Genomic DNA, 455152 nt, shown 5'->3' with positions numbered 1-455152 from the left:
TCCTATGAAACCTCAGGACGCTTTTCCTCTGGAATTGTATGCGATTATCATCATGCAATTTTTATCCCCACAACACGTAATCACTATTGCCTAGTAAATTCATACGCATTCAGATGTACCCACATATTTATACAATCACTTTTCTTCATCACTTCCTGTATTTCTGACTTGACACCCGTGATCATTTTCCTTCTGCCCAAAGAACTCCACTTGGTATTTCGTTGAGTGCTAGTCTGCTGGTGAGAAATTATTTTTTGTTTATCTGAAAATGCCATTCTTTTTTTTATATGTTTTATTTATTTTTGAGAGAGTGCAAGTGAGGGAGGGTCAGAGACAGGGAGACTGAGGATCTGAAGTGGGCTCTGCGCTGACAGCAGCCAGCCCCATGTGGGTCTCGAACTCCTGAACTGTGAGATCATGTCCTGAGCCAAAGTCGGACACTCAACCGACTGAGCCACCCAGGTGCCCCTGAAAATGTCATTCTTTAATGTTTATTTATTTTTGAGACGGAGCATGAACAGAGGAGGGGCAGAGAGAGAGGGAGATACAGAATCCGACGTAGGCTCCAGGCTCCAGGCTCCAAGCTGTCAGCACAGAGCCCAACACAGGGCTCGAACTCACGGACCATGAGATCATGACCTGAGCCAAAGTCGGACGCTTAACCGACTGAGCCACCCAGGTGCCCCTGAAAATGTCATTCTTGAATGACGGTTTTGTTTTTTTCAGCAGCATAAATACGTCCTTTCTTCTGACTTACAGGTTCCATTATTTCTAATGAGAAATCTGCTGTTATTCTAATTGTTCCTCCTTTAGAGTTAATCTGTCTTTTTTTTTTTTTTTTTAAGATTTTGTTTTTAAATAATCTCTCCACCCAACTTGGGGCTCCAATTCACAATCCTGAGATCAAGAGGCACATGTTCTACCAACTGAGCCAGCTAGGAGCCACACATCTGTCTTCTTTTAATCTCAGTGATATTAGTCACTTTCTCTCTGTATTTGATCTTTTAAACAGTTTTACTAGAACTTGCTTAGGTATAGGTTTCTCTTTATTTATCCCGCTTGGAATTCAAAAGGCCTCTTAACTCTTGTGAATGATGTCTTTTACCAGTTTTGGAAAACTCTGTCATTAACCCTTCGAAAATCACTTTTAATCAATCTCACTACATAATGCAGTTACTTTGTTTTGTGTACAGTCCTTTAGAGGCTTTTTCACATGTTTCAAAAAACATTTGAAGCGGTCGTAGTGTAAATTGTACAATTAAAAAGTTAAATGCGAGAATAATATTAAACCTATGCAAATGTATTGCATGTGTGAATGATAAAAGGGACTAGCTAATGTGTTAGCAGTTATGTTTGTAATATCAAAATAAACTGGTGAAATATTATAGCTTGCCATTTTTGTTCTAGTTTTCATTCACTACAAAAAAGGACTGCTTGTGTTTCATTTATTAATGGTTTATGAGTACCAGAAAGTAGGGTTTTATCATATATAGCCTTTTTCCTAGTATATAAGAAACAAATTTTGGGTGCACTTACGTGGCTCAGTTGGTTAAGCATCTGACTCTTGATTTTGATCATGATCTCACCTTCCGTGAGTTCGAGCCCTGCATTGGGCCCTACACTGACATTGCATAGCCTGCTTGGGATTCTCTCTCTCCCTCTGTCTCTGCCCCTCCTGTGTTCTCTCTCTCTCTGTCTCTCAAAATAAATAAATAAACTTTATTTAAAAAAAAACAAATTTTGATTTCTGCTATTTTTTTTTAAATAAATGTGGCTCTCAAAACTACCTTTCACTATCTTTCAAAACCCTTTATTTTTTGTGCCCTGTGTTAGCTTTTATCCTCATTTATATAAATAACATCTTAGGTGAGTCAGGTAGTACTTTCCCCTCAAACTACAGTGAAACTGGCACAAATACCTGTGGTAACTTAAATTCATGGTTAGTAAGTAAATGCCTAAGGCTTTTGTCAACAACTAGCTATCTGAACGGTGAACTTTTTGCCTGGACATTTCTTCCACGTGTTAAGATGAGGAAGGGAGCAGTCCCCTTAGATCATCAGGAGGCATTAGGGTCTACCTGCTAGAGCTCTGGTTTGGGATCAAATTACTGGTACTTTCCTCTTGTTCTTGTCCTAATGCGCATGGCATATTTTTCCAGAGCCTGTCATTTGCCCTAATGTTCCCCCCTTTACGGACCATCCTGCCAGACTTTCAGTGACACAGTCTCCAAGGAATTAGAAAGTAACTTCCTTCTTTATTTGCCAGCCTGAAGAAAACTGACCAACACTCTTTTTTTTTTTTTTTTGGAGTTTTTATTTAAATTCCAGTTAGTTAACATATAGTGTAATATTGGTTTCAGGTGTATAATATAGTGATTCTCACTCTGTCCCACGTGTCGGCTGGTGCTCATCACAGCTAGTGAGCTCCTTAATCCCCGTTAACCGTTTTCCCCATCCCCCCCCCACCGCTGCCCCCTTCTGCTGAGCAACACTCTTAATGACAGGTGATGTCTCCCTTCTCCCCCTCCCTGAGTTCCTTCCCCAGCCAGAGAAGAAGCAGTGGCCCTGGCGAAGACGTACAGTTGCAAGGGTTCCTGCCCTCAAGGAGCTTCAAAGGTAGGTTGTGTACCTGAGAAGGGCTTAAACTACGTAAAGTGCCTGGCTGCATGCCAGACAGTGGGCCAGAGGGTATGAGGTGGGACAACATTCAGCCCCGTGAGAAGGATCGCAGAAGGGAAATCTAAACACTGAGTTCCCACTGTGTACAAGGCACCTTGCATACACTATGACCCCGGTGAGGTGCATGCTGTTACATGAAACCGAGGCACCGAACTCAACCCGGAGGCCCAAGAGTCCTGCTTCTGTGACTTTCAGGTGTGATGGAGTTCTCACAAATCTCTCAAGTGCGCAGTCAAAAATGGCTACTCTAGAGGGGCACCTGGGTAGCTCAATTGGTTGAGCGTCTGACTTTGGCTCAGGTCACGATCTCGTGGTTCGTGAGTTTGAACCCCGTGTCGGGCTCGCTGCTGTCAGCACAGAGCCTGCTTCAGATCTTTTGTCCCCCTTGCCCTCTGCCCCTCCCCCCCCTCAAAAATGAATACACGTTTTAAAAAATGGTTAGTTCAGGGAACATGGAAGTCCAGTTGGATTTCAGTATGATAACTGGGGAGTGAAGAGAAGTGGTGAGCCAGTGAATATAGTTCTTACAACTTAGAGTGAAGTCAGAGACTGGTTAAATATCGATTATATTCCAAAATTAGGGAAAATCCATTTATGCGAGGGTACTAAAACCAAGGGCTACGGAACTCTGAGGATTCCCACATTGTGCTGCATTGATCTGAGTGCTACATGTGTCTACCTTGCCCATTCAGACAACGTTTTAAAAAATTCTATGGAGACAATCTCTTCTTTAATTGATATGTATATTTATGTTCTCTCCTATTCACTGTTATTTACTATTCGCCAGGACTGCCAACTTTTAAACAGTCTTGGGATAAATGTTTGTTCCCAACCCTTTGTTGATAGATGTGTTTTATGTAACAGTTATGGAGTCCATTAACATGAAGCACTAAAACAGAAAAAGAAACTGAAGAGATTTATAAGCATATGAAATGCCCTCACCAGATACCGTTGAAACAATAAATCCAAGGGGACATTTATGAAGTTACTATGAACATAGTTATCTACTTCAAAACACGTTTGTGGAACTGAATCATACCATATATGAGGCTTCATTTAAAAGGTGAAATACAAATTGACTCTTGTCTATTGGTAACGACTTAGTGTGTTTAAGGAAACCCCACGATTGTAGAAAAAGAGAGAAATCCCACTATAAATACACCTATGGCGGTTGTGTTCTTGGTGATAGAAATTGCCTGAATGATTTTTCTTTAAAAACTGGAAATTTGAGAGAGCTCAAATTATTAGGATTTTTAAGTGACATTGAAAGACTTCCAGCATTACTGTTGTAATTACGAAAACACCCAATCCCTGGTAGAGCAGTGGTCCAGAGAGCAATTTTTTCTTTGGCTGCAGTATGAGATATAAGTGGTGTCCTCAGATACAAACACACCCCCCCCCCAAAAAAAAATAAGTTGGCAAAGGAACATGGTGGCATCTGTCTCCTCGTTAAAACATCAGATTGACAAAATCCATGTACTACTCTGTTTCAAAAAGTTCCAGCTCTTTCAAACATGGGCATTCTTATCATTTTGTGCGCTCAGCGCTGGCCACTGGCTAACAACATCTGTGTGGATTTCTCCTTGAGTATCTTTCTTCCATCAGCTGATAAGCTAGTAGCTCTGAGGATTTCTGGTCAAGAGCCCTGCTCAAGAAAGAGAGCTGACAGTACATATTTGAAATTGTTTCAGAAAATGTTTCTTCTCCTCTGCCCTGTTTGTTTGTTTGTTTCCTACTTGAAGGTAGGGTCTAAAGGGCGTGGAGCTTTCAGGTTGATGTGGCCCAGGGAACCCGAGTGGCCATTTAATATGCTTTCTTTGGAGAGAAGAGACACTGATATTGTAAATCTAGCCTGTACTCACTGTCATAGGGCTAATCCATGGCCATAAAATTAGAGTCAAATATAAGATAAACTGCAGGCCACTGTTTTCACATCAATCTAAACAAACAAGCTAATGGATTATTTTAGGAGTGAAAACAAAATTCTTAATTGCTCCTTAAACATGTGGCTCTAAGTGTAAGCCTAATATAACAAATAACTTGGAGCAAATTCATTTTAATTGTATGTAAACAAACATCTTATAATAAAAATGGTTATTATGCTTCAGGAAAATGAAAAGAAAAAAATTTTCAAAATCCCAAGCCCCCAAATAAATACTGTTAATATATCGACATTTCTCTTTCAGACTTTTGGTTACTCTGTTGATCCTACTTTGAATTTTATTTTTTTAATGAATTCAGCTAATGTAATGTTCTTGGATGTCTTTTATGGTATACATAAGTATAAAATGTTTTTGGAAGATATCTGTAAGATGGCTTACAGAAATGAAAAAGCATAAGTATTGTCACTCCTGCAATACAAAACAAAAAAAAATTGTTCAAAAGACACGATTTTTTGTTGTTGTTGTTGTTGTTTGTTTATTTTTGAGAGAGAGAGAGAGTGGGGGGGGTGGACAGACAGAGAGAGGGACATAGAGAATCCACGCACGGCTTGAACCCATGGAACCGTGAGCTTATGACCTGAGCCCAAACCAAGAGTCAGATGCTTAACCAACTGAGCCCCCCAGGCGCCCTAAGATTTTCAAATCTTATAAACACCGCATAGTCATTTCCAGATGTAGCAACTGAAAAATGCAATTGGAGAAGGTAGCAGGGGGAAGGAGAAAATCCCAGCCTCAGCGGGAAGACTTCAGAGACCCGCTCGCATCTCAGGTGAGACCTCCACATCCCCACTCTTAGGGCCACACCAGCCGCTGGCACACCTCATGTGCCTCCTCTGTGCTAGCCAGGTCTGGGGAGGAAGGTGGCTGGGGGCTGGCAGAAATGCCCAGTCCCATCTGCCCAGCTTCTCGAGTCTTCTGATACCACAACAGGAAAGGCGCTCATCTGGCGCCTGTCCTCTGACAGATACCAATGTAAGGTCTGGGCAAGGAAGGAAGTCCGTGCTGGGTGGGACTGTCACCGCAGGGCCCCTCGTGCATTGCCTGGTGGCTGTGCTGTGCCCCAAGGACTTCCCAGCCGTTGGGGCCACAGTCGGCCTGTCTGCAAGCATCAGACCAGATGGAAGTTCTTAAATAGGGGAGAAGGAGGCTTTTTACCTCTCTTTCTTTCTACCAAGGCCACATGGTAAACTGTTTTGAATGATTTTGAAAAGCCTCCAAGGTTTCCATTCACTGAGGGAATATGCCAGAGAAACTTGAAAACTATGAAATCTTCGGTTAAAGGACCCAGTAAAGTCCTTCAAGGCTTGATGTAGATGCTGGAGTTCTAGACTCTTGTGGCTGGACGGGGCTCTTTCTGGTGACATTTTTTTTCTAACTTGTTTATTTTTGTTTTTTATTTGAGAGAGAGAGAGAGAGAGAGGAGAATGAGCGGGGGAGGGGCAGAGGGAGAGGGAATCTTAAGCAGGCTCCACTCCCAGCGCAGAGCCCAACGCGAGGCTTGATCCCACGACCGTGGGATCGTGACCTGAGCCAAAATCAAGAGTCAAGGACACTCAGCTGATTCTGCCACCCATGCGCCCCTCGGTGGTATTCTTGTTATGAGCAGGTGACTTCTAAGCTACAGTTCCAAATAAACCAAGGAGGTTATTAATTCCGTCATCAGAGTCACTAAAATTCCTGCCTTCCCGGGCGCCTGGGTGGCTCAGTCGGTTGGGCGTCCGACTTCGGCTCAGGTCATGATCTCGCAGTCCGTGAGTTCGAGTCCCGCGTCGGGCTCTGTGCTGATGGCCTGGCGCCTGGAGCCTGTTTCGGATTCGGTGTCTCCCTCTCTCCCTGACCTTCCCCCCATTCATGCTCTGTCTCTCTCTGTCTCAAAAATGAATAAACATTAAAAAAAAAATTAAAAAAAGAATTCCTGCCTTCCACTGCAGTTTCACAAAAATATTTCTGTTCTTAACTCTATCACACCCCATGGGAAATTATTAATCATAATAATGGTTGTGTTTGCCTTGGTAAGAAGAGAGTGGAATTTCTGTATCCTCCCTGAATGCTGCCTTGTATCAGTTCTCGGTGACCACTTGTGTGGCAGGCCGTTTAATGACAACCAGTCCCAGGCCCCAGCCCAGTATGTGATGTCACTCTACTGCTCCCCTCATCCAGAGATGGGTCGCGTGCCCCCCCCGCCCCCCCGAACCTGGGCTGGCCTTGCTTTGTCCAGTAGAACGTGGTGGAAGTGAGGTGGTCCCTGAGGCGCAGGCTCCAGTGGCCTTGCAACTGCCCTTTCCACCGGGGGCGCTGAGAGGCCACGCGGGGCAGGATCTGGTCCCACCAGCAGCACCGGCCGCCAGGCCTGTGAAGGAGCCAGCCGGAACCACCAGCCCAGAGAAGCGTGAGAGACAGGAAGGTGGTGTTGCTGAGAGACAGGAAGGTGGTGTTGCTTACAGACGCCAAGTTTTGGGGGGTGATCCATCCTGCGGCAACTGGTAACAGCCACACCCTGTCACCACCGTGGATCTGTACTTAGGATCTAGGAGCTTGTTTCCTTAAGAGAATCCTGGGAACGTCCTCCTATTTAGACTGCTACGCCCCAGGCCCAAGGGTAGAAGGGCTCCATCCCAGTTGAGTAATGTCGGGAATCCCCATTCTGTTCAGAGCGCAGCAGAAATGCCTCACTCAGTACCTTCCTAACTTCCCTCTCTTCCTTCTTGTGCTGTGAGGGCTGGAATGCTAAAACTACATTCCCCAAGTCGTCCTTGTGGCCCGTGTCCACCTGTGACCTTGCTGTCACCAAGAAGACATGATTTTTAGGATTAGGAGGCAGAGATGACAAACGTGAGTGGTGGCCGGGGTGCCTGGGTGGCTCAGTCGGTTAAGGGTTTGACTCTTGGTTTCAGCTCAGGTCATGATCTCACGGTTTGTGTGATGGAACCCCACCTCGGGCTCTGTGCTGACAGTGCAGAGCCTGCTTGAGATTCCCTCTCTCTCCCTCTCTCTGCCTCTCCCCCACTCATGTGCTCTGTATCTCTCTCAAAATAAATAAATAAACTTAAATATATAATTAGTTAATTAATTAAATATATATACATTATATATATGTTAACATATATATATATATATATATATATATATATATATATAAAATTTTTAAAAATGTAATTAGTGAATTTTTCCCCCATGGCATGAGGAAATGAGGAAATGATTATCTCCTCCCCAGATATCATAGACATTTTTTAGAGAATATTCTTTGGATGAATGAAGGAAATTCCATACTGAATAAGTTAACATCAGATCACAAATGTATTTTGGTTTAAAATATAAAATAAATCAGAAGCAATTTGGCTCAATCAGCCAAAATATCATAAAAAAAGGTTTTCATTTCAGGTTACTTTGGCTTGTCTTTGCTAGATAGTCAATGGGAAGAAACAAAAGCAAACCAAAGTTAAGTTCTCACTTCTGATGAGGTGAACCCCATGCAGAAGAACTGTGAAGGACCAGTACTTTGATTGACAGGCGGGGGGAGGTTCAGAGGGAAGGAAGCTTTATGGGGCAGGGAGAGTCCTGTTGCAAAAACACAGCTTGCTTGTCCAAGTGGTGCTTTGAGCCCCAACTCAATCTCTGTGGCATCCACCTTGGGACAAGCCCAGGCAGCTGACCATCAGAGAGAACGCAATACATCATGCCTGGCATTGGCTGCTTCTCCCTGAGGGGAGAAGGTCATTCCCTATGATGTCCCCTTTATCCTCTTTACCCATAACAATGCAATGAATACATTGTGGTATATATTTTTTTTAAGTTTCCAGTAGTAAGGACAATCTATTTGAAGATTTTTCAAACTCTTTCCTCTTGTTCAAATTCTACTACCTACTTCAGAAATGCCATTTGTGGGGCGCCTCAGTTGGTTAAGTGTCTGACTTCAGCTCAGGTCATGATCTCGCCGTTCACAAGTTCAACCACCACGTTGGGCTCTGTGCTGGAAGCTTGGAGCCTGGAACCAGCTTCAGATTCTGTGTCTCCCTCTCTCTGCCCCTTTCCAGCTCACGCTCTGTCTCTCCCTCAAAAATAAATATTTTTTAAAAACAGAAGAAATTCCATTTGCAGTGCCCTGTAGCCCAGGTGTCTGACACTGACTTTTTATTATTTTCTTAATTTTTACATTAAAAATGTTTTTTAAATGTGTATTTATTTTTGAGAGAGAGGGACAGAAAGGTAGAGAGAGACAGACACAGAATCTGAAGCAGGCTCTAGGCTCCGAGCTGTCAGCACTGAGCCCAACGTGGGGCTCAAACTCATGAAACGCAAGATCATGACCACAGCCAAAGTCAGACGCTTAACCGACTGAGCCACCCAGGTACCCAACACTTTAACTTTTTTAATGAACAAGTGCTGAAAAATTCGTTGCTTTGAGACCATCTTCCTTGAGTTGTCCACATGAAGAGACAAACATGCTAACTACATGACTGTAGATTTCAGCTATCCTACAGACATGTACAAATTAATGTGCGTTTCAGTATTATAATAAAAACTTTGGTTGTTTTACGTAAAATACAGAAAAAGGGGACAGATTAGGGTTTGTTTCTATTAAGTACTCAATAAGGTATCATTGATCCATTGTTCCCAACTTTTATTCCTGTGCATGTCAGCGTTAGATTTGTTTCTGGAGCTTCCTCTCTACCATTTAAGGGGGATTTAGTCTACATTTACCTTTTTTTTCCCTAGTCATTTCTATTTTCCCTGATGGAAGTTGGAACTTATAACAGCATGCAAAATACATTAAAATGCTTTCTCTTCCTTTCTCATTTTCAACCATCTTTTCCTTTGAAAATTCAGAAGTTCTGGGGGCGTCTGGGTGGCTCAGTCACTTAAGCGTCCCACTTCCGCTCAGGTCACGATCTCATGGTTCATGAGTTCAAGTCCCACTTTGCTCTGGCTGCTATCAGAGCAGAGCCTGCTTCAGATCCTCTGTCTCCCTCTCTCTCTGCCCCCTCCCCTGCTCCTGCTTTCTCTCTCAAAAATAAACATTAAACAAAAATTCTTAAAAAAATTCAGAATTTCTGGTCATTACCTCATGGTTACTCTAGCTGATAAGGTGGTTATAAAAGTATATTTATAGAAGCATCATAGTTATTCAAGATTATCATATAATCTTGAATTACACACTTTACCCTGTTGGCACAAATATTTATAATGGAGTAGAAAAAAAACACAACAGGGTTTTCTGGATGACTTGGCAGATTGAACATACTTGTCTAATTTTGCTCCTTCTTGAAGCCCTATGAAGACCACGGTAAAGAGGTTTAAGGTAAAAGATAAACTTACCAGGCCAGGATGGATATAACAGGAGATAAGAACACCGTTTTGTAAACTGAAAAATGGATGGATGGGAGGCGTCTTAGCAAATGCAGGGAACCACATTCTAAACCTGGAGTGGGGCAGTGAAGACCCAAGCTGACTTGTCTGTGCAGTCCTCACAGGCTAGGAACTGGCAGCAGAGGAGGCTTCTGGAATCTGAGGGGGAGGGTTGGAATGCAGAGCAAAATCAGGAGGCCTGATGAGAGCCGTTGTAGCCTGGATGGAATATACCCTTCACTGCCCTCCACCCTGGGCATCGGCCCCTCGCCAGCCCCGTGGGGCCCTGGAGGTTAATTTCCTGTAGAAGTCCAGAGGATGTCCAGACAGGAAGATGCCAGGCAGCACTAAGCGGGAGGGCGGAGAGAGGGGCTACCATATGTAAACAGCAAAACTAAGCAAATGTTTGTGGACTAAATAATCCTCTCAGCCTTTTCTGCCGCTTAACTCTCCAAAGACAGATTGCTCTACAGCGAAACCCACCGTGGGTAAGCCCAAACTAAACATCTCAAAACTTCCACTCGGCTTTCATTTTCGCCATGTTAAACGTAAGCCAACAGCCAAAGATTGCCAAACATCTGAGGGATGTCACTAACCCTGAAGGTAGACGCTAAAATCAACCAAGAGGGAGAAAACCAAATTGCAGACATTAGAAGCAGTGCAGAGAGAAGAAAACAACACGGCAAAACACCCCCCAATTCATTACTAGTTTCAGAGAATTAAGGGAAGATACTGCATCTAGGGAACAAATGCTATTAGCCAAAACAAAACAAAACAAACAAAAAAACAAAACCCCAAAGACTTCTAAAGAGCAAAAAATAATTTTTAGAAACTAAGAGCAAAATAGCAAAAACAGTGCTAGGGTTGGGATTAGAAATGTTGAAGAAGAGGGGCGCCTGGGTGGCTCAGTCGGTTAAGCATGCGACTTTGCCTCAGGTCATGGTCTCATGGTTCATGAGTTCAAGCCCTGCTTCAGGCTCTGTGCTGACAGCTCGCAGCCTGGAGCCTGCTTCAGATTCTGTGTCTCCCTCTCTCTCTGCTCCTCCCCTGTGAGCATTCTGTCTCTCTCTCTCTCTCTCAAAAAAAAAAAAAAAAAAGTTAAAGAAGAAAGTTGAAGAAAATTTCCAGAAGATGGAGGAAAAAAGATAAAGAAATGGAAAGTAGAAGATTAAAGACAATAAAATTAGGTAACTAATACAGATGTTTCAACAATAGCTTAGAAAAAGAGCATAGAGAAAAGAGGGGGAGGAAGCAAAAAAAAATTTTTTTAATTTTTGAAAAGGTTCTCATCTCAACTGAAGGAGCTACTAGGTATCCAGCACCATGAATTATGGTGATCCACAGCAAAGGACGTCATTCTAAACAGTTAAAATAGGAGGAAGAGTCTAAACGATTCAGAAAAGGAAAAAAGCATCACATACAACGGATTAGGAATCACGAGGTGCCCAGGTGGCTCAGTCGGTTAAGCATCCCACTCTTGATTTCCGCTCAGGTCGCGATCTCATGGTTTGTGAAATCGAGCCCCATGTTGACTGTGCTGACAGCACAGAGCCTGCTTGGGATTCTCTCTCTCCCTCTCTGTCTCTCTCTCTGCCCTTCCCCAGCTGGCATTTTCTCTGTGTCTTTCAAAATAAATAAATAAACCTTAAAAAAAACAGTGAAGGAATCAGAATTCACATTTCTCAGCTGCATCATGGGAAGCTGTAAGGCAATTGAGGAGTACTTCCAAATTCTGAAGCAAAGTTATTTCCTGCCCAGAATGCACTGCCAGCCGAAATATCAGTCCAGTGTAGAATAAAAACATTTTCAGATGTGAAAGCTCTAAAAATTTTTACCTTCTGTGCACCCTTTCTCAGGAAGCTCCCGGAGACTGTGCCACCAAGGCAAGGGAGGAAATACGCCAGGAAAGAGGAAGACGCAGCATGCTGTATGCAGAGCTGGAACACATGAGCATGGTCACAGCAATCCTCAGGATAATTGGGAACAGGATGCCAGGATGACAGCTGCACAACAGGTGAGGAGGGAAACCAGTCCCGACTGGAACAGTGTGACTCAGGAGATAGACATCATCCCTTATGTTCCTCTTTTCTCCTCATGAACCTATTAGAGGCCGTGTTCTGCCAAAATGAGGGGGTGCGCCAAGCATGAGAGTCAGGAGACAGGGATTCTAAACCTGAAGATAGGCAAAAGCAGTTCCAGATGGCAACCAAGGGAGAGTAGAGTTTTCTAAGAGAGATGTCTAAAGAAATAAACCCGTATATGTGTGTGTGTGTGTGTGTGTGTGTGTGTGTGTTAATAAGCCCATACATATGTGTGTGTGTGTATATATATATATATGGCCTATATATGTGTGTGTATATATATATATACATGGCCTATATGTGTGTGTGTGTGTGTGTGTGTGTGTATATATATATATATATATATGGCCTATATATGTTTGTGTGTGTGTGTGTGTGTATATATATATATATATATATATATATATATATATACAGCCTATATATACACACACACTGATAGGCTGTGCAGGGGCTATTTAATGTTTTAAAAGGCTATTGAAGGATGGGTGACTCAGTTGGTTAAGCATCCAGCTCTTAGTTTTGGCTCAGGTTATGATTTCACAGTCATGAGATTGAGCCGAGCGTCAGGCTCAGTGCTGACGGCATGGAGCCTGCTTGGGATACTCTCTCTCCCTCTCTCTGTCCCCCTCACCCCCCCTTGCATGTGCTCTCTCTCTCTCAAAATAAATAAATAAGCATTTAAAAAACTAAAAAAAAAAAAGCTATTGAAGGTACAGGAAGAATTAGTAAGAAACTAAGCAAAGACAGTAAGAAAATGAAAAAAAAAAAAATCAAGGCAATTATTCATTTCAGGAAAAACAAAGAGTATACAACATTGAATATGTTTACCCAAAAATTGTACTGTAATGATACTGGGAGGATGGGGGATGTGAAAGAGATAGATGCTGGTATACAAAACCTCAGTCCTTAAATCCCTTAAACAGAAAGTCACATGATAATGTCTAAAAGAGAGGAAGCAAAGACAGCATAATTACATATAGTATCTAAGACTGATGGTTGCGACTTACTTGTTAAAGAATTCATCAAAAATGTGAGTGCATAACTATGTGGATGTAGATATGTGCTTTTTGTAATTTTTCATAATAAAAATTTATGGATAAAGTTATAGGACCTAGAAAAACAAAGCTGTGTAAATGCTGGAAGCAGCAATTCAAAGGGGTACTCCCAGAAGACAGAGATGAGAGGTATGGTAAAGGGGTGAGTCAGGGACCAGTGTTTTTTATGAAAAGCCTTTTAGTTGATACTTTCTGACTTTGTGAATGATGAGCATACCTCACTTAGATAAAAATAAAAATTTACTCAAAAATTTTTATTATTTTTTTAATTAAAAAAATTTGAGGGGGCACCTGGGTGGCTCAGTCGGTTAAGTGTCTGACTTCAGCTCAGGTCATGATCTCACAGTCTGTGAGTTCGAGCCCTGCATCAGGCTCTGTGCAGACAGCTCGGAGCCTGGAGCCTGCTTAGGATTCTGTGGCTCCCTCTCTCTCTGCCCCTCCCATGCTCATGCTCTGTCTCAAAAAAATAAAAACATTTAAAAAAAAATTTAAAAAAGTGTTTAATGTTTATTTAGTTTTGAGAGGGAGAGAAAGAAAGAAAGAGAGAGACAGAGAGAGAGAAAGACTGAACATGAGAGGGGGAGGGGTAGAGAGGGAGACAGAGAATCCGAAGCAGGCTCCAGGCTCCAGACTGACAGCACAGAGCCTGACTCAGGGCTTGAAGCCACAAACTGTGAGATTATGACCTGAACTGAAGTCGGACACTTAACCGACTGAGCCACCCAGGTGCCCCTGCTTAAAGATTTAAAGAAAGAAGAGAAAAAAAGGACTCAAGGTCCAATTACATTCTACTCACTACTAGTTACATGACTAGGCAAGTCCTTAACCACAAAGACCACGGCGTTCTGAACTCTTCTGTGGAGAAGTTCCACTGGCCCCTCTACTTCAAGTCAAAATCATTGCTACTCTCTTCAGATACAGCTTATTTGTTGATTTAAATCTTATCTTTCATAATTACTTTAAATTTTGTGTGTCTAAAGGTCCCAAACTCTTTCCTGATTGTCCATTCGCGTTGAATAGAAAAGTAACTCTTGATGATGACTTTAGCTGTTTGTCACAAAAATTGGCACTTGCACTTGGGTTTATCTTCTGTACGGTCAACAAGAAAACCTGGTCTTCCTAGATTCCTAGTCTTTAACATGGAAAAAAATATGGAGCATGTGGAACAAAAATAGCTCAAATGTAGAATCACTAGGGAAATAATTTGGACTTACATAGTTAAATGAAAAATCTCCAAAGTCATATTCGCCAGAATTACATCCAAGAACAACGTTTTATTTAGCAACTAACTGAGATGAATAGCAGCTTCAGTAGCTCTAAGCAAAGGCTCTATTCATCAAATTTAAGGACACAGGCAAAGGAAATTGATTCATTTCTGGACCTGATTGAGTTTCCACAGTTGGATGCATTGGAGGGAGACACGGCCTGAATGCTTCAATTCTGTGGTCATTGCCTGCATGTAATCTGGTCTGGAACACCCTGCCCTTGTGTCCTCAGGTCCGACCAGTTCCCCCACATGGAAGGGACTCTTGCAGCCGTACCACTTTCATGATAATCAATGAGATCTTTAAGAAATACTTGTGATCTTTCCATGGAAGCACAGCTTTCTCTTAGGAGATGCCTGTATTTAGGAAACAGGAAATGCGTGAAACATTGGAATACCCTTATGAAAAGGAAGGCTTAGCTTGGTGCCTTGGACGAAGGTGGTGTTCCAGCAATGCTTGTTAAATCAATCACAGGTCTCCTATTAAACTTACTATACTTGACACAGTTACAAGATTTATGTTCTCCTCCTCCCCCTCATCCTGAGAGTCTGCTTGGGAGTCAGAAGGCCCCTCTCCCATGCCATGTTATCATTACCATTTCTGTAGTTCTTTTGAGTCACTGAGTCGCACTGGCTTTAGAGATGTCTTAACTCACCTCTAGACTGTGAAGGCGGGGGCCGGGTTTCTCTAATTCACCCTTCACAAGGCACCTAGCAGGTGCTTAGAAAATACTTGTTAGAGGAACAGGCTTGGTTCTTGCTCTCCAGTCTCATCACCCAAGAAGCTCGTTGGGTGTCTAGATGCTAGGTTCCGTAATTAACTCATTAACTTGGGTTTGTAAGCCTTGCTCCTAGAGTCCAAAGACCCTGGGTTTGAGCCCTAGTGTGACCTATTGATTATGGGGCCTCAGACCACCTACTTAAACTCTCCGAGCTACAGTGTCTTCAACTCTAAAAAGGAGGTGATAACCTTCACAAGATTTTGATGAGAGTTTAGTGAAATTATATATCTAGGATGGTCTAAGAATCGAGTACATCATACGTACTCAGCAATGCTGGATTGTTTCTGTTCACCGAGCAGGTTCCTGATTAATAGAACTTGAAAGTAGTAAGAAGGGGCTGCTGACTAGTTTTAATGGTTTAAAAAGATGAACAGAACTGTTATATTGACTTCAACTTTTGTTATATTAACAAAAACGTTAAGCTCTTTAGGGAAATGTATCAAATTACTGTCTTATGTTAGTAGGCAGTCTTTCTCAGAACATGCATGTCTCAGATTAATTAAAAATGAACTATTCATATATGTAACTTAGTGTACAAACACTCAAAATTTAAGAAGTGTCCGTGGTTTCTTAGAACTACGTTGGATCTTTGGTTATATAGGATGACCCGTGTTTGGGGCCTGGCTCTCAGCTCTGTAATTACAACGGGCTTACAGAATTTGGAGGACTGGGTGTTCACCGCTGGGCATTTTGAGTGTGTTTAGCAATGAAACTAAACCAGTTTTGGGGTGTCTGGGTCGTTCAGTCAGTTGAGCGTTGGACTCTTGATTTCAGATCAGGTCATGATCCCAGGGTTGTGGGACTGAGCCCCGAGTCCCGGGCTCTGTGCTGGGCTTGGAGCCTGCTTGGGATTCTCTCTCTCTCTCTCTCTCTCTCTCTGCCCCTTCCCTCTCCTCAAAAAAAAACAAAAAAAACAAAAAAAAACAAAAAACAACCCAACAGTTTTACAATGATAAGAACACATGTTCCAACTAGACTAAGTGAGTATAATTTTGCCTGAAAGTCATCACAACTACACACATCTAGTTTCTGTTAGAGGATTTTCTTGCACATTACTAAATAGTGGATAATGATTCATTTTACCACATGCTTTTATTATTAGATGGCCAGAATCTCACAGTGGCATGAAATGACTATGGCCTTCTAAAGAAAAATAGAGTTATATTTAAATAGTCCAGATTATTTGTGAAATCCTGTAAAACCCTCAGCTCACTTGCATTTTACTCTTTAAAATGTTTCAAGACATGATCAGCTAGAATACTTTGGGGAGATAGGGTAGAGATACAAAATCAAAGAAGAGTAACTATTTACCAGCCTCCTGAATACATTATAAAAACCCTAATGATTTCATGAGACTTCATCTGTTTGTTTATTACCAAATTCTTGCGGGACTGTTTGTGGCATTAAAAAAAAAGCAGAAGGGAGAGGAAGAGAGAGATCTTTTGGTGTGTTGGTACTATTTCTTAATTTCTTTAATATGTAGAGATTTTTGTGTTACTGTATATATTAATATATATTTAATATATATCATATATATATTTAATGTTTATTTATTTTGGAGAAAGAGAGAGAGAGACAGAGTGCAAGTTGGGGATGGGAAGAGAAGGAGACAGAATTCGAAGCAGGCTCCAGGCTCTGAGCTGTCAGCACAGAGCCCAATGCAGGGCTTGAACCCACGAACCGTGAGATCATGACCTGAGCCAAAGTCAGATGCTTACTTAACCAACTGAGCCACCCAGGTGCCTCTGTTATTTTATATTTTTAACTCAAATTTCCCATGATCCTGATTTGAATTAGACTGAAACCAGATTGAAATTGGGAGGGAGAACCTTATGTTTACTAACAGAGCCTCTAAACATTAAGTCCTTGCCACCATGAGATAAATCCTATTTATGCTTTTTTAAACCACAGATGTTTTTACTGTCCCTGCTCATATTTTTATCACTCCTCTGTTGAAAATATTGTGAGAACCTACTCCAGGGAAGACTGATATACCACAAGGGACCATGTGTTTGTGCCTGTTGGGCATGTAAAATGACTCACATTTCCGTCACCTGTCCGTCAAAGAATTTGTGTCATGTGTTTTATCTTCCTCCCTGAGGGTCAATTCCATAATGAGGCTTGATAGCCTGGAATAAATTTTGAAGATGTTGCTTACTTATTTGGATAAGGATTGTCTATTTTAATCCTTTGCTCATAATATATAAATTAATTAAAAATAGAATGTTGCAAGTACATTTATCATAACTCGGATCTTGCAAAAGTATGAAAGGAAGCTCTTGATGTTCTTATCAAGTATCTATTTTTTAAAAATATTTTTTAGGGGCGCCTGGGTGGCGCAGTCGGTTAAGCGTCCAACTTCAGCCAGGTCACGATCTCACGGTCTGTGAGTTCGAGCCCCACGTCGGGCTCTGGGCTGATGGCTCGGAGCCTGGAGCCTGTTTCCGATTCTGTGTCTCCCTCTCTCTCTGCCCCTCCCCCGTTCATGCTCTGTCTCTCTCTGTCCCAAAAATAAATAAACATTGAAAAAAAAAAATTTAAAAAAAAAATATTTTTTAACGTTTTTATTTATTTTTGAGAGACAGAGAGACAGAACTTGAGCAGGGGAGGGGCAGAGAGAGAGGGAGACACAGAATCCGAAGCAGGTTCCAGGCTCTGTGCTGACAGCTCAGAGCCCGATGTGGGGCTCAAACTCATGAACCCCAAGATCATGACCTGAGCTGAAGTCAGACGCTTAACCGACTGAGTCACCCATGTGCCCCTGGAATGTATATTTTAATGACTAATACCTGAATAACCGTATCTAGTATAGTAAAATCTTGGTTTGAGAACATAATTCATTTCAGAAACATGCTTGTAATCCAAAGCAGTTGTATATCAAAGGAAATTTCCCCATAAAAAATAATGAAAACTCAGATGATTCATTCCACAACCCAAAAATGTTCATATAAAAATGATTATAATACTGTAATATAATACAAAATAATAAATAAGATATAAAGAAAAAGAAACAAATTAACTTGCGCTTACCTTTGCAAACTTCTGTGGCTGGTGTGAGGGAGACAAGAGAGGAGGGTGATTGTGTAGGACAACTTTCACTATCACTAATGGAATCACTGCTATATGTTGGCTCAGTGGAATCTTTTTCTTTTCGTGCAAATTTTTTTTTTTAACAAGGAACCTATCCAATGACACTTGCTTTTGCCTACTTCTGAGGATTTTGTGGAAATGTGACATCGCAGTGATGATCACCCCCAATCCCACAGCGAGAGAGAGAGAGAGAGAGAAGAACCATGGGCTCGGTTGTGATCATGTGACATTTGATCCAGTACCGCTTGTTTTGCAAGACATTACTTGTTTATCAAGTTAAAATTTATTAGAAATGTTTGCTCATCTTGGGGAACACTCACAGAACAAATTACTCACAATAGAAGGTTTTGCTGTATCTTATAAAACTGTGACATGACAGTCATATGTCCTAAACAATATCTCATTTTGTTCTTACAATAGCCCTATGATGTGGATGGTGCAAACATTATCAGTCTCACTTTACAGATGAGGAAACTGAAGCCCAGAGAAACTTTAACTTACATTCCTGTAGTAAAATGGCTAACAAGTAATAGATCAGGATTCAGTCTCTGGTCCTCTTACTCCTAGTTCTGTATTTCATTTTCCTCTTTTAAAAAAAAATGAGATGAGGGGTGCCTGGGTGGCTCAGTTGGTAAAGCGATGATTCTCGATTTTGGTTCAGGTCGTGATCTCTCGGTTCGTGGGCTTGAGCCCCATGTTGGGCTCTGCACTGACAGCATGGAGCCTGCTTGGGATTCTCTCTGTCTCTCTCTCTCTCTGCCCCTCCCCAACTTGTGCATATTGCGCTCTCTCTCTCTCTCAAAATAAACAAATAAACGTTTTTTAAAAACGAGGTGAAATTCACATAGGATGAAATTAACACTTTTAAAATGTACAATTCAGTAGCATTTAATACATTCACAATATCATTCAATCAGTTACCTCTATCTAGTTTCAAAACATTTTCATTGCCTCCAAAGAAAACTCTCTACCCATTAAGCGGCCACTCTCAGCCTCTTGCATCCACCAATCTGCCTTCTGGCTCCATGGGTTTACCTCTCCTGGATGTTTCATATAAACTAAGTCATACAGTACATGACCTTTGGTGCCTGTCTTTTGGTTAGCATACTGTTTTTGAGGTTCATTCACATTGTAGCATGAATCATTCCTTCTCATGGGTGAGTAGTATTCCATTTTACGCTGATACTATGATTTCTTTATTCATTGAGGGATGTTTGGGTTGTTTCCACTTTTTAGTTTTTGTCAGCAGTGCTGCTAAGAATTTGTGGACCTTTGTTCAAATAATGTTAATTGTTGCTCATGGATACTTGGATTGTTTCCACTTTTTGAACATTATGAATAATGCTATGAGCATTCATGTATAGATTTTTCTGTGGGCATATGTTTTCAATTCACCGTGTGTATACCTAGGAGTAGAAAGGCTGGGTCATGTGGTCATGGTACGTTTAACGTTTTGAGGGGCTGCCAAACTGTATTCCGCAGTGGCTGTACCATTTTACATTTCCAGCAGAAATGTATGACGGTTCTAATTTACCCACATTCTCGCTGATGCTTTATCTTCTCTGTGTGTGTGTGTGTGTGTGTGTGTGTGTGTGTGTGTGTGTGTGTTAATTGTAGTCATCCTAGCAGGTGTGAAGCGGTATCTTGTAGTTTTGGCTTGCATTTTCCTAATGACTGATAATATTGAGCATCTTTCCATGTGCTCATTGGCCATTTGCATATCTTGTGCATATCTTTGCATACGTTGTGGGAAAATGTTTATTAAGTCCTTTGCCCACTTTTGAACTGGGTCATTTCTGTATTTGAAGAAATTGTGATTTCTCCGCTAAAATTCTATATACCTTCTCCCTTGAAAATTTACCTGCCTGCTCCTTAAGTGTGTAATCATATACAGAAAATGCAGTTACACATTCTCAAGATATTTTGTGCATGTGTGTGTACATGTTAGGGGGTCTTCTTCACTTGTGTGTAACATCTGAAGTTCTCCACAGGTGGAGCTCAGAGCCTAAGGCTTGAAGGCCGAGATCCTTCCTCGTCTCTTGGTTCTCATTTGTGGTCATTTGTCAGTCACCATGGTGCCGTCCTCAAAAACAGCCCTGATGAACCAGGGCTGAGCAGTATGGTGGGTGGCAGATTTGGAGATGTGGGTTTCTATTTAATGGGGACCAGAAAGAAGAGTTGCCTGGCTTGCTGTCGTGTGTCAGACAATAATACAACACCTGCTCTAGAGTGAGAGGTAAGGATAGGGGTGACAGCAGAAATGGCAGAGAAGAGAGAAAGCCACACTCTTTATTTTTTTTTTTAAGTTTATTTATTTATTTTAAGAGAGAGCTCAAGTTGGGGAGGGGAAGGGGCAGAGAGAGTTGAACGGAGAATCCCAAGCAGGCTCTGCACTGTCAGCACAGAGCCCAGCGCTGGGCTCGAACCCATGAAACGTGAGATGGTGACCTCAGCGGAAATCAAGAGTCGGTTGTTTAACCGACTGAGCCGCCCAGGCACCCCCAGACACTCTTTTTAGCCGGCTGTCACAGCCGGCTGTTATCATGGCCAGACGGTTGCCTGACGGAGTCATAATCATTTTTATGCTGTTTGTATTTCGTGTAGCTGTTTCCTTCTGTCTGTTTTGCTACTGAGTGCCACTCTCTGTGAAAGTGCCAGCCTGTCTTAGGTGTGCTGAGGGAAGCACGGGCGAAAGTTCTGTGCAGATTAGGGGCAATACTTTGAAGGGGAAGCAGGGTGCTTTCAGAGCCACACGGACTGGTGGCCGCGATAGAAATAAGGGTGAGAAGTCACCAGAGGGAGAGAGAGGCTGAAGAGCCAGCCTTCGGGCAGATTTCCTCTGGGACCCCTTCCTGACACGCCTCTGCCTTTATCCCTCGCACAGAGCTATGTTGGTTTGCAAATGTGACTGGATAATACTTTGAGATATTAATTTACAGACTTTTGTCACATTCCCCCCTTCACCTCCCATCTTTTAATCAGATGGTTTGCTCTGGTCCATAACCTCGGGAAAAGGAGGTACCGGGCCAAAAAGCAGAAGCACCCTAGAAATTACTTATGTCTGTGCTACCATAGCCCAAATCTTGGGGCGAGCTTAGAAGATTCTGGATCTGAACAAAATGCCCCGGAGGGGGTGCTTTCCTTTCACCTCCAAACTTGAAAAAAGGTTCTCCCGGGCTGAGGCGGGGATGGGGAGAGCTAAGGGGCGAGTGCATGGACACAAACGTGAAGAGGGGTTCCCAGAGCAGAGGGGGTTGTGCCCTGCTTTCCAGGAGCGCCTGGGAGGCAGCAAGGCCCCAGGGAAGAACGACTCTGTGAGGTGTGCTAGGCTGAGTCATGGCCCCTCCAGAATTCCAGAATCTATGCATATGTGACCTTACGCGGCAAAGGGGACCTTGCAAATAGCATTAAGTTAAGGAACTCACGATGGGGGAAATCAGCCTGGAGTACCCAGGTGGACGCCGTGTAAGCACAAGGTCCTTGCCAGAGGCAGGCAGGTGAACAGGATCACCGGTGGTGTGGTGACATCACCCTGCTGGCTTGGAAGATGGAGGAAAACGCTGGGCGTCCCAGCACCCGGGTGCCCTCTCCCCAGTCCCCCACGAAGGTGGCAAAAGCAAACGAGCAGATTCTCCCCTCGCACTTCCAGGAGGAGCCAGCTGGTCCTGACAGCTTGACTTTAGCTCCTAAGACCCATTTTGGCCTTCTGCCCTCCAGAACTGCAAGGTAATAATACATCTGTGGTGTTTGTGGTAATTTGTTACGGCAGCACTTGGGGCTCAGGTGGAGGCAGTGGGGGCAGGGATCCCAGGAGGCTGTGCGGTGAACCTCCCGCGCCCCAGGTGGCGCCCAGCAGGAGGCCGGCAGGAGAGCTCAAGGAACCACATGCAGGGGCAGGGGAAGCCCTCTGCACCCCCCATGACCGTGTTGGTTGGTGACCAAGGACCCAGTTGCCCGGTGGCACGGGAGTGCCCCAGAATTTCCTGTCACAGTCCAAGGGAAGGCGAGCTCCCTCCAAGCAACATGAAATGTGGGTCACGCAGCCTAAATGAGAACTCTAAATAAAGCAGGTGAGGATTCTTGCACACTGGGCATGGGGGCTGGGATTCCTACTCTCTACATAGAGTTTTCATTTCAACAGAGGGGACGAGGCAGCCATTGTGAGCCCTGTGCTTGCTATACGTGTGTGCTAGTTAGTTTTCACAACCCAGTGACATGTAAGTATCCCTCCTTACCAATCTCATTTGCTCCTGAAAATGTGCCAGATAGGGGATTTGCAGAACGAGAGAGACTATATTCTGTTATTTTAAATATAAAAAAAAAAATCATAGAGAACTCTAGGCTTACCCAGAAGTGCAATCAAGTTGCTCCAGACTTCACCAAACATCTCAGAGGTCTATACAACCGTTCATCATGGATTTCCGCATCGTATAAAATGTTAAGAACACCAATCATCTAATTTTTATTATCTTTTATTTATTTATTTATTTATTTATTTATTTATTGAGAGAGAGAGAGAGAGAGAGAGAGAGAGAGAGTATCCCAAGCAGTATCCTGTGGGGAAATAGGTTCTACTTACATAAATGGTTAGAAAAAAAAGCTTAGGGTGGAAAGCCACCACCATGGGGCAAAAACGCCCGAGGTGGGCTGGTGAGATACTGTAATGGGAACACTAGCAACTTGTTATATCACCTGCAGGAAATCACTTTCCATCTGATGCCAATATACTCTTCCACTCTGATCATAAATTCCACTTGTCACCCAGGCCCTTTGCTTCTTATACAAGTTAATGATTACTATCTGATGGCTTTCTCCATGTTCACATGTGTAAGATCTTGTTTTCTTCACGTTCACCATATGGGTAAGATCTTGAGCGCTCAGTAAATACAGAGAAGAAACCCCGCTTCGGGTCTCTTCTCTCTTCCCGGATATTAACTTTTCTGGTATTCAATTCTGCATCCACTCTCTTGCTGGAAAAGAGAGAACTTCAGACTCATAGTCTGCAACAGGCTCCACATGGTCAGCGCAGAACCCAACGTGGGGCTCGAACTCACAAACCATGAAATCGTGACCTGAGCCGAAAACCAAGAGTGAGGTGCTTAACTGACTGAGCCGCCCAGGCACCCCCCCTTTCTTTTTTTAGAGAGAGATACAGTGCATGCATGCACATGAGCAGGGGCGAGGGGCAGACGGGGAGAGAGAGAATCTCAAGCAGACTCTACACTTAGCATGGAGCCTTTTGCAAAGCTTGATCCTACGACCATGGGATCATGACCTGAGTTGAAATCAAGAATTGGACGCTCACCGAACTGAGCCTCCCAGGCACGCCAATCATCCAATTATTAAACACACTGGGTATTTTGTGTTCGATACACAATATTATACAGTCGTACATACCGACTATATTTTCCATCTGTACTGAAACGAACTGTAATGAAAATAATATGCATATATGTGAAAGATACACAGTGAGGGCAAGTAACGCTAACTGCATCGCTGTAGGGCGCATGCCTGAGATGATTGTGGTGCTCTGTGCAGGGTCCGGCCAAGGTCAGGCTCGCGTTGTAACTTTTTCTCTGCCACGTCCATGAGAATTCCTCAAAACCTGGGCGACCATAGAATTCATGACCGACAGTGGGCCAGTTTTTGTGAGTGCAAGGGGAGCTGTTGACAATCATGCTGGGACAACAGCAAAAACGGGAAGTGTCTGGGGCCCAATGGCATATGTGTTCATTCCACTTAGAGCACCTCTGGACTTTGGAGAATGGGTTTTGCCAGCTTCGTGGTAAACACTGGGAAAGTAAGAGTCCAGTACTGTCTTTCCTGGTTTTCAGGCAGGAGAAACCAGGACTGAAAGAGAGCTTCCACTTGCCCAGGGTCACACAGTGATTTCTGCCACAGAGTGGAAATTCAGGCCATCCGTATGGTTCAGGCTGGTTTTTGTGAGTGGTTTCAAAGACTTTAAACTTGGACGTCTTTTCTGAGACTCCAGAGAGTTCGTTCCAGCCCCACAATAGGCGTGGGCAGGCCTGAGGCCGCTTCTCTTTCCCGCCCCTAACTTCCAACCTACAGTGCTGATTTTAAGGGGCCATCCTGAATGGCCCTTCATCTTGAGGGCTTGGGCCTGCTTCAGAGGCTTCAGTGCAGCAGGGGAGATGGGACACGGTTGTTCCAGTGATGAAGAGCCATTAATCCATTCATTGAATCTTTGAAACGATATTTACTGCTGTTTTGATTGTAGCCATGATTCCTGTCAGGCCCCCTCAAGTAGTTTGCTGGGGTTGCCGTAACAAAATATTACAAGTCAGCTCGTTCAGAACAACAGAAACATGTTCTCTCACAGTTCAGGGGCCAGAAATCCTAAATCAAGGTGTTGGTCACTAGGGTCATGATCCCTTGAAAGGCTCTAGAAGAGAATCCTTCTCTGCCTGCTTCTGGTGGCTCCCAGGGTTCAGTGGCTTCAGGCAACGTAACTCCCTCTGTGCCTCTGTCTTTATATGGCTGTCTTCTCTGGGCGTCTATGTCTCCATGTGGCCTTCTTATGAGGCCATAGGTCATTGGATTTAGGACCCACCCTAATCCAATATGATCTTATTTTAAGTACTTGGATCTGCAAAGATCCTATTTCCAGATAAAATCACATTCTTAGGTTTCCAGTGGACACTCACTTGGGAGAGCTGGGGTCAGTATTCAACCCAGCAGCACCCCCTTTTACTTCTCACAAAGTCACCACCTCTGTGCTCTTGCCAAGGCATGATCAAGAGTTAAACATCCCTGGAATATCCACACGGAGAGAGTCCTAGGTGCCACAGTCTGGTGGCAAAAGATGGAGTGGGGGCAGGGCCAGGGGACTTGTCAGGAAATGATGTCGGCATGATTCTTTTAGTGAGATCGGAGAAAAATCCATTCCTTTACATGAATACGGTTTAGGGGGGTCAGATTTTCTGGGATCCTTAAAGCTATCCAGTGCTGGCTCAGTTGGTAGAGTATGTAACTCTTGATCTCGGGGCTCTGAGTTCAAGTCCCACGTTGGGCTAGAGTTTACTTAATAAAAACAAACAGGGGTGCCTGAGTGGCTCAGTCTGTTAAGCCAACTCTTGATTTTAACTCAGGTCATGATCTCACAGTTTTGTGAGTTCGAGCCCAGTGTTGGGCTCTGTGTTGACGTTGTGGAGCCTGCTTGGGATTTTCTCTCTCCCTGCCCCTCCCCATCTTGTTCTCTCTCTCTCTTTCCCTTTCTCTCTTTCGCTCTTTCTCTTCCTCACTCTCTCTAAAAATAAATAAAAAGTTTTAAACAAACAAACAAAAAAATGACTATCCAGAGTCACTTCTTGCCATCACCATTATTAGGAGAGCTCTTTAGAAACTAGAAATTCTTCTCCACCTTATTTATAAAATATCAATCTTAAAAAATTTTATTTAAAAAAATAAACCTTGGGGCACCTGGGTGGCTCAGTCGGTTGAGCGTCCGACTTCGGCTCAGGTCACGATCTCACAGTTCGTGAGTTCGAGCCCCGCGTCGGACCTCTGTGCTGACAGCTCAAAACCTGGAGCCTGCTTCACATTCTGTGTCTCCCTCTCTCTCTGCCCCTTCCCTGCTCATGCTGTGTCTCTCTCTGTCTCAAAAAATAAAACAAACATTTAAAAAATAAAAAATAAAAAACCTTTACCCAGACGGGGTAAGTTGAATAGATATTACTTGAATGATTTGATTTTTAGAGTTAAGGAATTTGAAAGAAAAAAAAAAACTTTCTGTGTTTTCCTCTCATCTTGTTTATGTCCGGTCCTGAACTGTAGAGTCTTGTCTTTTACCATTTCCTTCCCATTTCTTTTTTTTTTAATTTCACATTTTCTTAAATGTGGTGTATTCTTGTCACATCTAGCTATCACCGCATCATGGGCCACATACCTTGCATATCGCTTAGTTTTCCTGATTTGCTTCAATGCCTCTGAAGGAATGTGCCAGACGCCTTGGGGCAGTGTCCCCTTGGCGGTTACTAGACTGTGCACATCTTGGGAACACAGACTGCCCCTTTTCATCTTGGCATCGCCTGTCATTTACAACATGCCTGGGACAGGGATGGTGCTCAACTACATGCTTGCTGAATGAGGGACCACATGTGCGAAAGAGACAAATTTTATCCTCCTCTGCTCATTGGAAGTGCTGACCTACTTCACAAGTTTTCTCTCTTCTCTCTCGGCTGCCCCGTCGCATTACGTACTTGTTCCCGTTACTGCCGATAGCAGCCTCTGTTGCTATCTCTGCTCATATGTTAGCACACGTTCTGACCCTCCAACTAATAGCTGTTGTTGCTCTGGGGACCTTGTAACAAAGACAGTGTGAGCTGCGAGTCAATGGTGATCCGAATCTTCTAGATCCCAGGTACATGTTCAGATGTCAGGCACCTCAAAAGCACGTCGAGAAGATGTCTGGACCCACGTCTGATGAGATGACTTCTCACATGCCATGCAGGATAGGCACCCTGCCCTGTTGTCTTGTAAAACTGCCCGGTTTTCACAGGAAGAAAATGGCCTAATGAAACTCATGCTCCAAGAAGTGAGATTGTGGGTAATTCATGACCCAATTCTAGGACAAAATATGGATCATTAAAAGTGTCATGCTTCCATCTAAGCTTTCAACACTTACCACTTCAGAATCACAGATCCTAGCTTGTCACCGTTTCCAAGCAAGCACACGTCAAGCATTTCCAATTCTAGTTCCCTGGGGGAACTTTTTCCCGCAAAGCTCTCTCCTAACATTGTGAGGTGTCTGGAGAAGCACTAAGGATGATTCTCGTCTCTCAAATCGCTGTCACTTCCCACCATTAATTTAGTTTTAATGGCAGAGGGGTATCCTGAACTGAATACAACATATATCGCATTTTAATCCAAACAAAGAAATGGAGATAAAGACTTTCAGACCACAGAAAATCAAATGAGTTTTCCAACTTCCTCCTCCCATCACACTCGTGATAAGCAACATGACACCCTTAAAGTGGTGGGGGTCATGTTTGGTCTTTCTCTAGATTCCCTCTTTGATCCTGGGTAACAGCGATTTGAAGAGACTTCACTAGGATTCAAACCCCAAGTGATGATGTGTCCTGTCTTTATTTTTTTAAATGTTTTAATGTTTTTTCTTGAGAGAGAGAGGGCAAGGGATGGGGCAGAGAGAGAGGGAGACAGAGTCCCAAGTGGGCTCTGTGCCATCAGCACAGAGCCTGGTGTGGGGCTCGAGCGCACGCACTGTGAGATCACGACCTGAGTTGAAACCAAGAGTCAGGTGCTTCACCGACTGAGCCACCCAGGCGCCCCTGATTTGTCCTGTCTTTGCCACCATTTACCTCTGCACCACAAAGTCTGTAGACAATTGGATTGCCGAGCCTTTGGGATACAGCTGATCACTTCACCTCACTGGACAAACTGTCCATTCAGTGTTGATCTTGTTTCATGGCTACAAACGCAGTCACTTGTATTGGGCCACTCAAGGGCCTGCCTGTGGCCCTCGATACTGGGCAACCATTCTGTGACTACCCGGTGGCATGCCTCTGTTCCCACCTGGTGGAGGGCAGAGTGATCCCCAAGGCCAGAGTTGGTCACTGGAAACATAGCAAGGCATAACGGGAGACGAAGCACCTCATGACGTCGCGTGTTAATTCAAAATTCAGCACATGCTAAGAGCAGGAGCTGTTCTAGGCACTGGGAGAGAGCAGGAAACTAAATAGGCAAAGATCCTGGCCCTCAAGAAGCTTACATCCTCTTGTGTGAGACAGATGCTAAGCAAAAAAAGAAACGAAAACACGCGCTGTATAAAAGGATGATGCACACCATGGAGAAAAATAAAGCAAGGAAAGTGAATAAGCAAACATGGCGAAATCAAGGCAGACCCCATTGGGAAGGTGACATTTCCCTAAGGCCTGAAAGGGAAGAAGGACTGAACCATGAGAACATCAGGGGGGAAGAAAGCATTCCAGGCAGAGGAAAGAGCGAGTGCAAAGGCCCTGAGGTGGGAGCATGCCTGTGTGTCTTGAGGAACGGTGAAGACAACAGTGTGGCTAGAGTAGGGTTGGCAAGGAGGAGAGTGGAAGGAGATAAGGCCTTTCAGATACTTGAACAATAATGGATTTAGCATGGCCTAAGGAATATTTTATTTTTAGCATTAAAAGTAAAAATTTTTATTTTAGCAATAAAAAGGAGAATAGCTGTGGCTAACTTTGATTAGGTCAATCTCCCTTTTCTTAGCTCAAGAGCAAGAATGTTGGAAGAAGGAGAGGGGGCAAGAGAAGAGGGGAGGGGAGAGAGGAAAGGAAGGAGAAGGGTGAGCGTGTCCAGCCCAGCCTGGTTTAGTCCAGTCTCCCCACCCGACCCCAGATCTGTGTATCAGGACCCATCTGCCTGTAGTGGCTGCATCTGGACAGGACATCCAGAAACCTGCACAGAGCTAACCTGTCCTGAGGAGAAACTCAGCAGCTACTCTGAGACACATCTTCCGTCTGGCCTGCCTGTGGACTCGATTCCACAGCCGACAGCCAGCTCCGAGTGAGAAGGCAGGATTGAGTTGTATTTTCCTGACCCTCATGGAGAGGAACAGATTACAGGGGACACAGTGTGTTTATCCAGCATTTTGTTCATTGAACAAATCTCTCTTGAAGGCCTACTATGTGCCAGGTCCTGCTGCGTGGGATCAGACATTCCTGGCCCCATGCCCAAGGAACTTAGCCACCTACCACAAGTAAAGGGCACACTATTCAGGTGTTAGGGTCTGCATTTTTTCATCTGAGGTTGAAATGAGGACAAGAAATGCTTGAACAGGGACGCCTAAGTGGCTTAGTCAGTTAAACATCTTGGTTTCGACTCAGGTCATGATCTCATGGTTTCTGGGATTGAGCCCCGCATCGGGCTTTGCCCTGACAGTATGAAACCTGCTTGGGATTCTCTCTCTGCCCCTCTCCTCTCTCTCTCAAAATAGACAAATAAGCATTAAAAAAAAATTCTTGAACAGGCTCTGCCCACCCCGAAAGACCCGTGTGTTGATAATTCAGGCAGGAAAGAAGGAGACTCCACTCAGGATGCCTTAAAGAGCCCAGCCCAACCCAACCAAGGCTGTGATATCCTTAAGAAACAATAAAACTCTAAGGGTGCCTGGCTGGCTCAGTTGGAAGAGCAGGTGACTCTTGATCCCTGGGTTGTGAATTGGAGCCCCACATTGGGAGCAGAGATAAGTTAAAAATAAAATAAAAAAGAAAGAAACAATACAGTTTTAGAAGATGGGTCATTAGGTCCCCTCAACAGCTGGCATCTTTTTATTCCTCACTTCTCTACTATGCTACTATGGGGAGACTCAGTTTCTTGCTCTCTATTTGCAAAGAAGTTACTCTTAAAGACTGAAAGACTTTGTCCCAAATTCACACTACCTGAGAGAAGAGATCTGATTGGTCAGCCAGTCCCCCGACTCCACATTGTGTCTCTGGGCTGAGATCACGGAGAAGGCTACGTAGTCATGGATAGACGGCTATGCTGGTGTCAGGCTCTCTTTCCTGGTCACATTAGCTGTGGCCAGTGCCCTGGGGTCATCTGACACACCTGGATGTTACATTTATCCATAACAACCCCCTTATGCCGGAAGTGGTAGAAATGACAGGCACAGTGAGGTTTCCCTATCAAAACCCCAGCTGGGTTTTGTTTTGTTCTATTTTGTTTTGTTTTGTTTTGTTGTTGCACAGTTTGACAAGCTGATCTTAACACTCCTGTGAGAATCCAAAGGATCTAGAATAAGAAAGAGAAAAAAAAAAAAAACCTTGAAGAGCAAAGCTGGAAGACTCACACTTCCCAATTTCCAAGCTTGCTACACAGCTGCAGTAATCAAGACAGTGTGACGTTGGCATAAGGATAGACATAGATATCAGTGGAGTAAAATCGAGGATCCAGAAATAAACCTCATGTTTATGGTCAGTTCATTTTCCCCAAGGATGCCAAGACCATTCATTCAGTAACGAAATAGTAGTCTTTTCAACAAAGGGTGCTCAGATGACTGGATTTCCACAAGCAAAAGAATGAAGTTGGACCCCTACCTCACATCGTACTGAAAGGCTAATTCAAGAGAGATTATAGAGTTAAGTGTAAAAATTCAACTATAAAACTTATAAGGGAAAACAAGAGCAAATCTTGGTGATTTTGATCCTAATATGACGCTAAAAGCCAAGACAAAAAGAAACAAATAGATAAATTGTACTTCATCAAAATTTAAAGCATTCATGCTTCAAAGGACACCATCCAGAAAATGAAAGGACAATTCCCAGAATAAGAGAAGAGATCTAATAGAGACTTGTATTCAGAATACATTAAAAATTTTTTAATCCAATAATAAGAATGCAAATAAGCTAATTTTAAAACAGGGAAAGGATTTTAGGGGCACCTGGGTGGTTCAGTCAGGTAGACACCCGGCTTTGGCTCAGGTCATGATCTCGTGTTTCGTTAAGTTCGAGCCCCACATCGAGATGTCTGTTCTCAGCACAGAGCCCGCTTCAGATCTTCTGTCTCCCTCTGTCTCTGCCTCTACACTACTCTCTCTCTCTCTCTCTCTCTCTCTCTCTATCTCAAAAATAAATAAACATTTAAAAAATGTTAAACATTTTTTAACATTTAAAAATTTTTAACATTTTAAATGTGAACAGTTAAAAAATGGGGAAAGGATTTTTTTAATTATAATTTATTGTCAAGTTAGCTAACGTACAGTGTGCTCTTGGCTTCAGGAGTAGATTCCCATGATTCATCACTTATATACAACACCTAGTGCTCATCCCAACAGGTGCCCTCCTCAATGCCCACCACCATTTTCCCCTCTTCTCCCTCCGCCCCATCAACCCTCAGTTTGTTCTCTGTATTTAAGAGTCTCTTATGGTTTGCCTTCCTCTCTGTTTGAAATTATTTTTTCCTTTTCCCTTCCTCCATGGTTTTCTGTTAAGTTTCGCAAAGCCCACATATGACTGAAAACATATGATATCTGTCCGTCCCTGACTGACTTATTTCACTTAGCATAATACCGTCTATTTCCATCCCTGTTGTTGCAAATGGCAGGATTTCACATCTTCTTTGTCCATTCATCACTTGATGGACATTTGGGCTCTTTTGCAGAAAGCATTTTAAAAGACAGTGTTCCAAAGAAAATATACACATGGTCCATGAGCATGTAAGATGTGTAACATCATCAGCATCAAGAGAAAATATTGATGAATTTAGTTATGTAAAAATTATTTTGAATAATCTGCATTGCATAAACCACCATAACAAGCTTAAATAGGAAACAATATTCTGGAGAAAAGATACAGGCAGTTCATATCCCAAAACAAGTCCTTATCTTCTTAACATATTAGGAGCTCTTACAAGTAATAATTATAATAACAAATCCCACAATCTAAAGTCAAAGGATATAAATCGAGTTCTTTCTAAAGAACATTTAAAACTAATATAAAAAGATGTCTGTTTTCAATAACAAGTGGTGTAAGTAATACAACTTCATTGAGAAGCCCATTTCCCTGATCAAATTGGCAAAGATAACAATTTTGATAATAACTTTGATAACACCATTAATGAGAATTCAGGAATAACTTTTATACATTGCTTGTAGAAATCCATGAAGGGCAATTTGGCAATATATATATATATATATATATATATATATATATATATATCAAGATGGCAAGTGTTACACACCCTTTGAATTAGCAATTCCACTATTGGAAATGTGTTCATTGAACACTGTACATACTTAACAACCAACTCTCTACCCAAAATAAGGAAATGCCTTTTATGTGTAGATATTGCCAGGTTTTTTTTTTTTTAACTTATTTCTTTTGAATGAGAGAGAGAGAGAGAGAGAGATTGAACGTAGGCAGGAGAGGGGCAGAGAGACAGGGAGGGAGTGAATCCCAAGCAGGCTGCATACTGTCAGCTCAGAACCTGTCGCAGGGCTCAATCTAACCAACCAAGAGATCATGACCTGAGCTGAAGTCAAGAGTCAGATGCTTAACAGAGCCACCCGGGTGCCCTGATATTGCCAGTTTTATTCTTTTATTTTTTAAAATATATTGTTAAATTGGCTTACATACAACACCCAGTGCTCATCCCAACAAATGCCCTCCTCAGTGCCCATCACCCACTTTCCCCTCTCCCCCACCCCATCCACCCTACGTTGTTCTCTGTATTTTAAGAGTCTCATGGTTTGCCTCCCTCTCTCTGTTTGTATCTATGTTTGTTCCCTTCCCTTCCCCCATGGTCTTCTGTTAAGTTTCTCAAGATCCACATATGAACGAAAACATATGGTATCTGTCTTTCTCTGCCTGACTTATTTCACTCAGCCTAATACTCTCTGGTTCCATCCACATTGCTACAAATGGCCAGGTTTCATTCTTTCTCATTGCCAAGTAGTATTCCATTGTATATATAAACCACATCTTCTTTATCTATTCGTCAGTTGATGGACATTTAGGCTCGTTCCATTATTTGGATATTGCCATTTTTAATGGTATATAAATACTTCTATCAAGGTTAATTTCCAACTATTCTCCTACCATCAGCCAGAGCTCAAAGTTCCTGAAATTGTAACAAATGGCCCTCAAAAGCCTATGCGAGCCTGCAACACTACACCAGTAAATATTCATCAGAATATGCAAAAGAATATGTGCAAAATTGTGCCATTATGTGTAATAACAAAGATTTGAAACAGTCTAAACGGCCATCAGCAGAGAACAGCTTAACTAATGATTAGATCGTAACATTATTTTAAAAAATTGAGACAGCTCTTTATTCATAGATACGGAACAATCTTTAAGCTGTATTTCTTAACTTAAAAAAACCTAAGGTACAAAGCAGTGTGTGTCATTTAACATTTGACCAAAAAGTGGGGGGTACATATGAATAGGATATCTCAGGAACGGTATTTAAGAAACTAGAAGCATTGATTTCCTCAGGAGAGGGGAAACTGGTCACACACGCACGCGCACACACACACACTGATCAGGACTCTGCTGAACACTCTAGGGGGCTCTCTGCAGATTTCTGTGCCTTCTCTATGCAGTTGTCTTTTGAGCCCTCTGTTCTGCAGATTCCAGCTACCTTGGACTCCCCCACATCTTGGCTCTGTCTCCTCAACTCCGCAAGTGTGCTGGTCTTCACCTCATTGACTCCTTTGTCAAGGCAGTAGGCTGGGGCAATTGTAGACCTTAACTCTTCTGCTTTCCACTTCTGAAGGATCACAGTCCTTCACTGCCTGGTGTTCGACGTGTTGACAACTATTGTTGTACATATTTTGTTGAGTTTCTTAGTTGTATTGACAGAAGGGTAAACTCAGTCCCTGCTATTCTGTGACGGCTGGAAATAGAAGTCCAATAATATTTTTAGAAAGAAATATATAGAAGAATATATTTGTGACCTCGGGATAGGGAAAGATTCCTTAATGAAGCATTAAGCATAGATCATACAAAAATGATTAAGATTTCGTATTAAGGGGCACCTGGGTGACTCCATCTGTTGAGCGTCCAACTTTGGCTCAGGTCATGATCTCACGGTTCATGGGTTCAAGCCCTGTGGCAGAACCTGTGCCGACAACTTGGAGCCTGGAGCCTGCTTCAGATTCTGTCTCCCTCTCCCTCTGCCCTTCCCCTGCTCATGTCCCCCACCTCTCAAAAATGAATACACTTTAAAAAAATTTTTTTAAGAAAATAAAAATTTGTATTAAAATAAGGCCCCATCAAGAAAGTGGAACTGTGAGTCACAGAAGGGAAGAAGGTATCTGCAGTGCATACACTAAACAAATGACTCATAAGCAGACCAAATAAGAGGGAGAAAAAAAGGAGGCTTGCAAATCAAGATCTAAAAATCAGATAACCCCAGACAAAAGTCTTGCAAAAGTCATTAATGGGCACCACTCAAAAGAGAAACCCTAAATAGCCAGTGACCATACAGAGTGGTGCTCAACTCATTAGTGATCAAGGAAATGCAAGTTAATATCAAAATGTCAAAATTTGCCAACGTAGACCAAAAGAAACGTAAAAACTAACAACTCCAAGGGTTAACAAGATATGGTATAGCAAGAACTTTCTTTCTTTGCTTGCCGGAGTACAAATTAATGTAACCGTTTTGGAAAAGAGTTTGGTACTTTCTAGCAAAGTTCAAGATATATAAACCTCCGGATCCAGCCTGTCTACTCATGGGTCTATACCATTCAGAACCTCAAGCATACACGTAACAAGATAGAGGTTCGGCAATGTTCATAGCACCGTCTTTCAAAATAGTCATATAATGAAAACCATTCGCAAGTCCATCAATCTAAAATAGGTAAATTATGGCGTATATTTTTATGATACATGACATTAAAAATCAGTGAGCTAAGTCACATACAACCATGTGAATAAAGCTTAACTTTGTAGCTTTGAGCAAAAGAGGCAAGGTTCTAGAGAAAGCATTTGGTATGATTCTATTCACAAAATTCACAAATATTCAAAAATTATTTCGAGATAACTTTTTTTAAATGTTTATTTATTTATTTATTTTGAGAGAGAGAGAAAGAGCAGGAGGGAGGGAGGGGCAGACAGAGAGGGAGAGAGAGAATCCCAAGCAGGCTCTGTACTGTCAGCATGGAGCCCGACATAGGGCTTGATCTCATGAACCATGAGATTTAGACATGCACTCTTAGGTGGTAAAACTGTAAATAAAATAACCTAAATGTTTCCCTTAAAAGGTAACTCATATCAAACTGAATACTCCGCGAAATGATACCTGAGAAGCATTTAACCCATTCCTTGGTGCATAATCTATGCTCAGTAAGTTTTAGCCAAAAGTATTTACCTCTGCCCTAAAACCCAGTCCGTTTCCTGGCAAACAGCATGTACTTGAGTTGGGGGTGAGGATGTGTTAAGGTAGCCAATTAAGTCCAAGATGAGTGGCCTCATGATCAAGACGGTGACCTACTACTTAGCCTACTTGTTATAGACTCTACAATGGCATCCATTTCTCCTGAGGCATTTCTTTTTGTATGAAATATAAGTGTTCTCCATCATGATTATTGATTTCATATCCAGACTCTTCTTACAGTCAATGAGAAAACATATTCAGCCAAGGCAAGTAAATGTGCATTTAAGAGATCAGCCCAAACACCGGAATAAGTATCTCAGGAGCAACTAGGGTCAAGGTGCAAGAGAAAGGATGAGATCTCTGGTCGAGGGGAACTCACAGGTGCCACAGTCTTAACCACACAGTCTCTGTATGGCTAGGGTTGCGGTTCATAAATAGTTAACCATAGTGTCTCCACGCCATGTGCTCATTCCTGAGCGATATGGTTTTTTTTTTTTAATTAATTTATTATTATTTTTTTTTAATGTTTATTAAAAATAAAGAGAGAGAGCATGAGCAGGGGAGGGGCGGAGAGAGAGGGGGACAGAGGATCTGAAGCCGACTCTGTGTTGACAGCAGTAAGCCCAATGCTGGGGTTTGAACTCACCAACTGTGAGATCATGACTTGAGCCAAAGTCAGACACTCAGCCGACTGAGCCACCCGGCCACCCCTGAGCCATATGTATTAACTGGAGTTACCCCTAGGATACCAAAACACAGAAGCCACAAAATTATAAATAGGTTTTTAAAAAGCGATGCGCATTGTAAGCTATAACATATAGAGTGCTTTCTGTGTCCTAAACATTTTTCCAGGACTAAGGTATTGAATGCTCATGACACTAAGAAACTACAGATGGGGTCCTTGAGGTACAAAAATGTTTCAATAACCTATCAGAGGTCACACAATTGCCAATTTTAGTGTCAGAGCCACGTTGGAGTCCAAATGCCACTAACTCTGCTGTCCAGGTGTACTGCCTGTGTGGACAGCGTATGTCTTCCTAAAGCATGAAAACCATGGCCTCGGCACCGAGGTATCAAGAATAGTTAACAAAAATTGAGAGTCCCCAGGTACGCCTAATTAATCAACCCTTCTGTAAACCACACTGTGAATTACACAGATGATTTGGAGGCTTGTGTATGAGGTGAGATTGCATTTGGCTGCAAGCAGAGGGTTTTTTGTCTTGCTTAACAAGAAAGCTAGGGGAAGACAGTCTAAGGCTCGGATTGTAGCTCAGGGATACCACACCGGACCTGGGCTCCTTTTGCATCCTGGCTTTTCCCTGTTTTGCTGGTAGCTTGCTTCTTCAGCAGTGCTACACCTGTACCTCCACTCGTTATATTTGTGCTTGAGGACGGAGGAAATGGGGAAGAGCAACAGAAAAAGTCAGAAGTCTAAAAGGCGTGGCAGCTCAAACTCCCGTCTTTTTTTTTTTAATTTTATTTTTTTTTAATTTTTGAGAGAGAGAGAGAGAGAGAGGGACAGAGTGTGAGTAGGGGAGGGGCAGAGAGACAGGGAGACACAGAATCCAAAGTGGGCTCCAGGCTCCTAGCTCACAGTCAGCACAGAGCCTCAACACGGGGCTTGAACCCACAAACTGTAAGAACATGACCTGAACCGAAGTCAGACGATGAACCCTGAGTCACCCAGGCATTCCTGAAGCTTTTTCTTCTTAAAAGCATTCTTAAGAGCTCTTTGGTGGCTCAGTCGGTTAGGCATCTGACTTCGGCTCGGGTCATGATCTCATGGTTCGTGGGTTCAGCCCTTGTGGGGCTCTGTGCTGACAGCATGGAGTATGGAGCCTGCTCTGGATTCTGTGTCTCCCTCTCTCTCTGCCCCTACTCCCCACTCCCCTCAAAAATAAATAAACATTGAAAAAAATTTTAAGAGTTCTTAGAAGTTTTACCCAAGGATTTCTGCTTGGGTCGACTTAACTGCTTCTAAGTCAACCCTAGAAGGTGAATAGGGAAAAAAGGGTTGTGCAGATTGCACATGGGAGCTGGGTTGGTCAACCACTGGTGTGGGTCACACAGATCACTTGGCTCTCAGAGCCAAACTCGTTCATTACAGCTCTGCTCCTAGTAGACATTTATGGTGGTTTCAAGACAGAAGGCCAAGTACAACAAGGAACGAATACAGATTTGCTGTAACAACTGTGGGCTTTTCAACGGCATTATTCCCTATAAAAAAGGACCTGTAGCTATTAGTAGGCAAAGCCTTCCTAGGGGAGGGGCCGCCTACTTTAACTTGTTCAGCATTCATTCATTCATAAATCTTCTAGTAATAGCACCCGGTTTTCTTTGGAAAACGATTCCTGTCCCAGTCTCAGTCTCTGGATTTAGTTAGGACTACTGTCCACGCTTGGACAGTCAGTACACTCCATTTTCTTGGCTGCAGTGATCATTAATTCAGGGTCAGCTGGGTGACTCAGATCAGCCCATGTTAAGACGTAACACCAGAACTCTTGTTGGAACAATTGGAAGGAGTGAACTTTTCCCCTGGGATTGCTATCTGGAAGATTAAATAAGGTGAACTTGGAGTTGCTGGGGGCAACCACATGGCAGGTTTTACATGAAATTAAAGTCACAACAGAGGAAGCCAGAGCCAAGAGATAAAGAGAAATACCTAGACTTCATGTTGTTGTTTGAACCCCTGAATCCATCTAGACCTGAAAACCCATAACTGGACTTTGGTTTTTAAGGTTATTTATTTATTTTGAGAGAGAAAGGCAGAGAGACAGAGAAAGAATCCCAAGCAGCTCCTCCCTCAGCAAGGAGCATCAATGTGGGGCTTGATCTCACAACTGTGTGATCATGACTTAAGTCTAAATCAAGAGTTGGGACAGAGAGAGACAGAGCATGAACGGGGGAGGGGCAGAGAGAGGGAGACACAGAATCGGAAACAGGCTCCAGGCTCTGAGCCATCAGCCCAGAGCCCGACGCGGGGCTCGAACTCACGGACCGCGAGATCGTGACCTGGCTGAAGTCGGACGCTTAACCGACTGCGCCACCCAGGCGCCCCAAGAGTTGGAAACTCAACCGACTGAGCCACCCAGGCGCCCCAACCAGGCTTTTCATATGTAACCATCAAATACTCCGTTTTTTTTTTTTTTTTAAGGTTTATTTATTTATTTATTCTGAGAGAGAGAGAGAGAGAAAGAGAGAGAGAGAGAGAGAGCAAGCACGGGAGAGGGTCAGAGAGAGAGGGAGAGAGAGAATCTCAAGCAGGCTCTGCATTGTCAGCACAGAGCTTAATGCAGGGCTTGATCCCACAAATGGTGAGATCATGACCTAAGAGCCTCAGTGGCTCAGTTGATTGAGCTTCTGACTCTTGATTTCAGCACAGGGCTTGATTCCAGGGTCATGGGATCGAGCACCGCGTCGGGCTCTGCGCTCGGTAGGGAGCCTGCTTAGGATTGTTTTTCTCTCTCCCTCTGCCCCTCTCCCCTGTTTGCGTGCTCTCTTTGTCTCCAATTGAAAAATGAATGAATGAATGAATAAATAAATAAGTAAACAAGTAAGTAAATAAATAAATAAAAAGAAATATATAGCCAGACTCTATCATCGCAGATTCTTCAAATCCCAGTGGTCCTCTGTCTTCACACACACAGCACACGGTCACTCAGAGAGTCATGTGAGGTTCATCCTCTCCTTTTTGTCTGGGAGGAGGGAGCAGAGGGACCCATGCCAACCACTTTCACAACTCTGTATCTGGAAGTCAGAAGACCAGTAGTGCCAATAATCAAATCACAAGTAGAATGGCATCAACACAGATGAAACACTGCTAAACGGGCATGTACTTCCTTCCATTCCCTTTCAACAAAGAAAAATGTCATCTTGAAAATGCTTGCACTTGACGTACAAAGCTTTTTGAGGGCTGGCCTTGCGAAGCAACCCTTTGAAAATCCGTAAGAGGATGTGACCAATAGAAGATCTTGTAGGTGACAAAATAATAGTGATGAACGTATTGAAGAGATTTATTGGAATGCTTGGCTGCCTCTGCCGGCTCCAAGATAAACATTTGTTTGAGGAAACAATGGTGAGAAATGCTTCTGTTTGAAAAATGGTTGCTTATGGAGCAAACATTTGATGTTGAAATCTATACTTAAACTGTTAGGTTGCTGCCAAATAAAATACTTGTCCACCCAAACATATGTTTGAATTGAAAAATGCTTGCCAGTGTAGACAGACAAAAAGGAAATGCCCGAACCTTGGCCATACTTAACAATATGTTTAAAAGTCACGTTGTTAATTACTGATTTTTTCAAAATGTTAATTTTCCAATCAATGTCCCAGTGTTACCTGTCAATTACTATATTATAAAGATGAGCTAAGAATGTATTCCATGTTCGTGCTTAGCCTTTTAAAAGTTTCACTTAAGAATCTGGGAGTTTTGCCAATAAAAAAATGGTTATTTTTCTTTGAGTCTCAAGAATCTTGTCATTTTTGTGTAATATCTTTCTTTGTTTTCTTTTTGCCGAGGGATTAGCCATAATTAGTCTGTAAGGATCCTTGGGAAATGTATCTGCATATTCTAAAATATTTTCAGGGCCCCTGAGTGGCTCAGTCCGTTAATTGTCCAATTCTTGATTTCAGCTCAGGTCACGATCTCGTGGTTCGGGGGGTCGAGCCCCACATCAGGCTCTGTGCTGACGGTGAGGAGCCTCCTTGGGACTCTCTCTCTCTCTCTCTGTCTTTCCGCCCCTCCCCAGCTCTCTCTTTCTCTCAATAAATAAATAAGTAAATAAATAAATATTTTGAAACATTTTCCTACATGATTTTTTACTTCAGAAGTATCTTTTAAACTTACCTCAGGCCTAATATATAAATATAATATTTATATATTTATTATATTAAGTTATATATATATATTTTTTTCTAAAGCTTATTTATTTTGAGAGAAACAGAGACAGTGCAAGTGGGGAGGGGGCAGAGAGAGAGGGTGGACACAGAATCCCAAGCAGGCTCCGCATTGTCCACGCGGAACCCAATGCGGGGCTCGAACTCTCAAAACCGTGAGATCATGACCTGAGTCGAAACCAAGAGTCGACCAAGAGTTGAAGGAGTGGGTTGGAGAGTCATAGACTGTACCATCCAGAGCCTGGAAATAGCATTGCTGAACTTACTGAACCATGGTCCCGTGCACCTTCTGTGCCAATGGCTGTATACTGGAGCTCTCAACAGTTTTCACTTACCATACTTGTGAGGTGATTGTCAGATTTAAACCTGAGCATATTAGGTCAGGAGATTCTCATAAAAACAGTTTTCTGAATCTGGACTAGGACTGCAGGGCCCCCAAGGAGCTGGTGCTCGGCCCTTGAAGGAGGGCAGTCAGTCATTCCATTGTTATTCTCCTGAATGGATGAAGGAAAGACGGAGGAGCCTCCCAGTTTATTTTTGGTGGGTCCTTTCTTTGGGCGGCTTGGCTCAGGCAGTTCTCCTGTCCTATAATGCTTTTACTCACTTCCTCTCCCTGCTAGCCAGAATGCAGGCAGTCCTCACAGCCCTTCTCGTTTGCGAAACTTTGCTTGATCATCTCCTGGCCTCAAGCAATGATGGCTTCCTCTCCTGAACTCTTATGTCACCCACTGGCTCCAGATCCTGGAGATCAGAGAAGGAAAGTGGGGACTCCGAAAGTTATCCCCGGAACATTGAAGGTAGGGGCACTGCAGATTTACACTCTTTTTTTTTTCTTTTAAGATTTTTAAAATTGTTTACTTTTGAGAGAGAGAGAGAGAGCACAAGCAGGGGAGGGCAGAGACAGGGAGAGACACAGAATCTGAAGCAGGCTCCAGGCTCTGAGCTGTCAGCACAGAGTCTGATGTGGGGCTTGAACCCACAAACTGCAAGATCATGACCTGAGCCAAAGTTGGACGCTTAACCCAACTGAGCCACCCAGGAGCCCCTATCCTCTTTTGGCTTCCCCCAGAAACCTGCACAGGTTGCTTTATCTTGGTCTAAAGGCAAGTTTTTCTGGTTCCAAAAAGGAAACTGAGAGTAAGTTTTATGTATCTAGCTAGCTAGCTATCATCTATTTATCTATCTATTTCTCTATTTACTTATTTGCTGGGAGGCTCTTATACAGAGAACATAGACTCGCCAGAAATAATACAAGAGCACACTTTAGTGTCATCCTTTGACCCCCTAACTCAGAAGAGGGCAAGAACACCAGTCCATCCAGGAGAGAGTATGATGAGGGGGCAGACAGGACTCCCAGGGCTCCCACAGGGGTGTGTGTGTGTGTGTGTGTGTGTGTGTGTGTGTGTATGTGTGTATACACATATACATATATACATATATATATATATATATATATATATATATATATATATATGTATATATGTAATCCCCTAAGGTGTGGGTCCGATTTCCTCAGGCTGCTCGGGGACAAAATCTTCAGGGCCCCTCATGAACGGGGCTAACTAGAAGCCATCCTGGTTCCTAGACCGCCGCCAGGCATTTAGGGGGACCCAGCAGGCACTAGGAAGCACCGACCCTCAGAATGCCAATCAACCAAAGCATATGTTCCTAATTTCAAACAGATGCGCTGCAATATGTTTGCCTCCTCCTGATTAGAACTTAAGGCCTACGGGCTTCAACCAGTTGAGGCAACGCTCTGGTGACCCAAAGCAGCCCATGTTAGAACCAGGTAGCATTTGCTAGAAGAAATCAGAGGAGATTGTCCCAAAGATCCCTGCCCGTAGTCTCTTGGACATAGTAGGTGTCCATTAGATAGTAGGTATAGCTGTTAATTTGTAGCTAACTTCAATTGGTCTTATCCTTAACAGATTCTGGGGAAAAGGGAAGAGCAAATTGGGGGAAATGGGCGAAAAGTAGATAAAGAAGGAGACAGTAAAGGAGATACATGAGTTTCTGAAGGGACAGTTCTCCGTGTCTAATTATTTCTCTTTTACTCGTCAAGACTTGAAAGAGGGGCTGGTTTTCATTCCTTGGCTATTCATGAAATCTTTAGGGGACCGAACTTCCCCAATATGTTTTAAACTTACAAGGCCTTTGTAAATAATAATAGCTGACTTCCCCACAAGCAGAAGGGATATCTTTAAAGGCTTTCCCGGGAGAATGATCCGGCCCTGGGGGGCTGGTAATGGACGGGAGAGCCTTTCACCTCGAGGTCAGCAGGTCAAATCCAAATCAGGCCTGGGGTGGCTGCGAGGCATTGTTTGAGTGACAGCTGTTGGGAAACCCTGGTGAAAGGCGCTGGAGGGTTCGGCTGCATTTCAAGTGAAGTGAACAGGTGCTGTCTGCAGTAATTTTGGCAGAGGATAAAAGAGAGTGGTCAGAAATAGGCCAAGCTTGGGCTCCTGGCCCCAGAGGCCATCTCTGACCTGGTAAAGCGAGGCGCTTGCTTTCCCAACGCAGTCGTGACAGGAGGCAAGCTGAGGAGGCAATGGGTCTGAATTGCCAAGGCCTCAGAGGAACAGACAGTTTCATGCTGCAGCATTTCAGGAGAGAGCTGGCTTCTTCCTGGGGAGTTTCCCAGTCCCTTCCACTCCCCACCCGCCACCAACTCTAGCCCTGTGTCTTCCCTCTCACACCCTTTCTTTCCAACACACTGTTTGCTATCACTGAGTAAGGACAAACCAGCCAAGATGCAAAGGGGTCAGTGGGACAATGGCAGTGATTCACATAAGTGGCGTCCGTTTCCTTGTTTTCAGTTTCTCTGTACATTTTACGCACCATACATCTCAGACTCACAGAGGTGGGGTATAAAATAGGTAGTAGAGAGGACATCAGAATTGGGTAGCTCCTTTATGAGAATCCTTAGGACGGAAAGCCACAGGAGCCCCATCCTTTTGTTTGATGTTGAAGAAACTGAGGCCCAGGGGGGTTGGGGCAGGCCACTGTAAGGCTCTAAGCGGCCAGCAACAGAGGGGACTTGCACTGATGTAAACAATGAGCAGATGTATTTGAAAGGACACTGAGGCGCTCACAGCATCTCGGGGGTGGGGGTTGGGGGGGCAGGTGGGAACAGAGAGAAGCAGGGGGAGCCAAGTGTGGCCAGAAGCTGACAAGGCAGAATCCTTGGCGGTTCTTCAGAGGAGGCCCCTTTTACCAAGTTAGCCCTGGGGCCCTGAGGATAGGGCCAGGAATGCCCCACTCCACACACAAAGCAGTCATCCCCTTACTTTTAAGTATCTATTCAAATTTCACCTTGGAAGGGGTGCCTTCCCAGACCACCCTATTTCAAATACTAACACCCTTTATTGATCTTCATTGCACTTATTAGCATCTCACAACTCCTTTACTTGACCATAAACTTCATGCAGATGTGGACTTTGTGATTTGGTTTTGTTTGAATGCCGCATTTCAGAAATCCCCATTTCTGAAGGGGTAGTGCCCACCGGAAGCTGCCTGTGCCCCTAGGAATGGAGCTTCCTCTGGGCCGGTTGCAAAGTTCCTCTGGGAACTTCACAGGGCCGGGGGAGGGGGTTGGCTAGTCTCTATCCAGAGATTTCCCCCTTTTGCCTGCATTCCCGGGTCCTCAGAAGGCTCTTCCGATGTTAAAGCGGGGAGGAATGGGGCTTTCGGAATAAGGGCGAGTGAACGGATGTAGACACAGGCAAAGGAATGTTGGAGGCCACGGTCCCTGGGCTGTTCGGATGCCACATTTTCTACCAAGTTTTTGTCAGCAGGCTAGAGGGACCTGTCCGTGAATCTGGCCGGACAAAGATTCCTCCTAGCTGTGTCCAGCTCTCTCCATTTCCCTTTCCCTCCTCCTTCCTTTCACCTGCAGCTGGATAGTTCCCCCCTCCCTTCCATTTCCCAGGAAAATAAATCTCTGGGAGGAGGCGGGAGAGCGGGTCTCAGAGAACCCTTCTGAATAAATGTCTATATTAATGAATTATTAACTCAGCCATCCATGACCTTAAACCTAGAAGTGGGAGCGCCGAGGGCAGAGAGCTGCTGAATCCTTTATTGGAGTCCTGTCAAAGGCAACCGACCATTTGTCCCCCTCCTCCATCACGAAAAAAATAATTAATACGAGAGGCAAACTTTAAAATTGTGTGTCAAACGAAATCAGATAGAGGGTCTCCCTGACCCAATCCTCTTGTCGCTTTCCTGCCCCTTCCTGGCACTCCCTCCCCACTCTCCCCTCCAGCTTCCTTCTTCCCCTCCCAGCGAAGGGTACAATGGGCTTCCCGAGAATAATTTTCAGGAAGAAAAAAAAAAAATTGCTGGAGAAAATGATGAATTTGGGTAGTTAATTTATCGATCCCGGCTCCTCTTCCCACTTGTTTTATTTTAGAGGTCATTAATCAATGAAGAAAAACACCACCGTGTCCCCCCGTTTGCATTTAATACACTCACGCTCCTTATTTATTCCTCTGGAACAAATTCCCAGCAAATATTCATCCATCGATTTGGGAGCGATGGATTTTTATAAAGGTTTGATCGCTTCCTAAGTGGTCCAAGTGATTTGTTTCCGCGGTCTTCTTCTCAATAATGAAGAGGAGGGGGGCGGATTTGGGGGGTGCATGTCCTGGCGACGGGTGGCCTCACTTTCTAAACACCCCCACGCCCCACCGACGAGATGTGCCAGGGCGAGCCGCGGGCCCAGGATCAGCCGGTGGGTGGGGGGTGGGGTGGCGGCCTCCGCAGCACTGAGTACCCCGGGGCCACGGGCGGTCGGGACTACAAAGCTCGGCGCCCGAGGGTGGGGGGACCGCGCTGACCTCTGTCCCAGCCCAGCCCCTCGGGCCTCCTCTGAGTGAGGGCAGGGCCCCGCCCCGCGTCGTGGGCCGACTGGGGAGGCACAGGATTCCCGCCACACTCCCCTCCAGACCTTTGTGTGAGCTCCTGGATTCCCGGGCCTTCTGAGCGCTCGCTGTAACTTCCAGTCACCTCCTTCACGCAAGTTCCCTAAGGCCTCTGGGCCCTAGGGTCCCTTCGCCCTGAGACCGGCCTACTCCCAGGGCCGCAGCGGGGTGGGGGCGAACCTGATGAGTCAGGGACTCCACACTCTGGCCCAGGAAGAGGCTGAGGCTCCGCTCCAGTCCCTGCTTCTCCCCTTGGCCCTCACAGCAAGGAAGCCCAACCTCCCTGGAGGTGCCCCTACGCCCCTCTGGCGTCGGTCTCGAAGGTGAGGGTAGAGGTTTGACTAGGGTGGGCAGGAAAATACACATGTCGCCTCACTGACGCGGTTGCCATCACGCACTAGTGGCGGGACCTTAGGCAACCTACTTTCTGAGCCTCAGTGTCCCCATCTGTAATATGGGGTTAATGATAATGAGTTCTCCGCGCGGTTCCTAGGCGGAATGAACTTGAAGCGCCTACCCGCGCCTGGCCAATCCGAAGCTCTCCCTGACCGATCAGCTAATCTTGCTACGAAGGGGAGCCCCCCCCACCTCCGGCTTCCCAGGGTGCGGGCGGCAGGAGGCCTGGGGGCGGGACGACAGTTGTTGCAACTAACTAGCGTCTCAAAATCTCGAGATTTCCAAGTTTGTTTGGAGGGCTGTATGGGGAGGAGTTCTCCGAGACGGCCAGCCCTGGGGACCAAACAGTTGAGCGTAGCCGGCGTGGCCCCAAACAAGGAGGAGGCGGGCGGGGCCGCTGCCGCAGCGTCCGGGCTCCCCGTCTCTCCCAGAGAACAGAGAAGCCTCCTCGTTCCTCAGCAATGAACTGGGAGAGTGTCAGAGAGAGAGAGCTTGCCCCTTCTCCCGTGGGCCGGCAGCTACTCTTGGGCAGTTCTTCCAGCAAATTAATTGAAACGGGCCTGGAACTTCGTAGTCTCCTTCCGATGGGGTTGTTCAAAGCCCGCGCTCAGAGTGCTCGGTTAGCCTCGGGGGTCCACAGCACGTGGGTTTTCCCTCGTGGTTTTGGCCTTAAACTTGGATACCATCAATCTGTCCAAGAATGACTGATGACCTTGTCACAACGACGCCAGTCAAAACATTTTCGGTCCAACTGTGTTCCAATCAGCGTCGAGGCATCCTCCGTGAGACCCGGACAAAGTCTAAACAGCGCGGTTCCCAGGCTCAGGCGACAGGAGTGGTGGGAAGACAAAAAGAAACAAGAAGAAATCAGTAAGGAGTGGCTATTAATTGTTCAGAGTGGCGGGTGCTAAATAAGTTGGCTTGTTTGGGGAAAGACAAATGTCATTTCTTCCCTCTGAGTGTGGACAGAACTCCGGCTTTGGGAAAGCGCCCGAGCCGGTCATTTTCACACACCCTGTCCGTGCCCTACCCCCACCGAGCACTGCCACTGCCTGGAAGGGCAGGGGGCTGGTGCCCAAATCTTGGAGATGAGAGCGCGCAGGGAAGGGCAGCGGGGCATTCCAAGGCACCTGGAATGGTCAGAGTGGGGGTGGGGCTGCTCTCCCAGCCTGCACCGCCGACGCCACGTTTGGGGCAAGAGGCTTCTGCACGACCCCCCGGGGCAGCCCCTAGCAGCAAAGGCAAAAAGCTTCGCCGGTAACCGGGAGCAGTTTAACCAAGTGTTACGCAGCCCGGGATACTTGCCTCCGCTGCCCACAAGGAGAAGGAGCGAGTTCCCCAGGCAGACCACTCGAGAGTGGGTGGGCTTAGCGCTAAGCCGTGTGACACTCCACTGCGGCCGCCTCCCAGCTCCGCGGCCAGACTTGAGTCCCGCCAGGACTAGCTGCCCTTTAGAGACCCTCGGCCTCACGCCCACCAGCTCACCAAAGCCTGCCTTCTCCGCTGCAAACTGAGCGTTTCGTACCAGTGCGCAACCCGCCCCGCCCCTGCCTCCCCCGGCCAGGATTTCTGCTGAGAGTTGCGTGGCGGGCTAGTCGAGCAGTTACTCCTGGAAAAACTGAGCCGGACAAAAGCGCAAAGCCGGTACTGGGACTTAGTCCACTCGCCGGCTGGGCGCGCCTACTCCGAGGCGGACACCCGAGCGCGTGAGGAGATGCATTCCGGTTTTCGTGTTTCCCCTGCTTTCAGGATCAGGGCAGTGAGCTGGTACCTAGAAAAGACTTATCATGGACAGGAAGAGACAACAGGAGAGCGGGAGACGTCACGCCAAAAAACGAGCGGGGGGTGGGTGGGTGGGAAGGCGTTGGAGGTATCTGTGCTGGAGAGGGGCACAGGCCGTGTGTGGATCCAACCGAGTTAGAACTTCCTTCTCTCCCTCTCCCCTCCCCTTCGTTATTCTGGCCTGCCTACCGCCTCCCCCCACTCTCCATCTCCACCTCTCTCTCTCTCTCTCTCACTCTCTCTCTCTCTCACACACACACACACACACACACACACACACACACACACACACACTTGTATTTTGTGCTGTCGTAAAACCCACGTGTCCAGCCGGGAGGCTGCCAGAGCGTGGAGCCGAGGAACCGGGACGCGGCGGCAGCCGAGCGCAGCAGCCCACCGCGGCTCCGATCCGCGCCGGATCGGCCCGCGCTCCCGGCTGAACTGCTCTAGCGCGTTCCGCGGGCCTCCACGCCCATCTCTCGCAGCCCGGGAGGGTTCCGGGCGGTCAGATCACATCTTGGGCTCTCCCCTCCGCGGCCCAGGGGCATGTAGCGCACCCGGGACGCACACTCTCCCCCACGCCCACCGAGACACACGCACGCACGCACCCGCCGGCGGCTCGGAGTTTCCAGGTAAGGCGAGGCTCGTCTGGGGCCGGTGGTCTTGGGCCCCGGGGATAGGAGGCTGGAGGTCCCGGGCTGGGGGCGGGGGGCGAGACTGTCCCGCCTCCTGGCGCCGGAGGCCAAAGCCGCTCCGGCTCTGCGCCACTCCGGCTCGGGTCGGCTCCGGGCGCCTGCTGAGGGCGGGGGCTGCGTCCTGCAGCCGAGTTCTGCGGGCGAGCGCCCTTGCGCCGGGCTTCAACAGTGCGCGGCGGGAGCTGGGCGCCTCGGACTGGAGGCAAGGCAGGGTGCACACAGCTCCCTTCGCGAGGCGCCGCCGCTTCAGAGTAAACTTTGCGCCCCAGCGGAGTTGGAAAGAGGGAGCTGGGGAACCGGGCTGCCGCAGGCGGAGCCCAGGGCTGAGCCCTTGCTCCACGGTCTTGGCGGTCATCCTCCCCGCCCCTCTCGCACCCAGCCCTGGGCCCGGCTCAAGCGCACCCTCCTCTCTGCCCTCTGCCCCCAGCTTGAGAGGTCGGACATGCTGAAGCCCGGAGACCCTGGCGGCTCGGCCTTCCTCAAAGTGGATCCAGCCTATTTGCAGCACTGGCAGCAACTCTTCCCGCACGGCGGCAGCGGCGGCCCGCTCAAGGGCGGCGGCGCCGCGGGTCCCCTGGGCGCGCCGCAGCCCCTCCAGCCCCCGCCGCCGCCGCCGCCCCCGGAGCGCGCAGAGCCGCCGCCGGACAGCTTGCGCCCGCGGCCCGCTTCGCTCTCCTCCGCCTCCTCCACTCCGGCTTCCTCCTCCAACTCGGCCTCCTCTGCCTCCTCCTGCGCCGCCGCTGCCGCCGCCGCCGCGCTGGCGGGTCTCTCGGCCCTGCCTGTGGCGCAGCTGCCGGTGTTCGCCCCTCTGGCCGCCGTCGCCGCGGAGCCGCTGCCCCCCAAAGACCTGTGCCTCGGCGCCGCCTCGGGCCCGGGGCCTTCCAAGTGCGGCGGAGGCAGCGGCGTGGACGCCCGAGGCGCCCCGCGCTTCCGCTGCAGCGCGGAGGAGCTGGACTATTACCTGTACGGCCAGCAGCGAATGGAGATCATTCCGCTCAACCAGCACACCAGCGACCCCAACAACCGTATGTAGCCGCAGCCCGCGCGCGCTCTCCAGGGGCGCTGGCGCCGTCGAGCGCGGGCGCCCATCGGGGAAGCGGGTCGGATGATTGGGACTCCGGGTGGCGGGCTGGCCCAGGCCGCGGCTCTGCACGTCCCAGACTGCGGTGGCAAAATTTTCCCGACGTTAGGGAAGGAAAGAGAACGGCTGGGATGCCGGGTGGCACTTCGGGGTTACCTTGTCCTCCTCCCGTTCCCTGCCTCGCAGCCCCAAGCCTTTAAGACCCGCGCTGCTCGAGGACCGGACTTTCAGATCTCCGCCCTCCCGCGGGATTGTGCCCGGGGCCGGGAGGGTCCTAGCAGCGTACGCTGGGGAGTGTGGGAGACGGGCTTCGCCTGGCCTTAGCGGGACACGGGAGGCACTCTCAGCATTTCTGGGGCGCGTGAATCCCAGGGCTTGGGTCTCCTTCTCTCTGCCTTCTCTCTGGAGTTCACTACATCAGCTCATTTTCGGGCCGTGGGGTTGCAGGGGACCAGCCGCGAGCTGCTGGCTGGCCGGGCCTCGCTGGAGTAGGAATTTTGGACGACGCTGGGTCAGTCTCTCCCTGCAGGCAGGCATGATTCTTGGATCTTCTGTTTATTTAGAAAAGGGGAAAAAGAAAAATTGCCAACTGCTTAATGAGAAAACATTTCCGACTTCAGGGTAGGGTGGTTCCCTGCGGATCCCGCGTTCTCCGTGCACCCTTGATCGTGTAAACGTTCGCAGTCCGTAGGCATGCTTGGTGGTTTCCTTCTTTCTTTCTTTCTTTTTTTTTTTTAAATAAGAGTGACAGTAGTTAGTTTCGTACAGTGCGCTGTCTTTGTTTCCGAGTGAATGGCAAGTGCCTAATTAAAGCTGGAAGTTCTCTTCCCCGCTTCGATCCTTTATTCAAAGTTTCAGACCTCACCAGTACAGGTCCATTGGGAGGTCTTGAAGCAAAATTCTAAATGAAGACCAAGAATGTGCATTGCTTGGTCTCTAGTTATTTCCGTAATATCAGAAGTTATGATATGCTTACACCTAAGGCAGTTGGTGTAAGTGCTAAGTGGACTTCCAGAGTCTCTGGAGAGCCTATTAAAGCAGGTTAAGAGAGTCAGGTGGAAAGCGATACAGGATTCCAGAGATCGACACTCACTCAGCTATTTTCATCTCATTTCTGAAGAATTTAGTTTCTGTATGAGGAAAGTGGATGATAAACATGTATTATCATTCTCCGCTGGAATAAGTCCCCTCTTGCAGAATGTCTCCCGCTCCAAGAACTTCTTAATTCGTTGTAAAAACAAAATAACTCCGGGTTTTAGCGAAAGGGCTCCCGGTGTCGCTACTTTGATGAGAAAACACTGGACACGACCCTAGCGATGGAGGTATTTTAGTCTTTTCATAAGAGATGGGGATAATTTTTCTGATGGAGATAATTACAACTAACAAAAAGATCAGTTGTATTTACTTTTTTTCCTCTCTAGAGTTTGAGGCTAAAGTACCAGTTTAAAATGAGGGTTTCAAGTCGAATTTGCCCTGCAGTTAAGAAGACTTTTGGATTTCAGAGCTTTAGAAAATTTTGGAAAATTATATTGTCCTAGTGGATTTCAAAAAAATACTTATCTCCTACTGAATTTCTTGAATGTGTTGCTTTCAAAGCAGTTCTTTTAAAAAAAAAACAACTGTGAATTAAGAAAGACAAGAAATGCTTTTTGGAGAAGATATTTTCTGACCGCTAAGTAAAACATAGTGATTTTGGGCTTAGAGTGCGTCATCGAGCTTGCAGTTTCTCTTCTGAATTAAACGAGTATTGGAAAAAAATGCCAGCAGTACACCCCAAAAGCCCAGGCTGTGCCCTGAGCTCCTATACTGTTTGCAGAGCAATCTTGAGGTTCAGGGCATTTTCACCAGAGAAGAACCTAGATCAATCTGAGAAAGAACTGGGATAGATTGCTAATTAATATGTGGCTCTTGAACCAGTTTATTGCCCAGGTAACTTTTTCCTCTGGCTGGAGGAGATGATTTATGATTTATCTAAATTATTCCTATCGTGTTAATCTTCTGGTATCCCCTTTTGAGTGGACTGGACGGCTTCCCTGTGCCAAGTGCAGGGGAAAACAGAAAACACGAAGGGAAAGACAGTCAGATCGTCCTATTAGAGTTACACTTCACGTCTCTCCCTAATTAAGGGAGAAAGAAATTGAGAAAGAAATTGAGAAAGAAAATAGAAAGCTGAGGCCGTTCTGTGTAATGCTGACGGACCAGGCCTGCCATTCTATCAGAAACTTCTCTGGGCAAGAGCCCTCGCTCTTTTGAAACCTTGGGATGTGTTTTTGCAAAGATGGAGTGAGAAGTGATTGAGTTTAATCTAGCGAGCGGATCAAAACAAAACAGAAATGCAAAGGGTGGGAAACATTTTTCCCCCCCTGCCTTAGATGGGGGGAAGTTTCTCAGTTACTTGAAAGATGGTGAAAACCACAGCTTTGCCCCATTCCCAGGTTCTAAGTGGGTGGGGTGGGGGGAGGTGGGGTGGGAGGCAGGCAGAGGGAAGCACCTATTTATCCTGCGGCTCATTTTCCTGGTTTCCTTTTAGCCTCTTGCCATCTTGCTCTAAAAGAATTCTGTGAAATGACCACTCAGCATTGCTTCATTTTATTACTTTATATTAAAAAGGATATTGGGACATTTTCTCTTTTTTCTTACAAGGCAAAGAAAGGGACCTCCTTACTTCCCTTATCCCTTTAGAAGAGTAACCCTTTGCCTGGGAGAAACAACCCAGTAACACATAGGAATCATTAACAGTCCTTTGACCTTGAAACTTTACTGGCATCTTTGGCAAATGCCATAGAGAAGGTCCTGTGGCTTTCTTTCACACACACACACACACACACACACACACACACACACACACACTTAAAAACAGCAGAAACTGTAAAAGCTAGCCCCTCGTAAACTCTTCCATTGTATTTCTCTTATCTAACTCTGTGGGTTATTTTATCGCAGGATTGAAGTACTCTTTGAACTGACTCTCCCAATGCTTCTTTGCCGGGTTTTCTTCCCACCGTCCTCACACCGGTCGGCATTGTGTAGTAGAAACGGAGGATGGGGTCTCTCTTCCTTTTCTTCTGTCACTGCCCGCATTTGCTGCCTGGTTGCCCGAAGCCATTGATTACGTCAGGCTCCTTCGCTTTGGCCTCTTGTGGGGTTCCGGGAGCTGGTGCGTTGCTTAAGACCCCACCACTACTCTTGCAAGGTAGTGAAAGGCGGCCACAGGGCGCCCCTGGTGTTTGTACGAATGATACTGGGCAGTCTCTTGGCCGGGCTGATTGCCTCCTCGCATACCTTTCATGTGAAGATGTTCTTTTTTGTGTGGGAAGGGAGGTGGGAGCTAAGTCCGCCCCGAGTGTCTTCGCGTGGAGTAGGGGCACTTTGCAACTTCCCCAGCTGGAGGTCTCTGCCTCCTTCTTTTTCAGAGGGAGCCCTGCTGCGCAGGGAACAGTAGTGGGAACAGCTCTGGCAGGTGCCCAGGTGTAGGAGTAGGGTGCAAAGCATTCCTGTTGGTAGCGCCACCCTTTCCTAGCGCTTGGGGAGAGGGGCTGTGGTAGAGAAAGAAATCTGGGGTTTGTCCTGTTGAGGGTTAGAGAGCTGAAAGAAGGGTGAGTATTTTCTGACCTTCCCCGATCTCTTCCCAACCGGTTGGGACACGTAGGTCCTGTTTTGGGGAGCTCCTGAGCCCAGTAACCCCCCCAGTGACGTCCTCCTGCCACCCAGGCACCGGCTTCCCTACCCCCGCCCAGCGTCCCCGCTGTCAAGCGCCTGCGACTTAGATTTCAGACCTGGTCCCTGGTGGGAGGGAGGCTCGGAGTCAGTGTGTGGGCTTTTGTGTTGTTCTATTTTTCTTTTTTTCTTTTCTCTCTTCTTGTGTGCAGGCCCAGCCCCATCCCGTAACACACATGATTTAGCTATTTTACATTATTCGTTATCTAGCGCCCTGAAACCGAACATAGAGCCATATATTAGATTGAGGTTAGGAGTGGTGGCGACTGTTTATTTAAGGTGATAAAATGGTCCATCAGCAGTAATCTCCATCGATATGTGCCACCAGGAGATGAAGGATGAGGGGACAAGCCACAATTAATTGCCCTATAGTTTTGTAGGAGAGAGTGGAGTCGGCCCAGGCCCGCTTCGATCTCCTCTCCCTCCTATTCATCATCTCCGCAATGTATATGGCGGCCTCGCAGGGGCAGGGGCCGGCGAGGTTTATCTCGGCCCAATATTCTCTCGCCCGCACACGCTGGCGCTCCCATTTAATTTATTAATACGGTCATCGAAAGACAAATAAAATCCACATTGCCTCCCCCCTTCTTTCTCTCCCTCCCCCTTTTGTCTCTCCCTCTTGGTCCCTGGGCCAAGCCGGCAGCCAGGCGGAACAGGGAAAGCCCAGCGCGCCCGCGATTCGCGGGGAGCTTTAAACTCCCCTCGGGAGAGTCCTCGAGAAGGTTCGGCGCGCCCACATTCGGCTCCCCTTCCCGGTGGCCGGGCTAACCGGCCTCGCCTTCTGGGTGTGCCTCTAGAGCCCCTCGGGGGAGCCTAAAAGACCCCTGCTGGGTGGAGGCACCGATCCGTGGGAGGGGCGGCAGTGGCGGCGGCCCCTTCTGGTTTTCTAGGAAAGGCCTTGGCTGGCCGGAAGGGGCAGGGGCCTGGGCGTTCAAGGTTCAGACTTCGGTGCGGGGAGTCCCCCGGCGGGCCTGGCCGTGCCTGCCCTCCAGGCACGGGGCTGGCGTGGGAGGACGCGCGGAGAGCGCGGGTTGGAGTCCCGGGGGCGTGCGCCCCGGCGTGGGAGGTTCCGGCCTGCAGGGCTCAGCCCGCCCCCCGCCCCGTCGCCGCACCCCGGCGACCCCGCGCCCGCACCCCGAGCTCTCGCGGAGCTGCCAGCAGGCGGCACTCCCGGGGCGCCTCCCCGGGCGGGATCGATGGGCACCCGCCCCGCCGCGCTCGGCCTGCGGGACCGGGGGCCGCGACCTCGGCGGCGGTCGCGGAGGATTTATAGCTTAGCTGTTACCGCCGCCCAGGCGGAGAGGCCGGCTTCTCGGCGGCCCTTCCGTTTCTCTTCCAGAGGATGAGTGAGGGCGCAGGCGAAGGCGGCGGCCGAGAGGCGTCGGGGAGCCAGGGCCTGGTGTGGCGGGGGCTTCCCGCGCGTCCGCCAGCCTCTGCAGACAGCAACAAAGTCCCGAAACGTGTTAAATTTCACCTTTCCTAGAACCAGAAATGAAACACCAGAGAAGGAAACCATGGCCTGCTCGGCCCCCTTTACTTACTCCATTTGCATTTGCACAAGTAGTGCACGCACTCGGAAAAAGATTCAAACAGCGTGCTAGGGTGTGAGATGAAGAGTCAGAGTCTGCTCTTCACTACACTGGGCCTGGCCTTCACAAGTCAGTAGGGAGGTCTGGAACCTGGTGACACATCCTTCCCTTATTCAGGGACCCATCAACAGGAGCACTAACAGATCTATTCAAGGTAGAGGAGGGACCCTGGTCTCTTCTGTTGCCTAGTGCTAAAATGGCATTTCAGCCTATCTTGCTTGGAGAATCTGATAGTCGTTCTCACAGATGGAGAAAACACTTTGCAAATAATAATTATGAACTGTACAAAAAATTACCCTAATTCTAGGAGAAACGAGGAACATGCATTTGCTTGCTCTTTATGAATACTAATGGACTTGCATTTTATGTATTGCTTGGTAGGGAATGCTGCGTGTAATGTATATATTAAATGTATATACAGCATATAAAAAATTCATCTTGGGGGGTGTAGTTTGGGCGTCTAGCTAGCTTCTCCCTCAAACCTTTTCTAGGTGTTTATGGCTTGTCTCTAGAAAACACTCTCTGAGTACTACCTCACATGTTTTAAGCTTCTTCAGACTCCTTTGGGACTCAGAGACCTAAGCCAGGGGCCAATTATTTTCAATGGCAGAGGTTTTGTAGAGTGAAAAACAACAGCATCAGGATAGAACTGTGTTTAGATGTAATTGGTCAACTTCTCTAGCAGAATATTTTGATGCAACCTGAAGTGGTTTCTAAATTAAGACTCATGTAATTAGAGTGGATTGGCCTCCCTCGCTCTGCTGTGGACTTCACACACAGGTAGTTTTCTCAATACTGGGAGAAACTCAGCTTTTGATTCAGCAAAATGCCACTACTGGGTTTTTCAACACCTGCTGGAGGCCAATGAAACATAGCAAGTAGAGAAGTAAAGCTATCTAAAGAGGACTTCTTAAAGAAAGGACTAGCCAGAGTTTTACCATGCATCACAAATACTGGGAGTGTGTTTGCTGTCTGTGGGGGTGGTGGCTGGAGTTGGTACTTTTCCTCATTTTATTACTGATGTAGTTGGTGTGATATTGAACGTGGTGGAGACGTTGGAAGTTGACAGAATCTCTGGGGTTGGACTGATAGGGAGTGAATACCAAATGCTCTTGCTTCTTATCCTGGTTCACTGAGCCAACCAGAAAGGAAAGTGGGTTAAGCAACTCCCTGGGGTGATTTTATTTTTATTTTTATGGGCCTGTTGCCTTTGTTCATTGTCATTTGTTTTAAGTTCTTTTTGCTCAGGTGCTGAACGGTCATCTCTGAGGTCAGACACTAAAATTCAAAATTGTAGACATCACCTCTTCACTTTTCCATACTTCTCACAGCCCCAAGCCCAAGAGTGTGGGAGGGAGATCTAGAAATCTTTGTAATTGACCGGTGCTAGAGCAAATTTTGCATCTCCCAAAGAGTGGTGTCGGTGAAATAATGCTATCGATTGTGAGTTTGGGTATACAATTCTCCCAGCTTTCATTGGTCTCCCTAGATCTTTAGGTCTGGAGGCTTTGGAGTCAGGCAAACCTGACTGAATCTTTACCACTTTCTAGTTTCTGAGCCTTGGTCTCATGACATTGCTCATGAAGCCTCAAATTGCGTCATCTGCAAAACAGGGATCATGATAGGGTGATTGCTCGGCTCAAGATAGGTGTCTGGAACACTATGCGGCAGGTGACTTTGAGTTTTTATTGTCTTTCTTTCCATTCCGCCTTTGTCTTGAAGTTTCTGTTTTCACAATCAGAAGCTTAAGAGGATGTGTGAAGTGTATCTGGAAGGGCTGACGTATGGTAAGTGTAGGACTACCTTCCATCTAGGCCCTGAAGTCAAAAGCAGAGCCTGACGGTATTTACATTAGTGTCTGTTACTAGAAGGGGGAGCTTTTGTGCGATGGAGGTCCAGAGGCATGGACGCTTCCTGCCTGTAGGACCAGTTTGTTGCTTTTCACTTGAGAGGCCTGGGGACGCCTCCAGGACGCTGCAGTCAGAGGGTCCTGTCATTTCCTGGGCTCTCTTGGGAGGAGTGAGGGAATAGCTGACTGAGGGGAAGGCGCAGCCAGCTGGAGCCCTTCTCCACGGAGATAGGATGCTCACATGATGGTCACCCCTCAGCTTGCTGTGAAACAAGGGGGGTTCACTCACCGTGGCTGGTTGCCATTAGGGGTTCCTTCCTTGATGACCCACTTTGTCCAAAGTTACGTGGGTGTTTCCTCTGTTTGAGCACGGAGAGGGCACACTTAGGTGATCCACCAGGACTGGCAGCGACCAAAGCTAGGCGGAGGTGCTTTGAGACCCCAAGGATGAGCTGTCACCCAGCACTGGCGTATCCACTGGTGCCCCAGCTCTCGCCTGAGAGCATGCTCTGATGCTCGGTGCCATAGGACTCCATTGCGCCGGGGCGCCGTGGGTTCCCCGGGGAGGCCAGGTCGTTCAGGCGGGTGCCCAGGCTGCCTCCCTGAGGCGGTCTGCAGGGCCCCGGGCGCAGACACCGCGGCTCCGCCAGGCCCATTAATAACCCGGAGGGCTCTGCGATCCGACAGCGCGGTCGCCGCAGGCCCTGCTTCCCGCGGCCGCCTGGCCTTTTCCCATCCAGTTTTTAGTCGAGGGACACTGGGCATCCACAGGTCCCCCGCCCAGAAGGAGGGTGAGGGATCCCCTTGGCTGCTGGAATGTTGGCGAGAGACCTCTTCACAACAGCTTTCCCTTCGCTTATAACTCAAGATAGTCGCATTCAGCCTGGGGATCGGCCGTCTGGGCGGGAGTTGGGGCCCTCTCCACCGAGCCATTATTCTGATCCTTAACGACCCGTTATCTTGATCCTTAAATTTGCTCTTCGTTTCTTTTTGGCTTCTGGGAGGAGTTTGCACTCCAGGACAGGTACTCCAAACCTGCCAGAACATTCCCCTTTTCCACCCGTGCCCTTCTGGCTGGAGTGGCCAGAGCGAGTGCTGCCGGGGCTCGAGAGGGACCCCAGCGCCAGTGCGCCCTCTTTGGCGGTTGTCTGGGGTTTCGGCGCCACGGGAGCCAAGACCGGCTCCGCCCTCTGGTGTGGGGGTCCCTAGGAGTAGGAAGGACGCTCTGTGCTAGGTGGGTTGCCCACCTGCCCTGGTGATTCTAGAAGTATTTTCTTTAATTGTAGAAGGTGGAAAACCAGATACGCCCGGGTGATCAAAGTGCAATCTCTGTTGAGACAGAAGACAGAGCAAGAGACACGCTCTTTTCGCGTATTAAACACACCTGGAAATCCGGTAGAGCGAGAACACCTGGGAACCGAGAAAGGGAAGTGGGAACTAGAGACCGACGGGAAGAGGGGGAGAGGGACAGACCTAGAGGACAAGACGCGAGCCCTGGGCTCCGCAGAGACGGCAACGCCATCCTCACCTACTTCGCAGGGGTTTTGGGGCGCCCCGGGTCTCGACTCCTACCAGGCCGATGTGGGTGCTGCGATTTCCAGGGGAGAGGTGCATATTTACTTCTCCCCCTGTTCGCAGTGGCTTCACCTCCCTCGCAGATGGCTTACCCGGGAGGGGGATGTTGTTGTCCCCGGGGTTTACCCGAGGCTGGGCCGCCTCGAGCGGCAGGTTAACCTTCTTCCTTCCCTCCCTCCCGCCTGTCTCCCGGCAGGTTGCGACATGTGCGCGGACAACCGCAACGGCGAGTGTCCCATGCACGGGCCGCTGCACTCGCTGCGCCGGCTCGTGGGCACCAGCAGCGCCGCGGCCGCCGCGCCCCCGCCGGAGCTGCCCGAGTGGCTCCGGGACCTGCCGCGGGAGGTGTGCCTGTGCACCAGCACTGTGCCGGGCCTGGCCTACGGCATCTGCGCGGCGCAGAGGATCCAGCAGGGCACCTGGATCGGGCCCTTCCAGGGCGTCCTCCTGCCCCCGGAGAAGGTGCAGGCCGGCGCTGTGAGGAACACGCAGCATCTCTGGGAGGTAAGTCACTCGCCGCCCAGCACCTTGCCAACCAGCCGGAGCTCTGGCCGGCAAAGAGCCTGGCCCTTGGTGGGGGCAGGGGCGGAGGAAGGCATTTTTGGGGAGAGCCTCCCTTGTTCTCCAGAAGGTAGTGGAGAATAGATTTCTCTGGTCACGCAAATGCCCAATATCGGCAGCACCTGCAGTGATGAGGTACGCAGCCAGGAAGACAGGGGCTCCAGGTTTCTGAAGTTGGAACCCCCTTAACAGGCCTCTACTCCAGCTGGTCTCCCTGGATCTTGAGAAAAAGAAAACGCAGGTGAGGTGATAGAGCAGAGGAGGGTGGACATTGGGGGTGTAAGAAGAATCTGGTGCCCCATTCTGAGCTCTTCCAGGATGTTTTTTGGGCACTGGGCAAGAAGGAACATAAGCCTGACCAGGAGGAAGAGAGCCAGGCTCCTTTTCCCAGATAAAAACAGTTTTGTAAACCCTGAATTAGACTGCAACATGTTTCATAACTTCCCAAGTATCCGAAGGAAGCAATTCCTGTCGTGAATGAGAAATCACAAATTCTGCTTCTTCTCTGACAAAGTACAGCTCCATAGTCTTCAACAAGACAGGAAATCAAAACATAGGAAAACTCGGAGCACTTTGATATCACCCAATTAATGGTAATACTTCAGTGGCACAATCTTATCTCACGCTATTATTTAAAAATAAACAGTGTACTTGAAAAATGTTAGTCTGAGATTCCTCCCAAAGCTTTATGGTTGATTATCGAGATCCAGTTCTGAAGAGGCAGATTCTTGGCCATAGGTAACCCCCCCCAACCAGTTGTAGCCACCTCTCACCCATGGAGTGATTTATGAAATACAAGATGCTAGAAGTTTTACTCTTAGGGCAATATGTAGATCTTACTGAGGCCAGGCAGTGTAATGGAGTGGGAACAGCCAGAAAACAAAGCCTCTCAAGTGCCAGCGGCCAAGTTGGTGTGGACTTGAAGTCCCCATTCATGGTCATTTTTACAGCAACATGTCTCACACACTTGGTTCGCTGGCCTGTCAAGATGGGCATGCTCATTGTGAGAAGCCCCATGGTCAGTCACCAAAACTCGGGAGACTCAGTAATCCACTCGGATTTTTGCTGAGCACTCTGGCCAGCACTACCTTAGGGCCTGGAGACACAGCATTGTGAAAAACAAACCCGGCCTCCAGAACTGTTACAGGGCTGTTGGGGATGGGCTGCTGGGGCCTGTGTTTGTAAAACCTTCTTGGAAGGGGGAGGAGCTAAGTGTATGAGCTCCCAGCGCACTGGCCCAAGATGACCACGTGGCGGCCATGGGTGGCATAGACCTTACAGTTACCTGCTAGGGCTGTGGGCCCAGGTTGCAGGTTCCATTTCACTCCTAAATTGGAAAACAGTTACACGTTTTTCATCTTTCAGACCAGGATTCTTGAACAAGGGGCAGATTTATGTTACCAAATAGTGTTTTCTTTTGTTTTGTCTTTTTGTTTTTTAATAGAAATTTTCACAGGAAAACATGGTGGGAGAAAAATGGCTTGGTACATGGAGCCAGGTTAGGAGTTAGAGCTCTGGGGATTGGAAAAACTGACAAGTGGGAAATAATCAAAGCATCTGGTTTGGAAATATTTCCCAGTTGGTTTTTGTTTCTGACTAATTAGTTGTAACCTCCAATGCGGTTTAAAGTTTATAAAACACTTCCAGGCACTTTTCGTGTTCCAGTAGTGTTATTAGGAGTGCTAATATCATAGAGTTAAAGGTCTGCCAGTACTTTTCTGAGATCTTAAAGCAGTTGTTCAATGGTACGGATTTGCTCTGTGTGCAGATGTTAAGACTGAACACTGTTATATTGCCCTCGGTTGCCTCACGTTTTGAGCTCATCTATTTTTAGAGTGCCAGGGGACAAAGCCATAAACATGAAAAAAATCCCATCGTTCATTGTTGTTGTTTTTTTTCTTTTTTTGGTTTTTTTCTTAAAGGATTTGGATTCTTGGTATATTGGCTGGAGATCACTACGCATATAGAGTAAAATGATAAATCTTAATACTGAAAACTGTAGAGTCTTTCTCTTGTACCTTTCCTTGTACGTGAAGTTGAAATTGTTCAAATAAGGAGTGGGACTTGAGGGTTGTTGTTGTTGATCCCTCAGTCGATAGGAAGTGCGTCTTACCTGTAGCTTCAGGTATGTGAGTTGGTTCTGTGTTATAAAAAAGACTTGCTGGGAGTATGCACGCATAAATGATTTACGGGCCCCTCTTCCTAATTTCAGGACATGATCTGTTTATTTTTATCATCTGTAAGAACAGTTAGAATAAGTAAACATTGAGGGGATCGAAGGGATATTAAAACTGCAGCCGTGCAAAATATATCTGTCTCCTGGGAGATCCTATAAAATGTGACGGACTGGGGCCAGGTAACTTAGTGCCGATGTCCATTTGTAAGATACAACACTTACTTTAATGGGTTTCAGGTTTTTATTAGTATAATTTTTTTAAAGCTATAGAGTCTGAGTTTGTTAATTTTAAGCATTATGATTTATTCTTTTTCTGAAATGTGCCGATTTGAATTTAGTGACATATATAACAGGAGATTCCAAATGGTGTTCCTTACATGTCAGCCTTTGCTTTCAAACCTAAATTCTACTGTGAAAAAATTTTAATCACTGTATGATTCGTATTAGGAAAGAATCAGTAATCGGGATATACGGTAGATCGATAGGAAACTTTTGGCAATAATTGTTTCATGACTCATGTAATAATTATCCATTGAAAAAAACACATTCTTTCAGATATCTTCCAGAATCTCAGGTTGACATAAAACAGATCTTTAAAAACTTAAAAGCAGTTGAGGCATTACCATTTCATTTTAAAAGTCAACTGAAATCATTTCTCTTCTCACATTTTTTCCAAGTTACTGGCTGATGAAGAAATGTCTTTATATTTAGAGTTCAATACTCAGGTCCTGATGGATCTTCCCAGGGTTACTTATCTTTATTTCAGTACAATAAATGGATTGCTAATCTTTTCCCGTCACTGTTTCCAAGTAGATGATGGATTTTTGTTTCAGTTTACAGTTCATTGTTTTTAGTATGGCTGTACTTTATTATACACATGAAGGCTTATTACAGAAACAATCAGATTCACCTTAGTTACTCCCTTTGTTTAATCATTAAAACCTCCATTTTCTTTGTAGAAAATGGCTCTTTAATATTTAACATACATCAGCCATGGAGAGCTTGTCTGATTGTTTTGTCAGTGTGCTATCATCTTTTAGTTAATATTTGCTTTGTGTATAACCCTGGTTCTTAAAAATAGAGCAATTTAAAGAAAGTTAAATATCATTCCATTACCTTCCATATATTTTGACTCTTTGGGGTACTTACGGAAAATTCTAAGAGTTTTTCTTTTCTCTCTGTCTCTCTCTTTTTTAAGGAAGAAGTCCAAGTGATTTTTTTTTTTTTTTTTTTTTTTTTGGTGTGTGTGACTTAAGGAGATTAACAAACTGAAAGCCAAGTTGCTAGTCTTTTTCCTGGGGAGGGGCTGGGTACAGTTTCTTTTAGAATCAGATTTTAATGTATTTTACAAAAAATAGTAAATTCAGATAGTTTAAAACAAAAACATTACAGGATGGATTAAACAATCACTCACTTTGCTTATAGACATTTATTCCAGTAAGAGTTGGATACATGGTATATTTCTAGCTACTTGGCCATAATGAGAAAAATCTTTCTCAATATTTTGCAAAGAAAACATAGTCTTTCTCAGCAATTAGGTCTTATTGATGAGAGTGAGATAATTTTGCTCTAATGTGTTTTCTAATAAAGAAGTGAAAAGGCACATTTGATTCTAACATTCATGAAAACATTATCTCAATTATTAATGTGCCCTTTTTCCCTAGAGATAGATTAATCTAATTGCACATGGTTTCCCCTTTCTGCTTAACATCAGAATTTAATATGACTGGACCTGAGGAATGTACATAGTGTAAACTTGAAATTCTATTGGATATAAAATACGGAAGTTTAAAATAAAGTTACCATTTAAGATAGGCCAGAATTGCTCAGGCCTTTCAAATCAAAGTCTGATTTAACAGGAAATTTTAGTGACAATGACAAAATAGATTACACTTATTTTCGCCCTAGAAAAATTGTTCTGCTCATTGAAATAAGGTAGTGACTTGTTAGGATTATAGTCAAGGAACTGGAAAGGGCTTTAATTTTATAGAACCTGTCTTTGCCTCAGTAAATTTGAGTGTCTCCTTTTCATTTACACTACGTGAAAACCTTCCATTATTTCTCTTCAGAAAAATCAAGGGGGATAACATAATGCGGGTTTTTTTTTTTTTTTTTTGTGGTTTGATTTTATGCCATGATATTCTAGATTTAATAAGAGGTTTGCTTTTAAGCAAATGGTCTATTTTTCATCATTACCATTTAGCTTAGGTCAAAAGACGTTGATGAAACCAATATTAAAAATATATTACATGTTGCTAAATGTTTATATTTCACAACCATCATACATAATCGGTACTAGAAGGAAATGAATTGATTTCATATTTTAAATGTATTACTTAGCTTTTTATAAATACCCAATTGCATATATAGGACTGTACTCATTTGTATGTATTTAGATGTTGGAAAAAAATCATTTCAAATGAATCATTTCAAATGAAATTAAAGTCATTTAAAAATGAAATTGAAGTCATTCTAAAGTTGTTCCGGTGATAGTACCATAATTATATGGTCCATATTTTTGCTTTATAGACTTTGATGCATTTGGCCTGATTCACCAAAGCACTAGGGGATAGAATTATGTGGCTGTTCCAGTTATAATGAAGTAGAAATTGTGTTTCTTAGTGATTTATCATTTCATGTGATAGCCTGCTTGTCAGCTTGGTTTTGAATATGTCAATTTCATGAAGTCCAAATATGATTTCTCCTTAAAAATAAACTATAGTCATAGTACTGTTAGGTTTTAAATTTGCAGAGTAGCAGCTGATGTATCTCTTTGGCTTTGCCTCATTTGATTCGAAGATGTCTTTTATAGTGGTGCCCATTTGATAGAGTGCGAGCATTTTGTAGTTTTACATACACTGTAAAACCATCTGCCGCCTCTTGGAATCGTTTCCAGCATTGTGCTAAAAATCAAAACTTAGGACTTAACATTGGCTTCGAAAAGGGCCCTTACAGTCCTGGTCCGTTACATTTACATATCGCCCTGCACAGTGCCACTGGTGGTTTTCTGGGTCTGAAAATGATTCTGCTTTAAGAAAATAAATACGTAGAGCAGCCGTTTGGAAATTCTCACACTAGTGAGGTTTAATCTAAATATGCGTGTGACACGCCAGTGATTTAACTGCAAATATTTTATGAAGAATGATGTGTTCTGTATCCATGGGACTATATTTCTCATTAGTTCATTTTATCTGTTGTTTACAGATGGCTTTTACTGATGGCATTTTGGCTATGTGAAGAAAATAATTCATAAGTCTCTCGTGTCCACAACCGCATCTTTTCTTACATCCTGTGATTTTTTTTTTTTTTCCACACTGACTTAAAAACAGGGTCAAGAAATTGAAATCCCAAGCTCAGAGGTTACTGGACAGATGAAGTCTGTCCTCCCCAGTGGTAGCAAGTGAGCTGATGAAAACGTGGCTATGGTAACATTGGGCTGAAGGAAGCTTGCTGGGGAGCCTCTGTCTTTTACTGTGTCACTTATGGCACTTTTAATTATTTAAGTCTGTTTTGCTCCCCAGAAATCACTTAGAGTGGTAGTATAACCTTATGGATTTGTTAGCTGAGGAACCACATCCACAATATCCAAAACCTCTCGTTCTGCCGATCTGAAGAACGCCATGCCTAGACCCACTGCTGGATTGCCCCCCCCCCCCGCCCCCCGTCTCCCTCTCTCTCCCTTTCTCCCCCTCCCTTTCTTTTTTAGAATCTCGTAGACTCCAAGATTTCATGGGTCCCGACATTCCTTGTGTATTTACACAAGAAATACAGACTCCGGTACAACTACTTAGCATAAAAGCCAGAGAAAGCAGAGCAGGGTAGACTTTTCCTTGTAAGCATTAGCCACCTCGCTCAGATAAGTTACAGAATTCCATTATCCAAATTGTTACACATGTGTGACAGAGGTTGACCTTTCGTCATGTCAATCCTTTTTGCGTGGGCCCCAGGCTCCAGCCTAATGGCTCAAACCCTGATTTACTCACTGTAATAAGGGCAGGAGGTCGAGCAGTTGTCAGGCTGCCTGTTCGTACTCTTCTCGGAGCCCGGTTGAAGGCTGTTAACACAAAGCTTTTCAAAGTGAATTTACAACCCGCACCACTGACAGAGGCCAATCAGTGCACCATAAATGTCAGGTTAGTGAGATTGAGCAGTAAGTAAAGTACTGACAGCACACTATTGGCTGGAATCAATTGGCCAAGGTTTGACTGAGGAGCGCGAGCTACGTGCCTTGGCAGGCGCAGGGCAGGGGCTCAAGTGCGGAGCCTGGTTTTCCAGGTGGGAGTCCGTAGAGGTACCTGGGAGCAGGTGTGTGAGGGTTGAGACGCCGCCCCCGTTTGTTGGGGCGTATGGGTGTAGCCAGCCTCGTCCGTGTTGATGGGCTGCACGGTGTCTGAGTTCACGGCGGCCCCACCTGCTGACTCTGAGGCTTGGAGGAGAAGGGCCCGGCGTTAGACACAAAGGGGCAAGAGGAGAACGATCACGGTGTGGTGCCTTCAGAACCAGGGGACGCGTGCAGTGCGGTCCTGTGCGGCTAAAAGGTAACGTGTTCAGACTTCACAACCCTGACAGGGATTTCCACCAAGGCGTCGACCCACACACAAGCCGCCTCTTCTGCCCTTCTGGAAGCTGAGGGATGTGCAACTTTCACGGAAGTCACTAATGAATGATTATGGGTTGAGGGCCTGAATATCCATGAGGTGTGGTTTCCCCACCACACGGAATGTTTTTATCATTTTGTGTAATGACAGCCTGGACAACAATTCATTTAGCTCTGAAGGTATCAGCATTAAAATGGAGGAATCCATTAAAATGCTGTACGCAAGGATTTATAAATTAGGCAATTTCCTTGATTATTGCAATCATTTACAAAATTGATTGTTGCAGTGTGGTATAGACAGATTTCAGCAACTGTCATTGACAACAAGCACATTCTCTGATATCTATGGTTACTGGTCACTAAACCAGGTCACTGTCCCTCACTACTCCCTCCCTCCCGCTTCCCCACCCCCTTGTTGTGCTTGGTCACAAGGTCAGGCAGACTTGCAGAGAACCTTAAAACTCTAAAGTTTGAGTTGCCTTCAGAAGAGACCCACTTGGGCTGTGAGGGTGGGTGCAGGTTGTTGTGATGGTTGTAGCATTGTTTGCACGTGTGAATTCTAATTTTGGAGCCGCACGAGGATGATGCTCATGTGCCTCAGGTCAGTAGCGGAGATTTTGAAATGAGGCCAACCCAAAAGGAGATAATTTTTGCAAATTGCAGCTGTAAATATTTGTTTGATTGAAGATCTAAGAGTCAATAATGTGTTTTATTTGTTGGTCCTTAGAGTTCTAATTATCCGATAGATATATCGTAGAGTCACTGGATTTTAGGTCAATTAATTCTGGAAGGCATAATAAAGACATTGTTACAAGCGTGAAACGCTCAAAATGCTGCAGATTTTCCTGTACGAGGACACACACAAAACAAGTCGACTTGGTGCTTAATCACTAACCACAAACCACAGAGTTGCCTTTATTCGTGCAGTCTCAGACACGGGCATGCCCAATGTGTCTGCAGAGCTCCAGCCAATGAAAGCTAGCCGTGCGGTTTATGCTTAGTACCAAATAACTGACTTCGGACATTTGTTTTTCATCATCATTTTGTTTTTAATCATAATTTTTCCCTTTTGGAACTCTAAAAGAAACCGGGGCTTGTAAAATAATAACACTTTGGAAAATTGTTTAACGCTGTTGGGAAGACAAAAACGTTTTGGTTTGTCCTGATTTGAAGACATCAGTATTTGATCTCATGGTGGTCTTTGTTTAAAAGGGAAGATGCTGTGTTTTAGGAAGTCCTATGGCTTGGTGACACCTTGCGTCTATTTGGCTATTGTTGGGTCGGAAGTCAGAAGTTCCTTTTCATTTTTAATTAGTTGTACTATTCATGGCTTCAAAATTCAGCAGAGAGGCAGTATTTTCATTTCAGTGCCTCGATATGATTGCCTCGTTTTTATCCAAATGTTCTTTTCACAGGTATTTCTGGTTTCTGTTAAGACTCAAAAGCCATGTGACTAGATCTGTTTTGGGTGAATTGTGAAGGAGGCACTCACTGTTAAAGCTGTTTCTGCCAGTGCCCTTGTACATGAATTGAATACACCAAAATCTACAGCGTGCAACTGTGAAATGATGATATGGGGCTAAGCCCGTTTTATTAAAATGAACAGTGTTTTTCACTCTCTGTGATCCTTTTAAATTAAAGCTGCCTCTGGTAACGAAGTGTCTTCTATGTAGAAACATTCAGTGTAATCTAATTCAGCAGAAACTTCTTAAGTGCTTTTTAATTGGAATCAAATTAAATGTAATCAAGTCATGTTTTCAGGGTCTTGTAAAGCACCGAGACCTAAGTGTTGTTAGCAGGCTTGGGAATATTAATGTTGATCACAAATTTAGTACAACACTACTAAATTCTCAGAGGTCCATGCAAACTCCAAAATGGCAGATGACCCGTACATATATGTTTGGTTAGAGTACAATGCTTTCGGAATCTATTTTGTTTGTCCCCAGGCTAATACTGAGGTTCCTCTGTGATACTAAAAAAATACAGAAATCATTGCTGGGAGATAAAATCCTGAAAAACTTGGGGCTCATGCAAAATGCACTTAATTTCAGTTTGTTGCAATTAATTGCAGTTTATAATTTGACCTGCATAATCTACAGAGTGGAAAATCTGAAAATTAAGCTTTAAATGATGGAAATGAGATTTTCTACTGAAAATGTTTAATGTTCATCCTAAGCAATTCAAACTACACAAAAGTATACGCTGGCAGTAACTGTTGTTGATGGTTTTTTTTTTTTTTTTCAAGATTTTATTCTTGTTTTCAAGTAATCCCTACACCCATCCGTGGGGCTTGAACTCGCAGCTTCTGAGATCACGAGTCACACGTTCCACTGACTGAGCCAGCCAGGTGCCCCCCCACCTTTGTCGATGATTTTTATAATGGCCTTTTGGGAGATGACTATGTAATATAATGCATATTTATTTCATTGAAATCACAGTTTTGGTAAAAATATTTGTACCCTGTCATTGATACTGCAAAACAGATCTTGAAAGCCGCCACCAAAAGCACTGTTTTTCTAAGATCTTCTGCAGTGGTTAAATTTGGCTCAGCCATGAATAGATTTTGATTTTGTGTCTAGTTGCGTCCTTCCCTCTGTGTATTTCTCTTGGTAGGAAATTTCCTTAACAGTCTGCCAGCCTTGCTGTATTATAGAAACACTTCTTGTGATATTTTTGTATGTTTTGAGTGCATGTCTTTAATATGACCAGAGGCTTTCTGGAGCCTGTAGGGAGGTTTTAATGGTTCTCAGAGGGGAAGAAATTTCTGTGTTACTTTTTATACATGGAGGTGTTAACAAAAAAGGATCAGATTGCTTTGAAATGCTTTTCTAAGTAGGAAGACTCATTAATTTACTGACTTGCATGTTAGACTTCAGGCAAACTACTAAATTTCTTTGTGTCGCCGTTTCTTGTATAAGAGTCCTGCACTACTGTGCAAGTTAGAAAGACCGAATGTATGGCTTTTGTATAACAAAAGGGATTTTCTGTTTCAATTGGGATTTTTATTTTATTTTTCACTTGGGATTTTAATAATAGCCTGTAAGTTTCTACTGTACTCTGCACATAATTATAATTTCATTATTTGTTAAAGTGAAACCGTAGACTATGACACACAGTTTGAATGGATTTAGTTACAAAATCAGACTTAAATAATATCTAAATGCACATTTATTTAGTGCTGCTTATAAGGAAGAAAGGATTAAAGAGATGCTATACGACATGGGTGAAAAAAAAAATGATTAGATGGCCTTAATTTTTAAGACTATTTTTCTAATGGAGAGCAAAAGGATAACTGTAAATATTGGACATGTAAATAGAAGTTTCTAGGTGTGTGATTTCAGTAAGTCAAATGATTGCTCTTCATCCTCACAACAGAGAACTGACTTGCAGTATGAAATGTGAGGGGAAATGACTGAGAAACATCTAGAAAGATCACAAGGAAGCCCCCAAACCTGAAGGTCCTTTGACCGTGGACCTCACGCCAGGAGCAATTCATTAGGTAGGTTTGACACTGGGTATTGAATTCTGTATAGAACAGCATCTCACTGCCTAGCATATGGTGGCTTGTCAATACATATTAAATGACAGCAAATCAACATCGTGGCACATTTGCCACTGTCCATAAAAACGTGTGTGCTGCTGTGTGTGTACTGGTGAATACTGACTTACTGGCACACCGTGCAAATTGTGAATCTGTCAGTGTTGACCCTGTGAAAAGCAAGAATTCTGAGTAGCGGCTTGCAATTGGAAACTGTTATGTTTGGGGTGCCTGGGTGGCTCAGTCAGTTGAGCATCCAACTCTTGATTCATCTCAGGTCATGATCCCAGGGTCGTGGGGTCAAGCCCTGCGTGGGGCTCCATGCTGATGATGGAGCCTGCTTGGGCTTCTCTGTCTCCCTCCTTATCTCACCCTTCTCTGCTTGTGTGCACGTGCACGCGTGCTCTCTTTCTCTCTCAAAATAAGTAAACACTAAAAAGAAAATTTTGTTTTATTATTTTTATAAGCAGGCTCCATGCCCTAGCGTGGAGCCCAATGCGGGGCTTGAATTCATGACCCTGAGATCAAGACCTGAGCTGCTATCAGCAGTTAGATGCTTTTTTTTTTTTTAAATGTTTGTTTATTTTTGAGAGAGAGAGACAGAGATTGAGAGGGGCAGAGAGAGAGGGAGACACAGAATCTGAAGCAGGCTCCAGGCTCTGAGCTGTCAGCACAGAGCCTGACGATGGCTCGAACCCATGAACCTCGAGATCATGACCTGAGCCGAAGTCAGATGCTTAACTGACTGAGCCACCCAGGCACCCCAGGAAAATGTAGACGAAAAAGTCAAAATAAGATAAAAGCAGAGAGGCGGGCAAACCTTAAGAGACTCTTAAATACAGAGAATGAGCTGAGGGGTGGTGGTGGGGGATGGGCTAAATGGGTGACGGGCATTTAGGAGGGAACTTGTTGGGATGAGCACCGGTGTCCTATGTAAGACATAAATCCCCGGGTTCTACTCCTGAAGCCATGACAGCCCTGCACGTGAACTAACTTGACTTTAAATACAAAAAAAAAAAAAAAAAAACCTCAGATGAAGAAGTAAAAATCGAAACACGCTCTAAAGAACAAAAATTTAGGTTGAGATTAAATATTTTTAAAAATGTATATTCGTGGGGCGCCTGGGTGGCACAGTCGGTTAAGCGTCCGACTTCAGCCAGGTCACGATCTCGCGGTCTGTGAGTTCGAGCCCCGCATCAGGCTCTGGGCTGATGGCTCAGAGCCTGGAGCCTGTTTCCGATTCTGTGTCTCCCTCTCTCTCTGCCCCTCCCCCGTTCATGCTCTGTCTCTCTCTGTCCCAAAAATAAATAAACGTTGAAAAAAAAAATTAAAAAAAAATGTATATTCGTTTTACATGAATCATTTCTCTTACGGCGTCTGGAGTTATTACTTAGATGTCACTCAGAGCCGGGGTGATGTTCAAAGTATTTGACAACCAATGCTGTCCCATAAACCTGCGTGCCTGCCACTGTATCGGTGTCTTGGGTGTGGGGTAGAGGTTCTGAATCTAGGAGAGTTAGGTGGGCCTTAGCAAAGCTATTAAATACACAATCAGTGGCAATAACAATCTATTAACAGGTATAGGGTTTTTGTTTTATAAGATAAATAGTTCTGGAGATGGGTTGCACAACTGTGTGACCATCCTTTACTAAACCGTACCCTGAAACATGGTTAAAACGGGGGCGCCTGGGTGGCTCAGTCAATTAAGCCACACACTTGATCTCGTGGGTGGTAAGTTCAAGCCCTACCTCCGCTGTCAGCGTGGAGCCTGCTTGGGTTTCTCTGCCTCCCTCTCTCCCTGCCCCTTCCCACTCGCAGTAAATAAATAAAGTTTAAAAACATAGTTAAAATGGTAAATGTTATGTGGAATTTACCCCAATTAAAAACGAAGAACGATCTACATTTTCAGCGATTTTTCTTCTAACTCTTCTTAAAGTCTAGCTTACGTAAGAGTTTTCAGGTGTAGGGAGCCAAGAAAACGTCACTCTAGGGTCCTGCCCCTAAAAGATTCTGGTTCAGCCCTCCTGCACTGGGGACCCAGCAGTCTGTTTTCTTAACAGATGTCTCACCGGCTCATCCAGCTGCACTTTAAGCAAACAGAAAAAGCCAGACTCCACCTTTTTCTACCTTACTCCTGGGGTTGTCCGCTTCTATTGTTTGGGCTCCCCTTGAGCAAACCTGGTCTAGTCTCGTTTGCTCTTATGTTAATTCTAGTCTTTCATTCCTGCTGCACCTGGACTAATCTCTGGGTATTTCCCATCTCCTCCCTTACCACCCCCTCCAGATAGATAGGTCGATAGATACAGAGATAGATACAAGTATTGCTAGACGTAACAGACAGCAAAATGGACTCCCGTGACTTTCCTCTCTTTGTATCTTTTGGAAGTCTGCCTGGCCAGGTGTAAGGAAGCGAGCAAAAAGGCAGAAAGCTTTCCGCAGTGTGTAAACCGCAGTGTGTCATTAGCCCCTAGGTAATCGAGGCGTGTTTCAGAAGGACGTGGCTTCCTGGACAGCAGGCATTCGGTGCTGCTCGCTGGGGCCAGAGCTCCAGCACTGTCTGGGTCTGAGCCGTGTGTGACGGCAAGCAGACCCCCCCGAACTCCCTCCGCTCCTACCATCGCTGCTTTCCTCCCCGCGTCACCTGGCAGCCCCTTCTTTGCAGTCCTCTACCACGTGGAGAGACCATATGGTCCTTGTGTGACATTTGCCATTTGCACAGTCTGTAAAGTTTCCATCTGCCAACTTCATCCTCCAGGTCTGCTGATCTTTTCCCGTCTTTTGCCTCCGCCTGCCGTTTCTGCCCGTTGATGGAGGGAGGTCTGTGGGCACGCAGCCTGTTGTCGGGTCTGCCCTTCTTACACTTAGCTCCCCTGTTCTTATGGTTTCTTCCTTTTTGTTTTTAATTAAAAATACTTTTTTTTAGCGTTTGTGTGTTGAGAGAGTGCGAGCAGGAGAGGGGCAGAGAGAGGGAGTCACAGCATCGGAAGCAGGCTCCAGACTTTGTGCTGACAGCTCAGAGCCCAGCGTGGGGCTCGAACCCACAAACTGCGAGATCGGGACCTGAGCTGAAGTTGAGGCCACGCAGGCGCCCCTCTTCCCTTTTTTTTCTTTTAATGTTTATTTTTGAGGGAATGTAAGTGAGGGAAGGGCAGAGAGGGGGACAGAAGATCTGAAGCAGGCTCTGCCGACAGCAGCGAGCCCCACGCGGGGTTTGAACTCAGGAACAAACTGTGAGATCATGACCTGAGCCAAAGTGGGTTGCTCAACTGACTGAGCCACCCCGGTGCCTTTCACTCATTCTTACTGTTTCAGTTGCCTTCTCTGAGGGATGGCTCTCACGTTCCAGTCCCCACGCTGACCTCTCCTAAGTCCTGGGTTTCTTTGAGACCTCGCTCTTTGAAGATGTAGTTACACATTGAGTGTGCTGACTGCCCTCGTCCTACGTCTCCCCACAGAGGTGGCCCTTTATCCTTAACCTACAGTGTTCTCTTAGCCCTTTTTGGCCTATGAGCCCAACACTTTGGAGTCCTTCTGACGGTTTTTTTAAATATTTATGTTCCTGGCAACCAACAGGGTATCTAGCACACAAAAGGTACTTAGTAAACAGTGTTGTTCTGATAGCAATAATCAGAGCTAACACAGCTCCTCTGAGACTGTGAACCAGGCGCTATGCTAAAGAGCTCTGCGGAGCTGGTCTTAATTCCTCCTCAGAACATCCTGGTGAGGTGAGGACTATTGCAACTCCTTTTTCAGATGAAGGAACTTCTCAGATGAAGGCAAAAGAAGTTAAATTACTCACCCAAGGTTGTATGTAGTGAAGGTAGGACTCCCCCTGAGGTGGTGTGGCCCGTAGAGTCCTTGCTCCAAACCATTCTGCTGTTATACTGCCTGCTCCCTTCCACTCTGACCCCTGAACTGCCATTACGTTATGGGGCTCCAGTGTCTGCCACAGACTTCTCCACACAGCTGACCCTAGCCTCTAGGTCTGCATATGAGCTTTTCCTCCTTGGTAGACAATGCTTTGGCTTCTCAGACACAGCCCAGCTGCAGCTTAACAGAGACCTGGTACTTAGTCTCATGATGTGCTTGGTCCACCTTGGGTTCTAGGACCATCGGCGCCGTGTTTATTATGCTAGACAATTCAAACTTCCCAGCCTTCAGAGAAATAAATTTACTGAGAGCCTACATGCGTGAGGTGTCGTGCAGGTCACAAAGATGGGCAAGATGAACTCTGCCTTCAAGGGCCAGAGAGTGGTAGGACCGTGAGTAATTCCCCTTGGAAACAGGAGCGAAAAGTGCTTTTTCAGAGCACAGAGGTGGCTTTCTGCTCGGAGCCTCAGGGAAGGAGGAGAATTTGACCCGGGGACATAAATGGTTAATACTAAGGGAGGCAGGTGCTTCCTGGGGGAAGATCAGCCCCCATCAATGGGTCCACAGTCCTTCCTTTCCCAGCTGTGTTGCCTCTCTGTCCTTCCTCTCAATGAACTGCTTCCTGTCCTCTGGTATACCAAGACGGTATGCCAGAAGGCTTGCCCTTCTGTGGTCAGCCTGCGTCTTTCACTTTTTTTTAGAGCCACAGTTCCCAGGAATTCATTTTAGCCTCGTTCTGGGTCTCCACCACCCTATTCACTTTCTCTTGCCTTCAGCCATCCCCTTAATAGGTGTTGAAGTTTGGCTTTATCACCTGATGTTACAGTTAGGTCCTCACTTGGTAAGCTCATATTTGGGACTTACTTACACTAAAAAATATTTGATTGTTTATAATTCAACTCTGATTGGGTGTCCTGTATTTTACTTGCTCACTTTGGCAATCCTATTAAGGTGACAACTGAGGAGAGACCTCATGGAAGAAGAAATGATCCTTGAGATCGTTCGAGAAGGCCAGCGTGCTAGAAGCCAAGGGGGTTCGGAGAGACATGGTGGGAGATAAAGTCGGAGGGACTATGGGAAAAGACTGCATTTTATCGTGGGTGAAGTATATCTTGAAGCAGAAGTAGCCTGAACCGAACTGTCCTCTGTGTTATAAAAACGTTCTTCTGGGTGCTGTGTGGAGAAGGCTCTGGTGGGGCAAGGCTGGCTGCTGAGGGCAGGAACTCAGTGGACCGGGTGGAGAAGTGGATTTGGAGTTAGGGGAACATTTGGTGATTTCAATCCGTAGGGCTCCTTGAACTCAGCTGGCGAGGGTGGGAAGGCAGAGCTCTGACTGGAGGGAGGCTAGTTCTATGATCGCTAGTTCTCTATGCCTCTGTGAACTGCCTCCGTAAAAGTCTTATGTGGATTAAGGACCATGTAGGTTGGTACAGCCACAGATGGCCTCATCTCATTTCCGTCCCCTGCCAGGAACGTCACAGGTCTTCACTTTTGCCCCTTTGGTGGGTGTGGCAGTGAGGCAGTAGTACAGCCAGCCTTCTTAAGGGCTTTGGAATCTGTGAACCATGAGATGCTTAGAGACTCCACTTGAGGTCTATGCAGGATACCTTCCCCAGAGAGAGGGATGCTTCACCTGACTCAGCCCGGTGTTGCCTCAAAACTCTCCTTTAGCTCCTCTCCTGTGCAGCTGTCTGCATGCACATGTGCGTGTGAACATGCACATGTGCTCGGTACTGTTCTCTTGGCTTTTCGCCGTGCGTCTTCTGATGTCTTCGTATTTTTTCCGATTACAAAGGGTAATGAGCGAGAATCTGGAAAACGCAGAAAAATACTTGTGAAAACACGAGATAAAAGAGCTGTAAATAACTTGGTGTCATTCGTACTGCAGTTAGGATTTTCTTTCAATACATGGATAACAACATATTCTTTGCTCTTAGCGTGAAACCATACGCACGTCCCCCATGTTGAAAATTCTTGGAGGAGCACCTGAGTGGCTCCGTCGTCGAAGCATCTGACTTTGGCTCAGGTCACGATCTTTGGTTTGTGAGTTTGAGCCCTGCTTTGGGTGAGCCCCGCTTCTCTCTCTCCCTCTCTCTCTCTGCCCTTCACTCATGTCTTCTCTCTCTCTCAAAAAAAAAAAAAAATCAAAGAAATAAAAACAAAATTCTTTGCATGTATATCCAATGATTTTTTTATGGCTGTATACTCTCAATATGGTTGAATCCAGTTGTTGAACATTGGTGTTGATCCTTCCTCCCTCTCTGCCTCCTTCCCTTTTTTCCTCCTTCCCTTCCTCCTTCCCACCCTCTCTCCTTACTTTGAAAATATTACTGATCCTTTGGTCTCCTGAGTGTATCGGCTCAAGCTTACCAAAATACCTGCAGGAAAACACACACATACAGAGAAACTCTTTTTTGTGCAAACAGTAAGAATCCTAAGAACGACCGCAAATATTTATCCATCACTTTGTAGTCTGAAAGAGATTTCATAACGGGCATGCTGATTTTATTGCTGTGCCCTCTGCAGCTCAGGGAGCGCTCTGTCCCGCCCGGTGCTAGTGACACGGGGAGGCTGGATCCACGAGGCCAGGCGGAGCTGGCTCTTTTGACCTGTGTCAAGTGGAGCTTTCCATCTGTCCAAATGTTAGCCTGGAACTAAACGCCTCCACACAGCGATGAAATCCCTAACAAATGTAGTGACAGCGCGGAACATAAGGCCTTAATTTTTTTCAAATTGCTTGCATTTACAGTGAATTCAAGTTGAACGATAAGTCACCTCCGTGCGAATGACTCACGCGCTTGTTATTGTGAGCTTTGTTTTGCAGAGTACACGAAACACAGAGAGAGGTGGGTTCACAGAGCGAACCCAGCCAAGGTAGTGGCGACTCGTTTCCAGCTAAGAAAGTTGTTCCGTGTCTTTACACATGGTGCATTCTGGGACTGGAGTTGCACAAGGAAACGCATTTGGTCCACTGTCCACAGGGGCAGTTGGAGGGGATAAATACGCAGACGAAGCTTATTTAGGTAGCAAAGTGAAAAAGTGGTTTTTTTTTGTCTTCCAGGACGTTTCACTTCAGGTCCGCTGAAACCCCTTTTCCAAACCCAGACTGTTGGGGTTCTAGAGAGGGCAGCGAGATTAGGCCTTGCAGACTGTGACAGAAGGGAGGAAATGATTTCCAAAGCAAATCACTTCCCCACTGTAGAGAAGCCTGGAGAGAAACCGTAAGGAAATGTCTAGAAAACAACCATATAAATAGCTGATTGCTAAAATATTTGGATAATTTTGAGAATAAATGCAGGCTAACATTTTTGGACAGTGAAATCAGCTTTTCATAATAACTCTGTCTCCCAGCCAGTAATTTCCTTGTTCTCCCTAATTTATTTCACTTCTCTGTAGCTGGCAAATTCCTGTGTTCCGTACCTCAAATACACCAGCTTTCCAGCTACCAATTTCTGTTGTGAGACTCTTGCTTCGCTTCCTGTTTTTTGCACAAACTGATTCTTGCACGGAGCTGGGGCGGGGGGGGGGGGGGGCTCTAGAGCTGAAAGAGATTCGCGCTTTCTGATGACTTTCTGAGCAGTACCTCCGGGGATGCCCAAGGGTCCTGACGCTTTATTTAATTTTGGACCCAGGTCCGGAGTGACTCCCGAGTTAAGCAACTTTTAACAGTCTTAGAGCTCCTGGTAAGGGCAGTAGGGACTGGGAGAGGACAATAAACAGACCCAGGCCATCTCCACTGGAGGCTAATGGCACAAGTGGTCCCTGCCAGGTTTGTACGGCCCTTGAAGGCAGTGGGTCATTCAAGGTGCCTTTGGTTTTTGGCCTTTTATTTTTTCCCCTGACCAAGGGAGAGGAGCAGCAGTGACTTCTACTTCTGAAAACTCTGTTTAGCGGCCTGGCACGATGGAAATTTTCATGCTCTTGACTTTGGACCACAGCAAGTTTGTGTCTGGAAAGTTTAAAATGGGTATCTTAGAGACACATCAGAAAGGACTAGATAACCAGTAGAAAATAGGGTGGGTTTCATTTTGGTGCCCTGTACCTTTCTTGTCTGGGTAGAGCCACTGAGGGGTTTTTCTCAGATTCACCCTGATGGCATGGGATCACTAATGACGGACTTTCTCTATTTTAAACCTTGCTAGAGCCAGGAGTTCCATTCAGAGCAACTGCGGGCCAGGTTGCACAGGGCTGAGTGTGAAGCACGAGCAGTGTTTGCTTTGCATTGTATGCTTGGTGACCGAGAACTGGACCAGAAATTGTAGAGGTGTGCCCCAATTCTGGAGGACGAACGAGAGCCATTCGGCCCGTCCAACATAGGTTCATTTATCCAGGATGTATTGGATAAGCTTCTCTTACGTGCTGGGCTCTGCCCAGGGTCGGTGGAGGATGGTGTTGTATTTGAAAGACAGAGTTTGTGCCTGGGAGGAGCTAACTGTCTGTAAGATATTGAACGGAAATAGACAAGTCAGAGGGAGTATCGGTGGGCCCCTGATGATGAAAATGCAGAGGAGACCTGGGGAGGTGAATAAAGGTCCACCTGGTGAGTGCTGTCACCTCTGGAGGCAGGTTTGCTGGCACGTTTTTCTGGGATGAGTGTACTGGGAAGCCTAACCAAGAGGAGAGATGGAATGTGAGAGGGGATGAGTCAGGGACGACCGGAGGAGGAGTAAACGAACTGTTGGTGTCTGAAAGGTCGGCTTGGTCCGTGGGTCGCTCTCATGGAGGTGATAGAAAGAAACGAGGCTGTAGACGCAGGAAGGCACACGAGTGAGCTGCTTAAAAACTGGTGCCAGAGTTCAGATTTGACGTGTGCATAGGAAACCACGACGTGTTAACTTGGGAAGGGGACTTGAGGCTGGCTGGTTGCAAATGAAGAGGGACATGGGTTTGACTTGACAGGTGATGTTTTCACAGGCATCGCGATAGGTAATGGAAGTCTTGCCCGTATCTGAGATCTCCCCTTCATTGAGATTGATGGAGACTGCGGTAAAGCTGGGACCACCCCTTAACGGCAGCGGATTTCAGTGACTAGAGCCCAGTGTATGTTACACATGAGCCATCAGTCCCTGTGCACGGCCCTTTTAGGGCAGTTGAGTATCGCAGTGTCTTAGATTTGGTACATAACTCTTAGTAACCTCTACTTAGATGGACAGGGAAGCAAGATGGCAGGGGAGCAAGGAGTTGTATAGCAGTGCTCGAAGGGGGAATAGGAACCCCTCTAAGGTCTAGAGAATTCTCTGGGTTAGGAGCTTTTTTTTTCCTTCCCCTTTCTGATGGTGATTGTGGTACAGTCGCTCACTGGGGTGTACGATCTTCTGTTGGAACAAAGAAGAGTATCTTCTGCTTTGTGCCAAATGCGTGCATCTTGTCAGGTTCAGGATGGGCTTGACTCTGCCCGTCTGTGGTCCTTCAGCAAACGGCATAGACTGAACTGTAAAAATTTAAAGGAAGAAAACAAGCACAAACCTAGAAAACTCAGCTGTCTAGGAGCCCGGAGTAGAAAGATGTGTGTGTGGGGGGGGGTGGGGTTGGGGTGGGACGGGAGTGTTCACATGACCCTTCCAGGAAAATTTGGATAATGGACTGAGTGACTAATGTGTAGCGGGCAGCGTTCACTGTTATTATTTCTTACACACAGAAAACAAAAAAGAGAAACCATCCTAAAGCAGCTGCGAGCTAAAAGGAGCAGTAGGAGCTATAACTTTTTGAGTGAGTGGAGATCACAGTAGGGCAAACCCATATGACACGTAAAAACATGAAGGAATGAGAAAACAATGGGTGATCCAGGTTAGGTATTGGGAAAGACAGGACCTGGGCAGTGGGATCCTCTGAGAAGACAGAGCGAAGAGTGCTGTGGGGTGGGGGTGGGAGTGGGGTCCCAGGGACATCAGCTGTCACGCAGGTGCTGGGTACAGGCGGGCTCCGCAGTCCTGCCACCTTTGGGGCCACCGACTTCTTTATTCCTGCTACAGTGACCAGATACTTCCGTGATGATGCCTGGCCCTGCCCCCTCTTGGAATTAGAGGAATGCATCTGTTTGCGGGCTGGAGATTAGAGTTTGGGGCTGGGGGTGGGGGGCTACAAGGAGAGCTGTCTTTTTGGGTGGCCTCACAAGACATGCTTCAGACCCGAAGCTGATACTTCAAAACTTCCTTCTCTGATAATCTATAATATTCTGTTTTTAGAACTACACTGTCAGCGGTGTCGGAGGGACTCCTCTCAGATGATTCATCCATTTAAGACAAGCAGTAATATCTCTTGTTTGGAAATTAAGCAACAGAAAGGAATTCAAGGGGGCCAGCTAAATATGGGCATTTTACATGAAAATATATCTGTGGTTATGCTACCAAGTTAAGTCAGATGGGTTTTATTCCAGAGTCTATATACAAGGTTAAAAGATTATGTTTGAATGGTTTCAGTTTGTTTTTCATTTGAAAAGTTGAAGTTGAGTTAAAAATTATTGTTAAAAGTCTGTCCTTCACAGTGTCTTCTAGAGTGTCGATACACGGGAGGTACCTTGTAACGAGTTTTTGGTGAGTTTTGGGTATGTTTCGTTTTATTAGAAACCTTTGTTTATTCTCATTGCACCTTGTTCCAGAAAAGACTTGAAGCGGCTCAGTAGAAAGTCTGAGTTGAGAGATGGATACATGCTTGAGATGAAACTGAGAAGTTCTAAGGAGAAACACATGTGCATAATTTAACATATTCTAGATAACCTCTTGATGATGGAATGTGGTATATCCAAACAGTGTTGTCTTGGAGAGGTTACTTGATGAACACCTTCTCTGGGAGTTGTGTTGTGTGTGTGTGTGTGTGTGTGTGTAGAATGGAAATGTTACCATGATGGGATGTTTTTTGCTCCATCATCTTGGACACAGTGTCACATGGGGGTAGAGGGGGATGGGCAGTCTCAGGGTGAAGTCTCCTGACAAGTTGTGTAATGCTAGATTTCTTCATTCCCCCCTTTTTTTTTGTCTTATTAAACAAGTATTTGGTTTTTATTATCAAAAATACAGAAAATACAGGAAAAAATGTTAATTCCCACAATCTACTACCTGGAAACAAACTCTAACACTTTACATGTATTTTTTTTCTAGAAAACTTTATATGCATTTACATGTGTGCTTTCTGCTGACTTTTTTTTTTTTTTTTTTACTTAAAATTATTACCTACACATGTCCTAGCATAATTAATACTCTGTGTAATCATCCTGTGTAACATATCGTCTATCAAATGAATGAGTCACAGTTTGCTTAACTGTTTCCTTATTGTTAGATGTTTAGTGTTTTTGTTGCATGTAGTTTTTCGTTATTTCACGAACACATCTAGTAATGTTAATCTTTTGGAACTAGAATTTAGACTTTTATATATTGGGAATTATTTTTTCTCTTTTTGGGTTATAGTAATAATGAATATGGTAATATATGATAAATCAGTGTTTATGAAATATGGGTCCAATTTTGGTGATCTTTGGACTTCACAGGGCTGTCTTTAGTATCTGGAGTTGATGTTTATAAACATTAACTGCTGATGTTATGCAAATGCTAATTCCAAAAATGTGCAATTTCGTATTTTATGCAAGAGCGAGGTCTGGAAAAATTGCTTTAGGTCCAGTTTTACAAACCGAATCGCTTTAATCCACAAAGGGGTGGTGTCCAAGCCACTGGGATGCTTTTTACTGTCTTAAGTTTTTGTAGAATTTTAAGTATAAAGGAGTAAAGTAAGTAAAGAGAAATAGTGTAATACATTCTCTTATTTCCAGGATGCATTTCAAATAATTTTTCTTTTTTTTTCTTTTAAAATTTTTTAAACTTTTTTTTTAAGTTTATTTTTGAGAGAGAGCATGGGTGGGGGAGGGGCAGAGAGAGAGGGAGACACAGAATCCGAGCCAGCATGGGGCTTGAACTCGAACCCACAAGCCGTGAGATCATGACCTGAGCGGAAGTCGGACGCATTACCAACTGAGCCACCCAGGCGCCCCTCAAATAAGTTTTCTTAGCGTTTTTGTTTCTTCTGTTCTCTCCCACTTTTTTTTTTATTTTGTTATGTGTTTTTTTGTCGTTGGAATATTGTAAAGTAAATCTCAGATACAGTAACGATTTACCTCCAAATACTTACCTATCTCTAAGAGACACATATTAAAAAAAATACAGTATAACCATGATACCATTATCCTACTCAGCAATATTAACGTGTTAATATCAGCTAATTTCCATATTCCATCATTTCCCCCATACATTATTTTACAGTTGGTTTGTTTGAATAACAATCAAAACAAGATCTTTACATTGCATTTTGTTGACCTTTGTCTCCAGCATCTTTTAATTTCTAACAGCTCATTAGTTGGGGAGCTTTTTTTTGTCTTTTCTTTTTCAATGAGAATACTTGAGTCACACCTCTAGGCTACTAAATCAGAATCAGCAGGAACGTAGTCTGATGGTCTGCATTTTATAATAGCTCTCAAGGCGATTCTGATGGACAAACAGCTTTGAGAACCTCTATACAAGGGAACATATTTCAAGACACCTTAAGATTGAGTATTTTAATAAAGAAGTAAACTTTTTGAAATGTAAATAATCACTCTTTGTATGTCCTAGTTTGTTTATTTTATAAATGTGAATGCTTTTTTACTGGATTTCCCCTACGTGGGACTCCCTTCTTGTACGGATGATGGTTGAGAGGCTCTATGGCGTCTTTCTACAATTTGCATCATATCTATAGTTATCTATCTTCCCTTGGCAAGAAACTTTAAAACTGAAAATACACAGGAAATTGGGAAGAAATACAAATTACCTACAGTCTCCCTGCTTGGTGGTAACCACTGTTAATATTTTCACTATTTTTCGTTCTAGTCTTTCTCTAGGACAGTAAAACCTTAAACCTTTTAAACCTTAAAAAACAAAGCGTAAACTCTTACTTTGAAAATTTTTGTCACTCTCACACATAATATATTGCGAATGCCTTTTCGATGACCATACATTCTTTATTGTACTTTGAGTGGCTGCCTAGTAGTCCATGATTTAGGTGTGGTCTAATTTTGGATTTTTGTCTTCTTAAATTTTGTTATTCTGTGTGGATAATGCGCTTTTAAAATGCATATATTTTTTCTTGCACATTTGTGATTATATTCCTCATTTAAATTTCTATATTTCCGAATTAAAATGCTTGTGCATTTCGACAGCTTTTAATTTTGCCTAACGTTGCCTTCAAATGAGTTAAATCAATTTACATTCCTCTGAGTGGATGAGGGAGGATTTATTTTTCCATACAACCATTCACATGTCCTTCTCTCTTTGGTGTTAGTGTTTGTTTGTTTGTTTTTTTAGAATGAGAGAGAGAGCGAGAGCATGCTAGAGACAGGGGCAGAGGGAGAGAGAGAAGGAATCTCGAGCAGCTGAGCATGAAACCCAACACAGGGCTCTATCCTATGACCCTAGGATCATGACCTGAGCCAAAATCAAGTGTCAGACACATAACCGACTGAGACACCAGGCACTCCTCATATCACTGGTTTATAATATAGGCCCTAGCTTTTGCTTTCTGAGGCACATCATATCTGATGATGTAGTATTTGGGCCTGGACCATTGTAGTGTTAGGAGAACACTTGGAGGTCAGTTCAAAAGCCCTCAGCTCTCATTACAGGGATAAAGGATGATTGGAACCATGTAGCTGGCTAGTAATTTTTTTTTCATCGAGTTTGACTATTTTAGATATTGCATCATTGGCAAAGATAATGAAATGTTCAGCTTCTGCAGGTGGCTGCATTTCATGGGTAAGTACAATGAATCCGAAATAAACAAATTTTGTCCATTATCTTTAGGATCCTTGGAGTCCAGGTCTCTAGAAAAAATATTTGACAGTTGGTTGCGTGGTTTTCATTTTTGTTGCCCTTGGGTCTCTTTCTCCATTTACACTGATGCTGTAGTTGGTGTATAATCCCTCTCTCCTCCTGTGCAAACTCTGATCCCGCTCTGATAGAGTTTGAAACTTGAGCCCCATTTTAATCCATACCCTTCGATGTACCTCCTGATTTCTTGTCTGGTTTTTCTGGCTGTCCCTAGTCCAGTCTCTTGCCTGAGATGGGAGCTCTGTGGGCTCGCATTGTTGCAGAGTGACTAAAAAAAGGGGTGAAGTGGAGAAGAAAGGGGCAGACAGCTGAAGTTTGGGTAGAGGAAAGGGAGAGCCGCAATATTTGAATATTTTGAAAAATGGAAGAGATCCACAGTTGTGTGTGGATTAAAGCCCCTCCACAAAGCTCGCCAGAGTGGAATGGGCAAGGTGAGGGAAGATAGGATCTTTGGCAACTTTCCGCCTGGGCAAGAGTGGGCCAACCTTGGAGACTGACCTGCCAGGCTGGGTGGCTATTCCGTGTGTGTTGAGGGCAAGTTGAATGGTGCGTCTCTGTTCTGTGCTGTAATTCTCCTGAGCAGCTACACCAAAACACTTCACTTTTGCGACTGTTTGTAGAGCACAACAGGAAGAGCCAATCTGGTGGTTTTCTAAATAATTATTTCAGGGTAGATAGCCAGCAGGATAATTCAGACGCCAATGGAAATGATTTTATCTTAAATTGTCCACTTTAGGCCCTCACATTGGTAGAAAGAATGTTGCCAAATTGCAGTTTACTTTTGGGCTGTTTAGACACACTTCATATGGTGCTTTGTTTAAAAGGCCTCAGAGTATTTTTATGGAAGTATTTACAGGAAGTTTGTTCTCAAGGGCACAAAGGCAAAAATCTCATTACCTCACTGGTGAATGTATTTATCCTAATCTGCTTTTTAAGACAATAGCCCAACTTTGGGCACTAAGTGGAATGGTCCTGGTCTTTGACAGAGCATCTAAGTCAGAAACTTTGCTGTTTTTGGCAATCCCACGGTCTTGATTTAGGTGGGACAGGGATCAGGGATTAAAATGGCTCTACCCAGGAGGAAAGGAGACAAGTCTGACAGCAATGAAAAGCAAGGCATTGCTGCATCCAGAAAATTTATGGTTAAGACCAGGGAAGTCTGGAAAGTTAGACAACTGTGTCATTTATTAATTTATCACCCTGTGCAGCATGTTTTACTTGAGAAGAGTGATGTATGATCTCTGAAAGGGTACGTCTTCAAGCTCAGGGTTTTTTTTTTTTCTTCATATAAAGATACGGTTTTCTAAAACAGAAAACTGAAGGAAAAAAAATCTATTCTTTTGCCTCTAGATTTGTGAAAAAAAATGTAGTTTTTCTCTGGCCACATTTTGTATACCCCAAAATTTTGATGGCAGAACTTCATCATTGCAAATATTTCCCTGGAGACTGAGTGCAGGCAACATGTAAAACTTAAAAAAAATTTTTTTTAATGTTTATTTTTGAGAGAGAGAGAGACAGAGACAGAGCGTGAATGCAGGAGGGGGCAGAGAGAAAAGGAGACACAGAATGTAAAGCAGGCTCCAGGTTCTGAGCTGTCAGCACACAGCCCGACATGGGGCTCCAACTCACCAACTGTGAGATCATGACCTGAGCCAAAGTCAGATGCTTAACCAACTGAGCCACCCAGGAGCCCCCTGCTTTTTTTTTTAAAGCCTTATGCTGCATTTTCCTGAAAACTCTCCCTATCCCCTGCCCAATCCATGTAACTACACACACACACACACACCACACACACACACACACGTGCCCAGAGACTCTTGAGCTCTGGGTGTCTTGTGTGCTGCTCACCCAGCTGGGCTTGTAGGACATCTTAGATCTTGGTGACTCACAGTCTATTTGTTTTGTTGCCTCATTGAAGTTGTGGTGTCATCAATCACTCCATTTTTTAATCATTTGAGTAGCAAACACCCCAAAGCATTAAAGTTAAACAATGTTAATGGGGATTTACTTTGGATGCCATTGTTTTAATATGACAAATGGCCGTGCATCAAGCTGCGTAGCACGGTTTATTTATGCAGACATAATGAGGCCTTTGAAATGAACTATACACGGAGCCATTTGCCAGAAATTCAAAGCCTCGTAGACATGGTCCCTCCTCCAGTCTTCGTTCTCCTATGTGCTTAATAGGTTTCAAGCAAAACGTAAGCTAGATGAACATTCCTGGTTGGGAGACATGGTAAGTGGGCTTAGGAGAGGAATCGCCTGGTCTTCAGAATGGAACACTTCCTCCTCCAAGTCTTTGGCCTTTTTCGGGACTTTCAGTAGGACAGACTTGAAAGTTAGGAAAAAAAAAAAAAAAAGGTTTTTTGGTTCCAGACATGTGAAAAAGAGGCACTTTGCGAAAGTGGTCTCAGTGAAGGGAACGGGAGTTTCAGGCTCTGAAGAACACTGAGCTGCACCGTGCGGGTTCTAGAGAGAGACGGCAGGAGGCCCCTTCTAGGAAAGCCTGAACAGCATGCATGTGCTCATTTTCAGGTCTTAGCGAAGGCCCTGAAGGGTCCTTGTCCCCACGATTGTACATTTATTCTTTTGTGCTTATGTTTGTGTGTGGGGGGGGGGGGTGGAAGATGGAGGAGTACATTTAGTGCCGGGTAGATAGTACTTGATGTTTTTAATTGCTGACGCTTCAGCAGCCAGCAGGTGGGGACTTAGTGGGCACAGGGGACAAGTCCAGGGAGTGAGGAGCCAGCCTGCAGGGAATCTCACAAATTCACATCAGCTTCTGAGTCTTATTCATGCATCACTAGGCCTGATCTTCCTCATTAGTCTCAGAGGGGGTTGTGTAGTATCAACAAAGGTAGAAAAAGGGACCATGATTCCACGAGTTACGTCGCATTTGTGGCTATTACCATATCTCTTTCATTTTTTTTAATGTTTATTTTTGAGAGAGACAAAGCACGAGTGGGGGAGGGGCAGATAGAGAGGGAGACACAGAATCCGAAGCAGGATCCAGGCTCCGAGCCGTCAGCCCAGAGCCTGATGCGGGGCTCGAACTCAAAAACCGTGATATCATGACGTGAGCCGAACTTGGACGCTTACTGAGTCACCCAGGTGCCCCATTATTACCATATCTCTTGCTTGGTGTGGAATGTCAAGGAGATGGGTGACTGCTTCAAAGTTGGAAATCAGGGAGTTGCTGACCCTAATCGATCATGATTTTTCAGGTGAAGTTTTCAAGGTAGTATCTCTATATTCCTGGAGAGCTGAGATCATACTGGCAGTGATCAGGGAACTGGCACTATTTGGGATGAGCATTTTTTTCTAGGCTCTAGCTAATTAGTTATGGAAATGGTCTCGCCTCCACCATTGAGCAGTAAATTTCACTGAAAAGCCAGACTCCCAAAATTTCAGCCACCACCGGTGTCTTAGATTCCATTTTAACCAACTTTTGGCTGTTGAAGCGGGATGTATTTCCTTGAGGACAGATGATACGTATTCTTACGTTTTCTTAGAATGTCAGAAATAAGATTAATTTTAAGGGGAAAATTCCTAGCCAGTAAAGGTTTTTACGCCTGTCCCTACTTTGGTTTCCAAGAAAAAAATCTTGGAGCTGCTCACCTGATTCTACCCTCCAGAGACTTATTATCATAATCACGATCATAATCACTAATAAGCTTTTTGTGTTTTATAATGTGACACAAAGTGGCTTCTACCGTTGGTGTAAGGAAAGTTGATCGCTGTTTATTGGTTTTTTAGTTCTTTTTTTTTTTTTTTTTTTTTTTTTTTTTAATTTTTTTTTTTTTCAACGTTTATTTATTTTTTGGGACAGAGAGAGACAGAGCGTGAATGGGGGAGGGGCAGAGAGAGAGGGAGACACAGAATCGGAAACAGGCTCCAGGCTCTGAGCCATCAGCCCAGAGCCCGACACGGGGCTCGAACTCACGGACCGCGAGATGGTGACCTGGCTGAAGTCGGACGCTTAACCGACTGCGCCACCCAGGCGCCCCTGTTTATTGGTTTTTTATTTTGGGAGGGTCACTTTAACTGAAAAGCCAGACTCTCTAAATTTAGAGGTGGGGTCTTTCTTTCTCTTACTTTCCCTCACTTTCTCTTACTCCTATTTTTTTAAATCTCTTTTTCTTTTAATTTTTTAAATTTATTTTTGAAAGAGTGAGAACGCATGCACGTGGTGGGGGCGAGCAGAGGAAGAGAGGGACAGGATCTAAAGCACGCTCTGTCCTGACAGCAGAGAGCCTGTTGTAGGGCTCGAACTCACAAACCATGAGAACCATGAGATCATGACCTGAGCGGAAGTCAGATGCTTAACCAACTGAGCCACCTAGATGCCCCTCTCTTACTCCTGTTTGCTGGAATCACTGGGAAAATCTTGACAGTTGAGGTTGAAGGAAAAAAATCAAGAGGTTGGGAAAAAGTTCCCATGTCCAAGCCTTAGAACTGTCAAGTTGATGGTAGAGGGTCCGTGTGTCTTATCGTCATAAAAAGATGGTATATAACCTCACTTAGAGGGAGAAGTGACTTTTGGGGGTTGAAACAATGAAAACATGGTTAGTTATGAGACTTAATGCTTTTCAGGATTTGTTAACGTTTAAACCTCTGCCTGGAAAAATCTGTGAATGAAAATAAAGCCAGGGATTTTGATCCTAAAACATTTTTAGAAAAAAGATTTTCTTAAGGGATTTCTCAGATAAAATGTTAGTATAAAGCCATTTAGCATCACGTTGAATCCAGAACTTAGTGTACAGATTATTATTAATAGCATCCTCACATGCAGGAAGGACCTCCTGGGGGTATTCACTGAAGCCATAGGTCTACCTTAAATCTGTAGGATCAAGGTCTCTGGACAGCACCTTGCATTGTAAACAAGCACAAAAGCATTTGAGGACATTACATAAAGGTCGTTGTCGGACTTCCCATGTATCTTTCCTTGTTCAGGGCTTCACTGAGAATGCATTTGCAGGATGATACAATGAATAAGGCCTTAGTAGTCCTCCAGGTTGGGTCAAACCCTGACTGCTTCATGTGACTTCGGACAAGTCGCTTTTAACTTCCCTTCCCTTTAGTTTTCTCATTTGTCACATGAAGATCACCAGTCTTTTTTTTTTTTTTAATGTTTTTTTATTTATGTTGAGAGAGAGCATGCATGCCTGTGGGGGAGGGGCAGAGAGTGAGAAAGAGAGAATCCCAAGTGGGCTCCATGCTGTCAGTGCAGAGCCTGACACGGATTCATCCCGCAAACTGTGAGATCAAACTGTGACCCTCCCAAAATAAAAAACCAATAAACAGCGATCAACTTTCCTTACACCAACGGTAGAAGCCACTGAGTCAAAATCAAGAGTTGGACGCTTAACTGACTGAGCCCCCCGGGCGCCGAGGTGATATCACCAGTCTTCTCTAACTTTGAGGATTTAACAAAACGGAAGTTCTATGAACTTTATAGCATGTTGTTTCTCACCTAGTACGTTCACTGTAAATGTTTCCTTTTCTTTATTGCATTCAAAAAGAAATCTAGAGTACGAAGTTCTCTTCCACTTAGGATCTGAGTCAGAGAGAATCAGAAAATGCAGTATTTCAAAGTAGGCAATTCCTATTTATAAAAATATCACCTGAACAAATGAATGAATGAACTGTCTGCTTCCCTTCCTTCCTTCTTTCCTTCCCTCCTCTTCTCTCCTCTATTTCTTTCTCAATAGCAGTTAGCCCTGGCATGTATTTTGAAGTATCAGCAAATCCTCAAGCGTGGGGAATAACTAATTACTTCGTACATGATGCAGTGCTTGTGTGTTTTTGGATTCGAATCAGATACACAGGATCTCTTTTTTGTAATGGCTTTATTTAAATTGTCTCCTTTTTTTTTAGGGGTATTATTTATTTATTTATTTTTTTTTTTAAATTTTTTTTTTCAACGTTTATTTATTTTTGGGACAGAGAGAGACAGAGCATGAACGGGCGAGGGGCAGAGAGAGAGGGAGACACAGAATCGGAAACAGGCTCCAGGCTCTGAGCCATCAGCCCAGAGCCCGACGCGGGGCTCGAACTCACGGACCGCGAGATCGTGACCTGGCTGAAGTCGGACGCTTAACCGACTGCGCCACCCAGGCGCCCCTAGGGGTATTTTTTAAATGATAAAGTCCGTGTGTTCCATTAAAGTGTTTATAGTACTAAGAGACTAAAAATTGCATTTGAACCAAAGCATAGTCAGTAAGCAGTTACTAATTCTCTCAAGGAATGGGCTGAGAGGTTGATACAGCTACAATTCCATTTGTATTTCTTTATTTGTAATAGCACAGACTATTTCCTGCTACTCTGTTCATCATGTTAAAACTGATCGCAGTGAATGTTAACAATACTTACCACGTGCCAGTCGTTATTCTGTGCACTTTTCACACATTGTCCATCTCAACCCTTGCATCATCCCTTTGAGGGTGGTTTAATTATTCCCATTTTGTATGTTGAAAACTGAGGCCCTGAGAGGTTGTGTCTATCATGACACCATGATGCATTTTAGTTATACGTTTTAATACCTGTCTTTCTCAGTCGACTGAATGAAGGCATCTTGAAGTCAAAGGTCCTATCTGACTCAAATGTATATCCTCAGGTTTTGATAAATATTTGCTGAAAGAACAGTGATGATAAGAGTGATGTATCGATGTTGAGTGCTTATGATGTGCCTGGGACACAATCAGACGTTGTCCATTCAGAATGATGGAAGTTTGGGGCTCAGCTTTGTTCCCTAGTAGGAGTATGTCCTGGAGTGATTTGCTTAGGCTTCCTGTGTCTCAGGTCCTTAAAACGCAACATGGGCATCATAATAGGAGCTTTTTCCATAGGGCAGTTTGGGGATTGAGTTAGTACATAAAGCACCTGGCAGCCTGTAAATATCAACTATCATTTTCATCTTAGGCACGTCTCATTCCCAAGTATGCATCCACGCTAGAAAACAGCTATCTCTCTTGAAAAAGGTTTATCTGTCTTCAAGTAAGAATTGTGTATATGTGATTCATACTACTTGATGATTCAATGTACATAGACATAGCAAAATGATGCCTGCCTGTAATCAAGCCACTGTATCACTACCTCACATAGTTACCATTTTTTGTAGCTGTGCTGAGCACACTTGAAATCTCTCTTGGCCTGTTTCCAGCGTTAAGTAGAGTGTCATTATTAAGTCTAGTCACCATGCCTGTACATTAGCTCTCTTGGGGTCACAATTAAAAATGTTCATGCAAAAAAAAAAAATGTTCATGCAGAGAAATCCACGCTCCCTTTGTTGAATTGCTCGAGCTAAATTCTTACATTGTGGTCTTTTCAGTGCTAAGAATCCCATCCATGAGTGCATGGGGTGCCTAAGTGTAGAGAAACACCTCAGGCCTTTGAAAATTAGAATTATTGCTGGCTCACCCTTCACATAAGTGGAATAAACACAATCCACTGTCCAAGTGACAGACGAGTTTTGTGGGTTGACTTGTTTTGTTTGCCCTTCCTTAACTGCTCCAAGAGAAGTTTCCCCATTCTGGATGTTCAGTAAGTACTTTCTAATGGGTTTTCCTTGTTTAGTTTTTCACAAGAGTAGGTATATCCTCCCCGTATCTTTGGTGGAGCGCTCTTGGAGTGTGTTGACATTTCAGGAAGCTTTGGATGTTTCTAAATGCATCTGTGTTTTGGGCTAAGCGGTTGGCCCAGACTCCCGAGAAACGTGTCTGCACAAGATCCTTTCCAAGTATGATCTCTAACATGATACAGTTGTGGCTGTTCACACACGTGTGCATATATGGGTTGGTATCCTGTACGGACCCTTCCCTTTTTCTTAACGTCCTTATTATTTTAGGGGTTTTGGTTATTTACGAAGTATACTCTCTCCCCGACATATTAGCTTTCTGTTAACGTTTTTCTGTTCTTTCCCAGCATGGAAGTTTTAGAACTTCACGTTTACTAAAGTTTGAAAAACTCTCACAGGTCATCTTTAACCAGTATTATCTAGACCATTTGCTGACGACAGATGTTTTGTCCATTCAGTTCTCCTAGAGCATGAAGTGCATGATAGTCCTGTAATTATCTCCCTCGTAAGGGGCCTTGTAAAGAGAAGGACACACTGATACTGATGACACAATTTGTGTTCTGGAAGGAAGATAGAAAGTCAGCAACCCTGGGGGCAGGAAGGCTGTGAATGTGGAAGTGAAAAGAAAACATGCCGGGGTTGCAGAAACCATATTAATCATATTTGTCATAATGTCTTTTTCCATTTAAAACAAAATAGTCTTATTAGGGGTTCTGCATTTTGCCAAACTAAGAAGAGAGTGGTAGGAATCTCATAAATTCTTCCTGTATAATGTGCATTTCGCCTGTGAGAGAAATAACCATTGTTGATAGTACTACTAGGCTTCTCCTTTTGAAATGGAATCAGACTGAAAATATCCATTGTAAAAAACGGGAAAAAATTCGTTCTAGTAGTTTATTCTGCTTCCTTTTGGGCGGGGTGGGGGGGGGCGGTGGGAAGAAAAAAGACAAAGGAACAAAACACAACCAAAATACTCCTTTTCATTAAAAGTCAGAATTAGCATTGCAAATACAATCCAGAACTTCAGAGCTGTCATTTTGGGTGAACCTTTTGATAAATTGGATCTTGATATTTACAAAATCTATTAAAACACAACCAATAGTGCGTGTGTTTATATGTTGACAAGATGATATACATCCTGAAGGTCAAGGGTGATGTGAACTGTTATGGTGTTCTTGTCAAAGTAGCTGAAAAAGTCGGGGGGGGGGGCTCTTTAAAGAGTTTTGATGGAATAATGGCTTCACCACAATGGGACAGCAAATGGAAAGATCATCGTGAACAAGTTGGATTGATTTGAAACAAAATCTGTGATGTTCATCAATCAAAAAAAAAGTTTCTCTTCCTTCTGTAGCATGTTAAAAAAACTGGCAGCTCAAATGGAAAAACAAATAGTGAAATTAAACAGAAAAGCATTGATTTAACTGCTTGGGTGGTTTATCAGAATGCCACAACGAACTTTTCATTCTGTCTTGTCATTTATTAATTAGCATGTTTTAATCAAACCAGTGAAGGATCACTTTATAAAACTTTCGGGCTACTTCTGTAGAAATAGTTCCAAAACTGAAAGTCACTTTGTCTTTTTAGCAAATGTCTTTTCTCTGATTGTCAGCCAACTTGTAGTTCTTTTTCCCTTGTAAAAACTCAAAATGTATCTGAGAAGGAAATGTTAGGTTTACATAATAATATTTTTCCTAGCGTGATTTTACCACTGCCTTTGGGTCCCTTGTTCTCCTTTCTTTAGCAGTGGTAATGTCCGTAGTTATTGGAGACTTTAGCTCCAACGTGTAACACCAGAACGAATGTAGATGCATCAATGGCAGTTAAGTTTTTCGGTAGAGATCTTGATTGGAGTGCCTTCTTTCTTATTCTGTAAGAAACGGAATAAAAATTGTGTGTGTGAGCTTCAAAGTAACAGATTAAGCTTTAATGAAGAGGGTTTGTTAACAGGCTGTTGACAAAACATGAACTGATATAAATGGGGAGATAGATTTAGACATGAGATCCCCTCCTCTTTAGAGAGCATTTTAATTTTTATGTATTTTAGATTATGGAAGCACACACAGAAAGCCATTTTATGAGCGTGTTGGAATTTATTTTTGAAAGGAGCCGAACTTTTCCATGTGTCTGCCATAAAATGGATTAATTAAATGAAATTAAGCGGGGATGTACATAGACATGAAAATTATTAACCTCACATCTCCACCAATTTCAGTGTAAGTTTTCTGCAAAACGGTACGTGGTTTTGCCTCCAGGAATTAATTCTTTGAGTACTTTTCAATAAATTGGTTCATCTTCAGTTACTGCTCATGCAGAGATATGGAGTAGAATGTTATGTAAGACATCAGTGTTTTAAGAAGCTAATCATACTGCAGCACGGGTACATTTGACCTGCATTGGTTGACACATTCCATTTCCATGGGCGGTAAGGACAAACAGATCTTACAAAATAAATCCCCCCAAAATGAGAGCAGTAATAGGCTTTAAGAAGTACGAATCTGTGTTCTCCTTAAGTTAATTAAAAACTTTGGCTGAAAACACATCTCTCTGGTTGTCTTGATTTAAAAGGTCAACCCAAGGGCACCTGGGTGGCTCAGTCAGTTAAGCGTTCAACTTGGGCTCAGGTCATGATCTTGAGGTTCATGAGCTCGAGCCCCATGACAGATTCTGTGCTGACAGCTCAGAGCCTGGAGCCTGCTTTGGATTCTGTGTCTCCCTCTCTTCCTGCCCCCCCCCTTCTCAAGAATAAACAAACATTAAAAAAAATTAAAAATAAAGGAGATCATGGTCAACCCAGAATTAGCTATTGCTAGATGGTTTATATAGCCTGCAAGCCACAGTGAAGGTAACTACATACAATAATTTTGAAAACACAACTTGTCATTTGAACATGAATGAAGCTACCTTTGCCTGTGTGCCTTCAAAACCTATCACTCATCCTCTCCGATGAAGTTTTAGAAACCAGCAACTCATATAAAAGCATTATTGGAAAATCTTTAAGGTAATACAGGGTTGTGAAAGGCACATGCTGAAGAAGCTAAGGCTGTTCCCCAGAAGGAAAACAAAACAAAACAGAAAGGATCACAGGCTATAAGAGCGAATGCAGAAATTTCTCCCCCAGGGTGACTCTACTCTTTGAACATGTCCCAGAGCTACAGTTCAGCTTCTTACTAAAGACCTGTGGTTTTAATAAAACTTCACGGTGTGTCCATTAATGGTTGCGATAGATGGGATGTTGGTAACGCAACATTACCTCAAACCACCCTCAGTTCCCTAGCTCAGAGCCCTAAGAACTATATCTAAGCCACTAAACTGTTACTAAAGCTGATTAATCACCCCTGACTGCTTCGAAATAAAACAAATGATTTAAGAATTAAAGTTTCTGTATCCCATTATCAAACTCATTAAGTCATCTCAGACTGCCGAATTTTGGATGAATTTCTAAATTCCTAAGCATCTATTCATGCACATTCACCACCCTCCAAACACAGACTGTCTCTCTCTCTCTCTCTCTCTCTCTCTCTCTCTCTCTCTCTCTCTCTCTCTCTCTCACACACACACACACACACCCATGTTACACAAATCTTAACAAAACCAATCCCTTTGGATAGCACAGTTCAACATAATTATTTTAGGGTTTCATTAGTTTGTTTTGTTAACGGTCACATGGCTTTGGGATATTTAAAAATTTTTAATTTTCCATTCTAAGTAAAGGAAATTAAAGTATTGGGTTTGCAGTCTCTGATCTTAAACAAAAAATGAAACTTTCTGGTTAGGCCAGGAAGCCTCACCGTGGAGATGGGGACACATGGGTTTTGCAAAGGTCTCTGTAAACGGAAGGGAGTAGGTTTTATCATGAGTTTCAAGGAAGACTTAAATGAAAAGGCCGAATTTTCAGCCCTGTGCTTTTCGGAAGTCAGACCTCTGTCTCCTTTTGGAAATCATTCCACTTGTATGTTTCAAGACTATGATAGTATGGCTACAGTTTTGAATGTATTCCTTGGCGCGTTGTGTGGTGTAACGTGAACCATGTAGGTTCTAGTGGGAACCATGCTCCTCCTATTTCGTTTCTTCCCTGACCGTTTTACTGTGTTTGTAGGGTTCCTGTTGGCGGAGACAGCAGGAAGCTATATGAGGCTATTCACCCAGCATAGTAGACTGTTTTAGTAAGTAGATACCTCAGAGCCCAGAGTGTTGCTAATTGTTATTATTTGCTGTTCTTTTGTAGAGAGAATGAAAGTGTAAAAAGAAAAACCAACCTAATTAGAAACTACTTAGGTAGCCAGTAAATCTAAGAGATTACAAATATATTTTAGGACCCTCGTGCGAAGCTATTTGGGAACATTTTGGCCACAATTAAAAAAAAAAGATTAATCTTTTTGGTGAAAGAGGCTAGGGCTGTAATGCTACTTGGCTTGTGTTTTTGCTCTGGTTGTTTGTAGTGTTATTGAGAGGTTTCCTGTTGCTGACCTTACTTATGCAAATTTATGCAAAGGAATACCTGTTGTAGCATATTTCCTTCTCATTTCCCAGCTCCTCTTGACTTCCCCGTGTGTGTGTTCTCTTTTGGTAAAGATAATGTCCCCCCCACTGCTCCACTCATACCCTCAGCCAAGTGTCCACGGGGACCTCAGCAGCTGAGGGGCACCCCAAATTTGGTGTGGTGGCAAGAGCCCACACTCTGCAGCCAGGCTCCTGGGACTCCAGTTCCCAGCTACATCACTCCCCAAACAACTCTCTCATCTTGTGCGAATCGCTCCTCTTCATGCCTCAGTTTCTTATCTGTGATAGAGGTTGGCAGATGGTTGGGAGGATTAAGTGAGATAATGCATGATGTGCCTTTGGAAACTGAAGGCATGCGCTAGATACGCGTATGCTCTCTTGCCCCATTATGCTCATTTCCAGATCACTTACACATTTGTGTGCACAGAGGGTGAGAACAAGAGAGCACTGGATCAGGAGTCCAGAAACCTGAGAGTTGGATCTGGTTCTGCTCTTGATTGACTGTGCAAGGAGACCATGCACATCATGAGAAGTCCCTGGATCATCAGGTTTTAGAATTTAGAGGGGACTGCTCAGGTTATCCAGATGTTTGACTTCTGTACAGGCCAACCAGGAGATCCACAGAGGTTGAAATGGCTTGCTTTGTAACACACATACCTAGGGCAAAGCTGGCCATGGGCACTGTAATCTTTCTTTTTTTTTTTTTAATACAGTTTATTTTTATTTATTTATTTATTTATTTATTTATTTATTTATTTATTTATTTATTTATTTATTTATTTATTTAGGGGGGGGTAGGGAGAGAGAGAGAGGGAGAGAGAGAATCCCGAGCAGGCTCAGCACTGCTAGCACGGAGCCTGATACAGGGCTCGAACTCACGATCCATGACATCGTGACCCGAGCTGAGACCAAGAGTCGGACCCGTAACTAAGCCACCCAGGTGCCCCTGTAATCTTATTTAAGCCTTTACCAAAGTGTGGCATGTTGTATTCAAAATAATTTTAGGTAGTATGCAGAAAAGTGGTTTTTAATATACCTACTATACCAAACACCACACTTTTATACATGTCGTTGCTTTTGAGGGCGCCAGTGTGAACAGGCTGATGTGAAGTCATTTGAAGAAGAATACTAAGTACGTAATGGTACAGGGTGTGTGAAGACAAAGCAAAACTCATACTGCTGATGCCGAAGTATTGGAAATGCTGCCTCCTCCAGGGTCAACCCCGTCCCTTTCACATACTGCTTGAGGCCAGAGCTCTATGACAGCCCAATGATTTCTGTGATTTAAGTTTTTTTTTTTTCTCCTTCATGGTTATATATACAAAGAGAACAATCTTTAAAAATTTATTTTTAGTATTTTTTAATGTGTATTTATTTTGGAGAGAGAGAGAGAGAGCAGGGGAGGGGCAGAGAGAGAGGGAGACACAGAATCCAAAGCAGGCTCCAGGCTCTGAGCTGTCAGCACATAGCCCGACGCATGGCTCGGACTCATGGACCGTGAGATCATGACCTGAGCTGAAGTCAGGCGCTCAACTGACTGAGCCACCCAGGAGCCCCCACAGAGAAAAATCTTTTAGGCTTGAGGAGTTTTTCCTGTTCTCTTAACTTGTTGTTTTGTTTTGTTTTGTTTTAAAAGCATCAGCCAATATTGGCTAACGGTATGACATACTATTCTGGAATCCTAAGTGCACAGGGGAAGCGGTAGTTGTTGGCAATAGCAGCAAGCTGAGGGAAGTGTGAAACGCACTTTAGAAGGAAAAGGCAGATATGAAAACCAAAATGTCAGGAATGGCTCTGATAGCGGGTTATCTTATCACATGCATATGAACATTTACCCATTCGCTTTCAGCAAAGACTGTTAAGCGCCTCCGTGGTCTCTTCTCCTTATCTCTGTGTACATACAGGTAGACCCCATTTCACACAGTGGCTGTACTTTCGAAGTGTTGTAAATACGTTGACTTGTTTCTTCTATTCGAGCCACACTTTCGGGTTCTCCAGAAATTGGATGTTGTAAGAAACACTGGGAGAGCATTTTGTCAAGCAGGATCACCCCTTTATGTCTTGTAAGTTTGGATTTTGATGCATCACATTTTCTTAAAGCAGACAGAATCAGAGTGTCCAAAGTTCGGGACATAGGAGATAACAGGTACCTGGTTTGGTTTCCATCGTTTGTGATGTTTGCTCTTTATTTGTGAAGGCATGGAGGGAGGCCCTCGGAAATGTCAGCTGGTCCCGTGGAGAGGAGAGGCATGGCTCCTAATGACTCCTGTTAAGCACCACGCTCCCTTCCCCACCCCCCCCTCCACCCCGTCTCCACCTTTAAAATGCACTTGAAGGTCATTTTTCAATGAATGAATATTCTAATATTAAATTGCAGTTAACTTTGACAGATGAGAAAAAAAGGTGAAAAAGCTTATTTTCTCTCAAGGAGAGATCTAGCCTGGCTGAAATAAGCTTGAAAGGATACTGTGGAGGGGCGCCTGAATGGCTCAGTCAGTGAAGCGTCCCACTCTTGATTTCAGCCCAGGTCCTGATGTTACTGTTCACGCATGAGTTCGAGCCCCGCATCGGGCTCTGTGCTGACGGTGTGAAGCCTGCTTGGAATTCTGTCTCCCTTTCTCTCTGCCCTGCCCCTGCTCACTCTCTATCTCTCTCTCAAAAATAGATAAAAACTTTAAGGCTACTGTGGAATCTCTTGGTAGATGCTGAGTCCCATTCCTTTTGAAGGTGTTCTGTGGACCGATCTAATAAGGACCGTTCAGAAGGAGCCCAGCTCATAATTACAGCGAATGCTTCATGAAGGTTAGGTCCTGCTGTTGTGCTCTTAAATTAGCACCCGTTCTGTGTGTGCATGGTTCGGCGTGCTTCAGAGCAAGGAGTTCGTGGACAGTGTGGGCCATAGGACCTTTTGCTGTTCTCAAAAGGTTCCTTGGAGAATTGCCTCTTCACTGCCATATGCTGCACCCATCCTTGGGGACACAGGCTTCACGCAGTGCCAGCAGGCTGTGCTCAACCTTGGTGACATATTTCTATGGAGTCACCACACCTAGTGTTTTTGGTTCCATTGACTGATCCACCCAGTGCTGAAAACGTGCAGATTTGGACTTGGGGTGTGGTATTGAATGGAAAGAAGGTAGAGATTCTGGAATCAACCTGAGCTGAACTCAGTAGGAGAGAGAAGAGTGTGAGGGATGGGCTGGGTGACAGGAGGGGGGAGGATGAAAGGGGGAAGAACGCATGGCCAAAAGGATGCTGCAGGAATGGGCTCCATTTGACATAAATGTTTTTATGATTTGTTTGTGAAAAGATGCTGACAGAACTCTAGCCCTTATTGCAAACGGCACTAAGCCCTGCATTTGATGTTTTTTAAGAAAAAGGAACTGTGTAATTGGTAGTCATAGTTTATATTAAACCTTTAAAAATACTCTAAGCACTGTGGCAAGCTCCTAAGACTTTCTAAGTGACATCATAATTATATCATAATTACTGTGATTGATGATTGATGAAAAAAATGGGCTACGTTCTAAGATACTGTAACATCTTTAATCTGAAATTATCTGTGCTGGCCAAATTGGCTTGCCTGTATTTTCTTTCACAAAACATTTGGTCTCAATTGTAGTTTTCTTCCTTTAAAAAAAAAAAGTAAAAAGGTCAGAAAAAGTTCAAAATGACATGATGGAATATATATTTGTTTGGAAAAATGATCTGGTTATTGCCATGGCAGCTATATTAAATTTTTAGGGTTATGTGATATAGTTTTTATATTAATACCATCTTTGAAATTTATTTACATGATGTAACAGCTCTGATGGTTACATTACATCCTTGAAAGCAAAAATGTACAAACTAGCTAAGATTTATGCAGCTTCTTAGCAGGATAAAATTATTCCGTTTTAAGGGGAAAAAAGATACTCGTTGGGTTTTAATTATAGCATTTAGAATATGACATGTGTTTAATTTATTGCGAAAGAAATGCAAAGATGGTTTATAGAAAGAAAATTCTTACCTAATAAAAAACGGCACATGTCTTAGTAAAGCTGTATGATTTTGCTTTGGAATGAAAGCAGTGGTCTGAGAAATGGGTTTCATGAATTGAGACGGTCTTTTGTGTTCATTCCCTCTTGTGTGTGGAATTGTTATACGTGTTTACTCTTGCTCAAGCTTTGGTTTCTAAAGAGCTTAGCGATCAAGAGAGGACACGTTGTTCTTTTTTTAACGAAATTCCAATTTGGGGGATTATTGCTTCCAAAGTTGTTTGGAGGCCTCTTCCTTCATCAGACATGTCTCCTCCCTTTTTTTAAAAAAATTATTTTTATTTATTTATTTTGAGAGAGAGACAGAGCCCAAGCTGGGGAGGGGCAGAGAGGAGAGACAGAATCCCAAGTAGGCTCTACACTGTCAGCTCAGAGTTTGATGCAGGGCTTGAACTCAGAAGCTGTGAGATCATGACCTGAGTGGAGATCAGGAGGAGATGCTTGGGACGCCTGGGTGGCTCAGTTGGTTAAGCGTCTGACTTCGGCTCAGGTCATGATCTCGTAGTTCATGAGTTCGAGCCCCATATCAGGCTCTGTGCTGACAGCTCAGAGCCTGGAGCCTACTTCAGATTCTGTCTCTGTCTCTCTCTGCCCCTTCCCCACTTCATGCTCTGTCTCTTTCTCAAATATAAATAAAACATTTAAAAAATTTTAAGAAAAAGAGCAGACATTTAACCAACAAGCCACCCTGGCATCCCAACATGTCTCCCCTTTGAAAGTGAAATTCAGAATCTGAGTCAAAACATTTTTAAAAAACAAAGTCATTTAGTTTAGGGAGTTAATTCTGAGTTATTACAAGGGTGAGTATAGAAAATTAAATATTACTGCCGAAGTAGAGAAAAGTATAAATTTTCTGAGGCTTCTCGTTATTATACTTCCTTGGTTTTATAACTCACTTTTGAGTGATTATACCCCAAGCACAGAAATTTTCTGTAAAATACATATCCAATTCTGATTGTTTTGAGGTTATAGAGATAATGTTATTTTCCCCCTTTAAGCTCTTACTTTAACTTAAAAAGAAATACCATATGATCCATTGAGCTAAAACTGAGATGATTTGGAAATTCATGTTCAAGTTGGCCTGTGCCTCCATTAATACTGTAAACATTATTGAATGCCTTGGCATTTACATTTTTAATTGATAACTGTATTTAAGTTAATAAAATTGTATAGGGGCTTTTAAAAATGGGTTAAAATTTGGTGCTTTTAATATGTAAGGTAATGGGGTCACTGAGCTATGGAAAAAAAATTTATTTTTCTAGAAATTGTCTTTGTAGTTGCATCGTGAGGCAGTACCCTAAGCCCTTTACGTGCCTTATTTTCCTTAATCCTTACACACCCTGTGGGGTGGTTACTCTCTTTTTACACATGAGAAACAGAAATTAAGTAATGTGCCTGAAATCACCCAGCTGAGGCTCCTGATTCCTGCTCTGCCCAGTTCCACTTAATTAACACATCACACTTGGGGATTGAAAATGCTGTCATTTTCTTGTGTAGTTTTTCAGAAATACTGAAGTTAGTTGACATTTGTTGTGGAAAGGAAAACCTGAGCCCACCAGTAAAAAGCAGTGAAAATGCTGCAGTTTACTGAGAACTTACTACGTGTCAGGCACTGAGGTGGATTTTCTCACTTCATCCTCGCGGACACCCTTGGAGGTCGCCCGAACATCTTTCCCGTCTTACAGATGAGATCAGTGCTTTGCTCAGGATGACACGGCTCGTGATTGCTGAATGCAAGATTCGTACCCAGGCTGTCTGATTCCACTCCTGTCGGGTCTCCTTTTCACTAAAATCGAATAGCATCCGTTGCACGTTTGTGGAATTGAATTCACTTGCAAGTCCGTGGAAGTTAAAAGAACATAACCGTTGAAAAGTTGATTCTTGCTTGTATTCTGCCGGTTGGAAACTATAGACGGCAACTAAATTTGCACAGGTGTAATAAAAAAGCCTGGGTCTTAGGGTTAAGTTATCCTGCCCCTCTCCGGGGCATGCAAATATTTTCATGTCTGCTTAAAATGGTTGTATTATGGCTTTTATCCTGCTGGATTCCAGCTGCCATGTATTTATATTTAAGACACATTTTTACATAGTTGTCATTTCACAGGATCATACGTGTTGCGCTGGGGCGTCTTCGTCTAATTTAATGTCCGTGCTTCTCAGTGGAGGCTGTGGAGGGTCAGGTTAAGTGTGACCTAGGGCACAAAGTTAGTACTGCCAGGCTTAGAATTAGAGCCCAGGCTTCCTGATCTGCAGCTCACCTAACAACAAATCCCCTAGGAAATAGAAAGGCATAAGCCAAAGGAAGATAAACAGTGCTTTCATTTATAAAAATTTTACAGGTTACAAAGCAAGTGGTTCTACCAGGTGGAGTGATTTAATGTGAGTGTAGACTTTCTCCTGAGTAGGAAAAAATGGCGGCATCAAAGGGTTTGATCAAAGCCGGAAGGGAATGCTTTGGAGTATTAATAACTATTCACTCACTAAATCCAGCAACAGGCAGTGCTTAATGTTCACAGAGCTGAAACGCTGAGCTGCCTGATGTAATCTGGGCCACTCACATGATCTCTACCCTAAAAATATCTGTCTTAGGAGCTAAACCAACCTAAGGACTCTAGTCCAGCTTGCTCTTCCAGTGCTCCTGAAAATGTGATCCAAGGTTTAAGCACAACCAACACATCAAAACACATCTGCAATCAAAGACAAAAGGAAGGTACCGTAAAAGGACCATGGGAAGGCTAGAGTCTGTAGATCTGGAAGGAAGGAAGTGAGAGTCAGGTCTGGTGCTTCAGAGACTGAGAAAGTGATCAGACTCTGAACAGAACCTCCTCAAAAGTACACAGGACACCCCAAGAATTCTAGCTCATTTATTATTGGTGTTCTGATTTCCGTCTCTCCATTCATACTGTCCTAACTGAATGTGTGGAATTTGGCAGTAGTTGTGTGTGTGTGTGTGTGTGTGTGTGTGTGTGTGTGTATGTGTGTATAAACACACCCCTTTGAGAATCCCTGAAAACTCTGAGCCTTCTTCCAATAGATGATTCATACACACAACCAGCATCTTGCTGAGACTTCCGGGTGTTGGTAGCCTCACCTGAAACCTCTTTAGGGATTGCGTTGTGAGAGATCTCTCGACATTCATTCCTTTTGCCCACAGGTGCTTCCTGTGGAAAGAAGGAAATCCTAAGTCTTGTCTAAAAATGAGGAAGCATACAGGTTATCACAATGTGGTAATTAGACGGGTGCTTTCTTCGGGTGTTGACGTTAGTCATACCTCTGCTCACCAGAGGATTTGCAAACCTGGTGCCCCAGACATTGAGGTTTACTGGGTCTCTTGGTTGGATTTCCGGGGAAGCATGCCTTGTGGACTGGACTGCCTCTCCAAGAACACAGGGCTGTCTCTTTGAGAGAAAACTCTGTGTCCCGTCCCCGGCTGCACACTTGGCGGGTCGCTGGGCCCAATGGCATCAAAGGGGCTTTATTAACAAGTCCACACCAGCCCTGTTCAGAGGCCTGGCCGCTTCCATTTCTTGAGGCCCTTGATGGATCGAAAAGTGAAAAAAAATGCCAAAACAGGGGTTACAAAAACAGTGGTGTACTTTAAATGTTTACCTTCAACAACTTTGTGCTTTTAATACCAGAAACATAGAATTGCACTATTCCTAAGTTAACTACAGGCTTTATAAAAGTGTCCATTTATGGCTGACTACAGAGGACCTGCGTTTAGAGTGTGCAGAAGAGGCCTCTCTACCCTGTTGGTCTCTTTCTGTGATTGTGTCCATAACCTCATTGGGAGGTGACTTCAAAGGTCTAAATTTGAGGCTCTTTGTGAAAGTAAGGCGGAATGGCCTGGCTGGCAGCCCCTGGAGAAAGATCCGTAGCAACCTGTTCCAGAAGGTCCTGGGTTGTTCCTGTCACCAGAATTCCTTACCGTCTGCTCTGAGCTGCCTTTTTTTTTTTTTTAAGAAGTTTATTTATTTTTGAGAGAGAGAGAATCCCAAGCATGTCAGAGCAGAGCCCAACGCGGGGCTCGGTCTCACAAAACTGAAACCGTGAGATCATGACCTGAGCCAAAACCAAGAGTCAGATGCTCCGCTGACTGAGCCACCCAGGCACCCCTCCTGTGAGCTTCTTTAGATGCCTGAGCTCTTGTACTGGGGCTCCAGTTGCACAGTCAGCCTCCTTGCCCTGCATCTCTAAGAGGACACACTTTGGACTAAGTGTGACAGGGGAAGGGTATCTGTCCCCCCCCGACCCCCCGATGACTTCGGCCCTCCTTAGGGTATTTGAAATTCCTTTAAGAGGGCACACCTCTTTGAAGGATCACTTGGAGATAAAGCTCAAAATGCACATATTCTTTCTGGAGTAATACTTTGACCTAGGTTCACAGCTCCCAGGATCCTAGTGAGGGGAGCCCTGGGCCTGGAAGAGAGGGCTTGAAACCTGTTGGAGGGAGAGCCACAGTTACCTTGAGGGAAGAATGAGGATAGTGACAGCCCTCAGCAGGGGCCAGATATGGGGGTTGGGGTGGGAGGAAGAACCCACATTTGCAGAGAGGCAGGTATGCCCGGCTCTGGTAGCCTCTGGCCGTGCCCTTGACAGAAGTCTCCATCTAGGCGGCCTCCCCTCTGCAGAGACTGTTGGCCTGTTGTATTCTATTGTCTGTTTTCTCCCTCTCTTCCCCCTGCCCCCCTTCCTTTTTGAGGGAGAGAGCCCTGTAAAAGGGGCAGAGAGAGAAAAGGAGAAAGAATCCTAAGCAGGTTCCATACTGTCAGCACAGAGCCCCAAATGGGGCTCACTCCCACAAACTGTGAGTGACATCATGACCTGAGCTGAAATCAAGAGTTGGATGCTTCACTGACTGAGCCACCCAGGCACCCCTGTTGGGCGTTTTTAAGAGAAATGTTAATTTTGGCCAGTGAGGCAAAAAAGCATGCACTTTCAGCCTACGTTGCATCTTTTAAAATTGTCGTAGTTGGGTTCAACTCTGCTTTTGCTATGTGGGTCTTCCCAAAGAACAGATAGACGTGGTCCAGCCCTTAAAACTTAGTTACCTAGAAGGCATCCTGTCCTTTGATTTATATCCTTCTGACTGTGGGTTTGTCTACATACCCATCCTCAAAATGGTCCACACCTCTATCATTAAGTGCATCCACACCTCTGTCCGTACCTCTGTCCACACCTCCGTCCACACTTGAGTGCACACCTCCACCCACACCTCCACCCATATCTCCATCCAGCCGTCCAACCAGCTAGCCAGCCAACCCACCAACTGATATTTGTTGAACACCAGGCACTACGGTATGCCAGGCTCTGTGTTAATCACTAGGAATACTGTGGCAAATATGACAGAGTTCGTCTCTGCCTTCATTGAGGTCAGAGTCTGGCAGGTTTTAATCAGATGTTTGTTTAAGGCTGCCTTCACCAGTCCAGAATTTGGTTAAATAACTACTTTGAACTCCTTTTTTTTTTTTTTTTTTGCAAAATAGTAATGGATTACCCTTCCTCCCCGTAGGAACCCCATTTTATGGACATAAAATGTCCCATGGTTATGTGGCGAAATCTACAGATTGTGGTGCCAGACTAAATGTCTTCCGATGGGCTTTTTGCGTGTATGTCTCCTGTTGAACTGTAACTTCCTTGAGGGGTGGGGACCGGGCCTTAAGTTTTTCCTGCCCTGCGCCGAGCATGGTTGCTGGCACATGGTAACTGCATACTACATGTTGAAACAGCACTGTCTGGGAGATCAGGCGCCCACATTTGAGGCTCACTATGACATCGCCTTCTGTCCTGGGTGCCTCATCTCCTGGATACTGATGGGAAGGAGCACTGTGGCAAACCACTGTATTCATTCATTCCTTCCAGACAGATGGTTCTGAGAACCCCAGATCCTTCCGTCTCCCAGGGATGAGTCTGTCTCTTGCTCTAGGACAGACTTAGATTTCATTCGTTTTTTTTTTGTTTTTTCCTGCGAGCAGTTTTCTTTGGAAGACAGCTGTCTAAGGGCCCAACCTGTGGGGCCAGGCTTGGTCTAGGTCGCTTGTGGTCTTTATACTCTCACACTTTATGCTCTCGAGTACTCTGACTCTGGATATTGGCTGCATCTCTGCCATTGTCCCCTGCTCCAGGGTAAGATGGTCTAAGTTGAATGTGTTGCTCAGCAGTGTCTTGACTTGACGTAAGGAATGTCTCCTAAATCATCTAAGGTCTGAAAATATGTCTTTTGCTCTGGCCGCATGGTCATTTTCCCCTTAATAAAGTGTGTCTGACAATCACACTTTATTGGTGTGGTGAGGAAAAGAATGTCGTAGACTTGGGAAAACATAATAATTTAAGGAGTGACACATTTCAGTGAAGAAATAAAGCCTTAGACTGCTCTGAAAAGAAGTAAAACCATAGGAAACCATTACGTCATTGGGACAAACATTCAGTGCCTTCAGAAAGCTCTTGACTAAAAAAAGCAGGTGAGCTCTAGGGCCTGGTGTGCGTTGGGACTACGCATACATGGAAGTAGGTTTTCTCCCAGGGACATTCCCTCTACAAACATTCCCTACTTAGTACCTTGTAAGTATTTAATGTGATTGCTAACGTCGCCGTTTGCGCCTAGGCTCTGGTCCAAGCTGCTTCTTGGAAATCGTACTCCTCAGTAGCTACCATGCTGAGCTGTAAAATTAGTAATGGTTTTCACCAAGGCCTGTATGGTGTCATACTCAGTAGAATTTATAAACCAGAAATTTCTACTCCAGTAAGGGTTGAATACTACTCCTTAAGACCCACTGCACGAACCATAGCTCCTTCAGATCACACTGATAGTATTACTGGGATTATTTTAACAACATAAAGTTCCTCTTTCCGGGGTGCTTGGGTGGCTCAGCCAGTTAAGCGTCCGACTTCAGCTCAGGTCATGATCTCATGGTTCATGGGTTTGAGCCCCGTGTTGGGCTCTCTGCTGACAGCTCAGAGCCTGGAGCCTGCTTTAGATTCTGTGTCTCCCTCTCTCTCTCTCTTTCTCCCCTGCACATGCTCTATCAGTCTCTCTCTCTCTCTCTCTCTCTCTCTCTCTCTCTTTCTCAAAAAAATAAAAAGAGACATTAAAAAAACAGCAAACATTAAAACTTTGGTTATTCATACTCATTCAGAATAATGGGCATAGGTTAAAGCAAAACTATGCTTCATTGGGGCACCTGGGTGGCTCAGTCGGTTAAGCATCCGACTTCAGCTCAGATCATGATCTCAGGTTCATGGGTTCGAGCCCTGCGTCGGGCTCTGTGTGGACAGCTCAAAGCCTGGAGCCTGCTTTGGATTCTATGCCTCCCTCTCTCTTTGTCCCTCCCCTGTGCACTCGCTCTCGCGCGCTCTCTCTCTCTCTCTCTCTCTCAAAAATAAATGTTAAAAAAAAATTTAAAGTTCCTCTTTCCTATTTCCTTGCCCTTTTTTAACACTGATCCTTTCTCACATGTAGCACATTGTTGTGGTTGTTTATATCTTTCTCGAAATCCACCTTTCAGTTATGTGAGAAAGGAGGACGAGTAACTGAGCATGTGTCCCAGCCGGGGTCTGAGATGAGTCACACGGGTGCACAGCAGGACTCTGATGCTGGGTACTGAGGTCCAGTGCTGCCGATCCCTTTCCATCTCAGCAAAAATGAAAATGAGAGAGAAGAGCCGGAAGGAGAGGGTAGAGCGGGGAAGTGTGCTGTGTTACCCATTCATTTCAGTATACGGAGAAAAGCATGGTGACAACGTGTCCTGCCCTTTGTTTATAGCACGCACAGTTCATGGCAGCAGTCTGTATAACCCCCCGCTGGCACTTAATAACTAGGAGAAGATACAGGCTTTCTTGATTGCTTAGATCTAAATGTTTGTTCGAGCTTTCAGGAGCATTTTCCTTCATTTACAGAGTTCTCTCTGATGAACGAATATCCATTTAAAATGTGGGCTCTGTACATATGAAGCAGGTTTTCACAGGCTCCAAATTTACTTCATTTGTAAACATATTTAGTGGAGGTCAGGGCTTCTTATTGGTTGCTTTGGTTAAAACTGGGTTTTTAGGGGCACCTGGGTGGCTCACTGGGTTGAGCCCCCGACTTCAGCTCAGGTCATGATCTCGCAGTCTGTGAGTTCGAGCCCCATGTGGGGCTCTGTGTGGACAGCTTGGAGCCTGGAGACTGCTTTGGACTCGCCGTCTCCCTCTCTGCGCCTACCCCACTCATGCTCTGTCTGTCTGTCTGTCTCTCTCTCAAAGGTAAACATCAGAAGAAAAAAATTTTTTAAACTGAATTGAGGCAGTTTTTAAACGGGTAGATTGTGAAAGTTCGTCAGAGACATTCGTGCTGATACTTAAAAAAAATTTTTTTAATGTTTATTTTTGAGAGAGGGAGAAAGTGTGAGCAAGGGAGGGGCAGAGAGAGAGGGAGACACAGAATCGGAAGCAGGCTCCAGCCTCTGAGCTGTCCGCACAGAGCCCGACGCGGGGCTTGAACCCACGAACCGTGAGATCATGACCTGAGCCGAAGTCAGGTGCTAAGCCAACTGAGCCACCCAGGCGCCCCATCGTGCTGATACTTTTAAAAAAGGGTTGGGGTAGGAAGAAATTGCTGCCTGAAAATATTTCCAAGGCTGTCCTCGGCACCGGAGGATTAACCATCTTTTCCTTCCTAGTGTTGATGTCGTATGGGCACTGGAGACAGCTGTGTGCTATGGATATTATTGCTGTGACGGAGGAGAGGGAGAAAGATAGGATTGCAGCAGAGCCCGTGGATGGCACCAAGCCAGTGCCCTGAAAAATGGCAGACATGTCACAGCTAACAGCTGGATGCAGAACTATTTCTCTTTAATTTGGACGGAGAAAATTTTTTTCACAGCAGGGCGCTCTCCAAAGAGCACAACATCAAAGAGGGCGGGTCTCACCAGTCAGACATGGGCTGGCTCCAGGATGGAGCAAAATGAATGAACTGTCAGGACTTTCCAGCATAGACCGTGCTGCCAAGTGAAAAGTTAAAGGTTCAGTGGCTTGTTCAGATCACAGACAGAGTCCTGATAATGGAAGCCTGATTCCCCCAAAGTCTTCCTCTGATCAACAGACAGGGGATGTCTGAAGAAGACTCCAGATTGATGGATGGCAGGCCTCCTATCGACGGCCGCCGCTGTCCTCGGAGATAAGTGGGATTCACCCAGTGCCCTACCGCTCGGCTCCCGGGAGTTCTTGGGTCTCCGGGCGGGAATCTTCCCAGCTGCCCATTGTCTTCTTCCAGCCCGCCACTTAGCAGCGGCTGGCCCGCAGTGTGGCCAAAATATCCATTTGTGTGGCTTCACATGGCCAGCTCTCTGCTGCAGGCTTCACGAACACCACCACGGGTGTTTTACAGTTTATTGACACTTTTCAACTGTTTTTCTGATTACCATATTTCAGTCTTGACGTATATGTTAGTATTATCTGCAAGCTCCACATAAACCTCTAATGATTTTCTAATATTTCTGGAACTTGATGAATGGGAATTGACAGAGTACAGTATATAGCTTTATATCAGCATTACTGAAAATACAACAACGGTGTATATAACCATTACTCATTTATTTTATGGGGCGTTTATTACTTGACCTTTGAAGCCTCGTCTTAAAATCTTGGCATTCCAGACATTCCAAAATAGGCCAAACCAAAGGGAGAGCAAAGGGTTTGCCTTTTAGAAATAACAGCACAGTAAGTTCATTCTAATGGAAGGAGGAAGGAGAAATTGTCGACATGAGAAACCTGTAGTTAGATATTTGAGGTAAAAGCTGAAAAACTGAACACGAGTAGATACGGGCACACGAGCCGCTTTGTGCTTGAATCAAGAATCTTTCCTTCTAAAATAGGCTTCTTCATCTGTAGACTTCAGTCTCACCCAGTTTTTTGATGTTCTGTGTCGTCATTTTTTTTTTTATTTTTTTTTAATGTTTATTTTTGAGACCGAGAAAGGCAGAGCATGAGCGGGGGAAGGGTAGAGAGAGAGAATGAGGGAGGGAGACACAGAATCCAAAACCGGCTCCAGGCTCTAGGCTCTGAGCTTTCAGCACAGAGCCCAGCGCGGGACTCAAACTCAGTAACAGCAACATCATGACCTGAGCTAAAGTCGGGTGTCTCCCCCCACCCGCCCACCGGGTCATTATTACCCCTGGAAGGAGAGTGAGTTTTCACAGAACTGGGGAGTTGTATCTCTCCTGAATTGCATGGTGGCTTTGTATCAGTTTTACTAACAGATTAAGTAATTCTCAGTAAAAGGGCGTTTGCTCTGAAAATAGGGGTTTGTTTCACACATGACATTATTAATTGTTGTGTACATTTTTATGAGCCTCACTCGGAGAATTTCTGATGCTTTTAAAGAAAACGCTTTCCATTTCTCCCTGATAGAACAAACGGGAGATGATGGAAAAAAGCCATAAGGGAGTGGCTGGCCTGTGACTCAGGGGGCATTTGTCCTGGTCACTTGTTAGTATAGATTGCATGTCTAGGGGCAAGTCCTTTAACTCTTGTTAGCGCAAGGTTTCTCGTTTGTAAAACGGAGTAATGGTCCATCCCACCTGCTAGGTCCGTTATGAGGATCAAATAAGCTTAGTACAGTATGTTATAAACTAAAGTACCATACAGATGTGTATAATGCAGTCATTCACTGCTGTTCCTTCTTTGTGTTAAGGAGGATGCAGATTCAGCTCCTCATTTTTAAAAAGATATTTTTAATGTTTATTTACATTTGAGAGAGACAGACAGAATGCGAGTGGGTTAGGGGTGGAGAGAGAGGGAGACCCAGAATCCGAAGCAGGCTCCAGGCTCTGAGCCATCAGCACAGAGCCCAACGTGGGGCTCAAACTCATGAGCTGTGAGATCATGACCTGAGCCGAAGTCGGTTGCTCAACCGACTGAGCCACCCAGGTGCCCCGATACTCTCTTCGTGTTTAAAGGATTGCTCAGTGGCCTCTTTTCTCAAGCTTTGATCTAGCTTGATTTAAAAATCTACGCTCAAAGAGGTTGGGAGCCCACAGTGCCGGGGTTCCTGCTGTCTTCCTCTCGAGACTGGGAGGCAGTGGCCCAAAGCCCTGACTCACAGAGCTCCCTGTCGATCTGATGCTCTAGGCTGCCATCCGTACATGTCCCCTGCTCCTTATCCAGTATGCTTGATTGCTCAGACGGCTCGCCTACCTTGATTGTGTTCAGTGTTCGCAGAGGAACGAGGCGCTCGCTATATGTTGGGGCCTCCCCTGGCCAAATAATGTCACTGACTTCAGAGGTCAAGCAGTGCTACGTAGTAGGTGATGTTCAATGAGGGGGTTTTGGGGTCTCGAAGCCACAGTTAATTAAAATGCATGCAAGGACTGCCTGTTCGTTATAAATAGGCTCCAGGTATGTTCTGAAGGCGGTGAGGTACCTGTGTCTTTGGGATGACATTTTTGTAACCCTGCATTAAAACCAAAGACTGAGTAAGCTTAGGAGATGGGAAATTTAGCCCTGAAGAGGTACTTCCTTAGCGTTTTCTGTGTGGTGTTCTCATCCATCCAGCACTTTAAAATACTTTGTTTTATCGTTTAATAGGCTCATCTGGGAGATAAAACTAGAAAATCTATTCTGGGTTTTTAAAATTAATTTTTTAATGTCTGTTTATTTTAGAGAGAGAGAGAGGGAGAGCCTGCGCGCCCGCATGAGCAGGGGAGGAGTCGAGAGAGGGAGGCACAGAATCCAAAGTAGGCTCCAGGCCCCCATCTGTCCACACACAGCCTGATGCAGGGCTCGAACCCACGAACCGTGAGATCGTGGCCTGAGCTGAAGTCGGATGCTTAACCGACTGAGCCACCCAGGAGCCCCTAGAATATCTGTTTTATTCATACACCTTGCTTGTGTCGTTTCGGATCTGTTTCTTCTCTCTTTCTGTCTTTCAGCAGAAGTTGATTTCCTGGTCTGTGTAAAGACTCGCATAAGGTGCCTGTGGGTAAATTTAAAAAGCAATTACAGTGTATTCCTGCCCCCCGTGAGCTTACAGGCTGGTCAACCCTAGCAGCAATGAGTCTGCTTACATTATACATACTATCTTGTGGTCAGGGGCCACCATCTGGTTGGTTGGTCATGTTTGGGCTGAGGTTTCTTTACTAATTATAGTGATGGCCTAAGGATAGCAGATGTTCTTATACTGAGTGCCCAGCTCTGGTTTAAGAACTTCACATACACCGGCCCATTTGATTTTTATATTCACCTGTATTTTTTTTAAGTTTATTTATTTATTTTGAGAGACAGCACGAGCGTGCGTGGGAGAGGGGCAGAGAACAAGAGAATCCCAAGCAGGCTTCTTGATGTCAGCCTGACGTGGGGCTCGATCCCACAAATTGTGGGATCGTAATATGAGGTGAAACCAAGAGTCGGACACTTAGCCAACTGAGCCACCCAGGTGCCCCTATATTAGCCCTTTGATGTAGAGACTATCATAAGCACCATTTTTTCAAAGAAGGTCTCAGCATCTTCAAGAGGTTAAGTCACAGTCTAATGTCACTTGGTTACTCAAGGGGGAGCCAGGCTTACAACTCCACATGCCCTCCCCAGTTGCTCTTAACCAGAGCGACTCCTGTGGCATGTTTTCCCTGGTAATACTTAAGAAAGTCTCCCTAACAGGGGCGCCTGGGTGGCGCAGTCGGTTGAGCGTCCGACTTCAGCCAGGTCACGATCTCACGGTCCGTGAGTTCGAGCCCCGCGTCGGGCTCTGGGCTGACGGCTCAGAGCCTGGAGCCTGTTTCCGATTCTGTGTCTCCCTCTCTCTCTGCCCCTCCCCCATTCATGCTCTGTCTCTCTCTGTCCCAAAAATAAATAAAAAACGTTGGAAAAAAAAATTAAAAAAAAAAAAAAAAAAAAAAAAAAAAGAAAGTCTCCCTAACAACCATACTGTTGAAAGTAAGAGTTTTGATTTAGCAGCAGAGGTATTCTGGTTTGTAAGTGTTCACGGTCAAAACAGTGAAGAATTATTCTTTGTGTCATTAGTTGTGTTAGCTCTCCCTGAGCCACAAAATATTTGCTCCCTGTCCCTCCTGACCCAGAGGAATCCCACAGTAAAATGTTATTATGCATCTTGGCAAACAATATATTTTTTCAATTGAGGTTCTCAAATCCCTAATACACTTGCTTATTGAAACCTTGCTTTTCTGAATTTTACAGAAAGAGGGGGCCAGATGAAGGCACTGTGGAGAACAGGCAGAGCAGATAAGAGAAACCATCTTTTTTTTTTTTTTTTTTTTAATGTTTGTTTATTTTTGAGACAGAGACAGAGCATGAACGGGAGGAGGGGCACAGAGTGAGGGAGGCACAGAATCCGAAAGAGGTTCCAGGCTCTGAGCTGTCAGCACAGAACCCGATGCGGGGCTTGAACTCACAGACCGTGAGATCATGACCTGAGCTGAAGTCGGACGCTCAACCAACTGAGCCACTCATGCACCCCAAGACAAACCATCTTTGTAGCTCTTCATCCTTGCGTCCTCCGTGTGCTTAGGTTTTCAGATCAGAACCGAAAAACCCCCAAAGACCACTTCTTGGCTCTTGTTGTAACAGTTGTTGATTACATTTTAATAATCACATGCAATGTGTCTTTGCATTTCATAGAATTGGCAGAAGTTAGGTTCAAGGAGGATGTAATATTTTCTTTTAAAAAGCCCTGGTGGATAGTGTTCGGAATGGAGTTTAATTGCATTTAGCGGTGATTTTTTTCCCTCAGGCTTCGAGTAAAAGCTAAGATCTTTAGGAAGCGGCAGAATTATTGTGAAAATTCATTTCCGTTCATTGCAGCGTGTTTTGAGGTCCTCCTCTGGGCACGTGCCAGGCCCCGTGTTAGATGTTTGGGCATAAAATATGCTCCGTCACGTCAGCCACCCGGTAAAGACTGAAAGTGGCTGGCATTTCAGCGCACAACCAAATGCTGGTGTCTGGGGCCTGGGCACAGGGACAGACCAAGGTGTGGAAATGAAAGAGGGGGGCCAGAGATGTCTCCCTGCTCACTGAAAATTGGCTAATCGTTTTCCTATAAAACCTTGGGATCTTTTTTTTTTTTTTTCTTTCCATTCCAAAGTTCAAGGACCCAGGTTCTGGAAGGAACAGATTAGTATTTATGCTATTATAATGCATGGTCCTTTGGTCTGCAGTCACTGGCTCTTTTCAGGGTACTTGGAACAGTGGATGAGGTGACCCAGGCATGGCATCTCCCAGTGGGAAAGCAGAGGTATGGAGGCTGGAAGAAGGCCTGGAGATGAGGCCTCAGTCTGCCACTGACTAGTAGTCTCGCTTTGTCTAAGCCACTAACTTTTGGAGCCCCCATTTTCTTAGGTCAAACCTGATCAGTTTGGAACAGATGGTCTCTGAGGCCCCTTCCAAATCTGATTCTCCTGGGCTTTAAATTTAGCCAAGGTACTCAGCGTCCTAGCAGAAGAATGGGCGACCGAAATCTTCACGGAGGTCTGTCCACCAGAGAAAGTGCTCTGCCTGTGGTGTTTTTTCAGACAGGTCCCCCCAGTTCACTGCGAGCCCTTGGTGATATCCCAGCAGCCGCCTCCAAGAGCAGGGGTGAGGTTAGGTGAGCTGGCTGGGTGCTTTCTGGCGGACTTTCTTTTTATCTGTTTTTATAGTGAAATTACTTTTATAACTTCTTTGACTTCAAGGGGGTCCTTTGGTTAAAAAGATCATTGAAAGCCTCTGCTGGTAAGAATGAAAGAAATGAACCCAGCTCTCTCACTCCCTGGAAAACTACAGCACAGAAAGCTTGGATCGCAATCAGATGGGCTTCTGGGCAGCACAGGCGTAATGAATGTTTGCCGTGTTTCCAGGTTATCAGTTCAAAAGGGTTTCCTTCAGAGTGCCCCCAGCTGTCACAGACTGATTTTTAGTCGTACCAATAATTCCTTTAGGGCTGGGATTACAGACTGAAATGCTTCATGAGGCCAAGCTGATAAGTAAATTACTGAAGTTGGGAGCATGTAAGACAATAGGGAGTGATGCAGAACCACAGGGTTGGCCTAAAGGGGGTGATCTTTTCTCCGCCTCGGTGGATTATTGCCAGAGAGTGGGGACTCACCTTCTGATTTTACTTTTTGAGAACAGTTGGAAATTTCCAAGTTTTTAAAACACGGTGAAGAAAAACCAAGTTGGCCACATGCCCAAGTCCAGCCCGAGAGCCCGCTGGGTTTGCAACTCTTGCTTTAGAGAAACTGATGGCTCAGAGCCACCGATATGTACGAATTACTGTCATTCAGAAGGAGGTTTTACTGCTTTTTATAAATTAAAAATGAGCCCAACTTACTTGCTTCCTTACATTGTTTCTATGATGATGATTATCATTAAATGTAAATTGGCAACATTCATAAATGACAGAGCCGTGGACAAACCACTTAGGATTAGGATGTATAACACAACCTGGGTGGATTTTTTTTTTTTTAATTTTTTTTTTCAACGTTTATTTATTTTTTGGGGGGACAGAGAGAGACAGAGCATGAACGGGGGAGGGGCAGAGAGAGAGGGAGACACAGAATCGGAAACAGGCTCCAGGCTCTGAGCCGTCAGCCCAGAGCCCGACGCGGGGCTCGAACTCCCGGACCGCGAGATTGTGACCTGGCTGAAGTCGGACGCTTAACCGACTGCGCCACCCAGGCGCCCCATTTTTTTTTTTTTTTAAGTTTTTAAGCTTATTTATGTGTTTTGATAGAGCACGAGTGGGGGAGGGACGGGGGGGTGCGGAAATTCCAAGCAGGCTCTGTGCTGTCAGCTTGAACTCAGGAACCGGAGATCATGAACGTGGATGTATTTTTTATTACTCTTGTTGTCCTTTAAAGTAGACTCTTCTAGGACCCTAAAGTCATGGGAGACAGTGGTGCTTCCTGGTATCCAGGATTGAAATAAATACACACCTTTCACACGGTGGTTTTCATTTGATGTCATGTGTGGTTTGTAATAAGCAAGAACGTGTGGTCATTCTTTCCATCATGTGTGGCATCCCAGTAAATATTACTGGATTGAAAACTGCAAAAATCCCCTTAAAAAGGTAAGAATTAGCGTTCACCCTTACTTATCTCTCCAGTCGCATTGGTAAAAGAGAAAAGAGAAAGCACAGACCAAAAATAATGGTTTTAAAATAGCAACAACAAGGATCACAGAAGAAATCAGGGGCTGTTGACATAGTCGTACATACTCCAAACATTTTCCTAGGAAGATAACACAGATAACGTTTTAACCTTGGGTAATATAGTCAGCTTCTCTATTTTAACAACACATGCAAACACCCAACTACAAAGAAATGAGTGCCTAGGTTTTCATTTATTTTTCTCTCTCTGATTTTTTGGAAAAGAATCAGAAAACCATAAAGTATGATATAGAAATGCCAGTATGTGGGCCAGCCAAAAAGTAAGTGTTAAGATTTTGCCATATTGGCTTCAGATTTTTTTTTTTAAGAAAAATGAAACTTTTCAGGTAAATTCCCCTTATTTTACCTCCATTCCTTTTTCCCCAAGCCAGTGCTCTCATAAAGTTATCATGAACCCCTCCGGTGAACCTTTTCAGAATTTTACCGTATGTAACTTTAGCTCTCACTACTTGTATATTGCAGTATACGCTTTCATAAAGTATGCTACTGAGTGTTGTATATTTTGAAATGTTAACAAACCGTATCATGTGTATCAATCTGCAGCCTGTTTTTCCTCAATCTTTCTTTGTTACTGTTTTTTATCTTATCTTTATTTATGAGAAAGAGAGACAGAGTGGGAGCAGGGGAGGAGCAGAGAGAGAGGGAGACATAGAATCCAAAGCAGGCTCCAGGCTCTGAGCTATCAGCACAGAGCCCCATGCAGGACTCGAACTCATGAACTGCAAGATCATGGCCTGAGCGGAAATCAGATACTTAGCCAACTGAGCCACCCAGGTGCCTCTATATTTTTATGAGAGAGAGAGACAGACTCAGAGAGAGACACTCAGAGAGACTCTAAAGCAGGGTCAATGCGCAGCGCAGAACCCGATTCAGGACTTGATCCTACAATCCCTGGGATCACGACCTGATCCAAACTCAAGACTTGGGCACTCAACTGACTGAGCCACCCAGGTGCCCCTCAACTGGTTTTTTTTGTTTTTTTTAATTTTTTTTTTCAACGTTTATTTATTTTTGGGACAGAGAGAGACAGAGCATGAACGGGGAAGGGGCAGAGAGAGAGGGAGACACAGAATCGGAAACAGGCTCCAGGCTCTGAGCCATCAGCCCAGAGCCCGACGCGGGGCTCGAACTCACGGACCGCGAGATCGTGACCTGGCTGAAGTCGGACGCTTAACCGACTGTGCCACCCAGGTGCCCCTCAACTCTCTGTTTTTGATGTTTATCCATATCAACTAGATCTGAATACAAACAGATCTAATTCATTTCCTTTAAGTGTTTTGTACTATTTTATTGGGTAATTAAAGCTCAGTTTGTCTTTCTGATAAAGGGTATTTCCATTATTTCTCATTATTTACTATTACAAACAGTGCTACAGTGAATGCCCTTGGACTTGTCTCCTGGGGCACTGGGATTTCAGTGGGGTAATTTCCTAGTGTGATATTGCTGAGTCATAGGATTTACACATCATCAGCTTTATTTCAATATTGCCAGAGTGTTTTCCAATATGACTGTGCTGTCTTACACTCGTTTTCAGCAAAGCTGGAGCTACCTTTCTAAAACCAATATGCCAGATATACACTTGGTATAGTTTGGAGAGTTTTCTACTTGAAAATTTTACTTCAGTTCCCACCAAGTATCCTGTGTGTGTGTGTGTGTTTTTTTACTTGTATTTCCTCCACTTCCACACGGTTATTGGTTTGACTTCCTTAGAACAGAGCATGGGGCACCTGGCTGGCTCAGTCCGTTGAGCATCTGACTTTGGCTCAGGTCATGATCTCATTGTTGATGAGTTCGAGCCCCGCATGGGGCTCTGTGCTGACAGCTCAGAGCCTGGAGCCTGCTTCGGATTCTGTGTCTCCCTTTGTCTCTGGTCTTTCTCCACTCATGCTCTGTCTCTCTGTCTCTCCAAAATGAATAAACGTTAAAAAACAAAACAAAACACTCTGCTTTATTCAAGTGTTCTTCCAGAATGAGTCTTTCCCTTAATATAAATTTCACTCTCTTACCTTCATTCTCACTATTGGAATGAATAGAATTTGTGACCTTGTTGACATTTTCATAGATCTTGAGAGGATTGTCTAAACACTTTATGCATGGTTTCTTTTGAAAGGACATGAAAACAAAATAAATGTCGGTATCAGCATTAATCGATATCCTTAAATTCCTTAATTTTTTTTTTTGTTTTAGACCTACAGGTATCTAAATTTTCATTTTACTGTCCCACAAATATAGATGTTAATGCAATGTCCAAGAACACCTTCTTGAACAGGGAATTGTTGCTCTATCTTGAAACTTGTTGAAACATTTCTTCACTTCTAGTTCCTTCTGCCTTTTTTTCTTTTGATTTAACTTTATTTTTTATTTTTTAAAATTTACTTCCAAATTAGTATATAGTGAAGCAGTGATTTCAGTAGATTCCTTAATGCCTTTTACCCATTTAGCCCATCCCCCCTTCCACAACCCCTCCAGCCACCCTCAGTTTGTTCTCCATATTTATGAGTCTTCTGTTTTGTCCCCCTCCCTGTTTTTATATTATTTTTGTTTTTAGTTCCTTCTGTCTTGGAAAAAGAAAGTTGGGGCCTGCCTGATACAGTAGATGGATATAGGCTCACTGTCCTTGTATAGTTAGGTTACATGCAGAATTTTGCACATACTTCGTCCTTTAAACAACAAGAACAACAACAACAAAAAACACCTGAGCTCTTAAATGGAAACAAAGTTGAACTGATGATGGATGGTGATGATAGGGCCCAAGTGAGTACCTAGGACTTTTCTTAGTTCCTGCTCAGTGCTCACATTTGGGTATCTTCGTTTTCCCGCTTGGATTCCCCTTCTACTCGAGGAATGAACAGAAATACGTGTCAGTGCCTTCAGGCCCTTGTTTCTTGTTCTAGAAACACTGAGTTGAAATGTGAACTCTTGGGGGTGGGGGGCGCCTGGGTGGCTCAGTCAGTTAAGCATCTGACTCTTGAGTTCGGCTCAGGTCATGATCTCACAGTTGGTTTCTTTGAGCCCCGCACTGGACTCTCCGCTGACAGTGTGGAGCCTGCTTGGAGATTCTCTCTCTCCCTGCCCCTTCCCCCGCTCAAAACAAATACTTTTTTAAAAACCTTACAAAGAAAAAAAAAGATAAATGTTCACATTTAACATCACAGACCAGAAGGGGTCCAGGATGACCTTGAGCCAAGTATACAGGCGTACATTTTTGGCCCCTCTAAAAACTTTGGTTGGGGACCACGAACCAGGACCAGGAGGCACTGGTCTTATTATGATGAGCCCCCTTGAGGAAATGCCACGTGCTGTGAATATATGTTGTCATGATGTGACATTTTGTGACATAGTTATGACATTTATTTCGGGGGGACTTAGGTGAAACAGATGGTGTCACTGAGGACTGTGGTATAGTGCATGAGGAAGGTGACTCGGGCTGATGATGGTGACGGTGGAGAGAGAGACCGTTCTTGGAAAGCATGTAGGAGGCAAGTTCAACTCCATTGGGTGATGGCTGGGCACTGGGGGCCGAGGGAGAGAACAACATCAAGGTCGAATGAGTTTCCTCAACTCTGGGGGCACGGCTATGGGATCTAACAGAGTACCTGCGATTTTCGTCACTTTTCCATTTGAGTTAGCGTAAAGTCAGTATTAGCGGAAGCCGGGAGGCACAGCCTCATGTCCTATGCTACGTTGTGTCATGTTGGGAAAAAGCCTGACAAATAGCCACCTACTTTTCCTCTCAAGGCAAGTAGCAGTTCCAATCAAGCAGGCAAAAATGATAGGATTCCTGTCGTCACACTATATTTAACTTGGGGGGATTTTTGCTAAGACGAGAGTATAGGGAGAAACCTTTTTATACCCATTTTCAAGACTGACTGGCTTGTGCCTGGTGTTGAGATGAGCCAGCGTCCAAGTGACACCCGTTACACGTAAATACTAGAGTTTCATGTGCTGCTGATGAAATGGGCTAGAAGCACCAGGGAGAATTGTCCTCCTCAAAACGCTTCATAATTGTTTTCACTCGCAGCTCTCAAGGGAGGTTGGTTCATGGGGGAAAGGATAGGGCAGAGGGGCTGGGTCGTCAACATTTCTGGCTCCATTTTAGGTAAACATTGGTGTCTGAGGAACTAATGGCTTTGTTCAGCGTCCCACGGGTTGTCAACAGCAGAGTCACGGTTGAGACTTTGAATCTCGGAACCAGCTTCCTAAAAAGGAAAGCAGAAACCCCTGCCACATAATACAGTGGGATCTAACCTAAATGCAAAATCTGTCTTTAGGTGGTTCAGGGAGCAGATACATCTACCTCATGAAATGATTCCATTCCCTTGCCCTCATCCTCAAACTAGGAATTGAAAGAAGTCATTAATCTTAACTAGAATATAATCCAGGAGTCTCTTTATTCTTCTCAGGCGACATTGATTATCAGTTGCGATCGCCCTGCTGCGCCTCCCAAAGCTTCTCCAGCAGTTCCCTCCATCAGATTGATGTCTTGTCTTTGAGGGGTGGGGGAGTTAGTGGAGAGGTTGGGGGTGGAGACAAATGAGCAAAAGCAACAACAACAACAAAACCCAAAACCCAAAAAAAACAGGTCATCTGTTTTAAAATGACTAGAGATAATAAAAGAAACTGTCATCACTAAGCCCTTTGGCCCCCGGCACAGAAATGCTGAGCTAAATTAATCTGAATCACTGTACTAATTTTAGTCTCTAGTGTAACCAGTGAGGCTCTCTGTAAGACTTGTTCTCCATGTGTGTTTGGAAGAGAGCAGTGGAAAAGGCTGATGAGAGGGTAAGAGACATGACTTCCAGGATGCTGTGGGCAACACTTCAGCAATTACCAGGATCCCATCACTGTTTTATTTGAAAAGGACCAGTCGCATCATGGTTCCTTCTGAGAACTGCACCCCTTGCTTCCCAGATGCCCCCTAGGACTGGGATTCCCTTCTGGAATGGCTGTATGTATGTAAGCCCCCAACCTCACACCCCTCGAGAGACCACATCCTCCAAGCTCCCCAGGGCTCACCTGGTTTCTGGAAGCGGGAGCTGATGACCTCTGTGGTCGGCTCAGACTCTGCCTGTGCTGGGTTGGCTAGTGTTACACATGAGACTTTTTGTCCCATTGTCCTTGCCTGGTTTGAAACAAATTTCATTTCCTTGTATGTGATCTTTAAGAAAATTTTTTTTAATGTTTATTTTTTGAGAGAGAGTGCGCAAGCGAGGGGCGGGGGGCAGAGAGAGAGAGGGGAACAGAGGATCTCAAGCAGGCTCTGTGTTGACAGCAGACATCCTGATGTGGGGCTCGAACTGACGAGCTATATAAGATCATGACCTAAGCCGAAGTTGGATGCTTAATCAACTAAACGGCCCAGGCCCCCCTCCTTGAATGTGATCTTGAAAGAAGAGTTGCTTAGAATGACCTCAAGCAGTCATTAGTAGACCAACCTCAGTTAAGACATTTACAATCCCTAGGAAATAGTCATTCTCTGCCCCCCCTTTCTTTTCTTGAGGGTCTCTCTTTTTTGATGGCTGCCCTAATAGTTTCAGGTGCTGACAACAGCAGTCCCATATTCTCTGCGAGGTGAGAGTCCTTTTATTTCATCTGAATGAGAGCCTGTTGTGTTTTGTTTTAACCAGTTCTCTGCACGTCTATAACATTCCACCTGCTTTCTTCCCCGGGGTTGCCAGGCTCGTCTAACAGACGGTTACTGCGTTCCGAATGCCTTCAAACAGTTACGTGTTTGAGCCCGGGGGCCTCTCGTGTGGATGTTCCAGCCATGTCAGTATGGCCTCTCCCTTCAGCTTGTTTTGTTTATCCGGCAGCTCATTACTTAGGAGTAGCCTGTCAAAATAGGTTAAATATCCTTTGGGAAACATGGTCCCTCACATCCTCGAGATACCAGAAATATGTTGAATACAGGGGAAGATCGGCTTGATAAGAAAAACGGGATCGACTTGCATCACCCAAAAATATTTTCCTGCTATTCCGGTTGAGTTTCCGCGAACATCAATAAAGCTCTAGCGAACCTACAGGCCATAAATTTCTGCAGCCGACGCATAAAGACACCAAGGGAAGCAGGGAAAATGATTGCTGATGATTCGTTCTAACTACTTGACCTTCTGACCTCTTCTCTAGATATATGACCAAGATGGAACACTACAGCACTTTATTGATGGTGGGGAACCTAGTAAGTCGAGCTGGATGAGGTATATCCGATGTGCAAGGCACTGCGGAGAACAGAATCTAACAGTAGTTCAGTACAGGTAACGTATGTACCTTGATTTACCACTTCAACGTAGCTGAAGCCCTTTGGCTTGCGTGTACAAATTCAGGCTTGCTGCTGGTTTTAAAACCCTGCAGAGTCCTGCAGAACCCTGTGAGGACTGGCAGACATTGTTTTCCTAGGTTTTTGGAATCTCCTTGGTTCTTGAAACCACACTATCCCGAGAGTTCAGGAGTAAAGATGCTCCCGGAAGGGCCTCTTTTACTCGGTGCACGTGGTGTAGTTACTTCCACGCCACTGCCTGAACATCCACAAGTGCCTGAATGAGCTGGGAAAACTTGCCGATGCAGGGTGATTCCCCCATAGCCGGTGTGTGCCTGCGAGTAGATAGGAGTTCAGAGATGCAGCCCAGATCCCGTGCACCCTGCCGTCTTGAGGCTTTCTCCCTCGGGAAACAGTGTCATTTGCACAGAGACGTGGGAGGCCAAGAACTAACTCTCAGCCTGCTCCAGGCTGCTTTTCCCGAACTCTTCAGCTCAGCAGCCATGGCTGAGCCAGAATAACCCATCCCGGTCCCTCAAAAGGTGTCAGAGTGTTTGGCTTTGGCCCTTTGACCATTCAAGATACATGTCGGGTGATCAGGCAGTTCCAGAACGTGGAGAAGCCGCCGGTTCCCTGAGAAGTTTGGGCAAAGCCCAAAGGGTAACAGACCCAAAGTAGAGCCAGCCTCATTTTCCAGAATCCCGTTGGGAGGCCTGTGGCTGGGGCGGGGTGGGGGGGAAGGTGGGGAGGGGCATGGGAGGGGCAGAAAAGCAAGGTGGATTCCCAGATGCCCTGCCACATCCGCTCAGTGCACCTGTTGGTCAAGCATTTCCACTTAGTGCTAAAGAAGGCTGAAATGGAGATGGGAACACAAAAACAGATCACAGAGAGGGGGGGAAAAAACCCTTTCCTCAAAATCCCTCGAAAACATGTGCCGTATAAATATATGACCTCAGTTATAAACAGCCATGTTCCCTTTAGAATCAGAAGCAACTGGTTAGCTTTATTAGGCACCACAGACACATCAAAGCAGAAGGTCCTGTACTCTGCAACTTGGCTTCTTGCCTGTGGCTATTTATTTTCTTTCTTTCTCCTTCTTTTTTTTCTTTTTTAGTTTTTAAACATGAAGCTTAAAAAAAAAAAAAGGGCTTTATACCCCTCATAGGTATAAGGCTGCACAAATCTGGCTGGCTCTCCGAAGGTCTCCAGTTCAAAGGGAACATATTTGGGCAGCATGTGACTCACTGCCATGGTTTCCTGGGCAGTTATATTTCATTAAATAATGGTTTCAACGAAACCGTGCATGACGGTATTTGGTTACTTGACTGCAGCCGCGTTTCTGTCATGAAGTTTTTATGAAACCCGGAGCTAGAAAATTAGTAAAGGTTGGGTTTGTCCCTCCAGCAAGAGATAGTCTGGCCGGTTCCATAATGAGCACCTGGGGAGCTCTTGAGGCAAATTCTGAATTTGGGGGAAACAAGAAACCCCTGAAGAGTAAGGCAGTTACCTATCTGTCAGTAGTAAGTGGATTTTACAGCTAGCCTTTCATGATAGTGCTTCACCTTCTAGATCTCTCTGCCGATCTGTTTTCGATTACTTCGGATCTTTCTAAAATGAACTACAAAAACACAATTTAAAAAACTGGCATCCATCACCAGTGACCACGTCCAAGAGTAAGAAAATAGAAAAGTTGGACCCCGAAGAGCCAGCTTAATTTTTATTGTACATGAACGTCCTCTTCACAAAAAGTCAGCTGGTTTAGATTCATTCTGTTATGATTTGTAATATCTAAATGGAATTTTCTTCAAAGCGCCCTTGATTGATTGACCCTTAGCTGAACGTTTTGTTTTTATTTTGAGGCTGACAATAATGTTTGTTGGCGTGTGCTGTGCTTCAACTGCGTTGGGACGCCATGAGGCTATCTTTATGAGTCATCCAACCACAATACTAAATACATGTCAGCAAAGGAAATATTATCTGAAGAGGGAAAAATTCCTTTGATGTGCTTCAACATGCAGAGATTTCTGCGAGTTTTGGAAGCTTTGCCCGCTTGTAAGGAACGGTGTACCCTTACACATTTTTTTTTCTTTCTTTTTTTTTTTTTTGCCCACCCCTCCCTTTCGGCTTACTCTGTGCCTCAGAAGACCACCCATTGCTTGAAAACAGTTCTGTTCTTTCAGCGGCAAAGTGTGTCATTTGGTTTTTAGCACATTCATTTGCCGGGCGCTGTGTTTATATTAAGGGAAGCCAAACCGAGAGATGAAATGTTACAAGGGTGAAGTACAAAGTCGACTCAATTTTTCTCAAGTTAGGAGATGCCGGTGATTTATAGCTCGGCTCCAATTTTGATTTTTTTATGTAGCAGTGGAAAGAATTAATAAAATGCACAGCTCTTGGAGATGCGGAGGGAGGCAGGGTGGCGAGGTCCGCACAACTGGCTGGAGTTTTTGTCAGATATTCATAGAATGTTGGGAAAAACATTCTGCTTAGTTAGCAGTGCCCTCGTGAGACAGAATGGCAGCAAGTAAGGAAAATAACAAGATAAATGAAATTTTTGCAGCTGCAAGTAAAATATTGAGAATCTGCACTTTTTTTTTTATTGATCTTTATGATCCTATTGCCAAGAGCCACTTTGTGGTGACAAAATATGTTGACAAGTGCATATCTCACTGCCATGAAAAATGTGGAGAAGGATTTGCCTTATGTCTGCAGTGTTCTACAAGGAGCCAATTGCCCTGCCAAGGCCATTCCTTACAGAAAGGCTAAATTTAAGGCCCACCAACCCTAAACACTTTTATCTTGAACTTGAGGCTAATATTTGTAGCAATTCTTCATTGAGGAAACCAGTCACGGTCTCCTCATTTTTTTTTTTTTTTTTTTTAATCTGTAGGTTTTTCTTTACAGTACCAAAGCTGTTTTAAAAAATGTTTACTTCTCGGTGCCTTCACTCTGTCATTTCAGAGGGTAATCTTTCAGCCAGAGTAAAGTGCTCCCCTTGTATTTAATGAATTTCCATTCGTTTTCCCCGGAAGAGGGGTTTTCTCTTCTCTTGTGTCAAACTTGAGAAGATAGGCGATGGGGAAGGTTTTTACTTTCCCCCGTCCTTAAATCACAAAGCCGCTTGATTTTATTACGGATTTGGGGACTCCCATTGCCACGTTGCAAGAATACGTGTAATGCTTTTCCTTCAAAAAGGAAATCAATAATATTAATTGATGGATGGAGGTGAGGCACCGGCATCTACAATTTGCCGAGAGATGGAATTTTCTCATTAATCTGAGATGGAGTTTTTTGTTTTGTTTTTTTGTTCTTAATGAGCCCCTGGCTTTATGCCAGCTCTTGGGCCCTGTATGTGTCTCTTCAGCCAAGATGTTCTGTGGAGGGACATTGTGGAAATAAACTGTAAGGTGTTTATTATACCGGGGTAGAGGCTGTAATTGGTTGCTGGGAATGATAAGGTGGGTGCAGATTTTATTGCAAACAAACTGTTTAGATGGAGCCGGGCAGAACTTTTTCGGGGCAATGAAAATGTGGAGGGGGGGGCACCTGAATCCTACCTATTACTAAGCTGGGTTTTCTTTTGTTTTGAATAGGTCGAATATATTCTACCGAGCCTGTATAGATATTCCCAGGGGTACCGAGCTTCTGGTGTGGTACAATGACAGCTATACGTCTTTCTTTGGGATCCCTTTACAATGCATTGCCCAGGATGAAAACTGTAAGAATTTCTTTTAGCTCTGAATTCACATCTCAAAATACTTATTTGAAAGCTAACCATTTAAGAGTGTTGCTTGAGACTCCTGAAATCCAATTCACTCTGATACGTGATGCAAATGTGCACGAGTCTGTTCCATCATTTTCTTCTCCTGCTCCTGTCCTTTGCTTTTTTACAGGGCATCTTATGTAAGCCAGTCCTTTCCTCACCTGTATTTATTGTCAAAGCCATTGTCATAGTTTTAAGTAGTCGCTGGTAGCAGTAAGGAGGCAGCTGGTATTTAAAAAAAATTTTTTTTAATGTTTACTTATTTTGAGAGAGAGAACGGAAATGAAAATGAGAATGAGTCAGGCACAGGCAGAGAGAGAGAGGGAGACACAGGATCCGAAGCAGGCTCCAGGCTCTGAGCTGTCAGCACAGAGCCCGACTTGGGGCTCAAACTCACAAACTGGGCAATTGTGATCGGAGCCAAAGTTGGAGGAGGCTTGACCGACTGAGCCACCCAGGTACCCCTGAGGCAGCTGGTCTTTATTGAGCACCTACTCTGTGTCTGGTACTGTGCTTGCCACCGCATGGGGTTACCAGAACAGCACAAGCTGTAACTCCTGCTCTGCAGGGGTACACGATCTTGCCAGAGTCACATCATAGGCAAAAATAAAATAATAAGAAAACGGTGCTGTCTACTTAGGGGTCAAAGCCCTCCAGGCAACTGGGGGTGCTAAGTAGTCATTGGAATGAGAAACAGTAGCAAAAATCATAGACACGTGACTGAGAAATTTGTCTTTGCAAATTTCCTAGTCTAACATGAACTATTTAATTTGTATCTTTATTACCACGGCAGTCATTATCTCTAAAAAAAAAAAAAAAAAAAAAGTCTTATCTAGGCAAACAGGACCTGGGAGCCATTTTTATTAAAACTTTTGTTTTTGTTTTTATCAATTCTTTGCAAAGTATTATAAGGTGATTTCCAGGATTTGGAACGGAATTAGGAAATGCTGATGCGTTTCAGTGAGAAACACTGGTTTCACTGACACCATTTTAATAAAAAAAAAATGGTGTGGCAATAAAGCCACCAAACTGATAACAGCTAATTGCAGTGAACTAATAATTTGTCATTCTGTAACAGAAAAAGGAGCAGAGAGAACAGATCTATTGAGGAAACTTCAGTTTGGAGGAAAAAAAGTGTTATTTTTCCTTTCCCACTTACTTTCTCACACACATGCACAAAGACCCCCCCCCCCCCCCAAAAAAAAAGTTAGTGTTACTCCTGATAAAAATGCTGCTGGTCAGATATTTCTTTTTCATGTTGTCTTTATTTTCTTTGCCAAAAAAAAAAATAGAACCCTCAGGAAGCGTATTGCCATCAAATTTCTCTTTCTACTTTAACCCCAAACCAATCTCCAATCAAACAATGAATCTTTGGACCTATAGTACATTCCTCTTACTTCCCAAGTTTCCATTGGAAAGTTTCTTTTCTGCAGTGATACTTGGGTTTGAAGGAGTGTCTGTTTTTGTAGGAGAAAAATCTCAGTGTTGGACATGGAGTGTGTGGTTGGTGTTTGAGGCAGAAATGGACTGGACACCAGAACGTTCTGTCTTCTCAGGACGGCTCCATGCCCCTGCTCCCCCAGACTAGACCGAAGTCCATGTACAGAGAAACACCAGTTTCCAGCCCTCTAGCCTGCTGACATGGGCCTGTCCTGTGAACCTTGACGTAACCTCACCTTCTCAAGTGTGGAAGTTGACCCAAAAGCCTTCCAGAAATCCTGTAAGGTCTGCTGTTCGCTCCTTTACCACAGCCTGCTACAGACTCTGAAGATGTTATTGTGGTGTGTGTGTTGAGAAAGGTCTGAAGATAAGCTTATTGAAGCCTAGAGTTCTCAGGTACCTAGGCACATAGTCCAAGGATGTGTTCATTCATTGCGCAGATACTCATTGAACACCCGTAGTGAGCTAGTGTCTTCGTAGGTGCTGCAAATGCAGCAGCCAAAAAGCAGATGGGAATTCCTGCCCTCAGGGCACTTACATTCTAGTGGAGAGAGGCACAGTAATGAATGAATGAATGAATGAATGAATGAATGAATGAATGAATACATGGCTTGTCAGGTGGTACATTTTGTAGAGTGGCCAAAGCAGGGGAAGGGGTGAGGCATGCCAGGAGTTGTGAGTTGTGGTTGGCAGGAGTGAGCGGGGAAGGCCCTACCTGGAATGTGCCTTTGGGGTGAGATTGGCGAGGGAAGGATCAGCCACGTTTGCTATTTGGGAGAAGAATGTTCCAGGCGGCAAGATGAAAAGAGTAAAGGCCCCATGATGGGGATGTTTCTGGCCTGTTGGAAGAGTATCGTGGAGCTTAGCACGGGTGTTGTGGAGGGAGTGAGGTGAGGACGAGTTAACTCAGATGTGGGGTGGGACCGGAGCGGGGACCCTGTGGCGCCCAGGAGGTCCCTGTCGGAAGCCTGGCGTTTCCTCTGTTCGAGGGCCAGGCGAAGGGCGCTATGGCAGAGTTCTGAGCCGAAGAGTGAGATGTTCTGGCTGCAGTGGTAATAAGATTACGCTGGCCATTGAGTGGAGACCAGACAGTAAGGGCGGAGGGTGGAGCAGGGAATCCAGTTCCAGGCTCCTGCAGGACTCCAGGGGAGAGGGGGTGGTAGTCCGGGCTAGTATAGACATGGTAGAGGTGGTGAGAAGTGGCTGGATTCTGGAAACGTTTTGAAAGTCAAGCCAGGAGTGCTTCCGGACACACTGGATGCTGAGCGAGAAAGGAAGGAGTCCAGGATAACTCTAAGGCTTTGGTCTGAGGAACTTGAAGAAAGGAATGGCCAGCTACTGAGTTAGGAGTCAGAAATGAAAACCACCGTGGAATTACTTCTTTTTAAAAAAAAATAAAAAGCTTATTTATTTATTTTGAGAGAGAGAGAGTGTGTGTTCATGTGCGCAAGCAGGAGGGGGTGGGGGGGGGGGAGAGAGAGAGAGAGAGAGAGAGAGAGAGAGAGAGAGAGAGAGAGAGAGAGTGTCCCAAGCAGGCTCCACACTGGTAGCGTAGAGCCGGACTCGGGGTTCACACTGACGAACACGAGATCATGACCTGAGCCGAAATCAAGAGTTGGCGGCTCAACAAGCTGAGCCGCCCAGACTCCCCTAAGTTTTAAAAAATGGTTTCAGGTTATTTACTTGTTTTGTTGAGAAATAGTACACATGCACATGAGGGGGGGCCATGGAATTACTCCCTAGGGAATGCATTTCTTACCCTGGATGTGATCTCTGGGGTGGCAATCACACATTTGCAACATTGCTTGCACTTGGTGTTGCTGTTACGTGGATGAGACAGATGTAGGGGTTGGGCTGGAGGATTTTGGGATCTTGTGTGCCGTTCACAGCCACCGACAACAGGGATCTGAGAGTGCACCCTCTGGTCTTGAGATTCATTGCCGCAGTGTCATCAAAAGGGTACTTTCTGGAAACACCGGATGCTTTGCTTTTTAATCCTTCTGTCTCATAGAGTCCGACCGTGTAAAGCACTCTTGAGGCTGCTGATTAGAGTATTACGTTAACTCCACCGGGATAGATGTTCAACCATTTATTGAAATCCTTGGAAGACAATGTGGAAAACTATAGCAGCCTGAAGTATCGCGGATTCGGTAGATAAATGAAGCGGCTCTTTTGGGTGTTGAGTTCCGAGCTCAAAGTGAGGGTGGAGGGAAGCTTCAAGAAAATTAAGTCATTGACTTAAACGCTCACCAGTGACAATCCCCCTTCCCCCTAAGGGTATTATAGGAATTTTATTTCAGTTCCTGTCTCACAGTCATATATCTGTCATGTGATTGGCCACCCAAGAAACCAGCAGAAAGCTTCATCAGATAGTGTGGGGGAGATATATGACCCATTCCGCATGATTCACGGAGAGGGCTGGGAGTGCTTTATAATGAGGGTTCCTTATTCTGCACAGAGAAAATACTCTGTGTGATTTAAAAGCACAAATGTGTGAGAGGGCATGGGCAGATAATTTAACAGATAGCCTTCCGCAGCCCTGAGTAATTTAAATCATCTCAACTGGATTAGCAATTCTAAGACCATTTTTATCCTACGGAGCGAGCCACAAAATAAATTAGGTACCTTAAAAAGCTTCTTGATACCAGAGACAAAATACCTCCACAGGGCCTCCTTCTAGTGCTCTGCACACACCAGTTACTAAATGCCCACCCCCCTCCCCAGATGAATATTGAGAATTTTTTTTGCCATTATTTGAAGGGATTAAACGTTTCAGCCAGATTTTTCTTTGTTAATGAAGTTGATACATGGCCCAAGACATTCAAGGGAAATATGATTTTACTTAGCAAATAATACTTATTAAGCCCTTTCATTTATTAAAATATCGTTTTCTTCCCATGGTTCTTTCAACAATGAAAGTACACATTTCCTATTGAGCGTGTGCAGTGGGTTCAGGCCTCAGTGACTGCCCCCCTCCAGCGGCAGCTGAGAGGCGGTGGGGGCACACTCAGGTGCCCAGACAAGCCCCCGAAAGCCGCCTTGCTGCTCAAAGAGAAGGCATCGTTTGACACAGGCATTTGGGTTCTGGAAGCGATTCCTATGTTATTTTCTTTGTAAAAAACCATGGTTATAAATGTAATAGAGCTCCAAGCAGAGAGCCGCTCCATCCACCCTAGACCTTCCAGAAGAGCCCGAAGGAAAGCCTGTGTCGACAGATTGCATCCGCGAGAAGGAATGAGGCTCCCCAAAGCTTCCAGTGGGGGATTAGCTCCTGCGGAGTGTAAAGACCAGAGTGTATTCATATTCATTTCAGAGGAAGTGGAAAAAAAAAAAAAAAACCAGGGAATAAATGTTAAACAAGTCTTCCTGCTGCTTTTTCTGTCTTGGCAAGGGAAGCCAAGGTAACAGAATGTGAGAGGCAGTGGCCGAGGCAGTGGGCGCACTGCCCCCCTCCGCTCCCCTCTTCCTCTTGATTTTACAGAGCAGAAAACAAAAAGGGGCACCTCCGCCTCATGCCCCTTACCCTGTCAAACCACCAAGAGGGAGGCGCTAGGCCCAGGCTCAAGCTTAACATCTGGAAACACGGAGGAGTTTCCATTCCGGTTGGGTCCCACAGGGCCATCTGTGTGCCAAGCCCCGTGGGGAGGATTGTGACGAGGTAGAGGAGCTCAGACCCTGTCCTCAAGTCTAGAAGAAAGCCCTGGAACACACAGCGTACCAACCAGGTACAACACAGGAACCGGGTGACATGGCCACGGCTGTGAGCCTTAGCTCGGGGGGATCGGGCTGAGCATTCGTGAGGTTGGTAGGAGTCCAGGCTCCAGGCCCTTTGAGTACCATGGGCAGCTGGGATTTGCCTCTTCACTTAAGCCCGGGAACTAGAAGTTCCTGTTCTCTCCCTGACTGAGGACTAAAAAATACTACCCCCAGTCCTGGAAGCCAAGGAAACGTCCATCTCAGGCCATTGGTAAAAGCACTGCCTGGGGTGCCTGGGTGGTTCTGTCAGTTGAGCATCCAACTTCAGCTCAGGCCACGATCCCATGGTTCTTGAGTTCGAGCCCTACAACGGACTCACTGCTATTGTTGCAGGGCCTGCTTCGGATCTTCTGTCCCCCTCTCTCTCTCTGCCCCTCCCCTGTTCGTGCGCGCTCGCTCTCTCTCAAAACCATAAAAACAAGCAAACAATGCCACACCCTAAAAGCCAGCCCTGGCTGTGGGATGTTGTGGGGTTAATTTTGTACTGCCTGCCAGGTCTGGAAACCCTGGGCCAACAGAGATTGGTCAAGAACTGGAGAAACCTGTAGGGTGCTAAAGGAAGCAAAGAGAAGTCCCCCCCCTAGGGATGCCTTGGTACCTGCGCAGGACTCCCAACAGAAGGCAGCAGCTGCTGAGAACGCATCTGCAGTGAGAAGTGACAAACAACACAGGGAAACCCACTGTTGTCAGAGATTTGGTCTCTTTGGGTGCTTTGGAATGCTCTGGGGGTACCACCTAGATCCCAACCTTGCTATTAGATTGAGGCACTCATTCCCCTGGTGGGGGGGGGGGGGAGATTAAGGGGCTGCCGGCCTCAGAGGAGTTTGTCTCCAGGAAGTACCTTCAGCCTAAGAGAGACACTTTGCCCTTGGTCCTACTCCCCCTCTGTGTAGCCCATGTTCAGTGACTGGGCATTGTGGGTGGAGGCTACCAGGGACTGGTTCCCTTGCCCCAAAACAGGACGCCTGTGAAGGACCTCCATCTCCAGAATTGTCCCGTCTCCTCCCTGGACAGAGTTCTCTTGCCTCACTTCCCTAGAGGTATTGATCCCAGGAGCACTCCTCCGGGAAAACCTCGTGCACACAATACTGCAAATCTGCATTTCAGTGCCTTTCCCCGGGGGACCCGATTTAGGTGTCCCGAGATTTGTGTCTCCAGTCCAGACCTCTGTACTGATCCCCACATTCCTATCTAGTTGTGTGCTCCATATCTGTCCTGGTATCGGACCGGAGTGCCCAGCTGGGCACATACCACTGAAACCATTCTGCCCCTCCTCTAGTTCAGTAGCTCAGCCCCATTCATCCAGTTCTTTCTAGAACCCTTGGCATCTCACTTTTAGTCACCCTTCTATCTAATCACTTACAAAGCCCTGTTGATTGTATGTTCTGGGGTTTTTTTTAATTTAAGTTTATTTACTTTTGAGAGAGAGAGGAAGACAAACAATCCCAAGCAGTCTCTGCGCTTGCAGTGGGACTCGATCCCATCAGCAATGAGATCATGAGCTGAAATCCAGAGTCGGATGCTCAACTGACAGAGCCACGCAGGCACCCCATGGCTTGCCATTACTCTTATAATGGGTCCCCAGGTCTTTAATATGGTAGCCTATGGGCCACATAGAGTCTCCAGAAAGTATTTCCTATGGTTCACGTCCCGTTTTACAAAATTAGAACTCGCGCATCATTAGACTGGCCATGACCTGTTCAGTTTGTTACAGACCCTGCGGGCTCCCTTGAGCTCCTTCTCACCTCAGCCTGTCAGGTAGACCCCGTAGCAGAGCAGCCCATGTTCCATCTTCTCACATTGCCTTTTGTTCCCCCTTCCCACCTGTCTGACACCTGTGTGCCTTTTGGGACTCACATTCAAGGTCACTGCCTGAGAGAAGCTGTCCCGCACCCCCCCCCCCAACTTTCCTGGCGCCTCTTCGTCTCTCTCATAGCATGCGTCACTCTTGGAGCACCTGTGTCTTGTAAGTGCTCACGTACACATCCCCCCCCCGCCACGTTTTGTTCTTTTTGTTCTTTTTGTTCCTTCTGAACCTGGGAGATGCCTTACAGTTAATGGTGCAATCTGCAATTAATGGGATTTTAGATTTGACGACACTGAGAACTTACTTGCAAAAACCTTTTGTTTGATAGCTCTCTCACTAGAGTGTAAGTGGTCTGAGGACAGGGGTTGGGGCTTGCTTTTCCCCCCGTACCCACGGCACCAGCAGCTCACGAAGTATTGGCGGACTGAATGAATGGACAGAGGGTGGTTGTACGGATCCTGCATGGGCCCCTCTCACTGTTGTAATTTTCCAGGGTTTGCCAAGTTCGTGTTCTTCCTTGACTCTATACCCTGTCGGGCTTTGCCAGCTTTCCCTCTACCCCCTTAATCTTTGTCTGGTAGAAGGAAGAGATTTTCCCAGCTCACTGTGTCTTCGTGTAGAAACCCCTCATTTTCTAGGCCACTTTAGTTCATCATCTCTGGGCCTTTTGCAGGCGTCTGCAAGGTCTGTCACCTTTCTGGTCATTTTGTTCATACTTTTGGGTTGCCATAGCCCATGGGGCTCTAATTTAGGAAGAATAGTCTTCTGTGTCCTTTAAATCCTTCTTTAAAAAAACTATAATTTGTAGATACCAAGAGTCCTATGAAAGTGTGCAGGAACTCTGTGGGACAGTTTAGAGATCACATATGGTTGCTTTTGTGATAATTATTTCTTCCCGCCATTACTTTCTCCTCTCTCTACGTTATGTGCTCATTTGATTCATTTGTACGGACGATTCAGTTGATTCACTCGTACAGTAAAGGATCCCACACCAAAAGTAGAATCTAGAGTGTAGAATATAGAGTGTAGTTGCTACTTCTGTCTTGAAAGCATATTACCTTTGCTTTGAGGTGTCCCAGAGAAGGAAATAATGAGACAGAGCATAATTTTGTTCCAACCATTTTCACTGTTACTGCCTCATATTATTATCATTACCTCTGATCCCAAATATCCTAGATTATTTTACAGACTGGTATACGTTTTTATCACCCTGTTGACATTGCCCGTTAGAGTTAAATTCATTTGCTTACCCATTCTCGTGCTTAATATAAAGGTGAGGCAACCGTAACCATTTTTGAAAATCTGTGAGGTTATTTTCCAAGAGAAGTTAGAAGTCAGAATTCATAATCTATACTTAAAGTATTCTTTATTTTAATTTCCCCAGAGTGAAGTTTCTGGCTGGTTACCCTGCTCTCGTGCACACTGATGACATCTTCATTAGACAGTCTTTCCAACGTGTCTTCCTTTAGTCTGCCATTTCCCAACCTGCAAGAACTTAGTGTTGCCTAGAAATGTGTGTGTTCCCCTGTGCTTTGTCTCTTCTGGATAAGTTATAAACAGGTTACACAAAACGAGTTCTACACTGATCTCTGACAATGCTGCTGTTATTTTTTACTAACAAAGTGCTGGAGCACCCGGGTGGCTCAGTCGGTTAAGTGTCCCACTTCAGCTCTGGTCATGATCTCGTGGTCTGTGAGTTGGAGCCCCGCGTCGGGCTCTGTGCTGACAGCTCAGAGCCTGGAGCCTGTTTCAGATTCTGTGTCTCCCTCTTTCTCCTCCCCCGCTCGTGCTTGGTCAAAAATAAATAAACGTTTAAAAAAAAACTACTAAAACATTCCTCCTGATTTTGCAGTACCTGTTTAAAGAGTAACATTCAGGACGCCTGGGTGGCTCACTTGGTTAAGCATCTGAGTTTCGATTCAGGTCACGATCTCACAGTTCGTGGGATCCAGCCCCACATTGGGATCTGTGCTGACAGCATGACAGCACAGAGCCTGCTTGAGATTCTCTCAGTCTCCATCTCTCTCTGCTCCTTCCCTGCTTTCTCTCTCAATCTCTCTCTGTCTCTGTCACACACACACACACACACACACACACACAATAGATGAACATTAGGGGTGCCTGGCTAGCTCAGTCGGTTAAACATTTGACTTCGGCTCAGGTCATGATCTTGCTGTCCGTGAGTTCGAGCCCTGCGTCGGGCTCTGTGCTGACAGCTCAGAGCCTGGAGCCTGCTGTGGATTCTGGGTCTCCCCCTCTCTGCCCCTTCCCAGCTCATGCTCTTTCTCTTTCTCTCTCAAAAATAAGTAAACATTTAAAAAATTAAATAAAAAAATAACGTTCTGTGTGCAAAGATTTTCTTTTGAAAGTCTGAAACGTATGGGCAAATTTCATATTGATTATACATTTTTGCCTCAGAAGTTGAAATTACGTGTAAATATTTATATACAGAATATAGACATATAAACATGTATATGGGTATGTTTCAGTATTTTTATGATGTATATGTATATATGACATCTATTATGTTTATCCTATATTTACATACATGCCAAACCCTATACTACCTATAAAATGTTCTTTTTACTTTTGAAACACAGCTGGTGAGTGGTGAACAGTCTAGGAGTATGGCTAGAAAAAAATGACTTGGCAGTTAGAAGGCTAAAGCTTCCAGCTCAGATGTGTCCTCTGTATGTGTGACCCTGGTCGAGTTACAGTATTGGACCTTCTGGGGCTTCAGCTTTTTTTATTTGTAATAAGAGAGGGTTGGATTAGATCAGTGATTTTTGAACCTGATTGTACATTAGAAGTACTTGAGGGAGCCTCTAAAAATGCAGATGCCCAGGCCCTACCAAGAGCTTGTGATTTAATTTTTTTAAGCGTATTTTATTTGCTTATTTGAGAGAGAGAGGGAGAGAGAGACTCCCAAGCACTGCCAGCACACTGCCTGCACAGAGCCTGCTGTGGGTCTTGAACTGATAAACTGTGAGATCATGACCTGAGCCAAAACGAAGAGTTGGAGGCTTAATGGACTGAGCCATCCTGGTGCCTATGTGATTTTAACTTTTTAAAAGCCTCCCCTGTGAGTATAAGGTGCATTCAACTACCTAGACTTCTTCTCAGGTCTGTGAATCTCTTTATTTTCCCTTCCCAAGACAGGACGGGCCATGCCGACAGAGTCCTGTACACAGAGCTGTTCCTTTTATTGGATGCGTGTCACAGCTGTGATTGTACAGAACACTGTCTGGGTTGGAAGGCCCTTAGTGGCAGCCCATCATCCCCCATGAGTCTCTGCATATGGTCTCTCCCTGTCCTCTCAAGTGTGGAGCCTCCCCGTGTCCACGGTCCACTACCATTTTCTCTTTGTAGTCAAGCACGCTTGAGTTTGCATGGTACGTGGGCATCTCAGTGATGGTCTGAGGGAAGGATGAGAGCCCTCACTTTGTATGTGTCCTCCCTTGTGGCCTTGAACCAGTGGCCAAGGGCCATAGGTTACTTCCCACGACCCATCTTTTTGCCTGTCAACCTCTTCAAATTTTTTGGCCTCTAATTTTCTTCTTTGGCCACCCTGTGACTTTTTTTTTTTAAACTTTTATTTTAATGTTTTTATTTATTTTTGAAGGAGAGAGAGAGACAGAGCATGAGCGGGGGGGGGGGGAGCAGAGAGAGAGGGAGACAGAATTCAAAGCAAGCTCCAGGCTCTAAGCTGTCAGCACAGAGACTGATGTGGGCCTCGAACCCACAAACTGTGAGATCATGACCTGAGCCGAAGTCAGACGCTCAACCGACTGAGCCACCCAGGCACCCCTCGGCCATCCTGTGACTTTTAATCTCTTTGACCCCTGAAATAACCAGTTAATACATTTTATTGCCACAGTACTGACTTAATACAAGAATAATAGTTTGAAAGCATATTCTAATCACCTTTCACCCTGTGGGTTGACCAGCGAGTGCGTGATGTGGATTATTAGCACCATAACAACTTAAAGAAAAACAGATTTCACATGTATTAGGTTTCCTTCCTCAAAAATGTTTCTTGCTTTTGCTGCTTTTACCACCATTCCAGTTTACATCCATCTTCCTTCATTCCAGTGTCTTCCCTAAAATAAGAGTAATGGTGGTCGTCGTTGATGGATACTTCCATTATTGCATTTCCGTGTCATGACGGGGTTTAAAGATGAAGCCACTGCTCTTAGGCCTCAACATCTGTGGCGTGGCACTTTCTACATTCTGTGCATTAACTTAATCCGTAGGGGGACCATTTTACATCTTACCAAGGACGCGGTTGTAGATGTCAACGTTCTGTGCTTGCCACTGGTCACAAGAGTATTAAAGAGCAGTGTGAAAATGGAGGCTGTCTCAACCCCTTAGCCCTGCTGCGGTTACTTTTAGGATTATGACTCCCACTGTCCTCATCTTTCAGATGGGGAAGCTGAGGCACAGGGCGATTTTGAATAACTTAGATGAGATGACTAAGCTAATACAAGGCAGAGTCAGGATTCGAACCCAGGTCTTCCCGGTCCCAAACCCGAGTTGCCAGTGCTATGCTGTGTTGCCTTCGACTCTGACCTTAGCTACTGCACCCTGTTTGTAAGTCACATCTGACTCAAACCCTTTTTTCTTGCTATTTGTGTACAGAAACGGTCTCTGTCTGTTTCCTAGACATGACGTATTTATTTATTTATCTGGACTTTATGGAGCCTCTGAGGTTTACCTCCTCTTGGACCCCTTGTTCCCATGGGGTCAAGAACCATGCCGTTTGGTCAGCCTGTCTCCCTCACCATCCTACTAAGGTGCCAGACTATTGTCTCTAGGCATCTTTCACCTCGTTCCGTTCATCTTTCAGCCGGTTTTTCTGGAATGTCGCATGCTGGCAAGGTTCGGTGGAAGGCCTAAAATCCTGAGAGCCCAAATCTGTCTTCTCAGACATTGCTCGGGGTTGCCTTCTGTGGGCAGAACCCCCCCCCCCCCGCCCGCCATTCTCTCCCCTCTCTTCTCCTTTTGCTGTTTTTGCCTTCTCGACTCTCTCCAAGCCTAGGGTGCAGTGTGGAGCCTCATTCTGGAGTCTTTATGTCTCTACCCGTAAGTGAACTGTGAGGCAAAGACGATGTGTAAACAACCCTGAGCGTATAGTATGTGCTTAATGAAGAGGCACTGAGTGAGATAGGAATTTGTGACATTAGTGCTTTCTTTTCCCCTTCAAGTCAAGTAATTTGGAGTCCAGAAAAACGAATGTTGACAATGGTGATGTAAAGGAATTTTTAGAAGCATGTGTAATGGTGCTTCTTGGAAAGGCTCACGAAACTGATCTTCTGACACTCTTCCTGTTCTCCCAGTAAACGTCCCCTCCACGGTCATGGAGGCCATGTGCAGACAAGACGCCCTGCAGCCTTTCAGCAAGAGCAGCAAACTGCCCCCGGCCGCCCAGCAGCGTTCTGTGGTTTTCCCACAGACGCCGTGCAGCAGGAACTTCTCTCTCCTGGATAAGTCTGGGCCCATGGAGTCAGGATTTAACCAAATCAACGTGAAAAACCAGCGAGTCCTGGCGAGCCCGACCTCCACGAGCCAGCTCCACTCGGAGTTCAGTGACTGGCATCTTTGGAAGTGCGGGCAGTGCTTTAAGACTTTCACGCAGCGGATCCTCTTGCAGATGCACGTGTGCACGCAGAACCCCGACAGGTAACCCCGACTCTTGGCCGCTCCCCTCGTGTTTGCTCAGTGAGACCCACTGCCTGCCTTCCGCCAGGCCCCGGGCGCCTCCCGCAGCCGCCCGCGACGGGAGGTGTGTGCGCGCGTTCTGGAAGGTCAGAGATGAGTGGCGGGGCCGCTGATGGTCTTTTTACAGTGTAGCCGGGCTACGGGAACGACAGAGGTCACAGGGAGGGACCTTGCTCTCGCTTTCCAGACAGTTCTGTCCGGGTCTAAAGGGGAACAAAGCAGACGGCGCATGTATGAATATCGTAGATGGAAAAATGAGGTCAGGAGCATTAGAATCCTCTCTGTCTTCCTAAGATAATATAGTTGGCTGCCTTGCTTGCTGTCACAGGCATTTCAGGGTTCACCTCCAGTGTGCCGTGGGTATGAACTTAATTAAGTACTAAGAGGTAATGAATTGGAATTTTTTGCTTAGTACTATTTTTCTTCAGAGCGTGCAAACCCATAAATCCTGCAAAGCTGTCAAAAGGAAATACCTACTCTGCTAGTGATGTGGAGGAAAACAGATGCCACTTATTCAATAAACTAATATCCACACAGAAGAAAAATGTTGACCAGATACCTCAGAGTCAAAGTTGGTTTGAAAGTTTGTCAATAAAGAATTTTATGGCCATGAACTGAGGATGAAATTTAGCTGAACAAGTGAATTAAAATTTCAGGTGCTTTGACGAGTGGCACAGTAGATATAATGGAACTATTATTTATGAATCAAAACTCGTTTATTCGACAGTCTTGAGAGCCGGGAGCGCAAAAGACAAAAATCAAAATAATTCAATAAGAAAGGACCGTGCTTTCTCTCCCTTTCACATCCTGTGAAGATGTGATTAAACCCCAAATATCTAAGAATAGCCTGGAAAAGGCACTTTGAATATGAAATGAAATAAAACATGGAAAATGATTTTTTGGAAGGAAGATACGCAGTTGGAAGCACGTCTTCTGAATTATTTTCTTCGTTTGGCCGCTGATTAACCTTAAGCCCCTCTGTTCTCTTTGCCTTATGTTATACCCCTAGCTGTCCCCTCCCAGCTGAGCGGCATATGACAGCGTACTGGCGAACCTGGCAGGGACACAGAGGGTGGAGATGTGCTGGGAAGGGGGTGGATGTGTTCTAAAATAATAAGAACCCCTTTTAGTATATATATGCACATTTACATGTGTCTTTGTTCTTTATTTGTGCTTTTCTAGAAACCCCTTGCCAAGCATCAAGCATTGCTGTAATTAATTAATGTTGAAATGGTTGCGTTAGTGTTGTTAAGGTAGCTGGGCCTTTCCAGTCTTTCACTTTCCAGGGAGAGATCCTGGTGAAACTGTCATCAGACCTCTGCACGTGTTAGTGCTTTGGGCTTTAGAAGTGACCACAAAAGTTGTGCAAGTGATTTCCTCACTCAGGAAGGGTTTCCTTTGAAAGTTTCTCTGTTTTGCAAGTACGCATGTAGCTTCGAGATGCTTCTCTTCCAAGTTTGCAATGCATTTTAGGAGTTTTGAAGCCTAAAAGAGGCGTTAACTTGTGTTACTAGGAACTTGCGTTCAGATGTATGGATTCGTTAGTGGCACAGATATGTTGTTATCATAGTAACTAAATGTGCAAGGTAAGATGAAATGATAGTTGAAAGTTTCTGGGTCCTGAAACGCCAGGCTTAGCTTTGAGTATGATTTGATTTCATGCTGAATATCACATAAAGCAATAAGAATATGTTACAGTAAATGGATACTGAAACAGACTATTTTGTCCGACCCCAGTTACACTTGGAAAACCATATGCATATTATGGTTTAAGTCCCTGTGAAGTCTGTCCCATCAAATAATACTGTCATGATTTGTAAAACATCTATGTAAGCTGTCAGAAAAACACCTGATAAATTCAGAAAACTTAGATACACCAAATACATGTGCAGGAGGGGTTGTTGGGTGAGCGCTGATTTAAAGTCAATTGAGAGTTACTGGCAGAAATCCACATGGCATGAGTTTTCCATTCTGTGCTAGACATGGCTGGGCTTCTTTGACTCAGATGCCCAGGTGTGGTGTGGCCAGACCTTCCCAGATGATGCACAGTGATGGGTGCTTGATGTCCAGGTACATAGCCAGGGTGGGATCAGATGACTCAAGCAGCAGGTACTTCTCTCTTCCCTGTCTTTGCTCTCTGTTCAGACATAGTCACCATGATTCACGAATAAGTTGAATTTAAGAATTAGGACTTCAAAAAAATTAGGCCCTTCATAGGCAAAGTAATCAAGTTCGTGGCTTCTTAGTAACGATGAGGCAGTGCTTAAATTACTCCATCGTATCCGAGTTGATTATTGGAGATACGGGCAAAATTGGGGAAGATACCCACTCACTTTGATGCACTTGTTTTAGGCACCTGATTTGCTTTTTGCCTATAGTACTGGAATAGCTCTTTTCAGTTCTAGAATCTAGAATGCGGTCTTTGCACCAGCAAGTTTGGAAGTAGAAGATACTCTCTATAATTCTTAACCACATGAGTGAATTGCCAAGAAAGAGGAAGAACTCACTTTCAGTATCACATTTGTGTATGACGGTTGCGAAATTTGGAGCTTTTTCTCTTATTTTCCATGACTTATTTTCAGACTTACAGCTGCTGAGTGTACATATTTTCTTCAGTTATTGACTCCATAAATCAGCCGGCTTTCCATCTTTGGCAGTTTGTGGCCATTCAGCCGTATACAGTGATAAAGCTTGGAACCTGCCGGTCAGACACCATTTCCCCTCTCTTTGAAAAACGCACATGCTTTTATTTTGATAGGAAAATTGTGCTAGAAAACCAGGGGCAAAAAAGACATCGAAGACAAAGTCAGAAGGTAAACAGGTTAGAGTTTCAAACACGTCCAAATTTGAAACAGGCCCCAGAATCCGAGGTCCAAAAGATTTTTCACTCAACGGACTGAGTATTTGGCCATGAAACCCAACCCATCTGAACCTTCATCAAAAGAGACTTTGTGTGTCTATATCCGTGAGCTTTTCCATGGGAGAGACCATCAAAAAGTCTCTGCCTTGATATAAAGGAAAAAGATCCGGGGATGCTTAGAGTTGCCAGATCGCCCTTTTTCATGACCACGCTGTTTACACTAAATGCAGAAATAAATTCCATTTGCCCTAGCCAGGTAAGAATTAGCACTCAAGATCAAAACACATCCGTGGGGGTCCTGGGGCCACGGAAGTGTTATTTCTCGATTCCGTTCTGTTAATACTTTGCAAACAGACTCCCAATTCTTGTCTTCCTTTTTCCCAGGCTACTAACTTTTTCTTTGCCCTGAGTGGATTCAAAAGGAAGAAGCTGTTAGCATCTACACGCCCCAAGGGTTTATTTAGGAACTTCATAAACACTAGGGGTTTTGCATTAGCTTATGACCTAGGCCAGGGCAGCTGAAATCCCTTTTGCTTGAACCAGGAGTTAGAAATCCCTTTTCTCTTCTGTTTTTCTGCTGCAGAAACCCTCAACAGTCCCACTGGGGGGGCTCCAGAAAGGGGTAAGCAAAGCCTTCCATCTCAGTGGATTATTTTTTGATGAACCTGTTGTCTTTTTTTGTCTGCAGAAAGTATCTTTCTAATGCTTATCTTTATGTTGCCTCCTTTTTCTTTTCTCCTTGGGTTTTGTTTTGGGGTTTTTTTGGGGTTTTTTTTGGTGGCACGTTTGCCTTTTAGCCTCCCAGGTGTACCATCAGCTGCTCACATTTGTGTCGTTTTGAGTATCATTGTTTGTAACTGGATGTGGTGGTACCAGAGGGGAAAGTAACCCTAGAAGGTGCTCTTTGGTGGGAGGAGCCTGGAGATGATCCATCACCGTGATCGTTTGTTTTCAGTGTGTCCATGTTCTTGTGTTCCACTGTCCCCCTGCCCCCAAATGCGAAGCTTCTGTTCTTTTTAGGGTTTTGTGTTCTCCAGGTCCTTTTGGCTCTGTACTTTCACCGCTTTCCTGCAATCTTTTCCTTCTTACATACAGCTGCATTTGCTTCTCACTCCGCATGGCCAGCAGTGACCTAAGTAGCACTCCCTTTGAAGTTCTGGAAGATGTACACATGGGCAGACTGACGTGGGGCAAGGAGAGAACGTGGCCCCAGCTGAACGAGTTTTGTCCTGGAGGCTTTCATGCCATGAAAGAAAAAATCAAAGGATTAATATTTTAAACCAAACCACACTTAATTTTCTTAAGTGCTTCATCCTTTTTCTTTGTGTACACAAAACCGATTACAGACCCAAAGTAAATGAATTGCACATTTTACTGGGGTAATCTTTGGTGTAGTTGCTGCCAGTTACAGAGAATGCCAGGGGATGTACAAAATTTGTCTTTTTGCTTGCTTTCTGTTTAAATGTGTACCAGCATCGATAGATGCTAACTAACTTGACCCAGGCTTTGTCTGGCTTTTAGTTACTTTTTTTGTTGTTAATATTTGTTTATTTTTGGGAGAGCACAGTAGGGGAGGGGCGGAGCCGGGAGGAAAGAGGATTGGAAGCGGACTCTGTGCTGACAGGATGACAGCAGCAAGCCTGATGTGGGGCTCAGACTCTAGAACTGGGAGATCATGACCTGAGCTGAAGTCACATGGTCAACTACTGAGCCACCCAGGTGCCCCTGGTTTTTAGTTATTTTGTTACTGCGTATGGTGCACCATAGTCTGGTTTTTCATGAGGCTTTGCTATTTCTACGTTGAAACTCACGAGACTATTTAAGTTTGAAGTAATCAAAATGGGGTAAAATAGTGTGTCTAGTTCTCACTCACCCTAATCACATTTCAGGAGCTGAACAGCTCCAGGTGGCTCATGGCTCCCATGTTGGACAGTGTAGATAACATTTCCACGATCGGACAACAGTGCTAGATGTCTCCAGTAGTTAAAAAAAAAAAAAAAAAAAAAAAAGCCATAAGCTTCTTCTGGTTGTGACATGTCATCACTTTGTGAGGAATGCTTGTTGCGTATATTTTCAGAATAACGAAATGGTGTCTGTGTATGATGATGTGGGGGGAGCTTTCTTAGAAAGTATATTCACATTTAGCTGTTGAGTCACCTAAGATCCTGGGAAGAGGGGAGCTAAATGTGGTGCCTGATGATGTCAGTCCTTCCATGCTCCTGCCAGTAGGACCCATCATAGGGAGAAAGAACTTTGGAGTTGAAATCGATTGGATCTGCAGGTTTAGGACAGGAAGCCTAACCTTTTGGCCGCACTTTGACATGTTTACGAGAATGTTAGTTATCAGAATAAAAAGCAGAGTAATGGCAATAAATCCTGTGCCCTCAAATCACTTCCGTTGTAAACTGTGAGCCTTAATTCCTCTGGCCAGTTGTTCCAAAGAAGATTCCATAGTGGTGGTCATGTTTTCGAAGGCCTGCCCTTGGACTTGGAGATTTCTTTCCGTTTTGAATGTATGCCTACATCCTTAGGTGAAACCCTTTGATGCAGTCAATGTTAAAATCACTTTTGAATCTTTTCCTTTCATTCATACTTTTTTTTGTGGGAAATAGTGAAAATCCAGGAAAAGAAGGAATCTTGTCTACTTGCTATGTAACTCCCAGACTTTCTGAAGGCTAACTTCCTGTAAATTTCTAGGCTGAGCGAGACAGTCTGTTATTATAGTGGCAAGTCGAGTTCACATTTTAGTTCTGAACGCTACATAAAGTCAGCTTCTGCAGAGGTGACTTACCTGCAGAGGTAAGCGTGGGGTATAAAATCTTACTCTTCAGGATATCTAAGAATGAAGGGATATTGCTTTGTTTCTTGAGATCAGTTCAAGTAAGGTTTGGTTCTCCATCTTGGTCCTGGATTTTCTTGTTGCCCTGACTTCTCAACTGTTTACCAAATAAGATGAAATGGGTCGTATTCTAATTAGTATGTATAGTCACAAAACCAAGGAAGGCTCTCCGTGCAGGGAACTGGCTGGTGCACACAATACAAGATGGAGGTCATGTTGTTGATGCTACGCCTTGGGGGGCTGTGTCTTGGGACAGATTCTCAGGCTGCACATGTTGGTTGATTGTCTGGAAGCAGGACCAGAGCATGATGGGATGCTAGAGAGCAGGTAAATCACTACGTCCCTCTTAGCGGAGAGATGAGAAACCATGAGGAAGTGGACTTACCAAAGTCTCACAGCTGACTCAGGCTAGGGGCTGAAGCAGGACTCCCCGGTGCTGCTTTCCTTGTCGTGCAGACCCTTCCATGAAGTCAAGCTAAATTCCACGAAGTTTTTAAAGTTGTACCTTAGGTCACTGGACACCTAGCAAATGCCTCTCAGGCCGTAGTATTGGGCAAAATGGATGTGTTAGGATTCTCTTTGTCTTTCCTTGGTATTACCTTGATAATAGACTTCAGGATAAGCCTCCCCATGGTCATTTCCACTCTTCGGTGTGTAAATCTTCGCGACTGTGACTATTAACATAAAAAGGATGGGTTGACTCTTGACTATGGGAAATAAATCACCCCAACTTTTGACAGCAGAGTTAGAAAAAAAAGAAAAGAAAAGATTAATTGGCTTTATTTAGTGGCTTATTGTTTATTGTGATAGCTATTAAAAATAGATAACCAGAGGCTAATAACTGTTAATGGTCCCTTCACTATTAGAAAAATCAATTGTCAGTGGATATAGCATATATTAATAAATTATTTTGTTTATAATCTTCAATAGTTTAAAAAGTTCACTCCTGAGAGAATGATTTCTTGAGGAACACTTTAAGGTTAACGGTTACTATAAAGAATAGACTTGGCAGGCAGACGTTTGCATTTACATATCATGTTAATGGCTTTCAAAGCAATATTTAATAATTGTAATAAAGTGCACGTGCAATTTATCAAGATTGATAAACTCCTTTACCAAGGACGCTTATATGTATTTTTTGAAACTTGTTTGAGAGCAGTTAAATAGATTTCTAAATGTAAGTAATTAAAATTGTATAGTATTGAGTTATTGACCAATCCTGGACTATTAATCAAGCTAAAAAATTCTACAATCAGTGCTCAGCGTGCTGAAGCCTGGTAAAATAATAGTATTTGTGTTCAGTGAGGCAAGTAGCCACAATTAAGCACTTCACTTGACAAATGAGAGGGTACACTTTATTTTGCACTTAATTGAATTGTTTTACATGCTCGCTCGCCATTGTCTCCTCGTCCTTCGTTTTGGTTTCTGGTCTTTGGAGCCTACGCATTTGTGAAAGCTAGAGCAATTAAATCTGCTTTTGCCACTGGCTTTCTAAATGCAGCCAGAAACGTCTGGGCCACAAAGCAGGGCTTCGTGAGTGCTGTTAGTATCGCTCATGACAGATTATTAATTTTCCTCACAAAAATTTTGATAAATTAGAGTTCCATCAAAGAAGGATGAGAACTAGTTTTGTGAGTGGGGAGAACTCCCCAGGGTTTCTATCACTCACCGGACTCTGCTTAAGTAAGCAGCAGAACTCTGGGAGAGCAGACAGAAGTCTAATGTCTTTTATGAAAACCCCAAATCGATTTACTTCTCGTGAACTGGAAAGAATGTTCTCTGATAATCTCGCTAATTATCAGGTATTTGTCACAACTTCCTTCCATTGGCTTTCCCATCACCGTCCTCCCTCTGCAGACACAGGGACATCCCGTCATTTCTGTGCTGCTCTAAATCGTTGCTTGCCACGGATTAAACTGCAGAGCTAAAGTTTAAGAAGATGACCCACAATGGATAAATATTAGTGTATGTGTGTGGGGTGTGTGGGTGTAAAGAGTACCAGTCAGGACTTTTGTCACAGACAAATTGGGGTACACACCGGTGTTGACACACTATCAAATGTCTACGTTGTAGACCCCAAGGCAGTTGCGTATTTCTTGAAACACACAAGCAGCTTGCCCACTTCTCTGCATATTTACCTCAGAATAAAGTCCTAACACCCTGCGGTGACCTTGGCCTCGAGAGTTTATTTCCCCTGAGGACAGTTGGTCCTCAGTTTTCTGAACCGACAGAGAAAGTAACAGCTGCTTTCCCTGCCCCTGAGGACTATTGTAAAGATTAAAGTACGCAATTGTTCGTAAAGCACTTTGAAAAGTGAAAAGTGTCACGGAATCATGAGAGACAATTCCGTATCTTCTCTGGTAACGTTCCTGCTTGATCACGCCCGTACTCTCTGTGCTCCCCAGAGCGCCCTAATATTTGCCTCGGGTGGGGATAAAAAACAAGAAAGCGAGGGTTCTTGAACCGGGGTGGTTGATACCCGCAAGGAATATTCGTTTGGGAATACTGATGTGTCTCAGAAGCTCCGTGAATTGTGTTCCCAGGGCCACAGGCACGGTCTTGGGGACCCAGCCGCCAAAGCCTTGGGTGCGGTTTTAAAAAGAGAGAAAATGTCAGTGGAAAGTTAAGGCCCTTGCCTCGTGACGCTGATTTTCGCCGACTTGACACAGACAGTGATGACCAGGCAGCCTCTTTATTTGTTTCAGACCTTACCAGTGTGGTCACTGCTCGCAGTCCTTTTCACAACCATCAGAGCTGAGGAACCACGTGGTCACTCACTCCAGTGACCGGCCCTTCAAGTGCGGCTACTGCGGTCGTGCCTTCGCCGGGGCCACCACCCTCAACAACCACATCCGAACCCACACTGGAGAAAAGCCCTTCAAGTGAGTAGAGCCTGACCCTTCACCCACCCCTTTCCTCCTAGCCTTTTCCAAGAGCCAGCAGACCAGCTGGCACGGTGCCACTCAGCTCAGCCAGCGGGTGGAGAAGGTTTTGCAAGGTGAGCATCCAGGCTCCGAGAGGACTTCCTTGTTTGGTGGTTGGCATTAAAAGAACGATGTCTGGAAGCCTATACCCTGATCCTGGCTCAGGCTGTGCGGCCACGGACACAAGATGATCTTTTCTGGGTCTGTTTCCTCATCAGTAAAATAAGGGAGAAGGAGTAGGTCATTTTAAGATTCTAGTTCCTAAGGGAGCCTGGGTGGCTCAGTGGGTTGAGCGTCCGACTTCATCTCAGGCCATGATCACGCAGTTCGTGGGATTGAGCCCTGCGTCTGGCTCTGTGCTGATAGCCCAGAGCCTGGAGCCTTTTCAGATTCTGTGTCTTTCTCTCTCTCTCTCTCTCTGCCCCTCCCCCGCTCACACTCTGTCTCTCTTTCTCTCAAAAATAAACATTAAAAAAAAAAGATTCTAGTTCCTGAGGGTCTGTGCTTCTAGAATTTAAGCAGAGAGCCCCTACAGTGTCCTCTTTGGGCCACCAGCAAGTTTATGACCGTGGGTGAGGTGACCCCAGTTTAGGACATTTAAATAGTGATCTCTTGGGGAACTTGAACATTTTAGGATTCTGGTGAACTATTTCCTCCTCTTCCCCATCTGTTAAAGTGGTTTGACTCCGTGACAGTGGCCAACCTGTGGCCTTTGCAGTGTGTTCTTTGGATCGTAGAATTACGATATTGGTGAAACAAAACAAAACAGAACCACATACTGGGCATGTCTGAATTCTTGAGGATTCAGGCAATGTGGGAAGAGGTGAGAATGAATTCCGAGGGCTTTGGCAAGGTAAGAGCATCTGAGTGAAAGACTGTTTCTAGGTACGGCACAGTCATGAAAACAGTGGACATCTGAATCATGCGAGGTGACCTGTTGGTTCACTCACTCGTTCAGTCGTTCATTTATCCATGTACGTATTCATTCATTCAGCACATACCTACTGAACGTCTTCTTTTGTACTAGGCGCCCACCTAGTCGCGGAAGATACAAAGGTGAATGCATCTCCACTTCCCGGTCTTTGAAGACCACATAATTTATGGGGGAAGCCCAGTTCATAAACAAGTATGATAACATAGGGTGAAGACTGCAAAAGTGAAGGGCAGGAAAATAATATATATATATATATATATATATAGTGCCCCAGGATAGCACAGAAATGGAGGAGTCAGTGCTGTCTGGGAGAGATGATGTTGAAGATACATCTTGAAGGATGAATAGGAGTTTTCCAGATAGACAAAGGAAAGAGGTATTTCTGGCAGCCCAAGTAGGTGGAAAGGCTTGGGAGTGTGGACTAGCACATTGGACTTGGTCTGGTCAGTTGTCTCTAAGCAACTTCTCCTGTCTCTGTGATGAACTCTGCTGTTCATCCCTCTCTGTCTCTACTCATTTGCCGTACTGGCTTTCGATGGTTAAGAAGGAGGATTAAAAGGACTTAGACGTACAGCCTATTCATTTTAAGGACAAGCTCAAGCCAGAAGGGAAATAATTGAGGCAATAAGAGATGAATCTTGTTCAGTCTCAGCCAAGGAGTCTTGTAGGCTCTCATTACCCATAATTTTCCATTTGGACCTATTGGCATGGGATGTCATTGCCATGGTGCTCAACCCGAGGCTGAGCTTGTCTCAGGGTGGCACAGTCCTGCTGGCCCGGGTCCTGCCTGCCTTGGTGTCTGCCATCGGAGGGAGGACGCATCAAAGATGGTCGTCTTTGCTTACCTCCCATGAATTAGTTACCTTTATTCATCATCCTTAACTCGTTTTCATCCTGGTTTAATTTATGATATATATTGGTAGTAAAAATAGTTTTAATTGTTGTCTGTGTACATAGGTGTAGCTTGTTGACTGTGCAAAAGCATCTGGCTAAGGGGGATGGGAAGAGATCTGAAGTCAAACCTGCATTGCCCCGGCCAAGCTGGACCCTCTAGGGCTGTGATCACCCAAATGGACCTCTTTTCTTCTAATCTCCCCTCAGGGCCGGTGGTTAGCACAGGTTCTAGAGTTTGGTGTACTCTTTCCTTGCCCTCAGTCCTGACCCCTCAGAGGGTTAGCACGTTCTGGCTTCATCACTGCCCTGGATGTGGAAGATGACGGCAGCACATTTCCAGGGCCTTTGAGCAAGAGAGCTTTGCAAAAGCAAAGACATACGATTGACGATCCTTCCGGCCCCTTACATTAGAGAGGGCAGCCGGACAGACACGGTGCCAGGAATCAGATTGATTTTTATCTTGTTGCTGTGTAAATAGATTTTAGTAATTAATTGAAGAGGTTTCAGGGTCAAAATGCGAAATAGATTTCTATTAATGTTAAGGTGTTACTTACGTGTAACCTCGTTGACTCCAACTCAATTTTTTTTTTCTCTAACATCCTGATTTTGTCATGTTTCCAATAGCGTTGCCATTTTAACTTACTTTGAAATCATCAGGTTAATATTTGAGGGGCTTTAATAATTGTATCATTTACCTTTCCAAGAGTGTGTTTTTGTGACCATCACGTAATTCCATCTGGAAAGCGAATTAAGAAAAGCATGAGAATTGGTTGGATTAGATTCTGTGTGTGTGTTTTAGTTCATTCTGCCTTTACTCTTATTGGGATGATGGCTACATGCTATATGTATGGTTGGGTAGTTTGTGTGTGTGTGTGTGTGTGTGTGTGTGTGTGTGTGTGTGTGTGTGTGTGTGTGTGTGTTTTAGTTTATCAAATATATATTCCCAGGGGAGAACTGAGTGTATGCTGTTTTTAATAGTGCAAGACTTAAACATCTTCTAGGAAATGGAAAACTAAATCCTTCACTGTATACAATCAGATCGTTCTGGATTGAACTATCCCAAGGGAGTTTTGGGAAGCTTCTCACCATTGCCCACAGATATCCATCCCACGGACATTTGTAAATATTATGAAGATACTCTTTTACAAGCTCATAAAACAAACATTCAAAAAAACCTTTGTTGCAGATTAGTCAATAAAAACGGATTTCACCTCAACAGTTAATTTTACTACTTCACCTAATGGGTATTGGCTTAAACAACGTTACAAAGAAGGAAAAGAACCTCGTAAAGCTGCAGAATCCTAAACTGTATGCCTTGAGCAAGTTGCACCTAGATGCCTCCAGTGGCTCAGTCTCCAAATTGTCCCACCCGTCCAGGGCCCCGGAGGCTTTCACAGAATTTTCAGGAGCCTGCCATGACAGGGGAGAGCCCTTTCCAAGTTCTGAAATCTGCTGGGATGTGGGTTTAGGCAGATCAAGATTATTGCTGCCCAAAGAAGGCTGGAGAAGATACGGCGTTAAGAGATCAGAGTCTCAGTGTAGGATTTGCCTTGAGATCTGATTGGCTGAGAGCCCACTGAAATACTCCACCCCTCAAGCTGCAGGTAGATCGTGGGCCTGTTGGCAGCCAACTTGGGTATCTACTTAGAACTTCTAGAGTAAAAGAGCCCATAGGAAAAAAATACCTATCAAAGGAGCATGAGGAAGGTCTTGGCTTTCAGTTTGTACGGTGACACTGGAAGTCATAGTAAGGAGCAAAAGCAAGACATCATTTCATTTAACAGCATTTGCCCAGCTCTTTAGTGAAAAGAGGAAAGAAGGAAGGAAGTGAATTGGCATCTAAAACTTCTTTATAGTAAGGACTCCTTTTTCCTTCTCTATTACTAAACATTAACCATAATCTCTGAAGATTTTAGGGGGGCGGGGCTGCTTAGCTCTGCCTGGAGGACCCCATGTGAACTGCTTGATGCCCAGCTTTGGAGTCTGGGAAGACCAAAACTTCCCACAGGAAAGGTTCTTCTGTTCATGTCTGTTAGAAGCAGGGGAAAGATACTCATCCGTACGTTTTTGCCTCAAGGAAAGACAGATTGGCTCAGTATATACATTAAAAAAAAAAAAAGGATATTCCAAAGATCATCTAATATTTTAACAAGATTCATGCAGCAGAGCAAATAAAAAGAGCACATCAGTAAATATGCATTGAGCACATCGTATGTACAAGCCCTGTGCAGTTCGGTCCAATCCAACAAGCGTTTGGTGACAGTCTGTAGAGGCACGAAAGAGAGCTTCTTGGAGCTTCCATTCTTTGTAACAGAACTTGACCTCATTTTGGCCTCCGTCAGTGTCAGGTGGTCATGGTTAGGCTCCCTGTACCTGTAATCCAGTCACCTATCAGATTAAGTAAAGAATGATTTCCGATCTAAAAGGAAATCAAATATAACTAAGATACCCATATTCATAGAAAATTGGGGGTTTCTCTGTGCTGGAATATTTGGATGACTTTCCACATCATCGTTCGCGCAGTGTTCCTTTCGTGGCTGTGACATCAGCATAGTGAGGAAGACGTGTGGGCAAGAGCATTTCTTTGCTCCCAGCTCATTACCCCCATCGTGCTTTGCTATTTTTTCTGCTGCGCTCGATGAAGTCCAGGGTTAGAGGTACCCGGTCTCCCATCTGTGATATAGTTCAGGGTTAATTACATGCCAACACGGATGAAGTCTGGCTTTGACTTGCCAGAACCCAGGTATTTACATGGAGTCCTTCTGATGAGTTTCATTAAACTATGAAAATAACTTGTGAATGGATTTTTTCTAAAATTAAAGGTGATGAATGTAAAATGGAGGCTCATTCCTTATTTAAAAGTTTATTTTTGTGTCTGATTGTCTTCATTTCCTCATTTGGTAAGGAACCAACCCACACCGATACACATATCTGCATGTATTTTCATTCACACTTGGAGCAGATGGCAGTAGAGATGATTTATTTTATTTTATTTTGTTTTATTTTACTTTATTTTGTTTTACTTTTATTGTATTTCATTTTTCTTTATTTTATTTTAGAGAGAGAGTATGTGCAAGCTGGGAAGGGGGACGGGGAGAGAGAGAGAATCTCAAGCAGGCTTTATGCTTAGCACAGAGCCTGACTTAGGGCTCAATCTCACAACCCTGGCATCATGACCTAAGCCGAAATCAAGAGTCAGATGCTCAACCGACTAAGGCACCCAGGTGCCCCAAGATGATTTCTCAGTGAGGATCTTGGGAGTCCTATAGACAGACTTAGATTTTCTTTTACAACAAGTTATTTCGAGAGAGTAAGTATCTAGGAGGCCAGTTAGGCACACGCTTGAGAGTAATGTAATTCTCTTAATGTTTCCGTCCAGCCTGGATAGTTAATTATTACGCATAGATGTACACTTGTGCCTTATATGAAGCACTAACCTTCTCACTTGTGAATTCTTTATCTTCTCATATACAAGGTTAGAGGTGCAGAAGTGTGACCCAGGTACACGGTCTTTCCTTGTAATTTTCAAACAGTTTGCTTTGAAATGGATTCTGAAGCTTCAGAATTTTTTTTTTTTAAAAGGAATATAATAATTTGAAAGTTGGTCAGCCGTGAAAGGTAGTATATTCTGACACGCTGATCCAGTAACTGATCGGTTCTCTAATAAACGATCAGCAATGCGATAACATGTCACCAGCCCTTCGGGAGCCCCGCAAAGAGGATGAGCTAACCGTGGACGCTAATGAATACACCAAAAATCATTAGCTGATCAATACTTCTGAGTTATTTTCATTGAGCTGATAGGTCTGATACATTAAAGCTGACATTATACATTTGTCAAGATCACAGTGCAGTTTTTAACAGTGGAACGGGCTGCTAAAAATATTCCCTGGAAGACAATCAAAGAAACACAACTTCTTCACTCTGACACGTTCAGATGGAACGGGAGCCCTGAAAAATCCAAGCGTGATGGTCAAGTCCCAGGCTCCCAGCATTAAAAAATATACAAGAATCCCCAAAGTGGATGGATATGTTTTATTTATTTATTTATTTATTTATTTATTTATTTATTTATTTATTTATGGTAATTATCTCTGTGGCTAGTTACTTTGTATATAATGTACTAATAAAAAGAAGAGAGGACTGTCCCCCAGATAATGGGGCACATGGCGTATGATGGAGCAGTGAGGGCTTTGTCTTGAGAGCTTTGCCACAATCCAGTCATGCAGGGACCTGAGACCAGTGACTACATTAGTTGAGAGGGGCAACAGTCAGGGTGCCTGGGTGGCTCAGTCAGTTGAGCGTCCCGCTTCTGCCAAGGTCATGATCTCACGGTTCGTGGGTTCAAGCCCGACTTCAGGCTCTGTGCTGACAGCTCAGCGCCTGGAGCCTGCTTGGGATTCTGTGCCTCCCTCTCTCTCTGCCCCTCCCCCGCTCGCACTCTGTCCCTCTGTCTCTCTCAAAAATAAGCATTAAAGAATTTAGAAAGAGAAGGAGGGACAGTTGTCTGCGGCTCTTCTGAACAGCCTTTCCTTCAAATGATTGAGAAGAAGACATTGAGGGGATGGCTGTGGTAGCCGCTGTGCCCTAATGGGTGCTCAGCCAGTGCTCCAGGCAGCCCGTGCATGCAGAGTGGTGACAGGAAATCACTGTCTATGCCCAGCTCGCTGCTAGAGTTTGCGTGTGTGTATAGTCATAGACCCCAGCCAGGAATAGCAACCACCACAGAGAAACTAGAGACCACCATTGGAGGTGTGTGTGTGTGTGTGTGTGTGTGTGTGTGAGATAGGTTTATATAGATTGAGTGGCCATCAAGGTAGTAAGTGTGTTGCATAGGAGGTGGGTTGAGCTCAGGGTCTCTAGGTTACAATCTACTTTTAAAACTATTTTATTTTATTTTTTAACATTAAAGCCAGGAGATACTCTTGGAGCAGGATGCTGCTTTGCTCCTCATCAGACACACTGACTCCTCACTATGGCCCACAGTTACCTTCTTTCTACTGTACCTTCTAGAGGGCTGAGCCTCTTGAGCCACACAAACACGGGTCGATCCTGAATTTTTCTGTCTCCCATCCCACCTGCAAACATTCTTCTCGCCCTGAGTTTGCTCGCACTGTGATGCTTCTGCACAGAAACAACCACCCACACCCACCCCCTGTGGTCGCCGTGGACTAATGTAGTGCTTCCTCCACACCCCATGTTCGGAGGTGACACGGGATCTTTGGCCGCTACGCCGAGGGGAGTAGAATCCCCGATTTTAAATTAGCAGCAGGTGAAATTCTATTTGTCATCAATTTCTCTTTGGGGTTACGGAGCAGAAAACTGCAGACAAGCTGCTGCTTTGATGGCTCACTCCTAAAAATCTCTTTTTGTTCTTTATCTATTTGAACTGACAGTGATCAGAGCTGCAGCAGGACAGGGCTCTCTGGAGAAATCACCTTCCCCCTGCCTATTGACAGATCCCTCTGTTCTGCATCAGACGGGCTTTGTCCCGTCCTGGGCATCCAGGCCTTGGAAGGAGCCACCAATTAAACCTCTTGAGCCGGTAAAATCTGAAGCCACTTTGGAGTGTCTGTTCTCATTAGGCAGGATGAGAAGAAGCCCATCACCCTGCAGGCCCCCGCTCCCCGGTCTCAATTTTCTCTCTTGCCTCCACCAGGTGCGAGAGGTGTGAACGGAGCTTCACGCAGGCCACGCAGCTGAGCCGGCACCAGCGGATGCCCAATGAGTGCAAGCCAATAACTGAGAGCCCAGAATCAATTGAAGTGGATTAACTGATTGACTGGTTGGAATTAAACTGCAAGCAAAGTCATGATTAAATGTCATGGACACTTAAGCAAAACCAAAGATTTCCTCTGAGCAACTTTCAATCAGTCCCAGAAAACCAAAAGCAGTAATAAAATAAGTAAGATGTTAAAGAGATATTGATCCTGGCGTGGAAGTCAGACCAGGAAAGAGATTATTTATTTATGACTAGGGATGAGACTTGTTTCGGTGGACCACAACCTGGGACGGTTCACATTTCCAGTCCTCCCATGTATTTGCTTTGTTTCTAAAAAGCTTTTTTAAACTGTAATTTAATACCAAAGGGAGGAATCGTGTGGGTTCTTCGGCTCACGCTTGTGACTAAGAATGCACAGGGACTTCTTTCTCGTTGCACCTTTTTTTTTTTTTTTAGTAGCATGATTCAAGGGGACCCGCATTGTACAGCCCTCCTTCCTGCCGTTGGGGTTTGCGTGGCCCGATTTGGCCACCCCAGCAGTACCGCACAACCAGAAGCCAGAGCCTCCGCTAACTCATTGCCACCGTCAGCCCCGCGGGTGGTCTGTGTTTTCCACGCTTGTTTCCAAGGCCCTTTTTACCCCACTCCTTCCGTCCATCCGTCCACCCGGCAGCCTGACCTTGAGGCAGGGGAGCCTTGAAAAGGAAGAAAACGGTTCGGTTTCAAGATTGAAGGGGGAAGAAAAAAAGTGGGGAACTTACTTTGTCTTGTCAAGATCTCAGAAACATTTAAAATGTACAGAGCTTCATAATACAGTATATCGTTCCGAAGCAGCTAGTGGAGAAGATTGTTTTCAATAACATTTTAGCTTAAAAAAAAAAAAAAAACACACAAAAACAAAAAATAAAGTTCTTCGGTACGAAGCCGAAACATAAGGTATTAGGCTTCCAGGAATTTTTTTCATTGTGTCTATGAAAGTGTTGAATACGTGAGCAGAAAGGGTGCCCGGCCCCATTGTCAGCGCTCTCTGAGGTAGTTTTGTCTTCTTTCCTCCAGTAGAGGAAGCCCGGGAGACCCCTTTCCTCACTCCTGAGTGTCAGGGGAGTGTTGCTGCAAAAATAAGGGAAAATAGCCCAGACCAGGAAGCAGTGAGTGGAGGAACCGGGGACAGGGTTGTGATTAGAACAGACCGCACAAGAGCAGCTCTTTTTATCAGTTGGAATTACCTGTTCATCTCCTCTGGCCCTTGACAATACTCTTCTCTCATCGCTAATCTGTTGGAAGAGCAAAGATGGCGTACATAATTTCACCCCCCCCTTGGTTGAGCACAAGGGAAGCGAGTGAACTTGAGCTAGCCTTTTGGCAGTTCGACAGTGGTGCCTGGTCACATTGGGTGCACATCCCGCGAAACGATCCACTATCAGGAAGAGCCAGTGGCCACTGTACTCGTGTCCGTGAGCTCCCAGCCTCGTGGTGGAGCCCAAGTCTACCTTGTAGGTGTCTTGATCGCGGGGTAGCAGGACACAGCCTTTTGAGGAACTCTTTGTCTCTTAGCCCTCCCCCGGTCTTCCCTTAACAAAAACACGAGACACGGAACTGGCTGCCGGAAGGCAAGGGTACCCCTGTGTGGTGCACCTGATTCTGTCCTCATGGATTTGCTTCTCAGAAAATCTTCCTTTCCTTTTAACTTTGCCTCCCCGCCCCTTAGCACCCAACTGCCACATTTAAAATGGGTGTGGAACAGGGCCTCATTGTGTTTGTAATTTACCTATATATACATGGTTAAAAAACCAAACTGAATCGAGTAAGTTTGAAGGTCTGATTGGCTTTATTAAAGGATTCATGAACTGGACTGTGTCCCATCTGGCGAGCAGAGAGATGCTTCCAGGATTTGGACTAAGTAGGAGGTTTTTATAGGAAGAAAGGAGGGGGAGGAAGTTACCAGCAAAAGAAAAGGAAGGGTTCTTGCAGGTCACGACATCTTTTTTTTAGGGGGAAGGGAACTGGCAGGATTTTTATCATGCAGGTTACTTCGCTGGTCAGGAAATTTCAGATGGACTCATAAAAGGTCACATTCGTGGGTTAGGTTGAAACTGTAGTTAAATCGTGGTTGACTCTTGTGCAGGTGCAAATGACTCCATTTCAGGCTTGTTATTTGTCTTTTTAACAATATATTTATATCTCAAAATAATCTCTAAGATTGTGGGCTCCAAAGAGGAATTTGAACAATCCTGATCTCCATTGTCAGATATGACCTAGAATGTTCTCTTGGTTCTTTTTGGCTTTTTGTCAAGCAACTTGTAAGCATCCTGTGCTGCCCTGTAAGTTTTGCTGATGAAAAGTATTCCCTCTGGTAGATAGGAATGTGTTTTGTCTCATAGTTCCTTGTCTTAATTGATGGAGGCATTTGCCAAAACTGCGTGCCATTGGGCACGGTGGAAAGAACATGGAGCCTTAGTAACCTAAAACCTCTAAGAACATGCCAGATTGGCTGTACAGAGGAGGAAGGTGTTCCATTTATTAAGGATGAAACATTTGGCTGTACATTTTGAACGTGATGCGAAGGGACTTCACCTGTATGTCCCCAACATTTTTTTTCCCTGAGAAAAATCGCTCTGTCATTTACCGCATTTCACAATGAAACACACATGTGCTCTACTCAGTTCCCAGCACCTCCGCATGCAAGATGGAGAAAAGTTCACTCCTCCCTTGTCTGCCATGGGAAGTTTCTCTTTTTTTTTTTTTTTTTAAACATTTATTTATTATTTAGAGTCAGAGCACGATCATGGGAGGGGCAGAGAAAGGAGGAGACACAGAATCCAAACGAGGCTCCAGGCTCCAAGCTGTCAGCATAGAGCCCAATGCGGGGCTTGAACTCACAAACTGTGAGATCATGACCTGAGCCCAAGTCGGTCGCTTAACCGACTGAGCCATCCAGGCACCCCTGCCACGGGAAGTTTCCATAACTGTGGTCTCTGCCACTCTAGGGTTTTCCTAGCTGACCCCAAAGTCCCACTTCATATGGCAGCAACCTTTTTAAACCAGAAGATTCTTCTAGCTTTCTGCTCCATTGAAGCCTCTTTTTCTCCTTTATTGGAAAGGGAGACGTTTGGCATGTCTTTTCCACCCAACTTGGTCCGAAAGATTTTCTCTTTAACAAATAGAAAATTGAGGACGGCCCTAATGTTCACATTGCTGAGCCGTCCTCCGTTTCTAGCGGACTAGCCCAGGCTGTCTCTTCGTAAGACAGGCCTCCACCTGTAAATTGACTTGAAGTCCTGAAGCAGGTCCAGACATTATTTGGGTTATAAATGCTTTTAATTGAGGTATGTGCCACGGAGGGGATTTCTCCCTAATATCTCCCAGCTTGAGCGTTTGTACTTAAAAATGATAGATACTCAGGACACTGCAAATGGGTGGCAGAAACTGCAGTCATAAATTTTGCCAGTTTCCCTTCTTAGCAACTTCCTAATTCATTACAGTGTGAAGAGCATAAAAGCTCAGAATCGCTGGGACAGGGGGAGGCTGTCCGCCGAAGCGGTATTTGCCTCCTTAAGCTTTCCATGATTACCCTCTTCTATCATTGGGGAACACTTTTTATTTCCAGAATAAGATGTACTATCCTCGCACATGCTCATTTGTCTAGCTAAGAGCCTAAGCCAAGGGGAAATGCCAGGTGGGGCTGCAAAAGTAACATTTCTAGAAAAATCTCAGTAACTGGAGGTAAAGCCACATATTTTCCCCAGGAAATGTGCATGATTTTTTTTCAGGCTAAGCTTTTGGTTTTGGTGGTCTTTACCTTTCAAAGTGACTTTTTATTTATTTATTTTTTTTTTTAAATTTTTTTTTTCAACGTTTATTTATTTTTGGGACAGAGAGAGACAGAGCATGAACGGGGGGGGGGCCGAGAGAGAGGGAGACACAGAATCGGAAACAGGCTCCAGGCTCCGAGGCATCAGCCCAGAGCCTGACGCGGGGCTCGAACTCACAGACCGCGAGATCGTGACCTGGCTGAAGTCGGACGCTTAACCGACTGCACCACCCAGGCGCCCCTCAAAGTGACTTTTTAAAAGGGGAAGATCTACTTTTACAGAGTTATTGTGTGGATAGTTAAAGCCGTAAAACCAGATTTGTATAGTTTATATAATTTGATTCAGTTAGTAAATATTTACTGAATTTCCATTCGAGTGTAGCCTTTTGGGGGGGAAATTGTGTGGATAACTCGACAGAAAACATTATGACACCACTTCTGTCCTCACAGGGCTTACAGTTTATTGTAAAAACTGAAAAACTTCATTCTGATCCAGATGTACAAAGATTTACTACCATTTACCAACTCATCTGTTTTTTCGTCAGTTGATTAGTTCCTGGTGTCGTTCGTTTACTCAACAAATATTTAGTGAACTCTTATTTTGAAGTTTAAAAAAAAATTTTTTTTAATTTATTTTGAGAGAGAGCATGAGTGTGTGGGGGAGGGACAGAGAACGAGAGAGGGAGAGACAACCCCTACAGGCTCTACACTGTCAGTGCAGATCTCTTCACGGGGCTCGATCCCATGAACCATGAGATTGTGACCTGAGTGGAAGTCAGACACTTAACCATCTGAGCCACCCCGGGTGCCCCAGTGAACTCTTTATTTTGTATAAATGCCCCCTTTTAGGTGTTCGCTCTAAGTGGCCTTATTTAAGTGATTATTGATGAAAGAATACAATTTTCTCGTATTCTCCCTCATAAGTGGCTGGCTAATAGCATGGGGATTTTCGTCCTTTAGGCTGTTATTTTAGTGAAGTCACAGAGGTTGCTACAGTTGTGAGCCTCAGATGTCAGTGCAACTGGGGACCAGAAGGTAGCATATTTCAAAAGAAATTAAGATGTGCCACTACATTGTCTTTGGCTGACCCACTGGGCTACTTAGCATCCATATCGAGGTACCAGGACTGGAGTCCAGAGTCTTAGGGTTTTTACGGCCCTCTTCTAGGATAAGGGAATAAATATGGGCTGGACGTGCTCAGGCAGGGAACGCGGCATCCCCTGCGTGCGTCTGAGCGGCCTCATTGGTGACAAGCCTTGGCAATGCAGCCCCTGTCCCTACTTTGTGGCTGTGGTGCTCTCAGAGGTGGTGACCCCTAAATGGTACCCAGGTGTCTTAGCACATCAGTATGGACACCCACCTTTGGTTTAAGAAGAGCAGTTGTTTGGTTAAATTTGGTTTTGGACCTCACTATCCATCTCTTCGTGCAGCTAATACTGGGTGGTCTTCCTCTTCCATGAAACCACTTTCCCAGGCCTCGGGTCTCTGGTGTATCATTGTGAAATTAATTGGTAGTAACAGGTTGCAAGAGTTGTTCCTGCAAGCAGCTAACATTTCATTGCGTTTCATGGAAGAAATAGCATCATTGCTGTTATTAGCGTGCCCTGCTGTAAAAACTGAAACACAGGTATCTGTTGCGTTGTTTAAAATAGGAAACGTGATGCATTTAAAAAAGCAGGACATTTCTGGAACAGCCTGAGGTCAGTGGGTCACTCGGAGGAGGCCCAGGCAGCCTTGTGTTTTAGGAGCGAATCTGTCGTTCTCTAATTGAGGCTACCTATGCCTGCAGGAATCGGGCACATAGCAAACACACTTTCTGAAAAGTTCGCTTCTCTTTTCCTTCTTCGATGTGCATTTAATTTTATCTCCCATAACCTTTTCCAGTTCCTGACATCAAATCCTAAAAGATCCTGAGAGATGTGCCGCTTTGAGTGATAACAGCACGTTCCAGAAATGTCATTCATTTGTCAGGAGCCTTTCAAGGCAACGAGGTTCGGAGACGTTTTATGAAGCGACTGGATGTTTGGGTACTTATCTAGCCAAGAGTGTGAGGTTTCCCTATCACTAATACCTATCTGGACTACTACCAAATAACAACACAGAGTCCTGGAAAGAGCCACATTTCAGACTTTCTCAAGATTCCATTCTCCAAACCCGACGATCAGCTGTCAGGAACAACTGGCCAGGGAGAACCAAACTGAGAAGGATATTGCTTTCCTTGTGGAAGGCTTGTGTCAGACCTTTAGCCTGTAATTCATGGTCATGTTTAACAATGCCAGTATTTATTTAGTTTCTTCTTTTTAAGTAACGCGTGTCAGATAGTTCATCGGATCAATAGGAAAAATGACAAGAAACAAAAATATGTCAGAAAACAGAGCACAGACATAAAACTATTGAACTACCTTCCCTCTGTATTGAGAGGCAACCGTTGTGCTTAGAAAACAGTCTGTTGACTAAGTTTTAATAGGAAAATAAAATGAACGGGTTGCCTGGGTGGCTCACTCAGTTAAGCCGCTGACTTTGGCTAAGACCACGATCTCACAGTTTATGAGTTCGAGCCCTACATTGGGCTCTCTGCTGTCAGTGCCAAGCCACTTTGGATCCTCTGTCTCCCTCTCTCTGTCCTTTCCCTTCTCTATCTCTCTCTCCCAAAAATAAATAAGCATTTAAAAAATTAATAAAATGAGCTTCTTTTCCACATGTTGACAGGAATAATGATAGCAACTTGTATTGTGCAGTCACTGGTAGGCACCATTCTAACTGCTTGACATGGATTATCTTACTTTAATCCTCAGTAACTGTAACAAAGATACTATCATTTTCCTCTTCTCATGTGTACTTAATCTTAGCAGCTTCTTTACCATTTTCCCCCCTCCAAAACCACACAACGGTAATTTTCTAAGAGGGAAAACCTCTATTCAAAGCCTCTTTTTGAGAACAAGAGTTTTTTAAAATAAAAAGACACAAGTGTCATGTGTTTATAAAATGTGTTTCTAGAAACAATGCTGAGTTGCTCTTAAAATATGTGTCATTGTAGGGGCGCCTGGGTGGCTCAGTCACTTAAGCGTCCAACTCTTGATTTCTGCTCAGGTCATGATCCCAGGGTCATGGGATTGAGCCCTGAACTGGGCTCTGCATCGAGTGTAGAACCTGTCTAAAATGCTCTCTTTCCTTCTGTCTCTTGACTCGAGACTTGCACACCGCTCTGTTAAATAAAAACAGACAAAATGTGTGTGTGTGTATATATATATATACACACATATATACACATATATATATACAGATATACACATATATATACACATATATATACATATATACACATATATATACACATATATACATATATACAGATATATATACACGTATATATACACATATATACAGATATATATACACATATATACACATATATACAGATATATATACACATATATATACAGATATACACATATATATACATATATACAGATATATATACACATATATACACACACACATATATATATATGGGTGTGTCCGTGTAGGTGCTGATTTTGTAATCACCAAATCTGTCCTGCTGAACAACAAATTTTCAAATATCCCATTGCTGGCAGACATTGTTTTTGTTTTTCCAAACTCGCAACTAAAAGTCCGCCTTAAAAAGAATCCTCTGAAGCCTGTGATACACATTGGAAACAAATGGCATCAGGCAGGAAGGCAGGCTATGTTGGGCCGTGGCCAAAGGAGAGCTGGGCTAGAGCACTATTGACAAGCGAAGACACATCGTGAATGGGGCTAAGTGAAATCTCGTTTTCTTTCTTTGTTCTGACTAAATGCAAAGTGAGTTACTTTTCAGGCATCAATGGAGTAATTATGTAGCTGTGTCCATTAAGAATATGAGCTTGTGTGGTTAGTCTGTTGGTTTAAAGCAGCAAGGGACAAAGATGGGAGTCCTTATAGGTTTGGTTTGTCAAAGGTATAAACAACATAGGTACATGCGTGATGTACTCAAGGAACCAGTTGACGTTCGTAGCCACAACCTAGAGACTCCTTTTGAGGTGGGTTCGAAAAGTAAGTTGACAACATTTCTCCATGAGCTGACTTTCTTACAAGGCAGTTCTTTATCACAGTATAGAAACCACAGGGTAGGCTACGTTTTTTCCAAATTCAGATTCCTATTAGAATCTTGTTGGTCAAAATGATGAACAGATTTCCCCCATCAGTGAAACATGGTGGGTTGCAGTTGGTATTTCCTTTCGTACAAAACATCTCTATTGCTGCCTTTCTCCCCCAAAGCTTGGTGTATCACTCCTGACTGGAAACAATCTTGATAAAAACTTCAACCAACTGGAGGTATATTGCTACAGCAGAATTCTGTTTATGTTTTGTTTTTGTTTTTTTTTTAATCCTCCTACAGTAGATGATCACCACATGTCAGGGAGAGCAGCCATGTGGACCAAATGTCCACCTACTCACACTGTGGATCCCCATGCAAGCATTTTCTAATTGTACAAATCCACCCTTGTAGACTTACTTTCTCTGAACAATCCAGTACACGGACTTGAGTTTTTCCCAACTTCGAGAGAATACAATAGCAAAACCAGAGGCAAAATTCTTCTGGGAAGTCCTAAGTCCTCTGTGAAAGACGCTTCCTCCGGTATAAATTGAGTCATGTGGTGACTCCGGCATGAAGGAAGGCTTTGGCTCAGATCAGCACAATTATTTTGGAAACCTGATGTCCCCAAGGTAATTTATTTTGTTCTGTCAAGGGAAGGCATCCAGCCTGTAGCATCCTACTTGAAATGTGGTATTTAGATGCTGTCAGGGCACTGTGTAATTTCCTTGATATGCTAATTTTAAATTTATTGTGAATGTTCCCCACTAGAATAGAGATCTGTCTCTCTCTCTCTCCACCTCCCCACCAAATAAAATGGGTAGGGTTAGCATTTAATTTCAGTTGTTGTTTTTGAGGTTTGGAAAGTTTAAACAAGTGAGTCAGGAGAATGAGGAGAGAAGCTCACTGTGGTATCGAATGCTTGCTGTAAGGACTGCTCGCTTATAGGATGGATAGGACTGACTGTCTTGTAGTTAGAATGGTAAACAATTTGTTAATGCTTTTACATCTTATTAAATTCACATCTTAAAAAAAAAAAAAAACAACTACAAAGGACCAATGAGATCATACATTCAACTGTATTCTTATGATAGTCTGTCCCGGGATTACATTGTGTTTAAATGAGAAGCAGGCACACATTTAGAGATAATTGACAAAGGATTGTAAATACATTGGATTGATAAGACCTGCCTGTGCTGACTTGGATGTGCCTGTGGGCTCTGCCTTTCCAGCCCCATGTTGGTCACTTCCCCAAGTGCAAGCTGTTTGATTCTAGAATCCGTCAACAAACTGATTGGGTGGTAGGCGTCAACAAATTCTTCTTGGGAGAGTGTAAGCTAGAAAATGGAATAAGGAAGCTTGTGGAACTGGCTAGCAGAATGACTGTCAAAATTCATTCCTGTGGTCACCTGGGTCTTTTAGAGATGGCTCTGCCCCTCGCTTCTGGGCTTGGTCGCTCACTTGCTCAACCAGGTTGGGTCCACTATCAAGGAAACTTAATATGCAGAGGCCTGGCCACAGTTGTAGACTTGATTTTTTATCTCTGGCCTCCATTAGCCTCAGTGTAGCCTGGGTCTGTGGTCCTTCTGAGTGTCCACGGCCTCAAGGGCTCACAATCAGAGAGCCACAGTCAGCTGTTTGATTTACCTCTTGTTGTGTTAGAGAATGAAGTTCCACTTGACTCAGAAAGAGTATGTGAACTTCAAGAAACATCCAGGAAAACACTGAGGCTGGAGTGGAGTGACAGAGGGGAAGGTGGTAAGGGGCTAAGGTCAGCGAGGTAAAGGGAAGTGGACCATGAGAGCCTTGAAGGCCACTTGGGAGATCTTGAAGACTCTTTCCCCTGAGTGAGGTGGGGCAAGGTCTGCTTGGAAAACATCACCTGGCTGCTCTTTGGACCACAGAATGTAAGGGCATATGGGTTGAAGATGGGAATTGATTATGAGGATACCTCACTCTAGGGAACAGGTGGCGGGCAGAATCTCCCGCAAGGGGAGTAGTGGTCAAGACTGCGAGAAGTCATACAATTCTGGGTCTATTGGGATGATTTGTGGATGGATTGGATGTGGAATGTTAGATAAAGAGAGGACTCAAAAATGACTCCCAGGTTTTGTGGCCTCAGCAAGTGGAAGATTGAGTTTTTCGGTTTGGGGGGTTTGTGTTCCTTGTTTAGGTCGCTCATCCTTTCTAGAAGCATCAGGATCACTCCTGTATAATAAACACGGAAAGGATCGTGCACAGTAAGCAGCTGTGCCATGAGGATGCTGACTCTCTGTGCGTGGCCAGGCTCAGCAGCCAGCCCCGACCCCGGGAACTGGGTTGAATAATAGCCTGCTTCTTCTGTCACACCACATGGATATTCCATTGGCCCAGAACGACACGCAGATGTTTCTTGAGCAAAAGATTACCTCAGAAGTAAAGATCTACTTTCAAAAGAGCAGTACCCTGCAGCTATAGGACATCTGAGTCTCCTTCTGGAGATTGTTTAAGGAAAGTGTGCTCTGGGAACACACATGGGACCATGTTTGTGCATAGCTTGCTTCTCTCGTTAGTAGGCTCAGGTCCGCACCTCTTGGTGGGAGGAGGGCAGGGCCAGCTACGGGTGTGGGGGGGTGCGAACTGGGTTGTGGTTTTCAGCCTCCTGGTACGAATAGTTCTAAGTAGTTTTAACTAATGGGACAACCCACGTTATTCATCTGTTCAGTCAGTTATCAAATTTTTTTTTTATTTTTTATTTTTTGGTTTATTTATTTTGAGAGAGAGCACAAATGGGAGGGGTAGAGAGGGAGGGAATCTCAAGCAGACTGCACTGTCAGCACAGAGCCCAATGCAGGGCTCGAACTCATAAACCGTGAGATGATGATCTGAGTTGAAATCAAGAGTCAGATGCTTAATCGACTGAGCCATCCAGGTGCCCCACAAATACTTTTAAAAGATGCTTATATATAAAATTGAATGGGACCTGGTAGGTGATAAAATCTGGAAGAGAGAGAAAGATATGGAATCAAATAAAATGGTAGGTGGTAGGAGGTCATATGAAAACTGTCAGGGACAGATTTGAGGGAGTAATCACTTCTCTTGGAGGAGACTTTCAGGAAAGTCTGAGGAGTTGCTTTCTGAGATGTGTCAAAATGGAGATAAGGGTTTGAATTCCCTACTAAACAGCTATCACAAAAACTGTTGATGTGGGCTCATGCCTAAGATCCATCACTTGCATTGATGGCTATCCACTGTTCCCTTCACTGGGACATGTGTGTCATATGTGAATCAAAGGTTTTTCCTTTTATTGAATTTTTGCCATTGTTTCCATCCCCTGTGTGGGAACTACTTTTGCACACGGAAACTAGATAATTCACCAATAGTCAACAACCAACCAATGGCTCATAGCATTGAGCTGAGCTCTGGATCTTCTTACCTTTTGGGGTTGATGGATTTCTTTGAGAAAGTGACTGCTTCACAGAAAAACGCAGAAACACACCAAGCTTCACATTGAATTTCAGAGAAGTGGGGGCCTGGATCTCCCAGCTTAAGGACCTGTCACGCTAAGATCTTGCATTTGGAATGGCGCCTTCCAGTCATGAATTATATTTTCAAATGATGGAGTGAAAATAAAAATAAAAGACTCCTAGGTGATAATAGAGACATGTATTTCTTGATTCTCTACCTGAAGATTCTAGGGAATGAGAAACATCAAGCAGGGTTGATTGATTAACTCTTCTAGCAAAAGCAACAGGGGATTGGGTGTGTTTTACTGAGCTCAAGAGTTCCTCTCCCTGTTTATGACTTGGTATAAGGCCCATAGAGACCCAGAAAGAAAGCCAGGCCACATCAACAGGTTAGAGAGGCCATTTTGTTAACATTTAAGAGGACGACTCAAGCGAGTTAGGGTTTCTTCCCACCTGTTACCAAAGATTATTCCCTTTTCCCATCGCCAAACTAAAACCAAATCTGTGTATATAGAAATTATGTACCACATGCATACAATTGTAAGGGAATACTAGCTATTTGGAATCCCAGTTATAACCAAAGTCAATTAGCTAGTATCTATCCGAGCACGTAAAATCCAAGTTTAAGTTTAAAATCACCGTATAATGAAGTGGGTAGTGATCTTCCTGTCAATTTTTGTTGCCTTCAGGTAGCCTGTGCATGCACACACACAAACACACACACATATACACACATAAATATTTTATAAGGGTTAACAATCTGTTTTATCTTGAACCTCCTTAATGAAAGAATTTCAAGGGGCACTTGGGTGGCTCAGTCAGCTGAGCATCTGACTCTTGACTTTGGCGCAGGTCATGATCTCATGGTTCATGGGATTGACCCCTGCGTTAGGCTCCACGCTGACTTCTCAGAGCCTGCTTGGGATTCTCTCTCTCCCTCTCTCTCTGTCCCTCCTCTGCTCATGTGCTCTATTTCTCTCAAAATAAATTTTAAAAAATATTTTAAAAAATTTAAAAAAAAGAATTTCAAGCTACCATAGACATTCCCTTCTGAGTTTTTACCATGCTCTTTCCCATTTGTAAGGAGTTGAATGGTACATGTCCCCTAGCTCCTAACCAAAAAAAAAAAAAAAGGTGTCCACCTACAACCTGTGAATGTGACCTTATTTTGGACAAGGTCTTCATAGATGTAATTAAGGATCTCGAGATAATCCTGGATGATCTGGGTGGGTCCTAAATTCAATGACCTATCCTTATAAGAAACAGAAGAGGGAAGACGCATAGAGAAGGTCATGTGAAGACAGGGACAGAGATGGGAGTGATGTGTCTACAAGCCAAGGAATGCCAGGAACCCCAGACACTGAAAAAAGCAAAGAAAAATTCTCCCCTAGAGCCTTTGGAGGGAGCTCAGCTCTGCTTACACTTTCATCTCAGACCCCCCCTCCCCGCCCAAGAACCCAGATCTGTGAGAGCATAAACTTCTGTTGTTTTAAGCCACCAGGTTTGTGCTATTCTGTGGGAACCTAAAATACTGTGTAGTTCATAACCCGACATCTTGCAAATAGTGAGTGATCAGATTTACTCTTGGGAAATTTTCTCACCAAGGTAATTTAATTTTCTCTTACTCTCATTGGTCAAGAAGGCTTGTCACTTCTGTAATGCACAGTGACGACATTCTCTAATGATAGCCGTTCCTGACTTAGTGGAGTACCTGCTTTGATACAGAATCTGTGTTCTGCTGACTCTCAGGGTTAACAAGCTCTTGTTCAGGCTTTTACTTACCATTCCTTGCTTTTCAAACTTGTCTTGTCTGCAGAGCATATGATCGCAAAAAGCATACAAGTAACCCATTAACTTTAGGTATATTTCAAGAGTTGTCATGTGTTCTAAATAATAAGAGTTAAAAATTCAAAAACAGTTTTTTAATGTAAACTATAGGAATAATAGCACCTAAAATTGTTCTCCGGTTTATCATCCTGAAAAGTAATCTCATCATCTGACTCCATGGTGGATAGCTTGAGGCATATTTCCTGTATCTCATCAGTTTCTTTTCTTTTTCTTTCTTTTAATTTAGCAACACTTAATTTAGCCTCTGGGTGGCTCAGTTGAGCATCTGACTTTGGCTTAGGTCATGATGTCACAGCTTATGAGTTTGAGCCCTGCGTCAGGCTCTGTGCTGACAGCTCAGAGCCTGAAGCCTGTTTCAGATTCTGTGTCTCCCTCTTGCTCTGCCCCTCCCTTGCTCGTGCTCTGTCTCTCTCTTTCTCTCTCAAGAATAAATGAAACATTTTAAAAAACCTCAGAAATACTTAATTCCAATGATAAGTTATTGGCAGTGATAACAGGTATTTGAAGGCGCTGTCTGAGTTGTCTACATCAGATTGTGCACAAACCTGGGAGTTAAGGATTTTTTTTTTTTTTAACTGGGGGGCTCCTGAGTGGCTCACTTGCTTAAGTGTTTGACATTGGGTTATGATCTCATGGCTCATGAGTTCGAGCCTAGCATCGGGTTTTGTGCTCACAGCTCAGAGCCTGGAGCCTATTTTGGATTCTGTGTCTCCTTCTCTCTTTCCCTCTCCCCTGCTCATGCTCTTTCTCTCGTTCTCTCTCTCTCTCAAAAATAAATACACATTAGAAAAAGTATTAAAAAAATAAAATTAAAAAAATATATATATATATTTTTTTTTTTTTACTGAAAATTACCTTTGGAATGGTGTCAAAATCTAACCTGAAGAAACTAACACTGTTTCGAAGTTGAAATGTTGAGATACCAGCTCAAGAGTTAAAAGCAAGTCGTTTCCTAATGCACTCTGGCTGTGCAGGTGGCTGTGGAAGGTACTTCCTCCTGTTCTGTTGCAGTATTTGTTTATGATTTTAAAATGTGTCCAGTCATACATCTTGAATTTTCTTCTCCAACAAATGATAACAATGATCAAGTATCAGAAAAGCTCTTAGCATCAAGATGTTTGCATCCCCGTTTTGTCTTACTAAGAATTATGGTTTAGACTTAAAAATCATGATATCTTAGGACTCATTGTAGAATTAGAGTGTTTTCAAATTGCAAAGCATGCTATAAGCAGTTCATAAAAATACAGCTCACCAATTGTTTTTTTAATATCAAATTTATTGTCAAATTGGTTTCCATACAACACCCAGTGCTCATCCCAACAGGTGCCCTCCTCAATGCCCATCACCCACCCTCCCCTCCCTCCCACCCCCCATCAACCCTCAGTTTGTTCTCAGTTTTTAAGAGTCTCTTATGTTTTGGCTCTCTCCCACTCTAACCTCTTTTTTTTTTTCCTTCCCCTCCCCCATGGGTTTCTGTTAAGTTTTCAGGATCCACATAAGAGTGAAAACATATGGTATCTGTCTTTCTCTGTATGGCTTATTTCACTTAGCATCACACTCTCCAGTTCCATCCACGTTGCTACAAAAGGCCATATTTCATCCTTTCTCATTGCCACGTAGTATTCCATTGTGTATATAAACCACACTTTCTTTATCCGTTCATCAGTTGATGGACATTTAGGCTCTTTCCATAATTTGGCTATTGTTGAGAGTGCTGCTATAAACATTGGGGTACAAGTGCCCCTGTGCATCAGTACTCCTGTATCTCTTGGGTAAATTCCTAGCATTGCTATTGCTGGGTCATAGGGTAGGTCTATTTTTAATTTTTTGAGGAACCTCCACACTGTTTTCCAGAGTGGCTGCACCAATTTGCATTCCCACCAACAGTGCAAGAGGGTTCCCGTTTCTCCACATCCTCACCAGCATCTATAGTCTCCGGATTTGTTCATTTTGGCCACTCTGACTGGTGTGAGGTGATATCTGAGTGTGGTTTTGATTTGTATTTCCCTGATGAGAAGCGACGTTGAGCATCTTTTCATGTGCCTGTTGGCCATCTGGATGTCTTCTTTAGAGAAGTGTCTATTCATGTTTTCTGCCCATTTCTTCACTGGATTATTTGTTTTTCAGGTGTGGAGTTTGGTGAGCTCTTGATAGATTTTGGATACTAGCCCTTTGTCTGATAGGTCATTTGCAAATATCTTTTCCCATTCCGTTCCTTTCCCATTCCGTTGGTTGCCTTTTAGTTTTGTTGTTTGTTTCCTTTGCTGTGCAGAAGCTTTTTATCTTCATGAGGTCCCAGTAGTTCATTTTTGCTTTTAATTCCCTTAAGTACGCTCAAAAAATGCATCCCTTGGAGGATAGATCTTGGGGGGAAATGTTGTGAGTCATTTCAGTGGTCTTTCACTTTGCCTCTCCTTGAGTTCATTTGCTTTGCCATGCGAGGCTGTAGTTAACGGCCACTGAAGAGAGGATGTTTCCGCACCTCTCCAGTCTGGCTTGGCTTTTCCCTTGTTGTCAACAGCATGTGGCAGAAGTGAGCGTGTGCCACTTCTGAACCTCGCCTTCAAGAAGTTTTGGGTGTTTCTGTTTGCCAAATTCAACACTGCTGCCAAGCTAATCCCCCCATGGTTCCAGCTACACGAGCAAAACATATATTGTAGCAGGCCACGAAGGTTTTTGTGATTCTTCGTGATGTGGAATGACTGCGGCCAGCGATAATCGATACAGTAGCCCACACAGCTCAGTGTGGGCAATCAGGGTGCCCGCATTCACCCCTTTGTCGTACAGAACATCGAAAAGACGTTCAGTGGCTGTGAGTTGATTACAGTTACAATTTTCATTATTTCCTTCAGCATTTAATTAAGATTTAGAGCCATAGTTTTTGGCCACCCACTGTTCTTTGGGAATAAAGCTGGGGACGGATTGACACGTATTTGATGACTGGTATTTTACTTTTTATTCTTGCGCACACATGGTTTAGCATGCCACCAGTACTCAAATGAGCATGCCTTTTCTATTTATGTCCTAACTCAGCACATAATCGTTAACCAAAAACGTCTCTTCGTCTGTAGTATTTGCTTTCTGTGTTACAGCAGAAGCCCTCCTACTTTACTCCCTTGTATATGTATATGTGTATTACATTGTACATCAATGTCTTTGTCTGACTGTAAGGTGAAATTTCTCTTAGCGCTAGCATTGTATTTACTTATCTGACAAACATTTATACAGCAGGTATTGTGCACCAGGCCCTGCCCTGAGTGCTCTCTGTTCCTGGTTTACTTAATCCTCTTTTGCAGCTCTGAGTCGGTACTTTGATTATCCCTGTTTTACACATAAAGATCCTGAGGCCCAGTAGGGTAAGGACCTTGCCCAAGGTCACCCTGCCAACAAGGGGCAGAACTCCGATGTGGGGGTAGGCATTTTGGCTCTGGAGTATGTGTGTGGTTTTGTTGTTTTTAAAACTTTTTTTAATGTTTATTTTTGAAAGAGAGAGACAGAGTGCAAGTAAGGGAAGGGCAGGGGGAGAGGGAGATACAGAATCCGAAGCAGGCTCCAGGCTCTGAGCTCCAAGCTGTGAGATCATGACCTGAGCCGAAGTCAGACGCGTAAGCGACTGAGCCACCCCGGCACCCCTGGAGCCTGTGTTCTTAATCGTGACCCGTGATGGTAATTGCTTCGCTGCACTTTATGTCGTGGCTGCTATGTGACGCCCACAGTGCCATTTGAAAAGGGAGCTTCTCCAATAGTTTGTTCTGCTTTCTTGCCAAACACGGTATCAATCAATGAATATATAGCGGGCTTTACAAGTTTATTGGCAATGGTGTGACTTGTTTTGCTGTAGACTGCCATTTTGAATGATGCCTCTGTACTTTTCATCTCTCCTATGCCTCAGCAGCATGATTGTCAATTTCTTACTGCACAAAATTATTTTGCACTTGTTCTAGAAAAATTCTGTTGGTTTTTCAGATAGGTGGTTGTGCTGTGTTTAAAAGTAAGGAGAAGGCTTGAGTTGTTTCCTAACCCTATACGACAGAATTTCATTAACCTACTGTATGAGAAATGGGTAAATGGATAAGTGATCTTACACAATTTAATTTTCAGATATTCTCTACTGGGATTCACTCATCCCGGCCCATACAGACATGTATTTGATATCGGTCCTTGAGCTCTGGTGATCATTTACATTGATGACATTATCCTGAATTATAAAATTTTATTCTTTTGGTACTTTAGCATATATGCCACTGTGGAGTGTGTGTGTGTGTGTGTGTGTGTGTGTGTATGAATTGGTAACAAAATGAGGCATAATTGAGAAGCAGCAGAGGTGAGAGTCATCGGACTCAAGCCAGATTGCCTGAGGTCAGATTCCAAATCCAACACTTATGAATTGTGTGACAGTGAGCCTAGATGCTTAATCTCCCTCTGACTCAGGTTTCTCACCTATAAAATGGGAAGAGTGGTAAGAATCCCTCCTGGGATCAGTCTGAAGAGTAAATATGTTCACTCGCAACACTGTCTGGCATGCAATAAGTGTTCTGTAAATATTTATCATGTAACCAATAAAAACGTATGTCTGGCAAAAATGAAAAACACAAATTTAGCTTTTGTAAATATTAACATGCAGATATCATGAAGGACTGGCCCCTGTTAACTGCAGGTTAAACATGACAAATTGGCTACCTGTAATCCTAATGGTACGTGTGTAACTCTTAGGAATATAATGGTTACTGAGGACAAAAAGGGATTTTTACAAAACTGTAATTGATGTTACACTGCAAATTTGTGTCACGGGTATAAACAAAATTGTTTCCTCACCTTTTCCAGTGAAATCATCAAATTGCCAAGGGGCCACATTCCAGCTAGTATTGCTGTGTAATCACTTATCTTAAACCTCAGTGACTTAAAATGATCTTTATTTTTTTAATATTTAAATTTATTTTTGAGAGAGGGAGAGAGAGAGGGACGGAGCGAGCACACAAGCAGGGGAGGGGCAGAGAGAGAGGGGGAGACCGTCCCAAGTGGGCTCTGTGCTGTCTTGATCCCACAGACCAAACCGTAAGGTCATGACCTGAGCCAAAATCCAGAGTCGGACACTTAACCAACTGAGCCACCCAGGTGCCCCTTAAAATGATCTTTTAGTTTTGCTCACAGTTTTGTGCATAAGCAATTCGGGAAGGGCTCTCCTGAGCTTTTCTTGTTTGGGATCTCTCAAACAGTTGCAGCCAGTAGGTGCATGGGGATGGGTCATCTCAAGCTCCCCTGAGCTACATCTGATGGCCCTGTGGTGTGGCTGGCACTTCATGCTGTCAGCTGGGAGCTTAGCTGGGGCTGTTGACCAGAGTGCCTGCACGTGGAGTCTCTAGCAAACTCTTAAGGGAGTTTGATGTGCTACATGGCGGCTGGCTTCCCCCAGAGTGATCATCCCAAGAGAACCAGCATTGGATTCTTTTGGTTGAAGCCATTATGAACCTGCCCAGATGCAGAGGAGGGGACATTGACCCCCTACTTCTCGGGGGGAATGTAAAAGAATTTGGGTGCCTTGTTTTTAAAGTGACATACACCACTTAATTGAATTCCAGCAACTACAAAAACTCGCAGGAACATTCCTCTGCGATATGTATGTCTGGATTATTCAACGCCAGTTTCTTTCTTCCTTTCTTTTTTTCTTTTTAAAAAAAAAATTTTTTTTTAACGTTTATTCATTTTTGAGACAGAGAGAGACAGAGCATGAGCAGGGGAGGGGCAGAGAGAGAGGGAGACACAGAATCTGAAACAGGCTCCAGGCTCTGAGCTGTCAGCACAGAGCCTGACACGGGGCTCGAACTCACGGACCGCGAGATCATGACCTGAGCTGAAGTCGGCCGCCCAACCGACTGAGCCACCCAGGCGCCCCCCCTTTCTTTTTTTCTTAAAGGGCTAATCTTTTCCCCTTTGAGCCATTCACAGAGATTTATTCTGGGCCTTTCTTTTTTTTTTTTTTTTTTTTCCTAAACTGATAAATTTTTTTTCAATATATGAAATTTATTGTCAAATTGGTTTCCATACAACACCCAGTGCTCATCCCAAAAGGTGCCCTCCTCAATACCCATCACCCACCCTCCCCTCCCTCCCACCCCCCATCAACCTTCAGTTTGTTCTCAGTTTTTAACAGTCTCCTATGCTTTGGCTCTCTCCCACTCTAACCTCTTTTTTTTTTTTTTTCCTTCCCCTCCCCCATGGGTTTCTGTTAAGTTTCTCAGGATCCACATAAGAGTGAAACCATATGGTATCTGTCTTTCTCTGTATGGCTTATTTCACTTAGCATCACACTCTCCAGTTCCATCCACGTTGCTACAAAAGGCCATATTTCATCCTTTCTCATTGCCACGTAGTATTCCATTGTGTATATAAACCACAATTTCTTTATCCATTCATCGGTTGATGGACATTTCGGCTCTTTCCATAATTTGGCTATTGTTGAGAGTGCTGCTATAAACATTGGGGTACAAGTGCCCCTATGCATCAGTACTCCTGTATCCCTTGGGTAAATTCCTAGCAGTGCTATTGCTAGGTCATAGGGTAGGTCTATTTTTAATTTTCTGAGGAACCTTCACACTGCTTTCCAGAGCGGTTGCACCAATTTGCGTTCCCACCAACAGTGCAAGAGGGTTCCCGTTTCTCCACATCCTCTCCAGCATCTCTAGTCTCCTGATTTGTTCATTTTGGCCACTCTGACTGGCGTGAGGTGATATCTGAGTGTGGTTTTGATTTGTATTTCCCTGATAAGGAGCGACGTTGAACATCTTTTCATGTGCCTGTTGGCCATCCGGATGTCTTCTTTAGAGAAGTGTCTATTCATGTTTTCTGCCCATTTCTTCACTGGGTTATTTGCTTTTCGGGTGTGGAGTTTGGTGAGCTCTTTATAGATTTTGGATACTAGCCCTTTGTCCGATATGTCATTTGCAAATATCTTTTCCCATTCCGTTGGTTGCCTTTTAGTTTTGTTGGTTGTTTCCTTTGCTGTGCAGAAGCTTTTTATCTTCATAAGGTCTATTCTGGGCCTTTCATAAGAGAAGTACCCTAGGGCCAAACAAAGGGAACTGGGAGATCAGCTAACTTCAAAAGTGTGAGGAGAATCCAGGGAAATTTCTTGTAAGTCATTGACAGAGTGTTCATCTCAGAGCTAGGAGCTCTCACTGGTCCTGCATCCGTAGGGTGTCTAAACAGCTCCCTGTATGGACTGCATCAGAATGAATAGCGGTTTCTTGGCCCTGCCCCTTCTTCAAGTGAATTTTGTATATGACTCTGGAAAAAGGATTCTTCTTCTCCCTGCACTCCATTTTGTTCCCCCTCATGTACTGCCCGCCCCTCAGTGGGCGCCGCCTATGTGATATTTCCCTGGTTCTGAGCTTTAAAGTGCCTCTTGGCTGAGCTTTTCTTTTTTTAGGAGCAGGGAGGGACCTGACCCACTGAGTCCCAAATAGGAAGGCACCGCCCACATAACACAGGCCAGAAAGCAACTACTCGAAGAGAAATTATTCTTAGATGAATCCATATGGAAACGGGCCAAAGGCTACAGCTGGATGACTTCTGTCTTCAGGTTTAGAAATAGTTTTCCCTCTGAAAGTTGACATTGTCCATGGGACAGATATATTTGGTATCTCCCATTGCTTCTGACTGAGGGTAACTTGCATACATTTGTTTTGGGCCTGAAAGTGAAAGGCCACTCATCCCTCACATGAGGAAAATAAACTGGATTCAGTGTAGAGGTTCCTTGGGTCTCATAAAGTGAGGCTAGACGCATCATGGCTAGGTTTGGTTCATTTTCTTTTAAAAGATAGTTTCCCATAATTAAGGGCTTGCCTCCTACATCCTGGTCTACCTCCCACCTTGTAGCGTGTTTTCCATTTAGGAGAATTTTTAGCGTGTTTTCCATTTTCTGGTTGGAGCTGTTTCCATGTGCATTTTAGACCCCGTTTTGTTTTGGTGGCGCATGTTTTATGCTTCCATGGGCTGTGTCTCTGTGAATGTAAGCCAGGCAACTGAGAGGCAGGGCCCAAGTCCTGGCCCCCTGCCCCCACCCCTGCTTCTGGCAAGAGAAGCCTTAAGGAGTGAGAGCTCACCCCAGCTGACTTTTCAGGTGCCCAGAGTCTTCCATTCTCTAGCATTTTCTTACAGCCCTTTTCCTTTGAGCCCAGTTTTGAAAGCGCTCAAGCTCCGCAGGCTCGCTCTTTGTCCATGAACTTGAGTCTTACTGGCTCTGTGGTCTTCTGGCGAATCACAAAGCCTCCTTCCATTAAAAACAAAGAATATAAGATGAGGCTAAGAGTCTCTTGCACATCAAAAAGATCTTCAATGCAACATTTCAGAAATTGCTGATAGCTCAGCCCAGATGGAGTTCCCGTCCCTGAGAAAGACAGGAGTATCTGGAGAAGCAGGGAGTGAAGCTCGTGGAAAGCAGCGTCTTTGGATTTTCCGCATGCAGCCTCACTGCACACATCATCTGGCTTCAGCCCGCCTTCTGTCCTCACCTGTCTACTTGAACTGACACTGCCTTGCAGTGCAGCCCAACTTAACCCACGAGGAGACTTCAAACTCTCTTCATTCCCCAAATGCATTTCGTTCAAAGTAAATCTTCTATTTTCTTTTCTTTTTTTTTTTTTAATTTTTTTTTAACGTTTATTTATTTTTGAGAAAGAGAGAGACAGAGCATGAATGGGGAAGGGTCAGAGAGAGGGACACACAGAATCCGAAACAGGCTCCAGGCTCTGAGCCATCAGCCCAGAGCCCGACGCGGGGCTCGAACTCACAGACCGCGAGATTGTGACCTGAGCCGAAGTCGGACGCTTAACCGACTGAGCCACCCAGGCGCCCCTTCTTTTTTTTTTTTTTTTTTTTTTTACTGTGGTAAAAGATACATGATATTTACCACGTGAATCAACTTCAAATGTAGAGTTCAGAAGCATGAAGTACATTCACGTTGTTGTGCAACCATCGCTCCCATCCATGTCCGGAGCTTTTTTTCATCTCACACCGAAGCCCATTAAACACTAACTCCTCACTCCATTCTCCCCTTAGCCCCTGGCAACCACCATGTCACTTTTCCTCTCTATGAATTCGACTACTCTCAGCACCTCAAATGAGTGGAATCATGCAGTGTTTTGTCCATTTGTGACCGCCTTGTTTCACATAGCATCAGGTGTTCAAGGTTCATCAGTGATGTAGCCTATGTCAGAATTTCCTTCCTTTCTGAGGCTGATAACATTCCATTGTATGCACATGTTGCTTTTTTTTTTTTTTTTTTAGTCCATTTATCCACCAATGGACACCTGGGTTGTTTCTACCTTTTGGCTCTTGGAAATGATGCTGATGGGTGAGCAAATATCCCTTGAAGATTCTGCTTTGAATTCTTTTGGGTATATACCCAGAAGTAAGTGGAAAGGTAGATCATATGGCAGTTCCATATTAGTTTTTGGACGACTTGCCATGCTGTTTTCCATTGTGATGGCGCCATTTTGCTCTTCCACCAGCAGCGCACGAGGGTTACAAATGTGCACATCCTCTCTAACACTTTCTGTTTTCTGCCTTTTTGATTTTTTTTATTTTATTTTTGAGACAGAGAGAGACAGAGCATGAGTGGGGAGGGAGAGAGAGAGAGGGAGACACAGAATCCAAAACAGGCTCCAGGCCCTGAGCTGTCGGCACAGAGCCCGACGCAGGGCTTGAACCCACGGACCGTGAGATCATGACTTGAGCTGAAGTTGGATGCTTAACCGACTGAGCCACCCAGGCGCCCCAATTTTCTGCCTTTTTGATGGTAGCCATCTTACTGGTGTGAAGTGGTATCTCATTATAATTCTGATTTGCATTTATTTCCCTATTGGTCAGTGATGTTAGGCTCTTTTGCATGTGTTTATTGGCTTTTTGTTAGATCTTCTTTGGAGACACATGTTTTCAAGTCCTCTGCCCATTTTTATTTTTTTTAATGTTTATTTATTTTTGAGAGACAGAGAGAGACAGAGTGTGAGCAGGGGAGGGGCAGAGAGAGAGAGAAATACACAGAATCTGAAGAGGCTCTAGGCTCTGAGCTGTCAGCACAGAGCCCGAGGTGGGGCTCGAACTCACAAGCCGTGAGATCATGACCTGAGCTGAAGTTGGATGCTTAACCGACTGAGCCACCCAGGAGCCAAAACCTCTGCCCATGTTTTAATTGGGTTAGTTTTCTTGTTGGGTGATTAGAGTTTGGGATAGTCTGGTTATTAACCCCTTATTGGATGTATGATTTGGATATATTGTCTCTCATTCCTTGGGTTGCCTTTTCATTCTGTTGATGCTTCCTGTGATGCACAAATTTTAAAAATCTTTACAAAGCCCAGTTTATCTCTTCTTTCCTTTTATGCCTATGCCTTTGGTGTCTTATTGAGGAAATCATTGCCAAATCCAATGTCATGAATCTTTCTCCTATGTTTTCTTCTAAGAGTTTCATAGTGATAGCTCTTATGTTTAGGTCTTTGATCCATGTTGAGTTAATGTTTGCATATGGTATAGGATAAAGGTCCACATTCACTCTTTTGCATATGGATATCCATTTTCTCCAGCACCATCTGTTGAAAAGACGGCCTTTTCCCCATTGAATGGTTTGGGCACCTTCACCAAAAATCGTTTGACCATATACATGAGGGTTTATTTCTGGGTCTTTTTTTTTTCAATGTTTATTTATTTTCGAGAGAGAGACATAGAGAGCAAACTGGGGAGGGGCAGAGAGAGGGGGAGACAGAGAACCCCAATCAGGCCCCACATTGTCAGCACAGACCCCCAAGCAGGGCTCAAATTTGTGAACTGTGAGATCCTGAGCTGAGCCGAAATCAAGAGTTGGATGCTCAACCTTGACTGAGTCACCCAGGCACCCCTATTTCTGGGATCTTAAAGTAACTCTTGACCCATTGGATTGTGTTGATGATTACAGAATTCCCTTCAGTGAATTCTGCTCTTTCAGAACAGAGGTCAGATGTTTCTGCCCCCAGGATGTCCTAGAATACTTGGATTCACCTCACAATCATTTCATTCACCCATGAGTAGCTTTGGGGGGGCATAGCACTTCTTCCTCTATGAAAGATTTATATTATATTTTCTTTTATTCTTTTTCTTTTTGAGAGAGGGAGAGTGAATGGGGGAGAGGGGAAAGGGAGAGAATAGAGAATCTCAAGCAGGTTCCATGCTGAGCACAAAGCTCATTGTGGGGCTCGATCCCACCATCCTGGGATCATGACCTGAGCCAATATGGAGAGTCAGACACTCAACCAGCTGAGCCACCCAGATGCTCCAATATACTACATTTTCTAAGTAAATGCGTTAACACCTGAAAATGCTGGTGGACCGAGTTAGGAGGGAGTGTAGGGACTATGCCATTATACAGGTGTCGAGTGTTAGAAGGTGGGAAACATCAGATGCCTTCCTATTGGATAACGGCGTGGAGTTGGGGGAAGGCTCCCTGACCAAGCGAAGTCCAATCTGAAAGCTGAAAGACAATCAGAGTTATTGTCCTTAATTGTCTGCAGAGTTGCAGGAAAACGTGTCAGGCAAGGGAACAGTATGTAACAGAGTCTTCTGTGGCCTTCTGAGTATGCTTTGATAATACAAAGGGCTGCGCAGAATTCAAATGGCGTTTCCTTACGTGTCTCCCTCTCTAGACCTAGAGTTCCCTAAGGCAGGACCGTGTGATACTCACCTGTGCATCTTCAGCACCGAGCATGGGAACACCTGCCCTCACGGGAGTGTAGTTCATGCTTATTTATCAGTGAATACTGAGCATGTGGCTTTGGTACCTGACAGCTCTTAAGCCAGACATGACCATCCGGTGAAATCCTGACTTTTGTGGAGTCCCTGTTTTTTTGTCCTCTTAGCTACCTTGTGAGATAGGCACCATTGTCTAGTTTAGAGACAAGAAAACCAAGGCACCTAGAAATTCCTCGTCTCAGATGGCATAGCTGTACGTAGAGAAAGCAGGATACAGACCCAGATCTCAGGAGCCTCAGAACTCATGTTCTTGTAATTATTTCATGCTGCCTCATTTGTTTTGCTCAGAATTGTGGGGAGGGAAACTAGCTTTCACGGAGAGCCTCGATATTATGCAGGGGCTTGATATGTGTCATGATAACTACTAACTTTTACTGAGCCTTTAGTACATACTTGGCTCTTGCAAACACATGCAGGTCTTTTCTCGTGGAATTCTCGCCTCAGTCCTATAAGGTAGGGCCTTTACTTACCAGTTTTTACCAGTGAGAGAACTTTAGGCACCAAGAGTGTGGCATCATCAGACACCATGCTGGGTCTTGTCAGCAATGGTAGGAGGGTGGTTGTCATTTATTTTTATTTTATTTTATTTTATTTTATTTTATTTTATTTTATTTTATTTTATTTTATTTTATTTTATTTTATTTTATTATTTTGGGAGAGAGAGAGAGCTCAGGCAAGTGGGAGAGGGACAGAGAGAGAGGGAAAGAGAGAATCCCAAGCAGGCTCTGTACGGGGCTCGAAGTCACGTACTGCGAGATCATGACCTGAGCTGAAGTCGGACGCTCAGCTTGATTTATTTTAAAGAAGAGGGATCTCACAGGGGTTGACATTGACTGTCTTTGCTCTTGGTTTTAAGTCATTTGTATTAGATGGATTCCCCCCCCCCCCCCCGTCAGTCCCTTATCTGCCTCCAAATAATCAGAAAAATCACTCAGGATGGGGCAGAATCTCTAAGAAATCCCTCCTCTCGAGCAGAGGCTGAGTCATTTAAACCAGCAATCCTTCTGTGGGGTCTCAGATGTTTGATGTTCATTCGGCCTTTGGAGGGTTGATTAAGAGCCCAGCAAAAAGCAAAGCTTCAGAGCTTCTGTGTTCTGAAAGGGTCCCTTGACCCCAGGCACCCCAGCGGCCGGGGCAGACACAGCGACCATGATTTATGGATCAATAAACAGAGTCCTTCCAAACCACATTTGCCCTCCTTCAAGGGAGTGAGCCGTGAACTTTCTGCATGTAAAACTTCTTTCTCTGGAATATTTTTGTTTGTTCTCGAGAGCAGCCTTCGTAACAGGGCTGGGAGGGGAGCCTGGTGGTCGTGAGAGCAAAGGATAGTGTGAGGGATTTTGACCGAAAAGAGAGACTCAGAATCCTCACAGGCACAGACACCACACATTTGGACTCAGAAGGTTGGACCCAATCAAACACCATTTGTGTTCTTTTTGTTTTCTTACAAACGGACAGTGGCTGTTGGTTCGTGTGGTCCCCTGAGGAGAGGAATTACACATGTAGGAAATGGGATTCCCCTCCCTCCTGCCTTCCTCCCCCCCCCCCCCCCGCCCCCGTGCTGTCCCCCCCCCCCCCCACTCTCCAAAAAACCACTAAACCTTTTTTGAGCTCCATGATGCAATGTGATTTTTTTTTTTTTTTCTGGACAGAAAAGCAACAGTTGTTTCTTTCTCAACTATTTCTTGTTCCAAGACCTCACAAGGCGTGAGGAGAATAACTTCCTGAGGGAAAAAAGCATTTGAGTGTCTGCATCTAAAGATACACAAATCTAAGAACTTAATGGGAGTGGGGTGGAGACAAGAAGGAATGAAAACAAAAGAAAGCCATTCCTGCTACAGGGAAATTAGAAACCAAAACCTTTGTTTTGTTTTCTTTTCTTCCTTTTTTCTTTCCCTTCTTTTTTCCTTTTCCTTTCCTCTCATTACCTTTCCTTTTTCCTTTCTTTTCCTTTCCTTTTTCCTTTCCTCTCTCCGTCCTTGGTTTCTTTTTCTTTCTTTCTCTCTTCCTCCCTTCTTTCCTCCCTTCCTTCTTTTTCTTTCACTATTCCCTACATCTATAAATAACTCTATAGACTTTACATAAGTTCAGCTTTCTTCAGCCCGACCAACATTCCAAGGCATTCTTTTTCTTTTTCTTTTAAAGGTCTGGGTCACTGATTATGGAAGTTGGGATATGGAAGATTCTTAGGATATGTTATTCTCATAAATTCTAGTCTGACTTGTTGTTAAATTATAAATTCTTTTAAGGCACATTTTCCTCCAGTTTCAACCCCAGTGAGTTTTCCCTGTCTGCAATACTCAGATTACACACAAGCGAGCCCTAAAGTGGAGACGGCAGGAGGAGGGTAGATAAGGGGTAGCCGTCACATCCAGAAAATTCCTATAGCCACGAACCTGAGGGGCGCGCAATTAGCAGCCTTCCCAGGAAGGTTATACATCATGTCTAGGGCTTTATGTTAAAATGACTTTTTACTTGAGTCATTTGTTAGTCCATTACCAGTTCTCCTATCAGACTGCATTTCATCTTGTATTAAGTCAAGGTAAGCCGGCACGTAAGAATGGACTTCTTCATTGCCGTGCCTGTTCCAGGCAAGGTGGAGATGTCCGCAGCATTTTGCTTGATGCTCTTCCAGGAGGCTCAAGAATCACATCCTTTTGCGGAAAGTGTTCCCCGTGGATTGAATCCCAGAGTCTCCCGCGAAGACGTGCAGGGTACATATTGTGTACTAAATGCTGATTTTTGTCTTCAGGGTTCAGCTCATTCTCCTCCAACTCTAGTCCTAAAAGGATCTGAAACTGAGCGACTCCTGTTGTTCATCCTTCAATCGTTACAAACACAAAAAGCAGGAGAGAGATTCCGCCTTCCTTATAGAGGAGCAGAGGGAACCTGCGTTAAAAAAAAAAAAAAAAACATGTCCTTGTACTTGGAGGCCAATTGGATCTTCCTTATATGATGACTTTGCTCCGTTTCCAAGTGGTGTGTCCTTTTATGGGGGCACAGGGGAGGGCTGGTTAATTACCAAGGCTTCACTGTTAGGAAAACTGAGGCCCCGTATAATTTGTTTTGTTTATGGCGCGAAGGTACTGTTAGGTTCTTGTGCTGCCTGGGGCGCAGATGGCCACAGTGTTGGGGTGAAATCCTGCCCTCCACAGGCCAGGACCACGTGTGTCACATCAGTTACTTTCCTAATGCTCTTCCTTGGTACCCCTGTGTTTCCAAAGGCTTAATGCACCTATGAGTAAATGATTTCTTTCCACGACTGCTTCAAGTGCCAGAAGGCAAGAGAAATTTAAACAGACCTAAGATCAACACTGTGAGTTTACTTGGCCTCCCCATCCACCGACACTGCCATAAATTTCTTTGGCTTCTTAGTTGGGAATTTAAAAGGCCTATAGTCTTGGCAAGGTTTATATAACAATGTTTCTTCTATATGGATTACAAACTTGCAAAATCCCAGGCAGTTGTGGGGTATCGTATTTGGTCAGTGGGTCAACCTGAAAGGCCAACAGAAAAACTCAGCACCCGGTCCAGCCGAACACTTTTTCTGGCTTTGGCCTGGTTGGTGGAAACAGCTTGGTTGGCTCCTGCTCTGACAGGGTCAGGAGCCCGAGTCTTGAGTCCTTTTCTTTTGTTTTCTTTCCCCCTGCCCCCCTTTGGGGTTTCCTACACCAGGACGCTGTCTTCTGTGGCCCTCACAGAGCCAGGGGCCCTAATCAGTGCTATAGGTGTAGGATCCCGTGAGAAATGTTTTGTCGGGATGTTATACGCCCCAGTGTCATGAGGCTGTCTCAGAGAGGCACTCCTCAGAATGCAGGCATGCTCGAAAACAGGAATGGCGCCGGTTTGTGCTGAGGGTGGCCCTCGGAGGCATGGGACTCGTCAGCCAGTCGAGTGTGCTTGGCTCTATCAAAGGAGCCTTTGTGATAAGAAGGCGCCCCTCCTTCTCTGCCTGACCACAGTTTCCTCTTCAGATGGGCCCGCTGTGGGAGTTATATATGCCTCTTGTCCCAGGTGTGGTGGTTAGCCTGGAACATTCTTGCGCAGGGCTAGTGGGTGGGTCTTGTAAATGTCTTAGCTCCAAGGGGAATGCAGGTGTCCCTCGCGAAAACCGGAGAGCATTTCATTCGTGGGAAATGATCCTTTTCAAATGAAGGCCTCTCCTCAAAACACGTATCACGTTGTCTGCTTCGTGCAGGGACACTAATAGAACAGTGAGTGTCCGTGTTGAACGTGACTCCTGATGTGCAAAGAGCTGTATCTTAGGGGCAGAAGGCCGCGAGTGTCAAAGCTGACCGGCAAGCTATGAGCCTCCATATCCAAGTACCAGAGTGATGTATGTACCCATAGGAGACCCTTACCCTTTCCCTGCCCCCAGGGAAAGCACACAACTCTGGGACTTGACTCTGGCTTTGGACGGACATTTTGAGTTTTGTACTCTTAGCTAGAAAAATTGTGAAGGTTGATCTCCTCTCATTTGTCATCCAAAATGGGCTGCAAAGGAAGTTGCCAGCCAGCCAGCCTGCCCAGCAAGAAGGGGAGGGAAGGCCAGGAAGTTCTTGGGTTGAAGAAGGGAAGGAGGTGAACTTGGCATTGTACCAAGACTTACCTTGGTAGAAGGAAGCCGAAACATAAAGATACAAAAATGTTGCAGGAGACCAGTTGGAAAACCTTGGTTCACAGTATTTGGGCAGAGTGAGACGTGTCAGGAGAGAAATGACAGACACTGAAGTAATGCATGGCCGCACAGGTGTTTCTGGTTTGTTCAGTCATAATTCAAGGCCCAGACAGTGTTCAATTAAGTCAAAGGCTTCCATTGAAAATTGATTCAAGGCTATATACTCTTTATGCGTCTACATCATCCACCTGGGAAACTCATCGCCTGAGGGTTATTATTCTTTAGGTCCAAATGAGGAAGAAAAAAAACTTAGTAATTGGGACTGCAGTTTAGATCAATAACTGCTGAAAATTTTTAAATATTTTTTAATGTTTGTTTATTTTTGAGAGAGAAAGAGAGAGACAGAGCACAAGCACGGGAGGGGCAGGGAGAGAGAGGGAGACACAGAGTCTGAAGCAGGCTCCAGGCTCCCAGCTGTCCCCACAGAGCCCAACACAGGGCTTGAACTTACCAACTGTGAGATCATGACCTGAGCTGAAGTCGGATGCTTAGCTGACTGAGCCACCCAGGCACCCCAACTTCTAATTTTTAAAAAAAAAAAAAAACATAGTTTTTTAACTGTTTAAAAACTGAAATCTCAATAGAAAGCAGATACAAGTGGAAACGGATTGGTTCTGGAGGGGTATTTGCATCCCCTTTGTTCCTGAGACACCCATGGCTCCATAGAAAAGAATGTGGAGATGGGTGTTTTAGATAATTATTTTACAAACTAAATTGGTAGGAGAGCCTTGGAGCACGTAAGCGCAATCAACTGGCTCCCAAGGGGCCATAGCTAGCAAAGCTTATAGCCTCAGCACTTCTGGAGAGGAAGCTTCTGGGTCTGGTTTTGGCATGCATGGTGATGTCACGAGTGAACAGGGTCAACGTGACCAGCCACCCTCATTTCCTCCCTGCCTCCCCTGCAATATGAAAGTCACTCTGTGCACCAACATGCCAACAGCATAAAAAATGTTGAGTCTCTCCTGGGCTGGGAATACCTGTTAGGGGCACTCTCTAATTCCGCAAGTTGCTGGGGTCTAGTAGTAACCCATCTGCAAGGTATCAGAAAGAGATTTTTTTTTTTTTTTTTAATTTTGCCTATTGAAGATGTTGATAATCATACCATACCATCGTGGAACTCTTCTCACCCCAAATTCATTTAGGTCTGCGGAGACTGTTAGCAGAAGCAAAAGAGGACAGTTAGGGTGATCTTCTGACTTCCTGCATACACCCTTCCTGAGGGTTGCATGTCTGTCCCCCTAATTTGGGATGCGATTAAAATGGATTGACTTTCTTTTTAAAAAAAAATTTTTGTAATGTTTAGTTTTGAGAGAGACAGAGAGACCGTGAGTGGGAGAGGGACAGAGAGAGAGGGAGACCCAGAATCTGGGCAAGCAGGCTCCAAGTTCCGTGCTGTCAGCACAGAGCCCGACGCGGGGCTCGAACCCATGAACTGTGAGATCATGGCCTGAGCCCAAGTCGGACGCTTAACTGACTGAGCCACCTAGGTGCCCCTAAAATGGATTGATTTTCACATCGAATTCCTTTGCCCCGTGTCAGCCCGCGGTTGTGTGTGCGACACCCTACTCCCCTTACCTTCTGTTCCACTTGTAACTCCATTGCTTTTGGAAGCCAGGTTCCTGTGAATTCTTGAAAATACGGATTCAGCCCTGGAGTGGGGTTAGCTGGAAGTGAAATAAGCAGGTTAGCTAAGGAGGTACACATCTTATCTAAAGGTCTGTAAATCTAGTGTGCATTTCCCCTTCCTAATAAATTTGGAATCCTCTTATCTCTCCAAAGGTAGGAGAGATATCGACAAGATGACTCTGCCTTAGAGAATTGCATGATTCTTTCCTATTTAAGATTTTGTTCCACTTCACAGTTGACTGTGAAAATGTATAATGAAGTTTCAGTATATATCGAAATTTGACTCCAAAGTCAGTATTTAAGGCAAGAAATGTTTGTAGTGTAATCATCCTTGACAACCCCTTATAATGCATATAAAGTACCATAATATGTAGGGATAAAAGTTTGCTATATAGTAAAACACAATATATGATAAAAATCACTCATGCAAGAAAAAGCCATATAATACTTCTTTTCTTTTTTTAAATATTTATTTATTTTTGAGAGAGGAAGAGTGTGAGGAGGGGAGGGGCAGAGAAAGAGGGAGACGCCGAATCCGAAGCAGGCTCCAGGCTCTGAGCTGTCAGCACAGAGCCCAACCCGGGGCTTGAACTCAGGAACCGTGCGTTCATGACCTGAGCTGAAGTCGGCTGCTTAACTGATTGAGCCACCCAGGTGTCCCGAGTCATATAATGTTTCTAAATGCGCGAATGGACAGACCCCATGTGAGTGCATGTGCCGAGCTGTCGAGAGGGAAATGTGGGTGCAGGTTATGCCCTGCTCTCACAGGTGTGCGTGTGTGTGGGCCACACAGGCGTTGGGGCTGGTGCTGAATAATTGCTCCGTATTCACATCCTGCCATTCCCAGTCTTTGTTTATCCATCATCCAGTCCCATTTTTATGGTCCCCATTCTTTGCAGTATCTCGTAGCTTCTTGGCGTCTGATTTACTTCCCTTGCGACGAAACCTAAGAGGATACACTCTTTTATTTAGCTTAGTTGTCAGGTTTTTAATGCTTTCTTCTGATCCAAAGAGCTCGTTTTGGTAGAGAGAGTCAGAAACCAGCCTCGTAAAAGGAAGGTGAGCACATGTTTGGACCAAATACAAATGGGTGCCGATTTCGGGGCTCTTGTCTGGCATCGGGGTGAAGGCGGGGTAGGGACAGGTCCCACCTTCCACACGAACTGGATTTAGATGTGGTTACACTCCCAGTGCTGAGAAATAGGCTGCCAGCCCTTCTCCCAGCGTGCCGGTTAAGGGGAATTACTTGAAATCTCAAATGAGCTTTTGTTTCTTGGCCCTCGAGGGCCCGACAGGTTGGAAAGGCCTGCCCACCTGCTTGTAAATGTTCTTGTTGCCTCTGGCCCTGACCTCTCCCGGTTTCTGTTGCTCAGAAAGAAAGTTAAAGTTCACTACATTTATACAGTGTTTTGCAGCCCGAAAGGCACACTCACATAATTTTTCTTATTTGACCCTCCACACGACCCCGCGCAAGTCACTGTGGGCTAGGGTTGTTATCCCCACTTTACAGATGAGAAGACAGAACCTCAGAATGGCTCCCCTAGGCTCCCACAGCCAGTGAGTGGTGGGGCTGAGGCTGGAATCCCAGCCTTCGGGTGACTTCCCACTTCCCAGGCAAACTTTTCATTTATGATCTGAGGAGGTCTGCCTCTCTCTTGTGGGTGCAGCGGGTTGTTAAGGAGAAAATGGTTTCACACGGCACTCACGGAGAAGGTGTATTTCTCAGGCTGCAAACTTGTAAGAACTGTGGGTCCATCCCTTGGATTTCTTTCTCTCTTCACCTGACAGCCCAAACACAGTCTAGTTGGTTCTGACGTCTGATCAGTGATGTTAAGGGTAGAGTCAATCCCTTATGGGTTGTGTCTATCCGTATTGTCTGGCTTCCGCTAAGATGTGCCATGTTCCTCGGGTCTTAGCTGGTCCCCTCTTCAAGCTGGCATCTAGTACAATGAATGATGCCTCACCAGACCCCAGGCTAGAAGCCCCAGGCCCTCGTCCTGCATGGGCTAGTTGCCCTGGCCTCAGGACCTCCTGAACACATTGTTTTCTCCTTCTGTCTCTCATTCCCACTGACTGCTCACTTTGACCGGCATTTAGCTCACTTTGCAGAGGCACAGAGAAAAAAGGCTTTCTGTGTGGGTTGGCGTCCCCTCAGGACCCACGGTGGGAAACAGGCCCAGTTCTCTACACACAATTGCACATCCCCCAGCCTGGGCAAAGTATCCGCCCCCATCTTATGGCTCCTCACGAATTTCTCAGCTCGCTCCCTCTCTCTCATCAGCTCTGAGGATCCCTATTTTGAGTGTGGGTGAGAGATTGAACCCCAAAGAGATTCGTTCGGTTTGATAGTCCTCGCTTCTTTTGTCATACTCAAGGATAAGCCGCTTTTGAATTTAAAAACTCATCATTTGCCCCTTTGTTCACCCGTCCCGTCTGAAATTGTTCTCTGGTGGGGGCTAATGGCCCTCATGGGAGATGCCCGCAGGGTCGCAGGACTAAACACACACACATATGCACAAAGGAAAAAACCCGAACAGGCTTAATATATCAAATTATTATCTCACCACAGTTAGAAGTATATAGAGATTTGATACATGGCTGTTAAATAGAAAACATATACGCTCATATAACTTTAGTTCCCTTCTCCGAAAGCCAAAGACAAATGGTCCATCAAAAGGTTTGTAAAGTTACAGCTGAAACAGTCTTGCAAATGATATGTGCCCAAGGAACCTCTAAAACATGCATCATGTTAAAGGGCAGTGTAAAAAGTGGAACCCTCAGAAGTGAATTTCACATTTGGTGAAACCTTGGTATTGCAGGTTGAAAAGTGAGAAACTCCAAATGGTCAAGCTTCAGTGCTAATCAGCTCTGCAATAGCCGTGTTTAAAAATTGTTAGTAGTTTGTCAGTCCTGAACGTGGATTTTTAGTGTTGGGAAAGAGATTTCCCAACACCTAGAGATGAAATTTATGATATACGTATCACTAAATAAAAAATGCAGAATGACATTTTTGAGGCGTACTGGTGGATGCAAAATTGACTCCGATAAATGCAGCGTATGGCCGTCTTCCAGCAAATACTTTCAATGCTAAAGAGTTCCATACAATAGATTCCCATTTTCAAAATCGCATCATTTTTACTTAGAGCATTTCTGAAAACAGGTACAGCCACTTCCAATCAGCTGCCTGGAGATAATTTAAGATTCTCTTTCCATTAAGTTGTAAAAATTTGACCAACGCGTGGCAGAACTTCATTGCTTTGGTGTCTTGATCTAGCAAAATCCCTGTTTCCAGGACTGTCGAGGATTATGCCATCCGTTGCTGCAGGATGAAGGCGGGGGGGGGGGGGGGGGCGGAAAACCCACCCTGAACTTTTCCTACAGTTTGGAGCCACATCATTTGGAAAACAGAGATAGGTCTTGGGCCAAGCTCTGAAGCTCCCACGACTGCATGTTTGGAACAGGAAGCTTCTCTATGGCTGGAGAATTGATTGATTGCTTGATATTTATTGAGGACCCGTGGTGGGTTTGGTTCTCGATGAATATGAACATGTCAATAGTTTTCTTTCTCAACCAGAAACATGATGCCTCAAGATGCTGCCTTAAGTACTTTCCAGACCATTCTACCTGGAGTCCTTCCTATCAGGATACATATAAACAATAAATTAAGTAAATTATCAGAAGTCTGTTGTCCTTCACCTGCTGCCCTCAAATATGTCTTAGTCCTGAGTTCAACCCCTGACCACAATTGGAGTCGCCTTTCATCATCAGTCAGGTCTATGGGAGCCAATCCTGCCCTGACCTCCATGGCAACCATTGGTATATTTCAGAGCAAACGTCTTCTGAAATCCAAAGGAATCTTATCATTTCTACCACAGGCAGGAACAAGAGCCCCAGGCAAGGTACACCTAGTGGATGGTCTGTTCCTCCAAAATGACTTCCCAGGAGGATTGCTCTCCTGTGGGTAGATGATTTCATTAATTGGTGTTTAACTTATAAGTCTGAGTTATTTATTGTAAAACCAAATAGGGACCATATGACTTTGAAGATCTGATCAGACCGGGCTGTGTGGGCCAGATACTGAGCAGAGCAAGCTTCCCAGCATTAATCTGTCACAGCCCATTTTTCACTTGCTAAATCAGCTTTATGCAAATATTCCCCCAAGCCTGGAGGCTCACCTATTCATGGACTCTTCTCCCTCACCTCCAACATCTGTGGATCTTTTAAGATAGGGGCACATAAACTTAAGTCTTCAGATGTGCACTTAGAATTCTAGAGTAGATGGAAATATTAGCAGTCATCTTGTTTAAACCCTGATTTCACATATGGTGAAACTGAGGGGAAGTGACTTGCCCAAGATCACAGGGCCAGAATGACACCAACAGGAGAAAATCGTTATTGTGTGATTTACACGTGCGTAGTGTGAGAAAGAGCCCAATGCCTTACCTACCCTTTGGAAAACACCCTTCTCCTCCCAGATGCTTGCCACCCCTCTCTCCCAGATCAGCTTATTGGATGGGTTACTAAGGGAAAACATAATGTAAACAAACCAGTACACAAAAAGTAATACACATCTTGGGAATTGCCTACGCTTCTACTCAGAAATAACTACTGTTAATAGTTGAATGTGTGTACTTCCACTCTATTTTTTGTAAGATTTTTTAAAAATGTTTTATTTATTTTGAGAGAGGGAGAAAGAGCATGAGTGGAGGAGGGGCAGAGAGAGGGAGAGACAGACTTCCAGGTGGGCTCTGCCCTGACAGTGCAGAGCCAGATGTGGGACTCAATCTCACAAACCGTAAGATCACCACCTGAGCCAAAACCTAGAGTCAGATGCTTAACGGACTGAGCCACCCAGGTGTCCCTCCACTCTATTTTTTTTTTTTTTTTTAGTTTTTTAATGTCTATTTATTTTTGAGAGAGACAGTGTGAGTGGGGGAGAGAGAGTTGGGGGGAGACACAGAATCCGAAGTAGGCTCCAGGTTCCGAGCTGTCAGCAAAGAGCCCCACGCAGGGCTCAAACTCACACACCGTGAGATCATGACCTGAGCCGAAGTCGGCCACTTAACCGACTGAGCCACCCAGGTGCCCCGGCCGTCCACTCTATTTTTAACCAGGGGATAGAAAGCATATGAATTTTTATAAAGCTTTGATTGCATGAAAAAGGGGAAAGTCATACAATTAGTTATGAGATTTCTTGCAAAGTTTTTTCAACAAATACGATTGAGATTTCGTACTTGTTATATAGGAAACCCCAGGCTGTTTAGGACACAGTTCTGCCCCTGGCCTGTGTAAACCTGGAGTTCTTATTTGAGTCCTGATTCTTTTATGATGAACTTAGGTCTCTGATTTTAGAAATAGTGTCTTTCTGTCACAAATCTTGTCCTGTGGGTATCTGCTCTACTGGTCCAGTGAGTTCTGACACCAGCTACCCAGAGTTAGACTTTACAGGTTGAAGGCACCATCCTTCACAAGACTTCTCTCGGTTTGGATAAACTCAGGGTCTCCAGGCCACCTGCACTTTTGACAAACAGACTACAAATTTAAGGGTTTCCCCAACCCCCTCAGGTTTGATAATTTGCTGGAATAACTCACAGAACCAGGAAAGTGCTTTACTTGTGATTACAGTTTTATATGATGAAAGGATACATATCAGAACCAGCCAAGAGAAAAGATACACAGGGTGAGGTCCGGGAGGTTCCCAAATGGAAAGCTTCTGTGTTCTCAGGGAGCATTGCCCTCTGACACATTAATATATGACAACCAGGGAAATTTGCCACAGCTCTGATATCCAGAGTTTTTATTGGGGTTTCATTACACAGGCATGACTGAGTGAATCGTTCACATGGCTCAATTTCCCGTCCTTTTCCCCATTGATGGAGCTGATATCACATGCCGTAAAGCCCCACCCTTTAATCACATGGTTCATCTTTCTGGCATCAGCAGCACCGTCCTGAGGCACCTACCTCATCACCATAAACCAGAATGTAACGGGGTAGGGGCACACACCACGAATAGCGTAGATGCTCGTCACTCAGGAAATCCTAAGGGTTTAGAGGCTTTCTCCCAGGAACCAGGGACAAAGGTGAGCCAGATTCCTTATTACTTGGGTCTGCGTAAAGCATCACTCCTTCCTTTCATGCCCTCACCTCCAAAGCATATTTTTAACACTGGGTCAAGAAATGGGTTTAACTGACAGGACGTAGGAGTGGGTACAAGTAGACATCAATTCTTTGGGTCATCTGAGTAGCCAGAGATCTTGAACGTTAAGTGCCCATCAGCATTATTCCCCATCTGTGGGGAGCGGAAGTGGGGTTCTTCCCAGTCAGGGTTCTTAATTCAAGACCTCTGATAGACAGACCTCAGCTAGTCATTGGGTCGCCACACCCCTGATTTTCTCAGTTGCTGGAATGCCTAAAGGAGTTGGTCTCCTTTAAAATTTGTATTCTCAGGGTGCCTAGGTGGCTCAGTCCATTAAGTGTCCGACTCTTGATTGTGGCTCAGGTCATGATCCCAGGGTCCTGAGATTGAGCCCTACATCAGACTCCATGCTCAGCGTGGAGCCTACTTAAGATCCTTTCTTTCTCTCCCTCTGCCCCTCTCCCCCATTCTCACACACACTCTCTAAAATAAAAACAAATAAAACAACAAAAATCAATCAATCAAATCAAATCTGTACTTCTATCCCTCAATGGTCATCTTGATCATGAAATCAGGCACCAGGCAAGCCCTTAGGCTGAGCCTATGGTAGGGAGAAAACTCTCTTGCAGCTTCACTCCTGAGCTGCTGTTACTATTTTTTTCTTTCTAGATGAGTATCTCCCCATCCCGCTTCCAAAATGCTAAGAGAGAAGAGGTATATTTTTTAGGAAAGGGTAGTGCAGGGTAGATGCTGGAGTGGGGTGGGGGCCTGGGGAGCATCAAGAAACACACACTTCTGTTTCTGGAATCAAAGTCACCAGCAGGTCCTGGAACTTTCCATTCTTTTTGTCTAGCACTCCCTCTAGTGACACCAGAATCGTGTTATAATTGGACACATGGCAGAAAGTGACAACCGTCTTTAAGAAGGCATCACATGCTACAAGTTTAGAAAAAGGAGGGGCGCCTGGGTGGCGCAGTTGGTTAAGCGTCCGACTCCAGCCAGGTCACGATCTCGCGGTCCGTGAGTTCGAGCCCCGCGTCGGGCTCTGGGCTGATGGCTCAGAGCCTGGAGCCTGTTTCCGATTCTGTGTCTCCCTCTCTCTCTGCCCCTCCCCCGTTCATGCTCTGTCTCTCTCTGTCCCAAAAATAAATAAACGTTGAAAAAAAAAAAAATTAAAAAAAAAAGAAAAAGGAGTGATTGCTTTCATTTAGAGGTAACGCATGACCTGGGATCGAAATGCCCAGAGTATAAGAGAAAGTATTACACTTGCTGGGACCTGGAAAGAAAGAGAATTAGGTTAATAAAGTGTTAACCATTGTAATTGAGATTCTGACTTTATAAAGAGGAGTCATGGGGGATAAGTGTGAAAAGGATCCAAATTTCAGGATCCATGGAAGGCCAGGTCAAGGATAATGGAGAGCCAATAATCTGTGTTCTGTTCTGAGATTTAGTGCTTTGTCCTCTGACTTCTGAGGATCGTGGGCCCGACCTCATTCATCCCCCATCCACCAGGCAGGAATGTATGCAAACTGTCCTAGGCAGATGCATGTTTCTCCAGTGATCTCAAGGCTCTGTAGGAAAGAAAGTACCATTGGATCATGGGCTGCCTCCAAATCCATGCTTTGGGTCTGTATCTGACCCTTCTTCATTTGTGCATGGGAAAAAGTTGCATAAAATTGGGCACTGATAACATGTGGCCACGCCCAAATGCCAACTTGAACATGGAAAACAAGGTTTCACAGACTTAACTCAAAATGCCTCTCATGTCTCTGCAGAGAAAAAGTGGCCAACTTAATTCTGTTTTGATTTTCCCTGATGTGTGACTTGATCTGTGGGCTGGATTTCCAGAGTCACAGTTATGCCAAACCCCATTAGTGCTTAAGGCATACTCATGCCCAAATATGGATGTCTCGTGTTTTGTGTTGACCATGTGCCTGGGCCCAACTGTCCAATCCAGGACAGACTCCTCGCCAGGGCTCTAACAGACACAACATAGACAAGCATTATGTGATGTATAAACAATTTTGCCTGAAATGACAGCATGTGAATAGCTCAGCTGGTAAATTTGTGAGCAGGGAGTATGATGTAGCCTGTGAATGGCGGCTCCTAAAATTGCGTTCTGGTTGCTTCCTGCAAGCTTTCATCTCAGCCTGCAGAGCAAGGATAAGGAGGTGCTGGACTCCCCTTTGGGGCTCCTCAATTCCATTGTCTTCAAGACAGAAACCGATAAGGAATAATATGATAGAAAGGAGACTAGAGACTAAAAAAGAAGATACAGAAAAGGAAGGAGGGAAGGAGAGAAGATGGGAAGGAGGGAGGGGGGGAAGGAAGGAAGGAAGGAAGGAAGGAAGGAAGGAAGGAGAAACAGACTCAGGATGAAGGAAATAGAATGGAAGTAGGAGAGAGGGAAGGGGGAATGGAGAGGAATAAAGAAGAACTTAGGTAGGAGCAGAAATAAGGAAACCCCCTAGGACTGAGGAGAGTCAAGCAGGGCTCACCACCTGTTGAACGTGGCCTCCATTACAGGAGATGTTTCAGGAGAACTTTGGAGAACCCACAAATTCCATAGCATTGAGAAAGGCTGGCTGGATTGTGTTCTTCCTTCCCACCCCTCTAGTATGGTTACGTGTAAGTCACTCCAATCCAATGGAATATCTGCCAGTGTTGACTTAAGAGGATCAATACCCAACACTGTGCTAAGTACAGATATTTGTACTGGGTTTAAATGCAGGGCTTCTGGAACAGCAGTCTGGATGTCTACTTCATGATGTTACTGGCCTGGGTATAGTTCAGCTCCACAGTACCAGAGAAATTAGTCAGAGAAATTAGTCAGAGATAGTCAATATCTATGTATTATTTGTGTGTGTGTTGGGGAGAGGGTTATTTGGATTATTTCTCCTTTTCCTAAGCCATGCCCCCCAAATGTCTCATATTTAATGTTGCCTGATACATGTATGAGTGAAGTTTGTCTCCTGTAAAGTTTTATATCTGCCTACTAAGGTCCACATTCATTTACCCGTTTACTCAAACAAACGGTATTGACCACTGAATATTTATTTCTCTGTACTGGTTGGTCAGTGTTCATAGGGGAAAAGCTCTCAGCTTTCATAGACTTGCACGCTAGCTAGCTTGGGTTCCAGGTGGCTTCTTTCTACTTCCATTACTTAGTCATATAGACTCTTTTACTACGTAGAGACCTTCCGCAAATAATTCTGTTGCATCTTTAAAATCTCGTAAAATTATTCCTTCCAGCTTCACCATACAATATTTGTTCTTTTACAGTTTCGGTGGTGGGGGTGGGGGGAGTGGTTCAGTCAGCAGTTGGGGCTGATGATGGGCTCTCCTAAGTGTGCGGTGTTTATCTCTCCAAAACTTCTTTCCTCATCTATAAAATGGGTATGAGGAAAAGTTTAAATGAAATAGGCCCATAGGGTCCTTTGCCCATGACTGGTCCTACTAAGAATCCAAAGATATCTCCCCTCATTCCATCCGAGTGTGGGGTAGTCCCAGATGGCATAGTCATCTGAATGATGCAAGAAAAATATGGACAGGCTAGAGCACTGGGCTGAAATTACCAAGAAGGACTTAAAAAGGATTGATCATAAAATCTCCTCTTAAATGAAAAATAATTATTTAAATTCCAATCGATGAAAGGGGCTCCACAGTGGTGAGAGGCTCTATGAGCATCAGTTGTTTAAAGTCAATGATCCTTGGATAGGGCTTGCCACTAATCACTGGAGAGCTCCTGGGTGCCATTTATAGATGATGATTCCAGAAAAGAGAAGTAAGTTAGGCCACGGCACCCCTAAATTATGGCATATGTTATTGTGCTGAGGTCTGAAAAAGTGCGAACAAACTAAAAACATTCAGAGGAGGGAGAGCCAGTGGGTACAGGACCTGGAAGCCTGCTCTTCTGGAAAACAGTATAGCCCATTATGAATAGCACGGGCTTTGAAAGCAGAAAGATAGAAGTAGATTCTCGCCCTAGATGCCCCTCTTACTAAATGAGTCATCTTGAATAAGTTATTTAACTTCTCTAACTTCTTCATCTTTACAGGGGATATGAAATGAGATAATGTATTATATTTATTAAGGTTAGCTCAATTGCTATTAAGGTAGGTCTACCAAGGTAAGACCTACTAACAAACAACTGACTTCTCAGTGACCCACTGCAATTAAAATTCATTCCTTGCCCATATCACGGTCACATGTAGGGTACTGCCTTCCATGGGCTCATTCAGGGACCTGGGATCCTTCCACCTTATAGCTGCACCTGATGATGAGGAGAGAGGCCATTTTCTTTTTGACCCCTTCAGTGGGGAAGTGACACATATCATTTCCAGAAACATTCTGTTGTCAGGAATTCAATCCTGTAGCCACACCTAACTTCAAGGGATTCTGAGGAGTATATATGCTCTGTGCCCAGGAGGAAAGGGAACAAAGTTTGGTGAACATGCAGTGGTGACTGCCACAGTTCAGCCTGTGGTCACTGGTTACCCACCTCCTCCTTCTTTCACACTCCCCTCTTTCCCAAAGGAGACGACTCCAAATCCCACCGAGTGAGAGCATCCGGTTTGGAGTCCAGGATCTCTGGAATGTCTCATCCTTTCTGTCAGTTCTAGAAGAGACTCCTCATGGTCTCGTGCTCTGTGAAAACCCTCTGTCCATTGTTCTCCACTGGGGTGCTCTGGCTTCACCGTCTGAGAGCTTGCCGTGCCCCTTCACCTCCATGAGCGCCCCTAAACTGGGCACTGACTAGTATCCCTTGCAGGGTGTTCGGCTTCCCGGTGGTGTTAAGTTCAGAGGCCTGAAGGATGTTTAATAGTTAAGCAATTCAAAGAGTTTCTACTTTTGTGTTTTGGGCCCAGGCTCAGAGTTTCTTTGGCCATAGAACGATCTCAGAAGCTTATGAGGCTTCTGATCTCTTTGCTTCCTGACTGATGCTGGTAACCTTGTGCTGGTACCCACACACAGAATTTTCTTATGTATTATTTTCAGAGTTTCGTATTTCTTCACTTTATGTCCCACGCCTCTCTTAATTAAACGGCAGCTTCCCTGAAGTTTCCACATAAGTGGTGCCATATACCTTTCATCTGGCTTATGCTCTAGGACTGAGTCACTTTGTTCAACGGGGGAGTCTTGCTGGGTCCTTCTCACCAAAGCGTTCTTCAGTTTAATCTCGTACCCTTTGGGACCTGGAAGCAATTGACCTTTCCAACCTTGTGAGGTCCTTGATCCCTGGACTTTCTCTATTCCCTCCAACCTTGCTTGAAAGTGGGCCGATGCCTTCCTGAGCCTTTTTCTTTCTTGCAGAACCTTGCTAAAGCCAGCTAGCGGCCGATGCACGCCACCACTCTGAGCCTTTCTATCCTTTCTGGGGCCTCTAGAACTGGCTCTGAAGTCACTACCACACATTTCAGGTTTTTGTTATGGCGGCATATGACTTCCACGGTATTAGTTGGGGCAACACGGGCCGCTGTGACAGATAAAGTTCAAATTCCCAGTGGCTTCACACAGGAAAACCTACTTCTTACTCGCACCCCCAGTCTCCTGCAAGTGTCATGGTGGCTGTCTCTGCACGGGGCCACCTGCCCCCTCCGTCTTTGTTGCCCCCACCCAACCCTCGGACTCCAGAGTCCTCTCCGTCGTTCAGGCAGATGGCCAAGGCATCTTAGTACAACGGGGAAGACAGTCCCACTCCTGACGACACTCACAACACGCAGTCCATATTGTTTGCTGGTTTCAGTCACCGCATCCTTTGAAAACAATTGATAAAGGACATGGTATGTAGTTTTAGCCTGAATTAAAGACTTAGGGACAACATGAGAACAGTTGTCACATGCAGTGTCAACGAGGAGTCGGGCTAATTCCACGTAGCTCCAGAGGGCAAAACGAGGAGCGGCGGGCGAATGTGACAGATTTCCATGGAAGGTAGGGAGAACTTTCTTATAATTAGGGATGAGTCCCAAAGGCAGCCCCGCTTTGAAGATAGCAGGTGCTGGGGCGCCTGGGGGGCTCAGTCGGTTGAGCCTCCGACTCTCGATTTCTGCCCAGGTCACGATCCCACGGTTCATGAGTTTGAGCCCCTTGCCAGGCTGCATGCTGACAGCACGGAGCCTGCTTGGGATTCTCTCTCCTCTCTCGACCCCTCCCCTATTCTCACATTCTCTCTTTCTCTCTCTCTCTCTCTCTCTCAAATAAATAAACATACAAAAATAGCAGCTGCTGGGGTCTGGGAGTGTAAAAGCAGCGGCCAGTGCCGCATACCTTGGAGGGAAGATTCCTGCTTCAGGGACCCCTTCCAATGGTAGGACTCCCGAGGCCTCTTGCAACACAAATATTTCATTTTCTGTTTCTGAGACAGTGGACAGAAGGGACTTTGATGGTTGATATCTCCAGCAGCGTGTTGGCCTCTGAGATGATCTCTCCTAAGCTAGTAACTACAGTTGCTGCCTTTGGAAGAGTCCACTCCGTCTTTGTTCATCCCCTGTTGGGAAAATGTTCTATCTGCTGTGTGTGAGGGCTGCTCAGCACCCCAGGAAATTTCCAGGCGAGCCCCTTGAGCCCCATGGTGCATTTGGTCACGGCAAGAAATGGATTGTATCTTATCTTTCCACCCACCCCCCAGTCGTTGAGGCCTGGGCCTGGGCGGTATCCTGGAACCTTCCGTTTCACTCACTGACGCATCTGACGCATCACCAAGTACTTGCTCTTCCCTTTCCTAATGTTCTGCAACTCCATCCACTTCCATTCATTCTCGCTTCCGTCACCCTAGAACAGGCTACTGCCAGCTCTCCCCAGCTTCCCTCTGATTCGGTTTTCACTCGGGAGCCAGGCTAAGCCTTTCCATACGCGCCCTCGGCGTAAACCGTGGTCCCCGTCAGCGGTACGAGAACCGTTAGAGGGCTTGATTTTTCCTGACCACTTTTCTCTCCATTTCGATGGCCCATCCTTCCTGGCTGAGATAGCACCTTATCCTCAGGTACGCTTGAGGGTTTCCTGGCCTCCCGGAATTGGCGGTCTTAGGGCATCATACAGACGTTCTCCGGATTGAATATTGCCCACACCGCTCTGCCCTCTGGGCTCTTGCTGCTTAAAGTGTGTCCCCATATCCCCACTGTTCTAACACCTGCTAACCACCCTCTTTCTCTCCAACTCCAAAGGAATCGATTATTCTAAGCCGGAGGGACGCCCGCATCCTCATTTGCCTTCTCCTTCCAGACCCTCTAGGCTTCTTTTTACAAAGCTCCAGGCTCCGCTGAGTGCTTACTTAGGCTTTTGCCAATAAAAGCCAGAAATTTTTGCAGGGTGGATCTTCTTACTACCCTGCAATCAACCCTCCTCTCCTGGTGTAACGGGAAACACAGTCAGATATCTGTCATAAAAGGAGAAGGATCAAGAGGAAAATGCTAGGAAGACGAAAGAAAGCTTAAGCTACTATTTCAAAATATTCTCAGACCCCATGTGCCAATCTGTTTGTGTCCCGTCCCCACTTAATTGATTCCTTTTGCCCTTGGGATCAATTTCAGGGGGCCTCTGCGTGACGTCATCCCTGCCCACCTCTGTGGCTCCTCTTACCCTTGTCCCTTCTGTCCCAGGCACCCTGGCCGGTCCTCCCCGCCTGCTGTAAACCCAGCCTGGGGTCTCCCAATTCACTGGTCCCTGGCCGGAAATGCTCCCCCCTCACCTGGCCCCTCCCTCCCCTGGCCGACTGCGAGCAGGCTCCAGGTGTGGGTTACAGCACATGCTCCGACAAGATTTGATCCCTTATTCTGGGCCCTCACAGCAGCCCCTGAGCTTCTCCTTCCCCTCTGCCGTGTGCGAAACGGTGTGTTGTGGTCCTTGTTCAAGGTCAATGTAAGTTCCTAAGGCTAATGGTGCTGAGCGTGGTAACACAGGGCCTGGGCCTGGGGGGTTGATAAGCACTCTAGTAATGCCTTAGAGAGCCATCTTACTACCAGTAACACAGTGCACCTAAGGGCTGTAGGGTGTGTGTGTGTGTGTGTGTGTGAGAGAGAGAGAGAGAGAGAGTGAGTTTGTCTTCTGGCCTATCTGTGCCCTGCCCCCTTCTTTACCCCCTATGGAGCTATAAATAAGGATTTACATTGAAACCAAGCCCTTTTAGGAAGCGTTTTCCAGACACTGTTGGACTCATCCTTGCTAGAGACTTACTTTTCATTCAGAATACTCTCATGTTTATTCTTGGACTTCTTCCTACAAACGTCTCTACAGTCAAGTTTCTGTGGCAGCAGAGGAGGGAGGGGGGAGCCCGCATTTTTGTTCACAGAAGCCACGGACCCTAGAGTGGCAGGGCTCTGGGAGCAAGCATGTTGAAGCTCGACTATTTTTAGGGAGTGTACGTTTGATTTTAACACGTTGGGAGCCTGTTGCAGAGATCTCTGCTGTATGAAAGGAAAAGAAGGAAGGAAGGAAGGAAGGAAGGAAGGAAGGAAGGAAGGAAGGAAGGAAGGAAGGAAGGAAGGAGAAAGAAAGAAAAGAAAAGAAAGAGGAAAAAAAGAAACAGGAAATGAAAAAGTCAGCAGACAGAGGGTCAGACAAAGTTCCAAAGGCTTCCAACATCAATATTTTTTTTAAGGGAGAAAAAAGCCAACTTTTTTTAATGAAAAGAAAACCCTGTTTTATTAACTGATGATAGCTTTATGACAGTTGTGTGATCTGGTCTATAATTTCTAAGTCATTCTTGAATTTGTCCCTCTGGAATCTCCCTTACAGTTGCTCAGAAAGGAAATCTCAGAAGCATGATTTCTGGGCTGCAAAGTGCCAGCCAGGGCTGGGGGCACAGTTCTGTTCACACGGCCAAGCAGCTGTGAGACGTGTGCACGAAGACATTCCCATACCCTGGTGCCACACCCTCCTAGGGAACTCGCTAACATCGTAGTGCAAAAACAAAGTAAAATTGCTCTTGTCCCACCACATAAATAATCCTTTAATACTGTTCCAGGAGAAATTGTCTCTGTTTTTCTTTTTTCTCTTCCCGTCTTTAATGAGTTCCCTTTAGGCTGAATGAAGCCCTAGATATTTCCAAAATGCGACACTGAAAATCCTGTATTTGAAAAAGAACAATGCAGTCGTCTTAAGTTGTGGTTTTCCTAAAAATAAGGACATTTGGAAAAGAGAATCCTCTGAAATTATGAAGGTATACATTGCAACCGCGAGGTCATTTCTTCTCTGATGGCAGATGAGTGAGTGCTCTCTATGGCAGGGAGAAAATTCTACTTAAATAAAATAATTATGGACTTGAAAGAGTCTTGTATATAAAGATAAAAAGTGCACTAGGATTTTGGGGGGCGCTTGAGCGGCTCGGTCAGTTGAGCCTCCCACTTCGTCTCCGGTCATGATCTCTCCGTTTGGGAGTTCGAGCCCCACATCGGGCTTGCTGCTGTTACCCTATCAGTGCAGAGCCTGCTTCTGGATCCTCTTTCCCCCTCCCCCTCTGCCCATCTCCTGCCGGCTCTCTCTCTCTCTCTCTCTCAAAAAATAAATAAAAATATTGAAGAAAAAAAAAGTGCACCAGGATTTTACTCTCACTTCTGAAAATTTATCTAATGAAAATCCTAAGGTTGGAGAAAGCTTTATTAACAAAGATACCCAATGTAATTTTATTTAAAAGAGGAAAACAATCTAATGCCTTTAGGTATATCATTTGCTTAATGCTATATTGTGCAACTATTTAAAATAAGGGGTATGGGGAATTAATAAAGGCATGGGAAGTTATGTTATAATGTTAGAGTGTAAACTAAAAAAAATTTTATGTATATTTAATTTTGAGAGAGAGAGAGAGAGAGAGAGAACATGAGCATGAGCAGGGGAGGGGCAGAGAGAGAGGGAGACACAGAATTGGAAGCAGGCTCCAGGCTCTGAGCTCTCAGCACAGAGTCCGATGCGGGACTCAAACCGTGAATTGTGAGATCATGACCTGAGCCCAAGTCAGACGCTCAACTGCCTGCCACCCAGGCACCCCCAATGTAGAATTTTAAATACGGTGGGCCTGCAAACATTTACAACCCAACAATCATGAATAGTGAAAAGAACAGACCCAGATTTACTAACATCGCAACTTGTTGCTATTTGAGGAGTTTGGATTCGAGGTACTTTTTCCTTCTGCTTCCCTGTAGTAGGTATGCAGTGTTCCAGTGAAGTGGGAAAAAAAAAACAAAACAAGTGTGCTTTTCAGGATGCCTGGGTGGCTTAGTCAGTTAAGCGTTAGACTCTTGATTTTAGCTCAGGTCATGATTTCACTGTTGGTGAGGTCGAGCCCCACATCAGTCTCTGTGCTGGCAGTGTGCAGCCTGTTGGGATTCTCTCTCTCTGCCTCTCCCCCGTCTCATGCCCGCTCTCTCTCTCTGTCTCTCTCTGTCAAAATAAATAAATAAAATTTTTTTAAAAATTAAAAAACTTTACTTTTCCAATAAAGAATTATCTTAGCCTGATCTTTTCTTCCACTCATCCGCTGTAGGTACTTGGCAGTGAAGAGAAATTAAGTGAATCATTTTAAATTCTCATCTTCCATGTATTGCTGTCTAGTTATAAAGTTAAAGGGTAAAAGTTAACAATAGAAATATGATAAAAGATGTACTTCTATTCTTGAAATAATGCATGCCTACTTATTTTTCAAAAGAAGAAAAATCTTATTGGTAGTTTACATCTGGGGTAAGAGTTCCATGTGACATGTTCACTGGGGGAGGAATTTCCTGCCTAGTTAACTTTATCTGGTGTCTAACATGTAGACTGATGAAACAAGTGTAGCCAGAATAATTATAATAAAAATCATAACAATAATAGCACCAAATCCCCAAATGCCTTTTGTTCTTAAGCAGATAATTTCCAAGCAGTTTCTATATAGCTCTTCATGAAGTGTCACAAAATCTTTAGAATTGCTTCCATTTTGGGGTGCCTGCGTGGCTAGTCCTTTAAGCTACCAACTTAAGCTCAGGTCACGATGTCACGGTTCATGAGTTCGAGCCCCGGGTCGGGCTCTCTGCTGACAGCTCAGAGCCTGGAGCCTGCTCCAGATTCTGTGTCTCTTTCTCTCTCTGCCCCTCCCTTGCTCCTGCTTTGTGTCTCTCTCAAGAGTAAATAAACATTAAAAAAAATTCTTTTTAAAGACTTGCTTCCATTTTATAGGTGGAAAGAGGAAATCTTCGTATGTATGTTATCAGGCTTTGGGAAGAATGTCATTTGTAAGAGCACTATCTAATTTTTTCTAAATAACATGCACACATGTAACCCAAACATGCTGTTACCACATTATAGAAACAGAACATATTTGGTTTTGATAACTGACCACATTAAAAGAATTGAGAGTCACATTGGTGAAGATGTAGGCATACGTAGGAAAACCGCAAACTTCCAGCAAAATTAGGGAGAATCTTGAGTAATTCAACCCCATAAAGAATGAGTCCTATCTACTCTGAACTTGGCTGTTGATAAGTTAGAGGTCTCATTTTGTGCAGCTGAAATGTTCTTTCAAACTTGGCTGATTTGAACATAAGGTTGTGAAATCCTTTGGACTCAGGCATCATTTACCTTTTTCTTTAGAATAAAATAAGTTAAACATAGCTCACTTTGATAGGAATTGTATCTACAATTGTGTACTTTCATTTGAGATCAACATGGACCGAGGGAATTGCAGGATAATAACTAAATAAGAATTTGGTGCAAAGCCTCTCTTAAGAAGATGATCTTGGGTTAAGGCCACCCTTCTCCCTGATGATTATGACAATGTGAAGGGAAGGAACAAGCAAGTGCCTCTTGAATGTGTGATCCGGAATCATTGGGAGGAATAAAGGGGATAGCCTGGTGCGGGTCAGAGCGGCGGGGGGTGCTCAAGAAAGAGAAGCATCTGGTATCAGGCTAGATACATCAATTTCTAAACCACGTCTCCCCCTCACATTCTCTAAGAAACAGCCATTTCTGCTTCATGACTTGTGTGCCCTCCAGACTGAAGGCAGAGGGCTGGACTCTTTCATCCCCTGAGATCCCTTTACCCTTTAAACCCTACAAAGCTGACCCTGGCTTCTTTCCCTGTCAATGCCACTGTCAAACACCTGGCAGAGACGGTGCTCTTAGGGGCCTATTTTTTGACTCCCAGGATGGGAGAAAACAGTCACACGTGTTTAACAATGTTTGGGAATGCCTTGGTTTTGTTCGTCTGACTGAGACCTAGAATGGCAGGGGTGGCTGGATGCTGATGCATTTCCGAACGATCCCAGAAGTCTTTGTCCATGTGGCCCTGCTACAGTTTGGGTGGGTTGTAGTTCTTCTTTTCCTTGTCATCCTTGCGCTCTTGAGGTGGAGCTTCTCCCAGATGGAACAGAGTCAGAAGCAGTGGCAGCAGGAAGGACCATGGGGTGGCTCCCAGCACATTTAGAATATGTCCCAATCCTACTTCCCAACATAGATCCAAGGATTTTTGAAGTCGACGAAATAGACCCCACATGGGGAAGAATTACTGGACAGCCTGATCCCTAAGTTCACCATTTTCCTCAGCTCTTCCACGACCCATCCAAAAGTTTGCCATGCCTGCCCCTTGGTCTTTGCCCATCAAAAATCTCCCCTAACTTCAAGACCCAATTCATTTATTTTATTTTATTTTTTTAATATAATTTATTGTCAAATTGGCTTACATACAACACCCAGTGCTCCTCCCAACAGGTGCCCTCCTCAATGCCCATCACCCATTCTCCCCTCTTCCCCAACCCCCATCAACCCTCAGTTCTCTCTATTTAATTAAGAGTCTCTTATGGTTTGCCTCCCTCCCTCTCTGTTTGTAACTATTTTTCCCCTCCCCCTCCCCCATGGTCTTCTGTTAAGTTTCTCAAGATCCACATATGAGTGAAAACATAAGGTATCTGTCTTTCTCTGACTGACTTATTTCACTCAGCATAATACCCCCCCCATTGCTATCCACGTGACTCCAAATGGCAGGATTTCATTCCTTCTCATTGCCAAGTATTATTCCGTCGTATATATAAACCACATCTTCTTCATCCGTTCGTCAGTTGATGGACATTTAGGCTCCTTCCATAATTTGGCTATTGTTGAAAGTGCTGCTATCAACATTGGGGTACAAGTGCCCCTATGCATCAGCACTCCTGTATCCTTTGGGTAAATTCCTAGCAGTGCCATTGCTGGGTCCTAGGATAGACCTATTTTGAATTTTTTGAGGAACCTCCACACTGTTTTCCAGAGCGGCTGCACCAGTTTGCATTCCCACCAACAGTGCAAGAGGGTTCCTCTTTCTCCACATCCTCGCCAGCATCTCTAGTCTCCTGTTTTGTTCATTTTAGCCACTCTGACTGGCGTGGAGTGATATCTCATTGTGGTTTTGATTTGTATTTCCCTGATGAGGAGTGACATTGAGCATCTTTTCATGTGCCTGTTGGCCATCTGGATTCCTTCTATAGAGAAGTGTCTATTCATGTCTTCTGCCCATTTCTTCACTGGATTATTTGTTTTTTGGGTGTGGAGTTTGGTGAGCTCTTTGTAGATTTTGGATACTAGTCCTTTACGCGATATGTCATTTGCAAATATCTTTTTATTCTGTCTATTGCCTTTTAGTTTTGTGGATTGTTTCCTTCGCCGTGCAGAAGCTTTTTATCTTGATGAGGTCCCAGTAGTTCATTTTTGCTTTTAATTCCTTTGCCTTTGGAGATGTGTCCAGTAAGAAATTACTGCAGCTGAGGTCAAGACCTAAGTCAAATTCTCTCTTCTTCTCAAAGCCTTCTGTGATTCCCCACAAGTCAGAAGGAACAGTTTTCTCTTTTATGTTCTCATTTACATGCCCCGTATTGTACCTTAGGACCTGTGTTGTATTAACCTGCTGGTCTCTATCATGATCCAATAGTATGCTTCACCCCCACTCGGTCACCAGTAAGCTTCTGGACAGAAGTGACAATATGGCGTTCAGCTTTGAAACCTGCATGGGGCTCACTGGAACTTATAAACAAGAAGTCACTCTGGGTTTATGGAATTTTAGTACACACGTTCACTTCGCACAGAGGTTTCCAGTGAATTCTTCCAATAATGGGCCTTTGAAGTGAGTTGAGGTTTAGCCACCTCTGAATGGTAGCCTAAATGGAACCCGGAAGCCAGAGGGAGTACCCATTGGCTGGGGGAAGAGTTGGACTCTGAAGTGAATGGATGCTTTTAGCTCCTTACCTCACCGGTGCGCCTCCAGGCTGTGAAAAATTTTCTCTTTGACATTGTAAGCTCCCAAAGGGTGTGGACCGCGACTGCTCTACGTACATAGGCCAGTACCCCATGCGTAGGGCTATTTAATAAATATGGTTTCATGATGATCACTCTCACAGCATGAGTCTGGGGCGCACATGGTGTGCCCCAAGAAGCTGACTCCTGGCCGTGGCCTGCCAGACAACAGCACACAGACTGCGCATAGTAAATAATCTTTAATGAATGTCCCTTCTAGGCACTGTGACCCTGCACCAGCTTTTGTGGGAAGTAGCAGGAAAACAGAAGTTATGGTTCCTCCCTCGAACCTTCTCAGGGTCTGATATAAATCTTCATCCAAGGATTTGCAGAAAATGAGGCCGGAGTCGAAGAAATATATGTCTAGGCAGGAAAGATTTTAATCAAGATTGCAAAAATCCACATGGTCCGTCGCGGGAGTCTTTAAGCCAACGACGTTTGCTGCCTCATTGTGACTTAGGCAAGTCGACACCTGCAGTGAAGAGTCACTGGCATATATGTATTTAAGCTGATTTGTTGGAAGAATAGCATCTGGAAAGCAGTGTCTTTTTCCATGAGTTCGGTTCTTTCGCCAAAACACCCCACAACAGTGGCAGGAGTCTCTGTGTTTCTGCCATAAGTATCTCCGTCAAAATCTACTAAGTTCTACTTTAAAAAGAAAGCTCACAGAAGTAAAAAACATTGTTTGCTTCTTGTGCTCAGAAAGGCTATGTTCGGGGCACCTGTGTGGCTCAGTCGGTTAAGCATCCGACTTCGGCTCAGGTCGTGATCTCACAGTTCATGAGTTCAAGCCCCACGCTGGGCACTGTGCTGATGGCTCGGAGCCTGGAGCCTGTTTCCGATTCTGTGTCTCCCTCTCTCTCTGCCCCTCCCCCTGTTCACGCTCTGTCTCTGTCTCTGTCTCTCTCTCTCTCAAAAAAATATTTTTAAAAAATTTTTAAAAAGAAAGAAAGGCCATGTACCCCCTGTCTACCTGACTGTTTGGGAAGAGTGAATATATGATTTTTCTCTGTTGTGTCATCACAAGTGAGTCTCCTCCAAAAGGAAGCCAAACATAGGATTTTCTGTCTTTTTCCGTAACGTTATACTTCAGCGCTGTTCAAGGGCCTTCATGTTTTATGGGTGAATTTAGAATTCAGAATCTCTGGAAACATTTGTTAACCTGGGGGGCAGGAACACACGAAGAAATTTTCTAATGTATCTACCCTATGTCCTGGTCGCAGCATGCGTTGTTGTTCTTCCAAAAATGCCGTCATGTCTCCTATATATTGTCTTTAAGCTTCTCAGGTGAGCTCTGAAATTCTGCGATGCACCGTGCAGTGTGCTTCGTATTCGTGAGCTTGCTTTCTCCGACAGTAAGCCTTCAGACAGGTGTAGTGGGCATTCTTTGTGACCAACCAGCATCTGAACTCCCTTGCCCTTGGAGTGTTTCCCAGCCTGAGGTCTGAGCAGGGGCAGAGATTCACTTCTTCCTTCTATAGAAGCTGAAAATGTACTTTTCCAGCTTCCCCTGCAGTTGGGACACAGACAAGGGGTTTAAACTCCATCAGGCAGATGTACCTGTTCTGGACTTGAATTAAGGAGCTAATGGCAAAAAAAGGAACAGGTACTGCCTGAGACATCTTCTATTCGAGAGAACCACACCCAGATTCCAATAACAGAAGTGGCTCAGTAGCCAGGGGGCAATGGGTCAGTGGTGGCATCTTCGTGGGACCAGTGTGAGGCCTGACTTTGGACACAGATGTTGGCTGTGCAGGCTGGGGCATGTACAACTTCTCAATACCCTTAATACAATCCCTTTCTGCTTATGTTGTCCAGTGTTGGTGTCTGTTGCTGAAACTAGGAATCTTAACTGAGACACAGGTACTGTTATTAACTATTGTTATAATTATTATTAACCCTGCTTACAGATATAAATTCTGAGGCTACAGATGTTAAGCAACTTGCCTGAGGTCTAACAGCTAACAAGAGGTAGACCTTGGATTCAAAGAGAAGTTTGCCTGACTTCGGAGCCCTTGCTCTTGATGTCCACCTCAGTGTATCCCTGGGATAGTATGTATGGCCACGGAATATTCTAGACTTCACAGTATTGCAAGTGTCTGCAGGACGGTAGGGCAGATGCCCTCTGTGCGATCTGGACTTCACACTTTAGAGCACAAGAACTGACATTTTCTAGGCCCTCATGTACTTGATTGGTGTCATATCCTATTGGTACTCAGAGAGGTAAGCATTGTTACCTCCATTTTATAGCTGTGAAAACCAAGGATAAGTAACTAAGGTTGTTTCTTGCCCAAGGTTCCATGCTCAGTTCCAGGTGGTTCTGATACAGTGAGCACCTCCCCCTCTGGTGTCTGCTCACAAATCCTGGATCCATACTGACTACAAATGATGGCGCTTTTTGTCTTTCCGCTTCATCTCACATAATAATGTGGAAAAAAGGACGTCATCATCGAAGGTTTGGGGCCTAGAGATTCTTTTGTCCTGATTTAATATTCTTGATCCATCATTTCGGCCGTTTGATAACGTGGTTCCGTTTTCCAAGTGGAAATATTTTCTGCTGTTCAACAAGAATTCATTTCCTATGTTTGCCATGAGACCAGATTCCAATTATATATGTGTTTGCCATGTGAGAAGCTGGTTGTCCAGCACTATTTAACGGATAGCCTATTCTTTACCCACTAACTTGACCTGGCCCTCCCGTCATGCCCCAAGTTGCCGTGTAAGTCATATGCCCATCTCTGAATAGTTAAAGCTATATACTCTGTCCCCCGGATTTTGATTTTTTTTTCAAGTCTAAATATTTCATAATGTCTGTTTGATTTTGACCATGAATTACTTAGAAGTAAGGTTTTTAATTTGCCGAAAGTCTGTATTTGTGATGCGTTTAAGTGTATTATTGAGATGGCCAAAGATCAGAATTTATTATTGTGTAAATGCTCTTTTGATTTGGTTTCTAGTTGTGCTACCCTGGGGTATGAGAGGGTGGTCTGTTTGACATGGTGCTGCTCTGTCCATTACAGTAGTCACTTGTGACATGTGGCTAATAAACATTTGGAGCTAGTCCAAATTGAGATATTTGCCGTATCATGAGTCGGAGAGGGGCAGAGATGAGAGAGAGAGAGAATCCCAAGCAGGCTCAGTGCTCAGCATGGAGCCTGACATGGGGCTCTACCCCAAGACCGTAAGACCATGACCTCAGCCGCATTCAGGAGTCAGACACTTAACCCACTGAGCCTGAGACCGAACCACCCAGGCACCCCTTATTTTCACATTTGAAAAAAATGCTTATTTTTGTGAGAGAGAGCGAGTGGGGGAGGGGCAGAGAGAGAGAGGGAAACAGAGGATCTGAAGCAGGCTCTGTGCTGTGAATGGGGCTCGAACTCATGAACGCTCAGATCATGACCTGGGCTGAAGTCTGATGCTTAACCGATGGAGCCACCCAGGCACCCCTCTTTTCGCATTTTTAAATATGGCTACTAGAAACTCTAAGCCTACATATATGGCTCACATTATGTTTGCGTTGAACAGCACTGATACGGATTTTTTGATATTTTTGACGTTTGGCTTGTGGCTTAGCGTTTGGTCCATTTTTGCAAATATTCCGGTGTACTTGAAAGGAATAGACTGTCGGCAGGTACTGGGCTCTCTACAAGTTCATTAGCTCAAGCCTGTTAACTGAATTTTTCCTCTCTCATATCTCAAATATCCTGACTAACTTTTTGCTTCCTTTGTCTATCAGGTTCTAAGAGTAGAATGTTAAAACCCTCCAGTGGAAATGTGCGTTTCCTAATTTCATCTTGCAGTGTGGTCCATTTTTGCTGCCCGTATTTTGAGGTTGTCTTGTAGGTGCATATGTTGTATTTCACGTCTGCAGGTTGTGGTATCTTCTGGGTGATTTCCGCCCCCTCCCTACATTTCTTGATATTTCTGTTCTTTTAGAGGCTATTCAAAATGTTCACATGTGATCTCTGCAGTTAGTCAACACTGGTGTCTTCTTCCCATGCCTCTTGAGAGCCTCAGGTTGCTGAATCTCATGTCAGTACGGGTCCCTACCTCATCCTCCCTATGACTGCTTTCCAGCCTTTGAATGCCACTCTGTCGTTCAGACATTCAGAATTAGACGTTGTATCGCTGTTTTTAGTGTAGTTAATGCCCATGTGTGCCTGGGTTAAAACTTTTACATCTTCCTCCTCAATCCTTACTTCTGTATTCAATTTTCTTCTCACTGAAGACAACCCTCAGGGGTTCTGTGACTGTCCTGTGACTGCTGAGCTCTCGATCACTATCTGAAATATTATTATGTTATCTTTCGCCAGATATTGTGTTTTCAGATGATTATTCTTCCAAAGGGAAGGGGAAGCAATCGCTCTGGTAGACAGAATAACGACTCCCCAAAGATGTCCATGGCCACATCCTAATCCTTGGAACCTGTGAATGTATTTTATATGGCACGGGGACTTTGCAGATCCGATTAGGACATTGAGACACGGAGATCAGCCTGAGTGTCCAGGTGGGCCTGGTGTCATCGCAAGGGTTCTGGTAAACCTCTGGTAAGAGGAAGGCAGGATAGGAGGAAGCAGGCAAGGGAGTGTGATGATGGAAGTAAGGGGCGTGTGTCTGTGACTGTGAGCAAGGAAGGGAGGAGGGGGGGGGATAGAGGGGAAGGAGATGAAGAGATGGAGTAAGAAAGAGAGAGGCCGAGAGAGACAGGTTACACGATGCTGCTCTGTTGGGCTTGGACGATTGAGGAGGGGCCACAAACCATGAAGGCAGGAAGCTTTCAGATGGTGGAAATGGCCAGGAAATGGATTCAGCCCTAGAGCCTCCAGTCGGAACCTGTAGCCCACTTAGACCGATTTCCGACGTCTGAACTCCCGAACTGTAAAGATTGTAGATGTGTGTTGTTTTAAGCCATTAAGTTTATGGGAATTTGTTATAGCAGCTGTAGAAAATGAATAGAACTACTATAGACTGTATTATGGTAAAAAGAAAAATGGGCCGATTGGGTTCAACATAATGAGGCCACAGAGGCTACAATTAGTGAGCTCATTATCACAAGGTTATTTCAGTTTAAAGATAGGATTCTGACCTTTTATCTTTCTTACGGTTTTTTTTTTAATTTTTTTTTTCAACGTTTATTTATTTTTTTTGGGGACAGAGAGAGACAGAGCATGAACGGGGGAGGGGCAGAGAGAGAGGGAGACACAGAGTCAGAAACAGGCTCCAGGCTGAGCCATCAGCCCAGAGCCTGACGCGGGGCTCGAACTCACGGACCGCGAGATCGTGACCTGGCTGAAGTCGGACGCTCAACCGACTGCGCCACCCAGGCGCCCCCTTACAGTTTTTTAATAGCCTGCTCTGTTTGCTGATTTACCCCCCAGCCACCTGCAAAAATGTCTGAAGTAAAGTTGGAGCTTTATAAATATTTGAGGCATGTGTTGAAAATAGGAATGAATGAATAGTAAGTTTTCTGTCATTGCAATGGCTGTTCCTTGGTAGGTAATTGTCTTTCTCTTCTGGTTATTTTTTAAACTTTCTTTGGGATTTTGCTGTGGCCTCTGGTATGCCTAGATATATAGTGGCTCTTTTTATCCTGCTGGCCTCATTTCTTTCCTAACACATGGATTCATGTCTTTCCTCCATTTTCAGAAAATCTTGCAGCTTTTTTACAGCCATATCAGCTCTAGAAGAATGAGATACTTTTCTTGCTATTTAAAATAATCTTTAAAATACCTGCATCATTTTATTTGGAAAAATACGTGTTTTTTTAAATTTTTTTTTTTCAACGTTTTTTATTTATTTTTGGGACAGAGAGAGACAGAGCATGAACGGGGGAGGGGCAGAGAGAGAGGGAGACACAGAATCAGAAACAGGCTCCAGGCTCTGAGCCATCAGCCCAGAGCCCGATGCGGGGCTCGAACTCACGGACCGCGAGATCGTGACCTGGCTGAAGTCGGACGCTTAACCGACTGCGCCACCCAGGCGCCCCCGTGTTTTTTTAAACAAACTTAAGAAAGCGGGAAATGCCAAGACCACCGAAGCCTACGTCACAACCTCCTCTGACGTAGTCTAGAGTTAAAATGAACAGACACAATTGTCTGCCACAGGGAATACATAGAGTTCCCTAAAACATTCATGGTCTCAAGGCTGCCATCTTTGGAAACAGGAAAAACAAACAAAGAAACAAACCAACCAACCTTCTGAGTATTCCAGGAAGGTTCTTCACTTTGGCTAGTAAACTAAGTTCGAGGAAACTATTTTATAATCTTATTTATCTAATTGAAGACTGATGGCTCCCCTGGTACTCAGCCTTCTTTAAAGCTCTTCTGGGGGTCTATACCCATTCTCCTGACTTTCTGCAGTAACTACTGACGAAACACGGGGGCGCTCGTTTTCAGCTAACTCTAATGGTAACAGATGTTCTGTTGGAAGTGTTCAGGGCTGGGGCACCTGGATGGCTCATTTGGTCAAGTGTCGGACTCTTGGTTTTGGCTCAGGTCCTGATCTCACGGTGTCGTGGTTCTGAGCCCCACACCGGACTCCGCGCTAACAGCGCAGAGCCTGCTTGGGATTCTCTGTCTCCCTCTCTCTCTGCCCCTCCCCCACTCCCCCACTCACGCTCTCTCTCTCTCTCTCTCTCTCTCAAAATAAATAAATAAACTTAAAAAAAAAGTTAGAAACTTTCAGGGCTTATGATAATTTAGTTCCACATGCCCGGTCTTTCTACTGTCTTTCTCAAACTTGTGTGCAGGTTGGACTTCTGCTTTTTCTTCCACGTGCTTCTGAATCTCTCCCTTTTATTTTTTGTTTCCTTTCATTTTTAAAACCTCTCTGAGCTACTCTGTAGGTAATTCCCCCAAATCTGTCTTTTTTATTAGTGCTTTTTTTGTATATAGCAGTGGCCTGTCTGGTTTAATTTTTAATTTCAGTACCGACGTTTTTATTTCTAAAAGTTCCAGTTGGCTTTGTTCAAAATCTTTTAGTTAATTCAATTGTATCCTATTATTTCTTCCTGGTTTCTCCTTCCTTCCTTTATTTCCTTAACCATTTTAAAGTATATTTTAATTACTTTAACATGTTGGAGGTCTATCCTATTAGTTATGTCTGCTGACTCTTAGTTATTGTAGATTATTTTCTCATTGCTTTGTAACTTTTTCAGAGGGACTCATGATTAGTAGGGATTTTTTTTTTTAAGGGAATACAATGCACTCTAGATTATGGAAGTATCCTTATAAAGCTGTTTGCTTCTGTAGGGTGTTCTTAGAACAGCTTTTACACTAAATTTTCAGATTAATATTCCCTGATACATCGTGATATAAAATCAGACAGTATTTGCAATTGACCTAGGCTTCAAGTTTCTCTTTTTTACTGGGAGACATTTGAGCTTTCTAACTGATTCCTTTTGTCCCTGGAAAGAAGGTTTTGTATTGTTTTATTTGTTTTATGTTTATTTATTTATTTTGACAGGGAGAGAAAGAGAGGGGCAGAGAGAGGGATAGAGAGGGAATCCCAAGCATGCTGTGCACTGTCAGTGCACAGCCCCATGTGGGGCTCGATCCCACCAACTTTGAGATCAAGACTTGAGCTGAAATCAAGAGTCAGATGCTTAACCACCTGAGCCACCCAGATGCTGTTATTTCTTCTTCTTCTTCTTTTTTTTTTTTAATAGAGGGACATTCCTTTGAGGGATCCCTGCTTTATAAAGGGTTCTCACCAATTGTTGTTCAATTCATAGAGACTAACGCATGGGCTTTAAAAGCTCATCCTAACATTTGGCATCTACAGCCAGATACAATATTTTTCCAAGTCACCATGGTATCAAATCAAGCACACTAGGCTGGTACCTGACTGGCATAAGAGGAAATTCTTATATGAAATAGGGGTGGAAGAGTTGTCATTTCATCAATATTCTTGCTCAGGCTTGAATTTTTGTCTGATAAATTGGATTATTTATGGTGGCTAAAAGAACGAATAATATATTCCATATTGATGTGAACCTAAGGACACATAGGAAAAAATGTGTTTATCTTGGGGTTGGGTTCAAGAGTCTTCTTAGTGTCTTGAGCCCATGACCCAACAGCATGGAGCCTGTGACACTGGAGAAATGTCAATATAGTCAAAGATCTAATGTTAACAATAATATAACTATAATCTTTCCCCACTCTTTGGAAGAACCTCCTTGCTCAAAATCTCAAAGCTGAGCTGTTCCCATCAGCCATTGTCTTGAATGTGAACTTGAAGGTTCTTTTAAATTCCTCTGCCATTTCTTTCTAGCCCACGTATTCACTAAAGTTCTGAGTAGTCTGCACAAAGTTGTCTTTTCTTTTTTCTTTTCTTTTCTTTTGGCTCCTATTAAAAGACTATGATTTTTTTGGATTCATTATAAGATCGGATTTTTTCTTTTTCCTTTCTTTTTCTTTTCCTTCCTTCCTTCCTTCCTTCCTTCCTTCCTTCCTTCCTTCCTTCCTTCCTTCCTCCCTTTTTGTTCCGCTGAAATTCTGAACCTGGTGTCTGGGTGTAACTAAATTACTGGCAACAAATTGGGAAATAAGTCATTGGAAATCCCTCTCAGCAGCCATTGGGCACATCTTCCCCTAGATTCTCTAGATTTAGTATTCTGTTATGAGATAGTTTTTCCTAAATGTTCTTTTACTGTGTTTTACAACATTATCTGTTTTCATAAAATGAAAGAAAAAATTATTCAACTGAGCGATATCCCTATGACTCCTGCTATTTGTTTCAAAGAGCAACAGTTTAATAAAGTAGTGATGGCAGAAACTAAGTCCATTGGCTTTCACTTTTCCTAGCTAAATGTAAATACTCTTACTCTAATTATAACAGAGAGGTCATTCCTAAGGAATTACTAACCTTTAAATGATATGAGATAATTATTCTCAAGAGAATTGAACAAATTTGTAAGACAAATATAGTTGAAATTTCAGACATCAATCTCTTTTTTACCATAGCCTGGGAACAAGGGAACTATGAAATATAATTTTACCCCAAGGTCCAACAAATAGACTGCATGAAAATGATTCCCTGGCCTGCCAACAAAGGAAAAAAAAAAAAGGAAAAGAAAAAAACCCTTTATTTTGGTGCATAGCCTAATACTTGTGCAGGGTGTTTTTTTGTTTAAATAATAAAAATTCCCTGGAGGAGAAAACTACGTCTCTTCCAAATGAAGAATTTTGAAAATAAATTTATGTGTGTATTTTAGGAACCATTTGCTTTGTGCTAGTCAACCATTGTGACTTCGTGTTGAGTCATTTCACTGTGTAACCAATAGAATATTGGACTGGTCTTCTCATTTAGATTGGGCTTGCTGAGTCTCTCCCAATTTGCCACTAAAACGTACATTGGAAGAGACAATGAAGACTTTGGAAGAGGTGAAACATACACTATCCTCAGACAGTGGAAATCACAGTCCACAGACCAAATGAGAGAGGCATTTCCTTTAGATTCAAGACTAATTATCCTAGACTTAAAGATGAATAGTCCACCTCCACAAACAGTGGTAGTGGAAAGAGAAAAAAAAAATGTCCCTCAGTACCCACCTCAGAATCTTGGAAGGGAACCCATTTATGGCAAATATTTCCCAAACTGGAGCGTCTAGTATCTTAATCCCTACGGTATGTCCCTTTTAGGAACAGGCACATGGTCACAAGTGTGGGCACTCCTGCAAAACACATCTCTTTTTGGAGATGAGAAAGTAAGTTAGCATTATTAAGTTTGTGAGAATTCTTGCAGAATAAAAACGTCTTTAATTCTGTTTAACTTAGAATTTCTGAAAGGCGTTTTTCACACAGTCCTCCATTTTTTTTTTTTTTCCCTGTGTAATAAAACCTTAACATCCTATGACACCAGTGTTCCAAGGAGTATGATTTGAGAATGCTCCCTGGGTACATAGGTGCATAGGTTATGCTTTTGAAATGCCAGAATATCATTTCCCTTCCTCTCATTTTATGTCAAGTTTGAGACAAAATTCTTTAAAAATAACTGAATAAGTATCAGGGGATATTGTGGTAGAAAAAAGCCCTAAGAATAGAGGAGACAAAGATAAAAATAAAGCAGTACGTAATGAAGATGAAGAGTACTAAATTATACAAGGATTTTAAAGGGTCGTATATTCACATAACCAGCAAATACAACTTAAATGCAAATAATACGAGAAAAATTTTAACTAAGCCAAGTTATTCTTTTTTTTTTAATGTTGATTTATTTTTTGATAGAGAGACAGAGTGCAAGAAGGAAAGGGGCAGAGAGAGAGAGGGAGACACAGAATCGGAAGCAGGCTCCAGGTTATGAGCTGTCAGCACAGATCCCAACACGGAACCCAAACTCATGAACCGTGAAAACATAACCTGAGCCAAAGTCGGACGCTTAACCAACTGAGCCACCCAGGCGCCCCACTAAGAAAAGTTATTCTAGGGGCCCCTGGGTGGCGCAGTCGGTTAAGCGTCCGACTTCAGCCAGGTCACGATCTCGCGGTCCGTGAGTTCGAGCCCTGCGTCGGGCTCTGGGCTGACGGCTCAGAGCCTGGAGCCTGTTTCCGATTCTGTGTCTCCCTCTCTCTCTGCCCCTTCCCCGTTCATGCTCTGTCTCTCTCTGTCCCAAAAATAAATAAACGTTGAAAAAAAAAAATTAAAAAAAAAAAAAAAGAAAAGTTATTCTAAAGTTCATATGGAAAAATGGACAAGAAAGAATAGTCAGAAAAGTCCTGAAAAGAAGTGCAAACGGGGAATTCGCCTAGCCAGTTTGGCCTTTTTATTGTAAAGACAGCATGTAAAACAAGGTCCTTTCGGCAGATAGATTGCTCTCAGTGGAAGAAAATAGAAGATCCAGCTCACAGGCCAAAATATGTAAGGGAATCCGGTATATGAAAAGGTAGCATCTTGGAGCACCTGGGTGGCTCAGTCAGTTAACCATCTGACTTTGGTTCAAGTCATGATCTCGCGACCTATGAGTTCGAGCCCCACGTCGGGCTCAGTGCTGACAGCTCAGAGCCTGGAGCCTGCTTTGGATTCTGTCTCCCTCTCTCTCTGCCCCTCTCCAGCTCATGCTGTGTTCACTCTGTGTCTCAAAAATGAATAAACGTTAAAAAAAATTTTTTTTAAAGAAAATGTAGCCTTTTGAATTAGTAGGAAGAAATATAAATCCTTATATATTGCTCACTATGTCCCAATGAGCGTCAAAGCACTTCGCACGTATTGAATTACTTTATCCCTGCGACCACCCTGTGACCAAAGTAATATTAGTAACCTCAATTTATAATATACCTGAGGCTAGTAAGTAGAGTTTGAATTCAAAACCAAGTTACAAATCCTGTGCTTTAAACTCTTACACTCATCAAACTGTTTTATAAAAATATTCATCAAGGGTACCTAGGTGGCTCAGTTGGGCATCCTACTCTTAATTTTGGCTCACGTCATGATCTCATGGTCATCTGGCTCTGGGCTGAGCTTGGGGTGTGCTTAGCATTCTCTCTCGCTCCCTCTGCCCCTCCCCCACTCATGAGCACTTTCTCTCTCTCTCTCTCTCTCTCTCTCTCTCTCTCTCTTTCTTTCTCTCAAAGAGTAAAAAATAAATGTTCATCAAATAATTATTCTTAAGTGAAAAAAGGCTTGAAGATGTAGATACAGAATGACCTCAAAGTATATGTATTTTCACGTAATGGTGTATTTACTTATTGTGTATTTATGCGGAAATAGCGAGAAGGAAAAACTATGGTTGGTAGTTTGGGAATTATAGGTTAGCCTAATTTTTTTTTAATTTGGAGCTTGATATCATTTCCTGATTTTTTACAATGACATGGCTTTTATGTTTGGAAAGCATAGAGATAGTAAGAAACAGAACAAAACAAGATTTGGAGAGGAAATATTGTTGTGTAGTATAAGATATAAAATAATATGTAGTGAAAATAATATATATTTCCCTTTTGGCGCAGACCACAAAATTGGCATTCACTTTTAAGATAAAATGTGAAACTTTAAAAAACTGGTTGATGAAGACGCCAAGCTATACCTAGGCCCTTGGTTACTCCCAGCTGTCATTATTGGCACGTTAGAGAAAGAGTTTGAGACGCTCCAGAGTAAGGCTAAGAATGGCAGAGTTACATATCTAGGGTGTTAAAAAAATAATTACTACGGGGACCCCTGGGTGGTTCAGTTGGTTACACGTCTGACTTCTGCTCACGTCATGATCTCACAGTTCGCGAGTTCGAGTCCCACATTGGGCTCGGTGCTGACAGCTCAGAGCCTGGAGCCTGCTTCAGCTCTTGTGTCTCCCTGTCTCTCTGCCCCTCCCCCGCTCTCACTTTGTCTGCCTCTCTCTCTCTGTCTCAAAAATAAATGAACATTTAAAACATTAAAAATTACTATGATTTCAAAACTCTTTTGGCTAACGATATCAAACTGTTAAAATATCTATAATGGAAGAATGATCTCGGTCATCATTTTCTGAAGCCTGTTTCTAAAAATGCAGATTTCGTCCTGCCACACAAATTCTATCCTAAGGTTTACAGTGAGTTCTACACTTCTTGGTATCCTTCAGGCCCAACCCTAGAGAGCTACAACATACAGGAGTTATTTGAGAGGCCCTGATCACTGCCCTCTAATACGTAGGGAACCATCATAAGGCATCGGAGATGGATATGCATTCACTTCTTTTCAAAAGATCCCTGGGGGGAGAGAGGTTGAATACGTCAGCCGTGAGTTATCTGGGGACATGGTGATACCGAGCTGTTTACCCCCACAGAGGTTTCCGTGGCCCCTCTGTCCTCTGTAAACTGAGTCTGTGGTTTCCGGCTGCCTCCTTCAGCCCCATCACTTAGGATGCTGTGTGGCTGGCATCGGTTTTCTTGTCTGTCTCAGCTCCCACATTTGCAAACGTCTCGAGAGCACATTCCATATGTTCTTCTCCATATCCCGTCTGTTCGCCCAGAGGAAGTACTTGTCTTTTTTTCAGAGAAGGAATGAAAGAGTTAATGCCTTTTCATTCCACACAAAAGTCAACAGTTAGGGGTGGATCTCAGGACTGGTTTGTCCCAAACCAGCGGGTCTAAGAACTAAGTTCACCTAGAGACAAACTCAGAAATCATGAAATTGGTGAGGCACCTGGGTCACTCAGTCGGTTAAGCCTCCAGCTCTTGATTTTCGCTCGGTTATGATCTCAGAGTTTGTGGGTTCGAGCCCTGCATCGGACTCTGCATTGACAGTGTGGAGCTTGCTTGGGATTCTCTCCCTCTCCCTCTCTCTCTCCCCCTTCCCTGCTCATGCTTGCTCTCTCTCAAAATGGATAAATAAATAACATTTTTAACAAGTCATGAAAATGATATCACATCTCCTTAGAACCTAATAATTGAAAAACAATTTTAATTTTCACGTGAATTTTCTGTTGAGATAGGCAGTTATTACCATAAGCATTTCCTTAGGTTCTGAGGGATGAAATGGCTTGTGGACGTTGATAACGTCTCGAGGAATTTTGTCCATTTGGGAAAAAAGACGAGAATCTCTTTGGTGGCCTGATTTTTAAAAATTTTTTTTTTCAACGTTTATTTATTTTTGGGACAGAGAGAGACAGAGCATGAACGGGGGAGGGGCAGAGAGAGAGGGAGACACAGAATCAGAAACAGGCTCCAGGCTCCGAGCCATCAGCCCAGAGCCTGACGCGGGGCTCGAACTCCGGGACCGCGAGATCGTGACCTGGCTGAAGTCGGACGCTTAACCGACTGCGCCACCCAGGCGCCCCATTGGTGGCCTGATTTTTAAATGACCCTACTTCCCATGATGGGTCAGGGGGTGGAGAAAACAAGATAATAATTTGGAAGCGTAACTTTGGCAAGTTGAATCTTGCGCGCAACTCTAAGATACTATTCAATTATGTCTCGTATGCAATCCAGATTTTCCTACTGTGCCTTCAGCTCATTTCCTCTGGCTCAGGCTTCAGTAAAAACATAAAGAGCGCTGTTCTGCCCTCTGTCCGGGACCCCCACCGAGTCACTGGTGAGCGGATGACATTGTACATGCTGGGCCTTAGCTTTAGGACCTGTCCCAATCAGGACTGATGTTCCTGTCTAGCTTCTCTGTGTTGAGGCTCTTTTCATTGCCCAAGAAAGAAATTTCAGGAGCTCAAGAGACACAGAGAGACAAGGCAAAGGATTTCACCTGTTACATCGCATAGTAAATGCACTGTCCAAGTAATATGTAGTTATTCCATACTGTTTATGGTCCTCTAGCAGAAAGTAAACTTACCCCGGATCTGAGTTCATGTCTGAGTGATGGCAGGAGGTGAGAGGAGCCTGATGCCTGCCGATCGGTCTGTGCTGCAGAGGTGTCCCCACACCTGTGCTGCAGAGGTCTCCCTGCACCTGTGCTGAGGATTTCTCCCCATACCTCCAGAACCTCCCCTGATGGAGGGGAGAGAATGCGGGCTACTTTTGTAACCACTCTGGGGGACTCGAGAAATTGGGGCTTTATGATGAAATCAAGCGCGTACTTCCATGACTCAGTCCCATTAGACCTTTGGGCATGTCCACTCCCAGGAAATTCTATTAGATCTTCAACTCAAGGCATGCCTCTCTATGCATGGATAGGGAAATAAGCATTCTCTCATGCAAGCCCGTGAGAAATCTAAAAACAGCCTGCGATTTCACGCTATGAGTTTTCCGTCACTGTAATCCTGCAGATATCTCACACGGAAAAATTACGCGCTCCTTCCTTACCTTACATAGCAAAAATTGCTGCCACGTGGTATCCTTTTCCAGTAAGGAATATTGCATTGCATGTCTGACGCGTCCCAGGGAACTTGAGGTCCCGGGGGCGGGGGGAGGATTTTCCCCAAAATCCTCTATATCAGCCTTCTCTTTTAAATAACATTTCTCCCTAGGAATTGTTGGTTCCGTCCCATGTCAGTAAATGGGCCCCTAATAGCCCTCCATGGCGAAGTTATGACTTATCCCCAAAGAAAAAATGCTGCCTTGTGAGCATGTTTTATTGAGGCTAAGAGTCAAGTCATAAAACATCAGCCCTCACATCTGAGTGCCTGTTCACTAAGACACTATTTATTTGTACATAAATATTTGTCTTTTCTTCGCAGGGGTCTAGTTGCTTGCGTATTCAAGTAGAACATATGTGTAAATTTAAAACGTCCGAAGTGTTATAATGGGAATGTAGATTAGGAACTGATTATTTTGGCTGCTGGTTTTTCAAATACATTAAACAGCTCCTTGCTTTATCTACAGTATACGTGCAAAAGCAATTCTCACATTGAGAAATCATGTACATCTCTAGGCATTAAAATAAAAGGTGACAGGGGTGCCTGGGTGGCTCAGTCGGTTGAGCGTCTGACTTCAGCTCAGGTCATGATCTCACAGCTGTGTGAGTTCGAGCCCTGCGTCAGGCTCTGTGCTGATGGCTCAGAGCCTGGAGCCTGCTTCAGATTCTGTGTCTCCCTCTCTCTATGCCCCTCCCCCACTTGTGCTCTGTCTCTCTCTCTCTCTCTCTCTCTCTCAAAAATAAATAAACACTAAAAAAAAATTTTAAAGTAAAAGATGACAGACCATACGGGTCTTTTACTTAAGTTTTTGAAATTTTATGCTCTTAAATTAGTTTTTATGTCTGTGTTAGATTTGGGCCTTAGGAAAGAAAACAATTAGCTTCTGTTCATTTGATATCATGAAAACATTATGGCGAATTAAAAGTAATGTGGAAATATGTACATTAAGCCCTTGAGAATAGTGCACATGAAAATCGTGCAAGGTCAGGGTGCCTGGGTGGCTCAATCAGTTGAGCGTCTGACTTTGGCTCAGGTCACCATCTCACAGGTCGTGAGTTCGAGCCCCGCATCGGGCTCTGTGCTGACAGCTTGGAGCTTGGAGCCTGCTTTGGATTCTGTGTCTCCCTTTCTCTCTGCCCCTCCCCTGCTTGTGCTCTGTCTCTCTCTCTCTCTCTCTCTCTCTCTCGAAAATAAACATTAAAAAATAATGTTAAAAGATAAAATCCTGCAAGTTCCTTAGGAAGTCCCGTGTGCTCATCTGTCCATCCATCTATTTACTGTCCCCCGTGGTCTCTGAATCTCTAGGGTTTTTCCAGATGCAAGTTGTAACATTGTCTTCTCTTTAAATTACTTAACAAACAGTCATGTTTGCGTCCTGACTTCCACTGATAGAGCATTTGTATTTCCCGAGTGGAAATACAGCTTCTGATTCCTCCCGGTGCACACACAAAGTTACTTCTCGAAGCAAGCTGAGAGGTAGGCGGGGTGTTTCCCCTCTGATTTCATTTTTTTCTCGGGAGGGTCTCTGGAGTGAAGCTGCTTTCCTCAGAAACTCCCACCAGCTTTGCTAAGGCACCAAGATAGTTTATGAAAACGATCTGCATAAAAAGTAGACGGAAATAAGTCTGTGCTGTGCTTTCATAGGGAAAGTTGTAAGCAGTCTTGTCAAGAGGGTGTTTGAACATATTCATTCATTCTGTTCCTTTCTGTCAGGTGTTGATAACAGGCTCATTACACTTAAGTTGGAGCTTAAATGTGGAATGTTGTATTTGAAAAGAAGGTGCTGAAAGCAGTTCTAAAACTTCTTTATGTCTCAGCTAAAAATAATTAAATGGAAGAGAAGAAAAGTAACGCTGTCACCTTTGTGTCAAGTCAGCTTACTGTGGGCTCTGACACAAAATGGAAACCGGAAAGGAAGTGCAGTGTAGCCCTGGAGAGTGAAATAAATATGACGTTGGCTCATTCTGCACCCTTCGCGAGGATGTTGATGGAAATTGCATGTGAGATTCTAAGGACTAGATGTGAGCTGCCACTGGCTCTCTACAGGAAAGCCGGGTGAACCCCACTTACACGAAAAGACCTGTAAATTCCAAATAAATTTCAGGAGATTGGGGCTTGATGTTTGAGCCCGAAAAACACAGTGAGACACTTAGGATAAGAAACCATGTACTGTTACCGTTGACTTCCAACTGGTTTGGAAAAGAAAAAATGAGACTGTGTTTATTGAATGTGAAGAATTTCTCGCAGAGCATAGGAGCCTAGAAATCTTCTGAAAATGATGTCTAAGAAAAAGATGGCACCAAAAAGATAATAGTATTCTGGAAAAGACAAAACTATAGGGGCAGACACAGATCAGTGGTCACCAGGCGTTGAGGTAAGGAAAGGGCTTGACTGCAAAGGCTGACACACATTCTATACCTTGATGGTGGCTGTGGTTGCTGACTCGGCATTTCTCAAAACCCATTGACCTATTCTATACATCCCAGAGAGTGAATTTTAGCGCGTGTAAATTAGCAACAAATTCAGCATTAAAAAAAAAAAAAATCACCCTAGCCAAAAGTAGTTTTGAGTTAATGTTCAAGTGCAGAAGTTCATTACTACTTCTTTTTTTTAACCTGACATGGTTTCTAACTCAGTGCAAGTGGAGGCAAGAAAGACAAGTCAGAGGGAAACTACTTTGTGCCTCTGGGTTTGTTTACCGTGAGTCATCAGGGGAGCTGTTTAAATTATTGTTGTGAAGAAAGTTGAAATACTTAAAATGTAGGGAAAACAAATATAATAAACACCAGAATGGTCACCAGAACTTGCAAACGTTACGATTGGCTGGCATCAGACGGTTCTGTGTAAATAAAATAGAACTCTCTAGATAAAGGGGAAGTCCCTTGTATTCCCGTCTCCTGGCCAGCTCTAGCACACAGAGATGATTTGGAAAAATAATAAAGTAGAACGAAACTGGTGGGGACTCTGCTCCGTCGGTAGAATGAGTTAACAACGTTCATCACACGATGATGGGGGTGCGTATCCCCACAGACCATGCCCTCGAGAAGGGCAGGATTAACACACACAGGCTAACATGGAAAAGGCTACCAAAACATCCGGTGACTAGTTCAGCCAGTGCTAAATGCAGTCCTGGAAATGCACACAGTTGGTCTGACGCCTGGCCTGGCGGGATCAGTAAACGTGGATCCCCATGACGAACATCGAGTATTTCCAGCTTCCTCACTCCCTTTTTCCAAAAACTCTAGCAACAGAGTCAGTCTGGTGTGGAGGGAAATAACAAGCCACAGCAGGTCTGTACTTAAGAGGATTAATAAAGGTTTTAGCTCTAAAGAGTATCAAACCGGAGAAACCACCAGAGAAAACCAATTTGGTGCTAATGCCGAATCTGCCATGTTAATTTAAAAGAAAATAACTGTAGATGGCTTTTCAAATTGCAAAAACTGCCAGAGCTGTCCAAACGTCCCCACTCCCTCTCCTGCATGCCTGGTGTCTGACAAGAAAATTGGTAGTCTTAATCCGAAAGAAAGCAATTACGAAACGGAGATGTGTCATATTATAGGCTGCCCTCGGTTACAGGAATAGTTTGCTTGCAGCATTGAGAAAGTCATTCCAAATTGCTTTCTTAAATGTTTTGTGGAACTCTTGGAGCCCCAGAGTAGCATAGTAGCCTAACTTGTTTAATATGAGTCTATTTGTCTAAGCGCCGGGTGCCGTGACCATGGAGGCTGAAGTCATCTTGCCGTCAGCCATGGGAACTGTTGGTTTTCCCCCCAAGACCATCAAGAACAAGAATTGCTTCTTCAGCCCCAATTCTCTTAAGTGGTGTTCGGGACCCTTTACAACCAGACTCCAACTTTGAGCTCCTATTTTTCACTACCCTCAAAAGGAGCCTTTGGATCCAAATTTGCGCGCCTGAAATGCATCCTCAGAACCCCCACTTCTTGGTTCCTTTTTCTCCTTTCACTCTCTTGATGACTTCAGCCAGTCTCACAGCTTTCACGGTCCATATGTCTGTAACTCCCCAAATCATATCTGTACGTCTCTCCTGAGCTCCAGAGGCACGTATGCGATTGCCTCCTTGAAACCTCCAGTCCAAGGTCAGTGTCTCATTACTTAAAGTCTGATTCCACGTCAGCACCATTGTGTTACCTGGGAGCTTGTTAGAAACGCAGGATCTTGGGGCCGCCTGGGTGGCGCAGTCGGTTAAGCGTCCGACTTCAGCCAGGTCACGATCCCGCGGTCCGTGAGTTCGAGCCCCGCGTCAGGCTCTGGGCTGATGGCTCAGAGCCTGGAGCCTGTTTCCGATTCTGTGTCTCACTCTCTCTCTGCCCCTCCCCCGTTCATGCTCTGTCTCTCTCTGTCCCAAAAATAAATAAATGTTGAAAAAAAAATTAAAAAAAAAAAAAAAAAAGAAACGCAGGATCTTGGGTTCCATTTTTGACCGACCGGATCAGAACCTGCACTCTAACAAGACCCCAGATTCGTATGCACATTAAAGTTTGAGAAGCACTGGTCTGTATCGTGATTAAGGATTTCGCATATTCTACGCTTCCGATTGTTATTTATTTTAGGTAACTATTCTATCAGATTTTCAACATTGCGCGGCTTGAGACCAAGACTCATTTTGCTTTATACTTGTAGCGCCTAGCAGAGGAGACTCTAACGAAGTAGATACACAGTGTGTTCCATTACCCTGAAATGCAAATGGACAAGTCTGCATGAAAGACTCTCACAGTTGAGTCTGGGCTGGAGGCAGAGCTAACTGGCTCGCGTTACCGGTCATGGACTGCCAGGGGCATCACCGCTTATCACGGTGGATTCGAAAGTTGTGATTGGCACTTGGTGACTGGTTCTAGAAGAAGGGACTGTTTGATGTTTCAGGATGTCGGTTAGGTCATGCTTTTACCAGAAGTTTCTACTAAGCGATACCGAAACAATCTCACGCTTTCTCTGGCTTAGTCAAAATGTGAATTTGTCCATGGAGCCAATTAGAGTGCCCCACTCGTCCTGCTCTAGCCTGGACATCTGTATAATAATTGGGCCATGAATGAGGCTTTTCCTGAAAATATGTGTTTACCAACATTAGCCTGGGCTTGTGCTGGATCACACTGGGCCTGTGTTCTTCAGCAGAAAGAATGAATGTTCTCATTCCGCTCTGAGCTATGGTGTTTCCTATTCAATTTCCCTGTTTGTTTCTGTATCTGATACACATTTAAGAGGATTTCGCAGGAGCCACAGAATTTGTGAAAATCAATGGGTAGTAAATTTATTCTCAGACATCCTCAGAATGGCCCTCATTTGCATCAGGAATTGAACCGGGGCAATGAAAGTCCTAGCGATGGGGCTCCTCGGGTCTAACAGCGTCACAAGGGGGCAGCTGCAGGCCTCCAGCACAGGAACACAGTCAAGTCACTTAGTGATAAGCTATCAGGGAAAAGAAGGCTGGCTCTGGAGCAAGACTTCTATTTTCATGAAGACTAGCATTAACTTATTTTTCTTGAGCGCCTGGGTGGCTCAGTCGGTTAAGCGTGCGACTTCAGCTCAGGTCATGATCGTGCGGTTCATGAGTTCAAGCCCTGCGTTGATGGGCTCTGTGCTGACAGCTCAGAGCCTGGAGCCTGCTTCGAGTTCTGTGTCTCCCTCTCTCTCTGCCCCTCCCCCACTGCACTCTGTCTCTCAAAAATAAACATTAAAAAAATTTTTTTAATGAAATATGTTTATGTTCCAGTGCTTATTCTTCATAGAAATAAGGTCTCCTGCTAAAACATTACTCCTTTTTTTTCAGTTGATCTTCTCTCTGAATTGCCATGTTTTACTTTGGAGCAGAGTTTCCCAAACGTGCCTAATGTTAAAAGCCACCAGAGGAGCTTGTCCAATGCTTGCTTTCCTGGGACCCAGCCCAGACCTAATTAAGGTCTCCTGGGGACTATCCAGGAGTGAGCATTTAAAATCAACTCTCAGGATGATTCTTAATTGAAATCTTAAAGTATTCTCTTAAGTATTTATGTCTCTAAGTACTTTTTCGGAGGCAAATTAGAAAAGCTCCTGTTTCTTCCATCTATTCAGATATTTTTTGAGGGGCGTCTGGGCGGCTCAGTAGGTTAAGCGTCCAACTGTTGATTTCGGCTCAGGTCGTGACCTCAGGGTTCGAGCCCCGCGTCCGGCTCCGCCCCACTCTCTGTCTCCCTCTGCCTGCCCCTACCCTACTCATGTGTGCAGGGTTCTCTCTCTCTCCAGTAAATAATTTTTTTAAAAAAGAAAGAAAACAATTTTTGAGTAATTTCTGTCTGGCTCCTGGGCCCTTGGTAAGCCCTCAAAAGATAAAGATGAATAAAACACAATCCCAGATTTCAAGGATTTCAAATCACGAGGGAGACAAAACACATAGTAAGATCCACAGAGCAAAATGTGGTGAGGACCATCTAGGAAGTAGACAAATCCAGCCCTGCGTTTTTGTCTATTTGAGGAAACAATAAGTCTACAAATTTTTTAAATAGAGCCAAAACAAAATTTTTATGGGATTGGCATGTCTACCCCTCTGGGTTAAAATGAGATTCTTCTCTTTTTCTTCTTCTTCTTTTTTTTTTTTTTTTGTTTGTTAGTAGAGCCCAAAGAAGTTTGTAGCTTGCCTGGTACCTGGCACAAAATGGGCACTGAATAAATATTTATTGAACAAATTAATGAATAAGAATTCCCACAAAATTATGCAATGCAGAGAAAACAAAGGTATTCTTCTAAACTGACTGGAAGTGACTAGGATTGGTAGGGCCTCAGGATGCTTTTTCCAAGGGTTCAAAGAAGAGAATTCTGAGTCATCGCTCTTTTGTCCCAACATTGTCAAATACCTTGACTACCATGGAATGAAAAGTTGTGTCCTTCCTGTGAGCCCCTCTGTTCTATATGATTCCCACACGTGCACCATTGTGTTACCTGGGAGCTTGTTAGAAACACAGGCTCTTGGGTTCCATTTTTGACCAACCAAGTCAGAATAGCATTGCTCTTACTTAGGGCTTCTGCCTGTTTTTGTTTCTTGCTATCCCTTTTTTCTTCCAAATGCAAACTATTTCATATGAATGTTATTTTTTCCAACCAGGGCATAATGTCTAATATTGGACTTTGCACCAGGGGAATACCTTACTAAACAGAGCCTAGGGCCGAATACTTTTTAGGCCTAGATTTCATTTTCCTGGAAAGAATTTCTAATCTGCTCTGGAGGGACTTTCGGTTGAAAACCTTCTTGACAAAAATAAATACATAAGTAATAAAATAAATCTAACACAAGTTGCTCTGCTATCTACATTCCCATATAAAGAACTCCAATTGAACCAGGAATGAACACAAGAATAATATTTGTGTCCTGTCATATTCTCCCTATTTTTTCTAAATAACTCTATTCTAAGTGTCATAGTTAAAGCTGGAAAGCAATTAAAGAGACTGCATGCCACGCTATGGCCAGCTTTCGAGAAACTGAGATGTAGGTAGAGTTCTTCTGACTGTGTACTTTTCTTCCCATGTCCAAGGGCTCCATTACTCATTAGCTTTGTGAACGAGTATTTCTTTCTTTCTTTCTTTCTTTCTTTCTTTCTTTCTTTCTTTCTTTCTTTCTTTCTTTCTTTCAGTTTATTTGTTTTGAGAGAGAGCGTGCAAGAATATGCACATGAGCAGGGGAGGGACAGAGGTGGGGGGGTGGAGAGAATCCCAAGCAGGCTCCATGTTGTGAGTACAGAGCCTAACACGGGGCTCAAACTCATGAACTGTGAGATCATGGCTTGAGCTGAAACCAAGAGTTGGCCACCCACGTGCCCCAGTGAACCATTGTTTCTGCAGCAGGAATATTCGTACCCAACCCTGGTGCCTCGGCTCTCCAGGAAATCATGATAAATTGCTGTAGTCGGAGTCCCAGCGCACTGGCCGTCAGTGCCCGTGTGGCGGCCATAGTGCCACAGGTGAATCAGCCATCTTGTGTGTGATGTCCTAGGGTTTCCCTCATGTAGTTGGACCTTCCAACAGGCAGAATATCAGCCTGCACAATGAGTATTTCCCCAGACTGTGTGGTCGCCATATGTATTCCCATTATATCTGGATAGCAAAGAAAACCAAAATAGTAATTAAAAAAAATCTTCACAGGGTGAAATATTGATGATGGTGATGATGATAGCAGCTGGCATTAGGTAAACGTCGCCCAACAGTGTGCTAAGTGCCACACGTTCATTATGTCACAAAATCTCACAGACAGGACATTGTGCAAAAGAAGCAAGACACAAAACGGTATGATTTCATACTTGATACAAAGTCTAGAACAGACACAACTGACCGGTGGGGTTGAGCATCAGAGCCTAGGCAGAAAGCAAGGCAGGACTGTAATGGGTCTTCTGACGGGTCTGTTTTGGGAGATGAAAAATGTTCCATGTCTTGGTTGAAGTGGGTTGCTACACATCTGTATTCAGTGAGACATCAGGCATCAAGGTTTTTCTGGTGAACTTTCTGCTTTAATGATCGTACACCTCTTCCAAGTGGTTCTCAGCTCCTATTTTTGCGTAAGACCCACCTGACGTGCTTGGTTACAGCGCAGATTTGGGGGCTCTTTCCAGCGTGACCAAATAGGACCCTCTGGGAGTAAGACTCTGAATCCTGCAGCTTAAACCGTCACCCCAGCGGCTTCTGAAGCAGAAATCCTGGGTGTATGCCACCTTGCTAACAGTCAGGCTGCCCGCCTGTGGCCAGGTATGTTGAGGACCAGATGCATCTATCGACGGTTCTACAAAAATCCATTCCATGCTCCTAGAAAAATCATTCAGAGCCCTCGAGAGTGGTAAGTGGCTGTGTTTCTGCGTTTGAAGCCACGAGTTTTACCTCAAGCCAGACAAAAAGGAAACTGCTATGCATTTGCAGACGACCAGTAATCTCCAGGCCTTTTCCTGAGTAGTGCCTCCTGCCACTTCATTTTATTGTTACTTTTTCTTGTCACACATGCCCTGATGATGCTTTTTGTTTACCTGGGGCAACTGGTTTTTAATTGATTTTTTAATAAAGGTATTTCTTGCTCTCTTTCACTCTGATTAAGAACCATAGCATGATCTCATCAGGCCCGGACAAGTATTGATGGGCTGGCGTATCATGGGGCTAATAAAGAGTGTTATCCAGTATTTTTTAGTGACACATAAAAACTCCCTCATGAAAGATACAGGAGGCAGAGCATAATATAAATGTCATTCTAGAAACAGTGGTATGAGGGTGTGTACGGCCAGACATTAGTGATTTCATTAATGCACTAAGACAGGTCTCTCCCAGGGATAAGTGGTGCTGAGTGGGCGCGGGAGGGTCAGAAGGAACGCGCAGGGGACGCCATCACAGAACCAACAGCGAGCCCTGTAGGTCTCTAGGTCTTTCTAGATAAGCTGTAGCAATCTACTAAGATGCTTCTGATGAATACAAAAAGGGCTTCGATTCTCCATTTACCCATCTTCACCCCAAAACACTATTTAAAATATTTCGGGTGGCTGAGTCAGTTAAGCGTCCGACATCGACTCAGGTCATGATCTCACAGTTCATGAGTTCGAGCCCCGCATCAGGCTCTGTGCTGACAGCTCAGAGCCTGGAGCCTGCTTCCTATTTTGTGTCTCCCTCTCTCTCTCTCTCTCTCTCTCTCTCTCTCTCTGTCTGCCCCTCCCCTGCTGGTGCTTTGTCTGTCTGTCTGTCTCTCAAACATAAAATAAAATAAACATAAAATAAACATAAAACATAAAATAAACATAAAATAAATAAAACAAAATAAACATAAAATATAAAACATAAAAAAATAATTTAAAAAAATAAATCAATCAATAAAATATTTCAGAAGGAAAGAGGTATTGAAAGCCAGAAGTGTTTTTGGGGGTGCCTGTGTGGCTCATTTGGTTGAGTGTCCAACTTTCACTCAGGTCACGATCTCATGGCTCTTGAGTTCGAGCCCGCATTCAGCTCACTGCTGTCGAGGGCGGAGCCTGCTTTGGATCTCGTATCCCCCCTCTCTCTCTGCCTCTTCCTGCTTGCACTCTCTCTCTCTCAAAAATAAATAAATCTTGTAAACAATTGCTTTTGTATTTTTCTTTTTTTGTTCATTAAATCCTTAAATGCAATGTGATCTACTCCACTTCTTTGGTTTCTGACAGGGAGAAGGATTGAGGGTCTGAGAGAAATTTTCTGGAGCATCCTGCTACTGCTCCTGGATTCTGTTTCACAGAGAAAAGAAGTTAGCAAGTGTTTTTCACAGAGAAAAGAAAATGATCGGTTGAGTGTCCAGCTTCAGCCCAGGTCATGATCTCGCGGTTTGTGAGTTCAAGCCCTGCATCGCGCTCTGTGCTGACAGCTCAGAGCCTGGAGCCTGCTTTGGATTCTGTGTCTCCCTCTCTTTCTGCGCCTCCCATGCTCATGCTCTGTCTCTCAGTAATAAATAAATGTTAAAAAAAAAAAAATAGAAAACGGTCAGAATTAGCAAAAGAACCCCAGCTTCACCATGAAATGTCCAGTTTTAGAGAGTCTAGGAAACCCCTCTAGGCCAACAGGCAGGAGAGATTTTGAAGATTTATTCCCAGATTAATAATGTTATTCTGTGATATGTGCCCAGTCTGACCAAGTGCCCTGGAAGACAAAACATTTAAAACTATCCATTTCCTTCCAGAAAGAAACCAGCTGAAGGCATACACTGCATGGGAAAGCTTGCACGTACATTCTCACCCACTTTCACACACCCTCAGGTTTCAAAGAAGCAAATATGTAGCAGCCATTCCAAAGAGTACGCTGTGAAAGGTCTTTTAAAAGTTTGATTTGTGAAAAATCCACTGAGAAAAACCACTTTAAAAACCACAGAGCATAATTTTCTTCTAACATCTGTCTCTACTTTCTTGTTCACCGTTGACTTCATTATTTTCAGGGGACTCTGTGTTTAGCACGCAGGGACAGGCCAGTGGAATCTGAATGATTACCATTAACATAACAACGTAACTCTTTTTGTACCTACAGGCTATGTATGCCTCTGGAAACTCCTGGAACGTGTGTGCACTAACGGTGTGGGCTTTCCTGCAACTTTGGAATGACGTTGTGAGTTGCATTAAGGAACGTGGATCTTAGTCTGTGTACTATAGGTCACGGTGTCATGGACACTCTTCCTATATTTAATACCTAATTGCGCACTGTTTTCTTTTTCAATTTCTCGCCAACACTTGGGTCCTTCAGTTTTTGTTTTGCTTTGTTTTGTTTTGCAACCAGAAGCCCAGGAACAGTTGTAAGAATAACTTCCAACCGGAAAGGTACAAAATGAGAATGACTCAGGGTCCCAGATGATAAAGTATCTGTAAATATCATAAAGCCATTGACTGAGACTTGATTCATTTTCTTTTTTTTTTTTTTTTTTTTAATTTTTTTCATGTTTTATTTATTTTTGAGACAGAGAGAGACACAGCCTGAGCAGGGGAGGGGCAGAGAGAGAGGAAGACACAGAATTCGAAGCAGGCTCCAGGCTCTGAGCTGTCAGCACAGAGTCTGACACGGGGCTTGAACTCACGGACCGTGAGATCATGACCTGAGCCAAAGTCGGACGCTTAACCGACTGAGCCACCCAGGCGCCCCTAACTTGATTCATTTTCTCAGTCGCTCAACCGACTGAGCCACCCACATGCCCCTGTGCTAGCCACTTTAATAGACTATTTCCCTGTGATCTTCAAAACGACCCCAGGAGACCCATTTTACAGATGAGGAAGTTGAGGCATGAAGACATTCAGAGCGTACGGCCAAGATACGATGAAGCCAAGATTGAACCTAGGCAGTCTGACTCCATGATCGTAGGCACCCGGCCCCCACTGCCCGAAAAATGTGTTCAGATCTGTCCGATTTGAACAGGATTCGAAATCTTGGAACTCAGTTGTGAGGCTGGTAGACTTTTGGTATCATCCGTTCAGCCCTGCCGGTTTTAGTTGAGCACCTTCAGGCAGCTAGGCTCCCGAGTCACCTTCTGCTGTTCTTTTTACCCTGCCACACCGCCTCCTTGCCATCCCACTTTATTTCTCCTTCTCCAAACTCCGTGACTTGAGCGCCTAGGGACACGAAGATTAATAACCTTGGTCTGGACTAGGCCGACTGTGGGCAGGCCTTGTGAGGACTTTTCCCACACTTTGGAGCCAACAGGTCTCAGGCCTGAAGTGCTTACACCCCTGTTATGTTTTCTAGCCGTGGGCCTCTCTGGAGCCAACCAGCCCCACGGTGACACGCTGAACGGGGGTTTTGAGGCACAGACCCATGGGATGCTGCCGCCCGGCTCGTCGGGGAGCCGGCTCCGGCTGCCTTCACCTTCCTTCTAAAACTGGTGTCAGACCAGAGACATGCTGGAAACTTCCCAAGCGGACACTTTAGTCTGTGTAACTAAATCCATCAGTGAAATACTCATGCTGTCTACATCATTTTTCCTTTCCTAGTGATTAGCAGCCAGAAAAAGTTTGTCTCGAGGAATTCACTTCCCCCAGGACCTTTTCAAGTATCACAGAGTTCACTAAGAAAAACGTGGGGCCTATCTCTGGGTCCAGAAGCGGGTCCTGCTAGTGAGCTCAGTGACTGTGGATGTGTGGCTTCTTTTCCCTGGACCCAACATCCTTCATTGCTGGACTTGGCTTAAAGGGATTCAAAATCTCTTCCAACTTCAAGGTTTCCATGATCTTTGGTCAGCCTCAGTCAAGCTAAGTCTAGATTTGCTTTGATTTTCATTAATTTGCACGTTTATTCATTTGCTTGAGAATATTTTTAAAGTAACTGGCTTGTGCCCCGTGCTTGGGATACAGTGGTTGGCAAACCCACAGATAATCAATCCATCTCTGTGTGATAAGTGCCACCAATGAAACATTCGGGGAGATAGGAGAGAATGTGATAGACTCTGACCTTAGCTGAGAGGCCAGGCATGGCCGTGGAGATGAAGTGGATGTTAGCTGAGACCTGAAGGGTGCGTTGGCCATCAGCCAAGAAAAAAAAGGGGGGGGGGGCGCCTGGGTGACTTAGTGGGTTAAGCATCCAACTTTGGCTCAGGTAATGATCTCACGGTTCGTGGTTTTGAGCCCCGCGTCAGGCTCTGTGCTGACAGTGCTGAACCTGCTTTGGATTCTCTCCCTCTCCTCTCTTTCTCTCTCTCTCAGCCCCTCCCCAACTTGGGCATGCACTCTCTCTCTTTCTCAAAAATAAGTAAAACTTAAAAAAAACAAAAACAAAAACAAATGAACTTTGCAGGCAGAGAGGACAATGATTTGGACCACTCTGTGCCAGGCAGGATTTATGGAACCATTCGAAGCAATGAAAGAGCCTCACTGGGCCTGGAGTGTAATCAGTGAAGGGCGTATGGTTTCCCATGGTCCTTAGAATAAAGTCCCAACTCCTTTTTCTGATTGTGGCTGTGAGACCTTGCCTACATTGCCAGCCTCACCTCATGCCACTCCACCTGTGACTTCTTCAGCCACACTGTGCTGCTTTTTCTCAACCATATCACCGTTGCTAGCCTCACGGCTTTGCAGGCACTAAGACACGCGTGCTCTCACCGGGCCCAGTACCCCCCATCCTTCTGTAAGCAGCCCGACTATGACCTCTTCCCAGAGACCTGTCCTGATCACCACGTCTCAGCTCTTCCCACCCTGTTAGTCTCTGGCTCTGAACCTGTTCGTTTCTGTCCCAGCACTTGGGGTCAAGGTTATTTTGTTGACCTGTTCATTCCCCAAGGGCAGGTGTCGTATCTGTCTTCATCTCTCATTAAGTGTTTGCGGTTTGAAGGTGGCTGGACGGTCAACAGGTTATAAAGTGCCTTACAGGGGCGCCTGGGTGGCTCAGTTGGTTGAGCGTCTGACCCATGGTTTTGGCTCAGGTCATGATCTCACGGTTTGTGCGTTCGAGCCCGGCGTCAGGCTCTGCCCTGACAGCGCGGAGCCTTCTTGGAATTGTGTCTCTCTCTTTATCTCTGCCCATCCCCGGCTCTCTCTCTCACTGTCTCTCTCAAAATAAATGAATGAAATTTTAAAAAATCACTGACAATCATTTAAAAAAAAAAAAAAAAGCCTAACAGCCCTGAGGAGCTTGGCCTCACCCTGTGACCAAAGGCCGAGAGTCTCGTGGAGGATGTGACATCTCCTTGTTGGGCATGTAGGAATGCTTTCTGGAAGCCAGATGATGGGAAAGAGGCAAGCGAAGGTAGAGGGAGACCAGGTGAGCTGATTGAGAGGCAAGAGTGGCTTGCGCCCCGATGGTAAAAATAAGCAAGGGGGCCGGACTCCAGGAGTATTTAGAAGATGAAGGTCTGTAAGATTGCGTGATGTTTTGGTCATAGGTGTGGGGGAGAAGGAAGGGTGAGGAGGCCCGGGCTTCCGACGTGACTACATCCTTTTGCCAGTGGGAAAAGAGCAGAGGAAGAGAAGCAGGCTTGTAGAAAGACGTGAAGGATTAGGCTGCGGTGCCTGTTAGACGTCCCAGTAGACTATCTGTTCCAGGGGCTGTGTGATAGGTGGATCTGGAGCTCACAAGAGAGGTCTGGGCTTGAAGACAGCATATTTGGGAGTCTTGGAAGTTGGGAAGTGGGGGTGTCCTGAGAGGCAGAGGTAGGTCTGATGGGGAGGATCCGAGGGAGTAAACCGCCTTCCGTTGAGAGCCGTGATGGAGAAGTCTGGCAACACAGCCAGGTTCAATGGTGGCAGGAAAGCATATGGGGTTAATGATGATGCCCGAGAGCTTTAGGTCAGAGTGGAACACGTGTAAGGATTTGAAAGGGTATGGGAGAAGGGAGGGGTGAGAGATAGTGTCAAAGTGCAGTCTGCATAGGTTGTATTCATCTACAGTTTTACCAACCGCTCCTGTCTCTCCAAATCCTCTGCTCAGCCTTTGGTTCTTTGCCACCAGATGAGGGCAAGCTAGTGTTTTGTTGTAATTATAACAGGCATTTCTTCAATTTTGAGTGCACTTAACATTGTTATGTTAAGGGGAGGGGCAAAGAGAGAGGGGGACAGAGGATCAGAAGTGGGCTGTGTGCTAAAAACAGAAAGCCCAATGTGGGGCTTGAACTCACGAGCCGTGAGATTACAACCTGAGCCAAAGTCAGACGCTTAACCAACTGAGCCACCCAGGCATGCCCTGCCATTGGTTTTTCTTTTATTGAACTACTGGGGTTTTGTTGCTTGCTGCTGTTAATTCGTTAGTTCTTCGTGTATGTGTTACAAAAATTTTGGAAATGACCTCCACATCCTTCAAAATAGGAGTTGTTACATACATTACAGAATACTGAGCAAACTTTAGAAATACTTCTTTAGGACTGCCTGTGCTCCTAAGATACCATCTCTGAAATGTGCAGTGGATAAAGCAAGATTTAACACTGCACGTAAAGTAGGCTACCTTATGCGCAACACAACGTTTATCATATGTGTGGAATATTACCACACGAATACGTAAGAAATGAGGGAATTGGACGACCAAGGGGGCTAGTGTAAAAGCTAGATTGGCTTTTTATGGTAGACGCTTTGTGCTTGTCGAATTTTGAGCTGCGTGTATAGATTACTTGTTGAAAAATAACCCATTCCTTGGAAATGGGAACGGACTGAGTGGTTGTCAGTGACGCTCCAGAGCTGAGGCAGTAGTTTTCTGTCCTCGTGTGTATTTATCAAGTCCGGGAGATGACAGACAGCGGCGGGCTTTCATTTGAAACACTTTTCAGGTTCATTTGATCACTTTGAAGAGGGAAACTAAACAGACTTTTGGAACACTTTTCAAGTATCAAACGTGTTCTGTGTTTCAAAGGGTTTTAACTCACAAGTAGACCTTTCTCTGCACTGACAGTCCCCACTTTAGGAAACTAAAACAAGTAGCTTGTAACCGCCCCTCCCCCCCCAGAATAAGGATAAATTATGATTACTTCTGATCAAATATGGAATGTCAAGTCTAGAAGAAAGAAAAAGAAACTCTCAAACTAGAGTCTGTGTTAGTGTTTCCATAAAACATGCCATGTCCTATACATTGCAGAGTACCAACTAAGGAAGTCTATTAATAGAAGTGGTAAAACAATAATGGGGGCCCTTAGGGCCCAGTCATTTTTAAAGATAGGAGAATGGATTCTTGGCTTTATTGTTTTAGACCTGTTGCAACACCTGCCAGCCGTACTTCTTATTTGTGAGGATTTTTTCCCATTGCGTGTGGAAAAACATTTTCAAACAGAGTGTAAAAACCATTCCAGAAAACTCAAAGTCACAGCAATGAAGCTTGATAATGTAGTCCAGAAAAACTGTATTTACAAATTTGAAAATAGTCACTGAGGGCTTTTATTAACCCATAAGCTCCCATGCTGTGGAAAGCCCTAACTATGGAGGTAATTTCTATGAAAAGGATTGCCCGCAAGTACAAATCCTGTAGGTCAGGGGGGAAAAAGATCAATTTCATAATAGTTCTCATAGGTTTAATTGATGAGGGTCTCAAGCATCATCCATCAGTCTGACAATGGTGTGTAGATACTGAAGGAGATGCTTCCTCATTCTAGGCTTCTGGAATCTCTTGATTGAAATACCACAGCCTAGGGATGCCTGGGTGTCTCAGGTGGTTAAGCGTCAGACTCTTGGTTTCAGCTGAGATCATGATATGGTTTGTAAGTTCGAGCCCCGCATTGGGCTCTGTGCTGACAGCACGGAGCCTGCTTGGATTCTCTTTCTCCTTCTCTTTCTACCCCTTCCTCGCTTGTGTGTGCACACGTTCTCTCTCTCTCACTCTCTCTCTCTCTCTCTCTCTCTCAAAAATAAATAAATAAACTTAAAAGCAAAGAAATAACCCAGCCTAGGAATTCTTCAGAGGGACTGCTCTCCACCTTGTTGAGCCCTTCATTTTATTTAAAAAAAAATTTTTTTTAACGTTTTATTTATTTTTGAGACAGAGAGAGACAGAGCATGAACGGGGGAGGGGCAGAGAGAGAGGGAGACACAGAATCAGAAGCAGGCTCCAGGCTCTGAGCCATCGGCCCAGAGCCCGATGCAGGGCTCGAACTCACAGACCGTGAGATCGTGACCTGAGCCGAAGTCGGACACCCAACCGACTGAGCCACCCAGGCGCCCCGAGCCCTTCATTTTAACAGCTGAGACCATCCAAATCCACCCCAAGTATTGGGAGCATCCAGGTGGTGGGACCTGGGAACCCTCCCACAATTCTTTTCCTCACTAACTGATCAGTTTCCTCAGGGATTCTTTCAGGTTAAGGAATTGACAATGGATATACGAAAATATTAAGACAGCGCAAACAGAATGTGGTGGTTAAAGTCTTGTACCTTAGAACCAAAAGGACATGGATCTAAATCTGAGCACCCCTGTTAACTGTAAAACCCACTACAGAGGGTGGAGTGAGGGTTGAAAACCATAAGACTGTCACCTGACTCCAAAGACTCCTCCCTCTGAGACAGGCCCACCTCTGGGCTACCCAATCCAGTTTCAGTGACACCCATGTGGTGTAATAATTACATGAATGATTAAAATATAGGAGATATGGAGACCAAATGGGGAAGCAGATGCCCCTCCCCATCCTGGGGAGGGGCATGGAGGGAGGGCTTCAGGAAGAGGATCCACTCTGAGCTTTGCAGGGAAAGATAAAATGGGATGTGGGAAGTGACAGCTCTGGGTGTGACAATGACTCCTCTATCATCTTTGGTTAGGTTGCTGCTTCTGAGGGACTTGGATAACCCCAGCAGGGCTGGGGTATGTGCTGTGTTTGTTTTAGCCAGGGCTTGCCACACTGATTGCCGCAGGGCAGGGTTCTCAGTCCTCTTCGTATATTCCAGAACAACTTTGCCCTTCTCTGCCTATGGCCTCCTTCATCTCTTCCCAAGAGGAGAGACTATGCATGGACACATTGCAGGGTTTGGTGAGGCCGTGATACCAGTGGGCAGGACCGCTGTGTGTAAGATAATTGCATCCCTCTTTCCTGATTCTCCCTGATCCCTGATCCCTGCCCCAAGCCCAGGTGTCCCTAAGCAATGAGAGCTTCCAGCCGGCCCCGTGGACTGTAAGGTCCTTCTGCTTCAAGTCCTTTCTGAGGCCCTGGTTTCTTTCACGGGAGCTATGGAATGTAGGAGAAACTCCATAAAGGATGGCTAGATTGAATAATGATCTGGCTAAGAGAAACTCCATCCTCTTGCTTATACATGCTGACTTTTGGATTAGTACTAAATGCTCATGGTTGTTGTGACGTATTTTTGATTTATGATTTAGACAGGTGAGTTTTCTTGGAGCCATTGCTGGCATCAAAATTGGATTACAGCCACCTGGGTGGCTCAGTTGGTTAAGTGTCCAACCTCAGCTCAGGTCATGATCTCACGGTTCATGGGTTCCAGCCCAGCATTGGGCTCTGCGCTGACAGCTCGGAGCCGGGAGCCTGCTTCGGATTCTGTGTCTCCCTCCCCTGCTCATGCTCTGTCTCTCTCTGTCTCTCAAAAATAAATAAGTGTTTAAAAAATATTTTTTTTAAATTGGATTACAGCTAAGTTCGCTCTCCTGGTTTATACCACTGTGGAAATGGATAGGTATGATGAACTTGTACCAGTCAGTTCTTTCCAGCCTCCGCTCCCATGATGGCTTGTAAATCCTTGTGTAGGCCACTGCTCTGTGCAGGGACTTGGGACTTGTTTCTCTGAGCTCGTTCCTGATTCTCTCCCTCCGGCCTTCCCAGTGGTTCCAAGGACACACATAAATGGGTCTGGGTTTCATAACCTAGGAGGCTAAAGAGCAGTGCAGAGAAGAGATGTGTCAAAAGACACAGAGCAACCAAAAAGTGGTCCTGGCCAGGAGAAAGCAAATTCTAGGGCTCTTGGACTCCTGTCTTACCCTCCTGACCCCAGTCTCTCTCTTGGAGTCTCCTTCCAGGTGTCCACGTGGCTCACTGCCTCCCTTCAGGCTTATCTCTGCTTAAATAACAGAGAGACCTACCCTGACCTCCTTTTTGCAACGTCTCTTCATCCCAGCCAGCGTCCTCTCTCCCTTCTCCTTCTCCCACTCCAGTTTTCTTCATAACCCTTATCACCCCCTGACAAGTTCGATACTAATGTCTTGATTGCCTGTGAACTCTAACTAGAACCCAGTGTTTGTGAGAACAGGGACTTTTTTTTTTTCACTGTTCTCTTCCAACACCTGTGACAGCAGCTGGCACATAGGAGGCAGTAAACACTTGCCAGATCGAAGAGTGACCACCAGCTAATAATTAGTAAGCCCTTCGGCAGTGCTAGGCGTTTTATATGCATTCCTTCATCAGATTCTTAGACCAGCCTAATAAGACAGATGAGAGAATTATCCACATTGTACAAATGAGAAAGCTGCCACCGAGAGATCAAAGAGCTTGTCTAAAGCCACATGGTTTATTAAGTAGTGAAACTTCCCTACAGTCAAGGGCAAGGTAACCACAGGCACTCCTTTCTTGACCACGGTACATTGCACTCAGATTCTACCTTCCCGATGCTCCTCTTGAGAATCTACTTTTTTTTTCTTTTTTCACATTTATTTATTTACTTATAGCATGTGTGGGAAGGGTAGAAAGACAGGGAGAGAGAGAGAACCCCAAGCAGTCTCTGCACTGTCAGCACAGAGCCCAGTGCGGGGCTCAAGCTCACAAACTGTGAGATCATGACCTGAGCCGAAACCATGAGTCAGATGTTTAACAGACTCAGCCACCCAGAGGCCCCATCTCCTCAGAATCCGTAGCAGAGATCAATCTAGCACAGTCCTAACTTTTGGACTATATTTAAAATATTTTTTCACTGATGACTTTGAATGTAAAAATTGCCACCAAGGAAAAGGCAAATATATTCAAATATTCAAAGAAGCAGAGAATAGGAAGAAAAGTCAGTTACAGGATCTACAAGGCACATGAACAGAGCAAATCTGCTCACAGATTTTCCTTATTTTTGTATTCCGTTAAATGGCTTCAGAGAAATGCTTTGAGATGACAAGTTAGCTGACACCTTGAAAAAGCTCAAGCAATTTTCAAGAAACATTAGGTCCTGAGTCCATTAGTACTTGTAGTTATATTTTCCTGGGGGTGTGAATGCCAGCGTGATGGCAGAGGAAAGCTGTCTACATCACTCCCAAATATCTTGTCAAATCAGAATTGCCTTGTGGGCAATCGCACTGGTACCTGGAATCTTACCATGAGCTGTGACTCCGTCTCCTGCTAAAATACATCTGCTGAAGGAGATAGCCCTTTAGTGTTCTCTCTTTTATGTGAATGTGTCCAGTTATTCATGAGAAGAATTTTTTAACGGAGGAAAGGGTAGAGTACACATGAGGACGTGCCTTTCTGAGTGAGAACAGGGAACGGAAAACAGGGAGAAGAGAGAAAATGAATTAGCAGGTGTCCCCTACCTGGCACATCTGAAGTGTGAATTTAAAGGAGTCTAGTAACCAAAGTAAAACTAATGAGTTTTATTAAAAAGTTCCTTTTGGTAAGCTGTTATAAGATAAACGGAGACATGTTAAAATTGTAAAGGGTTTATTTGAGCATAAATTGATTGGAATCAGACCATATCCACTGTAGCAAATAGAAAGGAGCTCCAAGGAATTGTACGAAATGAAAGACTTTCATAGGCCGAAGGAGAAGGGAATAAGGAAATTAGGTTTTTTATTAAAAAAAAAAAAAAAAAGCATGTTCGTTATTGCAAGGTCCCTTTGCTTTTGGGCATGGCCAAGGTCTCTCAGGTGGATTATCTAACTTGTGTTGATCAGAGATACCAGATCGACTGGTTTAAGATTCCATTTCTGGGAGAGCCAACACTAAATCCTTTCAGTGACGTGAAACTTAGCCTAAGCGACTCCATTTTGGAATGTTTTTAACAACTGTGAGAAGGCAAGGACTGGACCTATTCATTCAACCTGCATCCTCAGAACCTCATAAATGAGCCCAGCGCCTGGCATGTAGTACAAGCTTAGTACGTAATCATTGGTTGGGCAAGTGTGTGATTCTTCGAAGACATTTCCCTCTTCCCTCCCAACTCCTTCCTGTCCTCTAAGTGAAGTTTTACCTTCTTCCCACCAGCCCTCTGCCTGGGAAGTGCATTTCTCTTCTGACTGTGTCCAGCAGATATTTCCGTGCTGGATCGTAGGAAGCATTAATCATATATAGATAGTAAAGTCTATTCAAAAGTTGAGTTGAAAATTCGCTTGTCATCTTGTGTCATAAAACGTTTACCTTATGTCTGCACTTGGATTAGAAGCCTTGGAAAGGTAGAGGCTTCACAGCATTCCTTCCCTAATGCTTTTTACATAAATAGAGCTGGTGACTGAGTTTTATAAGGAAATGTCATCTTTCACTGCTAAAAGGAAGTGGAGAAACGAAGATGCCCAGGTATACCCTTTGACTGCTTTCGTGTCTCAAAAACACGATTTGAAAGTGCTGGATGAAATAAGTACATTTATCATTAACAACACACTGATCTCAACTGAATCACATAACTGATTTTTTTTTAAGTCTTATCTATCTGGACAAGAAATATACCGTAATACATATAGACGCAGGGCTTTACCTGAGAAAAGGAAAAGTGTATTAACTGTGGGTGCCTTAGTTGGCATAGCATTCTACTAGCCTGTCTTTTCTGATTTAGGAGAGCTGCATTTGATGCCCAGAAGGTTCCTGAAGCCAAACTTCGCCTCTGGGTTATGCTGGACTTTGTATTACTGTGCCTCCAAATTACAGAATTTGAGTATCTTTTTGAAGTGGCACTACATATTCTTCAGACGGGTTTCCTTCCCAAGAATCTCTTCTCATCCCTACAGATAGACCTGTGGTTTTTCTAAGGCCACATCCCTTGAACTTGTTGGTGTCTCTTCAGAGTGTGAACACAGAGACCATTTCTCCACTTCAGCATCTATGTAATGAAAGAAACTTCGCACCACCCACTACCTTCTCTGTTGGGTTATCACAGGGTTGAAAGTTCATCAGGTGCCCCCCACCCCTCCCCAGTCCACTCTTCCCCTCCCCTCCCCCTCGCCTCACAAATAAATCAATGAGAAGAAAAAAAAAAGGAAGAAAGAAAATCCATCACGTAAAGTGTCAGTAGGATATTGTGAGCAGATGAATGCAGATTTTAAGATTTTGCTGCAGATCAGGCCCTGAGCTCCTCAGCCCGGGCGCCATTCTGTTTGTTGCTTGACGAAATCAGGTTTTCTGGGTGACCCTGAGGGTTGCCGTCGTGAGAGTCACAGCATATCAAGCTCCCAATGGCCCACCTGCTTCTGTGGTCTGCTCCATGAATGAGAACAGAATGCACACCTCAAGAGACTATGCAAACTTACAAAAGAAGGCTTTGCTCTGGCTTCGTATGTTGTAGTTGTGAGGCACTGTGGGAACGGAACTGTGTTTACCCTTCACGTTAGAAACAACCCGAGAATAATTTTGTTCCCCTCTCTCCAGGAAACCTGCTGTTTGGGGTTACAGAGCAGGCTGCCACTCCTCTTGTCATTTCTTACCCTTCACCACCTTCTAGTACAGTCATGACTCAGTTTCCTTCAGGCCGTCTTCAGAGACTCGTGGAAGATCTCTCCCTCCAGAAAGCCAGCCCAGTAGGCACCAGGCGCCGTTTAAGCGCTTCCTCGGTCTTGAATCTTTACAACACTTCTCTGAGGCTGGTGCCTTTATCATCGTCCCATTTTACAGGTGAGGAGACTGAGGGAAAGTTAGGTCTTGTTCCAGCTAATAAGCTGAAAAATGGCAGAATGAGAATTCGCACCCAGGCGGGCTGGAGCCAGAACCCGCCGTAGCTCTCTGAGCACCTTTTTTTTTTTTTTTTTTTTTACTTCAAAAATACCTCACAGAGTAGACATGTATTCCCAGGCAACCAAACTCCCCTACTCCCATCATACTGTCCTTCCCCTCCCCTCCCCTCCCCTCTCCTCCCAACTCCTCCCCCACCTCTTGTTGGAAGCAAACTTAAGGGTGCTATCAACTTGGATTTTTCACTTCAACTTGGACAAATAGAAATCCCATGCTTTCACTCTCTTTAAAACCATGTTAGATTTTTGTGTAACTTGATACTTGAACAAAGAACTCCTTAAAAAAAAAAAAAAAAAAAAAGCAAAGCTCTGTGTTAAAGTTGCATTATCCTCTTGGATACATGCGTTCTACTTAAGAGCTTACCATTCTCCCCACAAGCCAGTGTGGGGAGGAGGTAATATGTCTTTGGCTCTTGAACGCTGCTGGCCCCCAAACCTCATTATGGCAAGTCCCTTTTCGAAGCTGGGCTGTAGCTCTAGACAAATGGTTGTATGAAGTTTTAAATAAACATACAACATTTACGTTACGCTGTTTCTGGAAATGATTTATCGTCATTTCGTTCTCTGAGTCCTGCTCTCTGGACATAAAAGACATGAGCTTTCGCTGTTTATACAAACCAAATCCTCTGTTTGCTCTGATTAAGCATTCATGGGTCTTTAATACAGCACAGGCTTGAGATTGGGGATTATTCCCTTTGGGAGTGGTGGAATTAAATACATTAGCCAACAGAGATAAGCAAGGGCCCTGGAGTTTAATTGCCATTAAAACAGATATGGAGGGTAACAAAAATAGAAGTCAGGAAAACAGCCTGTATTCTCCTTCTCCGCCATGGTGGATCAGCTTCCAGGATTGTGTGACTCACAGCCTGTCAAAGCCTGCCACGCTAATGGCCTGGAAGATGCGAGAAAAAGGTGGCAGTTGTCTTGGGAGGCTAGCTGGTTCCCGAGTCCCTAGATGCTTTGTGCCCAGGAAAATGGTACTGTAACGTGAGGGGACCTCAGCACTGCCCATGGCGGAGAGACTTCTGGTCTACCTGTTCTAGGCACAGTTGACCATCAGTGAAACATAGTTAAATTAACCCCAACTGTCATGTGTCTCAGAATGCGTTTGAGAAATACCGAGAGAAAAACCACGATCTTCTTTGGCCCCCACCACTGACGGGACAGAGAGGGACTTTTCAAAGTTAATTTCAGTTGGCAGCTTTTTTATTTTTCATAATTTCATAATTGGCTTGTCTGTCAGCAATTTTTTTTCCTTCTTTCTCTTTGTGGATATTGTAAATAGATCTTGTCACATTCCCCCCAGAAGCTGACACTTGGAGCCAGCCATGGCCATGGGATGGGCGACCTGTCCAGTTAACTCATATGGAGTAGATAGGATGGACTGTTTTGTCTTGTTTTTTAAAATATCCCTCTGGGGGCGCCTGGGTGGCGCAGTCGGTTAAGCGTCCGACTTCAGCTCAGGTCACGATCTCGCGGTCCGTGAGTTCGAGCCCCGCGTCGGGCTCTGGGCTGATGGCTCGGGCCTGGAGCCTGTTTCCGATTCTGTGTCTCCCTCTCTCTCTGCCCCTCCCCCGTTCATGCTCTGTCTCTCTCTGTCCCAAAAATAAATAAACATTGAAAAAAAAATTAAAAAAAAATAAAATAAAATAAAATAAAATATCCCTCTGTGAGTCCAATAGATTTTCACCTCGCTTTGGAAATCTTTAACTTTCCTGGTTTTTAAGTTTAAAATCAGACCAGAAGTGTCCCCTTCCGGGGCACATACGTTAAAATCGGAAAAACCAGCTGGGGGGGAACACAACCGAGTCTTGGCATTTTGAGCCATGAGAATTAACATAAACACCTCAGAGGAGTTTGTCAGGATGAGGGAAACCTTGAATTAAAAATACACTGGCTGATTGAATTTATTTGAAATTGGCAAAACTAATTCATAGTGACAGAAAGCAGATCAGAGTTTTCCTGACACCAGGGGAGCAGGGGGGGGCAGTGATGGACTGAAAAAGAGCAGGGGAACTTCTGGGGGTGTTGGAAACGGTCTACATTTTAACTGTAGGAGTTGGACGAATTCAACTCATAATACTATACACCTAAATTCATTCATTTTATTGTATATAAATGAGTTACTGAGAAGCCATGGAAAACCTTTCTGAATCCTCTTTTATTTTTAATATGAAAGAAAATGGTTGAACCCCTCCTCACGGAGTCATTAATGGTAGAATGGATTTTTTTTTTTGCCAAACAAAAATAATATATATCCATCAGCTTTAAGTGCTGTAGCTGACAGGCTGAGCTTTCCTTGCCAACTGCTATCTGAGAAGTTTCGGGCTGGCTCTCCCCCACGCTGCACATGGTTTTCCTTGCTGAACACGCTGGTGTGTTTCATTCTCAGTAATGGATCGCCAGGCACCCAAATTAATTGCAAGATGTACTTTAATCTCTCACACGAACGTGGAAATAAGTATCCATCAACTTTGTGCCCAGCACGTCGTTTTTATCCCCCCAAGTGGCAGTTGGGGACCAATTCTGGAAGGTTATCTGTATTTTTCTTCACGGAGGCCAGTTAGACGTGGGACTGGGAGGGTGCTTGAGGTCAACCCCAGCTCCTAAAAGAGAATGGAGTCTGCAGGATGCCAGAGAGGCCACAGTGGCCAGGTGCACAGATCTATGGAGCTGCTGTGGACGCGCCCTGGGTCCCAGGTCTGGGTCCCTGGGTCCCACCCCCCGTTCCCCCGTCAGGCCCTACCACTCCCCTCTTTCCTGCACTTGCCTCACACCGGATAGTCCACCCACCTCAGCATTTACCCTCTGCACCCGGCCCTTTCCCCACTACCGCGGCTCACCACCACCCTGGATAGTTTAGGTTTGGGGATTCAACAGTTGACAGTGAGCATTCCCCTAGAGGAGAAGCAGCTAGAGCCCAGCCATTTCTCTCGGTCTGTGGTCCCTCAAGCTCTTGGAGTGTTTACACTAAACTGCAGGCCGGGGAAGAGAATTTACAGCCTTATCATGGAATTTAAGGTGCTGTTCGGGGGGTGTGGAAGGGGGCATGTGTCTCTCCCTAGCTCATTTTCCATGGGAGACTTTTGGCTTCATGCAGGCTGGTGGTTATTTTACTTTCTCTCCTCTCCTCTGCCTGTAGTTCCTCTTTGAAGATTTTCTGTCCTGTGTATTGGGATAACGAGGATTTATGTTTTATTTCTCTTCCAGTATTATTGTCAGGAGATGATCACTATTGGAAAGTATTCTTTTAAAAGCCACAAATTAGACTTAATCAATATAAAGATTGCTACAGATCAGTATTTCTCCTTGTAAAAACTTAGCATCTCTTAAATGCGGAGGAATATTTAGAGTATCCATAAGGTGTAAACAACATTGTACAGTGAATACGGAATGTAAGTAAAGAGCAAGTGCACTATAACCATTTCCTTGTCAGATCTTTGATTTTTTTTGTAAGATCTTTTCTTTTGTAAGATCCGTGATCCCTGTCCTCTCTAACCCTGAATGCTCCTTACTATCAAGTCACTTGACCATGTGTTTCTATCTGTAAAAACGTGTTGTTTGGATTTGTGCACGTTTTTGAACTGTATATACATAAGATCATAGTAAACCTATTCTCGGCGGCTTGATTTCAAGTAACATGTTCCTAAGAGTCCTTCCGTTTGCTGCAGGTAGGTAGAATTCAGTCAGGTTAACTCCTGGATTCTTCCATTCTGTTGGTGGTGGACATTGGGTTATTCCCGATTGCTTCTGTTTCATGAGTGCTGTTGTGAATGTTTGTACACATTTCTCCTGGTATGTAGTCTAGAGTTTTCTAGGCCTAGGAAATGTAGCTGGGTCATAGGTCTGTGCATCTTTATTGGTAATGCCTAATTGTGTTCCATACTGGCCATACCGATGTACTTTCCATAGCGGTATATGTGGAAACTGTGCCTACCTTCCCTGATAATCAATATTGTCAGGCTTCTGGTTTTCTTGTTGCCAATTTGATGGTAACAAGATGGATCCTTACGGTGATTTTAACTTGCATGTCTCCAGTTACTCCTGAGCTTGCATATCTTTTCGTTGGCCATCTGGATTTTCTCTTCTGTGAAGGGCCTGTTTTCCATTGCCCATTTCCTCTTGTTAGTTGTGTATTTTGCAAATATTTTCTCTTGATTTGTGGCATGTCCTTTCACTGTCTTTATGGTAAATTTTGGTGAACTGAGGTTCTTCGTTTAATGTAGTTTATCAGTCTTTGTATAGATTTTTTTTGTCTTATTTGAGAAACTCTACTTTAATCCTAGGTTATAAAGATAGTCTCCCATATTTTCTAACAGTTTTATAACTTCACTTTGTACATTTAAGTCTGCAACCCACCTGGAGTTGATTTTCGTACGTGGCATGTGGTACAGACCCAATTCCTTCTTTACCATGTGGATATCCAGTTGCCTCAGTAACCTTTATTAAAGTCCCTGAAATGTATTGGTTCCTGTCAAAAAGTGTGTGTGTGTGTGTGTGTGTGTGTGTGTGTGTGTGTATGTGTTTGTGTTTTCTGGGCTCTCTATTCTGTTCATTTAATCTATTTCTCTACCCCTAATTTGGTAACATACTGAATCATCTATTACAGTTTCATTGTAAATGGTGATAGCTATCAAATTCCCCTCTTGACCCCCTCATATTCCATGTAAATATTAAAATTAGCTTGTCAGTTTCATATAAAAAAACTTCAGGGATTTTTATTGGAATCTTACTGAATCCTAAATATCAGTTGGGGGAACAGTGTAACTTTAATGAGGTTGAACTTTTCAATCCATGAACATGGTATATGATTTTATTTAAGCATTCTTCAATGTATTTCCAAAAAGCTTTATAATTTTTTTTCATGTAAGTTGTACCTCTTTTCTTTTTTTTCTTTTTCTTTTTTTTTTTTTAGCATTATTTATTTTTGAGAGATGGAGAGAGACACAGCATGAGTGGGGGAAGGGCAGAAAGAGAAGGAGACACAGAATCCGAAGCAGGCTCCAGGCTCTAATTGTCAGCACAGAGCCTGATGTGGGGCCCAAACCCACAAACCACGAGATCATGATCTCAGCTGAAGTTGTATGCTTAACCTACTGACCTACCCAGACACCCTTGTACCTCTTTTCTTAAATGTATTCCTAGAATATACATATGTTTGATGATATATTAATGATACTAAAAAAAGAACTTCAGTTGTAGAGAGAAATGGAATTGATTTTGTTGTCCTTTGATTTTTGCATCAAGAAACTTGTGATTCTTGATCTGTAGATTATTTTCTTTTACACAATAGTTTTATGTGGGAATATAGTTTTGTTACTTTCCAGTTCTTATACTTATTTATGTTTCTTGCCTTAACTTCGCTGGAGAAAGTTTGAATAGAATTAAGAATAGCAGGCAACTTTGTCTTCTGACTTTAAAAGGAATGCTTGCAGCATTTCACCATTATATGTAATGTTGTCTCTAGAAACCCTTTATCAGTGGTCAATAAATATAGCTCTATTCCTTCTTGGATAAGATGTTTTTATTATGACTATATATTCAATTTTGTTAAACATTTTTTCATTACTGAGATAACCACATGGCTTTTGCCTATTATTGTGATGAATTTCTGTAGTTGATTTTCTAATGTTAAAATAACATTGCAATGTAGGAAAAAAACTCAACTTGATCATGATATGTAACTTACTTTACATTATTGGGTTTGGTTTGCTAATAGTTTTCTTAGGATTTTTCTGTCTAATGTCCCAAGTCTTTATTTTGTAGAAGCAAAATAATTTCACCAATCTGTACCCAGTCTCAATGATACTGAAGCTTACAGACTAACTAAAAAACTATTTTCCACTTTGTGACCTGGAAATGTGTGCTTCATGTAAAAGTCTTTCATGAATATCCTAGAATCACAGTGAATGGTTGGTATTTCACCCCTCAAATTTATTCTGTACCTTTTGAATTTTATACCTTGAATTCATATACTGAGCAACTTTTCAACCAACATGAGAGAAAACTAAATTTGAAGGTGAGGGGTGCCTGGGTGGCTCAGTCGGTTAAGCCTCTGACTTTGGCTCAGGTCATGATATCTGAGGTTGGTGAGTTTGGGCCCCCTGTCCGGCTCTGTGCTGACAGCTCAGAGCCTGGAGCCTGCTTCAGATTCTGTGTCTCCCTCCCTTTCTGCCCCTCCCCAGCTTGCTCTCTCTCTCTCTCTCTCTCTCTCTCTCTCTCTCAAAAATAAACATTAAAAATAATTGAATTTGAAGTTGATACTTGAAGGTGATAGATGGAGATTAACAGTTTACACCTCGTTACTGAGTACCATTAGCCATAAAGAAGCATCCAGATTTTGTGTCTGCAGAAAAGATACAGCTGTGTGTGTGTGTGTGTGTGTGTGTGTGTGTGTGCGCGCGCGTGTGCGCGCGCGCGCTCCCAAACACTTAATGCTTATTAGATTGCTTTGCTTGCCTGGGTTTTCGTCACAATTCAATCATAAGCCTTTTGGGGAGAGGCCATACAGTCCCTTGTCCTAATCTGGTCTGCCCTAGTGCGCATGCTTTGTGCTCTGTCCCGGGCACCCGGTGCGCTCCATAAATAGGGACCGATTGTCGAGCTCTCAAATAAACATGCTGTGTGGGGCAGCGGTAAAAGCCAGTGTCTCAGGCCTTCATGCTTCTCCACAATCACTTAAGATTTCAAAAACATTTGTCTAGCTTTGCAGTCAGGCTTCCCACAGGGGAGTAAACAACACTGAGCTAAAGATGCATGCTCTGGAAAACCAAGTCCGTTGCAGAGCCCTCACGTGAATTCCCAAGATAACATGTAGTGCGGGAGATAGGTTCAGTGTGAACCTTCCCCCAGCGTGTCTATTTCTACACGATCCGGTTGACTTTTAAAAGGAATCCAACCTTTCATTTTGTTAGTGATCCCTTTTGGTCTGGGATCCCTTTTATGGCAGTAGGACTGGAGCCCTTCATCTTATTAGAAGTGTTAGTGGACATGATTGTTTGGAAATGAGTATGATTGAACAGGGCCATTATGTGGAAGAATTTTTGAAAAGTGAGAGCATAGCTAAAACAAACACTATTTTTAAAGCTGGATCTATTGACCTTGGGAACCACAAAATCATCATTTACGGACTAACGCTGGACTGCTTGCCGTTTGTTCATTTGAACACCGGTGGCCAAGCACACTATTCGCTCGGGCTCCAGAATCGGGTTGGCTGGTGATGGGACCCACTGCTCCCAGTCTAAAACTCTGTTCTGCACTTCTTGGTTTCCTATTACAGGGTGAAAGGTGGGGAGGGGCAGGAGAAAATGGCTGAGAGTGCAGGTGTCTCTCCAGGGATCCTTGAGAAGCCCTTGAAATGAACTCCTGGAGCAGGGGGAGAAAGGCTATATGTCACTGATACTGTGATTTAAAATATTCTAGTAAAAACCTCTAGGAGTGGGGTGCCTGAGTGGCTCAGTTGGTTAAGCATCTGACTCTTAATTTGGGCTCAACTCATGATTTTGCGGTCATGAGATGGAGTTTGCTGTCGGGCTCCATGCTGAGCACCAAGCCTGCTTAGGATTCTTTCTCCCTCTTTCTCTGCCCCACGCCCACTCATTCCCTCTCTCTCTCTCTCCCCCTTTCTCAAAAATACATGAACGTTAAAAAAAAAAGTGCTCAGTGCAAATGCCTCATTTTTACAGGCAGGGAAACAGCACAGGAAGGATGTCCTATGACTTGTTCAGTACCCGTCACTTAACTGGTTGATGCTGGAACTGAAGTGGAACCCCACATTCCTGACTCGCACAGGCCAGACCTTTGCTCTGGTCTAAAGATGTCACTGATTCACCCGGGCCCATTTTGAAAATAAGTTGCTTACTTGATCCTATTTGGTCTTGCACTGCGATGGCCAAGGGGTACTAATAGGTCACACATTTGGACTTTTTGTAGCACAATAGTCAGTTGAAGGTCTTGAGCGGCGAGGATATTCGTTTTCGCGTGTCCTCCGAAGGCGAGTGCAGGATTTAGAGATGTCCTCAGAAGGCCAGATTCTCTGCATTTTTCTGCTAGACTGTGACCAGTCTGTTGGCTTTTGTCTTCCAATCCAAGAAGGCTCCTCTGGCTCCAGGCATCGAATTCACCCACCACAAGGCCGAAAATGGTGTGTGTCTTAATTACGTAACTCTAATGTTCTTAAGTAACTATTTGTTGGCGAGGAAGGCCATTCCCAGGAGCCCCCAGGCTGCCTCTTCTGAGATCTCCATGCTCTAGCCCCATGCTCTAGCTATGAGGAAGGTTGGGGAACTAATTCTTTAGTATTTAAGGGCTCTGTAGGGAGATGAGCTCCGCTAATCAGGAAGACAGAAGGCTGCAAGGTCGCTTGGTGAGACAACCCAGTGACCGCCGCGTCAGGCTAATTTTCATCATCTCAAAACATCTGCTTGACCAAGGGAAGTTGACGACTGGATGTAATACCGTTGTCATCAGCACTCCTAATGGGTAGCTCCTCACCTAGGGGACTTACCCGGCCAGATGAAGTGGCCTAATATTTAAAGCGCAAACCGGAAACGTGCATCTTGCTTTCCTTTCTTGTCCTTTTTGTCTTTCTTTCCTTCCTTTTCCTTCTTGACTTTCTTCTTTGACAGCAGGTAGGCTTACCACAAAGTTGAGGGGGAGGAAGAGGGTGGGAATATTTCCCATAGACCTCCTGCCCCCCCCACCCCGGCATTGTCAACATCACTCACCTGAGGGGTGCATTTTTTTTTCAGGCCAGACATGAACCCACACTGACAGAGCAAAATCACCCCAAGTCCATGGTTTACCTCAGCGTTCACTCTTGGTGTTGATGAGTGTATAGGTTTGGACAAGTGTGTAATGACCTATGGCCAGGACAATATCTTACTAAGTATTCTCACTGCTCTAAGAATCCTCTGTGCTCCGCCTATTTATGTCTTCCCATCCCCAACTCAGCAATGACTGATTGTTTTATTGTCGCCAGAGTCTGGCCTTTCTCAGGATATGTATTTTTATATTTCATGGAATCAGAGACACAATTACTTAAAAAAAAAAAAAACAAAAAAACAAAAAACTATGTAGTTTCCCATCCGAGTACTAACCAGATTTCACTAATTTGTGGAATTTAAGAAACAAAACAGATGGACGCAGGGAGAGGGGAGAAAAAAATGAGATAAAAGCAGAGAGGGAAGCAGACCATGAGAGAGTTTTAAATACAGAGAACAAACAGGATTGCTGGAGGGGAGGTGGATAGGGGGATGGGCTAAATGGGTGATGGGCATTAAGAAGGGCCCTTTGCTGGAATGAGCCCTGGGTGTTATATGTAAGTGATGAATCACTAAATTCTACTCCTGAAACCAACACTATTGCTATGTGTTAACTAGCTTGGATTTGAGTAAAGTTTAACAAAATTTTTTTTTGGAAAGATGTAGTTTATATGAACTAATTAACACACAATTTTTACTTTTCCTCAATGTAAGCTTTTTCTACATTTACAATCACTAGGTTGTTTTGTGAAGGCTAACAAAATCGATTGTGGACGTGATTTGAGTGACTCATCTATCTGTGAAACTTCGGAACACATCACTAGGGGCAAAATAGCAAATACAGGACAGAACATAGTAAGAAGAATCAACTGTCATTTTATGTCTTAACAAAATGGTGCGCTTGGTGGAGGCGAGAGAATGAAACACGAATGTTGAGTTTTCCGGTTTTCCTTTATCTGTGACTGAAGGTTCTCCATCATCTGTCGCCAGTAAATAGAGAGTATCTACTCCTCGTTTGCTCTTTACCTCCAGGAGCCTTGGTTTGATACTGTTTATAAGTTGTACTTTATCACTTCCCCTCCGGGGTCTCCATAAAATTAGCAGGATGCCTCTAGTCAAAAATGTCTGCTGAGGAGATAAGGCATAAACGTGGGACCTTTCTCTAATCCCCTCCTGTGTTATAAAACCCCTGAGGGCGGGGGCTCTATCACAGTCACCCTTGTGCAGGTCGCTGATGTTGGACACCGGCACGTAGAAATATGTCACCAAATGTTGCCAGCTTGTAACTATCCTGCCTTCCCTCCTCTTTTCTGCTACTTAGCCTTCTTTTCCTCGTCCTCACTACATCCCCACAGAAAATGTGTCTGTCTCCTTTGTCTTCAACACATGCCTTCCTGCCTGACAGTAGGCGAGCAGGCGCCATTTAACCTTGCCTGTGGCAAGCAGAAAGAAGTGGGTTGGGAAGAAAGATTTCTTGACTCTGAAGGATGTTAAACCCTGACACAGGTTGATGGGAGAGGTTATGGTGTCTCTCCCAGAGACCGTTGAAAATAGAGAATATTTGGAATGATTCAGGGGTAAATCTCTCCCTAGAGATGTAGTTTAACATTCTTTTGCTTAAAATTTTTTAATGTCTACTTAGTTTTGAGAGAGAGAGAGAGCGCGCGAGCAGGGCAGGGGCGGAGTGAGACAGGGAGGCACAGAATCCAAAGCAGGCTCCAGGTTCTGAGCCGTCAGCACAGAGCCCGACGCGGAGCTCGAATCCATGAACCATGAGATCATGACCTTTGCCGAAGTTGGACACTTAACCGACTGGGCTACCCAGGCGCCCCTAGTTTTAACATTTTAAAAGCATACGTATGTACATACATATTTTTCTTGTATAAAACTTACTTGTGTTCATTGCAGAAAATTAGTACAACCGAGGGGTTTATAAAGAAGAAAATAATCACCATAATCACCCCACCTAAAAAGAGCTACAGTTAATTTTTTAAGTGTATTCTTTTGTGTTTTTTTAAATGTGTTTACTCATACATTTATTCATTCAACAAATTTTTCAATAGGTACCTACCAGTATTCTATCCAGAAGTAGACCATAAATAATCACAAAAAAAAGGAAAATGGTAAAGTATAGTAAAAGGTGTTAAGGGCCTAGAAAAAATAGTGCAGATGAAGTAAGGTGGTCAGAGAGGCTGGGAGAGAAAGGAGGAAATTACCTCCTTTTAATAGGGTAGAGAAATAGTTTTATTGTCAGTGATATCCTTTGTTTTTAAAATTTATTGAGGATATAATTGCCATATAACATTAATTTCAGGTGTATGATGATGATTTGATATTGTATATACTGAGAAATGATCACAGTAAATCTGGTTAACATCTGTCACCATATGTAGTTACAATTTTTTTTCTTGTGATAAGAATTTTTAAGACTCACTATCGCAACAGCTTTTAAATACGCAATACAGTTTTAACTATAGTCACTATGCTGTACATCCCATCCCCGTGGCTTTGGTATTTTATTTCTGAAATTTTTACCTTCTGACCCTTTTCAACCATTTCACCTACCTCCCCACCTCTGGCAATCACCAATCTGTTCTTTGTATCTATGAGCACACACAAGAAAGTGGAATTTTTTGTTTCCTTTTTTTCTTTAAGATGCCACATTTAAGTGAGTTAATACGGTATCTGTGCTTGACTTTGCTTCCCATGACCTCGAAGACCATCCATGTTGTTACAAATGGGAAGATTTCATTCTTTTTATGGCTAAATAATATTCCATTGTATATATATACACCGTATCTCCTTTCTCCAGTCATCTATCAGTGGACACATAGGTTGTTTCCATGTCGTGCTTATTGTAAATAATATTGCAATAGTCGTGAGAGGGTGCGCATATCATTTTGAGTTAACGTTTTCATTTTCTTCAGATCGATACCTGGAAGTCCGATTGCTGGGCTATATGGTAGTTCTCTTAATTTTTTGAGGAACTTCTATATCATTTTCACAGCAGTTGTGCCCACTTGCATTCCCACCCAAGTTCACAGGCTTGTCTTTATCCTACATCCTCGCTAATACTCGTTATTGCTTGTCTTTTTCGTACTAGACATTCAGACAGGTATAAAGGGATACTTCATTGTGGTTTTAACTCGCATCTCCCTGATGATTAGCAATGTTGAGCACCTTTTCATGTACTTGTTGCCCGTCTGTCCTCTTGGAAAAAAAAATGTCTTTCCAGATTTTCAGCCGTTTTTTTTTAATTGGACTATTTGTTTTAGGGGGTGTTTTTGTTTTTTGTTTTTTTGTTTTTTGGGGGTTTTTTGCTATTGAATTGTTTAAGTCTGTATAGGTTTTGGATACCAGCCCCTTCCTAGATACATGATTTGCAACTATCGTCTATTCAGTAGGTTGCCTTTTCATTTTGTTGACAGTTTCCTTTGCTGTGTAGAGGCTTTTTAGTTTGATGTAGTTCCACTTACTTATTCAGACGTTTGTTGCCTTCACTTTTGTATCAAATTTAAAAACTGATTGCCAGGACTGATGTCAAGGAATTTACCCTGACTTCTTCTTGGAGTTTTATGGTTTCAGGCTTACATTCAAGTCTTTAATCCATTTTGAATTATTTTTCTGTATGGTGTATGAGAGTAGTCCAGTTTTAGTCTTTTGCTTATGGCTGTCTAATTTTTCCAGCACCATTTGTTGAAGAGATCATCTTTTTCTCCTTGTGTATTTTGACTCATTTCTCATAAATTAAATGATCATAAATGCACGGGCTTATTTCTAGACTCTCTATTCCTTGCCATCGATCTATGTTTCTGCCAGAGCTTTGTGATACAGTTTGAAATCAGGAAGAATGATGCTTCTCAGCTTTGTTTTTCTTTCTCAAGTTTGCTCTGGCTATTTGGGGTCATTTGAGGATCCATACAAATTTTAAGACTGCTTGTTCTGTTTTTGTGAGAAATGCCATTGGGATCTTTTTTTTTTTTTTAAGTAAGCTCTACACCCAACGTGGGGCTTGAACTCATGACCCCAACATCAAGAGTCTCATGCCGTACCAACTGAGCCAGCCAAGTTTATTTCAATGTTTTCAATTTTTATTTGCCGTTGGAATCTTGACAGGGATTGCTTAGACTCTGTAGATTGCTCTGGGTAGTATAGACATTGTAAAGAAATTCTGTGAATCCCCATGCATGGAAATCTTGTTACATATTTGTGGTTTTCGTGAATTTCTTACAGTTTTCACATTACAGGCACTTTACCTTCGCGACTGAATTTATTCCTAGGTTTTTTTACTCTTATTGGTGCAATTATCAAGGAGATTATTTTGCTAACTTCCGTTTGCCTTAGTTCATTAACAGTGCACAGCAACACAACAGACTTTGGATATTGATTTTTGTGTCCTGCAGCTTTACTGTATATGTTGATAATTTAGAACTTTTGTGTGGCATCTTTATGGTTTTGTCTCTCTAGTATGATCTTCATTTAGAGACAATTTCACTTCCTCCTTTTCTATTTGGATGTCTTTCATTTCCTTTTCTTGCCTAACTGTTCTGGCTCTGACTTCCCATACTCTCCTGAATAAAAATGCCGACAGTGGACATCGTTACCTTTTTTTTGATCTTAAGGGATACGTTTACAGCTTTTTATCATGAAACACGATGTTAGCTGGGGACTTGTCACACCTGGCGTTTCTTATGTTGGGGTAGATTCCCTCTATAATCATTTTATTGAGTTTTTTTTTTATCATGAAAGATGTTGAATTTTGTCAGATGGTTTTTCTGCATCTCTTGAAGTGATCATAGGACTTTCAGGCTTTATTTTGTTCACGTGTTGTATCCACATTGATCAATTTGTGGATATTGACCAATTCTCCTATCTCTGCAGTAAATCCCCCTTGATCATGGTGTACTATATAGTTAATGTATTGTTGAATTTGGTTTGCTAATTATTTGGGTGTTTTTACATCTGTGTTCACGAGGGATTCCTTGAAATTTTCTTGTGGTATCCTTGTCTGGTTTTGGTATCAGGGTAATGCTGGTCTCAATAAATTAGTTTCGAAAGCATACCTTCTTGGATTTTTTGGAACAGTTTGAGAAATATTGGTATTCTTTTTTTAAATGTTTTGAATGCTTATTTTTGAGAGACAGACAGCAGGTGAGGGGGAGGCGGGGGGGCAGAGAGAGAGGGAGACACAGAATCGAAAGCAGGCTCCAGGCTCTGAGCTGTCAGCACAGAGCCCAACGTGGGGCTCGAGCCCACAAACTGCAAGATTGTGACCTGAGCCAAAGCCGTATCCTTAACCGACTGAGCCACCCAGGTGCCCCTCTTTTTTATTTTTATTTTTTTAAGATTTTATTTTTAAGTAATCTCTACACCCTGTGTGTGGCTCGAACTGCAACCCTGAGATCAAGACTCTCATGCACTTCCAACTGAGCCAGCCAGGCGTCCCAGTATAGGTATTCTTTGAATGTGTGGTAAAATTCACCTGTGAGGCTCTCTGGTCCTGGACTTTGATTTGTTGGGAGGTTTGGGATTACTGAGTCAGTCTGTCTACCCGCAATTTTTCTGCTCAGGGTTTTGGGCAGGGGGGATAGTTTAGGTTTTTGGGTTTGTTTGGTTTTTGTTTCTTTATGATTCAGTCTTGGTAGGTTGTACATGTCTAGGAATTTATTCATTTCTGCTAGGTTATCTAATCTTTGGGTATATATTGGCTCGTAGAGGCCTCTTAAGATTTTTTCTATTTCTGTGCTATTAGGTGTAATGTCCCCTCTTTGATTTCTGATCTTATTTATGTCAGACTTCTCTTTTTCTCGATGAGTTTAGCTGAAGACGTGTCAATTTGTTTATCTTTTTAAAGAACCAACTTTGAGTTTTGTTGTTCTTTCCTACGCTTTTTTTTCTTCTTCTTTTTCTTTTTTTTTAGTGTCCATTTACTTCCACCCTGATCTTTGCTGTTTCTGTCTTTTCTTTCCTTTTCTTTCCTTTTTTGTCTGAGATTTTTCTTCTTTACTGATGTAGACGATGTACTCCTATGAGCTTCCCTCTTGTAACAGCTTTTGCTGCATCTCAAAAGTTTTGGCATTTTGTGTTTCCATTTTCATTTCTCTCAAGTTATTTCTTTGATTTCCTTCTTGATTTCTCCTTTGGCCTGTTGTTCATTCAGTAGCATGTTATTTAATCTCCGCATACTAGCGAATTTTCTAGTTTTCGTTTTTTAATTGATTTCTGGTTTCTTATCACTGTGGTTAGAAAAAGATGCTTCATATGGTTTCATATGATTTTAGTCTTAATAAGTTTATCAGAACTTTTGTGGGGGGTGGCCCAAGATCAATACTAGACAATATTCCATGTGTGCTGGAAGAGAATCTGTGTTCTAAGGCTTTTAGATTGAACGTTCTGTATATCTGACACATCCCTCTGGTCAAATGGGTCATTTAAAGCCGATGTTTCCTGGTTTGTTTGTTTTTTGTCTGGATGATCTATTCATTGTTGTAAGGGGGTTTTAAAATTCACACACACACACACACACCCACCTATTCAGTTGCTATCTGTTTCTCTCTTGAGGTCTGTTACTATTTTCATTGTAATTTTAGATGCTCCTATGTTGATGCCACAAATATTTACAAATGTTATATTCTCTTCTTGGATTGACCCATTTAACTTTGTGTAATGCCCTTCTTTGTCTCTTCTTAAAGCCTTTCATGGAGTTTCTCTTTTGTCTAAGTATAGCTATCCCAGTTTTCCTGTGGTGTCGATTTCACGGAACATTTTTTCCCCCATCCATTCACTTTGAATCTGTGAGTGTCCTTACATGTGAAGTGAGCATCTGTAGACAGTACATGGATGAGTTGGGATTGTGATATTAAGTGGTTTGATCAGGGAAGGCCTGATGGAAATGTATTTGAACAAAGAGAGAATTTGGCTCATTTCAAACACACAACTAGACGAGTTTGTTTTGGTGGTAAAGTTACTCTTTTAAACATGATTCTCTCATAGATGCACATTACCTTTTGAATGAGCCTCATTTTATGTATGTAACCTTATGGTTGGACCCTTAAATCAACTCTGTTTATTTTTTCTGTGATCTCTACTATTAACCAGAATAGGCGTGATCTCTTTATTCACATACTGCAATTAGCAATATAAAGGTAAGATTTAGATCAGTAAAGATGAGGCAGCACTAGGGTAAAAATGTTACCTTTCTGAGAAATGATGCCGCGTTTTCCCGGTTACTTTCAATCCGTTCATGTGTTTTGAAAATAACATTTACTAAGATTTTAGCTCAAATCTCTATATCCATTGTTCACATTTTAAAAAACACAGAAAAGCAAAAGAAATATTGCGAGACCCGTGGTGACACCTTCCGCCATCCATCCCATTTTGTCACAACGCACTTACTTACTTCGAATTTTTTTTTTTAACGTTTATTTATTTTTGAGACAGAGAGAGGCAGAGCATGAACGGGGGAGGGGCAGAGAGAGGGAGACACAGAATCGGCAGCAGGCTCCAGGCTCCAGGCTCTGAGCTGTCAGCCCAGAGCCGGACGCGGGGCTCGAACTCACGGACCGCGAGATCGTGACCTGAGCTGAAGTCCGACGCCCAACTGACTGAGCCACCCAGGCGCCCCGCACTTACTTACTTTGTATCCTGTGAAACATATGGTTAGAATTTTCATGGAAATAACTGAACATTTTTAAAGTTTTTAAGTGTTTGACTTACAAATACATTTTACGTTGCCATTTTTGAAGTACGCTTTTACGACATAATTTTGTAGGAAACGTGTACACATGATAGTTGGGCCACTGCATAAACTATCCCCACTTTACGAACTGAAATGTCTGATTTATCAGTCTTAGAAAATCCTTTCACATACACCCTTGCACACAACTCTTATTATAATAAAGACCTCAATCTTTCATCTGTGTTGCAAATATTTTCCCTAGTTTGTTGCTTTCCTTTCGCTTTTATTTATGTTGTTTTTTGACTTGAAGAAATTAAATCTATCAATCCTATCCTTAAGGGATCCTTCTTTTATGTTTTTAAAGACCTTTAGCACCCTGAGGCTTTGGGTCTTTTTTTTTTTAAACTCTTTTTTCCCTGGTGGGATTTATTTTGGCCTATGGCATGACATTTACTGAACTGCCTTTATTTCTTTTGGAATAGTTATAGCTTGGTTAACCTTCAATAGGCCTTTCTTGCCTTTATTTTGTTATTCTATCAGTCAGGACTGATCTGAATACTCCTTCAAACCATATGTAGGAGCAAAGGTGGTGCTTCTATGGGCATTCCAAGTAGTGAGATCCCTGGGCATAGGCACCTGATGGGTTCCAAGAGGACAAAAACTGTTTCACAGGGAAGAAAGGAGTGTGTCAAATTGAAAAATGTTAATGAACCGGGTTAGGAAAAGCTCTCAATGCATAATTCCAGGGAAAAAAAACCTTTTAAAAGAACACTGAGTTTCAAGATGCCATTTGACAGCTCTGTAGGAGTTATTCAGACCAGATTCACAAACGGTGGCAAGCCGGGGTCTCCATTAGGGTTTACTTAAGTGTATCAGTGAGTGCTCTCTTCTTGCTCTGAGAACATCAGGAATGTAATAGTAACAAAAGCTGCATTCGGTGTGCTCCTGCCGCATGCGAGGCATTGTGCCAAGTGCTTGACACGTGGTGTTTATTTAACCCATGCAGCACTCTAGAAAGGAGGTGTCCTTAGGACCCCCTACTTCACAGACGAGGAAACAGAGCCTCAGCAGTGGAGACAGTTTCTCAGATCACACAGCTCGCCGACTGTATGGAGAGCACTCCTCGACGTTTCCTATTCAAAATGTAATCAATGCAGTAGTAAAAAGAAAAATCGGGTAGGTCCTGACTGGATACATGATACGATGTTGGTAACTTTTGTTCAGTAGGATATGCCTGGAAAACTTGAGGTGGCTTAAGGTACCCCTGACCAGTAGCAGCTGTATTTGATAAATGAGTGATATAGTATAAAGGATATTCACCCAACAAGAGTTGGTGTTACAGTGCAACCCCTTCAAAGGAGGTCATTGCCATTTGGTGCTGAGAAAGCAGAGGTGCTAAGAGGGCATGTGGCAGCGTTGTTACTTAAAACCATGACTTCTAACTCTGCCATCAGTGATTCCCCTGATGTACACAGTGCAAGTTTGGAGGATTTCCCTTGGGAAACTTATTTGATCCAAACCTCAAAGTATTATGACAGAGGAGGGGATTCCCCCAAACTTATTTTATGAGGCCAGCATCGCCCTGATGCCAAAACCAGAAAAGGACGCATTTAGAAAAGAGGACTGCAGGCCACCGTCTCTGATGGATAGAAATGCAAAAATCCTCAGGGAAGGACTGAGAAACTGAATTCAGCAACATATTAAAAGCATCATTCACCATGATCAAGTGGGATTTATCCCTGGGATGCAAGGATGATTTGACATGAAGAAATCAATCAGTGTGCTGCATTTCATTAATAGAATGGAAGAAAAGAATCCTGTGAACATCTCAGCAGATGCAAGAAAGCATTTGACAAAATTGAATGTTTGTGAACATAATTTTGTCAAATTAGGCATAGGAGGAACATACCTCCACACGGCAAAGGCTGTAATATGATAAGCCCACAGCTAACATCAGACTCAATGGTAAAAGACTGAAAGATTTTCTTCTAAGATCAGAAACAAGGCAGTGATGAAAGAAATTGGAGAAGACACACACACACACACACACACACACACTGAAAGACATACCATGTTTATGGATTGGAAAAATTAATCTGGTTAAAATGTCAGTACTGTCAAAAGCCATCTATAGATTCAGTGCAATGCCTGTGAAGATTCCTTTTTTTTTACAGGAGTAGAAAAAAAGACTCCTCTAAAATTCATATGAAACAATGAAAGACCCCAAATAGCCAAAGATAATCTGAGAAAGAAGAGGAAAGCAGGAGGCATCCTACTCCCTGAATTCCAGCCATACGATAAGGCTACAGTCCTCCAAACAATATGGCACTAACATCCGAACAGTCAAATAGACCAATGGAAAGAATTGAGGGCTGAGAAATTAACCCAGGCATATATAGTTAACCAGTATTTGACAGAGGAGCCAAGAATGCTCAGTGGAGAAAGAAGAGCCCCTTCAATAAATGGTGCTGGGAGGGGCGCCTGGGTGGCTCAATTGGTTGAGTGCCTGACTTCAGTTCAGGTCGTGATATCGCAGTTCATGAGTTTGAGCCCCACATCAGGCTCTGTGCTGACAGCTCAGAGCCTGGAGCCTGCTTCAGATTCTGTCTCCCTCTCTCTGATCCTCCCCCCACTCATGCTCTGTCCTCTCTCTCTCTCTCTCTCTCTCAAAAATATATACAAACAGTAAAAAATGGTGCTGGGAAAATTAGATAATTACATGTAAAAGAATGAAAAATAGGGACACCTGGGTGGCTCAGTTGGTTGGGCGGCCAACTTTGGCTCAAGTCATGATCTCACAGTCCGTGAGTTCAAGCCCCACGACAGGATCTGTGCTGACAGCTTGGAGCCTGGAGCCTGTTTCATATTCTGTGTCTCCCTCTCTCTGACCCTCCCCCGTTCATGCTCTGTCTCTCTCTGTCTCAAAAACAAATAAACGTTAAAAAAAATGTTTAAAAAAAGAATGAAAAATAAACCCATATCTCATGCCACTCCCCCACATTAACTTGAAGTGGATTAAAGAATTAAACCTAAGATGAGAAATCATGAAACCCCTAGAAGAAAACATAGGAATAAAGCTCCTTAATATAGGTCTTGGTAATGATTATTTGGATATGATACCTAAAGCACAAGCAACAAACAAGGTAAACTAAAAACCTTATTTAAAGCAAAAGAAACCAGCAACAAAGTGAAAAGACAACCTGCAGAGTGGGAAAGAATATTCGTAAACCATGTGTCTTTAAAAAGATCACTACAATTGACAAACCTTTAGCTAGATGAAGGGGGGCCAAAAGACTCCAATATCTAAAACAAGAAATGAAAGAGGGGACATTAATATTTTTATATAAATAAAAGGTCCTATAAGACAGTGGTATAGGGTCACCTGAGTGGCTCAGTTGGTTAAGCATCTCATGCTTGATTTCTCCTCAGGTCATGATCTCACAGTTTGTCACTTCTGGCCCCCTATCCAGCTCTGTGCTGACAGCGCAGAGCCTGCTTGAGATTCTCTCTGTCTCTCCCTCTGCCCCTCCCCTGCTTGTGCTGTTTCTCCGTCTCAAAAATAAATAAACTTAAAAAAAAAGACAATGGTATACAGGTTTGTGCGCAAATAAGCTGGAAAATCTAAATGAAAGAGAGAAATTCCTAGAAATACACAAACTACCTAGACTGAATGATGAACAAGAAGAAAATAAACCTATAACTAGTAATGAGATTGAAGAATCTAATGAAAAGTTTAGGACAAAACGGCATCATTGGCGAATTTTATTCAGTATTTAAAGAAGAATTAAGCCCCGTTATCTGCAAACTCTTCCAAAAAAATTGAAGAAAATGAAAAACTCCTAAACTCATTCTCTGAGACAGCATTAACCTGATAACAACACCAAAGACAACAAGAAAAGTAGAAACTAATATCCCTGGAAAGCACTGACATAAAAATTTTCAAGAAAATATTAGTGAACAGAATTCAGCAACACAAAGGATTATAAACTATGACCAAGTGGAATTTATTCCTGAAATATAATGATGGTTCAGCATATAAAAACTAACCAGTATAACAGACCACGTAAAAAGAACGAAGGAAGAAAAAAATGTATGGCCTTGATTGATGCAGAAAAAGTAGTTGACAAAATTCAACACCCTTTGAATTAGAAACCAACAAACTAGGAATGGGAGGAAACTACCTCAACTTAAAAAAGCCCCTGTATGAAAAACTCAGAGCTAATTTCATACTCAATCGTGAGAGATTAAAAAGGCTTTTCTCAGCTTGTGAGTTCGAGCTGCTATAAGAGCTAGTAAATGAATTCAACCACATCAAAGTATACAAGATGTGCAGGCACAATCAGTTGTGTTGCTATACACAACCAATGATCCAAAAAGGGAACAAAGAAAAGAACTCCATTTACAATACCAACAAAAAGAATATTTAGGAATAAATGTAACCAAGGACGCAAAAATCTCGGGCCACAAAACTAGAAAGTGTTGCTCCAATAAAAGGTGACACAAATATGGGATAGAATAAAGAGCTTAGAAGTAAACCTTCACATATACAGTCCATTGATCTTTTTCGCCAAGGGTATCAAAAGCATCAGTAGAGAAACAATAATCTTTTCAACAAATAGGGCTGAGGAAACTAGATACTCACCTGTAAAAAAAAAAAAAAAAGAAAGTGAAGCTGGACCCATATCTTCCACCCTGTATGACACATTAAGTCAAATTGGAATCAAAGATCTAAATTTAAGAGCTAAAATTATAAAACTCTTAGAAGACACGGGGAAAATCATTACGACATTGAATCTGGCAATGATTTCGAGGGTATGACACTAAAACCACAAGCAGTGAAAGAGAAAATAAAATTGGAGTACCTCAAAATTAAAAATTTTATTTTTAAAAATTTTATTATTAAAAATGATAAGTGGTGCCTGGGTGGCTCAGTCAGTGAAGCGTCTGACTTCAGCTCAGGTCATGATCTCGTGGTTTGTGAGTTTGAACCCCGTGTCGGGCTCTGTCAGAGCCTGGAGCCTGCTTTGGATGCTGTGTCTCCCTCTTTCTCTGCCCCTCCACTGCTCACGTTCTGTCTGTCTGTCTCTCTCAAAAATAAATATGAAAAAATTTTTTTAAAAGGACATAATGAACAGAAAGAAACGCAACTCGCAGAATGCAGCAAAATATTGACGAATCGTATCTGATCAGGGTTAATATCCAGATATATATATATATATATATATATATATATATATATATATATATATATAAAAAGCCCTCAACAACAACAAAATCAAGCAACCCAATTAAAAATGGAAAAGAACTTGAACAGTCTTTTTCCAAAGAAAATATACAACTGGCCCGTAAGGACTAGAAAAGATGATCCACATCAATAATTATTAATGTGATTTCACATCAAAACCACGAGGAGATGTCACCTCACACCCACTAGGACGGCCACTGGGAAAATAAGAGTAACAGGCTTTGGCAGGCATATGGAGAAGTGGCAACACTTGGGCTCTTTTGGGATTGATTATTAAATAGTATAGCCACTGTGCCAAACAGTATGGCATTTTCTCAAAAAATGAAAAGTGGGACAACTGCCCTCTATTTGTCAGGGTTCCACAGAGAAAGAACCAGTAGAGGTTTGCAGAGAACAGAACACAAGGAGAGTTGTTATGAAGAATTGATTCCAGATTACGGAGGCCGACAAGTCCCACGATCTGCTGTCTGCAGGCTAGCGTCCCGTAAAGTCCTGTGGCGTGGTTCGGTCTGAGTCTGAAGCTCTCAGAACCAGGGCCGCCGATGATGTCAATCCTAGTCTAAGTAGAAGGTACGAGGCCCTGTCCAGCGCAAAGAGTGAGGCAGGACAAAAAGGGATGAATCTCTCCCGTTTGTGCCTTCTGTTGTATTCAGGGGCTCAGTGGATTGGATGATGCCCACCCCCTTTGGGGGGGCAGTTTACTCTACTGAGCCTGCCAATTCAAATACTAATCTCAGGTGGAAAAAGATTCTGACCTAGGTCACAACATGGGCGAGCCGTGAGGGTAATGTCCTAAGTGAAATCTGCCCATCAGAAAAGGACACATATTGTATAATTCCGCTTAGATGGGGTAGCTAGTATAGTCCGATTCTCCAGTTCAAAGAGGTGGAAAGCAGAAAGCTGGCTGCCAGGGGCCAGGGGAACAGGGAGTTCTTGTTCGTTGAGGGTGGAGTTTCAGTTTTGCAGGATGAAAAGGGTTCTGGAGATGGACGGATGGATGGTGATTATGGCTGCAGAGCAGTGACACGTATTTCGTGCCAAACGTACACTTCAAAAATGGTTAAGGTGGCTAAAATAAAAAATACTACTAATGAAAATGAAAATGAAAAAATTTAGAAAGGGACACCTGGGTGGCTCAGTTGGTTGAGTGTCCAACACTAGATGTCAGCTCAGGTCATGATCCCAGGATCATGGCCTGGAGTCCCAGGTTGATCTCCACACTAAGTGGAGCCTGCTTAAAATGCTCTCTCTCCTTCTGCCCCTCCTCCACTTATGCACAAGTATCCTCTCTATATCTCTACGATAACATTTTTTTAAATGGTTAAGATGTTAAATTTTATGTTGCGTGGTCTACATGATTAAAAAATAATTTTAACACAGAATTTCAAACCCCACTTGCCCTTCCTGAATCTGAGTTTGCATTTTAACAAGACCACCCCTTGTTTTGCATGCATATTAAAATTTGAGACGCATCTGCCTAGAAAGGCATCCCGCGCTGGGTTGCTCACCTCCACCCCACCCCCAACACACACGCAGCCACACTCTGTGCCGGTGATACCCCCACAGGCAGGGGTTAATGAGAATGAGCAGAACTGACCCACGTAAGAGCTAACTCGGGCATTTTATGTAAGAACTCTGGAGATAACGGGAGGAAGAAATTGTTGGAACTCTGAGTCATCTACCTAGAGGAGGGCACTGGGGCTTCTCTGTCCTTTACTTTTCTCTCTTTATTCCTCCCCAGTCTGACCAGGGGATCGAGTGTGAAGGTTTCTGAGGCACTCATTGTCAAGTTTGATAGTGCCCGCCAGAAGCAGACTGTTAGCTCATTGCCCTGTTGAATGCTAAGTTACCTTTAGACTCACCATTCATAACCTGCTGAGCAGGGAGGGGCAGACCGGGTGAGGGACAGTAGGGTGGGGACAGAGAGCAGTGGCCTGCGTCGCTTCCAGCTGTGCGGGGATCCCATAGGTCAGGGGATGCTGCAGAAGGGAGCTGGGCCTGAGACCACTTGCCGGAACCCACCGAAAAGCCACGAATGAGAGGCTACAGGTTGTAGCCCCACCCACACCCCGGGGATCAGAGTTGAGGAGGGTTGAAAGAGGTCGCATGGAGCTGGATGCTTCATCTCAGAGAACAGTACAGCAGAGGGTCTGCAAATTCCTCATTCTCCCTCCCATGAGGAAACCTCACACACGGGACCCAGGAAAGCGCCACCTTTGGACCTGCCACAAAGAGTGTGTCAAACACCAGCCATGTTAGAGCAGCCGCAGCCCCAAAAGAGGAAGATAGAATCGCAGCCGGACAGATGAGTGTGTCTCTTTCCTTCCCTCTCTCACATCCTCGAACCTATGAAAAAAGGTAGAGCCAGGAAGAGGAAGGAGGTGGAGTTTGCTAGAAACTAACCTGAACCAGCGCTGAGAATCTCCCAACTGAGAATCTCCCAAGACCGAAGCTTGGTCTTGGATAGAATGGGGTGGAGGTTCATGACTGACCAATGGAGTGATTTGAAAGATTTTTTTTTTTCATTAGGTAATACGTTTCTGCGGTTCAAGTTTCCAAAGTAACTAAAGGTTGCAGGGTGAAAAGTCTACCTGCCACACCAGTGCCCCAGCGAAATAGGTGCTCACTAAAGGAAAACCAGCGTGCTCAGTCTTGGGGATCCTTCTGGAGAGAGTCTGCGCGGGCACAACCAACAATGAGTGTTCACCGTGTTGGTTTTTCCACTTAAAAGTACAGGAAATGACTACAATGAGATACCTCTTACCCACCTACCAGAATGGATCAAAAAAGATTGACCCGAGGACGTGTTGACATAAATGTGGTAACTGGAATCCTCATATATCACTGGTTGAGAGTGTAAAACGGGACAACTACTTTCAAAGTGTTTGGCAGTTTATAGCAAAGTTAAACATACACTGTTCTCTGACTCAGCAGTTTTACTTCTTGGCATCCACTCAAGAAAATTGAATGCAGATGTCCCCAAAAAGACTTGTACGCGTTCTTCATGTCAGCTTTATTCATCATAGCCAAAAATTAGAAATCACACAAACCCACCAACAGCAGAACGGACAAATTGTGAATATTCACACAGCAAAATACCACTCAACAAGGCTGAAAAGGAAAAGAGTGAACTGCTGACATATGTAACAACATGGATGAATTTTAAAAACATGGGAGTGAAAGAAGCCAGACATTACATGGTAGGATTCCATTTACATGAAATACCAGCACAGGCAAAACTAAGCTATGATGATAGAAGTCAGAATAGTATTTCCATTTTTTTGGGATGGGAGTCAAGAGGAGCAGTGGATACTGCCTTCAAAGGTATACAAGGGAATTTTCTGGGAGTCGTGGAAACATTTTACCTCCTGATCTGAGTGGTGGTGCCATGGGTGGATATATATATATATATATATATATATATATATATATATATATATATATATATATCTGTGTGTGTGTGTGTGTATGTGTGTGTGTGTGTGTATGTATATGTACATATATATGTATATATATATATATATATATCTCTTACTGTATATAAGCTACGTATTAATGAAGTATCAGAGGGGTGCCTGGGTGGATTAGTCGGTTAAGTGCCTAACTTTGGCTCAGGTCGTGATCTCATGATCTCATGGTTGGTGGGTTCAAGCCCCATATCAGGGTCTGTGCTGACAGCTCAGAGCCTGGAGCCTACTTCAGATTCTGTGTCTCCCTCTCTCTCTGCTCCTCCCCCACTCATGCTCTGTCTCCTCAAAAAAAAAATTAAAAAAATTTAATGAAGTATCATAAAAATATGAGAGCTAATATTTAAAAAGAATGAAATTTACATTATATATGTATATGTGTGTGTGTGTGTGTGTGTGTGTATATATATATATATATATATATATATATAATTTATTGTCAAATTGGTTTCCATACAACACCCAGTGCTCCTCCCAACACAGGTGCCCTCCTCAATGCCCATCACCCACTTTCCCCTCTCCCCCACCCCCCATCAACCCTCAGTTTGTTCCCAGTATCTAAGAGTCTCTTATGGTTTGCCACCCTCCCTCTCTATAACTTTTTTCCCCGTTCCCCCTCCCCCATGGTCTTCTGTTAAGTTTCTCAGGATCCACATATGAGTGAAAACATATGGTATCTGTCTTTCTCTGTATGGCTTATTTCACTTAGCATCACACTCTCCAGTTCCATCCACATTGCTGCAAATAGCCAGATTTCACTCTTTCTCATTGCCAAGTAGTATTCCGTGTATATATAAACAACATCTTCTTTATCCATTCGTCAGTTGATAGACATTTAGGCTCTTTTCATAATTTGGCTATTGTGGAAAGCACTGCTATAAACATTGGGGTACACGTGACCCTATGCATCAGCACTCCTGTATTCCTTGGGTAAATTCCTAGAAGTGCTATTGCTGGGTCATAGGGTAGATCTATTTTCAATTTTTGGAGGAACCTCCACACTGTTTTCCAGCAGCTGCACCAGTCTGCATTCCAACCAACAGTGCAAGAGGGTTCCCGTTTCTCCACATCCTCTCCAGCATCTATAGTCTCCTGATTTGTTCATTTTAGCTGCTCTGACTGGTGTGAAGTGATATCTCAGTGTGGTTTTGGTTTGTATTTTCCTGATGAGGAGTGACGTTGAGCATCGTTTCATGTGTCTGTTGGCCATCTGGATGTCTTCTTTGGAAAAGTGTCTATTCATGTCTTCTGCCCATTTCTTCACTGGATTATTTGTTTTTTGGGTGTGGAGTTTGGTGAGTTCTTTATAGATTTTGGATACTAGCCCTTTGTCCGATATGTCATTTGCAAATATCTTCCCATTCCATCGGTTGCCTTTTAGGTTTGTTGATTGTTTCCTTTGCCTTGAAGAAGCTTTTTACCTTGATGAGATCCCAGTAGTTCATTTTTGCTTTTAATTCCTTTGCCTTTGGAGATGTGTCAAATAAGAAATTGCTGTGGCTAAGGTCACAGAGGTGTTTTCCTGCTTTCTCCTCTAGGGTTTTGATGGTTTCCTGTCTCACATTCAGGTCCTTCATCCATTTTGAGTTTATTTTTGTGAAAGTGGTCTAGTTTCATTCTTCTGCATGTTGCTGTCCAGTTCCCCCAGCACCATTTGTTAAAGAGATTGTCCTTTTTCCATTGGATACTCTTTCCTGCTTTGTCAAAGATTAGTTGGTCACACATTTGTGGGTCCAATTCGGGGGTCTCTCTTCTATTCCATTGGTCTCTTTGTCAGTTTTTGTGCCAATACCATGCTGTCTTGATGATTATAGCTTTGTAGTACAGGCTGAAGTCTGGGATTGTGATGCCTCCCGCTTTGGTCTTCTTCTTCAATATTAGTTTGGCTATTTGGGGTCTTTTGTGGTTCCATACAAATTTTAGGATTGCTTGTTCTAGCTTTGAGAAGAATGCTGGTGCCATTCTGATTGGGATTGCATTGAATGTGTCCATTGCTTTGGGTAGTATTGACATGTTAACAATATTTATTCTTCCAATACATGAGCACAGAATGTTTTTCCATTACTTTGTATCTTCTTCAATTTCCTTCATCAGCTTTCTATAGTTTTCAGCATACAGATCTTTTACATCTTTGGTTAGATTTATTCCTAGGTATTTTATGATTCTTGGTGCAATTTATTTCTCTTTCTGTTGCTTCATTATTGGTATATAAAAATGCAACTGATTTCTGTACATTAATTTTGTACCCTGCGACTTTGCTGAATTCGTGTATCAGTTCTAGCAGTCTTTTGGTGGAGTCTGTCGGGTTTTCCATGTAGAGTATCATGTCGTCTGCGAAAAGTGAAAGTTTGACTTCATCTTTGCCAATTTTGATGCCTTTGATTGAATTTTGTTGTCTGATTGCTGATGCTAGGACTTCCAACACTATGTTAAATAACAGTGGTCAGAGTGGACATCCCTGTCGTGTTCCTGGTATCAGGGGGAAGCTCTCAGTTTTTCCCCATTGAGGTGATAATAGCTGTGGGCTTTTTAAAATGGCTTTTATGATGTTTAAGTATGTTCCTTCTATCCCAACTTTCTCAAGGGTTTTTATTAAAAAAGGATGCTGTATTTTGTCAAATGCTTTTTCTGCATCGATTGACAGGATCATATGGTTCTTATCTTTTCTTTTATTAATGTAATGTATCACATTGATTGATTTGCGAATATTGAACCAGCCCTGCATCCCAGGAATGAATCCCACTTGATCATGGTGAATAATTCTTTTTATATGCTGTTGAATTCGATGTGCCAGTATCTTGTTGAGAATTTCTGCATCCATATTCATCAGGGATATTGGCTTGTAGTTCCCTTTTTTTGTTGGGTCTCTGTATGGTTTGGGAATCAAAGTAATGCTGGCTTCATAGAATGAGTCTGGAAGTTTTCCATCCCTTTCTATTTTTTGGAGCAGCTTGAGATGGATAGATACTATATCTGCTTTAAATGTCTGGTAGAATTCCCCAGGGAAGCCATCTGGTCCAGGATTCGTATTTGTTGGGAGATTTTTGATAATTGATTCAATTTCTTCACTAGTTATGGGTCTGTTCAAATTTTCTATTTCTTCCCGTTTGACTTTTGGTAGTGTGTGTGTGTGTGTGTGTGTGTGTTTAGAAATTTGTCCATTTCTTCCAGGTTGTCCATTTTGTTGGCATATAATTTTTCATAGTATTCCCTGATGATTGCTTGCATTTCTGAGGGATTGTTTGTAATAATTCCATTTTCATTCATGATTTTATCTCTTTGGGTCCTCTCCCTTTTCTTTTTGAGAAGCCTGGCTAGAGGTTTATCAGTTTTGTTTATTTTTTCAAAAAACCAGCTCTTGGTTTCATTGATCTGCTCTACAGTTTGTTTGTTTGTTTGCATTCTATATGTTTATTTCTGCTCTGATCTTTATTATTTCTCCTCTTCTGCTGGGTTTGGGGTGTCTTTGCTGTTCTGCTTCTATTTCCTTTAGGTGTGCTATTAAATTTTGTATTTGGGATTTTTCTTGTTTCTGGAGATAGGCCTGGATTGCATTGTATTTTCCTCTTAGGATTGCCTTTGCTGCATCCCAAAGGGTTTGGATTGTTGTATTTTCATTTTCATTTGTTTCTGTAGATTTTTAAATTTCTTCTCTAATTGCCTGGTTGACCCATTCATTCTTTAGTAGGATGTTCTTTAACCTCCTTGCTTTTGGAGGTTTTCCAGACTTTATCCTGTGGTTGATTTCAAGTTTCATAGCATTGTGGTCTGAAAGTGTGCATGGTATGATCTCAATTATTTTATACTTATTAAGGGCTGTTTTGTGACCCAGTATGTGATCTATCTTGGAGAATGTTCCATGTGCACTCGACAAGAAAGTATATTCTGTTGCTTTGGGATGCAGAGTTCTAAATATATCTGTCAAGTCCATCTGGTCCAATGTATCATTCAGGGCCATTGTTTCTTTACTGATTCTCTGTCTAGATGATCCATTGTTGTGAATGGAGTATTAAAGTCCCCTGCAATTACCACATTCTTATCAATAAGGTTACTTATGTTTGTGATTGTTTTATACATTTGGGGGTCTCTAAATTTGGTGCATGGACATTTATAATTGTTAGCTCTTCCTGATTGATAGACCCTGTAATTATTATATAATGCCCTTCTTCATCTCTTGTTACAGCCTTTAATTTAAAGTCTAGTTTGTCTAAGTATGGCCACTCCAGCTTTCTTTTGACTTCCAGTAGCATGATAGATAGTTGTCCATTCCCTCACTTTCAATGTGAAGGGGTCCTCGGGTCTAAAATGAGTCTCTTGTAGACAGCAAATAGATGGGTCTTGTTTTTTTATTCATCCTGATACCCTGTGTCTTTTGGTTGGAGCATTTAGTCCATTTACATTCAGTGTTATTATTGAAAGATATGGGTTTAGAGTTATTGTGATGTTTGTAAGTTTCATGCTTGTGGTGATGTCTCTGGTACTTTGTGGTCCTTGCAACATTTCACTCACAGAGACTCCCTTAGGATTTCTTGTAGGGCTGGTTCAATGGTGATGAATTCCTTCAGTTTTTGTTTGTTTGGGATGACCTTTATCTCTCCTTCTATTCTGAATGACAGACTTTCTGGATAAAGGATTCTTGGCTGCATATTTTCCCTGTTCATCACATTGAAGATTTCCTGCCATTCCTTTCTGGCCTGCCAAGTTTCAGTAGACAGATCCGTCACTAGTCTTATTGGTCTCCCTTTACATGTTAGAGCATGTTTATCCCTAGCTGCTTTCAGAATTCTCTCTTTATCCTTGTATTTTGCCAGTTTCACTATGATATGTCATGCAGAAGATCGATTCAAGTTACGTCTGAAGGGAGTTCTCTGTGCCTCTTGGATTTCAGTGCCTTTTTCCTTCCCCAGATCAGGGAAGTTCTCAGCTATGATTTGTTCAAGTACACCTTTGGCCCCTCTGTCTCTCTTCTTCTTCCGGAATTCCTGTGACACGGATATTGTTCCATTTGATTGAATCACTTTGTTCTCTAATTCTCCCCTTGTAATCCTGGATTTTTTAAATCTTTTTCTCAGGTTCCTCTTTTTCCATAATTTTATCTTCTAATTCACCTATTCTCCCCTCTGCTTCTTCAATCCATGCTGTGGCCACCTCCATTTTATTTTGCACCTCATTTATAGCATTTTTTAAATTCATCATGACTATTTTTTAGTCCCTTGATCTCCGTAGCATTAGATTCTCCACTGTCTATGCTTTTTTCAAGCCCAGTGATTAATTTTATGACTATTATTCTAAATTCTTGTTCAGTTATATTGCTTAAATCAGTTTTGATCAGTTTGTTACCTGTCACTTCTTCCTGGAATTCTTTTTGAGGAGAATTCTTTTGTTTCATCATTTTGGCTAGTTTTCTGTCCCATATGAGTTTTAAAAGTTTATTGTGTGCTCTGCACCTGTGAGCACTGCTATCTTAAAGGAGGGTCATACACTGTCCAGGGCCTGGCCATTCAGGTGGTGTTTTTTGGAGCGTGTTATTACTTGTTCTCTGTTGTTGTGACTTTCCTACTCGTAGTGATGTTTTGGACCCTCCACCAGATGTGCTTTGATTTGTTCCTCGGAGTTCCTATCATTTCTCAAGTTGTTCCATTTTCTTCCTGTTAGATTCAATCTCTTTTCCTCCCAGACTCTTGGGGTTCAAAGTCCTTTGGCTTCAGCACTTCTTTGTTTGAGAGACGTGGGCAGTATGGATCCCCCCTTATTCTCCACCATGTTGGCCTGAAATTTGAATTTTCAACAGAGCTTTGACAGCTCAAAATGACTAGAAAGTTATGACATCTGCCCATGTTGTAGGTAAGTATAGGAGATATTCAACAGAGTAGAAGAAGTGAGTGCATAGAAATGAGGTGGATTCATTCTTCGTTTTATTGAGTAAATTCTGCTCGATAAATCACTTATAATTTCATTATGGAACATTCTGTTACACATAAAATGATGCTGTAGGTTCTTTATGCAACACATAGGAATGAGTTGTTTAAAAAGGAATATGAATAGCAAATAAACATTCAGGAGAACAGTCAGTGGGGAAAGAAAGGAGTCACTGGATTCAGAAAAGGGATCCCGAATTGACCCCAAATTCAATCTGATTTTTTTTCTTAAAGGGAAAAGATGAAAAACTAATAAAATGTTAATATTTTAAATTTAGGGGGTGTCTTTAAGAGTGTTTATTACATTTGTATCTGCACCCATTATTTCAAGTATCTCCTATTAAAAAATGGTTTTTATTTATTAATAGAGAATTATCTGAGATTTACTGCAAGCCATCACAACTTTATAGCCTCCTTGTAATGGTGTTAAACAGGCAAAATGTGTGCTTGGGTATTAAACTTCATGAAGAACATCCAAGAAATTATTAGTCATCACCCCTGGGTTAGGAAAGAATCTTAAATCGACTATATAATCTCTAGTAGTAATTGAATATTTCTTTTCAGTGTTACTTATTAATAATGTAATTCAGTAAGTGGTTTAAATTATATGACCTTTTAGGTATTTGTAGGTTCTAAAATGTTATAATGATACAGTTTTCTGGAAGGGACTTTTTTGTCAGATCTGAAGACATAGTTTTGACATGGCACATATTTTGAGTAGTAGTACTATATTAAAATTAGGGGGAAAAGCATAAATATTATCCTGTTCCTTTAGTCAGCATTATACCTGTACTACCCCTTAAATGTAAAGTTCCTGAATATTAGTGTATATGTGTTCTGTTCCACTGCACTAGATTTTTCCCCGTTTTATTGAGAAGTAGCTGACATCCATCACTATGTCATTTTAAGTCACACAGCTTGATGGTTTGATTTACATATACTGTAAAAGGAATCCCACAGCAGTTAACAGCTAACCCGCTGGAATTTCTGTCCCTTTCCCAGAAGACCCCTGATGACAACAGTGTCCTTACTCACTCATAGTTTCTCTGGGATGAGTGTTTGCCAGTCTGTGTTCTTTTTTTCCCCTTTTGATTCCTTCAATTCTGTATTTCCTTTTTGAATTCAATACAATTTTGCAAACAGTCTGAACTTCCTTGTGAAGAAAAGCAAATGTAAACCTGTACATAGTATCAGCTAACTTCACGCACAGTACTTTCCGTTTGTGCTGCAGCTGTGGCCATGGCAGTCTGTGACATACAGAAAAGATTTCTCGGTTTCTGTATTTTGTGTTTCAGAAAGCAAAGGAGGCTGTGATACATTAAACAAAGATTTATCTATAAAATGGTTCAGGGCTGCCTGGGTGGCTCAGTCGGTTGGGCGTCCGACTTCAGCTCCGGTCATGATCTCGTGGTCCATGATTTTGAGCCCCCCGTCGGGCTCTGGGCTGATGGCTCAGAGCCTGGACCCTGCTTTGGATTCTGTATCTCCCTCTCTCTCTGACCCTCCCCCATTCATGCTCTGTCTCTCTCTGTGTCAAAAATAAATAAACGTTAAAAAAATTAAAAAAAAAATTTAAAAAAAACGGTTCAAATAAGCATTCTCCAATATGGTAACCACTCAAACCTCAGTTACGTGGAACATCCATGTAGATGGAAGAGTACATGCCCTAATAGGGCTGAACAAATGTATTACCACTGCATTAAATAATAAGAACTAGGGGCGCCTGGGTGGCACAGTCGGTTAAGCGTCCGACTTCAGCCAGGTCACGATCTCGCAGTCCGTGAGTTCGAGCCCCGCGTCAGGCTCTGGGCTGATGGCTCTGAGCCTGGAGCCTGTTTCCTATTCTGTGTCTCCCTCTCTCTCTGCCCCTCCCCCGTTCATGCTCTGTCTCTCTCTGTCCCAAAAATAAATAAAAATGTTGAAAAAAAAATTTTTTTTTAAATAATAATAAGAACTAAATACAGTTGAACAACCAAGAATACCATGGTAGCTATTATTTTTTAAATGCTTGTTTTTGAGAGACAGAGACAGAGACAGAGCATGAGCAGGGCAGGGGCAGAGAGAGAGGGAGACACAACATCCGCAGCAGGCTCCAGGCTCTGAGCTCTCAGCCCAGAGCCCGATGCGGGGCTCGAACTCATGAACCACGAGATCATGAGCTGAGCAGAAGTCAGACACTTAACCACCTGAGCCACCCAGGCACCCCTGCAGCTATTATGTTAATATAAAAATTTTTGTTTTTAAGTTTAACAACTTTATCAAGACATGTTGAGGGACCCCTGGGTGGCTCAGTCATTTGAGCATCTGACTCTTGATTTCAGCTCAGGTCATGATCTCACAGTTTTGTGAGTTTGAGCCCCACATTGGGCTCTGTGCTGGCCGTGCACAGAACCTGTTTGGGATTCTCTCTCCCCCTCTCTCTCTGCCCCTCACCCACTTGCTCTGTCTTTATCTCTGTCAAAATAAATAAACTTAAAAAGATAAAAATAAAATAAACTTAACAAAAGACATTGATATAAAAGTGTGTACTTAAAGCATACAATCAGAAAAGTTTTGATATGTATAAATCTGTGACACCATCACGTCAAAATAATGATTGTATCCCATACCACAAAAAGTTTCCGTGTAGCCCTTTGTTTTGTTTGTTGTTAAGTAATCTCCACCCCCAAACTGGAATTTACAGCCCTGAGATCAGGAGTCACATGCTCTACTGACTGAGCCAGCCAGACGCTCCTTCTTGTACTTCTTTGTAATTCCTCTGTGCTGCCCCTTCCCGTCCCTTGCACCCCAATACTAATGGATCTGCTTTCTGCGACTGTAGATGAATCTTTGCTTTCCAGAACTCTCTATAAATATAGACATAGCCTGTGGGCTCCTTTTTTGTTGCATTTCTTGTACTCTCTGAATATACTTTTGATAATTATTTCGAGATTCATCCTGTTCCTTGTATCAGGAAACTGATTATTGTGGAGTAGTGTTCCATTGGATAGCTATGCCCGTTTGCTCATTCTGTTGATGAACATTCAATCTGCTTCCCATCTGGCTACAAATAACGGTCCTATGAACATTCATATACAAGTCTTTGTGGGACATATGTTTTATTTCACCTAGGAGAAGAATGGGCAATCTATTGAGTCCGTTGAATTTTAGTCGTTCTAATTGTTGTGTACTAGTAGCTCACTGTGGTTTTAATTTCCATTTTCATACTTAATAATAATGAACCTCTTTGTATTCACTTATTGGACATTCATAGATCTGTCTGAGTGAGCATTTGTTCAGATGTCTTATCTTTCTAAAAACTGGGTTTCTTATCGACTTGTAAGAGCTGTTTATATGTTCTAAATACACACTCTGATTCAGATACACGATTTGCAAGTGTTTTCCTCCAAGTTGTGGCTTTTTTTTCCTATCATTCTCTAATCAGTGTTTTTGAAGAACAGGGTTATTAATTTTGATGAAGTTCTAATACCAATTTATTCTTTTATGGATTGTGCTTTTGATGTTATATGTAAGAAATCTTTATCTAACTAAAAACGACAAAAGTATTCTCCCATGTTTTCTTTGAGAAGTTTTATAGTCGTAGATTTTACATTTAGATGTACGAACCATTTTGAGTTAAATTTTTGGACTTTTCTACTTCATCGAGATGTAATTCACATATAACCTATTGTGTAAGTTTAAGGTAACATAATGATTTGATAGACATATATATATTGCAAAATGATTGCCACAAGAGGATTAGTGAACACATCCATCACTTTCACGTAATGATTTTTTGCGTGTGGTGAGAACTTTTAAAATCTACTCTTCGAAACTTTCAAATACACAATGCACTGTCGTTAACTGGTCACCATGCTGTACATTACGTCCCCAGGACTTACCTGTCTTGTAACTGAATGTTTGTACTCTTTGACCACCTTCCCCCATTTCTACCACCCCTGGCAACCAGCAGTCTGTTTCTGTGACATCGATTTTCTTAGATTCCACATATAAGTCAGATAGAATACTTGTCTTTATCTGCCTGACTTATGGTACTTGGCATAATAACCTCACGTTTCATTCATGTTGCTGCACGTGGCAGAATTTCCTTCCTTTTTATGGCTAAGTAATCTTCATCTGTTGATGGACACTTAGGTTGCTTCCATGCATTAGCTATTGTAATGTTGCCATGAATATTCAGGGTTTTTTTCTTCGAGATAGGGATTTCATTTTTGTTGAGTAGGTACCCAGAAATGGAATGCTGGCTCCTATGGTAGTTCTGTTTTTCATTTTTTTCAGGAAACTCCTTAGTGTTTTCCATAGTGGCTGCACTGATTTATGTTCCCACCACAGAGCACGAGGGGTCCCTTTTCTCCACATTGTCACCAACATCTGGTATCTCATCTTTTTTTTTTAAGTTTGTTTATTTATATTGAGAGAAAGAGAGCGGGGGGCGGAGGCAGAGAGAGAGAGGGAGAGAGAGAATCCCAAGCAGGCTCCATGCTGTCAGCGCCCAGGCATCGCAAGTACCTCTCCTTTTTGATACCAGCCATTGTGACCGGTGTGAGACGATAGATCATTGTTTATCTATCATTGATTTACATTTCACTAATGATTAGTGATGTTGAGCACCTCTTGGCCATTTATAGGTCTTCTTTGGAAAAGTGTCTATTCAGGTCCTTTTCTTGTTTTTAAATTGGATTACTTGCAGGGGTTTTGCTATTGAGTCATGTTCCTTATATATTTTTTGGGTATATATTTTTTATTAAAGTATAGTTGACACACAGTATTTCATTTCAGTTGTACAGCCTACTGATTCCACAAGTCTATACCTTATTCTCTGCTTTCTACAAGTATAGCTACCATCTCTTGCGATACAACACTATTGCAGTAACTTTTACCGTATTCCCTATGCTATTCCCTTCCTCCCTGCTACTTATTCATTCCATAACTGAAAGCCTGTACCTCCCACTCCCCATCACCCATTTTGCCCACTGTCCCCATTCCTCTGGTACCCTTCCGTTTGTTCTCTACTCTGTATTTGTAGGTCTGTTTCTGTTTTTTGTTTGTTAGATTTGACAAATAAGCAAAATGATATGGTTTATGTCTGTCTGACTTATCTCCTTTAACATGATACCCACTGGGTCCATCCATGTTGTTGCAAATGACAAAATCTCATTCTTCTTGATGACTGAGTAATATTCCAGAGAGCGTGTATACAACACATCTTTACCCATCATCTATGGACGGACACTTAGGTTGCTCCCTTATCTCGACTTTTGTAACAGTGCTGCAAGAAAAGTAAGAGTACATAAATCTTTTCAAATTAGTGTTTTTGTTGGCTAAATACACACTGGTGGAATTACTGGATCATATGGTATTTCTGATTTTAGTTTTTGAGAAACCTCCATCTTGTTTTTTCCACAGCGGCTTCACGATATACATTTTCCGTGAATGAGGGTTCCTTTTTGCCCTCATCCTCACCAACACTGTTATGTCTTGTCTTTTTCATCCTAGCCATACTCACATGGGTACGGTGGTATCTCATTGTGGTTTTGATTTCCATTTCTCTAATGATTAGAGACGTTAAGCATCTTTGCATTCATCTGTTGGACACATGTATGACTTTTTTGGAAAAATGTCTATTCAGGTCCACTACTCATTTTAAAATTGGATTCTTTTTATTGTTTGCTGTTGAGCTATATAAGTTCTTTTTTACATTTTGGATGTTACCCTTTTATCTTGGAAATATCTTCTCCCATTTAGTAGGTTGCCATTTCATTTTGTTGATGGTTTCCTTTGCTATGCTGGAGCTTTTTATTTTGATGCAGTCCCAATAGTTTTACTTTTGTTTCCCTTACCTGATAAGACCAATCTAGAAAAATGTTGCAGGGCACCTTGGTGGCTCAGTCAGTTAAGTGTCAACCTCTCAATTTCGGCTCAGGTCATGATCTCACAGTTTATGAGTTCAAGCCCCTCACTGGCAGTGCAGACCCTATTTGGGATTCTCTCTGTCCCTCTGCACTTCCCCTACTCACGTTCTCTCTTTCTCTCTTTCTCAAAATAATAAACTTTAAAAACTAGAAAAATGTTGCTAAGATCATTGTCACACAGATTACGGAGTTGTTTTTTCCTAGGAATTGTATATTTCAGGTCTCACATTTAGGTCTTTAAATCCGTTTTGAATTTATTTTTGTGTATGGTGTGAGAAAGTGGTCCACTTTCATTCTTATGCATGTAGTTGTCCACTGTTTGCATTATTTGTTGAGGAGACATCTTTTCCCATTGCTTGTTTTTGCCTCCTTTTTTAAGATTAATTGAACCTAAAATTGTTGGTTTATTTGTGGGCTATTTTGTTCTTTTGATCTATGTGTCTATTTTGGTGCCAGTACCATACTGTTTTAATTATTATAACTTGGTAGTACATCTTGAAATACAGGATTTTGGTACCTCTAGTTTCATTCTTTTTTCCTCAAATTCGGCTTGGCTCTGAAGAGTCTTATGTGGTTCCATGCATATTTTACTTTTACTTGTTTTAGTTCTGTGAAAAATGGTGTTGGTGTTTTGGTAAAGATTGCATTGAATCTGTAAATTGATCTGGGTAGTATGGATATTTTAATAATATAAACTTTTCCAGTCCGTGAGCATAGTATGTCTTTGCATTTGAGTCATGTTCAATTGCTTTCATCAGGGTTTTATCATGTTCACAGTACAGGTCTTGGACCTCCGTGGTTAAGTTTATGCCTAGGTATTTTATTATTTTTGGTGCAATTATAAATGAGATTGTTTTCTTAGTGTCTCTTTCTGCCACTTTGTTATTAGGGTACAGAATCAGAACTGATTATTTCTGTATGTTAATTTTGTACCCTGAAACTATACTGAATTTATTTTAATAGTTTTCTGGTGGCATCTTTAGGGTTTTGTATGTATTGTATCATGTCATCCACAAATACTGAGTTTTACTTCTTCCTTACCAATTTGGGTGCCTTTTGTTGCTTGTTTGATGGCTATGGCTACGGCTTCCAGTACTATGTTGAGTACAAGTGGCAAGTGCCTTAATTCCTCACCTTAGAGGAAAAGCTCTCTGTTTTTCATCATTGAGTGTGATGTTAGCTTTGGGTTTTCATATATGACCTTAGTTATGTTGACATATGTTCCCTGTAAGCTCACTTAGTTGAGAGTTTTTATTCTGAAAAGATGTTGAATTTAGTTCAATGAATTTTCTATATTATTTGTCATGATCATATGATTTTTGTGCTTCATTTTGTTAATGTCATGTATAACATTGATTGACTTGTGAATATTGAACCATCTTTGCATCCCAGAAATAAATCTCACTTGATTGTGGGGAATGATCCCTTTAATGTATTTTTGAATGTAGATTGCTAATATTTTGTTGAGGATTTTTGCATCCATATTTATCAGGGATATTGACCTGTAATTTTTCTAACTTCCTTCCTTCCTCCCTCCCTTCCTCCTTCCCTCCCCTTCCCTCCCCTCCCCTCCCCTTCCTTCCTTCCTTCCTTCCTTCCTTCCTTCCTTCCTTCCTTCCTTCCTTCCTTCCTTCATGTGTGCATCTTTGTCTGGTTTTAGTATAATGGTAATGCTGGCCTTATAGAATGTATTTAGAAACTTTTCTTCCTTTTCTATTTTTTGGAATAGTTTGAGTAGAATGATTATTCACTTTTCTTTAAATGTTTGGTAGAACTCTCCTATGAATCTATCTGGTTCTGGACTTTTGTTCTTCGGAAATTTTTGGTTACTGCTTCAGTTTCTTATTAGTTTTTGCACCTTTCATAATTACTGTTTGTTCCTGATTCAGTTTTGGAAGATTGCGTGTTTCCAGGAATTTATCCACTTTTTCTAGGCTGTCCAATTTGCTTGTATATGATTTTCTGTAGTACTGATAATCCTTCGTTTGTGTGTGTGTGTGTGTGTGTGTGTGTGTGTGTGTGTGTGTGTGTGTGGTGTTGGTTATTACTTTGGTTATTACTTTTCTTCTTTCATCGCTGATTTTATTATTTGGGTCCTCTCTCATTTTTTCTTGCTGCATCTGGCCAAAGGTTTATCAGTTATGTTTATCTTTTGAAAGAACCAGTTCTTGGCTTCACTGATCTTTTCTACTGTTTTTTAAGTTTCTAATTTATTTGTGCTCTGATCTTTATTATTTCCTTCTTTCTAGTAACTTTGGATTTTATTTGTTCTTTTCTAGGTCCTTTAGGTGTACAGTTAGGTTGTGTACTTGTGATTTTTCCTGTTTCTTGTATCACTGTGAATTTCCCACTTAGCACAGGTTTTGCTGGATCCAAAAGATTTTGGACTCTTGTGTTTCCATTTTCACTTATCTTCATATATGTATGTATTTATGTATTAAGGATGTTTTTTTTTTTCTTTTTTTTTTTAAATTTTTTTTTTCAACATTTATTTATTTTTGGGACAGAGAGAGACAGAGCATGAACGGGGGAGGGGCAGAGAGAGAGGGAGACACAGAATCGGAAACAGGCTCCAGGTTCTGAGCCATCAGCCCAGAGCCTGACGCGGGGCTCAAACTCACGGAGCGCGAGATCGTGACCTGGCTGAAGTCGGACGCTCAACCGAATGCGCCACTCAGGCGCCCCTGTATTAAGGATGTTTTATTCTTTATATTTAGAGAATAAGTGGATGAGCAGGGGAGAGGGGCAGAGGGAGAGAGAATCTTAAGCAGGCTCCACACTCAGTGCAGAACCCTTTGCAGGGCTCGATCCCACAACCCTGGGATCATGAGCCAAGCCAAAATCAAGAATCTGACGCTCAATGAACTGATTCACCCAGGCACCCCATCTTTGTTGTTTTTTAAATTTCCTCTTTGCTTTTTTGTTGGTCCATTGGGTCTTTAGGAGCATGTTGTTTAGCTTCCATGTGTTTATAGTTCTTCAACTTTTGTTTTTCCTTGTAATTCATTTCTAATTTTATAGTGCTATAGTTGGAAAAGATGCATGATACAATTTCAGTCTTCTTAAATATATGAAGACTCTTTGTGGTCTCACATGTGATCTACCCTGGAGAATGTTGTGTACTTGAAAAGAACATGTATTCTATTGTTTTTGGATGGAATGTTTTATATACATCTGTTAAATGCAGCTGGTATAATATGATGTTCAAGGATACTGTTCAATTTTCTGCCTGCAGGTCCTATCCTTCGATGTAAGTGGGGTGTTCAAGTCCTCTAACTGTGAGTATATTACTTTAGTTTTTCCCTTCGTGTCTGTTAATATTTGCTTTATGTTTTGGGTGCTTCATTGTTGGGTCCATAGATAATTTCAATTATTACACCCTTTGGTTTAATTGACCCCTTATCATTATGTAATGCATGTCTTTGTTTTAAAGTCCATTTTGTGTAAAATAAGTATTATTACCATGGCTTTTTTTTTTTTTTTTTTTGCTTCCATTTGCATGGAATATCTTTTTCCATCCCTTTATTTTCAGTGTATATGTGTCCTTGGGTCTGAAGTGAGTCCGGTAGGTAACAGAGTCTTGATTTTTAAATCCATTTAGTTACCCCAAATGTTTTTTCATTGGAGCATTTAGACCATTTACATTTAGAGCATTTGCCATTTTGCGAATTGTTTTCTGATTGTTTTTGTAATTCTTCTCTGTTCATTTTCTTGCTCTAGCTTTGTGATGAATGACTATCTTCAGGGTTACACTTGACTTTCTGAGTCTGTGTATTGATTACAGGTTTCTGACCTATGGTTACCACAAAGTTCATAAATAACATCCTAAGTATATAGCAGTTTATATTAAGTTGACGGTCACTTAAGTTCGAACATGTTCTAAGAGAATTTCATTTTTACTCCTCCACGTTTTATGTATAGATTGTCTTTTTTCCTACATCTTTGTATTTTGTGAGTCCCTTAACTGATTTTTTAGGTATAAATGATTTTACTACTTTTGTCTTTTAACGTTTATACTTGTTTTCTAAGTGATTGCTTTAGTACTCTTATTGTATATTTGCTTTTACTGATAAAATTTTTTAGTTGTATAATTTTCTGGTAATTATGGCCTTTTCTTTTCCCATTAAAGAACTCCCTTTAACAATTCTTGTAAGACCAGTTGAATGGTGAACATCTCCTTTAACTTTTCATGGTCTAAGGAAGCCTTTCTCTCCTTCAATTCTGAATGATAACCTTGTTGAGTACAGTATTCTTGGTTGTTGGTTTTTCCCTTTCAGCACTTTGAGTATCTTGCGTCACTCCATTGAGGCCTGCAGAGTTGCTGCTGAGAAATCAGCTGATAGTCTTATAGGGTTTCCCTAGCCCTTCACCAAGAGCTTCTTTCTTTGTTGCTTTTTAAATTCTGTTTATCGTTAATCTTTGGCATTTCAAATCTGAGTCATGGTGTGGACCTTCTTGGGTTCCTTGTTTCGTACCCTCATGCTTCCTGAACATGGATGTCTGTTTCCTTTCCCAGGTTCAATAAGTTTTCAGCTGTTGTTTCTTAAAATCGGTTTCATACCCCTTTCTCTGTCTCTTCGCCTTCTGGAATTCCTGTAATGTCAATGTTTATTCAATTGATGTTGTCCAAGAGATTCTTAACCCATCCTAGTTATTTTTTTTTTCCCCTCTTTGCTGTAAGCTTGGGTGCTTTCCATAAGCCTATCTTCCAGATTGCAGATCCGTTCTTGTGCATCCTCTACTCTGCTATTGATTCCCTCTGCTGTATTTTTCATTTTAGTTACTGTATTCTTCAACTTTGGTTCTTTTTAACATATTTTTTTAAATTTTTTAAAAATGTTTTTATTTATTTTTGAGACAGAGAGAGACAGAGCATGAGCAGGGGAGGGGCAGAGAGAGAGGGAGAAACAGAATCCGAAGCAGGCTCCAGGCTCTGAGCTCTCAGCACAGAGCCCGACACAGGGCTCGAACTCACAGACTGTGAGATCATGACCTGAGCTGAAGTCTGACGCCCAACCGACTGAGACACCCAGGCACCCCAATATATTTTTTAATCTCTTTGTTGAAGTTCTTACTTCATCTAGTTGTTCTCTGTAGTTCATCCCCTCTTCTCTCCAGCCTGGTGAGCATCTTCATGACCATTACTTTGGACTATTTATTAGGTAGATTGGTTGCCTCTGTTCCTTTTAGTTGTTTTTCTGAGGTTTTGTCCTGTTTGTTGGGCACACATTCTGTTGTGTCCTCATTTTGCTTGACTTCCTGTGTGTATTTCTGTGAATTAGGAAGAACAGCTACTGTCCTAAACTTAGAGGTATGCCTGTGTATGATGGTCCCCTGTGTAGACTGTGTGCCTCGGGACTGTAGCTGGCCAGTTGGAGCTGTGGCTGCTGTGGGCTGGGAGTCCTGGGGCACTCCATGCTGGGGCTGTTCTGGTGGGATGACTGGAGATGTGGGGGGGCATGGGCCAGGGCCTTCCTGGGGCTGTCTGCACAAAAGACACTCTGGCAGGACAGCTGAAGCTGGAGTGCAGGCTGTGGTGTCCTGGGGTGCTCAGTTCAGGGGGTACCCCGGCAGGGGGACTGGAGCCAGGGTGAGCACTGTAATGAGCACTGACCAGTGGTGAAGTGTTCACCATGCTGAGGTCACCTTGGTGGGATGGCTCGGGTTGGGGCAGGCTGGGGGCTTGGGATTTACCGAGGTGGCAGGCCAGCCCGGGCTCGCAGACCCCACTCTCCTCCACACTCTCAAGGTGGAGGGGGAAAGGAAGCCCCTCTGATCCAGAGAGTTCCAACAGCTCCTCAGGGCTGGTTATTTTATATTCCAGTTACCCTGTGAAACCAGGGCTCTTTCTCCTGTGCCCCAGGGCAAACAGTTCTGCTCCGTGTCTCAAAGTACCATCCCTCCTTACTGCGCTTTGCAGCATCAGGGTGGGTGTTCTCGCAACTGTGTCTCCAGCTCTCCTGCAGTTCTCTGCGGGGTCTGTCTTTTGTCGTATGGAAGCTGTTCAGTCAGTTCTTCTTCAGGAGGAATTCCTCTACAATAAATATGTGTATGTTTGGTGCCTTGGTGGAGGAGGTGAGTTCAGGGTCTTCTCTGCATTTCAATGTAAATTTTAGATTCACTGTCTCAATTTCAACAAAAACAAAAGAACCATGATGGGATTTTTATAGGAGTTATGCTAAACGTGTAGATCAACTGGGAGAGAGTGACGCCTTAGCAATACAGACTCTTCTGACCTAAGTGAACGTCATGTTTCTTTACTTACTTAGGTTGTCTGAGTGGTGTTTTAGTTGTACCTATGTAGGTCTTTCAAATGTGTGTCCCATTTATATCTAAGTGTTGCATATTTTTATGCTGTGGGGATTGTTTGCTGGTAGTATATACAGATACTACTGATGTTTGTAGATTATTACATGTTGATCTTGGATTTTCCAACCTTGCAAAACTGACTTAGTAGTCCTGGTGGTAGTTTTGTAGATTCCTTTGGATTTTTTTTAAGGTAATCAGTTACATCATCTGTAAACAGATACTCATACCTTTATAATTTGGATGCCTTTCTTTTTCTTCCCAGTTTGAGTTATAATCGACAAAATCATATACAAGGTATACAGTGTAATGATTTGATAGGTACATACACTGTGAAGTGATTACCATAATCAGTCCATCGCCTCACATAGTTATCATGTGTACGTGAGTGTGTGTGTGGTAAGAACGTTGAAGATCTGCTATTTGAGCAAATTTCAAGTATACAGTAGAGTATTAACTATCTGTTTTTTTTCACATAGTTCCCTCTGAAGTTTCAATGTGACTAGCAGCTAAGCTGATGTAGTTTGACTAAACTGAGCATGTATTTCGAACAGCTCTGATATTACCCTTGGTATCCAAATACTCTTAATCTGAGAAAAGTCCCTTTTGCCATAAAATCAATAAGCATTAGTAGAGCTTTTATTAATAATCCTGTGATTGGAAGTTTTGGTTAACTTCACTAGCCAGGATGCAGAGTCATCATAGGAAAGGTAGAATAGTGAGTGCAGACAAGGCTCAAGAACATAATGCAGAACCGGTCTTCTGTCCGTTCTTGGCTGTTGATTGGTAAAGGGAATAGAGGCCCACTGTCCCCTCCACGGTTCACGAATACCCATGAAAGGTCTAATCTCTGAGATAGAACAGGAAGAACAATGTTAGGAATTTATATGCAACTGAATAGAGTATTATACTAAACGAAGGATTCCCAGTTTACAAATGCCTATGTAAACGTAATAACGTACAGATACACAAATATAAGAAAATATAAATATACATAATCACGATGACTACCTCAGTTCATCTGATCTCAGTAGAAGGCGCAGATTATTCTCTTTGGTAGAAGGACACGCCACCGGGACTTGCTCAGCTCATACGCACCCTGAAGGCAGTGGCACGGACACGGCAAATTTCACGTGGGGCTTCAGGCAACAACAGACTAGGCTGCCATTTGCTCCTCCTGCGTCTGTGCGTCTGCGTCTGTGTGTTGGATTCCAGACATCTCCCTGTAGATCTGGACAAGGACACTGAGGTTCAAATGAATAAAAGAGCCAGCAGAACCACTGGCCACCTTGTAGACCTGAGAACGAACAAAGGTCGACCCAAGGACAAAATTGGGGCATGAACTTCTTTCTGCTCTTTCTCCTTCTCCTCTCTTTTCCTTTTTGTGGATTTTTAAAAGAACCCTTTAAAGACACATTTTGGGTGTCCTTTGTTCCTGGTAAACACGCACATGCAGAGAGATAACGGAGAGGAGTGTGGGTTGACAATGGATTGACGGGAGGCCGAAACTGGGCTGGCAAATATAATTTTTATTGGCAAAAGTCTGTGGTCTAAAGCACTTCTGAAGACTATTTATAAAAAGATTTCCCATTTGGTACCTTTAAAAACATTTTTTTTTTAAATGTTTATTGATTTTTGAGAGTGGGGGCAGAGAGACAGAGAGAGAGAGAGAGAGAGAGAGAGAGAGATACAGAACCTGAAGCAGACTCTAGGCTCTGAGCTGTCAGCACAATGCCAAACGCAGGGCTGAAACCCACGGACTGTGAGATCATGACCTGAGCCAAAGTTGGACACTTAACTGACTGAGCCACCCAGGAGCCCCACCCATTCGGTACCTTTATTTTCTTTGGGGACATTTTACAAATTTCAGTTAGTTACCTAAATAAACTTGTGTCAGAGACCAAGAGAAGACCATTAATCTCATCTGCCAACAATGAAGCTAAGCCAGGAACTGAAATTTCCTTCCTCAGGCAACAGTCAGGTGAAGACACCAGTCTGCAACCCTATCTCATCCAATCTAAACAGCATGACTGAAGATAGCTACTCAATATTCATGCCTCACATTCTTGATTTGACAGTCTGTCTTCTTCAGGGCATCCCATTTTGCACCGAATCTGAACTGAACTCAGGTAATAGAATAACGGTCTTGTTCGAAATCCCAAAGTTCTCTCAAGGAAACAGATGGAAATGGTAGGGGCCACGTGTTGATTTTTCACATGACGGAAAGAAGTCCTACAGCTGGAACTACTCTTTCTTTAAAGCTCTGAATCCTGTTCAGTCTACTCGCTAATAGAAGAATTTGCTGAAGAAGAGCGTAAAATACTGCAAACCTACCAGGCTCAGACTCCTCGGTATGGGGTTGGCATGCACAGAAATTTATAGTAATGCCAAAGTTAAGATTTTGCAGCAATATTTCTTTTTCTCTGGCCAAGTTTTAATATAAAATGTTGAGGAAAACTCAGCATTCATCCACTGTGTCTGCATGCTTTCGACTAGTTAACATGTTAATCAAGAAAAGGATTGTGCTGTCCAACTATTAGTTTACTTGGAAAAGAAAAAATATTTGCCTATGAATTTGTGGATGAAATGTTTCCAAAAAGAAATTATAAATGGGCCTTATTTTAGTTCTCTCCTGTTATGAATGACAGGTTTAACATTCCTAGAAACCTTAAGAATATAATGACTACATCTTTAAAAGCCCCTAGGGATCCCTGTGCATTAACGTATCAGTCAGTAAATTATTATCTATAAATTAATCTTTCTAAGCAGATTTCTACCCCCCTTTAATTTGAAAGCTAAACTTGTGCGTCTCCACTTGAGCAACTTCATATCTGAAGAGCCTACATCTGTAAAAACATTTCTAATGAAAACACGAGGACAACCCCAGAGAAGCAAATAAAGTGAGATTTAAGTATAGAGCAGCCTTCTTACAGTTACATTCCTAACAACAGTGGATTCGAACTTGATGCCAGATAGAGGTTATATAATACCATCAGTATTATATTCTTTTGGTTTCAGTGAGAAATTTAAGTGCTTACACCACCCTGTCTGACTGTCCCATTTACACCAAGATAGAGGAGTTACGGCTCGGTTTCCCGAATCACGGAAGCCGAGGGAAGCAGAGAGGAGGAAGCAGAAGGACTGCTCTCGAGCAGGGAGCAGTAAAGGGAAGGCTGGAAAGTCTGGGCTCCAATGCCGATGGTACAGTTGCCAAAACACAAGTATCAAAGATGGACTTCAATTTGCACATTCTGCCGTAAGAAAAATTATTCAACCAGACTTTATTCAGCACTCTCACACAAATTACTTCATCAGTTGGTAAGCCCAACCAGTAATAAGACTACTAAGCCTAATTTAGGCAACTAGAAATCGGCTGTGGAAAGTTCTCTCTCCAATTTGTTACGTCCGTGGTCTGGGCTATCTGCAAAATGAGACGCCAGTGTTGTTTTGTCTGGTTTTCTCTTGTTGTTGTTGTTGTTGTTGTTTTTAAGACAAGACATTAATTTTATAAAACATGAACGTAATACAAGTTTCAAGGATCCTCCAATTTACCTTTGGAAGTCAAAATGGAAACGCAGTCATTAATTTCATTAATTTTCACTCCGGATTTTGTTAAGAAAGGTGCAACAGACATCTAACAATGCACGCGATCAGAGAATGAGAAGACAGGATCTTCAAGGATGGCTTGATGGGCAACTCAGGTGTAGAAAACGTTCAGCATAACAACACTGGGTAGACAGATCGGAGGCAAACTTTACGGTTTTTAAACATTTTTTATAAAGATGTTTTTAAGTTTATTTATTTTGGGAGCGAGAGACAGCACATGCATGCGAGTGGGAAATGGGCAGAGAGAATCCCAAGCAGGCTCTGCAGTGTCAGCACAGAGCCTGACATGGGGCTCGATCTCAGGAACTGTGAGAACCTGATCTGAACCGAAATCAAGAGTCAGATGCTTAACTGACTGAGCCACCCAGGAGCCCCTCACCTTTCACTATTATTATTATTCATGACTGCTTTGGTAGGTGACTGATAGTAAGAGTTGAGCTGTCTTCATTGACTGACAAATGTTACACCCTTATTTTGGCCTTCTGCCTATTATCGTTTAATACAACATCTGATAAAATGTTGTATACCATAGGAACTGGCTATAAAAAATTCCTCGGGTTTTCCAGTATATCCAGTTTTAAAATTTTTTTTTTTTTCAACGTTTATTTTTTTGGGGACAGAGAGAGACAGAGCATGAACGGGGGAGGGGCAGAGAGAGAGGGAGACACAGAATCGGAAACAGGCTCCAGGCTCTGAGCCATCAGCCCAGAGCCCGACGCGGGGCTCGAACTCACGGACCGCGAGATCGTGACCTGGCTGAAGTCGGACGCTTAACCGACTGCGCCACCCAGGCGCCCCAGCAGTATATCCAGTTTTAAATACCAACTTTGGGGGGGCACCTGGGTGGCTCAGTCAGTTAAGCGTCAGACTTCAGCTCAGGTCACGATCTCGTGGTTCGTGAGTTCGGGCTCTACCTCGGGCTCTGTGCTGACAGCTCAGAGCCTGGAACCCGCTTCAGATTCTCTCTGCCCCTCCTCCACTCACACTCTGTGTCTCTCTCGAAAATAAACAAACATTAAAAAAAAAAATTTTTTTTTAAATACCAACTTTGGGACTTGATATATGAAATGTCCCCAAGAGTCAACTCCACAGCGACAGAAGGTACAGTAGCAGCTGCCAGGAACTGGGCAGAGGGGAGAATGGCAAAGAACTTGCTCATGCATATGGGGTTTCTTGTGAGGATAACGAAATGTTTTAGAATTAGTGATTGTTGCACAACTGTGTGAATATAATAATCACTGAATTGTATACTTTACACTGGTGAATTTCAGGAGTGCCTGGCTGGCTCAGTCGGTTGAGGGATGGCCTCTTGATTTCGGCTCAAGGCATGATCCAGGGTCAGGGACTGAGCCCTACATCCAGCTCTGGGCGGAATGTGGAACCTGTCTGAGATTCTCTCTCTCTCTCTCTCTCTCGCCCTTTTCCCTGCTCATGTGCACTCTCTAAAATAAAAACCACAGTGATTTTATGGTTGTGAATTATACCAGTAAAAAACAAAAAACAAAAAAAAATCAAGTTAGCTATTCAGTCAAGCTGGACACAGTGATAGCAAGAGGCCAAATTTTAAAATTCCACACAGAGCTACCAGCGGACCCCTTTTCAGACCAGAACAGGCAATGTGTTGTGGAAACTGAGAGATGAGATTCAGGCCGGGCAGTCGCTGGACACAGTAGTAAGTGGGCCAGAAAAGTCATGTGGTCACAGGAGACTGTTGTCTTCTCAAGTTGTCTGTGCAGTGCCTTGATACATCGTTCGATCCTACTCAGACTCCCACATCTGCCGGCACATCAGGAAGCGAGGTCTACACAGAAATGACTGGGCTACACTGGGAAGGGAACTCTGCACGCTTACACGGATGGGGCACCGCATCGACCTGGGAGACGTGACCCACCCTTCCCGTGCACGATAGGCCGGCCTCAGACGGGGAAACTAGACTCTCTCCATGTAGAGGGACCACGAACACTTAAAGGTCAATTTTATTTCACCCTAAAATATTGGATGGAAGGGCTGCCACTGGGCGCAGTAACGAGAAACGTGTTCGCCAATCCCCACATATTTATCTACTATGGTTACACTCCCAGTCCAGACACTGATGCTAACTCAGTAAGGCGACCGGTGTTAACACATTCACGGACACTTACATATGAAATGGCTGTCGCTCAAGGACTCCAGAAAAGGAGTTTCAGATGTTCCCAATTTTAAGAGACAGAAAAGCATCCGTGATGTAAGTATTTAAAAACCAAAAACACACATGGGGCGCCTGGGTGGCGCAGTCGGTTAAGCGTCCGACTTCAGCCAGGTCACGATCTCGCGGTCCGTGAGTTCGAGCCCCGCATCAGGCTCTGGGCTGATGGCTCAGAGCCTGGAGCCTGTTTCCGATTCTGTGTCTCCCTCTCTCTCTGCTCCTCCCCCGTTCATGCTCTGTCTCTCTCTGTCCCAAAAATAAATAAACGTTGAAAAAAAAAAATTAAAAAAAAAAATAAATAAAAAAAAAATAAATAAATAAAAAAAATAAATAAAAACCAAAAACACAAAGTGACTCGACGGGGAGTACCGAGTGCTTGCCGACCCTGTGCCGGAACAACAGTAACAGACTGCTCGGGATCTCCAAGAGACATCGGATTATGACTTTTATTTGTTAAGTGACAGAGCCAGAGGACGGCTTTACAGAAGGCGAAGTGAACCACACACCAGATGAGAAAAGTCCTTTTGTTTCTTTAAATCTGAGGCCCCCTCTAGTGTCTGAAAACAGTCACACGCATCACACAAAGCAGGTGAAGGCACAGTCACAATATTTTACCAGAGACCTTCCGAAATAACAACACTCCTGTTCCATTCGTGGGGCGTGAGTTAAAGAGAGAAAGGTTTAACCATAATTAATATTTCCGATTCCTGCTGTGATTCACCTAGTCCGTATTCTCTCAGAAATTTCTTTCTCTGTTTTTTACTGCTGGGTTGTTTTTAGAAGATGAATACTTTGTTATTAAGGAAACAAAATGAAACCTATAATGTGTGTTGGGGCTTTGCTCTTCAAAAAAATACACCTCCTTGAAAACAATGGAAAATTATTTTCATGTTTCCCAACAGCCTGTTCTGCTTTTATGGAAGTTCTCGGTAAATGTTACCTATTTCCTGAAGTACACTTAAATTTATTGTATTTGGGCATCAGGAAATTTTAAACAGCATGTATCTTAAGACTCACATAATCTGTGGATCTGCTAACCAGCCTTTTCGGTACCCTGTAAAAGGAGGTAGAAAGTGTTGCTCTGAGGACAGATGTTGGCCACGAAGAAGACGTTGTATAGGAATTCTCAGAAGCTTCTATAGACAGGGCACTACATAAATCCAATGACTTCATCTCGTGTACTTTAAAAAGACTGATTAAGATTAGGGGGAGTAAAAAATAGCCATTTTTCACTCCTCCTTTCTCAGCACGGGCCTTTGTGTCTGTTTGCCTGTTACATTAGAGGGTTTGGGTTAACAACGAGCATCAGTGTTACTGGAAGATAAAAAAAATCCCTCTTTTCAAGAAAAGAAAACAATACAATCTTGAGCAGGAGATGGGCAGAGAAGACCTTTTAAAGCTAGTACTGTCATCTTCCTGCAAGATAATAGCACACGGAAAATTTGGAAATTCAATACTTGCTGAAACAAGTTTGCTCTGTATGAATTTTATTTACACAAATGACTGTTTTTGTCATTCAGTGTGTGTTATGGCTTCTCTGCATCGATCCTGTTTTCTGTTGTCAAACCTGTCCTTGGCAAATAGTTACAAGTTAAAAACACAGGCCATCTAACATGAGTTAAATAAAATTGGAGAGATCTCTATATTCAAATGAATAGGACACGGCTTTTTTAAAGTGCAACATAGACTCTTTTGGCTCAACATGAAAAATTAGGTAACTGGAAACTACCATAGTCATTTCTCTAAGAACAAATCTCATGAAAAGCTGTTCTGAAAGTTAGCCATGAAATCATAAATTATGGGAAATAATGAAAAGTCATTTAAAGTGAGTGTATAAAATGCAATGACAAAACCAGGGTGGGAGAGATAGCATAAGGTAAATAAAATCAAATAAATACTGTACAATAACATACAAAATTCTCCTTGTAAAAAATTGAAAATAGGTTTTTAAAACATCCATTTTCTCTTCTTTTGAGAGTTTGACAACGAAATTAAAATTTAAGCCTGGAGTCTCTGTAAAGATTTTCCAAATGTTATTAATTACTGGCATTGTGTTTTGCCAAAACCTCTCTGATCTGTCGGTCTAGTTCGCTTATTATTCGATCCTCGTGATTATACACACCCGTCCGCATCAAAGTATCCCTTTCTTCTATGAGTCGAGTCAAATAATCATCCAAACCTTCTTCCAATGGGTTGCCACGTGGGCTGTCCATTTTTCCACTTGCAATCTCTCTGGAATCCTGGTACTGTTTTTGTTCTTGTTGCCTTAACCTGAGAAGTCAAGAACCAATACCACTCTAGCAGGCAGCAAATACCATGTTGGGTTCTGATTTTTTTGTTAACAACCCCGTTTTAAAAAATGACTTAATGGTAAATTATGTCTGTAGTAGGATTTTCAGGAAGACGACAAAAACCAGCATTCGACTTGGCTAGCCAGAGTAAGCATACTCTTCAAAGACAGTTTTGAAAACAATATTTGTTTTTCTAATAATGAAATACATAAAAACTGTAGACGTTCTGGAAATGTGCAAAAAAAGAAAATGAAATCATTATGATCTTCCTTTAGATAACCCATCCAAGTAATAATTTTCTATGAAAAAGTCATGTGTATTTTAAATATTTTTCTAAAACATTGACGATAGTATACAGGCAAAGCTGTCTATGATTTTTTTTCACTTCCTAATATGACAAAAGTTTTCTTACATCTCTAAGGGTGCTTCTACAGGGCTCCCCAACACTCCATCATTTGGATGTACCGTTACTTAATCATCCTTTATTGCTGATATTTAGGTTGTGGTTAAACCTTTGTTGTTGTTTTGAACAGAATATCCTTCTCCATTCATTCCACAAATGTACCAAACAGTACTAGGTTTTGGGGATACTACAGTGAATCATGAAGAAAACTTTCCATTATGGAGCTGAGGTCACTGAGCATTTGTAGAAAGTGAAACTGTACGGATGTGAATGCCTGGTTCAGAGGGCATGTACATTTGAAGACTCTGTTTGCCAAGTCTTCACATTATGTTTGTGATGCCTCATCCAGGAGACAGAGAATGGAGCAGGTATCAGACTGGAATCGGGGTACTTCCGATGGAATACTGTTAACCACACTGCCTTGTAAATGTCATATACTTAGTATACTTACTATGTGATAGTGATACCAAGTTTGGACAAGGCATATGTTTTGTTTTAATTGAGAATATACCATTAAGAGAGAACCTCATATTCCTCTAGCAAGTAGCTATAAAAATGTTTTCATCTGCAACTACTCCTAAATTTTGTTGTTATAAATAAGAAGGATGAAGCAGTTAAGTCTGAGCCCCGGCTTCTGCATGGTCTCTAGAGTAACCATGCCAATGAGAACCAAATCCACTTGTGAAGTGACAGAGTTGGGGAGATGCAGTGAGGAGAGTCCTGGTCTCACAGACAAGGAGGACTGAGCCCCGAGAAAGGGTGCAGGACTCTTGACAGCATACACTTTGGTCTGTTCAAAGTGTATGAACAAGATTCCCCACAAACGAACAAGAAACTGAAGTCTACAGTCCAAGAAGGATACCAAACATCTCCATCTGTTGTGAGAGAAGAAGCCTAAGTAGTGAAAGCACTGTGGTTTGGGACAGGGGTGGAAATCAAATGGTTAATGGAAAAATGGTACAAATTAGAGCAATTCGTATGGATGCCGCCCCTGTTGTGATTTTTATAGTTCTCTTGGAGAAAGGGGTCCTCTGTGCAAACTAATGACATATGACATCAAACTATGTATTAGAAACTCCAGCCATTTTCATGTTCATCTGTTTATGCATGAAAGATAAATGGAATTTTTATACAAGTGATAGATTATCCCTACTGCATCTTGACTAAAATGCAAATCACCCATCAGGCTCACAGTAGATCTTTAGAACCTTATAGCTGAAAAAGTCCATAAAGTTGTCAAAGGACACTCTACATCCCTGACAAACACTGTGTCTGGCCTCCACCTGCACGTTTCTATCACTAGGAACCTACTGCTCTGTACAACTGCTCTGTTAGAGTTCTTTCTTACAAAGAACTTAGTGTCCAGGCTTCTCCTTTCCAACAGCTGGCTATGATTCTGCTCAGGAAGGGCACCGACTTCTCTTTAGCTCGGTAGCCCTCCAGCTACTTGAAGACAGCTGTCTAATACTCTGCCCTAGAGTTCTCAAGTTCAATATCCCTCACTCTCCTAACCACCTTTTAGGTCACATTCCATCGGAAGCCCTCAAGGTAGGTGACTGACTTGAAAACGTGTTGCACGTGGGTAAGAACACCCCAGGTGTGGTTTTACCAGTGCTGAGTAACTGAACACGTCTCTCCATGTCCCTAACTGCAGTGGCACTTTGACAGCCAAGTCACACGGTTACTAGTGGCCACTCAAATCCTCCCCGGCTTCCTCACATCAACCGTTTTATTATGTCCTGCCCATCACTTAAGAGGTTTTTCTTATAAGGACTCTGCTTTTGTTTCTAATCTACTTATTGGTTTAAGTTCTCTCTAAATCCTAATTTCTTGAGATTAATAATCTTAATATCTTATTAATAAGATTTAATTTTGCATGACCTACAAATTTGATACCAAATGGCTATCTTCAGCCAACAGAATCGTGCTTAGTAAGTAGCAGAGGCTTAATATAGAGTGGCCTAGAACCAAAACATGCACTAGCTGCATATGGCAGCAAAAAGCTGGAAGGCGAGGATCATGTTACTTACTAATTTGTAACATCTTCCACGTTTACAATACAGTGACCACCAAATATGTGATTAAAAACGAAAATCCGAAAATGGAGCCTGCAGCATGGCACGACAGACCTTAACCTTTTCCAACTGATATTTATGTATAAATATCTAAGTGTAGTTGTTTAATTCAGCTCTGAACCCACCTAATAGTGACTGCATCTGTCAAATGTATGTGCTGTGGACCGAATTTTGTGTCCCTCAAAGTTAATGTGCTGAAGCTCTCATCCTTAATGTGATGGTATTTGGAGAAAGGGTCTTCGGGAGATGAGTAGGTTTAGATGAGAGCATAAGGGTGGGGATCTCATGCTGGGATTCCTGCTCATAGCAGAAAAGACACTAGAGACAGTGGGAGGACACAGTGTGACGCAGCTATGTACAAGCCAGAGAGTCCTCACCACAAACTCAACATGCTGGTCCCCTGATCTGGAACTTTGAGCCTCTAGCACTGTGAGAAAGAAATTTCTGTTGTTGAAGCCACCCAGTGTACAGATGGCAGCCCAAGCTAAGACGGTTTGCTATGCTGAAATGAAAATACTAGTAGCTTGATCAACTAACTTAAAAAGTCTTCCCCCAAAGTCCGTAATTTGTTCTTATGCTGCTTTCTAATGATGGCTTTTCTGACATGCACTACTGCTGAAATCGTAACTCAGATGAACATGACATTCCAGAGAAGTCCAGTGGTGAACAGTAATTAAAAACACAGCCACAGAATCACATGTGAACCCTGCTGGCTCCATGATTTACTAGCTATGTGACCTTGGAAAGGGTACTTAAATCTCTAATCAGCAGGTTCCTCGTCTGTAAACGGGGATGATATCTTCTTCACAAAGCTGCTTTCAAGATTAAAAAAAAAAAAAAATTAGCCAAGAAAGCATTTATAAAAGCTCCTGGCCTGTAGTAAGGGCTCAATAAGTAAGGGCAATTTTATTATTTATATTAATAATACAACTAGATTTGAAGTGTCTTACTTTTATGTTATTAAAAATTCGGTGTAATCAATTACCTTGAAATAGTAGCGAGAATCCTACAGCAGTCACACAAAAATAAAATTTAAAGGATTAACGCGATGAATAGGAACAAAAAAGCTACATACACCTACATTTATGGCAAAAAATAGCATAATGGTCCTTAGTGTAGATTTTCTATTTTGCTAGTCCACTACATTTTTCTTAAAGCTCTGACATTGTACTTTCCTTGGACCAATAGCCAATTAAAGGTTTTCCTACTGGAACTTGCATTGGTGTCTGGAAAAAAAGGGAATTTTTTGGTTATTATACCTGTTTAATTCATTCCTTATATCCAACAATTCTTGTCTCTCCGTCTTGACTGTATCCTTTTCCTCAGCAGCCAGGTAACGTAGTCTCATCTGTTCCAATTCTTCTTGCTGTTTTTTAAGACGAGCCATTTGACTTTCTTGTTCCCGCTCGAAAGAAAAAAACAAGCCAGTACTCTTATGTTAGGAATAAATGTATCTCATAGGACTGTGACTTGTGTTCATAATCCTGTTAGATGATACCCATGATATAGCCATGCTCTCCAATTGTATGAGTCACCTACTATCTGGGAAGGCCCAGGCTCTCTTGAAAGCTCTCACTCATCTTCTTGTTATAAGCCATAATCATTCATGGCCCAATCAGTGAATTGAGGTTAGATAACCACCATAAGATAACAGAAGATGAAGGAAAGAAAGAGTCTGCTGTCAACATAATGATGTGCCCCACGGAGCAGTGGTAAAAGCATCTAAGAAATAGTTTAATTAAACAAAGAAGTACCCTGAAAAATTGAACTGTCTCTGCACTGGTCACTAATTCTCCTTCAAGCTCAGGTAACAAATAATATGCCTTTCTACTCTTCTCCAAGATCACACAAAAATCTCTGCAGCTAGGATATAAAATTTCTTTAGAATGAATGTCTAACCTTCCACAGAATGGATATCCCATGGTTTACTTAACCACTCTCTCAGGAACAGGCACTTCTGATATCATAAGCACTGCTTCAGTAAAACACCCTATCGTCTAACAGAGATGGTTCATGGTCCTTTCTACATATGTTTTGAGGGACAGGTCCTTTTCTTTGGGGTCAGAACCACCAATGGGGAGAACTGTATCAATAGGTATGTCTTTTTTTAACATAAACTTTTTCTGAATAACAATAAACTGCCAAATGACGAGTGGACATTGTGGTAAAATTTTGCAAAGCAAACTCCTCCGTGCAGATTGAGAAACAGAAATTTAAGAGAACCCCAGAAATGCCTCTGTGGCTTCTGCCCAGCCATTAACCACTCATCCTTTCCTCAAGGTAATTACTACCCTAACTTCTAACACCACAAATTACTTTTGACTGCTTTGAACTTCATGTACATGGAATTGTATATATTTATGTTTGGCTATCTTGAGTTAAAACGGTTTGCACATTCATTTGTATTTGGTATAGCTGATGTCTGCCATTCCTATATACTATTACACAGTCTATTCATTCCACCGTCAAGGGACGTTTGGGTTGGTTTGTAATTTCGTTCTATAAAACTGATGCGAACATTATGTATGCCTTTCTACTGGGTATAGGATTCAACCAGAAGGATACGAAAATTTCAGTATTACTAAGTATTGTCAAATAGCTTTCAAAGTAGTTGGAACTAATTTGTACTTGCCTGTGAGTTTTCCAGGGCTCCATATTCTTATCAGCACTTAGTAATTTCTTTTTTTATTTAAACCATTCTGATAGGTTACATGGTGGTATCTCACTGTGATTTCATTTTGCTTTTTTTTTTCAAAGACTAATGAGGTTGAACATGGTATAATATTTGTAACGGCGTTCTTTCTTTTTGTGAATTTCCTGTTCAGCCATTTGGCACATTGCTCTACTTGGCTATACATTTCCCCTTATTGATATATTCATAGTTCCTTATATATACTGAGTAAGTCTTCTGTCAATTATTTAAATATTGCAAATATTTTCCACTAGTTTTATTTTTTCTTGCCTTTTCATTCCTTTTAGTGGTGTTTTTGACTTAATTTTGACAGAGTCCACATCTGGTCTCATCTTTTTTGGCTGGTGCCTTCTTTGTCCAACTTAAGTAAATTTTTGCCTGCCTCAATCTTGAAGAGACTCTTTATGAAGATGCTCTCTTATACCATCCTGAAGGTTCATTCAGATCACTAATTCATGTACATATATATGTAATTCATGTACTGGTTTTGAGGATGTGTGAGATCAAGTTTATTTTCTCCCCCTCCCCTACCCCCATATAGAGCTTCAACTGATGTGGGAACATTTACTAAAAAAAATTGCATCTCCCATGGTTTGGCAGTAACAACACTGATATACCACCTGTGTCCATGTATGTAATATATGTATGGGTTTGTTTATGGAATCTCTCACCTGATCTATTTCTTTGCCTTTGCATTCAGTTATATTGCTTTGATGCTGTAACTTTGAAAATAATAACTCTTGAAAAGTGATAGTATAAGTCTTCCACCTCTGGCTGTCCTTCAGAATTCTCTTAGCTATTCGGGACTCTGACATTTTTATATAAATCTCTGTTGCTAAAGCTGGAAAAAAGAAAGGCTCCTGGGATCTGCTTACGAGTGTGCTTAATCTACACATCACTTTGGCCAAAAGCATTATATTTACAATACTGATTCTTCAATCAGGGAACAGTTTACCTCTCCATTTAGGTCTTAATTTCATTTAATATTTTATACTTCTCTACAGATGAAGGGTAAGAACTGTCTTAGAATATGCTCCTAGGTATTTCTTGATTTTAGATGTTATAGTAAATGGCAGTTTTTAAATTCTCATTTTCTAATTGGCCCTAGTGTAATTAAAATTGGTAATTATGTACTGAGTTCATTTCAGCAAACTTGCTAAACTCACTTATTAGCTCTAGTGTGTCACCTGTAGATACTTTTTGGTTTTCTAAATATAATAGTATCATCTACAAATAATAGTTTTATCTTCTCCTTTCCAACTGATACCCCTTTGTATGTTTTACTCGTTTATTTTCTGAAGGTGTTAACCAACCAACTTTACCTTTATTTAATAAATAAACTCAGTTCAGATGCTTATACACTGTTTATCAATGTTCCTGAGACTGGATGTCCAATTGATTTTGCTCTTATAGTATCTTTGTCAGGTTTGGAGATCAAGATTATGCTAGTCTTGTTTTTAAAAAGAGGAATATTCTGCCTTCCTTCTTTCTAAAACAGTTTAAGTTTAGCATTAGTTCTAAAACTTTTACTGAAATTCACATGTGAAGCCATCTGGGTCTAGAGTGTTTGTGTGAAAGTTTTTCATTACAGACTCAATTTCCCTAATAGCTATCCAAAGAATATTTTGTTTCTTCTTATGTCAGTTTTGGAAGTTCTGTATCTAAAGTTCACAAAAAAATTTTAATATCATTCTCCTATCTTTTTAAATGACTGTGGGATCAGAATTCCTGTGTCCTTTTTTTTAATTCTTGATAATTCTCTTTTTGTCCTTGAACACTCCATGGAGGAGGTCTTTTCAAAGAACTTTTTGCTTTGTTGACTGTGTTATATGCACATTTCCTCCCTATTTCATTAATTTTTACTTATCCCTTCCTTCTAGTTGCCTTAATTTCTTATTCTTTTACTATTTGAAAGGGATATTTTGAAAAAAAAAATTTTTTTTTGCTTATTTTTTAAGTGCACTCAAGGTTATGAAATTTCCCACTAAGCACAGCTTGAATTAAATCTCATGCCTTGAGGGGGCACCTAGATGGCTCAACTGGCTGAGCATCTGACTCTTTTCTTTAATTAATTAATTAATTTTTAAATTTACATCCAAGGTAGTTAGCATATAGTGCAACAATGATTTCAGGAGTAGATTCCTTAACGCCCCTTACCCATTTAGCCCATCCCCCAACCCCCCTAGCAACCCTCTATTTGTTCTCCATATTTAAGAGTTTATGTTTTGTCCCCCTTCCTGTTTTTATATTATTTTTGCTTCCCTTCCTTTATGTTCATCTGTTCTTTGTCTTAAAGTAATATGAGTGAAGTCATATGATATTTGTCTTTCTCTGACTAATTTCACTTAGCATAATACCCTCAGTTCCATCCACGTAATTGCAAATGGCAAGATTTCATTCTTTTTGATTGCCGAGTAATACTCCATTGTATGTATATTTACCACATCTTCTTTATCCATTCATCCATCGATGGACATTTGGGCTCTTTCCATACTTTGGCTATTGTTGATAGTGCTGCTATAAACATTGGGGTGCTTGTTTCCCTTCAAAACAGCATACCTGTATCCCTTGGATAAATACCTAGTAGTGCAATTGCTGGGTTGTAGGGTAGTTTTATTTTTAATTTTTTGAGGAACCTCCATACTGTTTTCCAGAGTGTCTGCAGCAGTTTGCATTCCCACCAATAGTGCAAAAGAGATCCTCTTTCTCTGCATCCTCGCCAACATCTGTTGTTGCCTGGGTTGTCAATGTCAGCCATTTTGACAGGTGTAAGGTGGTATCTCATTGTGGTTTGGATTTGTATTTTCCTGATGATGAGTGATGTTGAGCGTTTTTTCATGTGTCTGCTAACCATCTGGATGTCTTCTTTGGAGAAGTGTCTATTCATGTCTTTTGCCCATTTCTTCACTGGATTGCTTTTTTGGGTGTTGAGTTTGATGTGTTCTTTATAGGTCTTGGATACTAACCCTTTATCGGACAGGTCGTTTGCAAGTATCTTCTCCCATTCTGTCGGTTGGCCTTCAGTTTGCTGATTGTTTCCTTTGCTGTGCAGAAAGCCTTTAATTTTGATGAAGTCCCAATAGTTCATTTTTGCTTTTGTTTCCCTTGCCTCCAAAGACATGTTGAGTAAGACTATGCTGTGGCCCAGGCCAAGGTCAAAGAGGTTTTTACCTGCTTTCGCCTCTATGATTTTGATGGCTTCCTGTCTTACATTCAGGTCTTTCATCCATTTTGAGTTTATTTTTGTGTGTGGTGTAAGAAAGAGACTGTCTTTATTCTATTGGATATTCTTTACGGTTTTGTCACAGATTAGTTTGCCATACTTTTGTGGGTCCATTTCTGGGTTCTCTATTCTGTTCCATTGATCCTAGTGTCTGGTTTTGTGCCAATACCATACTGTCTTGACAATTACAGCTTTGTAATAAAGCTTGAAGTCCGGGATTGAGATTGCCTCTGGTTTTGGTTTTCTTTTTCAAGATTGCTTTGACAGCTCAGAATCTTTTCTGGTTCTATACAAATTTTAGGATTGTTCTAGCTCTGTGAAGAATGCTGGTGTTATTTTGATAGGAACTGCAATGAATATGTGGATTGCTTTGGGGAGTATCAACATTTTAACAATGTTTGTTTTTCCTATGCAGAAGCATGGAGTATTTTCCTTTTTGTGTGTGTCATCTTCAATTTCTTTCATAAGCTTTCTATAGTTTTCAGTGTATAGATTTTTCACCTCTTTGGTTAGATTTATTCCTAGGTATTTTATGGTTTTTGGTGCAATTGTAAATGGGATTGATTCCTTGATTTCTCTTTTTGCTGCTTCATCGTTGGTGTATAGGAATGCAGTCGATTTCTGGGCATTGATTTTATATCCTGCGACTTTGCTGAATTCATGGATCAGTTCTAGTAGTTTTTGGTAGAATCGTTTGGGTTTTCCATTTAGAGTAATATGTCACCTGTGACAAGTGAAAGTCTGACGTCCTCCTGGCTGATTTGGATGCCTTTTATTCCTTTGTGCTGACTGTTGAGGCTGACTTCCAATACTATGTTGAATAACAGTGGTAAAAGTGGACATCCCTCTTCCTAGGTTAGGTCTAACTTGAGGGGGAAAACTCTGTTTATCCCCATTGAGGATGGTATTAATGGCCTTTCATATATAGCTTTTATTCTTGAGATATGATCCTTCTATCCCTACTTTCTTAAGGGTTTTTACCAAGGGTTTTTTATTATGTTGTATTTTGTCAAGTGCTTTCTCTGCATCTGTTGAGAGAATCATGTGGTTCCTGTCCTTTCTTTTATTGATGTATCACATTGATTGGCTTGCAGATTTCGAACCAACCCTACATCCCAGGTATAAATCCCACTTGGTCATGGTGGATAATTTTTTAAAATTTATTGTTGGGTCTAGTTGGCTAGTATCTTGTTGAGGATTTTTGCATCCACGTTCATCAGAATTGTAGTTCTCCTTTTTAGTGGAGTCTTTGTCTGGTTTTGGAACCAAGGTAATGCTGGCTTCATAGAATGAGTCTAGAAGTTTTCCTTCCAATTCCGTTTTTTGGAACAGCTTCAAGAGAATAGGTAGGTGTTAACTCTTCCTTAAATGTTTGGTAGAATTCCCCTGGAAAGCTATTCGGCCCTGAATTCTTGTTTTTTTGGGAGATTTTTGATTACTAATTCGATTTCTTCACTGGTTATGGGTCTGTTCAAATTTTCTATTTCTTCCTGTTTCAGTTTTGGAAGTTTATCTGTTTCTAGGAATTTGTCCATTTCTTCCAGGTTGCCCATTTTATTGGCATATAATTGCTCATAATTTTCTCTTATTGTTGTTTGTGTTTCTGCTGTGTTGGTTATGACCTCTCCTCTTTTGTTGTTGATTTTATTTATTTTGGCCCTTTCCTTTTTCTTTTTGATCAAACTGGCTTTGGTTTATCAGTTTTCTTAATTTTTCCAAAGAACCAGCTCCTGGTTTCATTGATCTGTTCTACTGATTTGTTTTGTTTTTCTTTCTTCTTTTTTTTTTTTTTTTGGTTACGAGAGCATTGATTTCCTCTCTAATCTTTATTATTTCCTGTCTTCCTCTTCTACCTTCTTTCCAGCTGCTTTCTGGAGGGAGGGCGGGTTCTTTCCCATATTCTCCCCCTGCCTCTGTCCTCTCTCCACAAGCAAAAACAGCTCCCTGCCTTCCACAGCTTCTCTCTCCCCCAGTTCACTTCTCTGTGCCGTGTACCTGGTGCATTCTGTGGTTCAGGTTGTGCAGATTGTTGTGTTAATTCTCAAATCAGTTTTCCCGATGTGCAAGATGGTTTAGTGCAGATCTGGCTGCATTTCAGGGACGGGAGACACAAAAAAACCTCCATGCTCTTTCACCATCTTGACCCCTCTCTGAGCATCTGACTCTTGATTTCAGCTCAGGTCATGATCCCAAGGTCATGGGATAGAGCCCTGCATCAGGCTCCATGCTGAGCAGGGAGAATGGTTAGGATTCCATCTCTCGCTCTCTCGCTCTCTCTCTCCCTCTGCCCCTCTCCCCTGCTCTTGTGTGCTCTCTCTCAAAGAAAAAGAAAAAAAAAAAGTATCTCATGTCTTGATAAGCTATATTTTCATTATTTTTTGGTTCAAAATATTTTCTAAATTCACTTGTCTCCAGTTGAGCTATGGGTAATTAGAAGCATACTACTTAATTTTCAATCATTTGAGGATATTCATTATCTTTTCATTAATTTCTAGCTTAATCTCACTCTGGACAGAACATATTCTAAATTACAATCTTCTGAAATTTATTGAGAATGGTTTGACCTAGCACATGAGCAATTTGGCTAAATATTCCATGTATACTAGAAAACGTGTATTTTGGACTTTTCTGCTAAAATATTCTGTATACCAAGGGTTGTGTTGTCTAAATGTTCTAAATATTTACCAATTCTCTTGTTTGCTCTATCAGTTCCCAGGAGAGTTGTGGTAAAAATCTACCATTATTATGCATTTGTTTATTTTTCATTTAGTTCTATAGGTTTTTGCTTTACCTAAATTTGTGGCTGTTGTCAGGTGCATACACATGTGGAATTGCTGTCATCTTCCAGGTGAACTGACCTTTTAAGATCATGAACATTCTATCTACGGTAATGGCTTTTGCCCCAAAATCTGCTTTGCCTGATAAAAGCATTGCTAGATAGGCTTTCCTGTGATGAGTCTTAATATAATATGTATTTCTCCCTCTTTTAAACTTATCCATTGTATATCCTTACATTTAAGCTATATGCCTTATGAGTGGTATACTGTTCTTTAGTTTTTCATGCAATACTGGTCTCTAATGACAGTATTTAGTCCATTTATATTTCAAGTCATTGGTGATACATTGGGTTGCAATCTTTACATGTTGGTATTTTGTACTTGTTCTATCTCTTTGGGGTTATTCTCTCTCTCTCTCTCTCTCTCTCTCTCTTTTTTTGTTTAGGTTAGTCTAATCCTTTGTCATTCCATTTCCCCTTCTCTATCAGCTTCTCATTCATTTTTACTCTTCATTTACAAATAATAACACAAATCAGTCCTTTGACAACTTCAAATAATGGAACATACTTTGAGCATTTTAACTCTATCCGTCTCTTCTTTTCTACTCTTGTTCTTCTGTTTTTGTCAAGAATTTTAATTCTATCTATATTTTAAAACCAACAAATATTTTGAGTGTTGCTTTCTACAATCCGTATTTATATTTTAGTCAGACATTTATTTCCATTGCTCTTTATTCTCCTGTTTTCATTTGGGATCATTTTCCTTCTGAAGAACACCTTGAATTATTTTCTCTTACTTTAGGTTTGCCATGACAAAGTCTTCTAGTTTTTGTCGCTCTGAAAAGTCTTCTGTCACTGTCATTTATGAAGAACATTTTCAGTGGGAAGAGAACCTTAAGTTGGCAGTTCTGTTCTTGCAATACTTTAAGCATGTTATCCTGCGGCTGGAAAGTCATCTGTCAGTCTTATTGCTGCTCCTATGAAAGCTATATCTCCCTCTAGCCCCATCTTCTTAAGGGTTTCTTTGCTTTTTGGCAACTCCGCTACCATGAACCTAGGTATGGTATACTTGCTATTTATTCCTAGAGTTCATAAACACTCTTGAATCTATGAATTGCTATCTTTTTCACTTTTAGAGAATTCTCATGTAGTATCTCTTCAAATCCTGCTTTCTCTCCCATTCTTTTTCTGAGGGGTTGCTAGAGGCTTCAGGTTTGTCTCCCCCAATACATATAGGTTTCCCTGCTTTCTGAAAGTTGGAAGTAAGCCGTTTGACAGTTAGAAAAAGCTACATTAGTATCGATTTTTGCTAAATCAAGGAGGATTTTGGCTATTCTGAAAACCATTACCATGCAAATGTAGGTCTTCTGTAAGAGCAAAGTGGCCTAAGGCCAACTGTGGGTAAGCTGGGGATGCTCTTTGCTTTGCATCATTTCTGCTTAAGAGAGGTTTCACAGGAACGCTCTACTTTTGGATAGCTGGGGAAATGTGTGTTATGAAACCTAATCCCCATTTTGAACTGTTAGGGGATGGGGCCTTTGGGAGGTGATTAGGACATGAAGGTAAGCCCTCCTAAATGGGACTGCTGTCCCTGGAAAAGAGGCCCAGCAGAGCTCCCTGACTCCTCTTCCACGAGGACTTGACAAAAAGGTGGCCTTTTATGAACTGGTGACCGTGCCTACACCCTGATCTTGGCCTTCCAGCCTCCAGAAGTGCGAGAAACCAATTTCTGTGGTTTGTTAGTAAGTCTGTGATATTTTGTTATGGGAGCCCAAAGAGACGAAGACAGGGTCCGTAGTTACACACAAATGGTAGTCAATCTCATATCCTCTATCTCAGGGGTCACTCATGTTGTTTGCTATTTTTTCCATCCTCTTTTTTCCCCTCTGTTTCAGCTTAGATGCTTTTTACTGACTTGACTTCACACATCTTTGGTTCTGCTGCATCGAATCTGCTGTTAACTCATCTTTTACATTCTTACATTTCACTTAAAATATTTCTCAGTTCCACAATTTCTACATTATTCAAAATACTCTAATTCTTCATTTCATTTCTCCATCATATCACCTTTGTTCTAGAACACAGTAATAGCAGTTATTTCAAACTTGGCATCTGGTGACTCTAAAATCTGGATTACCTGTTGACTTCTATTGAGCAAAGGGCATTAACAGGCATTCCTTAGTGAAGAAAGACAAGTGGTTGATATGCAAAAGAAAAGCTGCTCCAAGTAAGTCATCAGGGATAGGAAAACTGAAGCCACAAAGTGACACTATTTCAAACCCACCAAACTGGAAAAAATTAACACATGTGATAATAGCCAAGTGTTGGACATCATATGAAGAATAACAGTTACACACCACTCTTGGGAACTCAAGAGTCGTACAAGCACTTTGGAAAGTAATTTTGCCCTATTTAGCAAAGCATTAGAAAGCAGCGACCCCTATTACCAGAAACTCTACTTTTTGATATAAATACTAAAGAAACTCGGACAAATTCAAAACTTTTCAGTGCTGTCTTGTTCTAAGTTAAAGGAAAAAGCCATTGAAAAAGGACTGGGTAAAATGTGCTATGTTCATCTGTTTGTTTTATAAAGCAATAAAAATGAACTATAGCTGCTTGCCTCAACATAGCTAAATCTCAAAACCAATTTTGAGTCATACAAGGCGGACAAGAGAATGATTCAAAGGCAATGAGTCCATCTACATAAAGTTTAAAACCACACAAACGTAAAGAAAAGCAAAGGGAGAATAAATACCAAATTTAGGCAAGTAGTTACCTCTGGAGAGGATGCAGTTGAGCAAAGGCACAGAAGGCTTCCAGAACACTGATAATGTGCTCTGGTTCTTAAAATAGAAGTGGGGGGGGAGGGGGGCGGGTAGGGTGCATAACCATCTTCTTTTTCTTTGCCTCTTTGGACTGTTAGGATCTATTTCTTTTAAAAAGCAACTATTAAGAAAGAAAGGAAAAGAAAGCTCGGCAAAAACAGACCCAGTTGTTACCTCTGGCTGGTGATTTTTATTTTCTGTGTTATGCAGTGCTGCAAAGTTTGTCTTTGTTTACAATAAGCAAGCATAATTACAAGCAGAAAAAAATAATAAAAGCCAATTAGGTTAGGTTACTTTGTAAAATTGTAATTTTATAAGACTTGAAACACCCTAGTTCTAAAACACAGAAGACAAGCCTTTAAATGCCTTGAATTTTTCATCACATATATGGCATTAATACTGATCACACACGCACACACAAAAATTAGAGGTTACAGAAAGAAATCCTCTCTGCTGCCAGGTGCTCTGGGTTAAAGACTCCTCAATCAAGTGAGTATAATCTTTATTTTGCCTGAGCTGCCTATAAATCCAGAGAGGAGATGTAAACATGCATACACTAGACTAAACAGCGGCTAAAAAGTGGCCACTACTTACTCTCCCGCTCACACATACCATGTAAGTCTGTGGGAAAAACTTACAACTAAACTAAGGAACTCAAGTCAAGTTTTCTGAAAATAACCCAGAGCTGACAAGTCAGTAGGAGGGCCTGGATGGTTTCAAGACACAGTTTTTAACCAAGACTTGGACCTCCAACTGTTTTCTTAAACAAAGATTTACATCCCATCCTTGGCTAAATTACTTATAAATTAATCAAATTAATTACCCTGAGTGGATAAGCAGGAGACTGGACAAGATAGTGCTGATGTCAGCCAATGAAGCCTGTGTTGTTTTAACTAAATATATCAGAGCTTAGTTTTAAACAGATCTACTGTGCACAAATATGGTAAGGGACCCACATCCTACCCAAAATCTTAGTTCTGTTTCCTGTCTTGGGAACAAGCGGACCTAGTTTCAATTTATCTCACATAATGAAAATGTTAAATTTTCTACACGAACAAATTCATACCTCTTAAGGATTTATTTTTCAAAAGGAGTAGCTTTTATTCAACCTACACAATTGTTTTCTAAGGTGATGAGAAATATTTTTAAACAAACATTTTTTAGAAAAAAAATTAAAGTGACAATCTTGAGTGTTTGTCAAACAATGAAACCTTTGGTTTAAAAATATTTCTGTAGTATATCTTCATGGAGACTGGGGGTGGGGGGCGGAAACAACTAAATTTCCCCTTAGATGTCTCACCATCAGAATTCTTTCAGATCTGTGCTACACATTGTACCAAAGATATCAAATCCAGAATGTCTGGATGTCATTTCCTTGTTTTCTAAGTTAGGACCCATTTATGTTTATTTGTTTGTTTGTTTGTTTTTTACAGCTGTTACTTCCCCAAGTTAGCAAAGAACAACAACAACAAATTTACAGCTTGGAAACACAGACTTTTGGGAATCAGACGATTTTTTTTTCCCTAAATCATTAGAAGAGTATGTTTTGTTTTTTTTTTTTTTTAATTCACAAATTGACTGTACTGGGTCACCTTTGAGTAATGGAAATCTGTTTAAACATTCTTTTGGCAATAGGCACCCAGCATTAGATCTTATTTCCAAGCTTTACCAGCTGGGTTTTGTCATTAACATTTATTAACAATCTAAGATATGGCTTTCCCCATCTAATCCGTACTACACAAATGTTTTGTATGGCCCTCCAGAGGATTTTGCTGTGACAAATTACTGGCAGAGATTATAGCCCCGTGGCTATTCACCAGAGGCAATGTAAAATTAACATGGTACTAATCCAATTTAAACAAGAAGTTGCACAAACAATCCTCTGAACAAAAGCAGATAGAGGATTCCAATTTTATATTCAAACACAATAAATGTGTTTTTAATAAAAAGTTCTAGAAAAATATGGTACTTTCACACATATGAATTGTGCCTATTTGATGAAGCTATTAATTTTAACCCTATAAGAACAGTTAGTGGCAGAGCACAATTTGGGATGGTCATGGCAAAGGCTTATATTTGCTCTTCAAGTACCAAACCTCCAATGTCGTCTGTGGAAGATCAGTGATTCCTAGTGACCTAAAGGTTGTTTACAGTGTTGTTTCCAAAGCAGAAAGTTAGTGGGATAAGGAAGAGAATTAGTCTCGAGGAAGATTACTGCACTCAAAGAATGAGGCTCTTTTCTTGAAGAAATAGTTTAGAGTTGAATTCTAAATTTAACGCCGTTTTCTTAATACATAAAGTAACTCACGGGGAAGCATCTGACTTTCGTGATAGCCTCTCCTACTAGAAACAAACAGCAAAATTATCTGCCCATGCTTTTTAGGCAAGGGGGTAGAAAATACATAGGACAAAAGGGGGTAAATGTAAAAGAATGGATGAAATGGGAAGATTCAGAAGGTAACAAAAGGGTACAGGAAGGAGACATTTCAGTCATTAACGATTACTCCTCTCTCCAAAGGAAATGCCCTCCTCAACGCTCACACTTTTCCACCTTTTCATTACTGGTTCTGGTAATGCCCCATGATTCATTCCCTTAGTCTCTGAGCCTTCACTGTGTAACTTCTTTAATGGCAGGCACCATTTTCCACTTCTTCCCCATCTCCTCTCCGTACTTTGGCATCCTGACTGGAGCTTCTTCTCGCTCGAGGTCACTTCAATTCTCATTATGAGAGCTGGTCTAACAGTCACTGATGCCATTTTCCTTGCTGGGGTGTGCCAAACCATGACTTGTGCCTGGATACTGTGTCAGAAATCCCTAAAACCTTCCAGGGCTCACTTTCTTCTCCTCGAAATCCTTTCATTATTTGGCTTCCATGGAATAACCTGATACCAGCATAAAGGGGAAAGAGCCGGGACCCCAGTCCAGTGGCTCCAATCCTTGCTCTCTCACTCGTGACCTGTGCGATCTGGTGCACCTTCCTTAACTTCCCTAAGTCTCCGTTTCTTTCATCTAGAAAATCGAAATTCAGTTACCAGCTCTACTGCGATCTTGGTTAGGATGAAATGTCAAGGTGTGAGGGGCCTGAAATCATGACCGCCCTCTTGCTCTCCGCCCATTGGTTCCATCATCAGCTCTCAGGCCTCCTCTGCAAACCTAAGAATGCTCAGTTTTATCTACCACAGCTTACATTCTCACATCTGCAAGAAGCCCAATCATCCTCCCAATACCAGCTGCATATTTATGAATGCTTGCTGAATTTCTTTTGGCGAAAGTCAAGATGTCCACATTTGCAAGTCCTTTCTCCTCCTTGTATTACTACCGTTATTTCCATACTGGAAAACTTGCTTTGCAGACACTGAGGCTTCAGCCTTTGGCATCATCTTCAACTTTCTACTTTGCATTACAATCAGGTAAAAACGGGGCTATATCAATCTACCAAAACCATGTTTTGGGGGTTTCTTCCCCAGGAATCTGTGTGTCACGTTCCCACTTAAGTTCCAGTCCTGGTTACCTGAAACTACCTCTAAAATTGACCCTCCTCTCTTGTCCAAGTAGAGTCTCTGCTTTCCACCTTCCTGCATGTTTGCTATACTCATTTTGTTGGTTACATTTATAGCATTTCCCTCCCTGCTTTCTTAAATCACAACCAGCTCACCAGAGGTCTATCTCAAATACTCCTCTTCCACAGTGTCCTACTTAAGTGCTATTAAATAGATGTACTCTCCCCTCCTGCCTCCTCAGGATGGTTCTTGTCACGGCTCTCACTCTTAAATATAAATGTTACATTTATAATTTTCTTCCCTCTTAATAAATTGCAAGCTCTCTGAGGGAAAGACTTAAGTTTTACATACACCAATAAATCTAGGGCAATACTGTGAATACAGGAGGCCCTCAGTACACGCATCTGTCCTTGATCCTGTGAACATTTATAAAATACTTTCACTTCGTGTAATATTCTGTTATGCTTACAATCTCAACTCTTCGACAAGCTACATTAAGGCAAACTGTACTGTTTATTCTCCTGAGGTCTTGTACATACCTCTCTTTGAGAGCAGTAGGTGTTTAGTACAATACCACAGAGATGTTTAATAGCATTCGCTGGTCATGGAGAGGGAGAAAAAAATACAATTATGAAAAACCTATGTGCCCAATTTCACTCCGAATAAACTGATTAAAGAAAGGCAAAAGTTTGAAGGGTTAGGTCAAGTAGATTAGATTCTAAAGAAAAACCTTGCTCACATTTAATTGATCTTAATCATTTGAGCAAATTTCACTGCAAAATAAGATTAATTTCTCCTGAGGCTTATGGCATTTGTTATTTAGTAGTAGGAAGAAGAAGAAAAAAGAAGTCTAAGAAGAGTTCAGGAAACCACTATCACTTTTAAATTCTTGTAAAATTGTGCAGAAATTGTGATTCCTTTTCTTAACTGAATAAATGACTAGGTCTTCTAGGACTAACATTTGAAATCAGCTGTTCAGCTGGAGGACATGTTAAATTTTTTCAGTTATTCTGAAATTTCTCTTCTGAAAGTTACTTTCAATGGAAAGAAATTATTACTAAGACAAAAAAAAATGGCTGTTTTATAAGTGAAAGTGAAAGAAATCATTCCTAATTTCTTCTGGGGAGGACAACAGTTGCCAATTTGAAAAAAAAAAAAAAAAAAAAAAAAAAAGGACCTAGGAGTTAATTTTTTTTATTAAGAAAACAATCTTTTAATAATCTCGAAAATAGCCCTGCAGATCCAAATGTCCACATATGAACGTAATAGCTATTGCCAAATAGGCAAACTTTTAAAGAATCAAGGGGAAAAAGACATAAAAAGAAGAATCCATCATCAGCTATAAACTACATACCTGTTTAAGTCTGGCAAGTTCTTTCAAAGCTCGTCCCCACTGCTGCTTGTAATGTAGTTTAGACTTAGTTGCAGATTCCAACTTCCTTTCAAGTTCAACCTAACAGTGATTAAAATCGTATCAAGTGAAACACTATACCACTGTGTACAATCACTGAAAGATAATATATACAAAGAGTCTGGCTTAAGAAAAGAGTTTATACAGTGTAACATACGACATCATCTAAAACTGTTATATAATTTACTATAAATATTATGGCACATGAACATTTTCTTGTTTAAAATATAGTCGTATTTTTACTGCCTAACAGCCTATACTGAAAGGAACGGAATCAGTCTTAACCTCCAGACAGTTACTATAAATGTATTAAAACGTGTATAGAGTGCAAAACATTCATTTTTTACAAAAAGCAGTCCTTACTGTTAGCATTCCAATTTAGCTGGCACTCGACATCTCAGAAACCTAGTTCTTCCTTCTGGGGGCCTATCGTGAGATGGAACTTGGTCTTACAACCCCGAGAGCTAGTAGAGATACTCTTATAACTCTATTGCCGCAAAACTCGGAGAGTGCTGAGAGCAGGGAGATCTTTTATCAGAAAGCAGTTTACTGAGAAAGAGGACAAAGGGGAAAATATTTTAAGAATGTTAAAATAAACCTGAGAGTAGGAAAAATAATGCTCCTCATAACACTAACTTTGATTTTCTATTTTTCCTCAAACATATAAAGAAAAACATGAAAGTGATTCCATTAAAAAAATGGTTATTTATACTTGCAGCAGGCAATCTGTTGTGCATGAACCGAAGCCAACTTGGCGATGTTCTGGAATGTACGTTCTCAGTGTTTCAAACCAAATACCAAACAAATTCATGAAGCCAACAGACAGTTTTACTATTTAAGTGATAATGTAATAATCTGCCTGAATTACAGCACAATACTGTGACTCTAAACTGGTCTAAGTTTTTTATATCAAGTCTAGTTTTTCCCATACACACAACTCTTCATGTTTTGCAGGAACATCAAACCAAAGGCACAGTCCCAAAATTCAAACTTCAGAAAACGTGTATGAAAACAAAAGGAAAGGAAAAGCAGATTGCCAAATTCCCTTCACAAAAGACCAGAATATTCTCTGCAGTAATATATGAACTCATGGAGTCACGGTCTTTTCTGCTTTATAAATCCCTGGTGCTTGAATTTAAAGGTGTTGACATTTCACAACTAGACTTCCATGTCTTAAGTTGAATAAATACTCTGAGATTATCAAAGGTGACCTCTTCTACTTGTGCCCCAAAGATTTATACATATTACTTGGTAATTTAACAGTAGGGCATAAGTCAGAGGAATAGCAAAAATCGTTTTATATTGCTGGGATAAAAAGGTAGTATTTAATTATAAAAGTGATCATGTCCCTGGGTCTTGGAGGAGGTCTGGTAGCCTAGACTGGCCCAAGGATGAGGGTTAGGAAGGGATAACCCCAGAGGGATCAAGTATATCCCATGGACTGACTCAATAGAAAAGGCTGGATAGGTTTTATCAGTTTTGCCAGGATTATCAAAATCACATTTGCATATTCACAGTTAAATTAAAAAAAACACGTAGTTTGCAAATTTCAGATTCAAACCCCACTTTTCTAATGCATTCCTATGACCTAATCAGTGATTCCTAACCTTTCTTCTTTTTTTTTTTTTTTTTTAAGAATACAAGTGCCTCTGTGATTCTAAGGAAACACAGGGGACCCAGTTCCCAGAAACATGCACACGACTAAAGATTTGAGAGAACTCCAGGGCATTCAAAGACCTTGAGTTGAAACCTCTCCTCTTGAGTAGATCTAAGGCTTGGGCAAGCTTTTCACTTACCTCATGAACCAAGTTACAGATTTCTCATGTGAAAACTCACCTCAGGACCCAGAGTCCATTCAGAGGCCAGTGCACGCAGAAAGCACAAACCCGTGTTCACTCGTTCTCTGCCTCCCTGTTTCTAGGCCCACAAGCCTCATTCTCTGCTCAGTGGATGGCACGGTCTTTGTCTCTGATGCCCTATTCCCCACTGTCACAAGGAACTACAGAGACTTCTCCCTGGCAGAACTTGGCCGTTTTATTCTTCCATGTTGCTCCTGCCCTTTCCTTAGGCCACGTTCATATCTTCTCCAGTCTCCTCAGCCTCCACACTTTTCTGTCTCCAAATCCCGCAAACCACTGTCAGGTCAATTTACTCTCAAAGATGCTGCTGCTACTTGCCTGCAGGCTTGAACCTACACTCCTCTGCCTGTTTTAAGGTGTTCCAGAATCGAACTTCTGTCCTACTTGCTGCACCTATTTCCTTGGTGTTCCTCAACAAAAAACCCTCTACTCCAGCCCGTAGGTTGGTGTCCTGGTTCACCCCCCATCACCCAATTAACTTCCTACGCCTGTCACTTTCTTCTCTGCTTACTTAAAACTACTATTTTCTCAACTGCAAAGAGTTTCTTTTTTTTTTTTTTTAATTTTTTTTTTCAACGTTTTTATTTATTTATGGGACAGACAGAGACAGAGCATGAACGGGGGAGGGGCAGAGAGACAGGGAGACACAGAATCGGAAACAGGCTCCAGGCTCCGAGCCATCAGCCCAGAGCCTGACGCGGGGCTCGAACTCACGGACCATGAGATCGTGACCTGGCTGAAGTCGGATGCTTAACCGACTGCGCCACCCAGGCGCCCCTTGCAAAGAGTTTCTATCACATTCCATGGTACTTGATCACACACAGTCACTTCAGGCTCCTTGAGGCATCTCTCCAATTTTATTACAAACTCTTTAAAAGTGAGGTCCCGGAAGGATCGTGTACTTTTTCTCCTCTTTTTTCTCTCATCTTTCCCTTTGCCTTAAGACAGGGGTGGACGCATGGTAGCTACCAAATAATCATAAATACATACATTTTGGCATTTATCTTCAACTTCAGTCTGCCCTACTATATTAATGTTTTCCATATTTCATTTATTTAAAAACCTAATTATTTTTAAGCCATCTAAGAGACACTCCTAGTTAAAAGCAAATCATAAACTATTCTTGACTTTTTAATAAAAGGAATGAAGAATTACATCTGGTAAAACTGTATCTTATTTTACACCATTTTAGTGAAAATTGAAGTATTTCTGTTAAACTGAAGAGAATAGGTAATCAGCAAATGCTCTCTATTTCACATAACCAGTTATACAATGAATAAGATACTTTTTCACTTATGTCTTTCTTTTTGTGCATTTATGTCTTTGTTATTACTTAGCAATAAGAAATAAGATTCTGCCCTCTTCTGGCTCCAAACAAAATTTACCAAGAATTTTCACCAGAGCTGAGAAGCTGTGTTTTACTCAACACTTAAACATGCTGGATGAGTTCCTTGGGTCTCAAACAGAGGCAGTTTAATTATTCATTTTTTTCCCCTTGCCCTTCACAAGTTCATGGCACTGTTTACATTTTTGATACGTTGAGGGATTTTTATCCTTTTAGTAGAAGTATAGTTGGAAAACGGGATTTAAAGAAATCATGTAAAATGTCTTTCTATGGCAGCTAGTTACCAACTTTCTATTCACAAAAGATAAGGTTCTAATTGTGAGATATGTGGTCTCTGAAGGTAAAATAAAAACACTCTTTGACGCTTAGTGTCTGTGCACTTTAGCTATCTTTGGTAGGTACCAGAGAATTCACAGTTGTAAACAGGGAAATAGTGGAATACTTGTTTTTAATCAAAAGAGGGGTTATGGGGCACCTGGGTGGCTCAGCCAGTTGGGCGACCGACTCGACTTCGGCTCAGGTCACAGTCTCGAGGTTCGTGGGTTTGAGCCCCACGTTGGGCTTGGTGCTGACACTGCAGAGACTGCTTGGGAGAGCCTCTCTCTCTCCAAATAGGTAAAATAAATTTTTTTTTTTAATTTTTTTATTTTTGACAGAGAGAGAGACAGAGCATGAGCAGGGGAGGGGCAGAGAGAGAGGGAGACACAGAATCGGAAGCAGGCTCCAGGCTCCGAGCTGTCAGCACAGAGCCTGATGCGGGGCTCGAACTCACGAACTGTGAGATCATGACCTGAGCCGAAGTCGGATGCTCAGCCAACTGAGCCACCCGGGCACCCCCTTTTTTTTTTTTTAAGAGGGGTTAAAAATGTCCAACTGGATTCAAGTTCACTGATAGAGAAATTCAAAAGGCCCAAGAATCAAATGGAGAAACGAAAAGATTTTCCAGGTATGTAAGAAGCAGAATCAACAAGGCTTGGCAGTTAAGTGCACGTAGGGGTAAGAAGAGGAACCAGAGATAGCGTGGCAATGGACAGGCTGCAGCAAGTCAGTGAGTTCAGAAGCAGAACAAACTGGTTAATACCTGCTTCAACCCCTCAAAAACTTATTTTACCACACCCTTTCTTGTCGCCAGCTTTTCTACATATTATTCACCCTTTCTGCCTCTTAAATAGCGTTTCTACTTCCTAAGACTGACTCTTCTTTGGTCCACTCATCCCCTCCTCTCTCAAAGCTCAATTTCTTCTTGCTATTAATTGCTTATCCTCAATCTAAAAATATTCAGGGGCACCTGGGAGGCTCAGTTAGGTGAGAGTCCAACTCTTTGACTAGAGGTCGTGATCCCAGGGTGGTGGGATCAAGCCCCACATGGGGCTCGGCCTTGGGCCTGCTACCTCTGCCCCTCTCTGGCTCACTCAAAAAATATCTCTGTATATGTATATGTTCGTAGATTTTCCACCGACCATGTAAGGTTTTAATAACATGAAGCCCCCGGGTTACATATTTTCCTGGTTTTTTTTCAATGCCAAACTTTTATAACCCTCTGCAGTTTTGCTTCTTCAAAATCTCTTACCTGCAAAACATAAGGCCCTTCTTCAACCATTCTTGACTTGGCTGTCATAAGAGATGACTTCTATTTCCTTATTCTCCAAATCCCTCCTCTTAGCACTGCACTAGACTGTCTTCACTATGTCTCTGGATCTTTTTAGCCTCCTTCTCTGACTCTTGATTTTTGTACCTGAGGCCGTAGTTCCCACCAACTTGTCTGGGTGTCCTTCCTAAAGACACCTTAGACCATTTCATCTAAATCCAAGGCGGTTAGTTTATTCCAGTGATTCCAAATCTTTATCTCTACCTCCTTTTCTCTCTTCCTACTATACTTGCCTATTTGTTAAAAAACTATGTATTTAATTTTGAGAGAGAGAGGGAAAGAGAGAGTCCGGGAGAGAATCCCAAGAAGCTCCGAGCTGTCAGCACAGAGCGTGACGCAGGGCTCAAACTAATGAACTGTGGGATCATGACCTGAGGTGAAATCGAAAGAGTCAGCCACTTAACCGACTGAAGCAGCCAGGCGTCCCATACCCATTTTCAACCCCTCGGTGAACTGCTCCGCTTCAACTTTTTCTGCTAGAATCTCAGATGGAACCTGCCTAGAACCATAATTCTCTACAACTTTCAACCTCCTCAAAAAGTTCTTCCTGAAAATTCTTCACTCCTATTAACATCCATTAAGCCAATGTAATACACTTGAGAGTAATCTCTGCCTTTTCTTACCAGATGAAATACAAATTCTTTAACTTCGCATCTAAGGTCTTCCCCACATATGGCCACAAATTATCTTAATTTCTAGCATTCTCTTATCAGCCCTGTTATTTTCGAACAACTACCACAATAGTTAAACTCCCAAGTTCTAGTCAAGCTATTACCCGAATATGCAATAGGCTTTCTAACCCCTCTAGTTCTCTTGAATACTTCTTGGAATACTCTCCCACACACATTCACTTATTAATGTGCCCTTTAGATTCTATATCTAGTCTCCCTTCTTAGTTTACCTCATGTGTTGATTTCAGAAGTAGCTTTGTCTCCCCTTTGAGTTCACGGCATTTAGTAAGAGAGAGTTAGATAGTATGGTAAGCTATTACCTGCCTTTCACTTTAATTATCTGGGTAAGTTCCCTGCCTCTTTGTAGGACTCGTCATTTATTTGACTCTCTCTTGAAGGTTTTTAAATCATTCAGCACAGCATTTAGCACAGTGCCCAGGAGGATGCATCTTTGCTGGATAATGAAAAACCAGTTCTGTCATTTAGCATCCTGCCAGGAAACTGGTTATACAGGTAACAGGAAAGCACAAATGCTAGAGAGGATAGGATGAGGCAACCAGTGATAAGCAGGAGCAGCCAGGCCCTACGTCTCCGGGGTAGGAGGGACTACAAAAGCAAGTACCATGGGTAACAGTTCTTCCTACTAGGAACGCAGAAACACGGATTGTTCATGCAGTAGGGACAGCCCAAGGCAAGCTGGAGAGAAGGTGTCTAGCCAGAGAGGAAACCATAAAAAGGTGCACCTACTATGAGAGAAGGGAAGCACACAGACAAAGAGAAGAACAAACTACCCTGGCAACTTCCTGACACCCCCTACCGATCTTCTGATAGTGCCCCCTAGTGGCTACATCTGCAGCGGAAAAGAGGCAAGGAAGCCTTCAATAGAATGTTCAGTGGACAATGACAGGCCATGGCTGACACCATGAAATCCTGTAACTTCTGAAAATTATTCTCTTATTACCTGTGTGATTTCTTGGGTAGGCTGTATCTTTTTAATAATACCTAAAAAATACTAAACGATAAAATGCAACAGCACATACTGTCAAACTTAACATTACACATTTTGGACAGTACACAGTTTTTAATGCCTAGAAGCAGAACATTCTTCCCGTTTGCAGAGGATCACTATATAACTAGAGGCAGGACCTGGCCTCCAACCGCAAGAAACAAAATAGGATGGATATCCCTTCTCTGGGCTCAGAGGAGAGCGTAGTCTTGTGATTGATACGAATGCTCCTACCTGGGGCACGGAATCTACAGGGTAGTAAGTAATATGCAATCAGCATTCATGATGGCAAGACTGGCTGCTGAATATGGAAATCAGGTGATAAGGCAGTGAAAGCACCAACAATAGCAAGAGGAGACAGTTTTGGGACAGGATAGGCCATGCTGTGCTTCCCCCTGTTCTTGTACATATTTTGGAAGTTGTTCTTTAGCCTTCCTGAGAGTTCTGTGGATTCCTTTATTTCTACAGTTAGTCACTTCTGTTTTGTGCAACCAACCACTCTAATTAGTATATGCTGTAACTGATAGAAGCCAAGAAATTCAAGTACTGACAATGTCATGTGTCTCAAATGCTGTTCTTATTTGATATCAGAATACTACAGTGAAATGTCAGTACATTTTATATTCAAATAGCACCTACTGATTTTATAAATTATCAGAATTAAATTGCCATAAACTGACACGGGTACCTTTTCCAAGGTGAGTAGATTTATTTCAGACTGAAGGCGGATTTCTGGTTTGTTGCTTTGCTGATCCTTGAACTGATGGAACTCTTTTTCCAAAGTCTTATACTTATTTTCAGCATCATTAAGCTGTATTAAAAAAAAAAAAAAAAAAAAAAGGATGACAGCCATTTAAAAAGACCAGTATGCAAAGTTCAATGCTATAGAATTCAACAGTCATTTTTTTTCTTATTGTAAAGCTTGTTTATAGTAGAAAATTTAGAAAATCCATAAAGCATAATGAGGAAAATTAAGATTTCTAGTAATCTTAAAAATTTAGTGAGTCAACTAATTAACAATATACAAAACTTTTATTTAAGAGTGGGAAATGTGTTAGAAAACCAGGATCATGAGAACATTTTTGCTCAATTTTAGATGCTCTAAAATTGAGCAAATATAATTTCCCTTAGAACACTTTCAAAACTACCAAAACAAAACAAAAAACCAAACAGAATATAAGAATGTTCTTTTCAAATCTGGAATTTTTTTTTTAAAAAATCTGTTAAAGATGATAGCAATCATTAGATAAACCCATTTATCTACTTTCTAAGACATAAGACTTAACTAAATTTGAAATGCTGAGAAAATTGGTGGCAAAAATGGAATTTAAATTATCAATAATCAATTCTTGTTTCATGCCAGTAAGCACAAATAATTCTAATTAGGGTTTAGTTTATCTAGCATCTTCAGGTAATGAGGTACTCTATTACCTGCAAAGTCTTCCTATGGCTGAAGTTTACTTCTTTGAATATCCAAACTTTGACTTTTCAATTTGGAAAAAAACCTTTCTCAAGCATCTCTCTCTCTCATTTATTTCTGTTTTAAACAAAAGCTAACAGACTTAAAATTTGGTATTTTTTCTACCATTCAGAAACATTACCATACATTTTTATTTTATTATTATTATTATTTTTGAGACAGAGAGAGACATAGTGTGAGCGGGGGAGGACAGAGTGAGAGGAAGACAAAGAATCCAAAGCAGGCTCAAGGCTCTGAGCTGGCAACACAGAGCCCGAAGCAGGGCTTGAACCCATGAACCATGAGATCATGACCTGAGCTGAAGTTGGATCTTAACCGACTGAGCCACCCAGGTGTCCCAGAGACATTATCATAAACAATTACTGTGCCTAAAATCAGGTTGTGCAGAAGTAAGCTATGCGGCACACTGGGCTTTTTCTTTTGCTTAATGTCCATAAGTGACACAGATTGTTTGAGTTCTGGAAACTGCTTTTATATTTTGAAATACAGACACTTATCTTCATCACCTTTCACTGATAGAATGATCAAAGAGACAGTCAGTCTGGGACATACGTAGAAAGGGGACTCTCTCTGAAGCCATGGGCAGCAACACAATTGTTTAGTACAAAGTAAGTCCTGGGCCTGGAGGAAGTCCAATACTGGAGGGTTAGGAAAAGGAGCCTGAGAGGTGGCCAGAAAGTAGAGGAAGACCAGGAGAGTGGGGTTAAAGAAGGGGAAAGAAGAGAATACACAACAGAAGTCCAACAGTGTTGGAGCTGTCTGATTAAGAGGGGGAGTCTAAGTGATGAGCCACTGGTGGCTTCGCTGACAAGGGGCTGGAGCCAAGGGGATGGGGTGTGGGGTGGGAAGGGCCGAAAGGTGAGAGTAAGGTGAGGAGTGCAGATGCACTCACGAACCGGCGTTCTTAACTGAATTTGGTCCAGTGACACATGCACAAGATGTTGGCCAAAAGGCGATTTATCAGAAAGAAAGATGTTGAGTTACCTGAAATATAGTTCAATCTTGTGCCAATAGTGACAAGGGAAGGAAAATTATTCCAAGGTAGTCTTTAGCTTTGATTTAGGAAAACAAGAGCCAGCTTAAAGTATATCGGCATCTTGGTGCAATCAACATCATCAACAGTTCAAACCACTGTGAATTTCTCTAACTTTTCAGTGAACTCTTCCTACAAAACAAATAAACTCTAAGTGATGACAACTATTTGATCCCACCTGCTGCTGCAGTCGATGTTTGTCCTCTTCTAGCTGCTTGATCTTTAACCTTTCTAGTTCTACTTGGTGAACACAATCTTCTCTGGCCCTTCGGATGGAGTCCTGAAGTTCTTGCAGGTTCCGGTCACGTTCTGATTTCAGTTCCTTCCTTTCTCTTTGAACCTAAAAACAAGTGCATCTTTATGAGGCTGGCTTAAAGGCTCAGCTACAGTATGCTGTTCAATATTCTATTATCCTTCTACACAAATGTTTACAATATTTACAATTTTATTTTCATATCCTTTTCCATTGTTCGACTTCATGTTGAAGCACAATTGAAATTATACATTAAAAAAAATTTTTTTAATATATTTATTTACTCTTGAGAGTGCACGAGTGTGTGAGCAGGGGAGGGGCAGATAGAGAGGGAAAGAGAGAACCCCAAGTGGGCTCTGTGCTGATAGCACACAGGGCTTCAACCCACATTGCTAATCCATCATCATTTAATTCTAAAATACAAAGTGTATCCAAAACTCCACATATGACTTATATAAATTCAATTGTAAAGGCCCTAATCACTTAAAATTCCTTTTTGAGTAAAACCCACTATATTACCTAAGCAAATATACCCAAGTTCCTTTTCTTCTTTAGGAATTTCTTCTATTCTGCCTAATCACATAGAAAGTAACAGACCCTTCATATTGGAAACAAATACATTTAAGGTCAAACATCAACTGAGAAATTCCAGAAAATGTAGGAGGATCAGGTCAGAGTGAAATGCTGAGAAAAATTTTAAGAAACTCATTTGGTTAGGACAGGAGCATACAAATTTAATGTGGAAGAAATTCTAATACTTTGAAATGATTTATGTAGTAATTGAAATAAATATTTAGGCTAAAATTTATCAAGACCTAACAAAAATGCTAACTAGGCATAGTATTAACAGAAGTTTTCATCCATCTTTGGGCTCTAACCTTTAATCGACAACCAGGTGGGATATTCCCTTGTTACTGAGAATGACATCCGAATTCTAGGCCCCTCAGCCTGTGCTACGTTTTCTCTATGCTCTGGGCAGTGTGACTATCCAGTCCCTCCACGTCCCGGGGAAGAAGTGTACTTCCGCAGAGTGCAGCAGTCAGCCAAAGCTGGCTGGCCGGCTATTAACCATTTCAAATAACAAACACTTTGCTATGTATTCCTCACATTCTGACATGTCAAAGATGCTTTCCTCTGCTGAACAGCAGTTTTTTCCACCATGCCTACAAGAAAATTTCCATGAAAGGCTTTTTATGAAATATATTTTATAATAGCATGTACCTCATGCATGGATTCCAGGAAATAAAGACATACAGTTACCTCTGACTCTGCAATGATCAGCTGCTGCTCTCGTTTCTCTAAGTCAATTAGGGTTTTTTGAAGTTTTCCTTCTAGGACAGTATATTCAGCCACCTAAAATATAATAAAAGACACATTATCTTTTCCCCAACTTTCAAAACACAAGCAAATCCAACAATGCATACGTTACAACTTACTGAAACACAAGTTCTGGGAATAGGAAACTCATGAATTATACCCACCAAGTCAGAGCAGAAATTCCTTCTAGTACTGTAAGTGAGGGCATCCCTCTAGCTTCTGCTTGGGTATCTCTAGTGACGTTCAATTTCCAGAGGAAGGTCATTCTCCCACTGGGCAGTCAGGCTGCTAGTAAAATCGTATGTGTAGTCAAAACCTAGCTCTTTAAAATCTGCCTTCGTCACTACCCCAGTATTTCTCTGACGCCCCCTTCAGCACATACACTCCTTCCCTGCAACGAATCCTGATGCTAGTTCGGCTAGCTGGTCAGTTTCAAGTCAATTCTCCTATGGGTTCAGGTCCGATCCTTTCCTACAGTTCCAGTAACTGAGTTCCTAATTGCTTCTGATGCACCACTCCCTGCTTGGGCCCCAAGCCTAGTACCTTAACCTCCAGGGGCCTCTAGTTCTGCCCTGCTCTTCGGCGGTGAGATTCCCATTCAGAGAAAAGACGCCTGCCACTTCAGCCTACACAGGATGGAGGAGTCTTTACGGTTTTCTGTCTTTCATTTCTAACTGCTCGCTTTTCCTGCGACTTCCTGAACCAATTTCTTTGTTCTCACCAACTGTTTCCCAGATTTCAGGTCCATCCTAACATTCTCTTTCCCACAGTTAATAAGATCTTGCTTTAATCCCCCTTCATCTTATTTCTACCCCTTAGAAGGAAAAAAAATCTATCTTCACGTATTTGGTCTGGCAATAGCCATCATACATCCTCTCACTTTTTCTTCTCCAAGAGAAACACAAGTTTCAGCTATTACTCACATATTAATTACAATTTCCACATCGTCTAACATCTTGGATCTAATCTACAGTCTAGATTCTAGATTAAGTCTTTTTAAAAAATGTGGTACCCAGATGTGATCTCCCTACTTCATAGGCCAAAGAATGTCCACTGCCCAAGATGAAGACAACGTGTCTATTACGTTAGTCTAAACCTGCACTTGCTATTTCAGGATCCTAATCACAGTTTGCTCTGTCAAAGAAAATCCCCAAGGCTTTTGTTTTTAAACCTGGGATAACTATAACAACATACTTATTGTTTCGACTACAGAAATTGACATTTGTCCTTGTTAAACTTTAGTTCAATGACTTCGGCCTGGCATGCTAGACACTCATGAGCCATTACCTATTCATTCTGTTCAATCTACCACCCACTTTTGGTTTATCTGAAAAAAAAAATGCTAAGTGTGCCCTACCTCCTTAAAAAGTCTTAGAGAGGTAAGTAAACAGGATGGTGGGTCAGTATTCAAATGTTCTTCCTCTGGCAACCGAAATGCATGGGTTCTCAGAGCTCTGTCTCAGGAGGTCTCCTTCCTACTACCTGACCTCAGGGGATGATCTTAACTACCTACCATCACATATCCTAAGCACTTCCAAAACCAGATTGCAAAGTCAAAACCCCCTCCAGAGATTACATCTGTATCTCTGTCTCCAGTATTCCCTATGTATCTCAAACTCAAAAGTGAGTAAAAACCTGAAATCATAATCATTTCAGTAACAAATACCTATTGAATACCTAGGAGATGTGGGTAAAACAAAGTCTTGTGAACCTATATTCTGAGGGAAGACAAACTATGAAAATAGAAGTGGATGTTTAACATAATTCTAAGTAAATACTAGGATGAAAACAAGCAGAACGAGCATATAATTAGCTCCTGGGGGCAGAAGAAGGCCTATTTAAGACAGAATGATCAGAGAAGGCCTCACTCAGACTATTTTGAACAGAGACCAGACAGTGCCTCTAACAAAAGAGTCTTCTATAGATCCTGAGGGGGACTTAGGGAGCATGTCTGAGGAACTACAGAGAGGCCAGGTTGGTGACAACAGACTATGTGAATAGAAGGCTGACAGAAATGAGGTCACAAAGGAAGCTAGTAGATAGATCACATAAGGCCGTGTAGGACCTGGTAAGAAACAGGAGTTTTATTCTATGCGTAATGAGTAGGAGAGGTTTTAAGCAGAAGAGTACATAATCTGACTTTTGGTTTAAAAGTCTCAACCCTGGTGGATATGGATTTAACAAGCTACCGGGGTCAGGAAAGAGGACAGAATTCTGAGTTAAGAAGTAACTGTAGTCATCTAGGAAAGAGATCAGGAATATTTAAACTAAGGTAAGTAGTGAAGAAGGTGGCTGAAAGTGGTTCGTTTCCAGAATCTGTACTCAATACAGAGTCAAGAGAATTTGCTGACAAACTAGATGTGGAACGAGACAGGGTCAAGGGTAACTTGCCTTGTAGCCTGAGGAGCTCAGTAAAAGGTATTGCCATTTATTAAGATGGGGATCAACAGGAACAAATTTATACAGGAGGGAGACAAAGAGCCTGTCTCTAGACAAGCTCCCTTTGATTTGCTTAGCAGAGAATCAGTTGGCAGTGTAGTACAGGCACCCGAACAACCAAACGTAGAGTCCAGTGAAGAGGTTGGAGATACACACACACACACACACACACACACACACACACACACAGTGAATAACTGTGTTTAACTTGTATATGATGCTAAGAAAGTGGATGAGAATACCTGAAGAAGTGTAAAAACAGAAAAGAGGTTCAAGGACTGGGCTTTGGGGCAAGCCAATAAAGCCAGCAGAGGCTGAGGGGGGAAAAAAAAAGTTCCGGCATGAAAATTGCCAAGGGGAGACCAGTGAATTCAGTAGAAGAGTAGGAAAGTATAGGAAGGGGAGTCAAGTTGAGGAAATGTTTGAGAAAGGGAAAGATCCAATCAGGTGAGGATGAGGGAGGGTTGGCTGAGAACCGCTCTGGGAAGAGAAGGAATTGATTAGGGAAAGCAGTAGGATGCGAGGGTAGCACTGAATATCCCTTAAGGCTTGAGACCTTAAACCTCCGTAACCATTTCTCTAGCTCCTGTTCGTCTTTCCTCCTTCATCTTATCATGGCTATTCCTGTTCAGCCTTTATTTTCTTTTACAGCTCATTATTGCTTCCCTGGCCTTCCTGACTTTGGATCCATACTCCTCTATTCTGCAACAACTGTTCTAAAATGAAGATCTCACTTCCTTATTCTCTTACATAAAAATCTTCATTTAAAAAATAAGTTTATCAAATTTCTACCTTTCCCAAGCAGGTTTTATCATCTGAACCATAGAACATAAAAAATGATCTGATTATTTTCTCCATGTTCTCTTTAATGGCACACAAATCTACCATTGCTGAAGCACAGGAGGAAGTGAATCCACCAGCAACAGTGCCCGCTGGCAGGCATTATGGCTTAATTCTCCCAGGAAACCCTGGCTGAGAACGTCTACGGGATCAAGTCTAATCTCCTCAAAATGAAACAGAAGATCATTTACATGCCATAGACGTCTCCACCTTATTTCTTGAGACTTCTCTTCCCTTCTTCCTATATCAAGCTACCTACAATTTCCTTAATGCTGAGCCTATTTCCAACTTCTTTGTTTGGAATTCCCTTGGAGTCTCTGTGGTAGTAGTAGCTACTAATATTTATCAAAGTGGAAGCATGATCTTATCCATGAAACGCTTCCTCCTATTCCCTAATGCAGAACCGAGGTCTTCCTTCTTGGTAGGTACATGATAGCAATCTTCAGCCATCTGATGGGAAGTCATGTAGAAGACAGAACAAACATGATCTCAGCTATATGGAAGGCCACACAGGACCAGAAATGTTATAGTCCTAAGTTTGTCAAGTGATGAATTTGTCTTCAACTGTCACTGGGTTTAGCATGTCAATCTGGACAACCAGGTCATTTCCAGGACACTGGTTTCTGAAAATACAGATTTGGTACAGTTACAAATATTTCACTTGACCCCAAAGGCCCCAAATGAGCTGGTGGACTATTAATTGCTTCAAGGTTAACTAAAGCTTCATTTCTTTGGGAAAAAAGTTTATGTGTAACACCAGAGGATGCATTATTTTATGAAAAGAAAATATTCCACAAAAATAATCTGCTCTTTCACAGTTAAAATAATCCTTCCACACTGGTTCCAAAGATGACCAAAAAACACTGATAGATTAATAACCGCCCCCCACCATGATACAAATCATTAGGTACACATAAGCTTAAAATATTAACTTACTATGAAATACTAATATACGTGAGTCTAACTAGATGTAATTTTATTTACTATATATATCCCTTCACTACTGCTTCCTGAATTGGTGGGCTGTTAACTAGTTAGCACCTTGTCAGGCAGGACAAACCTCCTCATAGTAAGTAGATGAGCTCCATTTTGCTATTAACTCCTTTTGTGCTAAAGAGCAGAAGTAAATTTAGATGACTGCATGCTGTTCCACCAATATTACCGAGACTCCTTCAGGTAAGTTTTCCAAGTACTGAAGAAGTTATACGTTGTTTTAAAACAATCAGGTAAATAAAGTGAAAATAAATCAACAGAAAAGGCGTATACACTGTAGATGTAGTAATCACACAGGGGGATTCTCAGAGAATTTAGCTTGAAAAGATTTCATCCTATTGAGGGAAACCCTGCTTTTTTTCTCCCCAATTAATCAATTTTACAGTGGCTTATGAAGTTTTAGGAAATGGATCACATCCTAGCTGACCATATTCTTACACGACAGGGCACACATTGTGCTGGATGAGTTGTTACTCTCAAATGTATTTAGGTTGGAAAAAAAACAGCAATCCTATCAAGTTTTTGACAAGACTAATTCAAATAGCCACTTACTAGACAGACCTCATATTCCTTTTTCTTTTCTTTTCTTTTTTTTTTTTTTTTTTTTAGTATTTATTTAGTTTGGGAGAGTGAGCATGTGAGCAGGGAAGGGACAGACAGAGGGTGAGAGAGAATCCTAGGCAGGCTCTACACTCTCAGCACAGACCCCCCATTGTGGGGCTCGAACTCATCAACTGTGAGATCATGATCTGAGCCAAAATCAAGTTAGATACTTAACTGACAGAGCCACCCAGGTACCCTTCGTATTTCATTTTCTAAGCAGAGTTATTATAAACTAGTCAAGAAATAGACAATTCAAGCTGAAATGGTGGGAGAAATTGTATACGATGGTAACCGACAAGATAATTATCAAAATGACAACCAAGCAAAAATTACTTTGAGTTTTTTTTTCAACTATTATACAGACACTGTTTTGTTTTCTTTTTGCAATAGAAAGATCAATTATGGCACAAGTTGGATCTGTCAAAATATTAACTAAGAAAGTTTTTCTGATTTGACTTTTGCAAAACTTAACACAGGAAAACTCTTCAAAAGCATTTAAAAAAAATGGTTCCACAATAAACTCTGCTTACCTTAAAAGCTAAATGAAAAATTCTAAAAAATTAAATATTTGATAGCTCACTCAGATTCAATGAATAAAGGATACCCGAGAACTGTAAATCCAACTTAATATAAAAGACACATTTAAGGAAAACTAGTGTATTGCTTAAATATGTGTGAGGGCCTCTAGTTTTTAAAGTTTGGTTATTTGAACACTTCTTAAGAATGGATGGTTTGGAGTACTGTTAACTTTTTCTTTTTTTAGATTTTTTTTTTTTTAACCCACTGGTTTTTCAAATTTTTTTTTTTAATTTTTTTTTTCAACGTTTTTTTAATTTATTTTTGGGACAGAGAGAGACAGAGCATGAACGGGGGAGGGGCAGAGAGAGAGGGAGACACAGAATCGGAAACAGGCTCCAGGCTCCGAGCCATCAGCCCAGAGCCCGACGCGGGGCTCGAACTCACGGACCGCGAGATCGCGACCTGGCTGAAGTCGGACGCTCAACCGACTGTGCCACCCAGGCGCCCCTGGTTTTTCAAATTTTTAATGGTTGTGAATTAAGGGCGATAAAATTGAAACAGTTATTTGAAAGTCCAAGGCCTTGGGGACTTCTGCTTGGTCTACTCGTAAAAGACTACCTGCCCTCCTCTACAAACACAAATGGAACGATATACACGAAACAACTGTGTTTATACATTGGAGAATGGGCAGCACAGGACCATCACCACTGACAGAGCAGAGATGAATGAGTCCAGCCCTACAATAACTCTAGCATTTTCCAGACTAAGGCTCAGAGAAGGGGACACCCAGCAGAGCCTCTCAATCTTGCTGAGTTGAGGCAGCAGAGAGGAGACTAAAGAGGCCCTGTGAGGCTAGGTAAAGTACCAGTGGAAAGTTCGAAGATACAGCATTCCCAGAGCTCAGTCAGGAATAAGAATAGTGGGCATTCCTCCTGGTCGGAGGGGAGAGATTGTCATATGCTAGGCATCTTACCATACAGCCCACGGCTACAGGCTCTTCTCAGTTTGCCCTAGCAAAACTCAAAAGGATCAAACTCAACCCAAATAACCTCACACACCAAGATCCAGAAATCAACAATGTAAACTTCACAATTTCTGGCATCTAAGAAAAAATTACCAGTCATTCAAAGTAATATAAAATTGTCCCCCATAACCAGATGAAAAAAACAAAAGAGACCTCAAAATGACATGCACGTTGTAACTAGTAGATAACGTATTGTAAATATATTCCAGATACTCAAGAATGTAAAGGAAAACACGAACATGAGGAAAAGTGCTTAAAAAAAAAGGAAAAGGCCTAAGTGAACCTTACAGAGATGAAAAATACAGTATATGAAAGGAAACATTGTGCTGAATTGGATTTGTGGCAAATCAGACCCTTCAGAAGAACCAATGGTCAACCGGAAGTCACAGCAATAAAATATATCCAAGATGAAGCAGTGAGAGGAAAAAAAAGACTTAAAAAATAATTCAATTCTCTCTGAGACAATATGAAGTAGTACAATACATGCACGCTGGACTCTAATCAGGAGAGGAGAAAGAGACACAGGAAAAAATTTTCAGCAATAAAAACCCAAAATGTTCCAAGCTTGATAAAACCCTATAACCAAAGCAGCTCCAAGACTCCAAGCAGGGTGCACATAAACACACACACACACACACACACACACACACACAGAGAATCACAAGGCCCATCAAATTCCTAATGCTGAAAACTAGGGATCAAGAGAAAAAAATCTTAAACCAAGTGAGAGGAAAAAAGAGACCTTACAGAGATAGAGGGCCAAGATAACAAGGCCAGCAGATTTTTCCATCAAGAACGAAACAAGCCAAAATGCTAATGTAACAACTTTACAGATTGAAACAAAAAGCTGTCAACCCAGAATTCTATACCCAGTGAAAATATATTTATTTCAAAATGAGAGATAAACACTTCTTCAAGCAAAAGCTAACAGCACATATCGCCATCAGACCCAAACTACAAGAAACGTTATTTATGTGGTTAATAAAAGAGGCTTTTGCTTCAAAGTTTTCTTTAAAAACTAACTCTTGGGGTGCCTGGGTGGCTCAGTCAGTTGGGCGGCTGACTTCAGCTCAGGTCATGATCTCAAGGTCCGTGAGTTCCAGCCCTGCGTTGGGCTCTGTGCTGACAGCTCAGAGCCTGGAGCCTGTTTCAGATTCTGTGTCTCCCTCTCTCTGACCCTCCCCTGTTCATGCTCTGTCTCTCCCTGTCTCAAAAATAAATTAAAAAAAATAATAATAAAAATAAAAACTAACTCTTAAAAGCAAAAATATATTTTAGGATAATTTATGGAGAAGCAAAATGTATGATGGTATCAACACAAAGAACACATGCCTGATATACACTGATGTAAACTTATTACACTACACGTGATACGGTATAATAGCATTATTAGCATCAATAATTATAATAATAGTAGTAGTTGTGTGCTAATAATAAGTTAAAACTGAATATTTTAAACCTTAAAGCAACCCTCCCAAAAAGCAATGAAACAGACACTGGTAATAAAGCAATAGTAAAAATAAAATGGGATCATAAGAAAAGTCAATGAATCCAAAAGAAAGCAGGAAAAGACCAAAAAAAAAAAAAAAAAAAAAAAAGAACTAAGAGAAGGCACCTGGGTGGTTCAGTATCTGACTTCAGCTCAGGTCACGATCTTGCGGTTCATGGGTTCAAGCCCCATGTAGGGCTCTGTGCTGACAGCTCAGAGCCTGCAGCCTGCTTCAGATTCTGTGTCTCCTTCGCTCTCTGCCCCTCCCCCGCTTGCATTCTGTGTGTGTGTGTGTGTGTGTCTCCCTCTCTCTCTCAAAAATAAACATTAAGGGGCGCCTGGGTGGCGCAGTCGGTTAAGCGTCCGACTTCAGCCAGGTCACGATCTCTCGGTCCGTGAGTTCGAGCCCCGCATCGGGCTCTGGGCTGATGGCTCAGAGCCTGGAGCCTGTTTCCGATTCTGTGTCTCCCTCTCTCTCTGCCCCTCCCCCGTTCATGCTCTGTCTCTCTCTGTCCCAAAAATAAATAAACGTTGAAAAAAAAAAAAAAAATTGACATTGATTTAAAAAAAAAAAAAAAAAACATTAAAAAAAAAAGGGGCGCCTGGGTGGCGCAGTCGGTTAAGCGTCCGACTTCAGCCAGGTCACGATCTCGCGGCCCGTGGGTTCGAGCCCCGCATCAGGCTCTGGGCTGATGGCTCAGAGCCTGGAGCCTGTTTCCGATTCTGTGTCTCCCTCTCTCTCTGCCCCTCCCCCGTTCATGCTCTGTCTCTCTCTGTCCCAAAAATAAATAAACGTTGAAAAAAAATTTAAAAAAAAATAAAATAAAAAAAAAATAAATAAACATTAAAAAAATTAAAAAAAAAAAGAACTAAGAAACAATGGAACAATGGAAAAGCAACAACAAAACAGATTTAAACCCAAGCATAGCAAAAAACAAGTAAAAAAAACCTAAGTGTGCCAATAATTACGTATTAAATGTAACTGGTTGGTCAGAGCCCTGAAAATAACTTTCGAAAATATTCTAGTCTGCATCCTGCTCCAGTCTCTTGGTTGAGGGCAGTAAGCCATCCTGCCATTGGTTATCTTCTCCCGTTTGTAGCTATGTCATTAACCACTCGTATGAGAGTTTAATTTCAGTATTTGAAAGAAGTGTTATTTTCAGGGTTTTTGTTTTACTCAATAACTTAAGTGTAAATAGGTAAGTAATGAACTTTTGCTTTTTGGAATAAGATCAGATGGTCTCATTTTTAAAGATGTCATTTATTCCAGGATTAAATTCTTAAAATTACCTTCTAAGTTCTCGATGCTTTTTTATTAGCATCTGATTAGCAACAGATTAAAAGGTGCTATCTTCTTTTTTCATACAGAGGTAGGCTTTTTTCCTAGAGTATTCATTTTTTGAACAAATAATACATTTGCAGGGTTCAAAATCAAAAAAGCAGCCAATACCTTAGAGAGAAAGGCCTTCCTCCTACTCCTGACCCATCCATTCAGTTTATCCAAAACAGTATACAATCGTTGTACTTTGTTACTCCACAGATTTCCTATAAAAGTTATTACCTTTTTCTTTACGAGTGATTCTCTTTCTCGGTCTCTTTTCTTCCATTCCTCTGCAAGAGCCTGCATATGAGCCAATTCCTTCTGCTTTAGCTACACAAGGAAGAAAAAGTCACAAAAAGCACATCAATATTTCAAACACACAAATCAGTCGTTCTCTGTTAAATACTACTGATCACCAGTATGTTTCCTTCAGACCTCCTCTTTTATTCTTAAAACAAAACAAAGAGAATGCCTGAAGCAAGGGATACACACAAGAGTATAAACTAAAATGGGGCGCCTGAGTGGCTCAGTCGGTTGAGCATCTGACTTGGGCTCAGGTCATGATCTCACAGTTCGTGGGTTTGAGCCCTGGGTGGGGCTCTGTGCTGACAGCTCGGAGCCTGGAGCCTGCTTCGGATTCTGTGTCTCCCTCTCTCTGTGGCCATCCCCTGCTTGCTTGTGCACGCGCGCTCTCTCTCTCTCAAAAATAAATAAAACGTAAAAAAAATGTTTTTAAACTGAAGTGAAGACCTGTTTTCTCTGTTTATTGTGGAAAGAGAGATGTTTCTAGGCTCCAGGAGGATATGGTAAACGAGGGCCTGAAATTGAAAGAAATGTTCACTTTCTCAAACACTGACTTCGAACCTTCAGTCCCAATTTTGTCCAGAAGTCATAGACAAGGGGATCCTTCTGCATGGCTTCTGCCAAACTATCATTTATCGAGTTATTTTTTTATTCTGTTTTTCTCTCAGAGTAAAGTATTCTTGCTATTAAGAGGGCTAGACAGGGTACCCGTGGAATAGAGAGGAAAAAAAAAGTCTACTATGGAGAAGAAAAATATTCTAAGTAAACCAATAAAAAAAAAAAGGTTTCAAAGTAACATTTAAAAGGTAACCTGATTTTCGAAAATGTCCTCCTGCATCTCTTTCCACATTTCTAGCTCTAGTGCTGCTTTGTATTCTAAGGTTTCTCGAGGCTCTGTCTGGATTTCTGAAGGACAAGGTGCTGGAGGAAGGGAACATGCCTTCTGTTGCCCAGCAGATAAACCCTAAGACGTGAATGAAAACATATTGAAACAAACACACTCATACACACAATGCATTGGATCCACTACAGTCATGTTGTTTCACATTCACTGTTACTTACCTGAGATGAATCAGATACAAGAATCTCACGCATTTTTACTAGTCCATAATCTTCTAGAGTTACTGTGTAAGAAAGATCCATTATCCTGTTGTTTGACCTACACATGAAGTCAGAAATACTTTAAAATTTGTGGAAACACTATGATTTTTCCTTTTATTTCCCCAACGTTACAGCACTGAGTAGGTCACACTTCTTGTATCTGACACTCGCACTACTCAAACCTCGAGACCTTCCATATATGCATTTTACCTGATCACGGAACTCTTACATACAGACCTACGTTTACTACAAGAAGACCTACATTAGCTATAGATTATTTGGAGAAATTTAAACTCTTACTGCCCAAAGGTAATTACTGCTAAACTCTCATTTCCTTCCTCTCTTCTGTTTTACGTATGTGCAGATACACATGCAGATACACATTGTCCCTTTTTCTCCATGTACATCTGGAGCATTTTCTCATGTCATCAACCTTCATTCAAAAATGTTTAAGTTTTAATGCCTGTAAAATATACTAATAAAATTACACAGTAAAATTAAGACAAAAACTAATTTTCCTCCTCTTGATTATGTAGATTCTTCTGAATTCTTACTCTACTATTTTCCTGGGATGAAGCACTTGTACATAAATCTTTTACTGGATGTGAGCACTGCCTCAGGGTAATTCCTAAAAATAGGATAATTATATGTTATTTCTATCATAAAGAGCATCTCTCTGTCTCGTACAGCTGCATATAGCATTTACCAGAACATCAGAGGAAAATACAGTCTTGCCTACAAGAAACATGGCCTTGTCTAAAATCTATTCCATAAAGCCTTGGTCAAGCAAAAACTTCAATGACTGGAACCCACACAAATAAACTCTTAATAATCATTTTTACATTTTCGTCTAATCTCACAACTTTTAGAAGAAATTAATAAAATACACCAAAGCACTAAGTCTCCTAAAACGTCTCTGTCTACAGAGCAGGGCAACACAAGTTCATATTCATAACCAACAGATTTAAAATAACTAGGAACGATTTAATTATTTTCATTGTGTTCTACGTAATGCGACAAAAGAATGGGATTTTTGGAAGAATTTTCAGTTCACCAGAAGATGTGCTTCTCTAAGACACCTGTTGCCAGATCCTCCAAGTGAATAAAAGTTTTACTAATTCTTTGCTCTCTGGAAGGGACTATAGATGGGGAAGAGCAAGGGAAGGGATTTAAATACTACTTTTAGATCTCAGCTTTTTACTGAGCCTGATTTCTTTGTACATTCTAATTATGCTTCAAAAACCAAGGCATGTGATGTATAATTTTACAGTGTATTTAAATTTCTACTGCTAAATTTAAAAAGACGTATTTAAAATAGATGTATTTTGGGGCGCCTAGGGTGGCTCAGTCAGTTAAGCATCTGACTACGGCTCGGGTCACGATCTCACAGTTCGGGAGTTCGAGCCCCACATCAGGCTATGTGCTGACAGCTCAGAGCCTGGAGTCTGCTTTGGATTCTGTGTCTCGCTCTCTCTCTGCCCCTCCCCGACTCACTCTGTGTGTGTCTGTCTCTCTCTCTCTCTCTCACAAATAAACATTAAAAAAAAATTAAAATAAATAAAACAGATGTATTTTGTGTAAGGTATGTGAACTTCAGTTTTCCATGGTGGCACCAGATTCCAGGGCATAGAAACCATACTCATTTTTTAAAAGTGCCAAACATTTGTAACATTCTCAGAAAATAGATTTGAAGCAAAAGTTAAAATATTTTCAAGGAGAAAAACAGTCATTCCCAAAGCAAAATAATATAAAAATACATTATAAATCTGACCTGGAATTACTAAACACACAAACAAACAACATAGTGGGAAATTAAAACCGTCAGGCTTAACAGAGAGGAGGGAAACATTTAAGATCCTACGTGTTAAGAGTCTTAGAGGGTACAGTGGGATCAGAAAGGTAAAGAGTGCTAAAAAGACAATTAGAATACAGCCCCCCGAGGTCAAAGAAGAACCATCACCACCAAGATGACAGGGACGCGTAAGGCTGTACCCAGCCAATGAGAACAAAAAGCAGGCTATGGCCATTTTGGGAAATCCGTTACCCCTGTGCTGCTATAAAAGGCACACTTTCACTGTACGTCTGACGCCAACACTGTTCACCACTGGAACCTAAAAAGCGAGTTTTTTCTGAAGACAAGACGTTAGAAAGCTGGATCCTGGCGATTCCCAGGAGTAAATCTTTACTCATTTTGTCCTTGTGCCATAATTCAACCAGCAGTGGAATCCTAAGGAAGAGAAAACAAGTGTTCGTATCTTATCATTTCTGAACCAAGTCAGTAGGAGATCTTTGAGTTCCCCAAGCACCAAGATGTTTCTGTCACCTGGGTTGCAAAGGCTCCATTCCACGGGTAACAAACAGAAAATACCATTACAGTTTCTACACCTCTTTCTGTGCAATAAAGAAAACCCACGAAGTGCTATTTTTTACTCTTCCTTCCTCCTTGTAAAATAATATACACACGTGAATTGAGTAAAAAGACGTTTCAGATCTTTTTCTTCACAAATCCATTTCAGATAGGTGCATTAATAACACCTTCATTTTATACAGATGAGGCAACAGAAAAAGCAACCAATTCACTACAGTCAACTGGTGCATCCGTGATAAAACTAAATAGCTTGTTCCTACTGATCTTCACATATTATGAAAAACAAGACAGTAGTCTTTCAAATCGTCTTCCTTACTCACAGATGGTATTTAACACAGTTCTAACCTCCAAATTCAGACAAATAAGATATGAAAATCTGCGAAGAGTCTCCATAACTTCATAAAACTTCAGAGCAGAAGCACCCACGTCACGGACATTACTAATTACATTACTAATACGTGCGTGTCCAAGTTATCAGATGCATTAACTGCTGTGGATCTAAATCTCTAGAAATTCCTCTTGTCAGTAACAAGATACGCATTTTCAAGAGTGGCTTCGTGTCATACACACCATATTTACGTTACCTTAAGAAGGTATCCTGCAGCTGTTGAGGCATAGTTGCAAAGTCAAATGCACAGTAAGACTGTGGAAGAAAAACTTCCATGTTTTTGCGAACTTCTACAGGAGGATTTGTCATAATAGGAGCTGCACTACCAAAGAATGGATAGGAGTACCTAGAATTTAGAAAAAAAACAAAAAACAAACAAAAAAACCAACCTATGATACAGGTTACAGATGAGACTTCTAATCTGTTTTTTTTTTTTTAAGGATAAAATGGATATAACAAATAGAATTTTTAGAATACGTAAGTGGTACAAATACATTGTGGTTCTAATCCTGTCATCAACTTTAAAATTCTGCAAATATTGTCAGCAATTCCAGAGGAAATGCATTATGTGTATATAGCACTAGTTCCCAAAGCTGCTTTATAAGCAATCTTAAGATGAACTTGAGGGCAAGAAGAAGTCTCGTATTGTGAAGGCTGTAACACCGAAAAAGGAAGAGAGAATCATTCTCATACACTCCCAATGACTCTAAAATTTAGGAACGACAGTGACGCCAAACAAAGACCAAGCTGCCCTTTGTCCAGGAGTCCCTTGGGGGCATGGCTCCTGTGTTTTTCATCTCTGCCCTCCCAGCAAAAATAAGCGCTTTTTGGCATAGAGCAAGTTCAGCAGTAGTCAGACACGTTCCCATTTAATCAGGTGTGGTTTCTGTGAAGAAAGGAAGACACAAAAACTAGGATGCATGCCTGCTAAGGGGGCTAGTACAAGGCTTCCCCCTCACAGCTTCTAACTGTAGATCACCTCGATATTTCTATGCTTCTAGCCAACACTATCTCTAGGTACCCTAAGATCACATTGTCTAGTAGCAGCAGAAAAGAGATCTCAGTTAAAAAAGTAGAGGGATAGGGGCGCCTGCATGACTCAGTCGGTTGAGCGTCTGACTCCTGATTTCAGCTCAGGTGATGATCCCAGGGTCATGGGATGGAGCGCCATGTTGGGATCCACGCTGAGCCTGGAACCTGCTTGAAATTCTCTCTCTCTCCCTCTGCACCTCTGCCCTGCTCGTGCTCTCTCTAAATAAATAAAATCAAAATAAATTAAATAAATTAAAAACAGAGGAAGACAAAAAGAGTAGAAATACTAGTAACAATTCTGTTTCTAAAAACAATTTTAAGAGAGGTTTTATAAACCCTTTGAGAAAAGCTCTGTTAGAGACAGAGCTTTTTCTCCCTCAATTTTCAAATAACATATTAATAATTATTCTCAGCCTCTGAGAAGAGTTAAACAGTACAACTTAAGCTGTGATGGAAACAATGCCATTCTGTGAATTCACAGTCACACCCAGTGCTGGGTCCCTTTGATTTTGTACATCGTTCACATCCAAGCTGAGAGGATTCTGGATAGAGCTGGAGAGGAATCTAAGACATGAAGGAGTAGATACAAGTATGAGTTAACTTATGCATTTAAAAGGCACGTATGCCTCAAATACCAGCAGGAAGCAGTGCGTAGCTGTGGACGTTCCTGGAAACGGCAGTCCAAGAGGACAGAAAGATTTTCTCATTTTAGTTGCATCAAGAGCACCAACTTTGTTAGAAAGGCTAGTGCTTGCTCTGAAGAAATTTGTAAGGAACAACTAACCACTCCCAACTAAAACACATTAATATATTACATTTGATATACATTTCAACCAGAAGGTTTATGAAAATGTATTATTGTTAATAACAGGCTATTGAGTAGAGCCATTTAACTGACTGAAATATGTAAGTAGTTCAATTCTTTATATGGAACAGGGTAGACACATTCCACGTGCAACCCATTAAGGATGGTTCTCAGTCTCATTTATCAAGTAGTAGAGATACAACTTCCCATTATAATACAGTTTTATAGAAAAACAAGATATTACACTTCCCTGAATTTGCCGTGACACCTTTTCTAGAAACAATGCTTTTTTTCCCCATTTTTTTAACGTTTATTCATTTTTGAGAGACAGAGAGACACAGAGCACAAGAGGGGGAGGGGCAGAGAGAGAGGAAGACACAGAATCTGAAGCAGGCTGCAGGCTCCGAGCTGTCGGCACAGAGTCTGATGCGGGGCTTGAACCCACGAAGTGTGAGATTGTGACCTGAAGTCGTACGCTTAACTAACTGAGCCACCCAGGTGACCTTCTGAAACAACAAATTTTAAGAGTCGCTCTCTTTGAATAGAAGCAGTAGTAAATTATCACCAGCACCTACAATTATCACCACCTCTCATACCACCAATGCCACCAACGCACCCTTGTTGAAATTCGAACTCATGAGGACAGAACCTTGCAGGCTTTTTCAGTCCACAGGGTTTAACGAATGTTCTAACTTCTCCGGTGATGTTTCTCCCTCTGAAACTCCCAAGTAGAGAAAAGGCACTGCTCTTCAGAAAAGAATACTTTGAAACAAAATCATATCACACCTTAACATACAGTTGATTGGAAAACCAGCTTCCAAATCATGGATACTCCTTAAGTCTATTGAGAAGCAAAAATGATGTGATGTCGCTGGCACCGCAATCTTCTGTCCCGAGGCGGTTTCTGAAGCAGTGGCTGTGGTCACTGGCTGGGCCACCGGAAGAGGCAAAGAAGAACCCATGGCTACAATGAACATAAAAATTTAATAGAAAAAAAATCCCACTCGGTAACACTTTCTCTTCCTTTATTTACCTCACTTAAAGATACCATCTCATTTCCCTCTAAGCAAGAAATGTGATCATCTGGTTTCATAAACCTCTGAAATGAGGCATAGGAACTTCTTTTTTTTTTTTTTTTTTTTTTTTTTTTTTTATTTTTTTTTTTTCAACGTTTATTTATTTTTGGGACAGAGAGAGACAGAGCATGAACGGGGGAGGGGCAGAGAGAGAGGGAGACACAGAATCGGAAACAGGCTCCAGGCTCTGAGCCATCAGCCCAGAGCCTGACGCGGGGCTCGAACCCACGGACTGCGAGATCGTGACCTGGCTGAAGTCGGACGCTTAACCGACTGCGCCACCCAGGCGCCCCAGGCATAGGAACTTCTTAAAGTGACTTGCCCCCAAATTAGGTAGGCTTTAATTCCCATTTTTAGAACTGTGTAAAGAAGGCCCCCCTCTCCACATCGACTGCACACCACAAAAGTGCTAACATACGACAGCAGCCCAGCAGGCGCCAACTTATTTCCAAGAGGCAGCTAACCTTAACTTCGAGTTCGAGGGGTTGTATGGCAGACTTAATGCAGGCATCATTACATCGCTTCTGAAGACACAGTTCTGGCTACAGAAGGCACACAGGACATAGTCTGACAAAAAGAGAATTCTCCTCCAGTCCCACTGCAGACCAGAGATGGGTAGCGAGTGGCCCAAGTCCTACAGCTACTGAGTGACCGAGGGATCACTTGCACCTTAACTTCCGACTCCTGATCGAACACTGTTCTAATTACTTCCGCTACAAGATCTAACTGCGGGTCCTGGTACAGTGGGTGGAAAATTGACACAACCAGGTAAAACCATTCTCAGGCTCTCCCTTAACTTTAGCATCAAAAATGGGTATAACAAGTTTATTACAACAGGCAGTTAGTAGCTCTTCTCTCTAAAATTCCAATGGATTCAAGATATTCAAGCGTTGCCTAGTGAAAAATATGTTAGCGAGAACTATTTTCTGTCATTTCTTCTCAGTAAGCTGTGTCTAAAATAAAAGTAATTGAACAATTCTTACCTGTTAGCCAATTCTGTGATGAAGTTACAGGCTCAATTTCAATTCAATTCAATTCCATTTAAACTGAATTTTTACATCACCACACATTATTGGCTCTTGAAAGAAAATCAAACTCACAATATACTGACAAACGGCGAAAACGTTCTTCATCGTTAAGTAGATGGCTACAAAACGGACGCTTGGAAGATGTGTGAGAACGTCTTACCCTTTGCGTTTGGTTTCATGTCCCTGTCATACTGCAGGCTCTCCACTTCACTTCCGGTTGCATCATCTTGGGTTGGAGGCGACTGGTTTTGAGGTGGAACAGGGGACACGCTTGGTGACTTTGGCCCAGCGAGCGTTTTCTCTTTTACAGGAGTTAAAACTTGCTTCTTTGATTGCTGTGGCTCATGTTCGTTCTGGGTCTTTAATTCAATTAAAGACTAAAAATAATTGTTAAATAAAGTATGATTCGCAAAGCACTTTCCTTCATCATTAAGCAAAAAAAAGTCACTTTTTTTTTTTAAAGTAATAGCTTCCCTTCCCACTTTAGATATTCCTAGTCTATTTTTCTTCATCATTTGCAAATTTTCATATAGCATCTAGAACCAGAAAAAGGAAGATGGACAGGAAGGAAACAGGATATCCAGAGCTGAGTACCAAAATATATCCTAACTGGTAAGAAGGGATATTTGGTGTAAGAAGTCAGGGACAGGCGTCCCTGGGAAAGGTTATTGTTAGTTACCAAGGCAATAAATACAATGGAGGCCTATGTTAAAACAAAACCAAAATAAAAACAGATCTAGCATGATTTTCTTCCTTTGTTCCACTTCCTTCTAAAAATATATGCATATATATTTTAATTCATATATATATACATAGATATATATATGTATATATATCTATGTATATATATATATATGTGTATATATATTCAAACTCTCACATCAGTTTTTCTGTCATTTGTAATCTACATAAAGATCAGTTCTTCAGAAGAACAGTACATGGAAGCTGATTCTGGGACTATATACAATCAAAAAACATATACATCCAAACAAATACCATCTCTGTTGCCTAAAGAGAGTACGGGGACCAGAAAGCACTAATGAACCAAGAACCCTGTCTTTAAGCTAAAGCTGAGTCCACCAAAATGATACCATGAGTGCAGATTCCCAGAAATGAGGTCCATCTCTGCCAGTGACTAACCATGACCTGGGGGGTGGGGGGTGGAGGGGAGATTCCTAGCATAGGAGAAAACGGTACGTGAAGGCCGTGTTATCACTTATAAACTACAGCCAGGGCAGCTACAGTACTTTCCAGAAAAGAAACACCTATAATGGAGGCCACTAATTAAGAATAATAAATACTTGCTTACACTAGGTCACTCTTGAAGTTCAACTTTTATCGGGAGTCATGAGTGACACCGGAGTGACAGCGCAGAAGCTGGAGGAGGAGATAGAGGGGTCACTACTTGCCTGGGCATCTACGCCTTCTCTCTGCAGAGCCACAGACACGCCCACAGTGGGGGCCAGCTGCACAGGAATAGGTGCAAGCTTTTGCTTGGCTCGCTTCGGAGGGTCAAGAATAAAAGCACCCTCAACTGTAACGGGGCGCTGGTTGATTTCCGTACTCCCCTTTTTCAGCAGTCCGGTTAAGGGCACTTCTGTACTTCCAAGTGACTGGTCTCCGCAGCAAAGATGGATCTGATATGAAAGAGAAAATCGGAATAGGGCCTTATGGTCTCTCCTTTCTCCTAAACACATCAACTTTAACCCAAGGTTATAACCTGATCCAGAGAAGGGAAGTGTAATGCAGGTTATCTTCCTGACCTACAGCAACTGCGTCAAAGAGTCTCATACTTGATTGTTCAAACTGTTGATAAGGCATAAACTTTCCTAAGAACTCAATAATAAAGCTATTCTTTTTCATTTTTTCTTCCAGTGTTGTATAATCATACGTTATCACCCTTTTCTCCTTCAGGAATTATGGTTACTTTAATATCTTACTGGGTTGTTTTGACATAAGCAAATATATCATGAATACATGAACGTAAATAGAAAACAAATACCTCAAGCAATGTTTCTATTTCGATTTCAAAATTAATCTCAACAGTTGTAAAAAAAAAAAATAATAATAATAAGTAAGTTAGTAGCTCCAGCCCTATTTGGAAAGTAAAGAACTTGAAATAATTCTGTTTTATTTGCCCATAAAACATCTTTAGTGTTTCTTTCTCTTTTCTTGCTTTTCAGAGTTCATATATAAAACAGCGTTTAACGCTACAAGGTAAAACAGAGTACCTCTCGGGTGGAGCGTATTGTGTATCACTGATAGCTAATCAAAACTTCAACATTACCCCCTTTCGAAACTACCCATCACCTACATACTATAGTATCAACTTGTTTACCTTCCTGTACTGGCATTCAGATGCACAATAAGCAGTCACAATGCGAAACTATTTTTAGTTCTAATGTCAGCAATGACTTGTAATTTAGTCTCAATGTTATTAGGTGTGATGGTGTTAATGGGCTGGAGAGAAAGGATTTTTACGACTTAAATGTCTAGGAGAATTAAAGTAAGAAAGAAGTCAATACTTTGGTAAAGACTGGTATTTTAGATGTGGAATAAATCTCAAGATGTTTAGAAAGCTAAAATCCAGTCTATGGCCATACCACCCTGAACACGCCTGATCTTGTCTGATCTCGGAAGCTAAGCAGGGTCAGGCCTGGTTAGTACTTGGATGGGAGAAGGGTTAACATCCATATGAAAAGATAAAATACAGGAAGAAAGCAGTTCATCATTTTATATAGTATTCAGCTACTTAGAATCCTGAGTTTAGCAGAACCACGTCCAAAATATACCTCTATTACAATTTCTTAAAGGCTCTTCCCACCTCCCACCCAAATTGCAAGCAAAATCTAAAGACTGATCACTTTTAAAAAATGACTACCGGGGCGCCTGGGTGGCGCAGTCGGTTAAGCGTCCGACTTCAGCCAGGTCACGATCTCGCGGTCCGGGAGTTCGAGCCCCGCGTCAGCTCTGGGCTGATGGCTCAGAGCCTGGAGCCTGTTTCCGATTCTGTGTCTCCCTCTCTCTCTGCCCCTCCCCCGTTCATGCTCTGTCTCTCTCTGTCCCAAAAATAAATAAACGTTGAAAAAAAAAAAAAATTTAAAAATGACTACCTAATCCTTTATTACACTACCCCATTTCAGTCTGATTAAAATCAATTGTGATAGGGGCGCCTGGGTGGCTTGGTCGGTTGTGCATCCAACTTCAGCCCAGGTCATGATTTCAGGGTCCGTGAGTTCGAGCCCCGTGTCGGGCTCTGTGCTGACAGCTCAGAGCCTGGAGCCTGTTTCAGATTCTGTGTCTCCCTCTCTCTCTGCCCCTCCCCTGTTCATGCTCTGTCTCTCTCTGTCTCAAAAATAAATAAACGGTAAAAAAAAAATTTTTTTTTAATTAAAAAAAAAAATTTTTTTTTAATTAAAAAAAAATCAATTGTAATAAAACAAAGAACAGTAAATTCACTGAGTAAGCTTCACTTAAAGAGAGTCCAATAGAACGTTACTTGACAAAATTCCTTGATTCAAGGGCAGGTTTTAGAAAGTTGGGTTATTTCATGCCTTTTTTTTAACGTTCATTCATTTTTGAGAGACAGAGACAGAGCATGAGTGGGGGAGGGGCACAGAGAGAAAGGGAGACACAGGATCAAAATCAGGCTCCAGGCTCTGAGCTGTGACCCACAGAGCCCAACGTGGGTCTTAAACCCACCAAGCATGAGATTATGACCTGAGCCAAAGTCAGATGCTTAGCCAACTAAGCCATCCAAGCACCCCTTTCTTAGCTTTTAATAGCAATTGGGTATATACATTCTGAAATCCAGGGCATGATCTGTGTATGACTACTAAGCCCCCTAATTAATGATGAAATCTTCCCTGAGCCCACAACTTTAGGCTCTCTATACATTTTCTATTACACAGACTGTCAACTGATACGCGTCTTTACCCAGTTATGATGAAAAGAGGGGTATCTCCTAAAATTCTCAAGTAATGGCTATACTAGGGACTTCACAAGCCAGGAGAATTCCTAAAAAATGACAAGATACGGGGGAAAGATGACCTTCACTACTCAAATAAGAGTCTTGGTACCTCTATGAAGCTTTAAAAAATCATCTCAAGTTGGGGCACCTGGGTGGCTCAGTCACTTAAGCATCTGACTTCGGCTCAGGTCATGATCTCACGGTCCGGGAGTTCGAGCCCTGTGTCGGGCTCTGTGCTGACAGCTTGCTCAGAGCCTGGAGCCTGCTTCGGATTCTCTGTCTCCCTCTGTCTTTAACCCTCCCCCACTCACACTGTCTCTAAAATAAACATTAAAAAAAAAAAAATCTCAAGTGAAAAAGAGTTCCTGCCGTACTTACCTGTAGTTTAGACTGAAGTGCCAGGTAAACACGAAGAATTTCTATGCTGCTACGTATTCGAACAGATGCTCTCTCTGGCTCAAAGTTTGGGTTGATCAAATCACTGAAGGGTTCATTTGTAACATCATTTCCCAGCAAAGAATAGTAAAAGAAAAACTCAGGCTGTCTTTCTGGAAGTTTCATGGTACACGGAATTAACTAAACATTTAAGAAGGAAAAAAAAGAGTATTCATTTATAAACCACTAAACAGGCTTATGAATGTCTGATGAACTCTAAAATTTACGCTAAAATGTTGATTTTATTTCAAAGTCTTAAAATCACTCAAAATTTCTTAATCTCTGAAAAATTACGACCTCACGACTAGTTTAACTTTTCAAGGTTTACCTTAGAAAAGCCCAGAGACTAAAATATTTTTTTAGACATATGTTTTGTTTTAAAGTGTACTTTTCGGGGCGCCTGGGTGGCGCAGTCGGTTAAGCGTCCGACTTCAGCCAGGTCACGATCTCACGGTCCGTGAGTTCGAGCCCCGCGTCAGGCTCTGGGCTGATGGCTCGGAGCCTGGAGCCTGTTTCCGATTCTGTGTCTCCCTCTCTCTCTGCCCCTCCCCCGTTCATGCTCTGTCTCTCTCTGTCCCAAAAAAAATAAATAAACGTTGAAAAAAAAATTAAAAAAAAAATAAAGTGTACTTTTCATCCAACTGATCCATGAACGAGTACGTGTAAGTTCTTTTAGAAGCAAGCGGTCACATATTTTAAACTGAATCTTCTTTACTTCCATATACCTTATTTCATCTTCTTCTTACTCGGCCACTGTCTTCATACATAAGAGGAGGGTTTTAAACACACGTCAGGCAGGCTATTTAATGTAACACCTTAGTCCACGCCTTTGAGAAAAAAGCTTTCTAGACACTCTGTCAAAATTGGGAAACCTACAAGTTAACAGTTGCAAAAGGATGTTTCCTGTTTCTCAAAACTGGCAGCTTCATGGCCACCTATGGCGGAAACACAGATTCCTGTCCCATAAAATATAAAATATCCAACAGACCCTAAGTGTTCACTAGGATGTTGTTAAAAATAACAAGTGTTGTATTCATCGGTAGAGGATGGCTTAAATATATTTTAGTTATCATACAATATGGCTGCTAAATAATGATATACTGACATGGAAGTTATCTAAGACATACTCTTAGGCCAAAAGAAGTTACAGGACAGTTTGTATGGTTCATGAAAATAAAAGAATTAACCGCTTAGAATATAGCAGCTCTGTATTCAATATATAGCAAATATTCAATAAAATTACTTATTTTGTGTAAAATAACGTAGTAAATACTCAGTAGCAATTTTTCGTTTTGTATAGAGTATATTTTTACATGTAAATGTTTACTTTAGTCCCATACATTCATGAATCTGAGAAAAAATGTATTTGAGTAGATCTTAATCATGTAGATTTATACATAGACAGGCAGCATTTATACACTGACAGTTGCTAAGAGCAAGTTCTGGATTACACCCCCAATCCTGGTTCCATCAATGGCTTACTGTGAAGCTCTGGGCAAAGTGCTCTATCACTCTGTACTTCCATTTCTTTTAGGGTCAATAAAAGGGATTACAAGAGAAAAAAACATGTTCAAGTGGACACCACCACCACCCAGCAGAGTCAGCTATTATGTGAACAAGAAAATGTCTGAAGAAAAAAAATACAGTACCTTGTCACCAGTGATTATTTTTGAGTTCAATTACAAGAGACTTTTTTTTTCCCTTTGGTTTCTTCCACAATCACAAAGCAATAAAAATTTTAAGAAGTAAAGATGGTCCTTAGATATTTCATAGCGTACTTCATTTTTTAAGTAATTCCACTAAGAAAAGATTCTTTTAAAAATCCTTTATCATCCTTGTTTGTTTTTTTAACCCTCAACTTTCAGTATCTAAGAAAAGGAGGAATGCACGATTATCACCGCCTGGTCGCTGCCCCAAGCTAACTCCTCCATTCTACCACTTGATAGCAGTGGGTTCTAAGTCACTGATGTGCATCTGAAAAGGTATTTTTCGTTGGTTTGTTTGTTGCCAAATGCTTTCTCACACCACCTTTCACTGCCTCGAAGAGAAAAAACTAAATGGCTAATTTATAAAATGCTTGGCTTGGGGCACGTGGGATGGCTCAATCCAATTCTTGATTTCTTCTCAGGTCATGATCTCATGGCTTATGGGATTGAGCCTCACATCAGGCTCTGCACTGACAGCACAGAGCCACTTGGGATTCTCTCTCCCCTCTCTGCCCCTGCCCTGCTCATGCACTCTCTCAACAAAAATTAAGAAAGGTACCAAAAAAAAAAAAAAAAAAAAAAAAAGTCTTGTCTTTAAAAAATGAAAAAAGCAAACAATAAATATTCAACAGTATCAAAAGATGAATACACTACTGGACTTAATTTTTTGTGTTTTTTAATTATTGTAAAATACACAGCAGAAAATCTAACACCGTAACCACGAGAACATGCACACCTCAGTAACAGAGTACATTCACAATGTCGTTTATGCGCCCACATCTAGTTCCGTGAGGCTGTCACCATCCCCAAGACAAATACCGTAACTGTTACGCACTCACTCCCCATTTCCCCCTTCCTGCAGCCTCAGGAAACCACAAAATGTGCTTTCTGGCTCTATGGATTCACCTATTCTAGATATTTCACATAAATGCCATCACACATCATGTGACCTTGCGTGTCTGGCTTCTTTCACTCGGCAGGTTTTTGATGTTCATCCACGATGCAGCACATGTCAGTGCCCCATCCCTTTAGAGTTGAGTAATATCCCATTATACACACAAATACTTGGTTTATCCACTCATCCACTAATGGACATTTGGGTTGTTTCCACCTTTTAGATACTGTGAATACTGCTATGAACATTCCTGTACACGTTTTTGTTTGAACACCTGTTCTCAATCCTTTTGATACACACCTAGCAGTGGAACTGCTGGGCTCCATGGTAATTCTGTTTACTGTTTCTGAGGAACCCATTTTGGCTTAATTTTTAGCAGCGAGAGCCAACAGGCAATTATTCTGGTTTTGAGTTTTTTTTTTAAAAAACTAAGTAACTAACCAGAATGGCATATTTGGAGCAATCCATAGGCAGGGCTTTATGAAGAGAAGAAAAATAGAGAAAGTGATACAGAAAGGCAAAAACACGAATTTAGTGCGACAAAATTATACATACTCCCTGAGAAAAATCTTTACCTGACAGTCTTGCAAGTCATATAAATCTGTGGTCACTAACTCATATTTCACTTGTAAATGCAGACTATGTGGGAACTTTGTACTTCTAAGAAAGCTATTAGTATGGTAAAAATTTAAGTCATGAGCCATATTCTCTATTTTTGAAAAGATTAATTTACTTCAGCTGCTATCGACCAACATAATGTCAAGAAAACTGGGCTAGATCCTGAGAAGGAAAATGAGGTACCAGCTCATGTTATGCTAAGCCATTTTGGGGAAGAGGCAATGCTGACGTGGGTCTTGAGTCCCTGCACTTCCTGCTGGGGCACTGACCACCCTCACACAGGCCACTTCCCTGTGTTGCTTATACAGCTGGTAACCTAGAAGGATTAGGTCAAGTGTCTTCCTGGGGAGACCAGGCGACTTACAATCAAAGTGTTCTGTTCCTCAGCTGTGATGGAAACCCACTCTGTACAGCAGCAACCTGGGCCCCTCGATGTCACCCCTTGGGACCTAAGGTAACGAAGACTGCAGGCAACATGCAGATGCTGATGTCTGCTGTGCCGAGAGTAATACAGTCCTTTGTCTCTGACCCAGGAACCTCCTGTCATCTGGCAACATCCAAGAAATTCTAACTGGCTAATCTGTCAGTTTGTAAATAAGGTAAAATCTAATTCCAGACATGATACCCAATAAAGTATGACTGGGACCAAGTGTTCCCAACATTGAACATTTCTCCAAAAAATAAATATTTCAATACTTAGAAAGAAAAACCCTTTCAGACCAGTCTTTACAATGCCACATGGTACAATGGGAAACAGTGTTTACTGATGGGCTTTCTTCTAAATGTCCAGAGATTTAATTCATTCTCTTACTACTAACATCATACCAATTTATTCTTTTTTTTTTTTTTTTCAACGTTTATTTTATTTTTGGGGGGACAGAGAGAGACCGAGCATGAACGGGGGAGGGGCAGAGAGAGAGGGAGACACAGAATCGGAAACAGGCTCCAGGCTCTGAGCCATCAGCCCAGAGCCCGACGCGGGGCTCGAACTCACGGACCGCGAGATCGTGACCTGGCTGAAGTCGGACGCTTAACCGACTGCACCACCCAGGCGCCCCCCAATTTATTCTTAAAGCGAGAAATATTTTCTGGTATGAATGGAAACATGTTTCTACATTTTTTTAAAGCAAAAAAACAGTCCACTTGCACATCTTTTTAATACCCAAAAGGCAAGTTTTTAAAAAGTCAATGTTTTCCGCTCTTTGTGAATCACTAATCAGAAGGAAAGTCTTACCTGCTCCAGTTGGGTGGCAAATGCTATGGTCACTGACATAATGAAGGAGTCTGTGCAATGCTCGGCTGGTCCGATCTGATGGTAGCCTCCCTCCTCATTCAGCACTGCCACAATGTCCTTGGGGTTGAGGCCAGACAAGCTGGCAGGTACTTTACGGGGAAAAAACACAATTAAACTATGTCACAGTGTGCCATAAACGACTGTGAAGGTTTTGAAAGCTGGGTACGCTTTGTATCTTGCTTGCAGTTTTCATGGATATAGTATCTCAATAAGGTTTCCTTGGATGTTCTTGTTTTTCACACCCTCAAAAAAAAAACCTTACTTAAGCACCGTTTTCTTTCTGCACATAAAAGCCTTATTTTGGAATACGGTAATATTTTTAAAATAAATAAACCACAAAGAAAAGACATTATAGGTTTCCTGAAGGCAGTGAATCTCAACTGGGAACTGAAAAATAAACTCCATGTGGCTAAGAAGAGAAAGGTGAACATACACAGGATAAGGGAGTAGAAAAGAGTGTTCTAGGCAGAAGGAACCGCACTGCAGAGACTGGGAAGGAAGAGAAAGCCTGTCGTTGGAGAAGTGAGGTAGGCGTGGCGCTGATCACAGGGTGATGACCGACATGGAAGGCACATGTCACGGGGCTGGAGGGCTAAGCAGAGGCTTACTGGATGCCACGCTAAACAGTGAGATAGTTTCCTAAGAGGGAACTATGAACCAATTAGGAGAAGAGAAGTGGCAGAATTCACACCTCATATGTATACATACCCTATCAGTAAGTAATCCTCTCCGGATTCAATTTTCCAGGCTGAGGTGCAAATTGCACCTCTGGCTTAAAAATGAGTCTCTAACAAAACTCTTTAGCTAAAAGACAGCTCTCACTCTGATGGGGGATGGAGGGAGGGGTAATATGCAGGGTTAATCCTGAGCGTCTGACTCTTCCTTTCAGCTCAGGTCATGATCTTGCAGTTGTGAAATCAAACCTTGCGATGGGCTCTGCCCCAGAGCCTCCTTGAGATTCTCTCTCTCTACCCATGCCTCTGCCCCTCTTCCCTTCTCGCCTCATCTCTCTCTCTCTCTCAAAATAAATAAATACATACATACATACATAAAACTTTAAAAAAATATAAGAGGGGCACGTGAGTGGCTCAGGGAATCGAGGGTATGACTCTTGATTTCAGCTCAGGTCATGATCTCGTGGTTCATGAGTTTGAGCCCTGCAGTGGGCTCTGTGCTGACAGCATGGAGAGACACCTTAGGATTCTCCTCTCCCTCTCTCTCTGGCTCTTCCTCACTTGAGCAGGTGTGTGTACACACACACACACACACACACACACACACACACTCTCTCTCTCTCTCCCCCTCTCTCTCTCTCTCTCTCAAAAATAAATAAATAAATAAAAATAGCATCATGGTTTAGAGCAGAGACACTCGGGTAACACAGACCAAGGTTCCAATCCCAGTTCTGCCATTTGCTAGTTGTATGTTGTAACCATATGATCTCTTTTAGCTTCCATTTTTATTTCTGCAAAGCTTTTATGTCGTTTAGAAGATTAAATCAAAGTAATACATTTAGTACAGTATCTGACAATCACTTTAATAACGATAGCCATGAAATATTAAGGTCAGCAGAGCTTAGAAGTCAGCAGAATAACTATGACAGGTCTCCCATTGTCAGGGAGTTACAGGTATGGAAAGGAAGAACAACTAGGAAAACTCTTACAGAAGACTGGATGGAATGAAGATGTCAATGTGAATGTATGCTCTTCACTAAATGTGTAAATAAACAGAGCCATAAAGGTGTATATGTGTGTGTTACTGGGGTGTGTGTGTGTGTGTGTATATATATGTGTGTATATATATATATATATATGCATATATATATATACATACATCCATGTTTACGTATATATGTGTATGTATACACACATGCACCGATTCCCTTTTTCCACTGGAACACCCCAATAGCAACTGGCATATCTTGCACTTGGAACTTGACTCTTCAACATCTTTCTTTACTAGAAGGAAGCAGGCTCCTTAAAGAAACAGCTGAACCCAGGGCTAAGATAGGCAAAGAACAAGATAAGCCTGGATCATCTTCTTATGCCAGAAACCAAGAAAAAGCTCAAAGAATTACGGACACAGGCTATCTGTCAATAATCACTCTGAATGTATATGGACTAAATGCTGCTCCAATCAAAAGATAGAGAGTATCAGAATGCATAAACAAACAAACAAAAAAAACCAAGACTCATCTATATGCTGCCTGTAGACACATTTTAGACCTGAAGACACCTGCAGATTGAAATTGAGGGGATGGAGAACCATTTCTCACGCTAATGGATGTCAAAAGAAAGCCCGGAGTAGCCATACTTCTATCAGACAAACTAGATTTTAAGCCAAAGACTGTAATAAGAGATGAAGGGCATTATATCATAATTAAGGGAGCTATCCCAAGAAGACCTAACAATTGTAAATATTTATGTTCCTGATATGGAAGCACCCAAATCTATAAATCAGTTCATCACAAGCATAAAGAAACTCATCGATAACAATGCAATAATAGTAGGGGATTCTAACACCCACTTACAGCAATGGGCGGATCATCTAAGGAGAAAAATCAACAAGAAAACAATGTGTTTGAATGACACACTGGACCGGACAGACTTAAGATATATTCAGAACATTTTATCCTAAAGTAGCAGGATACACATTCCTGTCGAGTGCACATGGAACATTCTCCAGAATAGATCACGTACTGGGTCACAAATCAGGCCTCCAGAAGTATAAAAAGACTGAGGTCATACCATGCTTATTTTTATACCACAACACTATGAAACGAAGTCAGCCACAAGAAAAAATTTAGACAGACCACAAATACATGAGGATTAAAGGACATCCTACTAAAGAATGAATGGGTTAACCAGGAAATTAAAGAAGAAATTAATACATAGAAGAAAATGAAAACACAACAACCCAAAACTTTTGAGATGCGCCAAAAGTGGTCCTAAGAGGGAAACATATTGCAGTACAAGCCTACTTAAAAGGCAAGAAAGGGGGCGCCTGGGTGGCGCAGTCGGTTAAGCGTCCGACTTCAGCCAGGTCACGATCTCACGGTCCGTGAGTTCGAGCCCCGCATCGGGCTCTGGGCTGATGGCTCAGAGCCTGGAGCCTGTTTCCGATTCTGTGTCTCCCTCTCTCTCTGCCCCTCACCCGTTCATGCTCTGTCTCTCTCTGTCCCAAAAATAAATAAAAAACGTTGAAAAAAAAATTTAAAAAAAAAAAAAAAAAAGGCAAGAAAGGTCTCAACTACACAGCCTAACCTTACACCTAAAGGAGCTAGAAAAAGGACCAGCAAATAAAGCCTAAAGCTAGCAGAAGAATGGAAATAATACAGATTAGACCAGAAGTAAATGATATAGAAACCATAGAACAGATCAATGAAACGAGGAGCTGGTTCTCTGAAAGAATTAATAAAAATGATAAGCTCCTAGACAGACTTATCAAAAAGAAAAGAGATAGGACCCAAATAAATAAAATCACAAATGAAAGAGATCACAACCAACACCGCAGAAATACCAACTATAAGAGAATATCATGAAAAATTATATGCTAACAAGTTGGGCAACCCGGAAGAAATGGATAAATCCCTAGAAACATACAAACCACCAACACTGAAACAGGAAGAAACAGATAACTTAAACAGACCAATAACAAGCAAAGAAACTGAATCAGCAATCAAAAATCTCCTAAAGAACTCAAGTACAGGGCCAGATGGCTTCCCAGGGGAATTCTCCCAGCCATTTAAAGAAGAGTTAATAGCTATTCTCAAACTGCTCTGAAAAAATGCAAATGGAAGGAAAGCTGCTAAACTTACCTTGATTCCAAAACCAGACAAAGACCCCACTAAAAAGGAGAATTACAGGCCAATATCCCTCATGAACATAGATGCAAAAATTCTCAAGATACTAGCAAATCAAATCCAACCAGTACATTAAAAGAATTATTCACCCGTATCAAGTGGAATATGTACGGGCGGCAAGGGTGGCTAAATATTTGCGAGTCAATCAATGTGATGCACCACATTAACAAAGGAAAAGATAAGGACCATATGATCCTCTCAATAGATGCAGAAAAAGCACTTGACAAAATACAGATCTATTCTTGATAAAAACCCTCAACAAAGTACGGACAGATGGAACATACCTCAACTTAATAAAGACCATCTATGAAAAACCCACAGCGAACATCACCCTCATTGGGGAAAAACAGAGCTTTTCCTCTATGGTCAGGAACAAGACCAGGATGTCCACTCTCTTAACATAGTAGTCCAAGTCTTAGCCCCAGCAATCAGGCAACAAAAAGAATTAAAAGGTCTCCAGGGGTGCCTGGGTGGCTCAGTCATTTAAGTGTCCAATTCTTGATTTCACTCAGGTCACGATCTCATAGTTCACAGATTTGAACCCCACACTGTCAGTGTGGAGCCTGCTTGGGATTCCACCCCCCAACTCACTCTCTCTCAAAATCAGTAAATAAATAAAAGGCATCCAAATCGGCAAGGAAAAGGTCAAACTTTCACAATTTGCAGACGACATGATACTCTATATAGAAAACCCACAGGACTCCACCAAAAAATTGCTAGAAGTGATACACCGGTTCAGCTAAGTCGCAGGATCCAAAATCAATGCACAGAAATCTGTTTTTATACACCAATAGTGAAGGAGCAGAAAGAGAAGTCAAGGAATCGATCCCATTTACAACTGCACCAAAAACCAGAAGATACCTAGGAATAAATTTAACCAAAGCGGTAAGAATTATGGAGACAAGCTAACGGAAACAGAAGTTTGAAGGGGCTCTCGCTGCACAAATCAGGGACAAATAATGACAAATATTGTAACCCATTAAGCAAAAAGAACTCTAAGTCCACACTTGATAATGTCCCACAAAATATTAAATATAAGTGAAGGAAAGAAAAAGTAACAGGCATACGCTACCTGAATCATAACCAAAGTGGACATCACCAGTAATGGAACAAATCAAAGTTGTGTGCTGATAGGATGCAGTGAAAAAGAACAAAAGCATCACTTCTCTGATCCTCCTGCCAAAGATCTAGAACCTAAATCTAATACCAGATGAACCCCAACAGTACTGGGGGGGCAGGCTCACCAAAGACTGAGACTTCATCACAGGACTACAAAACCCCCTCCCTCTCCTTCACCTCTAAATTACCTAAGACCTGTTTTCTTCTTACCCAGGGTATCACATCCACTTTTCAACAAAACAGTACAAGGCACACTAAAAAGCAAAACAAAAAAACAAAACAACCCAAGCTTCTCTTTCAGGAAAATAAAATAAGAGCAGCACATTTTTGCAGATCAAATTCAGTCGGCAGAGAAAGAGACCTAATAAAAACCGAAAGCTGGCTCTCTGAAAACATCAATAAAATCAGTAAGCATTTAGCCAAGTTACCAAGAGAAAAAGAGAGAAAATACAAATTCCTAATATCCGAAATAAAAAGAGAATCACTGTACAGTCCATAGACATTAAAAGGATACTGAAGGAATGTTACACGAACGACTTTTTATCCACAGATTGGATTGCCTGTAAGAAATGGGCCAACTCCCTTGAAAGACACAGTCTGCCAAAAGTCACACAGGAAGAAACACACAATCCAGACAGGCCTATATCATTTCGTGAAATTGAATCAATAACAACTTTACACAACAGAAAGTACCAGACCCTGATGACTTCAGTGGTGAATCCTACCCAACATTCAAGGAAGAAAGACCAATTCTCCACCATCTTTTTCAGACAACGGAAGCAGAAGAAATAATCCCTAACTCATTCTATGATGCCAGCATTTAAAACCCTGATGTCAAAACCAGACCCAGACATTACCCAACAAGAACACAAGAGACCACTAGCTCTCATTAACATACATGCACAGATTCTCAACAACCTATTGGCCACGTGAATCCAACAACGTATAAAAAGAACCATACACCACAACCAAATGCGATTTTTTTCAGGTACGCGAGACTAGTTCAACATTCAAAAATCTGCTAATATAATCCATCACATCACAAACTAAAGAAGAACAACCACCTGATGGTATCAAAAGATGCAGAAAAAGCATCTGACAAAATCCCACACTCGGTAATGATGAAACACCCTCAGGAGACAACTAGAGAGTAACTTCCTCGACTTGATAAAGAACATCCATAAAAATCCTCCAGAAACAAGGCAAGGAGATCCCCTTTCATCACAGCTTTGTGGTGCCAGACTACACGTCCTGACAAACGCAGGAAGATAAGCAAAGGAAACAAAGGCATGCCAACTGGGAATAAAGACATGATATGGTCTTTGTCTGCAAATGATGCAAAGTCTATTCCCAGCAGAATCAGACCTATAAATACACAAGGAACAAACTGGTGGCTGCCAGAGGGAAGGGGGGCGGTGGCCACAACGAATGAAGGGGAATGGGAGGTACAGGCTTCCGGTTACGGAAGGAGTAAGTCACAAGGATGCAAGTCACATCACAGGAACACAGCGATGTTATTATGACAGCCGTACGGTGACACGGGGTCTCTACACTTGTGCTGCGCGCAGCATCACGAACAGACTGGTCAAATCACTATGTCGTACGCTTGAAACCATTAGGACATTTTACGTCAACCGTACTTCGGTGAAAAAAAAAAAACAAGTGTTTGTCAGAGTTAGGCAGAAAGGAGGGAGAAACGGCACAGACGGGTTTCAGGGCAGTGACACCGTTCTGTGGGAAACTACAGTCATAGACGTAGGTGATTACTCGTTTGTCAAAACTTACAGAACATAAAACGCCAAAAATAAATGCTAATGTCAACTGTGGACTCCAGGTGATAAGTGATTGGCTCATGTAGGCTCATCACTTTTAACATGTGGCCCCTCTGGCCGGGGAGGTGGACAGTGGGGCGGCTGTGTGGCTGAGGAGACCAAGGTCCACAGCAACACTCTGCATTTGACACTCAATTTTGCTGGGAACCTAAAACCACTCTAAAATAAAGTTTATTAATAACAAAAAAAAAAAAAAAGAAAAAGAAAAAAAGAAAAAACAAGGAAAGAAAAATATGAAGGTGTGGTTAACAAGTGAGCGGAGAGAGAACAGCGTAACTGTTTGGCTTTCTTGTGCTCATCCTAGGAAGAAAATTTTCCTAAATAGCCATCCTTAAGAATACACAATTGTGCTTTGTCATATACCAAATAAAGAAAGGAAAATCTTGTCTATTTCTAGCTCTTCTCTAGGAAGAGTTAGAGCAGTGCTGCACATTTAACAATACGACAACATCTGTCGGAGGCACCAGAGTAAAATGTGTTTACACTCCTACGTGTATTTTCCTATCACACCACCCACCGCTCCTGAAGCTCTAGTCCACAGATGCAACTTTTCAGACGACGTCCTTAAAAATGACGCACAAACCTTTTCCATCTCGAGGGGGGGCTCCTTTTGCTTTAAAACTATCCACTGGTGCCTTGGTGTCTGTTTCCAAACCAATGCTTATCTGTATCTCCGACTTGAACTTGGTGTATTTATTACTCAACAGCTGGTACCATTTTGGTGCCTGGAGAGAAAGTAACAACAAAACAAAAACACCTTAATAATTAATAGGAAACAAACAATAGTGAGAAATGTCCTATAAGCTTCCAAATATATTTCCTGTAGTTCCTTAGCACTTTCTCCTCTTTTAAAGTATTTTTCACATTTTCCTCAAAAGAATCTAATCCTGCTTAGGAAGCTAACTGTATTTCCTCTTAAAAAAAAAATAAGAAGTTTAGGGGGACCTAGGTGGCTCAGTTGGTTAAGCGTCTGACTTTGGCTCAGGTCATGATCTCACCATTCATGAGTTTGTGTCCCATGTCGGGCTCTGTGCTGACAGCTCAGAGCCTGAAGCCTGCTTCGGATTCTGTGTCTCCCTCTCTCTCTGCCTCTCCCCCACGTGCACTCTGTCTCTCTCTCTCTCTCAAAAATAAATATTAAAAACATAAAATGAAAATAAAAAGTTTAGACCACCAATTTTCCCTTTCCCTAACCCCTAATTTGTCACTTTTTCTGGTATATACCTTTGCTGCCTGCCACATTTCTGCTTTGTCCTACATATACCAAATGTGCAGAGAGCTACTGTTAACAAAAAGACACTAACAAAATACTGAAGGAAAGACCTAAGGTAGAGCTCTGGGTTATGAACCACATACTTGGCTGAAATATAAAGGCTTTCTCACAGGATGAAGTATCATAAATTACCTCAATATCCTGGCCACAGCAATGTGAGAAATTCCAATACTCAAACCAGCCTGCACAATCTCATGGCCCAGAACTGCATGTTGCAATAATGCAGGGACACCATTTCAATTCATGGAAACAGCATTCTTACTCTAACCACTATTATATAAAGACACAGAAATTGATCTTTATAGGGGCGCCTGGGTGGCTCAGTTGGTTAAGCGACCGACTTCGGCTCAGGTCATGATCTCGCAGTTTGTGAGTTCGAGCCCTGCGTCAGGCTCTGTGCTGACAGCTCAGAGCCTGGAGCCTGCTTCAGATTCTATGTCTCCCCCTCTCTCTACCCCTCCCCTGCTCACGCTCTGTGTCTCTCTGTCTCTCAATAATAAATAAATGTTAAAAAAAATTTTTTTGGGGCGCCTGGGTGGCGCAGTCGGTTAAGCGTCCGACTTCAGCCAGGTCACGATCTCGCGGTCCGTGAGTTCGAGCCCCACATCGGGCTCTGGGCTGATGGCTCAGAGCCTGGAGCCTGTTTCCGATTCTGTGTCTCCCTCTCTCTCTGCCCCTCCCCCGTTCATGGTCTGTCTCTCTCTGTCCCAAAAATAAAAAATAAAAAAAAAAAAAAAAAACGTTGAAAAGAAAAAAAAAAATTTTTTTTAAAGAAACTGGTCTTTAAGAATATCAAAACCAAAAGCTTCTGGTAAGTAAAATAAGACTAAGCCATCATTTTTTGGGTTTTTTTGTTTTTTTTTTTTCAAATCCACACCCAAGGTTTTTAACAGAAAAACTCATAATTTGTTGTGTATGTTTTTTATGATGGATCTTTACAATTTTAAGTCTAAGCCTGAAAAAGAGTTTTAGCTACTCAGGGAATTTATGCTATGTTTTTCTGTTTTAGAACTTGGAAAAACAAAGCTTATTTTTTTGTGTTTCTTTTCATTTACAGATAATCAATTTATTCTGAACTTCAAATATTCTACGTACCAACTTCAGATAGTTCTATTAATAAACAGGAGTGATTAAGACAACATCTGCCTTTCTTAAAAGTCTTAATTCTGAAACATTTCCCCTGAACTCTGTTAATGATAAGAAGCAAATGTAATGACAAAAGCGTCCTACAGGACCAGATAGGGCAGGTGGGACAGGGGCAGAAAGGAATGCCACGTGCATTTACAGCTATCCTCCCCCTAAAACGATTACCTTCTGTGTAACCAAAGCAACCGCAAAAGGATCCTGTGCAGTTGTAGCACAGCCAGGGAAGAGATACATCAGGGGCATGATCGTGGCTCCTGGTTGAGGGGCTAAGACTTCAGAAAGAAAACCTCTTCAGAACCTAGGGACAGAGAGGTGAGGAGTACCCAAGGAGGGAGGAGAAACAGATTCCCTTTTAGAGAACTTTTTCCCATTTCTTTTGAAGGATTCCAAATGTGGGCTAAGCTAACTGGCTCCTTTGTAAACACCGTGGCTATCAGTAGCGAACATGTTGCTAAGAGATCAATTTTTCTTCAGAGAATCCTAATTTAGGATTCACATCAAGAATCAAAGACTTCAAAAGTAAGTTTATTTGTTTGTTTTTGTTTTAAGTGACAAAACAAAGTTATTAAGAACTATTCAAAGTATTTCCAAAGTCAGTAACATAAAAAAAGGTGAGAAAAGGCGTGCGTGGGTGACTCAGCTGGTTAGGCGTCTGTTGATTTCAGGTCTGGTAATGAGCACGGAGACTGCTGGGATTCTCTCTCTCCCTCACTCTCTCTCTCTCTCTCAATATAAATATATAAACTTGAAGGAAAAAAAAAGATTGGTAGATATTTTAAAAGAGAAAAGAAACATTTTCAGTAACAAAAAGCACTGACGTAGGAATCGAGACCCTGAATTATTTTTCCTTCCTTATGTGTGTGCTCCTGGCAAGGCTGCTGTTTATGTCCCATAAGTGTATTTCACTGAGCTCACGTGTTCTGACTGCTACACACAGAAGGAATGGGAAGCAGGGGAAGGAGTCAGAAGGCTACTAGCACAGCCAAGGTTAAGAAAGGACGGTGCCTTAGCCTGGGATCGCAACGGCGAAAATGTACAACAGGAGCTGGATCAGGAAGGGGTCGCCGCAGGCCTGAAACCAACTGAAAAAGGATGGCTACGGAGGCCGGAAATGGAGGCCGTCTGGCCTGCGTACCTGGAAGAGGGGTGCCGTTCACCAGAGCAGGGCACGCGGCAAAAGCACTACCTCTGAAAGCAAAGCTTGGCAGCTGAACATGCTGAGCTCCAGGTCACAGCGATGCGGCCGAACGTCTGAGCTCAGAGAGAATTTTCTTTGAGAAAGGTCGTTCTAGGTCAAAGAAATGACCAAAATATTGGGACTCTCTAAATCAAATTCCTAAAGTGAAACCTCAGAATCGCCACACCGGCTCAGACCCTCGCCCTTTCAGGTCCAGTACCACAGGTTCTTTCCATCAATGGGTTATCTACGAAAAATCCGCACCTAACCTCATCGGTAACAACACATCAAAAGGGCAATACCTGCTTTGTTTCTTGAGCAGTCCTCAAGTCTAGCACAATGTAGCCTATAGTTTCCTTGGCTGAAGATACGGGATCCAAGGCAAAACACTGCAGTTTGATCGGCGTGCGTTGCAGCCTGTAACGTAACAGTTTATGTTATAGACGAACTAGCTTCTGCTTAGTATTGAGCTGATGTTCTGCTAGTTTTGAAAAGCTGCCTGCTACTAGCAAGACAACTATAATTCTTTCGGATAATCTCTATTTTCTGCAAAACTTCAACTGACATGAACTATTCATCATGCCTATTTATCTTTACACCAAGTAATACTACAACCACATCAGAAATCTTGGTCTCTCTCATCTGAGGAGCTATGCTGTAGGTCATTGCTTTTCAAGCTTCTCTACCGTACAGAACTCTTTAAAAGTTAATAAATTAAAATTGAACATGAATCTTCAAGAGTGATTTTAAATTATCCTTACACTGTCATACACACATAAAACTACCGATACACATATGTGCTTAAAGCTCTTTTTGTCACTAAAATGATGAAATCAACTTCAGAATTAAATACCATAAAATCACAGACTATTGAAAGTAATAATTCATTGTAATACACAACAATGTTCTGTAAGCATGACCTTGGCTGGTATAGCAGGGGTTCTTGAGAGTCTGAAACCTCTATACTGGCTCATACATAAGTTCATTAGATTCGACCATCACTGTTACCTAATGGAATGACTATAAAACTTGCACTTGGCATACAGTCATCATTTATATACATGCAATTTATCTGTGTTCTTTTCTCAGCCTCCAACACGCAGAGTGGTACCACTTGGCATTAACACAACTGTGAACACTGCGGGCACTAATACCTCCTATCAGGACTCTGTGCAGATATTCCAGAAGTCACTGAACACAAAATTTTGATCTTCTAAGAATTTAATGCCCTTGCAAATCCCCCAAACAAATCCATGGACCGATTTGGCCACATAAGAAAATAAATTTCTCCTTACATTGACTTTTTAACTTCGTAATTTTATTTGCTTTAGTCCTAAGACACACCAATGAATGAAGTGATTCTGTGCTTTTCAGAAAAATGTTTTTCCAATACTTTTTAAAACAGAAGTAGCCACACTCTTGCCTGTTTCGAGTCATCTGAGCTCATGAAATAAATAAGAGGCTGTAGCTTTAAGCCTGTTTTATGTACTGATATGAAGTGTTTAAAGGGCTAAAATGAAGTATAAAATTTATTAGAGACCCTTACATAATTACTATACACATATCTCTACATATCCTTAGCAAGCCAGATAAAGTTATGATAAAGGAAGTAATAGAAATTACAGTGAATTCCAACCCATGTTTAATATTGGGTAGCTATCATTACAGCACTTCTAGAGTATCCTCTCAGACATCAGGAAAAAAAAAAAGCTACGTGTAATGGTTAAAAACTTAGGCTCTAGAACTCAAATGGCTGTGCTCTACCATTATCCAGCTGACTCCCTTGTAACAGGTTACTTACCTTCTTAGGCCTCACTTTTTTCATCTGTAATTGGGGGAAATCCTAACACCCACTTCATAGGATTGTCTTGATGTTCAAATGAATTACTATTGCAAAGTACTTTGAAAACTTCCTAGCACATGAGGAAACCACTAAACAAGTATTATCATTGTTACCATAATCTAGAAAGATAGAGATTTATTCATCTCTAGCAGCCTAAAACCTAGAGCAAAACAAATGGAAAACAACAGTCACCTGTGCTGATGGAGTGCTTTCCTGTCGATCTCCCAGGCTAACTCGGTAGCAAATTCTGGCTGGTCGGTGTGGTTCACAGGGTCAGTGGCCAACTGTTCTCCGTCAAACTTTGCTTCTACTATAAGCATATGTTTTGGACGCTTGGGGAAATGACGACCTGGAAAAAAAGACCATACAGGTTAATCAGAACTGTACAAAAATCAACTATGATCTTTTAGCACTTTTTAAAAATACACATTAGGAGTTGTTGACTTATATAGTCCACTAACTACCTACTAATGTGTACTCTCACGTACAAATTCATGATTCATAAGAAAGAATCAAACTGAAAGCTACAATTTGTAAATTAGTGATTCCAAAACATTAACGTGCACATGAATCACCTGGGGACTCTGTTAACATGTAGATTATGGTTCACTAGTCGAGGCTGAGAGGCTTTTTTTTAAAACATTTATTCATTTTTGAGAGACACAGTGTGAGTGGGGGAGGGGCAGAGAGGAAGACACAGAATCGGAAGCAGGCTCCAGACTCCAAGCTGTCAGCACAGAGCCCGATTTGGGGCTCGAACTCACAGACCATGAGAGCAGGACCTGAGCTGAAGTCAGAAGCCCAACTGACTCAGCCACCCAGGTGCCCTCTGAGAGGCACATTTCTAACAAACCCCCACATGATGTCAATACTATTGTCCTTGATTCACGCTTTGAGCAGCAACGATCTCAGTGACGTTTAGAAGAAAAATGTGATTCCACTAATTTTAGATATTACTGTATCAGAAGTTAAAATGGAATAGTCAAGTCTTCTGGAGAGCTGGGAAATAACCCAATAAGCAAAAGCCAACCAACATGCATCATAATTTTCCTGTTAACACAGTTAGGAACACTCAGCAAATCAGCCCAAGAAAAACAGACACACGTATTCATTCATTCAAATCTCAAGGACAATGTTGTCAATCATTTTAAAAGTGTTCTGTCTACCTATCACTTTTCCCTGGTACTGCCTGACCCCCTTCTTTCACCGTTTACTAAAGGCATTATCAGAGTCAGGTATTCTCTATGTCAAACGATGGGGTACAAACAAGAGTAAAACAGAGTACATCGCCTCAAGGAATTGAGGTTCTAGTGGAAAGAAGCAAACTGAAAACAGTGCCAACAGGAAGCTAAAAACTAGGGAAGAATCTCACAGTCAACCTGTTTGTAGGTCTGGCGCAGGGCATGGCGTTGAGACACGTGTCTCAACACGTTTTGACCGATATTAAATAAATACATCCCAGCTGCTACTCACCCTGCTACACTCTTCTCAGTAGGAAGTAAAAGGGTCAGAGAGATTCTTGATTGCAATCCTCTGACTTTCAACCTGAAGCTCTCGCTTCAAACTCCCCATTTGGGAGTCTTAGTACAAGTGTCTTAGCAGGGGTCTCCCAATTAGCACTTACAGGGGCCTCTCTCTGGACATCATTTTGAGCTGCTCTAAAAGATCATGGGGTTCCCCAAATGCATTTCATGTCTGTCAGAAAGCCTGTATTCTCAGCCACACCATCATAACCATACCATCCAGTTAGCCTGAGAACAGAGAATATGTACTGGAACGAAGGGCTGCCTCCCTCATTCCACAGACAATACCTTGAGAACAGAAACCTTGTCTTTTTCATCCATGGATTCCGGCACATAGCCCAAATTTGGCTCATGGTAGAAACCTCATCATTTTCTTTTGAATAATGGGCATTTCTAGAAGTGTAGTCAAGAAACTGCACGTAGCTCAAAATAACTGAAGAGATGGGGACGTAGGGACAGATGGCAAAAGAGGAGAAGAGGCTGAAAAGGCAGGCAAGAGGCATACCGTGAAGGGCCATGAATGCTATTCTAGAAAGTACAGACCTTATCCTCTAGGAAACTGTAGGATTTTTAAGACAATTAAATTCGCATTTCAGAAAGATTACTCCTAGATGGTAATATGAACAATAGACATTCTCTGGAAAGGGGGGAAAAATTGATGAAACAGACCACTGAAAAGATTACTACAAGAGATCAAGCGCATCATGAGGGGCTCAAAGCGGGGCACTCACAGTGGAAACTTCCTCCTTTAAAAGTTTACATGAAGCACCCCGTATGATTTTAGCAACAAAGCTTGGTGACCATCTGGAAGGGGATGGAGAAGGAACCAGGAACATGAAGAGTCCCAGGTTCTGGGCTTGAGGCAACAACACGGTTATGATGAATGGAAACACAAACACAAAAGGAGACAGTTTGCACGGAGGTCCATGGTCCGGTTTTAGGTATGTTTAGGGCAACACCTAACCGACAGCCCTGAATTGAGGTTCTCTTCTCTGCACACCGATACTAAACTTGCAGATAATGCTCTCCTACTTAGAAATATAGGCTGCCTCCCTATTTTTTAGAACATTGAACTCCTTGGCTTTCAAAATCCTCCAAGGCCTGCTCACTCCAGCTACACAAGCTTATTTGACCAGAATACTCCTCAATGTTCACCTCCCTTGACCCTGGTCATCTTGCGGGACCTCTTCATCATTCCATCCACCAAAATTACTCCATCATTGGCCTGGGGTTTGTTTTTTATTTTCCGTTTTTCTTAAGTTTATTTATGTATTGTGAGAGAGAAGAGAAGCAGAGGGAGAGGGAGAGAGAATTCCAAGCAGGCTCCGTACTGTCAGCGCGGAGCCCGAGACGTGGTTTGAACTCATGAAATGAGAGATCATGAGCTGAGCAGAAAGCAAGAGGCAGGCAGTTAATGGACTGAGCTACCCAGGCACCCCTGGCCTGGGTTGATCTAATGGCCAGCAGGGACTTCCTCCCATCATTACCTAGCTACTCAAAGCCCTTAAGCCATCATCCCCACCCACCCCCAAAACCGATGTTTACAGCTCACATCCCATATTTTTAATATTATACTGCACTCCAACATACTGTGTCCTGCCTGTGAACTTGATCTTCTGAAAAAGACAGAATCCTACATCCTTGAAGGGAAAGAACATGCCTTTTATTTGGGTTTCCTCATAGGAGGGAGCAAGTACCAAGTCCAGAAGCTTTTGTTGACCAATTACAAGGGGATTTCAGCCCTCTGTCTTTAAACAATCAGTAAGAGAAGAGCTAAAAATGCTGCCCCAACAATTTAGGGGTTCTGGTCAGTTTTCTGTGCCAAAAGCCATTACCACTCATTCCCTCTTACCACCCACCCCCACAAATAGTACCAGGCCTCCACAAAATACCTCCAATGGTGGGGGAGGGGGGCAGAAGGCAGCCATTCCTCAGGCCCAACTCAAGAGGACTGCTGTGATCAGATTATTCAAAACCCATCTTCTTTTTTTTTTTTTTTTTAACGTTTATTTATTTTTGAGACAGAGAGAGACAGAGCATGAATGGGGGAGGGGCAGAGAGAGAGGGAGACACAGAATCGGAAACAGGCTCTGAGCTGTCAGCACAGAGCCTGACGCGGGGCTCAAACTCAGGGAGCGTGCGATCATGACCTGGGCCGAAGTTGGACGCTTAACCGACCCAGCCACCCAGGCGCCCCTCAAAACCCATCTTCAACTTACCTAGCAATTCCTACTCCCTCCACTTGTCTGCAGCTTCTCTCCAACCACACTGAATTTAAGCAAGGGCAGAATGTGCCTGGCCTTTCCACACCTTAAGGGTTCTTTCCTCTTCCCTTTGCCTCGAAAGCCCACCCTTTCCCTTTTCTCCTGACACATTCCTACTCATCCTTTAGGACCCAAATAAATGTCACCTCCTCCGGGAAATTTTCCCCACAGCTGGTCTTTCCTTCTCCCACAGCCTGATGAACTATACACATTCTCCAGGCTATACTGTTTACTTAGGTTTTAGGACCCGGGCTGTTTTACCCCTACATTCCCAGCAGTGCCTGACACTCCATGAGCCTGCAATAAACAAAGGTCACTCCTTCAACACACCAAACTTCTAGGAACGTATATAACAGACCGTCTTGACAACTACTCCTCCTAAGTCCCCTATGAAGACTTAGTAAAGGGAATGGCCCCCGTAACACTTCAGACTGCAGGAAATAGGGATTCGAGTCGAAAGCAAAGCTCTCACAAATGGGATCACCGGGAGGCCCCTGAACAGAACGTGCTTTCCAGGCACCTTAGCTCACGAGTCAAAGTCATCGACGTGCTGCTTCTGATGGAAATCGTTTTTCCTACGTTCTCTGGGGCTCCAGCTATTCACGCTAAATATCACCTATCCCTAATAGCTCTCACGCTCCCTTGAGAGGTTTCTAAATCAGTCGCCTAACAGGCCTCAGGAAGTACAACTTTGAACAAGTCTTGCGGGACTGCAAAAGGAAAGATGACAGGGTTCGTAAGGTTAACGAAGTCTCAGTCGCACGCCACTCGGTTAAGTAAGGAGGCTGCAGGTGCAAATGCAAGCCCCTTGGCCGCTCACCTTCTAGGATGGATACGACGATGAGCAGTTGGTCGGACTTGGAGACCATGGTCGCGGTGGGCGGCCCACAGGCGGGGTCTGCTTGGGGGAAGAGGGACCCGGGTGAGATGCTGGAGGCCCGCGACCACCAGGAGGAGGGCTCCCTCCGGGGCTCCCACCGCCCGCCCGCGACCCCCGACGCCGAGACCCCGCTCCTCGGCCCAGGCCCGCCGCCGCCTGCAGCGCGCCCGGCTCCCCTGCCCCGGACCGCCAGCCCGACCCTAGCCCTGCCCCGACTCCACGGAAAGGCAAAGGCCGCTCGGTCCCCCGGACTGTCTGCAGGGAGAAGTGAACCCGCCACCGGAGGACCTTTTGCCGCCTGTGTGGCCGCTTTTCAAACGCCCGGGCAGCCGCAGCGGCAGCCGCCGCGCCCCGCTTCCGCCTAGCAACCAGGCCCGCAGGCCCAGTGCAGGGAGGGCGAAAGCTGGAGGACAAAGGGTGATAGAGACCAGGGCAGTCGAGGATAGAACGCCCCTCAGCCCGCTTCGCCTCCTGCCCTTTTATGCTACGTTCCAGAGCCCTGGGGAAAGACTAGGCCATCACCTCACAGCGCCCCCTGCTAGCCGGATGGGGGAAGGCGGGCGAGTTGGCGGGGACCGACTGCGCAGGCGCACTACTGCAGCAAACGCTGCCTGCAGTGCCCCTGCGTGGAGTGTCAGTGTGGTGTAGTCTCTGCTTCCCCCCCCAGACACACCTGGGAAATCCAGCAATAGACACTGAAAACACGCACGCGCACACGCACACACAAAACCAGCTCCGTTCCGATCCCCGGTGTCACTACTGCTTAAAAATTAGATCACAGAGTTATCTAATGAATCTCACATCATCTACTAGAAGAAATTCAGACTTAAGTCTGGACTGAAAAAAATCTCTAAGTAGGACTCGCGCCGCACCGCGAGTGTTCACGTTTTGGAAACAAGTCGCGTCAATACGGTAATTACTGTAACTGCTGGAGGTGACGTAAACTCTCCGAGAATTTCCTGTGCTTTAGAAACAAAAACACTGTCACGTGGGTAGGGGAATTAAAAGTATAGGTTCTTCGGGCCCCCTGACAACCGAGTAACTAATTAGCACAATCAAGACCCCAATTAAAGAAGGCATTCCTCCCAACCTTCGGGCTTTATTTTAGGAAAGATGAGAAATCTTTTGGGGGTTATCTACCTTGAAAATGGACCTCGGGCGGGGTAGAGGGAGAGAACAAGGAGGAAAAAACAATCCCCACCCCACCCGCATTTGTGCCCAAAAGGAAAGGAGAGGGATGTGGAGATCGGGCTAGACGACTTCTAAGACCCTTTTCCGTTCCCTTCAGAGCTCCTTGAAATGAGGCATTATGCAATATAAAACCAAATCATCTACTTTGGGTTCATCACTGAACAATGCATTGTTTTGTGTAAGATGTACATACAGAATCCAAAGTAGATACCATAATATAGTAAACCATCAAGTACCCAGAACCCAGCGTCAACAATTATCGTTTAAAGATCAATCTTCATCTGCTCTGTTAACTTGCAGGAAGCCCCTAATATCGTATCAAGTCATCTCTTCGATATCTACCTGTGAAAGAGAAAGATTTTTTTAAATTTTTTTTAACGTTTTTATTTATTTTTGAGACAGAGAGAGACAGAGCATGAATGGGGGAGGGGCGGAGAGAGAAGGAGACACAGAATCGGAAGCAGGCTCCAGGCTCTGAGCCATCAGCCCAGAGCCCGACGCGGGGCTCGATCTCACGGACCGTGAGATCGTGACCTGAGCCGAAGTCCGATGCTTAACACTGAGCCACCCAGGCGCCCCGAGAAAGATTTTTTAAGTAAGATTTTAAGAATCTTAAAAGATCTTTTAAGATTCTTAAAATCGTACTTAATTGCATTATTTTACCTAAAAAATAAATAAATAAAAATAATTCTCTAAAACCTTTAAGTATACACCGTTGAAATTTCCCTGATTGTCTGATAATTGTTTTCCAGTTGTTTTCTTCAAATCAGGATCCATAGAGGTTCCAAAACACAATGTACTTGGTTGACCTGTCTTTTGCCTCATTTAATGGATAGGTCGCTCCCAATTTTTTTTTTTTTTCCCCTTGAAACTCTTTATGAAATCAGTTGGTCATGTATCCTGCGGAGATTGCCACAGTCTCAATTTTGTGGATACAATACAAATGTCATTATTTTACACACCCTCTATGGAGCAGTCTAATAAATATGTCTACACCGACAATACTCAAAGATCAGCAAACAGATCAACAACAGCAAGCAAAATACAAGCTTATTATGGTGTAAAACACTCTTTAGTTTAACCCTTAGACAGAAGGAAGCCAAAGCAATGAAACCAGTGTCTCCAAAGGAGAGAATACTCCTGGAAATCAGAATCTGGGACCTACTCCTACGACTTACCTGCTAGGTGACCTTAGACAAGTCCCTTCACCTCTCTGAGCCCCCGTTTCAGCTCTACAATAGTAGTATACATAATTTCTTAGTTCAGGACCTAAATGTATTAAAGGCCGTTTGGTTATCATCTTTTGATATGAGCAGTAACAGACCTTAAGTTAGTAGCTGTAGAGAACTAGGAATTGCCATCAACATGGCCTCGTTGTTTTTGTTTTAGGATCTCCATCCAGCAGGGCTGAAAAGCTACATTGTAAGCCATCACTGGATGCCAGAGAATAATCTCAAATCAGAAAAGAAAAATCTGACAAATCATTAAAATTAACTCAGAAACTTTCACATAGTACAATTTTCATATAGTTCCCTTTAACTGGACTTTCCCCCTCCCCTGAACAACACGATTACTCTCAAAATCATGTCATCAGAGCTTCTGAAGTCATTGACGTAGCTGGTTCTCTTTTTACATACTGTACAAAACTAACGACAGAAAATTCCCCATATATCCCATCCAGAAATGAAATTATAATGCGAATCCGCAGCGATAGGCTCTTCACCTGTTATTCTATCATCTAATTTTTTCATATGCGGTATTCAACAGTGGTAACTTCAGTTCTGGCATAAACCCTATGTCAGCTTAAATTTACTTAGGTAAATGCTAATAGGATATAAAAATGTTGTCTAGTCGACAATGTGAGATTCGTTATAAACATGCAAATTCAAATTGTCAACCTAAAAGCTTATCATATTAGGAAGCTTTCTCTTTCTATGAATTTCTATCAAAAAAACAAACCCCAAGAAAGCAAAGTATTTTGACTCATGTTAGGTCTTTTTCTGGAGCTATTGTACATTTTGGAAAAACACTCTCCTTATAGTATGTCCGTATAGTTTTTACCTTTTCAGCAATATTTCTGGCCCAAGACAGGAAGGATCAGGAACTATGTTCCCCTTGCTCAGTCCTTTCCCTTGTCTTTTCCCCTTGTCACCCTACACACACACACTCACACACACATGCGCTTAGTACAATTCCAGACAAGCTACCAGGAGTAACAACGTGAACACATTTATTGAATAAGTGCTATTTATAAGAGCATGGAGCCAGACCCTGACCCTCCAGAGAGTCTTAGAAAATAGTTTCCTTCTGGCAGGGAGTGAGAGTGGAGGTACTAACTGGTACTCAGTGTCAAGGTGACTTCACTTCCAACTCAGCCTCTGATATCGTTAAACTTGGCGATGAATTCAGGTGTCCTTACTCCCCTGAAGAAGGGCCACTAACACCCACGATAAGAGGGGCAGGGGAGCCCCAGAGGGAAGACCCATGCATACCAGCGTTCCAAGTTTCCACCATGTTATTAGCTTTGTGACTTGGCCGAGTCACTTTCTTCTGAACCTCAGTTTTCCCCTCCGTGAGACAGGGTGTATTTGTGAGGATTAATTGGCATTGTTTCTGTGAAGAACTTGGGCCATAATGAAATCTCTGAATGTGGTAGCCATTTTTATTGTTCACGTGGACGGATAATTTATTCCGGTCTTCGTCATTTGTTTCTTTTTTGGTTCTACAAAGACAACCATATTTTTTTTTTATATCCCCTCACCTTGGCCTATATTTATGTTCTAAGGGTGATATCTGCCCCCCCCCAAAAAAAAAGTGTTTGTCTCCCTGGCTCTTGTGAAAGACCAGAAGAGAGAGTTCCAAAGTCCAACACTCCTTCAGGTCAGGCGGTGCTAGTAACTAGTGACGAATGCTGGGCTGCACCAGGACAGAAGCAGAGCACTGTGGTTGTCTAAAGGGACAGCCCTTCTCTCCCCAGCTGGTTATTGCCATGCAGCAAAAGCCAGATTTTCCAAAATTCCTTAAGAAGCTGGAATTATAGATTTTAATGTGCACGCATTTGATTTTTAAATGCTGGTTACTAATTTCAGTTAAAAACCAAAACAACAAATGGCAGCCCTTGGATATACACAATGTGGTGGACCTCACATGCTTTGGTCTCCTCAGATGCTATAAATATATTCTCATTGAAATTAAAGACATAACCCCCCCCCAAAAAAAAACCATAACAACACGATACAAGCCAACCAAAACTTTTTCCAGCCACACTTTAGTTACCTCTGACCTACATTCTGTAAGGTGGTTCTAATAGGCATCCCTGAAGGGCAGAGAAAGGATAGTAGAAAGGAAAAGAGAAGAGATTATCCTAAAGTGGGAAGGAGAGGGGTGAAGGACAGTGTGGTGGGACCCGCATTCCAACCCTTGACAGAACTTTCAGGAAGGGATTAGCAACAGGGACTAGAGCTGATGGATCCCCAGGGAACAGAGACTGTAGACCCCCGTTTGTCATACTTGGCACAAGTTTTTATGCCCCTATTTTTTTTTAATGTTTATTTATTTTTTAGAGAGAGAGACAGAGCATGAGCAGGGGAGGGGCAGAGAGAGAGGGAGATACAGAACCTGAAGCAGGCTCCAGGTCTGAGCTGGCAGCACAGAGCCTGATGCAGGGTTCAAAACCATGAGCAAGATCATGACCTGAGCTGAAGTTGGACACTCAACCGACAGCCACCCAGGCGCCCCATCTTATGCCCCTAATTTGACACAGAATAAATCAGCAAAGTCACTAGAAGAGTCCATGAAGTCTTGGATGATGGTTAGCTTATCAGTAACCCAGAAGAGCAAAACCTTGCAAACAGCCCCCCGCCCTCCCAAAATTTGCCCTGGGTAAGAACCCCAGCACCTTTGCACCACATTTTGTGTGTGCAGTGGGAGCCCCCGTGGTGACTGAGATTGAACTTCTGCCTGGCCGGGGAAGCTTGAAGTAGAATTGAAGAGTCTGAAGAAAACCCACATTTCTTGCTCTCCCTCCTTTGTGGAGTAAGCTTCATGGGGTTACTTTTGGGCTGGGATGAGCTTTGAGGCACCCAGTCATGGTGTTTGTCACAGTGGCTCTCTCCCGGAGGCAGGGTAGACAGCATAGAGTGGGAGACCACGTCCTACTCCATAGAGACCCTTCTGGAACTGTGGGAAAGGGCTGCAGGCCGACAGACGGTGCTGCTCAGGTTTGCTTTGGAAAGACGAGGCCCTCAGTAGAGCGCTCGCTTTCTAGAGGCAGCCAACTTTGAGGGGACTTCATCCGAGGGAGTAAAGGACACAACAGATGGCATGTGCTGGGATGAAACCCCCACCACTGTGACCCTGTGTCATTGAGAGACACTGTGTGACCCTCGGGGACTTTGACTCACCTGTTATGTAATCTCTGATGGGTGTCAATTTCTCCCTCCTCGAAAAAGCTTCCTTTTGAAACACCGAAGCCAATAGTAGAGGAAGAACTGGTGTGGGCCTACTCAGCTGTCCGGAGGAGAGATTCCCCAGGCTTCTGGGTGTTTTGGCCCACAGAAGTCTGACCCCGCCAAACCGTAAACCCAGTCTTCCGTACTATAAAATATCTCTGGCACACGAGTTCTATTTAATGCCGATGTTACAAGTGCATCTGAAGGGTTTAAAACTATTTGCTGCCTCTCTGCCTTATAGTCACCATCAACCACCAGAAATTACAACAGACAATAATTGCCCAACATCCCTGCCCCCTACCCTGTGGATTCAGACAAAAAAAAAAAAAAAGCTCTCAACATATGGCCTGGATTCAGGGAGACAGAAGGCTCTCTCAACTTCTCACCCACATCCCTGAGCGCTAGCCCAAGCGGCCCCCACAGCCAGCAGCTAAGCAAGCTTAGTCATGTCATTTCACAAGTGGTCTAACGGAGCCGATATCCCTTGGCAGCTGCATAAATCACAAAACTGTCCTTCCCAAGTTACTGTATGTGTTTTTGCCGCCAGCCCAGAACTTTTCATTTGCCAGAACGTGAACACTTCCAGAGAGACTCTATCCAGCAAGTGTAGCAGGTAACGGGGTGTCCAATGGGGACTTTGTTCCCTTGGAGTCGTCACCCATGACTCACAGGATGACGAAGAGGTGTCGTGCCTCCTTTGTTCTGAAGAGCACCTGGGACAACAGAGGCCCAGACCCCTCTCCTGGCCTTTGGAGGAGGTGACCACACTGGCTCAGCATGACCATCAGTTGAGCAGTCACCTAACGCTGTGCTCAAACATGATGGGCTGAGGTGTGGCCAGTGACAGGCCTGAGAGTCTTCCCATTGGGGAGAGCGAACGTGCCCCCCTCCTCAGCCCAGGCCGAGTAACGAGGAGTAAGTCAAAAGGAACTTCCCACAGACATGGATGGTCTTTCTCATCAGCAGCTCACTGTGGCTACTCAAGTAGTTAAGTAGGAAGGAGTGAGAGAGAGAGAGGCTACGCGTGTATGTGTGCGCGTGGGTGTGTCAGAGAGAGAGAAAGATTAGCATTAGCAGCCGACATCATGTTTTGTTGTGGCCAAAATGCATGAGATCCCCATAGATGAAAAGAATATGGCAGAAGGTCATTTCTGCCAAGTCATTCTGGCGTCCAAGAGGCCAGGCCACCAGGTAAGGAGACTGCAACCTTGAGAAGCTGAGGTGTAGACTCCAAGAGGGGAACTGATCTGGTTCTAGAAGCAGTTGAGCAGGAGGAATCAAAAATGGCTGAGTTAAGGCAGGTCTTCCAGAGCACGACGCAGTGTTTTGGGAAGCTCCCCACACCACCTCGACCAAATGCCTCTAGAAAGGATTCGCACCTAAGTCCCAGGAGAAGCAGCAGTTAGCTGGGAGCCTCTCACACGGCAGCAGAGACTAACAGGTCTTGAAAGGAGAAAGAGCAACGGACAAGACAGGACCACACCTGCAGCTGCTAAGTTAGGGATATTTGCAGCCATTCTCCATCTTGGATCCCAACTCTTTGGAGGAGTAAGGATCTCAAAAGAAAGGGAGGAGAGAGGTGAAAAAGTGGGTCCCACTTCTCTCCCCATTCAAATCCCATAGGTGGAAACTTTGCTGAACAGGGAAAATGGGAGGAGATGAGAATTCAAACAGATGTGAGTTAACATTTTTAAATGGGTTAAGGGGAACCTGGGTGGCTCAGTCAGTTAAGGGTCCGACTCCTGACTTTGGCTCAGGTCTTGATCTCACCGGTTTGTGAGGTCAAGCCCCACATCGGGCTCTGCACTGACAGTGAGGAGCCTGCTTGGGATTCTCTCTCTCCCTCTCTCTCTGCCCCTCGCCCGCTTGTTCTCTATGTCTCTCAAAATAAATAAAAATAAACTTGAAAAAAATTGCAGCAACATGGATGGAACTGGAGGCATTATGCTAAGTGAAATAAGTCAGTCAGAGAAAGACATATATCATATGGTTTCACTCATGTGTGGAATTCGAGAAACTTAACAGATGACCATATGGGAAGGGAAGAAAAAATGAGATACAAACAGAGAGGAAGGCAAACCAAAGGAGACTCTTATAGACAGAGAACAAATTCAGAGTTGATGGGGGTGGGGATGAGGGGGCGGGAAAAATGGATGATGGGCATTGAGGAGGGCACTTGTTGGGAGGAGCCCTGGGTGTTGTATGTAAGTGATGAATCACAGGAATCTACTCCTGAAGCCAAGAGCACACTGTATGTTAGCTAACTTGAAAATAAATTTTTTTAAAATAATAAATAAATAAAATGGGTTAAATTGGGGATGCCTGGGTGGCTCACTTGGTTGAGCTTCCAACTTCTGATATTGGCTCAGGTCATGATCCCAGGCTCATGGAACTGAGCCCTGCATTAGGCCCTGTGCTGAGCATGGAGTCTACTTGGGAATCTGTCTCTCTCTCTCTCTCCCCTCTGCCTCTCCTCCCCACCCCCACCCCCCGGCTCACTCTCTCTCAAAATAAAATAAAATAAAATAAAATAAAAATAAATAAATAAATAAAAGGGTTAAATTGGTCTGAACTAATATTTTTATAGCTGGAAGTGATCAGAAAGGTATAATCAAGCTGTCGTTAAGGGGTGGGAGAAGGAGACTTAACGGAGCACAGTTGGAAGGAGTAACTGGAGACAAATGGAACCATTTCATCTTTGTTCCTTGACCCAGACCAGAGTTCAGACTGTTGAACAAAAAGGTAATTTAATAACAATAAAAGTAGTAGGGGCGCCTGGGTGGCGCAGTCGGTTAAGCGTCCGACTTCAGCCAGGTCACGATCTCGCGGTCCGTGGGTTCGAGCCCCACGTCGGGCTCTGGGCTGATGGCTCGGAGCCTGGAGCCTGTTTCCGATTCTGTGTCTCCCTCTCTCTCTGCCCCTCCCCCGTTCATGCTCTGTCTCTCTCTGTCCCAAAAATAAATAAAAACATTGAAAAAAAAAAAATAATAATAATAATAAAAGTAGTAATTGTAATAATAATCAAATCCTATCAACCCTTCTGAGCTTCCCAGCAACCATGTGGAGAGAAAAGCAGGTATTTCATTAAAATTGAGCACAGGAGAAAACATGAAGTTGGATAACTTGAAACTGGATAATTGTGAAAGATCAGTTCTTTTGACAGCTTGTGTTAAGCTACTCCAGTGATTTCAAACTGGGATACACATAGGAGCCAATGGAGCTGTGGCAGGAAACTGGATTATACCAACTTGTATGCCCTATCGTAAAGCAACCATGTTAGCCAATGGTTAAGAAATTAAAACATGAAGCTATATGGACACAAAAGACCTTTTGCATGACTTTAAAAGAAAAAAACTTAATACTTCAAGGAAATTTGTTTGTACTACGTCATCAGCCTTTAACGTCCCCACGCGCCCCATCAATATCGACCCCGCTCTCCAGCTGAGAGATGAGATCACTGGTTGGATTTTTTGAAAAGCTCATCACTTGCATTCTTCAGCCACATCTACTTCACTATTCTCAGGGGTGAAGGGGACAAAGATAATATCTAAGGGGAAGGAATGTCTTACTTCCACATAGTGCTCCCAGGGTTTGGAGAAGATTAAATTTATCTTCCTAATTATACGTTGAAGTCATTGTTATTTCAATACGGTGAATCGAGTTCTTAGGAAGTCTGACTTGGACATTCTAATTCCTCCAGATTTAAATGGTTGGATGTTCAGTTGTGAGGTCCTCTTGGGTTCATTGAGTGTGATAACAGAATGTTAGTGTCCTCTACAAATTGTTACAAACGTGAACTGCTTTTTCATCATAAAATGATTCATGTCCCAGACAAGAGTTGATTATAAGGTAAGAGTTGATTATGGTGATTTTTTTTTTAACTTTTGGCTAAAAATCTGCAATGTCAATATTGACTGGGTTATCCTAGCATTAGCCAGAAGTATGGAATCTCCCAAAAATCAGGATAGCAAATTCTAGTAGATTGGAGAACACGTTTAATTTGTTCATTACCATACTCCTGGTGCCTAGAAGAGTGTCTTGAGTGAATTTGTAGCAGACGCTCCATAAATTCTTGTTAAATAAATAAAGTGAAATTTCAATGATGTTAGAACTGTATCTGCACCAAGTGATAGACAGTATTAGAGATGAGACTTAGATACATGGAGGACAAAGGTGAATTCGTAATTCGATGCAGATTAAGAAATGTAGCTACGAAACTGTCTTGCTCAGATTGCACTAGTCATTCTGTGATGCATTAAGAAACACTTTGCAGTCTATATGATTTCACAAGCTTTCTAACAAAATGAGAAGAAGTGATTTCTTGGGCTAGAGGAGAAAAGAACAATCTACAGTGATACTTTGGGAAAAACTTGAAGGTTAAGATAAACAGATGATTTTGTAAGGATGTCAGGGATGAGAGTTGGTAGGTTAATTTAGAGAAATATGATTATTATATTAGTGTCAAGAAGAAGAAGAGGAAAAATTGAAGGAAAAAAGAGAAATAAAATATTGGACTTGTATGTTTCATTAGTGTTCTAATTAGCAGTACTACAGAAGTCTGATAAACAAAGATGATTGCTTTATTAGGGAGAGAGAAGGATACTTAAAATAACAAAGAGAAATAATTAAAAATCTAGACGCTTACAGAATTTAAAGAACTTTTTAAAGTTTTTATTTATTTGAGAGAGACAGAGATAAAACAGGGGAGGGGCAGAGAAAGAGAGAGAGAGAGAGAGAGAGAATCCCAAGCAGGCTCCAGGCTTCCAGCACGGAGCCTGAAGTAGGGCTCGAACTCACAAACTGCAAGAGCATGAACAGCTGAAACCAAGAGTCAGACACTCAACTGACTGAGCCACCCAGGCACCCCATAGACTTTTACAGACTTTTGCAGAATTGAAACTGATGCTCACAGATACAAAGAGGAGTATCTTCCAAATATGTTTTCAAAAGTATGTGTTCGTCAGCTGTCTCTAATAATTCTTACCTAAATAACATTTGTATTAAACCAAGGCATGGGATGTTATAATTTTGTCTACCATCCAGGCAGTGTGAACCGACAAACCAGGTTCTGTTATCTCCGTCAAGGGATAGGAACACACCAAAATGATGTCTATTCAGCAGGTTAAGGATAAAAAGACAATGGATTACTTGTTCGTTATTATTTTCTTGTTGGGAATGTTAATACTATTTTGATACATTGCATCCCAAATCCTTGTTGAAATTAACAACTCATTTTGTCAAGAGCACAAGTGCCAATGAAGTACAATCTATTAATTAAGTTCCACAAGACCGGGACCTTGTTTGTTTCGCTCCCTATCCCCAGGGTCTAGAACAGTGCTTGGCACACAATATAGGCATTCAATGAATATTTGTTGCACAAATGGGCAACACTATGATGGATTTTAGCCAGTAGATGGGCTCTAAACATAGGCTTGTGTGATATATTTGACTAATGTCCTCTACCATGAATGTATAAAAATGTTAAACATTTTCTTGCAATATTCATTTCTTCAAAAGAAAATGCTACATTATTTTTTTGTATTTAGCCAGCAGCGTTCCACTTTTGTCAAACTCTTAAACCTCAATTTTTTAAATGTAGAGATCAAAAGTTTTCAAGGACTTTCTCCTATGTCTTAATTGGGCCAAAATAGAACCATAAGGCACCATCAGATTCCCAAGGGTTTCTTTAAATTTCAAATATCCAAGTTCACACTGCTGTCTCACTTGGAAAATATACTGCTGAACTCAATCAGGGGGATTGAATAAATTTATCATATATCTACATTCTGTCAAATTCACTGGTGATTTTTTTTTTTAATTAAAGTAAGCTTTCAAGTTTCAGGAAAAGTGATCAGATATTCCACTTTCTTTCCATTTGAAAAGCACCAAATGGTATAACAAACACATTGCAATGAACCCAGTTATCATCCTATCCAAATAGTTAACTTAACCACTTCTGAGTCTAGTGCCTAGGGAGAGCTCATCTTACACACATGGTTGGGTTTCTTTTTCTTCTTGTCCTTTCCCTGAAGCGTTTCTGCCTAGATCAATTAGCTTTCGCCCTACCCAGCTTGGTTCTCATGAGTATGGGTGCCCTAATGTTATCATTTTGACAGAATCCATTTAAAACAAACTACATACTTCAATCTGATACTGATAGTGAGACAAAATGATTCTATACATTTTTTTTCTCCCACTCCTCTCAAATTCACATTGGCTATATTCAAAGATAATAACGTTTCCAGGTATGTTATTTATTTTGGTTAAAATTTCACTTATTGAGATATTTTGTTCACAAGTGCTACCCCCTAAAGAAAGTCTTCATGTGTTAAAATATTCTGTATTTTTGGAAACAGGACCCCCAAATAGGCTCAGATTCGCTCTTTAGACCTCATCGGAGACTGCTTTCCATTTTAAAATGTGAAATATGAACCTCCACATGCAAACAAACAAAAAAAATGGAGTTAATTTAATACATTTTCCCTTAATTTAAGAACTCTCTTTCAGTGTCACTATTTCTTTTTCCCACTTTCTTGTGTCAGCAAAGTGGAAATCAATTTCAATCAATTTCAATATTCAGCTAGCCTCTGCGGCCACATGCGATTATGATGTGCAGGAATGTAGGAATCTAGCAAATTAAACATAAGTAAATAATGGGGGATGGGTGGCAAAGTGCCTGTGCTTCTATAACGTACAGCATGGGGGCGCCTGGGTGGCTCAGTCGGTTGAGTGTCCGGCTTCGGCTCGGGTCATGATCTCACAGTTTGTGGGTTCGAGCCCCGCGTCGGGCTCTGTGCTGACAGCTCAGAGCCTGGAGCCTGCTTCGGATTCTGAGCCCCCCCCCCCCCCCCCCCCCGCTCTCTGCCTCTCCCCCACTCATGCTCTGTCTCTGTCTCAGAAATAAACATTAAAAAAAAATGTATAGTAGGGGCGCCTGGGTGGCGTAGTCGGTTAAGCGTCCGACTTCAGCCAGGTCACGATCTCCCGGTCCGTGAGTTCGAGCCCCGCGTCAGGCTCTGGGCTGATGGCTCAGAGCCTGGAGCCTGTTTCCGATTCTGTGTCTCCCTCTCTCTCTGCCCCTCCCCCGTTCATGTTCTGTCTCTCTCTGTCCCAAAAATAAATAAACGTTGAAAAAAAAATTAAAAAAAAAATGTATAGTATACGTCATAAATACTGCTGAGTTTAATGGAGAAAAAGTAGAAACCGCAAAATAAACATGTTTGAAGGGCAGAAGATTTCCCATCAAAATGGAACACAGCGTTTCCACCATTATTTTGGCACCTAAGTAATATTCAAAAACATACACTTTCAATGTAGCTACGTAGAAAAGAATCATGTAGATCACCTGGGATTTGGGGTTTTTTTTGTTGTTTGTTTGTTTGCTTTTTAATTACCTCTCCTTCCCACACATGTAAAGGTACTGATTTCTTATACGCACAAGTTATAGAACAAAATATGAAATGAGGGGTGCCTGGGTGGCTCAGTCAGTTAAGCGTCAGACTTCGGCTCAGGTCATGATCTCACGGCTCGTGGGTTCGAGCCCTGCGTCCGGCTCTGTGCTGCTAGCTCAGATCCTGGAGCCTGTTTTGGGTTCTGTGTCTCCCTCACTCTCTACCCCTCCTCCTCTGTCTCTCTCTCTCAAAATAAATAAATAAATAAATAAATAAATAAATAAATAAATAAATAAAATGATTTCACCAAAGAGGGGAAAGGTGTTTTTTTTCCCAAGTGTCCCTGCTTTTATTTTTATAGTTTTAATTTATTATTTAAAAATATTTCAATAAATGTAAAGAAATGAATTATTTGAAAAGGCATCATTTTTCAAAAACATGAGGATTATTTTTGTGATACTATAAATAGTTTTTGAAATCTCTCTCCACTGTAATAATTCTTCAACTTGATGAACTGATACATGAATTATTCACAAAGAAATGTATCTTAATCACTTATCAGCACTTATATTTTAAGATTAGATCTCAAGGACATTATAGGTAAAACACAGTTTAAGCACAAATCCTATTATTGAGATTTGCTTCAAGATCATTGGCATTTTGTGATTGCTAGAAGCCCTCTTCTCTTATAACCAACCATATTATTATGCTGTATTTAATGGAAACTTTTGGTATTAATATTTAAGATGCTATGTAAGGGAATTAACTTAAATTGAGAGCTAAAGAGACTAAGTCAGCTTCCCTTGCCCTATTCACTCCAATCTATAAGGTGAAATTAAGCTCCCACTAGCATCACAAACCTATATTTTGAGGAATTCTTCAATATTATACACATGGTATCAGCGTTCGGATGCTTTCAGCTGTGAGAAATGGAAAATTTTACCCCAATTGGTTTACAGAATAAGGGAATGGTTGCAAATGGTGCTTTAGAAGCAGGACAGGGGTTTGGGGTAGATGTAGTCCTTGTGAATTCCTTCTCCGTGCTCTCTTCAACTAGAATCGTTCCATTTTCAAAGTCAGCTTCCTTTGCTGGAGAGAGACTAAAATAGTCTCATACTTCACATCAGCACAAAATGGCTTTCAGAGAAAGAACTTGTCTCTTCTGGGGGCTTTTCTCCTAACAGTAAGGAAATTTCTTTCCAGCCAGCTGAAGTCCATTGGCTCACATTGGCCATTGGTCGTTTCTGAACAATTCTGTGGCTGGGGGAATGCCACAGCCAATTCCCTGGGCTCTATTCCTAAACCAATCACCGTTGCAAGTGTTTGAGATTACCCTTACACCACCCAGGCCTAGTTCTGGGACTGGAGAAGAAATCACTTTTCTCTGAAGCACGTGGGTTTTGGAGAAAGTTAGGGCACACTGAGGTAGGGTGAAGGGAGAATTCTCACAATGTTTAGCAGAATATTGTAAAGCGCTTTTTTCCCCTATGTGATGTGGATCTAAATATTCAATAAAAGGCAATAAAATACTATAGAGCAGTAATCATCAAAGCGGGGGGATATCAGAAGCAACTAGAAATAATTTTATCCAAGTAAAATTACTTCCCATTCTGATTTGCACCTTATGAGGCTCTCTTGCTTGCCTGGTGGAAAATTAGTTACACTTAGGAGCCATGTTGGATCCGATGGATGATGGGGGTTAAAGAGATTGAGAACCATTGCCATGGAAAAAGCTTTATAATGTGAGAGATCAAGATAAATGGTCCATAAGAAATAAAATAATGTACCTGGTTATTGATATTCTCTATCTTGGTGCCTGCCTCTTTTCACTTGCTATTTTGGTTTCATTAATCCTGTGGTAAAAGCTATTATTATTTTTTAAATTTACTATTATTACTATTTCTTTCTTCAAGAAAAAAAAAACAGATTTCCTCTAACCTAGTGCTAAGAATTTTTTTTTTTCAACGTTTATTTATTTTTGGGACAGAGAGAGACAGAGCATGAACGGGCGAGGGGCAGAGAGAGAGGGAGACACAGAATCGGAAACAGGCTCCAGGCTCCGAGCCATCAGCCCAGAGCCTGATGCGGGGCTCGAACTCACGGAGCGCGAGATCGTGACCTGGCTGAAGTCGGACGCTTAACCGACTGCGCCACCCAGGCGCCCCTAGTGCTAAGAAATTTTAGCCGAACTTGTTTTGTTTTGTTGACCCTGTATTTCACCGAAGACCATGTCTCTTGGTAGAAAATGGCTCAAGGACTAACTATAGCATTTCTATACCTTTCTCAGCAAAGAGCAAAAGAAATTTCTAGAAGAGTCCTGGCCAGCAGCCCTGGTCACCTTTAGATGGTAGAGACTTCCTCTTGGAAACATTTGAATAGAACTGTTTTGTTTTGTTTTGTTTTGTTTTCACATGAGGTCCGTTTTAAATTTACTATTTTTATAATTTTAAACTAAATAAAAATTAAATGTAGAAAATTGAAAACGTGTAGAAACATATAAAGAATAAAATTAAAAATGCTTTTAATCTCTTCGGTTTAAGAACCATTAATAACATTCAATTACATATCAATCAATTGTTTGCATAATATCTATATATCTATATATAGATATATAGAGATATATACACACAGACACATATACTGTTTTTATTTACTTCATTTCAAATAAACCCTTTTCTCCTTTTTTAAAAAAATATTCAGGGGCGCCTGGGTGGCGCAGTCGGTTAAGCGTCCGACTTCAGCCAGGTCACGATCTCGCGGTCTGTGAGTTTGAGCCCCGCGTCGGGCTCTGGGCTGATGGCTCAGAGCCTGGAGCCTGTTTCTGATTCTGTGTCTCCCTCTCTCTCTGCCCCTCCCCCGTTCATGCTCTGTCTCTCTCTGTCCCAAAAAAATAAATAAACGTTAAAAAAAAAATTAAAAAAAAAATTTTATTTTTTTAGAGACAGAGAGCGAGAGAGAGCACTAGCAGGGGAGGGGCAGAGAGAGAGGGGGACAGAGGATCTAAAGTGGGCTCTGTGCTGATAACACATAGCCCGATGTGGGGGGTCTAAATCACGACCCTCGACATCATGTCCTGAGCCGAGGTCAGACACTTCACTGACTGAGTCACCCAGCACCCCCATATAGTGCTTTTAAAAAGTAGTACTTTAGGGGAGCCTGGGTGCTCAGTCCGTTGAGCACCCCACCCTGGATTTCAGCTCAGGTGTTGATCTCAGGGTCGTAGGATCGAGCTCTGCGTGGAGCTTGGAGCATGCATAAGATTCTCTCTCTATCCCTCTGCCTTCTCCCCTGCTTGCTCGCTCTCTCTCTCTCTCTCTCTCTGAAATAAAAAATAAAAAAAATAAGCAATACTTTACCAGAAATGCTGTTTTGTAAACTGTTTGCTTTGTTTAATATACATTTCCCCCATGGATTAGTAATTCTTCTAAAACCGTCACATAAATAGCGGTATTTAACCAATCCCAATTGGGAAAAATATCTTAGTCTTGAAAATAAAACATATTATGAAGCTAGAACATCTCAAACAGACATAAGCCAAGCCCCTTTTTGAGCTACCTGAGTCCAAATTAGTGCTAACTCAGAAAACCATTAAGCAAGCAAGGAACGAAACCACACATTGTAAAACAAACGTGTGGCAAAGAGAGGGAACAAGGTTGGAAAAGAACTATGAATCAAATGTACACTGGAATTTCCTGGAAATTTCAGATCCAGGCCAGAAATGTTGCTTTGTCTATGTGTGTCTGCCCTAAACTTCTATGATGAGCTGCTCCTTTGCCAAGATGAGGGTCTTACTGATGTCAAGGTTGGAGATGAAAGAAAAGGGAAAGGACCCAGAGGTGGAGGCCCCGCCCTACGCTCAGAGGTCTGTTTAGATCCTGGATATGGTATTTTCTAGAGAACACGCAGAGAAAGCAGCTCTGTCTCCTCCCAGCTCGCAGTGGACAAATGTGCACTCAGAGGAGGGACGTCGGACCCTGGAAACATGTACTGACCCCAATACTGACAGTGGTGGCTCAGAATGGATCTAGAAGTGTCCTTGTCCTGAGGAGTATCCCTTCCTGGACAACTCAAATACTAGAAGACCATTATTTCCTCTTACCTTACATGGCAAAGCCGCATTTCTAAGATCCTTTGTAAACCGCCTTCACGATTTTTCCATATGTGCCTGTCACGAGTACGATCGTTAGTATTTTTCTTTCCACGGACTCGCTTGTTTTAAGCTTAAATACTTTACGTGAAGTGAAAATAATATACATCCTGAATTCAATCGGAAAACAGAATCACCGCAAATGGAATGGTGGGTGACCTCACGAATTCAATGAAAATAAACACACAACAAAAATAGTATCTAGTGAGGGGTGGATGCTGTTGCTTGCCAAAGGCTCTTGAGCCTGAGGCCTGATTTCTGTTTGTTTAGGAAAAGCTGGGGAGGGGGGGACGGCTATGGGTCGGGAGGAAGTAGCAGGTGTTAAAAACATTACGAGCAAACTCAGACTGCCAGACGACTTCCTCGGATCTGCAAGGGAATTCAATCACTCTCACTACGTCATTCAACGTTAGGTGTCCTGTGGGGTACGTCCCTGCCTAGAAACACTGTGCTGGAGGAAGCGACCCTCCTCTGAAAAGGGCTAGGGAGAACGTCCCAATGGCACCTGTAGGCCAACCTTGGGAGGTGTTAGGATTTGAGGCGTTCCCGTAAAACCCTATATACTCTGTAACGCAGTGATGGGTTCGGTAGGGAATGCTCTCATCTCTGGCGAACACTCCTATTATTGCCTGTGATTTGCCATCACCCCGCCCACCCCCAAATTCCTACCTTGAAGCCCCAACTCCCAGGACCTCAGAACGTGACTGTATTTGGAGACAGGGCTTAGAAAGAGGTAACTGAGTTAAAATGAGGTCATTACGGTGGCCCCTAATCCAATATGACTGGTGTCCTTATAAGAAGACAAAATTAGGACACACACACAGACATGGACACACAGGCACACGTAATGGAAGATCGTGTGAGGACACAGAGACAACAGCCTCTTACCAGCCAGGAAAGAGGCCTCAGGAGAAACCAACCGTGTCGACACCTGTATCTTAGACCTCTCGCCTGCAGGACCTTGAGAAAATAAACTGTTGTTCAAGCACCTAGTCTATGGTACTTTGTTACAGCGTCCCTAGCTAACTAATACCTCTCCTAAGAGGGACAAAGTTTGTTTGTTTGTTTTTAAGCTTATTTATTTATTTTGACAGGGGGTGACGGGAAGGAAGGGCAGAGAGAGAGGAGAGAGAGAGAATCCTGAACAGGCTCTGTGCCATGAGCACGGAGCCCATTGTGGAGCTTGAACTCACGAAACTGTGAGATCATGACCTGAGCAAAAATCGAGAGTCAGACGCTTAGCCGACTGAGCCACCCAAGCGCCCCCAAGTGGAACAAAGCTTAAAAGAGATTTTGTACAACTGCTTTGATTTGTTTCCTGAAGTATCACAAAGGTACTAATGCCTGGCACACATGTGGAGCCCATGTGGATTGGGTTCTCTGGATGGTAATGGGGATTTTGAAGGCTACGAATGCTAATTACATATTGAGACACATCCAATAATGCAGACACAAGGTGTCTGTTCAAGTCAAGTGATTAAAAGCAATCCTGTGTATCGTTGATGTCACGAGGTATGTATTCAAGGGAAGAAACAGTCTTAGCTTAAAATAGAGCGTAAGTCTGATGGATGGTGTTCTCAGAGGTGTGGCCCTTGCCCCAAGAGGCAATTGGAACTTACCCCAAAATATGGCCCCGATAAAATCATAAAATGATCCATTAATGAGACAGTGATTGTCTCTATCAACTGATAGCCATCTGTTCTGGTGTACAAATTTGAAAAGCCTGACTGTCCACCCGGTGTCTGAGACCCAGTCTGGCCACTTTGGGGGAAAAGCTTCACTCCTGAGACTGGCGGCAAGCTTCTGACATGGAATGTGGATCATCCCTCCAGGCGTGTTTCCGTCTAGCTTTTTTTTATGACTCAAGGGAGGAGCTAGATGATAGCTTTGCCAGTAACACAAATGAAAGATTTTTCTGTATTCTGTTCCTGCAACCTGCTTGAGAATGGAAACAGGGCAGGATAGTAGAATATCCCTGAGATGCTTCTGCATGAACTTGATGACCCAGTAATGCCACAGCCCCAAGAGGTATATATACCTGCGCGACCACGCTTCACAGAAATGTGGTTATTTGAGCCATTTGTCCTTTTAATATTTTGTTTTTGTCCCTCCTGCTAATCCCCACCCAGATCAGGAATTTTTTAGTTGATCACTATATCCTCAGCATCTATCAGAGTGCTTCACACGTAGTATGGGGCTCCATAGGTACTTTTTGAAGTAATGAATAAGAGCCCAAGGACATAGACTATGAAGCTAGAACAGCTAGATTGAAATCTCAGCCAGGTCATTAAGTAGTCCGGTGCCCTTGGGCAAGTTTACTTAATCTTCTGAAGCCACAGTCCCTTCATCCCTAAAATGGCTGTAACCATACCTACTTCGTACTGTTGTTTTAAGGATTCAGATTAGCATAGCACCTGGCACGTAAGTGCCTAATAAATAGTAGTATCATTATAAATATTCCAAGATAATAGAAGAACCAAATCTGTTTGTTTAATTGACAGAGAATGGACTTTATGGACAAAAGTAGATCATACAAATTATTGGCTTTATTACTTTTTTTTTTTCTGTGTGCCCTGTAGAGTCTTTTTTTTTTTTTTTTTAATGTTTATTTATTTTTGACAGAGCATGAGCGGGGGACGGGCAGAGAGAAAGACACAGAATCCGAAGCAGGCTCCAGGTTCTGAGCTGTCAGCACAGAGCGGACGCGGGGCTCAAACTCACGGACCGCGAGATCATGACCTGAGCCGAAGTGAGACGCTCAACCTACTGAGCCACCCAGGAGCCCCTGTAGAGTCTTATTAAAAAAAAAAAAAAAAATCCTGCCGTGCCTGGATGGGTCAGCTAGTTAAGCGTCTGACTTGGGTTCACGTCATGGAGTTCGAGCCCCGCATTGGACTTTCTGCTGTCAGCACGGAGCCCACTTGGGATCCTCTGTTTCCACCCCTCTCCCCCCTACCCCGTTGTCTCCCTGCCCCTCCCCCACTTGTGCACTCGCGCGCTCTCTCTCTCTCTCTCTCTCTGTCCCTCTCTCTCAAAAATAAATAAATGTTAAAACAAAAAGAAATTAAAGAAAAATCCTGACAACCAAAACATGTTTGAAAATACTCACAATATTATACTCCAGTATAGGAATCAGCTTATTTGTTTATTTTAGAATTTTGGTATTCAAATCTAGTCAACATATTTTATTTTACTTGTAATTAATGCATAATTCAGTATATGTAGACTGTTGCATATATTTATTGAAAATAGTCTATTATAGCATAAAACGACTTTAAATATTTTTAAGATTTTTCTGTATTTAATGGAGCATTCCACATATTTACCCACTATTAAATGTCCATAAAGAATAATGATGTTAACATAAATCACTATGAAAAATTCAGATTATAACTGGTTTATGTTAGCATCTAAATGAAACACTTTTGTAACAAAAAAGAAATACATGCAGTCAACGTCTTTCAATTGCCTGTTATCTAGAAGCGAGTGTGGGCGTGTGGGTGTATATTTCAGGAACATAAGACACTCTTGGGTCCTCTCAATATAAAGGGTTGTAGTTAAAAAGGGAGTCTTACAAAACTGGAAATTCCAGTTTAGCTTTAGAGATATGTCTACTGACAGCCTTTCATGGAAGAACAAATAGCTAACAGTGAATTTTCCATTTTGATGGTTATTTTTGCAGGAAAAATAAAGGCTTTTTAATCATGTATTCTTACCTGGGAATCAAACTGTTATAAAATATTGTGTTTATATGCTTGATTATTTATCAGGTCTGGGACTAAATCTGATTTTCCACCATAGTAGGGAAAGCATATGTACACATACATGCATGCGCGCGCACACACACACACACACACACACACACACACACACATAATACACACAGAATACATACCGGCCTATTTTTAGGGGAGATTCACTATACTCTATGAAAACTATTATACGTGCCTTTATTCAATTATTTTGAAACAGACCCTGTCTTAAGGAATTCTTTAATGGAGTTTATACTATCTTCAAGGCACAATTATAAGTAAATTGTGTCATAAAACTGTAGACACTTTTAGCTCATTTACCCAAAGCCTTGCAAAAGCCATCTATAAATAAATACTCATATATGCTGTGAGAGAATACAGGAAAATTATGACATAAATCACCACCCGAAAGGAAATAAGATATCCTTGTAAAATCAGTAGTGTCCATACGAACAAGACAGGATTTTGCACATATATGCGAATTGCATTTTATTCTGATTTTATACAAACATTTGGCAGCTTTCCCCATCTTTTCTGTTTTAAAAGACTGAGTTAAGGAAGAAGAAAATCATGTTTGTATTTTTTATCTTGCATTACTTGTGTCTTGACCACGTAAATGATTCTATGCCTTTCAAGGATCATTCTTGGAATGTGTATTGTGTCAAAGTCAGACACACTGAGTAAAGAACTCATTCTTCTCACTGGAAGGGGAGAAAGCAGACATGCCTCCTCTCTCCTCAAGTCATGGTCTGAGAAATTCTGCTGTAGATCTCTTTCTTGATGACCTGTAATTTAAGCCTGAGTCCCTCGTCGCTGTTTCTATATAGGAAATCTGCATACGTTGTATTAGAGACCACATATGTTATACTTCTTTCTACTTTTTGTCTTGTCTGCAGGCCTGGAAGGGGGGTTTCTCTATACCCTGTAGAGCCCCTGGAATAACACAGAACCTCAAGACTTTGTTGAGCAGGTGTCTGAATTTACCGTGTTCCTCAGGAAACCGTGGAAAAGCACTAACAGAGGGTGGCTTGCTCTCCCGAGCATGTGATTGCCCCCAATTAAAGGATAAGTGGGGACACAGGTGGCTACATGATTTTCACAAAGGCAGTGTGCTGTTGTCCTCATTCACTTCGTGAGTTTCAGGGTCTTTTGTGCCAATGAGACAGAGAGTACACGTTGCATAGTATCGTTTTAGAGAGCGCAATACAAGAATTCACAGGGACCGTAGGCTGAAGCATGCTGATGCAGACCTAGATTAGTTCTGTGGTCTCTGGTGTGCTTTGACTTTCACTGATGTGCCAGTGACTAACCGAGTTCTTTAGATAATGACTATCGGAAATTATTTTTCACGGGGGCGCCTGGGTGGCTCAGTCGGTTAAGGGTCCAACTTCAGCTCAGGTCACGATCTCGAGGTCCGTGAGTTCGAGCCCCACGTCGGGCTCTGTGCTAACAGCTCAGAGCCTGGAGCCTGTTTCGGATTCTGTGTCTCCCTCTCTCTCTGCCCCTCCCCCGTTCATGTTCTGTCTTTGTCTCAAAAATAAACGTTAAAAAAAAAAGAAATTATTTTTCACAATTGTCATGTGGACTCTCTCTTGAGAGTAGAAAACAAAGCCTTTCAAAGCATTTTGTCCTAGCAACGTGCTTTTTTCTTTTTTTTTTTTCTTGGCGGAATTCTAGCAGTTTGCCTGGACATTTAGGGACAACGTTTTACATATGAAGCTTTCAAACCGAAATGTAGGAAAAGCAGCTCCTTTAGCTAAACTTGGGGCACCTGGGTGGCTCAGTCAGTTAAGCCTCGGACTCTTCATTTCAGCTCAGGTCATGATCTCATGGTCCTGACATCAAGCCCCAGATCGGGAGGGCTCCATGCTGTGTGTGGAGCCTCCTTGAGATTCTCTCTCTCTCTCTCTCTCTCTCTCTCTCTCTCTCTCTCTCTCTGTTCCTCTGCTCCTCTCCCTGCTTGTGCATGCCCCTCTAAAAACAAACAAATAAACAAACAAAAACCTGGAGTGCCTATGTGGCTCAGTCAGTTAAGTAGCCGACTGCAGCTGAGGTCATGATCTCATGGTTTGTGAGTTCCAGCCCCACAACAGACTCTGTGCTGACAGCTCAGAGCCTGGAACCTGCTTCAGATTCTGTTTCCCTCCCTCTCTGCCCCTCATGCATTCATGTCTCTGTCTCTCTCTTAAAAACAAATGTTAAAAATTTTTCCTAAATAATAAAAAAGATTTATAGAACAAATTATGATATTGTCACATATCAGAACACTATGCATCTGTCAAAAAGGATGGTGATTAATTCCATCTGCATTTATCATGGAAAAGTGCACAGAACATAAAGCCAATTTAAAAAAACGGATTGCCCCACAACCTATAGAGTATTATCCTAATCTCAGAATCCCATGTATTGAGACATATCTGGAAGTACGTTACTCAATCTATGAATAGAGATTATCTTTCGGTGCTGAAATCCGGCATGGTTTTTGTCGTATTCTAAACATTCTTCTGCATTCTTAAAACTATGGCACTGAACATGCTTTACTTGTATATTTTGAACAAAAAAAGCAGGTGACCTCTCCTCATTTTCAGGTCAAATCTTTTTTTATTAATGACAATGGTTGCTTTTAAAACGTGGGAAACACCCAAGTCCCTTACACTCTGTAGAGGCACATGCGTTTTATAATTACACAGTATTTTTAGTAAATCAGCGTGAATCTTTTATGTCTGAGGCTTTGTCTAAGAGTAACCAGTAAAACAGGTGTGCTAGGTGGAGTAGACCATCTGTTTCTCTTCATAGAGATTTTTTTTTAAGAGGATGGAAAGGATTTAAAACATATCCTCATTGACTGAAAAGCTAGAAGAAGACAATTAATACCTTTCCTACAATCCAGCATTACCATCTGTTGTTTTTTTTTTCAGGGAACACGTATTCCAAAACAACCAACAAACACTGGTCACAAAGTTTTGCAAATGAAGGCTTTGACTCAGGCCAGAGTGTCAGAGTTTACTTGCCAAAGGATGTTAATTAATAGCTGAGGTTAAGATGAAAAGAGCCATAAATGACGAAGTTCTTTCCAGAAAGTCCCACTTGTGATTAAAGTTTTGTCTTGTACTAGAAAGTCTGGGGGTCTCTTGAGTCAAGCAGAGAAAATCTCTCTTTGTTTTCCCTGCTTTCTCGTTTCCGACCACTGCCTAAAGAGACAATTAAGGAGCGCCTGGGTGCCTCTGTCGGTTAAGCGACTGACTTCAGCTCAGGTCATGATCGTGCGGTGTGTGAGTTCGAGGCCCGTGTCAGGTTCTGTGCTGACCGCTCACAGCCTGGATCTTGCTTTGGATTCTGTGTCTCCCTCTCTCTGCCCTGCTCGTTCTCTCTCTCTTTCTCTCTCTCAAAAATAAACATTTAAAAAAAAAAAAAAGAGGGGTGCCTGGGTGGCGCAGTCGGTTAGGCGTCCGACTTCAGCCAGGTCACGATCTCGCGGTCCGTGAGTTCGAGCCCCGCGTCAGGCTCTGGGCTGATGGCTCAGAGCCTGGAGCCTGTTTCCGATTCTGTGTCTCCCTCTCTCTCTGCCCCTCCCCCGTTCATGCTCTGTCTCTCTCTGTCCCAAAAATAAATAAACGTTGAAAAAAAAAATTAAAAAAAAAAAAAAAAAAAAAAAAAGAAAAACTTCAGCCCTGAATTGCTTTAACAATACCTTAGGCACCGTCTGTTATACTCATCTCAGAGATTTCCAAGCATGACAGAGGTGACCCAGAGGGGTCTGCAGTGTGTCACCATTAAGTCTAGATAACTATGTAGTTTGAACAGGCAGAGCATATACTGCTTTTGCAACCCTGCATTTTATGTTTTTGAAACGACTTGGCGAAAACCTCCAGTAGCCATGAAAACGCACCGTTCACGTCTCCTGCTGCAGAGTGCACAGTTGATGGGCGGTCCAGCTTTCGGGATCCACATCAGTGTACGACCCGAGGACACATTTCCCCTGGGCTGTTCCCAGCCGGTGACTAAGCACAGAGGGCTTAGCAGGGCACACCTCTTGCTGCCCAACACGGACACGGGGCTCTCGTACAAGGCTCTTTCCACTCAAGGACTCACCCTTGGGGGGGCGCCTGGGTGGTTCACTAGGCTGAGGGTCCAACATCGGCTCAGGTCACGACCTCACAGTTCATGAGTTCGAGCCCCACGTCGGGCCGTGTGCTGACAGCTCAGAGCCTGGAGCCTGCTTCGGACTCTGTGTCTCCCTCTATCTCTGCCCCTCCCCCGCTCTCATTCTGTCTCACTCTCAAAAAATAAATAAACATTAAAAAAAATAAAAACAAAAAAGGACTCACCCTTGGGATGGCCAAAACTCACTTAGACCCCTACAGTCTGAGATTTCTTTTCTATCCTCTTTACTTTCCTTCACGCTTCACAGGGTTAGACCTACATTATGGTCTGATGTCTCCTTCAGCCTCTTCCTACTTCCTTCCCTCTATCTTCCACAAATAAATTTCCTGCTTGTCCAATTCTATCTTGGCATCTGCTTCTCAGAAGACCTGAACTAACACAAAGGCCGATCTCTAACACATGGTCATTTTAATCTTCTGAAGCATAATCATATCAGCGAAAATCTATAAACCCAACGTTTATGAATGAAATGCTGATAGCCAGAAATCACAAAATTCTTAGTTACCATAATCACATATTCCATGTAATGTTTTAAATTAGAGGAATGTCAATTTAATTGCATGTGGTTTGTCATGCAGTTCCCAAGGAGACATCATATCTCTAGAACTCATGTGTTTCTCTCTTTCTCTCATGGGTATGAAGAACAAAAGAGAGAGATTTCAGTATAACACAAGTTGCTTGGTAAGCGTCGTTGTTTGCTAAGTTATGTGCCATCGGATTCTTTCCATATAAAAGCAAAATTCTCTTCATTTTAAAAAGCATACCTTTTCAAAGATTTTTTTTAATTTTTTTTTAACTTTTATTTATTTTTGAGACAGAGAGAGACAGAGCATGAACGGGGGAGGGTCAGAGAGAGAGGGAGACACAGAATCGGAAGCAGGCTCCAGGCTCCGAGCCATCAGCCCAGAGCCTGACGCGGGGCTCGAACTCATGGACGGCGAGATCGTGACCTGAGCTGAAGTCGGACGCTTAACCGACTGAGCCACCCAGGCGCCCCAGCAAAGATTTTTTTTTAAAAAACTTCTAATTTTGAAATAATTATACACTCAGAGCAAGTTGTAAATATAGTACAGAGACACACCATGCATCCTTCATTCAGCGCCCCCCCATAATAATAAAGATTGACTTCCATTTCTATACACAAATATTTCAAGCTCTAGTTCAGTGGCCAATTTATTTATTTAATTTAATTTATTTATTTATTACTTTTTTGATGTTTATTTATTTTTGAGAGAGAGAGAGAAAGGGCAGGAAAGGGGCAGAGAGAGGGAAACACAGAATCTGAAGCAGGCTCCAGGCTCTGAGCTGTCAGCACAGAGCCTGACGCAGGGCTCGAACTCATGAACCACACGATCATGACCTGACCCAAAGTCAGACACTTAAATGACTGAGCCACCCAGGTGCCCCTATTTTATTTTATTTTTTAATATTTTTAAATGTTTATTTCTCAGAAGGAGAGAGAGAGAGAGAGAGAGAGAGAAAGAGAGGGAGAGGGAGAGGGAGACGGAGAGGGAGAGGGAGAGGGAGAGCGAGAGGGAGAGGGAGAGGGAGAGGGAGAGGGAGAGGGAGAGGGAGAGGGAGAGGGAGAGGGAGAGGGAGAGGGAGAGGGAGAGGGAGAGGGAGAGGGAGAGGGAGAGAGAGAGAGAGAAAACCAGTCGGGGAGGGGCAGAGAGATAGGGAGACACAGCATCCAAAGCAGGCTCCAGGCTCTGAGCTGTCAACCCACGAACCATGAGATCATGACCTGGGCTGAAGTTAGATGCCCAACCGACTGAGCCCCCAGGTGCCCCTCAATTTTTTTTTAATTAAACAAAATTGATATCCTTCAACCATTTTAACAACCTTCTGGAATTCACTCTAGCTCTCCCATGGGATTTAGCTCATGTGGTGCCTCTGTAGCATGCACCAGAATCACCTTGGGAGCATGTTTACACAGAGACCCCTGGGCTTTTCTCAAATTCACTAGATTTAGGTGAGAGTCCCAGAAGCTGCAGTTCTGATAAATTTCCTGCCGACGCCAGCGATGGTGGCCTTTGGTCTGTGAACCAAAGGATGAAAACCGCGGGGAAACTACAGCTAATTCCCTGTATTCAGAGAGGCAGGGGGAGCAACTCCAAACTCTCTGAGAGTGAAATCGCCCCTCATGGAACTAGTTGTTTTGTTCCCTGTAAATGTGTGATGGAGAAGATGGAGAAACAGCGAATCCCCGCCAATGTCCGAAGGTTGTCTTTTCAATGAAATTAAGTTACTAATGAGTGACAGTGGCATAAAAAGTCAAAACCTGATTAGTCGAGTTGCCATCTGTCCAAAGCAAAAAGCCACCCACAGAGATGAAATGGTTTGGAAAGATGCCAAAAAAAAAAAAAAAAAAAGTCTTCAAAGTAACCTCTGTAAGTGATTCAGCATTATCCAGAAGAGAAAGGCATTGACTAACCGGTGTGAACGGTCAACCTGGAACAGGACCTGATGTGGTCATGTATGTTTCAGACCCCTCCCACTCCCCCGCACTAACCCCCGAGAAGACTTAATTATTGCTTCCATGATTACACTTGACACGCCTATAGGAGAAAAATGACATTTGCCTTTCTTTCCCGGCAAACTTCTCATCTGCTTGGAAATATTCCCTACATAAACGAACAAATCAGCATTATGGACTATATCTCAGGCTCACAGGAGTTTTGTTGCTCCCTAAGTTGTATCAACTCTATAAACTCAGATTGCAGAGAATTTCTGGAACTGCAGTTACTGATATCTGTGAGAGTGTATTGCCTTGGTCAGTCCGAATTTACACATACACCTGTATCTCATCTCTACACTACACGTCCTGAAAAATCATCCACTTTAAGTGCGTGAAATTTTTTCATCACCTACAAACACTCCAGAGAAGAGACCACTACGTTTCCAATGTGAGGACTGTCAAGAGCTGTGAAGACTGAGATTTTTACTCTGCCTGCTACCTCACAACTTAGCCTATCACGGTCTCATGGATGCTGCTAGAAAACACGAGAGCCCTGGATCGAAGATGAGGGACAGCGATAGGAGTAGCCAGGGTGTCAGCATTGCTGTGCTGGTTCGCTGACCCCCATCACTCGAGTGACAACATGAAGAGGGCCAGGTGACCGCAGTAACACACAGGTGGCTGTGTTACAGGAGAAAAACCCTGAGACGAGAGCGCCAGGATCTTTTATAATGGGCATTAAGCATGCTCTAGGGGGAGGGGTTATCTTTGTTACGCTGGATATTACGCATGCCCGCCCATCGTTCCAGAGGCTGATACTATCCCTGTTTTCTGGGCTGCAAGCAAACCTAACTTTTGCTCTAAAGGGCAGCAGTTTTTTCTCCAAGTGTGCTCACTATACAAACGTCTTTGAGAGTGTCCAGAACAAAAGGCAGTCAGTACCTGGCTTATAAGACGTGCGGAAATGTGAAAGACCCACAGAGGATTGCCTCCTATCAAGTATATTTAACAAAATTCTGAGTCCTGAAAGCATTAGCTAATCTTAATGGTTTTCTTCGAGAAATCCTGTCTGTCCCTGATGCTATTCATATAAATTAGAACTAGGTAAAACTTACGACCCAGGCTAGTCTACTTTCAGATAAAGACAGATTTATTATAATATGTAATATAAAATGGCAGAATATATATGTATATTTTTTCCAGTCATGCCCTTTCAAATACATGCCCTTTCAAATATCAAGGGAAAAACCTTGATATTTCTAATATTCCCATCATTGTAAGCTTTCATAATGATTATTTGGATTCTGTTTTTCTTGCGTTTAGAATTGTTAGGAAATAGGCCAGTTCTGACCTTACCCAGCAAGACGACTCACTAGTTTAGAGCCAGTCCGGAATCTTGGGCATTTTGAAAGGTTAGTAAAATGTTACACTGTTTCATTATTACCACTGTGGTTACACTTTTCTTCTCCCTTCTGCTTTTGTTTATGTGATGCTACAAAATACTTGTGATGCTCCCTTGATAACTCATACCAGACATAAAGTCTCCTATCAGAGATGAGAGGGCAGTGGAAAAGAAAATCTTATTGTGTGTTTATACTAACTGGAACATACCGTCTTGTTCTCTCTTTCTGATGAGATGGTGAAAATGATCATTTTCATTTGTTGAATTTTGTTCACTTTTCTTTTTAAAAAAGCATTTAGCATTTTACACAGAGCGAGTGTAAATCTTTAAAATACAGTGGGTATGGGGCGCCTGGGTGGCCCAGTCGGTTAAGCGTCCGACTTCGGCTCAGGTCATGATCTCACGCCGGTGAGTTCAAGCCCCGCGTCGGGCTCTGTGCTGACCGCTCAGAGCCTGGAGCCTGCTTCAGATTCTGTGTCTCCCTCTCTCTCTGCCCCTCCCCTGTTCATGCTCTCTCTCTGTCTCAAAAATAAATAAACGTTAAAAAATAAAATTAAAATACAGTGGGTAACCTTGAGGAAATTCCCTGTCGCTTGTGGTTAAACTCTAAGGGGAAAATGATGGCAATCCTTTCTAATTTTTGTAACTGTAATTGTCTACGGCAGACTCATTTGATGTGGATATTAACTTTGAAGGCAATAGAACACGCCTCCCTTGGAGTCAGTTATTCTTTCATTATAAGCAGGCTGCTCCCTGGAAGAATAAAAACAGTTTTAGCCTCTTCAAAAGCTCGTTATTTTAAAAATTTTTTTTCAACGTTTATTTATTTTTATTTTTGGGACAGAGAGAGACAGAGCACGAACGGGGGAGGGGCAGAGAGAGAGGGAGACACAGAATCGGAAACAGGCTCCAGGCTCTGAGCCATCAGCCCAGAGCCTGACGCGGGGCTCAAACTCCCGGACCGCGAGATCGTGACCTGGCTGAAGTCGGACGCTTAACCGGCTGCGCCACCCAGGCGCCCCGAAAGCTCGTTATTTTGAGGGGCAGGCTCTGGCTTGATGACTGGAACCAGTTCTGGCTCATGGCCAGCTTTGTCTCCTTCCGCACAAACATCCAGCCGTTGCCTTGGATCACAGACCTGTAGCGTGGAGGACGCATTAGGGAGTTCTGGGAATTCTCCACACTTTAGGCAGACTAAATGGGCAAGCTCCAGGGTCCCACCATAACAGGAACGACAGAAACAAAAGCAAAATGCATTTTCTGGGGGAGGTTTTGTGCTTTTCGGCTGGCGTGATAAAATCTTAGAATTTGTTCAGAAGACGCGGGCAGGCCCTCCACGTATGCTACGCCTCTGTTTTCCTTGGTTGATAGCCAACGCTGGTTTCAAGGTTAGGGAATAAGCCTTGATGGGCCAAGGTCACACAGCTGGCTGGTGGCAGAGTCAGGAGTAAAACCCACCGCCCTTCCCTGTCAGAAGGTGTTTTTCGCTATCCTGCCTCCTCGGGCACTGGGCAGATGCTATCTACCCTTCTCCTCGGGCCTGGACTCTGGGCAGTACTGTGTCGGATGAATTAGCCTCAGGCATAAATTAGGCAGTTTTCATTAATGCTTAAAGATTATTAGGGTGCCATTAGCAAATGAGACTTTTAGTGTAACTCAAGGCATGCTAGTAACTTAAAAGAATTGATGTTCGGGGCACCTCAGTTGGTTAAGCACCCGACTCTTAGTTTCAGCCCAGGTCATAGTTTCACTGTCTCATGAGTTCAAGCCCCACATCGGGCTTTGCACTGACAGGGCAGAGCCTGCCGGGCTGCCCCTCCCCTGGTCACACTGTCTCTGTCTCTCTCAAACATAAATAAACTGAAAAAAAAATTATATTCCTCAAAGTACCTTGAACCAAAATTGAACATTTTAATTGAATTGACTAATTTAATAATCCAAAACTTTCATCCTCCCCCAAATTATTTAAGAATGTATACTTTTCCGGGCACCTGGGTGGCTCAGTTGGTTAAGTGATCAACTTTGGCTCATGTCATGATCTCACAGTTCATGAGTTCGAGCCCTGCATCGGGCTCTGTGCTGTCAGCCCAGAGCCCCTTTAAATCCTCTGTCTTCCACTCTCTGCCCCTCCCCTGCATGTGCGCCTTCTCTCTCTCTCTCTCAAAAATAAAATAAACATTTAAAAGTATGTACACTTTTCATTTGATGAATATTCTATCGTATTCTCTTCACATATTCACCTTGGTGTCTATTAATGAATCCCTGAGTGGTTGCATAGTGATTTACCTGTGTCACATACTTTTATTCAGTGACAGAAACTTGACAATAAAGATAAATCCAATACTCCCTGGACTCATGTCTCTCACGATTTAAGAAAGAATAAAAAATACATAAATAGAAAGTCACCTGGCTTGAACAGGAGTGCAGGGAGTTGTAATGTTGAAAGACCTTCACTTTCTAAAATATACTTGAAAATCTCTGCTTTTGCTACTAATACAGAATCTTATTTTACTCAGATAATCAAGACCATTAGTTAATAATATTAATGGAAAACTAGAGCATATAAATGTAAAATATATTTCAATACTGCTTATTAAAAACACAAGATTTTTATATTTTTCTAGGAACTTACATGTACATAGTAATACTTCATTTCGAAACAACTCTGCGGGGGGCGGGGGGGGTGGTGCCTGGGTGACTGTCAGTTATGTGTCTGACTCTTGGTTTCTGCTCAGGTCATGATCTGGAGGCTCCATGGGTTCCAGCCCCACATCGGGCTCAGTGCTGACAGTGCAGAGCCTGCTTGGGATTCTCTCTGTCCCCCTCTCTCTGCCCATCCCCCAATCGCATTGTGTCTGTCTCTCTTAAAATAAACAAATAAACATGGGGCACCTGGGTGGCGCAGTCGGTTAAGCGTCCGACTTCAGCCAGGTCACGATCTCGCGGTCCGGGAGTTCGAGCCCCGCGTCAGGCTCTGGGCTGATGGCTCAGAGCCTGGAGCCTGTTTCCGATTCTGTGCCTCCCTCTCTCTCTGCCCCTCCCCCATTCATGCTCTGTCTCTCTCTGTCCCAAAAATAAATAAACGTTGAAAAACAAAATTAAAAAAAATAAATAAAAATAAACAAATAAACATTTAAAAAAAAAACAACTCTGGAAAGTAGGATATAATGCTCTCATCATTTTACAGGTGAGGTACTTGGACTCAGAAATTTGGCATCGAGCATATTGTAATGGGTTAATACACTGTAAACTTACTGATATCTATCTCTGATCCTTGCCCCTGATCAAGGTCCTCTAAGCTGGGGCTCACACTTAACGCAGATTTTAACCCCAGGCCATTTTTTTGGCCCCCTGAATCACTTCCTCTTTTGCCTACCACGGGAAGCCAGAAAGAAACGTAAATTCACTTTTGCCTCAGCCACTGAAGCCTGGAGTAAAACTTCAACAGAAAGTAGCCCATTGTATGTTCTTGGAACCCTTGCCAAAGATCAGCTGCCTGTACATGTGTGGGTTTATTTCTGGGTTCTCTGTTCACTGGACTGTCTTTATGCCAATACCATACTGTTTCTGACAGATGAATAGACAAAGAAATGTGATATATACATACAATGGAATATTATTCAGCCTTAAAAAAAGGAGGAAATCTTGCTATCTGTGACAGCGTAGACAAGCCTGGAGGACCTTATGTGAAATGAAATGAGGCAGTCACAGAAGGACAAACACTGTCTGATTTCACTTACAGGAGGTATCTGAAATAGTCAAACTCAATAGAAGCAGAAACCTTAAAAGTGGTGGCTACAGGCAGGAGGTCAGGGGGAAGGAGGAGCTATTGTTCAAGGGATGTAAAGTTTCAGTTAAGGTAAATGAATAAGTTCCTGAGACGAGCTGTGAAACATAGTGCCTGTGCTTAACAACATGGTATTGTGTACTTCAAGAAGATTTGTGAAGAGAGCTGATCTCACCTTAAGTGTTCTCAACACACACACACACACACACACACACACACACACACACACACACACATTGTAGCCTAGATTAAAAGGTTAAAAGAAAATGGTCTTAACCCGTCACAGGCTAAACTGTCAAAGACCAGAACTCCAAACCAACCAAACAAGCAACTACATCCAAAAGACATCCTTAGCATTCCTAATGGTCAGGTAGAACTTTCTCTCAGCAGATACACATCCCATCTTCGGTGTGTAAAGTTTCTACTTTCTGAAGGCAGAATGAGTCAAAGGGAGAAAGGTTGGCCTTCCCAGTCCCCTGAGTTTGCTATTATTCTACTCTCTTCCCATCATTTCCTGGCTAGCTTACCACCGTCAACACTGTTTACGTGCTTCCGGTGATTTTGGGGTTTTTTTTTTTTTTGGACTTCTTTCTTTTCTTGTCATCAACTAGAACCCCTCAGAGAGGAAATTCAAGTGACTAGGGGTAAAAAAAAAAAAAAAAAAGTGTGGCCAAAGAATCAGTATGGGACTACTTTTGTTTTACTTCAGGTTCATCCCATACATCAAGCCCTATCTCCGAACCTCTTTATATTTTTAATTTTGCTTCAGTCATTTGAGGGTTATTCATGAGTACTTAAGTAAAACTGCCCAAATTAAGGAATAAAAAGTTCCAGAGTTTTTATATACTGATTAGCCACCCCTAAGTTAAAGAACTATTTGTCTTTCAAAGCAAACTATGGTTAGAAATCTTTCAACACTAATTAACTTAGAGTAATGTAAGCAGTCTCTAATTTTTACTTTGATATATAAGGCTAACGAGTGGGGTCTGGAGTCAAACTGCCTAGGTGTGCCTGATCGGGGACTTCCCCACTCATTCACTGTGTGATCTTAGTTATTCAACTTCTCAATGACTCATTTTGCTCATCTAAAAGAAATCATGGATAACGAAAGTATCTATCTCATACGATTGATGCTTTAGGACACATGAGGTGTTCAGAAGAAATGTCGTTTTAGGTCACGGTGGCACATGAGCTAGTATTCATGTGAGGACACTGGCTTATTCCCTTACCTGTTGTTGCAAGACTTCTGGCACCCCTTAAAGTCTCACCAGTTGATTTCTGGGATTTTCCAATAATGGTTGCCGTGAGCTCACAAAAAACTCATATTCTTCCACTTTGGCCGAAGCCACTCAAGGGCATCTTTTGGCTCTGTGCTTTTGGACCTGGTGATCAGCCATGGCGAGGGTGCCATTTCTAGACACTTCCAATACTGGATTCCCACTGCACCAAAGCCAAAGTCTGTTCCACCTGGGAAAGAAAGGAATATCTTTCCTGTCTCTCGGTGTCATATTCTACCTTCCGGGGGTATGTCTCAGGGAATTTGCTCCTTTGCCTCATGCCTTCTGCCTCTTTCTCTGCATAAGCTCCACATCTGGGGCCCTGGCTGGAAGAACAATGATAACTGAGGCCAAAATCTCCTTGTGTTCTCCACACCTTCCTTCCTCTTCAATTAAAAACTCTTCTGCAAAGGGACTCATAGAAGTCCCACCCAACAGTTCCTCACATGAGCTTGGTGAGCTTGAATCTTACCTTGGGCTGAATCCAGGACTCTGATTTCCCCCCTGCACAATTACATAAAGATACTAATGAAATCCTGACACCCTCTTTGAGCCAACAGCAGACAGAGTTTGCTTTTAATGCTCCCTTTTGGGCAGTTCCCGCATTACTTTCAGTAACTACATTTTCTAAACAAAGTGAAGCTTTCCATATGCTTCGGTGATTTTTAGCACGTTGCTAAGTGGGTACAGTGAAAGCCTGAAATGTGTGCGGCGTGGGTAATACAGTGCCAGAGACAGTGTCACGTGTCTACTTCCTTGAATAACTTTCCATCAAAAGTACTAAATTTCTCCATAATAGCAACCATTAATAATGTTCTCAGTTCAACGTTATATCGTTTGAAACAATCAACTGATTTCATGTTTTGAGGAACGGTTTCTCTTTGAGATTCAAAATGGCAGACCGAAAGGGAATTTAGTTATGTATAAAGCTCTGGGAAAAAATACGAAGGCTTTCACGGTAGTAGAGAGTGGCAAACTATATTTTTCCGCAAAGCATTCCTGATGGACAAGCTTAGTGAGGGGCCCACTTGACCGCGGGCTGTACACAGTAATCCGAAGGCTACCTTCTCTTCATTCCTCACTCATCGGCCACACACTGGTGATTAGGAATTCCTGCTCCCACCATTAATCCTTTCCACCATGAACACACTGCCATACAATTTATGATTGCAGTTGCTAATGTATCCTGAAGCATATCCAACCTTCAGTTGCTGTCCCCCCCGGTGGTGTTTCCAGTTTTGTGAGTTTTATCTGACTCAGCTTTTTTTTTTTTAATTATTTTTTAACATTTATTTATTTTTGAGACAGAGAGAGACAGAGCATGAACGGGGGAGGGTCAGAGAGAAGGAGACACAGAATCTGAAACAGGCTCCAGGCTCTGAGCTGTCGCACAGAGCCCGACGCGGGGCTCGAGCTCACGGACCGCGAGATCATGACCTGAGCCGAAGTCGGCCGCTTAACCGACTGAGCCACCCAGGCGCCCCACTATCTGACTCAGCTTTAATAGAAAATGGCAGTGTCCTGAAGAATTACTAATAACCGGGGTCCGGAACTCCATTTACCGCTGTATTTCAATAGCGTGCATTTTCAATAACGTGTATTTCAATAACGTGTTATTTTCAATAACGTGCATTTCAATAACGTGCGTTCCCCCCGTGATCTGGGGAATGTTGAAAGAAGGCTTTATATAGCGTTGCCCTAATATCTGCCGAGAGATTCCCTAAGCCTCTAACTCTGTGCCTTTCAAGTGTAGTGTCAGCTAAGGGGATGGATTAGCTCCGCAGGGAGAAATTGGAAACAAGGCAGCTTGCCCGAAATAAAGGCTAGGGGAAGATATTAAAGACTAGAGACACCTGCTTACCAGCAAGGCCAGGCTGTACAAGTAGCAGTGGAAGCCTCAAGCCCCAAACTGACATGTACAATCGAAAAGGACGATCATTCCCGCGCAAGCTTTTCAAATCGCTACTAGGGCCCCATCACCCTCAGGGACTTCCCCACTAACATCACCTTGCGAACATTTATATTTCAAAAATAGCCTGCATGGAAAAGTCAGGGTGTTTGTCTTAACGTAAAATGAGATTTTATGATGGAGTCAAGAATATATTATTTATGCTCTCCCGGGACGGCGAAAAATTAGGTGCGTAGGTTTGGGGAGCCGCCCCTGGAACCGGAGCTGTCGTGTCCCCCTCCTCTTTTAATTTACCGTTGCCAACAATAAAGGCCTTTCCTGCCGTAAAAAAAAAAAAAAAAAAAAAAAGAATATATTATTTATAAGTTGTAAAGGGAAGAACGCCCGTCAAGGAACTACCCCAGTCATTCAGAAACCACTGTTGTTCCTTCATCCTCTAATACAGCTCACGGGGACTTTCTAAGCCAACATCCACTTAGACTCCGGCAAATGATTGAGCTGTCTGAAGTTTCATAATTTTAGATGAGACAGCCACCACCCTGGAACGCTGTCGTTCCTCTGAATATGTGTAAAGGATACAAATTGTGATTACTTTGATCACAGAGACAGAGAGACAGAGACACTGCACCAGGCCTGCGAATTTTGTTATGGTGCCCCTGGGCTGCCCATCACTGTCAAATTCCTACTGGTATTTCCATCAAAAAGGAAGGGAAGGGAGGGCAAAAGGAATGTGAAAGGAAGACAAAAATCTTAGTCCTTGAAAGTCGGCTCACATATCTGCAGTTAATATATTCTAAGCTTTGATGATTTGGCAGGTGCAATGGTAGAGACTAATGTCCAAATTTACCTGGCATTTATCTCAGTGTATCCTTTGTCTCCAGACCCAAACTCTTCTGGAAGCACCATGCACAGCGCAACATGATATCAGCCCCTTAAACCAATGGGCTCTTTTGTCTATGAAGACGACCCACCAAATGAATAATTTATTACTTTTGAGTGGTTTTTCTCCCCCTAAAGGAGTAATAGATTTTCACCTGACCGTCTACATACACTCATTCAGGTCCTGCTGGTGACAAAGTCCAGTCTTTTATCAAGTGATTACCGAGGGCATAGAGCACAATGTATGATCACATAGATAGAGGTCATTCTCCGTGCAGTGAGAGAAGACCCATATAGAGAGTGAGCCCTTGACCCGGGACTCATAAACACAATGCACTTGCCAACTGAAGTCACTGGTTAAGAAAAAGGAAAGTACGTCATATTAGGAAACAAACCTGGTTGCCCAATGTTTTCTGTTGAGTATTAAGTTATTCTCAGCACTTTTGCCTCAGGTTAAGTAATTCAATCACTTTCGTTCTTTGCTCAGAAAACTCTCATTTCCAGATACTTAACAACCAAGTAGTTCACACTTTAGCTGTGAACTTGGATTGGATCCTGATTTGAACAAAATAGATAAAAGATATATTTAGGGTGATTGGAGAAATTTGAAAATGGTTATATTAGGGAATTAGTGTTAATTTTCTTAGGGGCAATATGCTATCATAGTTTTACATGAAAACATCCTTATTTTAGAAGTTACAGCTGAAATATTTAGGCGTGAAGTGTGACGTCTGCAACTTTCAAGTGCTACACCCACACGCGTGCACACACACACACAAACCCAAGAAATCATGAAATCTTTAACAAGGTATTGAGTAGTTATCCATTGTAGCATTCTTTCTACTTTTCTACATTTTTGAAATTTTTCACATTAAAATTTGGATAATAGTAATTTCTCTTCCACAAGTGGAGAGAGCTTGAATAAACCAAAACACTTCAGGCAGGGCCAATGGTTAAAATTCAATACAATAAAATAAAGGTAAGAATTCTTCTACCAAGTTAGGTTGCAAAGGAAAAGAAATCTGATTTTATTTCATTCATTCATCTACACAACAAATTTTTGCTGCATATTTATTTATTCGGTGCTACACGGTATGGGGTCAAGTGAAAACCAGAAATTCCTTCAGGAACTTGTAATTCAACAGTAGAAATTGTTAATTTTGCCTCCTACAGCTTTCCATCCCCTTCAACAACTCTGTCCCAACGTCATCTAATGCAGGTACAACCACTGCTGAAAATCTTCATCAACCCTTGTGTGGATCACTACAATTGCCACAGACTTGGTCATGCCATATTCCCTTGCTAGAGATCCTGGCCCTCCATGGACCTCATACCTCTATGATTAATTGGGTCTCCAGGCTTATCTATCATCACTTCACACCTCAAAATGTACACTCAATGTAAATGAAATTGCTTCCCATATTCCAGATGACCATGTTCTCTCTCAGTTTTAGGGTTTGCATGGGACATTCCTTCCCCTTGAATTCTACTCTCTACTCTACTCCTCCTCTATCTTTGCCTGTCTACCTCTTATTCTTTATGCCTCATATTACATATTTCCTGCAGGAGGCTTTCCTTGACCTCCAAAGTCATTGCCTTGATGATACCACATCTACTTTCCTTATCATTCCACTTAGCACACCATATTGTAATGGCCAGATTAATAGCCTGTTCAGTGCTTAAAACTTAGGAGGGTGCACTTCTCACTAGGAACTCTGTATCATTGATAACATAAGGATAATAACATTGACTGGAAACATCCCATGGATATTGGAAAAGTTTTCAGTTCTTTGTATATGAGTAACCGAAAGTAATGGTTATTATCATATGTCACTAGGGAGAAATGGTTTATTGATGAATTTCCGATACAGCCCGGATGGCAATATATTAGCTGCTTTTTGTGTAGAATTCTAATCTATTTAGGAACCTGAAAGAAAGAAAAACTTGACCACATTGTATGTCCTCAGTCGGATACCACGTGCCTTCGTTTAAAAAAAATTTTTTTAAGTCGATTTATTTATTTTGAGAGAGAGAGTGCAAGAGAGAGTGCATGTGCACAGGTGAGCAGGGGATGGGCAGAATCCGTGCGGTATGCACAGAGCCTGATGCGGGGCTTGAACTCATGAACCAGGAGATCATGACTCAAGCAGAGATCAAGAGTCAGACACTTAACCCATTGAGCCACCCAGGTGCCCCAAGATACCATGTACTTTTAAATGGCACATGTACACACACACCCACACACACACACACACACACACACACACACAAAATGTAATAGAACAAGTGAAAAACTCATAATCTGACAATATGCTTATTAACTCCCCCAATTATTTGTTGAAGTATTGACTAGAAAGCCTTTCCTGGGTCTTCTGGTAATATAAATAATTCTAATTATAGGACTTTTTTTTTAATGTTTTTTTTATTTTTGCGACAGAGAGAGGCAGAGCATGAGTGGAGGAGGGGAGAGAGAGAGAGAGGGAGACACAGAATCTGAAGCAGGTTCCAGGCTCTGAGCTGTCAGCACAGAGCCTGATGCGGGGCTCTAACCCGTGAGCCATGACATCATGACCTGAGCTGAAGTTGGATACCCAACTGACTGAACCACCCAGGCGCCCCCTAATTATAGTACGTTTTGTGCTTTACTGAGTGTCTTGTTACTGAATGCTCGCTCCTACGTTTCCCTCTCTTTCTTTTCTTTCCCTTCCCCCTTCTGTCATGGATTATTAATGATGGCTGGCTCTGATTTATTAGCCTTCTTGCACAGCGTTTCTTAAGTGCATCGTTGACATTAACAGGTTGCCAGGACCGTGACGGCCATAATCCCTGCACATTTTTCCATCGAAACACTTGCTGTTTTCCCCAAACTTCATTCATCGCTGATATCTTTCTAAAAACCAAATAAATATGCTGTCTGCTAAGCTTTATTTTTAGCAGTATTTTGATTCAGCATATTTTAATTTTGCAATTCGGCTTAAAGGAAGCTCAAATGTAACATTATATATTCTTATGCACACATCCCTAAGAATTCCTTTTATAGCTATAAAAACCAACTAGTGCACATAGTATACCAGTTACTAGGCCAAAGTGATAACTCATCCTCTTTTGAAAAATGAGGAATCACCCTGATTTATATTTATCACAATAGTGTATCTACCCAGCTTTCTATCACCGGACACTTTCAAATATCTACAGTAAATGATGTTCATAATGATGGACTTGAAGAGCCTACAAGGTCAGGAATATTAAATTATGGGCGGTATATTTTTAGTGTTGAGTACATTTAAACTTTAATCCTTTTGAAATGTAATGTGTGTGTGATATAGGTAATCTAGATGGGCATATTTTTAACCACTAACTGTCCTTAGTTTCTTTTGCTTAATAGAGGGCCCTGCATGCACAAAGCTGTTAAACATACCAGGTATTTTCCTGGTTCTCATTTAGATGCTTTTGTTTTCTTTATGGGAATGTTAAGTGGGTCATTTCAAAATTCAGAGAGAAAAATGTATAATACATAGTTATGAAAGTTATTTATCTACAGTTATCACCAGAAAGAGAGTGATACTGAATTTTTCACCAACTGCCATTTAATGGTGTCGTTTACTGGCAAAACATGTGAGCACAGCTTGCAGTAATTTGAAACAGATTCCTGATCTACCTGTATATGGCTCTGTGGTCATTCCCAGTCTCTGCCTTCTTCTTTTGTAGAAACTGAGGTACAAAGTGTTCATAATTCTACATAAGCAGAGCATGAAACTTGGCTTTGAATGCTTTTTTTTTCATGGCCGACCATGAATCTTTTCTTTAACCCAAGTGCTCTTAGAATATTCAGGATTAGAAAAAAGGCGGGGGGTCGGGGTGCCTGGGTGGCTCAGTTGGTTGAGCATTCAACTCTCGATTTCTACTCAGGTCGTGATCCCAGGGTTGTGGGATCAAGCCCCGTGTTGGGCTCTGAGCTGAGTGTGAAGCCTGCCTAAGATTCTCTCGCTCTCTGTCTGCCCCTCTCCCCTGTTCATGCTCTCTCCCTTTCTCTCTCTCTCTCTCAAATTAAAGAAAATCTATATATTCAGGATTAGAAAAAAAATCAGCATCTGTCATTGACTAATCCAGGAAAAAAAAACACGCAGTGTGTCTTAGTTTAGATTTTAATGTGTTTTAAAATAAGCTTTAGATTTCTGGCGTTGTTGATAAGAGATGAAGCAGAACCCAAATGTTTCTTTCTTTGCCTTTTTTTCTTTTTTTTTAAAAAAAAAAATTTTTTTTTTAACGTTTATTTATTTTTGGGACAGAGAGAGACAGAGCATGAACGGGGGAGGGGCAGAGAGAGAGGGAGACACAGAATCGGAAACAGGCTCCAGGCTCTGAGCCATCAGCCCAGAGCCTGACGCGGGGCTCGAACTCACGGACCGCGAGATCGTGACCTGGCTGAAGTCGGGCGCTTAACCGACTGCGCCACCCAGGCGCCCCTCTTTGCCTTTTTTTCACTCCGTGAACTTTGTATCTTTTCCGGTAATGAAAGTCTTGTTCTAAATACAAAATTTGAAAGAAAAAAAAAAAAAAGGGAACAAATATATCATCGTTTCTAATCTTTCTTGATTTTCAGAAAAAAAACCTCTACTAACATAGTGGATTGTGTCATCACGTTTGTATTTGTTTAATGTTTGCTTTTCCCTGAAGGCTTCAATCTTCTGGAAGCAGCATTGTCTCTGCCCTAGGCCCTGTCCCAGCCAGAGTGCCTAGTACAGGGCGTGCTCATAGCAGGTGCCCAATAGATATTGGCTGTTGAAATATGACTGTCTTCTATGTGCTCTTATGTATGTATTTTTGCCTCCAAAAACATAGTACTATATAGTCCAGATGGCATGCGTTTTCAAGTAAAAATCCTTAATACACTATTTAAAAGATGATCTCAGGTGATACAATGATTGATACCTTCCTCTGCTTCTAGTATAAAAAATATATATACTTCATAAATCTTCAAGTAAATACTTCACCACATAGTACATGTTCTAAGCCAGATCACACTCACACGGCAAGAAATCAATAGAGCCAAGCATAGATACCCAGCAAAAGACATTTATCTAAATATTAATAATGCTACAGTGGCTTTTCCAAATTTATGGGACCGCATCTTTTTAATTTGTGACAATTTCTCAAAGGAAAGCAGTTGAATTACAGTGCTCTCATGAGACTAGCCTAAGCTATAACAAAAAGGAGGGTAGGAGGACTGGGACAGAAAAAAATCACTAGCCTATCCAGAGCAGATGGAGTTTTCCAAGAAACTGTAAAACCAATGTATAATTATAATGGTGACAGGTGCTTTAATGTAGAAAAAAACCTGATAGAACCTCTCATCGGATGCCTAATAATGATATTTCTCTGAAAATCGGAAACAGTACCTAAAATGAAAATATTGGATTTGATGCCTGTACTCACTGTATACCTCCCCATGAGTACCAACAACTCATTAGTCACCAAATATAATCGTTATCTCTTTTCAACCATTGATTTCATTGACGTCTCTTTTTTTTTTTTTTTCATTTTTAATATATGCAAGGCACATCCCAATTGCTGTGACTTCCTTTACCTTCAACACTTTGTATTGGTTTTCGTCTTCCCTCTCTGACCATGATGTTCCATCCTTTCGATGTACTGGGCTTCCTTCCCTTGCTTTGTAAGTATTGATATTTCATTTTCTGACTCTCTGAACTCCCCTCAGGCAATTTCATATGCTTTCATAGATTCAATTTTCGGAAGCTTCAGAACCGTATTTCCAACATCCTGGTCCTTTCCCCTCCATCCTGTGAAATGTTTGGCACCTAGCTCACTCTTATTCTCCACTGTGAGCTACGTTTTCATCATAGGTGACTCAGTATCCTGGATGGCCCGTCACCTGCCTCCCACATCTTCTATGACTTATTCACAGCACCTTCGCCACCCACTTCTGTGGTCATTCCTTGCAACTTTTAATGAACTGAAAACACTCCACCATCAGAATGACTAATTTAAGTATTCTGTGCTGGGTCCAAAACTTCCTCTTTCTCCAGTTTCTTCTTGAACTATATTCCCACCACAATTTTTCTAAAGCCTCATTAGATCTCCAGTCCTTTGACCTTTTATCTTTCTCTGACAATCAACCCTTTGACTTTACTTTCTTTCTTATCGAGTGTAGTTACTATAATTCAACACTTCAGCATTCTCCTCCCAACATCCCAAACTTCCTTCACTCGATTGTTCTTCTCTTCTGCCTCCTCGCCAAGCTCATTCAGGCTCCAACATGATGGTGGAGAAAATGGTACACTAGACAGGTTAATATTGCCCAAAGTCGTGACTGTGAACTTCAAATCTCCCAAGGCCTGGAAAGATATTTATGTTACTTAGCCAACTCTCCAGTTCTTCACCATGTTATTCCAAAATATTTCTCATTATCCTTAAAGCTCTGACACCCTCTCGTCTACTTCTAAATTCTTTCACTTTAAGTAGGCTCCACACCCAGCACAGAACCCAATGTGGGGCTTGAACTCACGATCCTGAGATCAAGACCTGGGCTGGGATCAAGAGACAGACACTTAACAGAGTGAGCCACCCAGGTACCCCACTTCCAAATTCTCAGTTACCTGCAGATGTTTTCATCTCCTACTTCACAGAGAAGAGCACAATCACAAAAGCAATTTCCTCAACTTCTCATTTTCAGATGTCACTTTAAGACATCTACCTCCACCCTTTCTTCCTTCCATCTTACTGTCGTCCCTTTCACACACATTTATTGAATGTCTTCTATGGGACAGTCACTGTGCTAGGTGCTGGGAATACAAAGGTGAAGAAGATAGATGCCCTCTCTTACCTCCTGGACCTTATAGTTTGGTAGAGAAGAGATCCATTAAACAACTATCCTAATAATTAATTAAATACATTTGTGACAGGTGTTGTTGTGAAAACAGGATCATATGTCAGGAGGACCTGAACTATATTTAAAATAAGACTTCATGAGAAGTAGGAGTTGTACAGGCTAAGGTGTGTATATATATATATATATATATATATATATATATATAGGGAGTTTCAGTCAAGAGAATGGATAGGAGCATGCTATGTCCAAGGAAATAAGAAACGGTTGATGTATCAGGAATACAGAGAAATAAGTATAACGTGAGATTGAGGACAGATAGGTCCTTGTCAATCACACTAAAGATTTTGGCCATTTTTCTTTTTTTTTTTTTAACTTTTTTTTTTAATTTTTTTAACCTTTATTTTTGAGACAGAGGGAGACAGAGCATGAATGGGGGAGGGTCAGAGAGAGGGAGACACAGAATCGGAAACAGGCTCCAGGCTCTGAGCCATCAGCCCAGAGCCCGACGCGGGGCTCGAACTCACGGACCGCGAGATCGTGACCTGGCTGAAGTCGGACGCTTAACCGACTGCGCCACCCAGGCGCCCCTTGGCCATTTTTCTAACAACAGAGGGGCGTTTTGGTCAGGGGGAGTATATAATTGAATTTAGTTTTATTTTTAACAAATGAAACACATAATTCTGGCCTTTGAAAGAGATTGCTCAAAATTGGGGGGTGGGGGTAGGTGGGGCCTGACTGGATTGTAATGAGGAGAAAATGTGAAACTATAGGGCGGTTTGCTTCCACACGGAACACATTTGGGGATGGATATTGTAGAAAGGGCAAGAGTGGAGGTAAGGAGCTTACCCTGTAAGTATATATACACTTGAAAAGATCCCTCTTTATACCAGGAAGGACACATGTCACAATATGGCACGTGTAATAACTTACATAGTTTAGTATGAGGAAAAGATTGGGTAGGGAGTTAGAGACAGTGCAGTATGTCAACTTGGCCTGGGAAATGGGTAAAATAAAGATGTCATCAGCTATGGTGATGGAAGTTTAGACGCAAGACACATTTCAAGAGGAAGGTCTATTTTACGGAGTGAGACACTGGGTGTGAGGGAAACTCCAAGGTTTCAAACTTGGGTGTGTGAGTTGGTGGTACTAATTTTGGAAATAAAAGGGCTGTTGCTCTGTTTCCATCTTAGAGATGATTTTTTTTTCTCCCTTAATGAAGCAGGGAACAAAAATAGGGACATGCAGGGCAAGGAATAAAATGGCGAAACTGACCAATATCCAGAGGCGACTAAACTCAGTCTCCATTTCGTGGCTTATTTTTTCGTAAGGTTTCCCAGAATGGCAAATCTACATTCAAGTAGAAGTTCAAAGTTATTACCCATTTTTGTCTGTCAATTGGCAGGGGGAAAAAAAGAGAGTAATAATGCCTCATATTGGTGACGGTACGGAAAATTCTGCGCTCTCACATACTTGGAGTCAGATAGTGAAACAGAACGAATTTTGTACAGATGACAATAAGCAGAGAAACTATTTTCTTGGGAAAAACTCCATTTCTCCAAATTTACCCCAAAGAATGAATTGCAGGGGTGCCTGGGTGGCTCAGTCGATTAAAAATCCAACTCTTGATTTCAGCTCAGGTCATGATCTCAAGGTTGGTGAATTCAAGCCCCGTGTTGGGCTCTGTGCTGGCAGTGTGGATCCTGCTTGGGATTCTGTCGTCCTCTTTCTCTATCCCTCCCCCTGCTTGCTCTCTCTCTCTCTCTCTCTCTCAAAAATAAATGAAAATAAACTTAAAAAAAAGTGGATTGCAAAAAGTATAGGCATGAAGATGTTCACAGCAGAGTTATTTATAAGAGTGAAAAATTTGGAAACCACCTACATGTCAATTTTCTGAATAATAATTAAAGTATGGCATATGCGTACAAGGAAATGCCATAGAGCTGTTACCCAGAGATATGGATCTTTATGTATCAACATAAAAAGGTGTTCACAATACAGGCAGAAAACAAGTTACCAAATATGGTGTGTATGATTGCATTTACGACACCTAATAAATGTTTGAAAAGAGACACAACCAGAGAAAGATAAAAAATTATTTTGGAAAGATATGCAACCAAATGTTAAATGTGACTAAGAATGGGATTATGACCGTTGCTTGGTTTATTTTGCTGGTTTCTACTCTCTTGTATTTTCTAACGATTTGGTAACTGATAGAGATTGTTCTTACAAGGAAAATTTTGCTTTTAAGCTTAAAAATCCAAATCTAAGCAATTTGGCATAATACATACATATCAACATTGCCACCCATCTACATGTTTAATGGGCTATCCATTTTATTTTATTTTATTTTATTTTATTTCAACGTTTTTTATTTATTTTTGGGACAGAGAGAGACAGAGCATGAACGGGGGAGGGGCAGAGAGAGAGGGAGACACAGAATCGGAAACAGGCTCCAGGCTCTGAGCCATCAGCCCAGAGCCTGACGCGGGGCTCGAACTCACGGACCGCGAGATCGTGACCCAGCTGAAGTCGGACGCTTAACTGACTGCACCACCCAGGCGCCCCAAGGGCTATCCATTTTAAAAGGGAAAATAAATTGAAACTTTGGAGCTGAGATAGGTGAATGAAAAGCCATTTCATACTTGGGATACTACGGACTACTTTCTTCTTAATGTGATAACCTCTTGAATGGTTCTCTAGAGACTTGAAAGTGTTAAATCACCTCTCAACAAAGAGTAAGATGCAGTAAGTAAAAATGGCCTTTCAAAATTGGACGAATACCCACATAAAATCTAATTGGCGGCACCCTCCCCCAGAGTAAAGCCTAAGAACCCATTTCCCGCAGAGTGGACCTGGGTCCAGATCAGAGACCATTCTTTTAGGGATTCGGGTCTCTCCACGATGGACACAGCTCACGTTCAGATTCTTGGAATCTTAATGCAGAAAGTGATGATGAAAGTGCTTTCTACTTGGACCGCTCAATGAAATGAATGGATTAATGAAAGAATAATTAAGATAAATAATTGTAGGGCCAACAAGACAGTCTGAACATCAGAAACTTTAAGAAGCTGAACGTGACAAAATAATAATGCTGCTGTAAAGTAAGGCAAAGACGTTGCTCTTAGAGTTTACTAAAACCAATACCAATGAATGATATCAGAAAAATCCTGTGTCAGATAATTCCGGCTGCCACAACAAATACCACAGACTAGGTGCTTAAACAACAAACATTTCTTTCTCCCAGTTCTGAGGACAGAAGTCTGAAAGCAGTCGAATTCTTGATGAGGGCTCTCTTCCTACTTTTGTCCTCATATGGCCTTTCCTGGGTGCGCGCACTCAGAGAAAGATCTCCTGTGCCTTTCTCCTTGCCTAAGGGTATAAATCACATCCTGAAGACCCCTCTGTGAATACCATCACAATGCAGATTAGGACTACAGCATGTACTTTTGGGGGGAGACACAATTCAGTCCATAGCAAATGCCCACCTTACTGCCAGAGACAGAATGTCTCCTTAATCATACTGTTACTGGTTATCTGCAATTGTTTTTTTTCTGTTTTTTTTTTAATTTTTTTTAAGGTTTTATTTTTTTAAGAGACAGAGAGAGACAGAGCACGAGCAGAGGAGGGCCAGAGAGAGAGAGGGAGACACCGAATCCGAAGCAGGCTCCAGGCTCTGAGCTGTCAGCACAGAGCCTGATGCCGGTATGGAACCCACAAACCCGAAGTGACCTGAGTCAAAGTCGGATGCTCAACCAACTCAGCCACCCAGGCGCCCCAATGCAATTGGTTTTCTAAAGGAAGAAACGAGTCAACAAAAGTTCATGCTGACTCCTTAGAAAAAGGGAGAGGTCAGAGAAAAAAAACTTAGCAATACCCGCTCAGCACATCCAGTGGGGAGGGGATCCTCAGGCCCTATAACTGCTCGACCCAATCCTTGTGGCAGGTGACCATAGCTCAGAGGCTGATAAGTCAGGTTATCATAGGGTCTAAAGCATTTAGACCTTACACTTGTCCCTCCACCCCTCTCAACTACCACTGCTCTCTCTCTCTGTGTCTCTCATTCTGTGTTCACGAAATAGCTTCTGTTTGTAATGTGCTTTCCCGCACGGATTTTGTAAAGGGCAGGAATGTGCTGTTCTTGCAGACTGGGGAAGTCCGTGGAATGCCTGCATTTCTCCTCTCAGCTAGCCAACTGTCATTCTCATTTATACAAGCCACCTTCTATGAGCTCACTGGGTGTAAGCTGGATATCCAGAGATTAAATATCGTCTAGGAATGTTGATCAAATAAGAGAACCTCTCTTAACTATTTGCTCATTCATGGAATTTGACCCCTTGTTCACAGCCTTCCTCTTTATTTCAGACTCTGCCATCCTCATGGGTGATTTCAACATCCGTATAGATATCCTGTCTAGCATTCTGGCTTCTTTGTTCTTTGACATGCAAATGTTCCATTCGTTTTTCCTTTACTCCACCTCACCCACCTGCTCCTATGGCCAGTTCCTAGACGCCCCCGCCCCCACCTGAGACTCTTTTACATTCCAAATCATCAACTCGTATTTCTTCTTCTCTGACCACAATCTCTTTCCAGCTGGCTCATTCACTGCTCTCGTGTCAACGGCTTCCTAAGTTTCTCTAAGGAACCAGAGCTATTTAGAGTTTGCTCCCAAATTTTTGCAGCCAGTTTTTAAAGATGTTTTCTCATTTGTCTTTCTTTTTTCTTTTTTTTTTTTAATCAGGATAACATAACATAACATAACATTTACCATCTTGACCATTTTAAAGGGTGCGATTCAGTGGCTTTAGGTACGTTCACACCTTTGCACAACGGTGTACCTCCAAAACTCTTTTCATCTTGCAAAACTGAATCTCTGGACCTATTAAACACGAACTCCCAGTTCCCTTGACCTCTCCCCACCCCCTCTCCCCAGCCCCTGGCAGTCACTAGCTCACTTTCTGTCTGTTTGAGTTTGACTACTCGAGGTGCTTCCTAGATCATACAGGAGTTCCCTTTACGGGACTGGCTTATTTCAGTTAGCATAATGTCCTATCCGTGTTCATCCCTGAGTCTATCCAAGGTTCTTCCATGTTGTAACGCGGGTCAGAATTTCCTCCCCTTTTAAGGCTGAATAATACCCTATGGTAGGGGATAGACCATGTCTTGTTTATCCACTCATCTGTGGGTGGACACTTATGTTGCTTCCACTCTTTGCCTATTGTGAATGATGCTGTTACAAACATAGATATACTCATTTATCTTTCTTGTTGCTGTGAATCTCCAGAAGGTTATATAATGTACTCATTTATGAACCAAATGAGTATGAACGTAATTCCTCAAACATTTGCCATCCTCAAACATTGCCTTTCCTGAAAATGTAGCGATAATTCAGATCTACCTTGTGATGGTGCTGTTTGACCAACCCATCTTATAGTTGCAAAATGCAGTTCACTGACTGGCTATGCCATCAATGGTTATGAATATGCCATTAAAGCTGGCTACCTACCATATATTTATTAAACATGGAAGGTACGTGAGGCACCTCCTTGAGAGAGTTCAGACCAATAACATGGCTGTCAAATATAGCTTTTCAGTGGACTTCTAGTTAATTGCATGGTCAGCTCTCCTCTCCTTTGGGTACATGGGAGGATTTTACTTCCCTACTCTCACTGCAGTTATGAGAGGCCATGGGACGAGTTCTGGCAAATTGGTCACATCAAGGGTGTGTGCATCTCTCCTAGGCTGAAGCAATGTAGGTTTACTTCTGGGCCAAAACTTTCTTCTTCTGCTGCATCCAGTAAGGAGGCCACTTGTGCCAGACGGTACAGCTATAGGATGGTGGGACCGCTAACAAATGATCACTGAGTAGCCATATGGGAAGGCATTTGCCCTGGACGGTTGCCCAGAACCTCAACAGACATTTTGTAAGCAAGAAATAAACAACTGAGATTTGTAGGACTATTTGCTTCTGTAATATAACCCAGGCTGTCCTGCCTAATATGATAGTGGACCATTTAAGCAAATTGTGGGTTGGTATACATCCATTTTTTATCATGCAATTAAAAAAAATGAGGCTAGTATGTGTTAATACAGAAAGATCTTCCAAATATATTAATTTCAAAAACTAACATACAACAAAATATATATGGAGTATACATTTATTCTATAAAATAGAGTATATATTATGTTATGTACATAAAATACAAATAAACACTTACCTAGGTGTTGAAAAATCTGTCCAGAGATACAAAAAACTGGAAAGGGAGCTTGCCTTTTGGGAAGAGAGACAGGTGTGGGAGAGATAGTTTTCACTGCTTGAATACTTTTTCATATTTAGTATTTAATAATATTTTAAAATAATGAATGTGCATGGATTACCTGGTCATAAATAAATAAACATTAAAAATAGTAATGAAAGGGGGCGCCTGGGTGGCTCAGTCGGTTGAGCGTCCGACTTCAGCTCAGGTCACGATCTCGCGGTCCGTGAGTTCGAGCCCCGCATTGGGCTCTGGGCTGATGGCTCAGAGCCTGGAGCCTGCTTCCGATTCTGTGTCTCCCTCTCTCTCTGTCCCTCCCCCATTCATGCTCTGTCTCTCTCTGTCCCAAAAATAAATAAACGTTAAAAAAAAATTAAAAAAAAATAGTAATGAAAGTCTCAATCAATCCATAGGTTAGGGAAGCAGGAAAAAAAGAATAAACTTAAGAAATCATGCAGTAATCAGTATGACAAGTCTTGATAGCTAGTAAATACTGGAAATACAGGGAGGAAAGAAGTCAGAGATAACCATAGCATAAATTCCATGATGGCAAGAATTGGGGTCTCTTTTGTTTACTGATAGTAAACAGTGAGGTATGGACTCACTGACTATATAAGGTATCGATTATGGCTATGTTGAAAAAAAGTTTTTGTCCTTTGCCATTTATGTCAGGTTTAGAAGTTGGTAATGTCTTTCCTTATTCGTGTAATGAAATTTCAATAAACGGTTCCTTTATTTTTATTTTGGCCTACTCGCTACTGTCAACTGCAGGTTGAAAACGTTCAATGAAAACATGTTAACAAAATATAAAACCACATCACAGAAATACAGAATTATACATAATGCATTTGAAGTTATCAAACGTTAAGTTGTTGGGACTTAAAGGTCTTTATGAACCCATGGCCAACTAGAAAAACATAAGCCACTTTAGAATTCAGAAATCACTGTATAGAAAATAACTTTGGCTTTAAGTTATGGTACCATTTGTATGAAGTTATTCCTGATTTTTAAAATTTTATTTTTTGGGGCGCCTGGGTGGCTCAGTCAGTTAAGCGTCCGACTTCGGCTCAGGTCACGATCTCACGGTCCGTGAGTTCGAGCCCCGTGTCGGGCTCTGGGCTGATGGCTCAGAGCCTGGAGCCTGCTTCCGATTCTGTGCCTCCCTCTCTCTCTGCCCCTCCCCTGTTCATGCTCTGTCTCTCTCTGTCTCAAAAATAAATGTTAAAAAAAAAAGTCAAAGTCTGGGGCGCCTGGGTGGCTCAGTCGGTTAAGCGTCTGACTTCAGCCAGGTCACGATCTCGCAGTCCGTGAGTTCGAGCCCCGCATCGGGCTCTGGGCTGATGGCTCGGAGCCTGGAGCCTGCTTCCGATTCTGTGTCTCCCTCTCTCTCTGCCCCTCCCCCGTTCATGCTCTGTCTCTCTCTGTCTCAAAAATAAATAAATGTTTAAAAAAAATTTTTTTTTAATTTTCTTTTTAAATAATCTCTGCACCCATCATGGGGCTTGAACACACACAACCTTGAGGTCAAGAATTGCACATTCTGCCAACTGAGCCAGCCAAGTGTGTCTCTTCCTGAATTTTATTTAAACGGTGTTATTTAGAACCTTCCAAACGACGGCACCAATTTCTTTCAAGTTACTCCATATCTTCCCTACCAAGTCTAAGTTTGGGATCCTTTCTTCTCTCTTGTGAGCCGTTGGAATTTTGTATTGATACGCGATAAACAGGATTGCCCATAAGAACCACTGTCCTTGCTCTTGAGAATTTTGAAGCTATTTCAGCCATGTAAAGGCAGTGGAGTCATATGTCACGGAACAGTTTCTAATCTCTCAAATGTGTCAGAGGAAGACAAATCGTCTGTTGTGGAGGGAACCCCTTTATGTGTTAGCAGCCCAGTTCCGTCTTCAAATACAGGCGGAAGAAATGCTGAGAATCCTCATGTTACTTGAGGAGGCAGAGGGGATCACCTTTCTTCTTCACAGGCACAGGTAGCCCAGTGACCCAGAAAGGGATATGGGAGGCATCCCCCAGTGGCAGAGCTCGCCTCCCAGTGACAGTGCTGTGGGCACGTCCGCAGGTGTAAGCGGACCTAACTCCACAGTCCACTAGGCTTGGTGCTCAGTGATGCCTGGGCTGAAATCGAGACACTTTACCATGCTAATAAGCTGCTACCTGAAACTCAGCCTCCCCACCCTGGCCCAGAAGATTGCTGACCAGGCACCTGGTCTCACATGGCCTCAACTTTTTCTGGGCTGTTCCCATGCCACACAGCTACTTGGGCGTCCCGTGTGAACTCTATGCAGAAAGCTTTCCCCCTGACCTTTCTACTTTCAGATTTATTTCTGCTTTCCCAACATCTGACTTCATTCATCACTTTTTCTTTGTCGTTGGTATCCCTCCTCCATCATGATGTATACTCACCTCCTTGATGCTGCTGCTACCAGCCGCTTAAGGGAAATATCTTACCTTGCCCTGCTCAGTCTCCTTCTCTCAGGCTTCTGGAGGCAACAACTTGCACAGTACCCTCAGCCCTCCAGTGGAATCTAGACAAATGCTCAGGAGATTTCTGGATACTGAATTCAAGAACTCCCATAACTGGTCACCTCTGGTATCTAAAGGAAATACGATAGTCAACTTCTCACTGCATTTGTTAGAGTACGATGTTCTGCTCCCCCAAAGTTAAATTTCATTTCAATAAATTGCAGGAAGTTGTCAAAATTCTTTTGCAACACAGAAATTGTGTTGTCTTGAAACCAGGTTGTGCTAAATGTAAAGTGCTTTCACGGAATCAGATTTTTATTTATTTATTTTAATTTTTTTTTAATGTTCATTTTTGAGACGGAGAGCGAGACAGAGCATAAGCAGGGGAGGGGCAGAGAGACAAGGAGACACAGAATCTGAAGCAGGCTCCAGAGGCTCTGAGCTGTCAGCACAGAGTACGACGAGGGGCTTAAACCCACAAACTGCGAGATCACGACTTGAGCTGAATTCGGACTTTTAACCAACTGAACCAGCCAGGCGCCCGTTTTTTTTTTTTTTTTTTAAGTTTATGTATTCTACAAGAGAAAGAGAGAGGGCGTGTGGGTGCGAGAAGGGGAGGGGAAGAGAAAGAGAGAGGGACACAGAGGATCCAAAGCAGGCTCTGCAGCAGCCTGTGCTTAGGTTCTATCGAGTCTCAGGGTCACCACTGTGTTAACCGGCTCATCGCAGGCAAAGAGTGTCTCAAGGAGTGTCCAATTTTATTACAAACATCTCATTTGCAATAGGAGGTTCATGAATGGAGTTCTCAGGACAGGTGTTCAACCCCTACCAGGAACCAAGAGCAAGCCAACAGCTGTTTCTCAAAAGGAAAAGTATTACTTGTCAAAGAGTATGTGCTTACACTCAAACACCCTAGGGGCCTCTACGGTGGTTTGTTTATTGGAATTTTCATAGGATTTAGACAGCATTCCAATCTGCTGCGGAATTTTGGAGTCCTTCTGGATTCACTAGGTCATAAAGTGCTGCCTACTGCGAAACTTACATTTTCTAGCCTTCTCAGATCCCACGTTCCGCTCAAAATTCGCAGCCACTGGGCTTTCTTGTAAGTGAATCAAAGGAGCACACCTGTATCATATGTTACTTCCAAAACCCAATGAGGCTTGTCAAGTGTTATAACTTTTTCTTTACCGCTGTCCGATGCAAGGCGTATTAAGTTGTCTTTCATGTTGACAAGGATATCCCTATGTACCTCAGACAGGTGAGAGGCCCATCGAAAGTCATTGCTACTTTCTATTACTGGGTATTCTCAGCAGGAAACGATATATTCGACGAGCGTGATGCCCTCTGAAATGATGAGACCATCAAGGACGCTATGGCCAAATTGGCATAGAGTTCAAGAGCTCCTGTACTCCTAAGACAGGATCAGTATACTAGTCTCCTGCCAAGTGATAATAACCTTCTGAGCTTATTTATTGAAATAGCATTGGTGAGATCAATAGACGTAAACCAAAAACTGTTTTTATTTGCTCCAGTAAAGAAATGATGTCTGGATGGGCTTCTTTGATTTGAAAAACAGATTCAGTTCGTGATCATCAACTGGGTGAGAATGTTTAAGACACATCTGGGAGACTCAGGTGATTTCTGCATGGGTCAAACGAGCTACCTCTGCTTCTCTTAAGTCTTTGAGGGTAGCAGTTAACTTTGTATTTCTACCCCACCTTTCCCAGCCTCCTCCCAAAGATATGATATGGCTTTCAATTTACTTTCTGATGGGAAGAGGAAGTTCTAAGAGTTTTCCTGGGTCCTTCCTACCACAATGGGCTGGGGTGACCGTACAATGTATCACTAAAACCAGTGTATTTTTGATAGTGAACGGAGTACTCTTTTTTTTAAACATTTTTTTCAACGTTTATTTATTTTTGGGACAGAGAGAGACAGATCATGAACGGGGGAGGGGCAGAGAGAGAGGGAGACACAGAATCGGAAACAGGCTCCAGGCTCCGAGCCATCAGCCCAGAGCCCGACGCGGGGCTCGAACTCACGGACAGCGAGATCGTGACCTGGCTGAAGTCGGACGCCTAACCGACTGCGCCACCCAGGCGCCCCTGAACGGAGTACTCTTAATGGTTACGCTGGAAAAACACATTTTGGTGCCTCAAGGGTCAGGAATCCAGTGCCGGGATTTGGTCAATTGCTGAGGTTATCTGTACGGATAGTGCACTTAGGAACCAGGAAAATCATCGGATGTGATCAGGAACCTGCTGGGCCTCCACGAGCTGGATTCAGGTCGCAACTATCGTCATTACCTGATCTCTTTTAGCCTCCATTCTCACCAGGGGACCACACCAACAGTCTCCCCAAAATTAGCGTTCCCAAAAATTAGTGTTAGCTCAGAGCCAATGTCCAACAACCCCTGAGAGGACGGGGTATTTCCCTCTCCTCATTGCACAGTCGTTCTGGTGAATGAATAGTTTCCTTTGTGGAGAGCTGGAAACAAAATCATAGAACTTACTAGCATATTACAGGGTGCTTTCTTCAAGGCATCATGCCTCCTCTCCATGCGTTAGGGATACACGTGTATGGACTCCGGTCTGAGACTTGTAGGTGAAAATCTGTGGTCATTCTGGGAGCTGAAAGCAGGCCTCTCCAGGCCCAGAGGGGGTATTGCTGTTGTTAATAGAAATCAAATAGAATCTCTGAGGGCTATTCTCTACAGGTTCTAATTATAGGCCTGGAGATTATCAGGGTCGGTGGAGGTCAGGCACAGGGACTCAGATTTCCCTTGTGTGAGAACTTCCTCAGGTAAGGCTATTACAAACGCTTCAAGCAAGATGGTTGCAGACTTATCCAAGGAGGAAAGAGACTACCCTTTGAGAAATTCTCCACCTTCCACGTATCCTCATTGCTCTCCTTATAGATCCACTCTTTTTCCACAACTGCTCTAATTGTCACACAAGAGATGGAGAAGAGCTGTGGATTCCGTGGACATGATTCAACAGCCCACCAGATCAAATTCTGAATTTTATGTCTGGCCATTTTAGTCCAGCAACTTAAAGAGATGGAAGATTGTGTGTGTGTGTGTGTGTGTGTGTGTGTGTGTGTGTGTGTGTGTGTGTTTTGTAAGCCTGGCTGTAGGAATTTGCTGTCATTCACCAACTTCAAGCCTTTGGGAACCAAATGGAGCAATTCTTTTGTCCGGTTTTCCTCAATCCTTATCCTAGGTTGAGCCTGAGATTCATTGTCCGTGCCAGGACCCTTGGAAGAGTGAAATGGGAATGTAAGGAACGTTACACTAGGACAGGAAGCATAAAGGATCCAGGAGACACTGGACGTGTCAACATTCACCTCAGGCTCTGTGTATTGTGTTATGGCATTAGCCATGGGGCTGCAGAAGGTCTTATCTTCAGTGGATATTTCATTCCAGGTGATCATATGATTAAATCTGAATGAATAGGCAGCCAGAGAAGCGTGTCTTAATACTTGCTTATAAATCCTGGCACAATAGATAACCGATCCCAGACTCTCCGCATTTCCATCGGCATCTGTTGCCAGGAGTTTCCCTGTGTTCACTCATCTTACCAATTTCTTACCAGTTACAGTACGACTATCAACTGATACCTGACAGAAAGCGTTGCATTGCCTGGATTCCCATTAAGCACCTGTTTTACTTCAAAGGATGGTATGTTCCGGAGTATCCAGAAGATGTGATGTGGGGTCATCTAGTTCAGTGGTATCTGATACCAACATCAGATCTACCACAAACGGCCTAACAGCTCTCATTCAGTTATATGTTTGACATCTAATTACTATCATGTATTCTAACGGACCATCGCCTAATTCGAAAATAATTAACAGGAACCATTTGCCTTCTACATAAATGAGGGCATATTACATAGTCATTTAAATGTGTGTTTTAGCCAAAGCAATATATTTGTGTAATTTGCAGGTCACTTCAGGCTCATGATTCTATGAATGTAGAAAACTCCAGCACGGAAAAATATCTGAGTAATTACTTATCCCTCACTGTCACGTCAGAGTTACTGTAATTAATTAAAAGGTATGTGTTTACAAAGCTTAGGGTGGTTTTGGTTTTGGTTTTTCGTGCATGCAACAGAGGTGGGCTGAAGGGAAAAGAGCTGTCAGGTTTATTCCATGCTTTGGCAGAAGGAAGTCAGTGTAGGCGTAGTTCAGGAAATCACTCTGTCACCAGTCTGGAAGATACTGAAGAGAGATGCTTGACAAGAGGGTGAGCATGCCTGAGTAGAGGGAACCACCCTTACGGACTTTGCAGATTTCAGCGTGGGTGTGGTGCTGTTGACTTTTTCCTTTTTGACATGGGTTGCACCCCTTACCTGCCAAGTTGGATTTTAAGCCTTTCTGGCTATAGGACTCTACCATTTGCAACAAGATATATACATTTCCTATGTGGTTACAAGAAGCCTTGCTTTGGGAAAGTTGACGTGACTCATGATCCAAATGTTGCATTCTGGAAAATGAAACGATCTTTTCATGGTTCTATTTTGAAAATTTCTTTGGCGATTATTTAAGTGACCCATCTTAGTATCTTTGATGTCAAATAATTGTGGTCTTCTCTTGGACGGAAGCCTTGTTACACAGTAAATGTTTCCCAGAAACTATATTTTAGAAAAGAAACTGAAGGAAAGAAATATTTAAAAGCAGATGTCTTACAACTGCTTTTGTGCTTTAGAGGCAGACACAGTTCATCTTCTGCCATGTCTGCTTTGTGTGTGTAGGAACTCTTGGATTTGGTTAATAATGATGAAAAACAGTATTATAAAATCAAGAAAGCAACCACAGCTTGTCCCTGGAAAGTCATTTTTATTGAATTGCCCCAAAACTACTCAACTGACACGTACCAAGCAAAACTCTGTGATTTGATGTTCCTTTATCTTGAATCCAGTTTTCCCAGTTGGAAATGTGGGCTTTGATCTTTATCTGTGAATTGCTTAATATAGGCCTCAACTTGTTCCATTTTGTAAGAAATTACGGTGCTCCACTTCTGGAATGAATTTCCCCAGGGCTTCTTAAATGGTTTGCGCTTTAATGCATGATAGTTGAAAATTTTCCCAATTTGATCAATTCCTTTTAAATTTGAATGAGATGCTACTTTTCCTCACGTACTCGGACAATGCCATTGACTCACGGCCAGAGGGGTGTGCATTTGGAGTAGATTTTGTAGCAGTGGTGATGTGAATCCATCGAGACCTAGATTACTCTTGGCCACTGGAGGTGCTTCTGTTAGGATACTGGTGTAGTCTTTAGCTGTAGATCAGAATGAAACCCGGAAGTTCACATGGGCCCTACTTGTAGCCTGGGTCACCTTGCCACTGTTTTCTGATCCGTAGAATTAACTGACAGCAGACAGTTATTTTCATCTCTGAAGTAGATCCAGGCTTTTGCTGTCTTGTTTTCTCTTTCCATTTCCTTAGGTTGGAAATTGCTTTATTTGCTGATATTTCCTAGCTTGGGTTGAGTTTCAAGCCAAGGACATTACTGCAAGAGGAACAAGAATAGAAAATCAATACCATATTGATTGCCAGTGAGAACGATTATGAATAACTTCAGTTTCCTCTTTGCAGGTTTGGGCTCATTGTTCTATCTTTGCCATTTACGGCTTTCTGAATTTTTACAATGAAAATGTTGCGATTGAATCAAAGGCGTGGACAAAAATGATCGTGTCTATACAAGTCTGTAAATTCTTAAATGGTATGCATTTTGAAAAAAATCTTTCATAATGGATATCAAAAGGATTATTTTCCTCTGTAGCTTTTTCAAAAGAAAAATGTCATTTTCCTGATCACATTGATAGTAAAACGGTCATGTTTAGCCTGATCAAATTTAAGCTAAAAATACTTACCTGTTCACAGTAATTTTCACTCAATTTCAGTACATAGGAAAATATATTGTTTGTATGATGATGCATTTATTTTAGATCTGGCGTTCCTTTCAAACTTTGAGCATGAAAGAGACTATTTAGCAAGCCTATGAACTTAGACATGTTTTAAATTTTAAAGAGATCCTAAAGAACTAGGTCAAGACTTAAGCAATTTTGGGCTTTGGAGAATGTATTCTTTAGCTGTGTCAGAAAGTGGGGTAGGAGGAGGTTGAGATGGAAGAATCTGCCTTCCTTAGTAGGCTCCTGAAGAAATACCGTTCTGCAGATAGAAGGCGGTTCTTTGGGGCCCTCTAAACTGCAAGGACATTGAACCCCACTTTACCTTTGGGAAGGCTAATTCCGAAAAGAACCAGAATCTTACTCTCCTCTTCAGTGCTGAATCACTGACGCTCCTTTGGTTGCAGGCAACAGAAACGACCTCAGCTCATCTAAAGGAGAAGTCATTCACTGGAGGGAGATGGCTATTTCCAAAATCCAGGAAATACTGACGATACAGACCTCAGGAAGGACTGAAATCAAAGCAGTGTTGGTGATCTAGGTGTCCCACTGAAGTCCAGATTCAGGAGTGAAACAGCATCGATTATTTTTCATCCCTCCCATCTTTCCTTTCAGATTCAAATGCTGAGAGAAAGAGAGAGAGAGAGAGAGAGAGAGAGAGTACGATTTACCTAGGTAGGGCTCTGGACCTAGGGTGGGCAAGGCTCTTTGATGGATATATTATTATGCCTTTATTCTTGGGGGATGGGGAGGGGGTCTCAAAAGGAAGCAGGAAACTATTACCAGAAGGGCAGGGACAAACCAAGAGATATCCCCAACAGGCAGTATTTTTCTCCCTCTAACATTTTAGGACTTGTTATAATCATTGTGCCCATACCTTCATAGCCCTATATACTTGACACTGTCCTCAGCTCTTCCCTACCCTTTCCCCACTTTTTCCACCACCCAAAAAGGATTTTAAAACTCTAGTTAGCTTTGAGAGGACTAGGCATTGAGGAGTTCTTACTTTAGTTAGGCTATGCCTTATGGTTTAGTTCTAGCATAGGCTCTGCCTTGCTCTTGAGGTCCTACCTTCTTGTTTCTGAAGTTCCAGTTTCTGTTGACCATGACCTTATCTTATTTCCTGGATCTGAGTTGGACTTGAGCCCTGATTTGCTTCTTGCTAGGCTTGGGTGATTTCCTTCACTTCCAGTGGGTACCCGGTGCCCTGTTCTCTTCCAGAAAACTCCTCTGGAGCTCTCTGATTGCTTCTAGATTTCCCAGCATAGTGTTTCTCCCATCAGAACACTTTTGATATTCCTGGTGGGATCCTACTGAGGCCAAATGACTATTTGCCAAATTTTCTCTTTTTTTTAATGCAGGAACACCTCTTTATACAGTCTTGGCTCATCCAATATTCCCATTTAACTCTCCCTTTTAAATTTGCTTTAGTAAATATTGAATAGACATAAAATCCTAATGACAATACATGTAAAGTTTAAAGAAATACCAAATAATGATCTCCAATGTACTGACCCCCCAGTTTAAGAAACATGATGCAGGGGTGCATGGATGGTTCAGTCGGTTAAGCCTCCAACTTGTGATTTTGGCAAAGGTCATGGTCTCACTTTCATGAGATTGAGCTCTGCCTCAGGCTTTACGCCTGAGAGATTCTCTCTCTCCCTCTGTCCTTCCCCCACTTGGGTCTCTTGCTCTCTTTCTCTCTCTCTCTCAAATAAAAAAAAAAAAGAAACAGGATGCAATGTCATTCTCTCTCTTTTTTCTCATTAGATATTAATATTTTATTTATTATTTTTATTTTTTGAAGTTTTTATTTAAGTTCCAGTTAGTTAACACAGTGTTATATTAATTTCAGGTATACGCTATAGTGATTCAACACTTCCGTACATCACCCAGTTTCATCACGACAAGTGCCCTCCTTCATCCCCATCACCTGTTTCACCCATCCCCCACCCCCACCCCCCTCCTGGTAACCATCAGTTTGTTCTCTCTAGTGGAGACAATTTCTTAATTTGCTTCTCTCTCTCTCTCTTTCCCCCCTTTGCTTGTTTGTTTTGTCTCTTAAATTCCACATAGGAGTGAAATCATATGGTATTTGTCTTTCTTTGACTGATTTTACTTAGCATAATACTCTCTAGCTCCATCCATATCATTGCAAATGGCAAGATTTCATTCTTTTTACGACTGGGTAATATTCCATTATATACATTACATATATGTAATGTATATATACAAAGATATATATACTTTAATATTTTATTTATTTTTGATGGACAGAGAGACACAGAGCACAAGCGGGGGAGGAGCAGAGAGAGAAGGAGACATAGAATCTGAAGCAGGCTCCAGGCTCTGAGCTGTCAGCACAGAGCCCGACGCGGGGCTCGAACTCACAAACTGGGAGATCATGACCTGAGGCAAAGTCGGACGCTTAACCGACTGAGCCACCCAGGCGTCCCTATATACATATATATTGTATATATACATATATTACTTATGTATATGTATACATACCTATGTATATGTATATTACATATTGTATATATACAATATATGTATATATACATAATATATGTACACACACACACACACACACACACACCGACACCACCTCTTCGTTATCCCTTCATCAAAGCAGGAAAGAATATCCAATGGGAAAAAGACAGTCTCTTCAACAAATGGTTTTGGGATGAGTGGTCAGCTACATGGCAAAGAATGAAAGTAGACTGCTTTCTTACACCATACACAAAAATAAATTCAAAATGGAATGAAGACTTCAATGTGAGACCTGAAACCATAAAAATTCTGGAAGAGAACACAGGCAGTAACCTCTTAGACATTGGCCACAGCAGCTTCTTTCTAGATATGTCTCCTCAGGCAAGGGAAAAAAAAAAGCAAAAAACAAATGATTGGGACTACATCATAAAAAGCTTCTGCACAGCGAAGGAAACAATCAACAAAAATGGCATTCTCTCTGAAAGTAATTCTGCCTGACTGGTTAGAATGGGCCCATCTCACCTTTGAGGTCGGAGAAAGCGTGTTAGAGCCTCAGCTCTAATACTGCCTGAGTGATTTTAGGCTACTGCACCTCTCTGAAACTTAACATAACCTCACAGTTTTGTTATTTTTAAAAAAATTTTAAACGTTATTTTATTTTATTTTTTTAATGTTTATTTATTTTTGAGAGACAGAGACAGAGTGCGAGAGGGGGAGGGGCAGAGAGAGAGAGAGAGACACACACACACACACACACACACACACATAGAATCCGAAGCAGGTTCCAGGCTCTGAGCTGTCAGCACAGAGCCCGATGCAGGGCTCAAACTCACACACTGCGAGATCATGACCTGAGCTGAAGTCAGATGCTTCACCGAACTGAGCCACCAAGGTGCCCCAATGTTTATTCTATTTTTGAGAGAGAGAGAGACAGAGACAGAGACAGAGCATGAGCATGAGCATGAGCATGAGCAAGGGAGGGGCAGAGAGAGAGGGAGACACAGAATCTGAAGCAGGCTCCAGACTCCGAGCTGTCAGCACAGAGCCCGATGAGGGGCTCAAACTCAGGAGCCACAAGATCATGACCTGAAACGAAGTCAGCACGTAACCGAGCCACCTAGGTGCCCCTCACCTCATAGGTTTGAATTAGATGACATGTTTAGCGCTCCGTAGATAGAAATGTACTTTTTTTTTTTTTAATCTGAGGGCTCTCAGTGAAGGTCTAGCACACTGCCCCTCCTCTCAACCTTTTCAAGCCCATTTTGTTCTGATGTAGGATGTTCACTGGGAGTCGAATCAGAGACCTTAAATTCATTTTGATTGAATACTACAGGATTGGCCTTAGAGCAGACCAGTGGGGACCTAGGGGTCCTGATATGGGAAACAAGGATACACAGAGAGGGACGCCTGGGTGGCTCAGTCAGTTAGGTGTCCGACTATGGCTCAGGTCATGATCTCGTGGTTCATAGGTTCAAGCACCCCGTGGGTGTCTGTGCTGACATCTTGGAGCCTGGACCCTGTTTCACATTCTGTGTCTTCCTCTCTCTCTCTCCGCCCCTCCCCGCCTCACGTTCTGTCTCTTTCCCTCTCAAAAACAAATAACCATTTTAAAAAAAGTAAAGAAGGATACACAGAAGGCCACGTTATTTGAGGATTCGTTATCCATACCCTGAAGTTACAAGGTTACATAGGGAACTGAAGGTTTCATAACAGAAAATTATCCATCTGTAACCTGATTGCTTAAACACTGATCCCCTTTAAACACCCCTCCTATCTTAACACTAAATCATCTTCATTGTGGGTCAGTCTTTGCTGGAGTGTCTCCATTGTAAAACTTATTATGCTAGATGTTTACTATTTGTTTAAAGGTTTTCTTTCACACTAGACAGAGCTCCTCAAATGTAGACATCTTTCTTGCTTTTCCTGTTATCTCCCTGTACTCAGCACTGACTGACTCTTAATAATAAATGTTTCATGAAAGTTGGAGAGGCAGGATTCAGCCCACCCAGCCTTTCTTCACATAACTTTGATCTAAAAATAGCAGTTAAGTTTTACCTATGCAAAAAAAAAAAAATTGCTCTAAGATTGTTGCTTTGATATTTAAGAGGAACCAATAATCAAATTTCACACATGATTCCTAGAAACGTACAATGGTGTCAAATTGCCCTTTTGTATAAATTTTAAAACTCGTAGCCTGTGTTCCAAACTTCTATCTTGTGATTCCGACATTAACTGCTACCCAGTTCTGATTCTCTGTTTCAGGCTGGCCTTGCCTTTTCTTGAGTGGGCAGGGAGAATAGTCTATATTCAGCCAGTGACAGTGTGCAGGAGCTCTTAATAGGAGCACTCAAACTGCCCCACAGCTACCACATACACCCTCGGTTCCCCACCCCCAGTGTAGTGTCGCATTATGAATGTGGGGAATGCTCTACAAAGTTGGCAGACAGAACCACACCCATCAGTTAGTTAATTTCAGTTTAAATGGTTACGTGCAAGGGAATTGCCACCCGTATCTGAAATTCCCTGGTTTATATAATTCCAGTTTTTCTTTTCTTAAAAGAAACCCCATTCTGCTAGGAATAAGAATTATGCAAAATTCTCACAATTGCGAAGTTGCCTTGCAGAGGTCCCTAAGGGTCTTTTAAAATCCATCTCAGAGAAAAGGCTGTAAATATGTAAAATGTTGCATTCAATTAGGAAAAACAACAGAATTTAACGTATCAGAGTCTAAGGAGGACATAATCAGTACTTTAAGAGTTACTGCGTGTGGGTTGATTCTGCAGTGGCTGAACAGCTCAGAATATTGAAAGAGCAGTATTTCTATGCGTGGGTAGTGGGCGGGAAGGGATGTCCTAGATGCAGGCAGCTAAGTGGCAAACATGTTTGCGATTGCAACGCAGGGGGAAACACTGGTGAGGCTTAGGAGGGTAAAACAATTAAACACAGACTTCTAGTCGCCGGCATGCATCAAAGCCAGGGTCAGTAACCTAAAACCCATAGTCTAATTCTGGCTCTCTTAAAAGAGTCCTGAAGAATCCTCGGTCTGGCTCTCACCAGCCCAAACTAGATCTGGCCAGACGCTCGCTGCCAATTTGAGATATTGTAACTTCCCTTTTTTCCCCCTGAAGCCATTAGGGCTTCAACAAAATTGTACCACTGAACCCCATTCCAGGTTCCTGAATTTAGAATTCAGTTGTGGTTGGCTTTGCATGACTGAGAAAGAGCTGAGTGACATTTTAATGAGTAAATTCCAAGGCGTATCATTCTTAAAAAGATGAATTTCTAGACTTTTTAGGCATACTGGGCTTTCAGCCTTTCTTCTCTTGTTGTCAGTTCTTGTTGTGTTTAACGACGTTAGGAAAGTGAAACCTGTTTGTTTTGGAGGGGTGGGGAGGATAAAATCATATTCAAAGGCAATTTGAATCTCGAATCCTTTTTAAAAATTTTATTTATTTATTTATTTGAGAAAGGAGGGGGAGGGGCAGAGAGATGGAGACAAAGGACCAAGCAGACTCCACGCTGTCAGCACAGAGCCCAATGTGGGGCTTGAACCCACAAACTGTGAGATCATGATCTGAACCGAAATCAAGAGACGGATGCTTAACTGACTGAGCCACCCAGGTGCTCCCGGAAGTCTTTTTTAAGTGAAGATAATTATTATTAGGTTAAGCACACTAGAGAAAAGAACCAGCAGAAAATGAAACAGCCATCACACACAAACACACAAAAACACCAATCAAATGACAACTCTTAAATATAAAAAAAATGCTTGAAAATGTATGGGAGTGGGACAAGAAGAGGATCCAATGGGAGCACTCTAGGAAGAAGACAAGACTCTTGGGAAGAAGTCTACGCTTTTCGAGGGAAGACAGTTGGGCACTCCAGGAGGCTCATGCGCGGAGGTAAGGAAATCACTTTCAGAGTTGGAGCCCAGGGATTCTGGGAGGGTTTGTCTGCCACAAAATTCTCACCTACTTTTTGGTATCTCTCTCCCTTGGAATTCCTCCTGGAGAGATTCTTGGGGGCAAGGAGTATGAGGGGTTGTGTCCACCAAGTACCATGATGGGTGTTGCAAATATCCCCAGAAGTGGTGGTTCTGCATTATTATTTTTAATGGGGAATTGTTTCATCTAATATCTAAAGACTTGGATGTTCAATGAAAATTAAGAGAGGGAGATCATTTTGGAGCATGGACCACTGCCATGGAAGTATGAGAGCACTTGGTTAGGACTGGAAAGATGGGAAAGATTCTAGTGCATTAGGAAATGTGGAAGGAGGATGCATGCTGGGGGATGGGGGTGGGGAAGACATTCTATTGAAGTCATATTTCTTCCTAGGACTTTAGGACTACTTCAGTTTTAGTTTTCTTCCTTTTTCTTTATGTTGATTTATTTTTGAGAGAGAGAGCTCGCGTGCACACACAAGTGGGGGAGGGGCAGAGAAGGAGGAGACACAGAATCCAAAGCAGGCTCCAGGTTTTGAGCTGTCAGCACAGAACCCCTCATCTGGCGCAAACTCACCAAATGGGAGATCATGATCTGAGCAGAGGTTGGACGCTTAAACGATTGACCCACCCAGGCGCCCCCAGTTTTAGTTTTCTAAAGTTAGGATAAGGATGATGTTTTATGCTTTCCGGTAGTTTCTCCAATCTCGTGATACAATGTGAAGTGAAAAGAAGCCACGCTTCAGAATCAGAACCCAGTTTGAAACCACTCTCCACCTCAGGCAACGCGTGAAGTCTCTGAGACTTAAGCGGGGCTAACGATATGGTTAGTGGACTTATGTCAGTTACCTATCCAGGATTCAGTTCTCTCATTGGCTGTCTTGGGAAAATCCCGTATGTCGCAGCCAGTGGAAGTTTGGCAAAGATGAAACTCAATCTTACCTCTAAGAGTTGACTTTCATGGGTGTAAGCCAATCATTTTACCCAATTTAGGCTAGAGGTGTATGGAGAGACATTTTAGGGGGACTTTCGGGATATGTACTAACTCTCCTACTGTAAGGAACACTCTATCCCTATATATGGTGCTGACTGTTGATGGGAGTCTCAGAGCAGTTGCAGCCATTATTCTACCAGAAGGAAGTCAGCTGACAGTGAATTTGACACATGAAAGAGGGCAGGGCTAAGGAAACTGCAGAGAAATTCAGCCCCAGAAGTCTTGACACTGTACCTGAAACTCCACCTACTGCTGGACTTTTTAGCTGATATATTCCTTCTGTTACCAAAGCTGGGTTTTGGTGTATGTCCTGTTATTTGCCATCAAAAGATTGCTTACCCCATACGTGTGTGTCTTGCCAGTTTTGTGAAGATTATGGCTTAGCACCAATGCTTCGTATATAAATAGTAGTTCAAGCAATTGTAGTTCCTTTACAAAAATTAATTGAACAAATACATGGGAGAACACCCATTAGGCCATTCTATATAAGACGTGGCACCAAGTTCTAGGTCTAATGCATATAAATAAGACTGGATCCCTGCTCTCAAGGAGTTCACAAACTACTAACTGGTGTGTACTAGTCTTTCCATAAAGTCCTTGACGATCACTGAGAAAGTATAAGCAAGCAGAGACTGGGTTCTTGCATGTGGAATAGAAACTTAGGGTACCCAGAACTTAAAAAGTTAATTCATGAATGCAGAAATAATAGACTATAACGCTAAGTCACCTGAATATATTAACATGGGCTATAATAAATAAGGCAGTCTAATACTTTCTTGAGAAACTTACAAATGGCACAGAATCAACGTTAGGTAGGTTTTAGTTGTGCTTTCTACATCTCCACAAATTCCAGTGACTGCGGGGGCCCCTCTTGGTATCGTTTAAAAATACAAACATTCTTCTGTGATTCAGAAGAATCCTGAAGTCTAAGTACGGCACGATTGTGAACATGTTCTATTTAAGTAAATTTAACACAGTTCTAAAGAATCCGTAGACATTTCGTAACACAGAAGCATTCCTTTCAAGACTTCCAGTTGAACCTCTGTTGCTAGTAGTGTGTGTGCAGTGGGAGAGTAGTATTTTTAGAGCCCAAATACAGTTGCTATTATGAGCATTTTCTTAAGAGGAGTAATACTCACTGGTAAATATTACTTAAAGCCAGTTGGCTTTTGTAGTGAGTTAGATCTATTCCTTGAGAGTTTGGGGAACACTACCCGGTATATTGTTATGACTCTATCTGATGTACTTCTTACACTAGTGTCACATGGAATTGGGTTTCATAACAATAATTTGCATATTATAACTCTGCAAAGTAACTTCCTTCCGCTATGTCGTTCTTTGCAAATGGGAGCACCAACCCCAAAGTGGGTGGATCATCCTGAAGTCAGAATTGGGGCGCCTGGGTGGCTCAGTCGGTTAAGCGTCTGACTTCGGCTCATGGCACGATCTCGAGGTCCGTTGGTTCGAGTCCCACGTCGGCCTCTGTGTTGACAGCTCGGAGTCTGGAGCCTGCTTCAGATTCTGTGTCTCCCTCTCTCTCTCTGCCCATCCCCCCACCCCCCAATAAACATACTTTTAAAAAAAGTCAGAGTACATCAATAAAGAATTTAGAAAATGTCACTTATGTGGTAATTAGGCTGGTTTCAAAAAAGCAAGCATAGGACCCAAGCTGTGTCTAAGATAATTTCCTCTGTTATTTCAATGCAATCCACTTTAGCCAAAGGATGTGCTAGTCTTTTTTTAGAATCTCAAATGTTGGCCTATTTAAATGAAATTTCAGTAAGGAGTTTCAATAAATAATATCCAGTTTCACTTTCACAGGCAAAAGTTAATCGATAATCAAGTGTATGGAGTTAAAGCAGCTTCTTTCCCAGGTAGGACATAATATCCATGCAGTGCTTCTTCAGGAAGCAATATGGTTTCTCGAAAAACGAGGATTGAACAAAAAAAGAAGGAAGATAAGGTACTAACATAAGGAATAAATACATGTTACTTCTAATCACCATCCTGATGTCTCATTTAATTCAGGGCTGCTGGGGGGCGCCTGGGTGGCTCAGTCGGTTAAGCGTCCGACTTTGACTCAGGTCATGATCTCACGGTCCTTGAGTTCGAGCTCCGCATTGGGCTCTGTTCTGACGGCTCAGAGCCTGGAGCCTGCTTCAGAATCTGTGTCTCCCTCTCTCTCTGACCCTCCCCTGTTCATGCTCTGTCTCTCTCTGTCTCAAAAATAAGTAAACATTAAAAAAAATTTTTAATTTAGGGCTGCTGGATGATAAGACGTTCTGTGCTCGCCCAAGATTTTGAGCTAAACTTTTGAATCTCCTGTTTGATCGATAGCTACAGCTGCCCTCCACGTTTCACAAATCTTTCCCAGTGCAAGTAATACAATGTTAGATATAAAAAACTTTGCTTTACATTGAAAACATGAAGCAGAGAGGTAAATACCCAGAAAAGATGGACTGGCCAGCAGTGATTACAAAGAAGAGAACTTTGTTCCCTGTTTCATGTTGTTGGTTTGTTTTTTCTTCTTTGTTCATTTGTGCTGTATCAGCTTGAGGTCAATTCCAGTGATGAATGGCTCTGTCTCCTCGTCTTCTTCATCGTCGTGGTAAATCCTTGTCCGCTTATGCAGAATTCAAGTAATTCAAGACCTTTTGGAACTGAGTCAGTCCTTGTGCATCTATGATGAAAAGTGAAGGTCACTTTCAAATGAGACAAGGTGGTGTAGACCTCTTTTTCCCCTGTGCCTTCCTGCTAAGCATAACTATAAGCCTTAGAAATGGTGCAAGAGACAACCAAAGGAGAAATGTAAAATGTGTTTACAAGAACGGTAGTTAGGGTGTCTCCTGTACTCCTACCCGACAAAAGAAGGTCACCCAGATCCAGAGTTTCTTGACTTTCAACTTAGCAATAGAAGGCAGCTCAGGTGGGCTCACTCCTTCCCCTAGATTACACTGAAGTCCCTCTAACAACATCAAGTGAGCCTGACATTGCCAAGAAGGGGGATGGATTGGGAACATTGCCAGAAATAAGAGACCAGAGGAGGTACTGTTTTTCTCTGCTGGATCTGAGACTCTCCTTTTCAATCCTTTCCCACTGAGAGATAGTGAGGGAGATAGGCAGGGCTAGCAGATGAGAGTCCATAGCCTGATCTGGGAGATCTCTTTGTCCCCACAGGTCTGAAACTGTCCTCCTTCACTCATAAACAGCCAGAGCAGCATGGGGAGGTGGGGTGAGGAAGCACAAGTACCAGAACCTCTTTCAAAGATGAATTGATACCCATTTTACACGATCTGTTCCAGATGAAAGAAGAGGAGATAATGCTTCCCAACTTACTTTTTGAGAATGGTATTATCCTCATACCAAAACCAGACAAAGTCCGCACCCAAAACCAAACGAACAGCAAAAGTACAGACTAATATTTCTCATGAACATAGATGCAAAAATCTTTAACCAAAACATTAGTAAACCAATCGTAACTGTGTTAAAAAAAAATGTACGTCATCATGAGGAGGGATTTATTCCTAGTTTTACAAGGCTGGTTAAATATTCAAAAATCAGTCAGTGTAATCTACCATGTAATAGGCTAAAGAAGAAAAATCATAACATCATGCCAGCTGATGCCTAAAAAGCATTTGGCTGCAAACACCTGTTCATGATCAAAACTTCCAGAAAATTCGGAACATCAGGTCATTAGCACAACCCTCTACAGAAAACCTGCAACTACTATCATACTTGATGGTAGAAGACTAAGGTCAAGGTAAGCACACCCACTCTCAGCATCTTGATCACCATAGCAACGGGAGTGCTAACCACTGTGATAAGGCAAGAAAAGGAAAGAAAAGGCATACATTTTAGAAAGGAAGAAGTAAAACAATCTCTCTTGGCAATTGACAAGATTATCTACCCACAAAATCTCAAGAAATCTACAAAATAAAGCCCCATGGACTAGTAAGGAAGTTCAGCAAGATCAGAGTACAAGATCAATACCCCAAAACCAAAGACATTTCTATATACTAAGAATGGATATTCAGAAACTACAATTAATAATGCAGTTACTGCGGTGCCTGGGTGGCTCAGCCGGTTAAGTGTTCGACTTTGGCTCAGGTCATAATCTCACAGTTCGTGGGTTCGAGCCCGTGTCGAGCTCTGTGTTGACAGCTCAGAACCTGGAGCCTGCTTCCAATTCTGTGTCTCCCTTTCTTTCTGCCCCTTCCCCACTTGCACTCTGTGTCTGTCTGTCTGTCTCTCTCTCTCTCAAAAATAAATAAAACGTTGTAAAAACTTTTTAAATAATGCAATTACCATTTATCATTGCTCCAAAGAAAATGTAATACTTAGATATGCCTATAAGAAACTATGTACAGAATCTGTATGCAGAAAATTCTAAAAGGCTAAAAAATTTTAAATGCTGACAAAGGAAATCAAAGGAGACATAAGTAAATGGAGAGACATATCAAATTCACAGAGTGGAAATCTCAACTGAGTAAACATGTCAATTCTCAAATTTTTCTATAGATTTAGTGCAATTCCTATCAAAATTCCAGCAAGAGTTTTTGAGGACATAAACAAGCTTATTTGAAAATTTATATGGAGAGTTACAGGCCCTAGAATAGCTTTAACAATCGCAAAAAAAGAATAAAGTGAAAAGCATTACTCCTCCTGATAGTATGGCTTTCCGGAATATGGTATTAGCAAAGGGATACCCATAGAAGTCAATGCAACAGAATAGAAAACTTAGAAATAGACCCCCACAAATATACTTGACTGTTTCTTGACAAAGGGGCAAAACCAATTCAAAGGAGAATGGTAGATTTTTTCTTTAGAAACAGAGCTGGAGCAGTTGAAAAAGCAATTAAATAAGCAAAGTGAAAAAAAGACCACACACACAAAACCTCAAACTTAACCTCAAACCATATAGATGGCAAGGAATCACATGAAAAGATGTTCAAAATCATTAGCATTTAGGGAAATGCAAATTAAATAACAATGAGATATCACTACACACCCACCAGAATGGCTAAAATAAAAAATAGTGACGGCAGCCAGTGCTGGTGAGGCTGTGGAGAACTGGGGCACTCATGCATTGCTGATGGAAGTTTAAAATGGTTGGGCCACTCTGGAAAAGAGTTTGGCGGTTAAAACAAAAATTAAACATCTAACTACTACCCAACTCGGCGATTGTGTTTCTGGGCATTTTTCCCGGAAAAATGAATACTCACGTTCACACAAAAAACTCAAGTGTTGATAGCAGCTTTATCCATAGCAACTAAAAATTGGAGTCAGCCAAGATGTCTTTCTGTAGGTGAACGGTTCAACAAAGTGAGGTAAATATGCAGCATGGAAAACTACTCAGCAACAAAAAAGGATAGGCTACTGATACGTACAACAATTTGGGTGAAGCACCAGGAAACTTTGCTGAGCTAAGGAAGCCAGTTCCAAAAGGTTACATACTGTATGGGTCCATTTACATCCCACTTTTGAAATAACAAACTTTCAGGGGAAGACAGGCTGCCGGGAGTTGCAGTGAGGACGGTCCTTTCAGAGGAGGTGGGAGGAAGGTGAGTGTGCTTATTATAAAGGAACAACTTTTATTTTACAAAGAGAACACAGAGGGATCCTTGAAGTGTTTAGTATCCCAACTGTGGTGGATATATGAACCTACGCAAGGGATAATATTGTATACAAGTTCACGTACACACAACTAGGTATAAGTAAAACTGGGGAAATCAGAATAAAGTTGATGGATTTTATTAATGTCAATATCCTGGTTGTGATATTTTACTGTAGTTTAGCAAAATGTTATCATTTGGGGTAAACTGTAAATAGTGTACAAGGGATCTCTGTATTATTTCTTATAAATGCATATGAATCTATAATGATTTCAATAAAAATTTCAGTTAGAGGTGAAGAAAGTCAGCTATATACATTGAAACATAAAGTTTGCAAAGTTAGGACAATTAAAAGGAAATCGGTTGCAAATGTATACACCTTCATGGTCTAATTTCAGAAGCTGGAAAACAAGGACAGAACGAAATAATCTCAGATAACTTTATACAAATGATGCATCCATAAAGGATTCTCCTAGGTAATTAGGATCTTTGTCATTATATTTAAGCTTTAAGAGAACTCATGCCCTTTCAAAAATGCTCTTTGGTAGGAGCACCTGGTTGGCTCAGTGGGCTAAGTGTCCAACTTCTGCCCAGGTCATGATCTCACAGTTTGTGAGTTCAAGCCCTGCTGACTGCACAAAGCCTGCTTCAGATCCTCTGTTTCCCTCTTTCTCTCTCTGCCCTTCTTCCACTCACACACACACACACACACACACTCTCTCTCTCTCTCTCTCTTTCAAAAATAAATAACAAAATGTTAAAAAAACGATCTTTGGTGCTTCTGACAGAAATAACACAGTATTTGGAAATTGGCTGGTAGCAATTCTAGTATCAGTGACTAGAAATATTTTGACATGTTTTTGACGAAATATTCCTGTATAAGTTCAAATCCTCCAAGTATTTAAAAAATCTTGTAATGTTTATTTATTTTTGAGACAGAGAGGTGGGGGGGAAGGGCAGAGAGCAAGGGAGACACAGAATCTGAAGCAGGCTCCGGGCTCTGAGCCGTCAACACAGAGCCCGATGCAGGGCTCAAACCCACCGACCATGAGGTCATGACCTGAGCCAAAATCAGACACTTAACGGAGTCACCCAGGCTCCCCAAATTCCTCCAAATGTTTTTAATGTACAAGGAACAATCTTGCCTTATACTCAAATTTCGTGTTCTCAAGAAAATGTAATTTTTAAAAAAGTGTTTATTTATTTATTTATTTATTTATTTATTTATTTAGAGACAGGGCATGAGCAAGGGAGGGACAGAGAGGGTGGGGGGTAGAGAATCCCAAGCAGGCTCCAAGCTGTTAGGGCAGAGTCCAATCAGGTCAAACTCACGAATCATGAGACCATGATCTGAGCCAAATTCAAGCGTCTGACGCTCAACTGACTGAGCCACCCTGGTGCCCCAAGAAACGGTAATTTTTAATAAAAGTATAACTTATAAGAAGAGCTTAGCCATCTACTGTGATTATTTTCTACTCCTGTGCTGAACCAATTCATGAGGTCATCCACTGGGACGTTAAGTTTTCTACATGACCAACTTTATCGTTTTTATAATAATTAAGGTCATTGTAAGGAGGCTAAAATATAAATCATTCCAAGATATGTAACATATCACTCGTCCAATGCTCCTTTCAGCATCGTTTCAAAAGTCTTAGTGTAAGCAACCTTCAAACGAGAAATTTTGGTACGGTTCCTTATCATCTGTTGTCCCCCTTAGCACAGATTGGAACAGAGCAAAAAGGAAATTGGTGAAAACATCAGTTGATGCTAACCTTCTTTTTTTTTCTGTATAAGATGAATATATAGGGGTACCTGGGTGGCTCAGTCAGTTAGGCATCCAATTTCAGCTCAGGTCGTGATCTCATGGTTCTTGAGTTCGAGCCCTGCATAGGGCTCTCTGCTGTCAGTGCACAAGCCTGCTTTGGATCCTCTGACCCCTTGTCTCTCTGCCCCTCCTTCACTTGCACTCTCTCTCTCTCAAAAATAAGTAAACATTAAAAAAATTTTTAAAAAGTTGAATATAGAGAACGACTTATCCATGCAAATGGATAAACCTATGCATGACAGTATGCCAAAAGGCTTGATATGTCAATACGGTTTTCATTGCAATGTGGTAATACGATTTGCATTTGAGCTTCGTTCTGAGGTTGTGATCTTCCCCCGTTCATCCCGTGGCCTACAGAAAACTATTGAAAGGTTTGACTTTAATCAAGGGGTCAGCCTATGATGGCGGTGAGGATCCCAAAACAACAATAACGACAGTGATAAATTAATGTATGAGAAGGCAGTGAAGTTAAGTCAAAGCTATAAGCAGACCAGAAATTACATGCCTAAAAGCCTTTCAGTGTGGAAATGGTCTGAGTCAGCCAGAATTCCCCTGGCACTTACACCTCCAAGAGTCAGTGGAAACCACATCAGTTCTCAGAAGCATGTGTGCGTTTGGAGCGGTGGGCATGTTGCCAGTGCAGTCTCTCCATGGTGATCGTCTTGTTATAACATCAACCATCAGAGAACCATCAGCCCGTGAAAGACAAAGCAAAGGCAATATTTTAACCTTAGTTAATATTTTAAAAACACATATTAATATTAGATATTTGTGTAGCTGGTACTAGTTTTATAGGCACTGCAAATTTGATTATAATTTCAACTCTTAACAGTCATTGGGTTATCTGTTAATCTTTCAAAATGTACTCCATGGTGTTTCAACCCCTGAGAGTTAATTAAGTTAAAATGAAATGCTATCCTGAGCATCAAAGAACAATCCCATTAATGAGGAAAATAAAAGAAGGTCCCTATTTTCAGGAGTTCTGCTGTTAAAAAGGATATTATAATAGAAAAGGCTGTTTTGTGATCTCTTACTGATAGAGAATAAAGGACAAAAGCTGGAGTGTCTTGGCAAGCATCAATATCTAGAATATTTTTCTAGGACCTATACTGATACCAAGAAGTATTCCTAGTGTGGTAATAAGGCAGATTGAAATGGGCAGGTGCTAGACAGCCAGTTGCTAAATAATGAGGAATTTTGTAAGATGATTGGTACCACGTTGGCAGCTTAAAATTGGCCATGGTGGGAATATTTACATTGCAGAAATTAGCAAATTCTGCAAATCATACCTCCCTTCTCTTTGGAGAGCCATTAGTTAAACACTGACTGCCATACCTCTGGATGTAACTTACATTGGTGGTGTAAGTGGTCTCTTACGTTTGTAATTTTGAGAGGAGGATCTGAGGAAGGTCCTACCTATTTTGAAATCACTTCGTAACTAGTTTGCTACAATAATCATGAGGCCACTGGACGATAGAGTAATGTACCCAGAAAGTCGGTCTGATGGTGAGCGATAACTTAGAAAATTAGAGCAAATTCCTGAGTATACTCTTGTCTAGTTTACAGAGCTCTCAACATGGTTGGTGCCATTTGATCTTTACAAACAGTCCTGGAAGGCAGGTTTCAGTGTTATTCTCATTTTACAGGTGTGGTAATTGAAGCTCAAATGGATTTAGTATCTTGTCCAAGGTTACATACCAATGATGGAATGGATCGACTTAGGCTTTTCATTGCTAACTTCAGAAAACTTCTATGTCAGGTCTTAGAAGGAAAAGTATGCTAAGTTGGGCACACATGCTAATTTGTTTGGACTGGGAAATCTGGGTTGGAGAAGGGTGTGGATGATGAACTGGGGCTCTGATAATGGGTAGAGTATTCCCAAGCAGCAGGGAACAATAAAATAGTACTAGATAATTAAGCAGTGAATAGCTCGGGAGAAACTATAAAATCAGAAGAAGGCTAGGAATTGTGCCAAAGGTAAGGCTGCCTTCAAACACAGGTGATTTACTGAAGTCATTAAAAAAAATCTAAAGTACTGTAAGATCTGGAGATTAAAATCGGGAAGTTAATGTCTGGAAATGAGCAGTTTTAGGAAGTGGCTCCACTCCTAACCTTGAAGATATTTAGAGACGTAAGTTTGGTTAAGGGTCACTTTAGCAATTCACATCATTCTAGTTAATGGGGTGGTTTGTGTGGGTATAGAAGTGGGTTGGTGTGGAGAACAGGAAAGGTAACTAAAGAGGCCAGGGAGAAAGGATCATAGGGACTTTGTTCTAATGTACAGAGGCCTAGGATGTAGACCATTCGAACCAAAGAATGATCTTGGGATTAGCTCAGGTTCTAGAAGTGGGATTAAAGTGGAATTCATTTCATAACACTTGGATCTGACTTAGCTTCCAAAAGCAGAGGTACCCTTTACTTCCTGGGCTTTATTTCCAGTAATTTTATGAAGCCAGTCATCATAATCCAATCTGAGATCTGGGAGTCTACAGTTTGTAGAAAGAGATGGAATTAAAAATGGGGGGGGACCCATTTATGCTAGAGATCAACAAAACTTTACTCTGGAAGGGGCATGGGTCCAGGAGGTTTTTTGGAGGTTCATGTGGTTCAATTTGTTTGCTCACATGAGGCCATATGGAGTCAAGGTCCTTAAAAGTATGTGTGTGCTGGGGTGGGGGGGGGGGGGGGAATGGGTGACATAAAAAACAACTACACTCCACAACAGAACACCTATCTGTCTTTCTGTTATATGTTATATACATAAACATGCTTATATATTATACACACATATATACATTCTGTAACACATATTATGTATGTGTTATAGAAAGGCAACATATTACACACACATATATTTAGAATCTGGGCAGCTACAAATTTACGGTGACACCCCTTGGGACTGCCCACCCCATCCTGAATCTTGTTCAGGCCTGCCCCCTGGTATGGTGGCAGTCTCCTGCCACATTAAAGAATCCCTGAAACATATAATCGACTTGCAGACAGCAGAGAGATACATGGGAAACTTTTATTACTGAGACCACAAGAGAGAGATCGTAAAGGGAGAAAATACATTTGAGGCAAGAAGGGGATAAGAATTAGAGCTTTGGGGGCACCTGGGTGGCTCAGCTGGTTAAGCGTCCAACTCTTGGTTTCAGCTCAGGTCATGATCTCATGGGTCCTTGAGTTCGAGCACCGTATCAGGCTCTGCACTGACAGCATGGCACCTGCTTGAGATTCTTTCTCTGCCCCTCCCCTGCTCATGCTCTCTCTCTCTCTCTCAAAATAAATAAACAAACTGACAAAAAAAAAAAAAGAATTAGAGCTTTGATGGGCTGGAGTGTCTACAACATCATGCTAGATCATTTTGTGACACGTTTTGTTTTTCAGAAGCATAGATTTGATAACCCATGATAAACTTATTTTAGTCATGTTCCTTAGGGTGAGACCTGACAAAGATGTGGACTGATTCTCACATTTTCACCTCAGACTTTCCAGGCTGTTAGAGTCCCTGCTTCATTGTTTACGTTACATGGGAAAACTCTGTGTTAAGGTGAGGCGGGTGGGGAAGGCATGTAGAAGGGAAAAGTCAAGAAATAAGTAAGAGGTTTGGGGGTCTAAAGTTATTTCACTTGATCTTAGCCAAAAGGCCGAGAAGCGATAGGGGGGTCTAAAGTTATTTCAAAGTTTTTGTCTCCATAACTTCTGCTCCCCTGTGTTCCTCAACACGGTGGATTATAATGATCTGTTCAAAGGAGAACTGACGTGGCATTCACCAAACGGGAACAGAGTAAGGAAGGAGGCGGTGTTCTCTTATTCTCCCCACAACAAAATCACAACCCTTCACTGGAAGGCAGCCCATATGGGTAGCATCAAATCATGAAGCAAAGAAGGCCCTGGCTTCACCCTCAGCATGGACTGCAATGACAGGGGCACTTTAAATTCCGAACACTTGACATTTGATAACCTTCATTTAGCCTAATGAAAGCCTCTTGGCTTGGAGAAAGAAAAGTGGTGTGCCCTAACACACACACACACACACACACACTAGTGATATTCTGAATCGAACACCTCTCCGCACCTCCACACATAACTGCCTGCATAGTCTCACCTCTTCAGAGCCACGAGAGAGGTCTTCCCATGGAAATCCAATTATGGCAGGCCTTTTCTAGAATTCACCAGCCACTTCCCTTTACATACCTCATTTGCAAAATGGACTTAACAAAAGTCCGCACTCACGGGGGTTCTGAAATTAAAGGAGTACTTGGTATACGGTAGGCACTCAATAAGGGTTCAGTGGTATCTTTGTTATTATTAGTGTTGGTATTATATTGATTTGATGTGTAATGATTTGAGAGTTATTTTGTACTTAAGATTTTTGGGGGGAGGCGCCTGGGTGGCTCAGTCGGTTAAGCGTCTGACTTCAGCTCAGGTCACGATCTCAGGGCTCGTGAGTTCGAACCCCACATCAGGCTCTGTACTGACAGCTCAGAGCCTGGAGCCTGCTTCGGATTCTGTGTCTCCCTCTCTTTCTGCCTCTTTCCTGCTCACGTTCTGTCTCTTTCTCTCAAAAATAAATAAATGTTAAAATGTTTTTTTCCATCACTCATGGTGGTTTAGTTGATAGTAGCTTGGGAGCGTCATTAACCACTGCCAAATAAACAAGTCCCCGCGATTATACGTTTTGAGGCAATACATAAAGAATGCCGCGTGAAAAGCATCTTCTTGCGCAAATGATTGCCTGCCCTCGCTTCTCTGTTTGGGACTATATTTGAAAATGCTGTTTGTTTTCTCTGAGAAAAATGTATTGATTTAATAGCACATTTGTCTTAATTGGCAGTCATATGGGTTTCCTTGAACCTAACTTTTGGCTGCATCAGAAGTGAAAGGCCTTTCTCTTTGAGGCACCTCTTTGGAACCCCTGGTGCGAAATTTCGGAGTATCATATTTAGGTCACACCGGCCCAAATACACTCTTCAAATTTGAAAAGAACAAAACTAATCATTTTCATGGAATGTGCCAAATAAACAAACAGAAAAATTTTTGTCACCTATTTTCTATACTTCTGTGTCATTATCAAAAGGACCACAACAGATAATAGTATATAACAAGATAAAAATAATGGGGGACGTAAGAATATATAAAACAAGATTATTCCAGAGTTGGTTGACCAACATGCATGTCATAAGGTACGTGGACTATTTAGAAATAGGCTACGAAGCCAGATCTACACTTCCTAGGAATCAGCCCCAGAAGTAAATATAAGAGTTAAATGATTTATGACATCTGGTAAGATGAGAGCAAACTAGCTGTTTAAAAAAAGCACAGCTCGGGGCGCCTGGGTGGCGCAGTCGGTTAAGCGTCCGACTTCAGCCAGGTCACGATCTCGCGGTCCGTGAGTTCGAGCCCCGCGTCAGGCTCTGGGCTGATGGCTCAGAGCCTGGAGCCTGTTTCCGATTCTGTGTCTCCCTCTCTCTCTGCCCCTCCCCCGTTCATGCTCTGTCTCTCTCTGTCCCAAAAATAAATAAACGTTGAAAAAAAAAATTTTTTTTAAAAATAAAAAATAAAAAAAGCACAGCTGCATCTAGTATTGTAACTGAGAAATTTGTTCCTTGGGTCCTCATGGAGAAGACATGATGTGATATAGCCAATATCATCCCTAAAAATATTCCTAGTAATTACCATAATGAGTTTCACAGGCCTGTTCCTTACAATGTCCCTTGATGTCAGCAAGGTCATAACAGAAGGGAACGGTTTGGTAAAGCAAATCTATAAAGGTGAGCATTGGGGGCAGCGGAGGAGACACAAAATAACGTGGGCCAGGTCTATCTGACTAAATACAATGATAAATTTAGGAGCATCTCCAGAAACTAGACTGTATATATTTTAGAAAACCCCCCCAAAATATTTTTTCAGATTCATTTTCAAGAAGTATTGCATGATAAGGCGGTTTAAAGTTACCCTCTCAAACAAACACCTCTCTTGCTAGTTAATGGCAGACCCTTTAATTACAGTGACATCCTCTTATCAAAGCCAAGTGTAACCAGGGCGTGTTTGGACAAACACTCACTTCGAACAATGTAACCTCCTACCGAGTCCTCAAGGATAAACTAGCTGAAAAGAGTATCTGGTATATGGAATTTTAAGGAGTTCAAAGTTGGAGAATGTTTACTAAGATTAATTATTAATGACGATTGTGTACATATGTGGCTGAAAAGAGCAATATACCGTACAATGAAGCCAATTGTACACAAGCAAATATTGATGCTTTGATTTAAAGAACCTCTCGCTCTTTGGGACTTGACATTTAGAGGCAGAGTTGATCAAGAAGCATAACTACAAACCGAGGTAATTCTCTGACTGGTGCTGTTTCCGGTGAGTGCTCTAATGCTCGAAGCTGTGCATAGAAAAAGGTCTCAGTTTTCCCTCGGCCTGCCCTTCTCCATCTCTCTCCCATACACGTGCTTACAGTGGCTCTGATTCGGCTTGGTATAAATTACTAATTTAGGATCCCTCTTCCCTGTGTTCCTCCTTCCCTCCGTCGCTCCTTTGCCAGCTGCGATGCACAGGAGTCGTTTTACTAAGAAATTCCTCAGGATGATAGTACGTGCCAGGGTCTCCTTATTTACCTCTCCTGCTACATCCTGAACAGCAGTATAAATACACGGACTTTGGAGTCAGACACACCTGTATTCAAATCCTAGCTCTGCCATGTACTAGCTGAGTGATATGAACACTTTGCTGTAATTCTCTTCGAGTCTTACCTTTCTCATCTATGAAAAGAAGAAAATGGGGTGTCTGGGCGGCTCAGTTGGTTGAGCCCCTGACTCTTGATTTCAGCTCAGGTCATGATCCTGGGATTTTAGGATTGAGCCCCGAGTCGGACTCTGTGCTGAGAGTGGAGCCTGCTTAAGACTCTCTCTCCCTGTCTCTTTCTCTCCCTCTGCCCCTCTCCCCTGCTCTCTCTCTCTCTCTCTCTTTAAAATAAAATTTAAGGGGCGCCTGGGTGGCTCAGTCGGTTAAGCGGCTGACTTCGGCTCAGGTCATGATCTCGCGGTCCGTGACTTCGAGCCCCGCGTCGGGCTCTGTGCTGACAGCTCAGAGCCTGGAGCCTGTTTCGGATTCTGTGTCTCCCTCTCTCCGACCCTCCCCCGTTCATGCTCTGTCTCTCTCTGTCTCAAAAATAAATAAACGTTAAAAAAAAAAATTCTTAAAATAAAATTTAAAAAAAAAAGAAAAGAAGAAAACGATACTTCTCTATGACGATTGAGAGATGTTTTCTAGAAAGTGCCTAACACTTTATTTAGGCACTCAGTAGTTGTTAGTTTCACTCTATCCCAGTTCCTATTACATAAGTCTTACAGGCAATAGTGATAAAATGATTCTAAGAGTGATGTTTGTAAGTATGGGGTTCTTAACAACTGGGGTTAGGATTTACCTTTTTTTAAAAAAAAATACTCAAACTCAACAAAACAAATGAATCAACAAACAAAAAGCAGAATCAGACCTGTAAATACAGAGAGAACAAACTGATGGTTGTCAGAGGAAAGGGGGGGTGGAGGGATGGGCAAATGGGTGAGGGGGGAGTGGGAGGAACAGGTGTCCAGTTAGGGAATGAGCAGGTCACAGGAATAAAAGGCACAGCATAGGGAACATAGTCAATAGCATTGTAACAGTATTGTCTGGTGCCAGATGGTAGCTGCACTTGTGACTAGCACAGCTACTGTATAGAGAAGCTGAATTTACAACACAGTGAACGAATGTGCCATTGTGTGCCACCTATACTCAAACATTTTTGAAAAACAAATAAAATCCTCAAACCCTTCTATTTGACGTGGTGCCTCCCAGAATAATGGCCCCCGAAGATACTCACACCTTAATCCCCAGAACCTGTGACTATATTATCTGACATAGCAAATGAGGCTTTGCGTTGAGATTAAGTTAAGAATTGTGAGACAGAGAGATGATCCTGGATTATCCCCGGTGGACTCAGTGCAATCACAGGAACTCTTACGAAGGAAAGAGGAAGACAGGAGAGCGAGCGGCAGAGGAGGTGTGGTGAGAGAAGCAGAATTCAGTGAGGTGATGCTGGTCTGAAAAATGGAAAGGGGCCCTGGGGCGCCTGGGTTGCTCAGTTGGGTGGGTGTGTGACTTCTGCTCAGGCCATGTTCTCGTGGTTTGGGAGTTCGAGCCCTGCGTCGGGCTCTGTGCTGACAGCTCGGAGCTGGAGCCTGCTTTGGATTCTGTCTGTCTGTCTCTTTCTCTCTCTCTCTCTCTCTCTGCCCCTCCCCTGCTTGTGCTCTGTCTGTGTCTCTGTCTCTCTCAAAAATAAATACAACGTTGAGAAAATTAAAAAAAAAAAAAAAAAACCTGTCAGTTCATGATGATTTCTTTGTGTTTATTTGAATTTCCAATTCAAATTCAGGATACAAGGCAGTTTAGTTGGTCTTCTTTAAAAAAAAAAAAAAAATTTATTTATTTATTTTGAGAGAGAGAGAGAGAGAGATAGAGTGGGGGAGGGACAGAGAGGGAGAGAGAGAGAATCCCAAGCAGGCTCCGTGCTGTCAGCACAGAGCCTAACGTGGGGCTTGCACTCACTATTAGATTATGACCTGAGCCAACGCCAGATGCCCAAATGACTGAATTGCCCTGTACAAGTGCTCTTTAGTTGGTCTTTTTTTTTTTTTTTCCCGTCTGTATCAATATCAGGGATGGCAGAATTAAAACACGCCATAATTACTCATTTTGCTTCGTCCTATATCACAGTCTCAGAAAAACTACATCAATACTACTACCAACAATATTATTACTGAAAAGCCAAATCAAAACAAAACGAAACAAAAACCACATCTTTTTTTTTTTTTTGGTAATTTTTTGTCCTTAGGATATATCTCATGAGGGATATATAGTCAAATTACTATATTTTAAAATCACTTGGAAATACAATCTTTTAAAACATCATTTAACATGTGCAGGAGAGAATCATCCTCTTTTCCCTCTACTTACCAATCATCATGTCAATATCTGCCAGATAATTATTTCTATTGCTGTGGACAATGTTGTAGTCTCCTGAGTTTAATACTAACAACAACGATCATGATGATGATGAACATTTACTGTAGCAATCACGTACAATTGGGTTTTCTTTACCTGGATGTGAATGCTAAAGCCAGCTTCTGTTTTCTCTTTTGCAACCCTGATCGTGACTCAGTAGCCTGTTCAACACTACTGATAGACTTCCAGTAAGATATTAATGCCTAGTTTAGAGGCGCAGAGGATGAAAATGAGGACCACAGCCCAAACACTGCACACATAGATTCTCTTTAATATTTATTTAAAAAAAATTTTTTTTAATGTTTATTTATTTTTGAGACAGAGAGAGACAGAGCATGAATGGGGGGAGGGTCAGAGAGAGAGAGGGAGACACAGAATCTGAAACAGGCTCCAGGCTCTGCGTTGTCAGCACAAAGCCTGATGTGGGGCTCAAACTCACAGACTGCAATATCGTGACCGGAGCCGAAGTCGGACGCTCAACCGACTGAGCCACCCAGGCACCCCTCTCTTTAATATTTTAAGACTAGAACGAAGCTGATAAGGCAGCTTGCAAAAACAAAGACTACCCCATCACTAAGTACTGACATAACTGTAGTAACTTTAGAATGTGCAATGTGTATTTGCTCCATTGTAAAGAGACCCAGCTGATTTGTCTTTGCTGATATGAGTCAACAAGTGTTAAAGAACAGAGGTAATATATGGAAAGGAAACGAGACACAGGGTGAGACTGGCTTTGACGGTCATGACAGTGATTGACAAAAATACACTCGTAGGAGTGAGAGTAACAGTTCTAGAAAGCAGCAAGTATTGGCATTTGGTTGAAGTTTCTTCTCAGTTACACCAGGTCACCCAAGCTGGCAGAACACAAAGCATTAAGTCACAGTCCAAAGGGTTAGGTCTGCGCTTGGCAGGGCTCCAGCCAGAAGCTGAGGTAGGGCTCCGGGTGACTGAAGCAGACAGCTGCACTGAAATACAAAGCTTTAGCAGGGTGTGGCCGGCTTTGTCAATTAGGAGAATATGAGCCTAAAGCCATGGATCCTCACGACAACAGTAAGGCAGAGATTATATTAAGGTGAAGCCAAGGGAGCGAAGCAGGACTGAACCACAGCTCGGAATTCAAGTGTTCATGTGGACACAGAACCAGGCCTCACAAGAAAGGATACAAGTAGGAGACAGCACTGAGCGGAACCAAAAGCCAGGGTCACAGCCTAGTGATCAAGATTCTTCAGTTGCAAACAGTAGAAATGGACTCTGGGGAATGCAAACAAAACAGAGTTGTATGAAAGTTGTATCTATGATTGGGGCCGGGGTGGGGGGGTGGGTCTTACAGAATTGTCAGGAAGCTGGAAGTCCTATTTTGGGCAGAATCCAAAATACTCCGAAGGCTAGGATGTAGAATGTAGGAGCTACGTGGTCAAGGTGCTGCACTTGGAATGAAGTGTCATTCCAACTATTTTTAGATTCCATGTACCTTCGCTCAAGATTCAAATCTAGGGAGAGAGCATCCATTTGGCATTCTTTAGACAACGTGTTCCCCATTAAGCCTCCCTCATCTAATACCACAGAGCCCCTGGTGAGAGACTACAATGACAGGGAGAAAATTCACCAAAAGTAAATTTGGGGGCTATTTAAGAGAGGGTAAACAGGTGCTGGACAGCCACTATACCACAAATGTCCAAAGATACATGGTAAAATCAAGAGAAACGGGGCCTGAGGTAAATTTAAATAATGTTTTGCCTGTAGACACAAAACCCATTGTGTATGTCTTAGACTTTTGAAGCTATGGAACTGCTTGGAGACCTGACATATTCTACTTTTTATTACCGTTCATGTTGGATTAGAAAATACAGTTTCCTAAGGGTCACGTGACAGCTAACAATACATATATACTTACTACTTACTCTACGCCAGACACTGTGGTAAGCGCATGACAGACACGTCATCGCATTTAATCTTCCGGTATCAGTGTGATGTAGGAAATACCGACTCACTTTACAGTTGAGCCAACTGAGGTTCAGAAGCCTTAAGTGGTTCAAGGAAGGGAAATGGGAGGAAACTGCAAAGCGGTATAGTCCTACTTATAGGAGGAGGAGAATGAGAACCAAACGGAAGTGAGGCTCTAAGTAGGGTATCCTCCCACATCGATTTTAACTTCTGTTGACCCTGCGACCATGTTCAGTCAGATACGGCAACAATAGCACAATAGGAACAGTGGGAGGATGAAGACATGTCAGGAATTTAGCAATACTGGTTGGTGAAGAGGGGGCTGAATTTAAGACCAAGCATGACAGAGACTAAAGAAACAATTAGACACAGATGCTGACCCAAACGAGGTAGTCCTCTGTTTTCCTGTCCAAAGGGTGCATGAAGGTCAGTCATGACTTAGACAAGCTTTAGTACCAATGTGGTCTTGTCCAGAAGAAGATTATAGTAAACCAGTAAGCCTAGTCAGTGTGTGGTATTTGGAGAAGTTCATTGGTCTGAAAGTAATCCATCGTAGCAGGACCCTGGCCAGAGACGTAGGGTGTAGTCAGAGCTGGGATTAGAGAACAATTTTCCATGTTGGATGGGGTTCTGGGAAAGTCTATAGTTTCAATTAGAAAGGGACACTAAAGGAGGCGATCAGTGCTATGGACTGGGAAAATATTATAGGGGAAAACAGATAGGGAAGGGGCATAGTTACCCAGAGTAGCACTCTGCTTCTTCAGCCAGAGGACTGCATGATTCTCATGGGTGAGGGCTGATGAGACACTCAGTCTTGGTCAGATTTGGCTCATGCAGTGGGATCTTGGAAAATATAGTTGTGGGGAGAAAAAGAATACCAAGGGATGGAAAATGGAGCAGGGGCCAATCATTACAACCATCTCTAAACCTTAGGTTCACATATTACCCAGAGTTCAAGCTGTTCTTAAAACCAATACAAAAAAAAAAAAAAAAAATCACAGCTTTAGCTAACTCTTCCATTTATCACAAAACATTCTTCAGATAGCCACAGTTGCTCACAAGCTGCCAAAATTCAGGCCTACTAATGGAAAAACACAAAAGTTAAATTGCCTAGCTAGAGATTTAGCCATTCTTTTTGGCAAGACTCTTTTATACTTTTCATGGTGTTTATAGCGTTTCTCTACACACAGTTTTCTTTATTGAAGCTCTTTTTCTCAAGAATGTATTCTTTCCCTCTTTGAAGGTTTAAAATTGTTTGTCTACCAGTTGTCTTCCTTAACAAATGTCCTAACCTTCAATTTCTCTTTTATTTATAGATGGCATACTCTCTACGTAGAAAGTATTCCTTTGAGGATTGGTATGCCCTGAATTGTGTCCTCCTCCCCAAAATTCATATGTTGCTGCCCTACCCTCTAATATGATGATATTTAGAGACGAGGCTTTTTGGAAACACCTAGGTTTAATTGAGGTCATGAAGGTGGGGGCCTCATGATGGGATTAGTGTCCTTTTAAGAAGAGCTAGAGAAAGCGCGCGAGAGATCCCGTGCATTGGAGAAAGTCTGTAAGAACATACAGTGAGAAGGCGGCCAGCCATCTGACAGCCAGGAAGAGAGCTTTCAGCAGAATCTGACCATGTTAGCACCCTGATATCAGTCTTCTGGCCCCCAGAACTGTGAGCAAATAAATTTCCATTGTTGAACCCCCCCAATCTATGATATTTTGTTTTGTGAGCCTAAGCTAAAACAAGGAGTCTTAACAATGTGATTTTTATTACACATTACTTAAGATTATTATTATAAAACACAACAAAACCTTTCAGAGAAGTTTTGTGATTCCGTACCTGGTTGTTGTCTGTGACTGGCTTTCTCCCAGCATCTTTCCTTGCCCTCCCCTTGACTGCAGGCTTGACTGGGAAAAGGTTAGTTTCCTGGTCTTAGTAGAATACGTTGCTGTGCTCCCGGGCTCTGACTGTTATGACAACGTCTCATTTTGCATCCCTCTTGTTTCTACTTGAGCATTTACTTTCTCTTGATTACATCTCTCTTCCAGGTAGTTTACCTTAACGATAAAAATGAAAAGGAAAGACGTAGTTTGGCAATTTCTCAAGTCCTAGCCTCTGTCAGTCAGCAAATCACCATTCTAGGTTTACCATTACAGTTAAATACAATATTTGCAAGAAGAGAATGAAGGCTTCTTGTTTTCATTTTGAAAAGTTTTCGTAAATATCTTAATCTCATGATTTTATATTTAAATATATTTACTTATTACATCATCTTGGGCAAGCTAATTAACCACTCTGCGACCATCATTCCTCACTCCTAACAGGAAAAAATAATAGCAGCTGCTATATTACTTGACAGGGTTGTTGTCAGAATCAGACAGAATGATTACAAGGAGTTTGTACAAATGTCTCCTGTTACATTGTTAGCTGGGAAATATCTGCCTGTATTTAACTCAGCCACATTGGCCACACAGTTGATACACTGCACCAGACTAGAGGGCTAGGTTCATCTCTGGTGCTCTTTTGTATTTGGGGGTTATTTCTTGATGAATTTCTGCAAAACAAGTTTGGCTGAGGAGGGCAGTTTAATAGTAAGAACAAGGTGTGTAGGATGGAAATGATTATGGTACAAATCTCTACGCTAATGCTCTCATAATCCTCAATGGTGTACTAGGAACTTGGAATTATCAAGTTTCTCTTTTGACAAAATGCTTTCTTTCCAGGTCCTACAAACGCGTTGCCTGAGAGAATGTAGGTATATTTTGCGGAGAGTAAAGCTGGCCACTTCCACTTTTTGTAAGCAGTAAGACTTCAAGTGGAAGCAAGAAGGAAATGGAATTGTTTTCCTGCTTATAACTCTCATTGAAGACCTTATTTCGACACTCTCCATGGGTGTGTGTGTGTGTCAGCAGGGCTACTAGGTATGCACAGGTGTGAGAAGGGGAGAAAGAGAAGAATCAGAACATGGAAGGGAGACACTGGAATATTCACACTGTCTCATATGTGAAATTAAAGGCCCCCAGAAAATTTCACTTTCTTTTTCTCCTTTCCTCAAACATCCACTTGATAAATCCCCCTTTTTTCCCCCTAAGAAATTCCTAAGAAATACATGGGTAAAACTTCTGTTGGCTCTTTTATCCTGTTTTTCACAGTAATCTTTATGGTTGTTACATGTCTAAACAGTGGAACAAATATTTACTTGTATCAACAGAGGTACACATTCAAAAGAATAAAGTTCTGGGGAAAAAAATGTGACACTGCTTTGGAAACATGTAAAATATTAATAGAACATAAGTATCTGAAGAGTGGCAATGCTAGGGAACATAAAAATTAATTGTTGTTGATGTATCATACAGCAGGTGAAAAACTGTGATGTCTGTTTATGTTGAGACATTATGCTGCAAAACAAAGTTTTGGTAGAGATACCTGTGGTTTTTTCTGTCATTAACATAAGCTATTTTCACACTAGCAAAATTTTGTTACAATAGAATGATATGGCCATCTCATTGGCTTCCTACCTAGGTTACTTGCCAATTTTAATCTATAGCAACTTCTAAGCCTAACTGCAACAAAAAATTCTTTACTGAAGGGTTAAAAAATGTAAATCTGTATTCCTATTCACATCTAGACATGTGATTTGATCATATATTTATATACCTGTATTTCCTTTTTTTTTTAATTTTTATTAAAAAAAAATTTTTTTTCAACGTTTTTTATTTATTTTTGGGACAGAGAGAGGCAGAGCATGAACAGGGGAGGGGCAGAGAGAGAGGGAGACACAGAATCGGAAGCAGGCTCCAGGCTCCGAGCCATCAGCCCAGAGCCTGACGCGGGGCTCGAACTCACAGACCACGAGATCGTGACCTGGCTGAAGTCGGACGCTTAACCGACTGCACCACCCAGGCGCCCCCTGTATTTCCTTTTTAAAAAAATATTTATTTTTGGGAGAGTGCAAGTGGGGGAGGGGTAGGGAGAGGGGGACAGAGGATCCAAAGCCAGCTCTGAGCCGAGGCCAGCAAGCCAGATGTGGGGTTTGGACTCACAAACCACGAGATCATGACACTGAGCTGAAATCGGAGCTGAAGTTAGATGCTCAACCCACTGATCCACCCAGGTGCCCCCATATACATGTGTTTCTTTTCCTTTTTTTTTTTTTTTTTTTTTTTTAGCGTTTATTATTGAAAGACAGAGCATGAGCATGGGAGGGGCACAGATAGGAGGAGACACAGAATCTGAAGCAGGCTCCAGGCTCTGAGCTGTCAGCACAGAGCCTGATACGGGGCTCAAACCCCACGGACTGTAGCCGAAGTCCACACCCAACGGACTGAGCCACCCAGGCGCCCCCATATACATGTGTTTCTTAAGCATTTCTTAGAACTCTGAGGGGTGGGTAGGAGGTA

The 455152-nt window shown here is 42.8% G+C and overlaps 2 protein-coding genes and 2 long non-coding RNA genes across 5 annotated transcripts; 3 read left to right on the top strand and 1 right to left on the bottom strand.

Annotated features, from left to right (window-relative positions):
* The first annotated feature begins 47583 nt into the window (after nucleotides 1-47583).
* On the top strand, nucleotides 47584-282963 carry PRDM6 (PR/SET domain 6). Of its 2 annotated transcripts, none has more exons than XM_086705400.1 (8): nucleotides 47584-47715; nucleotides 48206-48803; nucleotides 57783-58090; nucleotides 120545-120672; nucleotides 124268-124392; nucleotides 136777-137119; nucleotides 145563-145739; nucleotides 282746-282963. In XM_086705400.1, exons 2-8 carry the CDS (start codon nucleotides 48221-48223, stop codon nucleotides 282762-282764), a joined length of 1683 nt encoding a protein of 560 aa, XP_086561526.1. In that variant the 5' UTR covers nucleotides 47584-47715; nucleotides 48206-48220; the 3' UTR covers nucleotides 282765-282963. The 2 variants fall into 2 exon arrangements, with proteins under 2 accessions (XP_086561526.1, XP_086561521.1); XM_086705395.1 differs by lacking the exon at nucleotides 282746-282963 and adding an exon at nucleotides 153269-154164.
* A 9076-nt stretch (nucleotides 282964-292039) lies between these two features.
* CEP120 (centrosomal protein 120) lies at nucleotides 292040-367020 on the bottom strand. Its single transcript, XM_025924532.2, has 21 exons — nucleotides 366871-367020; nucleotides 366523-366600; nucleotides 362108-362264; nucleotides 360375-360489; nucleotides 357060-357201; nucleotides 349604-349752; nucleotides 345094-345291; nucleotides 342155-342382; nucleotides 340906-341122; nucleotides 339428-339605; nucleotides 337001-337150; nucleotides 336093-336275; nucleotides 334010-334106; nucleotides 333759-333911; nucleotides 332885-332974; nucleotides 323360-323452; nucleotides 322025-322186; nucleotides 320022-320144; nucleotides 312748-312846; nucleotides 297636-297781; nucleotides 292040-293878 (listed from the first exon to the last, which is right to left on the bottom strand). Exons 2-21 carry the CDS (start codon nucleotides 366569-366571, stop codon nucleotides 293644-293646), a joined length of 2964 nt encoding a protein of 987 aa, XP_025780317.1. The 5' UTR covers nucleotides 366572-366600; nucleotides 366871-367020; the 3' UTR covers nucleotides 292040-293643.
* LOC147584512 (uncharacterized) lies at nucleotides 325063-331435 on the top strand. The gene is made up of 3 exons (XR_015250565.1): nucleotides 325063-325688; nucleotides 326757-327116; nucleotides 330044-331435. It is a non-coding gene; the product is annotated as an uncharacterized LOC147584512 (long non-coding RNA).
* Nucleotides 339567-341490, top strand: LOC147584511 (uncharacterized). The gene is made up of 2 exons (XR_015250564.1): nucleotides 339567-339750; nucleotides 340013-341490. It is a non-coding gene; the product is annotated as an uncharacterized LOC147584511 (long non-coding RNA).
* Nucleotides 367021-455152: the final 88132 nt, after the last annotated feature.

Source organism: Puma concolor, chromosome A1, assembly GCF_028749965.1.
Source record: "Puma concolor isolate L17-30 chromosome A1, mPumCon1.1.hap2, whole genome shotgun sequence".
NCBI lineage: Eukaryota > Metazoa > Chordata > Mammalia > Carnivora > Felidae > Puma > Puma concolor.
Note: the sequence above shows the minus strand (reverse complement) of the source record. Positions and strands in the feature narration are given on the sequence as shown.

Bases quoted from the DNA above. Each gene is read 5' to 3' on its own strand.
- PRDM6 (XM_086705395.1), top strand. From the start codon at position 48,221: ATGCTGAAGCCCGGAGACCCTGGCGGCTCGGCCTTCCTCAAAGTGGAT. The intron at 137,120-145,562 runs GTAACCCCGACT...TATTTGTTTCAG, and splicing joins TGCACGCAGAACCCCGACAG to ACCTTACCAGTGTGGTCACT. The intron at 145,740-153,268 runs GTGAGTAGAGCC...TGCCTCCACCAG, and splicing joins ACTGGAGAAAAGCCCTTCAA to GTGCGAGAGGTGTGAACGGA.
- CEP120 (XM_025924532.2), bottom strand. From the start codon at position 366,571: ATGGTCTCCAAGTCCGACCAACTGCTCATCGTCGTATCCATCCTAGAA. The intron at 323,453-332,884 runs GTAATAACTTTT...ATTATATTTTAG, and splicing joins AATCACTCGTAAAGAAAAAG to GTGGCTGAATATACTGTCCT. The intron at 320,145-322,024 runs GTGGGATCAAAT...TTTTTAATACAG, and splicing joins AACATCGACTGCAGCAGCAG to CTTAATGATGCTGAAAATAA.